A 576,716-nucleotide genomic window follows, 5' to 3' on the forward strand; every position below is an offset into this window, starting at 1 on the left:
ATGTTCAAGAAAAGGCAGCAAGTGGCAGACGTGGGGAAAGGACATAGCCAGTGATGATAGATAGGACACACGTGAGAAAGGAACGGAGTAGGGTAGGTGACGGAGTAGGGCAGCTGACGGAGCAAGGCAAGGACAGATCGTATCCCGAGAAGCCAGCAGAGGCGCAATCAAGGTATGAGATGGTGGAGGGCAGGTGTGGAGCTGGGCAAAGGGTTAGAGAAGGGATGGAAAGTGGTAGCAGAAGGACAGAAAGTATACGACAGGAGCAGCCGAGAGGACGTAGGAGTTATGAGGAGTAAAGGTGGACAGAATGGTCGAGGCACATCCCGAGGAAAGGACTTGGGAAAGAGTGCTGGGAAAGAAACAAGACAGGTGGAGGTTAGAAGGGACAGAAGGATAGGAATAAACCAAAGAGGGCCTAAGGTGGCATTAGGAATTTGCATGCAGCAGAGCACGAAGTAGGAGGGAACGAAGAAAGGTGGTAGACAGGAGCAGCGCTCAGACAAAGACTACGACAATGGCGGGGAAAGGTGGTATGTAGACTCATTCTCCTGTTCGGTCATTCTCTTTGTAGCTAGAAGTAGGAGTCTATGTAATTTTCCTGAGGTAACCATGAGGCTGAAATCAGAAGGTAGACATAGCCTGTCAGTAGGAAACCTTAGACCCGGGAAGCAGTGTCCTTACTAGACAAGAGGCGCAAGCTAGAAAGTCCTAGCTCCAAGGAGATCTGCTGGTCATCCAGGGAAAATGAATCAAGGCCTCCTGAGGAAAGGAAAACCCAAACCCAGGAAAGCTCTCAGGGTGGGGAAGGGTGGAACCTCTAGAAGACGAGATAACCCTGTAAGCAGCAGAACCCTTGATCCTCTCATTCCTGTAGAAAAGACCAGAAGGATAAAGAGTAGGAAATCCCTGGAAAATAGGAGAATCTGTCCCCTTCGACAGCTGGAGAGAAGAGATGATCTGCACAGGCCCTCAGAAAGCTAGCAACAAGGGAAATGAGGGGTTCCTATGGCCATTTTAAGTGGCGGAAATGAATTGGGCCGAATTACAGGCTGACCCTTGGTGCGTTCTGCACTGTTACACCATTTTCAAACCCTGGGAAACCACAATTCTGGCAAGGAAAGGGTGGTAAGTAAATGGATTAAAAATCAAATTTTAAACCATGTTACTAATTTATGGTATCATGTCTTGCTAGGTAAGAAAGACTTCGTAAAGCGCAGCATTCAGTCAAGAAAAAAGATGGCCCCGCGGAAAGCGAAAAAGGTTCCAAAACAGGAAGAGGGAACCAGCAAAAATCCGAAAAGGAGAGGAAGGAAATCGGAGGTTGAGCATAGGATGTACATGATAAATGCTTACATGGCGGGGAACCCACCCGAAATTTGGGAGCAGATAAACGGTTGGGAAAGAGAGTTGAGATCAATCAGCTCGAACCAGGAGGTCCCCAGGGGAGAGTGGGAGGCCATAGTGCCGGACCCAGGTAATTTGCGCAGCCGCAACTCACTTTTCAATAAGTCGATTCAACATTACTGGATAATGAAGCATGTGGTAGCCAGAGCTATGGAAATGAATCGGGCTATCCGGGAGGAAGAAGAGGAGGAAAGGAGGCAGCAGAACGAGCAGTTATGGAATCAGAACCAGGAAGAGTTGGAAAACATGAAATCAGTGCTTCTTAAGGAAATAGCAGAGGTACAGATTCAGGCCTCTCGCAACAATCTCATCCTGGGAAGAATGGAACAGATGTTGAGGGAGATGAAATGGATGATGGAACAGAGAACCGAGATCCCTGGATCAAGCGCCAAGGCGCCTGCCCCGATAATCTCCTCAGATGAGGACTGATGCAATAGGTTAAGTCTGTTAGTGTTTTTTGATGCAAAAAACTGATATCTGATGTATTACCTTAGAATAAAAGCTAGGATAATGAGTAGAGCTCGGAAGAGTAGATATGTTAGAAACACAGAGATGAACATTTTCAAATTTTGGTCTGGATTTAATGCAGACAGGTGGTTGCCTGGTTTCCTTTGGGCAGGTTAACCACCTGGAACATATAATGATGGATGTAAATTTTGATTTTGAAATATAGATAGCAGCTCTACCAAAGTTTTAAAAAAAAACAAAAAACAAAAAATACATTTTTGAATGTATAAATGGATTCAACGCCCCAAAAAACCCGGAAGGCACTAGATTATGTAGATTAAACAATTTAAACTTAAATTTTTAAAAATATTTGTGGGATTTTGATTAAAATTAACCAGAAAAATGGTCATGAAAAATGTCATTTAGTCTATAAGTTAGACTAAGTCAATTAAAATAGTAATGACAAAATAAATTAATGTCGACCATAATTACAATACTTCAATTTACACCTTAATCTTTGTCTGAAAGGAAAAATCGTAATTTTCATTAATGAGTTGAAAATTACATGTTGTAGATGCTAGAAACGTATGCTATATGTGTGGTCATGCCACTGTTTGAGTAGTCCGATTGGTGGTCGAATCAGATACAGGGGGTTTATGACCATAGTAAATAAAGAGGTAACCATGCTTAGGGGAGTATTTACCATTCTGAGAGTGTGTCCAATTTAGCTCATCCTCCCCCTCAGTGAATCGGACATGAGATTTAGTGAGAGAATTTAGATAAGATTGTCAATTATTTTGCCAGATAGGAGGAATACCCAACTGATCTGTAGATTTCCAGGCTTGGTTGAAAATAGTAGAGTTGTCCTGGTCAACAATATGGGCAAGTCTAGTGATACTAGCATTTGTGAGGAAGAGGATTAATTCATGTGGTAACTGATAATCATTCCCACATCCAGACTAGGGGTTCATTCCAATGCGAACCAAGTTTCCATTCCCAATCCTCCAGGTTAATCCATCTCGAATGTATGGAAGTGAGTTGAGTATCGCCCTCCATACCATAGATATATTTGATCCGTTCCAAGTTGGTTTCCTGATCCAATAAAGAGTATGGACTAGGGAGATGTACTTGTGAGTGACCACCTCTGACCAACTGTTCCTGGAAGTAAGAACATTCTATCCCATTTTGGTTGCTAAAGCACAAGCAAAAGATTCTAAGTTTTTCATGCCCCATCTACCCCATTTCTTTAGAAGAGCTATAATGTCCCATCAGTCCCAAGCAAAAGTGTGGCCTTCTTGTTTTCCCTTTCACAAGAATATACTACACAGTTGTTGTATTCTGTGTAGTATGCCCCTTGGAATCCAAGCCAAAGACATCCAATACACCGGAGTAGCTTCCAATATTGATTTGATGAGAATGAGTCTGATAGCCCTGGATAGCCATCTATGATGCCAGATATTCAGTCGCCTTTTGATCTTTGCCACAAGCCAAACCTAGTCAGCAATCTTGTACTTGATAGGTTTGAGTCTAAAGCCTAGATATTTAAACCCATCATCAAAGGGGAGGATAGTATAAGGAAATATCTGTTGGGCTGTGTGGATTTCATTTAGAGAGTAGCCAAAAGTTGTCAATGTCGATTTTAGTTGGTTGCATTCCATTCCGGTAACAAAACAGAAAGATCTAAGAATAGAGGAAAATGTTGTAATGTCACCAATCGATCCATTAAGAAAAATGAGAACATCATCTAAAAAAAGGAGGTGGGTAAGGATGCAACTGTTAGTGATCTTAATTCCCATCAGTATGCCCAGTCTTTTTTCCTCGGATATGTACCGACTCAACCCTTCCATGACCATCTAGAAAAGAAGTGGTGAGGGTGGAAAAAAATTTCTGAGGCCACGTTCAACATGAAAGAATGGTGAGGCGGAAACATTAATAAGAACATTGTATGAGACATTAGAAATACAACACACAATCCATTGAATGAAACTTAAAAGGAAGCCCAAGTGAGTCAATAAAATTCTCAGGTAGAGCCAGCTAGTTGGGTCAAAAGCCTTAGCCTAAACTCTTGATCTTAATGGAGTGAAGGACCTCCTGTGCAATACCAACTTCTTCATGAATCTGCCCGTGGTTGACGAAAGCAAACTACTCTGGAGATATATGCTCAGATAAGATAGGTGTAAGAGTGTTGGCTATAATCTTAGCAATGATCTTATATATGCAATTGCAAATTGAGATAGGTCGGAATTCATTGAAGGTCTGAGAGTCATCCAATTTGGGTATGAGATCAATGAATGTAGAATTAAATGCATCATACATGCAGCCACTAACATGACATTATTCAATAAACTATAGAAGATCATTACCCAAGACTTCAAAAAATGAAAGGTAAAATTCAACCGGCCAACCATCTGGTCCAGGGCTTTTGTCTTTCTTGAACCATTTGAGGGTGCCTTCCAATTCTCCCAGAGTAACAGGCAATTCAAGTTCCTCTGACACATCATGATTTATGATTATAGGGAACAACCCTGCCACCTTAATGATCTCTGCAAGGGTAGCATCCCGAGGAGATTTGAATAGCTGACTGAAATGTGATGTAATGAGGTTGGCCAGTTGATTAAAAATATTTACCTAGTGGCCATTGTCATCCTCCAAGTGATAGATGGTGTTGATGGCCCGTTGACTATTTGCATACCGATGGTAAAACTTCACGTTATCATCCCCAGACTGAAGCCATATAGCTCGACTTTGGAGTCTCCAGGTTTCCTCTTTGTCCTTTAGTATTTTGTTATGGTCTACTTCGATTTTAATTAGTTGATCTTTGCCTTTTGTGGTTTCAAAACCACATCCATCCCTATCCTCCAAATTTTCAAGTTCAACTTCGATGTCTTTAAGAATATGGTCATCCTTAGCTCTTTTTTCTCTGGCCCATTCAATAGATTTGTGTTTGAGACAAAGCAACTTTTTAGAAATTGCTTCGAAAATAAACTGACCAGGAGCAGGTGGGTGAGATTTCCAATAATCCGTGACCATGTTAATGTACCCCTCATCTTTGAGCCAGGTCGAGTTGAATTTATAGGGGGCTTTGAGCTTATGATAAGCACTAACAAATTCAAGATAAATAGGGGAGTGACGAGACAAGCCACCTGAGCCCACCCATTGCCTATATAGTGAAAAATAATCCAATAGAGGTTCTTCAACAAGGAACCAGTCTAACCTTCTGGCAAGCATAGCTTCTCCCGTCCTATGATTACACCAAGTAGGTTGAATTTGTGCCATAGGAATATCAGATAGGTGATGGTCCTCCAACAGAGTACTGATACGATTAGTTAGAGGGTAGTTAGAGGGCCAATCTGTGCATTATGTCCCTAGGATTCCGCATGGACAATAGAGAAATTAAGATCACCTTCAAGAATGATATTGTTAGCTTGCATGTATGAGAGATTAAGGAGATTTCCCAAAAAAGAGCCCGGTTGATATAAGGTCCATAGACATTGATTAGTCTCTATTCCTTCTCAAGATCATAGGTAAATATATCAACTCCAATGATACCCTTCCCCCCCCACCCCCCAGATATTAAAAAGCTTTACAGCCCGAGGGTTATAACCTAATTCCATACCACCGATCGTTCACAGGCATCCAATGCATTAAAGTGCCAACCAGGAACAAGAGCTTCTAGGGCGGGGATGATCTGGTTACTAAGTGCAAGGGTTTCATGTAAGAATTTAATGTCCACCATCTCAATCTCAAGTAGTCTTCTAAAGGCTAGTTTATTGGTAGGACTAGCCATCCCATGACAATTGAAGGATAACGAATTCATGGAGAACCGGGAGGGGGAGAGGTCAATTATCTAAGGACATTGTTAATGGGGAGTTGTTGACCATGAGCTACTTCCAAACCCTCCTGGAATATTGCTTTGGATTGGAGTGTCTGCCCCAAGGGGTTTTAGTAGGAAAGGAGGGGGTAATAATACTGATGCCACATCAATCTCCGGATGAGGACTTGGATTTAGAATGGAGATTGTCAGGATGAACCTGACTAGAATCATAAGAAATCTCAGCAGAGGGAACATATCGAGGGACATCAGGGATAGAAGGAGGAGTGGTGCTAAAAGTGGGAGGAGAGGGAACTGGTGGGCACGAAATAGAGGGGGGAATAAATGCATGTGCATAGATGCAACGCGAAATGGATGTACTAAGATAAAAATCAAACATAGATGCATTTGTAAGAGGGGATCAGAGGAAAAATTACCCACATTGATGGCAGCAGTAGTCGCAGTCGCATGGGATCTAATGATGTGAGGAGATGGAGGACGAACAACTTCCTTGCTTGGTCCTTGGGTTGGCTCGGTGGTCTTTGGTGGGCGACCATCAACCTTTGCAGGTATCTTACCCAGCGTACCAGAGGGGTTATCTTCTGCAATATGATCTGGATGAGCCACAGATGTAGAGATGGAAGCAAGTAAGGGGAAACACTTGTACAAGTGCCCAATTTTGTGGCAACGACGACATCGATAGCTTACCCCCTCACAATCAAGTATCTAGATACGACATGTGTTCCTCCATTGGATTTGAAAATTCTCCTCTAATCATTCTCTCATGTCCAAGTGCACTAGGATGTGGGCCATTTTCATATTCCGAGTGACGATGTATGATTTTTCATAGTCTAGGAAGGTCCCAAAAGCATTACCAATTCTCTTAAAGGCATCCTTAGACCAGAAGTGAAGCAGAAGTCCTGACAGACGAACCCAAATCGGGTCAACCCCAAAATGTTCACGCTACGGGTCAAAGAGAGGGCTCCATCACTTAAGTAATATCGTTGCAAGCTCAAAGTGCCAGTACTTAGATAGGACCCAAGGAATGAATTCAGGACGTTGAAAACAAAGTGCAAACCAACCTCGAGAAAGGGTGACCACCGAAGGAAGTTCATCAAGCATCTATCCCCAAATTTCTAATATCCATTGTCATAAACAAGTAACCATATATGATCTTCCACAGGCCCATCCAACCAGTACCCTATCTACCATATCGATCACATCACCCATCTGGAGATCTTCACCAAAGGTAAGTGATATCTTCCTGCTCCCAGCCTTAACTCCTTTATACTTCTTTGTAGGCCTGGCCGATTTTCCTGAGGGAGGGTTAGCAGTGTGATTGGGAGGTGTACCAAATCTAGTACTAGCCTAAGGTCCCCTGCCCAAATCCAGAGGTAGAAGAGTGATTCCTTCAAAGAAGCCCGAAGTAGGAGGGTTTGAAACTAGTGGAGGTGGGATGGGGGAAGATATATTAGATGAAACGGGGTAATGAGGGCCCAGGTCTGAGGGAGAGGTAAGAATAGGGTTCACAAAGGAGGGAAAATCGGGGGGATCCAATGAAAAAGAGGTAGAGGATGGGTCCAAGCAGGATGCAAGGAAACAGAGTGATGCCAGAGAGGGATGGGAAAAGTCAGAGCTTGACACAAAGAAGGAGTCATACGATGAGCTTGAAACCGGCAACGAAGAAGTTGATGGACCGTCCGATGACATGGACGGTTAGGCTGGGCGGGAATGAGCAAAAATCGAGACCGAAAAAAACCCTAAGGTCATCTGCCAACATCGAGGGTAACTGCAAGGAGATGTTGGTGGCAGCAATCGTCAACTGTGGAGGAGAAAACGTCTAGATGGGCACATATTCGTAAGGATCCTCCGAGTAATCAACCATATCCTCCTCCATCACATTCGACAGACATCAAGAGAAGGTCTACCCAAAAAATTCACCAACTGACAGTTTCCCAAACAAATACCGATGTGTGCCCCAGGTGCTAGCATAACTAAATGGAGACAGTGACAATAGATAGTTGCAAACAACGAGAGGGTAAGTAGGTGCCTAGCCCAAGTCACATGCAGAAGGAGTCTCGGTAGAGTGAGCTCGAGAACCAGGTTCGAGCAATCGTAGAAGCTCCTCCATCATCGTCTCCCAACCATTTACACCTTAATCTTATATAACTTTATATAAAAATATAAAGTAAGCGAAAGTAAAAAAAAAAATTAACTTTTATTATGAGAAAGAAATGTAATGAGTACAAAATGATAATTTACTTTTTACGAAGAAATGTAATTTTTTCAGATGACAACAAATAATATTATTTATATTACATTATGTGTAATTCATTCTAAGTTCCATTTACCTGTGATATTTAAAACAAAAATATATTTATAACAAAAAATGTTGTAATGTCAACCATAAGTAAAATATTTCAATGTCCATATTAAATAAATTTATATAGAGAAAAATAAAGTAATCTAAATTAAAAAATTTCTTATATTTTCACTTTAGTGAGAAAGTTTGAGAGAATTCTCAGTGAGAAAGATCCTTGCACCTCACATTAAAAAAATATTCAACATCATCATACAACAGGGGCTCCCCATAGATTGGACAACTAGTCTGACAATAACTCTTTTCAAGAGCAGTGACGTCGATAATCCCTCGAATTCTAGGACCATCATGATAAAACCTTTGTTTGCAAAGCTATTCGGAAGCATGCTAGAAAGTAAAATTAGCAAGTGGGAAGAAGAAAGAGATAAGCGTGATAAGGGAAAGCAGGTTTTAGACCTAAACATTCTACAGTTGATCATTGTATAACTTTAAGGTACATCATTGAAAAAGTTTGGGAGAAAGGGGAAGAAGTCTTTTGTTGCTTTGTTGATTTCAGAAAAGTGTTTGACTCGGTTCCTAGGGATAAGATTTGGCATAGAATGGAGAAACTTGGGGATCCTAAACATTTGAGAGCAGTTGTGCATAGGTTGTATGAAGAGGTGAAAGTCAAAATTAGAACTTCATCAGGCATTTCTGAAATTTTTAGAAGCGATATTGGGGTCAAGCAAGGTTTCCCATTGTCTCCTACCCTTTTCGGTTTATATATCGAAAAGCTTGAGGAGTGCTTAAATTCGCAAGGGGGTGATGGTATCTGTTTCGGCAAGTTTGTTATAAAGCTTCTTTTGTATGCAAATGACCTTGTTCTGATTGCTAAAGCGGCTTTTGGTTTGCAAGAACACTTACTATCCCTTGAGCACTTTTGTAGAAGTGTGGGGATGCAAGTCAATATCAACAAAATGAAAGTAGTGGTTTTCTCTAAGAAAAGAAAACATAACTAGCATAAGTTCTACTTTGAAGGAAACATTCTGGAAGACGTTGCGGATTACAAATACCTTGAAATTGACTTAAAAAAAAGCTGGGATGGTTGTAGAAAGAAAAGAACTTTGGGGGGTTGGAAAGCATTTTATGATTTTCAAAATAGGTGTAGAGAGGCAGAGTTATGGGATTGGAAAACCACTCAAACTCTTTTTGGGCTTCCAATGATTCTTGTGATTCTCTATGGTTGTGAGCTATGGGCCAGCAGTACATCCGACATGCAATGGAGACAAGTTGAGAAAATTCAGAAGCGTTTGATTACAAACAAATTCAAGATTAAAAGTGCAGTTCCTTATGCTATCTTGTTAAGTGAAACAGGGGCTTCTCCCATTGAAGCAATTGCCATGGTGCGAGTCATAAGGTATTAAAAAAAAAAAATTGAGCAAATGGAAGATGGTAGATGGCTTAAGGTTGTCTTTAATGACAGATTGTGCAACAAAAAAAAAAACTTGGATGCACCAAAATAGCAAATGGTTTAGTGAATGTGGTATTTTCTTGAACGCGTGTCCCATAAACAACAAATAGATAAAAGCTTTTGTTATGGATAAGTTCCACAAGCGTACTTGGGATAAGGAGCTAGAAAGAAAGAAAAAATACTATATTGAAGTATTTAATCCCACTCATAGTCATCAACCAAAAGCATACATAGAGGCCAATATCTCTTGGACAACCAAAATTCTTATTACTCAGTTAAGGACTAATTCTCATAAACTCCGTTGTGAAACAGGGTGTTGGAAAAGGCCAAAAGAAGTGTGGGAGGAAAGAGTATGCATTTTTTGTTCTTCCTGAAAACTGGAAACAGAAAAACATTTCATTTTAGAATGTGAGGCCTTCAAAGTCAACAGGGAAAGTTATGCAGATATGTTGGCAGCTAGCTCTTGGGATAATCTATTTAGCGAGGGGTTTGTCGAGAAGCTGGGAGCATTTATTGTGAAGCTTCACATAAAAAGGGTTGAATACATCAAGCATATGAAGAAGTAATCACATAGGCTATCTTTAGCTTCGTGGACGTTAATATAATTTCTTTCTTTCTTAATAGTTGCTTTATGATTCATGTATGAGGGATATTTGTAAATTTTTCAATGCTTAATATGGATTTGATATGTAACATTTTAGAAAATATTAATAATAAAAATAATTAAATGTATACATACATGAAAAAAATACGAGGGGGCATATTTTAACATTTTAACGTCAAAATAAAATAAAATAAAATAAATAGTGAATTATAAATAAAATATTTCAATGTCAACTACATATATATTATAATAGCGTAAATCCATCTTAACTCGATTCTACCAAGAGCCTAGAGGGATGAAATCTCTTTTCACTCTAAAAATGTTTCCATCTCAAGAGATTTGATCCCTCTCGACCCTTGGTAGATCTAGAGTTAAGATGGATCTAGGCTGATTTAATTTTAGTTCCTTGTTTTTCCAAGATTATCTTAGTTCCATTGTTATTTAGAGAGCTATTCATATTCTTAAATCAAACCACCCACATGCATAATTTTTTTCACTTACTAAAATACAATATATTAAATAAAATATTGTATTTAATTTTAAAATATCTCAGTGTTGTTGTTATTTAATTTTTTTTTTACCAAAGTATACAAATTTGGAAGTTAATATTTTTAACTTAACTTCATTATTAAAAAAAATCTACCAAGAGTGGAGAGGAATTAAATCAAATCTCTTTTTATGCAAACCTCTAAAGAAATTTCATTTGATCCCTCTTGATTTGGTAGATCCAAAGCTAAGATGAATTTAGGTTGGTTTAATTTCCCATTTAAATAAGCAATATTCCACATGAATATCATGAGTTAAAATGATTACATTACATTAATCTTTTTTATGTAATATAATTTATTGTTAATTTTTTAATCTAATTAGTCAAAATATTAAATATTACATTACAATATCTCTACCATATTAAACTCTTCTCGACACAATTATAATTTTTTAATAACTACTTAATTAAATTCATTATTAAAAGATTAATTTCTCACCTACACTTCATTGTTAATTAACACAATTTAAACCCAAAACATCAAAAACATATTAAAAAACGTGATTATTTAAAAATTAAACAAGACACACTTAACCTTAAAAATATTTATCTTCATTATTTTTCTTGATTTTATAAAGATATTGTTTTTGGTTTTAGTAAAAAGGCTTGAATTTCAATTAGTTTTAAAATTTCTAATTAAATTTTATAAAGTTCATTAAAATTTTGAAAAAATAAATATTAAACTAAATATTTTGAAAATCAAAACTAATTTTTAAAATTTAAATTTATATTTTCTTATTTGTTCATTTACATTAAATGATTAATTTGAAAGTGTTTAAAATTGAATTAGTAAAAAAAGAAAAAATAATTTAAAATACAAAAAATCAAAAAAATATTGTATACAATCAAGTGTCATAATATTTAATAAATAGTACATCTATCAAATCTAAATATTTATGAAAATGAATTGTCATTGTATGACGAGCCTTATTTCCACCTATATAGGTCCATTAATACATTTCAATAGTACAGAGTTATCATCACCGCCTAGCTACCATGAGGATGCTTGTTATTTCATGACATTAGTTTTCCGACGGCTCTATTTTTCCGAGCAATCGAGACTGGTCGTAAAAAATTGGATGCATAATGCTAGTCATTGGGTCTGGCAATTTGAAAAAGGAGTTTTCGGCGGCTCTTTTTTCTGACGACTCATCTCCCTACCTCATGCCGCCCTCCGCCCCCGAAATTTTCAAATTTCAAATGTTATCTTCCCGCCTTCAAACTAAAGGTTATGCGCGGTATTTTCGTCGCCTACATAAATAAGAAATGCTACTTGACATTAGTAAACTGCCACTTGATTTCAAGTGTTTGACACTCGAGAGTTTGTTGTTGGGCGAAAATAAGAAGTTGGAGAAAATTCCAGAGGAATTTTTGGCAAACTTAGTGTCTCTCGAGGTTCTGGATCAAGGAGATTCAAATCTCTCAACTCAATTCATTGAACTAACTGGTTTAAGTACCTAGTCAGAGATAAGAAATTAAGATTATGGTTCCCAGGGGGTGAAGACGATAATAGAGATGATGTCGCCCTAAATATTTTTCCCCAGAACATGAAGAAGTTGCAGAGTCTTGAGTTTTTCCATCCTCATGGCTAAGTACACAGGATTGTATGTGTCATTTTTAAAATTACCTAATCTGAATCTGAGAGAAGGAATTAGATTAGCCGGAAGTAAGTTGTACTCATGATAGTGTGAAAAAGAAGCTTTATTTATAGTGTTTTTGGAATATACAGTTCCGGCAAATCTATTAAAAATTGTAATGTATATTAATATTTTATAATTGAGAATGTATGAGGTGGAGTACCAAGTTTGAGTTATCAGGTTTTATGTACAAATCTTTATCAAGTTTTATGCCCAAAACTCCGAGAGAGTATAGAAATTGTAATATTTATCAGGGTTTATTTTTCAATCTCATGGAGAGTGTAGATTTATAAAAATGACCCTCACAACCAATATAGTTGGATAGAGATCAAAGACATTAATAATAAAAAGTCCCCCCATGCTAGGATTTAAAAGTGGGGATACAAATAACCCCTCTAATTATCGAACAATTATGATCAGCCCTCTCTTAGCCAAGTTATATGGTAGTATTTTGGAAAAGAAGTTAAGCATATGGCTTGAAAGTGAAGGTAAGCGAGCTAAAGGCCAAGCAGGTTTCAGAAGGCATCACTCAACAACAAACCACCTCGTTACGCTTAGGATCATTGCGGAGGAATGTCGTAATGATAAATCCAATTTATTTTGTTGCTTTGTGGACTTTAGAAAGGCTTTTGATACGGTTCCTAGATACAACCTTTGGAATAGATTAGAAGAGCTAAAGGTTCCTCTCTAGTTAAGAGCTGCCGCTATAAGGTTATACGAGAATGTAATTGCCAAGCTAAAGAGCAATGAGGGGTGGTCAAAAGATATTAAGTGTAACATCGGAGTTAAACAAGGTTGCCCCCTCTCCCCTGCCCTATTTGGAATTTACATCGATAAGCTTGAAGGCTACTTAGAGGACGCAGGATGTGATGGCACGATCTTAGCTGGGATAGTCATCATCCTTCTTCTCTATGCTGACGATATTGTTCTTTTGGTAAGGTGCCCATCTGATCTTGATAAGCAACTCAGGCTTCTTAAGGATTTCTGCTCTACCATGGGTATGACTGTTAACACTGACAAAACAAAAGTTATGATTATCAAATCCAAGAAGGACACTTATGCTAATTTTATGTTTGACAATAATAACTTGGAGGAAGTGTATTCTTACAAGTACCTAGGAATTGATATTCATCACAAGCTCAACTGGAACCATAGCATTGAGAAAAGGATTAATGGGGGGTGGAAAGCTTATTTTGGTCTTGAAAATAATTGTAAAACAACAAACCTTGTAATGTGGGATAAAAAGAAGTTCCTCTTTGAAACTTTAGTCACTCCCGTTATCTTATATCGCTATGAGGTTTGGGGTTGCAGCATCTCCAGAGAATCATGGAGAAATAATGAGCAAATCCAAAAGCGTTTTATAACTTATAACCTAAAAATTAAAAGTAATACACCCTATCCTATTCTCCTTATAGAAGCAGGTCTTTCCCCTATTGAGAGCCTAGCTATGATTAGGTTTCTGTTGTACAAGCACAAACTCAATAACATAGACGATCATAGACTTCCTAAGCTAGCTTTAAATTCCAGCCAAAACCACCTAAGGCTCAATCGGGGGTGGCATAAAGACACAAAGGCCTGGTTAAACTATTGGGAGATCAACGAGAATGATGCATTGCAAGACATAAATAACATTAAAGATATTGTTATTTCTAAGTTCAAAGAAAAAATGTGGTGTGAGAAAGATTTAGCGGCTAAAAGAAAATTAAGTTATTATAAGAAGGTCATCAACCCCACCCTAGAAGATCAAAAGTATCTCTCTATTTTAACTATCTCAAAGAAGAAAATTAATATAGCAAAGATTAGAACGAATTCTCATGAGCTCCATAGTGAAACAGGTCGTTGGGCAGTTCCTAAAACGCCATGGATGGAAAGGATCTGCCATATATGTGAGAATAGGAACATCGAGGATGAAAACCACTTCCTCTTAGAGTGCCCCGCGTACAACCACATTAGATCTCAGTTTCACAATCTTTGTTAAATACTGACCTTCCTAGCCTTTTACAATTTCAAAATTATACTGAGCTCGGAAGGCTTCTCTCCAAGCTTTTTGAGCATAGGAATAAAATCTTAAATCAAATTAAATAATTTGTTTTTAGGTCTAATAGACCAATGTTTGGTCTCAGGGGACGTTAACCATCATCATCATCATCATCATCAGAAATTATTTCCGAACTCATGGCATAAGTATTTGTTTTACGGATGTTTTGAGCCAGCATACACAATTCATATAGGGTGTGAGGATGGAAACTATTTAAAAAATAAAAAAATTATCTAAAATTTTTTATTATAATAAATATAAGTTTTTTAATAATTGTTGGGTTGAGAGGTATTCTCCAACCATGTTGTAATGTTTTTATTTTATTAAAATAACATTAAAATTAAAATTAAAAAAGCAAAGCAAAAAATAATAATAATAAATAAATTATAATAATCAATAAAACATTTTCGCTGAGTCAAAATTACAAAAAACTAAAATAAATATAAAAATAAAAATAAAATATAAAATATAAAATTAATAATTATAATTAATTTAGGTCCATTTTAATTTTAGATTTACCAACCATAGAATCAAATTTCTTAAAATGGAACCTCTTTTAAAATGAAAAAAAAAAATTAATTCCTCTACACTTTTAACAAATATAAAATTAACCTAAATCTAAAATAATCATAATTATTAATATATAAATACTTTTTTAAAAAATAATGATAATATTTAATATTAATAAAAAATATTGTATAGCTAAAAAGGAGTTACATTATTTATTTAATACACTAGGAACATTATGATTTGGAAAGTCAAAAACTCATAAAAGTAAGAAATTTAAGTTTTGTATTATTAAGAGGGAAGTTAAAAAAGAAATAGTAATTATTTTGTATTCTTTATATTATGAAGTTTACAAATTAGCTCATTTCAATATGTTTTTGGAATTAATGTAATAACTATTATTACTATAAAAATTTTGAATATTAATTTTATATATTTGGTTATTTAAATTAAAAAAAAAAAAATTAAATATAATCAATAAATAAATATAAATAAGTTAAGTAAATATATATTTCAATGTTTTTTTAGGTAAACAAATAAAGAATAAAGTGTAATTTATTAAAAATGTATTGATTTCATTGAAAATAATTTTTTGTAAAAGTGTATTTGATAAATGTAATTTTTTTATTATTAATTCTTATATAAGATATAAGTATATGTATATTGTTTTTCTATAAAACCAAAAAAACATGAAAACACATACAAAAATCAATTATATAAAATATAAATTATATGCTATGTTGTATCTAAATTTTATTCAATGAATAATAAAATCATAAAAGACATAAAATATAAATTATATGCTATGTTGGGTCTAAATTTTATTCAATGAATATTAAAATCGTAAAAGACATGAAAACACACCACACAAATAAGTACATGTAGTTAATGTCCTCATCATATAAACACTATATACCCAGTGTCTTTTACCATTGATGATTTAATATTGAGAATTTTCTATAACCACTATTTATGATAATTTTTAAGTAAAATAGAAGTCGGTTGGAGAGTCACTTGTTATTTTCAATGTTGAGTTATGTTATGAAAATTATGTGCTCCCATGTTTGCATGAAATATGTATAAGCTATTGATGTTATGAGATGTGATGTCACTTTTGTTAATATATGTTTATGTGATTTTGTTATATTTGGATGATATTTCCATTGTCATTTTTACTAAGCATGCTTTGACTTCTTTTCACTTAAATGAATATGATTAAAGGTTAATGAATTTGACACTTTATTAAATTTTTAATACTTTGCATATCATTAACAAAACTACTATAAAAAAATGTCTTGGGTGATATTTTCTTCCTCTCAAAGGTTGAAAAATTCAACATGTTAGAAAATCCTATGTTAGAATGACTAATTAATCAAACCTAGGGTGGTTAGGATCTAAATCTAAAGTAGTGAATAGATGCACATAGATCTGATTTTTAGATCACTGCAAATCCTGATTTCCAAAACCTTCAACGCTAATCATTCTTGAAACCCTCACAAAGACAAAAGGAAAATATTTATATTATTTTGTTATTAATCGTTATTACTTGAAACGTTAGAATCCTTCCAAATTCATATTGCACAAAAAAGGAATACAAGATCCCTCTATATGTACTTTTTTCCATTTGGAAGTTGAAATGGTTCAACATCTATTCTTTGGATGTGAATTCATAAATCAAGTATGACATCATGCCTTTAAAGAGCTGAATCATAGCTCTAGAAGACTAGATCATGGAGAGGAATGCTTGATTAGTAGAGTACATATGGAAAGACAGGTAAGAAACTTGGATAGTGATCCCCAAATTCTTATGTCATAAAATATGGTTCACATGAAATAGGGAAATATTTTTTGAAGAAAGATTAAAACATGTGCCAATTGATTATGGATATATGTGAACAAACCAATTAATCTACACCTCATGAATACCAAAAACTAAATATATATGCAAACTTCTTTGATAGTTTGTATAAGTGTGTCCTAGTTGCCCTAATGATAACAACTCCTTCTCAAAATGTGTCTTATACAATAAGTTGTGCATATACAATAGATGCACATATACGGAAGATATGCGCATATACGGAAGCTACGCATATACAGAAGATACGCATATACGGAAGCTGCGCATATATGGAAGATACACATATACAAAAGTTGTGCATACACGGAAGATACACATATATGTGCATCTCTTCTGTACATGCACACATATTATGTATATGCATATCTTTTGTATATGCCATATCTTCCGTATGTATGCAACTTCCGTATATGCACAACTTTTGTATATGCATAGTGATGCAGATGCATCTAACCTAGGTCAAATGTTTACTAAGGGAGTTTGTTTACAAACTTAGGATTTAATTAATTAATGTATTTTTTCTATAGTTTTAGGAGAAAATGATAATTCTTCTATAGATGAATATTCGAGAGTATTTTGGAAAGTTTGAGAAAATTTTGGATTAGTTAGCTCTTATCTAGGGATAAGGAATTAGATGAGAGATATTTTGGGAGTTAGTTTAGGATCTAGAACCTACCTAGGTTCTAATCCATTTGTATAAATCTAGATGAGCCCATGAGGCATGTAAGTATGTAGAGGTCTGTAAGTAGGTGCGAGAGTGAAGTATGAGAAGTTCTCCTATAAATATTTTATGTCTTTAATAAATTATATTTGAGATTTTATGTCCATTTTGATATTGGGTTTCAATCCAGTTTTTTATGGTATGTGCTTATTTATAAGTGCAGGACCTATTGTTAGACCTGCATTGCGTAGTTTCTATATATGTGCATCTCTTCCATATATGCGTAGATTCGACATATGCATATACATAAGATTATATATTCCAACGGTGGGTGGTACCATATGCATCTATGGAAGATATGCAATACAGGAGTTGTGCATATAAAGAAGCTGCGTAACTTCTGTATATGAAAATATTTCATATATGCACATGTTTTTTGTATATGCACAACTTCCATTTATTTTCTTCTTCCATATATGTGCATATCAAGAGTTTGCACATATACAGTAGATGCACATATACAAAAGTTGTACATATACGAAAGATATGCTCATATACGGAAGATGCGCATATACAAAAGATACGCATATACGGAAGCCGCGCATACATGGAAGATATGCAAATATACAGAAGATACACATATACTCATATATACACAGTTTCCGTATATGTGCATATCTTTCGTACATGCACACCTCTCATGTTTAACTTTGGCAATGGAATCTATACTTCCTAGGAAGTAGGTGAATCCTGGTATTACTTTGAGCGTGGATGTGTTAGCCTTTGGACTCCCTTGTTGTGGATGCAAGCATCATATCCTTTTATTTGTTGGTTAGAAAAAATGTGCATATGTATATATGTGTATATTATTATAAATATTGTATCGAGATACATTTATAAAGCTCCATAGATGGTATGGTTATTTTTTGGTTGAAGAAAATGTGCATAAGTATATGTGGTTGTTATTGTAAATATCTTCATAAGTTGTGTTATAAAGCTCCAGGAAGCGATAGTTTTTCATGTTGTCAGGAGTGGTTTCTGTAAATACTACAACAAGCTACGTTATAAAGCTCTATGAGTAATATGTTTTGGTTGTCAGTGGTGTTGTGTTGAAAATGGCACCAAGAAATATTCTAATTTAATTTTCTCTTGAATTAAATTAGAAGAAAATTGTAAATCCACATCACATGACAACTTGTATGAGTTAACTAAGTTAGTTTGAATTAGTTGGTTCAATTAATTCTAGTTGATTGTCTAACTTGAGTCATGTAGAGTGGATCTTACTTTATAGGAGCCCTAATTGAGTTTATTTTGAGTTGTAATTAATTAATTCATTTTAACTGAGTTAATGTTAGTTAAACTAGTTCCAACTGTTGGAGGAACTAGTAGGGGGTCTAGCAATGGAGAGAAAATTTAGTGTTCAACCAATTAACTGATGATTCAACCATAAATAATGCTTACATGTGTGATCTATGAGTTTCCATGTTGAGATTGGATTTCAAGGGCAGTGTACTATCAGTTGTATAATTATCCGAATTATACAGGTGGTGCATGCAGTCAGAAGAAGGCCTATAATGTATTGTGTATTTGTGGATGAAGAATTTCCCTAAATAATAGGGGTTATTTCACAAGGAAACAACACAAGGAAATAGGGACTTGGGAAAACCAAAATTTGGTTAAGTACTGGCCTAGGCTTGTTTAGGAAGCAGTGAGATAGATAGAGATAGTTCAGAGGTTGCTCGGGCTTGAGCAAAGCATTGTAATCTTCTCATATTTTCTGACCAATGCAATATACAAATAACATGGGTTTTTAGTTGTGGACTTCCCCAAGAAATCATTGTGTAATGTGTTGATTGAATTACTTCTCTTGTACGCTTCGTGATTTCATGATCGTTAATTGTTTTCGCAATTGGTAGAGTAGATTCAAGTCTATTGTTTTAGTAAATTACAATTAGTAGTTTGAATCTATAAAGAATTTCTACATGGTATCAGATTTAAAATCACAATAGAAGAGACGAATATGAGTTTGTCATTGGAGGAGGAATGAGTTTTTCATATCTATTCTCCAAAGCTAGCAGCAAGATCAAGATGGCATCCTATGGTCTGAGGCTTGATTATTCCCTTGATGGTAGCTCAAATTTCATTGCTTGGAAGGACCAAATGGAAGCAGTCATGGAAGATAATGGATTAAAGGAAAACATTAATAAAAATGCTCTGAAACCAACAACTTTAGATGCACATAATCTAGCAGAGTGGAAGAAGAATGTAGCCAAGGAAAGAAGGAACTTACTAGAAGGAGTTCAAGATCATATTGCCTTGAACCTCCATAGGATGGAGACTCCATATGCAATGTGGAAGGTCTTGACAGACTTGTTTCAGAACAATAGCCAAATGCATAATTAATAGTAGAATAATTGGATGATAAATTACAGCCATAGCCAAAGCCTTGAGAGCTTGAATTGATCCTTGAAGATAGTGGGTTCTGAGACCGCTTAATTATGTATAGTTTACATATAAGATTCCTTGCGGGGTATTTGTTTACAATTTATGTCTTATGTTACATGTTGTTGTGATGCTAGGAAATAAATAGATGAGTGTCGAGGTTAGCTATCCTAGGGGTCATTCGAACCCTGCATCTTTCCCTAAGTGTCCTTACCCTTTATCTATATGCCTTACAACCTTGTATTTCAAGCGGGCATGAAGCATGTGTTGGCCTTGAAGGCTTTGTTATTAAGTAAAAGTTCGAAGACACATGTATACAACGAACATCATTAACTTCAATAGTGGAGCGTGGGATCCACTCCTTGCTCCACAAAAGAACTAGCTTATCTCTCTAATGCTTTGTTGGTGGAGCCAAGGTGAAAAGTCCTTTGCTCATACAATGAGGGAGTATATATAACCTAGGGTGACTCTTTGACTACCCTCATGACTATTTGACTTCCTATGACTTTTCAACTTATATGACTCTTTACAATACATTTTGAATACAATATACATGATCCACACTAGTTATGTGGCATATGACCACTCATGACATGACACTGCTGACATGGACTGCTTGATGATGTGGCAATGTTAAGCCAGTGTTGTTGCTGAGAGTTGAGTGTCTTCATGAAGAATCTTTCCTTTTCACCTTTGCATGCCTTGGTGATAAGGAGTATTCAATGATCTTAAGTCTTGGATAATGGTCACAAACTAGTGTCCTTTTACTTTCTCCTGATTGATTAGCTTGCAAGTTCAGCTGCAAGAGTGTCTTTGAACATGCTTCCCTCCTTCTCCTTCTCCATAATCTTTCCATGACATGATAGGGTACCTATTCCTGCAATTCAATCATGATGAGACAACATCAATTCGAAAATTCCTAGCCTAAGATGATGCATTATGATCCATAAACTGAGCCCAGAACAAGTGATAGGCTGGGAAGACGGGCTCAGTTACTACGCAATTGCGCAGTTCAGACATGCAAGGAGAAGCCTTGAGCCTTGAGATTGTGCACTACATAGTTCAAGCAGGGATGAGGAACAATATTGTGCAGTTTCAGGGGCCAGTTGGACAAGTTGAGGGGATGGACCTTGGGAGAGCATATACGGAAGCTACACGTATACGAAAGATATGCACATATACAAAATATATGCATATATCGAATATGCACATATACAGAAGATATGAACATATACAGAAGTTGCGCATATATAGAAGATACACATATACATGAGAGGTGTGCATGTACGGAAGATATGTGCATATACGAAAGTTGTGCATATATGAGTATATGTGTATCTTCTGTATATGTGCATATCTTCCATATATGCGCAACTTCCATATATGCGTATCTTCCGTATATCCACAGCTTCCATATATGCGCATATCTTCCATATATGTACAACTTTTGTATATGTGCAACTTCTGTATATGTGCATCTATTGTATATGTGCAACCTCTTGATATGCAAATATATGGAAGAAGCACATAAACGAAAGTTGTGCATATACAAAAAACATGTGCATATATGAAAGATTTATATATACGGAAGTTACGCAACTTCTTTATATGCACAACTTCTGTATCGCATATCTTTCGTATATGCATATGGTACCACCTGCAGCTGGAATCTAGAATCTTTCGTATATGCATATGTCAAAGCTATGCATATACGAAAGATATGCACATATATAGAAACTACGTGATGTAGGTCTAACCATAGGTCCTACACTTATAAATAAGCACATACCATAAAAAACTGGATTGAAACCCAATATCAAAATGGACATAAAATCTCAAATATAATTTATTAAAGACATAAAACATTTACAGGAAAAATTCTCATACTTCACTCTCACACCTACTTACACACCTCTACATACTTACATGCCTCATGGGCTCACCTAGATTTATACAAATGGATTAAAACCCAGGTAGGTTCTAGATCCTAAACTAACTCCCAAAATATCTCTCATGATCCATAAAATCTCTCATCTAATCCCTTATCCCTATATAAGAGCTAAATAATCCAAAATTTTCTCAAACCTTCCAAAATAATCTCTAACCTTCTCCTATTTACAAGAGTTATCATTTTCTCCTAAAACTATAGAAAAAATAAATTAATTAATTAAATCCTAGCTTTGTAAACCAACTCCCTTAGTAAACATTTGACCTAGGTTATATTCATTTTGCATCACTACACATATACATAAGTTGTGCATATACGAAAGTTGCGCATATACGGAAGATATGCGCATATATAGAAGATACGCATATACAAAATATGTGTGCATTTACATAAGATATGCACATATATGTTTATCTTCCATATATGCACAATTCTGTATATGCATATCTTCAATATATGCGCAACTTCTGTATATGCTTACCTTTTGTATATGTGCAACTTCCATATATGTGCATCTATTGTATATGCACAACTTATTGTGTAAGACACATTTTGAGAAGGAGTTGTTATCATTACAACAACCAGGCCTAGTAAGTTAAGAGAATGTTGAAACTATCCTGGTTTTCCTAATGATACCTATCTTTCCGTATGTACTCTACTAATCAAGCATTCCTCTCCATGATCTAGTCATCTAGAGATATGATTCAGCTCTTTAAAGGCATGATTTCATACTTGATCTATGAATTCACATCCAAAGAATAGATGTTGAACCATTTCAACTTCCAAATGGAAAAAAGTACATATAGAGGGATCTTGTATTCCTTTTTTGTGCAATATGAATTTGGAAGGATTCTAACATTTCAAGTAATAACGATTAATAAAAAAATAATATAAATATTTACCTTTTGTCTTTGTGAGGGTTTCAAGAATGATCAATGTTGAAGGGTTTGGAAATCCAGGGTTTGCAGTGATCTAAAACTCAGATCTCGAGAGTTTCCTGATAGGGGAGTTTCCCTATTTGGAGAGTTTATGTATACATGGAAGCTACAAATATAAAAAATTCACACAGTTTATATATATACACACCTTCTGCATGACATATCTTTCGTATATGCACAACTTCCATATATGTGCAACTTTTGTATATACACATATACAGAAGTTACACATATAATGAAGATATGCACATATATGGAAGTTGTGTATATACGAAAGATATGCGCATATACGGAAGATATGCACATAAATAGAGGTTACACATATACAAAGGTTGAAGTTGAGAATAACTTCTGCATATGCACATATATAGAAGTTACACATATACGATAGATGCATATATACAGAAACTGCGCATATACGAAAGCTACACATATTCAAAATGCATATATACAAAATCTGCGCATATACAGAAGCTACACATATTCGGAAGATGCACATATCTTTCGTATATGCGCATATCTTCTGCATATGTGCAACTTTCATATTTTGCGCATATCTTTCGTATATACACATATAGAAGTTGTGCATATACATAAGTTGTGCGCGACTTTTGTAATATGCATATATGGAATATATGCGCAATATGAAAGTTGAACATATACAAAAGATATGCACATATACAAAATTTGTGTATATACAACATTTGTATATGCACATATACAAAAGATTTTGTATATGCGCAACTTCTTTATATATGCATATACGCTTCCGTGAAATTAAGATGAAACGTGTTAACTCATCAAATCATGAGAAATTGAGATCCATAATACCTAGAAATTTGGAACATGCATATGCATTGAACAACTTGATAGGCAAAGCACGTCAAGAATATAACATAATGTTTTTCAATACTATAACTGCATCTAAGATCACTATCAAGAGAAAACATAGTTTCTTGAGCTCATTCAATAAGAAAAGACAATGTGGTTGCAAGTCAAAATCAGGGAAAGACAAACTACAATTTGAAATGTGATTTTTAATAACTTGCATATATTCAATCAATTAATTTAGTTTCAAACATTTTAGTTAGAATGACACAATCTCACATAACACTTTGAATAAGATTTCACAATCTATATCTTAACCTCATTAGTAGATTGCAGTCCACATGCAATTCTTTACAACTAATGAGGGATCCTTCCCTAGATCCACAACTTCCAAATTAACTAGACAATCATCCATATTGACCTACACTTCAACTTGATTCCTTGAAAATATAGTTTCTTTAGACCTTTCATCTCGTTTTGGTTTTTTGGAGGATATCTTAATGAATATGGGTATTCAATTCAACATCTTCCCTGCCATCAAGTATGTGATACTTTGAGCTTTCGTCACTCCATCCCTTTCCTAAGCTCCATGGATTGTTCCCTTCCTTAGAACTTGGGGAATTTTGTGTAGATTTTGGTCATTGGATTATGTCTCCCCTTGGTTTAGATGTTTCATTGTTTTCATTGAAGTGTTTTTACCAATAAACGTTAGAATTTATGAATTTATATTGTATTTTTAATGGGATTTTGTTGATCTAATTAAGATTGAACTATTTTCTTAGGGATTTATTCATGCAAAGATTATATTTATTGTTTTATGAAAGAATGACAATGTTTTTTTTATTGTATGATTATGTAGGATATTAATGAAGTAACATGGTTGGAACTAGATCTAGTGAGAATCATTGGACATTGGACAACCAATAGGATTCAAGTATGTCCCTTTCTTTCTTCTTTCATTTACTCTTGAAATCTTGCTTGTTGAGCCTAGTTATATTATTGATTCGAGGGCCTTATTTATTTAGCTGGGTTTTGATCCTAGTTCCTAACAGAGGGTGTGGGGCAACTCCCCAACCCACCCACCCCGCCGCACCCTGCCCTACACACTTTTTTCACCACGTAATCCAGAGAGAGTAGTGATAGTACTTTGGATCTCCATTTGGAGAGGGTTCGAGGGTTGGATCAATGAGAAATCTATTAGAGTCAGAGTGATGCATGCATCAAGGTATTTGACAACTCAGTTATCCTTAGGTATGAGCTGGCTACTACAGGGGGAGATCATTCAGATATTCCATTGGGCTTTAGTGATTCATCGATGGCGTGGGGGACTTCATCAGCATGGCAGGTTGGTTAGCAGGAAAATATCAACAGAAGCTCATGCGAGCAAGACTTTATCTCCACAGGGATTGGGTGGTATCTTTAGGATTTTACCCGTGGAGTGTATGAGATGGACTACTCGGTAGGGAAACTTCATGAGGGGTTGGGAAAAGTGCTACATTATCATGATGTCATACTCATTGATAGTATGCAAAGGGTTTCTGGTATATATACCTAGTAGGATTGTGAGGGGAGCAAGGGGAGATTAATGTTGGACAAGATGGATTGGTATCCTGGTATTCAGGGATTCCTTCATGACAGGACAATGCAGAGGTCGGGGACGAATCAGTGGCGCATCTGGGACCTTGGCATAGTTCGCATTGGTAGTGGGGATTAACAACTAGAGAGGGTGTTTGTTCAATCATTGCTTGAGGATAATAAATTTTTGGCGAGGAGGACTGTAATATCCCCAATTTTGATTTTTCATTTGAGGAGATTAATGAAATTTATTAGGGAGGTGCTAGGAATAGCACAATTTTGTAGTTAGAGTTTTGGAGATGATTTTGGCTCGAGGAGCCTAGGTGAAGAGGAAATATTGTATCTCGTTGGCAGGTGGGGGTCATAAGAGAGAGAGAGAAAAAAAGGAAATGTTCACTTGTGGAGCTAGAGAGAGAAAAGGAAAGGGGGTGAACTAGTGGAGAGTGGGGGGAACCAAGGGAGAGAGAGGCCAAGAATTATAAATAGAGCAAGGAGGCTCTCATTTAGGATATCTTGGATCATTTTAAATTTAATCACTAGTTCTCTTGAGCTGCTAATCCAAGGAAACCCTTGTTGTTTAGTAGAAGGATTTCTTGAGCGAGAATTCCACTCTACCTTCAGTGAACTTCGAGTGTCACCTTAGGAGAGCAGAGAGGAGTCCATTCGAGGCTTTTCCAGGAGCCTCAATGCAAAACATTTACCAATTGGTACATGTTTTCCCCAAGGCGTAGGAGGAGAATTTCATGGGACTAAGAAGAGCCAGCAAGAGTCATAATTTGGGCTAGGTATTTTGCAGATAATCTAGTCACAAACAAGGTGATTTACTTATTAATTCCAAGGGGTGATTCAGAGGCAATCATTGGAGCCAAAATCTATTATTTCCCAGCAAGTGTGCAAGAGTTCCTAGAGGTGAATTCACAAGGGTTTAGAGGAAAATCGAGGAGAGATAAGAGCCAAAGATGGGAGGTATTTCTTAGATGAGATTTTCAAGAGTTCTAAGAGGCTTCTCGAGGTGGATTCAACATGTGTTCAGCAGATAATTTCCCAGTATATGCGCAACTTCCGTATATGCACATATCTTCTGTATATGTGTAACTTTAATATTTGCGCATATGTTTCATATATACACATACAGAAGTTGCACATATCTTCCGTATATACACATATAGAAGTTGCACATGAATTCTCATTAAATGAATTTGAATAGCTAGCCAATCATATCCAATTAGGTGAATGAATGTCCTATTTAATTAATTTGGGCTTAAAGAAAAGATAGGGGAACTACTCTATCCATATTTGTGACATGTAGATGCAAACACTTAGCTTGAGGGAGGAAAGGTTGAGCTCACCCAAATTCTTAAAGTTTGAACAACTCTCAATTGTATTCTATTAATATAGTTGGTGTTAATAGACATGTTATAAAAAATAAAAATAATTGGTCGTAGTTGGTGCTTTTGCGTAAATATCATAGTCAAATAAATTATCCCTTATTCTTGATGGGCCCATTTTCTGTATATTTATCGAAATAAGTTGATATATCCCTAGCTCTCTTGGATTTGTGGAGAAAGGAAGTCATAGGGGACAAATTCAAAAAGTGGTTAGATAGGGGAAACTTAAAATGACCTGCAATGATTCTATATCTCATAATATGCGAATATAGCGTTCTAGGAATGCTTACCTTTTTGAAAGTCAACATATGTTAACATTTTAGTTGCACCATATACAATTGATGCACATATACAAAAGTTTCACATATACAGAAGACATGTGCATATATGGAAGTTGCGCATATACATAAGATCTACATATACAGAAGATATACGCATATACGGAAGATACACATACACACATATATGCACAACTTTTGTATATGTGTATCTTTTGTATATGCGCAGCTTCCGTATATGCACAACTTCCATATATGCACATATCTTTCATATAGAATCTATGACTTCCATATATGGAATTTTTTCGTATATGCACATGTTTTTATTGTATATGCACAACTTCTGTATATACGCTTCTTATGTATATGTGCATATTTTTCGTATATGTGCATATCAAGAAGTTACGCATATACAGTAGACGTGCATGTACAAAAGTTGCACATATACGGAAGCTACACATATTTGAAAGATATGTGTATATACGGAAGATATGTGCATATACAGAAGCTACGCATATACAAAAACTACGCATGTATGGAAACTGCACATATGCGGAAGATATGCACATATACAGAAGATACACATATAAGGAAGATATGCATGTACGCATATATGCACAACTTTTGTATATACACACATCTTCTGTATATGCATATATTTTGTATATGTGCATATCTTCCGTATATCCGCAACTTCTATACATGACTTCTGTATATGCAAATATTTCATATATGCTAGATCGTACATAGCATACTACCTTATTTTTGTTTCTTTGGTATGAATTAGATCTTGCTAGTGCCATCAAACATTGATAGTATACCCAGCTAACCGAACTATTGAACTATAGGGCTAATCCCAATGGAAGAATGAGTAATCCATACCCTTGCATTATGGATCACAGAAAGTATATCCCCATGCAAAATACATATGTCGGAAGATAGAAAGAGAAGTAAATTTGTTTTTGATAAGCACACAGATGATGAAGAATGGGTATTGTAGAAATTTCCACTATAGATCACCTAATAATGCAATATACTAAAGCAAAATACTAGATCTACTTCTACAATCAACCTTTGCGGAATCTTAATCGATTATGAGCAAGATCAAATAGAACGCATATAACAGATGAAGAGAAATCAATCACACATGAACACAGAAGAATACTCTAGGGAAAGCCTCAGCTAAAAACCTCGATATTTGTATTATCATACAAGTGTAAATATGTTCGGATTACACAAAGCTTTAGCACACAAGCTATACAACTCTTAGTAAAATCCCTCTGTTGCTCATAGACAGTCAAAGGCTTCTCACAAACCTTCTCCTCTGCCCTCCAAGCCTCCTATTTCCTTGCGCAGTTTCTCCTGGGGTCCAATGCTGCCACCTGTGTGAATTCACCTCTCACACTTCTCACTAAACTCAGAAGTAACTGCGCAATCCTGAAGGAGATAATTCCTTCTGCATGGATGAGTTTCCTATATAGGAAAAATCCTCCAACTGATAGTACACTGCCCCTTCCTCTGATCTCAACTGGGTCTCTGACTGAACTGACATGCATGAGTTATTTATGAGAGAATATTCAATTATCTGAAGTGCAGCAGTTACATGCATGCATGCATTAACTAACTAAACTCACAATTAATTCCAGAAACTGTTGGAACTAATCTAACTAGACTTAACTCAGATAACTGAGCTAACTAATTACAACTCAAAGTACAACTCATCCTGATCTCCTTTAATCAAGGGATAACTTCCTCAATCAATGGAGAAACTATTGCATGTCTTCACATAGACTTCATGTTTGATTTCCTACAACTAATTAACTCAAGAGGAATTAATTAATTATTTTACAAACAGCTGCTAAGATCAAATTCGAATTTTTACTTCTCTATTTTAGTTCAAGGACTAACTAAAATAGGAAGGTATCCCGAAATGCTATTTATAGCAGTGCTAAATTTAGCACTTCTATATTTAGCATTTCTTGTTGCTATTTTCAACAGGTATGGGATCAGGAGAATACAGACATGAGCCACATCCAGAAATAAATACAAGAAGAGACCTCCCCTTAGAACTGTCTAGAGCTGCACACGTCATCCATGCACATATTCTCTCACATCTCTCATTTTAATAATTGAAATAAAAATTATAATTTTTTTAATTAAAAATAAATAGCATAAATAATAAATAAAATTAAACATGGACATGGGATAGACACGCAAAATTTTCATCCATCCCATGTGCTTCTCTAGAACACCATTTTAAATTGTTTTGCAGAGATTTAAATCACAACTTCCAAAGTTGGAGGCTTATTTTCTTCATGGTTGTCTGTGAATGACGGTCAAATCAACTGTATGCTAAACCTCGTGACTGCCTATGTCAATGTAGTCATTTCTTGTGGTGGAGATAAATAATGAGCCTACTACATCATTACTCATGGGTTTGTAGGAATATTGCATGATTTGTGGGAAAGTATATCCCATGCAGCAAAGCATGCTATTGAGTGGTCCCTGAAGCATAATGAGCAACCACGCCTATATTTTGTAAGTTGACCCACTACATAGCACAAACAAACGCAGAAAGGTTGTTTCCACAATTGACTCAGGACCCTCCTGCCAACTTAATCTTCCTAATCCAATCAAGAGAAATGGATAAGATTGCATGCACATTCCATTCCAAGTCATATGCTCCCTCTAAGACATGGAAAAAAGGTTAAGACCAATTTTTTCATCCTAAGACTCCATAAAGGGCGGTGGAACAACAAACCTACCACAGGCCTTTGGTAAAATGAGAACTGCTTGGCACCGTGCCGCTTCTATTCTAGCTTAGTCCTATTTTTTGTTTTAGATTAGTCCTATTTTATTTTTAGCTTGGAGGTGCTTAATTGTATGTTTGTCTCAAATAACTAAAAGAGTTGCCACTGGTGAATAGCAACAACATAAGAAGAGATGTTCTTCTTCCATCAAATATGCTTGAGATGTGTTCTTTTCTTCAATATGAGGAAGATCAGTTTGATTCCTTTGATGATTATGAATAATGTGGAGGCTTCCCAAAATAATGCAAAAGTGTAGATTCCTTATTTCTTTGAGATGGATGTGGGGTACTTGAGGTATTTTTTTCTTCTTCCAAGATTTATTCCTTCGAGATGATAGGGCCTTTGTGATGTGATGACCAGATCTCCTTGATGTTATTACTCTTATATTTGGTCCTTATGTATCCTATTTCAATTTAGTGATATTCAAGTTGCCTTTACTTGTCACCTTATCTCTGATTCTATGTTGAGAAATCTAGGGCAACTAAGATAGGTATGATTTCTCTTAACTTGAAAACTGCTTGTGATGTTCTTTGTAGTATTTATAACTAGCTTCTTCTTCTCCTGATTATTATGGTGTTCTTATCATCAAACATCTACCAAAAAATGAAGATGAATAGATAAAATGAACACATGATTTTCTGACATGAAATTCCTATTATGATTGTCTAACATGAAATTCCAGGTCATATAATTTTTCACAGTGATTTTGTACGAGGGATTAGATTTCTTCTCAAGATTGTCTGCCCTGAAAGGAAAGGTAATGACAAATACACTCATCTCTTAAGGATCATTTGAGTGGGCTACTCGTTGTTTCCGATATGGTTTGTGGTGGTTTATAGTCGATCATACTTTGGAATTTCAAATGAAAATTTGACAATGGGTTCATATAGTCGACCATGCCTTGAATTCAACAAATTCTGAGAAAACTTATCCTTCTTCCGAATGAAGAAGATCCAACATTTTCGACAGAAATCATCCATAAAAATTACATAGTACTTATGTTTTGTTGTGGAGGTTGTAGAAAAGGGTCCACAAACATTAGAGTGGACTCACTCCAATATTGCATATGCTCTGTTATCTCGGCCATGGAAAGTGAATTTGACATATTTCCTCAATGTGTAACCTTTGCAGACATCTTGTTAGTCAAGGGAGCCTTTAGGGAGACTGGTGGTAATTTTCTAAACGATTTTAAGGCATAATGGTGTAGATGACCCAATCATGAGTTCTCACTCCCAAGTCAAAAACATTTATAACAAAAACATTGCAATTGGTAAAAAACGAGATTGTGAGGTTATTAGTAAAGCATAATAACCTAAGTGATTGAAAATGGTGTCAAGTTATTATGCTTTCTTTGAAGGATAACTATCTTCAGGCTCAAATTTGGCTATATATATATATATATATATATATATATATATATATAGAGAGAGAGAGAGAGAGAGAGAGAGAGAGAGAGAGAGAGAGAGAGAGAGAGAGAATTTGAAACTAATAAATTCACATAAAATGTAGAATAACAAAGATGGAAAATTTGACATCTTAATGAATCCACTATCAAATTTTCATTTGAAATTCCAAAATATGATCGAATATCAACCACCACAAACCATATCGGAAACAATGCATAGCCCACACAAATAATCCTTAGGAGATGAGTGTATTTGTCATTACCTTTCCTATTTGGGTGGAAAATCTTGAGAAGAGATCTAATCCCTCATACAAAATCATTGTGCAAAATTATATGACTTGGAATTTCATGTCAGATAATCATGATAGGTGATCTAACCACCAGTACAAAATCTTAGTGCAAAATTAGATTTCAGTTACTGAACCGTATTCATACAATTTTAAATGTACAGTATGTCATGTGAGACGTCAAAATCCAGGCTCGCTTGAAATTCGTACAATGTTCTTTATAATGGTAATGTGGGGTGGTAGTTATTGTTTTTTTCATTTGTTTTTTTCACGTATATGAGTATCTTCCGTATATGCTCATATCTTCCGTATATGTGCAATTTTCATATATGTGTATCTTCTGTATATGCATATATCTTTCATATATGCACAACTTTCATATATGTGTAGCTTCCATATATGTGTATCTTCCGTATATGCGCAGCTTCTGTATATACGATAGTTGCGCATATACAAATATGTGCATATACGAAAGCTACGCATATACAGAAGATACATATACATAAGAGGCTCATATACGTAAGTTGCACATATACAAAAGATATGCACAGATACAAAAGCTGCACATATACGAAAGTTGTGCATATATGGAAGATATGTGCATATATGAAAGATACACATATACAGAAGATGTGTGTATATATGGAAGATATGCACATATATGAAATTTGTGCATATATGTATATATGTGTATCGTTCGTATATGTGCATATCTTTTTTATATGCACAGCTTCCATATATGTGCTTGTATTCCCTATATGCACAGCTCTCGTATATGCGCATATCTTTTGTAAATGCACAGCTTTTTGATATGCACATATACGGAAGAAGTGCATATACAAAAAACATGTGCATAAACGAAATATTTGCATATATGGAAGTCACACAACTTCTATATATGCACATCTTTTGTATCACATATCTTCCGTATATGCATATGATACCACCCGCCGCTGGAGAAATGTTGAGGTGTCGTTCAATCCTCTCCATTCTCTGGTCCAGGATGCCCATACGGTTCTCGTGTCAGTCTAAGATAGTCTATCCTAGTAAAAACTTAATATTCCAGTAAAGTTCTATAGTTTGCATGTATTGGTCGAATTGTCTAATTGTGTGTCCTATATCTGGGATCCAATAAGCCCATTCTATCATAATCTTAGTGTCTGAGAGAGTAGTTCTATGAGAGGATGCCTCTCCCTCAAATCAAGAGAGTTCTTCCTAAACATTGGTTGGTGTAATCTCCCAGAAGTGAGATGCAAATATAAAAACATACCTTCTAGAAACAATTTCACAGCAATAGATATCCAACATCTACATTACTTTGGGCAATCCATTTTTTATAATGTGATTTCGGATATTTAAATTGAAGTTCCCTATGAAAACTGACACGTAATCTCATTAAGAATTTGTACTACTATGTAACGAATTACTTCTTGTTGCAGTGATGAAAACCTTTGCCGTTATTATTGGAATTTAATTTTTTTGTTGAAATTGATTCAATACACCACAAGGAAGGTTACATTAAATAAAATAGTTTCTCCATCTTTCACTGTCATATATATAGAATAATCACGGTGTATACTAATTTTCTTAGAAGATTTCCTCTGGAAAGTCTTTGAAATTTTTGCAATGCATACAATATTTACATGAATTTTATTAATGTAAGTTATAATGTATGAAAGTTAAATGTATTTATTTATTTTTATAGATGTTAATATATATATACATATATATATATAACCACATCTATATGTTATAACAAATATTGTAAACAAAAATGAAAAATATAACTACTTTGATATTGGGTAACTCTTTCAAACGAAACAGATCAACACTTAACATTAATAATTTGATTAGTACTAGGTGTGAGTCAGCAAACCATAAGTTACAAAAGGTTTCGGAAAAAATAAAGCATTGCTATGTAGCTATTAATATTATTTAATACTTCTTATTAAAAAATAAATATTTAAATTAATTTAATTAGGGAAAAAATAAAGCATTGCTATGTAGCTATTAATATTATTTAAAACTTCTTATTAAAAAAAAATATTTAAATTAATTTAATTAAGAAGCGAGGGTTACACTTTCTTTAACTTCTTTTGAGGTTAGTATCTCTTTAGCCTTGGGAGTTGGTCTTCATCCTCAAGGATGGTCAGCCTCATCTTGCACTGTCAGTTTTTCCATGACCCTAGACACTGTTTTTTTCAATAATAGGTTTCAACAATATTAAAGATTTTTTTCCCACTTGTATCATCAAATTGGGTGCACTTCACCTCCTCCAAAATATGGTCCTCTTGAATTTTTTTTCTCTTTTCCTCTACTTGTTACTCAATTTTTCCATTTTTCCAATTTTGTTCTCTTTCCCTCTACCAACTCTCTAATTCTTCCATTCTTCCTTATGTTTCCATAGAACACTAGCTATGCTAGTGTTTCTCTTCCTATAAAGAATGATGAGAGGGAAGAGTAAAGGAGGAAGGTCATTCTTAGGAAACTCATTTTCTTCTTCCTCTCTGCTCTCTGTTGTAGGGAATCTCTTTTCTTGTAAGCTAAAACTCTCTATAACACCTAATGATAACAACCGAAAATTTCTCTATCTTTGTCACCAAAGGGGTTACACTAAGCATAACTAAAACATTATCTAAAATCTCAAAAGGTCATGTATCTTGGCACATCCAATAACCAAAGTATGATAATTGAAGATATGAAGAAAAATATCCAAAGATAGAAGGGAGACTATAGTAACCATAGGCATCACACACAATGTAACTATTGAATTCTACATATAGTAACCATATACCTCTTATCTACTTATTTTTAATCAATTAATATATAGTATTATTAACAATTAACATAATATCAAACGTTTAATTAATGTATATAAAACATAGTAATATGCATATATCTTAATTAAAAATATTCTATATATCTAAACATTTATATTTTAATTATCTAAAATCTTTTCAATAATTAAATGTAATAAATGCAAATAAATTTATTACTATATAGTTCACTGGTTTTGGATACACGGTGACATAGTAATATGCATATATCTTAATTAAAAATACTTTATATATCTAAACATTTATATTTTAATTATCTAAAATCTTTTCAATAATTAAATGTAATAAATACAAATAAATTTATTACTATATAGTTCACTGAGTTTTGGATACATGGTGATCGAGTGCTTTGTTAAGGCACCCCTTGATTGTGAAGTCATATTCATAATCTTTAGCATGGCATACTAACAAAACTAGCGGTTAAAATGGATTATATGGTTTATATATATATATGAAACGAAATTTTCCTTTTTTATTATATTTAATAGTTAGAATTCAAATTTAAAAGATTTTTTTATTATACATAAAACATTTATGTGAAATATCAACTAACAAATTAAAAGAAAATAAACAACTATAATATTGTACATTTATCTATATGTTTAAATTTTAAATACTTTTAAAATCTTCATATTATTAATTTGTTTTTTACTTTGCCTTCTCTTCTCTTTTTTTCTTTTTTTCTTTTTTTTTAAATATTACTTCAACATAATTTGAATATCCAAATTTTACGTAATTCACTTCTACCTATATATATGTGTGTGTGTGTGAGTCTTCTAGTTGTTACAAGTAATATTCACTATATCATATAAATCTTCAAGTAAAAGAAATATTTAATTACTCAAGAAAATTATAAAATAATTTTAAATCCACATTATTGTTAATATCAAATTAAATACATCAAGTATTATGTGATTTCCTTGTGTAAAGGATAGACATATCCTGAATACTCATATGTTAAAGTTTTAAGAAATTTCAGGTTGTTTTACAATTCCATTAGCAATTGTGTTTCTAAAAGTAGTTTTTTAATACTCACATTTATGACTATGTTTCAAAATTAGTATATCGAGCTCATTATTAAAAAAATCACGAAAATGGGAAAGAAATTCTAAATGGCCTGGAAACCTAGTTGAATAATTTAATTTTACATTTTGAAAATTTGTTTTCATCGTTGAAAAAAGGCCACTTTATAGTTTTTAAATAATATTTAGATATTGTTTAAAATGAATATTTTAATAATTTCAATAACAAAATATTTCAATTATTGCACATAAAACAATTGCTAATCACATATTTAAATGGTTTTTGGGGAAAAAATAAACCTTTTATGGACCCAATTCCCAATTATCTCATCAAGTTTTTGACATTTACTTGTTATAATTATATTTATGTGTATCACAATAAATATTTGAATGACAATACTTAGTTGAATAGCATTACTTCATTACCAAATGGAAAAATCTACCACTAAATCACTTATTTATTATATTTTTGTGTATCACAATAAATAGTTGAATGACATTACTTCATTAAGAAGTGGCAAAATCTATTGCTGAAGCATTTATTTATTATCTTTATTCCTAAGGTTAACTAGGTCAATTGAAATTAGCCTATTTCATTTGTTATTAAAGTTCAAATAATATTGTAATACTAATAAAAAGTGATAGTATTTAACTATAGGCAACTTATTCAAGCAATCATCTAAAATTTACTATTTAAAAACTTGTAATATATTACAAGTGCTTCATACTAAGCACATCTAGAAATAATATTTTCTTTCTCTACTTGTTATTAAGTGTATGAATTTAATTTCAATTATCTAATTTTTGAAATGGTTTAAAATTCTAAAATCTAAATTTTTATAATGAAAATTTAGCTAATTAAATAAAACTTTAAACAAATCCAATTATAATAGTAGACTATTAGGAAAACATTTTAGATTATTCATTTTGAAATAAATAATAAGGAGGTCCAGCTTACTTTAAACAAATTAAATAATAAAAACTCTAGTTTACTTTAAACAAATTAAATTATAATAATAAAATATTTCATTAAATTTGAGGAATTTTTTTTTGAAATAAATAATAAACGAGCTCTTTATTTGAACAAACATGAAAAAAATATTCAAATATTCATTTTAAAATAAGTCATGAATTAACTTTGTATTTTTGAACAATTTTACATTTGCCAAATTCTTACCGAACTTAAATAAAATAAAATAAAGCAATAAAAATAAAAATTACACTAGTACAATCCACATAATCTAAACATAAAACCCCAAATGGCAAATATTCATAATCTAAACATAAAACCCCAAATGGAAAATATTCATATGTTAATAATTTTCATACTCTGACCGACACCGACAGATTGTTCTCACTCAACAAACCCCAAAAATATTACATCTTAAAACTCTGATTACCAAATGGAAGTGTGATGGCACTTGAGAAAATTCGGTTTATCATCTTTGTTTAAAAAGACTGTCACCTTGACACTATCTATATGCTTTAAAACCGGTCTTTTAACAATAGCAGAGCTCCAAAATTTATTCCAAACATAATATCTAGTAAACATAGTCCAAGATCAATTAATTAATTAATTAATTAATACAAGCTTAAGGTTTCTCTTGTTTACCATTCCCATTACCATTCCCATTCCATAGTTTTAATTGCTGCGAAAACATACACACATGTAGAATTGATATATATTTTTACTCTAATATTTATAACAAAAATCCACAACATTTTTCAAATGAGTTTAGCTACACTTCAACGTGACTTAGCAATGTTAATGATATTCATATCTGCGGTGAGAATAACTTTGACTTTACAACAGTTCCCTTTGTTTTTTCCACGGTAAATCGTGACCCTCCTTTGCTCAATCCAACGGGGCAAACTCGTTCTCGTTGTTCCTATCTTCCTATTTGACTTGACTATGGAATTGCCGCTCTGCTGAAGGCGCAACTAGAGTTCCAGAGATTGAAACAATCTCGATCCATCACCAAAGCTAGCGCTAAGGCAAGATCGATCAGCTATATACCTGAAGGCACCATCGCCCAGTCAGTTTGGCCCAGGTTCGAATCCCATTAAAGAACACAACAATATGAAGAAATTCAGAAGACCTACCTGGTTATAATTCAACGCCTCTTCGTTGGAATCCAATGCAGAAATGGTGCCCATAGGCTTGCTGCGAAATACAATAGCAACCTTTGGAGATTTTCCCAGGCATCAGCCTCCATGGGATGCGAATCAGAAAGCCTGCGTCTGGATACCCTTCATTGCAGCCTAATTCAACGACATTAATTCACTGCAGTCCCTGCTCTTTGTGCTCTCCAGCGTCCTTATCAGCGGTGGGTAGGGTTCGTAAGTGAGACTTTTCTCATCCAAAGATGGACGTTCTAGGTTGATTGCTTCCCTGGTTTCCTTCGGCGAGGTGCAAGCGGGAGCAGAGCTGAATAAATTGGGGGCAGAGAATTCCATAAGCCCTTGGGAAACGTTGCAGATGATGACCTGATGAAACTAACCAATTCTTATTTATGTAGGTGAAGAAAATACGCGCACAACCCTTTAGTTTGAACGCTGGAAGATAACCCGAAATTTGAAAATTTTCGGGGGCGGAGGGCAGCATTGATGGGAAGTAGGGAGATGAGTCAAAGCTGTCAGAAAAAAAAGCCGCCGAAAACTCTTTTTTGAAATTGCCAGACTTGATGACCAGCATGATGCACCCATTTTTTACGACCAGTCTCAATTGCTCGGAAAAATAAATCCATCGGAAAACTAATTGTCATGAAATAACATGTATCTTCATGGTAGCCATGCGGTAATAATCACCCTGTACTTTTGAAGTGTATTAATGGATTTATAGGGATGGAACATTGTTATTGTATAAAGTATTAAATCAAGTGTCATAACATTTAATAAAGAGTATTTATCAAATCTAAATATTTATGTTTAGTAATTTATTTTTACATTTCATTTTTTTAATATTTACTTTTATTATATTTTTTACTAAAAAAATGTGTAAAACAATAAATATAGACATTCAGATTATATTATATTATTTATAATTTGATAGTTTTTTTTTATTTTTTAATTAATAATCAGATAATTAATTGAATATAAAATAAATAACTACATATTTTTTAGTTACAATATTCATTTAAATTAATTTCTTTGCATAAACTATTTGGTCCTTGTCATGAACCACACTTAAAGTGTGGGCCAAAAATTTCTCTTATGTGATTTCTATGGAAAGACTTTGCTTAATTTATTTAAATTTCTTTTTATATATAATTTATTTAGACAATGTTTAATTAATTTATTTTTTATATGAAAAATATGGAGGTTGTATCTCAAAATTTATATATTTATAATTTATAATACAATTTTTTACATAATAATAATAATAATTTAATTTTAAAATAGATAAATATGATATTATATATAAGGCTATTTTAAATTGGGGTTTATGATTACTATGTAGCATACTTTATATATACATGGTTTTAGAGATTTTTAACTCTATAAATATGTAAATTAATCTAATTAAACTATGTTTTGAAGTTTTTTAACTCTAAACATTTAAATTAGTCTAAATTAGCTATCAATTACTTTTTACATAAGAAGTAGGTACTAAGCAACATCATAATAATAATAGTTTAATTTTAAAAGATATATATATATATATCTATTCCAAAGAAAAAATTGAATTTTTTATTAAGGTAATAAAAAGTTACATAGTATATGCATTTAAGCATTCATTACATTGTATGACTTTGTTCAAAACATAGAGTTGTTATGAAATGGTATGTTTGAGTGCCTTCTAACTCTACCATCTCATTTTTGCTAATTCAAGATCGTTGAATTCATTATCTCGGACCTCCTAAAAAATGAAAACAACCCAAACAGGATATTGGTTAGGTTACAGTATATAACCCCCCAAAAAGATCATCATAAATTGATATCTGAAGTAATCAATATACCATAAGGAAGCTCTAAGCCATTCTCAGGCCTCCTCATAGAGGAAAACAACCCAAACAGGAATAAGGTCAACTTACAGTTTGACAAAAGTATTTCACCCAAATCGTTATCTGTTTTTGAGGACATTAAATGATAATAAGTTGAGTTTCTGATTAAAACTAAAAACTAAGCATTTAAACAGTAAGGAAAAAGTATCACAGGCCGAAGCCAAGAGACTGTTTGGAAAGATTCTCAAAATGGTGGCTAATCCGACACACGGATCTCATCCAACTCAACTTCCTCTATCCTCCAATTGTCCAGATCCTATTGTAGACCCGCTTTAGAATGTTGGTCTGCTGCACTATTGCGTTCCCTGTAAATATGACATATTGTGATATCATTAAAAAAATGTTTTGAATGTTTTGCTTCTTCTAACAAGGGAGATAGAATATAATTCTAGCATATGCTCTTGCCGTTGCACCATTTGATAATATTCATCAAATCCTCGAAGATCTGAACCGAGTGAATGCTCAGGTGAGTAAGCCAACAAAGAAGTAGTTGTAAAGCAAGAAGTTTTGTGTAATTGTTGGTTCCATTCCCCAATCCAATAGAGGCTTTAAGACTCCTGTGGTCATTTAGGTGTATCAACAATCCTGCCCCACATTTATTGTTTTGGTCTGAGGCCCCATCAAAATAGGCCCATGGAGTTCCTTCTCTAATTTGTTCCTCTCTTACGATTCTTGGATTTGCATCCCGAATTGGCTTAGGAATACTTGCATAAATTGCAGTGCATTCTACAACAATGTGACCTGCTGAGGGAGTCTAGTCTTTGAAAATATTGTTGTTACGGGCCATCCAGATACCCCAGGCTATGATTAGGGGGAGATTTCTCATATTTCCTTCTGGATAATCCTTCCACCATTTATTCCATACTTCTGATAGGGTTTCCCCTTCCCAGGTCATCCTGGTCTGAATCAGTCTCCCTGATTCCATCCACACCTCCTTTGTGAATGGGCATTTTAGGAAGAGATGGTGGATCATTTCTATGTCATTTTTACATAAGGCACACCTTCCTAGGCTCGACTTGTATCTCCTCTGTAAAATGTCCCAGGTTGGCACTTTATTTCTTAGTATGCACCAGAAAAACATTTGTGCTTTTGCTAGGCATTTCAGCTTCCAAATGAGGCTCACCCACCATTCCTGATTCCCCCACCCCTTTCTTGACATGAGAAATTTATAGCCTTGTTTTGGAGAATAGGAGCCCAAGGGGGCATGTGCCCAAACTAGTTGGTATGGTCTATCTCTAAGCCTAACATTTGACCTGGTCAGTTCCTTGGTGAAGTTTTGCCACTCCTCCCTCCATTGTTGATTGAGATTTAGGTCAGTCCCAGATAACCAAACTTGGCCCTATATTGTGGAATGACCATTTTTTTGAATCTGGCTTATATGCTGGATGCCTCTTGAGTCTAGTTGATTTATAAGACTCGGAGTCAGTGAAAATCCTTCATTGCACCCCACCCAGGGATGCTTCCCTATCCTGACTTGTTATCCATTTCCTATTTGCCAAGAGAGGCCTTGTTTTATGATATTAAAGGCAGCTATGGTATCTTTCCACACCACCGATGCATTCCTTTTCTTCTTATTTGGTGTCCTAATCCAATTGTCCAACAGAATGGGATCAATGTACTTTCGTTTGACCACTATGGTCCACAGGTTTTCCATCTTTATTAATCTCCATCCCAGTTTTGTTTCTAGGGATGGTCCAAAGGGTGATAACTCTTTTATTCCCCATCCTCCCCATTCCTTTGGTCTTGCCACCTTATCCCAGGCCACCCAGGGCAACACTGATTCCTCCTTCGAGCCAGCCCAAAGGAAATGGCTACATACTCGTCTAATCCTTTCTAGAATTCCTTTCGGAACCCATGTAAGTGCCGCCCAGTACACTGGAATGGCCATTATGACTAATTTTATGAGTGTCAGTCTTCCTGCTCTGGACAACCATTTAAAACTCCAATGATTTATCCTAGATTCTATTTTTGCCACCAACCAGAACCAATCATGTTTCCTGTATGAGTGTGGCTTTAGGAAGAATCCTAGGTACTTGAAACTATCTTCCAACCTCCGACCTTCAAAGGGCAGGTCTTCTGCTATGTTCCAAGATTCCATTCTATTAAATCCTTCCAAAATTAATGAGGATTTTTCCTTATTGACGAGCATGCTCGTCACCTTGAGGAATAGTTCCAATATCTTTTTTAACTCCTTTGTTTCACTCCTTCTTCCATTGCTGAAAAGAAGAATGTCATCCACAAACAGTAAATGAGTTATATAAAGGTTGACTGCCACTTCTACTCCTTGAATGTCTCCTTTCCTTCTTGCTTTTAGTAACAATTGACTTAGACCTTCTGTTGCTAGGAGGAAGAGGAAAGGAGATAAAGGGCAGCCTTGTCCCAGCCCTCTTTGGCCTTGAAAAAAAGAGGATGCCGCCCCGTTGATTAACACCGCAAAGCTCACATTGTTCAAGCACCCCATGACCCAGTTTATGAAGTCCACTTGAAATCCCAGGTGAGTTAGAAGCATTCGAAGGTACATCCAACTGATTCTATCATAGGCTTTAGAGAGGTCAATTTTCACTACTACACCTTTGCTCTTGTTTAATTTTATGCTATGAATGGTTTCCTAAGCCACTCCTATCACTTCATGAATCTGTCTTCCATCCAGGAATCCAAATTGTTCTTTTGAAATATGCCTTGAGAGCATTGGCTTCAATCTGACAACTATCACTTTTGCTATTATTTTGGAGATATAGTTGCACAAAGAAATTGGTCTAAAATCCTCCAAAGAGGAGGGGTATTCCTTCTTAGGGATAAGGGTTATAAAGGTGGCATTAAGGGGTTCAAAAATTGCACCTTTCCTCCTGGATTCTTCAACCACTTCAGTTAATTCACTGCCTATAGTCTCGAAAAAGTGTTGGAACAGCTCCACTGTCCAAATGTCTGGACCTGGACTCTTGTCCTTTGGCATTGATTTTATGATTCCTTCAACATCCCCTCTTGTGACTTCCCTCATGAGCTCTTCAAAATCCTCCTCATCCACATAGCGAGGGAAAGCCCAAGATATCCATATCACCTTAGCTAATGACACTTCTGAAAAATATTTTTGAAGTGGTTTATTCCCATATTGGACACTTCCTCAAAAGAGTTTGCCTGCCTTCCATCCTCTGATTTTAGTGACCAAATGGTATTTACTTTTTTCCTTCATTTTGTATGATTTTGGAAGAATTTAGTGTTTTCATCCCAAACCCTTAACCAGATGGTGCTACTTTTCAAATTCCATTGTTCTTCTCTTGCTAAAAAGATTTTCCTCCTTTGGGTTTCTAGCATCTTGATCCTGTCCCTTTTTTCAATTGTCTCATACCATCAGCTTCTAGACATTTGAGCTCATCGAGCTCCACCCCTATTTGTTTTAGATTTTCATCTTCTTTTAATTTCTTATCTCTGGCCCATTCAATCATAGCCTTCTTAAGGCATTTTAAGTTCTCCATAAAGTGGAAAGCTTTTTCACCATTCTCACTTGGCCTCACAGGTCTCCAAGTTTTTTTAAAGAGGGTGTTATAAGAATCCTCCATTAGCCAAGCTGGATTGAATTTGAAAGGATTTGTCGGCTTTCTACCTCCCTCCCCTACCCACTGCTGGAACACAGGGATCTTTGCCGCTACCTCCTCTCTCAGGAGAAAACTATCTAGTATTTTGGTCACTCAGTCTTCCCTTGTTCTCCTATTCCTCCATGTTGGTCTCGGTTTCAGCAAATTAATATCTAACAACTTTTTCTCTCTAATGATATTTGAGAAAAAGTCTGAGAGCGGGTTTGCATGGGCAAATGGGCCCCAATTTTCAACTATTCCCAGGGAAAAATTTAGGTTGCCCCCAACCACTAGGTTCGGGTTATCCGTAATGGACTTGGAACATAGATTATTCCAAAAATGGACTTTGTCTTGGCATGGCCCATAAATATTGAGGATTAACAGGTTTCTGCAAAGCTCTAAGGAGTAACATTCTATTCCGATCACCTGGTCCAACCCCCAAGCATTCAAAACTCTTAATTTACCTTCTTTTACACCCAATGCCAGCCCCCTTGAATGACCTTTGGCATCCAAGGCCTGGATGTGCCATCCAGGCATTAATTTAGACAGAGTTTTTGTTACTTCAGTTCCAGCACCCAACATTTCTTGTAAGAGTAGAATGTCTGGGTTGTAATTGCGAATCACCTCCTTTAGAGCTAGTTTTTTAGGACCACTGGCTAAACCCCTACAATTCAGAGATAGCATAATCATTGGATAACCTTTGGGGGGTTTTGCATTGCTCTAAGCACCCTGAAGATGGACATTTGCTTCCCATCCACAATGTCCAATTTGGCTCGCAATTGAGCCTTTGATAGGTTTGATTTCCTCCCTCTAGCCTTCCGGTCCCCTTCTTGGATATTCTACATTCCGAGCCCTCCCACAACCTCCCAAGGAGGGGGTTTTTTCTTAAGGGGCCTGAGATTGTAGAAGGGGTTAACAACATGGGTATCAACAATGTTCATGGCTTCCTCACCCTTCCCAGTCTTTCGGTTCAGATCTAAATCAGGGATTGATGTAATAATACTATCCAATTGTTCATTAGCAATATTTGAGAAGGGTATTACATAGTTCTGAGGCTTGGAGGGACCAAGCACTGATGTAGAAGAAATCAAAGAATGAACAGGAGAAATATGAGTAGGGGTAGAAACCGGAACCATACCCTCTTTTGGATGAGTAAGGCTCCTGGCCTCCATTGCTGTTAGTGTTGGATTAGTCTCCTTTTCCAGCTGAGGATGCTGAATTACTGGATGTTCTTCTTCCTACACTTCCATATTCTCCACGATATCCTCCTGAGGCTTATCAATATCCATCTGATCGTCCCTTGACCCCTTATTCATCTTTCCCCCCTTGTTCTCCTCCTCTGCTGCTTTCCCTCCCCCTTCCTTCCTCTGCTTTCTTCTTCGCCTGAAGCCCATCGAACATTCTTTTGCCAGGTGTCCATATTTATGACACCTGTGACATCTGAATGGCAGGTGTTCATAATCTAACAATTGAGTATAAGTGAATTCCTTGTATTGTAAATTTATTTCTTCTGCCAAACCTGCACGGGGATTTAAGCTTACCAATATACGGGCCATCCCTTGATCTCTCGTTTGCAGAAACGACATATCAGCTTCCATGAATTTTCTCAGGTGGTTGCCAATAGCACTGAATAGAGTGTCGACCCAAAGGAACAACGGTAGTCCAAGCATGCGTACCCACACAGGTGATTCGTCTACTGTTTCCCTTTGTGCATCAAACATGGGGTTCCATTTCTTGAAGAATATCAGATATCTCTCGAATCACCAATTCCTCTCCATGATCTAGTCCGTCGATTCTCTCTTCCCGAACTTGACCATGAACCATCCTTTCGCTAGTGTTGTGACCACAAAGGCTGAGTCTGACGCTTCCTGCCAGTTTTTTGTGGTCCATTCTTGAATATAGTTGGTCGAGTATTTCTTTCCTCTTGCCCTTCCTACCAAGGTTAGTTCCGCAACCTCCATGGCCTCGTCGATTTGGACATCCATTCCTAGGACCAAGTTAACTATAGTATCCAATTTCTTGATTATTTTCTGCTTTTTCCTTTTCTTCCCCGCCTACCGTTGTCGAAACCTTCCCTCCCTGTTTTGTGCGTTTGCTTCCACATTGGTTGCTACTGCCGGGAGCGTTCCTGAACGCCCCTCTTTCTTGTATATTCTGAACCCTTCGAAGGACCTTTCACCTACTTAGTTTGTCTCCTCTACCCCTGGGGTAAATTCCTTGTTGCCTGGCTGCCCTTTCCTTTCGATTATAGTTTCCCTCCTAGCGTTGGTCTACTTGGCTCCTCCTCTCTTCCCACCCTCCTCAAACCTATCTCCAACTGCCTTCCAGCCACCCTGACGAGTCCTCTGCTATCTCTAACAGGCCAGCAATGCTCACCCCTGTAAATGAGTTATTTCGAAGGCACTTCTACTTCCATTATTATGCAGGCTTCTGCATGCAAGGGTGTTGTTCAGGCACAACCCTCTCCCCTCTTTTTTCGGCCCTAAACCCCCCGCCAGGCAGGTACGCAGGCCTTCTTGGCCTTTAAATCCACAACTCATAACTATATCCTCTAAGCCTCCTGAGTAAAATTGATTAAGTGAAAGAGGAGGGTCGTAACTTACTTGAAAGCCCTCACTTTCCGCCACTTTGTGCTCAGAAAAAGACGACCTCTCTTACAACTACTGCCCTTCCCATTTCTCCAGATGCAACAACCCTAAGCTTTCATCAAGGAGTCCTAGGGATTTGTTGTGCTTCCAACCCGCTTCCGAGCCTCCTTTCTTCCTTCCTAACTATCCAGTTAGATGAATATACTGCTCTATATTTTGGTCTGTTACCTCCAGACCCCACACCGACAAAATGTCCCCAGGTTCAGGGTCCAAATCAACAATTTCGCTCTGTTTGACCATTTTCCGCCCTCCTGTTTCCCGTTAACAACTTAGCAAAAGAAACGACACTCTGTGCTCCAACTTTAGGCGCGCATTGAGGATAGAAGGCGGCAATGCAACCAAGATTAATACTGTAAACCGTTTCACCGTTTGCCATCCTCTGCTTAGTTCATAGGCTTATTGGCATAATTCCTACAACGTACGCGTTCATGCATGTTACCTTCCACCTATCCTCATTTGTCCTCCCGTCCCTGACAACCTCGAACCTTTCGATGCCATCTGGTCGTTTCCTGTACCTCCTCCCTGTCGCCATCTCGGTTTTGCAAGCCACCTGCCTGCAGTCAGATGTCTCTGGTTCGAAACCCTAGTTTCATCGCCACCTTGTTTGAAACCTTAGTTTCTCCCTCAAGCCTCCACCACTCTTTGACCCCATATGATATTATATGTTAAGCTATTTTAAATTGAGATATATGATTACTATGTAACATATTTTATATATATAATTTTAGATATTTTTTGCTCCATAAATATTTAAATTAGTTATCAATTACATTAGGTAAGAAGTTTAACTCTAAATATTTAAATTAAACTAAATTAACTATCCATTGCTTTTTATTTAAAAAAAACCAATATTAAGCAGCAACTCTATATATTACATTTGTTTAAACATCAAAATTGTCTTTTAATTTATTTTTATTGAATAGAGATTTCAATGTTTAATACATCCCGAGTCACAACTCATCTGTCACTTAAATCACATTCGTATGGGCGGAAGTAAATTTTTTATGTTTTGGGTGGGGATTGGATGGTCGTGATTCACGACAGGTGGATGAACACTTTCTACTCTGGCGTTCATTCAAATACAAAACACTGACAACCACCAGCCGCAAACACCTGCTCAACGTTGCAAGAAGAAAGAACCCTGTGCTCCTCCATTCTTCCTGCCTGCTACTCCCAAGCTTTGCAAGAGGTTTCATCGTGCATTGCAAAATATTTATAGCATCGGAGAACAAATTATCTTCCATTTTCGAATTGTATATGTTGGAGGGACAAATGTTGGCAGGAAGCATGGTGAATACAGTGGGAACAGGCCTCTCTGTAAGACAATTGGCTAACCTAAGCATGTGTGCTAAAGGGAGTGAGTTTGCTTCTACAATTAGGGGCATGAACTTTAAGCCATTCTCTTACTCTAATACATGCAAATACAAAAGGACGTCAGGAGAAAGCCGCCTTCTTGTGTGGACATCTGCCAAAGCGGAGGAGATAGAAGTAGAGGCAAAAGAAAACGCAAACTTACTCCGGGTATGCATTCTCTCCTTCTCATACCCACATGGACACTATTATTATCCTGGCCAAATCTAGGCAGCATTCCATGGATTCTAACTGCTGAACTCTCTATTTCTGCTTGAATACTGATTACTCTGGTAGTTGCTCACCTGTTAAGCCATGTTGAATATGCAATTCAAGTTTATAAATCATTATTTTTTGTTACCTTGACTTTCAGCAATTTGAATTTTGAATTTTATGGTTACATAATATTTTATAACATATATAATATATTATATATTGATTGCTAATTGAGCTGCCCCGCTAAGCCAAGTTCAAGTTCATAAAGCATTATTAGTAAGAAAACAGGAGAGTTTATAAATCATTATTTTTTGTTAGCTTTACTTTCAGGAATTTGAATCTTGAATTTTATGGTTACATAATATTTTATAACATATATAATATATTGATTGCTAATTGAGCGGCCCCTCTAAGCCAAGTTCAAGTTAATAATAAGAAAACAGGAGAATAATTTTGTGAGCACTGAAATTTTAGTCTTTGAGTTGCTGACCTGGCTTTTAAAAAAAAATTATATTTTTTATTAATATAAAAGGTCAATATTAGCAATATAGATGGGGCATAATATTTCATAACATATTGATCGCCAATTGGGCTGCCCCTCTAAACTAAGTTCATAAATCATTATTAGTCAGAAGACATGAGAATAATTGGGTGCCCCTCTAAACTAAGTTCATAAATCATTATTAGTCAGAAGACATGAGAATAATTGGGCTGCCCCTCTAAACTAAGTTCATAAATCATTATTAGTCAGAAGACATGAGAATAATTTTGTGAGCACTGAAATTTTAGTATTTGACTTGCTGACCCGGTTCCATTTTTTTTAAACGTGGAATTATAAATTTTATTAATATAAAAAGTCAATGCTAGCAGTAGACATGGGGCTGCTTTCAGAATTTTAGAGCTTTATACAAAATAGCTGTCTCTTACCACATTGGAAGTCTTATTACAGACTATAACAAAACATTCCAGATTTCATTCATAAAGCCTGATTCACAAAACCCTAGTTGATCATACCTTTATCTAGTGGAATTTTGTTGTAGGATCTTTAGAGGGAATTTTGTTGTAGGATCCTTAGAGGGTATTTAGCTTAAGATCATTTGGTTAATTGACCTCTAAGCCTTATCAAGGAAGCCTCCCTGTGTTGGATTATGGTTCTTCACTGGAAATAAGGTAGTAGTTGTTGAGGTCACAGTGTTAACACACTCCACTGTGTTGTACATTGTTTGAGTCACTTAGTAAGACTTTGCACTAGGTGCTAGATTTTGTTATAATAGTGACTTAAAGAAGCATCTAAAGAAAGGTAAAAATAAAGCAATGGCAAATGTCCTAAAAATTTCAAGCTCTGCACATTAAGTCAAGTAGTTGTTTTAATTGAGCTAATGCAATTTGTGCACATCCAAGAAATTAACCAGTGGCTACACAATGGCTAATACATTGCTAGCTAATTTGCGGTAATAGACAAAATGCAATTCAATACACAAATGAACAAGAAGTCAAAAAACTCTCTTGCTTTCAACATTGTCGTCTATCAGGTTAGACGTTGATGTTGGGTATTATTGACGTGGGCAATAATTTGTGGAGATGATGTTGCTCTATTGGCTACACAATGGCTAATACATTGCTAGCTAATTTGCGGTAATAGACAAAATGCAATTCAATACACAAATGAACAAGACGTCAGAAAACTCTCTTGCCTTCAACAACCTCGTCTATCAGGTTAGACGTTGATGTTGGGTATTATTGACGTGGGCAATAATTTGTGGAGATGATGTTGCTCTATTTAGTGTGGAGTTATATTATAAACAATTGGATATACAATGTTCAACGAATTAGGATGTTAGGGTATTTATCATTCATTCTTTAATATACAAAAATGGTTGATCCGAGAATAAGTCTGTTAAGCAGTATATATTTTACTATTTTGTGCGCTTGTGCACAATAAGGAACAATGTTCTACTCATTTGCCAGGAGAAACATATCTTCAAAAAGGAGGTTCTTTGTCATGGATTTTGTTGATTTGGACGGGCTCTAAATCTTCTTTAATGATGGCACAAGTTGGGATTACCATAGTTGATTGCCATTGGATTGGACTAAAGTATGCGTTTTTATTTAGCAGAATAGATTTACAAAACTTACTTCCATTTTCACAGAGTAGATGTCAATTGCTGAATCCAGCCATCTGACAGGAGCGAAAATCCACTGTAAGCGAACTACTTTTCGCCATTTTTGGCCTGAACCAAATAGATGAAACCTGACAAACGAACCCTGCTTGACAAAAGTCAAGTAGCGAAAGGGCTTACGGAACCTAGCACTGAGGGCTCAACTGGCATGCATGAGGATATAACAACATGGCTCCTTGTTGTTCCTTTTTTTCTATATCACAGATCCACCCTCAGACTTAAAAGGTTGAAATCTAGGCATATATATCTACAATAGCTTGAATACTTCTAATATTGAGCACCTTATTTTGGAGTTGAGCACTATCAATGGGAAAAGAAAAGGATTGAGGATAGAGTTAGGAGCTTTTGATATGACTAGATATTTTAGTTTAAGAGTTCAACGACTTGGCCTTAACTGATGGACGATTAGACATGAGAGGTGGAGGCAAAACTTTACTCCACGACCTAAACATTTCCATTTGACATTCATGGAAGAAATTTAAAGGGAATATTTTAGTGAACATAGAGAAGTCATAATTCTTCCTTTCAAGTCTTATTTTACAATTGACTTGTCAAATCAAAGATCTTAAGGAGTATTGAAATTTTTTATGAAGTTGTAGTAAAACTATCATAGTTTTCTTGAGAAACCAAAGTTTTCCACATAGAGATCTAATGGAGGATACTTATCTTATGCTACCATGGAAAATTGCAGACCGTAGCATGATGTGCATTTATGAAAAATCAATTTGTCTTAACTGAGAGTCAATTGTTCCTAACTTCTAAAGATGGGAATGCCTAAGACAACTACTAAGTGGGTCACCACCTGCCACCTAAGTGGCTCACTTCTTACTTTAGGCTCAGTATAACCAACCCAAGGGGTAATCCCTTGGGCTAGTCCTATCGTTGAAGTAAGGACCTAAGAACCTAGGATTAGGAAAACTAACAAGTGAATTTCTTATGGATATGAAATCTACTTGCTGCTTGAAATGCTAGCCGAATTAAGTCCAAGTTAGACAAAGGGGGTGGTATAGTAAGCAAGGACAATGAAACTTCACTGAAATGGGGTTTAACAATGATCAAGATTTTATATGTTGATTAGATGTACCCAATTTGGTGAAGTGTCCAATTAGAGTCAAGTGAAGTGTTGAACCATAGTTTTAAAAACCGCTTAGAAAAACCGGTAACCGGTCAAACCGGCCGGTCCGAACCGGCCTAAAAACCCGGTCAGACCCTTCATTTGCCTGATTTTTGGCCCTAACCGGTGAAAACCGGCCGGTTTAGGACGGAACCGGCCGGTTTATGGCATGCCCACCGAATCTTGGAAAAATGCGTTGGTGGTTTGTGGTTTAGGGGTTTTGGGGGGGAGGTAAAGGTATTTTCCCTCCAAAAACACCCTCTCCAAGCTATAAGAGACCCCTCTCACTCTCATTTGTCTCACACAACTGATTTGGAGTGTTTGTGAGTTTGTTTGTGAGCTTGGAGAGTGTGGAGTTTTTGCTGAAGTAGTCATCTTGGAGTTGGAGTTGGAGCTATTTTGGAGATAGTGTGTAGCTGCCAGTGGAGTTGCCATCTTCAAGAGGAGGCTAAGGGAGCTAGTTTGCATTTCTAGGTAAGGATTTGCACTTGATAATTCTTCATTTGAGTCTGCTGTCGATGAATTTTTTTTAATGTGTTATACTTATAAACTTCTCACTTCTATGATCTATCATGTATGCTATAAACTCTCTAGCTCTATGCTATCAAATTTTGTAGCTTGAGCCTTGCATGTGCATTTGTTTTCCTACATTTAGCTTTGGTTTTCCATTTTGCTTAGCTGCAATTTTTTTTTTAAATGGCAGATTTCTTTGCAAATTGTTATTATTTCAAGCAAACATGGCTCCAAAAGGAAAGGACAGTGCATGGGCTCATTGTGATGTAATTGATGGAAAAATGATATGCAAATTATGCCATAAATCTATTGGAGGTGGGGGTATTCTTAGGTTGAAACAACACTTGGCTGGGGTAAGAGGCCAAGTAAAGCCATGTGATGCACCAAATGCACTGTTAGGTCCTATTAGGGCAAAATACATTGCCAAGCTTGAAAACTTTTATGAGGATAAGGCTAGGGAGAAGGCCATCCAAGATGAAATTGCAAGGAAGAGGGAATTATTAGAAGCCATGAAAGAGAGTGGGTATGATGATTATGAGATTCAAGACTCCACTTCTATCCCTTCCACCAATGACCCCTTTCACTATGTTCATCCTTCTGTTGGACTTGGCCAACCATCAAAAGGAACAAAGAGAGCAAACATCCAAAGTTATTTCTCATCTTCTGCCAACATTACCTCTTCTAAATCTAATCCCACTTCCTCCCAGCCAAGTTCTCAACCCACTTTGGATCAACATTGGAAAAAACAATGCAAAGAAACTTCTCACCAATACATTGCTAGATGGTGGTATGATTCAGATATCCCATTTAATGCTGCTCGCTCACCTTATTACCAAGCTATGTGGGACTCTGTTATAGCTGCAGGAAAGGGCTTCAAAGGCCCTAGTATGCATGACTTGAGGGGAGCTCTTTTGCAAAAAGAAATATCTTCCATTGATGAGTATTTGGTTGAGTTTAAAGAGTCATGGCTCAAAACAGGTTGTTCCATTATGTCAGATGGATGGACCGATGGAAAGAATCGCACTATCATTAATTTCCTTGTTTCTTGCCCTCAAGGAACCATGTTTTTGAAATCAGTTGATGCATCTGATAAGGTAAAGGATGCAATCCTTCTATTTGAGCTTTTGGATAACGCTATTCAGGAAGTTGGGGAGCAGCATGTTGTGCAGGTCATCACTGATAATGCCTCAAACTATGTTCTTGCTGGAAAGATGCTTGAGGCCAAATATAAGACCATATTTTGGACTCCATGTGCTGCACATTGCATAGACCTCATGCTTGAGGATATAGGCAAAGTGGAGTGGGTAAAAAACACTGTAGAGCATGCCAAGTGCATTACAAAATACATTTACAACCACTCATGGGTATTGAACCTGATGAGGAAACACACTGGAGGCAAAGAGCTTGTTAGGCTTGCAATTATGAGATTTGCAACTCACTTCCTCACGTTGCAATGTCTCAATGGTCAACATAAAAACTTGCAGAAAATGTTTTCCTCTGAAGAATGGTCTGAATCTCGGTGGGCTCGTAGACCAGATGGAAAAGACACCAAAAAGAAAGTGTTAGACACTTATTTTTGGAAAAGGTCTGTAGAGCTTGTGAAAATTACCGAGCCCCTTGTTAAGGTGCTAAGGTTGGTGGATGGGGAAAGATTGGCCATGGGCTACATTTATGAAGCTATGGATCAGGCAAAGGAGCAGATACGGGCAGCTTACAAGGACAGGTTAGCTAAATATGGCCGTATATGGGAGATCATTGATAACAGATGGAACAATCAACTCCATCGTCCTATACATGTAGCCGGGTATTTTTTGAACCCAAGGTATCACTATAAAAATCGGCTAGGAGATCAGCATGATGGGGAGGTCAGAGCTGGATTGATTGATTGCTTGGAGCGCATGGTCCCTAACCATGTAGACCAGTTGGAAATACATAGACAACTTACTATTTTCAATATGGCAAGTGGTACTTTTGGCAAAAACTTGGCAAAGATGGCAAGAGATGTGGACCAACCAGGTAAGCAATTCCAATTTCCATTTTGTTTTTCATTTCAAGTTAAAATTGTTTACGTTCTTTACAATTCAAATTATAAACTAAGTTACTAATTATTGTCTTTTTCTTTGCAGCACATTGGTGGGAGTCATTTGGTGGCCAGTGTCCTCAATTGCAAAGGTTTGCAATTAGAGTCCTCAGTCAAACTTGCAGTGCTTCAGGTTGTGAGCGCAATTGGTCTGTTTTTGAGCGCATACACACGAAGAAGAGAAACCGTTTGGAACAAAAACGGTTAAATGATCTTGTTTTTGTGCAATACAACCTTCGACTGAGGAGGAACCAAATGATGAGCAAATCACCTGATCTAGATCCCATTGTGTTGGACGATATTGATCCAACATCAGAATGGGTGGAGGAGACTGAAGATCCTGTGTTTGAGGCTGATTTTGATATCGACATGGCTTTAGCGGGGGATGAGGCAGATTATGTGGCGGCATCAGAACCAGGATCAGTAGCGGCATCAAGGAAAGGCAAGGAACCAATGGAAGGCACTAGTCGTGCAGGTCGACAAACTCGTGCTTCCATTAGGTCCACTTCTATTGTCATTGGTGGCATTGATACTGATGTTGCAGATCAGGCTGAGGCATCCTCAGACTCTGAACCAGATGATGTCTATGTAGCTACTGATGATGATCCTGTGTCTAGTAGTGGTGATGGACTTGATGATTGATCATGTGTACACTGTAGACTTGTAGTAGGCCAATGGCCTCATAGCTTGCAGCATTGTTTTTGGACTTTATAGGCCATTTAGAGCCTCATTTCTTATGTATTTTGCTATTTTGTCGATGATATGTATTGCACTCGGTGCCATTTTGATATATTCACCTTTGCATGGTATATAAATGAGCAAACTTTGCATATTTTGTCTCTATTGGCTTGGAATCATGGTTTTACATCTTAAAAATAGTTTTGTTTCATTAAAAATTAATTATTTAATGTATTTTTTTAAAACCGGTTCGTTTAGACCAAACCAGTCCCGGTTAGACCGGTTCCGGTCGGTAAACCGGTTCATTAGGTGGACTGGTCCGTTCACCGGTTCCGGTTTTAAAAACATTGTGTTGAACCTTGTGGTATGATTGTTAAACTTCTCAAGTAATTTCAAGTGTTAGATGTTCAATCATGACATTCATGTGTTAATGTTGCAACCACATGGTTGATTTATAAACCATTCAAGATAGCACATCCATAACTGAAATAAATTGCTCTACAAAGTGATTAATTAAACTTTCCCATTTAGTGCATAAAGTGTTTGAGAGTATTATGTTAGATGAACATTAGATACACCATAAGGAAATTATTAGTGCTAGTGCTGCCTTGAAATTGTATTAACCATAACATACGGATCAAATGACAAGATCAAGAGTAATTATACCAGCCATTGTTTTAATATTGCCATCAACACATCAATTAATATAAATCTGCGCCCATAATCAGATTCTGTGGACTTATTACTGTGGGTTGTATTAGTGTTATCGTATGTGAACATCATGAGAAAAGCTCCGTTAGCCATGTACTTAAAGAATCCCAAAAGAAATCTGGATGTAAATGAATAATATCAAGACATATAAAAGCTAAAAAGGCAATTAAAAGGCTGCTGCTGCACATCATATCATGCACAATTGTTTATGTGTGTTCTTTACGAGAAATAAGCATCGTTTATGGCCATGGAGCTAAAATTATATGTTTAGTTTAAGTGTTTAACAATGAAATTTAGTCCACAATAAAGTGCAGATTTTTTTGAAGTACATAAACATAACCATGTTTTCATAAGATTGCATTTTAGACTTGTGAACGAAGAAATATAAATAAAAAGTATGTTGTAATGAATAACGAAAACATAATTAGAATAACGATAAACAACACCATTCCATGAACTTAGATTTCACTTAATTATTTAAGGTGTTTTGTTTTTGTGGGGTAAATGGATCCTTTCATTAATTGGGAAAAGTTACATATAGCTTGGATTTCCAAAAGAGAACTAAATTCCAGGAGATTCTTGAGACTAGCAAGCTGTCCCAAAAGAGGACTAAATTCCAGGAGATTCTTGAGACTAGCAAGCTGTCCCAAAAGAGGACTAAATTCCAGGAGATTCTTGAGACTAGCAAGCTGTCTACCAATAACAGATAACCAAAAACTGACTATGATAATCATGAAAACATAGAAAACTCCTTGAAGATTCAAGATTTCAAGGGGGGAAATATTGGCATGATTTTCCTTGAGTTGACTAATTGTTCACCTTCTTCTTGGATCAATGCCTTAATGCACTTGTGGCCTCGTTTTTTGGCTTCTTTGTCTTGCCTTGAGAACACCTTGAGATTGTTCGTTTGAACCCCAAGACTAGACTGTAAAGAACTCGAGCCTGGTTGATTTCTTTCCTTGTTTCAAAGATAGGAGTTGTACAAAATCCTAGCATGATGATCTAGTACATCCTTCATATCTTTTCCATGCCATTCTTCTGTGAGGGCAATCAGTCATGGGTCATCCAGATCCATATCTTCTGGTAGGGCTTCTACCTGAGTTTCTTCTGTAGGGGAGCTAACAATTTCCTATGGTGATGGATTTTTCTTTTTTCTTGTAAAGTGAAGTCTATTATTGAAAATCAAAATTTACATCGAGGACTACATAGTTCACATTGGTGTCTCCCTAGGGAGACCGGACCATACCCAAAAGTGGACCCGACAACGAGTAGAGAGGGACAAACATAACATTGCATTGCTAAAACAAAACAAACCTAGCCTACAAGTACTACCCATCTGATTAGAACACATGCTAAAATCAAAAGACAAGCATATATGACAGTCATTCCAGAATTGGTCTCCGCACTCCATTCGTGGAAACAAGGCCCTCCTGAATCAATGTCCAACATGCTTCCTTTGAAGGGGACAACGACCATGAGTCCCAATTTGTTGCTAAAGGTAACCTGTTTTCTTTGCATCTCATGTTGGCCAACATATCTGCTACTTTGTTCTCGGTTTGTCTTACATGAAACGAGATCAAAGCTTGGGTGTTCATGATGAGAGTTTTAACATGTTCCATCATGGCTTCTAATCTCCAGCTTCGAGAAACCTTACTTAAGGGGGATCCTAGTTGCAATCTATAGATCATGTTGATGAAAATTTGTGAGTCACCTTCTATGTATAGATTTTGGAATCCATGCTGCAAGGCTAGTTCCAGACCAATTCTCAATCCTGATAGTTGTGTTGAGGTTGATTGTTCCTGAGAAGACATACAAAGGTTTGCCTTTGTGATCCCTTATTATTCCTCCATTTCCTGTTGGGCCTGGATTGCCCTTAGCTGCCTTGTCAAAGTTAAGCTTGACAAAAGGAGTTGGGGGTGGGGACCATGCTAAAGGACTAGATCTAGTTGTAGGCGGTGGGAGAGGGAGAGGGGTACTCAAATTGAGCAGAACCATCTTTGCATTACTGTCACTTCTGTTCCTGCTATCGCCAGTCTGGGGTTAACCATCTCAGAGCTATGATTGTTTCCTTGACATTTTGGATGAATTTATTCCTTGTCATCTCCACAGATGATGTCCCTCCTTTGAAGATCCTCCTATTCCTTTCCTTCCATATGCTCCACATCAAAAAGCCTAGTGAGATCCTCCAGATGCAGTTTAGAACGGGGTTATTGAATGCAACAAGTCTCCAATTTCTAATAGCGTTCTCAGACTATCTTGTATCCAATCTGATTGTGAGAGGGACTACTCCAATTTTTTTCGTAGTTATCTCGCATATGTACATAGATGTACTGAGAATGTGTTCCAGGGTTTTGCTACTTTCCAAACATAAGGGGCATCTGGAGCGTCCTTGGAGACTTCATATTTGAATGTTGTCCCAAGTGAGAGGCTTGTTTTGAATTAACAACCATACAAAGATTGATACTTTGGGCCACAAGTGTCGGTTCTAGATTTTTATCCATACCTCCTCTACCTGTTGATAAGCTTGACCTGGTGATGGAGTTGAAGTTGTGTCAATAGTTGTGGTTTTGGGCACCTCGTATTGGTGACTCATGGTTTTGCATGTAGTTGAAGCCATTAAAAGACTTGGGAATTCTCCATTGTATAGTGTTAGATATTGGTTAGCTTGGCCATGTTTTAGCCAAGGACAATAATAGATATATTGTTGGCTGGTTTTTCCCCAATTGGGGTTTTCGGGGTAAATCATGGTGTACATGGTTTGAATGTCTTGTTGCTATGTGTGTGCTTATTATATTTATTTCTCTCGTATTCTTTGAAAGAATAACAAGTGGCATTATAGCTTTGGTTGGTGAGAGTGGCTTGGGCAAACCCATCACCTGTAGACAGAGGATCTTTGAAGAAAAATCCAGGATTCAGATTGTAATGAGGAGAAGAAAAAATGGCAACAACAACACAAGAAGATGTCGAAGAACTGGCCCTGTTAGGAAACATTTTCCAGTAGTGGTCATGCCAAAAAAAAACTTTTAGGGTTTGAAGCCAAGAAGCAAAATTTGAGGACTCAGATGGCCACATGCAAAAAAAGGTATTGTGATGGAAGTCAGCATGGCAACTATGGATGATTTGTATACAAATGTGAGAGAAATGTGTGGGTTTATTTCTTGTAGAGAGAGCTTGTACACCACCAAATCACTGAGTTGTAGAGATCGCCCGTTCTTTGTTGATTTGTGGTAGCATCGAATGTGGTCTAGCCATGGAAATTGGTGGAGAGTCTAAAGCACATGAGATCTCCAAGACCTAGAAATGGTTTGGGGAAATTCCACCCGATTAGAGAGATACTAATAATATTTTTAATGGGGTTCCTAAGTCTAAACTTAGGAAAATTAAAATAGTAATGGGTATTAATATAAAACTGGGTGAGAATGTTCTAAATGACATGGATTAAGCCAAATCTAATCTTAGACGTTGATTAGGGACTTAATCTCGGTCGTTGAAGACTCAACAGGAAAAGTATAAGAGGAGGCTTGTGGGTTAGTTGGAGACACACCAAGATTGATCAATTAGTTCGATTTTCTAGAGCGGGGTTTGCTGAGAAAATTCGAACAAGTGATCTGTTGCAGCGATGGGCAGTGAGTACATAGCAGAGAGGCAGAGATAGTGCCTGAGGGTCAGTGCAGTGACTGAAGAGGTTGATGCAGAGGCAGACAGAGCTACGCAGAGGTAGCAGGGGCCAAGCAGAGGCAGCTAGAGACTGTGCAGACTCGCAGAGGCTGAGGGGCCCATGTGGGTGACACAAAAGGCCAGAGAGATGACATAGAGAGGCAGAAGGCTGACGCAAAGGGTTCAGGAGTGACGCTGTGGCTAGCAGGGCTGATGCAGAGCCTTGGAGAAGCGCCAAAAAGATTTTCGTGGGGCAGACTAGCTGAATATCTGTCTCCGAGAAGAGGTATTACTGCCGCGTAACAATCTTTGTTGGGTGAGCCAGTTTGACACCCTAGTTGTACTCAAGAAATCTGCATAATAATAAAACCGTTAGAATTGTTGCACCGGTTTTCCTGCATTGGGTTTTTCTGGGGACGATTGTCCAAAAATAACGGTGTCCCTTATGTGTTTGTCTAGTATTTAAGTTGCTGATCTATATGTGAGTTAAGGCTGCATTTGTGTTTATTTTCAGTATTTATATGTATAAATAACTTGTTAATGGAATAAACAAGTAGATGAAATAAACCAGATAATGCAGTAGGGATTTTTAATGGGTAACATTTAGAAATTTCAACAGGGTATCAGAGCATTGCAGATCAAACTGAAGGCATTAACAATATCAGAAATTTGCAGCAATAGCAGCTGTCCCGAGAGACAGAGCTGCTCATAAGCAGAAGGCAGCAAAGGAGTGACGCATCATTTCGAGCCAGAGAGATGGCCAACGCAGACGTAGAGAGAGGCAGAAGAGGCTCATGAAGAGCCATGTCATCCTACTCAGCCAGGTAGGCTTGACGTAGTTGGATAGAGGAGTGATTAAGCCTTTGCCGGGATTGCGCAGAGCTGAGAGGCTTAATTTCTTCAGTTGCCAGGGCCTAGGGAGATGTGGGCAGATTGTGGATTAGGAAGCTGGTGGGGTGCTGTTTCTGTCGGAGTAGAGCTGTACCTAACGGGACAGAACCAAGGTAGAGGGAGTCGCTGCCTTGACGGATTTCTAGCCAAGAAACCCAGATTCGAGTTGCAATTGCAAAGAGGATTGGAGAGGAGCGGTTCGACAGTTGGCGTGAAGATTTCCAGTAGGGAAATCAGGACTTAGAGGGAGATTTCCAGGAGGGAAGTCGAATCTCAGAGGGTGGCCAGAAGGAGCAGAGATGGCAGTAAACGGACTGAGGGATCAGGACAGGTTGGACGGGACTGGAAGGCCAGGATTCTGTCAGTCCTGGATAGACATCGCATCAAGGGCTTCGCTTTGAGAACCGTGGCTAACCCAGTAGACCCAACTGATAATGAGAAGTGAGGATGCAATGGCGAGGGCGAAGTGCATAATCCTTGATGGGGTCAAGGGTCATGTCGTATCACATATTGCCGAAAAGAACACGACAAAGGAGACGTGGGATACTTTGACGACATTGTATCAGGGCACTTCCGTGCAGCGGAAGATGCTATTGGAAAATCAGTTGCGGTCGTATCAGATGCAAAAGGGGGAGCAAATAGATCTATACCTCCTCAGATTGCAGGAGATTTGGGACCAACTTACTTCCATAGGGGCCACGCCGGATCAGGAGTTCATGGTGAGGACTGCCCTGAATGCAGTCTCCGAGGAGTGGGAGACATTTGTCCAAGGCATTTTGGGCAGAGCTACTCTTCCAGGATGGGAAGAGATGTGGGCAGCTCTTCGCCAAGAAGAGATCAGACGGTTGACCAAGGCGAGGAGTAGCAGCAAAGGAGGTTGAATCAAGAAAGAGGAGGAGGAGGATGCGGCTCTAGCATCTGCGGGACAACAGGGGAAGAGGAAGAAGGACATCTCCAAGGTGAAGTGCTTCCATTGTGGGGAGCTGGGTCATTATGCAACCTAGTGTCCCAGGAAGAAGAATAAGGGAGAGGCTTTTGACTCCAAGGCAGCTTTTGACTCGATACTGATGACGACTGTGCCATGAGTGCTCATGAACCTCTAGAGAAGAGGTGGGGTGACATCGAGCTATAGTCAGGAGGACTACAGAAGATGAGGGACAGGATCCTTGAGGTACCCAAACTCTTGGACCATATCTGCCTATGGGAGCCCCGAATGACAGTAGCATGATGACGGATGTTGGTAGAAGCAAGATGCGATGGAGTGACAAGGTAGTGCTAAAGTGCAGAGGTCTGTAGCAGCGCAGTGGGGGTTGCAACATTGCGAGAGGCACACAGGTGTTTGTAGCAGTGCGAGAGGCACAAAGGTGGTTGCAACAACGGAGAGGCAGCAGAGGGAGCACAAGATAGCAGCAGAGGTAGCTTCAGTGTCAGGAGGCTTTTGGATTGACAAGGATGTCAGTATTTGGGTAGATCAGTTACTTCTCGGTAATTGAGTTGCAGTGCAACAATTAACAGTGGTAGTGCTATGGGCAGCATGATGCAACATGTTGAGAGGGAGTTGCAGTACAGATGTAGCAATGGCAGTGGCAGAGCCATGGGTAACAGTGCAGTGGATGTTGGGTAGCAGGCCAAGCATCAACACAGGTACCGGTGCAGAAGAATCAGTGTGATGTTCAGTGGTGGAGCATTACTAGAGCACATTCCTCGCTAAGAGGGAGTGTTGATTTGTGGTAGCATCGGATGTGCTCTAGCCATGAAAATTGGTGGAGAGGCTAAAGCACATGAGATCTCCAAAACCCAAAAATGGAAGGGGAAATTCCACCCAGTTAAAGAGATATTAAAATAATTAATATTTTTAATGGGGTTCCTAAGTCTAAACACAGGAAAATTAAAATATTAATGGGTATTAATATAAAACTGGGTGAGAATGTTCTAAATGACATGGATCAAGCCAAATCTAATCTTATCTGTTGATTAGGGACTTAATCTCGGCCGTTGAAGACTCAACAGGAAAAGTATAAGAGGAGGCTTGAGGGTCGGTTGGAAACACACCAAGATTGCTCAGTCAGTTCGATTTTCTGGAGCGGGGTTTGTTGAGAAAATTCGAACAAGTGATATGCTGCAGTGAGGGGTAGTGAGTACATAGCAGAGAGGCAGAGATAGTGCCTGAGGGTCAGTGCAGTGACTGAAGAAGCTGACGTAGAGGCAACAGGGGCCACACAGAGGCAACTAGAGACTGCGTAGAGGCTGAGGGGCTTGCGTGGCTGAAACGGAAGGCCAAAGAGCTGACGCAGAGAGGCAGAAGGTTGACGTAGAGGGTTCAGGAGTGACGTTGTGGCTAGCAGGGCGAACGCAGAGCCTTGGAGAAGCGCTAGAAGGATTTTCATGGGGAAAACTAGCTGAATATTTGTCTCTAAGAAGAGGTATTACTGCCGTATAACAGTCTTTGTTGGGTGAGCCAATTCGACACCCTAGCTGTACTCAAGAAATCTACATAATAATAAAACCCTCAGAACTGTTGCATCGATTTTCCTGCATTGGGTTTTTCCGGGAAGGATTGTCCAAAATTAACGGTGCCCCTTGTGTGTTTGTCTAGTATTTCAGTTGCTGATCTGTATGTGAGTTAAGGCTGCATTTGTGTTTATTTTCAGTATTTATATGTATAAATAACTTGTTAATGGAATAAACAAGTAGGTGAAATAAACCAGATAATGCAGTAGGGATTTCTAATGGTTAACATTTAGAAATTTCAACATTCTTGTGGACGCGATGATGGTTGGTGGTGAGCAAAGCATGTAAGCTTTGGCTGCTCGTTCTCGTGGAAATGATTGAAGGCTTGCCACGACCACTAAAAAATACCTCGCTAATTGGTAGTGATATTCAACATCTCTGCCAAATCTGCGATGCCAAGAATGTGTTGTCGATGTGCATGGAAATTTAGTTGTGGATGATAAATATAGCATGGAGGTTCAAAAGGGTAGATAATGAGAGCTAAGCTCTCGTATCAAGGCGAGATGGGTTCCCACCCCAATATTACCTTTTTATGCTCAATGGCGCCCCCTTGTTTACCTATCTGATCCCTTGAACCATGCTTTTCCTCACAAAATTGTGTTTGAAACGCATTGATTTGCAATTAATATTCTTGCCGGCATGAAGAATATTTGCAGGGTGGTTGTCGAAAATTGTTGAGTTTGTTTTTTAATTATTTTCTCCGAATAATTGTGATGCCTGCTAGGTTTTCCATTTTGTGTTTGTGCATAAAGGCTAAGGGTTTCTTAGATATCAGACCATGGGTGATGCTTCTAGTTAGGGAATTTGCTGAAAGGTTTGTAAATATGCTTATGCTTTATCCACTTATTGTCCTGGCAACGATTCTCATGGTGTCTTTTTGCCCTGGTTTCGATTCCCATGATTGCAGTGAGTAGGAGGGATGCATTATGGTGAGTTTCCTATTGCATTTTAAGTGGTAATTTTGCGTTGATATCAGTGAAGGAGAAGAGACTTCAAGATATGATTTAGAACCTGCAGATCAAGGGGCATTCCAAGTTTGAGTGGTGGTTGCACGAGTGCGAGAATACAAAAAACATTGAACAAATTTCAACCCCCACTCTGGTTATCAGTTTTCCTTATCACTCCATGCATTTAGTTTTAAATCCAAGCATGATAAAAATTCTAAAATATGGAAATGACAATATTTTCTGAAAACACAAATTTAGAGATTTCACAACTGCTGAAATTGCAGAAATAAAACACAGCAAAATTATGACAGCCACACACAAAAAATAACACAGTGATTTTTGGTCAATGTGACCCTGGAAAAACCCCTACAACTCTTGGGGAAAACCACTTTGAGAGCTCTTATTTATTTCTGACAATGCTTTTACAGAGAAACTAAAATACATAGTAAAAATTCCAGCAACCACAAATTACAACTTATCTCGAATTCCGTGCTTGAACTCCACCTCGAAAATCATGCTAATCAGCAAACAACAAAAATAGAAATTTTTCTAGTAATAAAACAACATTAAATGTTGTACGGCTTGCCTCGAAAAACATGCCCAGAACTTGTTGTACAGACTGTACGGATTTCAACAATACGACTGCCTTGAAAATCATGCCCAAACTTGCCTCGAAATTTGTGCCCTTGCTGCTGCCCCTCTTCCTTGATTTCTGTGCCTTTCTCCTGTTGTACGGTTTTGCCTTGGGATGCGTGCCAATAAATGCTGCTGCCCAAATTTGTTGAAATATCTTCTTGCTACTTTCCTTCGCTTCCTCACTGCTCAAAAATTTTCTCCTTGCTAGCTCTTCTCTTTCTCTCAAATCCTCATGAAAGAATGAATTGATCTTTTTCTCTTCTCTTCTTCTTTTACTCTCTAAATGACCTTTTGGGTTACCCTAAGATCTAATGGCTAAGGTTCATTTAGATCTAGGGATGAGAAAAATGTGCATTTAATTCTCACTTTCTATTTTTTAACTCACCCACTTAAATAAAGATCCACTTAGCTTTTTATTTCCATAGTCACTTTTTCACTTTCTAATTCTTCATTGACTTTAATAATGTCACCTTTAAATTAGAATGTAACTTTACCACTTATAAAGTCACTTTTAAATTAGAATGTAGGAGAAAAGTACAAATAAATTTGGACACTTTTCCCTAGGCCAAAGATCAAAGCCTTAGGGAACCACTTGTCCTCTGGTACCCAAATTTTAACACTCCTTATTGAGGAAAGTGTTCCTCCCACTCCCATCTTGTCTCTGAAGTAGACATGCTTGCCCCATGGTAAGGCTTTGGTGAAAATGTCCGCTACCTGCTCATTTGTGGAAATGTACTCAAGCTTGACAGCGCCCTTTTGGACATAGTCTCTAATGAAGTGATACTTGATCTCAATATGCTTTGTCCTGTCATGAAAAACTGGATTCTCCGTGAATTTTATGCAACTCTGATTATCACAGTAAATTACTGAAGGTCTCAATGCCTGACCAAATAAACCAAACAACATCTTGCGAAGCCATATGGCCTCACAACTAGCCAAACTAGCAGCCATATACTTTGCCTCAGCCGAGCTCAATGCAACTGACTGTTGTTTCCGGCTGATCCACGACACAACTGCCGAACCCAACCCAAAACAACACTCGGAAGTACTCTTCCTATCTGAAGCACAACTTGCCCAATCTGAATCCGTGTACCCTACCAGTCTCACTCCGTCATCTTGTCTATAATCTAGACCAAAATCCACAGTCCCCTGCAAGTAACAAAGAATGTGTTTTGCAGCCACCCAGTGCACTCTCCTGGGCTCACACATGACCAAATACTGCAAAACATATATCTCGTCGTGTGTTGACCAAATACATCAATTTACCAATCAACTGTCTGTATAGAGTAGGATCCACCAACTCCGAATCAGAAGCGTGAAGCTTCTTTCAGTTAGTGATCATAGGTGTAGACATGGGTTTGTAGTCCTCCATGTGAAATCTGCTAAGACTATCCACAATGTGCTTCCCTTGTCCCAGGAAGAAATGCCCCTCCTCATGCCACACCTCCAATCCCATAAAATAATGCATCAAGCCGATATCCTTCATCTCAAAACCTGAAGCAAGATCTCTCTTGCAACCCTCAATTAGTCTCTTTGCACCAGTGATGATCAAGTCATCAACATACAACACCAGAATGAGGGGCTCCTCACCCACCACAATGAAGTATAGGTTCGAATCAGCCTCACTCTTTGTGAAACCCAACTGCTGCAAGTATGTATCAATCGTAGAGTACTAAGCTCTAGGAGCTTGCTTTAGGCTATAGAGTGCCTTTTTCAATCTGCATACATGGGACTCCTTCCCCTGCACCTCAAAGCCCTGTGGCTGCTCAATATAAACCTCCTCCTGAATGAAGCCATTGAGAAATGCGGTCTTCACATCCATCTGGTGGATCTTCCAACCCATCTCTGCTGCAATCGATATAATGAAGCGAATAGATGTATACCGAGCTATGGGAGCGAAGGTCTCCTCATAGTCAACTCCCTTTGCCTGTGAGAACCCTCTCGCCACAAATCGAGCCTTGAACTTCTCGATGCGGCCATCTGCATCATGCTTTATCTTGTAGAGACATCTGGAAGTAACCACTGATTTACCTTCAGGCCTCAACACTACCTCCCAAACATCGTTCTTCATAATAGAAGAATACTCCTCCATCATGGCCTCTCTCCAGACCTGCTGGCTAGATGCCTCCTCATAACTAGAAGGCTGAGAGTCAACAATGCTTGTTACTAATGCCATGTAAGTATAAAACCACTCAGGTGGTTTACTATCTCTAACTTGTCTCTTTGGCCCAACAACTAATGTGGCCTCGCGCAAGGTATCTTGAAGCCACTTGGGTTTCCTCTTCCCTTAGCATACTTCTCCCACCGGAGTGAAAGAATCCTCATCATCATCAGAAGCTTGAACTCCTGAAGGCCTGCCAACTGACCTCATGCCTGAATCTGTGCCTGTAGATGCTGAAGTACCGTGCGAACTATCCATTAGTGGACTACCCTGTGAACTGCTCTGCGGACTGCCCTGCATGCTGCCCGAAGAACCACCCACCTGACTCTGAGAGCCACTGCTCACTGATGGACCTGACACTGTAATCGATGTACCTCCTGATCCCTGACCATTGGATCCTTGTGACTGACTCAGCTGCTCTTGAGGGTCTGGTGACTCTGGATACTCTAACTCCCGTGACCTCCTGAAAGCTCTTTCCTCCTCGAACTTCACATCTCGCTTGACAACCACTTTCCTCTACGTAGGAATATAAATCCGATAAGCTTTCGAGATCTCGCTATAACTCACAAATATGCCCTTGTCTACAGTGGGCTCTAGCTTGGACCTGTTCTCCTTGGGGACATAGGAATATGTAAGGAACCCAAAGATACGAAAGTGCCCAACATTAGGCTTCTTCCCAGAAAAAACCTCCTTCGGAGTCACATTCCCCAAGGCACAACGTGGACTCCTTTTCTGCAAGTACACAACAGTGTTGCAGGCCCTTGCCCACAAAAATAAAGGTAACCCCTGATCATGAAGCATGGCTTTGGCAACCCCTACAATGGATCTGTTCTTCCTCTCCACAATCCCATTCTGCTAGGGGTAGTAAGGAACTGTGAACTCCCTCCTAATGCCTGCCTCAGCACAAAAATCAACAAACTCACAAAGGGTAGACTCCCCTCCATTGTCCGACCTGAGGACCTTGATCTTCCTACATGTCTGGGTCTCCACAAGAGCTTCGAACTCTTGAAACCGCTTGAAGACCTCATTCTTGGTCTTCAAGAAATAAATCCAGGTCTTCCTGGAGTGGTCATCAATGAATAAAACATAGTACTCATAGCCACTCAAGGATGCATGAGACATCCGACCACTCACATCGGTATGAATCAAGTCAAGGATCCTAGTCGCTCTACTGTCACTGCTGGGAAATGGGGATCTGGCAAACTTCCTTATAGTACATCCTTTGCATACATCAAGGTGATCAGAACTGAAATCTGGCACACCAGTGGTGATCTCCCGCAATGTACTCAAGGCCCCATGATACATGTGCCCCATCCTGCAGTGCCAAATCTCACACAACTTTGAACTGCTAGATTTGCTGTCGGTCTTGTCTCGGGTGCTACTACTCAATGCCATTAGGGGCTAGAAGGAGAACTTGTACACCTTGGCATGGAGCACACCAATCACTCTAGCTGAAGAAGCTGGAGTTCCCCTAGGATATATAAGCACCTGCCCTCTGCTGAACAACACATCATACCCTCTGTCCTCAAGTGCTGAGATGAATATTAGGTTCTTCTTCATTCCAGGCACATATAGAACATCTGACACTTTCAAGCGAGGTTTGGGTCCCTTATCAAATGTCAATGTCCCCACACCGACTGCTCTAACCATGTTGTCATCACCAATGTAATATCCCTTACCAGGAATATTCCTCAAACACAAGCAAAACTCCAACCAGAGATGGACTGGGAGGGCATTTACCAGATATGTCGCCTCTGAAAAGAGGACGAGATTCGGAGGCTACCTGGCCCTTTCCAGACTCTGTCTAAGAGTATATGAGAAACACACAAGTGGTATAATAGCCGAGAATGCTCAAAGAGATACAAATAACAATGATGCAACATATAACAATATAACCATAAGCAGGTACTCAAGAAATGCAGAGAGAAAGCTGAGCCATTTTATTATATTGAGTAATAGAATGAGTACAGGAGGTGATTAGGAAGATGGCACCTCGACTTGCACCAGGCAAGTGAAGAAATACACTCAAAATAGCAAAGGAATGGCCCCTCTCTAAACTGCGTCCAAGCTGCTGGAGAACTGTAGTGACTCGTGCTGCTGCTGTTGCTAAAAATCAAATGAGGATTTGGGGCTGCTTCCCTCCTCAGAAAATGCTGAAACTCTGGAATCAGACTCTAATCAAGAAACCCAGAAAAGCCCAGAAAGCTTTTCTGAAATGGCTGACCCCTGAAAATCACCCCCTTGGGGTTCTGCGCAGTCCCTCAATACTCTGCGCTGCCACTGAAGGAAACCCTTCAGAAAACTGCCTGAAACCCCTGCCAAAACTCTCCAATATGCAAGAGCTGATCCCCTGCTCCATCTCTCAGCACAAATCCTCTTGTAAACCCTCAACCCAGACTCTTGCCAGAAAGAACTGCGTCCTCCTCTCAGTGCCGCGCAGTCCTCCAAGACGCTGATGAAATTGCTGCTGAAATGCTGATGAAACTACTGCTGGAATGGCAATGGAAATACCTTGCCCGAGCAGGCACTCGAAGTCCCCCGGGTCTAAAGGTGAGATCTCCGAACAGAGACACTCAATGCACTAAACAGTGCTTCAGACTAGCTAAACAGCCAGCGTGCTCTAAGTCGAAATGACTATCACAAATGCTCATAATAGGAATGATCAAAATGAGGGAGCTCCTCTCTCTTTTATAGCCTTTGCCTCTCTCAATCCCAAGGCTCACCTCCTCCTGCGTGATTCCTCTCTTGCCACGTGTTTCTACCCTCTTACGCAGTTCCTCCATGTGTCTACGTGGGCTCCATTTCTGCGTCCCCCTTTGGCCCCCTTGGCTCCCCTTTAAGTCACAACGTTGTGCTACTAGGAAGTGACTTTTTACTCTAAAAGTGAGTTATGTCCCCCTTCTTCACCTTTTTATTTACAAATAACTATAGAAGGCAAAAATTGAACAAAATCGAATATTCCAATTAGCCATGGCTAATTAGGAATATTATAGTCTCCCTCGGCAAAACGTTGCTTGTCCTCAAGCAACTGAAGTGATGGATGCTGTAAGATCTTCTCACTCTCCCAAGTGGCATCCTCATCCGACAAATTCTTCCACCTCACCAAGAATTCTCAGACCGTCTGGCTCCGTAGTTGCTTTTCCCTGGTATCAATGATAGCCTCCGGCTGAAATACCAAATGCCCCTCATCATCCATGGGTGGTAGCTCATCTGTCACTGTCATCTGCTGCCCCAATGCCTTCTTCAGGCATGATACATGAAAAATGTTATGAATTTTGCTGCCTTGGGGCAGCTCCAACTCATATGCAACCTGTCCAATCTTGCTTATCACCCTGTATGGCCCATAAAAGCGGGGCTTGAGCTTCTCAGCCCCCTTCTGCTTCAGTGACGACTGTCGGTATGGCTGTAATCGTAGGTAGACCATGTCCCCTACCTCAAACTGTTTCTCTACCCGACCCGTGTCGGCATACAGCTTCTGCTAGTTCTGCGTTGTAGCCATGTTATCCTTGAGAGCTCGGAGGATATCCTGACTCTCTTGGATCCATATCTTGGCTCTAGGAGCCCTGCTATCACCAAACATCGCATCAACAAAAGATAAAGGATGATACCCATATAAGGCATAGAATGGTGACATACCAATGGACATGTGATGTGAAGTATTGTAGCAGTACTCCCCCAGATGCAGCCACTTCAGCCATGCTCGCTACTGCCCACTGACATAGTTACGCAAGTAGCCCTCCAGCCACTTGTTAACTATCTCTGTCTGCCCATCCGTCTGTGGGTGATAACTGGTACTCGGTGTCAACTCCGTCCCCACTAACCGGAAAAGCTCCTGGCAAAACCCGCCCCTGAAACAGCTGTCCCTATCACTGACGATGGTCTTAGGAAGACCATGTAGCCTGAAGATCTCCCTGAAGAACAGCTCGGCCACCTGTGCTGCTGTATAGTGTGCGGATATGGCAAAAAAATGTGCGTACTTCGTCAGTCGATCAACGACGACAAAGATACAATCCTTGCCCTGTACCATGGGCAACCCTGTGATGAAGTCCATCGAAATACTCTCCCATTTCCCCTCCGGAATGGGAAGAGGCTGCAATAAACCCGCGGGATGGCTCATCTCTCCCTTGTTCCTCTGGCAAACATCGCACTCCCGGATGTGCTAGAGTACGTCCTCCTTGAGGCCCTTCCATGAGAACCTCTCTCTGATGGCCTTGTAGGTTTTGGTAAACCCCTGATGTCCTGCCAAAGGTGAATCATGTGATGCCTGGAGTATCTTCTTCTTGAGCTAAGACCCCTTAGTCAAGAAGATCCGGTCCCTGTAATAGATGATCTCATTGACCACCCTGTACCTGTCATCTGCCACCTGCCTATCTAGAACCTCACATGCAAACCTGTCCTTGGAGTACTCTACTAAGATTCGAGCCCTCCAATCTGTATCCAAGCTCATAAGAGACAACGTGGCTGGTCTACGTGAAAGGGCATCTGCTACCACCACGTTGTTCTTACCCTTGACATACTCAATGTCAAAGTCATATGCTTGGATCTTACTGATCCACTTCTGCTGCCTCTCCTGTAGCTGCTTTGCTCCAAAAAGAACTTGAGGTTGTTGTGATCAGTCCTCACCCTGAACCTGTTATCCACCAAATATTGCCGATACTTAGCCAATGCATGCATGATGGCCAGCATCTCCTTGATGTATATGGAATACAACCTCTCGTGCAGAAGGAGCTTCCGGCTCTCAAAGGCTATAGGGTGACCTCCCTGCATCAATACTGCGCCGATCCCCTCTCCCAACGCATCACACTCCAAAACAAATGGTTGCGTAAAATCTGGCAACGCAAGCACTGGGCAGCGGCTCATAACCTCCTTGAGCCTATCAAAGGCTCGTTGTGCTGTATTCGACCAACTGAATGCCCCCTTCCTCGTCAAATCTATCAGGGGTGCAGCAAGCTGTGAGAAACCTTTGACGAACTTCTGGTAGTAAGTACAAATGCCAATGAATCCTCGAAGTTCCGTCATGTTTCTCGGCTCCGGCCATTCTCCAATGGCCCTGATCTTCTCCTTGTGGACCCTCACTCTGTCCACCCCTATGATGTGTCCCAGATACAACATCTGCGTCAACCCAAACTCACACTTGGAGAGTTTGGCATAGAACTGCTGCTCCTGTAAGATACGCAATACTGTCTCAATGTGCTGGAGATGCTCCTCCCAAGTCCTGCTGTAAATGAGAATATCATCGAAGAATACTAACACAAACTTCCTCAAGTGACTACGGAAGATGTGATTCATGCAGGACTGGAATGTAGCTGGGGCGTTGGTTAGCCCAAAAGGCACCACCAAGAACTCAAAGTGCCCATAGTGACACTTGAAGGCGGTCTTGGGAATGTCCTGCTCCCTCACGCGAATCCGATGGTACCCAGATCTCAAATCAATCTTTGAGAAGAAATGTGCCCCTCTCAACTCATCCATCAACTCATCGATCCTGGGTATGGGGTACCTGTTCTTTAGGGTCTTCTTGTTCAGGGCCCTGTAGTCAATGCACATCCTCAATGTAGTGTCCTTCTTCTTCACCAACACCACAAAAGAAGCAAAAGGACTCGTGCTCGGTCGGATGTGCCCAAGAGCCAGCAACTCCTGGATAGCCCGCTCAATCTCATCCCGATAGGCCTTGGGGTGCCTATAGGGGGTGGTAATCACGGCCTGTATGCCCTACTCAAGCTCGATGGTGTGCTCAAACCCCCGATCTGGTGGCTGTCCTGGTGGAATCTCCCCAAACACTATGGCATACTGATCAAGGATAGACTGTATCTCTGGATGTACCGTCTGCCCTGTAGTCCCTGCCTCTGATGCACGCAGCTCCACTGCCCACTCTATGTCTCCCTTTCGCGAGACTGCCTCCATCCGGTGAGCCGAAACAGTCTGAGGCAGATATGTGTGCTCTCCCCGTATCTTCTCATGCCTCCTTGTCTTCTCATCATCCCACTCCATCTCTACGGTCTTCCAATCTATCGTGACCTTCCCTAGAGTGATAAGCCACTGAACACCCAATATCATGTTGGTGTTCGGAATATCGACCACTAAAAAGTGGTCAGTCAATGTGTAGGTGCCCATCGTCACTGAAAGCTCTGGAACATAACGAGCACACGTCATGGTGTGATCTCTTGGGACCAAGACTGAAAACCCATCGAAGCTTTCTGTCTGTATACCTCTCCGCTCAACCATCTGTGCATCGATGACGTTGTGGGTCGCCCCACTGTCAACCAAAACTGATACTCGCTGGCCACGTACTGTCCCTCCTACGCATAGCATCAGATACTTGGGAACTCCTCGCAATGCTACAAGGGTCCCTCCGGTGGGTGCAAAAGATGCACCACCTGCTGCTGGCGGTGGAGGTGGTAAAGGTCCCTGTACAACATGGCTATCTCCTGCCTTCACATCATCCTCGTCATCCTCTTCTCCATTGCTCTCGGAGAAGACCTCAATAAAATGTGCTTTACCAGTAGCACATCTATGTCCTGGTGCCAACGACTACTGACATGTGAAGCACAACCGCTTCTTCTTCAGCTCCCTCTTGACATCGTCATCAATCTGTACTCGTCTAGGATTCCCCTTTGGAGGTGGAATCATCACATCCTTCCCCTTAGACTGGAAACTCTGTCTTTGGGGGTAAGGTGTCCAGGTCCTGGGTAAGACATCCTGTAAGTCTCTGGTCCTGCTGATAACGTCCTGGAGTGTGGCTGGTCTAGTGGATCGGACTAGACCCCGAAGTGGCTCTGCTAAGCCCTCAACATACATATAGACCCTCCGTGCCGTGGATAGGTCTGGCACCATCACGGAGACCCTCAAGAAATCTGCAATGTAGGTCTCTGGGCTCCCTGTCTGTTTGAGCCTCGTCAACTCAAAAAAATGCTGCTCTGGATCCCTCCGATCAAATCGCTCCATCAATCTCCTGGTAAACTCAGCATATGTCGTCACTGTGGAGTGCCTGAGTGTAACCATCCGATGAAACCACCAATCCTGGGCCTCACCATCCAAGTGCAATGTTGCCACCTTGATGGCCTCTGTCTCCGACATCTGGTTAGCTGAAAATAAATGTCCAGCTTCTCCACCCAAGACTTTGCCGAACTGTTTGATGACCCATCAAACGTAGGCAAGTGGAATCTACTCGCTGCACAGTGGATGTCACCATCATGGTAATGCCAATACCCTCTGTGATGGTCGCGGGGTCTACTATCCCGCTGGAGCTGAACAAAATCTTTGAATGAGAGGGCTTCCTTGAACTCCTGCCCATAGGCCTGGTACTCTGCAAAATAATTGCCCATATGTCCGGGCTCTGCCTCCTGCTGGGCTATGGCCCCCATGTCTGCTCCTAAGAAAGTGGGCATGGTAGAGCGTGTAGGGGCATGTGAGACCACCTGTTGCGCAGTATCACGCTGCTCTGGCAAATGGTAGGATGCACCCGATCCCTCACTAACCTGGAAAACCCGTGGGCTCTCACGCTGTCTGGCCTCTACTGCCGTGAATCTTTGCCCTATCACCTTAATCTGCCTCGACAGATCCTGTACTGATTTGAGGAGCATATCCGCAAATCTCTTCCCATCATCATCTGCCATCGGGGCCTCCCGCTCTGCGTCCACCACATGGTCCCTCTGTTCTGCGTCTACCACAGGCTCCTCCTGTTCTGCGTCCACCACCGAAACACAGTCTCCCTCTCTGTAAGTGTTCTCCAACCTACGCTCAGTGTCTCTGTACCTCCGACCTCTGTAACAAATATAGGGCTTTTCCCCCGGTGTCATAGATTGCTAGCTCCACAGGTTGAGCCAGATCTATGCTCTGATACCACTGTAATATCCCTTACCATGAATATTCCTCAAACACAAGAAAAACTCCAACCAGAGATGGACTGGGAGGGCATTTACCAGATATGTTGCCTCTGAAAAGAGGACGAGATCCGGAGGCTACCTGGCCCTTTCCAGACTCTGTCTAAGAGTATATGAGAAACACACAAGTGGTATAATAACCAAGAATGCTCAAAGAGATACAAATAACAATGATGCAACATATAACAATATAACCATAAGCAGATACTCAAGAAATGCAGAGAGAAAGCTGAGCCATTTTATTATACTAAGTAATAGAATGAGTACAGGAGGTGATTAGGAAGATGGCACCTCGACTTGCACCAGGCAAGTGAAGAAATACACTCAGAATAGCAAAGGAATGGCCCCTCTCTAAACTGCGTCCAAGCTGCTGGAGAACTGTAGTGACTCGTGTTGTTGCTAGAAATCAAATGAGGATTTGGGGCTGCTCCCCTCCTCAAAAAAGGCTGAAACTCTGGAATCGGACTTTACTCAAGAGACCCAGAAAAGCCCAGAAAGCTTTTCTGAAATGGCCGACCCTCGAAAATCACCCGCTTGGGGTTTTGCGCAGTCCCTCAATGCTCTGCACTACCACTGAATGAAACCCTCCAGAAAACTACCTGAAACCCCTGCCAAAACTCTCCAATATGCAAGAGCTGATCCCCTGCTCTACCTCTCAGCACAAATCCTCCTACAAACCCTCAACCCAGACTCCTGCCAGAAAGAACTGCGTCCTCCTCTCAATGTTGCGCAGTCCTCCAAGACGCTGATGAAACTGCTGCTGAAATGCTGATGAAACTACTGCTGGAATGCCAATGGAAATACCTTGCCCGAGCAGGCACTCAAAGTCCCCTAGGGCTAAGGGTGAGATCTCTGAACGGAGACACTCAATGCACTAAACAGTGTTGCAGACTAGCTAAACAGCCAATGTGCTCTAAGTCAAAATGATTATCACAAATGTTCATAACAGGAATGATCAAAATGAGGGGGCTCCTCTCTCTTTTGTAGCCTTTGCCTCTCTCAATCCCAAGGCTCACCTCCTCCTGCGTGATTCCCCTCTTGCCACGTGTTTCTACCGTCCTGCACAGTTCCTCCATGTGTCTGTGTGGGCTCCATTTCTGCGTCCCCCTTTGGCCCCCTTGACTCCCCTTTAAGTCACAACGTTGTGCTATTAGGAAGTGACTTTTTATTCTAAAAGTGAGTTATGCCCCCTTTCCTCACCTTTTTATTTACAAATAACTATAGAAGGCAAAAATTGAACAAAATCGAATATTCCAATTAGCCATGGCTAATTAGGAATATTACAACCAAGTACTACCTCCGTATTAGTATCATCCTCTGAAAGCTCCGAGAAGTACTCTCTGACTCCTGTCATGTGGCGGGAAGCGCCACTGTCAACATACCAAATGCTAGAAGATGCTCTGCTAGTAGCGGGAATGCACACTCCCTCTGAACCTATATGGCAGGTGATCCTGCACTAGTGGCTTCACAAGCTATGAACCCAAACTCCCGATCAAAGCTCTCTGAGAAGCTCTCTATCTCTGTAGAAGCTGCCATGGGTTTGTCTCTCCCTTTCTTGTTCTTCTTCTCCGGACACACAATAACATAGTGTCCCAACTTTTGACAATTCCAACATTTGACTTTGGAATAGTTCTTCTCCTTGTTTTGCTACTTGCCTTTACCTTTGCCTTTTCCTTTGCCTCCATTGTTGGAAGCTTGCTTCTTTGCTTTACCCTTCTTGCCTCTTGCTAACAATGCCACATTTTCATCCTCCTCCACTTGTTTGGCTGCCCCAAGATGGTTCATTCTGATCTCATGCTGAATGCAATCATCCCACAACCTCTCCCAATCAGGAAGGTTTTCCCGTGCAACAATTCCATCCACAAAATTCTCCCAAGTCTTGGGAAGACCATTCAAAGCAATCCTCACCAACTCAGTGGGTGCAATGATCTCACCTAAGATTGCCAACCCATCTCTCACTGAAGTGATCTTTGTGAGGTATGTTGTAGCACTGCCAATCTTAGCCATTTTAATGGCCTTCAATTTCTCCTTTAGGACCATTTTCCTGTTTTCACTTTAGCTCTGGTAAAGATTGGTCAAGGCTGTCCACATCTCATGTGCATAAGTCTTTCCTCTCACATGAGGAATGACATGATCTTTGATTCCTTCCAGAATCAATATTTTTGCCATAGTATTCTTTTTGTTAAACTCTGCCAACTGTACAGGGTCAGCAGGTACTACTACTGGGTTCTGTGTGGTATTTACCATAATGTCCCAGACTTCTGCTTCCTCAAAGATGCTCTGGATTCTCTCCTTCCATGCACTGTAGTTGTTCTGCCCATCCAACCTGTCTTCCACTGTTAATGTGACCCTGGAAAAACCCCCTACAACTCTTGGGGAAAACTAGTTTGAGAGCTCTTCTTTATGTCTGAAAATGATTTTACAGAGAAACTGAAATACATAGTAAAAATTCCAGCAACCACAAATTACAACTTATCTCGATTTTCGTGTTGGAACTCCACCTCGAAAATCGTGTCAATCAGCAAATAGCCAAAACAATTTTTTTCCAGCAATAAAACAACATTAAATGCTATACAGTGTGCCTTGAAAATCGTGCCCAATACTTGTTGTACGGACCATACGGATTTCAACAGTATGACTGCCTCAAAAATCGTTCTGAAACCTGCCTCGAAATTTGTGCCCTTACTGTTGTCCCTCTTCCTCGATTTCCATGCCTTTATCCTGCTATACGGTTTTGCCTTGGGATGCGTGCCAATAAATGTTGTTGCCCAGATTTGCTGAAATATCTTCTTGCTGCTCTCCTTCACTTCTTCACTGCTCAGAAATTTTCTCCTTGCTCTCTCTTCTCTTTCTCTCAAATGCTCATGAAATAATGAATTGATCTTTTTCTCTTCTCTTCTCCTTTTACTCTCTAAATGAGCTTTTGGGTTACCCTAAGATCTAATGGTTGAGATTCATTTAGATGTAGGGATAAGAATAAATGTGCATTTAATTCTCACTTTCTATTTTTTAACTCACCCACTTAAATAAAGACCTACTTAGCCTTTTATTTCCATAGTCACTTTTTCACTTTCTAATTCTTCATTGACTTTAATAAAGTCACTTTTAAATTAGAATGCAACTTTACCACTTATAAAGTCACTTTTAAAGTAGACTATAACTTTACCACTTATAAAGTCACTTTTAAATTAAATTGACTTTACCACTTATAAACAAACTTTAGGAGAAAAGTACAAATAAGTTTGGACACTTTTCCCTTAGGCCAAAGATCAAAGCCTTACGGAACCACTTGTCCTTTGGTACCCAAATTTTAATAAACCTCAAGGCCTTTGGGAATGAGACGGGCTTGCTCTATGGGCTCAGTTTGATGGGAATGGATTGGTTCCCATGAACAATAAATGAAGATGCTGGTTATGATGAAAAAGATACAGGGTCTGGAGTGGGTGAAGAAGAAAAAATCACCAAGTATTTGACATAATGCGTCAATGAAATGATTTACAGAGTAAGAGTTGAGAGCAATTGTGCCAATTGTGAAAGGGACAAGTTAGAGCATCTCATGTAGAAGAAAAAGAGCCCATAGACTCGTTGAGGAGCCCGCAAACTCTAAGAGGATAATGTTGCACAGAGATCCATGTGCAAAGATAAGCAATGAGAAATAACTGCGATGCATGCCGGGTCAAGCCACTAGAAGCCATCGGTGCAGAGTAGGCATGCTTGAAGATTGTAGCTGGAGAGATAGCAGCTTTGACAAGGTGAGATGTAGCCATGGAAGCCAGATGTGGAGAGTAGTGCACTACATGTGGCGAAATGGTTGTGTGTCTCAGGATAGCAACAATGAAAAAAATTAATGGAGTTGAAAAATTTCATGTAAATGGGCATATGATTGTAAGACTTGGTAAGGCATGTGTACCCCTGGTAAATCACTAGTAAAGTCTGGATGTATACCTAGGTGATATGGTGACGCATATGGTCATATGATGAAGCATGCTGAGCTAGGACAACATGTGAGATTGGCAAATACCTTGATGTTGATGAGGTAGGGCCTAGAGGTGAGCGGTGCTGGCTCACTTGGCCGGCTTGGCTAAATTTGGTCAAGGAAAACCCAAAGTCAAGTTTAAAGGGGGGATTGTTAGATAAACTTGACTCAGTGGTGGAGTTGAGGTTGTGTCAACAATTGTGGTTTTGGGCACTTGGTATTGGTGACTCATGGTATTACATGTAGTTGAAGCCATTAAAAGGCTTGGGAATTCTCCATTGTATAGTGTCAGAGTAGAGCAGTGAAGGCTCACCTGGTCAAGGCCAAGATATTGGCTGGCTTGGCTGTGTTTTAGCCCAAGACAATAATAGATCTAATGTTGGCTGGTTTTTCCCCAATTGGGGTTTTCCAGGGTAAATCATGGTGTACATGGTTTGAATGACTTGTTGCTATGTGTGTGCTTATTATATTTATTTTTCTTATATTATCTGAAAGAATAACACTGATGCCCTGCTTCTAGATGGTAGGCCTCTTTGACTGAGAAGGTGCCTCTTGAGCCATAGCCCATCTCAGTTTGTCCTCGTGCCCTGAGAATGGAATTTGCCGCAATTGTAGGTTCTGCCAAAATCGCTGCCAGATTTCTTTGTCTTGTTTTGGATTCCACGCTTCAGGCCTCTGCCATTGGCACCATTCCTGTTCCGGTTGGACCCCTATCCAGTTGTCTGCTAAAACTCTGCTGCTCAAAACTTTGAATTGTAGAGTTCAAACCATGGCACTACTGTATGGGTTTTGCGGGGCTTTTTCCTTTATCAGATCTCTCCAGACACTGATTTTTCAATAAAAAGTTTGAATTCCTTATAAGGATAAAACGTAGCATATCTGTTGAAGAAAATCAAGAATTTTGTAAAGCGTAAAAAAATTTAGTGAATGCCTGACTGTCTAATTCCATCATCAGATCTATTTCTGTTGAATTCCTTCACATGGTTATTGCAAATGAAAATCTTACAAAGGGAACTTAACTCAACCTAATGTCACTCCTTTCTGCCAGTGGTTCACTAAACACTTTAGTACCTCTTATCAGGGTCAAATAAAACATCGTAATTCTTTGTGAGGAAACTAGTCTTCCAAGATGAAGAGGACACAATAAATGTTAAATCCAAAGTAACTCAATGATTTCCAAAGTAACAGTTTGTTGTTTAACAACGTTAACATATTGTGCGTTTCAGTGGGGGCCATGTTTGGATTAAATCCCTTCATACTAATATTGTTTTTGAAAGATTGCTTCTTATATCAACAACAAAATACATATTGCATAGTCCAAACTGGCTCACATCCCTTTAAAGAACAGCAGAAAGGTTCTTGAGCTTCCAAGATGAAGAGGACACAATAAATGTTAAATCCAAAGTAACACAATGATTTCCAAAGTAACAGTTTGTTGTTTAACAACGTAAACATATTGTGCGTTTCAGTGGGGGCATGTTTGGATTAAAGCCCTTCATACTAATGTTGTTTTTGAAAGAATGCTTCTTATATCAACAACAAAATACATATTGCATAGTCCAAACCGGCTCACATCCCTTTAAAGAACAGCAGAAAGGTTCTTGAGATAACTTGATGACAAGGATCACAAATCTCAGCATGTTAATATTGTTACACTGCTAAGTGCTAACTATTATCAAAGAGTTTTTTTTACACATAGGATTTGTTTTATATCCAAAGTTCTCAGATCATGTGCATAAACCCAAAGCATTAAGGTAAATTAAAATATTTATCACTAAACTCTACTTTATTGAATAATTTGCAATGAAGGATCCTCTTATACTCGGAGTTTCTAGTTGTAAGCTCCGTCTCATTTTCAATTTAATTGGTTACATTGCTAGATATGGTTTAAAGAATGGAAGATTAGTTAGAAGTTGAAAATGTATGCCAATTTGATTTTCTTATGCGAAATATCTTGACAGGCGATGAGAGTAGACTCCTTGAGACCGAGAAAAGAAATAAAGAGGATTATTTAATCTGCTTGTAGTATATATCCTTGTTTCTCCAATTCTTTTATTATTTAAATTTATTCAATATTATCCTTTAGGGAGCTGATATTTGTTTTTGGTGAATAATTAGAGAGCTGCGGATTGGAAGAAGGCAGAAACATATAAAAAAAATCATGAAATATTTGAAGGAAAGGTTGAGGGATCAAACAGTGGAGGTGTGCGAGTGCGTTTTCACTCCTTACAAGGCTTTTTACCTTATTCTCAGATGAGTCCTTCTCATTTGCTAAAAGGTACACCGTTTATGTACATTTTTTCGTGGTAATCTGCATTCATTTTCTGATTTTACATTTATCTTGTTACTAAAGTGACCTTGGCCTAGTTAAGAATGCAGAACGCTTTCAATGGCACACCAAAGAATTAAAATATCGAAAAGCTACTACCTTAGATTAGAACTCAGAAGGTCAATCTGTGTAAAGGTCTCTAGGAACATATTCTTTAAAATTGAAGATGTTGGTTTGACATTAATGGTTATCCCTCTTTATGTAAACGTTGTCTGCCAATAGAGCTGGAAAATAATAACTGGATTAATTAAAAATGTAACATAAGAAGTTTGAAAGTCAATCTGTTCTAAAATGTTAGCTTTTGAGTTATTATGAAAGTGTTTAACTTTACACCATGTTTGGGGGTGCTTTATGAGATTTGGGATACGAGGTGTATGTTCAGCCTCTAGATGGTCTAAGATGGATTCGCACATAGGAGATGGCCCATGATGGATTTGCACATTGGAGATGGCTTGCTCAGTGGTTTCTTGACTTCAGTGGATGCTTGCTTGGCATTCTTCCCTAGGCATTGGAGTTCTCTTGATAGCTTGGTTCATATTAGCAACATGGAGAGCTTCGTTTTCTTGGAGAACACCTTGACTTAGGAGTGTCGTGCATCTCGAAGGAGGGCATTAACCCCTAGATAGCATGGGATAGCTTGGATTCCTATATGGAGTCTTGGAGTTAGCTTGGGGACATCTAAGTTGCAATAGTGTTTTCATGCGAGGGGAGTGAACCCAATGAGTACATGGCTTAGGAGGAGTGAAATATGAAAAATCCTTGAACTGCAACAATTGGATATTATTCTCCTAACTTTAACAATTTATTTGTCTTCTGTAATTATTATTAAAACAAATAGCGAATAATTCACACTTCAATTCTTCACAATAAAATTACGCTGCGGAAATATAAAAACTGGAACTAAGAAGTAGATGCACACACAATAAAAATAGACACCATTATTTTTGGACGAAAGTCCCTAGAAAAACCCTGAAGGAAAAACTAGTGCAAAAAATGAGGGTTTTATTATTATGCATCAAAAATAGAGAATTACAGCTGGATGCCTAACTGGAAATCCTCTGAAAATTTATCTCAACTGGAAATAGACTAGAGATCCAAGATCTCCTCTGCAAATCAACTCGACCTCCTCTGGTTTGCTCACGCTTCTTCCTGACACTTGCACTGGCTGCCTGAAATGTGCACTGCTGGCTTAGGGAAATTCGTACAGCCTAGAAACTGATTCTAGGTGAGCCATCCTGCCTCTTTTTGCCTCTGGAAACCACTCGCTTTACCTTCTGGACCCTGATCTGGCCTCCTACAGCTGAAACAAGTTGATTTTGGCAATTCGCACTGACAATCTGGGCAACTCGCATTGCTCTATACGACCTCTTTTGCAGATAAATTTGACCTCCCTTTCCGGACTTTGGAACTTGGAAAACCTCTTGATATTTTCTATGCAAATCCTCATTGCTGCAAACACCTGCTACTATCTCTCCCTTGGCTCAAACTGCACCTTATTGAATACTGCAAACTGGGTAATTCGAACTGCCTTGCTCACTCGATGTTCGATGTGTCTTCTCCAAGCCCCTTCGACTTGCTCTTATAATCTCTCACTAGAGCATCAACAACCAAGATCTAATCATGATTGATGGCTCAAATCATCTTAGACTCTGTCAAGTCAATTTTCTGGAAGGTTCTAGAGCAAAATTGATTTCCTCAATTTATACCCATTAATTAATCAATTTTCCTAAGTTATACTTGAGAACTTTTTAATTATTGATCAATTAATTTAATTGAGAGGTTCTTAAGTGTTTTCTCTCAAAACCTTTTTTGGGTTTTGGAGATCCCATGTTCCTTAGCCTCTTTGACATTGTAGAGACTAGCACACCTGTTCGATGCTACCATATCCATCAAAAACTAACATGAAATAGTTTGTATGGGCTTGTGATGGAGCGGGGTGGACACACCTTGTGTAGTTACATCATCTTGGAGACCTTATTGTGTATGACATCACCTTGGAGCTTGACATGTGTAACCTTGGAGTGTAACACATCACTTGTGTGAGCCTACATCCATGTAGCACGACCCTTATAAGATCCACGAGTACCCGCGGGTCTTGACGGGTTTTATAGCGAGACGAGTCACCCACATAGAACCCACAGTTCTTACCCACACCCGTGAAGACCCACATTAAACTCGCATTGAACCCACATAAGACCCGTGAAGATCCTCAAAATTCGACTTTTTTATTTTTATTTTTCATATATATATATATTATTTTATTTTATTTTTTATTTTTTTCGCTGAGTCTTATATGGGTCGCTGAGTCAATAGGCAGACAAGTCTTATATGAATACGAGTCATGCAACACTGGCCTATATGTGTTTATTGTAGGTTGCTTGTAAGGGCATGGCCTCCCTTACAACTCATATATATAGAGGAAGGAGAGAGTCTTTTCATCATCATCATTGTTGTACTCTTCTCTTTTTATTTGTCTTCTTGGAGTGATTCACCAGGGTTCAGGAGGAAAACTTATGAGAAGTTATACGTGGGAGTAGGATGTCTTTGTTGCAGATTGTTCTTGTGACTAAAGTTTGCTCTTATGAAGAAGATGATGTTGGAAATGATGATCACTCATATTTTATCGTATCATATAGCTCTTTATTCTTATCATTCTTGTGTTAGAGATGTGATCAAGTAGAGTGCATGAGTCATATTTTCTCTCTGAGATCTTCATTTGTACTTGGTCTCTCTCCCTCTCTCTTTTGGAGTTGCTAGGGTTTCATGATCTTCTTGGAGCATCTTGAAGTTTAGGGTTATGGTTTCATCCCTTGTAGGTTTGAGATTAGGGTTTTGAAATGAAGCCCAAGTGTATTTGGTGAATAAGAAGAAGAAGAGAAGATGTCTTGACTTGGAGGACTTGTTTGAGTGATTCACTGATTGGAGCTTTTTGGTTGAACTAGGGTTTTCCTGGCTTTTCCTAGCTAGGGTTTTGGAGAGCTAGTGGATTGTACTAGCCTTGTGATAAGGCTATGTTATGCACAACTACTTCATCTTACGCATATTAATGAATTTTTCAGCTATCTGTACTTGTGTAAATTGATTTGATTTCTGACTGTCTATGTTCTTCATGATTTGTTATTTACAGCTATATGTCATGCTTATTTAACTTAAGTAAAGGGCAATTAAGTGACTTTAACATTTACAGCTATATGTCATGCTTATTTAACTTAAGTAAAGGGCAATTAAGTGAATTTAACATCATATTTGAAGAAATTAGGGGCTGTTTTAGTGCCGTTGTTGCTGCTAAAAAAAAGAGTTTTCAGATATGGTTAATGATTGATAAGATTGCTCTAGAGGGTGAAACTTATCAAAGCACTTTGATATCTTTTCTCCTTGGGTTACCTATAAGATTGGGTTGTTTTTTCTAATAGCAAGAATGGATATGTTTTGTATTAGAAAATTATTGCAGCTGCACTGATCAGCATAATAATACATATAGGAGAGGACTGTCCGACAAAACATTTTGTGATGTCTTTGAAATTTGAATTTGACAATATATGACAAGAAAATTGTCCTTTGTAGAGGATTTTTGTGAGCTATTACAAGCATATATTAGAACAAATACTCCTAAAATCAAGTAACTTTAAAAGATGTTGAATGATGTTGAATAAACACATGTTGGCTACATGCTTTCTCTTGCTTCCCTTTATTAGTCATGGATTTTGATCCACATTCAACATTTCCACAGCCCCTTCCTGTTTTTGAACTATCTCCTCTTCCTTAACCTTTGTAGATCCAATAGACAACCTAGCAATTGAATGAGATGTGGAATTGATTCTTACGAATCTTACCAGACCAACAACCAGATGTTTGCTGAGAATTATAGGCTGGATAGAAACTTCTGCACATGTTAATGCGAATAGTAGTTTGAGGCATTTTTTTAAAAGAATTTCTACTTTTGGAAAAGTAATTCTATTTTGTAATTCACTTGAGTAAAAAAGAGTGAAAGTCTTATATTTAGGAGTTGAGTCTAAAATTGTATCTCATGCATGACTTGGACTAGGAGAAATCTTTAAAATAGATTCTCTACTAAAATTATAAAGACAGGGAAAGGTAGAGACTCTCAACAAACATGAGCAGTTGAGTAGGTTGAGTGAGAGAGGGAGGGAGAGAGAGCAGACGAGCAGACAACTAGGAAATAGGCGTTCTGGGTAGTGCGTGGTCTCATACAACTTATGGAATAGTTCTGTATGGTTGTATAGATGGATTCGGTCAGACATATAGAATCATTACAGCAGTGTCGTACAACTATTGTACTATCCATATGGCAGGGCTGTACAATAGAGAATTGCTGTTTTTTGTTTTTTTAGGAGATGTACCTCTCAAGCAGCCTATAGAAGCTCGAGTTTAGAGTGATTTTGATAACTGTTTTTTGGGCATCATGTGGAGTTTTCCTTGTAAGTTTTTCAAAGGGATGAAAAGCTGATTTGAAGGATTCATTGCCTATGTGTGTGTGATTTTTTTTATGCTCTTGCTATTTAAGTTATAGCTATTGTGTGTTTGATGCTATGGTCGGAAATTTAATTTCAGCATTAATTAAATTCAACAATCTATTTGTTTGATTTTAGTCGCCTAGGGTTTGAAATTTTCACATGGTATTGGAGCTTGATATTGTTACCCACCAAAAAGTGGGTAACCCATTAGGAGAATTTTTTTTCCTTCTTTGGACAATTGGCCAAGCAACAACCCTATATTTGCTTAGTGCATGATGATATGCTATGATCCTCCATCATTTGCACCAGTCAGACACCTCTCACCATTTGGTATTCCTCTTGAAGGAAGGTGGGTCATCATTCGGCAAGTACTTTAACCATCTTGCGATCATGTGCCTTTACTTAATGTTTTGGGCATTTTAACATGGATTAAGGGGTGATATGGATGATTGATCAATCTTGACTGTAAACCTGTTTTCTCACTTTACTAGGAGGGTTAGTTTTTTTAATCCTAGTCCAGTGGGACCTCCTCTGAGGCCTTATAGGAGGGTCACTGCTTTGAAAACCTAGATTGAAGTAGTGTGTTCATAATTTTCCATACTAACCACTTTATACCATTCCCCAAATTTCATCTCCATTATTCGGGCTTGTGGTCATTGGTTCATTAAGATTGGCATCCTCTTATCCTCATCCTTGAGTCCGGGACATAAACTTTGCCTTGGAGGTTGATACAACTAAGAACGATAAAAGCATGAAATGGCCACAGGAAAGAAAAAGAAAAGTTATAATGCAAAAGATGACCAAGACATTAATTAGTGCGTGGGCAAAAGCCTAGCATGAACTCAACACCCCTCATTAGCCATCACCCAGTTCCTTGAGCACTTGATGCTCCATCACATAATAAAGGAGCTCTTGCATGTCCCGACCTTGATGAGCAATAAACTAACTCATCATTAAGGGGTTAATAAATGCTAAATCATTAAAATCAAGCTTGGGCTTCTAAGCTATGCTCCAAATCAAAGAATTATAAAAAAGAAGTAAAAGGCACACCAAAGGGGTGGAAAAAGCAAGCCGAGGAAAGGGGTAACTCATGCCTCCACGATTAATCCCTCCTTACATCTATACATTAAGGATGATGGACCTAGGACATGTTACCACAAAATCTAGCAGGCATTGGAGAGGGGAACTCTATAAGACAAAGAGCTAGACTAAGTGTTAACAGTGGGACAATGGCTCATTGTCACCACAGCCAAGGTCCCTTGCTCTTTACAGACTTTCACCGATGGGAGGAGTCCCGGTAAGTAATGATCACCTTTGATAGGTATTCTATGGTTTATTGTGCAAGGTGATGGACTAGGACCTCTCAAGGAATGCTCAAAGTTATGATATTAGGCTTTAAAAGGCACTTCGCTTCCTATAAGAGACCCAAATTGGATTGCACAAGACCTAGGGTTTTGTGAATTTGAGTGGAAGAAGGTACTCCCAAGATCAAGGAAATAAGGAGAAAGGGCTTCTTATGATTTACTTCACCATGTACTAAGCTCATACAACCCTCAAAGAAGTCCCTAAGTTGAGGAAAACTAGCAAGGGTTTCTCTCCTAGGGCAATACCTAGGGCACATAATTTTATGGAGAAAAATCGAGTGGATGCCCACCAAACTTGGAGAATAGGTAGCTTAGACCCGAAGCTTGATGCTTAGCCTTTCGAATTCCCATAAAACCTCTCCCTAAGCAATTCGCTCTAATCCCTAGTTAGCTGTCCTATCTTAAGAGGACCGAAATTCCAAGACAAGATTTTATGGAAGAAAGATGAGTTTAACCACCAAGGACTTGGATTAGTGCCTTGTTCTTTGGACATATGGAGTCTTAGGAAGTTCAAGATGAGCTAAATCGTCTCTAAGGAGGCTAAAAATTGATGCCCTATGTACCAATTCCCAACATTTACCCACATTCAAAAATAATGGAGTTTGATGGAGAGTTCAAAGGTTCCTCGACTAGGAACATTCATTACATGTTATACTATGAATTACATATGCAATACTCAACTAGAAAGCCTTTAAAAATTAATTTTCAATAATTAGGGCATAATTAGCACATTCTGGAAGTAGCAATTCTATACATAAAACAATTTCAAGAGAAAAATTTCATTAACTTAAAGCATTTACAAGATAACATGCAATATATCCATCCATAATCCAAGAAATAGCTCCAAATACAAGATCGAATTAGATTACAAACATTGAAATGCATCTAAAAGATCTCTAGTAGCCAAAAGAAACAAGTGCGAGTTTTCAAGAAGTTGAATTCCAAGTGTGATGATGATGAGAGACTAAATGAGGTCTCTCATATTTATACCTATCCAATCAAGTCTAATTTAGCCTAAAAGTCCCTCTTAGTTGTCAAATGATGGGCAAAAACTAATTTAGGTTACAAGCCAACCTCATAGCCAATGTTAAAACATAAGAAAACACCCACAAGAGGGCTGAAATGATGATATCATCGAGGCGTGAGTCTCTTGGAGGCATGCTTTGAGTTCTCTTGGTGCCAAGTTGAGTGAAGAGGGCTCCAATGATCATATTCTAGGGGTTGGCCCCAAGATCTCCACGAAAATCATCACGTGGACCCTAGTTTTGTGTTTGAGGCACAAAATGGGTCTCATGGGTCTCCTGGTGATCAAAGAGCCTGATTTTGCTCCAATGTCGAGGGCTCAGAGTATGGTGCTAGTGTTGAAATGTGTAACTAGGTTCGGTCTTCATAAATATGAAATGTACTTTTGATTCTTGTATATTATAAAAAGAAAGAAAATTTATTATTATTATTTTTATTTTTGTAGCATGTGTTTCATGCTCAAGGTCATTTTATTTAGAGGTCAGTCACCCATTGAGTGCTTCTAGGGTTTGTCCTGGTGTCAAGAAGTCAATGAAGTCATTGTCATATGAAGAAGACCCCATTGGGCACATTGTTACATGCCAAAAGAATTATTTTTATATTTAAAAGTGTCACAATACCCTCCAAGGCCAAGTCGACTTGGCAGTTAAGAAGTCAGCCTCATTATGGCATGTCGTCCTCCTTAGAAGCCTATATATAGGAGGGAACTCGACCTCCTATGGACACTCACTCACTTCTCGTCATCTAAGCGAAGGAGAAGTAGAAGAAAGGCAAGCGAAGAAGATAGAAGGATGAAGGACAAATTTCACGGGTTATTTCTTTCTCTCTCTCTCACGCGTGCGAAAGGAAGGCTAGGGTTTTGTAGTTGCAAGGTCAAAGTTTTGGAAGTTGTAGAAAGAAGGTCGAAGAATGGACTCTTAGGTCACCTACAAGCCCTAAAAGGAGAATGAACCCAAGCGAAGGTCAAAGGAAGCCTTAGAAGCCTTGAAATTTCTCACATGTGTGGAAGCGGTAACTGTTGTAGGGGATGAAAATTTCAGACTTGCAGTGGAGGTCGAAATTTTGTAGCTAGGGGTCGAAATTGTGCAGCTGGAAGAGATTTGACTGGCTGCGAGTTGGATAAAAGAAGCACATCATTAAGAAGGTTTGGCTTGGTCTTGGAAGGGCATTAGTCTTGGTCTAGAGGTCTTGGAATTCGTCATTTGAAGAATCTATAAGAAGAGAAGAGACTTGTGGGTTGTCCTCTCAAGTGGAGAGGTTTTGTCCATGGCTTGTAGCCTACATTCTATGTTCTTGTGTATTGTTGATTTTCTTATTTTGGTAGTTGTTTGATGATAAGAACAACAACATAATAAGAGAAGAAGCTAATAAGTAAGAAAAGTAAAAATACATCACAAGCAGTTATCAACTATAAGAGAAACCATCCTAATTGTAGCCCTCTAGATTTCTCAACATGGTATCAGAGCTAAGGTTGATTAAGGGCATGATGAAGATCACTACATCGTTGAAGAAGTCATTGAAGCAATTTTCTATGGTAGCAAGTCATCTGAAGCAAGGCATCAAAGCATTTTGGAATCTCCTATTGTCTCTCAAGAATCGTATGACCAAGACTTCTACAAAGGACAAAGGGTTATTCTCAACACTTACAAGTATGTTTGAAGATGAAAATATATAGGTAATCGACGACAGTGGAGCATCCAGACATATGATAGGAGAGCACAAACAACTAAAGACCTTATCAAGAGGAATTGGATCAACCTTGTTGGAGCTAGAAAATGGAGGAAACATTCATCTCAACAACATTCTATTTGTTTCAGGGTTGCAAAAGAATTTACTTTCTATTTCATGTCTAGAAGATAAGGGAGATAGAGTCGCTTTCATAGATGGAAAGGTTGTGGTATGGGATAAAGACTCTAGGATCAACAATGCAAAAGTCATTGGTATTCATGAAGGAAAACTTTACTGGTTATTAACACCTCTCTCAAGCATTGGTTCACATTGAAGTAAGTCCATGTGAACTTTGGCATTGAAGGTTTGGACACCTTCACTACAAAATCTTACCAGCTCTAAATTCTATGGTGAATGACATCCCTGAACTCAAGGAGGATAATGAAGGAGTGTGCATTAGAGAAAAACGTTAAGAAACCATTTGGAAGCAGTGCTTCAAGATCAAAAGAAATTCTGGATCTCATTCACTCTCATGTCTGTGGTCCTATGTCTACAAAGTCTCTTGGAGGTCATTTATATTATGTAACGTTCATTGATGACCACTCAAGGAAAACTTGGATCTATTTGCTGAAGTCCAAGGATGAAGTATTCGAAAAATTTCAAGAATTCAAAGCAGAGGTAGAAATTCTTATAGAAAGAAGGATAAAGATACTAAGATCTGATAATTGAGAAGAATAAACTTCAAAGGAGCTCATAGCCTTCTGTAAGGAGGCTGGAATTAAGAGGGAGCTAATAGTTCTTTATAATCCAGAGCAAAATGGATTAGCATAATGAATGAATCGCTCAATTGAGGAGAGTGTTAGGGCCATGTTACATGATCAAGACTTGCCTAAATTTATGTGGGGTGAAGCAGCAAAAAGTGTTGTCTACATTCAAAATCGAAGTCCTCACAGATCACTAGACAACATGACTCCTGCAGAAGCATTAACTGGGAAGAAACCAAGTGTAGATCATCTTCGAATATTTGGTTGTCCTGTCTACATTCACATTCCGAAAGATAAGAGAAAGAAGTTGGATCCTACAAGTATGAAGGGAATATTTGTTGGCTATAGTAACACTTCAAAGGCATATAGGATCTACATAAAGGAAGGGCACCGAATAGAAGTAAGTCGAGATCTGATCTTTGATGAAAGTATTGCATTCAAGAAATCTAAGGATCTCCTGATTGACTCTGATGATGAAGAGCTTCCAATATTCGAAGAATGCACTAGGGAGGAAGAGGATTCAAATCATGAAGAAGTAGGTTCCAGTGAACCTGTGCAACAAGTCATCATCCTTGAAAGTAGAAAAAGGCCTAATTGGTTGAAGTCTACTCTTCTAGATGCGAAAGGACATGGAGCATCCAAAGGTACGTTCAGGGAAAGTATGAAGCCCAAAAGATATTTAGGGTATGCAGCCTATATGACAAAATTAATCGTAGAAGAACCATCCACCTTTGAAGATGATGTCAAACATCAAGAATGGAAAGATGCTATGAATGAAGAATATCAATCGATAATGAAGAATGGAGTTTGGGAAATCGTTCCTAGGCTTAAGTAAAATTCTGTGGTAACTTCCAAGTGGCTCTACAAGATTAAACATGCAACAAATGGAAGTATTGATAAATATAAGGCAAGATTTGTGGCTAGTTGTTTTTCCCAACAAGAAGGCATTAATTATGAAGAGACATTTGCACCTACAACTAGGTATACAACAATACGACTATTGGTATCTTTGGCAACATCAATGGGATGGAACATCCATCAAATGGATGTGAAGACAACATTCCTGAATGGCACTATTGATGAAGTCTATATAGAACAACCCTTGGGATTTGAAATGAATGATAGAGAGACTGATGTCTGCAGGCTACAGAAGGCACTTTATGGCCTTAAGCAAGCACCAAGGGTTTGGTATGCTAGAATGGACACATATTTGCAAAGATTGGGCTTCTCGAAAAGTTCCGCTGATCCGAATCTCTATATCAAATTTGTGAAGAATGAACCCATAATGATTCTTCTATATGCGGATGATCTTCTCATGATAGGTGCGGAGGGTCGTATTCAAGGATGCAAGAAGCAATTGGCAATAGAATTCGATATGAGGGATCTAGGGCTAATGCACTATTATTTGGGGTTCGAAGTGTGGCAAGGACCTGATGAGATATATCTAGGTCAAGGAAAATATGTGATTGCTGTGAAAATTCGATTACCCGAATCACCACTGCAACAACTGATTAAGTTCCTCCTATTTGTTAATTACTGAACAAATTATTTATTGTTTCCTATAGTAAACACCGAAACTAATACACTGCAGTCTTCACCAATTAAATTATAAGCAGAAACAAGAATCTGAGCAAGAAATAAATACACAACACATTACACGTTGTTTTTGGACAAATGTTCCCCGAAAAACCCAATGGGGGAAAACCGGTGCAGCAGCTGAGGGCTTGTATTATTAACCAGTGGTTTTCTGAATACAATCTCTGGATGCCTTGCTGGCTATCCAGTACAGAGAATATCATTGACAGAAGATTAGTGAGAAATACCTCACACTATCACTGGAAATCCTGACTAATCCAGCCACAGAATGGCTAGTTCCTTGCTGCCTCTATGCAGTCACTGCACAGGCCCAATGTCACAGCTCCTAGGGATAGCGTCACCCCTACTGCTGATCGATTTGCCTCTCTGAGATTTAGATTCCGTCCTCCCAGTCTCACACCCTGGCTTCCGGCTTCAGAAATCGATCTTTCCAGCAAAATACGGATCTCCTCAAGGCTCTGCGTTGCCTCTGCGTCAGCCTATGCTTGGCCAACGTAACCTCTGCACTACCTTTCCCGGATCTCTCTATGCCTCCTTTGCTGAGTATTACTGTATTCCTGACTCAGGAGAAATCTCCAACCAGAACTATCCCTGCCCCTCATTGCAAGAAATCACTTCAAATTTCTTTGGCCACTGTTGCGTTGCTCATTTCAGAAATTCGATCTCTGATCTCCCACTTGATGTGTTTTCCAAATGCCCATCAAGCCTCCTCTTATAATTCTTCTGTTGAGAACCAACGACCCAGATTAGATTTTAATCAATGGCTCAGATCATTTTGGCTTGATCCTCGTCTTCTTCTAGAAGTTTCACCCACAATTAGATTAATACCCTTTAATTATTTTAATTTCCTAAGTTTAGACTTAGGCACCCATTAAAAATAATTAATTATTTTAATAAAACTATCTCCGGGTGGAATTTCCCAAAACGATTTCTGGGTATTGTGGAATACATGTGTCCAAGCCTCCCTGCAAATTTTAAGGCTTAGAGCACATACGATTCTACCAGAAATCAACACTCCCTCTAAGCAATGAATGTGCTCTAGTAATGCAACTTGCTGAAGCATCACTCTAATCCTGAAACATCTCCCTCTGCGTTGCTGATGTATGACATCACTGCCCATCAACTACTATGCAAATACTGCATCTGTACTGCTGCTGACCTTGCCACTGCCAACACTGCATCTGTGCTGCAAATCCCTCTTAAATTCTGCATTCGTGCTGTTGCTAGCACTACCACTGCAAACACTGCATCTGCACTGCGACCTTCTCCAACTGCTGCTGCTACTGCATCAACAACAGAAAAGCATTCAAAATTACTTAACAGGTGTTCAGCATGATGCATCTGTTGCTGGAGTTCTCACTGCTGCTAGTTTCTGTGCTGACCCTCTGAAGCCTTTGCGCTGCTGCTAACTCTGCTCTGTGCCAACTGCACTGCTGCCAACTCTAGCTCTGTGCTGCTCAGTCTCTGGCACTCCTAGCCACTGCAACTGTCACTCCGAAACTCCTATGCATCAACTGACACTGGTTCATCCTGCTACTTCTAATCTAGGCTCTCATAGCAAGGTATTGATCCAAGAGGTGGACTCCTCAAGCATCCTGCCCATGTACAGTTCTTTCGAACTACAGTGCTAGATCACCCCACCTCTCCCCTGGAGGTATCTGTGTAATCATGGAAAAATATGATCTACTCATATTGCGGCTGCTACTGCTTTGCTGATGCTTCTGCACTACTGCTGCAACTACTGCAATAATGAATCTGATCTCCCTAGATCCAGAAGTACTAGCTTCCATAGGGTTGCTCCCTTTGAAACTAGACTCCCTCTGAGTCTCGATCTCCCTATGGGAAATCTCTCTACTCCCTCTTGGCAACTCACACAATCCTCCTGCACTAGAAACTGGACTGCGAAGCTCTGCATGGGGAATCTCCTGGCTGGAACTGCACCTGCATACTGCAACTGGGCGATTCACACTGCCTGTGTCATTGCAACTAGTTTTGCAACTGTCTTCCAAAAACTGACCCCAACTGGCTATGCAACTGTCATTTGAATGACGAGCTATGTCTGTTGACACTGTGATCCTCCTGCTATTGATTTTGTTTGGCTCTCGTAGCAATGATATTGATCTATGTGAGAAATCTGCAGCAACTAGATCTAATTTGCTGCTCTTCCATGGATCCTACCCATTTGTGGTCATCTCTGCAAAAATGTCGAATTGCCTCCTCTCTCTTCTGCGCAGTTGCTAGGCTGACCTACGCACTCCCTGCTGGAGTTAGTAGATTTGATCCTCGCTACTGTTGCTTAGCGACTGAGAAATAAAACTCCTTGGCTCGGAATTCACAGAGGAAGAAATTCCCTCAAATAGTGTCTCCTTCCTTCTTCTGACGTTTTTCTGCCCCAACAATTGTTGCAGAAAACTGCGTCTCACAGGAAAACTACTTTGCACTGAATCTGCTACTGCGCTGCTCCCTCTGCCACTGACAAATCTCGATCTGGAAATCTTACCTCTCTGTCAACTCACTCAGAGAGAGATCTTCCTTGAGAATCTTGCCCTCCTGGCCTGGATTGCGTAATCCCTCTGGGGATTTGATTCACTGCCTATGCAACACTTCGATCTCCCTCCTTCTCTTCAACGTTGGGCTCTTCCGGTCTGCTCTCTTGCTTCACCTGTGCTCTGATACCATGTGAAAATTCGATTACCCAAATCATCACTGCAGCAATTGATTAAGTTCCTCCTATTTGTTAATTATTGAACAAATTATTTATTGTTTCCTATAGTAAACACCGAAACTAATACACTGTAGTCTTCACGAATTGAATTATAAGCAGAATCAAGAATCTGAGTAAGAAAGAAATACACAACACATTACACCGTTGTTTTTGGACAAATGTTCCCAGAAAAACCCAACGTGGGAAAACTAGGGCAACAACTGAGGGTTTGTATTATTAAGAAGTAGTTTTCTGAATACAATCTCTGGATGCCTTGCTGGCTATCCAGTACAGAGAATATCATTGACAAAAGATTAGTGAGAAATACCTCACACTATCACTGGCGATCCTGACTGATCCAGCAACAAAATGGCAAGTCCCTTGCTGCCTTTGCGCTGCCTCTGCGTAGTCACCGCGTAGGCCCAACGTCACCCCTTCTGCTGATTGATTTGCCTCTCTGAGATTTTGATTCTATCCTCCTGATCTCACACCCCGACTTTCGGCTTCAAAAATCGATCTCTCCAGCAAAAATACAGATCTCCTCAAGGCTTTGCGCTACCTCTGCGTTAGCCTACGCTGGCCAGTGTAGCCTCTACGTTACCTCTCCCGGATCTCTCTCTGCCTCCTTTGCTGAGTATTCCTGGATCAGGAGAAATCTCCAACTAGAACTATCCCTGCCCCTCACTGCAAGAAATCACTTCGAATCTCTCTGGCAACTGCTGCGCTGCTCACTTCAGAAATTCGATCTCTGATCTCCCACTCGATGTGTTTTCCAAATGCCCATCAAGCCTCCTCTTATAATCCTTCTGTTGAGAACCAATGGCCCAAATTAGATTCTAATCAATGGCTCAGATCATTTTGGCTTGATCCTCGTCTTCTTCTAGAAGTTTCACCCACTGTTAGGTTAATACCCTTCAATTATTTTAATTTCCTAAGTTTAGACTTAGACACCCATTAAAAATAATTAATTATTTTAATAAAACTATTTCCAGGTGGAATTTCCTAAAACGATTACTAGGTATTGTGGAATACATGTGTCCAAGCCTCCCTGCAAATTGTGAGGCCTAGAGCACATTCGATGCTACCATAAATAAACAATTGAGATGATGAAAAGGTTTGACATGATGGATTGCAAACCTATGACAACCCCTGTGTTCACAAATTTGAAGAGGCTGAGAAGTTCCGATTCAAGACCTGTGGATCCGACAAGGTATAGACAATTGGTTGGCTCTCTTATGTATTTGGTGAATACTCGACCATACATTTGTTTTGTAGGAATATTCTTAGATAGTTCCAGGTAGAGCCAAAGCATGACCACCAGATAACAACCAAGCATATATTAAGATATCTGCGAGGAATAATCCACTACTGCCTGAAATATGATAGAAGGAATGATGTCCACTTGATTGGATATACAGATTGTGATTGGGGAGGTAGTGAGATGGATGGGAGAAGCACTACTGGAGAATGTTTTAGTTTGGGATCCTCTATGATACCTTGGATGAGTATCAATTGCTTTAAGTAGTGTTAAGGCTAAATACGTTGCAGCCTGTGAAGTAAGTAGAGAAGCTGTCTGGTTGAAGAAGCTGTTGTCTGACTTGTTTAAAGGACCGATGGACCCTACGGTGATACATTCTGATAACACCAACTATATAAGGTTGTCTGAAGACCCAACATTTCATGGAAAGACAAAGCACATAAATAACAAGTATCATTACATACGAAAGTTGGTGCAAGATGGAGTGTTGCAGCTATAGTATATCTCCACCGATGAGTAGGTAGCTGACATTTTGACAAAATCTCTTCCTAATAAGAAGCTTGTGTATTTAAGAGACAAGCTTGGATTGGTTGATATATCTGTTAGACACATACATGGCAAACACAAAGTGTAAATGATAAACATGAGTGTGTATCTATTATTGACAAGAATATACCTTTATAGTACATTCATATGACCTTTGGTTTCGTATTCCAAGGTCTCTTGGACTTCCTTAGACTATTTAGCTTCCACACCAACCCTTAGAGGTTTAGGTGTCCAACATTCCCCCCTTAATCCGAAGGGGTATGTATGAGTCCAAGAAGAGAGCTGTAATACAAAATGTGCAAAAATGCATGGCAACACTAGGTTGAATGTGCTTCCTGAAATGTTGGTATAAGGGGGGTGGTTTAAGGATGACCACCAACATTGGAACGCTTAGTACAGTTCCCAGAACTCTTCCAAGTCTGGTATGAAGCTCAGGTCTTCTGCTAGAGGAAGTGCTCTTGATGTTTTGAAGAGGGAAACCTTCAACCATGAAAGGGAGGTCTCACCCCGCATAAAAGGGAGAACCTCAACCTGAAAAGGGAGGTCTCAACCTGTGATGGTTTAAGGATGACCAAAAACTCTGGAATGCTTAATGCAGTTCCTGGAACTCTTCCAAAACTGGCAAGAAGTTGAAGTCTTCTACTAGAGGAAGTGTCCCCAATTCTTTGAAGAGGCATCACCAACTAAAGGCATGATCAAGGGCATCTTTGTCTCTGGCTACAACTCAGAATCTGGTATGGCAGGTTGTGGCTCAGGCTCGCTTGATGTGGCTTTGAAGCTTGTAGATGACCATCACTTCCCCCCTTGTCAGATACAAGGTGAGATGATGGAGAAAACTCAATTGCAATACTGTTCAATACTCTAAAACAAGTTCAGACATATGACTGGAATATCTTCTTGGCTGTTGATGCCTATTGCCAAGAAGCAATCCATCCAAGATGAATCTTTGTTCTTGTAGGAGGTTTGTTTCTGAAGCATCTGTTTGAAGAATGACTGGTTTTATGACAATGCTTACATGGATGAAGATCAAAATAGTGATCTTTCATATGGCCAACTTTGTCACAATTTTGGCATTTAACAATCTGTTGTGGCTGCTGTGGAAGAGGACCAGAATATGAAATAGCTGAAGGTGAATTGTCATGAGGAGCAGGTGAAGATGAACCGTCCTGAAGAAATCTAGCACTTTGAAATTGGACTAGCTTGGAGTAGTCTGGAATATGAAAGGACACGTCCTTGTCGTATCCAAGACTAGTTTTGTGCTTGTTGTGGACAAGCTCTTCCCAAGGTCTGATGATTTGTTTGGGAAGTGCAGGATGAATTTCTGCATCTTTATGTGAAATTGCTCTTGAAATTGGCACTTGATGGGAATCAAACTCAACATTATTGACTTGATGACTTGCTGGTTGTTGATAGGATCCTGTTTCAAAGTCAAATAAGTGATTGTTCTGAACAAGTTCAAAAGGATGTTTTTTCTGTTGTAACTCTTCTTGCTGTAGCTTTGTCTCAAGCTGCAAAAACTCAATATTCTCTTGTGGATTTTGCAGACACATTTTCATATTGGAAAGAGAGGTTTTGTTGATCTTAACCATATCATCAACAGTGGAATGTATCAGAGTATTTAACAACTCTAATGCATTATCAAGTTTGGTCATTTTCTTCATTATCAAACTTACACTTTAAAGAAACCGATCACAACTATTGGTAGCAACAGTCACTCACAATTCAATGTTACTGCAATATCCTCTGTTCTAGAAAGTCGCATTAAAATAAAACACAGAGTGCCACACCCCTCAAAAAACCTCAAACCTGAATCTCAAATCTACAAATCAGTAATTGATAGATCTGAATGAATATCGAATTTGAACCTTTAGATGCTACAACCAAATGAAGTGTCATTCATGGGCATAGTGTGAGCCACCACACACTCTTCACACAAATTAATTATTAGTTACTGTATAGGAATTGAGAGCAGGACAGAGAGAACGAGGGAAAGCATACCCAGCGGAGGAGGTGTCAATACCAGTTGTTTGACAAGACTGAAAGTCAATCGAAGGCTACCCAGAGCGCTCTACCGAACAATACACGAATGAGTCACGCGCATATCAATTGCCTTTGTAAAAGGACCCCAAACTCATCCCACACGTTCAATGAAAATTGCAGTGCAGATCCTCGCTCCACAAATTCCTCCCAGACTTTCAATGCCAATGGCAAATGTAGAGAAATGCATAAAAATTTTTGTAACACCAACAAGCTTCGAGAGGCAGCGGATAGTACCACGATTTCAGGAATTGACACCTGAGAAGTTAGGGAAGGCTGGACTTGTGAGGGAGAAAGCATTTGACACAACTAAGGATCGGATGTTATACATAGAACAATGTGCAAATTCAAGGGCAGTGACAATTTTTATTTGTGGTGGAAACAAGATGATGATAGAAGAGACAAAGCGAAGCCTTCATGATGCACTTTGTGTTGCCCGGAACTTGATTCGTGATAATTCAATCGTATATGGTGGTGGATCTACAGAAATTTCATGTTCACTTGCTGTCGAAGCTGCCGCTAACAAGATTCTTGGAGTGGATTAGTACGCAATTCGGGCATTTGCAAATGCTCTAGATGCTGTACCAATGGCTCTTGCAGAAAATAGTGGACTCCAACCTATTGATGCTTTGACAGTAGAAAGACTATTTATACATCACCTTAGAATGTACCGCCAACCAAAGTCAATAATTGTAAGATCATGGATTATACCGTGTCCCATGGATGCTTCCTGCAAAACTGTTCTGTTGAGCACTCTATAATTGGTATCCGATCTCGGATAGAATCTGATGTTTCGTTGAAGGATGCAGTGATGCTTGGCGCAGATTACTATGAAACAGGCGCTGAAGTGGCACCACTTCTTGCTGAGGGAAGAGTTCCTATTGGAATTGAGGACACAGCATTGCGCCGAGATTTGAGACAACATTTGAAAAGAATTACAGATATTGAACGACTTGTGCGGAAACTTGAGAAGAGGAGAGACGAGTCAATAATGCGTTGTGCTTGGACGCAAATCTTCTACGCAAGCTATTCGAGCTATGGCATACAACGATCACAAAATATTGGACAACGATCATACATTGTTTGGTCTAGATCCGCTCCATTACTGATTTTTTTTCTTACTCTTCGCTCTCGGTTGACCTTAGCATTCAAAAAGCACTACATTCAAAAAGACATAGCGTAGGAATGAGCCCATATACCAACAATAATTTTGAGAATCAATATTGATAGCATTGTGCTTAAACACACGGATTCAACCAGCTTCTTGGGGTTCACTCCAGCCCTTGGTTTTTGGACCAGCGAGCGGCGAGATTCCCATATGAAAAAGGTACCAAGCGGTTAAGGTGATTCCTTCTAATCAAACAGGGGGAAGGCAAAACACAAATCCTTATTAGCAACAATCCCAAATTGGTTCACTAGACTTCCAATTGTATCAATCCCGCCTTTTATCAAAGATGGTGAAATCTATGAATATAAAATCTCAGAACTTTTGTTGCAGCCTGCCACTTACCGCTATGGAACAATATTTCCTACCTCGAATGGATCGAGGATGCGTTACATACATTGATGATTCACCATTTGAGGAGCTTTGGAAATGGTGTTGTCAAATGAATGTTGATAATTTCAGAGCATCCAAGCTCTGTTTAAATTGTGTTGCTCTTTCTGAAGGAATCTCTTATGCAACAACCAGGCCGAACTGGCATGAAAGTTATTCGTAACAGGCAAGTATGACCAACGTAAAAATAATGCAATAGGAAGCCTGGATTGGTGTAAGGAAAACTGGTACAACGATATGCAAAAGTTGAATTCCAGGGATCAGGTGGATAGCAAAGAAACAACCATGATGAAAGGAGTTACCCCAGGTTTGACAAGCTCAGAATGGCAGAGGTATTTTTATCTAATTTGGTTTCCCACAGATGGCGCCAAGGAGTAGAGCGTTAGAGTAGGCATACCGTGAGGAAACGATTTGGATGGAAAATGATTTCATGCAGGAGTGGTTATGGAAGATGACAATTGCCGCACAGTTATGCCGTTGGGTAGCTTAGTAGCGAGGACAGCCAAATTTTCAGGTAAAGGAGCATCTAGAGCAGAGGAGAACCGAGTGACAGTGAAGAAGTTCCTAAATGCGCAAAACCGATAAGGAGTGCTCAGATCTACAAAGGCCACAAAACAATGGCTCAAATTTTAGCAGGGTAGTAGAACGCCCGCTCTGATACCATGTTAGACACATACATGGAAAACACAAAGTGTAAATGATAAACATGAGTGTGTATCTATTATTGACAAGAATATACATTTATAGTACATTCATATGACCTTTGGTTTCGTATTCCAAGGTCTCTTGGACTTCCTTAGAATATTCAGCTTTCACACCAACCCTTAGAGGATTAGGTGTCCAACAATATACTCCCTAGTTGAGAGGGAGAGATAGACACATCATTCTTGTTTTCACTTGTGAAGAAAGAATGGAGGATTGGGTAAGCATTTGGTTTCCGATACTCTTTGAGGATGAGGTAAGGCTTCCATTAGGTAAGAGTAGTCGAAGGGGCAATTCCTTGAGGATGTGTTATTTCAAGATAGGAATTGTCTTAAAAGGACATACCTTGTGAACACCCGAGTGGGGTATGTGCCTTGAGAGACAACGATGACGGTGTCTATCAATCGTTGATCTCGCCAGCATTGTGCTTTGATCTTCTGGAGAGATAGAGCTGTTAGTCAAGGCCTTGCTATGTGACAATGCTGGTTGGTATGATGCAATGAGATAAGCTGAAATGATAGCTTATGAGATGGCTTACCAATTTGACTCTTCTTATGAGATCTCTTCAATTTGAGAATGTCCATGTACCATTATGAATACCTCCCTAGTTAAGAGGGAGTGTTGAAATGTGTAACTAGGTATGGTCTTCATAAACATGAAATGTACTTTTGATTCTTGTATATTGTAAAAAGAAAGAAAAATTATTATTGTTACTTTTGTAGCATGGGTTTCATGCTCAAGATCATTTTATTTAGAGGTCAAGCACCCATTGAGTGCTTCTAGGGTTTGTCCTAGTGTCAAGAAGTCAATAGAGTCATTGTCATATGAAGAAGACCCTATTGGGCACTTTGTAACATGTCAAAATAATAATTTTTTTATTAAAAAGTGTCAAAATACCTTACAAGACCAAGTCGGCCTCGTTAGGGCATGCCATCCTCCTTGGAAGCCTATATATAGGAGGGAACTCGACCTCCTATGGACACACTCACTTCTCATCATCTATGTGAAGGAGAAGTAGAAGAAAGGCAAGTGAAGAAGGATAGAAGGATGAAGGATGAATTTCTTGGGTTATTTCTCTCTCTTTCTCTAACACGTGTGAAAGGAAGGCTAGGGTTTTGCAGCCACAAGGTTGAAGTTTTGGAAGTTGTAGAAAGAAAGTCGAAGAAGGGACTCTTAGGTCACCTACAAGCCCTAGAAGTAGAAGGAACCCAAGTGAAGGTCAAAGGAAGCCATGGAAGCCCTGAAATTGCTCACATGTGTGGAAGTAGTAATTGTTACAAGGACCGAAATTTTAGACTTGCAGTGGAGGCCAAAATTCTGTAGCTGGGGGTCAAAGTTGTGCAACTGGAAGAGATTTGACTAGGTTTGACTTGGATAGACGAAGCACATCATCAAGAAAGTCTGGCTTGGTCTTAGAAGGGTATTGGTCTTGGTCTAAAGGTCTTGGAATTCGTCATTTGAAAAATCTATAAGAAGAGAAGAGATTTGTGGGTTTTCCTCTCAAGTGGAGAGGTTTTGGCCTTGACTTTCAGCCTACATCATGTGTTCTTGTGTGTTGTTGATCTTCTTGTTTTGGTAGCTGTTTGATGATAATAACAACATAATAATAAGAGAAGAAGCTAATAAGTAAGAAAAGTAAAAATACATCACAAGCATTTATCAAGTATAAGAGAAATCGTCCTAATTGTAGCCCTCTAGATTTCTCAATAGCTAGCCCTCCCATCTCTCAAGGGGTGAGACAACCTCATTTGGGCCTCGGATCAATTGCCAAACCATAAGTGCACTACTAAGTCGACTAGGGGCATACTATTCCAAGCACATCATCTCATAATGGTTTGGGGAAAAACATAGATTGTTGGGGTGTTGTAGGTGCCCATGGAATGAAGTGATGTTGTGCAAGCAAAAGGGGTCCCATGGCTCTCACCGCTTCACCCATAGGGTGTCATATGCTCCTCTACTGGACTTGGGTCCTAGTTAAGTTGCCCAACCCATGATGAAAACCACCTGTCAATCACACATAATGTTCAGTGTTGCATCTTTACCATTAGGTACCATTAATCATTAGTGCATCTAAGTGAACCAAGCTTGTTAGTCAAGGGAAAATTTGTTAATTTTCCACTGTTCTATGTTGTTGATTTGGGGTAGCATCAGATGTGCTCTAGCCACAAAATTTGGTGGAGAGGTTGGGGCACATGAGATCTCCAATACCCATAAAGGGTTTGGGCAGATTCTAAACAGTCAGAGAGATATTAAAATAATTAATATTTTTAATGGAGTCCCCAAGTCTAAACTTAGGAAAATTAAAATATTAATGTGGATTAATATAAAACTGTGTTAGAATGGTCCAAAAGACATGGATCAAGCCAGATCTAATCTTAGATGTCGATTAGGGACTTAATCTTGGCTGTTGATATGTCAACGAGAAAAGTATAAGAGGAGGCTTGAGGGTCACTTGGAGAGTACACCAGAGTGATCAATGATTCTATTCTCTAGAGCAGGGTTTGCTAAGAGAGATAGAATTAGTGATCGAAGTTGCAGATGAGGGGCATTGAGTACAGAGAGACAGAGAGGTAGAGATAGTGCCGAGAGACCAGCGCAGAGGCAGATTCTAAGTTTGGGCAGATTCTAAACAGTCAGAGAGATATTAAAATAATTAATATTTTTAATGGAGTCCCCAAGTCTAAACTTAGGGAAATTAAAATATTAATGTGGATTAATATAAAACTGTGTTAGAATGGTCCAAAAGACATGGATCAAGCCAGATCTAATCTTAGCTGTCGATTAGGGACTTAATCTTGGCTGTTGATATGTCAACGAGAAAAGTATAAGAGGAGGCTTGAGGGTCACTTGGAGAGCACACCAGAGTGATCAATGATTCTATTCTCTAGAGCAGGGTTTGCTAAGAGAGATAGAATTAGTGATCGAAGTTGCAGATGAGGGGCATTGAGTACAGAGAGACAGAGAGGTAGAGATAGTGCCGAGAGACCAGCGCAGAGGCAGAGAGGCAGATGCAGAAGCCGGAGCAGGCCACGCAGAGCCCAATAGAGACATCGCAGAGGCCAGAGGACCTACGTCATCCATGTAGAGGGTAGCAGGAGTGACTCAAAGGGTCCCAGAGGCTGCGCAGTGCCTCAGAAGGCTGACGCAGAGGCTAGGAGGGCTGATGTAGTGCTTTAGTGGTGCTGGAGAGGGTTTCATGGGGTAGGTTTTTTGAATACCTGCTTCTGAATAGAGAGGTATTACTACCAGTTATTTTCTCTGTCGGGTGATCCAGTTTGGCTCCCAGTTGTACTCAAGGATATACTGAATAATAATATAACCCTCAGAATTGCTGCACCAGTTTTCCTGCATTAGATTTTTCCGGGGACGAGTTGTCCAAAAATAACAGTGTCACTTGTGTGTTTGCTATTCTTTCAGCTGTTGATCTGTAGATGGTTGAGACTGTATTGTGTTTATTTTGATGTTTATATGTTTAAATAACTTGTTTGTAATTAACAAGGAGGAGAAATAAACCAGAAGAATACAGATAAAATTTCTAACGGATAGACTTAGAAATTTCAACATGGTATCAGAGCGTGGTTACAGATCACAGGAGCACTGAAGGCATTAGCTGAAGCAGGGCATTTGCAGCAAAAACAACTGTCTCGAGTGACAGAAGTTGTTCCTTGCAGAAAGCGACAGAAGAAGGGCTGACGTAGAGGGACTGCGTCATCAGTCCGGGCCAGAGAGAGGTCAGCGCAGCGGTTGAGGAGGGAAAAAAAGGCTCACGCAGAGCCACACAGAGACCAGGAGGGTTGATGTAGTTGGCTGAGGGAGCATTTTAGCTAGTGTCGGGATTGCTCAGAGCCTAGAGGCTCAGTGCTTCAGTTGCTGGGGCATAGGAAGCTGTGGGCAGTTTGCAGGGAGTGAAGCTGGTGGGGTGTTGTGGGCAGAACAGTACCTAACGGGGCAAAACCAAGGTAGAGGGAGTCGCTACCGAGGCGGATTTATAGCCAAGGAATCTGGATCAGTGTTGCAGGTGCACAAAAGATCGAAGAGGTGCGACTTGACTATTGGCAGGAGGATTTCCAGAAGGGAAATCGAGACTCAGAGGGAGTCTAGTAGAGAACCTCTAGGTGGGAAGTAGAGAGACTCAACAGGAGTCAAAGAAAGAACTTCCCGAGGGAAGTAGAGAGACTCGGAGGAGTCGAAAGGAGGAGCAGAGTGATGGCCATGAATGGACTGAGGGATCAGGATAGGCTGGACGGGCGTCCAACTTTGTGGTCTGGAAGGTTAGGATCCTATCCATTCTAGATAGACATCGCATCAAGGCCTTTGCCTTGAGAACAATGGCTATCCCAGTTGACCCGATTGACAATGAGAAGTATGAGGAGGCAGTGGCCAAGGCGAAATGCATCATCTTTGATGGGGTCAAGGATCATGTGGTCCAACATATTGCCGAGAAGGAGATGATGCCTTGAAGAAGTTGTACTAGCATACTTCTGTGCAGAGGAAGATGTTACTTGAGAATCAAACGCGGTCATATGAGATGTAGAAGGGGGAGCAAATAGATCACTTCCTTGGGAGATTGAAGGAGATCCAGGACCAACTGATTTCCATAGGGGCCATGCTGGATTAGGAGTTGATGGTGAGGACCAAACTAAATGCAGTCTCCGAAGAGTGGGAGACATTTGTCCAGAGCATACTAGGCGAATCTTCCAGATTGGGAAGAATTGTGGGCGACTCTTCGCCAAGAAGAGATCAGATGGTTGAGTAAGACGGGAAGTAGCAGCAAAAGAGTCCGGATCAAGAAGGAAGAGGAAGAGGATTCAACTCTGGCATCTGCGGGGAAGCATGAGAAGAGGAAGAAACAGGATCTCTCCAAGGTCAAGTGCTTCAACCGTGGAGAACTGGGTCATTATGCGAACCAGTGTCCAAGGAAGAAGACTAAGGGAGAGGCGTCTGACTCCAAGGCAGCGCTAGCGAAGGCGGAGAATGAGGTAGAGGAGGATGACGATTGTGCCATGAGTGCTCATGTACCTCTAGAGAAGAGATGGGGAGACATCGAGCTGTAGTCAAGAAGACTACAAGCGAAGAGGGGCAGGATCCTTGAGGTACCTAACCTCTTGGATTATACCTTGCTACGGGAGGCCCAAAGAGAGAGTAGAAGGACTGGTGGATGTCGTTAGAGACAAATGTGGATGAAGTGACAAAGAGAGCTACAGTGCAGGAGTCCTGAGACAGTGCGAGGCTAGCAGGTTGCAGCAGTGCGAGAGGCACGAGAGTGTTGCACCAGTGCAGGATGGCACAGAGAGGTGTGCAACGGTGCAAGATGCAGGGAGTTGTTGCAGCAGCACAGAGGTCAGAGAGGGGGCACTTGTCAGCGGTAGAGTGAGCTTCAACATCAGGAGGGTCTCTAGCCCAACAGAGAGGTCAGAGTTGGGAGATCAGTTACTTACTTCTCAATAACTGAGTTGTAGTGCAATAGTGGGTAGCATGATGAGAGGAGATGCAATGTAGATGCAGCAGTGCAGTGGCAGAGCCATGAGCAACAACACAGATGTAGAGGGAGCTGTCGTACAGATGCAGTAGTGGCAATGGCAGAACCATGGGCAGCAGTACAGGATACAGTAGTGCAGAGGATGGTGGGCAGCAGGCCTAGCATCAGCACAAGGGCTGATGCCGGATGACCAGAGTAATACTCAGTGAGGAGTATTGCTAGAGCACAATCCTCGCTAAGAGGGATTGTCGATTTGGGGTAGCATCGGATGTGCTCTAGCCATGAAATTTGGTAGAGAGGTTGGGGCACATGAGATCTCCAATACCCAAAAAGGGTTTGGGCAGATTCTAAACAATTAGAGAGATATTAAAATAATTAATATTTTTAATGGAGTCCCTAAGTCTAAACTTAGGGAAATTAAAATATTAATGTGGATTAATATAAACTGTGTTAGAATGGTCCAAAAGACATGGATCAAGCCAGATCTAATCTTAGCCGTCGATTAGGGATTTAATCTCGACCGTTGATATGTCAACGAGAAAAGTATAAGAGGAGGCTTGAGGGTCACTTGGACAGTAAACAGTGATTTATCATTCAATTTACTAGAGCGGGGTTGCTAAGTAAAGTCGAATCAATGATCAACAATGAGGGGCAGTGAGTACTGGACAAAGAGGTAGAGATAGTGTTGAGATACTAGCGCAGAGTCAGAGAGGCAGACGCAGAAGCCAGAGCAGGCCATGCAGAGCCCAATAGAGACATCGCAGAGGCCAGAGGACCTGCGCCATCCACGCAGAGGGCAGCAGGAGTGATGCAGAGGGTCCCAGAGGCTACGCAGTGCCTCAGAGGGTTGACATAGAGGATAGGAGTGCTGATGCAGTGCTTTAGTGGTGCTGGAGAGGGTTTCATGGGGTAGGTTTTTTGAATACCTGCTTCCAAATAGAAAAGTATTACTGCCAGTTATTTTCTCTGTCGGGTGAGCTAGTTTGGCACCCAGTTGTACTCAAGGATATACTGCATAATAATATAGCCCTCAGAATTTCTCCACCGGTTTTCCCGCATTGGGTTTTTCCGGGGACGATTTGTCAAAAAATAACGGTGTCACTTATGTGTTTGCTATTCTTTCAGCTATTGATTATTAGATGGTTGAGACTGTATTGTGTTTATTTCGATGTTTATATGTTTAAATAACTTGCTTGTAATTAATAAGTAGGAGAAATAAACCAAAAGAATACAGATAAAATTTCTAACGGATAGACTTAGAAATTTCAACATATGTTATTTCAATTACTCTAGCCCAATTTACTTATTCAAATTAGCAATCTTTTTAGTAACAATTAATTCTTCCAATAAACAATTCAGTAATTGAAGATAGAACAATAAATGCAATGACAATAGGAGACAATCAACACATCAACAAGAGACACCAATTTGGTTAAAGACCAGGGAAAAACCCCACAAGGGGGAAAACTCTCTCAAATTCTTCTTCTATTAGATTGTCTTCAAATGTTCAACAGAGAGTACAATGAGCCCAAATCCATAAACAATATCAAATTCATACTTTTGACTTGTACAATAAATCTACCAACCAATATAAAAGTATGTGCTAATAGTCAAATCTGGTCAACTGTCATAAAGTGCAATTCTGAAAAGTCAACAACAGTCAATGTGCCCTAACCAATCCTAAGTCAACTGTCAAACAGTGCTTCAAGAGATCATTTAACAACGTACAACTTTGGTCTCACTTGTTGGTCATAGTCAACCCAAAATAGTCCAACAATATCTAGTCAAAATCGGTCAAAGGAGAGAGACAATTCTGTAGTCAAATCTACAATCTCTTTTGTGGTCAACCCAAGTCAAACACCTCGATTTTTGTGCCAAAACATGCGTCCTACCTAAATAGGTATTCCTTCAAAAGATCGAACCAAAAATCAACTGAGAATGTCAAAGTCAATGCTGATCAACGTCAGTCAAAGTTGTAGGAAACTTTAGGATTCAACCACTTGTAATTTTCGACCTCCTTCTGCTTCACACGTGTGAGAGAAACCCTGCAATTTTAGATATATCGAACCCAAGAATAGATGATGAGATGATGTGATGATGTTCTCCAAATGAGGCTCCTTGACTTGTATTTATAAGCAGTGGAGGAGGGACAATTTGTCCTCTAGGTCGACCTGATCAAATGTCATATTGTGGGCTTCACTTCAAAAATACACTTTCTTTGTCCAAATCCAGTGCTTCAAAGGTCAAAATTGGTCCTCTCGGAATGAGGAATCTAGTCCAATGATTGGAATTTGTCACCGCGCTGCCAAATTAACTCTCCCTATCAGCTAGGGAGAAATTTCAACCGCATCATGTGCTTATCACAAATATCCTGTCATTAAATCATGTCCAATCTCTGCTCAACTCTAGTTGCTAAAACATTCTTGAATCTAAAGAAGAAGAATCATAGGGGAGCTACATTTATCACCCTCTAGGGACAATGAGGAAGGTCCTATGGGACACTATCACCTGATGTCTATGATAATGGGGAAGGTACTATCAGACACTCTCACCCCAAGTCATCTCATAGGGGAGCATACAACTTCCAACTTGTTACCCACCATCCGTGGGTGGTATCCATAGGAGAATTTTTCTCCTATATGGTACTTAGCTAGCAACCAACAACCCCTTGCAGCCACCAGATAGCTCGATGTGTCTTTATCTCTGCCACTTGAACCAGCCATGTGGTCCCTCGCCTATTTGTTATGATCATATGTTTGAAGGTGGGTCCTCCATCCACGAAGGTGTAACTTTCATTATGTAGTTGGGTATTTTTGTTTACTTATCATGGACACTTTTGGGCATGGATTATTGGGGGATTCGGTGGAAAGAGTGGGCTAGGTTTGTACTCGTCTTCTCTACCCAATTTGATGGTTAACCTTGTATCCTAGTCCCGTGGGATCTCCTTTACTGGCTACTAACTTTAGGGTTGACACTACATGGGAAAACTCGATTTTGGTTGCGTGGTCCCGCTTCCCGACACCATATACATCATCTCCCTTCCGCTTATTATAACTCCATTCATCAATTTTCTCATTCGGGTCCACATTTGTCCATTGGGTCCACAAGGAGTTAGCTTCCCCCTCGCCTTATCCACACCTTAGGTCAGGCCTAGAATGATGCTCGGAGGTTGATGCAGCTAAAAATAAAAGAAAAAAACATATTTTGGCTACTCTCAACAGGAAATGTACCATAAAATGCAAAAGATGGCAGGGATATACATATTTAGCACGTGGGCAAACACTAAACGTCAGCTCTACCCCTAGCATTATGGCCATCACCCTCGTTCTTAGGGTCCCTCATATTGACCCATTTCATCATTAAGGAACCCATGGTTGTCCAAGCCCTTGGTGGGAAATGAATTGCCCCACCTTAAGGGGGTAATCACTGCTATATCCTACACATTACGCTCTCATACCTTGGAGCCCCGAGCAGTTATGAAGAAAAATCAATCAAAGGCATATATGAAGAAGGGTGGAAAAACAAAGGCCGGGGTAACTCATCTACCACGATTGCTCCCTCCTACACTCATATACCCAAGCCTGGGCTTCCCCTATTATAACTACCCTTGTATTGTGGCATGTGGCTTGGAGCCTTTCCCTAATCCCCATTCCATTCCATTATTATATCACATGCCACCCACCACTTGATGGATGTACCATGGACATGCCACCTACCACTTGATGGATGTACCATGGACATGCCACCTCCTTGAAAGGCTGAAACTACCTAATAGAGTCCTTGCTTAACCCTTTTATTAAGCTTGGAGACACCTGTACATGCCAAAGCCCACTATGGAAGGGTGTGCCACTATGAAGTGTCCACTTGTTTTCCATGATTTGTAAGCTCTTTTACTCAATTACTCTAATGATTTGTTGTACTAGAAGGCGAGGAGACGCATTGGATTTTATACAGTATTGCAGGTGGGTCTGCATTTGGAGTTTGGTCTCCCTATATGGGGTCTAAGCCCTCAAGGGGGTCATATTGGCACTTGTAAGGTGAGCGTTGAGAGCCATGGGTCTCCACCATAGCCAAAAGCAGATTTCCACTTCATGGATCCCCTCGACACTATTCATTGGTTGCTCGTGTTCCAACTTTTGGATGAGGATGATGTACCTGGACCACCATGCCTAGTCGACTTCACACTTGCACCACACATTTGGAAGATGTTCCCGGGGCCCAGATGAGGATATATCTCACCATGGGAGACAGAGGGAGGGCTTATGTCATCATTCTAGCCCTTATAGATGGTATACAGGCATCATCGATTCACTTGGAGACCGATGAGGATGTCATTGTGCCCTCACACCCATTTGGGGGCATCACATTGGATTTGCTTGGATATCAAGGGGCCACCCCCTTGATCACTATGTTTGGAGCCTATTCTCTCACATTGCCACACTTTGGACTCCACGAGGCCTCCTCAATGGCCCAACAACTCATTGTATCTACTATTTGCCCTCTTGAGAGGCTTCTCTTTGTATTATTGCGCTGTTTTGGTGGGCTTGTAACCAAATCATATTACTATTGTACATTATTTTATTATTTGGGGCTTAATTAGTCCATTTAGGCTATTCGAACCCCCTTATGGATTATATAAATTAAGGAGAGGTTCATTCATTTCTCCCATCATCACTTAGATTGGATTAGTATCTCTTGAGATTTTCGCACTTGTTCTCTTGAACGAAATTTGGAGTTTCTTGATGCAGTATGATGTTTGGATTTTCGCTATTGTCTTTGGAGCTTCTATTTATGCGAAGTTGATGAATGGATATACTCTCTCTCTCTCTCTCTTGTAAGTAAAATTAATGCTATTTTGTTTTCCTACTTGTCTAATGCATGAGATATTTATCATTGTTCTTGTATGGGCCATAAGTAATGCGAAATTCTTCTTAAAGCCTTGAATAATTGATATATTGCATGTGTTGTCATTGAGAGGGAGGGTGAATGTTCCTAGACGCACCCTAATAGGTTAACAAGCCTTGAAACTTCATCTCTTTTGCAAGCCAAAATATAAATCTCTAACGACCTAGTCGCTGCACTTGGAAGGGGCTAACAATGGGCAAGTAGGGCTGCTTAGCATATGAAAATTCTCGATCTAGGTGTATATTGACTCCATTAGCCCAAAGAGACAAGGCACTGATCGTCGCTTTCCTTTGGTGACCAAAATAACCCTTCTTTTCTTCCTTTCTCCCAATTCTAGGCCTAACCCTAGAAGGCCTCCTAGGGCATCACATGAAATCATTTGTAACCATCAAAACCCCTTGAAATTTGGTGGTCTAGTTGCGTTGGGGTCTTCTCAAGGGATCCTCCAATTTTGAGCCCAATTTGACCGTGGAATTTGTTGATTTGGGGTAGCATCAGATGTGCTCTAGCCACGAAATTTGGTGGAGAGGTTGGGGCACATGAGATCTCCAATACCTAGAAAGGGTTTGGGCAGATTCTAAACAGTTCAGGAGATATTAAAATAATTAATATTTTTAATGGAGTCCCTAAGTCTGAACTTAGGGAAAATAAAATATTAATGTGTATTAATATGAAACTGTGTTAGAATGGTCCAAAAGACATGGATCAAGCCAGATCTAATCTTCGCTGTTGATTAGGGACTTAATCTCGATCCTTGATTTGTCAACGAGAAAAGTATAAGAGGAGGCTTGAGGGTCACATGGAGAACACACTGAAGGAGACCAGTCAGTTCAATTTCTGGAGCGGGGTTAGCTGAGAAAGAACCAGTGGTCTGGAGCGCAGTCAGGAGGCAGCAAGTATGGAACAGAGAGACAGGATGTCAGTACAAAGGCAGAAGAGGCAGGCGCAGGGGCCAGAGGAAGCCACGCAGAGGCAGCAGAGCCAGCAAGGCCTACGCCATCTACGCAGAGGCTGCAGGAGTGATGCAGAAGGCTAGAGAGGCTACACAGAGCCTCAATAGGCTGACGCAAAGGGTTTCAGGCTGACGCAAAGGTCAATAGGGCCTACGCTGGGTTCAGTAGAAGTGCTAGAGAATTTTTCTATCTGTGGGTAAGCCAGTTTGGCACCCTGTTGTACTAGAAAATTGCTGAATAATAAAATCCTCCCTTGCTGCACCTGTTTTCCCACATTGGGTTTTTCCTGGGACATAGTCCAAAATAACTATGTCAATGTGTTAATTATTGTGCATATGTTTGTTTCTGTATTACGGTGTGATATCTGCAACAGTATTTGTTTTAATGTTTGTTGAAGTAAGTTCATGAATAACTTATGGTGAAATAAGTAGGAAAAGTAAATCATTGGCTGCAGTGATAGAATTTTCACATGGTATCAGAGCAAGAAATCAGAGACAGAAAGGGAAAATTAGTTATGGGTCGAGAACACAATGCAGAGGCATCTACTTTAGGGGACTCACGCAGATTTTTAGAAGATTGCACAAGAGGAAGAGATTTCGATTTCTCTATGTTGGCTTCCATGTTAGAAGAAGAAGTGGCATGCATGACTAGTGTTGCATCATCAAAAGTATGGTATATAGATAGTGGAGCCTCGTGGCATATGACAGGAATCAGGGAGTGTTTCTCAGAATATCGAGAAGAGAAGATGAACTTTCAGATCACCACGGAGAATAAAGCAAAGTGTACTCCAGTAGGAAAGGGTACCATAGTTTTTCAGACAGAATCGGGAGAGCAGTTCCATGCCACAAATGTGTTGCATGTACCAGGATTGGGGATGAACTTACTTTCCGTGTCACAACTACAAAGGAAGGGTTATGGCGTTTACTTCATCAATGAAAAGTTATACGTCAAAAACCCAAGCTGGAAAAAGAGAGTGCAAATTGGGATCAGAAGTAATCGGTTGTATAGATTACAACTAGAATCTCCAATGGCACTAATAGGCAGTCATGGGGACAAGGACTTGAATGAACTATGGCACAGAAGGATGGGTCACGTGCACCATGGAGCTCTGAGAATTCTCAGAAGCACTATAACAGGAGTTCTGGATCTGAGTACAGAACGAGATGATGTATGCAAGGGATGCACTCTAGGAAAGTATGCCAAGGCGGTATTTCCTAGGAGCAAACACAGGGCCAAGAGTGTACTAGGATTGATACACTCAAATATCTGCGGACCTATGTCTGTCAAAGCTCTCAGTGGTGCCGAGTATTTCCTTACCTTCATTGATGACCACTCGAGGAAAACTTGGATCTATTTTCTGAAAACCAAGGATGAGGTTTTCTGTCGATTCAAGGAGTTCAAGGCTCTAGTGGAGAATCTGACTGGTAAGAAAATAAAAGTCTTGCGCTCAGATAATGGTGGAGAGTATGTCAATAAGGACTTCACTGATTATTGCGCTAAGGAGGGCATCAGAAGAGAGTGGACAACTCCCTACAATCCGGAGCAGAATGGGGTGGCAGAAAGGAAAAACAGAACCATTGTAGAAGCAGCTAGGGCCATGTTGTATGATCAGGATATGCCAAAATTCCTGTGGATGGAAGCATGCAACACAACTGTCTACGTTCAGAACAAGACTCCTCATCAGGCATTGGGCAAGATTACTCCAGAGAAAGTCTTCACTGGGAAGATGCCTGGAGTCAGTCATTTCAGGATAATTGGGAGTTTAGCATATTGCCGCATACCCGAAGAAAAGAGGAAGAAGTTGGATCAGACTGCAGAAAAGGGGTATTTGATGGGATATAGCGATCCGTTGGTCATGCCTTTTAAACCAACGGAAGTGAAGAATCCTTCCTCAGGTTAGGAAGATTCTCAGGATGAGGAGGAGGAGCGAACAGAAGCACCTGCTGGGAGAGGAAGAACTAGCAGAGAACTTCGTCAGATTCTGCGTGATGCAGAGAACTTCATCGGTGAGCCAAGGAACAATAAGAGGGAGTGAAAACAACCAAACAGGTATCAGGCATTAGTAGCTCAAGATGGGGAGCCTGCTAGTTTCAAGGAGGCAGCTCAGCATCAGGTCTGGCTAGATGAGATGATGGAGGAGTATAACTCCATAATGGTGAACGATGTCTAGGAGGTGGTGTCAAGGCCTCAAGACAGATCTGTGGTAGGTTCAAGATGGATCTACAAGATCAAATATGCCGCGGATGACAGTGTTGAGAAATACAAGGCCAGGTTTGTAGCTAAGGGGTGTGCTCAAAAGGAAGGGATTGACTATGAGGAAATTGCCTCGGTAGTCAGGTATACATCTATTAGGACCGTGATATCTCTTGCAGCCCAGATCGGATGGGAGATCCATCAAATGGATGTCAAGACGACATTTCCGAACGGGGTAATAGAAGAAGAGGTATACATTGAACAACCAGAGGGCTTTGAAATTCATGAGAAGAAGTCTCATGTATGCAGGTTGAAGAAAGCCTTGTATGGGCTGAAGCAGGCATCGAGAGCGTGGTATGGTAGAATAGATGGATACTTGCAGAAGATGGGGTTTGTCAAGAGTGACGAGAATCCGAATCTCTACTATTTGGTCGTAGAGAACGAGCCACTTATCTTAGTATTATATGTGGATGATCTCTTTCTGACAGGACATCCAGACTCATTGAGGACTGCAAGAAGAATCTAGCCACAGAGTTCGATATGAAGGATTTGGGACGAATGCACTACTTCCTAGGGTTGGAAGTTTGGCAACATGAAGGAGATATCTTCCTTGGGCAAGGGAGGTATGCTACAAAGATCTTGAAAAGGTTCGGGATGGGAGACTGTAGACCTATGACTACGCTAATGATCAGCAACTGGAAGAAGATTGATGCATCAGAAGACAAGGATGTCAATCCCACCCTATACCAACTCATAGAGTCCTTGATGTATGTAGTCAATACCAGGCCAGATATTTGCTATGTTGTCAACACTCTCAGTCAGTTCATGGTGGAACCAAAGAGGGCACACTGGGCAGCAGCAAAACACGTCCTCAAGTATTTACAGGGAACAATTGATTATGGGCTCTTATACACCAAGGGGAAGGATATCAGGCTGAGTGGTTTTACTGATGCAGATTGGGCAAGAAGTTCAGTGGATCGGAAAAGTACCTCTGGGTACTGTTTCAACATTGGATCAGGAATGACCTCCTGGTGCAGTAGGAAACAAAAGTCCGTGGCTCTGAGCTCATCTGAGGCAGAATACATGGCAGCAAGCACAGCTTCGTGTGAGTCCATATGGCTTAGAAAACTACTGGTGAACTTATTCAGAAGAAATATGGAGGCGACCTGGATCATGTGTGATAATCAGAGTTGCATCAAACTCTCTAAGAATCCAGTTTTCCATGATAGGTCGAAGCATATTGATATTCGGTGTCACTTTGTCAGAGATTGTGTCCAACGAGGAGCTATACAGTTGAGCTACACTTCTACAGGAGAACAAGTGGCAGATATCCTCACCAAGGCCCTTAGAAAGTCAAAATTTGACTACTTCAGGGAAAAGATGGGGATGGTAAAGAACCCCTTTCAGAAGTAGTGTGTTAGCAGCATGAATGAAGAGGGAGTTGCAATGCAGATGCAGTGTTGGGAGAAAGGACCAGCAACAACACAGATGTAGAGGGGGTTACAGTGCAGATGTAGTGTTGGGAGAAAGGACCAGCGGTAGCACGGATGCAGAGGGAGTTGTATAGATGCAGCAGTGGCAGTAGTAGAGTCATGGGCAACAATACAAGATACAACAGTGTAGAGGATGTTGGGCAGGGAGGCTTAACATCAGCACAGGGACCGATGCCAGATGATCAGGGTGATACTCAGTAAGGAGTATTACTAGAGCACAGTCCTCGCTAAGAGGGAGTGTTGATTTGGGGTCGCATCGGATATGATCTAGCCACAAAATTTGGTGGAGAGGTTGGAGCACATGAGATCTCCAATACTCAGAAAGGGTTTGGGCAGATTCTAAACAGTTCAGGAGATATTAAAATAATTAATATTTTTAATGGAGTCCGTAAGTCTAAACTTAGGGAAAATAAAATATTAATGTGTATTAATATGAAACTGCATTAGAATGGTCCAAAAGACATCGATCAAGCCATATCTAATCTTAACCATTGATTAGGGACTTAATCTCGACCATTGATTTGTCAACAAGAAAAGCATAAGAGGAGGCTTGAGGGTCACTTGAAGAACACACTGAGGGAGACCAGTCAGTTCAATTTCTAGAGCGGTGTTAGCTAAGAAATTGAACCAATGGTCTGGAGAGTAGTCAGGAGGCAGCAAGTACGGAACAAAGAGATAGGAGATTAGCACAGAGGCAAAAGAGGAAAATGTAGGGGCCAGAGGAAGCCACGTAGAGGCAGCAGAGACTGCGTAGAGCCAGCAAGGCTACGTCATCCATGTAGAGGTTGCAGGAGTGACGCAGAAGGCCAGAGAGGCTGCACAAAGCCTCAGTAGGCTGAAACAGAGGGTTTCAGGCTGACGCAAAGGTCAGTAGGGCCTACGTCGGGTTCAGTAGAAGTGATAGAGAATTTGTCTAAACAAATGAAACTTAAATCTAAAAATCTAAACTATAGAACAAAATAAAAAAAGCCTAAAGATGATTTTTTATGCTTTTTGGGAATTTTTTATTTTTATATTTTTTTTTATCAAAACTTAAACTCTAAAATAAAATAATGAACTAAAATATTAAAACTAAAACCTTTTATGATTTTTTTATATTTTATATTTTTTATGATTTTTGATTTATTAAAAAAAAATAAAACAAAACAAAATTTAAATCTAAAATGCAAAATAAAAATAAAATCTAAACTATAAAACAAAATTAAAAGCCTAAAGATAAACTTTTTATCCTATATATATATATATATATATATATTTGTTATATTCTTTAATTAAATGAAAAAACTAAATAACTCAAAATACTAAATGTTAATCTAATTGAAATCTAAACCAAATTTAAAATTAAATTTCTTTTACCAAAACTAAAATGAAATAAATTTAAAATCGAAACCTAACCTAAATCTAATTCTAAAACTAAGCTGTAACTTAATAAAAATCGAAACTCTTTAAACTAAGATAAAATCTAACTCTAAAATCTAAAAAAAAAACTAACCCTAAGCTAAATCATGAAGCGAAACTTAAAAAAAATCGAAATGCTTTGAGTTTTGTTTGGTGATCTGCGCAGGTTTGGAGACGGAGACTGCATGCGAGGAGAAGGTAGCGGAAAGAAACAAGCTCGCCGCAAGCTAGAGGTCAAACGCAGGGACGGTGAGGGAAGGGGAAGCGTGTAAGAATGGAGATTTACGTGGATGAAGAAAGGGGTGGAATTTTTGTGCAGGTGATGAGTTATGGATCGACTGAATGGAGCTGCGGACAGTTTTTGGAGACAGTGTACAAGAGCTACAGATGTGGAAGAAGGCGATGGAGAAGCTGGAACAGTAGGGATGCACGTAAAAAAGGCTGCATAAATGCGTGGAAAAAAAAACGATGAAAGAGAAAGGGTGAGGGGACGCAGGGAATTTACAGGTTTCGGCAAAGGCGTGGACAGCAACAGATGAATGAAATCGATGGATGAGATAGTAAGCAGCTGTATGGAAGTGGATGCAATGGGAAGGAAGACGTAGGCAGAGATGAGGGATTGAAACAGATACGAAGCCACAGCTGCGTGGGAGTCTTGAGGAGGATGGACATGGGTATGGCTATGGGTGCAGCATATGGAGAAGGATAAACATAGGTCGTAATCGAAGCTTGCGGACTGGCAGCGTGAAAGGGTAGATGGATGCAGCTGTGTGAGATGGACAGGAGCAACACGTTAAAGAATGCGTGGAGAGGTTTAGGAGATGAATGCAGGAGGGAGCCAGGGATGGCTGGACAGAGCTGTGGATTTGTATGGCTTGGACAACCTTGAGCTTCTTCTGAAACCTTAAAAAAATTCAACTCCCTTTGCTTCAAAACCCTGCAACAAATTTCCAAATCTATCTGTGACTGAATCTGAAACCCTTGGACAGTGAAACAGTGCCCCTGTAAGAACCGGTTGTGAGGCTAGGTCTTACCCTCCAGGGCCTAGATCTGGTTTCACACAAAAATTTCTTCTCAAACCTGCAACCTACGATGGAAAAACAAACACCCAGAGAATATATATGCAAGGATTAAAACTAAAAAAACCCTACAAACCAGTTACAATATTTACAGATTTATGACTCTACAACAGCCAGATTTGTTAGTAATCCACAATAATATTTTCAGAATTTCAGATTTACTATGAGATACTTCAGAAAATCTCTCATGCATTCAAAAGATAAATTTAAATGATAGACCCAGAATTGAAACTCACTGGGCTCTTCAAGAAATGCTTTGCAGTGGTTGGCTGGTTTAGTCGAGAACTTCACCAAACGCCCGCTGATCTTCACAATCTAAATTTCCTGCACAGCTCATTTCAACTATCAATAAAGAGGGGAAAAACAATAGTAAAACCCAAATCCAATGGAGATACCTGCCATTATTTCCAGAAATTTTATTACCATTTAAACCCTAGTGAGTGAACAAGATACAATGTGTTCAACATCACTCTTCAACAAGCTATTACTAATGGCTGAAATTAAATTTATGCAGAAAAATGACACAATTACAACATATCAGGAGAGTAACACCAGCAAGATTTCAACCCCAAAGTCTTTCTTTATTGCACAAGAAAAAGATTACAAGAGAGCTTTCTTCAGCACAAGACTCACATATCGAATCTGAAATGACCCCTGACACCCTATTTAAAGGAAAAATTTCCAACGGCTAATTCGAGTGATCCATGTCAAACTAATCTCGACTGTCGATGAGGATCAAAATCGGTTTTAATCTCATCCGTCGAAATTTTAAATGCATTTTAATATATTAAAAAATTAAAACTTTGCATTTATTTTCTCAAAACTTTGACTTATTATTATTTTATTATTTTAAGATTTTTTTATTTATTTTTAATTTACTTTTTAAATTTTATTTTTTATTTTTTTAGTTATTTTTAGTTTTTAATTTAATTTTTATTTTTTCAATTTTTAATTTTAATTTTTTATTTTTAAATGGATCCTCGAACTTAGCCTTTGGGAAAATCACCTAAGACCTAGGCCTTAGGACTTATAAGGGGATTAAACATTTTCTAACCCTCAAGACACTTTACATCATGACTTACAATTTTACATCTCAACGGGGAAAACCCATTTGACATAGACCCTCATAGACCACCCAGTTCTGCGACACAAATATAATCTAGCAGATCAACACACTAGGATTCCCCTAAGATTCTAATGACAAAATTCATTTCGGCTTTGGGGTTAGGCTGAAGGAAAACTCTGCCGATCATGGATCGGTGAGACAAAAAACTTTCCGGAACGTATGTTATCACCAGAAAATTAGGTTTGCCTAGGAAATTTACATACATGACTCAGATCTGCTAAGATTATTTACATGTTACACCTGCAGATTGGGTTTACAACATAACATGATCAGGTCAATGATGACTGTCGAATGGCACGGACATGTCGATTAAGCGCTATCCCTTTTGCGAAAAAAAGGGGGTGTACTGCTATGGGTAGTTGACACATAGTGGTCAACATCTGGCTCTACTTGGGGACACTTTGCTGCACTGTAGGAATGTGAGAATCTAGAATCTGCATCCACGCAACACACAATAAAACATAAGTAGTGTCCATCCAAAAATCATCATATAACATTAAGCACGAGAAAGATATAAGCTCTTCATTTATTAACTATCTAGTAACATGAGAAGTAAATCTAATCCTAAAACATAAATGAAAATGCTGAAAAAACAAGGGGTAGGGTTAGAAATACAGAGGATGCCCCATGGCATCAGATGTGTTCAATATAGTGTATATTGAGCATTTGCCTGCTTTCAGGAAAATCTGTCGGCTACTTGTTGGATGTGCCATGTCCAATTCTGCATATGGTAGGACTTTTTCCTATCCGAAAATCAAGCTGCTCGCGGCCGTCTGATGCATCAAATCTTCTTTTCATTTTCTTTCTCTTGTGCTTTTTCTTCGTGGCAGGTTGTATCACTGATGACGTGGAACTTTCTGCTTCAAAGCTCTCAGATGAAGTATGTAAGATATGCGTGACATGTCTTTCTTCATCTTGCATCTGATCTCTATCGTTTTTAATTTTATCTAGATCACCTTCAATTAACCACCTTTCAATCGAACCAATGACCTCCTCATAATAAGATGGAGCTTGTTGCAGCAAATAAGGAGGCTCCTGATCTATTGATGTTTCCTTGTTCCTTTCATCCTCTAACCACTGTTGAAATTTATGTATCTGTATTGTAATGGCATCTATCTGGCTAGAGTGTTCAACTTTCATAGCACTGATTTCCCTGGGATGGTCTTCTTCCATATCTTTTATTACTTTATCGTTCTTTTCCTTTATGGTCATCAAACAATGCTGCATAGAGTTTATCTCTTTCTTATGATTTGCTTGCATGGTAGCCAACTGATTATTATGATCAAATGTCATGATAGTCATTTCTTCATCCATAGTTAATAACTTGTTTTGCATAAAAGTAATTTCCCTATCATGATTAGCTTTCATGGTCGTCATATTTTCCTCTAAACCTGATAACTTGCTTTGCACAAAACTAATTTCTGTGTCATGATTAGTTTTCATGGCCTCAATTTCCTCAGCATGCTGATTTTGTATGATCTCCATCTCCTTATTACACTTTTCTAGGTGGGTGCATAAAGTTCTCACATCACTGGCATAATTAGTTTGATTGATCTCCATATTTTTTACCAGCCACATTAGTTCTTGTATAATTTGCTTTTGATCTTCCTTTTCATTGTCGACACTGATTTTATAATTTGTCCCTGCTTTTCCACTATCATGGATTTGATCTGCAATGGTCCAGGTGGATTGAACATTCTGATATGAAGATTTGTTTTGAAATCTTTCATTGACAATTGGACCTTTTATAAGACTTTCATTCTGTTGCACAATTTTAGGGGCACAAGTCGAGCTATCTGGATCACCATATCTATCTTCAAAAGCATTGTAAATGTCTTGTAAATAAGTGAAAGAGTCTTTAGGACAATTATTAAACCAATTCAAAGCATCTCCTCTAAAGAAAGGACAAATAGATGCATTTTGACATCTTCATGATCATATTGAGGAAGTCTACAATACATGACTGTTATACGATAAAAACTCCATAAATGCCTTCTAACAGCGACTAAACCACTACCCAAGAACAAAGGTAATTTAGAAATGGCCACTTCCGGTAAATCATGGAGATCATCAGTAAAATGACATGGTTTAAACGAATAATCCATGATTAAAAACCAAGGACCAAATGGATGATAGAAAGAGATCTCTGCTCAAGAAAATCAAGAGATGAAAGAAGTGAAGTCGCCACTTGAACAATGAATCTAATTCTAGGATCCAAAAGGAAACAAGCAAGTTGATATGAGGGAGACTTCTTGTCTGGGAAAATAAATGAAAAGAAATGGAGTCGCCACCCAAACAAGAAACGAACTGAAGAGTAGTTGCTGATATGACGAAAGATAAGGCGATGAAAAGATCCAAGTGATGCCAAAAAAATGTTGACTCTGCCAGCGCAAATGAGAGATGAGAAAGATGAAAGATGAATGATGAATGTCGTTGAAACGCCGAGAATAAAATGTCCCTGGCAACGGTGCCAAAAAATGTTGTCGTTACCGACTGAAATGAACAAATGAGAAATGAGAAGAATGAATGATGAATGATGAATGATGAATGTCGTTGAAATGCCAGGGCCAGAAAAACTTTGTCCCCGGCAACAACGCCAAAAAATGTTGTCGCACAGATTGTCACGACAATGCTCAGATCGGGGGCTGTCACCCTGATCCCCGATCTCTCCATTTAAGCCGTCTCCCGAGGCTAAGGGGGGTAGACCCTATGGGACAAAGGAAGACCAACTGTGGACCAGTTGGGTTGGGAGACACAGTAAGGCAATCTAGCACTTGATTGATTTTAGAAATTAATAGACCAGTGCCTTATGAAGTTAATGATTAAATGATTATTTATCAAATGCTGCAGAAATATGAACTCATTAACAATCATTTATCATCAAATAACTCAAACAAAAATTAACTTTTACCAAATGTGAGGTAATCGATAAATGCTCAATGCCTTAACAATATTCTAGCAATTAAAATTTAAGAAGAACAAATGCTTTAAATAACCATGCAAATTTTAAATGCTAACTAGTTATCACTTTCATATAGCTAATTTCCAAATGAGCATTTGAGAACGTTTGACCACATAAAAATGATAAATATTAATCCCACATCAAAATTTTAGCTTTAGCGGAAAAGATACATCGAAATCGCAATCATGACAAATCCTTGAGCCAAGACTGAATCTGACAAAATATTTGCAAATTTTTATTTTTTTATTCTTTTATTTTTTTCAAAATAAAACAAAACTAAACCTAAAAAAAAACAAAAAAAACTAAAGTCTAAACAAATGAAACTTAAATCTAAAAATCTAAACTATAGAACAAAATAAAAAAAGCCTAAAGATTATTTTTTATGCTTTTTGGGAATTTTTTATTTTTATATTTTTTAATCAAAACTTAAACTCTAAAATAAAATAATGAACTAAAATATTAAAACTAAAACCTTTTATGATTTTTTTTATATTTTATATTTTTTATGATTTTTGATTTATTAAAAAAATAAAACAACACTAAATTTAAATCTAAATAAAAAATAAAAAAAATCTAAACTATAAAACAAAATTTTAAAAGCCTAAAAATAAACTTTTTATCCTTCTATATATATATATATATTTTATATTTTTATTTGTTATATTCTTTAATTAAATGAAAAAAATTAAATAACTCAAAATACTAAATGTTAATCTAATCGAAATATAAACCAAATTTAAAATTAAATTTCTTTTAACAAAACTAAAATGAAATAAATTTAAAATCGAAACCTAACCTAAATCAAATTCTAAAACTAAGTTGTACTTTAATAAGAATCGAAAATCTTTAAATTAAGATAAAATCTAACTCTAAAATCTAAAAAAAAAACTAACCCTAAGCTAAATCATGAAATAAAACTTAAAAAAAAATCGAAATGCTTTGAGTTTTGTTTGGTGAGCTGCGCAGGTTTGGAGACGGAGACTACACGCGAGGAGAAGGTAGCGGAAAGAAACAAGCTCACCACAAGCTGGAGGTCAAATGGAGGGACGGCGAGGTAAGGGGCAGCGTGTAAGAATGGAGATTTACGTGGATGAAGAAAGGGGTGGAATTTTCGTGCAGGTGATGAGTTGTGGATTGGCTGAATGGAGCTGCGGACAGTGTTTGGAGACAGCGTACAGGAGCTGCGGATGTGGAAGAAGGCGATGGAGAAGCTGGGGCAGTAGGGATGCACATAAAAAAGGCTGCGTAAATGCGTAAAAAAAAACGATGAAAGAGAAAGGGTGAGGGGACGCAGGGTATTTGTAGGTTTCGGCAAAGGCGTCGACAACAACAGATGAATGAAATCGATGGATGAGATAGTAAGTAGCTGTGTGGAAGTGGACGCAATGGGAAGGAAGATGTAGGCAGAGATGAGGGATTGAAACATATACGAAGCCGCAGCAGCGTGGGAGTCTTGAGGAGGATGGCCGTGGGTATTGCTATGGGTGCAGCATATGGAGAAGGATAAACGTAGGTCGTAATTGAAGCTTGCGGACTGGCAGCGTGAAAGGGTAGATGGATGCAGCTGTGTGAGATGGACAAGAGCAGCACGTTAAAGAATGCATGGAGAGGTTTAGGAGATGAACACAGGAGGGAGCCAGGGATGGCTGGACAGAGCTGTGGATTTGTATGGCTTGGACAGCCTTGAGCTTTTTCTGAAACCTTAAAAAAAATTAACTCCCTTTGCTTCAAAACCTGGCAACAAATTTCCAGATCTATCTGTGACTGAATCTGAAACCCTTGGATAGCGAAATAGTGCCCCTGTAAGAACCGGTTGTGAGGCCAGGTCTTACCATCCAGGGCCTAGATCTGGCTTCACACAAAAAATTCTTCTTAGACCTGCAATCTGCAAGGGAAAAACAAACACCCAGAGAATATATATGCAAGGATTAAAACTAAAAAACCCTACAAACCAGTTACAATATTTACATATTTATGACTCTACAACAGCCAGATTTGTCAGTAATCCACAATAATATTTTCAGAATTTCAGAAGACTATGAGATACTTCAGAAAACCTCTCATGCATTCAAAAGATAAAGTTAAATGATAGACCCAAAATCAAAATTGACTGGGCTCTTCAAGAAATGCTTTGCGGGAGTTGGCTGGTTCAGCCGAGAACTTCCCTAAACGCCCACTGATCTTCACAATCTAAATTTCCTGCACAGCTCACTTCAACTATCAATAAAGAGGGGAAAAACAGTAGTAAAACCCAAATCCAATGGAGATACCTGCTATTATTTCCAGAAATTTTATTACCATTTAAACCTAGTGAGTGAACAAGATACCTGTGTTCAACATCACTCTTCAACGAGCTATTACTAATGGCTGAAATTAAATTCATGCAGAAAAATGAAATAGCTTACAACATTTTAGGAGAGTAACACCAGCAAGATTTCAACCCCAAAGTCTTTCTTTATTGCACAAGAAACAGATTACAAGAGAGCTTTCTTCACCACAAGACTCACAGATCGAATCTGAAATGACCCCTGACACCCTATTTAAAGGAAAAATTCCCAATGGCTAGTTCGAGTGATCCATGTCAAACTAATCTCGACTGTCGATGAGGATCAAAATCGCTTTTAATCTCATCCGTCAGAATTTTAAATGCATTTTAATATATTAAAAAATTAAAACTTTGCATTTATTTTCTCAAAACTTTGACTTATTATTATTTTATTATTTTATTTTATTTTTTAAATTTTTTTATTTATTTTTAATTTACTTTTTAAATTTTATTTTTTATTTTTTTAGTTATTCATATTTTGTTTTTATTGTTTTTTATTTTTTCAATTTTTTATTTTTTATTTATTTTTAAATGGATCCTTGAACTTAGCCTTTGGGGAAATCACCTAGGACCTAGGACTTAGGACTTATGAGGGGATTAAACATTTTTTAAACCTCAAGACACTTTACATAATGACTTTTACAATTTTACATCTCAAGGGGGAAAATCCATTTGACATAGACCACCCAGTTCTGCGACACAAATATAATCTAGTAGATCAACACACTAGGATTCCCCTAAGATTCTAATGACAAAATTCATTCCGGCTTTGGGGTTAGGCTGAAGGAAAACTCTCTCGATCATGGATCGGTGAGACAAAAAACCTTCCAGAACGTAGATTATCACCAGAAAATTAGGTTTGCCTAGGCAATTTACATACATGACTCAAATCTGCTAAGATTATTTACAAGTTACACATGCAGATTGGATTTACAACATAACATGATCAGGTCGATGATGACTGTCGAATGGCACGTGTTGTCGCGCGGATTGGCACGACAACGCTCAGACCGGGGGCTGTCACCTTGATCCCCGATCCCTCCGTTTAAGCCTGTCTCCCGCGGCTAAGGGGGGTAGTCCCTGTGAGATTGTGAGACCAACTGTCGACCAGTTGGTTGGGAGACACGAGATACGATATAAAAAGCACTCGATGGATTTGATTAATTTAGCAGACCAGTGCCTTAAGAGATTGTGGTTAAAACGATTACTTGTTAAATGAGATAGAAACATAAACCGTGAACAGCAATCATTTGTCATCAAAAGGTATCAGCTAAATCACACGACCAAAACGATATCCAGCAACTGAGAATTCTGAGAAGATAAATGCTTTAAACAACCACGAGAATCATAAATCATTAACCAAATATCATATTCGTATTTGGACTTCAAAATTTAGATCTCTGCATGAAAGATGATAATATGATGATACTGAAGCTGGCAAAAAATTTCCCAATTTTTTTTTTTTTAATTTTTAATTTTTCAATATTATAAAAATGAAAATTTAAAATCTAAAAATTTAAAATTTAAAATCTATTCTAAAACTAAATTATATAAAATAAAACTAAGCCTAAATAATTTTCCATAAATAAATCCTTTTTCATTTTTTTTTATTTTTCATATGTATATTTTAAAAGAACAAAATCAAAACAAATCTAAATTAAAATAAAATGAAAACTCAAAAATTTAAAATATAAATATAACAAAAATCTAAAGCATAAATTAAAATCTAAAACAAACTATATGAATTTAAAATCTACGCTAATATATTACCCTAAACCTACGTAAACACACAATACGCATTTATATGACCACAAGAGAAATCGATTTACCTGCGACATGGACGCAAACCGCAAAACGACTATCTCTCGGCCACCGGAGGAAGGAAAACCCAACATCGAAGCTTAGAAAAATTTTTACAGTCGACGGCAGAAGGATAAAAACCCGAAATCAATTTGAGGGTTACCTGGCACGCGATATCTCTCAGCAGAATTCGAAATTGATTTACGTTGTTACCTGAGGCGCGTGACAGGGCTTTTCGAAAGCGAGATCGAGGGCTGATACGCAAATCGTTTTTTGAAAGTTACCTGAACGCTGCGGATGCCTATTTGAGATGTTTCGATTGAAACCGATTTATTTTACCTGGCCCGTCAATGAAATTCGAACTGTTTCCCTTCTCTTTTTGTGATGTTTCTGGGTGCGTGCAGGTCGGCGGAAGATGGCAGCGTGGGAAATGAGGGACGTAGGTCTGTGGAATGCTGCTCTCTTTCTTTGCTGTTTGGTGGAAGCAGAACAGAGGGAAAAGCTGCGTAGAAAATCTTTGATGCAACAAAAGTAATGCTGGCTGCGTGGGTGAGCACGCTGGGGTAAATAAGGATTTTGATGGATTATGATAGCATGAACAAGAGCAGAGCTCAGAAACTGATATTGATAGAATCGGCGTAATTTTTTTTCCCAAATCTGAAAATCCCTGGACAGCAGAACAACCTTGATAAACCCTCGAAAATCTCTAGATCACGTGTACCTGTTATTGCAAAGAGACAAAACCCTAATGAAAATTGTATATAGAGCAAAAGTTAAAAACCCCAGATCAGAGAAAATTGAAACCCCAAGACAACTGATTAATTTACAGATTTGGCCCCTTAACAGCCAGATTCATCAATAAGCACAGAAAACATTTAAAAATAAATAAATAAAAATTTAAGGTTTTCACTGTGAAGAACTTCAGAAAATCTCTCATGCAAATCAGAAAAATAAACCGAATGATAGACCCAGGATCAAATCCAATTGGGCTCAGCAAAAAATGCTTGTGGGAGTTGGCTGGTTTAGCCGAGAACTTCCCCTAACGCCCACCAAATCTTCTTCAATAAGGGCTTTTTTGCACGGCTCAGAAACAACCATCAGTAAAGAGGGAAAAAATGCTGCTAGATCTCAGAAAGTAATGGAGATACCTGCCATTACTTCAGAAACCCTAACAGCACTCAAACTCTAGCAAGTGAACAAGATACCTGTGCTCACAATACTCTACAAAAAAGCTATTATTAATGGCTGAAAATAACATATGCAGAAAATTAAACAATCTCACAGCATTTAAAGAGAGTAACACCAGCAAGATATGGACCCCAAAGTCTTCTTTTATTAACCAGAAACAGATTTACAAGAGAGCTTCTTCAGTACCAGACTCACAGATCCTATGATCTGAACTGACCCCTAGCACCCTACTTAAAGGAAATGACTCCAACGGCTAGTTCGAGTGATCCATGTTGAAATGATCTCGACCGTCGATGAGGATCAAGACATCTCTTGATCTCATCCGTCGATTTATTAAAAAATAATATTTTGCATGCATTCACTTAAAATATTATTATTTTATTAGTTAGGGTTTTTGCTTTATTTTTTAATTTTTTATTATTTTTTTATTTATTTTATTATTATTATTTTTTTATTTTTTAATTCATTTTAAAATGGATCATCGAACTAAGCCTTCGGAAACATCACCTAGGACCTAGGACTTAGGACTCATGAAGGGATTTAAAACATTTTTCAACCCTCAAGACACATTACATCATGATTTCTTACAATTTACATCCCAAGGGGATAAACCCACTTAATACAGACCCTCACAAATCACCCAGCTCTGCGACACACTTATAATCTAGCAGATCAAAACACTGGATTCTCCTAAAATTCTAATGATAAAATCCATCCCGGTTTTGGGGTCAGGTTTGAAGGAAAACTTTGCCGATCCATGGATCGGTGAGACGAAAAACCTTCCGGGACGTAGATTACCACTAGAAAGTTAGGTCCACCTAGGCAATTCACATACACGACTCATGTCTGCTAAGATTATTTACAATTAATACATGCAGACTGGGTTTACAATCAAAATGATGAAACTGCTGATGACTGCAGGATGGCTCGGACACATAGATCAGGTTCTGCCCCTTTTTGCCAAGAAAAGGGTGGTGTACTGCATGGGTAGTTGACCAGTAGAGGTCAACAGCACGGACATGTAGATTAAGCGCTACCCCTTTTGCGAAAAAAATGGGGTGTACTGCTATGGGTAGTTGACACGTAGTGGTCAACAAAACCTATTTATGATACTGACAAAGAAAATGAGGTTGTAATCTTCAGGACATTACTCATAATGATATGCCTACTCACACCATTGAAAGGGAGGATCATTGTTTTCCCGTGCATGAAGAGGGTTTATTTGAAATAAAAGGCCCTATTTATGACACCGATGATGACATTGACAAAGGCCTTGCTTTCCCATGCCTTCTTCAAAATCCCAATGGTATAGCTACATTATCCACAAGCCCTCGCCTTTCTCATTCTCACATTATCACCATTATTGATGATTCCTTTTCTCCTCCTAGGTATGACGTTGAGGAAGAACTATCCAATAGATGTATCCCTCCTTCCTCCTCATACCCTCAGGAATGCGAATATGATTATTCCATTGAGCAACCAATCTATTGTGCCCTTCTGTGTCTCGAGTCCCCTTTTCCTTCCCATCATAACCCTATGACATCCATGAAGCATAACATTATGAAGAATGGTTGTGATAGGGAGTTCTTGAGTATTATCATTCATTCTTCCATTCTGTGCTTAGAAGAGAAGCTCCACACTTCTAGATTGGCTTCTTTTTCTTCTAGGACTTCTTTGTACATTGAATGGATATCATATTTTCTCGCTTTCCACCCGCATCATCTTCCATGTGATTGTATCCACATTGGTTTTGGGATCTACCGCATGAGTAATCATATAGGTAGCCATATTTATATTCCTCTGATGATATGTTGGTTGCCTGGCTTTATGATTACACTTAGTGTTTGTTTGAGATAATATGCATGTTAGGGTAGGATGCATTACATATTGTTTTTTGCAGTAGAATTAACATCATATAATATTATAATGCTAGAATAGCTGCATTTAGAATAAATTTTATTTCTTGTTGATTTATGGCCTAATACTAAGCATGGGTGATCATAAGACACCACAAAACATGCTGTCCTATGTGCTTGTTCTTTGATATGTGTAGGTAATAGGTTTGCGGTTCCAAGAGATTGCTGGTGTTCTCATGACCTTCCCATTTGAGTATGTTCGCGCACTCTTCTGAGAGCTCATGTCCCAGTTAGAGCCAGATGTTACCCACCATCCATGGGTGGTATCCATAGGAGATTTTTTTTTCTCCTAGATGGTCCTCATCCGGCAAACAACCTCTTGTAGCCACTAGATAGCTCGATGTGCCATTATCTCTGCCACCTGAGCCAACCATGTGGTCCCTCACCCATCTATTATGATTGTATGTTTGAAGGTGGGTCCTCCAACCCCGAAGGTATGTTTTTCATTATGTAGTTGCGTATTTTTGTTTACGTATCATGGACACTTTTGGGCATGGATTATTGGGGGGATTCAGTGGAAAGAGTGGGCTAGGTCTGTACTCTTGTCTCCTCTGCCCAATTTGATGGTTATCCTTATATCCTAGTCTCGTGGGATATCCATTACTGGCTACTAGCTTTAGGGATGGCGCTACATGTGAAAACTCGATTTTGTTTGCGTGTTCCTGCTTCCTGACACCATATACATCACCTCCCCTCTGCTTATTATAATCCCATTCATCACTTTTCCCTTCCGCGTCCACATTTGTCCATTGGGTCCACAAGTAGTTAGCTTCCCCCTCCCCTTGCCCACGCCTTGGGTTAGACCTGGAACGATGCTCGAAGGTTGATGCAGCTAAAAAGAAAAGAAGAAACATATTTTGGCCACTCTCAACAGGAAATGTACATAAAATGCAAAAGACAGCCGAGACATACATATTTAGAACGTTGGTAAAAGCCAAACATGAGCTCTACTCCTATCATTATGGCTATCACCCAGGTTCCTAGGGTCCCTCATATTGACCCCTTTCATCATTAAGGAACCCATGATTGTCCCAGCTTTTGGTGGGCAATGAACTACCCACCTTAAGGGGGTAATCACTGCTATATCATACACATCATGCTCTCATCCCTTGGAGTCGCGAGCAGTTATGAAGAAAAATTAATCAAAGGCAAAAGGCATATGAAGAAGGGTAGAAAAACAAAGGGCAGGGTAACTCATGTACCATGATTGCTCCCTCCTACACTCATATATCCAAGCATGAGCTTCCCTTATTATAACTACCCTTGTATTGTGGCACAATGTTGCACGAAGCGGGGACGAAACATGGACGTTTTTTGGAAGCGAGGACGCGGAAGCGTCATTTTCCAAAAATCTAGGAAGCGAAGCGTCTACTATATATATATATATATTATATTTTTTTTGCATTTATATTCAAAACAAACATCCCAAATACAAAATTAGTTGTAGAAGACATGAAAACATGCATATTTTTACATAAATCAAGATAGATATGGCATCCATGATTCCATTGTACATCAATGATTAATTATTCGAGTGTCAACCATCTATATTCTAGCAATTACAAACATACATCAAATTTTAAAGCATATTATAAAACATAAAACATTTAAGCATATTATAAAACATAAAACATAGAGCATATTATGATTTATCTAGCAAGTGAGCAAGTGTCAACATTTGTCATATCCAAAATTCAAATAATAATGTTTACAAAATAGGTCACTTGGTCACTGCCAAGGCAAAAAGGTTCAAATTCACAACAAGCCTACAAGTCTAATGATTAATCTATGACAAAAGTAGTAAATTGTGAATATATCTACTAATCTCTCATCCTTCCACCACAAAGAGAACGTGACGGTGGGCCTCCATGTGGTGGCAATGAAGAAGATGGTGCTTGTGGAAGTTGTGGCACTGAAACTGATGAAGACGAACCCCCTGTTATTGGTGGTGAACCATGGAACCTGGGAACCAAGGGACCAGATGGGGGTGGCATCTCAACTCGATCATCATCATCCTGGAATCGCTAAAAAATTTCATACAAAAAAAACCACCACTGAACAAACAAAATTAAAAACAAGAATTAGAGAAATGCTTTATAAGCAAAATTCATGCCACAATGGATATACCTGGATAAGAGCATCCTCTAATTGCTCTAACCGCAACACTCCATCCTCCAAATTGGGCTCCTCTGGATTCCTTTCCCAAACCTTAAGGTCTTTATTAGTCTTTGCATCATCACAGTAATGGGACAACAATCGCAAGTTGTAATGAACATAAACCAAGCTCTCTGCTTCGTCTAAACTCAACCTGTTCCTTTTAACACTGTGGATGAAAGAATAAGAGCTCCAGCCTCCAACACCTCTCTGCAGAGGAAGTGTTTACCAACTGTGATAACACACACAATGCCAAATTCTGTAGAAGTGGAATAGCACCTCCACGCATGTTCCACCACTCAAGAGAAGAAAAAGTCTCTCGATCTCTAATTGCATGCATGCTCCCAAATGGACCAGTGCTAAGCATATAGTTTCTCAATTGTCTCCGTACGAAACGCGTTTCGGTTTTTTCCGAAATGCGTTTTGGAAAAACCGAAAGACGAATCAGGAAAACCGAAACATGGATCGGGAAAACCGAAATGCGGATCAGAAAAAACCGAAACGTGTTTCGGAGGGCGGATCACCTACAGATCTGTACGGATTGCGGATCAGGCTTTTGATCCGGGGGGGGGGGGGGGGCGTTTCCTGCAACACTGCTGTGGCATGTGGCCTCGAGCCTTCCCCTGATCCCCACTCCATTCCATCATTATATCACATGCCACATACCACTCGATGGTTGTACCATGGATCTAACAACCCCTTTAAAGGCGGAACCACCTAATAGAGTCCTTGGTTAACCCTTTTATTAAGCTTGGAGACACCTGTACATGCCAAAGCCCACTATGGAAGGGCATGCCACTATGAAGTGTCCACTTGTTTTCCATGACTTGTAAGATCTTTTTCTCAATTACTCTAATGATTTGTTGTAGTGGAAGGCGAGGAGACGCATTGGATCTTATACATGATTGCGGATGGGTCTCCATTTGGGGTTTGGTCTCCCTATACAGGGTCCAAGCCCTCCAGAGGGTCATATTGGCACTTATAGGGTGAGCATTAAGAGCCATGGGCCTCCACCATAGCAGAAAGCATATTGCTACTTCATGGATCCCTCGACACCATTCATTGTTTGCTCGTGTTCCATCTTTTGGATGAGGATGATGCACCTGAACGCCATGCCTAGCCGGCTTCACACTTGCAACACACACTTGGCAGATGTTCCAGGGCGTAGATGAGGATATGTCTCACCATGGGAGACAGAGGGAGGGCTTATGTCATCATTCTAGCCCTTACAGATGGTATACAGGCATTATCGATTCACTTGGAGACCCATGAGGATGTCCTTGTGCCCCCACACCGATTTGGGGGCACCACATCGGATTTGCTTGTATATCAAGGGGCCACCCCCTTGATCACTATGTTTGGAGCCTATTCTCTCACATTGGCGCACTTTGGACTCCACTAGGCCTCCATGCCTAGCTGGCTTCACACTTGCTCCACACAATTGGCAAATGTTCCCGGAGCCTAGATGAGGATATGTCTCACCATGGGAGACAGAGGGAGGGCTTATGTCATCATTCTAGCCCTTATAGATGGTATACAGGCATCATCGATTCACTTGGAGACCCATGAGGATGTCATTGTGTCCCCACACCGATTTGGGGGCACCACATTGGATTTGCTTGTATATCAAGGGGCCACCCCCTTGATCACTATGTTTGGAGCCTATTCTCTCACATTGGCACACTTTGGACTCCACTAGGCCTCCTTAATGGCCCAACAATTCATTGTATCTACTATTTGCCCTCTTGAGAGGCTTCTCTTTGTATTATTGAGCTATCTTGGCGGGCTTGTCACCAAGTCATGTTACTATTGTACATTATTTTATTATTTGGGGCTTGTTGTCGCGCGGATTGGCACGACAACGCTCAGACCGGGGGCTGTCACTCTGATCCCCGATTCCTCCGTTTAAGCCTGTCTCCCGCGGCTAAGGGGGGTAGTCGCTGTGAGATGATGAGGCCAACTGTCGACCATTTGGTTGGGAGACACGAGACACGATATAAAAAACACCAGATAGATTTGATTAACTTAGCAGACCAGTGCCTTAAGAGATTGTGGTTAAAACGATTACTTGTTGAATGATATAAAAATATGGACCATGAACAACAATCATCTATCATCACAATGCTCATAAAACGATATCCAGCAACCGAGAATTTTAAAGAGATGAATGCTTTAAACCACCACGAATCATAAACCATTAACCAGATATCAATTTCGCATCTCGACTTGAAAATTTAGATCTCAGCATGAAAGATACGACAATTCCCGAAAATAACTAGATCTGACGAAGAAATTTTCCACAAAAAATTTTTATGCTTTTCAAATTTTTTTTTTTTTTTTTTTTTTTTTTTAAACAAAAATTTAAAAAATATCTATGCTAAAACAAAAACTAAATCTAAACTTTAGAAAATAAATTAAAATCTAAATACAAACTAAATATAAATTAAAATCTAAAAATATAAAATAAAATTGATCTAACAAAGCTAAATCTAAATATCAAAACGAATGTCATTATAAAAGAAATAAATCTAAAAAAATTAAAATCATAACTAAAATGGAACTACGCTTAAATATTCTCAAAAAAATCAAAATTAAAAATGAAACAAAACTATTCAAACGGCATATGAAAACCTATTCTACTGATCTAAATACGTGAAAAATGAAATACGCTTTGAAATATAACACAACCCTAATCTGAAGTTACGCAGAATTCCGATATGACCACGGCAAAACAAAAAAAACGATTTTTATGCTACGGATGTATACCCAAGCCTTACCTGATGATTTCGACTGAGAATCAGCGGCAGTTAGGTGATTTTGAAACCGGATTGACGCTTACCTCGACGGCGGGCAGAGCAGCGTTTCACAATACGAAATTGAGTTAACACGCCAACATTTCGAATATCAGTTTAGCCTGACGGCTCCACTTGTGATCTGGTCCGAGGATGAAGCTGAACATTTACCACGCGTGCCCACAGAAACTCGCCCTGATCGTAGGAAACCCAAAGGATCTTCTACGCAGAACCGTTCAGATGCTTTCCAAAGGATGCGCTTTAACTCAGATACAAGATTGCAGAACCAAAATATGATCAAAACAGTTAAAAATTTGATTTAGCAGTGATTACAGTTATAGTAAAAAGGGATCCGTCTTATGCAAAACCGAAAGGGAATAACGCATGCGTGAGTTTTGACAGCAATAGAAGAAAAACGATTTCGATCAGCGCTTCTCACTGCAAACTGCGTGAATGGGGACTCTTACCTGCCGTCCATTTTTTTTTTAAAAAAAAAAAAAAAAAAACCTTGATGCATACCTGCGGATGCCGACTTGAAATTTTTCGATTGACACTGTTTTATTTTACCTGACTTTTGCTTACGCCAATGTTTTGACATACGTAGTTGTAACTGTCGGCAGCCTATTTGATAATACTCAGAATGCTGATACGCATTGATATACAGTCGATGGCGGTTAAACACGTAAAGAAATTACCCAGAACAAAATTTCTATGTGTAGCAATGAATTTTTGTTGATGGCCACGCGAATATTGCTTTCACTGCAAACTGGCTCAGTGCTGGGTATTTCGATTGGCTTGGATCTGCTGGCTGAACAGCTGCAAAACAAAAAAAAGAATAAAACCCTAATGAAAACTGTATAAAAAAAAAATTTGAAACCCTAGATCAGCTAATTTAATGTACAGATTTAGCCCCTTCACAGCCAGATTTAACAATAAGAACAGGAAAATTTTAAAGAAAAGAAATTTCAGATTGTCACTGTAAAAAAACTTCAGAAATTCTCTCATGCAGATCAGAAAAATAAAACCGAATGATAGACCCAGGATCAAATCCACTGGGCTCAGCAGAAAATGCTTGTGGGAGTTGGCTGGTTCAGCCGAGAACTTCCCCGAACGCCCACAAAATTCCTTCAGAAAATGTTATTCTGCACAGCTCAAAACAATCGTCAATAAAGAGGGCAAAAATGCTGCTAGATCTCAAACAGTAATGGAGATACCTGCCATTACTTCAGAAACCCTAACAACACCAAACCCTAGCAAGTGAGCAAGATACCTGTACCCACAATACTCTACAAAAGCTATTATTAACAGCTGAAAATAACATATGCAGAAAATTAAAACAATCTCACAGCATTTCAAGAGAGTAACACCAGCAAGATATGGACCCCAAAGTCTTTTTTTATTAACCAGAAACAGATTTACAAGACAGCTTCTTCAGTCTTAGACTCACAGATCGAATTCCTCTCTAAATGACCCCTAGCACCCTACTTAAAGGAAATGTCTCAAACAGCTAGTTCGAGTGATCCATGCAGAAATGATCTCGACCGTTGATGAGGATCAAGACATCTCTTGATCTCATCCGTCGATTTATTCACTTAAAATATTATTATTTTATTAATTAGGGTTTTTGCTTTATTTTTTAATTTTTATTATTTTTTATTTATTTCATTTTTTAATTTTTACTTATTTTATTATTTTATTATTTTTATTCATTTTTTTAATTTTTTTAATTCATTTTAAAATGGATCATCGAACTAAGCCTTCAGAAAACATCACCTAGGACCTAGGACTTAGGACTCATGAGGGGATTTAAAACATTTTTCGACCCTCAGGACCATTACATCATGACTTTTACAATTTACATCTTAAGGGAGAAAAACCCCTTTAATACAGACCCTCACAAAACACCCAGCTCTGCGACACAACGATAATCTAGCAGATTAACACACTAGGATTCCCCTAAAGTTCTAATGACAAAATCCATCCCGGCTTTGGGGTCAGGTTTGAAGGAAAACTTTGCCGATCCGTGGATCGGTGAGACGAAAAACCTTCCGGGACATAGATTATCATAGAAAGTTAGGTCCGCCTAGGCAATTTTACATACATGACTCTGATCTGCTTAGATTATTTACAATCAATACATGCAGACTGGGTTTACAATCAAAAAGATCAAGTTGCTGATGATGGCAGGATGGCACGGACATGCTGATCAGGTGCTGCCCCTTTTTGCCAAGAAAAGGGGGATGTACTGCATGGGTAGTTGACCAGTAGTGGTCAACAGGGCTTAATTAGGCCATTTAGGCTATTCAAACCCCTTTATGGATTGTATAAATTGATGAGAGGCTCATTCGTTTCTCTCATCATCACTTGGATTGAATTAGTATCTCTTGAGATTTTTGCACTTGTTCTCTTGGACGAAATTTGGAGTTTCTTGGTGCACTATGATGTTTGGATTTTCGCTATTGTATTTGGAGCTTCTATTTATGTGAAATTGATGAATGGATATACTCTCTCTCTCTTGTAAGTAAAATTTTAATGCTATTTCATTTTCTTATTTGTCTAATGCATGAGATATTTTATCATTGTTCTTTGTATGGGCCGTAAGTAATATAAAAATCTTCTTAAAGCCTTGAATAATTGATATATTGCATGCATTGTCATTGAGAGGGAGGGTGAATGTTCCTAGAGGCACCCTAATAGGTTAACATGCCTTGAAACTTCATATCTTTTGCGAGCTGAAGTATAAATCTCTAATGACCTAGCTACTGCACTTGGAAGGGGCTAGAAAAGGTCAGTTAGGGCTCCTTAGCATATGAAAATTCTCGATCTAGGTGTATCTTGACTCCATTAGCCCAAAGAGACAAGGCACTGATCCTCGCTTTCCTTTGGTGATCAAAATAACCCTTCTTTTCTTCCCTTCTTCGAATTCTAGGCCTAACACTAGAAGGCCTCCTAAGGCATCAGACTAAATCATTTGTAACCATCAAAACCCCTTGAAATTTGGTCTAGAACTGCGCTGGGGTCTTCTCAAGGGATCCTCCAATTTTGAGCTCAATCCGACAATGGAATCCTGATATATTGCAAGCCCTAGCTCGAAGACCATTCTTCTCCCTAGGTCCCCTTGGGTTAGTGTCTTCATTTGGATCATTGCATTTAAACTCCAAGAGAAAACTATTCCTTTGATCTTATTCTCCCCCAAACTTGGTCAAGCCCATCTATTGATGATCAACCCCACACCTTTGACCTAGTTTGGGTCTACTTGGGTGCTTTGTGGTCCCGCAACTTTATGATTCAAATTTCACAAGGATTAAATAAGAACCTTTTCTCTTTAAAGATTCTTAGGTCTAGGATACATCCTGTCAAGGGATATTCTCCATACCTAGGTCTAAGTTTCCTTTTCCTCCCTTTGTATAGAGCCAATCATCTTGCTTCTAAAGCAAGTAAATCCATTTATCTGAGCGTCTCTTGTGAATAGGCTTTAGGAATCACTCCTTATCTCATCATTGATCTATCGATACTTGTGATTCCTTTTATATTGGATCTCCTCCCATCGGTGAAGATCCATAAAGAGCAGGGAGCTTTAGCTAAGGTGGCAGTGGGATATTGATCCATTGTTGCCACTTGATCTAATAGTTTCTCTATAGGATCCCCTCTTCGGACCCTTGCTAGTTTGAGCCGTAACACACCCTATATCGAGCAAAAGGCGAGATACAACTTACTAGGCAAGGATTACAACCATCCCATTATGCAATCAATGGGCGAGATACCAATTGCTATATAAGAGGTAAGGATCACATCCATCCTATTGCCTATCGATCTTCCTAGCAATGACCCTCAAGAGTCATGTGGTAGAACACTTGCAGCATAATCTGAGCTTGGGTGAGATACCCGACTTACCAAAGGTAAAGATCACACAACCCCAAACCTTCTTAACTTGTTGGCCAAACGGGGAGGGACAATCCCAACAAGCCCGACTTGCGGGTATGATGTCAACTGGGGTATACTGTTTTAGACCAAGATAGGGGGAGATTCTCGACTCTTCAAAACGGATAAGGAGCACACACACCCTGTGGGTGACAAATAGGGGAGATACCCTATTGTCCAGAGATCCCTCAACCCTAGGAGCCCTCAACGCTCCATTCCCACCTTGGGATCTCAAGCAAGGGGGGAAGAGCTATGCTCAGTGTTCTCGATCAGCGAAGCCCCTTATCAACAGGGGTCACATTTGTCAGTCCAAGTTGCTCTCTGAAGACCAAGAACTTCCCTTTCGGCAAAGCCTTGGTGAGAATCTCTACAATCTGCTCATCTGTCGATATGTGATGGAGTCTAACAACTCCTCTCTACACCATGTCTCAAATATAATGATATCTGATCTCTATGTGCTTGGAATTGTTATGGAATATGGGATCTTTTCCAATCGGATCCCACTTTTGTTGTCGCAATATATCACAGTAGTGTCCAGGGCCTGCTCACATAGCTCTCCAAAGAGCTTCCTCAACCAAACTGCCTTGCAGCTAGCCATGCTAGCAACAATATACTCAACCTCGACGGTACTCAAAGCTACGGTCTTCTATTTCCTACTCATCCAAGATATCATGGTAGATCTAAGGCTAAAACAACATCCAAAAGTGCTCTTCCTATCAACAATGTTTCCTGCCTAGTCAACATTGTTATATCCATGAAGTTGAACATCTTCGGCAGAATATCTTAGACCAAGGGTGATTGTCCCATGTAAATATCTTAGAATATGTTTGGCGACAACCTAATGTGCATGGAGAGGCTCAGTCATAAATTGACTCAACGTGTTCACTACATAGCATATGTCCAGATAGGTGTTCACTAGGAACATCAGAGCCCCAATCAACTGTCTATATTCAGATGGATTTGCCAAATCTGGGTGTGCAACTTCTCCACATAGCTTCTTGAAATTCATTTCCATTGGTGTGGGTAGGGACTTGCATTCTATCATTCCAAATCTCTCCAACAACTTCATGACAAACTTTCCTCGTGAAAGGAAAATCTCATCGGGCCTTTGCCACACCTCAAGGCCTGGAAGTAGTGCATGAGTCCTAGGTCCTTCATTTTGAATTCAAAGGCCATCTCCCTCTTACACTCGATCATCAGCGGCTCACCACCTGTCAGAAATAGATCATCAACATATAAAACTAAAATCAATGGCATACCTTGGACCACCTTGAAGTAGAGGTTGGGATCGATGTTGCTTCCAAGCTTCACCAGGTAGCTATCTATGTGGGCATACCATGCTCTCGGGGCTTGCTTCAAGCCATACGATGCCTTCTTCAACCTGCAAACGTGTGCCTTTCAGTCCTCTACTTCAAATCTTTGTGGCTGCTCAACGTAAACTTCTTCCTATAACAGGCCATGGAGGAATGTTGTCTTCAAGTCCATCTGATGAAGGGTCCATCCTTGACTTGTGGCAAGGGAAACCATCAAACAAATGGCAGTGTCTCGAGCCATAGGAGAAAATATATCATCATAATCTTCTTCCTCTTTCTGGGAGAATCCTCTTGCCATGAACCTTGCCTCATATTTCTCAATACTGTTGGATGGTGTTGTCATTGATGTCAACCCATGGAGTTGACTGGGTTTGACTTTGACCAAAACACCATTAATTGATGTCAAATGGTTAATGAACGCTTCTTAGTAATTTCCGAATTACATCAAGATGGCGGTTATACTGTTGGATGGTTGAAAACCCAAGTCCAGGGTTTGAGGGCACATAAATTACCCCATGGGTCTCCATATGAATCAAAGATGCCTGTAGATCCTCTACAAGGGTCCAAGTGGTGGAATGAATGTTGCCATGACATTGTACAAGTCTTGGGACACTTGTCAAGAGTGCGGGGCTCCTGTGGGGGCCCGTTGGGCATAATGTAGCAAGCATATCGTCATCATCCCAAAAGTGGATCGCTAGTAATCTCTGAGCATCCATGAAGATCCGTGGAGTGTTTTCTACTGCTGTGGAGGCCCATGGCCCTCTATGCACACCCTACATGTGCCAATGTAGACCTCTAGGGGTTAGGATTCCATATAGGGAAACCAAATCCAAATGGAAACCACCTGTAATCCTACATAAGATCCATTGCATCCCCTAGGCTTCCAGTACAACCAATCATTAAAATAATCGGGTAAAAGGCTTATAAATCATGGATAACAATGTAGGTACTTCATAATGGCATGCCCTTCCGTAGTGGGCTTTGACATGTGCTAGTGTCTCCAAGCTCCAAAGGGGGTTGGCCAAGTACCTTATTAGGTGTTTTCAGCCCTTAAAGGGGATAATATGTCCAAGGTACATCCCTCTAATGGGGGTGGAAAGTGACAAATAAGTGGAATGGAATAGGGAGGGAAAGGGGCAATCCTAGGCCACATAGTGGGGCATAGGGGTAGCTAGATAAGGGGCATTCCACACCTGGTTATGTAATGTATAGGAGGGAGCAATAGTGGTACATGAGGTGCACCGGCCTTGATTTTTCCACACTTCTTCATATACCTTTTGTCTTTTATGAATTTTCTTTAATTAACTGCTCGGGTCTCAAAGGATAAGAGCATGATGTGCAAGATATAGTAGTAATTACCCCCTTTTAAGTAGGGCGGTTTATTGCCCTCGAGGGGTTAGAACAATCATGGGTTCCTGAATGATAGAGGAGGCTCATTTAGGGCCTATGGAACCAGGGTGATGGCCAATGATTGGGGTAGAACTCATGTAATGGCTTTTGCCCACATGCTAATTATTTTTGTCCCGACCATCTTTTGCATTTTGTGGTACAATTTCCTATTAAATGTGGTCATTTATGCTTTTCACTTTTTTTTTTAATTGCTTCAACCTCTGGGGCATCATTCTAGGCCTTGACCCAAGGTGGGGGCAAGGAGATAGGGAGGCTAGCCCTATGTGGATCTAGAATGGGAATGTGGACCCAGGTGGGAGAAAAGATGAATGGGGGGTATAGTGAGTGGAGAGGGAGTGACGGGACCATGCACCCAAAATCAGGGTTTCCCAAGTAGTACCACCCTAGAACCAAATGGTCATTAAAGGAGATCCGACGGGACTAAGATCCAAGGGTAACAACCAAAAGAGATCAAGGGGACAACAGCACAAACTAAGCCCACTCTTTCCGCCAAATCCCCCATCAATCCATACCCAGAAGTATCCATGATAAGTAAACCCAATAATCAATTACCAAATGACAAGACATACCTTTAGATTCAGGAGGCCCACCTTCAAACATATGATCAATACAGGTGGGTGAGTGACCACATGGCTAGCTTAGGTGGCAGAGAAATAGCACAACAAGCTAGTAGGAGGCATCAAGGGGCTGCTGGTTTCCGACTAAGGCTCATCATGGAGAAAACTTCTCTTAGGGATATCACCCACGAAGTGGTGGGTAACAGAGTTAACACACATTGGCATGACTCTTGACAAGTGATAATAACCTTGTTGTACAACGTATTGACAAGGGAGATGGACAACAATATATTATTTGTGATCAGTAGTAGAAGTGAAAAGACATATGCTTGTAGCCCTGCTTGGGCCTAGTTTGAAAACATTGATTGCAGGTCATCGGGATGACCTGAGGCATCTTGGTTTGTGCCATTATTTGATAGCAGTGCCAAATGGTTGCAACATCGTGTGCAGCGTGATGATAGCAGTGTTTGAACATTGATGACTATTCATTCATGAGCAGTGACATGTGATAGCCAACAGTTATGCAGTGATTGTAGTGACAGTGATGTGCAGTTGAACAATGATAGCTTGATGCGTAGCATTGTGCAGTGATTAGTTTGTGGGAACAATGATCAACAATTGCAAGGATTTGACATTTATTCTACATCTTTCTTACAACTATTCTACATTCAAATAACTATTTGACATGTGAAACGTGATCTACCGACTCTTCTGGGTGATTGGAGTCACCTTCAGGTTGTGGTCTGAGAACACTTTAGGGTGGCAGGGTGGAAACCAAAGATGAGGTTTTTGGTCGATTCAAGGAGTTCAAGGCTCTAGTGGAGAATCTGACAGGAAAGAAGATAAAAGTGTTGCGCTCAGACAGTGGTGGAGAGTATGTTGACAAGGACTTCACTGATTTTTGTACTAGGGAGGCATCAAAAGAGAGTGGACAACTCCCTACAATCCAGAGTAGAATGGAGTAGCAGAAAGGAAGAACAAGATTATTGTGGAAGCAGCTAGGGCAATGATGTATGATCATGATATGCCAAAATTCCCGTGGGAAGAAGCATGCAACACGACAATGTATGCCTAGAATAGAACTCTTCATAGGGCATTGGGCAAGATTACTCAAGAGGTTTTCACCGGGAAGACACCTGAAGTTAGTCATTTCAGGATATTTGGGAGTTTAGCATATTGCCATGTACCCGAGGAGAAGAGGAAGAAGTTAGGTCAAATTGTAGAGAAAGGATATCTTGTGGGATATAGTGAGAATGATAAGGCATATAGAGTTTATCTACCGGGGAGTAGGAAGGTAGTAGTTCGGCAAGATGTAAAGTTCATGGAGGATAGAGCTTTCCGAAAATCTCGAGAAATGCCTTCTGAGGGGTAGTCAAAATATGAGCCGTTGGTCAAATCACTTCCACCAGCGGAAGCTAGTACCAGAGATTTTCCTTCAGAACAAGAGGAATCACAAGAATTGGAAGCGCTCACAGATGCACCTACTACCAAAGGAAGAACAAGCTGGGAACTTCGACAAATTCTACAAGATGTAGAAGAATTCATTGGTGCACCTAGGAACAATGAAAGGGAGCAAAGGCAGCCAGACAAATACCAGGCCTCAGTAGCTCAGGTTGGAGAACCCTCCAGTTTTCAGGAGGCTGTTCAGCATTAAGTATGGGTGGATATGATGGTGGAAGAATACAACTCTATAATGGTGAATGATGTCTGGGAAGTGGTGCCTAGGCCTCAGGACAGATCAATGGTAGGTTCGGGATGGATTTACAAGATCAAATATGCTACAGACGACAGTGTGGAGAAATATAAAGCCAGGTTTGCGGTTAAGGGGTATGTTTAGAAGGAAGGAATACACTACGAAGAGACCTTCACCCCAGTAGCCAGGTATACATCTATTCCAACCGTGATATTTCTTGCAACACAGATGGGGTGGGAGATTCATTAGATGGATGTCAAGACGACATTCTTGAACAGGGTGATAAAAGAGAAAGTATACATTGAACAACCAGAAGGTTTTAAGACACATGAGAAGAAATCTCATGTATGCAGATTAAAGAAAGCCTTATATGGGCTTAAACAAGCACTTAGAGCATGGTATGGTCGAATTGATGGCTATTGCAGAAGATGGGGTTCGTCAGGAGTGATGCAGATCCCAATCTCTATTATTTGGTTGTAGAGAATGAGCCTCTAGTCCTAGTATTGTATGTGGATGATCTTTTCCTGACAGGATCATTCAGGCTCATCGATGACTGCAGGAAGAATCTAGCCACAGAATTCGACATGAAGGATTTGGGACAAATGCATTATTTCCTGGGGTTGGAATTTTGGCAGCAGAAGGGCGAGATCTTCCTTGGACAAGGGAGATATGCTACAGAAATCCTGAAGAGATTCAGGATGCAGGATTGTAGGCCTATAGCTACACCAATGATCACCAACTGGAAGAAAATTGGTGCATCAGAAGATAAAGATGTTGATCCCACCTTGTATAGGCAGCTCATAGGATCCCTAATGTATCTGGTCAATACCAGGCCAAATATTTGTTACGTTGTCAACACCCTCAGTCAGTTCATGGTGGAACCTAAGAGGGCGCATTGGGCAATAGCCAAACATGTTCTCAGGTATATACAGGGAACAATCAAGCATGGACTATTGTACACTAGAGGCAATGGCATCAGACTATAAGTGGGTTCATTAACGCAGATTGGGCTGGAAGTTCAGTAGATCGGAAAAGTACCACTGGGTACTGTTTCAACATTGGATCAGGGATGACTTCCTGGTGCAGTAGGAAACGGAAATTTGTAGCTCTAAGATCAGCTAAAGCAAAATATATGGCCGCTAGCACAACGTCGTGTGAAGCCATATGGCTTAGAAAATTGCTTGTGAACCTATTCAGTAGAAGGATGGATGTGACCAGGATCATGTGTGATAATCAGAGTTGCATCAAGCTCTCTGAGAATCCAGTATTTCATGATCTGTCGAAGCACATTGATATTAGGTGTCACTTTGTCAGAGACTGTGTCCAACGAAGAGTAGTACAATTGAGCTACGCTCCTATAGGGGAATAGGTGGCGGACATCCTCACCAAGGCCCTAGGAAGAACACAGTTTGTTTATTTCAAAGTGAAGATGGGGATGGTAAAGAATCCATTTCGGTAGCAGAAATGGATAAGTATTTTAGGTGATGCAGTGTAGCAGTGGCAGCGCTATGGGCAGCATGGTGGAGCAGATTGAGAGGGAGCTGCAGTACATATGCAGCAGTGGCAATAGCAGTGTCATGGACAACAATATAGGAAGCAGCAGTGCAGATGATGTAAGGCACCAGGGCAGACATCAACAAAGGTACCGGTGCGGACTCCGGAGGATCATTGTAATGTTTCCATGGTGAAGCATTACTAGAGCACATTCCTCGCTAAGAGGGAGTGTTGATTTGTTGTAGCATCGTATGTGCTCTAACCATGAAAATTAGTGGAGAGGCTAAGACACATGAGATCTCCAAGACCCAGAAATCGTTTTGAGAAATTCTATTCGGATGAGGAGTTATTAAAATAATTAATATTTTTCGTGGGTTCCTAAGTCTAAACTTAGGAAAATAAAAATATTAATGGGTATTAATAAAGATAAGGATGAACAGCTTTTAAGAGACGAGAATCAAGTCTGTTTTAATCTTAGCCATTGATTCGTCAACAGGGAAAGTATAAGAGAAGACTTGAGGGTCATTTGGAGACACACCAGCAGATACTCAGTATCTCAAGGAAAATCGATTTTCAAAGAGAAGGAGATCGATTTCAGAGGGAGAGTTGCAGGGTGGAGGAAGAGGGGGGATTAGTAGTAGTCAGGGAGCTCAGAAGAAGTGACGCAGGGACTCTGAGAGAACGCAAAGGGAGACGCAGATCAAAGAGACACAAGGTTGACGCAGAGAGGGACTAGAGCTGCACAAAGTGAAGCAGGGCTGATAGTAGTAGAGAAAGGAAGCTCTCCAGGGTGTCAGGAAGTATCGAAGAAAAAGTCTCAGGTGTTTTCTCCCAGTGTCTATGTAAATTTTTCTATAAAAGCGATTGCTGCTGAAGATCAATAAAACCTTCCTCTACTCCACCGGTTTTCCCGCATTGGGTTTTTCTGGGGACAATTGTCCAAAAATAACTGTGCTGATGTGATTGATTCTTGTGCATATATTTATTTCTGTATAATGATGTGATATCCACAGTAGAATTTATTTTAATGTTTACTGAAGGGATTTCATAAATAAAAGTAGGTGAAATAAATTAGTTACTGTAGTAATAGAGTTTTTGTTTAGAAATTTTCACAGAGGCTAGCTTGCTGCAATGGGGTCCACTCCTCATCCAACCACAATGGTGAGGATAGCCCTGAATGGAGTCTCGGATGAATGGAAAGTTTTCGTTCAAAGCATATTGGACAGAGAAAAACTACCTTCATGGGAGGAGATGTGGGCGACTCTTCAACATGAGGAGTTAAGGAGGGACCTAGTGAAGGTCAACCTCAGTGGCAACAGTGGGAGTGGCACAAATACGAAGGAGGTGGAGGAAAACGCAGCTCTAGCATCAAAGTGACAATAGAAGCTGAAGCGAAAGGACATTTCGAAGGTGAAATGTTTCAGTTGTGGCGAGATGAGCCATTATGTATCCTAGTGTCCTTTGAAGAAAAAGGATAAGGATGAGAAACATGATCCTAAGGCTGCTTCAACAAAGATTGACGAGGATGAGTTTGCCATGAGTGTCCACGCATCTCCAAGAGGGAGATGGGGCGATATTGAGCTGTAGTCGAGAGGACATGTGGGCAGGATCCTTGAGGAGTCCACCTCTTGGATCAATTCCTTGCTACGGAAACCCAAGATTCAGCAGTCGTGAGATGGACTTAGTGTCAGATGATGTAGTGGGTTGTTTGGAGGACAAATGTAGTAGCTTGGGACCATAGATTGATCAACACAGAGAAAGGTTGGCAGCAGTGCAGAAGTCAGCAAGAACGCAGAAGATTCAGAGGGTCAGAATCAACAGTGGTCAGATTCCAACATTCATTGTATTATGCTGAACACATTTAAGTTCAGCTAAGTTTGGATGTTTTTCAGTTGCTTCTCTCAGCAACTGAGTTGCAGTACGGATGCAGTGTTAGCAGTGTAGTGCTAGCAGCATAGCAGATGCAACATTTGAGAGGGAGCTATAGTACAGATGTAGTAGTGGTAGTGTCATGGGCAACAATACAGTAGCAGCAATAGAACAATGTTGGTGGCAACAATAGTGTAGAAAGGAGGTGCTTCAAAAACAGAGTAGCATATGGGTGGACATTGTTGCTAGAGCACTTTTCTAGCTAAGAGGGAGTGTTAGTTTTTGGTAGCATCGGAAGTGCTCTAGTCTTGAAAATTGGTGGAGAGGCTAAGGCACATAATTTCTAAAGAATCCAAAAACCATTTGGTGAAATTCCACACGGATTGTATTTTATTAAAATAATTAATATTTTTAATGGGGTTCCTAAGTATAAACTTAAGGAAATTAAAATATTAATGTGTACTAATCAAAATATGGGTGAGAATGATCTAGAAGGCAGATCAAGTCATGTTTTAGTCTTAATCGTTGATTAGAGACTTGATCTCAGCCGTTGAAGACTCAATAGGAAACGTATAAAATGGAGGCTTGGGGTTCATTTGGACAGACACACAGAGAGAGGGAATTGATCTAGAGTTCGATTTCTGGGGCGAGGAAGCTGATAAATTCGAACTCAGTGATCATTAAGCAACAGAGGGGCGGTGAGAATCCGGGAGGACTTTCCAAAGAATACTGATAGAGAGGCGGAGAGAGCTTGCAGAGAGGCAACGCAGTAGTCGGGAGAGTTGACGCTAGGCCAGTCTGGGCCCACACAGCCCTGATGTAGAGCTAGAAGGGCCAGCGCAGAGTGTGAAAATTCTATCACTACAGCAATTGATTTACTTTTCCTACTTATTCCACAATAAGTTAGTCATGAAATTATTTCAATAAACATTAAAATAAACATTGCTGCAGATATCACACAATAATACAGAAACAAACATATGCACAAGAATCAACACATTGACACAGTTATTTTGGACAATAGTCCCTGGAAAAACCCAATGCGGGAAAACTGGTGCAGCAAGGGAGGTTTTTATTATTCAACAATTCTTCAGTACAACAGGGTGCCAAACTAGCTTACGCATAGAGAGAAATAATTCTCTAGCACTTCTCCCAATCCCAGCGTCAGCCCGACTGACCTCTGTGTGGCTCTCCAACCCTTTGCGTCAGCCCCTGCTTGACTGCATCAACCCTGGGCCTCTCTGCGTCACCCACGCAGGCCCAACTAGTGACTGCACAGTCTTCTGCTACCTCTGCGTCTGCCTAGAAAGCCCTGCGTCTGCCTCTCCTTCCTCAGTGCTGATCTTCAGTGGTTGATCCCGCCTCTCTGCTCCGTACTTGTTGTCTCCTTACTTCTCACCAGTCCACTGGTTCAATTTCTCAGCTAACCCCGCTCCAAAAATTGAACTGATTGGTCTCCCTCAGTGTGTTTTCCAGGTGACCCTCAAGCCTCCTCTTATACTTTTCTCATTGACACATCAACGACCGAGATTAAGTCCCTAATCAACGGCTAAGATTAGATATGGCTTGATCCATGACTTTTGGACCATTCTAACACAATTTTATATTAATTAACATTAATATTTTATTTTCCTTAAGTTTAGACTTAGGGACTCCATTAAAAATATTAATTATTTTAATATCTCCCAAACTGTTTAGAATCTGCCCAAACCATTTATGGGTATTGGAGATCTCATGTGCTTTAGCCTTTCCACCAATTTGCGTGGCTAGAGCACATCCGATGCTACCCCAAATCAACACAGAGCAAAAAAGCTAACTGTCACACAGAAGCCGGAACTACTGGGAACAACCGGGATATGCCGGAACAGCCGGGATATTTGACGCAGAGGGAAAAGAAGCTAACGCAGGGCCTACGCAGGGCTAGTGTAGAAATAGCAAGGGTTTAACTAGTCTTGTGCTGGATCAACCGAAATTCTGCCATGTGAAGTGAGGTAAAACTCATTTAGATTTTCCACTAGTATTTTTCTCCGTAAAGGATTGCTAGATGAGCATCCTAGATTTGTATTAAGATGTTTCTCCTGCATAATAATAAACCCTCAGAACTGTTGCTCCGGGTTTCTCGCATTGGGTTTTTCCGGGGACTATCGTGTCCAAAAATAAGTGTGTCCTATGTATCTTGTTCTTTGCTTTGTTTTTTGTTTCATGAGATCAAATATTTAATTAGTGTAGGCTGCAGAAGTAATTTGCTTTAGTATTCAAAAGAATAACTTGGTTAATGTATGTTAAAAATCAAGTAGGTGAAGTAGATTCAGATTTGCTGTAGTAGGGGTTCCTTCGAGTCTAGGAATTTTCACACCAACTCCCTGTCAGGCACAATTTCTCCAACTCTCTACAGCTGATCTCGAAGACGAGATATCCTCATGATGTAGGATTGCACAGATTCTCCTTTATTCATCTTCATATCTTTAAGTTGATCTTTCAAGGAGATAATTTCATTCAAATTGGTAACTTCATACATCCTAACTAGCTTATCATACATCTCCTTACACTTCTTCAAATTTCCAACACAGGCAAGTAAATGATCTTGTAAACCATCAGCCATTATTTTCTGTGCTTTTAACTCACCTTTCTTGTACTTGCTCTTGGAAGCAGTGGGAGCATTTTTCGAAGCCTCGAAAACTTTTCCTTGAATGTACTCCAAGACATCGTTGTCATCTGATATGATTTCCAACTTGATCTTCCAAGCAACAAAAATAGATGAGTCTCCCAAATTCTCATTTTCCTTGAAGTAAGAAGTAGACATATTGACTTGATTAGATATGCTCCTTCAACTTTTCCAAAGATGATTGCTTCAATTCTCGTTTACTTTGGGCTTGTCCTTCACCTTAGCTTTGATTCCATGTTAATTTTCCACTGTTCTATGCTATTTCAATTACTTTAGCCCAATTTACTTATTTGAATCAGCAATCTTTTCAGTAACAATTAATTCTTCTAATAAAAAATTCAGTAACGGAAGATAGATTAGTAAATGCAATGACAATAGAAGACAATCAACACATCAACAAGAGACACCGATCTGGTCAAAGACCATGAAAAACCCCACAAGGGGGAAAACCCCTTGAAATTCTTTTTCTATTAGATTCTCTTCAAATGTTCAACAGAGAGTACAATGAACCCAAATCCATAAGTAATATCGAATACATAGTTTTGAATTGTACAATAAATCTACCAACTAATATCAAAATATGTGCCAATAGTCAAATCTAGTCAACTATCATAAGTCAACAATTTTGAAAAGTCAATAATAGTCAATGTGCCCTAAGCAGTGTTGAGAAATCTAGGGGCAACTAAATTATGTGATTTCTCTTCTTTGATAACTGCTTGTGATGTATTTTTTCTTATCTTGATTATATTCTTTTTGACCTTAATTATTATTGTGTTCTTTTCGTCAAACAACTACAAAACCATAAAGAACATTGAGACAAAAGGACACAAGATTTAGGCGATCAACTAGGGCCAAAACCTCTCCACTTGAGAGGAAGACCCACAAGAATTCTTCTTTTCTTATAGAATCTTCAATTGACGAATTCCAAGACCTATGAACCTTGACCAAAACCCTCCAAGACCAAGTCCCTTGATGAGCTTTCCTTCTAGCAGTTCCTCAACAACTACTGTGATTTTGACCTCCAACAAATTCTTCTACCCAACAAATTCTTTTGCAATTTCGACCAATACATTCTACTGCAACTTTGACCTCTCTAACGGATTCACAGTTTCGACCTTTCATACTTCGACCTAGCTACAACTTCATAGCTTCGATGCGGCTTCACAACTTGGATGCAAATTCACAGCTTTGATGCAGCTTCACAACTTTGATGCAACTTGACAACTTCGATGCAACTTCACAGCTTTGATGCAACTTAACATCTTCGATGCAACTTCAGAATTTCGTCTTGCAGAGTAATTGTAGAAACCCTAGAGAGAGAGAGAGAGAGAGGCCCAAAACTTCGATCTTGTTCTTGTTCTTGTTCTTCGTCCTTTTCCATCTTCTATCTTGAGGAGATCGAACTTTCTTGAGAGTGTGTCCAAATGAGATCGAGTTCCTTCTTATTTATAGGATTTTGAGGGGTACAAATTGCTATCATGTAGGTCGACTTCTCCCTTCATGTAGGCCGAATTGATCTTTGCACCATGACGAGGACTTGGAGGGTCTTTTAACTTTCTTTTGACTCGAATAATTTTTCTTTACAATATGTAACATGCCCAAAAGGGTCTTTCATACATGGCAATGACTCAATTGACTTGTAGACTCAATGACAATCCTTGGAAGTACTCAATGAGTGCTTCACCTATAAATAAATCTCCCTTGAGCATGAAACCCATGCCTCAAGAATAACAATAATAAATTTATTTTTCTCTTTTCATTAAATACATAAAATCATGATTACATATGTCATTATGAAGACCGAACCTAGTTACATATTTCAACACTCCCTCTTAACTAAGGAGGTATTCATAACCATACGAGGTACTTGGACATTTTCAATCTGAAAAATTTCATACGAGGAGTCGGATTAGTAACCCATCTATTTAGCGTCATATCATCCAACGTTGTCACATAGCAAGGCCTTGACTAACAACTTTATCTCTCTACAAGATCATAGCACAATGCTGGCGAGACCAATGACTTATAGACACTATCATCATTGTCTCCCAAGGAACATACCCCACTCGGGTGTTCACAGAGTATGTTCTTCCAGGACTATTCTTATCTTGGATTCCCAATCCTCAAAGAATATCAGTCCTCTTCGACTACTCTTAGCTTGGATGCCCTACCTCATCCTCAAAGAGTATTGGATGCCAGATGCTTACCCATTCCTCCATTCGTTCTTCCAAAGTGAAGACAAGAATGATGTGTCTATCTGTCCCTCTCAACTAGGGAGGAAATACCCATTCCTATAAAGGAATGTACCCAAGCTCTCTCTTATTCAAGGAATTGTCCAAGCTCCCTCTTAACCAATTTTGCGAACATCGCGATCAGGATTAAATAGGTGAGGGTCCGAAATTGGAAAAAATCGTAAAAATAAACAAATAAAAAAATATTCATTTTTTTTCAATTTTTTTAATATCTAAAGCATCCACAACATAAAATAAATGCATTGACACATAAATATGAAAAGATAACTAATATATAAGATGCGTAATATCATGTCTAGTGCTACATCACACATAACAATGAATCATGTCCTGAATACTAAGTTCTGAGTCCCAACTCAGCATCAAAATATCAACAAAAAATATAATAATGTATCTCATATCATGAGTCATAATGTCATATACAATGAAATGAACCAAATAACTAATACCACTGATTTTCTCTACCCCTCTTGCAAGAAAATGTAACAACTTTCCCTCTAGATGAAGAAGGCGGTGGGGCTGGCAGTGAATTATGCTGTGCTCTAGAAGTTGAAGAATTAGGAGCTATAGGAGGTAGACCACGTCCTCTACTGGCGACAGGGGTAGGTGGTGTCACCTCCTCCTCCTCCTCTACTCCCTCCACTACCTCTTGCTCTAACCAATCAGGGGCCAATTCCATGATAGGCCTCTCGACCTCAACCCTCCATGCAGCAGTGGTTTCAATCCCGTCCAATGAGATGGCCTCTACATCAGGTGTCCTCTCAAGTTGCCTCACCCACAATTGAAGATTGTAGTAGATGTAGACCATGTCATTAAGTCGTTGGGACTCTAACCTGTACAAGAGTCATAAATTAATAATTATAAAAAATTATTATATAGTGGATTAAAAAACTTAATTGGAAATTTGGAATATTTTAACTTGTTGCACTTCTTGGTGTGTATTTTTTCAAATACACTCCAGTTGCGCTCGCATTTTGAGGAGCTACATGTTTGGCTGAGAACTCAAATGGCAAGCCTTTGGAGATTGGGTACTCTACCATCATAGCTTCTCGACCATGCATCTACAACAAATACGATATATATAAGAGAAAAATTAAATTTGAAAGTTGAAGCAAAATATGAACTTGAAGAGAATGAAATTTGAAACAAGCTAAAGCTTACCAGGCATTTTAGTCTTCCTATCCACAATAGCGATGTCAAAGCTAAATGTGCCACCTGTTGTCCTGTATATCTCCATTTCTTTGGAGATTTTTGCATGTTCTGCTGGAGATGTCACCATCCTTTGAACACAAATGAAGAATCCATCCATGACCTCGACAACAAATAAGAAACCATAGGAGTAAGAAAATGCGGGGTTCTGGTAGATCCTTGCAACATGAATGGGACGATGGAGTGTATTATTCCATCGCTCATCAATCACTTTCAATGGAAGTTGTTTCTCAAACCCCTCATCCCCCTTATCATCATAGTAGCTCCGAATGGATTCTTTGGCCTTATCCATGGTCTCATACAAGTAGCCCATTGCGGGCATGTCTCCAACTAATCGAAGAACCTTTACCAAAGGTTCAGTAATACTACACACCTCTTGCACTCCTGCCCAAAAGCTTTCCTAGTATGAAACTAACCTGCATATGGCCTCTCCCTCTAGTTTGTGGCTATATGACAAAGAACGCCACTCCTCTAAAAGAAAAATTCCCTTCACATGCCACATAGAATTCAAGATGGATTGAAGAGATATGAAATTGGTGGCAAACCATGTAATAGCAGGGCGCACCAACTCCTTGTTGTTGGTGAATGTTCTCATCAAATGAAGCACAAATGCATGATTATATATAAATTTTGTAATGCTTTTTGATGATTCAACAATATCCTTTACAAAAAGAATTTTTCCTATGTCCTCCAACATCAAATCAATGCAGTGTGCAGCTCAAGGTGTCCAAAATAAGTTAGGATGCGTCTCCATAAGCATCTTGCCAACATAATTTGCAACATTGTCCATTATGGCTTGGACAACATGTTGTGGACCCACCTCCTGAATGAACACGTCCAAAAAATCACATCATAACCGTGCATCTTTGATATGTGTAGATGCATCAACAAATTTCATAAACATTGTCCCCTTGGGACAATTAACCAAGAAGTTAATAAGGCTTATATCCTTTTGATCGGTCCAACCATCTGACATTACAATGCATCCTGTGTGTGCCCATGATTCCCTAAACTCCTCCAATTTCTTAGTGCACCCAACCTTTTCATTTTTAAGAATGCGCCCTATAAAGTCATCATATGAAGGGACTTTGTACCCTGGGCCAACAATAGCAATAACATCAACCGCGGGCTGGAAAAATGGATTGTTCCTAGCAATGTTGAAAGGAACATCACTCCAAAGAAAAAACTTGCCCAACAACTTGTCAGCTTCTTTCTTCTCCATTTTTTAATAACTGACGAGATAGATGGTTGTGCACCAGGTGTGGTTCTAGGAACAAAAAATGATGAGGTAGCTACAGGGTTGGGTGTAGATGCTGATGATGAAGTAGAACCTGTACCACTCTCACGGTCACCTCCCAATCCTGACACTCTACTCCCTGCTATTTGACTCTTCAGAGATGCCTTGGACAATTTGGTTGTCTCTAATTCTTCCAATGATTTGAGGGTTCTTCAGATGATTTCTAGATTTGTATTTGAGCAAGGCCCTACCTTATGTCTAGGAACTTGTGCAAGGTGATACTTCAATTTGTATACCCCTTGGTCATATGATGCCCACATAACTTGCAAGCCAAATTTGATCTATCAAACCCTCCATCAGGTTCACCAAATTCCCACAAAGGATCCAATTTCCTTGGCATATTTGTAACTTTGTTGAATCTTCAATTTTAATGTAAGATTGTAGTTTGAAATTTGAACCTAGGGCACAAGAATAATTGCAAGTTAAACAAATGAAATTAAAATTTACATACAACATTTTGAATTTTTGCCAAAAAAACCCTCAACTCAATGCAACAATAATGAAAAAAAGAACATTCAAACCCAAGCAAAAACGGAAAAAAAACTAGGGCACAAGAAAAATTTAAACAAATAAAACCAACAATCAAGATTTTGCATTTTTGACCAAAAAAACCCTCTCCACTAAACGCAACAAAAGTGAAAAAAAAACTCTCAAATCCAAACAAAAATCATGGAAAATAAATGGGTGATAGAAACCCAAGGAAAAACAAGAAAAAAACAAAAAGAGGGCCAAATTTGATGCCAATACTTGAAAACCACGTTCTGTTGAAGTTGGTCCAAACTTGATATTTTTTTTGCTTGGGATGCTAAATTCCTTCACTTTTCTCCTCTCTTGCCCTCTATTTGCAAAATGAACAAAAAAAAAACCAAAAATTGCTTTTAAAATCTCTTTGTTTCCAAGGCCCGCAATTTTTACAAAAAAATCACGATTTTTCTTGATTTTTTCAACTTGAAAAAATTGTCAATAACATCGGCTGATAAAATCGTTAGCTCGGAAAAAGTGCCGCGATGTGCGCAAGACTAGGATGAAGCCTCAAATTTTGGTGCGTGGAAGGCCAAAATGCCATTCTTTTTAGATGAATATGGACTGAAGGAGTATGCGGAGAATGTAATTGCCATAGTAACAAATCCACAACAGTTGGCTACCTATAAAAAGGAGAATTCCCAAACGAAGAGGATGATCCTTTATGGAGTCACGAACCATATTGTTCCACATATCGTAGAGAAAGGCACAGTGAAGGAGATGTGGGACGCCATAGTAAAACTGTATCAACATCCTTCATAAAATAGGAAGATGATTCTCAAGGAGAAGCCAAGGACCATCAAGCAGCACAAGGGAGAAGACGTGACTTCCTACCTCACCATAATTCGACTTGTCAGAGATGAGCTAGTTGTAGTACGAGACAAACCTAGTGACGACGAGCTAGTGCATATAGCATTCAATGGGTTTTCCAAGGAATGGAGTATGTTCGTGCAAGTGATTTCTGGGCGAGACAAGCTTCAAGATTGGGATCACCTATGGAGTGATTTCACTTTGGAGGCGCTGAGGCTCAGCTTGGTTAATGACACCAGTAGTAGTGGAAAGGCACCGAAGGTTGAGGAGCACGAAAATGTCACCTTAGCAGGGAAAGGAAAAGTGAAGAAGGGTTCCAACAAGGGACCGAGCTCAAAAGGAGAGAAGAAGAAGGACCTATCAAATGTCAAGTGTTATGGTTGTCATGAGTTTGGACATTATGTCAGTGATTGTCCTCATAGGAAGAAGAAGGGCAAGAAGTAAGTAGCATCTTCAACAGACGCATATGATCTTTCCTACAGAATGGATCAGGAGTTCACATTAATAGCTTGCCTAAGTAGCTCGACTTCATCATTGCATCATTAAAAGGAACCCTTGCACGTCCCAAGGTTAAACGAAACCCTTGCATCATTAAAATGAACCCTTGCACGTCCCAACACTTGGTGGGCGATGAACCACCCCAGCTTATGGGGGTAACCACTGCTATACCATAGTTTTAAAAGTTGGTCTGGTTGAATCGAAAAATCGGTCGAACTATCCCAATAAATCTGATTCGTTCACTGGTTAGGTCTGATTGGGTACTAAACAGGGCAGTTTTGGTACCAAACCAGCGTGTTTGGAACCTAACCGATCTTGACAACCGATTTTGTAAAAAACTGGTTGATTAGGAAGCCACATGGTTGGGCATGTTGATGGGACCCGCAGGTGGTTTTTGGAAAACCATGGTAGGTTCCCTCCTAAATCTAGCCCCCTAAGCTTATAAAATGATGCCTAAGCTCCTATTTACCTCACACATTTGGTTTCTAGTGTTTGTGAGCATATGAGAACTTGGACAGTTCAGCAACAACATTGAGTTTTGGAGAAACAACAAGTTTGGAGGTTTTTTGTCATCTTGGAGTCAGTTTGGAGTTGTCTAGTGGAGTTGGGGGTGTTGATTCCAATGTAGATCTAGTAGTTGAACCAGGAGCTAAAGGAAGTGAACCACCATGACCAAGCATGGCACATGGTGACTTGTGAGGGAAGTAATAATCGTGCAATTTGGCGAACTCATGCTTCTAGTTTTGCTAGTCCTAGAGTTGTTGCTCATGCTACTACTACTGTTGCTATTGGTGTTGGAGAGGAGTTTGAGGAGTCCTTAGATTCTAAGCTAGATGATGTTTATGTAGCTCTTGGGGATGATCCCATGTGTAGTAGTGGTGATGAGTTTGATGAGTGATCAATGATTTTTGTCGATTTTTCCCTGACACTCAAGAATATGGTTTGAGTCTAAAATCATGATCACAAACACACTCAAATGCTGCAACACTTCTACTTTGCACAACAAAAAATACATACATCAATGAATCAGCTAGTGCACATGGCAATTTTTAACTTTTAACCCTCTACTACTTATATTACAAAACTTTAATACAACAGCCTTAGGGCTCTTGTACCAGTGATCATGGCCCTTACATACAACCCTGATACAAGACAACTAAGGCTTGGTGTCAACAACTATTATCACCAATCTACCTTGAACAAGATACACTTGAACTACTTGCTAAAGGAGTGCTCTACTTATCCCTTTCATTCCACGTACCTTGAACACATTTGGCAGGTACTTTGCCTCCCCATCTGCTGATCACTGCAACTGCATCTCTAGCTGTCCATTCTACCACTATCAACCACATTTGACTGCTCCACAACCCTAGGTCCTTTAAGGGTGCTCCACTTGCAACAATGAATAAACAAATAATATCTCCTCTTGGTTTCACGCCCACAACTTGGGTGAAAAACCCCATTGCTTGGGTACTTTGCGCACAAAGTGGTCAAACTTCTCACAAACCCAACACCTAGGGTTGTGGAGTATCTCCCAAGCCACACAAATCAACACTCTCTCTTAGCGAGGGAGGTACTTCCACTGCATGGAAATAACCATCAACATTGGCAACACTAACCCATTTGGAATCCACCACTGCAGCATACCCTGTAGACAGTGTCACATTGTTCGGGTTCGAGTTCGGGTTCGGCAATGATTAGGTTTGGTTTGAGTTTGAATTTTTTGATGAGGTTTGCCATCAGGTTCATCTATATATATATTAATTTAAAATGAATTATAGGATAAAATAATAAGAAATCAACATCAGTAAACAATAAAAATGCTATCATGGACATGGAAACTGTAAGGATAAATTAACGCTTGAGTTGTGACATAAAGTTATGAGTTTTGATCTATGGACTTGGTGAATGGCTATGAGGTTCGCCGATCCTCAAATATTTTTTAAGGTTCGCCAAAATTCGAGCCTCAAGGTTAAAGTTCAACGAACCTTATGACATAGCCCATAAAATGGACCACACTCTCGTCAGTAGTGTCTTTGCCTCATCTCGTCTGAACCTGAAGATTCAAACTTCCATAGGGCATATTCCTTTGAAGCTAGACTCCCTCTGAGTCTACACGATCTCCACAGGCTCACACTGCTACTAAACTTGTGTCCTACTACAAGGTCAGTTTGAGTTGCGGTTGAACACCGACCACATCGCCACCGAAACTCAGTGCTGCAAGCAATCTCATCCTCTTGAGTCAAACACCACACGTGCACATGCCTCCAAGCTTGGATGTGCAACATCATGACCCATAGAAGAAAGTAGCCTGCCAACATCATGTCCATCACATGAAGCCAACTTGTCCTAGCAAAAACAACCCTTGAGCAGTCTCAACGATCCACGACAACTCATAGGAAGTCCACGATCACCACCTTGCCCTACATCACACTGTTGCTCGCTAGGTTCACCGCCAATCCACTAGATCTCCCAGCTAATGTTGTTGCCAAAGCCAGTGAAGACCACATCTCCACGTTTTTAGTTGAATCCTCTGCTCCATGATCTAGACAATCTCAGCTCCCTCTGAGCTTCTTCGCTATGCACACTTTGATCCACTGGCCTTTCAACGTAGCTCTGATACCATGTTGATTTTTCCATGACACTCAAGAATTTGGTTTGAGTCTAAAATCACGATCACAAACATACTCAAATGCCACAATGCTTCTTTGCACAATGGAAAATACATACATCAGTGAATCAACTAGTGCACATTACAATTTTTAACTTTAAACACTCTACTTGTTACATTACAAAACTTTAATACAATAGTCTTAGGGCTCCCGTACCAAGGAGCATGGCCCTTACATACAACCCTAATACAAGACACAACTAGGGCTTGGTGTCAACAACTATGACCACCAATCTGCCCTGAACAATATGCACTTGACCTACTTACTGAAGTAGTGCTCTACTCAGCCCTTTTAATCCACGTACCTTGAACACATCTGCTAGGTACCTTGTCTCCCCATCCGTTGATCACTGCAACTGCATCTCTAGCTATCCTTTCTGTCACTATCAACCACACTTGGTTTCACTAAGATGACTGAACTTTGGCCCACTAATCTGCCCAATAGCAACCTTCTTGCTCCACTAAGATGTCTGCTCATTTGGTCTTCCGGATCTACCCTATTATTAGTGATTTTCCATGCCAAATCCCTGAACTAGGGCTCCATCAAATCTGTCTCCTAATAGTCCTTTCGCTTCTCCAAGGTTCACTGTACATGAGTTCTTCTAGATGTGCCCACTATCCATCTCGTTGCTGCTCCAAAGGTGACATAACTTAGGGCTTCTAGCCACTGCATAATTGCCCACGAGAAACATTGTTCACAACTTTGTTTGTGAACAAAAATCAGCTGCCTTCACATAGTGTCTTAGCTTCTCCAAGATCACTGTCATAAGGCCTTTCACATCTGCCCACTCGTCAACCTTCTAGCTACTCCAAAATTCTGAACCTAGGCCCTAAATCAACCAACCCTCACATCACGGATTTGACCCTTCAAACCTCTGAAATAGGGCATACAATATCGCTGTTCAAACACTCCTATGAACATTCCTTTAACCGCTCCTCTTATCAACCCTCTAATACCCTTTAGATGACTGATCTAGGGTTTACAAATCAACCACTAACAATCCATACACACTGTTCTTAGGCTGCTTAAGATCTCTGCCCAAACACCACTAGGACAAACTTCCACCTAGAAATATGCCTCAATAACCTTCACTGTCCTATATGTCTCGGTCTCCTTGTCATATGCTTGATAAAATTTGAACTTCATACACAGCTGTGCCTTGAGAAATACTTGCACTCGTGGATCCATAAGTTGTTGCCCTAAAAACACTTTTTAGAATAGTCCTCTACTCCCATCACTTTCAACATTTGATCCTCCTTGATTCTGTCCACTCTAGCCCTCCTTTCCACATGGTACAACAACCCTTCTTTTCTGACCAATCAACAGCACCTTGGTTCATTCTTGAGACAAGTTTCGACCTCACTTAGGCCTACCTACCTCTTGCCTTCTTATAGTTTCTTATGAGGCAACGTCTATGAAGATTTCAACAATTGAAATCCTATTGCATCAACTGGAATTATTTCTTCTAACTATAAATTAGTTTAACAGTTTATTGCTATGGCAACAACGAAATAATCACACTGCAATCTTCACAAATAAATTCTTCGGAAAATAAAAGTGCTGGAAACTGAGAAAAAACTGACACAGACAAAAATTTGACACAACTATTTTTGGACAAATGTCCCCGAAAAAATCCAACTTGGGAAAAAATGGTGTAGAAGTTGAGGGTTTTAATTATTAAGCGGTAGTGAAATAATCTGAGTAAAATATGGATGTCGAAAACTGGAAATCCTGTAGAGAAAATACTGTCAAAAATCTAGTGAGGAATTTTCCTCACCCCACAAGTAATCTGGGCTTTGATTGCCAGCTCCAAGTGAGTCGTCCAAACAGGCTCTGCGTAGGTTTGCGTCACCTTAGTGCAGTCCCTTCCACGCATTGCCTGAAATAGATGCTCCACAAGCCATAGCTGCCATTGAATGAGAAACTGTGTCTCCGACCCTCTGGAACACTTTCCTGACTTCTGGAATTGAAACCCAGCTTCTCTACAGTGAAATCGAACTGCCTCTTAGAGGCTTCTTCGTAGCCTTTGTGCAACCTCTTTGTGGCTATCTCTCCCTCTTTGCAAAGTACTCTCCAGTGGAAAATCTTCCTTTTAATCATTGTCCCTACCCCGCTCTATCTCTGCTTCCCTTCTCTGGCTCGAACTATTCTGGCAACTGCTAATGTTCTCTAGAAAATTGAACTGCCCAAGGAAAATCAATCTCAAGTGCATGTTCTCCATATACCCATCGACTTCTTCTAATCTTCTGTTGGAACTCCAACGACCAGGATTAAAACTTAATCAAGGGCTACGATTATTTCCTAGTTGATCCGTGTGAGTTTCTTGTTGATTCACACCTTTTTCAATTAATTCTGATTAATTAACCACTTTTCCTAATTTTAGACTTAGGAAATATTTAAAAATATGCTAATAATCGAATTGAGACACTTCTAGGTGGAATTTCCAGAAACGATTTCTAGGTTATGGAGAAGTCATATGTTTTAGCTTCTCCACAAAGTTTCGAGACTAGAACACTTCCAATGCTACAAAAACTAACACTCCCTCTTAGCGAGGAAGTTGTTTTAGTGCTGCACTACTGCTACAACACCTTGTCTCTATATCACCCTCTATCACGCTGCTGATGTCTAGCCACTGTGAGTGCTTGCCACTGCCCAACAACCACTGCGCAACTTTGATGTTGCATCTGTGTTGTTGCTGACACTGCTATACTGCTGCCAACTCTGCATCTGCACTGCAACTTCCTCTCAATTGTTGTTGCTACGACTGCAACTACTACAACTTCCTCTCAATTGTTGTTGCTGCGACTACAACTACTGCAACTAAGAAGTATCCTAAATACTGAATCAACTGTATCTCATGTTGCATCTAGCTCCTGAGCATCTGACTGCTACTAGCCTCTACACCATCTACTGAAGAATTTGCGCTACTACTGAGCCTCTTGCTTTGCTACCAACATTGCACTGCGCTCCTCAACACTTGATTGCAACTAGTTTGCCACTGTCACTCGGGTAATTTGACCGCATCAACTGACACTGATCCATCTTGCTACTGAATATTGTGGGCCCCTATAGCAAGGTAATGATCCATGAGGCAGACATCTCAATGGACCCTGCCCATCTCTGTGTTGCTCTGGGACTATAGCTCCATATCACCCCACCTCACTCCTAGAAGTATAGTTGCAAACATAGCAAAATCTTCCTCCAGCCTGGAGGACAACTTGTTTATCTCTGCCAACGCTGCCGCCTGGCCCTGCTTGTCCTTCTTGAGAGGACATTGAGTATTATAGTGGCCAAACTTGCCACACCTGAAGCACTTGACCTTAGGTAGGTCCTTCTTCTTTTTCTTCTCCCCCTGTCCTTGACTGGGACCCATTGATGCAAGGGTCACATCCTCCTCTTCCTTCTCACCCTTCACGCCCTTGTTACTGCTCCTGGTGATGGTGCTCTTTAACAGAGCTCGCCTCAACTCCTCCTATTGTAGGTCTGACCACATCCTGTCTCATCTAGGCAATGTGTCTCTGCTCGAGATCTTTTAGACAAAAACTCGCCACTCCTCTGAGATACTGTTTAGTGCCAATCGTACAAGCCTTGTGGGTTGACGTGCCTCCCCAATGACTGCAAGATGATCACAGACTTCCTGAATCTTGGTGAGGAAGGAGTCTATGCCTTCACCCTTCAGCATCTTGATGCTTCTTAGCTTCTCATGCAGGAACATCTTCCGCTGCTTGGAATTGTTCTGATACAGCTGGACGAGAGCATCGCACATCTCCTTGGCAGTATCCTTACTAGATACATGTGAGACTATATGGTCCCGGACTCCATCCTGGTCAACCGCTTCCCCTTCGCCATCTCTCTCCTGTATTCCTTCAGCTAATTTGCATCCTAAGGAACTGCTACTACATTATCTACATAGGCTTTTAGGCCATGTTCATTTGGAAGGACATTCTAGCCTTCTAGATGACAAAGTTGGAGGCTCCCTCCAACCTATCATGATCTCTAAGCTCAGTTGTGGCCATCTGTGAATCCGATAAAAAATCTTCCTCTTTCCCAGCTCAACTACTGAGTCTGCTACATGCACTCCCTTCAGGAGTGAGAAACTCTGCTCACAGTTTCTACCAATTTGTAACTAGAAAATCAGATTTCTAGAACTCAAAACCCTCTGAGAGAAATTCTCTCGCTTGTGCCTTTCTCTTCCACTCGACCCTGATTATGTTGCTGCAAAACCCTTCTACACCCAAACAAGGAATCTGCCCAACAAAAATATTGGACTGCTGCTCCCTCTGCTTGCTGGAATCACTCAGCTGGCAAGCTGAATTTTTCTGCCAATCTGCATTGAAAATCAAACTTGCACAAGCAACTCGCACTTCCTGGCTTGGGATTTGTTCAACCCCCATAAATTCGTCCTAATGCTCCCTTTGAATAGCGAATTTCCGCTTCCGCTTCTGAGCTGCCCCGTCTGATCAAAGTCGCTCTGATACCATGTGAAAATTTCAACCATTGAAATCCTATTGCAACAGCTAGAATTATTTCCTCTAACTGTAAATTAATTTAACAGTTTATTGCTATGGCAACAACGAAATAATCACATTGCAATCTTCACAAATAAATTCTGCGGAAAATAAAAGCGGTGGAAACTGAGAAAATACACACACACAAAATTTTGACACAGTTATTTTTGGACAAATGTCCTCGGAAAAACCCAACTTGGGAAAACCAGTGCAACAATTGTGGGTTTTAACTATTAAGCAGTAGTGAAATAATCCGAGTACAGTGTGTATTACGAATATAAATTATATAAAATAAAATAAATATAAATGAATATAAAGTAAACATAATTATAATTAATTAATTGATTAGTTAATAAAGAGGCATATTCTAAGGGACATGAGCATTCATTGAAGGGGCACCTGCCTGGTATATAAGCAAGTCGTCATTGTAACATCCATTCACACTTGTACATTTTCATCTTATTAACAAAATATTATTTACAATACATTGTGTATTTTACATTAAAAGCACAAACAAGCTCTAAGTTTTGTCGCTTTAGTGGTATCAAAGCCATTTGACCCCTTGGATGTTATTTGCTGCCCATTCTGCCATTAAAGCTTAGGCCCTGAAAATCATGGAATTAAGTGAATATCATAAATCTAAGCTGTTAAATGAAATTGGAGAAGCATTACAACAAATACAACAAATAAACAGATCATTTATAGAATCATTGAAGGCTTTCAAAAAACCAGATTCAACACTTACAATGGAAGTTGACATTGACATAAATGAGATTGATAATCAAAATGGGTATATGAAAGCTAAAGATGAAGAAGAAAAAGAGATTGATGAAATATTGAGTATGGAGAATCAGGGGTTTAGTTTGGTGAGAGATCCAAAAATAGGTAGTTGCTCAACTAAAGTAGAATCGGCCTTAGATAACGAGACAACATCCTTTTTTAGTAAAGGCAATTCAAAAACCGACTCTTGCAATGATGATGTAACGATGAAAACTCTTGTTTTTTCTTTGGGTGAGAATGACAATGGTCCTAATGAGCTAAAAACTACTATTATGTTGGAAAAAGAGGAACCAACATTTTTAGGTGTCAACAATTGTTGTGGCAAGAAGAAGCCCTGTGTAGAGTTGGAAAGTGAGGATCATGTTTCCTCAAGCTACATTCATGGGCAAAAAAAATGTTGCCTAAGTTGGTTGACGATGAAACTACATCTGATGCCAATGTGGAAAAAGGTGAGCTTGTCTACTTAGAAATTAAGAGATCATTCAACAGAGATCCACCAAGCCTACAGAGTTGCTACAACAGATCATATATTTCAGATGGTTATGAGACATGTACGACTCAAACTAAGAACTTTTGGAAGAGAAATTTAATATCTGCCTCAGTTAATGTAGCATCACCACACTTAGAGAGTGAGGAATTTATACCAGAATTTATAAAAATGCCCAACAATACTACACATCGTGAGTGGAGTTGAAGCCAAAGTCCAAGAAGCCAAAATATTGGAGATGCAAACAAATATAAAGAAATCTCGAGCGAGTTTTTCTATCTGATTTCAAAGAAATTCATCTTGGATTTCATTTGGATCCTCAACCTTAACATCGCCTACAATCGGAAATCTGTGCAACATCTGCACCCGCCAAAAGATGTGTGGCCCGATTTGAGAATGAGAATTACAATGTACAAATGGTTCTCATGCTACGAATTCGACCCTCCCTTCCATTTCATCTCTAACCAAGATGACCTTGCGGTAGCGGTGGGTTCTGTAGTGGGGCAACGCCAAAGGCCCCTTTTGTGCAAATTAACAACGGTGATCTGACACGGGCGGTCGCTGATGAAAAATAGACAATGCATCTGGTGCATGACCACGCTCTTATCTTGCCCCATTCCACCGCTTCTACCTCCCACTTAACTTGTACAACGACCATTCCCGACAGTTCTAACTTTTGTTGTCATGTTCTTGCCCTGTCTTCTGTTGTTGGACATTGTAGTCCACTGATTTGAGCAGCCACCCATCCCTTTGACTGTGCGATTATTCCATTCTGCCGATTATTTCCCATTTCTGTCGACCGTCCCTATCTATATGCTTCCTCATCCTTCGACAAAGTGCTGACAAACGCTTTCCATTGAAGTTTTCCACCTCTCTGTCTCCCATCAAAAATCGCGACCAATGATTAAAATTCCGCCGGATCGCTGTTGAGCTCGACCAACGCAGCCCTGTCCCATATTCTTCTAATTATATTCATATAATTTAATAATTATTTAGTAATAAAGTTTAATTATCAAATTATATAGTTATAATTAAAATATATAATTTATAATTACAAGTTTTATAATTATTACATTACATATAGTTTATAATTATATAATCGATTTAATTTATTAAAAAAAATTAATATTATTATTTAGTTGAAAAAAAAGAGAAGTGGGTTTGCAAGTAAGAAAATTGACATGCCAAAATAACATATGCAACTTGGAGAAAATTATTGACATTAAGCTTTGAGGACAAAGCTCTTTGAAGAGGGGCAATGTTACAAATACAAATTATAAAAAATAAAATAAATATAAATGAATATAAAGTAAACATGATTATAATTAATTAATTGATTAGTCAATGAAGAGGCATGTTCTAAGGGACATGACCATTCATTGAATGGGCTCGCCTAGGTATATAAGCAAGCACTCATTGTAACATCCATTCACACTTGTACATTTTCATCTTATTAATAAAATATTATTTACAATACATTGTGTATTTTACATTAAAAGCACAAATGAGCTCTAAGTTTGTCGCTTCAATCTGGATGCTGAAAACTGGCAATCATGTAGAGAAAATACTGGCAAAAATCTAGTGAGGAATTTTCCTTACCCCACAAGCAATCCAGACTCTGATTGCCAGCTCCAAGTGAGCTGTCCAAACAACCTCTGCACAGACTTGCATCACCCTAGTGCACTCGCTTCCACTCACTACCTGCAACAACTGTTCCATAAGCCGTCTTATCTGCCACTAACTGAGAAACTGTCTCTCTGGCCCTCTGGAACACTTTCCCGACCTTTGGAATTGAAACCCAACTTCTCTCTATCAAAATCGAATTGCCTCTTAGAGGCTTCTGCACAGCCTTTGCGCAACCTCTCTATGGCTATCTCTGCCTCTCTGCAAAGTACTCTCCGTATCTGGAAAATCTTCCTCCGGATCACTGTCCATGCTCCTCTCTGTCTCTGCTTCCCTTCTCTGGCTCGAACTCTTTCGACAACTGCTGTTGCTCTCTGGAAAATCGAACTGCCTAAGGAAAATCGATCTCAAGTGTGTGTTCTCCATCTACCCATCGACTTTTTCTTATAATCTTTTGTTGGGACTCCAATGACCAAGATTAAAACTTAATCAAGGGCTAAGATTATTTTTGTAGTCGATTCGTGTGAGTTTCTAGATGATTCACACCTTTCTCAATTAATACTGATTAATTAACCCCTTTTCCTAAGTTTAAACTTCGAAAATATTTAAAATAGGCTAATAATCTAATTGAGACACTTCTAGGTGGAATTTCCAGAAATGATTTTTGGGTTACGGAGAACTACTATGTTTTAGCCTCTCCACAAACTTTCGAGACTAGAACACCTCCAATGCTACAAAAAATAACAACGTCTAGCCTTCAAGGGTCACCACTCAAGCCTAGCCGACTTGACCTTCTTTGGTATAACCCCAACTAACATAAGGTAAGAGGTTTCTTCTCCTTGATTTCGCCACCTTGTTGTTGCCTTAGGCCCCCCTTGGTCCTTTAAGTGTGCTCCACTAGCAACAATGAATAAATAAATAATATCTCCTCTTGGTTTCACTCCCAAACCTTGGGTGCAAAACCCCATCGCCTGAGTACTTTGCCCACAAAACCCCTTTGTGGTCAAACTTCTTACAAACCCAACACCTAGGGTTCTATAGTACCTCCCAAGCTACACAAATCAACAATTTGTAGTAGGCTAGTGTGAGGCGGCTCATATGAAGAAGGACATCAAAGCTCAAAGAATGATCATAAATGCCATAAATGATCATTTGATCTTGCACTCAGAAAAAGAAAAGTTAGGCAAAGAGATGTTAATGTTGAAAAGTGTAGCTTGGGAGGTACTGCCACAAGTCATGGGTATTTGACTTGTGAGGATTTGACCCACTTTGTAGGCAAAATACCCAAGCTAGTGGGTTTTGGACCCAAAGTTGTGGGCGTAGAACCCAAAGAAATTGATATTTTATTCTTATTGTTATGGGGGACACCTTAAATGGATTTAAGGGCTCTTAAGACAACTAATTCGAGAGCTATATATTTGTGAGACCATGAGAGGTCTAACCATCATAGCATCTCATCCTTGTGTGAATAGAAAAGTCTAGAGTGAGCCATAGGACTTCAAAAGGAGCTGAGCTGGAGTGAATTCAAGGACGTGAAGACATCTAGAAGAAGGTTGAGTCTGAGGTTCTGTGATAAGGTGTTGGCCAAATTCGGTTCTACTTAAGCAAGAGGGATGAAGCCTTAGGAGGAGGACACAACAAGTATTTGTGATCTGTTCTGCTTAAGAGGAGGGCTGAAGCCCTCGATGGAGGAAATGAGGCCTCAGATTGCCACTTCCCCAACTTGTCTCACTATTCTATATGGCTCGTAGAACCTGGGATTCAGTTTTTTTGCTCCCTTTGTTTTGAGTGATGTCTGCCTGTGGGGTTGAAGACAAAGGTATACCATGTCTCCCACCTCAAAACTGCACTCTATCCTATGCCTGTCTGCATATACTTTTTGCTGGTTCTGAACCATCAACAAGTTGTCCTTCATGACTAGTCGGATATATTGGCTCTCCTGAATCCAATCTTTAACCAAAGGGGCATGACTATCCCCAAATACACAATCTGCAAATGTTGTGGCATCATATCCGTACAATGCTTTGAAGGGCATCATACCAATAGACATGTGGAAAGTGGTATTGTAGCAGTGTTTCCCTAGATGCAACCACTTTACCCATGCCTTCTATTGGCTAGATACATAGTTCTTGAGATAGCCCTCGTGCCACTTGTTGACTATCTTGGTCTGTCCATCAGCCTGTGGGTGGTAACTAGTGCTTGGTGTCAGCTCAGTTCCCACAAGTCTAAATAACTCCTGCCAGAAGCCGTCCATAAATCCACTGTCTCTGTCACTCACGATGGTCTTTGACAATCCATGCAATCGCAAGACCTCCCTAACGAACAACTCGGCCACCTGCGCTACTGAATATTTAGATGGTATGGCAAAGAAGTGTGCAAAATTTGTAAGCTAGTCCACCACTACATATATGCAGTCCTTACCTTGTACTTGATGTAACCTAGTGATTAAATCCATGGAAACGCTCTCGCATTCCTATTCAGGGATAAGGAGTGGTTGTAGTAACCTCTTTGGATGAGTATGTTCAGCTTTGTTGATCTGGATATTGGTGGCCACCCGCCTATTCCACATGGACCCCCAATATTGTTTCCTTTCACTGTCCTATTTTCCAGCACAATTTCATATTTCGACAATTTTCTATTTTTGGCAGTTTTTTTGGTCCTGAACTTCTAGCTCTGTTTTGAGGTCCTAAACAGTGTTTTTTGGGGAAATGAGAAAACATGAGTCAAAGATTGATGTTTGCAGTCGAAAGTTGTTGTCCTCGGATAGAAATTTTTAACAGGCTATTGTGTGCGCCAAACAGAGATCGTATGCCAAACTTACGACCCCATGAAGTTGACATTCCAACTGACCCATCGAGGCCCACAAGCTTTTGGTGCTTCATCTCCTAGGGTTAGGTTTTTTGGATGTTTAGGGTTTCTCATTGTTTCTTCTTGATAAAAAGCCCTTAGAGCCTCATTGTAACTCAGTTTAGAAGACATGCACCCATCACATCTCTTCTCAGAGATAAGCTACCATCATCCGAGCTCGTTTGTTTTCATTCTGCATGTAAACAATTTTAAGCGTTTGTTATTTTTAATTGAAGTTCCATTTCGTTGTATCCCAGTGTTGTTATTTAAATCTATATTTCATTTCGTTCCTTCAAAAATCTGGATCAGTGGTATTAGAGAGGTCTGCTCTTTCTTTGTGTTTTTGTCCATGTCCCCAATGAGGTTAGGGTATAAGGAATTAGGACTTGAATTGGTTGAGCCCTTGCAAGATTGGCCTTTCCGACCCCGATGGCCTCCCATGGCGGAAGAAAAGAAAGACGAGGAAGCAAGAGATCCTTTCAAATTGTTGCTCGAAGAAGCCCTCGAGCAACAAAGGAACGAGATGATGGATAAATTTTCCCAGATCCTTTGGCGAATACCAGTGGGCGAAACATCTTCATCCAGCAGTCACTTCAGAGGCGGTGGCCCCTTTAAGGTATAAGTTAACTTAGACATTCTTATATTTGACGGCTAGTTAGATGCAGATGCTCTAGATAGATGGTTAAATCTGTTGGACGGATAATCTTTCAGTCCATAATTTTTCCGATAGAGAAAAGATTATTTTGCATTCCTCAACGCCGTCCCCCATGTCAAGGATTGGTGAGAAACTTACTGTGAGTAGAGAGACGAGGAGGAATCCTCACTATTTTTAGCCACACCCCCTTTGGATTCTTTTCGAGACGCTATCAAGGACCAATATTATCCTGTTGGGAGCTATGAAGACAAGTACATAAAATGGACCATACTACGACAGGAAAGGGACCAAGAAGTGCTGGAGTTCACGAATATCTTTCATACCCTACGCATGAAGCTAGGTATCAAGGACTCTGAGCGACATCTGGTGCTCAAGTACTGCGATTGTCTGCGCAAATACATCCAGGCGGAAATGGAGTTTTCGAACATCTCATCGCTTGGCGCAAGATACCAATATGCTGTCAAGATCGAGCAGACAGAAGAAGCGAGACTTTGGATCTGCGAATTTGAAGCAGGGTAGAAGCACCTCCAAATTGCAGTACAAAGGACAGAGCCAATATGGAACAACCTAGGGCAACCCATCAAAGCCACAAGCAAAGAATAGAAATGGGAAGACAAAGAAAGACACAGGGAAGTGGTGTGAGTTCCACAAGAGCTCCACTCACAACACAAATGGATGTTGTGCGAAGCAGTCACTGGTGGCCGAGCTAAAAGCTTCAAAGTCAGATGCATCTTCCGGCTCTGAGCTAGAACCCAACAAGGGGAAACATATCATTGATGCAGAACTTAGTGCCACCGTTGCCACCACCCAAGGTAAAAAAGAGTGAGCCCGAAGATCCGAAGGAGGTTGAGCGTCTCTTCCACTCCCATATGTGGGTGAAGGGTTCTCCACTGTAGTTCATTGTTGATAGTGGGAGTCAAAAGAACTTCATCTCAACAAGGTCGTTAAGTGGTTCGGCTTGCCGACAGCACCACACTTGCATCCATACACCATCGGGTGGCTCCACCAAAGGTGAGATCTTCGCGTCAGCCAACAGTGCTGCCTTCCTTACAACATCAAGCCTTTCATGGACAAGGTACTGTGTGATGTTACGCCCGTTGAAGTTTGTGATGTTTTATTAGGCCAACCACACTTGTGGAAGAATCATGTTGTGTATGAATCCAAACCTCGTATTATTGCTATTACTTTCGGTAGAAAAATATACAGGGTACCGGAGGTAGCCCCGCCTACCGCCATTTCTTTGATCTCTGCTAAGCAATGCAGTGAGATCGTTTCCTAGGCCGGGAAATTTGTTTTCTTCCCGATTTTCTCTCAAAGGGGGAGATTGTGGCCACATCCATGGCCCCCAGAAAGAGTTCCTTCGCGCAACAGAAGCAAGTTGATAAGGTCGTGGAAGAGTATTGAGACATCTTCTCCTCACCCCAGGGGTATCTTTGCACTGTCAAGTCAAGCATTCTATCGATTTGACTCTCGAAGAAGCTCTACCTAATGGGCCAATCTACCGCCGCTCTCTTTTGGAAAATGAGGAAATCAATTGGTAGATTCAGGAGTTGCTACAAAATGGGCACATCTGACCAAATTCCTCACCTTGTGGGAGCCCAATTGTACTCGTACAGAAGAAAGATGGGACCTGGAGACTCTTCATTGATTATCGGGCACTGAATAAAATCAAAATCAGGAAAAGGTCCCTGAACTCGAATTTGATGGTAGCCTGAACGAAGATCTATCTTCGAAAACTGTTTGGCTCCCTTCAGCTCATATATCAACTTGTTTATCTTGGGGATAGGGCACCGTTTTTTGATTGTCCTCTTGTTAAGAATCTGGTTGTCAATACACATCCACAAGGTACCATCCTTCTTAGCCATCACCACTGAAGAAGTGAAAGGGCTGGAACTAGGTTGAATGCAACCCAACCTCAACAACTCCCTAATGGCCTTCTCAATTTCATCTTTGTAAACCTTGGGATATCGGTAGGGGTTGTTAATGACAAGCTGCACTCCTTCCTCCAACTCTATAACATGTTCAAAGCCTCTATCTAGTGGTCTACCTCAAGAAATTTCAGATTCTTTTTTTGATGTTTACGGAGCAATACTTGAATATCGTTTGGATGTCGTCGTGACTGTTCTGGCTGTTTGTAGTCTTAAATGAAGCAGTCGAATACCCACTAATTGTCACCCTGCCTCAACATTGCTTCCATGTTGTTAAATGACACTATCTTCGGTGGATACTAATGTGCCTTGGTGCCCAATGTGAAATTTCCACAATTGCAGCTACTAGGTATTTTTCTCCTAACAATTTATTTTTTCTTCTGTGAATTATTTACAACAAATAACGAACAATCCACTACTGCAATCTTCACAAAAAAAAATGTTGCGGAAAACAAAATACTGGAACTGAGAAATAATGCACACACTATATATTTGACACCGTTATTTTTGGACAATCATACTTACAAAGACCCCGAAGGGAAAACCAGTGCAACAAATGAGGGTTTTATTATTCTTCAACAAAATAGACAATTACAATTGGTTGCCGTAGAATGGCAACCTTTGGCATACAAATTTTCTCAACTGGCAAAATAATTTGGGAAATTACTCTTCCCTCCAGCAAATCGATCTGGCCTCCTCCAAGCCACTCCCACTGCTCTCTGGAACTCGCACTTCTGCCCATAAATGCACATTGCAGCCACTAGATAATTCACATAGCCTTAGGGACTCCTCTCTGCAAGTTTTTCTTCCTCCCTCTGCCTCCTGAAGCTATTCGCACCTCCTCCAACACTTCTTCTGACAACCGGAAGTGGAAATACTGCTCCTGCTACATGCACTAGGAAACTGGCTACTTGCACTAGCTGAATCAACCTCCTTTGTTGGAAAACTCAGCCTCCTTTCTTGACACTTGAATGCTGGAAAACCTCCTGAGAATGTCTTCAGAAAACCTCGCTTTTGAAAACCCCGCTACTGACTCTCTCTGGCTGGAGCTGTGCCTTGCTCTTTGCAACTAGCTAATTCACACTGCCTCCCTCTGTGTCTCAATTGTCTTGTGTATTTTGTGTGTCTTCTCCAAACCCCATCGACTTTGCTCTTGTAATCTTTTGTTGGGCAACCAACAACCATGATCACATCTTAATCGATGGCTAAGATCATCTTGACTCCATCAACTCACTTTTCCAGGTGTCTCTAGAGCAAAATTGATTTCCCTCAGTTATTTTGATTTAATTAACCAATTTTCCTAAGTTAGACTTAGGAAATATTAAATTATTTGTCAATTAATCTAATTGATGTGTTTTTAAGGCTTTTCTTGTGAAACCTTTTACTGGGTTTTGGAGATCTCATGTTCCTTAGCCTCTTAGACATCATAGAGACTAGAACACCTGTTTGTTGCTACCAAAAACTAATACTCCCTCTTAGCAAGGAAGGTTTTCTCCACTACTCCCATCTTATCCCTGAAGTAGACAAACTTTGCCTCACCCAAGGCCTTTGTAAGAATATCCACAACCTGCTGATCTTTGGGAACATGTTGTAGCCGAACTGATCCACGTTGTTGGTGTCTAACATCTGTGATACAATTGGTTGCCATAAATTAGCAAACCTCTGGTAAATTTATTCCTTCACTTTTGCTAGATTATATGACCTCTTGGAAGCTACTTGACCCCTCCTAATCAATTTCGCCTCCCTCTGAGATCCTGAATCAACCTCTGCAACATAACAACAATTTACTGCTTTCTCTCTGACAAATTCATACTTTTGGGAAAATAACTCAGCCTCCACTAAAAATCGAACCATCAAATTGGGAACTGCTTCTCCTTTGCAAATCGATTTGACTAGCAAAGTACCTTGTTGCCTCGACAACTCCCTCTGCCTCAGTCAATTCGCACTACTAGAGAGACTGCATCCTCGCTGGAGCAACTCATATTCCTTTCTATAGATAATATCGATCTCCCTCTACCACTGAGAAACTGGAAATCTCTGTGAAGAAAATCTTCTGACAATCACTAACCACCATGCTATCACTACGCTACTCTGATTCTCTTGCTACATATTGTAGTTGAACCAATTTGTGCTTCCACTGTGCTACTCTGATGTCAGACTGCTGCTATCAATGCAATGGTGAGTCTCAATCTCACACTAATATCTCTGCTACTTTGATACTTGGGCTCTTGTAGCAATGGTAATGGTCCAACTGAGGAATCACATACACAACAACTAGATGTCATCTATTGATCAAGCCCTCCTTAGCTATGATCTAGATCTCCTTGCTACTCCTTCCTTGGATCGTGCCCAACCTAGCATATTGGAGTGTCATACTCGTCTCCTGAGGATACCATTGCTATAAGTGCAAATTCATCCTCCAACTTGGAAGACAAATCCAAATTATCTTGATCTCTGAATCGTAAAAACTCAAATACATTGGAGAAATTAATAAAATGGTTTATGAAACCCTCGTGCTTTCTCTTCCAGGCCCCGCGCTAATTTACTCCTACAAAACCCTTTTGCAGAAAACCCTTTGTGCTAGATCTACTCTACGAAGTTTGATCTGCCTCCAGAAATGATTCTGGCAACGTCATTGCTTGTTGCTGCTCACCGAGACAACTCGTACTTCCTCTAGATCACCTCCTTGGACTCGAAATCGAATTGCTGCCTCTAAAGCTCTCATTGGCTGATTGTCCTGCATAGATCTGCTCTTCAGTGCACTAATCTCTTTGATCTGCACAAACCTTCCTCTAGAGCTGCTCTAATATAATTTGTTGCTCCAATACCATGTGAAATTTCCACGATTGCAACTATTGGGTATTATTCTCCTAACTTATGTAGTTTATTTGTCTTTTGTAAATTTATTTACAACAAATAATGAACAATCCACTATTGCAATCTTCACAAATAAAAATGGCGCGGAAAATAAAATACTGGAATTAAGAAATAATGCACACACACAATAAATTTGACACCATTATTTTGGACAATCGTCCTTGGAAAAACGCTGAACAGAAAACAATGCAACAGATGAGCATTTTATTATTTTTTAGCAAAATAGAGAATCACAATTGGTTGCTGTAGAATGGCAAACCTCCGTCATACAAATTTTCTCAACTGGAAAAATAATCTAGGAAATTACTTTTCCCTCCAACAAATCGATCTGGCCTCCTCCAAGCCAAGTTGCACTCCTCTCTGGCACTCGCATTGCTACCCAGAAATGCGCATTACAACCACTAGATAATTCACACAGACTCTGAGACTCCTTGTTGTAAGTCATTTTGCCTCCCTTAGCCTCTTGAAGCTATTCACACCTCCTCTGACACTTCTTTTGGCGACTGGAAGTGGAAATACTGCTCTTGTCACACGCACTGGGAAACTGGCTACATCCACTAGCTGAATTGACCTCCTCTACTTGAAAACTTGGCCTCCCTTTCTGACACAGGAATGGTAGAAAACTTCCTGATAATTTCTCTAGAAATTCTCATTGCTAAAAACCCCACTACTGACTCTCGCTGGATGGAACTGTGCCTTTCTCTTTGCAACATGCTAATTCACACTGCCTCCCTCTATGTCTCAACTGTCTTGTGTATTATATGTGTCTTCTCCAAACCCCATTGACTTTATAATTTTCTATTGGGCAACAGACGACCATCATCACATCTCCATCGATCACTAAGATCATCTTGACTCTATCAACTCACTTTTTTGGATGTCTCTAGAGAAAAATCGATTTCCCCCAATTAATTTGATTTAATTAACCAATTTTACTAAGTTAGACTTAGGAAATATTTAATTATTGGTCAATTAATCTAATTGAGGTGTTTCTAAGGCTTTTCTTGCGAAATATTTTTTTGGGTTTTGGAGATCTCGTGTTCCTTAACCTCCTAGACATCATAGAGATTAGAATGCCTATTTGTTGCTACCAAAAACTAACACCCAAGGCTATTGATAGCTGAAATAAAGCTTCTTCTTCCTTAGCTCCTTCTAGGTCTCCTCGTCCAACTTCGGTTTCCCGATGCCCTTCTTTTTGAAAAGTTTTGAGTTATTTGTTCTTCTGGGTAAAGGAAGGTTGAGCAGGGAATATGCTCTTAGGAACAACATCTTGCATGTCCTTGGCTCCATTAATTGCATCACAGAGAGTGGCAATTTGATAGCTTTTGACCCAACCACATAGAGGTTCAAACAACCCCTTCACAAATAACATCACCAGTCTAGCCTCCGAAATGTCTGTGACCATAACTGTTAGTTTCTGAAACTCTGAAATGTAGGCCTTCAGATTGCCTGTGTGGCTGAGTTGTGCAACTCCCTGAAATGAAGCTCTGGATTCTTCCTATCACATCGCTCTATGAGCCTCTGAGTAAACTTAGTGTTTGAAGTGATGTTGGTGTGACCCAATGTCACCAACCCATGGTATCACCACTCATGGACTTTGCCATCCTAGTGTAATGTGGCTCGGTTAATGGCCTCTTTCTCTGTCATCTGATGTATCTGGAAATATGTATCCAACTTCTGTACCCATGACTGAGCTGAGCATTTAGATGACCCATCAAAGCAAGGAATGGTCACCTTCTCCAATGTCTTCTGTAGCTCGTGGTTCTGCCTGAAAGCCATCTAAGCTCCCTTAGGCTTGCGTTTTAACTGGAGATGGCATAAGTCTGTGAAGCTCGTAGCAGCTTGGAGCTCACGTCTCAATGCCCTATACTCCTCCAAATAATCTGCATAAGGGATACCCTAACTTGTCTTCTCTCTCTGCTCTTCTGTCGTCTCATTTATGAACTAAGGCATGTTGGGTCTAGGTGCCCTACTGTATAAGTGTGAATGGTTCCGCATGGTAGTACGAGCATGGCTGCCGTCAACACTATTGGACCCTTAGCATTGGCAAGATCATTCTCAGTGGAAGTTGCTTTGTTTGCTATCATGCCCATCAGATCCAACATCTCCTTTTGGCCCTTAACCAACTCATTTAGTGCCCTAATCAAGCTGTTGAATGCTTGAGCCTCCTTGTCCCCCATGTTTGGCTTTTTTATTTTGGTGTCTCTTCTACCCCTTTTCCTATTCTAGGGGTTTCTTTTTCCTCTCCTCTTTTTTGGAGACTCTTCTTCTTCCCAAATGGGAGTGGGATCTCTACCTTGATAATGTTAGTTTATGTAGCTCGAACATGTGTTCTAGTCTCAAATTGTGTCTATGAGGCTAGGGAACACATTTTCTCCAATACCTAGAAAATGTTTCGCAAGAAAAGGCCTTGATTAGCATTAATTAGCTAGTTAATTAATTTTTCTAAGTCTACCTTATGGAAATGGCTTAATTAATCAATATTAATTGGGGTAAATCAATTTTCTTGTAGAGACTTTCGGAAAAGTCATGAGAAGGGGTCAAGATGATCTTAGCCATCAATTCATATTAGATCATTGTAGTATTCCTAATTAGCCATGGCTAATTGGAATATTCGATTTTGCTCAATTTTGCCTTCTATAGTTATTTATAAATAAAAAGGTGAGGAAAGGGGGACCTAACTCACTTTATGAATAAAGTCACTCCCTAGTAGCACAACGTTGTAACTTAAAAGGGGAGCGAATGGGGCCCAAGGACCACGTAGAGAAGGGGCCCACGTAGACACTTGGAGGGACTGCGCAGATGGAGAAGGAACACGTGGCAAGAGGGAGGCTACGTTGGAGGAGGTGGGCCTTAGGGTTTTAAGAGAGGCCAACACTATAAATGAGAGAGGAGCCCCCTCATTTTGATCATTCGATTATGTTGCATTTGAGCTAGTCACTTCGACTTAGAGCATGTTGGCTGTTTAGCCTGTCTGCAGCGCTTTTAGTGCATCGAGTGTCTCCGTTCGGAGATCTCACCCTTAGCCCCAGGGGACTTCGAGTGCCTGCTCGGGCAAGGTAGTTTTATCAGTATTTTGCAGGAGGAGCGATTCCTGGAGTTGAGGAGGTGCTGAGCATTTTGATGACAGCGCAGTCTTGAGAGGGGAGGATGCAGTCTCTTTTGGTAGGAGCTCCGGATTGGATTTGTGTGGAGGGTTTGAGCTGGGAGATTGAGCAAGGGATCAACGCTTGCATATTGGAGGATTTTGGTAGAGTTTCGGGTGGAGTTTTGGAGGATTCTCTTCAGGGGCAGCGCAAAGCTTTGAGGGATTGCGTGGATCCCCAAGGGGGTGATTTTCGGGGGTCAGCTATTTTAGAAAAGCTTTTTAGAAAAGCTTTTTGGGCATTTATGGGTTTATTGAGTGAGGTTGATTCCAGAGTTTCAGCATTTTCTGAGGAGGGGAACAGCCCCAAATCCTCATTTGATTCCAGCAGTAGCAGCAGCACAACAGTTCTCCGGCAGTTTGGACGCAATTCAGAGAGAGGCCATTTCCTTACCATTCTGAGTGTATTTCTTCCCTTGCCTTGTGTAAGTCGAGGTGCTATCTTTCTGATCACCTCTTGTACTCTTTCCATTACTCAGTATAATAAAATGGCTTAGCATTTCTCTCTGCATTTCTTGAGTATCTGCTTATATTCCATGTATACATTATTGTATGTTGCATTACTGTTATTTCTCTGGTTGAAGTTTGCTTGTGTTTGAGGGATATCTCTGATAAGGGATATTGCAGTGGTATCAGAGCATAGATCTAGCTCAGCTTATGGAGCTAGCAGTCTATGACACCGAGGGAGAAGCCCTACATCTGTTACAGAGGCAGGAAATACAGAGATATTGAGCGTAGGTTGGAGAACACCTACGGGGAGGGAGACTGTGTTCAGGTAGTGGACACAGGACAGGAGGAGCCTGTGGTGAACATAGAACAGGAGGAGCCTGTGGTGGACGCAGAGCAGGAGGATCCGATGGTAGATGATGACGGGAAGTGATTTGCGGACATGCTCCTCAAATCAGTGCAGGATCTGTCGAGGCAGATCGAGGTGATGGGGCAGAGATTCACGGCGGTGGAGGCTAGACAGCATGAGAACCCACGGGTTTTCTAGGTTGGTGAGGGATCGGGTACATACCACCATTTGCCAGAGTAGGGTGCCACTCAGCGTGATACTACTCAGTAGATGGCCTCACATGCCCTTACACGTTCTACCATGCCCACTTTCCTAGGAGCAGACACGGGGACTGGAGCCCAGCAGGAGGCAGAGCCCGGTCATATGGGCGATTATTTTGCAGAGTACCAGGCCTATGGGCAGGAGTTCAAGGATGCTCTCTCATTTAGAGACTTCATTAAGCTCCAGTGGGATAGTAGACCCCGCGACCATCACAGAGGATACCGACATTATCATGATGGAGACACCCACCGCACAGCTAGTAGATTCCACTTGCCTACGTTTGATGGCTCATTAAACAGTTCGGCAAAATCTTCGGTGGAGAAGCTGGACATATATTTCCAGCTTAACCAGATGTCGGAGACAGAGGCCATCAAGGTGGCGACATTACATTTGGATGGTGAGGCCTGGGGCTGGTGGTTCCATGGGTTGGTTACACTTGGACACTCCACAGTGACGACATATGTCGAGTTCACCAGGAGACTGATAGAGAGGTTTGACCGGAGGGATCCGGAACAACACTTTGTTGAGCTGACGAGGCTCATACAGACCGGGAAACCAAAGACCTACATTGCAGACTTCTTGAGGGTTTCAGTGATGGTGCCAGATCTATCCGCGGCATGGAGGATCTACATGTTTGTTGAGGGGCTAGCAGAGCCACTTCGTGGTCTAGTTAGATCCACTAGACTAGCGACACTCCAGGATGCTATTAGCAGGACCCGGGACTTACAGGATGCCTTACCCAGGACCCAGACACCTTACCCCCAGAGACAGGCTTTCCAGCCTAAGGGGAAGGATGTGAGGATTCCACCTCCAAAGGGGAATCCAGGACGAGCACAGATTGATGATGATGCCAGGAGGGAGTTGAAGAAGAAGCGGTTGTGCTTTCCCTGTCAGGAGCCGTGGGCACCGGGACATAGATGTGCTGCTGGCAAAGCACATTTTATTGAGGTCTTCTCCGAGAGCAGCGGGGAAGAGGATGAGGAGGATGATGTGGAGGTACGAGATAGTCATGCCGTGCAGGATCCTTTACCACCTCCACCACCAACAGCAAGTGGTGTAGCTTTTGCACCTACCAGAGGGGCCCTTGCAGCATTGCGAGGAGCTCCCGAGTATTTGACGCTGCGCGTATGGGGGATAGTACGTGGACAGCGAGTATCAGTTTTGGTTGATAGTGGTGCAACCCACAACTTCATCGATGCACAGATGGTTGAGTACAGAGGTATACAGACAGAGAGCTTCGATGGCTTTTCAGTTTTGGTCCCAGGAGATCAGACCACGGTGTGTGCTCGTTATGTTCCAGAGTTATCAGTGACGATGGGAACCTACACACTGATTGACCACTTTTTCGTGGTCGATATTCCGGACACCAACATGATACTGGGTGTTCAGTGGCTTATCACTCTAGGGAAGGTCACGACAGATTGGAAGGCCCTAGAGATGGAGTGGGATGATGAGAAGACAGGGAGGCATGAGAAGATACGGGACAACACACATATCCGCCTCAGACTGTTTCGGCTCATCGGATGGAGGCAGTCTTCCATAAGGGAGACATAGAGTGGACAGTGGAGCTACGTGCGTCAGAGGCAGGGACCACAGGGCAGCCGGTGCACCCAGAGATACAGTCCATCCTTAACCAGTGTGCCACAGTGTTTGGGAGATTGAGCAAGGACAGCCACCGGACCGGGGATTTGAGCACACTATCGAACTTGAGCAAGGCATACAGGCAGTGATTACTACCCCCTATAGGCATCCCAAGGCCTATCGGGATGAGATTGAGTGGGCCATTCAGGAGTTGCTGGCTCTTGGGCACATTCGGCCGAGCACGAGTCGTTTTGCTTTTTCCGTGGTGTTGGTGAAGAAGAAGGACGACACATTGAGGATGTGCATTGACTACAGGGCCCTGAACAAGAAGACCTTGAAGAACAGGTACCCCATACCCAGGATCGATGAGTTGATGGATGAGTTGAGAGGAGCACGGTTCTTCTCAAAGATTGATTTGAGATCTGGGTACCATCAGATTCGCGTGAGGGAGCAGGACATTCCCAAGAGCGCCTTCAGGTGTCACTATGGGCACTTTGAGTTTTTGGTGATGCCCTTCGGGCTAACCAACGTCCCAGCTACATTCCAGTCCTGCATGAATCACATCTTCCGCAGTCACTTGAGGAAGTTTGTGTTGGTGTTTTTTGATGATATTCTCATTTACAGCAGGACTTGGGAGGAGCGTCTCCAACACATTGAGACATTGTTGCACATCTTGGAGGAGCAGCAGTTCTATGCCAAGCTCTCCAAGTGTGAGTTTGGGTTGACGGAGATGTTGTACTTGGGACACATCATAGGGGTGGACGGAGTGAGAGTCCATGAGGAGAAGATCAGGGCCATGAGAGATTGGCCGGAGTCGAGGAACGTGATAGAGCTCCGGAGATTCATTGGCATTTGTACTTACTACTGGATGTTCGTCAAGAGTTTCTCACAGCTTGCTGCACCCCTTACAGATCTGACGAGGAAGGGGGCATTCAGTTGGTCGGATACAGCGCAGCGAGCCTTTGACAGGCTCAAGGAGGTTATGAGCAGCTGCCTAGTGTTTGTATTGCCGGATTTTTCGCAGCCATTTGTTTTGGAGTGTGATGCGTCGGGAGAGGGGATCGGCGCAGTGGTGATGTAAGGAGGTCACCCTATAGCCTTTGAGAGCCGGAAGCTCCTTCCGCATGAGAGGTTGTATTCTATATATGAGAAGGAGATGTTGGCCATTATGCATGCATTGGCCAAATTTCGATAGTATTTAGTGGGTAACAGGTTTAGGGTGAGGACTGATCACAACAGCGTTAGGTTCTTTTTGGAGCAGAAACAACTACAGGAGAGGCAGCGGAAGTGGATCAATAAGATCCAAGCGTATGACTTTGACATTGAGTATGTCAAGGGTAAGAACAACGTGGTAGCAGATGCCCTTTCACGTAGACTAGCCATGTTGTCTCTTATGAGTTTGGACAGAGACTGGAGGGCTCGACTCTTAGTAGAGTACTCCAAGGACAGATTTGCATGTGAGGTTCTGGATGGGCAGGTGGCGGATGATAGGTATAGGGTAATCAATGAGATCATTACTATAGGGGGTGGATCTTCTTGACTGAGGGATCTCAGCTCAAGAAGAAGATAATTCAGGCATCACATGATTCACCATTGGTCGGCCATTAGGGGTTTACCAAAACCTACAGAGCCATTAGAGAGAGGTTCTCATGGAAGGACCTCAAGGAGGATGTACTCCAGCATATCCAGGAGTGCGATATTTGCCAGAGGAACAGGGGGGAGATGAGCCATCCCGCAGGATTATTGCAGCCTCTTCCCATTCCAGAGGGGAAATGGGAGAGTATTTCGATGGATTTCATCACAGGGTTGCCCATGGTGCAGGGCAAGGATTGTATCTTTGTCGTCATTGATCGATTAACAAAATACGTGCATTTTTTCGCCATATCCGCACACTACACAATAGCGCAGGTGGCCGAGCTGTTCTTCAGAGAGATCTTCAGGCTACATGATCTTCCTAAGACCATCATCAATGATAGGGATAGCCGTTTCATGGGCAGGTTTTGGCAGGAGCTTTTCCGGTTGGTGGGAACAGAGTTGACACCGAGTACCAGTTATCACCCACAGACGGACGAGCAGATGGAGATAGTTAACAAGTGGCTGGAGGGCTACTTGCGTAACTATGTTAGTGGGTAGCAGCGAGCATGGCTGAAGTGGCTGCATCTGGGGGAGTACTGCTACAACACTACACATCACATGTCCATTGGTATGTCACCATTCTATGCTTTGTATGGATATCATCCTTTATCTTTTGCTGATGTGATGTTTGGTGCTAGCAAGGCTCCGAGAGCCAAGATTTGGATCCAAGAGAGTCAGGATATCCTCCGAGCTCTCAAGGATAATATGGCTACAGCGCAGAACCAGCAGAAGTTGTATGCTGACAGGGGTCGGGTGGAGAGACAGTTTGAGGTAGGGGACTTGGTCTACCTACGATTACAGCCATACCGACAGTCGTCACTGAAGCAGAAGGGAGCTAATAAGCTCAAGCCCCGCTTTTATGGGCCATACAGGGTGATACGCAGGATTGGACAGGTTGCGTATGAATTGGAGCTGCCCCAAGGCAGCAAGATTCATAACGTTTTTCATGTATCATGCCTAAAGAAGGCATTGGGGCAGCAGGTCACAGTGACAGATAAGCTACCACCCACGGATCATGAGGGGCATTTGGTGTTGCAGCTAGAGGCTATTATTGATACCAGGGAGAGGCAGCTACGGAGCAGGACAGTTCGGGAATTCTTGGTGAGGTGGAAGAATTTACTGGATGAGGATGCCACTTGGGAGAGTGAGAAAACTTTGCAGCATCCATCACTTCAGTTGCTTGAGGCCAAGCAACATTTTGCCGGGGGAGACTGTAATATTCCTAATTAGCCATGGCTAATTGGAATATTCAATTTTGCTCAATTTTTCCTTCTATAGTTATTTATAAATAAAAAGGTGAGGAAAGAGGGACCTAACTCACTTTATGAATAAATTCACTCCCTAGTAGCACAATGTTGTAACTTAAAAGGAGAGCGAATGGGGCCCAAGGACCACGTAGAGAAGGGGCTCACGTAGACACTTGGAGGGACTGCGTAGATGGAGAAGGAACACGTGGCAAGAGGGAGGCTATGTTGGAGGAGGTGGGCCTTAGGGTTTTGAGAGAGGCCAATGCTATAAATGAGAGAGGAGCCCCCCCATTTTGATCATTCGATTATGTTGCATTTGAGCTAGTCACTTCGACTTAGAGCACGCTAGCTGTTTAGCCTGTCTGCAGCACTGTTTAGTACATCGAGTGTCTCCGTTCGGAGATCTCACCCTTAGCCCCGGGGGACTTCGAGTGCCTTCTCGGGCAAGGTAGTTTTATCAGTATTTTGCAGGAGGAGCGATTTCTGGAGTTGAGGAGGAGCTGAGCATTTTGATCATTGCGCACTCTTGAGAGGGGAGGACGCAGTCTCTTTTGGTAGGATCTCTGGATTGGGTTTGTGTGGAGGGTTTGAGCTGGGAGATTGAGCAAGGGATCAGCCCTTGCATATTGGAGGATTTTGGCAGAGTTTCAAGTGGAGTTTTGGAGGATTCTCTTCAGGGGCAGCGCAAAGCTTTGAGGGATTGTGTGGATCCCCGAGGGGGTGATTTTCGGGGGTCAGCTATTTTAGAGGCTGATTCTAGAGTTTCAGCATTTTCTGAGGAGGGGAACAGCCCCAAATCCTCATTTGATTCCAGCAGTAGCAGTAGCACAACAATTCTTCGGCAGTTTGGACGCAGTTCAGAGAGAGGCCATTTCCTTACCATTTTGAGTGTATTTCTTCCCTTGCCTTGTGCAAGTCGAGGTGCTATCTTTCTGATCACCTCTTGTACTCTTTCCGTTACTCAGTATAATAAAATGGCTTAGCATTTCTCTCTACATTTTTCGAGTATCTGCTTATATTCCATGTATACATTATTGTATGTTGCATTACTGTTATTTCTCTGGTTGGAGTTTGCTTGTGTTTGAGGGATATCTCTGATAAGGGATGTTACACTCATGGTCGTGGATTCATCAATGAGAGATTATAATAGGAGATCGATGGGCATTTAGAGAACACATCGAGATACAATATTGTAATGATAACAGTTATCACTCTAGTAATTCTTTTGAAGTAAGAAAAAGGAAAAACCAAAGGTAACCACTATCCACTTTTGGAGATCAGGACCTAGCCTTCCTGATGCTCAGATAGGGCTCTCTTTAAAATTTAACTTTGTTTTAGTTAAGGTGTTTTAGGCTAGCTATGATTGTTCAAAGGGTTTTGATTTTGTTTGAAATTGGGTGATGGGATCCTTTAAACAGATGGATAAATTGATGTTTTTAAGACCATTGGGCTATGGAGTCAACTAATAAGGAAGCAAGGCTTGATAAACTCACTAAAGGGGATGTTCCAAGGGCAAGATAGTAAAGTGTATTTCAGATGTTTGAGACAGAAGGGTGAAAGGGTTTCACTCAGGGTGAGAGAGCAATTAAGGGTTCTCAGACCCGAATAATGAATGAGGAAGGCAGGGGTAATCGAAATCAAAGGGCAGTTAAGAATCCTTTAATTTGGATTATTTATGAAATCAATTTAAACTAAAGAGCAATTAAGAATTCTTTAATTTAAATATCAGAAGAAAACATTCAAATGCTTAACTGTTAAAACAGAGTGTGATTTAAACAAGTTCTGAAATATATTTCCAATTATAGCATTTAGATTGAAACACATTTAAGATTATGAATAACTTTGAGAAATTGACAAAGACACATACTTGTTTGATATTCGCTCAACACATGAATCCTTGGAACAATCTGATCTTTATTAATCAATCCAGCTTGCTGGCTCATCAACTGATACAATAACCTTCTGGTTCTTCTTGATCAAAAAGTCTATAGAAATGTCTAATAGAATCCACACTACATACTTCGAATTGTGAAGTATTTATACAAAAAATATTACAAAATATCTCAAACTAATTTGAGATTTAATCTAGGAAATAAAAATATCTTCTTGCAAGAAGATAGAGACAACTATTGAACTGCTTCATGATGTCCATGTTGACCTTTATGGTTTGATTTTAGCCCTTTATGTTGCTTTGCTGTTTGACCTTTTACGCTGGAAGCTTCATTTACTTTTGGCTTTCATCTGATACACTTTGACACTGATACACTTTGACTCTGCTGATATGTCTTCATCTTTTTACTTGGCTGTTTTACTTTTACTGTACACTAACCTTTTTACTGCATATTTCTCACAGTAAATCAATCAATTTCTCCCATGTTTCAGCATCAGGTAATTGGATCTTAAGCATCCTCCTATATATTTCATCTGCCTTGGTGTACTTGGAAAAAGTAGGCTTATTGATAAACAAGTGTTTTACCTCATGCTGGAGGTAAAACAAGTTTTCAAATGTCTGATAAAGTACTTTGCCTGTTGGCAATGCCTTGACTGATGATGTATTGACCTGTTCTTTTGCTAGCTCTCTGATTTTGCTGTTGTAATCTTGCTGTGTCATGAGCTTGTCATTTATTACTAAGGGACTGGGTAACCCTTTCTCTCTCAAAATTTGAAACTTAGCCATAAATCTATCAACGGCTACCTGCATATTTTGGCACTTGTCCTCCAAGTTTAGCATTAAGTTTCTCTTGGAGAGGACCTTTCTTACCTCCAAAATTGTTTATGTTCTATCCTCTATATCCAATTCCTAAAGCTCATACTTATTTTTACTGTTAAGGAATTGGATGATTCTGGTGACATCATCGAGCATCTCTCCTAATTCTTCTTTTACTTTTTGGATGGCCTCTGTAGCCATCTTTATTAAATCTATCTGCTCAAAAATTACCTAAATAGATGGCCAAATATCATTGACAGAGTCAATGATATTGGCCCATAGTAGTTCCTTGGCCTAGCCAAGGGGTTCTTTCAATGTTAAGTCCTTCTCCATGGCTTTCAATCTCTCATTCATCTTGGCAGCTTTTTGCACTTCTTCCTTGTGCATGATTTTGGCAAGCTTGTAATCAATTTCCAAGCTTGTCACCTTCTCTTTCAGCTTATTCATCTCTGTTGCTTGTATGGACATCTCTTCCATAGCTTTAACTAACTTTGCTGCTTCTTCACCTGATGTACCTGCTGCTGATGTAGACTCTGTTGAAACTTGTTGTGTTGTGGCCATAGGAGCTGTGGGAGCCAATGAGGCTGCCAATGTAGAAGGAACAATTGTTGAGACTGTTGGGATGACATTCACTGAGGTTGTGGCAATATCAGTCTGCTTCAATTGGATTAAACTGTCCAATTCCTTCTCTGTCTCCCTTAACTGATCATTTAGTTTGAGGACTAAGTCCATCAACTCTTCATGTCTGGTTTGGTTTTCCAAGACTTCCTGTGTCTGGGGATGCTGCAGTTGAGGTATCTTCAATTGCTTTTTGAGTGCTGCAATGTCATCATTCTTTTTCTTAATTAGTTGCTCAGTGGCTTTGATATCTTTGGGATCATGTCCCAATTCAATCACTAAGTCTTCCAAAGACTTGATTCTGGTATCTTTGGCCTGTGAGGAGGCCTTCTCCAACTGATACTGAGCTGAGATATTGGTCAATGAATTTTGCAATTGATGGGCAGCTATGGCTTTACCTGTAAGGGTGGAGTAAATCATTTCTCCAGCCTGTTTTTGAAATTCAATTTGGTCAATGGGATGAATATCCCTTGCCAATACCTCAAAATCAATCTTCTTGAAGTCTGCTGATGTCCTTGGTGTTTGCACAATTGGCTTTATGAAGGACATTTGCATCTTTCCTTCCTTGATGTCAAAAGCTGGCATCAACCTGGTTTGATTGGTAGGTGTAATCTTGAGATACTGTGCATAAGACTGTGCCTTCAGTTTCTAATTTCTCATTTTGATTTCTTTAAACCTGTCCTTAATATCCTTATCTTTGTTAGCAAGCCTACTGAATGAGGAGATTTCTACACTGAGTTGCCTTTCTAACATTTGAGTGTGTGAGGTAGATGGCTCCTGTGTTTCTCTAGATGGAGCTGTGCCCCTGCTCATGTCAAACTCAGTGTTAGTTACTTTCTCTGAGCCTTCTATGTCTTCCTGTTTTGAAATAGGATTGAGCCTTGGCCTTTTGCTTTGACTGGATTCATACTGCACATTTGATGTGTTCATACCTGAACTGGAGGCTCCCTCTTTGTTCCTCTTGGTATTCTATTCCTCATCCTGAGGAGTTTGCAAAACAGCAGGGGTACTCATGGTTGTTTCTTGTTGTGGTACCTGCAGGAATGAGCTTTCATTAAGCTGTCTCTCTAAATCAATCAAGGTATTTTCTACATCTACCTTTGTACTATCCTTGTCTACAAGAGTGTTTTCCAACCACTCAGATTGATTGGCATATCTTTCTATCTCTGGTATGGGGTGATGGATGTAAGGCCCCAATTTGACCTTTTGTCTAAGTTTGGTCATAAACCCTTGAGGGTCATGTCTCCACATGAAACTGTTTTGGAACTTAATTTGTTGCAGAATCCGATGTGCTTCCTGCCCTGCTTCTCTAGAATTGCAAATGAAAGGGCCTAACTGTTTTTTCACTTTGAACTGGGTCCTTTTCTTGGCTAAGACAAAGTTGACTTCGTCAGAGTTCATTATCTGCCTATAATACTTCAGAGCAAATAACCTCATAGGGAGGTATATGGGGAGTTTGTATGGGGTTAGTTGGCAACCATATATTCTTATTTTAGTGTGGTTTTGGTAAAGGTACCAATTTCCCACCTTATTTTGCTTAGACAATTGAAGGACTCTTTTGATCTCTTGGCTTATTCTGGGTGGAGAACTTCTTGTCAGCATAGTCATGACTGGATGGACAAAAGAGTCAATGAAGTTTGTATAGGTGTATGGTGAGGAATACTTGTGGAACAATGGTGTCCAAAATATGACAGACCTAGGTTGGCCTCTAGTATCAAGCTTTTGGAGGGTGAAAGGAAATCTGTCTGACTGATAATACAAAAACATATGGTATAGTACAGATGAGTATTTGAATACTCTCTCATTGTGCATTCTGGTAAACTGTTCATGCATCCTCTCAGCTATGAACTGGGCATAATTGTATAGAGTAGCAGGAGGCTTTCCTGGGCTGAAAATGGACATGAAGGCCAGGATGAGCTCATCAACAAATTCATCAGTGGTACAACCCAAAATACATGATATCATAGTCACAATATGCTTGCCCCTTTCAGAGAAAATGGCAGAAACATATGGAGGGGCATCTTTAGGAATGTGTTGTTCTTCTACAATGAAAGTTTGGAATAATTGTGCCAGCTTTGATGAACTCAATTTGGTGTACTGGTCTAACAGATCTTCAATTGAGAGTGGGGTCAGGTTTGGACCTGATTGGACCTGCAGCATCTCATTAATTGATTCAGCTGTGATGGTAAACAAGGCTTTCTAGTCAGGTGATATTATAGCTCTCTGACTAGGAATGTAACAGGCATGGCACATATGGACAATTTCAAGAAAGATATGTACTTGGGGAAACTAGTATTTGGGCAAATTGGAGTCCCAAAGGCCAATGTCATCAGAATGGTTCAAATATCTGTCTTTACTCAAACAATGAATTTTGAGCAAGACCTCATATGCACTTGTGTCTCTGATTTGAAAATCCCTGTCTGCTAGGGGGAGGTGGTCTAGGTCCAAATGGGGAGTTGTGATAGGTCTGACATCCATGGCAATAGGGGCAGCCATAATTCAGTTCTTGTGGATTTGAATTTGGCTTTCACAGGTTTATTCAGAGGTTTTGACGGAAACTGGAAGCTTTCAGAAGGGTTTGGGCACAAAATTTTAAATTTAAAGTAATTTCAATTAATTTTACTTAATTAAAATACTTTACAGATTGAACGCTTTCAAATTGGAAAGGGTGACTGGTAATTTATCTTTAAATAGCTGGAATTTGGTGAATTAACTGCAAATTCGGTGTTCTCGGCATCTGCAAGAGTTTGAAGGGCTCTGGTATAGACTGAGAGGTTGATTGGGGTATCTGCAGCTTCTTCAGGAGTGAATTTGAAGTTTAATGGGCGAATTCAGCGTTTGCAGAGGTTCACAAAGAAAAAATGAGCGAAAAAAAGTGAAAAAGGGCTTCGTAGGCTTTTTATTGAACAACGGTCACTTTTTGGCGGGTAATTTTACACATGAACAGTAGGCAATTTTTCGGGTTTGGCAAGGAGGCGGTTTCCCAAGCCATCGCACCGCTTTTGTGGAGGAGGCGGTATTTGGGAGGGGTCACCCGATCTATGCTAGTGCGTGACATGTAGCAGTTGGGGGGCCGGGGAAAACCATCTTCTTGGGCAGGTAAAGGTCGGCCGTCGGGTGAAGCCGATATGGCTGTGGGCCGTTGGATGAGGGCGATGATGATCGGACGGTAGTCGGGTGAGGGAGGTGCGCGGGTGATAAGAGCATGGGTTTTGGGGGGGGCCAGGGTTTTAGTCCTTGGCGGTTTGGGATTAATTAAGACTTAATCATGGGTTAAAAATATCGGGCGGGGTTTAACGACAGGATTTATTGGTTTTGTCGGGATATGGGGTAATTTATAGTTTATAAATAAACTAAGGGTTGGGATATCTATATAGGGGATTTAATTATATACGGGAAAAGGTAAATAAGGAACTATAGTATTATGTTAAAAATTAATATGAGATGAGCAGAGTGAGCATACCTTTAGCATAAATGTAAAATTTGCGCATTTTATTCACATACATTTCATACTTAGGATAAAGCACTTTTGTGGATTTTTTTTAGTGAAATAGAATTTAACATGGGGGTTTTTACTTTTCCTAGGCAAATGAAGTTTATCCTTAGGAAAAGAGATTTTATTAGGGTAATGAAGGGAAATGAATTTTATGAAGGGGATTCTAATACTTGATGTCCATAAGTCATTAAGCCGAGGGTTCAGTCCCACCAAAAGTTAGAGAAATGCTCTGAGCCTTTATGGCTTGAAGGATTTAAGTACTAGAACTCACTTATGGATAGGGAAATTAGTAAGTAAAGGGGTGATAAGAATGAAGGGGAGATAATTAAATGAAGTTGTAAACCATTGTTTTTGCCTTCTTAATTGCTCATACACATTGAAACATAATATCAAGCATGATAAATGTGCTTTTATCCAGTCAACCTTATACTTCAGCAACCTTTCTTCTACTTACCCATTACTTACCCTACCATTTTTTCTTCATTTTATTTGGGTGCATTTATGCTAGCAAACCCTTATCATTCATTTTTCTTTTGAAAAGTAAACTACCTACTTCTAACCTTATATCATACAAGGGCTCAGATTAAACTGATGAGCTCCTTTTATTTTCTCTACCTATCTAATGATATGCCAAGATTAAACTGTTTGGTCAGATTTTATTTTCTAACTATAAACATAAAATTTAAAGCATGAAATAGCCAAGTTTAAATAATTTTACTACCACGGGTTGTGGCATGTATGACAAGCTACACACAATGATTATTTAAAACAATAAAGCAGTAAATAGTAGTGGCATTTAGACTTCCACACTTTCATGATCTATTTTTGTTTTTGGGGTTCATATTTTTTCATTTTTTGATCTTTTCTTATTCTTTTTGTCCTTTGATTTTTCTTTTAGGACATACCCTCTTTACATTTTTAAAATTTTTAATATGGAAAACATTTGCAGAAAGCAAAGGTATGTACAATATTACAAGGCTCAAACTTAGCCAATTCAAAATTATGAATCCTATCACTATAGGACCCTAATAGTGGCTCCACTTGGGGGTGGCATTTCCTAGTGAAATGTCAAGAACTCTAAAGATTAGTAGCCTTTGAATTGTTGCTGATGTTACCTTGCAAAGTGTCCTTCTGTGAATCTGCATTATTGATACTTATGACAGTAAATCTTTTAAAGCTTAGGGCCTTCTCTCTGGGCTTCAACTTCAAAGGATTACCATCCAATCCAATCTACACTCTTGCAATGTTATGTACAATGATGGAAAATAAAATGAACTACTGTAAGTCAGTGGAAAAGTAGTGCTTCAACATCCTACCATTAACAGGTCCTCCTGGTAGATCTGAACCATCTATGTTTTTCAAGAAAAAGGCATTGTTGCCTCTGTAGCCAAAAATGACATAAGGCCCTTGCCATAGAAAATCAAATTTTCCATGCTTGCCTTTATCTTCCCTCCTTGAATCCCACTTGAGGACTTGGTCTCCTATGTGAAAATCATCTGCTTTAGTCTTTTTATCAAAGATTTTCTTGATTTTTTCCTGGATTATCTGTGATTTTACATAAACCTCTTCTCTAGTCTACTGCAGGTGTATAGTTTGGTTTATTCTTCTTTGAATGTCATTCGGTTCCACCTGAAGTTCCTGAAGGATTTTCATGACTGACACTCCCAAGGATGATGGGAAAACTGCATCCATCCCATAAACCAGTTGATAGGGTGATGTTCCAATGGACTTTTTAGTAGTCAGTCTATCTGCCCATAAGGCATTGACTAACTTCTTGTTCCATGTCTTTTTGTTATCCTCCATTAACTTTTTGATAATATTGACCAGGCTTTTGTTGGATGACTTTGCTAGTCCATTACCTTGAGGGTAATAGGCTGTGGAATGGCCAAGGGTGATATGGTATTTATTACAGAAATCTATCATTCTTTTGGACTTAAAGGCTGTTGCATTATCAGTAATGAGCTTCTGGGGACATCCAAATCTTGAAAGGATATTACTCTCTAGGAAGGTAATTATGACTATGTTCGTGGCTTGCCTAAAAGGTATGGCCTCTATCCATTTGGTAAAATAGTCTGTGGTTGTTAGAATCCACTTATGTTGAGCTGAAGATGGGGGGTGTATTTCTCCAATGAAGTCTAACCCCCATTGTTGAAATGGCATCTCAGTGGAAATTGGTTTAAGAGGCAAGGGTAACAGTTTCCTCTTTCCCTAAAAAATCTAGCATTTGTGATAGGAGGTCACATGTTTTTTGACATCTGCAAACAAAGTAGGCCAGTAGAAACCAGCCCTCAGAATCTTGTCAGCAGTACTCTTCCAGTACAAGTGTCCTCCACAGTCCCCTGCATGAAACTCTTGCAAAATCTTGTCAGCCTCATCTTTTAATAAACATGTTAAGAGAATACCACTACTGTCCTTCCAAAACAATGCATTATCTATAACACAATATCTTAATGACTTCATTTTTAAGAATCTAGCTTTGGTTCTTGTCAGTCCAGGAGGAGCTTGTAAATTTAGTAATACAAATGTAATATCTGCATACCATGGTGATTCAGTAAAGGGTTCACTGATCTGTGGAGTTGCCATCTCCTCCTGATCATCCAAAGCACTAATGAAGTTGATATCAAGGGCCTGACAGTTCGATTCAACCATGAGTTTGGCTAAACCTTGGCCTTTGATGAGCTTGGTAGGTTTTATCTCTGTCATACTCCAATATTGTTGCAATCCACTTGCCTCTTTTTCCCTTAGGCCCATTTTGAGTCAAAATGTCCTTAACTACAGAGTTTGGAACGTAAGCAATGATGTGAGAGTACAGAATGTATACTCTAAAATCTTTGATAGCTTTAACCAAAGCCAATGCTTGTTTTTCCATGATATTGTATTTTAGGGTGGCATCTCTCAATTATTTACTAAAGAATGCTATTCGTTGTTCATATCCTTGATTGTTCTTTTGCAGCAAGACTGCTGCGATGGTGTGTTTTGAAGCAAATGAAAAAATAATAAAATTTTTGCTAAAGTCAGGACTAATGAGGACTGGAGTCTTGGTTAATGCTTCCTTAATAGCTTCGAATGATTGTTTGGCCTCCAATGTCCACTTGATTGATGAGTCCTTTCTTAGCATGTTATTTAATTCCCTAATTAATTCTGCTATATTTGAGATGAATCTCCTAAGAAAATTAATCTTACCTATAAAGGATTGTAACTCTTTTATGTTTCAGGGATGGGAAATAGTCAAAATGGCTTCTATCCTAGCAGGGTAATTTAATCCCATCTTTTGATATGATGTGTCCTAACAACTTTCCCTCTTCTAGATCGAAGAGTGCCTTTTTAGGATTTAAAGAAATCCCAAATTTCCTGCATTTGATAAATACTCTTCTGAGGTGGTCTAAATGTTCATTGTCTGATTTAGAGAAGACTGTAATGTCATCTTGGTATACAACTAAGAAATCATGGATTTCTTTGGCAAAAGCTATATCCATAGCTCTTTGAAATGTGGCACTTGCATTCATTAATCCAAGGGGCGTCTTCAAATACATGAAGGTACCCCAAGGAGTAGTAAAAGCAGTTTTGGGTTGGTCCTCAGGTTGGACTAATATCTGGTTATAGCTAGAGAATCCATCTAACAGTGAAATCCTAGATGAGCCCACTACCCTTTGCAATATATGATCCATTTTTGGTAAGGGGTAGTTGTCTTTTAAAGAAACTTTGTTCAAGTTTCTAAAATCTACACAAAGTCTAATTTCACCTGTCTTTTTCCTAGTTGTAACTAAGTTTGAAATCCAGTCTGAGTATCTAATGGGTGCTATTATTTGAGCATCAAACATCCTTTTCACCTCTTTTTCTACGGATGGCATAAGAACTGGGTTTATCCTTCTAAGTTTATGTTTAAAAGGTTTATGATCTTCTTTTAGAGGTATTTTGCGTTGGATTATGCTGGTGTCATAAAATTTTAAGTCTTCATAACTCTATGCAAATACATCTTGGAACTCTTTAGACAGATTTATATATTTGACCTTTTCCTCTGTGGGTAAGGCTTTAGATACCTTGATGAGTTTTGGATTATCTTCAGTTCCTATATTAACTTCTTGTATGTCATCTTTTAGAGGTTCCATCTTGGGCTTTCTAGCTACATCATTAGAGTCAAACAAATCTTCTAAAGGTACTAATCCTTTAGGTAAAATATTATCTTTCAAATTAAGAATCTCTAGATCATCATCCATTATTTCATCTATCTCTACATTCTCTAAACTATCTATTTCTACTTTAGTAAATTTTAGTTGGTTCATGTACATCAAAAATATTTACTTCTAAGCTATTTTCTACATTAGTGTCTATTGTATAGTTAGTGTCTATCTTACAGTTCCAAAATTCACCTTCATTGTTCATGAAATCATAGATCTAGGAGTCCTGGGAAAAGATTCGCCAATACTTAAGGTTATCTGGTATAATAGGCCTGTGTCTGACCTCTGCAGTGTATTGGTGGTTTGGTTGGAATGGCAATTTACAAGTACTAGAAAATGTAGCTAGACTGTGGGCCTGCGTGTTTTGTTTTCTTGGAATGGCAACAAGGTTTGATTCCAGGAGATCCTTGACCAAGTCTAAAATAGTATCCCTATATCTACCAAGCCTAGGGTTGTTGACAGAATATTCACCACTGATCTGTTTCATAATCAGCTTTGAGTCTCCCATGACAGAAACTCTTTTGGCTCCCAATTTCCTAACCAATTGTAACCCTAGAATTAGGGCTTCATATTCGACCATGTTATTGGTACATTTAAAGTTCAATCTAAAAGCATGACCCTCAACATGGTTATTTTCCATATTATGGATCCAGACTCCTGCACCAGCCCCCAACCTATTTACAGACCCATCAAAGTCTAAATGCCAAAGTGACTCATGGAATATGTTCTCACTATCAGCTGTTCTGTACTTAAGGTCTTTGGCTGTGATTTCCTTTTTATCAGTTTCTGCATTGTATAAGATGAAAGAGTCCATATCTGAGTGCATGGAGTATATGGGAATGTTTTGGGGCTTCTCCTCACTACTAACCATGTACTCCATCAATTTCTCCCTATATAATTTTCTTGGTTGGCCAAAATTAGATATGGTGCCATCTTTTGCATTTTGTGATACATTTTCATGTTGAATGTGGCCAAATATGCTTTTACTTTTCTTTTTAGTTGCATCAACCTTTGGGGCATTGTTTCAAGCCTGACCCAGGTTGTGGGAAAGGGGAGGCCAAACCTATATGGACCTAGTGGGGAAATGTGGACCCAAGTGGGAAGAATAATGAATGGAAGGGGAGTAATGTATGTGGATGAGGGAGCGGGACCACGCAACCAAAATCAAGATTTCCCATGTAGTACCACCCTGAAACCCCAAGGTTAGTAAAAGATATCCCATGAGACTAATATAGAAGGCTAACATCCAAAAGAGGTCTAGCGGAAAAAAGCACAGACCTAGCCCACTCTTTCCGCCGAATCCCCCCATTAATCCACGCCAAAAAGTGTCCATGATACACAAACAACAATACACAATTACCAAATGACAAGGCATACCTTTAGGTTTGGTATGCCCACTGTCAAACATACGATCATGACAGATGGGTGAGGTACCACATGGTTGGCTCAGGTGGCAGAGAAATGGCACAACGAGCTAGTTGGTGGCTCTGCAAGAGGCTGCCGACTGAGGACCATTTTGGAGAAACTTTTCTCCTAGGAATATCAACCACAAAATGGTGGGGAACAGTTCCTAAGATAGGCTTGATTTGAGGCAAGGCAGCTCATTCAATAGAAAGGTTCAATAAAAGTGCAAGCTTTGGGAGAACCTAGAAAGGCTTTTCCACGAAAAACTCCTTGTTATAGATGGCTACATGAGACGTAGGGCTAGATATGTAATGAGATAGAGGTACATCCAAGGTTAGGGTAGTCAAGAGAAAAGACTGTTTAAGATTTACTCCAATGAGTACTCAAGCAAAATCCTTCAAGGAATCCCTAAGTTGAAGGATTAGCCTCTAAGGTTCCCTCTTGGTGTGATAGCTAGGGCATCAATTTATTTGAAATTCCATTGTCAGAATTCATTCAAAACTGGAGGATGCCTAGAGGAGACACAAATAAAGAAATTTGTTTGGACAAAATTATGAAATTCCTCCTCCCTAAAATTTCGCACCAAGCCTTAAAAAACCTCCTTATCCTTAAAGGGACGAAGAAAAGAGAAAGAAAGGAGGTGAAAAGAACTATGTTTCGTTGAATTAATATGATCACCAAGCATTCCAGATCAGTGCCTGCCTATTGGGAAAAATGGAGTCAACGCTTACTTTGATTTGATGATCTTCGCTCTTTAAGGAGACCTAATGCAGCTACGCTAACCCTAGGGAGGCAACAACACAACTACAATAGAATTTTATACTTTGATGTTAAATTGGCAACTAGGGCCAAACTCCATGTGAGTCAGCTTATTTATGGCAGCTGATATTTTTATTGGACCCCTCTTGTCGAGAGGTGTAGGATTGATCTAAAGATCATCCGATTCCAATAAGTATTTATGGAGATATGAATTTATTTTGATTATGCAATTATTATCAAGCCGACCAGTTCTTATGTAGGTTCTAGAAGCCCAAACGTCATGTCTATTCAACCTATACATTTTAGTATAAATTGGCAAGGACTTGAAGTCATTTGTACACACATTCTTCATGTGATTTGAAGGAGATACACTAATGAAGAATGCCCTAGCTGTAGTCATAGTCAATGTAATACCCTGATTCATGGAGATATATATACGCTGAAATCGCACAGCATGGAAATCTATATATAAACACAACATTCAAGGGATTCATATGCGGTCATATGTGTAAACAACATGGAAAACGCAGTTACGCTGTCCAAGAAGCACCATATACGCAGGTCTGGCAACATAGTTTAAGAGAGACGTGGTCATACGCATCAACAAAAGACCTAACACGCAGGTCTGGTAGCATAGTTTAAGAGAGACGTGGACATATATATACGAATTCACGCTGGATGTGATATGGTTCATATATGTAGTTCATAATAGATACGGTGGACATATTACGCTATTTAGATTACACTAGTTACGACTAATACCTCCATGCAGTTATAATACGCATATGGGAATGAGCATATGTATGTAAACGCAGTCATATATTATGGAACATCAACAGTTGTATGGAACGCAGAAGTCATATTCGTTATGTAAACGCAGTCATATAGGAACACAGTCACAGATAAGTGGGTAGTCACATAAATATGGAACGCAGGATCTGGCAGCATAGTTTAAGAGATACATATATATACGCAGGCATTCTGGCAGCATAGTGGAGACATATATATATATATATCTATATATATATATATATATATATATATATATATATATATGCAGGATCTGGCAGCGTGGTTTAAGGACATGAAGTCTCAGGTGAACACAGTCATAATATTACACATACGCACAACACTTATACGCTGAGACCTTATATGCTGGAAACCCTATACTCTGCACGCACAGTCATACGTACGCACAGTCATGCGTTGCAGTAACGGTTATATGTAAACGTTGGACAGTCATACGCTGCAGTAATGTAATCACTGGACAGTCTTATATATACGCTGGAGTCATGGTTATATATACGCTGGGCAGTCATACGCTGGTCAGCAAGACAAGGGTGCCACTATCATCAAGCCGCAGTGATGAAGAGGTAAACGCAGTCATGGTATTGGAGGAATACCAATACGTTGTGTATAATGGGATTGCATGGAACCACAGCCTAGCTGCTTTGCTAGGCTGCAAGCCATAGCAAGCAGCTAAGGCTGATATCAACAAAGGCAAATTGTTGCAGCAGCATGAAGCATGATGATGCATGAGCAGCATGAAGTATGAAGTCATGGACAACTTGATGTATGGGCAGCACAGTGATCATGAGCAGCATGAGGATGCATGATGCAGCATGATGATGCTACACGGTAAGGTGCAATAGATGAACGAAATGGATAGGTGAAGTCGTCACCTAGGAGATTCAGTTGAAGCAGAATGTCTTTAACTGATCTCATCATTATAGGAAATGATCTATGCTCAGATCCAGATAAGTCAAAGTGTTGACTTCTCTTGTAAATATATTATCTCTCTCTCTCTCTTTCTTTGCGGAACTTTGAAGATAAAAGAAGATTTAATCAAAGGGTTTTCCCACACATTGTGGGGTTTGTCCCTGGCTAGCACCACATCTTGTGTCCTCTTGTCTTGGCTTGTCTTCTGCGATTTATATTTATGTTCTATCTGTAGTTTATCTTAATGCTGATGTGATTGCTAACTGTGAAAATTTAAATAAATTGCTCTAGCATAGAACATACCAAAAATTTAACATGGTATCAGAGCTGAGGTGAAGACAATGCCCAAGCAAGAGTGAAAGAGCAATCACCGAAGACAGTTGGGACAAGACAGAAGGATCAATGGGTTCCTCATAATTCACCTAGAGTGAAGTCGAAGCAGAGAATGTTATCAGAATGACGCAACAGAAGTTTCTGATGGCCTACCTAAAGATCACTTCACTGGGAAGTTCGGATCTAAGGGTGGAAGGAAAGCTAGATGTCTTGGTTATAAGGTCGGCCCTTATGCGAAGGAGTGTCCAAATGGTAGAGGTGCAGGTCATCAAGGACACGACTGATTCTTCAAGAAAGCAAGGAAACCTAAGAATGGAAGGTACGTGTTTGAAAATAGAATTTTCAAAGATGCTTTTGAGTTCAGGGATGTATTAAGTTACAGGAAGTCCACTGGGAACCATGTCCATTGACACATAGCACCAGAGGTCTGTGACTCAGATGGTGACAAGGAAGCCCGAATTCAAAAGGAGCATGAAGGTACATGTCTGAGATGTACTGAAGGAAAATCTTATAAGGGGACCATTCCCCTCATGCAGCAGGTCCACAAGCTTGGAACAACCCAAGGAGTTTGAGACTCATGATCGGGAATCTCATGTATACAGGTGGAAGAAAGTCCTCTATGGCTTGAAGCAAAACACCTCGGTGTAGTATGAGAGGATTGATAGTTGTCTAATGCAGTTGAGATTCACTAGGAGTGAAACCGATCCAAACCATTACTCGAAGGTTGTGGATGATAAACCTCTCATACCGGCACCTATGTCTGACAAGTGCAGACGCTCTCATTTATAGGAGACAAAGGGAGTTGGATTCCGAATGTGGAAAGATAAACTGCAAGCCTGTGACTACCTCGAGGATCTTAACTTTCAAAAAGTTATATGGTAGTGATGTCAGACCAGATTTGGGAAATGCCTCTGAGTTTCATAAACTCATTCGCATTAATGTTCTGGGAGAACCTCTGTCCGGACATATGGGTTGCAGTTAGCATGGTGAGCTCATATTTGGTTGAGCCTCACTGGATTGGTGCCAAGAATCTTCTGAGATATCTTTAGGGTACAATCTCTCATGGATTGAGATACGCTGCAGGAAATATGAAACCACATGATTATTCGAATGATGGGTGGGCAGGCAGTGTGGAGGATCACTAGAGCACTTCTCAGTGCTGTTTCTCTTTAGAATCTGCCTTGATATCCTAGATGAGCAGGAAGCAGAAGTCGGTGGCTCTGAGCACCACCAAGGCAGAATACATTGCTGCTAGTATGACCTTCTGTGAGGCAGTCTGGTTGCGAAAGCTCTTCATTGAGCTATTTGTACACATGATGAATACCACTGTGATTCTTTGTGACAACCAGAGGTAGGATTCGACTATTAAGGAATCCCGTATTTGACGATTGCTCCAGCAGATAGACATCAGATACTGCCTTATCTGGGATATGGTAAGTCGATGAGCAAGGAGGCTCCATCGCATTGAGATTGATGTACAGGTCGCTGACATTTTGACAAAGCCCCGAGGAAAGATCAAATCTGTGATTTTCCCGTATGACTTGGAGTCATCGTGAGACCCTTGTAAAAGGGTCCTGCATGTTGCATAAATTAAGCTCTGGGAGCTTTGGGGGCTTGCAGTTCTTACTGGAGCAACATACGACCACAAGGTGACTCACCCTCACCTGGTGGTGCACACTGGAACAAGTGATTCGCTCTCTTGTGGGACAAGCTGATTCGCTCTCTTGTGGAACAGGATGATTCGCTCTCCTGTGTAGCAGGATTGATGTGTTATCCTGTGAGGCCTGGATTGATGTGTTCTCCATGGCGATTGTAGCAGGATTGATGTGTTCTCCTGTGAGGCCTAGATTGATGTGTTCTCCATGGCGATTGTAGCAGGATTGATGTGTTCTCCTGTGAGGCTTGGATTGATGTGTTCTCCATGGCAATTGTAGCAGGATTGATGTGTTCTCCTGTGAGGACGGGATTGATTAAGTTCTCCTGTCGAGATATCCTACCCATGCAATCTGGGACTCATGGGAAGTACCTCTAATCTGATTAATGAGTAGGGAAATAAAGTTAGGGACCATAGCAGTACCAATGGATGCATCATTGTATCTAGCGTACTCTCTACGCTAGGATGACCTCCACTGATTTGGGATCAATGATACTAGTCTGGGACCAGTGGTAGGAGTTGTACCATACTATGACACTGACTTCGGGTCAGTTGAGACTGGTCTGGGACCAGTGGTACATACTCTAAGTCTGACTTCGTGTCAGTGCAGTACTGGTCTAGGACCAGTGAGAGTGGTACATACTATGACGCTGACTTTGGGTCGACTGAGACTGGTCTGGGACCAGTGGTACACTCTGAGACTGCGATACTGGTCTGGGACCACTGGTAGGAGTGGTACTTACTATGAAGCTGACTTTGGGTCGGTTGAGACTGGTCGGGGACCAGTGGTACGCACTCTGAGACTGACTTCGGGTCAGTAGAGAATGGTATGAGACATTCTCGATCAATTCTTCTTCTTCATAGTTCAGCAAAGTTGAGCAGAGCAAAGCAGAGCCAGCAGAGCTGCGCAGAGCCAGCAGAGCAAAGCAGAGCCAGTAGAGCTGCGCAGAGCCAGCAGAGCAAAGCAGAGCTAGCAGAGCTGAGCAAAGCCAAGAGCTGGGCAGAGCAAAGCCAGCAGAGCTGAGCAAAGCGAGCAGAGCAGAGCCAGTAGAGCCGAGCAGAGCAAGCAGAGCTGAGAAGAGTTGGGCAGAGCAGTGCATGGCACTGATGGCAGAGATAGTACAATCAGACTTATGGATCATCAGATGGAGTTCTCCCTAGTTGAGAGGGAGTCTTAAATTGGCAACTAGGGCCAAACTCCATGTGGGTCAGCTTATTTATGGCAGCTGATATTTTTATTGGACCCCTCTCGTCGAGAGGTGTAGGATTGATCTAAAGATCACCCAATTCCGATAAGTATTTATGGAGATATGAATTTATTTTGATTGTGTAATTATTATCAAGCCGACCAGCTCTTATGTAGGCTCTAGAAGCCCAAACGTCATGTCTATTCAACCTATACGTTTTAGTATAAATTGGCAAGGACTTGAAGTCATTTGTACACACATTCTTCATGTGATCTCCTCTCCACCTCCTGGGTTTTTGGTGAAGGAGATACACTAATGAAGAATGCCCTAGCTACAGTCACAGTCAACGTAATACCCTGATTCATGGAGATATATATACGCTGAAATTGCACAGCATGGAAATCTATATATACACACAACATTCAAGGGATTCATATGTGGTCATATGTGTGAACAACATGGAAAACGCAGTTACGCTGTCCAGGAAGCACCATATACGTAGGTCTGGCAGCATAGTTTAAGAGAGACGTGGTCATACGCATCAACAAAAGACCTAACACGCAGGTCTGGCAGCGTAGTTTAAGAGAGACGTGGACATATATATACGCAGTTCACACTGGATGTGATATGGTTCATATATGCAGTTCATAATAGATACGGTGGACATATTACGCTATTCAGATTACACTAGTTACGAATAATACCTCCACGCAGTTATAATACGCATATGGGAATGAGCATATGTATGTAAACGCAGTCATATATTATGGAATGGCAGCAACTGTATGGAACGCAGAAGTCATATTCGTTATGTATACGCAGTCATATAGGAATGCAGTCACAGATAAGTGGGTAGTCACATAAATGGAACGCAGGATCTGGCAGCATATTTTAACAGATACATATATATACGTAGGCATTCTGGCAGCGTAGTGGAGACATATATATATATATATATATATATATATATATGCAGGATCTAGCATCGTGGTTTAAGGACATGAAGTCTCAGGTGAAAGCAGTCATAATATTACACATACGCACAACACTTATACGCTGAGACCTTATATGTTGGAAACCCTATACTCTACACACACAGTCATACTTACGCACAGTCATACGTTGCAGTAACAGTTATATATAAACGCTGGACAATCATACGTTGCAGTAATGTAATCACTGGACAATCTTATATATACGCTGGGCAGTCATACGCTGGTCAGCAAGACAAGGGTGCCACTATCATCAAGCCGCAGTGATGAAGAGGTAAACGCAGTCATGGTATTGGAGGAATACCAATACGCTGTGTATAATGGGATTGCATGGAACCACAGCCTAGCTGCTTTGCTAGGCTGCAAGTCATAGCAAGCAACTAAGGTTGATCTCAACAAACGCAAATTGTTGCAGCAACATGAAGCATGATGATGCATGAGTAGCATGATGTATGAAGTCATGGACAACTTGATGTATGGGCAGTACAGTGGTCATGAGCAGCATGAGTATGCATGATGCAACATGATGATGCCACACGGTAAGGTGCAGCAGATGAATGAAATGGATAGGTGAAGTTGTCACCTAGGAGATTCAGTTGAAGCAGAATGTCTTCAACTGATCTCATCATTATAGGAAATGATCTATGCTCAGATCCAGATAAGTCAAAGTGTTGACTTTTGTTGTAAATATATTATCTCTCTCTCTCTCTCTCTCTCTCTCTCTCTCTTTCTCTGCTGAACTTTGAAGATAAAAGAAGATTTGATCAAAGGGTTTCCCCACACATTGTGGGGTTTGTCCCTGGCTAGCGCCACATCTTGTGTCCTCTTGTCTTGGCTTGTCTTCTACGATTTATATTTATGTTCTATCTGTAGTTTATCTTAATGCTGATGTGATTGCTAACTGTGAAAATTTAAATAAATTTCTCTAGCATAGAACATACCAAAAATTTAACATTTGATGACAATGTTCAATGGAGTGTTAAGGATACAATACATAAGATTGACCTTTAGGAACATTCTTTCATCATTGCCTATGAGTAATGCATACAATTTTTCTAACAATTTTTACGTTCTCACAAATTCGCATTAGAATTAGGGCACATTAAACATCATGAAATGAGATTCCATACATTTGACATTTAACAAGGTAAAATATAGCATCAAAGAACACTTACGAGACAATGAGAGTATATCCATCTATCAACATTGCAAAAAGAAGCTCTAAGAAAAGATAACGAAAATTTTCCAAATATCAAAGTGCATCCCAACATCCAAATTTCATCCAAAATTGCAGGTCCGAATTCTTTTTACGAAAGAATTGAAATCCAAGTGATGATGAGTTACAAAGGAGGCTCTTCTTAATTATATAAGCCTTTAGGAGTTTGATTTGGTCTAATAAGCCTACTTAAGCCCCTAAAATCACTTTAATGTGCAAAATAACAACCCTATTGGTGACAAGCTCACCAAATAGCTTAAAAGTACAAAATAAGCCTTCCTAATGAGGTCAGAATGATATAGTAATGGTGCAAAGGGCTCTTGGAAGGCCAAGATAATTCCTCCATGTGCCATGATGAAAAGGAGGGCTCCCAAAATGATGACCAAGGGTATGGCCCTTTAGTTTCCAAGCAAAACATTTGTGGTGCTCCCAAGTGGCTATGGGGCACGATCAAGGGTCTCATGGGTCTCCAATTGGATCGAACATGTCAATGCTCCATCAATAAGCACTAGAATGATGACACTTGCCCTCTTATGTCTCTCCGGATGAGACAACACCCCATCTGGGCCTTGGATCAACTGCCAAGTGTCATGCGAAAATGTGTGGCTAGATGGGCAACATGGTCTTAGTGCATCATCATCTTTGTATGGCTGGGGCACGAACAAGTAATATGTGGTGCTAAAGAAGCCCACGGCATGGAAATCAATGCTTTGTTGTGGTGGAGGCTGATGGCTCTCAACGCTCACCTTACAAGTGCCATTACAACCCTCTGGAGGGCTTAGACCCCATATAGGGAAACCAAGTCCAAATGGAGACCCAATTGCAATCTTGTATAAGATCCAATGCGTTTCCTCACCTTCCACTACAACAATTCATTAGTGAAATTTAGTAAATAAGCTTGCAAATCAGGGACAAGAGAGGTTAATAAAGGACCTATTAGGTTGTTTCAACCTCTAAGGGAGTGACAGGTCCATGGTACATCCATCAAATGGCAGGTGTCAAGTGAAATGATGGTGGAATGGAGTGGGGCAATAGGGAAAGCTCCAGGCCACATGCCATGGTACAAGGTCAGCTATAATGAGGGAAGCCCACACATGGGTGTATGAATGTAGCAGGGAGAAATCGTGGTGCATGAGTTACCCCGATTCTTTGTTTTTCCACCCTTCTTCATATGCCTTTTGCCTTTTATTGATTTTTCTTTTTTTGAACTGCTTGGGGGTCCAGGGGATGAGAGTATGATGTGTATGATAAAGCAATGGTTACCCCCTTAACGTTGGGCAGTTCATTCCCCACCAGGGGTTGGGACAATCATGGGTTCCTTAATGATGCAAGAGGCACACATAGGGCCCCTAGGAACCAGTGTGATCGTCATAGTGATAGGGGTAGAGCTCATGCTTGGCTTTTGTCCACATGCTAAATCTTTATGTATCGACCATCTTTTGCATTTTATGGTACATTTCCTGTTATAAGTGGCCAAATTATGCTTTTAACTTTCTTTTTAGTTGCATCAACCTTCGGGGCATCGTTTTAGGCTTGACCTAAAGTGTGGATAAGGGGAGGGGGAGGCTAACAACTTGTGGACCCAATGGACAAATGTGGACTTGGATAGGAAAAGTGTGAAAAGGGATCATAATGAGCAGAGGGGAGAGATATATGTTGATTTGGGGTAGCATTGGATATGCTCTAGCCATGAAAATTGGTGGAGAGGCTAAAGCACATGAGATTTCCAAGACCCGAAAATAGTTTTGGGAAATTCCATTCGGTTAGAGAGATATTAAAATAATTAATATTTTTAATGGATTCCGAAGTCTAAACTTAGGAAAATAAAAATATTAATGGGTATTAATACAAAATTGGGTGAGAATGTTCTAAAAGACATGGATCAAGACAAATCTAATCTTAGTCGTAGATTAGAGATTTAATCTTGGCCATTGAAGACTCAACAAAAAAAGTATAAGAGGAGGTTTGAGGGTTAGTTGGAGACACACCAAGGTTGATCAGTCAATTTGAGTTTCTGGAGCAGGGTTTGCTGAGAGAAAGCGAACAAGTGATCTGAGTTGCAGCGAGGGGCAGTGAGTGCATAGCAGAGAGGCAAAGATAGTGCCGAAGGACAAGCGCAGAGGCAGAAAAGGCTACACAGAGCTAGCAGGAGCCACGCAGAGGGCCAAAGTGACTGCGAACAGGCTAGCAGGGCCTATGTGGGTGACGCAGAAGGCTAGAGAGTCAACACAGAGCAGCGAAAGGCTGACACGGGGGGCTTCTAAGTGACATAGAGACCAGGAGGGCTGATGCAGAGCTTCAGAGAAGCGCTAGAGAGGTTTTCGTGGAGCAAACTTGCCGAATATTTGCTTCCGAAGAGAGGTATTACTGCCAAATAGATATCTCTGTTGGGTGAGCCAGTTTGGCACCCTAGTTGTATTCAAGAAAGTAGTTTAATAATAAAACCCTCATAACTGCTGCACCGGTTTTCTTAAGTTGGGTTTTTCTGGGGATGATTGTCCAAAAATAACGGTGTCCCTTGTGTGTTTGTCTATTCTTTCAGTTGATGACCTATAGATGGTTGAGACTGCATTTGTGTTTATTTTCAGTATTTATATGGTTAAATAACTTGTTAAAGGAATAAACAAGTAGGTGAAATAAACTAGATAGTGCATGAAAAATTTCTAACGAGTTAAAATTAGAAATTTCAACAATATATATGGTGTTGGGAAGCGGAACCATGCAACCAAAATCAGAGTTTTCCATGTGGTGCCACTCCTAAAGCTAGTAGCCAGTATAGGAGATCCCACGGGGCTAGGGTACAAGATTAACCACCAAGTTGGGACAAGAGAACAAGAATACAATCCAAGCCCATTTTTTCCGCCGTATCCCCCCACTATTCCATGCCCAAATGTGTCCAAGGAAAGCAAACATAAACACCCAATTGCATAATGAAAAGTCATACTTTCGGGGTTTGAAGGCCCACCTTCAAACATACTATCATAAAGAATGGGCAAGGGCACATAATGGCTGACTCGGGCGGCAGAGAATGGTGGCACATCGAGCTATCTGGTGCCTGCAAGGGGTTGCTGGCTGCCACCTGAAGGTAAATGAAGGAGAAAAAGTCTCCTATAGGGGCTACCCATTGGTGGTGGGTAACAAATACCACTTTGTTTTTTGAGTTAATGGAATTTTTCCAGTGAGATGTTTAGTCAAATAGTTTGTGAATAAATTGCTGTAGGTGTATTTTCTTGTTTGTCAAATGATAATTAAAGCACAAAATTGAATAAATGTTTATATAAACAACCCAGCTCAAGTATCATAATCACATGGAACCTGATGTAATATTTATCGTTACAATATGAATGCTACAACCATTTAAACCACAATTTCTCTAATATAGAAAACTCAAAAACATATATTAACAATGTTGCAAGCATTACATGGTTTTTTAGGCAAGAGTACAGTGCACAAAAATAAAGAGGAACCTGGTCATTACAATGGCTATAATCTTTAGCACCACAACCTATTTGATTGACAACTTCAGCAATAAGTTTCACTGCGAAATCAACTTCAGAATACTAGCAATTCAACCTGTCCTCTTCACTAGAATACTAGTCATGCAAAGCTAAGAGCATGGACACCGATTAACAATAACTTGCTCATCCAATAGAAAATTAAACACTTGATACTTCAACAACAAAATCTCTATGTCTTGGGTATTAACTTGGCTAGCGAATAAGAGTATAGTTTGATCTTCAAATCTGTGGGTAACTCAACCAACAAGATGTTAATTTTGGGTAGCATCGGATGTGCTCTAGCCATGAAAATTGGTGGAGAGGCTAAAGCACATGAGATCTCCAAGACACCGAAATGGTTTGGGCAGATTCTACTCGGTTTGGAAGATATTAAAGTAATTAATATTCTTAATGAAGTTCCTAAGTCTAAGCTCAGGAAAAAATAAAATATTAATGGGCATTACTATAAATCTGGGTTAGAAGGTTCTAAAAGTCATGGATCAAGCCAAATCTAATCTTAGCCATTGATTAGAGATTTAATCTCGGTCGTTGAAGGACCAACAAGAAAAGTATAAGAAGAGGCTTGAGGGTCAGTTGGAAGACACACTAGAGTGATCAATCATTCAATTTGCTAGAGCGGGGTTGCTAAGCAAAGTCGAATTAGTGATCAGAAGCGAGGGGCAGTGAGTACTGTACAAAGAGGTAGAGATAGTGCCAAGAGACCAGCGCAGAGGTAGAGAGCGAGAAGTAGTAGCCAGAGTAGGCCACACAGAGCTCAGCAGAGACAACGCAGAGGCCAGAGGGACTGCGTCATCCATGCAGATAGCCGCTAGAGTGACACAGAGGTTCCGAGACGTTGCGCAGTGCCTCATAGGGTTGACGCAGAGGGGTTTGGGGCTACCGCAGAGGCCAGAAGGGCCAGCGCAGAGCTTCAGAATCGCTGGAGAGGGTTTCGTGGGACATGTTTTTTGAATACCTGTTTCCAAACAGAGAGGTATTGCTGCTAGTTATTTTTCTCTGTCGGGTGAGCCAGTTTGGTACCCAGTTGTACTCAAGGAAATACTGCATAATAATAAACCCTCAGAATAGCTGCACCGTTTTCTCGCATTGGGTTTTTTCCGGGGACATTTGTCCAAAAATAACGGTGTCGCTTGTGTGTTTGTTTTCTTTCAGCTGATGATCTGTAGATGTTGAGACTGTATTGTGTTTATTTCATTATTTATATGTTTTAAATAACTTATTCGAATTTAACAAGTAGAAGAAATAAACCAGAAGAATACAGATTAAATTTCTAACGGATAGACATAGAAATTTCAACATGGTATTAGAGCGTGGTTGCAGATCACAGGAGAGATGAAGGCATCGGCTAAGTAGAGCATTTGCAGCAGAATCAATTGTCCTGAGTTACAGAAGCTGATCCTTGCAGAAGCAACAGAAGAAGGGTTGAAGTAGAGGGACTGCGTCATCAGTCCGGGCCAGAGAGAGGCCATCGCAGACGATGAGGAGGGCAGAAAGAGGCTCACACAAAGCCACACAGAGACCATGAGGGTTGATGCAGTTGGCTGAGGGAGCTATTTTTCCAGTGCCGGGATTGCGTAGAGCCTAGAGGCTTAGTCCTTCAGTTGCTGGGGCATAGGAAATTGTGGAAATTTGTGGGAGCGAAGCTGGTGGGTACTGTGGGCAGAACAATACCTAAAAGGGCAAAACCAAGGTAGAGGGAGTTGCTACCGAGGCAAATTTCTAGCCAAGGAATTTGGATCAGTGTTGCAGGTGCACAGAAGATCGGAGAGGTGCAACTTGACGATTGGCAGGAGGATTTCCAGAAGGGAAATCATGACTCAGAGGGAGTCCAGAGGAGAACTTCCAGGCGGGAAGTAGAGAGACTCAGTAGGAGTCGAAGAGAACTTTCGGAGGGAAGTTGAGAGACTCGGAGGAGTCGACAGAAGAGCAGAGAGATGGCCATGAATGGGCTAGATGGAGCGTCCAACTTTGTGGTCTGGATTCTGGAAGGCCAAGATCTTGTCCATTTCAGATAGAAATTGCATCAAGGGCTTCGCCTTGAGAACAATGGTTATCCCAGTTGACCCAGCAGCTAATGAGAAGTACGAGGAGGCAATGGCCAAGGCAAAATGTATCATCCTTGATGGGGTCAAGGATCATGTGGTCCAACATATTGCCGAGAAGGAGACGACAAAGGAAATGTGGGACAACTTGAAGACGTTGTACCATCATACATCCGTGCAAAGGAAGATGTTAATTGAGAATCAATTGTGGTCATACCAGATGCAGAAGGGGGATCAGATAGATCTCTTCCTCAGCCGGTTGAAGGAGATCCCGGACCAACTGACTTCCATAGGAGCCATGCCAGATGAAGAGTTGATGGTGAGGACAACACTGAATGTAGTCTCCGAGGAGTGGGAGACATTTGTCCAGAGCATACTGGGCAGGGTGGATCTTCCAAATTGGGAAGAATTGTGGGTCGCTCTTCACCAAGAGGAGATCAGGCAGTTGAGCAAGGCAGGAAGTAGCAGTAAAGGAGTCCGGATCAAGAAGGAAGAGGAAGAGGATGCAGTTCTGGCATCTGTGGGAAAGTAGGAGAAGAGAAAGAAGAAGGACCTCTCTAAGGTCAAGTGCTCCACTATGGGGAACTTGGTCATTATGCGAACCAGTGTCCAAGGAAGAAGAATAAGGAAGAAGCGTCTGACTCTAAGGCAATGCCAATGAAGGCAGAGAAGGAAGTCGAGGAGGATGACGATTGTGCTATGAGGGCTCATGTACCTCTAGAGAAGAGGTGGGGAGACATCGAGCTGTAGTCAGGAAGACTACAAGCGATGAGGGGCAGGATCCTTGAGGTACCAGACCTCTTGGATTATGCCTTGCTACGGGAGCCCTGATGAGAGAATAGCAGGACTGGCGGATGTTGGTAGAGACGGATGCGGATGAAGCGGCAGAGAGTGCTATAGTGCAGGAGTCCTTGGGCAGCGCGAGGCTAGCAGGCTGCAATAGTGCGAGAGGCACGAAGAGTGTTGCACCAGTGCAGGATGGCACAGAGAGGTGTGCAATGGTGCGAGATGCAGGGAGTGGTTGCAGTAGTGCATAGGTCAGTAGAGGGAGCACTTGTTGGCAGTAGAGGGAGCTTCATCATCGGGAGTGTTTTTAGCCTAACAGGGATGTCATAAGTTGGGTGGATCAATTACTTACTTCTCAGTAACTGAGTTGCAATGCAGTAGCATGATGCAACATGATGAGAGGGGGATGTAGTGCAGATGCAATGCTGGGAGTATGGACCAGCAGCAGCACGGATGGAGAGGGAGCTACCGTACGGATGTAGTAGTGGCAGTCACAGGGCCATGGGCAGTGGTACAGGATACAGCAGTGCAGAGGATGTTGGGCGGGGAGGCCGAGCATCTGCACAGGTACCCGTGCCGTATAATTAGAGTGATGCTCAGTGTTGAGTATTACTAGAGCACAGTCCTCGCTAAGAGTAAGTGTTGATTTGGGGTAGCATTGGATGCGCTCTAGCAATGGAAATTGGTGGAGAGGCTAAAGCACATGAGATCTCCAAGACCCAGAAATGATTTGGGGAGATTCTACTTGGTTTGGGAGGTATTAAAATAGTTAATATTTTTATTGGAGTTCCTAAGACTAAACTTAGGAAAAATAAAATGTTAATGGTTATTAATATAAAATTGGGTTAGAATGTTCAAAAACTCATGGATCAAGCCAAATCTAATCTTAGCCATTGATTAGAGATTTAATCTCGGCCGTTTAAGGAGCAACGAGAAAAGTATAAGAAGAGGCTTGAGGGTCAATTGGAAAACACATCAGAGTGATCAATCATTCGATTTGCAAGAGCGGGGTTGCTAAGCAAAGTCGAATCAGTGATCAACAGCGAGGGGCAGTGAGTACTGGACAGAGAGGCAGAGACAGTGGCAAGAGACCAATGCAGAGGCAGAGAGCAAGAATCAACAGCGAGAGCAGGCCACGCAGAGCCCAACAAAGACAACATAGAGGCCAGAGGGACTGCGTCATCCACGCAGAGAGCAGTTGAGTGACGCAGAGGGTCCTAGAGGTTACGCAGTGCCTCAGAGGGCTAATGCAGAGGGGTTTGGGACTGATGCAGAGGCCAGAAGGGTCAGCGCAAAGCTTCAGAGTCGCTGGAGAGGGTTTCGTGGGACAAGTTTTCTGAATCCCAATTTCTGAACAGAGAGGTATTGCTGCTAGTTATTTTTATCTGTCGGGTGAGCCAGTTTGGCACCCAGTTGTACGAAAGGAAATACTGCATAATAGTAAACTCTTAGAATAGGTGCACCAGTTTTCCCGCATTGGGTTTTTCTGGGGACATTTGTCCAAAAATAACGGTGTCACTTGTGTGTTTGTTTTCTTTCAGCTGATGATCTGTAGATGTTGAGACTGTATTGTGTTTATTTCGTTATTTATATGTTGTAAATAACTTGTTTGAATTTAACAAGTAGAAGAAATAAACCAGAAGAATACAGATTAAATTTCTAACGGATAGACTTAGAAATTTCAACCCAAGAGAGACACCAACTCGGCCTAAGACAATGATAGAACTTGACCCTCTACTAGAGAGAAACTCGACTTAGCACTGATATAACATGTTCCCCTCTTAACTGATAATTTAGACCTCATTGATTGGGAGATTTGAACTCTTATTTCAAGCTAGATTCGTTCCTCTTTTGCAAAGAACTCCACTTTAGAGTTATGAATATATTTGGCTCTTCAATGGGTGTGGCTCCAACCTGTAAAAGAAAATGATATATTCAACATGAGAATATAAGATCAGTCGATAACGCCTTTTATCTCCATTATCTTCTGCAAATCTTCTTCTTTTGGGTAGCACAATGGTGAAATCTAGGTGATTTCGCTCTCTAAACCAACTAGGGTGTATAGTTTTAACACCGAAGTTAGCAATGGCGGCTAGGGTTTTTCAAACCCTAAGCTCTTCTCCAAAAGCTTTCCAAGAATCATTTTTTCTCAAATGACAAGTGATAGAATGAGGAAAGCCTCCTCATTTTTCCCCTTTTATAATTTAATGACCACTTTTACTCCCATTTTACCTTTTTAATTTTTTTAAAGTCACTTTAGGAACTTTTTACTTTCTAAAATGAAAGTGACTTTTCATTAGCTTAGGATATGTTCTCCTTTTCACCCCTTAAACAATTATAATGTTTTTCTTTGGCAAATCATGTTCCCTTATTAAAAGTTTCCCCGCCTTAGCCCACGAGATCTTTATTAGGCTAGTGGAACCCAATCTTATGTCTCCGAAGCGGTTGTAGACATTACATCCTTGGGGCTTCTTGAGCCTTTTTTTATACACCTCCAATTTTTTCATTACTTCAAGCTTCAATATTATCCAAATCTTTATGAATCTTTATTAGCTTTACTTCATTGAGCTGAGAGGCTCATTCTACAGCCTAGTATGAGAGGATGTGTAAGTTTGTCCGTCCGTCCATGCCCCTTTAAAATAAAAATAAAAAATAAAATTTATGTTCTAAATAGAAAATAATGTCGGCTACAATTAAAAAAAAATGAATATACGGTAAAGTAATTAGAAGTAAAAAAATGTGTGAATCATATGTTTAAATCTTAGACTTTTCAAAAATATTTCAACAAAAGATTTAAATAAACTGAAAATATTTCAACAAGAGATTTAAATAAACTATTTGAAGATCTATGTTAACTAATTTATATTGATATCAACTTCATATATATCTATATATAGAGAAAAAAAATTAAGTTTTTATGGTTAGAATTTTTATTTGGTCCTATATATGCTCTATTTAGCATTCAAATATACAATTTAAACAATTACAAATAACACATTGTATTTTGCACTCTAAAAAAGTTTGTACATGAAGAAATTTGATCCCTTTCGGCTCATGTTAGATCTGTATTTAAGATGGATCTATGCTGGTTTTATGTACAATCTATGTCCTAGAATGAAATTTATATTTCTTGATTATAACTATCCCATGTTATGAAAGTTCTATACCTTGAGTTAATATATACATTTAGACTCTAGAAGAAAAATGGTGAAAACGAACTTTACCTAATAGACAAGTTTGTTTTTTTGTGTTCTATAGCAGATAAGAACATTGAAGAAGTTATTTTGCATAGGTATTCTAAATCTTTGAGCTTCATCTGCCATGCAGTTGGGAGCAACGTACTTTCAGAGGTTGCAAAAGACTTAATGGGTTCTACACTTTCCCTGAAGGTATTTCTCATCTCAATTTTTCGAGCTTCTATGGAAGATATTCCATGTTGGTATAAGGAAGGGAAAAAGAATGGGTAGATAGATGAGCTGCAAAATGACATTTTATTTCATCTGAATTAGTTTCCTTTTGATTCCCTAAACTATAAATCTTGAAAGCAATGATTTGTATACTTCCTGATTTAAGTTTTATACTTACCTCAGTACTCACCAGTTAACTTAGCTTCTCAAGCTGGTGAGCCAAGTCTAAATTACTGCTCAAGCTTGGTCAAACTTGGTCTGATTTGACAGGTTCTTCCAAACATGGCAAGTTTGTGAGAAATTTGGCTAGTCTTGATGACAGACTTGCAATGCAATTCCTGGGCATTTTATAAGATGACTTTTGCATGATTTTTTGCTCATTCTTAGCCCTTTTTCTGTTGATTTTCTTCCGAGAGATGATTTTATTTCTGCTGAAGTGTCTACATTCAATTGGATGAGCTCTTTTGAGAGCTATAGAGAATTGCAGAGATTGGTCGGTTTTGAAATTTGAACTATGTATTTCTATATAAATTTTAATATTCTATGTTGTATGCTAGAATTCTATGAATTTTCCGTGGATTTGTCCTGAAATGGAAAATACTTGATTTTATCTCAGGCAATTTGGAATATTATATGCATTTTTGGATTAGCTGAGTTATTTGATAGTCAACCCTCCATTTTGGGTTTGCTGAACTGTTTTCAAGTTTGAGTCATTTGACTAGGGTTCCAGATTGTATTATATGGGCCTATACTTTCTTGTCATTGACTATAATGTCCTCTAAGCATTGAATTATGAGTTAAATGTACTTAACATAAAAATAACTATGGCTTTGGATATTCGGCATACAAACGCAAAAAGTGGAAGTCTCAGATGACATTCTCATTCAAGGTCTGCTTAAAATCAAACCTCAAAGTGGAAGAGGACCATAAGATGGTTGGCCAAGAGTGCTTTGTAAGGTGGTGCTTTTAATGTTAAATCAAAGGCGCACCTAGATTTTTAGGGCAAAAGGGTGGTGGGTGGGGGTCCCCTAGCTTTTACCTTAGAGTTATGATAATAGGAAATAATTCAAACATTCTACATTTAAAAAAAAAGAAAAGTCAGGTTCAGTGTGGTATGGAATTGTTTTCAACTTCTCATTACTGGTGCTATGTGGCATTCTCAAAGTGACATGCAATCCATTCCTACATGATCAACTATGAGTATATGATAACTTAGTCATGCATTGTGTGTGTATGGGACAACTGCATCTCTCTGAAGAGTTGCACGGATGACACCTAAATCTCCCTTTGTCACCCTAAATATTCAATCTGTGGTTGCCATTCTTGTACTCAATTGATACTTGGAGGGAAATGCGGCAATGTAATATTTGATTTATCATAAACAAATAAATTTGTGGGTGCATGTGTATTAGCTTAATTATTAACTTACACGTCAGTGTGGTGTCAACTTTCAAGTGGGAAGATGAAATGAAAGGATCTCATCTTTATATTTACATGTATGTCTATAGTGATTTTTGTAACTCTCCCATTAATGCAAGTACCATTTCTTTTGCTTTATACAACTGTCCTTGCATCCTACAATTCTGAGTTGGCACTTGGACAACATGATATTAGAGCTGCAAATCCTAGTTTTTGGAAGATTCCTCCCATGGTAACATCTCTTTTTCTAACCAAAAAAAATATCATATACTGAAACGTTACTGGTTTTTCTATTTTCTATTCCTGAGTATTTGGTGCCCATGTTTTGTGGTTTTTCTGTGTATGATGGTTCTGTGATGATTTGTGAGGCTTTTACAAGAAAGGATTCTTATGTTAGCAACCTTATTTTTCATAGCCGTGCAAGTTACTATTTTCAAGGGAGATGTGTTGATTTTTTGTAGCATCGGGAGTTATTTTGGCATGCCAAGAGGCCTCCCAAGCCAGCCAAAATGAATTATAAATATTGAAATACAATTTTATTTTTAAAAGGTTCATGTATGTTGAATTTCCACGATCTTGGGTCTAGGATAGAATCTTCAAATCTCTGACGCTACCAAACCAAGAATCTTAACGATACTACTTTGCACAACGGAATATTAAACCACATATAATACAATAATCTAGGGCTCCCGTACCAGGGATAATGGCCCTCATACATCCACTAGTACAAGATACAAATTGGGGCTTGGTGTCAGTACATTGACGACCAATCTGCCCTCAATAAGATACTCCGACCATTTGGCTATTGTAGCACGCTCTCTTAGTGCCTCTCGGTCATACGATGTACTTGCCTGGTCCTTCGGCTCCCGATCTGCAGCTCTTGCCTCTATCAATGCTCCAAATCCATCTGACCACTGAAGCTCGACTGTCAATCTGCTCTCTAGTTGATCGTTTGTCCATGAACACATCAACACATTGAGCCTCCTGTCGAGTTGTTCACAGCTCCACTTGTGAACAACTCTCAACTGCCCACTGTTGCTCCTCAGCTACTCAGGGACTTAATCCCACTATGGTCTTCCTGCGCTGCACCGATGAAGACCAACATAGGGCACAGAGGAATGCCACCTATCACTGCAAGATGTCCATCTCCCACAATGAACATGGGCTAGGAGGACTGCCCATCATCTGCTAGAGAAGTCCTTCTCCACACACAAGTCTTGAGCTCCAATCTGCGTTCTAGTAGCCTCTTTCGTCCATCAAAGAGCTATACATAACGCTGCAATACTTCACCCAATCACGCACCGACAACATCCTTCTTGTCTGTTGCTCTAGGGCTACTTTGGGTAACCAACATACTGCCCTCCAACAGACCTATGACACCCAATCCATCATCCAAGGGTCCATCTGCAACTCACTTTGCTGTTGTCCTCTTGCCTTCCGATTTGATGTGCTTACTATCACCTTGGCTACTTGGTAGGCCTCCCAACAATCCACATGGGCTCCTCCAAACAACTCCAAAGGCCTCTTCAAGTTTCCCATCAACTGATCCACGCAATAGTCAACACTTGGACCCAAAAACTACACTACTAGTTTTGTTCCTAGGAAGATCCTTCAGCTCCTCGGAAGATCATCCACATGGCACCAGCAAGATGCTCATTAAACTGATCCAAACATGGTGAAACCTTGACCCAATACATCTCCCAAAACAATGTTGTCCTCTTGCTACACTTGCAATCACTGCTTCACTGGTTAGGGCATCAATCTTCAGCCCTCATCCTCCACGCAGTCAACAACGCAGGCCTTCGAAGGATGTGGTGCACCAAGGTGAGACACCACCACTGCCACGCTATCCAATTTTGGCCTGTTTACCCTTAATGCAGCCCTTAGAACAACCTTTGTTGCTGGCTATGGCCTGCAGCCTAGCCTAGCAACAAGTTAGGCCTACGGTCCTCCATCAAACAACACCCAACTACCTCCAATTAGCAACACTATCTCCTTATCTTCCTCGGCCCACACAACCCTACAATCTTGGACCTTGAACAACAACTCGGCTTCCAGTATTACCCTAAGACAACTGCCCTAAACAGATCTGCAAGCTGATCCCTTTCTTGTTGTCCAAGTCCTCTCCTGTTCAGTCCACTAGCCCAACAACTTGGTTCTAGAGACAACCCTATTCAGACTTGTTTTGACCCTTAAAACAACCCTCATACAAGTCCGCATTTATACCCAGCACTTCGGCCTTCAACAAACCTTTCTCATGTTGCTCCTCGCCCTCCAATCCAGACTTGTCCCCTCGATATCTGGACCCTCTCTTACTGCGGCTAGGGCATCCAAATTTTAGAGTTCGATGGAGGATATATTGCCCACACAATGGATGCTCAAATAATACCATATCACCCTCCTTTTATAGCTTGAGGGGCTTCACCGAATTAATGAAGAGACCCTTCTATTGGGCTTATTTACATCAAGCCTACATGACTTGACAACTAATAATTAATTAGTCAACTTCAAAAATTCATTTCTCTCTAACGATAACTCGGAATCGGATGATTCTCATTGCGTTGGAATTGTCTCACCGAGCACTATCATCCTCATCCATCATATGTCGTAAATCCATCATGGTTTATCACGATGGGTGCAAAACCCCCAAGTTTGGATCTCAAGTCCACAAGCTCATTTGTGGCTCTTTGACTTCCAACCCTTAAACACTAGAGCTTGGAGTACCTCCCAAGCTACACAAAATTCAACACTTCCTCTCAGCGAGGGAGGTACTTCCAAGACTAGGAAGTAACCATGATCATCTTCGGCGATGACACTAGCCCATCTGGCATCCATCACTGCAGCATACCTTGTAGAATGAATCCGACAATCTCTGTAGTACCTCTACCTCATCAGTGATCACATCTGAACCTGAAGATCCCAAACCTGCAGAGGGCTGCTCCCTCTGAGGCTAGACTCCCTTTGAGCCTACACAATCTCCACTGGGTCAGTCTTGTGAGCACTAATCCTCCTGGATCAAATACCACTCGTGCAAATCCCTCCAATCTCGGATATGCAACATCACGATCTGATGAAGACTCTAGCCTGCCAACCTGTAGTCCATCACATGAAGCCATCTCGATCAACTTGATCTTGTCCATGCCAAAGTAACCCTCGAGTTGTCCCAACTATCCATGACAAGATATAGGAAGTCCACGATCTACAAATCACCACACAACATACTGAAGTGCACCAGGTTCACCACTGATCCACTCATCATGTAGTCTATCGAGACCACATCTCCATGTCTCCAGTTGAACCCTTTGCTCCATGATCTAGACACCCACAACTCCCTCTGAGTTGCTTCGCTGTGCACACTCTGATTCCTGTCTCTCAAAGTAGCTTAGATATGCTTTGATTCCATGTTGAATTTCCACGATCTTGGGTCTAGGATAGAATCTTAAAATCTCTGACGCTACCAAACCAAGAATCTCAATAATACTACTTTGCACAGCGAAATATAAACAATAGTAAATCACATATGCACAAAATATAGACAACTTTTTACATTTTTCAACCCAACTTCGTTATATTAAACAACATATAATACAACAATCTAGGGCTCTTGTACCAGGGATAATGGCCCTCATACATCCACTAGTACAAGATACAAACTGGGGCTTGGTGTCAGTACATCAACGACCAATCTGCCCTCAACAAGATACTCTAACCATTTGGCTGATGTAGCGTGCTCTCTTAGCTCCTCTTGGTCGTACGTTGTACCTACCAGGTCCTTTGGCTCCCGATCTGCAGCCCTTGCCTCTATAAATGCTCCAAGCCCATTTGGCCATTGAACCTCCGCTGTCAATCTGGTTTGTAGTTGATCGTTATCGAGCCTCCTGTCGAGTTGTTAACAACTCCACTTGTGAACAAATCTCAATTTCCCACTGCTACTGCTTAGTTACTTAGGGACTTCAGCCCACTATGGTCTTCCTGCTCTGCATTGATGAAGACCAACATAAGGCACGAAGGATTGCCACCTATCACTGCAAGATGTCCATCTCCGACAATGAACATGGGCTAGGAGGACTGCCCATCATCTGCTGGAGAAGTCCTTCTCCACACACAAGTCTCGGGCTCCAATCTGCCTTCTAGGGGCCTCTTTCTTCCATCAAAGAGCTACGCATAAGGCTACAATACTTCACCCACTCACGCACCAACAACGTCCTTCTTGTTTGTTGCTCTAGGGCTACTTTGGGTAGCCAACATGCTGCCCTCCAACAGACCTATGACACCCAATCCATCATCCAAGGGTCCATTTGCAACTCACTTTACTGTTGTCCTCTTGCCTTTTGATTTGATGTGCTTGCTGTCACCTTGGCTGTTTGGTAGGCCTCCCAAAAATCCATGTGGGCTCCTCCAAACAACTTGTAAGGCCTCCTCAAACTTCCCATCAATTTGATTCACGCAATAGCCAACACTTGGACCCAAAAACTACATTGTTGGTTTTGCTCCTAGGAAGATCCTTTAGCTCTACAGAAGATCATATACATGGCACCAACATGGTGCTCATTAAACAGATCCAAACATGGTCAAACCTTAACCCAATACATCTCCCAAAACGCTGTTGTCCTCTTGATGCACTTGTTGTCACTGCTTAACTGGTTAGGGCATCAATCTTCAACCCTCATCCTCCACGTAGTCAACAATGCAGGCCTTCTAAGGCTGCGGTGCACCAAGGTGAGACTCCACCACTGCAACGTTGTCCAAGTCTAGCTTGTTTCCCCTTAACGCAACCCTTAGAACAGTCTTTGCTGCTGGCTATAGCCAGCGGCCCAACCCAACAACAAGTTAGGCCTACGGTCCTCCCTCAAACAACACCCAACTACCTCCAATTAGCAGTGCTAACTCCTTATATTCCTCAACCCACACAACCCTACAATCTTGGACCTTGAACAACAACTCGACTTCCAGTCTTACCCTAAGACAACCACCCTAAACAGATCTGCAAGCTGATCCCTTTCTTGCTATCCAAGTCCTCTCCTGTTTAGTCCACTAGCCCAACAACTCGGTTCTAGAGACAACCCTATTCAGACTTGTTTTGGCCCTTAAAACGACCCTCATACAAGTCCGCATTTATACCCAGCACTTCGGCCTTCAACAAAGCTTTCTCATGCTGCTCCTTGCCCTCCAATCTAGACTTGTCCGCTAGATGTCTTGACCCTCTCTTGCTGCAGCTAGGGCATCCAAATTTTAGAGCTCGATGGAGGATATATTGCCCACACAATGATGCTCAAACAATACCATATCACCCTCCTTTTATAGCTAAGGAGGGGCTTCATCGAATTAATGAAGGGACCCTCCTATTGGGCTTATTTACATCAATCCTACATGACTTGACAACAAATAATTAATTAGTCAACTTCAAAAATTCATTTCTCTCTAACGACAACTCGGAATCGGATGATTCTCATTGCGTTGGAATCGTCTTGCCGAGCACTATCATCCTCATCCATCATATGTCGTAAATCCATCACGGTTTTCGCCCAAATCACGATGTGTGCAAAACCCCCAACCTTGGATCTCAAGCCCACAAGCTCATTTGTGGTGCTTTGACTTCCAACCCTTAAACACTAGGGCTTGGAGTACCTCCCAAGCTGCACAAAATTCAACAATGTAGGCTTCAAAGAGCCAAGTCAACCCCACCATTGGAAGGAGGTGACCCTTTGTCAGAAGGGCACCCATTTGACCAGAATAAATACACATAAAAATCATTCATTTTCATCATCCAATCAACAACAAAGATCTTATTTGAAGCAGTCGCATGTGTGGACAGAGAGAAAGAAGACTAAAGTTGACTAAGTTGACCTAAGTTTGATTTTTGTGAAGTTGGACCAAGTTTGATTGTTGACCAAATTAACTACAGCTTGGATTTGACCTCAGTATGTTGACCGCAGTCGAAGTTGATCTCAAGACCTTGACTGCAGGTTCGAACCTTTTTGTTGACCAGTATTGACCAATGCTGACCAACATTAACTTATCTGTTTTGGATGGTTTGACTACAGTTACAAATTGGAATTTTTGACCAGGTTTGACTGGTATTTGGGCTTGAGAATTGGCACAGATTTCTAGACAATTTTTGTTGTAAACCTTGTTGAAGATTAAATTCTCCTAACAAGAAAAGTTTTGTAGGTTTTTCCCAAGGTTGGGTTTTCCTAGGGTAAATTTGTGTCTCTTGTGTTTGGCTATCTCTTTATGATGCCACTGTTATCATTGTTATACTATTGAGATTTTATATGTATAATTGCTTATTGATATAAGTGACATAAGATAACTTGAGTGTAAATGATTGGAAGTAATTACCAACTTAGATCCATCTAACTCTGGATCTATCATGCGCCGAGAGGCATCAAATCCCTCGAGATGCAAACCTTCCTTTTGGAGTGTAGAATTTGAGGAAAGGTTTGCACCTCAAGGGATGTGATGCCTTTCGGCGCATGATATATCCGATGTGAGATGGATCTAAGTTGGTTCTAGTTGGGGGCAATGATGTCACATTGTCATTGATCATTATTATGTATATGTTTGAGATAAACTTCATACTTTGAAATTTACATTATGTTTTCTTTGTTTGACATGACCATATCATTATCTTCTTTAATTTAGTCTATGTTGCTTCCCTTGAATGGTTTGTACGTCTGTGTTTGGATGCTTTGAGTGGTTTGTGTGGTTATGTGTTTGGATTTGGATGGTAATGTTTGTGAATGTTACAGTTGTTGTGTTATATTTCTATATGTGTATGTGATTGTGTATTAGTAATTAGTTGGCGATGAAGAAGGGAGATAATCTTGTTAATAGTTTGCAAGGGGATTGATACTGCACATCTATTTCATTTAATTTTAGGTATCACAACTTTTGACAACTAATTAATTCTTAATAGTGTCCCTCCAGGCATTACTAAATATATCTTGAAGGGTAGTTTTAATTTTAAATTTTCTCAGTTACCTCAGTTTGTTGTGATGATAGATATTGTTAAAAACTTTAATGATGAAATACAAGTTTTGAATGCAAAGTGACAATGTAATAGTGTTGAATGGCAGAAAATGTGAATAATAAGAATGTAGTCAATTACAAATAGACTTCATTGTGATCAATCTCAAACTATTTTCTTCTACTATTCTTATTGTCACCCCTATTAGTTTTTCCATCTTTTCATATCGATTATATGAAAAGGGCAATTGAAATCATAAACCATTCAAATATTTAACTCGAGCTATTGTAGTAAACATCATACCTTCTCTCTCTTGCTCTCCAATATTAATAGGTTGAATTACTATAACACAAAAATCAATGCACATTGTCAATAATTTTTTTGTGCTTACACTGAAATCAATGTTGCACGAAGCGGGGACGAAACGTGGACGTTTTTTGGAAGTGGGGACGCGAAAGTGTCATTTGCCAAAAATCTAAGAAGCGAAACGTCTCAGAAGCGTCTACTATATATATATATATATATTTAATATTTTTTTTTGCATTTATATTCAAAACAAACATCCCAAATACAAAATTAGTTGTAGAAGACATGAAAACATGCATATTTTTACATAAATCAAGATAGATATGGCATCCATGATTCCATTGTACATCAATGATTAATTATTCGAGCATCAACCATCTATATTCTAGCAATTACAAACATACATCAAATTTTTAAGCATATTATAAAACATAAAACATTTAAGCATATTATAAAACATAAAACATATAGCATATTATGATTTATCTAGCAAGTGAGCAACTGTCAACATTTGTCATGTCCAAAATTCAAATAATAATGTTTACAAAATAGGTCACTTGGTCACCACCAAGACAAAAAGGTTCAAATTCACAACAAGCCTACAAGTCTAATGATTAATCTATGACAAAAGTAGTAAATTGTGAATATATATACTAATCTATCGTCCTTAAATTGCGAAGAGAACGTGGCGGTGGGCCTCCACGTGGTGGCAATGAAGAAGATGGTGCCTGTGGAATTTGTGGCACTGAAACTGACAAAGACGAACCCCTTGTTGTTGGTGTTGAACCATGGAACCTGGGAACCAAGGGGCTAGATGGGGGTGGCATCTCAACTTGATCATCATCATCCTGGAATTGCTCAAAAAATTCATTCAAAAAAAACCACTAGTTAACAAACAAAATTAAAAACAGGAATTAGAAAAATGCTTTATAGGAAAAATTCATACCATAATGGATATACCTGGATAAGAGCATCCTCTAATTGCTCTAATTGCAACACTCCATCTTCCAAATTGGGCTCCTCTAGATTCCTGTCCCAAACTTAAGGTCTTTATTAGTCTTTGCATCATCACAGTAATGGGACAACAATCACAAGTTGTAATGAACATAAACCAAGCTCTCTACCTGGTCTAAACTCAACTTGTACCTTTTAACACTGTGGATGAAAGAATAAGAGCTCCAACCTCCAACACCTCTCTGCAGAAGAATTGTTTACCAACTGTGACAACACCCGCAATGCCAAACTCTGTAGAAGTGGAATAGCACCTCCACACATGTTCCACCACTCAAGAGAAGAAAAAGTCTCGCGATCTCTAATTGCATGCATGCTCCCAAATGGACCAGTGCTAAGCATATAGTTGCTCAATTGTCTTTGTACGAAACGCGTTTCGGAAAAAACCGAAATGTATTTCGGAAAAACCGAAACCCGGATCGGGAAAATAGAAATGTGGATCGGGAAAACCGAAACGCAGATCGGAAAAAACTGAAACGCATTTCAGAAAAAACTGAAACGCGGATCGGGCCGTATGGTTCCGAAATAGTAGGAACTATATTTTTCAGCTTGATCCGCATTTTGGTTTTTTTGAAACGTGTTTTGAAGAGCGGACCACCCACGGATCGCGGATCAGGCTTTTGATCCAGGGGGGACTTTTCCTGTAACATTGATTGAAACCAATGCACACTATTAATTCAATCACTTTAAAGTTAATGTACCATCATGCATCTAGTTACATCAAATTAGAAATCAACATCTACAGTGAAATCAATGCTTGTAACGCAAGCAATCAAATAGGATTAGAAGAAAACATCTACACTAAAATCAATACATCTAATGCAAACTATCAAATAGGATTAGAAAACATCTAAATTGAAAATCAATGCATCTAATGTAAGCAATCAATTAGGATTAGAAATCAACATCTACACTAAAATAAATGCATCCAGTGCAAGAAATCAAATATAACTAGAAATCAACATCTACACTAAAATCAATGCATCTAGTGCAAACAATAAAATAGAATTATAAATCAACATCTACACTGAAATCAATGCACCATAGTGCAAGAAATCTTCTTCCCTCTCTCCTCCCTCCATCTATATCTATATCTCCCTCCATCTCGCCCTCTTTGTCTCATTATCGCACCCCCTTCACACACACACTCTCCATATCTATATATCTCTCCCTCTCTCTATCTCTCTTGTCACCTTCCATCTATATCTCTATCTCGCTTTTGTCTCCTTATATCACTCCCAAAACATACAAACTCTTTCTCCATATCTATCTATCTCTCTCTCCCTCTCCCTCTCCCTCTCTCTTCTCATTCTCTCCCTCTCTCCCCCCTTCTATCTCTCTTCCCTCCTACTCTCCTCCCTCCCTCTCTCTCCATCTCCCTTATCACACACACACTCTCTCTCTCTTTCTACCTTTCTCTCTTTGTGTCTTTCTTCTTACCTTCCTCTCTTTCTCCCTCCCTCTCTCCTTCTCTCTCTCACGTACTCGTTCTCTTCCTCTCTCTCTCCCTCCCCCTTTCTTTCTCTTCAACTCTGTCACTATCTCCCTCCCTCACTCCTTCTCTCCCCCCTTCTCTCCATCTCTCCTTCTTTGTATATCTATCTTACCCCAAAACATACACACTCTCTCTCCATCTCTCCCTTCTCACTCCCTTGCTCTCTCTCCACTTTTCTCTCTATGTGTTTCTTCTTCCCTCCCTCTGTCCCCTTCCAACACCTTCTCTCTATCCCTCTCTCTCTCCTCCTCGCTCTCAATTCCTCTCTCTCATCCTTCCTCTCTTAGCTCCCTCTCTCTCCCTTCCTCTCCTAGCTCCCTCTCTCTCCCTTTCTCTCACTTCCTCTATCTCTCCACCTCTATCACTCTGTGTCTTTGTTCTTCTCTCCCATATATATATAGAGTTAATATATATCATGATCTATTAATATATATTGTAATATAACAAATTTAATATTATATTAAATTTAGTATTGTATTAATCCGAAGTTATTAAATTTAATAATATTAGATTTACTGATATTTTTTACATGGCTTGACAACAAAATTTATAATAAATCTATATAAAATTAATATTTTCAAATATTACAACTTTGACCTGGAAATATTTGTCTTTTTAGATTTGTAATATATCCATAGGATATGGTTTTCTTTTTAAAGATTCATTTTACAAATATTTTTAAAAGAAATATTAAAAGATTTTGGATTTTTTGGGTTGAATTGACCTTTTTACTTTGAATTAAGAAATGATTTAAAAAACTGTACTGGCTTTAGTAAAGAGTACAGATGTTTAAAATTTTACCTAAACTTGAAAGTAAATTTATAATCCATTCAAATTCAACTTATGTGATAAAAAGCATGAGATAATTGTTACCAAATTAAAAAATATCTTAAAGAAAAAATAAAATTAATATTTAATGGATCAAACGTGAAACCCACCTGGACTATCTAAAAATTAAATCCTCCAAGAAATTATTCATACAACATGTTTTGCAAACATGAATAATCTATTTATCATAGATTATCCTTGGACTTTCAAAGGCTACTAATACCCTAAACCGCAAAACATGAATAATCTATTTATCATAGATTATCCTTGGACTTTCAAAGGCTACTAATACCCTAAACCTAATTTTATGGATATTGATTGGTACTGTTCGAAGCTACCTATTTCTTAGTTTTTTTAATATATAATTAATATATACCATCCCATTTTGATAATTGAAATAAAATTATAAAAATTCTATATCAAAATCTAACACATCTGTCACCGTAATTAGTTGAATTCCCATGCTGAAAGTAGAGGAAATAAGAAGATATTCAAACAAATTTAGAAAACCAAGAAAGTCACCTCATAATGAAAGGGGCATATATGTTTATACACCATATTTAATCAAAGCTTTGAAATAAAGCCTTAAGCATTACGTTGAATAACTATCAAATACATGATAGGGGAAGATGACTCATGTTACATGAATCTTACTGTATTTCCTTCTAATTTTTTAGGGGAAGATGACTCTTGCTGTTACATGAAGCTTACTGTATTTGATTACTGTTTTTGATTGGCAAGTTTTGCCAGACTATCTGTAAGTTTGTAAATTTCTCTCTGATATTAATATAAATAGCGCTTTTTTAGTACTGAAAAAAAAAACTATCAAATACATGGTATCCCAAACAAAAGCATTGTGCCACAGTTTTTAACACGCAAATGAATGCCAAGATACCTATGGAATGTGGTCGATGATACTTACGATTTTTTGATAGTTCTGTGTTGTTGACTTCAATAAAAAAAACTATCAAATACATGGTATCCCAAACAAAAGCATTGTGCCACAGTTTTTAACACGCAAATGAATGCCAAGATACCTATGGAATGTGGTCGATGATACTTACGATTTTTTGATAGTTCTGTGTTGTTGACTTCAATAAAAACAAAAAGAAAAAATAACTCGTGGTTTAATTGAGGAGAGATTCAACTGAGAAAGATGCCTAGGACAAATTCGTTGGCTCGTACTAAGAAACAAAGAAGACCTGCGGCTGTCAAAGACGAAAGAGACGAAAAACCAAGCCAACCCGGCACCTCAAAAGCCTAAAATCGAATTTTGCTGTGTTAATGGATTTTTATTTTTTTATGTATATGATTATTAATTTTTTTTTAAGCTGATATTATTTAAATATTTTTATTTAAATGTTTTTATTTATAGTTTTTTTTTTTAGATTTTTATTTTGGCCCAAAAGTTCAATTTTAATGATGGGCGGACACCCTTACACATCATACTGAGCTGTAGAATGCGCTTTTTGGTGCAATCAAATTAGAAGACTAGTCTCTATTATAAAAAAATCAACATGGGATCAGAGCCAGGTTGTTAATGAATAGCCCTAAGACAAGAGACAAGCAAGGTCAAAAGAACAGCCATTGAAACCAGCGGTGAGAAAACAAGCCTTAGAGGAATAACTTGATTAACAGTGAGCAAGTAAGAGGAAATCTGAAGTGCCAACAAGTTCAGTGGTGGTCTTTGTCAAAGTTGTGGGTAAGCAACAGAGAATGAAGAAAACAAGCTTCAAGAACATGTGGAGAAAGATATTCCAGAACCAGAGGGAACTGGGGCCAAAACAAAGACATTTCTTTTTTGATCCCTCATAAAGACTGCTAAGGAAATTGCAAATAATACAAATTTTTGTGTTCTAGTTTGAGGTCTGAACAAGGCGAGGAGTTCTGTTTGATATAGGAAGATGCATAAAGAAATTTCAGTCTTGATTATGGGCGGAGGTTGTGTTATCATGTAACTAGTCAAGATTCTGAGGACACCATAAGGAGCAAAGGTCACAAGTCTAGAATACACATATATTGTAGAATGTTGTTTCGGTTGTAAGTCATCCTGGTCATGATACACATACATTGTAACAAAAACAAAATATATATAGTGCAAATTTGAATGCAACACAACTGACATATCTTCTGGTTTGAAATATCTTTTAGCATTATAATTCATGGGCTTGAGTATGAAGAAGAACTCGTGAACAAAAATAAACACTGTAATCTTTTGAGTATGACCATTGATAACTTTTTATGGTTCCAGTCAAGTATCAATGTCTTGGCTTTGGTCATGGTTATAATTGCAAAGAGTCTGGTAGCAAAGACAGAGTTTGAATATGGGCAACACTTGAGTCGTTGTTCAATTTCCAAGGCGAGTTCATGTTCTCTGAAGAGAGTTACATTGCAAAGTATGAAACCAGGATGAACATCTGCAAAGTGATGAAGATAATTTTGAGAACATGTGTGATAGGGAGGATGAGCCTATGGAAGGTGAAGTTGAGGCCGACCCCACCTTTTTCGAGGATACTATTTTGATAATACACTCTTTGAAGACCTTCGAGAAGGTGATCCCTTTAATCCCTTGAACGTTGACATTGGAAATTATTGCATGTTGAAGAGGGAAAATGGGAAATCAGGGGTCCTCCATTTGCTAGTGACCCTATTTATGACACTGACAAGGAAGATGAGGTCGAGGTTAGTCCTCCCTTTCTTCAGGGCATTGATTATAATGATGTATCTATTCCTTTTGAAAGGGGGGATCATCATTTTCCCCTACATGAAGGAGGGTTGTTAAAAGCAATTGATTGTCATTTTAGTAGAGGCTCCATTTATGATATTGATGATGACACCAATAGGGGCCTTGCTTCTCCCCACCTTATTCACGATCCTGGGAGTATGTTTGAGCCGTCCATGAGCCATTACCTCTTCCCTTTTCACTCAACCATTGATGATAATGAGCCTTCTTCTCCTTCTGAGGATGGTCTTGAGGGAGAGCCATTCATTAGATGCATCACTTCTTCCCAGTCATGCTTTGAAGATAATGAGCACGCAATGGTTGCCCCTTTTCAACATAATCATCATATCGAGCAAACTGCTTGTTGTGTCTCTCTATCTCACTAGTCCCTTTTTCCTTCCCATCACGACCTTGGGGTAACCATGAAGCATCACATTGTCAGGAACAATCGTGATAGGGAGTTCTTGAGCTTGGTCATTCAATCCTCCATTCTCTATTTGTAGGAAAGGCTCTAAATCTCCAAATTGGTGTCCTTCCCCTCTTCTAGGACTCCCTTTTGCAACATATGGATATCATATTTTCCCACATCCCACCCACATCATCTTCCATATGATTGTTTCTATGTTGGCTTTTGGATTTATTGCATGAATAATCATAGAGGCAGATGTTCTTATATTGATCTACTGATATGTTGGTTGCTTTGGATCTATGATTAGACTTAGTACTTGCATAATGTAATTATGCATGTTAGAGTAGGATGCATTGCATATTGATTTTTCATTAGAATTTAACGTCATATTTTGTTATCATGCTAGATTAGGTGCATTTAGATTAAATTTGCATTTTAGAGTAGATTTTGTTTCCTGTTGATTTTATTGACTAACAAAAGCATGGGCGATCATAGGACACCATAAAAGCATGTTGCCCCATTGGCTTCATCTTTGATGCTATGTCACAAGGTTCGTCGAACTTTAACCTCGAGGTTCGAATTTTGGCGAACCTTAAAAAAATTTGAGGTTCGGCGAACCTTAATTTTTTTTTGAGGTTTGGCAAACCTCATCGAACCTCATAGCCATTGACCAAGTCGATGGATCAAAACTCATAACTTCATGTCACAACTCAAGCTTGTAATTTATCCTTGCAGTTTCCAAGTTCGTGATAGCATTTTTTATGTTTATTGATGTTGACTTCTTACTATTTTATCCTATAATTCATTTTAAATTAATATATGTGTATATATATAGACGAACCTAATGGCAAACCTCATTCGAACCTCATCAAAAAATTTGAACTCAACCGAACCTAATCACTGTCGAACCGGAACCGGAACCCGAACCATGTGACATTGCTTTGATGTGCAGGTAACAGGTCTGCGGTCCCCAAAGATTGTTGGTGTTCTCATGACCTCCCGTTTGAGTACATGGTTTGTGCACTCTACGGAGAGCTCATGTCCCAGTTGGAGCCAAATGTTACCCACCACTAGTGGGTGACCCCTATAGCAAATTTTTTTTCCTAGATTTGTCTTTAACTGGTAGCCAACAGCCCCTTGCGGCCACCAGATAGCTCGATGTGTCCCCATTCTCAGCCACCTAAGCTAGCCATCGTGTGCTTTCGCCCATCTGTTATGATGATATATTTGAAGGTGGGCCTTCCAATCCCGAAGGTATGACTTTTCATTACGTAATTGGGTTTTTATGCTTTATTTTCTTGGGCACATTTGGACATGGATTAGTGGGGGGATTCGGCAGAAAGAGTGGGCTTGGATTGTACTCTTGTTCCCTTGTCCTAGCCTAGGGGTTATTCTTGTATCCTAGTCCGGTGGGATCTCCTCTATGGGCTGCTAGCTTTAGGGGTGGCATTACATGGGAAACCCTAATTTTGGTTGTTTGGTCCTGCCTCTCGACCCCATATATTTCACCCCCCTCTACTCATTACAAGCCATTCTCACATTTTTCCCATTTGAGTCCATAAGGTGTTAGCCTCCCCCCCCCCCTATCCACACTTTGGGTCAGGCCTGGAACGATGCCCCAAAGGTTGATGTGGCTAAAAAGAAAGTTAAAACCATAATTTGGTCACTTACAATAGGAAACGTACCACAAAATGCAAAAGATGGCCAAACTTGAGCTCTACCCCCTATCACTATGGCCATCACCCTGGTTCCTAAGGCCCCTTGCATCATTTAGGAACCCATGATTGTCCTAACCCCTAGTGGGCGATGAACTTTCCAGCCTTAAGAAGGTGATCACTGCTTCATCATACACATCATGCTGTTGGAATAAGGAATTACTGGGGGGGGTGAATCAATAATAGTTAGATTCTTAAAACTTTTTACTGAATATGCTTTTATTTACTTTCCTCTATTGTCTGTTTCTTATGAGAGCATTCATTCATAAAGAAAGTGAGCAACAAGCTTAACCATTCATATGTTCATACAATCTATCACTTGAGCTACACACACATATTGACACTGATGTTTTCACGTGGAAACGCAAGGGGAAAAACCACCAATTTGTTGTTGATTATGATGTAAATTAAGCATCTACTTAATTACATCAGTTTGTTTGTGAGCATTGACTAATAGGAGGCACCGACCCCCTTAGGTTAGCAAGAACCTACTTGCCAAGAGGCACCAACCCCTATTGAATGCAAGCTACAGCCTGCTCTTGCCACTGTTCTACTTTTCATACAATTTTCAAACTGAAAACAAAGGCATATACTATTATGGAAAAATACCAATCTGGTTGGTTGCAGAAACAACTTCCGCTCTCAGTCCTTTGCTGTTCCATAGACTCCCTTGGTCTCATACAACAACACTCTATCCTTTGCTTAAAAACCGCATATCCTCAAATTTTTGCCTTCTCTCTCACAGGCTCTCTGCTACACTCCTTTCAGTTATGCTCTTGTGCTTGTTTCACAACAATCTCTCTGCTCTCGCTGCTCATCTCTTCAACAATACACTCTTCCCCACTTTGCTCGATGGCAATCGATAATTTTGATCCTCTGCTGCACACTGCACAATGCTGTCTCTGTTGCCTATTTCCATACTGCTTGATTGTACCTCTGTATGGCTCCTCTTGCTGTTGTTGCGTCTGATGGTTGAATTTTGTCATGGCATTAAACATCAGAATGGGCTTCTGAGTTCTTCATTGACTCCTTGTGTAATCCTCCATACTGAGAATTTAATCTCAGTCCGCTTGAACACTCTACTGTGACTTCCCGTACTTATTTATTGCTTCGCAGAGTTTGAAAGTACTCAGGAATGGTCACTCTGTTCCTTATTTAAATCTACAAGATGTGAATGGGAAGTAGGAGCTGGCTTTATTCATCTTATCAATTCTTCTCTGTGGACCGTTGTCCTTGTTGGAATTTCTAAGTCTAACCGTTATAAATTCTTCCTGTACTATCTGATTTATTTCTTCCTACTTGTTCAGTTACTTAACAAGTTATTTACCATGTAAATACTGAAAATAAATACAAGTATAGTATCAACAGATACAAATCATCAACTGAAAGAAACAAGCACACAAGTGACACCGTTGTTTTTGGACTAATGTCCCCGAAAAAACCCAATGCGGGAAAACCGGTGCAGCTATTCAAAGGGTTTTATTATTATGCAGTTTTAGAATACAATCAGGGTGCCAAAAATGGCTCACCCAACAGAGAATGCCCTCGACAGTAGTACCTCTTAGTCAGAGATAGATATTCTGGCTAAATCATCGGATGAATGATCCCACAACAACAATACAACTTCTGCTACTCTGCATCACCCTGATAGGTACTTTGTCACCTATTGAGCTCTCTAACTCCAATCTCTCCCACGGAAATCTCCCAACACTGCCTCTAAGGCCTGCGTTAGCCTCTCTGGCCCAGCGTCAGCCTATCTGGTTGAAACTCAGCCTCTCGGGGCTCTGCGTCAGCCTCTCGAGCCTCTGCGTCTCACATGCTGGCCCTCACTGGATCTGCGCAGCGCTTAGCTGCCTCTATGTGGCCTCTAGTTGCCTCTGCGTGCCCTTTAGCTGCCTCTGCGTGACCTCTAGCTGCCTCTGCCTCTTGGTACTAACTCTGCCTCTTTTCTATGTATTAACTTGCCCTCAACTGCAACTCAAATCACTTCACTCAATTTCCTTAGCAGACCTTGCCTCAGAAAATCGAGTTCTTAATCTCTCTTGGTGTATTCTCCAACTGACCCTCAAGCCTCCTCTTATACTTTTCTTATTGGTCCATTAACAACTGAGATTAAATCTCTAATCAACGGATAAGATTAGATTTGGCTTGATCAATGACTTTTGGACCATTCTAACTTAGTTTTATATTAATTCACATTAATATTTTACTTTTCCTACGTTTAGACTTAGGAACTCCATTAAAAATATTAATTATTTTAATATCTCCCAAACTGGTTAGATTATGCCCAAACCATTTCTGGGTCATGGAGATCTCATGTGCTATAGCCTCTCCACCAATTTTCGTGGCTAGAGCACATTTGATGCTACCCCAAATCAACAGTCCTCGTTTCCTTGTCTTAGCTTTTTCTGCAGATCCCACTGACTCCATAAACCATCTTTGCTTATTTGCATTTAATCTCTAGTTGTCGACCCATTCACCTTTTTAATTCTTTGTTTTGTTACATCAAGCCACAACATATCGTAAGTTCGTAACTCATATAAAAAGGCGCGTTACGAAATTACACAGTTCCAATACCTTTAGCCCCTTAGCGCTTAGCCCTTAGTTCTTTTAGTCTTCACATGACCATGTGCTAGTTAATATCAGAGCCCCTTCATATCGTAACTTATATTGAACAATCCTTACGAAATTGCAAAGTCCCAATTTCGTTTAGCTCCCTGTGCTTATCCTTTTATTGCATTTCCATTATAGGACCGGGTGCCGTGACTGGGGGCATAACACTAAGGTGTTAAGCCTCATCTACACCCTTGGTTCTCTGAAATCCTCGACCAAGTGCCAATCTTACATCGGAGCCCCTTTCATCATAACGTGTTTCAAATTCCATTTGCATAGGAGTTACGAGGTCCTCAATGTGAAAATTCTATCACTATAGCAACTGATTTATTTTTCCTACATAATCCACAATAAGTTATTTATGAAATTACTTCAATAAACATTAAGATAAATACTACTGCAGATATCACACCGCAATAGAGAAACAAACATATGCACAAGCATTAACACATTGACACAGATATTTTGGACAACAGTCCCCAAAAAAACCCAATGTGGGAAAATCGGTGCAGCAAGGGTGGATTTTATTATTCAACAATTCTTCAGTACAACAGGGTGCCAAACTGGCTTACCCACAGAGAGAAATAATTCTCCAGCACTTCTCCCAATCCTAGCGTCAACCCGACTAACCTCTGCGTGGCTCTCAAACCCTCTGCGCTAGCCCTTGCTTGACTATGTCAGCCCTGGGCCTCTCTGCATCACGCACGAAGGCCTAGCTAGTGACTGCCTAGTCTTCTACTACCTCTGTGTTTGCCTGAAAAGCCCTGCGTTTGTCTCTCCTGCCTCAGCACTGATCTCTAGTGGCTGATCCCGCCTCTCTGCTCCGTACTTGCTGCCTCCTAATGCTCACCAGAGCACTGGTTCAATTTCTCAGCTAACCCCGCTCCAGAAATTGAACTAACTGGTCTCTTTCAGTGTGTTCTCCAAGTGACCCTCAAGCCTCCTCTTATACTTTTCTCGTTGACAAATCAATGGTCGAGATTAAGTCCCTAATCAACGACTAAGATAAGATCTGGCTTGATCCATGACTTTTGGACCATTCTAACACAATTTTATATTAACTCACATTAATATTTTATTTTCCCTAAGTTTAGATTGAGGGACTTCATTAAAAATATTAATTATTTTAATATCTCCCAAACTGTTTAGAATCTGCCCAAATCCTTTTTGGGTATTGGAGATCTCATGTGCCTTAGCCTCCCCACCAATTTTCGGGGCTAGAGCACATCTAATGCTACCCCAAATCAACACTCCCTCTTAGTGAGGACTGTGCTCTTATAATACTCCTCACCCCGATCATCCGGCATCGGTCCCTGTGCTGATGCTAAGCCTCCCTGCCCAACATCCTCTGCACTGCTGCATCATGTACTGCTGCCCATGGCTCTGCTACTGCCACTGTTGCATCTGTACGACAACTCCCTCTACATTCGTGTTGTTGCTTGTCCTTTCTCCCAACACTGCATCCGCACTGCAACTCCCTCTGCATCCTTGCTGTTATCACCCCATTTATGCTACTGAAACAGGTTCTTTACCATCCCCATTTTTTCCCTGAAGTAGTCAAACTTTGTCCCTCCAAGGGCCTTGGTGAGGATGTCCGCCACCTGTTTTCCTATAGGAGTGTAGCTCAACTGTACAGCTCCTCGTTGGACACAGTCCCTGACAAAGTGACACCGGATATCAATATCTTTCGACCTATCATGAAACACTGGATTCTCAGAGAGCTTGATGCAACTCTGATTATCGCACATGATCCTGGTCGCTTCCATATTCCTTCTGAGTAGGTTCACAAGCAGTTTTCTAAGTCATATGGCCTCACACGAAGCTGTGCTTGTCACCATAATACATATATCCTGCCTCAAAGAGCTCAGAGCCACGGACTTCTGTTTCCTATTGCACTAGGAGGTCATTCTTGATCCAATGTTGAAACAGTACCTAGAGGTACTTTTCCAATCCACTGAACTTCTGTAATATCCCTTACCAGGAATATTCCTCAAACACAAGCAAAATTCCAACCAGAGATGGACTGGGAGGGCATTTATCAGATATGTTGCCTTTGAAAAGAGGACGAGATCTGGTGGCTACCTGGCCCTTTCCAGACTTTGTCTAAGAGTATATGAGAAACACACAAGTGGTATAATAGCCGAGAATGCTCAAAGAGATACAAATAACAATGATGCAACATATAACAATATAACCATAAGCAGATACTCAAGAAATTGAGAGAGAATGTTGAGCCATTTTATTATACTGAGTAATGGAATGAGTACAGGAGGTGATCAGGAAGATGGCACCTCGACTTGCACCAGGCAAGTGAAGAAATACACTCAGAATAGCAAAGGAATGACCCCTCTCTAAACTGCGTCCGAGCTGTTGGAGAACTGTTGTGCTGCTATTGCTGCTAGAAATCAAATGAGAATTTGGGGCTTCTCCCCTCCTCAGAAAAGGCTGAAACTCTGGAATCGGACTCTACTCAAGAAACCCAAAAAGCCCAGAAAGCTTTTCTGAAATGGCCGACCCCCAAAAATCACCCCCTTGGGGTTCTGCGCAGTCCCTCAATGCTCTGCACTGCCACTGAATGAAACCCTCCAGAAAACTGCCTGAAACACCTGCCAAAACTCTCCAATATGCAAGAGCTGATCCCCTGCTCCACCTCTCAGCAAAAATCCTCCTGCAAACCCTCAACCCAGATTCCTACCAGAAAGAATTGCGTCCTCCTTTCAGTGCTGCGCAGTCCTCCAAGACGCTGATGAAATTGCTGCTGAAATGCTTATGAAACTACTACTGGAATGCCAATGGAAATACCTTGCCCGAGCAGGCACTCGAAGTCCCCCGGGGCTAAGGGTGAGATCTCCGAACGGAGACACTCAATGCACTAAATAGTGCTGCAGACTAGCTAAACAGCCAGCGTGCTCTAAGTCGAAATGACTATCACAAATGCTCATAACCGGAATGATCAAAATGAGGGGGCTCCTCTCTCTTTTATAGCATTTGCCTCTCTCAATCCCAAGGATCACCTCCTCCTACGTGATTCCCCTCTTGCCACGTGTTTATTCCATCCTGCGCAGTTCCTCCATGTGTCTGCGTGGGCTCCATTTTTGCGTCCCCCTTTTGGCCCCCTTGGATCCCCTTTAAGTCACAACGTTGTGCTACTAGGAAGTGACTTTTTATTCTAAAAGTGAATTATGTCCCCCTTCCTGACTTTTTTATTTACAAATAACTATAGAAGGAAAAAATTGAACAAAATCGAATATTCCAATTAGCCATGGCTAATTAGGAATATTACAGTCTCCCCCGGCAAAATGTTGGTGATGGACGTTGTAAGATCTTCTCACTCTCCCAAGTGGCATGCTCATCCGGCAAATTCTTCCACCTCACCAAGAATTCCCGGACCATCCTGCTCCGCAGCTGCCTCTCCTTGGTATTAATGATAGCCTCTGGCTACAATACCAAATGTCCCTCATCATCCATGGGTGGTAGCTCATCTGTCACTGTCACCTACTACCCCAATGCCTTCTTTAGGCATGATACATGAAAAATGTTATGAATCTTGCTGCCTTGGGGCAGTTCCAACTCATATGCAACTTGTCCAATCCTGCGTATCACCCTGTATGGCCCATAAAAGCGGGGCTTGAGCTTCTTAGCCCCCTTCTGCTTCAGTGACGACTGTTGGTATGGCTGTAATCGTAGGTAGACCATGTCCCCTACCTCGAACTATCTCTCCACCCGTCCCCTGTCGGCATACAGCTTCTGCTCGTTCTGCGCTGTAGCCATGTTATCCTTGAGAGCTCGGAGGATATCCTGACTCTCTTGGATCCAAATCTTGGCTCTAGGAGCCCTGCTGTCACCAAACATCACGTCAACAGAAGATAAAGGATGATACCCATATAAGGCATAGAATAGTGACATATCAATGGACATGTGATGTGAAGTATTGTAGCAGTACTCCCCCAGATGCAGCCACTTCAGCCATGCTCGCTGCTGCCCACTGACATAGTTACACAAGTAGCCCTCCAGTCACTTGTTAACTATCTTTGTCTGCCCATCCGTTTGTGGGTGATAACTGGTACTCGGTGCCAACTCCATCCCCACCAATCGGAAAAGCTCCTGCCAAAACCTGCCCATAAAACGGTTGTCCCTATCACTGACGATGGTCTTAGGAAGACCATGTAGCCTGAAGATCTCACTGAAGAACAGCTCGGCCACCTGTGCTGCTGTATAGTGTGCGGATATGGCAAAAAAATGTGCGTACTTAGTCAGTCGGTCAACGGCGACAAAGATACAATCTTTGCCCTGTACCATGGGCAACCCTGTGATGAAGTCCATCGAAATACTCTCCCATTTCCCCTCCGGAATGGGAAGAGGCTGCAATAAACCCGCGGGATGGCTCATCTCTCCCTTATTCCTCTGGCAAACATCGCACTCCCGGATGTGTTGGAGTACGTCCTCCTTGAAGCCCTTCCATGAGAACCTCTCTCTAATGGCCCTGTAGGTTTTGGTAAACCTCTGATGTCCTGCCAAAGGTGAATTATGTGATGCCTGGAGTATCTTCTTCTTGAGCTGAGACCCCTCAGTCAAGAAGATTCGGTCCCTGTAATAGATGATCTCATCGACCACCCTGTACCTGTCACCTGCCACCTGCCCATCTAGGACCTCACATGCAAACCTGTCCTTGGAGTACTCTACTAAGAGTCGAGCCCTCCAGTCTGTATCCAAGCTCATAAGAGACAACGTGGCTGGTCTACGTGAAAGGGCATTTGCTACCACGTTGTTCTTACTCTTGACATACTCAATGTCAAAGTCATATGCTTGGATCTTGTAACGACCCATCTATAAATATAAAAAGCGCAAGAATAATAGTAGGTATATGGTACATGCATATGATAGCTACATATGCATGTGTTGCATACACCGCACTAGTATTTTATACTAAATTGATTATAAGTGCTAAATACCATGACACTTCTTTGAATAGAGATTCTACTCATTCATCAATATTGCTTAATGTATCGGTAGATCTTAAAAGAGGACTATATAAATTATATATTCCAAATTATTGATAAAAATTATATTAACAAATTAATAAGATAAAATTTTAAAATATATATAAGTAATTAATTAAAAGGGGCTCTAAGTATAAAGTTATAATGTTATATTAAATCATAATGTTTATAATGTTTAATGTGATATATTAAATCATGATGTTTATAATGTTTAATGTGATATATACAATATAATGTGTATATTAAAGAATATTTTAATAAAAAAATATAATATGATTTCAAAACATAAAACTTATACATTCGTGACCTTTAAAAGAGATAAGGGGGCTGATACGTGACAGGGAGCGTGTCACCAACAAACAGAGCGGTGGGCTGCAGATGGAAGAGCAGCCACCGCCAAACAACCGGATAAAACCACGGGCAGTGATTTTGAAAAGGGGAGAAAAACCAGAGGGAAGAATTCTGAAGGAGAAGGAAATCATCCATAGGAAGAGCTTGAGTGTTCTGAGGTTCTGGGCACGGGGGAACAGTCGGCTTCTGTTAAGAAGCTTACTGGATTGAGTAGCCAGGTTCTGCTCAGTTTGGCTGGGTGGATTCGGTCTTTTGGAAACTGTAGCAGCGCAGCCGGAGGCATCTTCAACTACAGAGGCACAGCATATTCAACCACAGCGGCACAGGTGGTACCTTTGCAGTGCAGTTAATTTATTTTGTGAGATCTCAGGAAATTTGTTTACAGGTTCATGATATAAATCAGGAAATTGTTTTCGGTCTTTACAGATCCTACTGATCCAATTCTACTGCCTCTCCTGTAGCTACTTCTGCTCCAAAAAGAACTTGAGGCTGTTATGATCAATTCTCACCCTAAACCTGTTACCCACCAAATACTGTCGGTACTTAGCAAATGCATGCATGATGGCCAGCATCTCCTTGTCGTATATAGAATACAACCTCTCGTGTGGAAGGAGCTTCCGGATTTCAAAGGCTATAGGGTGACCTCCCTGCATCAACACTGCGCCAATCCCCTCTCCCGATGCATCACACTCCAAAACAAATGGCTGCATAAAATCTGGCAACGCAAGCACTGGGCAGTTGCTCATGACCTCCTTGAGCTTGTCAAAGGCTCACTGCGCTGTATCCGACCAACTGCATGCCCCCATCCTCGTCAAATCTGTTAGGGGTGCAGCAAGCTGTGAGAAACCTTTGACGAACTTCCGATAGTAAGTACAAATGCCAATGAATCCTCGAAGTTCCGTCACGTTTCTCGGCTCTGGCCATTCTCTGATGGCCCTGATCTTCTTCCTGTGGACTCTCACTCCGTCCACCGCTATGATGTGTCCTAGATACAACATCTCTGTCAACCCAAACTCACACTTGGAGAGTTTGGCATAGAACTGCTACTCCTGTAAGATACGCAATACTGTCTCAATGTGTTGGAGATGCTCCTCCCAAGTCCTGCTATAAATGAGAATATCATCGAAGAATACCAACACAAGCTTCCTCAAGTGACTATGGAAGATGTGATTCATGCAGGACTGAAATGTAGTTGGGGCGTTGGTTAGCCCAAAAGGCATCACCAAGAACTCAAAGTGCCCATAGTGACACCTTAAGGCGGTCTTGGGAATGTCTTTCTCTCTCACGCGAATCTGATGGTACCCAGATCTCAAATCAATCTTTGAGAAGAAACGTGCCCCTCTCAACTTGTCCATCAACTCATCGATCCTGGGTATGGGGTACTTGTTCTTCAGGGTCTTCTTGTTCAAGGCCCTGTAGTCAATGCACATCCTCAATGTACTGTCCTTCTTCTTCACCAACACCACAGAAGAAGCAAAAGGACTCGTGCTCGGTCGGATGTGCCCAAGAGCCAGCAACTCCTGGATAGCCCGCTCAATCTCATCCCGATAGGCCTTGGGGTGCCTACAGGGGGTGGTAATCACGGTCTGTATGCCTTGCTCAAGCTCAATGGTGTGCTCAAATCCCCGATCTGGTGGTTGTCCTGGTGGAATCTCCCCAAACACTATGGCATACCGATCAAGAATAGACTGTATCCTTGGATGTACCGTCTGCCCTGTAGTCCCTGCCTCTGATGCACGTAGCTCCACTGCCCACTCTATGTCTCCCTTCCGGAAGACTGCCTCCATTTGATGAGCCGAAACAGTCTGAGGCGGATATGTGTGCTGTCCCTGTATCTTCTCATGCCTCCCTGTCTTCTCATGATCCCACTCCATCTCTAGGGTCTTCCAATCTGTCGTGACCTACCCTAGAGTGATAAGCCACTGAACACCCAATATCATGTTGGTGTCCGGAATATCGACCACGAAAAAGTGGTCAGTCAATGTGTAGGTGCCCATCGTCACTGAAAGCTCTGGAACATAACAAGCACATGTCAGGGTCTGATCTCCTGGGACCAAGACTGAAAACCCATTGGAGCTCTCTATCTGTATACCTCTCTGCTCAACCATCTGTGCATCAATGAAGTTGTGGGTCACCCCACTGTCAACCAAAACTGATACTCGCTGGCCACGTACTGTCCCTCGTACGCATAGCGTCAGATACTTGGGAATTCCTTGCAATGCTACAAGCGCCCCTCCGGTGGGTGCAAAAGATGCACCACCTGCTGCTGGCGGTGGAGGTGGCAAAGGTCCCTGTACAACATGGCTATCTCCTGTCTCCACATCATCCTCGTCATCCTTTTCTCCACTGTGCTCGGAGAAGACCTCAATAAAATGTGCTTTGCCAGAAGCACATCTATGTCCTGGTGCCCACGGCTCCTGACATGTGAAGCACAACCGCTTCTTCTTTAGCTCCCTCCTGACATCGTCATCAATCTGTACTCATCTTGGATTCTCCTTTGGAGGTGGAATCCTCACATCCTTCCCCTTAGACTGGAAAGTTTGTCTCTGGGGGTAAGGTGTTTGGGTCCTGGGTAAGACATCCTGTAAGTCCTAGGTCCTGCTGATAGCGTCCTGTAGTGTGGTTAGTCTAGTGGATCGGACTAGAGCCCGAAGTCGCTCTGCTAAGCCCTCAACATATATATAGACCCTCCGTGCCATGGATAGGTCTGGCACCATCACGGAGACCCTCAAGAAATCTGCAATGTAGGTCTTTGGGCTCCCTGTCTGTTTGAGCCTCGTCAACTCAACAAAATGTTGCTCTGGGTCCCTCCGATCAAATCGCTCCATCAATCTCCTGGTAAACTCAGCATATGTCGTCACTGTGGAGTGCCCGAGTGTAACCATCCCATGAAACCACCAATCCTGGGCCTTGCCATCCAAGTGCAATGTTGCCACCTTGATGGCCTCTGTCTCCGATATCTGGTTAAGCTGAAAATAAATGTCCAGCTTCTCCACCCAAGACTTTGCTGAACTGTTTGATGAACCATCAAACGTAGGCAAGTGGAATCTACTCGCTGCACTGTGGGTGTCACCATCATAGTAATGATGGTACCCTCTGTGATGGTCGCGGGGTCTACTATCCCTCTGGAGCTGAACAAAATCTCTGAATGAGAGGGCTTCCCTGAATTCCTACCCATAGTCCTGGTACTATGCAAAATAATCGCCCATATGTCCGGGCTCTGCCTCCTGCTGGGCTACGACCCCCATGTCTGCTCCTAAGAAAGGGGCATGGTAGAGCATGTAGGGGCATGTGAGGCCACCTGCTGCGCAGTATCACGTTGCTCTGGCAAATGGTGGGATGCACCCGATCCCTCACCAACTTGAAAAACCCGTGGGCTCTCACGCTGTCTAGCCTTTACTGCCGTGAATCTCTGCCCCATCACCTCAATCTGCCTCGACAGATCCTGCACTGATTTAGGAGCATATCCACAAATCTCTTCCCGACATCATCTGCCATCGGATCTTCCTGCTCTGCGTCCACCACAGGCTCCTTCTTTTTTGCGTCCCTCACAGGCTCCTCTTGTTCGGCGTCCACCACCAGGACACAGTCTCCCTCTCCGTAAGTGTTCTCCAACGTACGCCCAGTGTCTCTGTATCTCTGACCTCTGTAACAGATGTAGGGTTTTTCCCTCGGTGTCATAGATTTCTAGCTCCACAAGTTGAGCCAGATCTATGTTTTGATACCACTGTAATATCCCTTACCAGGAATATTCCTCAAACACAAGCAAAACTCCAACCAGAGATGGACTGGGAGGGCATTTACCAGATATGTCGCCTCTGAAAAGAGGAACAAATCTGGTGGCTAGCTGGTCCTTTCCACACTCTGTCTAAGAGTATATGAGAAACACACAAGTGGTATAATAGCCAAGAATGCTCAAAGAGATACAAATAACAATGATGCAACATATAACAATATAACCATAAGCAGATACTTAAGAAATTGAGAGAGAATGCTGAGCCATTTTATTATATTGAGTAGTGGAATGAGTACAGGAGGTGATCAGGAAGATGGCACCTCGACTTGCACCAGGCAAGTGAAGAAATACACTCAGAATAGCAAAGGAATGGCCCCTCTCTGAACTGTGTCCAATCTGCTGGAGAACTGTCGTGCTGCTGCTGCTACTAGAAATCAAATGAGGATTTGGGGCTGCTCCCCTCCTCAGAAAAGGCTGAAACTCTGGAATTAAACTCTACTCAAGAAACCCAGAAAATCCTAGAAATCTTTTTTGAAATGGCCGACCCCTGGAAATCACCCCCTTGGGGTTCTGCGCAGTCCCTCAATGCTCTGTGCTGCCATTGAATGAAACCCTCGAGAAAACCACCTAAAACCCCTGCCAAAACTCTCCAATATGCAAGAGCTGATCCCCTGCTCTACCTCCCAGCACAAATCCTTTGCAAACCCTCAACCCAGACTCCTGCTAGAAAGAACTGCATCCTCCTCTCAGTGCTGCGCAGTCCTCCAAAATGCTGATGAAACTGCTGCTGAAATGTTGATGAAACTACTGTTGGAATGCCAATGGAAATACCTTGCCCGAGCAAGCACTCGAAGTCCCCCGGGGCTAAGGGTGAGATCTCCGAACGGAGACACTCAATGCACTAAACAGTGCTGCAGACTAGCTAAATAGCCAGCATGCTCTAAGTCGAAATGACTATCACAAATGCTCATAACCGGATTGATCAAAATGAGGGGGCTCCTCTCTCTTTTATAGCATTTGCCTCTCTCAATCCCAAGGATCACCTCCTCCTGCATGATTCCCCTCTTGCCACGTGTTTCTTCCTTCCTGCGCAGTTCCTCCATGTGTCTGCGTGGGCTCCATTTCTGCGTCCCCCTTTTGGCCCCCTTGGCTCCCCTGTAAGTCACAACGTTGTGCTATTAGGAAGTGACCTTTTATTCTAAAAGTGAGTTATGTCCCCCTCCCTCACTTTTTTATTTACAAATAACTATAGGAGGCAAAAATTGAACAAAATCGAATATTCCAATTAGCCATGGCTAATTAGGATTATCACAACTTCCTTCCCAATCTGCATTAGTAAATCCACTCAATCTAATATCCTTACTCCTGGTGTACAAGAGTCTGTAATCGACTGTTCCCTGTAAATACCTGAGAACATGTTTGGTTGCTGCCTAGTGCGCCCTCTTCGGTTCCACCATGAACTGACTGAGGGTGTTGACAGCATAGCAAATGTCTAGCCTGGTATTGAATAAATACATTAGGGACTTTTTGAGCTGCATGTATAGGGTGGGATTGACATCCTTGTCTTCAGATGCATCAATCTTCTTCTAGTTGGTGATCATTGGCATAGCCATAGGTCTACAGTCCTCCATCCCGAATCTTTTCAGGATTTCTGTAACATACCTCCCTTGCCCAAGGAAGATTTCTCCCTTCTGCTGCCAAACTTCCAACCCTAGGAAGTAGTGCATTCGTCCCAAATCCTTCATATCGAATTCTGTGGCTAGATTCTTCTTGCAGTCCCCAATGAGTCTGGATGATCCTGTCAGAAAGAGATCATCCACATACAATACTAAGATTAGCGGCTCGTTCTCTACAACCAGATAGTAGAGATTTGGATCCGTGTCACTCTTGACAAACCCCATCTTCTGCAAGTAGCCATCTATTCGACCATACCATGCTCTCGGTGCCTGTTTTAGCCCATACAAGGCTTTCTTCAATCTGCATACATGAGACTTCTTCTCATGAGTTTCAAAGCCCTCTGGTTGTTCAATGTATACCTCCTCTTCTATTACCCCATTCAGAAATGTCGTTTTGACATCCATTTGATGGATCTCCCATCCCATCTGGGTTGCAAGAGATATCACGGTCCTAATAGATGTATACGTGGCTACCGGGGCGAAGGTCTCCTCATAGTCAATCCCTTCTTTTTGAACATACCCCTTAGCCACAAATCCGGCCTTGTATTTCTCAACATTATCGTCTGCAGCGTATTTGATCTTGTAGATCCATCTTGAACCTACCACTTATTTGTCTTGAGGCCTTGGTACCACCTCCCAGACGTCGTTTACCATTATGGAGTTGTATTCCTCTACCATCACATCTAGCCAAACCTGATGTTGATCTGCCTCCATGAAACTGGCAAGCTCTCCATCCTGAGCTACTAATCCCTGATACCTATCTGGCTTTTTTAGCTCCCTCTTATTGTTTCTTGGTGCATCGATGAAGTCCTCTGCATCTCGCAAAATCTGACGAAGTTCCCTGCTAGTTCTTCCTTTGCCAACATGTGCTTCTGTTCACTCCTCCTCCTCATCCTGAGAATCTTCCTGTCTCGAGGAAGAATTCTTTACTTCTGTTGGTTGAAGAGGCTTAACCAACGGCTCCTCTTCCGACTCCTCGGAAGGCATCTTGCGAGATCTTCCGAAAGCCCTGTCTTCCATGAACTTTACATCTCATAGTACTACTACCTTCCTTCTCCCTGTAAGATAGATTCTGTATGCCTTGGCATTCTCGCTATATCCTACCAGATATCCCTTTTCCACAGTCTGATCCAGCTTCTTCCTTTTTTCTTTGGGTATGCAGCAATATGCTAAACTCCCAAATATCCTGAAATGATTGACTTCAGGTGTCTTCCCTGTGAAGACTTTCTCTGGAGTAATCTTGCCCACTGCCAGATGAGGAGTCCTATTTAGAACATAGACTGTTGTGTTGCATGCTTCTGCCGACAAGAATTTTGGCATATCCTGATCATATATCATGGCCCTAGTTGCTTCTACAATAGTCCTGTTTTTTCTTTCTACTACCCCATTCTGCTCTGGATTATATGGAGCTATCCACTTTCTTATGATGCCCTCGTTAGCGCAAAAATCAGTGAAGTCCTTATCGACATATTCTCCACCATTATCTAAGCGCAAAACTTTTATTTTCTTCCCAGTCAAATTCTCCACCAGAGCCTTGAACTCCTTGAATCGACAGAAAACCTCATCCTTTGTTTTCAAAAAATAAATCTAAGTTTTCCTTGAGTGGTCATTAATGAAGGTAAGGAAATACTTGGCACCACTGAGAGCTTTGACAGACATAGGTCCGCAGATATCAAAGTGTATCAATCCTAGTACACTCTTGGCCCTGTGTTTGCTCTTAGGAAATGCTGCCTTGATTGGTATGCCATAGTGTTTGGGGAGATTCCACCAGGACAGCCACCGGATTGGGGGTTTGAGCACACCATCGAGCTTGAGCAGGGCATACAGGTAGTGATCACCACCCCCTATAGGCACCCCAAGGCCTGTCGGGATGAGATTGAGCGGGCTATCCAGGAGTTGCTGGCTCTTAGGCACAGCCGATTGAGCACGAGTCCTTTTGCTTCTTCTATGGTGTTGGTGAAGAAGAAGGACAGTACATTGAGGATGTGCATTGACTACAGGGCCCTGAACAAGAAGACCTTGAAGAACAAGTACCCCATACCCAGGATCGATGAGTTGATGGACGAGTTGAGAGAAGAATGTTTCTTCTCAAAGATTGATTTGAGATCTAGGTACCATCAGATTCGCGTGAGGGTGCAGGACATTCCCAAGACTGCCTTCAGGTGTCACTATGGGCACTTTGAGTTCTTGGTGATGCCTTTTGGGCTAACCAACGCCCCCGCTACATTTCAGTCCTGCATGAATCACATCTTCCGTAGTCACTTGAGGAAGTTTGTGTTGGTATTCTTCGATGATATTCTCATTTACAACAGGACTTGGGAGGAGCATCTCCAGCGTATTGAAACAGTATTGCATATCTTACAGGAGCAACAGTTCTATGCCAAACTCTCCGAGTGTGAGTTTGGGTTGACGAAGATGTTGTATCTGGGACACATCATAGGGGTGGACGGAGTGAGAGTCCACGAGGAGAAGATCAGGGCCATCAGAGAATGGCCGGAGCCAAGAAACGTGACGGAACTTCGAGGATTCATTGGCATTTGTACTTACTACCGGAAGTTCGTCAAAGGTTTCTCACAGCTTGCTGCACCCCTGACAGATTTGACGAGGAAGGGGGCATTCAGTTGGTCGGATACAACGCAGCGAGCCTTTGACAGGCTCAAGGAGGTTATGAGTAGCTGCCCAGTGCTTGCGTTGCTAGATTTTACACAGCCATTTGTTTTGGAGTGTGATGCGTCGGGAGAGGGGATCGGCGCAGTATTGATGCAGGGAGGTCACCCTATAGCCTTTGAGAGCCAGAAGCTCCTTCCGCACGAGAGGTTGTATTCTATATATGACAAGGAGATGCTAGCCATCATGCATGCATTGGCTAAGTACCGGTAGTATTTGGTGGGTAATAGGTTCAGGGTGAGGACTGATCACAACAGCCTCAAGTTCTTTTTGGAGCAGAAGCAGCTACAAGAGAGGCAACAGAAGTGGATCAGTAAGATCCAAGCATATGACTTTGACATTGAGTATGTCAAGTGTACCGTGTAAGAACAACGTGGTAGCAGATGCCCTTTCATGTAGACCAGCCAGGTTGTCTCTTATGAGCTTGGATGCAGACTGGAGGGCTCGACTCTTCGTAGAGTACTCCAAGGATAGGTTTGCATGTGAGGTTATGGATGGGCAGGTGGCAGATGACAGGTACAAGGTGGTCAATGAGATCATCTATTACAGGGACCAGATCTTCTTGACTGAGGGGTCTCAGCTCAAGAAGAAGATACTCCAAGCATCACATGATTCACCATTGGCAGGACATCAGGGGTTTACCAAAACCTACAGGGCCATTAGAGAGAGGTTCTCATGGAAGGGCCTCAAGGAGGACGTACCCCAGCACATCTGGGAGTGCGATGTTTGCTAGAGGAACAAGGGAGAGATGAGCCATCCCGCGGGTTTATTGCAGCCTCTTCCCATTTTGGAGGGGAAATGGGAGAATATTTCGATGGACTTCATCACAGGGTTGCCCATGGTACAGGGCAAGGATTGTATCTTTGTTGTCGTTGATTGACTAACTAAGTACGCACATTTTTTTGCCATATCCGCACACTATACAGCAGCATAGGTGGCCGATCTGTTCTTGAGAGACATCTTCAGGCTATTCTTCCTAAGACCATCGTCGATGACAGGGACAACTGTTTCATGGGCCAGTTTTGGCAGGAGATTTTCTGGTTGGTGGAGACGGAGTTGACACCGAGTACCAATTATCACCCACAGACGGATGGGCAGACAAAGATAGTTAACAAGTGACTGGAGGGATACTTGCGTAACTATGTCAGTGGGCAGCAGCGAGCATGGCTGAAGTGGCTGCATCTGAGGGAGTACTGCTACAATACTTCGCATCACATGACCATTGGTATGTCACCATTCTATGCCTTATATGGGTATCATCCTTTATCTTTTGCTGACATGATGTTTGGTGATAGCAAGGCTCCTAGAGCCAAGATTTGGATCCAAGAGAGTCAGGATATCCTCCGAGCTCTCAAGGATAACATGGCTACAGTGCAGAACCAGCAGAAGCTATATGTCGACAGGGGTCGGGTGGAGAGACAGTTCGAGGTAGGGGACATGGTCTACCTACGATTACAGCCATACCGACAATCGTCACTGAAGCAGAAGGGGGTTGATAAGCTCAAGCCTCGCTTTTATGGGCCATACAGGGTGATACGCAAGATTGGACAGGTTGCATATGAGTTGAAGCTGCCCCAAGACAGCAAGATTCATAACGTTTTTCATGTATCATGCCTGAAAAAAGCATTGGGGCCGCAGGTGACAGTGACAGATGAGCTACCACCCATGGATCATGAGGGGCATTTGGTATTGCAGCCGAAGGCTATGATTGATACCAGGGAGAGGCAGCTGCGGAGCAGGACAGTCTGGGAATTCTTGGTGAGGTGGAAGAATTTTCTGGATGAGGATGCCACTTGGGAGAGTGAGAAGATCTTGCAACATCCATCACTTCAGTTGCTTGAGGACAAGCAACATTTTGCCGGGGGAGACTGTAATATTCCTAATTAGCCATGGCTAATTGGAATACTCGATTTTGTTCTATTTTTGCCTTCTATAGTTATTTGTAAATAAAAAAGTGAGGAAGGAGGACATATCTCACTTTTAGAATAAATAGTCACTTCCTAGTAGCACAATGTTGTGACTAAAAGGGGAGCCAAGGGGGCCAAAGGGGGACGCAGAAATGGAGCCCATGCAGACACATGGAGGGACTACGCAGGAGGGAAGAAACATGTGGCAAGAGAGGAATCACACAGGAGGAGGTGAGCCTTGCGATTGAGAGAGGCAAAGGCTATAAAGGAGAGAGGAGCCCCCTCATTTTGATCATTCCTATTATGAGCATTTGTGATAGTCATTTCGACTGAGAGCACGCTGGTTTTTTAGCTAGTCTGCAGTACTGTTTAGTGCATTGAGTGTCTCCGTTCGGAGATCTCACCCTTAGCCCCGGGGGACTTCGAGTGCCTGCTTGGGCAAGGTATTTCCATTGGCATTCCAGCAGTAGTTTCATCAGCATTTTAGCAGCATTTTCATCAGCGTTTTGGAGGACTGCGCAGCACTGAGAGGAGGACGCAGTTCTTTGTTGCAGGAGTCTGGGTTGAGGGTTTGTAGGAGGATTTGTGCTGAAAGGTAGAGCAGGGGATCAGCCCTTGCATATTGGAGAGTTTTGGCAGGGGTTTTAGGCAGATTTCTGGAGGGTTTCATTCAATGGCAGCGCAAAGCATTGAGGGACTGCGCAGAACCCCAAGGGGGTGATTTTCGGGGGTCGGCGATTTCAGAAAAGCTTTTTGGGCTTTTCTGGGTTTCTTGAGTAGAATCTGATTCCAGAGTTTCAGCCTTTTCTTGAGGAGGGGAGCAGCCCCAAATCCTCATTTGATTTCTAGCAGCAGCAACAGCACGACAGTTCTCCAACAGCTTGGACGCAGTTCAGAGCGGGGCCATTCCTTTGTTATTTTGAGTGTATATCTTCACTTGCCTGGTGCAAGTCGAGGTGCCATCTTCCTGATCACCTCCTGTACTCATTCTATTACTCAGTATAATAAAATGGCTTAGCATTGTCTCTGCATTTCTTGAGTATTTATTTATGGTTATATTGTTATATGTTGCATCATTGTTATTTGTATCTCTTTGAGCATTCTCAGCTATTATACCACTTGTGTGTTTCTCCTAAACTCTTAGACAGAGTCTGGAAAGGGCCAGGTAGCCTCTGGATCTCGTCTTCTTTTCGGAGGCGACATATCTGGTAAATGCCCTCCCAGTCCATCTCTGGTTGGAGTTTGCTTGTGTTTGAGGAATATTCCTGATAAGGGATATTACAGAGGAAAACCGATCAAAATTCTTCTTCTAAATCTTCAATTGATAAGTACCAAGACCATGACATAGACCCTTGACTCTAGTATCCTCCCAAGAACCTTGTTACTAACCTTGATGCTCTGTCTCTTCCCTTCCTCGCCTTTCTTCTTGATCTTGAACTGCTCTCCTCGGCTCCTTCTAGAGAATCTTAGCCTCTATCCTTCACACTGCCTTTTCTTGACTTCCTCTAGAGAATGTCGGTCTCTAGGTCTTCAATGGTCTCCTCTAGAGAAACTTGGTCTCTAGATTTCTATCTCGACCTCCCAGAAGAATCCTTCCCTTTGCTTCCCCAGGAGAAACTCTTCTTCACATTGCCCCAGAAGAAACTCCTTCGCTGCCCTATCTTCACATTGCCCATAAGAATCCTTATCGTCTCACTTCCAAAAGAAACCTTATCTTCGCATTTCCAGAAGAAACCCTTCCTTCGTACTTCCCAAAAGAAACTCCTTCGTATTGCCCAGAAGAAATTCTCCTTCAATATACCCAAAAGAAACCTTTCTTATCCTTCCTTTGCACTTCTCTTTGCAACTCCTTCGCACTTCTTCTTCACCCTTTCTTCACACTTCTCTTTTACCGGAAGCTTGTCGAGTTACTTGCTCCTAATGTGTGACTATTTATACACTTCCACACATGTCCTTTAGGCCGACATGACTGTTGGAGGTTAGGCCGACTTCTTCTAGCACGTTCGTTCATTGTTGGCGGCTGACTTGAAGAGGATAGCTGACAATCTCTTGGAGGATACTTTACATAGACGAGATTGACCTTTTACAAAGTGTAACATGACTTCATTACATGACAATGATGGGCTCATCTAGTCATAAGCCCATCTAGATATTAGTTCAAAAATAAATGAACACTTTAAATTAAAATTACCTTTTTGATGATCTTTCACCATGACATCTTCTTGTAGGTATTAGCACCCTGCATGCAGATTGACACATCTCCCATTGATATCCATTGTCAAGGGTATTTATCTTTTTTTGACTTCCGTCAGAGTCTTCATATCCTTCTGGGAGATCTTCTAGTCAAATATTCTTGGACTTCGGATGTTGAATGCCTACTACCTTCGTTGCATATTATCACAATCTCTTCCCATCTTTTCTTACACACTTCATTCCCTGGAGATTCCAATCAAAGTTCCTTAATTGTAGTCATCTTCCTTATGATTCATATGAGAACATATTATGTTGATATTATCTAGTGCGATTTATGCTTTTTCTGCAATTTTTCGAAGGAGGAGATCCCTTCTCTTGATCATATTTTCCAAGATGAAAATAGTGATCCAAATTATCTGCAACCATATGACATGACTTTCATAATATCCTATGTAAGCATACATACCTTATCTTTCCTTTTGGTCATCCAGACTTCCTGTAGCAGCTTCATTTGAACAAAGGAACTTCATCCTTTAGCAACGTTCTTGATATGTTATCATACCATCATTCCTTGAATTCCATGAGCTGGAATTCCTGAAGAAACATTTGCTTGCTTTCTAGATTGGTGAATCCTTTGATGAGGATTCTATTAGAGAAACTCGAGGATGTTTCATATCCTCACCCGACAGATGTTGTCTTTATTGACTATTCTTTCTACAAGTATCAATGAGGTTTTTCCAAGAGGTCCCATTCTTTGTAATCAGTAGAATTTGTATTAGACATATTTTCTGCTTCCCATGTCAGGATCTCTTACTTCTAATGCCTCTATCACGGTGCTATTTCTAATATGATGCATTCTATTTTATTTACACTGCATCCTATCTATAACTTACAAGTGAAAAGTACCTTCTAGTGAAGAGGATCATCTCAGTCATATTAGAGATCTTTTCGCTTCTTCCTTCTTAAGCTTCTTTGCCTCAGGTTCTTTTAGTTCCTTACTAGAATAATTTTCTTCCTTGTCCCTCTTACATTTGGGATAGTGTTTTCTATAATGTCCAAGATTTTGACAACCATAACATCTTTCCTTAGCCATGTTGTTCTTGTTCTTTGGAGTACCAAACTTTCCAAAGTTTCCTTTTCGTCTTGTCACTAATTGTTCCCTTCTATCTGATCTTTTGTCACTTTCTTTCTTCATCCTGTCTTCTTCTGCCTTGCAGAGAGGCCATAATTTCATGAATGGGATAACTTCCTCTTCATCAGTAGATATGAGGTTACCTTGTTCATCAGTTAGTGCGTTTAGAATAACGGAGATCATTTCTTTCTCAGATACCATCTCTCCCAAATCCTGCAATTGCCCTTTTATTTGGGATGCTTTTGAAAGACATGACGATATCCCTTCATCCTTTGACACCTTCAATTTGTATAGATCAGATCTTAAGTGTTATGGCCTTTCCTATTGTTCTTTCAGAGAAAATTTCTACCATCTTATCATAAATTTCTTTAGATGTCTCCAGCTCGGCTACATAGGAAAGGAGAGGACCTTTGATGGATTCCTTGAGAATATTTTGAGCCTTTAGATCCCTTTCCATGTACTCAAATAATGCTTGTTCTTCGGATGGCTTGAAAAATTTTCCATGAACATGATCAATGACTTCATTTACTTCGAGGACTATGTCTATTCTTATTTTCCATTCAAGGAAGTTTGATATCCCAACCAACTTTTGGTTCTCCTTGAAACATGAAGTTATTTTTCCTAGATTGTATTATAATAAAAAGGTACTTGTGAAGATCAAATCTTCAACTTGATGATGAACTTGTTGCTTCTTACTATGAATCTTTAAGTAGATTCTTACTTTGGTGAGGGAAGATTGCCTCCTTTGAGATCTTTGCTTCACAAGAGAGAAGATATCCTTTCAAGCTTCCACTTCCTTGGTGATGTATGATTTCTGGAGTGCTTTTAGGGTTTCAGTCTTTCTTCCTGCTTCCTTCTTGAAGATGATTTCAAGGCTCTTACTTGGAGTATTCTTCGATCTAGGGGTTCGGTTTGATGAAGATCTAGATCTCTTGCTTGGTGTTCTTTGACTTGCTTTGATCCCTATTTGAAGTTCGATTCTTGTGTGTCTACTTGCTTTGACTGCCCCTTCTTGTTTTCAACACCTAAGCTTTGATACCATGTTGAGATATCTAGGGCAGTCAAAGTTAACAATTTCTCTGCTTGATAATTGCTTGTGATACAATTTTACTTCTTAACTTATAATCTTTTCTTCATTATGTTATTATTGTGTTCTCTTCATCAAGACATTTACCAATATCCACAATAAAAGACAAGTGACACAATATGTAGGCTTTTGAGCTAGAGCCAAAACCTCTCACCTCTTGAGAGGAAAACCTGATCAAAATTCTTCTTCTAGATCTTCAATTGCTAAGTACCAAGACCATGACACAGACCCTTGACTCTAGTATTCTCGCAAGAACCCTGTCACTAACCTTTGTGCTCTACCTCTTTCCTTCCTTTCCTTTTTTCTTGATCTTGAACTGCTCTCCTCGACTCCTAGAGAAACTTGGTCTCTGTCTTTCACACTACCTTTTCTTGACTTCCTCTAGAGAATCTCGGTCTCTAGATCTTCAATGGTCTCCTCTAGAGAAACTCAGTCTCTAGATTTCTATCTCGGCCTCCCAGAATAATCCTTCCCTTTTCTGCCCTAGAAGAAACTCTTCTTCGCATTGCCCTAGAAGAAACTCCTTCGCTGCCCTATCTTCGCACGTAAAGAAGAAACCTTATCTTTGCATTTCTAGAAGAAACCCTTCTTTCTTACTTCCCAGAAGAAACTCCTTCGTATTGCCCAAAAGAAAGTCTCCTTCGCTATACCCAGAAGAAACCTTTCTTGTCCTTCCTTTGCACTTCTCTTTGCAGCTCCTTTCTTCTTCTTCACCCTTTCTTCACACTTCTCTTTTACCGAAAGCTTGTCAAGTTACTTGCTTCTAATGGAGTCCGAGTGTGATTATTTATACATCTCCACACATGTCCTTTAGGCCGACATGATTGTTGGAGGTTAGGCCGACTTCTTCCAGCATGTTCCTTTATCGTTGTAGGCTGACTTGAAGAGGATAGGTGACAAGTTCTTGGAGGATACTTTACATAAACAAGATTGACCTTTTACAAAGTGTAACGTGATTTCATTACATGACAATGACTCTAACATTTTATGACTAGATGACAAATACATCCTTAAGACTCTCAATGGGAGTCTTGACTTGAAAACAAAATCTTTTGTTCATCAAGTCAATGTAATAATTTTATTTTTCTTGTTTACATCTCATTACATTAAATCATAATTACATGTCATTATGAAGACCGAACCTAGTTACACTATTCAACAGGGGGGGAGTGGATCAATAATAGTGAGATTCTTAAAACTTTTTACTGAATATGCTTTTAGTTTTTTCCTCTATTGTCTGTTTCTTATGGGAGCATTTATTCATAAAGAAAGTGAGGAACAAGCTTAAGCATTCATATGTTCATACAATCTATCATATGAGCAACAAACACATTGACATCGGTGTTTTCACGTGGAAACCTAAAGGGAAAAAACCACCAATTTGTTGTTGTTTATGATGTAAATTTAACCACCTACTTAATTACATCGGTTTGTTTGTGAGCACCCACTCACAAGAGGCACCAACCCCCTTAGGTTAACAAGCACCTACTTGCCAAGAGGCACCAACCTCTTCTGAATGCAGGCTACAACCTGCGCTTGCCACTATTCTACTTTTCATACAATTTTCAAACTAAAGACAGATGCATATACAATTATTGAAAAATACCAATCTGGTTGGTTGTAGAAACAACTTCTGCTCTCAGTCCTCTACTGTTCCACAAACTCCCTTGGTCTCATACTGTAATGACCCATCATTAATAATTTGAGTGACAAAAATGATTTGTACTTTGTATATGACATCTGAATTGGCTGTCATTTGTTGTGATTTGGTAGGTCGTCTGTTGAAGTTTTATGCTGCCTCTTGTTGCATTTCTGGTTTTCTTTCATGGCTTGTGCCTTTCGTGTTTGTCTAGGAAGATTTCTCATCTTACTGTCACTATTATTATTGTTTGCATTCCTACAGTCAAACTGTTACAGGTAAGTTACCAGGATACATCATACAGATATGGAGCCTGATATAGTTTCATATTCAGATACAACAACTTTCTTAAAAAAAAGAAAAAAAAATAATTTTTTAGATACAATACATTTGAATGTGAGATATATAATGTTAAAACACATAACAGAGATATATGGAAAACAAATACCATGAAGCAAATCCAAGATTTTGTAGATACTGCTACAAGGCTAGAACTTTAGCGTAAGGAAATGCTATTAAAGATCTTTTCTACCCTTCGGAGATTTAATGTGCTTACTCGTAGTTGTGTTTGAAAGGATAATGTCCTCTTCCTATAAATTCTAGACTTGCTTCACATCAGTTTGAAAGTGTCATCGGTATATTTAAGGCAGCAAATATTCTGACTATTTGACTTCCATGAAACATTTATTTCAGGGATACTTATCCCCTAAATGGTTTAGACTTTAGAGTACCATAGCAAGCTCTTTTATTTTTTTTTATTTTTTTTTGTCAAAAAGCAAATTCCTCTGAAAGCATTTTAGTTTGAAGCTTACAGACATCTTTATATAAATTATATAAGATCTGGATTGCATTGGATAACTATTTAGTAAGATGGTATGCCCCTCATGGTTTTGAATCATTATCTGTTGTTGTTTATAGTCTAATCTAGCCTTTCTCTGGTCTTCTAACCTTAATGTTTGGGTCTATCAGCTACCTTAGTGTGTATCTCTAAATTGATAAGGTGACTATTATTCTGTCCCTTCCGGTTCCTAGGGATAATTGTAGTTTTGATTTCTACCAGAATTCTGCAGTTACCTCTGTGAATTGCTTATACCTGGAACCCTTTTGCTTTTAAATATATGGTTATGCCACTTAGCTTTTATCTAAAAATCTGTTGAAAATTAGATTCATCCTCTACCAAGCGGAAATGTCCTTGAAAATTAGACATGTTTTTTACCTATTTTATTTTGGATCATTTTGAAAACATTTAGGGTGAATGTAACTTTGATTTAAGTTTGTCAACATTTTCATTTCCCTGATATTTATACGAGTTTCCTAAGTCCTTACAGTCCCTGGGTGATGTAAGCACCTACATGATATTTGCAACATTGTATGATATACTTAAAATTATTCAAAAAGACATAGATTTAAAGCAGATGCTACTTGAAGCTGTGAATTCCTTCATGATATGATATGGACTCCTTGATGCTGTGATTTCCTTGAGGATATGGACTTCCTGATGATGATAATATGGATGAGATTAACTCCTTGAAGAGTTGAACAAAAGGAGTTGACATATTCTCTAGAGATAAGTACTTTCTTGAATATTTTGATGTTATTCTCTTGTATTTGTATACTTTGCTTGGATGGATTCGTTTTTATTATTATTTATGCTCCTATAACAAACAATGGGTAATGATGTTTATATTCTTACAATCTTCTAGATGTTCATTTTAAATGTTTAGTCATCCTCCTTTATAATTACTAGGGGACTCACTCCTCTGTACCTGTCATCAGCGTAGATATTTCTCTTTGACTTCTCGACATAGGAGATATATTTGAGTTTGTATAAATTATTCTATGAGACCTTTCTTCAAGTTTGTATGAAAACTTCTGTAGGTGTTTTCTTAATAGTTTTTACTTCAGAAAATATATATATAGTGGACAAATAACATTCAAATGAGACCTCTAAAGAGTCACATATAATATCTTCCTTACTCAAAAATTACCCCAAGTGACTGTGTACCTGTTAATTGGTTTCTGAACTAATCAAATTCTTTTTGCATTTTAGCCCTTATTTCTTGCTCCTTATTGATGATCGCATTTTTATCTACTAATTCATCCTTGAAATCCCTTATCTCATTATCCGTTATAGAAAGCATCTTTTTGAGATTTTCAATTTCTTGATATTAAATGCTTAGACGTGACAAAGTCTCTGCTAACTTCTCTGATGGATCCCCCTCTGTAGTCGTTGCTTCAGTAGTGATTGCTGCACATATATGCTCACTCTTCTCTTTTACTTAACTTTGGATCCTGTTTTCATATCTGGTTATTTTGGTCGATAATCAGGGATAGCAATTGTTGTTTCTCTTTCTGTACTGTCTCTGGTGTTTGAACATGTTCTAGAGCTGATATTTTGAGTCTTCTCCTGAGCACTTGAATATCTGTAACTCTTGGTCTAATCAAGGCTTGTATTGAAGAGGAATCATTTGGATTTGCACCCAATTTGATTACAATCTGCTCCAAATTATCTATTCTCATCTGTTTTGTTTTTCGTGGAAATTTTCTTCTTGTTTCAGCTAGTTGGTCCTTTGGTTAACATATTTTCTAATTTTAAAGCATTAGTAGCTGTATTAGCTAAGCTTTTGCGTAACATTCAGACCTAATTTAGCAAATAGATAAGTGATGAATACAACCTGAGCAAAGGTTCCATGAGCATAAATTCAACCCATAGGGCCAAGGTATTGAAAGAGTACTACTATTTAAACATAGAGCAATGTTCGGTGTATTATTGTTAAAGGAAATGTTCAGTTCAAAATATGTTCCCCAAACGTGTTGCATACCATACTTGAGCTAGGTATTTCAATCAATTTATATATAAAAGAACACAACAAGTAACAGTATTGTTAAAAAGAAGGAATTGAGATTTGTCTTTGCTAATGACTATCCATATGATGCATTTTGTTACCAAGTAAGACAATAACCCAGTTAGTTGTTACTGGAGCAAACACATTTCAGATCAATGAAAGTTTGGAACATAACGATATGTGCTCGTAAGATCAAATATCAAGTGTCAGTTAGCAATTTAAAGTCATGAGTCTTATGCACAAACAATACACGAAAGAATGATTATATTGTGAAATATGAAAGCTAATGACATGAATAGATTATGGCAAGGTATGTTATACTTTAGATAACATGTATGAAATATACATAAGCTATGTGTTTTGAAAATATTAATGCACATGTTATAAATGCATGGACAAGTGTTTATGATTGCAGATAAAATCTCATTACCGAATGACCACGTGATGACAGAAACTTCAGAACAATTAAGGCTCAAAGAGATTCCATGATAGGGTATTAACCTGGATTCTACTGGGAGGGGTGGAGGTGTTGCCCACCGTCTATCCTTCGAACCCTGGAGTCATGGGAGGACTGTGCGAGTCACGCTCCCCTAGACATGTGATGATGACTGCCAGATGCCTATTAGGGATCAGGTCGGTATAGCCAACGCTGTCACCCTTGGAGTTTATGAATGGTAAGGTCAGTATAACTGACACCATGGCATACTCCAGTAGAGGACGGATAGGATGGGAGCGGAAGAGATTAGGAAGGATAGGATGATGTAGTGATAGCCTGGGGGGGGGGCCTGATGAAGTAAAACATGATCATTAAAGTTATAGACCTAAAAGTATTCAAAACGCCAATTTTATAGCGGCCTCACATTAAGTAAGAGTTTAACCTCAATACACAATCCGATCAAGAATGTACTAATCACTATTATAAGTATTGAACTCTAACTTCGGGACGAAGTTTTCTGAAGGAGGGGTGTATGTAATGACCCATCATTAATATAGAGAGCACGAGAATATTAGCATGCATACGATGCATGCATATGATAGCTACATATGCATGTATCGCATGCACTGCACTAGTAGCTATATTTTAAAAATTGCTTAAAATATTAAATATCCTGACACTCCTTCATATAGAAAAGTCGCATTCGGCCATTAGCTCATATTACTTAATACCTCATGATTAATGAGCGATTACCAATGATATTAAGTTTAAAAGTGTAAAGTAAATGGGTTATAAAGAAAATAAATGTAAAGAATTATTTAAATTCTTAAAAATCTGGTTATATAATTATCTATTTTGAGCAATTTTTAAATAAAGTATGTGAATGATTTAATAAAGAGATAAATTAAATCAAATAAAGCCCCTATGTATGAACTTAGGACTTTTAATTTAAACATATAAAAATCTTAATAAAAGTGAAATGGCCCATATCAAATATCCTTAAGAAAAGATACGAATCTGCATGTTGAGAGGTGTCGTTGAGGAGGGAAGCGGTGGGCTCATAGGTGGAGAGAGCAACCACCGCTAATAATCGGTACATAAGAAGAGGCCGAGAGGGAAGAAGGGGGTCCGTGTTCTTGGCCTGAGAGGCTATTTGCTGTGAGTAGGAAAACTGATTCGGGTGCTGTTGAGAGGAGGAAGGAGAAATTTATACATACTGGTTATGAATTGGAACTATTGAGCCTTGCTTGTTCTGGAAGTTTCTGGGCACGGGGGAACGGTATGCATCGGTTGAGAAGCATACTGGATCGAGTATCTAGGTATATTCGGTTTGGCTGGGTGGTTTTTGGTCATTCGGTAATGAGAGCGCTGGAGCAGTTCTGAAGCACCCTCACCGCAACAGCCGTAGCAGGCCAGGTAAGTACTTCATCAAATCAATAATACCATTTCAAACAGTTCAGTAATTTTTACAGTTTCACAGTTCAGTAATTTTTACAGTTTCACAGTTCAGTAATCTTTACAGGTTTACAGTTTAGTTAATGACTCTTTAATTTAGCACAGTCATTACACATACAACAACAGTCTATCCTTTGCTCAAAAATTGCATATCCTCAAATTTTTGCCTTCTCTCTCACAGGCTCTCTGCTACACTCCTTTCAGTTATGCTCTTGCGCTTGTTTCACAATACTCTCTCTGCTCTCGCTGCTCAGCTCTTCAACAATACACTCTTCCCCACTTTGCTCGATGGCAATCAATAATTTTGATCCTCTGCTGCACATTGCACAATGTTGTCTCTGTTGCCTATTTCCATACTGCCTGATTGTACCTCTGTATGGCTCCCCCTGTTGTTGTCGCGTCTGATGGTTGAATTTTGTCATGGCATTAAACATCAGGATGGGCTTATGAGTTCTTCATTGACTCCTTGTGTAATCCTCCATATTGAGAATTTAATCTTAGTCTGCCTGAACATTCTACTGTGACTTCCCATGCTTATTCATTGCTTTGCAGAGCTTGAAAGTACTCAAGAATGGCCACTCTGTTCCTTATTTAAATCTACAAGACGTGCATGGGAAGTAGGAGCTGGCTTTCTTCATCTCATCAGTGCTTCTATGTGGACCGTTGTCCTCGTTGCCTTGTCTCAGCGTTTTCTACATATTCCACTGACTCCATAAACCATCTCCACAGATTTGCATTTAATCTCTAGATGCCGACCCATTCATCCTTTTAATTCTTTGTACTGTTACATCAGAGCCACAACATATTGTAACTCATATAAGCCCCTTGGCGCTTAGCCCTTAATTCTTTTGGTCTCCACATGGCCATGTGCCAGTTAATATCATAGCCCCTTCATATTGTAACTTATATTGAACAGTCCTTACGAAATTGCAAAGTCCCGATTGCATTTAGCTCCCTTGACATAGCCTTTTATCGCATTTCCATCATAGGACCAGGTGTTGTGACTGGGGCCATAGCACTTAGGTGCTAAGCCTCGTCTACGCCCTTGGTTCTTTGAACTCTATGACTAAGTGTCAATCTTACATCAGAGCCTCTTTCATTGTAACATGTTTCAAATGCCATTTGCATAGGAGTTACGAGGTCCTCAACCTTCGATATGCTGACCTCGAAGATGACGTCATGCTTTCGTCATCTCTCTACATGGTGCCTCCTAAGTGGTGATATGTGTCACCCTAATTTGCCCCATTAGGCCAACGAAAATGCCAAAATAAGATGCCACGTGTCCACTGTACTGCCACGTCATGGTAACGTCATTTTCCACTTCAGCTCTTAAGGACCAATCGGCTACGACCATGTGTTTATTAGGAGGAGAGAGAAAGAGCATCCTTGGTCCTTGGTCTTGCACCAAATTCCTTTGTATTTTTTTTCCACTGTGAACCTCGGCGCTTCCAAGAAATTACAATTTGTAAGGACTTACAAGGTTCTGATATTCCGATGGCCTCGTCCTTCGATATAGCCTGCTCCGATTTTCCAATGAGTCTCCTTCTCCGAGATTCCGATATGACCTTTGCTCTGAGGTTCCAATCAGTCCTCCTATATGCTCAGACTCCGGCCTCCGATATAGCCTTCTCTGAGGTTCCGATATTTGGTCTCCTCTTAAGGACTTCAAGCTCCTTACTTCGGCGATCAAGAACTTTTTATTCCGATGGCCATTTCCAGATTTCCATATACCGTTGGAAAGCTTATTCATAGCAATTTCTACCAGAGGCAATCCAATGTAGTCTTTGAGCCCATTTGCAACCTGAAAGATAGCTCCAAACCTGAAAGATGATGCCATGAACCTAGACCCCCAATTCACCATAGTCATCATTTTATGGCTTTTCCAATAAGCTTGCTACTGTGGTGATTCTCTACCAGAAGCTTGCAGCTACGATATGATTCCTCTTGATCCTAGACTGCCAATCACTATAGTCATCATTTTATGGCTTTTTAATAAGCCTGCTACTATGATGATTCTCTAGCAGAAGCTTGCAACTACCATAGGATACCTCTTGGAATGGCAATCACCATGCTAATCCGGTTGACATCAATGCCAACACACTCACAACTACTAGCCATCCAGACAATGCTAACTGTTCAACACATGCTCTCATCCCCTGGAGCCCTGAGCAGTAAAGGAAAGAAAAATCAATAAAAGGCAAAAGACATATGAAGAAGGGTGGAAAAACACGGTCGGGGTAACTCATGTGCCACAATTTCTCCCTACTACATCCATATACCCAATGTGTGGGCTTCCTACACCATAGCTATCCTTATATCACGGCATGTGGCTTGGAGTCTTCCCTCTTGCCCCACTCTGTTCCACCGTCATTTCACGTGACACCTGCCATTTCACAGATGTACCATGGACTTGTTACTCCCTTAGAGGTTGAAACCACCTAATAGGTGCCTTTATTAACCTCTCTTGTCGAGCTTGGTGACACCTTTACATTCTAAAGTCCATTTGGAAGGGCATGCCACTATGAAGAGTCATGCAATCTTGGTCTCCCATGCCACTATGAAGTGTCATGCCAAGTACAAGATGAAGACCCACCTGCAATCGTGTATAAGATCTAGTGCGTCTCCCCACCTTCCAATACAACAATTCATTAGTGCAATTGAGTAAATAAGCTTGCTAACTAGAGGCAAAAGTGGACACTTCATAGTGGCATACCCTTCCAAATGGATGGATTTATTCTTCTTTGTCATGTAAGTGCAACTTTGATGCTATGTTTTGTCTTTCATAAATGTCTAGTGGATGGAATACTCTGTTATGGTGAATAATGTGCCCTAATTAATGCAAATTATTGGAAGCATTGAACTATTGAAGATTTTGCATGTGTTACTCATTGGACAAAGAACGAATGAATGTTCCTAGAGGATTGATTGAATTTGCATCCTTGAAACTCCGTAAAATTGTCATTGAAGTATAAAAATCTAGAAGTTATTTTGTTGTTGTGCAATCTAGGGCAACGAAATTCCTACTAGGTCTCCTTGAAGAGAAAAATACAATTCCATGGTTCATCTTGACTCCATTTCTCCCAATAGGTAGGCACTGGGTCTAGAATCCTTGGTGATCACATCATAATTGAAAAAGCATTTGTTCCTTACCTCTTCCTCTCTCTTTTCTTCGTCCCCTTAAGGATAAGGAGGTTTTCTAGGGCTTAGTGCGAAATTTTAGGGAGGAGGAATTTTGGGATTCTGTCTAGACAAGTTTCATCATTTATGTCTCCTCTAGGCATCCTCCAGTTATGAACAAATTCCGACAGTGGAATTTCAAGCAAATTAATGCCCTAGCTATCACACCAAGTGGGAATGCTAGAAGCCATTCTTCAACTTAGGGTTTCCTTGAAGGTTCATGCTTTAGTAGCATATCATTCAAAACCTCTTCCCTTGACTATCTTGAACTTGGATGAACTCTTACCTTGTCAAATATCTCAACCCCAGGTCTCATATATTGTCTCTCAAGGGTTTTTTCATGGAAAGTCCTCCTAGATTCTCCCAAAGCTTGCACTTCCGTTGAATCTTTCCATTGAATGAGCTTCCTTGCCTTGTGGAAAGTCCTCCTAGCTTCTCCCAAAGCTTGCAGTTCCATTGAATCTTTCCATTGAATGAGCTTCCTTGCCTCACTTAGAACCTATCTTAGGAGCATTAATCACAAGTGAGGGATACTGGGACTCCTCCTGTCGGTGAAAATTCGAGAAGGGAAGGGGACATAAGCTGTGGTGATAGTGGGCCTTTGTCTCAAATTGTTGTTGTTCCCTCTAGCTTTAGCCTATATACTAGGCTTGCTAGTTTGTGTAGCAACAAGCCCCATAGTGACGATTTGGACGTTGAAGAGCACTACACACAGGCGTGAGGAGGAGGTATTTTAGCAATTCACTCAAGGAAAATTTAGATTTGTTCAAACAAGTGAAGAAAGAAAGAGTTTATGTGGTTCATATCTCATGAACCAGAAGTGAGGAGAGGTTGGATTGGGAGGCTATCTATGAAAGGAATTTTAGCACTTTTTAAAAGGATTTTGGCACAATTTTTGAATTTCTTTTCTGCGCAATTTTAAAAAGGGTTTTGGCACACTTTTTGAAGGTTTCTAGTTCTAGTTAGAAGGTTGTTATAGTTTCACACCTTGGACAACATGTACTATTGTAGCTCTTTTTTCTCTTGTGCAGTGTATGTGAGAGGGCCAATATCCCTAGTACGGGAGTCCTTATTTCTTTTTAATAAAGCAAAGGTGGTGGGGTGGAGCAAGACAAGGGATTTATGGCTTCCTTCAGGTTGAAGCCTGTAAATTAGGGGGATGGTGCATCCTTCCAGTAGGTGTTGGTAAACTAGGGGGTTGTTGCCTCCTTCAAGTTGGTACTTGTAAACATTGAAACTATTTAAGATAAGTTTTGTGCATTAATTAATGTGTTGTTGATAAGTATTATTTGGATGTTGTCTTTGAAGTTTTAAATAATTGTTAGAAGTGTCCAATACTGATTCACCCCTGCTCTTAGTATTGGTTATATTTCCAACAGTCGATCCCGCTCATCAGCCCTAGCCGAGCATGCAGAAAAAATAGAACACCATGTCTTCATTGAAGAATCCAAAGTCATTGCCAGGGTTGATCATTTCCACCATAGGAAGCTTAGGGAAGCGATTGAGATTGAAAGGCATGCCAAAAATCTTAATAGGGATGACGGTTGGAAATTAAGTAAGAGTTGGATTCCGGCTCTCACTTCTTGATTCCTCTCTCTCTGCTCCCTGGTTATTATTATTTCTAACTTATTTTTAAGTTTTCATTGTATTTGTACTATTGTTTTCTTCGTTCGTTTATTTCGTGATGCTTTTTTCTTCTTTCCTCCTTTTTATTCATTTTATGTATCTATCTTGTTTCCCTTCATGCTTTGTAATTTATAAATCTTGGAGTCTTTCTCTAACTTTTATTTTGCGCAATATTATTATTAGATCCCTTAATATATGTAATATATGTATATAACTTTTTATTTTTAATTAGTAACCTCTTGTTCATTTATTCTCTATTCCTTGACCTTAGGTATATATTTTATCTATTTAAATTAGGTTAAGCCCTCTGATATATATATATATATATATATATATATATATATAAACTTTGATATAATAGTTCATTGACCTTATTCATTGAAATATTAATTAAGATATTTTATAAAATCTAGTTTTAAATAAATATATATTATTTTAACACCTTAATTAATTATTAAAATTAACATTATTCCTAACAACTAGTTTCTAAATAAACATATAATATTTTAATTATTTTACATTTATTTTTATTTGTTCCTAACGGCTAGGTTTAACCAAATATATTTTATTATTTTAATAAACAACTCCCCATCTTTAATAATTAATAATATTGTACTTACCTTAGTAATTTAATAATTAGCTAATTTAACGGCTAGTTTTCAACAACTAATTCCGGGCAATGATGCATCTATACTATTTATTCCTTAAGATCGATTGATTATTCACCTTGTCCTGAGGATGGATCACATTAGTTGGTTCGAAACGTCGACCAATTCCTGATTATGTGATTAATCCGAAAGACATCTATCAACCTTCTTTTCATTTTGATCACCACTTGTGGATCAAATCAGTCCTCTTATGGAGTTTTTCCTTATGAAGCTATTCTCTTGTTTTGGAGATGTCATTTTGGAGAAATAAAGGATTGGTTCATGTATCTATATTGTAAGTGTTCTTTGTATTGATACATATTTTATGGCTATTGCATGGAATGGTTATTGTCTATGGTTTCTATGTGTTAGTTGTTATTGAAAATTTATCTATGGAATTTTAGCAATGTTATTTTGCACATTACCCTTGTAGAATTTTTGTGACAATCCTATGAGTGATTCTTCATGATAAGCTCTCCTCATTGAATTTTCTCCCTCATAAAATGATATCTAAGGTTTGAAACTAGGGTTTCTTATTCCCTTATTCCTTTCTAGGGTTTAGTCTTTTCTCCTAACTAGACCTCCCTTAGAATCCATCACCAAGGTTAAGACACTGGCCTTATTCACATTGTTGATCACACCTAAAATCATCTTAAAACCTAACCTTTCTCCCCATTTTTGGATTTTCAACCTCTTAAGGAAAGTCACTAGGCTACAATTAGGGTTAAAATTCGACTAGGGTTGATTTCTTTGTCTTGTGGAGGGATTCAACACTTGTTTGTGAGGCCATTGCCTCAAAATCAACCTCTTCTGATGGCTAATGTTTCCATTCTAGCACTAATGTCATTTGCCCTAGGTAATTTTTGCCTTAGCTAAACACTATTCTTGCCCTAGGTTTGACTTGGGGCTTGTTGTACCACAAATTGATCATTCTCATTTATTTCAAGCCTTTTCTTGGCCTTGTGATCCTAGGTAAGTCTGTTGACCTTACCTGTTCTAGATCCCTAGATCACTTTGTGGCCTAATTAGGCCTTTTGGAGGGAACACTACCTTGTTTAAGCTAACTGAGCCCTGTTCTTAAGTATACTACTCCTTGGCCTATCCTTACCACCTTGAACCCTTGGACTTGATGTATCCTTTAGGTGACCTAACATAGGGAAGCCTCCCTTGTGGTGCAAAAACCCAAAAAAACAGGAGGTAGTGGCTGTGGTGACAGTGCGCCATGCCTCATAGTGTTGTCACTTAGTCTAGCTTTTGTCTTGTCAGCTCCCCTCACAAACACCTGCGAGATTTTGAGGAAACACAACCATAGCAGGGTATTTGGGAATAAACTTCAAATTTTTTAGGAGAAGGGCCTCGTAAATAATCAATGTAGTTCTATCTAGTTTAGGCCCCAAATTTTGTTTAATCTTCATGATGTAACAATTGCATTTCCTATGCAGATTTGAAGTAATAGAAATATTATTCACGTTCTTGTTATAAAAGAAAAAAATTGCCACGTCGCAATTTTTTGGGCCAAAAAATCACTATTTTTTCAGTCCCAAAAAATTGCAATATAATTGAAAAAATCGGATTTGATCCAAAAAATCGCCACCGCATATACAAGGGAGATTTAAGTCACATTTATTTATTTATTTTAAAATTTTTTGTATACATTTTAAAATTTTGCTGATGTTTGGCAATTTTTACTGATGTTAGCCAATTTTTACCGATGTTTTCCCTAATTTTTACAATTTTTTCATTTTCCAGACCCTTGTCGACTTATCCCAATGCTGATTTTTTCAACATTGTCATCATGTCATTCAAATTTACATATACCAAGTTTATATTCTATCTCTTCAAAACATTAAGGGGTATAAATGGTGGTTTTGGAGCCATTGCATGAATTTTATGTCTTTTAATCCATGACATGATTCCTAAAAACACTCTATTCACTATGCTTTTCTTTCGAAAAGATGGAACTTGAATGAGGCTTTTCTATCATGTATATTCTAATATTTGGTACACATTGGTTTTGTAGGTAATTAGAGTTAACGAGGAAGAGGAGACATTGGTTTTTTCTGAGAAGCAGGCAATGTGGGAAAAGTTTTCTATCAAGGTGGGAGATGTATTTGAAGGAAGGGTCAGCTCAGTCACTAGGTTTGGTGCCTTTGTAGAATTGCGCTTTCCTGATGGTTAGTTGTCTCGATGTGGAATTTGAAGATGAATCTACCGTAATTTGTTGGCTTTTTCAAATATTTTCTTTCTTGATCCTTTGCTTCTAGTTAACATAATGAAAAGCAATAGTGTCATAATTTCCAAAAATTTAGTTAATATTATGTGTTTAATGTTTCTTTATGGATATGTTCAATGGTGAATGATAAATCTGTTAATGGAGGCGAAGCCTTTCTTTTAATAGCATCATGTAGTTACTTACTCTTCTTATCAAATGAAATAAGATTGAATGAAGGTGATGTTGAAACTTGATTTTTCTCTTGTACTAATGTTGGTAGGTGGTTACTATGTTGATGGATTGGTTCATATATCTGAGGTTTCATGGGATTTGGTTCGTGATGTACGAGATGTATTAAAGAAAGGCGACGATGTTCGAGTTAAAGTTGTACAAATTGATGTGTAAGTCATACCTCTATGGTTGCTATCATTCAACAATATTGTATAAGTCACATATAATTGTTCTGTTCTTCATGTATTTTCCATATTGAACTTAAACTCTATTAATGATAACAAATGACTAGAAAACAAATATTGCTAGGGTCAAACTTGTAAAGCTAGTGCTAGCAAGCTACAAAGGAAAATGGTACAGATAATTGTTCCCTTAGGCTAAAAACATTACGGTAGTTAAAACCAAAGATGAAAAATAGATCATTTTGTTAGCTACTTGCACGAGGGCTAAATAATATGTGTTATGATATTAGTTGTGGTCTTTCTGTCCATAAACCTTTCCTAGAAATGTCATCAATCCTAATACAAATTATGAAGTTATCTGATAAATTATCTTATCCGATAATAAGATACTTAAGAAAATATATATTTTATGAAGGATCTGTTCAGTTGTCATATTCTTAATTGTCCTCCATATGGTCCATTGAGTACCCCCCCCTATCTTAATAAGGCACTGGAAACCAAGAAGTATTGGTGCTAAATCCATTGAAGAAACCTAAGGAGAAATTTTTTTTCTTGAAGAAAATGACTTTTGTAAGTTCCTTGGAGGCCTCCGTTGAATTTTGAAGTAAGTTTTTATAGTTTTCATCAGGGGTCCGTACTTTTAAATTTTGTCATTTATCCATGCATCATCACATTGGAAGATACTTTTACTGTAGGCAATATTCTGCTCATCTAAGCACACTATAGTTCTTTTCTTAGTGATGCTAATCTTAAGGTCTGGTAACTTCAACCAGAAGAAACTCCTGGGGTTATTCTTTCTGCTTTCAATACCTATTGTGATGAGCCTTGAAAGTTGGGACCAATAGTATGGGTTCATGAAGCTCCTGAGAACGTTGATCACATTGTTTTTGATTCTATAAAAGTTAAAAATGTTTTGATCAATTGATTTTCTTAGTCAGATTTGAATCCAACAACTTCTAGGTTAAGTGGTGCAGTTTCTCCATTAAAAGTTGCTTGATAAGGCCTTTTGCATATGAACGATATATTTGCAATCTTATAATATCCTATATGCCGCTTCCTACATGTATAATCATCCACTTGCCGCTAAAAATGGTCCCCCTTCTAGTGTAGGGGTCAATGAATTGTGGATGGTATTCTGCCAGTCCTAGAATGTTAAGGCTACCTTGTAAAGCCATAGAAACTTCATTGACTATTTTAACTTATGACAGGGCACACAATTGTCATCTTTAAACTGTGTAAGATGAAACCTACTGTTGATGGCTAGATTATTATTAATGACCAATCATCTGAGAAATTTAACTTTAAAGGATGCCTATGCTTTACAAATGATTCAAATCTCTGACATCTTGCTTCACGATCTTGAACCACCATCTTCCCTCGAGTCTATTTGCAAGTGAAAGACTCTAGTGGTCCTAGCATAAAGCTTTTTGGTCTTATAGTCAAAGAAGGATTTACCATAGGATCATTTCCAATCCTTCCTAATGAAACCTTGCACATCCAAACTTATTTTGCAAAACTTGGTATCAAGTACTATTTTTGAAGACCAATGAAAGCTCGTTTATCACATGTAGCCTTTAGGCATGCTTAACCACTTTCCATTGAATCTAGTTGCGTAAACCATCAATCCACAAGTCTCCTTGATGTATGAAAGCCTTTTTGGGCTAATCTCTTTCTCGAGGAAACATGGGTTATGTAATAAACATAAATTGTATAATAATAAATATTAAATAATAATAATAGCATAACCATAACGGTCATAAACCTCCATTGCAACCTTTCACCTCGTGACCTGTCAATGAGTATACATACTGTCATGTAGGTCATTGTATATCAATCTATCCGATTCTTATTCAATTATATATTATTTACATCCTATATAAATTTAAGTTGTCTATGCTTTCTATGCTGGATATTCCTTAGTAAATGAACTTCATTCATTTCATTGGTATCAGAGCCACATTCCAATTATGAGCTTTGGCCACAGTTTTTCCTGACCCTGTCTGATCCGGCTCTTACCAACACATTTGGCAAATTTATCAGAATTTGTCTTATTTTCTGGGGTTTTGACCACAACAGGCCCTTAGCCATTTTCAGTTTAGAAAACTCCGGTGAAGAAAAAAAGAAAATTAATCTGTTGTAAATTCAAGAAATCAGTAAAGTTATTAAAATACTCATCAAAGAAGATTGTTGTGCTTCCACGGGGAAAAACTTAAAAGGATAGAGTATTGAACAAAACTAGAAGGTTAAGCTAGTTTGACAGTAGCCACCAATTGAGTAGCGTACCATCATAGTTGCCAACAAATAGACTTAATAATTGCAAACCAAAGACAAAATTCTGTAAAGAGCCATTCACTCAACCAAAGTCTGCATTGAATTTGCCAAAAGAATAATAGATGTTGCTGAGTTGCAGCAGCCAGACTTTGTGGCAGTTCAAAATAATCTCTATTGCGGAGTTGCACCAGCCAAAGTCTGTTGCAGTTCAGAATGGTACCTGTTGCTGGGTTGCTGGATTGGAAATCGGGTCTAGAATAGTCAATGACAGAATTTTTGATGTTTTTTTCTTAAAAAATTGTGCTGTCATTGCACACTGTGTGCATAGATTGCTGTAACTGCCGTTAACAAATAGTGTGTAAGTTGATAGCTGTAATGTTCTGTGACTCTACCTGTGGAGAGATCACCAAAACAATAATAAATTTGTTCTATTTGTATTAGAGTTTTCATTTTAAGGTCAAATGGCACAAGGACAGATTACCAAATCGAAGTTTCTAAGTCAACGAACCACTCTATTGTATTGAAATGTATTAGTGAAGCCTTAGTTGAATCAAGGATTCACAGATAAAAAAATTTGTTTGAAGTAAAATTGATAAATACAGGTTTCAAATGTAAAGTGCATGAGTTTTATGGCAAAACAATTAAGCATAAAGTAAAAAGTATTATTATAAAAAGGAAAGGGGTTATCATATAATCAAGTTGATGTATGAAAATTAATTGATAAGTTTAAAGCTAAGTCACAGGACATGTGCTTAGGGGTCCCGTATTTCGCGTGTCGGACATGACACGACAGTTGGGTGAGATGGCATTGCATGGGCTCAGAGATCAGGACAGGTTGGAAGGAGCTTCCAACTATGTCATATGGATTCTGGAAGACCAGAATTTTAGTTGCTATGGAGGAATATGATCTCAAGGCCTACGTCAATAGTGTTGTAGCTGCTCCTGCTAACAACGATCAAAAGAAGTACAAAGCTGAGTAGGGGAAGGCAAAGAGGCTCATTATCGATGGAGTTCGAGATCATGTGGTCTCACACTTGCAGGGAAAGGATATAGCCCGAGAGATGTGGGAAGCCTTGTCTTCTTTGTATGAAGGCTCTTTCAAACAACGAAAGATGTATTTAGAGCAAAAGTTGTAGCGGACTTTGGTGCAAATAGGAGAAGGGGTGAATCTTTATCTTCAAAGTCTTCAGGACACTAGAGACCAGCTTGCGGCAGTGGGGTCCACTCCTCAGCTAACTGCGATGGTGAGGATAGCCTTGAATGTAGTCTCGGATGAATGGCAAGTTTTCGTCCAAAGCATATTGGGCAGAGAAAAACTACCTTCATGGGAGGATATGTGGGCGACTCTTCAACAGGAGGAGTTAAGGAGGAACCTAGTGAAGGTTAAGCTCAGTGGCAATAGTGGGAGTGGCACAAAGATGAAGGAGGAGGAGGAGAACGCAACTCTAGCATCGAAGGGACAGTAGAATAAGGACATTTCGAAGGTGAAATGTTTAAGTTGTGGTGAAATGGGCCACTATGCATCCTGGTGTCCTTTGAAGAAAAAGGATAAGAATGAGAAACATGATCCTAAGGTTGCTTCAACAAAGATTGATGAGGATGAGTTTGCCATGAGTGCCCATGCATCTCCAGGAGGGAGATGGGGCGATATTGTGTTGTAGTCAGGAGGACTACATGTGGGCAGTGTTGTCGCACAGATTGTCACGACAACACTCAGACCGGGGGCTTTCACCCTGATCCCTGATCTCTCCGTTTAAGCCTGTCTCCCGCGGCTAAGGGGGGTAGACCCTATGGGACAATGGATGACCAACTGTGGACCAGTTGGGTTGGGAGACACGAGGGAAAACAAGCACTTATTTGATTTTATTAAGTTAATAGACCAGTGCCTTATGGGGTTAATGATTAAATGATTATTTATTAGATGTTGCAGAAGTATAAACCATGTAAAACAATCATTTATCATCAAATAACCCAAATGATGTAAGATTTTCAACAAATGCACAACGCCTTAACGATGATCCAGCAATTAAACTTCAAGAAAAATTAAATGCTTTTAAATGATCATAAAATTTAAATGCTGACCAGCTACCACTTTCATATAGCCAACTTGTAAATAAACATTTTAAGTGCGTTTAGCTATAGAAAAATGGACCACAAAAAATGAATTTTCAATTTTTTTTTTATTAAGCTTTTTCAAAATTTTTAAATTTTTTTTTTAATATTTTTGTATTTTTTTTATAAAATTTTAAGTTTAAAACAAAACAAGATCTAAAATTTAAATCTAAATCTAAAACTAACACTTTATTATATATACATCAAAAAGGGGAAAATCTAAATTCTAAAAAAAAGCAACTTTTTATGGCTTTTTTGCTTTTTTATATTTTTATACTTTTTGATATTATTTTTAAAATCAAAATTTAAACAAAATTAAATCTAAATTAAAACTAAGACCTAAGAAAAAAAAAAACTAAGCTAAAAACAAAATGAAAGAACTAACCCCTCATCAAAAAATAAAACTCTATAAAATTCAAACCCTAACTAAATAAAACTCTTAATCTAAATAAAAAAATCTAACCTAGTCTAAAACCAAAATATTAATCTAAACTAAAATCTGTCTAGAAAACTAAAAGAGACCCTTTAAAAAAAAAAAAAAAAAAAATTTACATACATATATACATATAATTTACATACATATAATTGAAAATGAAAGTCGATTATTATCAAATCTAAATCCTAAATTAAACTTAAATTTTTTTATTTTTTTAAATTTATTTTATGAAACGTTAAAGTAAAAAGGTGAGATAAAAACTATAATTAAACTAAATCAAAATTTTTCATTTTTAAAGAATCAAACTAAACTAAATAAAATATAAAACCAAACTAAATAAAATATATAAACCAAACTAAATAAAGGAAAAAGGGAGACTTACGCTAACCTAACTCTCAAAAAAACTAAGCAAAATAAAACTTGACGCATATATAAAAAAATGAAAGTCGAATTTTGATTGATCGTATGCAGGTTTGAGGAGTTTGACGGCAGCAAGACTTGACGGAGGTGAACGCAGCGAGAAGGATTTGCAGTTTCGATGGAGTTGGCTGCGTGAAGATGGAATGGATTGCAGCGGATAGGAGAGGGTTTCACGCAGGAGAAAGGCAGCGTGGAGAAGAAATGAGGAAGGCAGCAGATTTATGGCAGCGTGGAGAGGAATGATGAACTTATGGAAGGAGTAGCATATGAGGTTGGTGGTTTTTTCTTGCAGGTACGCGGGAATGGGAGAGCAGCAAATCGATGGAGGGAGAGCTGATGGTTGAAACGCAGCGCTGTATATATCTGCTGGCAGCTTTGATGAAAGGATGGTTGAGGGGAAAATGAGCAGCTGGGCAGCGTGAGGAAGAAGATAAGTGCGGATTTGGATAGCGATGAAGAGCAGACTGGAAAGAGGAAGGATAGGGGCTGCGTGGTTGATCCAAAGGGAAAAGGGCCAGCGATAGGTGAGGGTGCCAGAGAGAAACGTAGGCTTGGTGAATGCGTGAAATGGACAACAGATTTGCTGTGTGGGAGTGTTGGATGAGCCACAGAAGCTGAGCAGCATTTGGAAAGAGAAAGACACAGGGAGAAGAGGCTGCTAGTGGGAAAAAGCTGCGTGGAGGTGAGGCAGCAATCCCACAGCCTGCTTAAAAAAATTTTAAAATTTTTCTGTAAAATGAAACCCCAAGCAGCAGCAAAGAAATGGCTTGGAAAACCTTGAACCTCTTCAGAAAACTTAATTTAGAGATCAGCTGCTTTAGACTTGTCAATTTAACCCTTATAAAAATTTGCCGGATTTTTGAACCCTTAAACAACAGAAACGTGCACCTGCAAAAAAGTGGTTCTGAAGCAAATATTCTTGCTAGCGCTGATCCTGAGGCTAGATCTTACCCTCCAGGGCCTAGATCTGGCTTCAAACAAAAATTTCTCCTCAGACCTGTAACCTGCAACCTGAAAACAAACAGCCAGAACCTGAAAATGTAAAAAATAAATGAAACCCTAAGAACCAGCTAAATAATTACAGCATTTACAGATTTTCGACTCTTAAGTAGCCAAATTTATCAATAATCACAATGATATTATCAGAATTTGATTTTAATGTGAGATACTTCAGAAAAACCTGCATGCATTCATAAAAAAAATTTCAGATGATAAGCCCGAGATTAAAAACTGGCTGGGCTCTTTCAGAAAACACAATCTGGGAGTTGGCTGGTTCAGCCGAGAACTTCCCCAACGCCCGGTAATCTAAAAAAAGGGATTTCCTGCACAACTTAAAATCAACCATTAACATAGACGGAGAAAACAATAGTGAAATCCAGATCAAATGGAGATACCTGTCACTATATTTCAGAATCTACACTATCATTCAAACCCCAGAGATCAGACAAGATACCTGTGCCTAAATCAATCTTCATCAAGCTAAAATCAATGGCTGAAAATAAAATTATACAGAAACATGAATCATCTTATAGCACTTTCAGAAGAGTAACACCAGCAAGATTTTTAACCCCAAAGTCTTTCTTTATTGCATAAAAAATGACTGCAAGAGAGCTTTCTTTAGCACCAGACTCTCAGATCCAATTTGATCTCAAATGACCCCTAGCATCCTATTTAAAGGAAAAATTCCCAACAGCTAGTTCGAGTGATCCATGTCAAACTAATCTCGACCGTCGATGAGGATCAAGATTTCTTTTAATCTCATTCGTCGAAAATGCATTTTAATATATTAAAAAATTAAAATTTTGCATTTATTTACTCAAAAATTTGACTTATTATTATTTTATTATTTTTTAATTTATTTTTTAAATTTTATTTTATTTTATTTTTTATTTTTCAATTATTTTTAAAATTTTATTATTATTTTTATCTATTTTTTAATTAATTAATTTTTTTAATTTTTTAATTTTTATTTTTGGATCCTCAAACTTAGCCTTTGGAAAAATCACCTAGGACCTAGGACTTAGGACTTATGAGGGGATTAAAACATTTTCTAACCCTCAAGACACTTTACATCATGACTTTTACAATTTTACATCTCAAAGGGGAAAACCCATTTGACATAGACCCTCATAGACCACCCAGTTCTGCGACACAACTATAATCTAGCAGATCAACGCTCTAGGATTCCCCTAAGATTCTAATGACAAAATTCATTCCGGCTTTGGGGTTAGGCTGAAGGAAAACTCTGTCGATCATGGATCGGTGAGACAAAAAACCTTCAGAAACGTAGATTATCACTAGAAAATTAGGTCCACCTAGGCAATTTACATACATGACTCAGCTCTGCGAAGATTATTTACAATTCACACATGCAGACTGGGTTTACAACATAATATGATCAAGCTGTCGATGACTGTCGAATGGCACGGACACGTCAATCAAGCGCTATCCCTTTTGCGAAAAAGGGGGTGTACTGCTATGGGTAGTTGACACGTAGTGGTCAACAGGCAGCATCCTTGGGGAGTCCACCTCTTGGATCAATTTCTTGCGACGTGAGCCCAAGATTCAGCAGTAGCGAGATGGACTTAGTGCTAGATGATGTAGTGGAGTGTTTGGAGGACAAATGTAGTAGCTGGGGACTAGAGACTGATCAACGTTGAGCAAGGTCGGCAGTAGTGCAGTTGGCATAGTGCAAGAGTCAGCAGCAGCGCAGAAGATTCAGAGGGTCAAAATCAATAGTAGTCAGATTCCAACATTCATTGTATTATGTTGAACACAGTTAAGTTCAACTAATTTTGGATGTTTTTCAGTTGCTTCTCTCAGCAACTGAGCTGTAGTACGGATGCAGTTTTAGCAGTGGTAGTGCTAACAACATAGCAGATGCAGCGTTTGAGAGGGAGTTGTAATACAGATGCAACAGTGGTAGTGGTAGTGTCATAGGCAGCAGTACAGTAACAGCAACAGCACAATGTTGGTGGTAGCGATAGTGCAGAAAGGAGTTTCTTCAGAAACAGAGAAACATGTAGGTGGACATTGTTGCTAGAGCACTTTCCTCACTAAGAGGGAGTGTTAGTTTTTGGTAGCATTGGAAGTTCTCTAGCCTTGAAAATTGGTGGAGAGGCTAAGGCACATGAGTTCTAAAGAACCCATAAACTGTTTGGTGAAATTCCACATGGATTGTATTTTATTAAAATAATTAATATTTTTAATGGAGTTCCTAAGTCAACTTAGGGAAATTAAAATATTAATGGGTGTTAATCAAAATATGGGTGAGAATGATCTAGAAAACAGATCAAGTCATGTTTTAATCTGAGCATTGATTAGAGACTTAATCTCGGCTGTTGAAGACTCAACAGGAAAAGTATAAAATGGAGGCTTGGGGTTCATTTGAAAACACACACACAGAGAACGAATTGGTCTAGAGTTTGATTTCTGGGGCCAGGAAGCTGGGAAATTCGAACTAAGTGATCATTCAACAACAGAGGGGCAGTGAGAATCCGAAAGGACTTTTCGGAGAATACTGACAGAGAGGTGGAGAGAGCTTGCAGAGAGGCAGCGCAGTAGCTAGGAGAGATGATGTTGGGCCAGTCTAGGCCCACGTAGCCTTGATGCAGAGCCAGAAGGGCTAGCGTAGAGTAGAAAAACTGTTTGTCACACAGAATCCAAAACTGTTGGGAACAACTGGAACAACCAGAACAGTCGGGATAGCTGACGCAGAGGGCAAAAGAGGTGAAGCAGGGCTAGCGTAGAAATAGTCGGGGATAGCCAGTCTTGTTTCGGACCAGCCGAAATTTTGCCAGGTGAAGTGAGGTAAAACTCACTTCGATTTTCCTCCTGTATTTTCTCCGAAAATGATTTCTAGTTAAGCATCCTAGATTTGTATTCAGATATTTCTCCTGCATAATAATAAGCCCTTAGAACTGTTGCACTGATTTTTGTGCATTGGGTTTTTCCGGGGACTATTGTGTCCAAAAATAAGTGTGTCCTATGCATTTTGTTCTTTGCTTTGTTTTCTGTTTCATGAGATCAAATATTTAATTAGTGTACGTTGCAGAAGTAATTTGCTTCAGTATTCAGAAGAATAACTTGATGGATGTAATTTAAAAATCAAGCAGGTGAAGTAGATTCAAATTTGTTGCAATAGGGGTTCCTTCAGTGTAGGAATCTTCACAATTCCTACCTATTTTCAATTTTGTATCTACTCTATTTTGTATTTTCTAGTGGCACTCCCTCGGTATCTATGGAAGAAGTGGGATTGAAATTAGTGAAATGAATCACATAGCGTCAATCATCACTTTTGAGGCTTGTACCGTTAATCAGGACTTCCCAGAAGGTCACCAATCCCAAAATACATTTTGATTTTGATGAATTAATGAAAAATCTGCAATTTTGTGGTTTGAATATCTAAGTTCTACTTCTAACCTTTTAGTTTTATTTTATCAATCATGATATTTCTAAATATCTTTTTTCTTATGTGCTTGAACAATTGTTAATAACATGGACAATGAACATTGAACTGTGAACATCATTGATGTGTAAAGTAATAAACTAATTAGTTCTAAAATTGTAAATACTAAATTAGTAAATTAGTAAATAGATATCATCACAATTCATATTTGTAGACATTCCAATTTCTTAAATATATGGATCAGGTACTATATTTCAGTATTTTTTATTATATTTTTGAATTATTATATATATTTTTATTTTAGTATCTATCTATATATATCTATATATATATATATATATATTGAAATAAAACATATTTTTAAGAAATTAGAACATCTACAGATATGACTCATGATGATATCTATTTAGTAATTTAGTAATTTAGTATTTACAATTTTAGAACTAGTTAGTTTATTACTTTACCACATCACTGATGTTCATAGTTCACTGTTCATGCTATATATATAGTGTCCCCCTTGTCCTGTTTCCAAGGTTGCTGTGTCTCGTGTTGAATACTCATATTTATGTGTCCTCTATGTCCCGTGTCCTCGTGTCATGTGACTTAGGTTAAAAGGTGGTTTTAAGAAAATTTTTGTTTTCCAATAAAACGTGGTACCCTTCAATAAACTATCAAGGCTTAAGTGTAGTTACTAGTATTAAGGTACACCAAGGAATTTACTGATAGAAGTCATTGAAGCACATCGTTTTTGTGGGATTTTTGCATCTACATGTCCACTAATTATTAAAGGAGTGATCACTAACTAATTATCAAAGAAGTGAGTGATGAGCTATGATTTCCATATATGTATCAAAATTTTGGACGAAATGTCCCTTTTCTAAAATTGAGTTTGAGTATATAACAACTTTTAAAAATTACAGTCGCTTTTGTACACTGTGTGAGAAAACATTCATTGGGAAAGAATATTAAGGTAACACACAAATGCATAAATGTGCATCACAAATTAAAAAATTAGAGGATGAACTAGCCATACATCAACAAAACCAAAAAATATCACAACAAAATATAAAGATCTTGAAGATATATTATACTTGGAATCACTAGAAAAAAGATGAAATTTCTTGTTTAAAAGATCATAATAAAAAAATACTTGCATAAATCAAGAAACCAGAGGATAAGAAGCAATTCATTTAGAATCTAGAACAAGAGAATCTATATCTCGAGAAGAAATTATAAAAAATGACATAAATTCTTGCTTAAGCAACCTTAATCAGAGGTTGCTTGAACAAATAAATAAGGAGCCAAATAATCAATATCTTAAAAATAAAGTCAACAAATCATACAACGAGGAAGAAGTTTCATGCCTAACTGTTCACAATCAAAGCTTGCTTATGTGGATTAAGATGCTAAAGAATGATAAACTTCCCTACAGGAAAAGTTAGAACAACTTATCAATAAGGAAGCATTGATCAATAAAGAAGCAATGACTGATCCAATTGAACTAGAGAAGTCTTTAAATGTAAAATTCGAAGTCATGGAGAAAGGAACCAATATAGAACCAATCAACATCATAAACTCAAATATGTAAATCAAGTGGAAATAGGGATGTCAGATGTTGAAGTACAAATGATTGAAAATCAAATGTCTACCAATTAATATTTGATAATAAACAAAGAAATACAAGTGTGCAAAGAAGACATCCTACAAAAAGTGGATCCAGAAAACATTACAATTAAGAGAAGGAAAGATTTGGTTACAAGAACACCTTATGGACATCACAATCGCAAGAGTTGTTTCCTTAAACAATCAGTGTATCAACATCACTTTGACCAAAACTGATTGGCTATAGTCTGAAGAATATTAAGGCCAATACAATTGGGTCTCAAAATAAAACTTCACATTGGGAACCCTATAAATGCATAATGCCATGAAGGATCGAATTAGGGGGGTCAAAGCCTTTCACAATAAGACAATTTTGCTTAATACTTCGTAACTCATATCGTGACTTGTCTCATATCATCAACCATCATAGATTCAAGAATAGGAAATCTTGAGAAGGCATTACAAGCCAGAACGAAGATAAATTTTTGAGGAAAAACCATCTTTGAAGGAATGGGCAATGCATTAATAATAATAATAACCACTGAGGGTCATAACCCTTTGTGATAAACTTTCACCTCATGACTCGTTAATGTGTATATATACAGCCATGTAGTGTTGATTTTGGGTAGCATCGGATGTGCTCTAGCCATGAAAATTGGTGGAGAGGCTAAAGCACATGAGATCGCCAAGACCCAAAAATGGTTTGGGGCCCGGTTAGGGAGATATTAAAATAATTAATATTTTTAATGGGTTCCTAAGTCTATACTTAGGAAAATAAAAATATTAATGGGTATTAATATAAAATTGGGTGAGAAGGTTCTAAATGACATGGATCAAGCCAAATCTAATCTTAGCCGTTGATTAGAGATGTAATCTCGGCTGTTGAAGACTCAATAGAAAAAGTATAAGAGGAGGCTTGAGGGTCAGTTGGAGATACACCAGATTGATCATTCAGTTCGATTTTCTAGAGCGGGGTTCGCTAAGAGAAATTGAACCAGTGATCAGAGTTGCAGTGAGGGGCAATGAGTATATAACAAAGAGGCAGAGATAGTGTCGAAAGACCAACGCAGAGGCAGAGAGGTAGACACAGAGCCAGCAAAAGCTACGCAGAGGGCCAGAGAGACTGCGTAAAGGGCCAGAGGGCCGGCGTGAGTGACGCAGAGGCTGTGGAAGTGACGTAGAGGCCCGAAAAACCTGCGCAGAGCATCAGAGGGCTAACGTAGAGGGTTTCACGCTGATGCAGAGGCCAGGAGGGCTGATGTAGTGCTTCAGAGAGGTGTTGGAGAGTTTTCGTGGAGCAGACTTGCCGAATATCTGCTTCTGAAGAGAGGTATTACTGCCAGATTGATTTCTCTGTAGCGTGAGCCAGTTTGACACCCAGTTGTACTCAAGAAAAGATGCTTAATAATAAAACCCTTAGAACTGTTGCACTAGGTTTTCCCAAGTTGGGTTTTTTTGGGGACGATTGTTCAAAAATAACAGTGTCCCTTGTGTGTTTGTCTATTTCTTTCAGTTGATGATCTGTAGATGGTTGAGACTGCATTTGTGTTTATTTCAGTATTTATATGGTTAAATAACTTGTTCAGTAATTATAACAAGTAGGTGAAATAAACTAGATAGTGCAGGAAAATTTCTAACGGGTTAGACTTAGAAATTCCAACACTGTAATATCCCTTATCAGGGGTATCCCTCAACACAAGCAGACTCCAAACAGAGATGGATTGGGAGCGCGTTTACCAGATATGTCGCCTTTGAAAAGAGGACGAGATCTGGAGGCTACCTGGCCCTTTCCAGACTCTGTCTAAGAGTATAGGAGAAAAACACACAAGTGGTATAGTAGCCGGGAAGCTCAAAATAATAACAGTAGTGCAACATACAATAATGTATACATGGAATATAAGCAAATACCCGAGAAATGCAGAGAGAAATGCTAAGCCATTTTATTATACTGAGTAATGGAAAGAGTACAAGAGGTGATCAGAAAGATAGCACCTTGACTTGCACAAGGCAAGTGAAGAATTACACTCAAAATGGTAAGGAAATGACCTCTCTCTGAATTGCGTCCAAGCTGCTGGAGAACTACTGTGCTGCTGCTACTACTGGAATCAAGTGAGGATTTAGGGCTGTTCCCCTCCTCAGAAAATGCTGAAACTCTGGAATCAACCTCTACTCAATAAACCCAGAAAAGCCCAGAAAGCTTTTCTAAAATAGCTGGCCCCCGAAAATCACCCCCTTGAGGATCTACGTATCCCTCAAGGCGCTGCACTGCCCCTGAAGAGAATCCTCCAAAACTCTACCCGAGACTCTGCCAAAATCCTCCAATATGCAAGGGTTGGTCCTTTGCTCAATCTCCAAGCTCAAATCCTCCACATAAACCCAATCCAGAGCTCCTACCAAAAGAGATTGCGTCCTCCCCTCTCAACACTGCGTAGTCATCAAAATGCTCAGTTTCTCCTCAACTCCAGAGATCACTCCTCCTGAAAAATACTAATGAAACTACCTTGTCCGAGTAGGCACTCGAAGTCCCCCGGGGCTAAGGGTGAGATCTCCGAACGGAGACACTCGATGCACTAAACAGTGCTACAGACAGGCTAAATAGCCAGCGTGCTCTAAGTCGAAGTGACTAGCTCAAATGCAACATAATCCAATACCCAAATGAGGAGGCTCCTCTCTCCTTTATAGCGTTGGCCTCTCTCAAAACCCTAAGGTCCACCTCCTCCAATGCAGCCTCTCTCTTGCCACGTGGACTGCGCAGTCCCTCCAAGTGTCTACATGGGCTCCCTTCTCTACGTGGTCCTTTGGCCCCCTTGGCTCCCCTTTTAAGTTACAATGTTGTGCTACTAGGGAGTGACTTTATTCAAAAAGTGAGTTATGTACCCCTTTCCTCACCTTTTTATTTATAAATAACTATAGAAGGCAAAATTGAATATTCCAATTAGCCATGGCTAATTAGGAATATTCCAAACACGTGGGTCATTCTATATCATTCTATCTTTTTCTTTTTGTATCCTAGAAGAACCCAACAATCCGCCTGACACGTAACTACTAGTAAACCTCTGGGGTTTTACGACCTATCCTCCTTGCCGTAAACCGGGCCACTTCATTGGGGATTTGAACTTGGGTTGCCCTGTTACCATGATTTCACGAGCTTTGAATTAAACATTTGAGTTGCCAAACTCCTCCAATATGCAAGAGTTGATCTCTTGCTCAATCCCTCGGCTCAAATCCTCCACAAACCCTCAATCCAGACTGCTCCCAAAAAGAACTGCGTCCCTCTCCTAGCACTGCGAGTCCTCCAGAACACTGATAAAACCACTGCTGAAATGCTGAAGATACTGCTGCTGAAATGCCAACTAAAATACCTTGCCCGAGTAGGCACTCGAAGTCCCCTGGGGCTAAGGGTGAGATCTCCGAACGGAGACACTCAATGCACTAAACAGTGCTACAAACTAGCTAAATAGCCATTGTGCTCTAAGCCAAAACGACTATCACAAGTGCACATAACTGAATGATCAAAATGAGGGGGCTCCTCTCTCTTTTATAGCTTCTGCCTCTCTCAATCCTAATGCTCACCTTCTCCTGCGTGATTCCCCTTTTGCCACGTGTTCCTCCCCTCCTGCACAGTGCCTCCATGTGTCTGCGTGGGCTCCATTTCTGCGTCCCCCTTTTGGCCCCCTTGGCTCTCCCTTTAAGTCACAACATTGTGCTACTAGGAAGTGACTTTTATTCTAAAAGTGAGTTGTGTCCCCCTTTCTCACTTTTTTATTTACAAAATAACTATAGAAGGCAAAATTTGGCAAAATCGAATATTCCAATTAGTTGGGGCTAATTAGGAATATTACAATCTCCCCCGGCAAAATGTTGCTTGTCCTCAAGCAACTGAAGCGATAGATGCTGTAAGATCTTCTCATTCTCCCAAGTGGCATCCTCATCCGGCAAATTCTTCCACCTCACCAAGAATTCCCGAACCGTGGTATCAATGATAGCCTTTGGCTGCAATACCAAATGCCCCTCATCATCCATAGGTGGTAGCTCATCTGTCACTGTTACCTGCTGCCCCAATGCCTTTTTCAGGCATGATACATGAAAAATGTTATGAATCTTGTTCCCTCAAGGCAGCTCCAATTCATATGCAACCTGTCCAATCCTGTGTATCACCCTGTATGGCCCATAAAAGCGGGGCTTGAGCTTTTCATCCCCCTTCTGCTTCAGTGACGACTGTCAGTATAGCTGTAATCGTAGGTAGACCATGTCCCCCACCTCAAATTGCCTCTCTACCCGACCCCTGTCGGCATACAGCTTCTGCTGGTTGTGCGCTGTAGCCATGTTATCCTTGAGAGCTCGGAGGATATCTCGACTCTCTTGGATTCAAATCTTGGCTCTAGGAGCCCTGCTGTCACCAAACATCACGTCAACAAAAGATAAATGATGATACCCATATAAGGCATATAATGGTGCCATACCAATGGATATGTGATGTGAAGTATTGTAGCAATACTCCCCCAGATACAGCCACTTCAGCCATGCTTGCTGCTGCCCACTGACATAGTTACGCAAGTAGCCCTCCAACCACTTTTTAACTATCTCTGTCTACCCATCCGTTTGTGGGTGATAACTGGTATTCAGAGTCAAATCCGTCCCCACCAACCGGAAAAGCTCCTGCCAAAACCCGCCCATGAAACGGCTGTCCCTGTCACTGACAATGGTCTTAGGAAGACCATGTAGCCTGAAAATCTCCTTGAAGAATAGCTCGGCCACCTGTGCTGCTGTGTAGTGTGCGGATATGGCAAAGAAATGCGCGTACTTTGTCAGTCGGTCAACGACGACAAAGATACAATCCTTGCCCTGTGCCGTGGGCAATCCTGTGATGAAGTCCATCAAAATGCTCTCCCATTTCCCCTCGGGAATGGGTAGCGGCTGCAATAAACCCGCGGGATGGCTCATGTCTCCCTTGTTCCGTTGGCAAACATCGCACTCTTTGATATGTCGGAGTACGTTCTCCTTGAGGCCCTTCCAGGAGAACCTCTCTATAATGGCCCTATAGGTTTTGGTAAACCCCTGATGGCCTGCCAATGGTGGATCATGTGATGCCTGGAGTATCTTCTTCTTGAGCTGAGAGCCCTCAGTCAAGAAGATCTGATCCCTGTAATAGTGATCTCATTGATCACCCTGAACCTGTCATTTGCCACCTGCCCGTCCAGAATCTCACATGCAAACCTATCCTTGGAGTACTCTACTAAGAGTCGAGCCCTCCAGTCTATATCCAAGCTCATAAGAGACAACGTGGCTGGTCTACGTGAAAGGGCATCTGCTACCATGTTGTTCTTACCCTTGACATAGTCAATGTCAAAGTCATATGCTTGGATCTTACTGATCCACTTCTGTTGCCTCTCCTGCAACTACTTCTGGTCTAAGAAGAACTTGAGGCTGTTGTGATCAATCCTCACCCTGAACCTGTTCCCCACCAAATACTTCCGATACTTAGTTAATGCATGCATGATGGCTAGCATCTCCTTGTCGTATATAGAATACAACCTCTCGTGCGGAAGGAGCTTCCGGCTCTCAAAGGCTATAGGGTGACCTCCCTGCATCAATACTTCGTCGATCCCCTCTCCCGATGCATGACACTCCAAAACAAATGGCTGCGTAAAATCTGGCAATGCAAGCACTGGGCAGCTTCTCATAACCTCCTTGAGCATGTCAAAGGCTCGCTGCGCTGTATCCGACCAACTGAATGCCCCCTTCCTCGTCAAATTTGTCAGGGGTGCACCAAGCTGTGAGAAACCTTTGACGAACATCTGGTAGTAAGTACAAATGCCAATGAATCCTCGAAGTTCTGTCACGTTTCTCGGCTCCGGCCAATCTCTGATGGCCCTAATCTTCTCCTCGTGGACCCTCACTCCGTCCACGCCAATGATGTGTCCCAAGTATAACATCTCCGTCAACCCGAACTCACATTTGGAGAGCTTGGCATAGAACTGCTGCTCCTCCAAAATGTGTAATACTGTCTCAATATGCTGGAGATGATCCTCTCACGTCCTGCTGTAAATGAGTATATCATCAAAGAACACCAACACAAACTTCCTCAAGTGACTACGGAAGATGTGATTCATGCAAGACTGGAATGTAGCTAGGGCATTGGTTAGCCCGAAGGGCATCACCAAAAACTCAGTGCCCATGGTGACATCTGAAGGCGGTCTTGGGAATGTCCTGCTCCCTCACGCGAATCTGATGGTACCCTGATCTCAAATCAATCTTTAAGAAGAATCGTGCTCCTCTCAACTCATCCATCAACTCATCGATCCTGGGTATGGGGTACCTGTTCTTCAGTGTCCTCTTGTTTAGGGTCCTGTAGTCAATACACATCCTCAATGTACCATCCTCCTTCTTCACTAACACCACAGAAGAAGCAAAAGGACTCGTGCTCAGTCGGATGTGCCCAAGAGCCAACAACTCCTGAATGGCCCACTCTATCTCGTCCCGATAAGCCTTGGGATGCCTACAGGGGGTAGTAATCACTGCTTGTATGCCCTGCTCAAGCTCAATAGTGTGCTCAAACCCCCGGTCCGGTGGTTGACCCGGCGAAATCTCCCTAAATATTATGGCATACCGGTCAAGGATGGACTGTATCTCCGAGTGCACTGTCTGCCCTGTAGTCCCTGCCTCCGATGCACGCAGCTCTACTACCCACTCTATGTCTCCCTTCTGGAAGACTGCCTCCATCCGATGAGCTGAAACAGTCTGAGGCGGATACGTATGCTGTCCCCGTATCTTCTCATGCCTCCCTGTCTTCTCTTCATCCCACTCCATCTCTAGGGTCTTCCAATCCGTCGTGACCTTACCTAGAGTGATGAGCCATTGAACACCCAGTATCATGTTGGTGTCTGGAATATCGACCACAAAAAAGTGGTCAGTCAATGTGTAGGTGCCCATCATCATTGAAAGCTCTGGAACATATCGAGCACACGTCATGGTCTGATCACCTGGGACCAAGACTGAAAACCCATCGAAGCTCTTTTTCTGTATGCCTCTCCGCTCAACCATCTGTGCATCGATGAAGTTGTGGGTCACCCCACTGTCAACCAAAACTGGTACTCGCTGGCCACGTACTGTCCTTCGTACGCGTAGCATTAGATACTTGGGAACTCCTTGCAATGCGGCAAGGGCCCCTCCGGTGGGTGCAAAAGATGCACCACCTGTTGCTGGCGGTGGAGGTGGCAAAGGTCCCTATCCATCATGGCTATCTCCTGCCTCCACACCATCCTTGTCATCCTCTTCTCCACTTCTCTCAGAGAAAACTTCAATGAAATGTGCCTTGCCCGCAGCACATTTATGTCTTGGTGCCCATGGCTCCTGACATGTGAAGCACAACTGCCTCACATGTCAGGAGCTCCCTCTTCGTAGGTATTCTCGAACTTACGCCCAACGTCTCTGTATCTCCAACCTCTGTAATAGATATAGGGTTTCTCCCCCGGTGTCATAGATTGCTAGCTCCACAGGCTGAGCCAGATCTATGCTCTGATACCACTATAATATCCCATATCAGGAATATACCCCCAACACAAGCAAACTCCAACCAGAGATGGACTGGGAGGGCATTTACCAGATATGTCGCCTCTAAAAAGAGGATGAGATCCGGAGGCTACTTGGCCCTTTCGAGACTCTGTCTAAGAGTATAATAGAAATACACAAGTGGTATAATAGCCGAGAATGCTCATAGAGATACAAGTAACAATGATACTATATATATCAAATAAACCATAAACAGATACACAAGAAACGCAGAGAGAATGCTAAATCATTTTATTATACTGAGTAATAAAATGAGTATAGGAGGTGATCAAGAAGATGGCACCTCTATTTGCACAAGGCAAGTGAAGAAATACACTCAGAATAGCAAAAGAATGGTCCCTCTATGATCTGTGTCCAAGCTGCTGGGAAAACTGTTGTGCTGCTGCTGCTGCTAGAAATCAAACGAGGATTTGGGACTGCTGCCCTCCTCAGAAAAAGTTGAAACTCTAGAATCAGACTCTACTCAAGAAACCCAGAAAAACCTAGAAAGCTTTCCTGAAATGGCCGACCCCCGAAAATCACCCCCTTGGGGTTCTGTGCAGTTCCTCACTGCTCTGCGCTGCCACTGAATAGAACCCTTCGAAACTCAGCCCAGAACTCTGCCAAACTCCTCCAATATGCAAGAGTTGATCTCTTGCTCAATCCCTCAGCTCAAATCCTCCACAAACCCTCAATCCAAACTGCTCCCAAAAAGAACTACGTCCCTCTCCCAGCACTGCGCAGTCCTCCAGAACACTGATAAAACCACTACTGAAATGTTGAAGATACTGCTGCTGAAATGCCAACGAAAATACCTTGCCCGAGCAGGCACTCGAAGTCCCCCGGGGCTAAGGGTGAGATCTCCGAACGGAGACACTCAATGCACTAAACAGTGTTGCAGACTAGCTAAACAGCCAGCATGCTCTAAGCCAAAACGACTATCACAAATGCACATAACCGAATGATCAAAATGAGGGGGCTCCTCTCTCTTTTATAGCTTCTGCCTCTCTCAATCCCAATGCTCACCTTCTCCTGTGTGATTCCCCTTTTGCCACGTGTTCCTCCCCTCCTGCGCAGTCCCTCCATGTGTCTGCGTGGGCTCCATTTCTGCGTCCCCCTTTTGCCCCCCTTGGCTCTCCCTTTAAGTCACAACGTTGTGCTACTAGGAAGTGACTTTTATTCTAAAAGTGAGTTGTGTCCCCCTTTCTCACTTTTTTATTTACAAAATAACTATAGAAGGCAAAATTTGGCAAAATTTAATATTCCAATTAGCTGGGGCTAATTAGGAATATTACAAACGCAACAAAAGATTCAGCAAGAAGGGTTATCTCAGGTAGGACGTAGCTTTTTCCTTCAGTAGTTGTTGGGACATATTAGCGTCATAAATTGGCACAATATGGATTCTCAAAGTGTCTCAAATTTATCTACCAGATTAGATGAAGAATTCACATGGCTAGCAAATTTACCGTCAGCAGATGTTTGGTACATTGATAGTGAGGCTTCAACTCATATGGCTAGAGTACGAGAACATTTCTCGAGCTACCAAGAAGAACAACTGGACTTCCAAATTGCTATGGGAAACAAAACGAAATGTACTCCAGTAGGGAGAGGCACCATAGCATTTCAGACGGAAGCAGGGACTATCATCCGAGCCACCAATGTTCTGCATGTGCCAAGATTAGGAATGAACTTGATTTCAGTGTCCCAGTTACAGGACAAGGGATATGATGTATACTTCATGGGAAAAAAGTATATGTCAAGCATCCAAGCTGGAAGAAGAAAAGGCAAATTGGGATTCGAAGCTACAAGTTGTATAGATTGCAGCTTGAATCACCAATGGCACTGATAGGTAGCAACTATAAAGGTGCGAAGGAGCGAAATGAATTATGGCACAAGCGAATGGGGCATTTACACCATGGAGCATTAAGGATGCTCAGAGAGACTGTTACAGGAGTACCAGTCTTTAGTAGTATGTTGATTTGGGGTACATCGAATGTGCTCTAGCTCAAATTTTGTAGGGAGGCTTGGTCACATGCATTCCAAAGAACCTAGAAACTGTTTTGGAAAATTCCACCTAGAGACGATTAAATTAAAATAATTAATATTTTTAATGGGGTTGCCAAGTCTAAACTTAGGAAAATTAAAATATTAATGGGAATTAATCTAATTGTGGGTGAATCTTCTAGATTTTGAGAATATCAAGTCAAAATGATCTGAGCCTTTGATTAGGAGTTAATCTAGGCCTTTGGTTGGCCAACAGGAAGATATAAGAAGGGACTTGAGGGTCTGTTGAACACTACGTGTCAACGACTCATAGCAGTACACCCCCTTTTTTTGTAGAAGGGATAGCGCCTGATCAATGTGTCCATGCCGTTAAGCGATCATCATTAACCTGATCATCATGTTATAATGTAACCCATTCTACATGTATATGATGTAAATCAGTGTTGAAAATATCAGTATCGGCAAAATATCGGCGAAAATATTGGCAAATATCGGCAAGCATAAAAAATGCATAATATATATATATATATATATATATTATTTTTATTTTTTTATTTTTTATTTTTTATTTTCAGATTTCTAAACACATAAAGCAACAACAACATGAACTAAATACATTGGCACATAAATATGAAGAACGCACTGTTATATATGATGTCAAATAGAAATGATACATCAAACTTCAAAGGCGATACCAAATACTGCTGATCCCTGATACTTGTCCAATCAAGGACTCAAACAAAATAACATCACATATCCTGCTGATGCCTAATAGTGATAATTGTCTAATCAAGGACTCAAACAAAATAACATCACATATATAAAACTTTAAAAGTATTTCATTATCATGAGTTATAAACTTATATGTAGCAAAAGTTGCAAAACAAATAAAACTAGTAGCTATCTATCTGAGACCATTGGCCTCTCCCTAGCAGCTTTCTTTTTGTCTTGTTCAGCAATTGCTTCATGAGCTTTTTGTTTAACCTCTGCACTAGAAACCATACAAGGCATTACATCTGCATCATATGCAGAGAGTCTAGCCAGATGGTATTTCAATCGTGTAACTCCTCCTGACATCTTGGTCCCACACAAGTTGCATGATATATATTCCTGATTTGCCCCACCAACAGCCTCCCCATACTCCCAAAATGGGTCCAAGGCTTTTGGCATATTTGAAATTTGTAGTGAGCTAATTCAAACCTAGGGCACAAAAAAAACAAAAAATTGGCATTAAACCCCCTAAACACAAAATGAAAAAATAAAATAATAAGTAATAACCACCTCATTCAAAAAAAATTACTACATTATTTGCATTTTGCAACGTGAATGAAAAATGGCAATAAGAGGGTGCATAAGAAGTTGAAAAAAAAATGAAGCTTCTTGTCCAAATATGGAGAAAACCCTTGCATTGGTTCATGGGCATGAAAATCATAGCAAATGGAAAAAAACAAAGAAACAAAATGTTGGTAGACAAAGAGGCAAGCAAGCATAACCCTAAATCTATGAAAAAATCATTAACATAGGGGTTTTTAAGAACATACCTGTTAATGGAAGAAATGAAGTTTGTCTCACTATTCTTCAATCTTTGATCCACAAAAAAATCTTACTTGGTGGTGATAATCGTTGTTTGATCTTCAAACCCTCCTTGACAACAACCACAAAACTCTTCCCCTTCCTTCTCCAACACTTAGAAACAAAAATGAAGAAAAAAACGATTTTTCCTTTTTGTAGCTGCGACTAAACACGCTTGGCGATATTTTATATTGTCTCGCGATATTTTGCCAATATATCGCTGATATCTCGGAAATATTGCGATATTTTCGGAAGCCAAAAATATTGCGATATTTTCTCATCAATATTTCGGCTTGCCAAAAATATCGCGATATTTACGATATTCGGCGACTTTCGCCGATATTATCTTCACTGATGTAAATAATCTCAGCAGATCTGTGTCATGTATGTAAACCTACTTTTCTGGTGACGATCTACATTCTGGGAGGTTTTTTGTCCCACTGACCCATTCTTGGATGGTCGACAGAGTTTTCCTACAGTCTTACCCCAAAGCCGGAATGTATTTTATCACTGGGATCTTAGGCAAGTCCTAGTGTTATAGATCAATTCTATGTAAAAGTGATTTGGGAATAATCCTAACTATTTGGTTAGGTTATTTGATTACAAATTGCTTGGTCTATTGGATTATATTTGTGTCATAGAAATGGGTAGCCTGTGAAGGTCTATTATAGATGGGTTTTCCCCCTTATGACGTAAAAGATATGAAAATTATGTTGTAAAGTGTCTTGAGGGTTGGAAAAATAATTTATCCCTTCATAGGTTAATTAATTAAATATTTTGGCAAAAAATCAATTAAAATCTTAAGCTAGAAATTTAATTTTTTTTCCAAGGAAAAAAAATCGAACTTTTTTATAAGGAATAAAAAAGTTACAAAGCATATGAGTAAACATTATGCAAAATCTGCATGAGAAGGAGCATAAACTCCTCTGTGTAATCAGCAGCATACCTACAGAGTTCTATAAACTCCTGAACCCGGCCTGTACAGCCACACCATGGACACTGTAATCAAGAAAGTCTCAAGGAACCTGGGTCTCCTTTCGAAAGGAAAACAACCCATAGCAAGGACAATATACACAGATCACTACACGCTCTATCAAAACAGAGCAAAACAGAAAAACCAGAGATAGACACAGTTTTCATATGCCACCAGTATCATATAAAGCCGCTGATAAAACTAGTGCATATATATATAAAGGAAAAAACACATTAAGTGTATGGGGGAAGATCCGACACACGGATCTGGTCCTGGTACTGTTCTGTTATTCTCCATGCGCCCACAGCTTGCTGCAAACCATCTTTAGAAAACCTGTCTGCCTCTTCATTTCTGTCCCTGTAAATGTGATCAATGGAAAAAACATTAAACTGCAGCTTTAAATTTTGTATTTCTTCTAATAATGGCATCAACATATAATGCTGGCATCTATATTTCCCGATGACCCAGTTTACAACATTCAGCGAGTCTCCAAAAATTTGAACTGCAAGGATATTTTAGTGAATGAGCCAGCTAAGGAGTAATTTTAAGGCTGAGAGTTCTGCAAAGTTATTGGATCCTATCCCAAGTCCCACAGAGGCTTTAAGCGAGTGAGAAGGGCTAATGTGAATAATAATCCCTGCTCCTGTGATGTTATTTTGGGCTGCCCCATCAAAGAAAGCCCACGGAATCCCATCTCTAATATGAAACTCCCTCCGATGTTCTGATTTTAAAGGACCTTCCGGCTCAGGAATGTTGTCGAGAATGGCAAAGCTTTGGATTGCAATGGCTGCCGCTGGGGTGGATTTTTCTCTAAAGATACTTCGATTTCTGGCTAACCAAATGCCCCAACAAATAATGGGGGGAAGGTTTCTCAGATTCTTCTCATGAAAATGGTTCCACCAAAATTCCCAGGCATTGGACATAACTTCCCCCTCCCACCTTACTTTGACATTCAAGAGCTTTTCCGCTTCATACCAGACTTGCCTTGTAAAAGGACATGAGAGAAACAGATGCGGAATGGATTCTGAATCAGCAAAACATAACGGGCATCTGCCAGGACCCTGCTTAAAACGAGATTGGAGAATCTCCCATGAAGGGATCTTATTTTTTAAAGCACACCAGAAGAAAATCCTAGCCTTTTTGGGACACTTCAGCTTGAACAGAGGCTTTGCCCACCAAACAGGAGGGTCCCATCCTTTTTTCTTCATCAGAAAATTATACCCAGCCTTAGGAGAATATAAACCTGTCTCAGAATGGGCCCAAACCAGGGAGTCCGGTCTGTCCTTTAATCTGACATTTGATCTTCTAAGCTCCTGAAGAAAAAGCTGCCATTCATTCCTCCATATGGGATCTAAGCCTAAATCTTCTTCAGTTTTCCAAGACTGCCCCCATATAGATGACTGCTCCATATTTGCTATCTGATTTAGGCTTTTGATTCCTCTATCATCCAGATGAGTAAGCAAATCAGGGGGTAGAGCAAACCCTTCGCTACACCCTACCCACGGATCCCTGCCAATCCTCAAACTTTCACCATTCCCAACCCGCCAAGCCAAACCTTGTTCAATGACTTTAAAGGCCTCTGTAGTGGCTTTCCAAATAACAGAGCAATTCCTTCCTTTTTTGTTTGGGCTCCTAATCCAGTCTTCAAGAGGAACAGGGTCAATATATTTCCTCTTTACAACTCTAGTCCAGAGATTCTCCGAATTTATAATTCGCCATCCTGATTTTGCTGCCAAAGATTTACTGAAATCAAAGGGACTTTTTAAACCCCATCCACCCCAGTCTTTTGGTCTAGCAATTTTATCCCAGGCCACCCACGGGAGAACAGTGTCCTCCTTTGACCCTGACCACAGGAACCTGCTACATATCTGTTTGATTTTATGGAGAATCCCTTTGGGGATCCAAGTCAAAGCAGCCCAAAAAACCGGAATAGCCTGAAGAACAGAATTTACCAGAGTAAGTCTACCTGCCCGCGATAACCACTTGAAACTCCAATGGGAAATTCTTTGTTCGATCTTTGCCACCAACCAGTTCCAGTCCTGTTTTTTGTAGGAGGATGGCTTTAGCCAAAAACCAAGATATTTGAACGGCTGCTCCATATTACAGGTTCCGAAGGGCAAATAAGAAGCAATCAGGATCTCCTCTTGTCTACTGAAACCTTCGAATATTAATTGGGATTTCCTATCGTTTATTTGAAGCCCTGTAGCTTTCAGGAACAGATCAAGAATGATTTTAATCTCTTTAATTTCATTTATGGTCCCACTTGAGAATAATAGAATATCATCGACAAAAAGAAGATGAGTAATGAACAAATTAACAGCAACTTCCAAACCTTTGATCAAACCTGATCTCTTGGCATTTGAAAGCAACCTACTTAAACCTTCTGCTGCCAGGAGAAAAAGCAGAGGAGATAGAGGACATCCCTGCCTCAGTCCTCTTTGGCTTTTAAAAAATTTGGAGGCAGCCCCATTTATCAGAACAGCAAAACTTACATTTGAGATGCATCCCATGATCCAATTTATAAACTCCACCTTAAAGCCTAGATGAGTCAAGAGCAACCTTAGGTAAGTCCAACTGATCCTATCATATGCTTTTGAGAGGTCGATTTTAAGCACAACCCCCTTTTTGTTTGTTTGCCTGATGCTGTGAATAGTCTCCTGAGCTACCCCGATAGCTTCATGGATTTGACGACCGTCCAAAAAACCAAATTGCTCCTTTGAGATACATAAGGATAGAATAGGTTTCAAACGGACCGCAATGATTTTTGCAATAATCTTGTAAATTGTATTGCACAGCGAAATAGGCCTGAAGTCTTCAAAGGTTTCCGGGTCCTCTTTTTTTGGGATGAGAGCAATGAAAGTTGAGTTAAAAGGACCATAAATTTCTCCTTTCTTCCTTGATTCCTCCACTACTTCAGTCAGTTCTGCCCCAATTGAATCAAAAAAATGGGAGAAAAGCTCGATGGTCCAACCATCTGGCCCCGGACTTTTATCTTTAGCCATAGATTTAATAATACTTTCTACTTCCTCCTTAGTCACTTCTCTGAAGAGGTCTTCAGCATCCTCCTCCTCCACAAAGCGGGGGAAAGCTTGGGCTGTTCTGATGATTTCAGCTAAAGAGATCCCCCCAGAATCAGAGAAGAGGGATTGAAAATGTCTCTTACCCATATTTGATAGCTCCTCAAATGATGAGGCCTCTCTACCTTCAGGGTCCTTCAGCTGCCATATGGTATTTGCATTTCTCCGTCCCTTTGCATAATTATGAAAAAATTTTGTGTTTTCATCCCCCGCTTTCAGCCAGATAGCCCTACTTTTCAATCTCCACTCCTCTTCTCTATCCAATAAAATCTTTGCTCTACTCTTTTCTAGAGCCAGAATTCTTTCTTTTGACTCCTGGGTTGCATAAGCATCAGCCTCTGGATCTTCTAACACCCGAAGGGCCTCATCAATATTGACCAGATCTTCATTTTGTTTTTTCCTTCTAGCTGAGGCCCATTCGATGGTTGCTCTCTTAAGTCTTTTTAGGTTTTCCATGAAACAGGCTCCTTTATTCTCCACATGACCGATGCCCGAATGTCTCCAAGTATCTCTGAAAAGTTGATTGAAAGAGTCCTCCTGTAGCCAAGAGGCATTAAATTTGAATGGAGCAGCCGGCTTAGGAGGGGGATTGGAGAATTCCAGCAAAATAGGAAAATGGTCCGAATTCCCCCCTTCACCCACCCATTGCCTGAATAATGGTATATTGGATGACAACCTTTCACTGATGAGGAACCGATCCAATCTTTTTGCAATTCTATCCTCCCCTGTTCTTCTGTTCCTCCAAGTAGGTTTAGCTTTTATGATATTGACATCAATCAACTTATGCGAGCGAAGGGCATTTTGGAAATAATCAGTCAAAGGATCTTCCCTCGCAAGAGGCCCCCAAGCTTCAGCTAAACCCAGGGAGAAGTTAAGATCTCCCCCGATTATCAGGTTTTTATCCATTATCAGCCCCTTTGAAAGGAGATTGTTCCAGAAAGAAACCCTTCCCTGACATGGACCATAGACATTGACAAACAGAAGGGGAAAAGCAAAATCAGGGGAAATGATCTCCAAACCCAGAACATTTGGCAGACCCCAGAAATTTAACAACTTCAATCTCCCTTCCTTAAAACCAATAGCAAGCCCTCCCGAATGACCTGAGGCGTCAAGAGCAAAGAAAGTCCAACCCGGAAAGGAGGAGCGAAGGGCAGCTTCAATATCAGTACTTTTGCCCAAAGTTTCTTGAAGGAAAACAATATCCGGGTTGTGACGAGAAATAAGGTCTTTTAAAGCCAGTTTTTTGGGTTTACTGGCTAAACCCCTGCAGTTCCATGAAAAACAAATCATTTTTTAACTGCCTCAGGGGTTTTAGCTGCTCTAAGCGCCCCAGGAATCGACATTTGTTTGCCATCAGCCACATCAAAAATTGCTTTTGCTTGGGCTTTTGAGAACAAAGATTTTCGACCTCTACCTTTTTTGGATAAACTCTTTGAAACCTCAGCCCCTAGCCCACCTACAGGCTCCATAACTTCATTCGGGCAGACAGACTTCTTACTGAGAGATCTAAGGTTATAATGACAGACAGAAGAGGAAGGACCCGGTCCCTGACTTTTCGGGGAAAAAACCTCACAGTTCAGATTTAAGGAGGGGATAGCAGCTGAAAGGTTTTCAATGTTTTGCATAACATCATTACAATTATTTAACAGCGGACTGCCCCCGACGATTGTATCAGAAGAAAAGGGAGAAAAGATTGGGGATGACTGCTTACCGGATGGGTCACTTTCAGGATCGGAGGCCGGATCAGCAAGAGGCGCTTCCAAATGCGGCTGGTCAGCTGCAGCACGGACCGGGTCCCCGTCCTCCCGCGGTTCTCCCTCCTTTGACTGATGAAAGGGATCTTCCATAGAAGTTTCATTTGGTGAAGACCCCGCCACTGGTTTCTCAGCATTCCTCAGAGACCCCTCCCATTCCTCTTCTTTGCTTTGAGTCCTCCTTCTTCTCTTCCCCAATGGGCAATCCCTCGCCAGATGCCCATACTCGTGACAGCGGTGGCAGCGAAAGGGGAGAAGCTCATAGTCCAGAGGCTGTTCGAAAACAAATTCCTTATACTGCAATGTAATTGATTCTGCCAGTCCTTCTTTCGGATTGAGTCTAACCAAAATCCTTGCCACAACTTTCTCATAGGTATGGAGAAACGATCTATCAGCGTCCAGATAAGTGCCCAAGAGATTCCCTATTGATTTGAAGACAGAATCCACCCATAGAAAGGGGGGCAAACTAGGAGCCCTGACCCAGACAGGGAATTCTTCAACCTTTTCTTTCGAGGCATCGAAAAGGGGGGACCATCTTTTGAAGAAAACAGGTCGATTCCCGAAGGCCCAGTTCCTCCCCTCGACCCATTCCAGCGCCTCCTTACTGTCAAAACTAACCATAAACCAACCCTTTACCAGAGTGTTGGTCTTGAAAGAATTTGCCGGGGTTTCCAACCACTGGCTCTCCGCCCACTGCCTTAAGGATTTGCCTGAAACAGGGCGCCCTCTTATTCTGCCCACAAGAGTACATTCTGCCACATCTAGGACATCCTCCACCTGCACGTCCATCCCAAGTACCAAGTTCGCAAAACGCTTCTTCTTCAGTGGTTTAGCCTTCTTCCTTTTTTCCCCTGTCTTCTGTGTTTCTGGCTCAGAACCCTTGACTCCGAAACCAGGGTTTTGGTCCCCTTCCACCCTTTGCGAACCACATCCATTCACTGCTGACTGATCGTTCCCAGATCTGGGAGGGGATTCAATCAAACCTTCAACAGGACTCCCCACTTCTCCTTCAACCGAGGTCCCATCCTCTATCACCTTTCCGGTACCGAGGGAATGAGCAAAATTCCCCTGATTTAAACCCTTACCAAGTCCTGCAGAAAAACCCTCCGCCCCTACAGACTTCTGAGATGAGTCTTTTGAAAAGAGAACCCTGTTAACAGATGGCGGATTGCTTTTTCCGCCCACCTCTTTCCCGGCAATTTGGATACCCCCAACAGGCCTCCAAATCCCTATATTTTGAGCAGAGCTAATGATGTCCTCAAGGCCGCCAGACGGGCAAAAAACTTTAGAAGGGGAGAAAGACTTACTGTTGGGTGGGGCGATAACCTTATCCCTCCACGCATCTAACTTTGCTTGAGCATTTTCCTCCTCAGAACCCTTGCCGATATTGCCGAGGCCGCCTGAAAGACCCCAACTCTCGTCCCGTAGACCTTTTGTGGTTCGCGGACCTCCTGCCGAGAACAATGCCGACGCATGACTGTCGAGATGCCCAAAAAACTTTCCAATATTCTGCTCAGTGATCTCCTTTCCCCAGACCGAGAGTATATCCTCCGGTGTTGGGTCAAGCTCCACCGTTTCATTTGAAATTACCATAGTAAAAAACACAAGAACCCCGTAACAACTGCCACCTCCTCGCAACCGTTACCCGGGGAGAACGCTGAAAACCGCTTGCAGGCAGGGAAGTTGACCTCAACGAAAGGAACAGTCGTAAAAATGCCAAGAAAGTTTGCGAAAGAAAAACCACCAGGTAACAAAACCCCACTAAGCCCAAACGGGAACAGGACCCGTCGCCAGACTGCAAACGGAATTTTTAATCCAGCTGTCTCCTTTTCCGCTTGCCTACCAGAAGACAGCCTCGTTTAGACTGCCAGCACCCTAAGCTCCCGTACCTGCGTGTCCTTACCTGCGTTGTCTGCATCACCTAGGCCTAGGGCCTAGGGTTCCCGGATCGAACCCTACTCTCTTCATCCCGTCCATCAGCTAGAAATTTAATTAATTCTAGGTCCTAGGTAAATTTAAATTCTCCAAATTCAAAATTCGTTGGTCCTTAAAATTCAAATTTTAAAAGGTCCTCGGACTAAGGTAAATTAATTATTTTGCTAAATTTTAAGCCTTTGGTCCCTGGGGGTTAAGTCAAAGTAAAATTTTTGAGGAAATAAATTCAAAATTTTTATTTTTGAGTTAATTAAAATGCATTTAATTGGAAAATTCGAATTTCCTGAAGAATTTAATATTTCGACGGATGAGATTAAAAGAAATTTAAATCTTCATCAATAATCGGGATTGCTTTGATGAGGATCACTCGAACTAGCCGTTGGAAGATTTATCTTTAAATAGGAGGTCATCTGTCAGATGATTGATCTGATCTTTGAGGTGTGTGCTAAACGAAAAGCTCTCGTGTAAATTGTTTTTGAATAGTAAAGAAAGACTTTGGGGTTAATCTTTGCCAGTGTTACTCTTCATGGAAATACTGTAAGATGTGTCGTTTTTCATACGTAATTTTTTTTTTAGCCATTGATGATAGCTTCTGAAGAGTGATTTGAGTATAGGTATCTTGCTCAGTGGTTGGGGTTTAAGTGGTAATTTAAATTTTGAATGTAATAGCAGGTATCTCTATTTATCTAAATTTATTATCATTTTCTCGCTTTATTTTGATGGCTGGATTTAGTTTTGCAGGAAAATCTTGATTTTTAGATCATCGAGCGTGCAAGGAAGTTTTCAGTTGGACTAGCCAACTCCTGATCCACGTTTTCTGAAGAGCCCAACTTAATTTGATCCCGGGCTTATCATCAGATTTTTATTGCTGATGCATGGAGGGTTTTGAGCTAAGCACCTCTTTTAAATTAAAAAATTTATTTTTTTATGTGCGAAATTGATGAATCTGGCTATTAAGAGCCTTAGATTATCAGGTCTGGGAGCGGAGTTGGACTCAGATTGATCTTCCTTTCCTGTGCATAGATCTGTAAATTTTTTTGGGTTTCTTGGGTTTTTTTTTTTTTGGATCTAGGTTCTGGGTGTTTTTGTTTTCAGGTATAGGTTGCAGATTTGAAGGTGAAGTTTGATTTGAAGTCAGATCTAGGCCCTAGAGGGTAAGATCTGGCCTCAAAATCATTTTAACAGGAATATTATCCAACCTTTTGCAGACCAGGGGTTTTAAATTTTTTAAATCTGGAAATGATTTTACGGGGGTTTCATTAATAAATTTGAAGCAGAACATATCAACTTAATAAAAAAATTCTGGGTTTTATTGGGCCACCATTTTCCATTTTGTCTGTTGCTTGGGGGTTTTGTTTTGCATTTTTGCTGCAAAGATTTCGAAATTTTTCTCTGCCTATGTTTTTGTGTTTTCTTTATCTCTATCTCAAACGCTGCTGCCTTCCTGCGTTTTTCTCTTCCGCTATCCGCCAACCCACAGATCCTTTCTGCTCCACGCATTTCCAATCCGCGTCCATTCCATCCATCGTTGCCCTATTCTTCTTGTCCGCATTTTGCAGTTCTCCATCTGCAATCCGCTGCCTCAATTCTCCAAACGCAATCTCCATCCTTCGTTGCACCAGCTAGCCCTCATCCACTGCATCCGTTGCTGCCTCCGCGTGATTTCCCTCCACGCATTTTGCAGTTCTCCTGTCCGCATCCCTCCATACCCACAACATCCATCTTTCTGCCACCACCTAAAACCTGCATAACCCTCATCGCTCCACCATCGAGTTTCTCTCCCCCCATCGAGCAGATCTCGCACTCCTCCGCTGCCATACGTACAAGAAAATCATTGCATAAACTTCTCCTCTATACGCTGCCTTGCCCTGCCTTCCTCGCTGCCTGATTCGAGCCCTCCCTCCGTGCGTTTTGCTGTCAATCCCAAACTCATCTCTCTGCCGTAAACCTGCAAAACGAAATACACTTTTCTCTTTTGTGCTTGTGTTAGGTTTAGACATTTCGAATTTTTTGTTTGTTTGTTATTTTCATTCGATATTTATTTTTAGGTTTCATTGGTTTATTTTTTGTTTTATATTGTTCACGATTAGGGGTAGTTGAGACTTTAATACATTCGATTCTTTTATTTTTATTTTTATTTTTAATTTTCATTTCTTAACTTTAGTTAGATTCAATTTTTTTGTTTTATTTTTTATTTCAATTTTCTGTTTTGACTTTTATTTTTTTATTTTTTTTTGTTTTATTTGATTTGATATTCTTACTTTTTTGGCTTATGATTTTTTTATTTTTATTTTTATTTTTTGTTTTCATTTAAATAACTCATTAAAAAATCATAAAACTTTCTAAAATTTAAAAATTTTTCAAAAAAAACTAAAAAAATCTAAAATTTGAAAATGAAGTAAATTAAAGGATTTGTGCTTTAACATTTTTTTTTTTTTTTTTTTTTTTTTTAATGTGGCCTATGGCGCATTAATTTTCTTTTAACCCTTTGATTTGCTTTATTTTCGTCACATTAAAAGATTTTGACTTCTTCATTTACCATTAAAGTTATTACCTAAGGAATACTTAAAATGCTAACTTAAAATTCCTTGGTGTTTCTGGTGTTAAGTGCAAAATCTGAAATTTTCATGATTTTTCTATGGTCAAGGTGCGATAAATGTTTTAAGTCATATTGAATGTTGGAGAAAGATCAATTTTGCTAGATCATCTTGCATGCTAAAGTTTTGAGCATTTTACATTTAATTGTTCATGATTGTCGCTTTACCACATCTATAAGTTTTCTCTGGATAACTTGTTTTGTTTAGTCTATGGTTAATTCAAATATTAAAGGCACTGGTCTGTAGTCATTTTTATCTTGTGATTGTGTCTATCTATCTCAATTGACCGAGACTTATTCTAAATTCATCAAGTTGTTCATCCTTAAAATCTCATGGAGCCCGTGTTCCACAGGCAACCCTCATCCATTCACCTTAGGGATTACCCCCCTTGACTTGTCTAGGAGCGTTGTCATGGTGCCTAGACACTTTGTGCGACCACAAGGTCATTTGGAAATACACCAAGAGAGATTAAGAAATCGATTTTTTGAAGTGGGAAGTTTTTAGAAGGAAAAATCGATTGAGGAGATTTCTTGCAGTTGAGGGGCAGGGATAACAGCTTCCAGAGAATCATCAACAGAGAGAGGCAGAGAGTGATCCAGTAGCCTTGATGAGAGGCTGACGCAGGCCAGAAGGGCCACATAGAAGCAGTGCAGAGGGAGAGAGAGAAAGTTGAAAATCAGAGCAGGGAGTCAATTTCAGTAGCCAGAAGCTGGGGTGTGAGACCGGGAGGCTGAGAGCAGTGACTCTGAGCTACTGATCGATTCCCCAGTTGGGTGACGCTGTACCTAAGAGAGTTGATGTTAGGCAATGTAGAGGCAGTGCAAAGACAGTGCAGGGCCTGCTAGGGGTACCTCATCTAGCAGTCAGAACAACCGAGATTTTTTCTCAGTGATTGTGTGAGGTAATCTCACAAAGCTTCTGCCAGTATTTCTCTTTGTAATTGAATAACCCTATGAGGTATTCAGATTTTGCTACTGCTTAATAATAATAAACCCTTAGAGCTGTTGCACCGGTTTTCTCGCATTGGGTTTTTCCGGTGACATTTGTCCAAAAACAACAGTGTCCTATGTGTTTGTATTTCCTTGCTCTACTTCTATGTTTCAGAATCATATTTTATTTGGTGTAGGCTGCTTCAGTAATTTACTTCAATATTTCAAGAAGAAATCTGAAATAAGGTTGTAATGTAATTTACAATCTAGGTGAAGTAGATTCAGCTGGTTGCAGTAGGATTCCAGAGATTGTTAGACCTAGGAATTTTCACATAGTGAACATGATGACTTATGCAGAGGATGTGTGCTAGGGAAGTATGCTAGAGCAACTTTTTCCACAAGTAACAATAGAGCAGAATGTGTATTAGGATTAATACACTTAGATATCTGTGGCCCTATGTCTACAAGAGCTCTTAGTGGTGGTGAATACTTCGTCACCTTTATCAATGATCACTCTAGAAAAACTTGGATCTATTTCTTAAAGGCCAAGGATAATTGATCGTTTCTGAGAGTTTAAAGTTCTTGTTGAAAATATGACAAGGAAAAAGATAAAGGTACTACGTTCAGATAATGGTGGAGAATATATAGAGAAAGACTTCACAGATTTCTGCGCAAAGGAGGGCATCAAAAGAGAGTGGACAACTCCATATAATCTAGAACAGAATGGAGTAGCAGAACGGAAAAACAGAACTATTGTTGGGGCAACCAAAGCTATGTTGTATGGTCAAGATCTACCTAGGTATCTATGGGCAAAAGCTTGCAACACAGCAGTGTATATCCAGAATAGAACTTCTCATAGAGCATTGGGGAAGAAAACGCTTGAAGGAATCTTCACAGGGAAGAAGCTAGAACTCAGTCATCTTAAAATATTCAGAAGCGTGGCTTATTGTCACATTCCAGATGAGAAGCATAGTAAACTGGATCAAACTGTAGAAAAGGGGTATCTTGTAGGATACCGCGAGACCTCAAAGGCATACATAATCTACATTCCTGGGAGCAGGAAGATTGTAATGAGACGGGATGCAAAGTTCATGGAGGACATAGCTTTTAGGAAATCTCGTGAGATGCTTGCAAAAGATCAGTCATGAGATGTTCCATTAGTCTAAGAGCAGCAGGGGCGGCAAGGAGGACAGGTAGGAGGACAGACACCTGGATCGAGTACAGTGACCAGTGCCAATATCTCCTAAGAAGGAGGAAATGCAGATAGTTCCAGCAGATGGAACGACAGGATCAGGAGGGGAGTTAGTTGAGCCTCCCACCACCAGTGGTAGAACCAATAGAGAAGTATCACAGACATTGAGGGACGCAAAGGAATTTGTTGGAGCTCCTAGAATCGAGAAAAGGCAACGTAGACATCCTGATTGATACCAGGCATTGGTAGCTCAGGTTGAAGAACCTTTTAGCTTTCAGGAAGCTGTTCAACACCAAGTATGGGTGGATTGCATGCTGGAAGAATACAAATCCATCATGACGAATGATGTCTGGGACGTAGTACCTAGACCAGAAGATAGATCAGTTGTAGGATCACGATGGATCTACAAGATCAAGTATGTTGTAGATGGCAGTATAGAGAAGTACAAGGCAAGGTTCGTGGCAAAGGGGTATGCTCAGAAAGAAGGAATAGGCTATGAAGAGACCTTTGCCCCAGTTGCTCGATACACCTCTATTGACCTCTACATGTCAACAACCCATAGAAGTACACCCCCTTTTTCACATAAGGGATAGCGCCTGATCGATGTGTCAATTCTGTTTAGCTATCATCATCAGCCTGATCATCATGTTATAATGTAACCCATTCTACGTGTATATGATGTAAATAATCTCAGCAGATTCATGTCATGTATGTAATTGCCTAGGTAAACCTACTTTTCTGGTGACGATCTACATTCTGGGAGGTTTTTTGTCCCACTGACCCATTCTCGGATGGTTGGCAGAGTTTTCCTTCAGTCTTATGCCAAAGCCAGAATGTATTTTATTACTGGGATTTTAGGCGAGTCCTTAGTGTTATAGGTGAGTCTATGTAAAAGTGATTTGGGAATAATCCTAACTATTTGGTTAGGTTATTTTATTACAAATTGCTTGGTTTGTTGGGTTATATTTGTGTCGCAGAAATGGGTAGTCTGTGAGGGTCTATTACAGATGGGTTTTCCCGCTTATGATGTAAAAGATATGAAAATTATGATTTACAATGTCTTGAGGGTTGGAAAATTAATTTATCCACTCATAGGTTAATTAATTAAATTTTCTGGCAAAAAAATTAATTAAAATCCTAAGCCAAAAATTTAATTAATTCTAGGTCCTAGGTAAATTTAAATTCTCCAAAGGCAAAATTCGTCGGTCCTTAAAATTCAAATTTTAAAAGGTCCCGGGACTAAGGTAAATTAATTATTTTGCTAAATTTTAAGTCTTTGGTCCTTGGGGGTTAAGTCAAAGTCAAATTTTTGAGGAAATTAACTCAAATTTTTTATTTTTGAGTTAATTAAAATACATTTAATTGAAAAATTCGAATTTCCTCAAGAATTTAATATTTCGACGGATGAGATCAAAAGAAATTTTAATCTTCATCAACAGTCGAGATTGCTTTGATGAGGATCACTCGAGCTAGCTGTTGGAAGATTCATTTTTAAATGGGAGGTCATTTGTCAGTTGATCCATCCGATCTTTGAGCTGTGTGCTAAGTGAAAAGCTCTCGTGTAATCTTTTTCTAAATAATAAAGAAAGACTTTGGCGTTAAATTTCGTTGGTGTTACTCTTCATGGTAATATTGTAAGATGTGTCTTTTTCATGCGTAAATTTTTTTAGCCATTGATGATAGCTTCTGAAGAGTGATTTGAGTACAGGTATCTTGTTTAGTCGCTGGGGTTTAAGTGGTAATTTAAATTTTGAATGTAATAGCAAGTATCTCTATTTATCTTAATTTTATTATCATTTTCTCACTCCATTTTGATGGCTGGATTGAGTTTTGCAGGGAAATCTTGATTTTTAGGTCATCGGGTTCGGGGAAGTTTCAGTTGGACCAGCCAACTCCCGATCCGTGTTTTCTGAAGAGCCCAACTTAATTTGATTTCGGGCTTATCATAATATTTTTATTGGTAATGCATGAAGGGTTTTGAGCTAAGCACCTCATTTAAAATTAAAAAATTTAAATTTTTATGTGCTAAATTGATAAATCTGGCTTTTGAGAGCTTTAGATTGTCAGATTTAGGAATGGAGTTGAACTCACACTCTCCAGATTTGATAGATCTGCCATTCCTCTGCATAGATCTGTAATTTTTTTTGGGTTTTCTGACTTGGGTTTTATTTATTTTTTGTATATTTGGGTTCTAGGTGTTTTTGTTTTCAGGTATAGGTTGCAGATCTGAAGGTAAAGTTTGATTTGAAGCCAGATTTAAGCCCTGGAGGGTAAGATTTGGCCTCAAAATTATTTTTGCAGGGAGTCTATCCAGATTTTTGCAATCCAAGGGTTTTAAAATTTTTTAAATCTGGAAATAATTTTATGAGGGTTTCATTTGATAAATCTGAAGCATAAGTGTGAAATTAGTTTTTCTGGGTATATTTTGAGTTTGGGCTGCGTTATTTTCCCTTCCAAAAATTTTCGAAATGTTCATACTAGTGTTGAAGAGATTCAAAATGCAGGATTGTCGACCCATGGCTACTCCCATGATCACCAACTGGAAGAAAATATATGCATCAAGAGACAAGGAAGTAGATCCCACCTTGTACAGGCAACTCATTGGGTCGTTCATGTATTTGATCAACACTAGGCCAGACATTTGTTTTTCTGTCAACACTCTTAGTCAGTTGATGGTGGAACCAAAAAGGGTGCATTGGGCAACAGCTAGACACATTCTTAGGTATGTACGTGGAACAGTCGGATATGGGTTGAAATACTCCCGAGGGGAGGACGTCAGTATGAATGGATTCATAGATGCAGATTGGGCAGGTAATTCAGTGGACTGAAAAAGTACCTCAGGGTATTGTTTCAGTGTTGGATTAGGGATGATATCTTGGTGCAGTAGGAAGCAGAAATCAGTAGTTTTGAGCTTAGTAGAAGCAAAAGATATGGCAGCCAGCACAACTGCATGCGAAGCTATATGACTCAGAAAATTGTTTGTGAGCTTGTTTAGAAAAAGGAAGGAAGCGACCAAGGCTAAATGTGATAATCAGAGTTGTATCAAACTCTCTGAAAATCCAGTATTTCATGATCGATCGAAACACATAGATATCCGTTGTCACCTTATCAACTACAATATGTCGCCACAAGAGAGCAGGTAGCCGATATACTCACAAAGGCTCTCTGAAGAGCTAAGTTCACTCAATTTAGAGAGCAGATGGGTATGGTAAAAAATTTGTTTCAGTAGTAGTAGTGGTTTGCAGTGCAGGGACAGTGGGCAGTGGCAGTTCCAGTAGCAGCACATATGCATACATTTAGAGGGAATGCAGTGTTGGCAGTGGCAGTGTCAGCAACAGTACAGTTACAACAGTAACACAATAGTTGGTGGACAACATGTCAGTCATCAGCAATGCAGAGGATGATGCTTCAGAGTCAAAGCAATATGCCGCAGTAGTATATTGCTAAAGCACATTCCTCGCTAAGAGTGAGTGTTGATTTGGGGTATCATCATATGTGTTCTAGGCCTCAAAATTTGCAGGAAGGCTTAGACACATGCATTCTCCAATACCCAAAAATCGTTTTGGGAAATTCCAAAGGGAGACAGTTTTATTAAAATAATTAATTATTTTTAATGAGACCCTAAGTTTAAACTTAGGAAATTAAAATAATTAATGGGTATTAAATTTCTAGGAGAAGGCAAAGATAAATTCAAATGATCCTAACCATTGATTAGAATCTAATCTGGGCCGTTGATTTATCAACGAGAGGATTATAAGAGGAGGCTTGATGGGCACTTGGAGAACACACCAGAGGTAGATACTCAATTACCCGAGTAAGATTGATTTTCTCACTGGTTGAAGTTTGGCAAGAGAAAATCGAATCAAAGGAAGAGTTGCAAGTGAGAAAGGAAGAGAGGGCATCAACATCTTCAGAGAGTGCAAGATGCAGAGCAGGAACAAGGTGACGCAGAAAGAGGCAACGCAAAGGTAGATTGATGCAGAGCTTGCATGGGCAGCATGACGCTGGGCCAATGCGAGAAGTTTGACGCAAAATGATTTCGGGGAAGAAGAAGTGCTTCACTCGGGTTAGAAATTTGTTATGAAGCATTTGTAATATTTCTCATTTCTATTTTGCTGGTTGTAATTTGTACACAAGAATTTGTTGAAGAATAATAAAACCCTCATCTGCTGGACCGGTTTCCCCACATTGGGTTTTTTCCATGGACGATTGTCCAAAAATAACTGTCATTGTGATTGTATTTGTGCTAGTATTTTTCCTTACATTTACTTTCTGCAATCTTTTAATTGTGAAGCCTGCAGTAGAATATATTCCAATATTCGTTGTAAGAACACTGTGGATAACTTATTTATGATATAATAAGTAGAAGAAATAATATTAATCACTGCAGTAGGATTTATATTTAAAAATTTTCACAGAGTCATGTAAATTGAAAAGTCACAGGAAGTTGAACAATCATGAGGGTAGTCAAAGAGTTACAAGGGGGAAGCATCACCCCTTGGTTATACCCCCTCATTGTATAATTAAAGGACTTTTCACCTTGGCTCCTCCCGCAAGGCACTAGAGAGATCAACTAGTTCTTTGAGGAGCAAGGAGTGGCTCCAATGTCCCACTACTGGGGCTAGTGATGTACATTGTAAACATGTGTCTTGGAACTTTTGCTTAATAACAGAAGCCTTTTAAGGCCATCACGTTCTTCATGCATGGACTATGAATGTTTGTAAGACTATTTTGTGGACGTTTGCATTTAATGTTTGCTTTCACATGTACTAAGATAGTTGAACTATTTCAGTTATTTTAGTGCTTATCTTGTTGAGAATGTGTTGTAATGGTTGTTATCGCTTTCCCATCCTTGTGGACTATTCCACGAGATACTAGACAAATATTTCCTTGTTTGTTGGTTGTAACGACTGTCGCATCTGCTATGGACTATTCCGCTGGATGTTTGACAGGTCTTTTTAGTTCATGTGTGTCTCTTCCTGGGTGGTACTATTACCTCTCACTTAGAGGCTCACTTTTCTCTCTCCCCCTTTTAATAGAAGAACTTCGACATAGTTTCACAGCACACTCACTAGGGACACTCCCCTTTCTTTTCGAAGACACCATTGCATCACTCTCTTGTGCTGACAGCTAGAGCCAATGCAAATCTTTAAGGATTTGAAATCCGAGCTTTTATATCGGATGGGACTCCTACACCAAATGGTGTGAGGTCTGATTGGGACTTCATATCGGGGAGATCCCTTGAATGTTGGCGGGTCCAACACCATAAACATATTCTAACATTATTTATTACCTTAAGAACCTTACAAGTTTGGAATACTTGGTAGATCATAAAAGAAGTGCGTTAAGATTAAAGGCATCTAAATTTTGTTTCATCAATTAAGTTCTTGTATGGAGAAATCTTGAGGGATTAATTCTTAATGTGTAGACCTTGAAGAGTCTACGAAATTAATGGAGGAGTTCCATAAGCAGCTCTAGGGTGGACATCACGCAGCAAGAATCACCACCCACAAAATCTTAAGAGGAGGTTATTATTGATCAAGTATTTTTTGGATGTCCACAAGTTTGTGAGATTGTGTTAACCTTGTGAACTCTTCACAGGAAAGCAAAAGATGGTAGCTCTTTCTCTACATCTAGTTATAGTAGAAGTGACCTTCCAACAATGGGGCCTTAAATTCATAAGAAAGTTTAAAGATAATTTTGCAATGGATTAATTCACCAAATGGGTTGAAGGTTGAAGCCATACCCACTAAGAGGGCCATTGACAAATTAGTCATAAAATTTTTGGAAGAAAAGATAATTACTTTCTTTGAAGTCCTAGTTGTTGAAAAATCAAGGGAAACTAGATTATGGTGATTTCTCTTTCTTTGATAACTGTAATATTCCTAATTAGCTACGACTAATTGGAATATTTGATTTTGTTCAATTTTTGCTTTCTATAGTTATTTGTAAATAAAAAAAGTGAGAAAGGGGGACATAACTCACTTTAGAATAAAAAGTAACTTCCTAGGTAGCAAAACGTTGTGACTGAAAGGGGAGCCAAGGGGGCCAAAGGGGGACGCAGAAATGGAGCCCACGCAGACACATGGAGAGACTGCGCAGGAGGGAAGAACACGTGGCAAGAGGAGAAGCACGCAGGAGGAGGTGAGCCTAGGGATTGTGAGAGGTAGAGGCTGTAAAATAGAGAGGAGCCCCCTCATTTTGGATCATTCAGTTATGAGCATTTGTGATAGTCATTTCGACTTAGAGCACGCTGGTTGTTTAGCTAGTTTGCAGCACTGTTTAGTGCATTGAGTGTCTCCGTTCGGAGATCTCACCCTTAGCCCCGGGGGACTTCGAGTGCCTGCTCGGGCAAGGTATTTCCATTGGCATTTCAGCAGTAGATACTTCAGCATTTCAACAACAGTTTTTCAGCATTTTGGAGGACTGCGCAGCACTGAGAGAGGGACGCAGTTCTGGAGGACTGCGCAGCATTGAGAAAGGGACGCAGTTTTGGTTGGGTGCTAGGAGGTAGAGCAGGGGATCAGCCCTTGCAGTTGGAGAGCTTTCGGCAGGGGTTTTAGGTATATTTCTGGAGGGTTGCATTCAGTGGTAGCGCAGAGCACAGAGAGACTACGTAGAACCCCAAGGGGGTGATTTTTGGGGTTCGGCCATTCCAGGAGAGCTTTCTGGGTTTTTCTGGTTTCTTGAGTAGAGTCCAATTCCAGAGTTTCAACCTTTTTTGAGGATGGGAGCAGCCCCAAATCCTCATTTGATTTCTAGCAGCAATAACAGCATAGTAGTTTCCTAGTAGCTTGGACACAGATCAAAGAGGGGCCATTCCTTCACTATTCTAAGTGTATTTATTCACTTGCCTAGTGCAAGTAGAAGTTCTATCTTCCTGATCACCTCCTGTACTCATTTTATTACTCAGTATAATAAAATGGCTTAGCATTCTCTCTGCATTTCTTGTGTATCTGCTTATGGTTTATTTGATATATATCATATCATTGTTATTTGTATCTCTTTGAGCATTCTCGGCTATTATACCACTTGTGTGTTTCTATTATACTCTTAGACAGAGTCTGGAAAGGGCCAGGTAGCCTCTGGATCTCGTCCTCTTTTTAGAGGCGACATATCTGGTAAATGCCCTCCCAGTCCATCTCTGGTTGGAGTTTGCTTGTGTTTGAGGTATATTCCTGATAAGGGATATTACAATGGTATCAGAGCATAGATCTGGCTCAGCTTGTGGAGCTAGCAATCTATGACACCAGGGGAAAAACCCTACATTTGTTACAGAGGTAGGAGGTACAGAGACACTGGACGTAGGTTGGAGAATACCTATGGGGAGGGAGATTGTGTTCCTATGGTGGACACAGAACAGGTGGAGCCTGTGGTAGACGCAGAACAGAGGGAGCCAGTAGTGGACGCAGAACAGATGGCCGACGAGGACGGGAAGAGATTTGCGGATATGCTCCTCAAATCAGTGCAGGATTTGTCGAGGTAGATTGAGGTGATGGGGCAGAGATTCACGGTAGTAGAGGCCAGAGAGCATGAGAGCCCACGAGTTTTTCAGATTGGTGAGGGATTAGGTGCATCCCATCACTTGGCAGAGCAGCGTGATACTGCGCATCAGGTGGCCTCACATGTCCCTACACGCTCTACCATGCCCACTTTCTTAGGAGCAGACACAGGGGCCGTAGCCCAGCAGGAGGCAGAGCCCGGACATATGGGCAATTATTTCGCAGAGTACCAGGTCTATGGGTAGGAATTCAGGGAAGCCCTCTCATTTAGAGATTTTGTTCAGCTCTAGCGGGATAGCAGACCCTGCGACCATCACAGAGGGTACCGACATTACCATGATGGCGACACCCACCGTGCAGCGAGTAGATTCCACTTGCCCACATTTGATGGCTCATCAAACAGTTCAGCAAAGTCTTGGGTGGAGAAGCTGGACATTTATTTCCAGCTTAACCAGATGTCGGAGGCAGAGGCCATCAAGGTGGCAAAATTGCATTTGGATGGCGAGGCCCAGGATTGGTGGTTTTATGGGATGGTTACACCGGGGCACTCCACAGTGACGACGTATGCCGAGTTTACCAGGAGACTGATGGAGCGATTTGATCAGAGGGATCCAGAGCAGCATTTCGTTGAGTTGACAAGGCTCAAACAGATAGGGAGCCTAGAGACCTACATTGCAGATTTCTTGAGGGTCTTTGTGATGGTGCCAGACCTATCCACGACACGAAGGATCTATATGTATGTTGAGGGGTTAGCAGAGCCACTTCAGAGTCTAGTCAGATCCGCTAGACTGACCACCCTTCAGGATGCTATCAGCAGGACCCGGGACCTACAGGATGTCTTACCCAAGACCCGGACACCTTACCCCCAGAGATGGACTTTCCAGTCTAAGGGGAAGGATGTGAGGATTCCACCTCCAAAGGGGAGTCCAAGATGAGTGCAGATTGACGATGATGTCAAGAGGGAGCTAAAGAAGAAGCGGTTGTGCTTCACATGTCAGGAGCCATGGGCACCAGGGCATAGATGTGCTGCTGGCAAGGCGCATTTCATTGAGGTCTTCTCCGAGAGCAGTGGAGAAGAGGATGACGAGGAGGATGTGGAAGCAGGAGATAGCCATGCCATACAGGGAAGCGGCAGGTGGTGCATCTTTCGCACCCACCGGAGGGGCCCTTGCAGTGTTGGGAGGAGTTCCCAAGTATCTGATGCTACACATACGAGGGATACTACATGGCCAGCGCGTATCGGCTTTGGTTGACAGTGGGGCAACCCACAACTTCATCGATGCACAGATGGTTGAGCGGAGAGGTATTCTGACAGAGAGCTTCGATGGGTTTTCAGTATTGGTCCCAGGAGATTAGACCATGAAGTGTGCTCGTTATGTCCCAGAGCTTTCAGTGACGATGGGCACTTACATATTGACTGACCACTTTTTCGTGGTCGATATTCTGGACACCAACGTGATACTGGGTGTTCAATGGCTTATCACTCTAGGCAAGGTCACGACAGATTGGAAGACCCTAGAGATGGAGTGGGATGATGAGAAGACAGGGAGGCATGAGAAGATACGGGGACAACACACATATCCGCCTCTGACTGTTTCGGCTCATTGGATGGAGGCAGTCTTCTAGAAGGGAGACATAGAGTGGGCAGTGGAACTGTGTGCATCAGAGGCAGGGACTACAGGGCAGACGATACATCCAAAGATACAGTCCATCCTTGATCGGTATGCCATAGTGTTTGGAGAGATTCCACCAGGACAGCCACTGGATTGGGGGTTTGAGCACACTATCGAGCTTGAGCAGGGCATCCAGGCAGTGATCACCACCCCCTATAGGCATCCCAAGGCCTATCGGGGCGAGATAGAGTGGGCCATTCAGGAGTTGCTGGCTCTGGGGCACATCCGACTGAGCATGAGTCCTTTTGCTTCTTCTGTGGTGTTGGTGAAGAAGAAGGACGGTACATTGAGGATGTGCATTGACTACAGGGCCCTGAACAAGAGGACACTAAAGAACAGGTACCCCATACCTAGGATCGATGAGTTGATGGATGAGTTGAGAGGAGCATGGTTCTTCTCAAAGATTGATTTGAGATCAGGGTACCATTAGATTCGCGTGACGGAGCAGGACATTCCCAAGACCGCCTTCAGATGTCATTATGGGCACTTTGAGTTTTTGGTGATGCCCTTTGGGCTAACCAATGCCCCAGTTACATTCCAGTCTTGCATGAATCACATCTTCCATAGTCACTTGAGGAAGTTTGTGTTGGTGTTCTTTGATGATATACTCATTTACAGCAGGACGTGGGAGGAGCATCTCCAGCATATTGAGACAGTATTATGCATCTTGGAGGAGCAGCAGTTCTATGCCAAGCTCTCCAAATGTGAGTTCGGGTTGACGGAGATGTTGTACTTGGGACACATCATTGGAGTGGACGGAGTGAGGGTCCACGAGGAGAAGATTAGGGCCATCAGAGATTGGCCGGAGCCGAGAAACGTGACGGACCTTTGAGGATTCATTGGCACTTGTACGTATTACCGGAAGTTCGTCAAAGGTTTCTCACAGCTTGCTGCACCCCTGACAGATTTGACGAGGAAGGGGGCATTCAGTTGGTCGGATACAGCGCAGCGAGCCTTTGACAGTCTCAAGGAGGTTATGAGCAGCTGCCCAGTGCTTGCATTGCCAGATTTTACACAGCCATTTGTTTTGGAGTGTGATGTTTTGGGAGAGGGGATTGGCACAGTATTGATGTAGGGAGGTCACCCTATAGCCTTTGAGAGTTGGAAGCTCCTTCCGCATGAGAGGTTGTATTCTATATACGACAAGGAGATGCTGGCCATCATGCATGCATTGGCTAAGTACCGACAATGTTTGTTGGGGAATAGGTTCAGGGCTAAGTTGCAGGAAACGCAGGGGGAGGGTCCGTTTCCGTACGGAAACGAAACGGAAACGCGTTTCCGCGTACCGTACGAAGTGGAAACGCGTTTCTGTCCGTACGGACGCGTTTCCCGAAATGGAAACGCGCCCGTACGGACGGAAACGCGTTTCCACGCCGTACGGGCCCCGTTTCCCACAAAAAAATACTTGTTTTTAATTTTTTTTTTTTTTCTAATTAGTTTTTAATTTATTTTAGGGTTTCTAATCACTTCTAGAAACCATTTCTAAAGTTATAAAAGAGCAGTGCCTCTCATTCTCTCATCACACTATTCAGCAAGGAGTTTCTCTTGGAGATTGGCAGTTGTTTCAGTAGCTGGTGTTTTGAGCATTGAGCAAAGTAGATTTCAGCAGCGGGAGAAAGAGATTTCAGCAGCAAGAGAAGGAGATTTCAGCAAGAGATTTCTGTAGCAGCAGATTTGGCTCAGCTACAGCCATATTTCTCTTCTCTTTTCTGGCATTTCCGGGTAGTTTCAACCACAGAAAATTAATTTGGGTAAGCCACATTCATTTTGTTAGTTTTTTCTTACTATTTCTTCAATTTTTCTAGGGTTTATGCAGCTAAATTGCTGAAAAACGTTTTTTATTTATAGATTTGTTTTTTAAATTTATTTTTGCAGCAGATTTGGCTCAGCTACAGCCATATTTCTCCTCTTTTCTGGCATTTTAGGGTAGATTTAGCCACAGATAATTAATTTGGGTAAGCCACATTCATTTCTTAGTTTTTTTCTTACTATTTCTTTAATTTTTCTAGGGTTTATACAGCCAAAAATACGAAAAACGTTTTTATAAATTTATTATTTACAGATTTGTTTTTTTAATTTATTTTTGCAGCAATGGCTTCCAGCCAAAGTGCAGCTGCAACTTCAAACCCTAGGGCCAACCCAAGGGCTGAATATTATCCTCTTTGGAGGCATGTGACGAAGCTTCAAAAATGTGGAGGTGGTGGCTCATGGGAATGGCGATGCACTCTTTGCAATAATACGTACAAGGGCTCCTACCCAAGAGTGAAGGCGCATCTGTTGCATGGAGGAGGACAGGGGATTCTGGGTTGCACAAAAACAGCAGATCCGTTGGTAAGGAGGGCATATCAAAGAGAGCAAGATGAGGCGGATGGTACTAAGAGGAGGCATGATGAGCATACTCAGGCTACATCTAACATTGAGCCAAGGATTGCAGTTGAAGCAAGAAAGAGGAGAGGTGGTCACAGTCAAGAACATGAACAAGCAGCACCCAAACATACCAGAGGCTCAGGGACATCCCAATCAGTTCAGGATAGCAGAATTGCTAGATTGGTGAATGTGCAAGCAAGAGAAGACGCTGATTCCAGAGTTGCCAGGTGCATTTATGCATGTGGTATCCCATTCAATGTTGTTCGCTCTCCTTACTGGCAAGATATGATAAGGGCAGTTAACAAAGCTCCTCAAGGGTACAAGGGGCCCAACTATGAGAAAGTCAGAACCCAGCTTCTCAAAAATGAGAAGGAACTTGTGGAGGACGTTTTAGCTCCAATTCGTTCTTCCTGGAGTAGCTCTGGGGTTACCATAGTCTCAGATGGTTGGACAGATATGAGGCGCAGACCATTGATAAATATCATTGCCACTTCCCCCAAAGGAGCAATGTTTATCAAGGCAGAAGACTGCTCAGGAGAGGTGAAAGATGCACAGTTCATCGCTGATGTTATTATAAAAGCTATTGAACAAATAGGGGCTAACAGGGTGGTGCAAGTTATCACGGATAATGCACCAGTTTGCAAAGCTGCAGGTTTGATTATTGAGGGGAGGTATGACCACATATTTTGGACACCATGCATTGTCCATAATCTGAATCTGATCTTAGAGGAGATCGACAACAAAGTTTCCTGGATAAAGGAAGTCACAGGGGATGCAAGGGAGATTATCAAATTCATCACCAACCACCACCAGTCTCAGGCCATATTTCGAGAGTACTCCAAATTGGAGTTGTTAAAAGTTGCTGAGACAAGATATGCCTCAAACTTCATGATGTTGCGCCGCCTTGTTGAGGTTAAGCATGCATTAGTTTCTATGGTGGTGAGTCAACTGTGGATTGAGTGGAGACAAGCAGATTCAGAGCGGGGATCTATGGTGCGTAGATTGTGCCTTGATGAGGATTGGTGGAGCAAGGTAGATTTCTTGCTAAAGTTCACAACCCCTGCATTTGAGCTTCTCCGGAGTGCTGACACTGACCAACCTTTCTTGGGAGAGGTATATGATGGCATGGATTCCATGGTTGAGAAAACTATGGAAATCATTTCGCAGGAGTCTCCACAACTTCTGTTTGTTGATGATCATTTTGCTGGTTTGATCAAGAAAATCATTGTTGACAGGTGGAACAATTTCAATACACCATTGCACACTTTAGCACATGCTTTGAACCCCAAATTTTATGATGAGGAGCTTATTGCTAAAAGCAATGGGAAGAGGAAGGCACCCCATAAGGATAGAGAGGTGGCTACTGGGGTGAAAAAAGCACTAATGAGAATGTTTCCTTCTCACCTACATAGGGAGGTAAAGGAGGAATTTGCCAGTTTTGCTGCAGGAATAGATGATTATGCAAATATATCAGCTTTGGAGGAGAGAAGCACCATGAATCCAGTTAGGTGGTGGATTTGTCATGGAGCAAATGGTGTACATTTGCAAAGCCTTGCCATTCGTATTCTTTCACAAGTGGCAAGCTCTTCATCAGCAGAAAGGAATTGGAGCACTTATGGTTTTATTCATTCTGTGAAGCGCAATAGGTTGGGCTCACAGAAAGCAGAGGATCTTGTTTATGTGCACTCCAACCTTCGCCTTGCATCTCGTAGGGGTCTAGAATACAACAGTGGTCCTTCTAAAGAATGGGATGTGGATGCAGAAAATCCTGATTTGGATCTCTCTCTTGCTGCCCTGAATATTGAGGAGGATTCTGGAAGTGGAATTGGTGCATCATCTTCTTCAGCACCACCATCCACTGTTGAGCATTCTGCTGCTTCTATTTTTGATGAGGATTGTTATGATGAGGATTAGTCTTTTGTGACTTGTCTCTATAGTTCTTGCAGCCTTATAGTCTTTATTGTACTTGCAGCCTCATATACTAATATAAATAAAGGCTGATTTTGGATTTTCCAGTTCCTATATTTTTATTTTCATTATGTGATGACTCATGAGTAAATGTGATCATTGTGATGTAAATTTAATCTTAATGTTAAAATGTTTAAGTAAATGTATCATTAATGCTTTATGATTGCACATATATATATTAATAATTTTTAAATGTTTTTAATATATATATATATATATATATATATATTATTATATATATTCGCGTTTCCCCGTTTCCAAAATTTGGGGAGGTCGCGTTTCGTTTCGCTTCCGCGTTTCGTTTCGCTTCCCCGTTTCCCCGTTTCGTGCAAGTTAGGTTCAGGGTGAGGACTGATCACAACAGCCTCAAGTTCTTTTTGGAGCAGAAGCAGTTGCAGGAGAGGCAGCAGAAGTGGATTAGTAAGATCCAAGAATATGGCTTTGACATTGAGTATGTCAAGGGTAAGAACAACGTGGTAGCAGATGCCCTTTCACATAGACCAGCCACGTTGTCTCTTATGAGCTTGGATACAGACTGGAGGGCTCGACTCTTAGTAGAGTACTCCAAAGACAGGTTTGCATGTGAGATTTTGGACGGACAGGTGGCAGATGACAGGTTCAGGGTGATCGATGAGATCATCTATTACAGGGATCGGATCTTCTTGACTGAGGGGTCTCAGCTCAAGAAGAAGATACTCCAGGCATCACATGATTCACCATTGGTAGGCCATGAGGGGTTTGCCAAAACCTACAGGGCCATTAGAGAGAGGTTCTCCTGGAAGGGCCTCAAGGAGGATGTACTCCGGCATATTAGGGAGTGCGATGTTTGCCAGCGGAACAAGGAAGAGATGAGCCATCCCATGGGTTTACTGCAGCTGCTACCCATTCCAGAGGGGAAATGGGAGAGCATTTCGATGGACTTTATCACAGGATTGCCCACAGTACAGGGCAAGGATTGTATCTTTGTCGTCGTTGACCGATTGACAAAGTATGTGCATTTTTTTGCCATATCTGCACACTACACAGCAACACAGTTGGCCGAGCTGTTCTTTAGGGAGATCTTCAGGCTACATGGTCTTCCTAAGACCATCGTCAGTGATAGGGATAGCCATTTTATGGGCGGGTTTTGGTAGGAGCTTTTCCGGTTGGTGGGGACGGAGTTAACACCGAGTACTGGTTATCACCCACAGATAGATGGGCAGACAGAGATAGTTAACAAGTGGCTAGAGGGCTACTTGCGTAACTATCATTGGGTAGCAGCGAGCATGGTTGAGGTGGCTACATCTAGGGGAGTACTGCTACAATACTTCACATCACATGTCCATTGGTATGTCACCATTCTATGCCTTATATGGGTATTATCCTTTATCTTTTGTTGACGTGATGTTTGGTGATAGCAAGGCTCCCGGAGCCAAGATTTGGATCCAAGAGAGTCAGGATATTCTCCGAGCTCTTAAGGATAACATGGCTACAGCGCAGAATCAATAGAAGCTGTATGCCAACAAGGGTCGGGTGGAGAGACAGTTTGAGGTAGGGGACATGGTCTACCTACGATTACAGCCATACCAACAGTCGTCACTAAAGCAGAAATGGGCTAAGAAGCTCAAGCCCCACTTTTATGGGCCATACAGGGTGATATGCAGGTTGGACAGGTTGCATATGAGCTGGAGCTGCCCCAAGGCAGCGAGATTCATAACGTTTTTCATGTATGATGCCTGAAAAAGGCATTGGGGCAGCAGGTGACAGTGACAGATGAGCTACCACCCATGGATGACAAGGGGCATTTGGTATTGCAGCCGGAGGCTATCATTGATACCAGGGAGAGGCAGCTGCGAAGCAGGACGGTCCGGGAATTCTTGGTGAGGTGGAAGAATTTGCCGGATGAGGATGCCACTTGGGAGAGTGAGAGGATCTTGCAGCATCCATCTCTTCAGTTGCTTGAGGATAAGCAACATTTTGCCAGGGGAGACTGTAATATTCCTAATTAGCTATGGCTAAATGGAATATTCGATTTTGTTCAATTTTTGCCTTCTATAGTTATTTGTAAATAAAAAAAGTGAGGAAGGGGGACATAACTCACTTTAGAATAAAAAGTCACTTCCTAGGTGGCACAACGTTGTGACTTAAAGGGGAGCCAAGGGGGCCAAAGGGGGACGTAGAAATGGAGCCCACGCAGACACATGGAGAGATTGCGCAGGAGGGAAGAACACGTGGTAAGAGGAGAAGCACACAGGAGGAGGTGAGCCTAGGGATTGTGAGAGGCAGAGGCTATAAAATAGAGAGGAGCCCCCTCATTTTGGATCATTCAGTTATGAGCATTTGTGATAGTCATTTCGACTTAGAGCACGCTGGCTGTTTAGCTAGTCTGCAGCATTGTTTAGTGCATTGAGTGTCTCCGTTCAGAGATCTCACCCTTAGCCCTGCAGGACTTCGAGTGCCTGCTCAGGCAAGGTATTTCCATTGGAATTTCAACAGTAGATACTTCAGCATTTCAGCAGAAGTTTATCAGCATTTTGGAGGACTGCGCAACACTGAGAGAGGGACGCAGTTCTGGAGGACTGCTCAGCACTGAGAGAGGGACGCAGTTCTGGAGGACTGTGCAGCACTGAGATAGGGACGCAGTTCTGGTTGGGTGCTGGGAGGTAGAGCAGGGGATCAGCCCTTGCAGTTGGAGAGCTTTTGGCAGGGGTTTCAGGCATATTTCTGGAGGGTTGCATTCAGTGGCAGCGCAGAGCACTGAGAGATTGCGCAGAACCCCAAGGGGGTGATTTTCAGGGGTCGGGCATTCCAGGAGAGCTTTCTGAATTTTCTGGGTTTCTTGGGTGGAGTCCGATTCCAGAGTTTCAGCCTTTTCTGAGGAGGGGAGCAACCCAAAATCCTCATTTGATTTCTAGCAGCAGCAACAGCATAGCAGTTTCTCAACAGCTTGGACGCAGATTAGAGAGGGGCCATTCCTTCACTATTTTGAGTGTATTTCTTCACTTGCCTAGTGCAAGTAGAGGTGCCATCTTCCTGATCACCTCCTGTACTCATTTTATTACTCAGTATAATAAAATGGCTTAGCATTCTCTCTGCATTTCTTGTGTATCTGCTTATGGTTTATTTGATATATATCGTATCATTGTTATTTTTATCTCTTTGAGCATTCTTGGCTATTATACCACTTGTGTGTTTCTATTATACTCTTAGACAGAGTCTGAAAAGGGCCAGGTAGCCTCTGGATCTCGTCCTCTTTTTAGAGGCGACATATTTGGTAAATGCCCTCCCAGTCCATCTCTGGTTGTAGTTTGCTTGTGTTTAAGGTATATCAATCATGATAAGGGATATTACAATAACTGCTTGTGATGTTCTTTTACTTGATGTACTTTTAATTAATTTCTCCTTTCTCTTGATTATTATTGTTTTCTAATCATCAGACAACTACCAAACTATGAAGATGAATGAGACAAGAGGTCACAAAGTGTAGGCTGCTAGCCAGGGTTAAAACCTCTCCTATTGAGAGGAAAACCCACAAGAATTATTCTCTTCTTATAGAATCTTTAAATGACGAATTCCAAGACCTAAGACTCTTGACAAAGACCCCTCCAAGACCAAGTAAAAATTCTCCTTGATGAACTTTCCTCTCACAAAGTCAACCCAAGTCAATCTTGCTTCACAACAGCTGCAACTTCTCCATCAACCACAATTTCGGACCTGCAATTTTTTACTGTAATTCTCGGCCTTCCTGTAGAAACCCTAGCTTCGCACGTGTGGGAAAAGATGGTGAGAAATGTCTCTTTCTTCCTTCGCTTGGGGAATTGCTTCTTCCTTTGTAACTCGACTATCAAATTGATTCTTTTAAACCCCAAACTTCAGCCTTCTATACTGATTGCAATTTCGGTCTTGTTGCTGCAAAAGGTGTCCTAGTTTATTCACATGTGTGAGATGATGTAACCCAAAACAATCTCCAAAATGCTTCAAACTTTCTTCCTTGAGTTCTCTTTTATGCTGATTTTTTATCTTCTTTTCTTGTATTTATTGAACTTTTTTTTTGATATTTTCAAATGAGGTCGAGCTTCTATGTATATAAGCTTCTTGTGAGGTCGAGTTGTCCTTCATGAGGTTGACTTGTCTTCTCTAGGTCAATTTCTCTTCTTGCTGGCTGAGTTGGTCTTGGAGGGAGAATTTTGACTCTTTTGACTTAAAATAAATTCCTTTGACTTGACACATTATGTCCAATAGGGTCTCTTACATATTACAATGACTCTTTGACTGCTAGACTTAATGACAAAACCTTAGAAGCACTCAATGGGTGCTTGACCTATAAAAATGACCTTGAGCATGAAACTCATGCTATTATAATAATAATAATAATAATAATAAAATTTCTCTCTTTACATCAAATACATAAAATCAAGATTACGTTATGAAGACCAAACCTAGTTACAAATTTCAACACTAGCAAAGATCATCATTGACAATGCCAAAAGTTTTAGTTCTATAGGGTTATCAACCTTTTGCTTCACCAATGGTGTTGTTGTATCCCACTCCAACTATTACCCTCAAGGAAATGTTCTTGTTAAATCAAGTAATAAAAACTTGATGACGATCATTAAGAAGACTATGGCAGATAACAAGAAAATTTGGGATTGCAAGGTCAAGTATGCTTTATGGGATGATAGAATAACCAAGAAAGACTCTTGTAGAAAAAGCCCATTTAAGCTAGTTTGTGGGATGGAAGGAACCTTGTGAGTTCATCTAAAGATGCCAGCCCACAAGATCATTTAGAAATTTTCATTTTACCAAGTTGTAGTTCGAAATAGAATTAACCAATTGATCAGGCAAATTTGAAGATGTGCCATTGATCATCTAGCAAGGAATCAAGACAAGGTAAAAATGTGGTTCAACAAGAAGGCTTTCCACAAAGTCTATAGAGAGGAAATCTTGTTCTCATGTGGATGAAAAGGATGGAAAAGGTAGGTAAACACAATAAGTTTGAAAGCCTTTGGTTGGGTCCTTATAACATTGAAGATGTTGTGGGGAATAATTCTATCTTAGTCAGTTGGAGGTGAAAGACTACTGGTGCCTGTGAATGGACAAATTCTGAAATTCTTTTGTAAAGATAATATTTATTGCCATGGGGCATCCTTGTAAGATAGTAAGTTTTAGCCTTTGATTTACTTGTGTGTTTCATTTACCTTACTGATTTCTGCATTTGCCTTCTGTTTTAGAATAGAATAAAATGATGCTCTCGTGTATGTATTTTCTCTAAGATATGGTGATACTAACTTGTCCTTGCTTCCATTTCATTTTTGCATGGATTTATTCTATCTTTGGGAAGTGTATTCACCCCTCCCCTATGTTGAGAAACCTAGGGCATCAAGATTAAGTGATTTCTCTTATATTGATAACTACTTGTGAATGCTTTTTACTTCTTAGATTAGGATCTTCTTTTGCTTATGTTATTATAGTGTTATTCTTCATCAAACAACTACCAATGCATAAACCATAAAGAGACAAGAGACACAAAATATAGGGTATCGGCCAGGGCCAAAACCTCTCTCACTTGAAGGAAAACCCAAACAAATTCTTCTTCTTATAGAGACTTCAATTGACGATTACCAAGACCAAGACCCTTGACCTATTTGCCACTCCAAGACCAAGACACAAAGCTTCCTTGGTGAAACCCTTAGTCAACAATAGTCAAACCTTTGCTCCTTCCTCCCTCTCTGCTACTCTTCAACTTCGGTTTCCTTCTACTTCAGACCTACACCTTATTTCGGCCTCCTTGGAAACCTAGGTGTAGTATGTCTGACCGACTTCTACACTTTGCTACCATTTCACTTGGAGAGGAGACCTTCTTATGACTTCTCCTTAATTTGACTTGATGACTTCTCCATTGATTTGATTTCTTACTAACCTCGATTCTTTTAGAAATCTTCTCCGTTTCTTCTACAATCAATGTTGCTTCCTTTTTTCGCACGTGTGACAAGAAATAGCCCAAAACAGTCCCAAAAACACTCCTAACGAATTTGCTTTACTTCGCTGGCTATAGGACTATCTTCCTTAACATTTTTGCACTTCTTGTTTCATACTTGATCTTGACCAAAAATCTTCCTTCTGAAATGAGGCTGAGTTGCGTATTTATAGTTGTTTGCCCTTGCATATAAGCCGACTTGATAGGGATGTTGATTTATGGTAGTATCAGATGTGCTCTAAGTCTCGAAATTTGCAGAGAGTCTTAGACACATGCATTCTCCAATACCCAAAAATCATTTTGGGAAATTCCACTCGGAGACAGTTTTATTAAAATAATTAATTATTTTTAATGGGACCCTAAGTCTAAACTTAGGAAATTAAAATAATTAAAGGGTATTAATATAAACTATGGGTGAAACTTCTAGAAGAAGGCAAAGATCAAATCAATATGATCCTAGCCATTGATTAGAATCTAATCTGGGTCGTTGATTGATCAACGAGAGGATTATAAGAGACGACTTGATGGGCACTTGGAGTAAACACCAAGAGATCAAGAGATCGAATTTTTGAAGTGAGAAGTTCTCAGGAGGAAATTATAATCGAGTAGATTTCGTGCAGTTGAGGGGCAGGGATAGTTGGTTTGGAGTATCTTCTCTAGAACCCAGGATACGCAGCAGAGAGAGGCAGAGAGACACCAGAGGGCTTGACGCTACGTCAGAAGGGCCCATGGAGAGCTTCACACTAAGCTAGAAGGGCTCACGCAGAGGTAGCTCAGTTACCCACGCAGAAGTTCGAGTTTTGTAGAAGAGCTGACATTTATGAGCCGGGAGGGCTGGAAACTGCTCCAGAAGGCAAGTCGTTTCCCAGTTGAGCTGACATAGAGCCTCAGAGAGCTCCACGCATTCCCATGCAGTTACTACACAGGAGCAGCGTAGTTGTAGCTGGGGACAATTGATTCAACTACCGGAACAACTGGGATTTGCTAGGTAGAGTGAGTTAATCTCACAATTCTTCTCTGCCAGTTATATTTCTGTGTAATTGGATTGCCAGGAGGGAATCCAGAGTTGTATTCAGAAACTATTGCTTAATAATATAAAACCCTTAGAGCTCGTGCACTGGTTTTCCCGCATTTGTTTTTCCAGGGACATTTGTCCAAAAATAACGTTGTCAATTGTGTTGTATTTTCTCTCTTGCTCAGTCTCTTGTTTCTGCATAATATTTAATTAAGTGAAGGTTGCAGTGTATGTATTACAATATTTACCATAGGAAACTGCAAGTCATTTGTTGAAAGGAATTTAACAAATAGGAGTAATATCATCAGTTGCTGCAGTAGGGATTCCGGTTTAGGAATTTTCACATGGTATCAAAGCTACAGGTGAAACAAGAGAACAGTGCCGGAAGAGCCTAGCGTTGAAGGAAGAAGGGAGTTCAAAATTCCTGCAAAAGACATCAATTCGAATCTCCAGAGGGTTTACGTAGTTCAGATGAGGAGGGCTAGATTTTCAAGGGAGGTCTCTCTCTGAGTGAGTCGACAGAGAGGTAAGACTTCCGGATTGAAGTTTGCCAGTGTCAGAGGGAGCAACGCAACAACTTCAGTGAAGAGGGGTTTTTCTAGTGAGACATAGTTTTCTGCAGGCAGTTGCTGGGCAGAAAGTCGTCAGAGGGAAGAGAGAGACACAGTTGAGGGAATTCTTTCTTAGAGGACTTCCATCCAAGGAGTCTGAATTCTTACTAGCTGAGCAACAATGGAGAGGAGAAGATCTACAAGCTCCAGAAGGGAGTGCGTAGGCCAGGCCAATGCTACGCAGAGGAGAGAGGAGGTTATTCGACATTTCTATTTGGTAGAGATGGCAGCTAGTGGACTGAGATATCAGGACAGGTTGGATGGGGCTTCCAACTATGTGATCTGGAAGGCAAGGATGTCATGCCTTCTAGATGAGCATGTTCTCAAAGTCTACGTCGACAATGTGGTAGTTGAGCCCACGGATCTAGATCCGCTCAAGAAGTACAAGGGATATATGGCGAAGCCGAAGAGGATGATCCTAGACGGATTAAGGATCATGTAGTCTGTCACATCGTAGGCAGAGTGACCGCCAAGGAGATGTGGGATAATTTGTCGACACTATATTAGGGATCTTCCGAGCAGTGAAAGATGTACTTAGAGCAAAAGATGAGATCTACGCAGATGTAGAAGGGGGAACACATTGATCCGTTCCTCACGAAGCTTTAGGAGACCTGAGATGAATTAACAGTTGTGGGGTCAACACCTCAAGGTTTCGAGGTGGTTAGACTGGTCCTCAACTTAGTCTCAGAGGAATGGCAAGTCTTTGTCTAGAGCATCCTAGGCAACACGACTTTGCCAAACTGGGATGAAATGTGGGCAACTCTTAAGCAAGAGGAGCTGAGAAGGGACTTGGTCAAGTGTAAACTTGATGGAAGCAACAGCAGTGGGTCGAAGCCCAAGGAGGAAGAAGAGAATGCAACCCTTGCATCCAAGAGGCAGCAGAAGCAACGAAGGCGGAAGAAGGGCGTTTTGAAGATCAAATGCTTCAGGTGTGGTGAACTCAGTCACTACGCAACACATTGTCCTCTCAGGAAGAAGGACAAAGATGAGAAGCATGATCCGAAGGTTGCAGCTGCGAAGATCGAGGAGGATGAGTTTGCCATGACAGCTGAGATACCTCCAAGAGGGAGGTGGGCTAATTTAGAGTTGTAGTTCGAAAGAGCTACAAATGGGCAGGATCCTTGAGGAGCCCACCTCTCAGATCAATTCCTTGCTACGGGAATCCAAATTAGAAGTAGTAGGACAGAGCAATGTTAGTTGGTGCACAGGAGTGACAGTTGAAGTGGCTAGGAGCGCCAGGGACTAAGCAGTGTAGAGAAAAGTTGGCAGTAGTGTAGATAACACAGAGCAGAGGTCAGCAACAACGCAGAGGCTTCAGAGGGTCAGCGTAGAGACTAGCAACAATCAAACTCTAGCAGCGAGATGCATCATACCGAACACCAGTTTAGTAATTTTGGGATGCTTTTCTGTTGCTGATGTGGTAGCAACAACAGTTGGAGAAGGTTGCAATGCAGATGCGATATTGGCAGTGGTAGTGCCAGCAGCAGCACAGATGCAAAATTGAGAGGGAGTTGCAGTACAGATGCAGCGTTGACAGTGGCAGGGTCAACAATAGTACAAATGCATCATTTGCGCAGTTGTTAGTGGATAGGATGTCAGACATCAACAATGCAGAAGGAGATGTTACAGAACAAAGTGATGCTTCAACAGGTTGCATTGCTAGAGCACATTCCTTGCTAAGAGGGAATGCTGATTTCTGGTTGCATCGGATGTGCTCGAAGTCTCAAAATTTGCAGAGAGGCTTAGACACATGCATTCTCCAATACCTAGAAATCGTTTTGGGAAACTCCACCCAGAGACAATTTTATTAAAATAATTATATATTTTTAATGGGACCATAAGTCTAAACTTAGGAAATTAAAATAATTAAAGGGTATTAATATATACTGCAGGTGAAATTTCTATAAGAAGGAAAACATCAAGTCAATATGACCCTAGCCAATGATGAGAATCTAATCTGGGTCGGTGATTGATCAACGAGAGGCTTATAAGAGAAGGCTCGATGGGCACTTGGAGTACACACCTAGAGATCAAGAGATCGAACTTTTGCAGTGAGAAGTTCTCAGAAGGACATTCTGATTGAGTAGATTTCTTGCAGTTGAGGGGCATGGATGGTTGGGTTGGAGTACCTTCTCTAGAACCCAGGATACACAGTAAAGAGAGGCATAGAGACACCTGAGGGGTTGATGTTGAGCCCGAAGGGGCCACGCAGAGCCAGAAGGGCTCACGCATAGGCAACTCAGTCACCCATGCAGAAGTCCGAGTTTTGCAAAAGAGCTGGCATTTCTGAGCCGGGAGGGCTAGAAACTGTTCCAAAAGGCAAGACGTTTCCCAGTTGAGCTGACGCAGAGCCTCAAAGAGCTCCACGTAGGCCCATGCAGTTACTGCGTAGGGGCAATGTAGTTGTAGCTGGGGATAGTTGATTCAGCTGCCGGAATTGCTGGGATTCGCTGGGTAGAGTGAGTTAATCTCACAATTCTTCTTTGCCAGTTGTATTTCTTTGTAACTGGATTGGTGGGAGGGCATCCAGAGTTGTATTCAGAAACTATTGCTTAATAATATAAAAACCTCAGAGCTGCAGCACCGGATTTCCTGCATTGGGTTTTTCTGGGGACATTTGTCAAAAAATAACGGTGTCAATTGTGTTGTATTTTCTTTCTTGCTCAGGCTCTTGTTTCCACATAATATTTAATTAAGTGAAGGTTGCAGTGTATGTATTACGATATTTTCTGTAGGAAACTGCAAGTAATTTGTTTAAAGGAATTTAACAAATAGGAGTAATATCATCAGTTGCTGCAGTAGGGATTCTGGTTTAGGAGTTTTCACAAGGGATCTAGGCCGACATGTCCTTTTGAGAGGTTTCATCATTCTTCTTGAAGCCGACTTGAAGGAGGTTCCTTTGCTTGGCCTTTGAGGGCCTTCTTATTCATTTAATGACTCATACAAGAATGTAACATGCCCAAGAAGGGTCCTTCATACATGACATTGACTCAATATGACTTTTATGACTAGATGACAAAGCCTAAAGGTTCACAATGGGAACCTTAACTAAAATTCCTTGATCATGAAACCCATGATTCAAGTACTACAAAAATAATTTTATTTTTCTTCTTTATATCAATTACACAAAATCACAATTACACACGTCCTTATGAAAACTTAACCTAGTTACACTTTTCAACACCCTATATTTAACGTCCATTTGGTGAGAATGTTTTAGGTTTTCAGGTCTTTTGGAGATTCTGGGTTCTCATGCACTCTCAAGATGGACACTATTGATTTTCTAGTGCAATTACAGTTAGCACAATATTTTCGAAATTCTGATAATTACTTTTGATGTAGATCTTCTTTTATTATATTACAATATATCATTCAACAATTATACTTTCAAAATTCAACAATAGAACAATATAGATCACAATTCACAAAAGAGAGACGATTTATCCCGGGAAAACCCACTATGGAGAAAAACCCAACAACCTTTTCAATAGAGAAATTCTTCTTTGTTCAATAAGAGGCACACCTAGACCTATAGTCAAACCTGGTGTTCTCGTCCAAGTCAAGTCTGTAATGTTCCAAAAAGGAAATAATAGTGCTAAACAAGCAAAATACACATACGACACAGAAAAATTTAGACAACAATTAAACACCCATAAAATTGCACCAGAATTGCGCCAAACTGAGCCATTTTATTATCAAAGGAGAGTAAAATGCATGGAATGTGTGCACCTGGCTTGCCAAAGCAAGCTAGACAATCCCAGGTGAGAAAAATGTTGCCTAGATGCAAAGGAAAGACTTCTCCTCAATGTTCTGCACTGGCCCTAGAAATTTTGCAACTGCTGGCTAGAAGAAACCCCTGTTTGAGCCTCCAAAATGTTGGTTTCTAGTAGCATCGAATGTGCTCTAAGCCTAAAAATTTGCAGGGAGGTTAGGACACATGTATTCCAGAATACCCAGAAATCATTTTGGGAAATTCCACCCAGAGACAATTTTATTAAAATAATTAATTATTTTTAATGGATGCCTAAGTCTAAACTTAGGAAATTAAAATAATTAAAGGGTATTAATTAAATGTGAAAATAGTATCACTGCAACAACTGATTTATTTTACCTACCTATTTTCCAATAAGTTATTTATGAAAATCCTTCAGTAAACATTAAAATAAATTCAACTACAAATATCACACCATAATACATAAACAAACACATGCACAAGGATCGACGCATCGACACAGATATTTTGGACAACAGTCCCCAGAAAAACCCAATGTGGGAAAACCAGTGCAACAAGGGAGGATTTTATTATTCAACAATTATTCAGTGCAACTGGGTGCCAAACTGGCTTACCCAACAAAGAGAAAATTCTACAGCACTTCTCTGAGTCTCAACGTCAGGCTAGCTGACCTCTGCGTAGCTCCCAGATCCTCTACGTCAACTCCTTCCTCTTTGTGTCAACACTGGGCCTCTCTGCATCACCCACGCAGGCCCTCCAGTGACTGCGCAGTCTGCTGCCTCTGTGTCTGCTTGAGAGGCTCTACCTCTGCCTCTCCAACCTTTGCGCTAGTTTTCTGGTGCTGTTCCTGACTCTCTGTTCTGTACTTGCTGCCTCCTGCTGCTCTCCAGACCACTAGTTCAAATTTCTCAACTAACCCCGCTCGAGAAATCGAACTACTGGTCTCCCTCAGTGTGTTCTCCAACTGACCCTCAAGCCTCTTCTTATACTTTTCTTGTTGGTTTTTCAATGGTCGAGATTAAATCTCTAATCAACGACTAAGATTAAATTTGGCTTGATCCATGACTTTTGGAACCTTCTGACCCAATTTTATATTAATACCCATTAATATTGTATTTTTCCTAAGTTTAGACTTAGGAACTCCATTAAAAATATTAATTATTTTAGTATCTCCCAAACTGGTTAGAATCTGCCCAAACCATTTCTGGGTCTTGGAGATCTCATGTGCTGTAGCCTCTCCACCAAGTTTCATGGCTAGAGCACATTCGATGCTACCCCAAATCAACACTCCCTCTTAGCGAGGACTGTGCTCTAGTAATATTCCATACTGAACATTACTCTGACTATACGCACCAGTACCTATGCTAATGCTAGGCCTCCCTGCCCAACATCCTCTGCACTGCTGCATCCTGTACTATTGCCTATGGCTCTGCCTTTGCCACTTCTGCATCTGTACGGTAGCTCCCTTTGCATCTGTGTTGCTGTTGGTCCTTTCTCCCAACATTGCATTTGCATTGCAACTCCATCTGCATCCGTGCTACTGTTGGTCCTTCTTCCCAACACTGCATCTGCACTGCAATCTCTTCTCGCCATGTTGCATCATGCTACCACTGACTGTTACTGCACTGCAACATCACCCCCATTTCTGCTACTGAAATGGATTCTTTATCATCCCCTTCTTTTCCCTGAAATAATCAAGCTTTGTTCTTCTAAGGGCCTTGGTGAGGATGTCTGTCGCTTGTTCTCTTGTAGGAGTGTAGCTCAACTGTACAGCGCCTCGTTGGACACAGTCTCTGACAAAGCGACACCGGATATCAATATGCTTTGATCGATCGTGAAACATTGGATTCTCAGAGAGCTTGATGCAACTCTGATTATCGCACATGATCCTGGTCGCCTCCATATTTCTTCTGAATAGGTTCACAAGCAGTTTTCTAAGCCATATGGCCTCACATAAAGCTGTGCTCGCAGCCATATATTCTGCCTCAGGTGAGCTCAGAGCCACAGATTTCTGTTTCCTACTGCACCAGGAGGTCATTCCTGATCCAATGTTGAAACAGTACCCATAGGTACTTTTCCGATCCACTGAACTTCCTACCCAATTTGCATCAATAAATCCACTCAATCTGATATCCTTACTCCTGGTGTACAAGAGTCCATAATCGACTATTCCCTGTAAATTCCTGAGAACATGTTTGGCCGCTGCCCAGTGTGCCCTCTTCGGCTCCACCATGAATTGACTAAGGGTGTTGACAGTGTAGCAAATGTCTGGCCTGGTATTGACTAGATACATCAGGGACCCTATGAGCTGCCTGTATAAGGTGGGATCAACATCCTTGTCTTCTGATGCATCAATCTTCTTCCATTTGGTGATCATTGGAGTAGCCATGGGTCTATAGTCGTCCATCCTGAATCTCTTCAGGATTTTTGTAGCATATCTCTCTTGCCCAAAGAAGATCTCCCCCTTTTGCTGCCCCACTTCCAACACCAGGAAATAATGCTTTCGTCCCAAATCCTTCATGTCGAATTTCGTGGCTAGATTCTTCTTGCAGTGCCCTATGAGCTTGGATGATCTAGTCAGGAAGAGATCATCCACATATAATACTAAGATTAGAGGCTTATTCTCTACAATCAGATAATAGAGATTTGGATCTGTGTCACTCTTGACAAATCTCATTTTTTGCAAGTAGCCATCGATTCGACCATACCATGCTCTAGGTGCCCGTTTCATCCCATACAAGGCTTTCCTCAATTTGCAGACATGAGACTTCTTCTCATGTGTCTCAAAAACCTCTGGTTATTCAATGTATACCTCTTCTTCTATCACTCCCTTTAGAAATTCCATTTTGACATCCATCTGATAAATCTCCCACCTCATTTGTGCTGCAAGAGATATCACGGTTGGTATAGATGTATACCTGGCTACCAAGGCGAAGGTCTCTTCGTAGTCAATTCCTTCCTTCTGAGCATACCCCTTAGCCACGAACCTGGCTTTGTATTTCTCAACATTGTCGTCTGCAACGTATTTGATCTTGTAGATCCATCTTGAACCTACCACTGATTTGTCTTAAGGCCTTGGCACTACCTCCCAGACATCTTTCACCATTATGGAGTTGTACTCCTCTACCATCGCATCCAACCAAACTTGATGTTGAGCTACCTCCTGAAAATTGGCAGGCTCGCCATCCTGAGCTACTAATGCCTGATATGTATTTCGCTGTTTTCGCTCCCTCTTATTGTTCCTTGGTGCACCGATGAAGTCCTCTGCATCTCGCAGAATCTAACAAAGTTCCTTGCTCATTCTTCCTCTGCCAGTAGGTGTTTCTGTTAACTCCTCTTCATCCTGTGATTCTTCCTGACCTGAGGAAGAATTCTTTTCTTCCGTTGGTTGAAGAGGTTTGACCAATGGTTCCTATTTTGACTGCTCCTCAGAAGGCATTTATCGAGATTTTCTGAAAGCCTTATCCTCCATGAACTTCACATCTCATCGAATTTCTACCTTTTGGATCCCTGGAAGATAGATTCTGTATGCCTTAGCGTTCTCGCTAAGGCAGGTTGAGACACTAGGGAAGTGTACAGGCAAGATCAAATTAATGAAAAGGTCAAGCAATGGGGGTTGTACAACGATGAGTTTCCTGGGCCATACAAGCCGAAATTTGTTGGGCACATAGGTTGATTTTCTGGGCCATACTGTGCTATGTAGGGGTCAACTTGGCTTAGATTTGTTGTGAAAAATTGTTGTAGCAATTTTTTGTTGTAAATATCTGCTATAAATTAAATTTCTGAAGCTGAATCGAAGTCCACCGTTTGTTTGTTTTCCCCACAGTAGGGTTTCTAGGGTACATTTGTGACATTCTTTTGTGTGTGTTTGACTTTGTGAGTTTTGCTTCTGTTGTTTATGCCAGTTAAGAAGCCAGAGTATTTGTTGTTACAAATCAGTTTAGAAAGCATCTTTATTTATGTTCTGTGAATATTTGTTGAACATCAAATCTGTAGCTGGATTTTCAAGCATTAACATTATCTCTAGATTGTCTAACCTTCTCCTCTCTCCCAACTGAAGATGCATTTTGACCAATTGCATTTGATGAACCATTTCATACATCTTCAATTAATTGTTGCAAGGACTCAAGAGAGCTTGGCCTTTGTGCCACCTTTTCTAGAGCTTCAACAAGATTTTAGGGCTCAAATGCACTAACCCCAGGGTCTTGAATAACACAGGTTTGATTAAGAAAGATAGCATATTCGGTTGCAACAACATTACATCCTCCATCCACAAGTTTAGCAAGATGCATGGTATATTCTGTAAGGTAATCAATTTAGAACGAATAAGTGCAACAATTATATCCTTGTTGAATTTGCATTCCTCATCTAAATAAATGTCCTAGCTTATCAGTGCTTTTAAAATTCGTTTGCAAATGTCATTGGTGGTCACCAATAGAACAATATGGGTTGAAACATTTAAGGTGCTTAATGGATTCTCATACAATATCTTAAAAACCTTTTGTGCTATTGGCAGAGCTACCTCATATCTACTAATACATTACAAAATAATCTTTGGAATCTTTAAGACAAGTCCTCGAATTTCATGATCACTGGCACCCTTTAAGATTGTAGCCTCCAACTTTTCAGACACAACCTGATACTTGTCCAATGCTTCCCCTGTGTTTAGAAAGGGCTCCAATCCACAAGTCTCCTTTGATGCTCCTCTTGTTCTCTAGCTAGATGTTTCCTCTCTACTTCTCCTATTTGAGCAAGCTCTTGGGCTCTCTCCTGCTCTTCAATCATCCTTTGCACATAGTGTTGTCGCACAGAATGTCTAAGCACTGCGACAACGACTCAGATCGTGGGTTGTCACCTTGATCCTCAATCTCTCCGTTTAAGCTATCTCCCTATAGCAGGCTAAGGGGGGTAGACCCTATGGAAAAATGGAATGAAGAGGAACTAATTGGGAACCAACCAGTTCGGGAGACACAGTGAAGCGATCAAGTACTTGATTAAGATTTAGCAAGACTTATAGGATTTGATTAGATTTTAAATGATTGATACCAGTGTCTTATGGAGTCAACGGTCTTGCTAGGTAAATTAAGACCAAGTAATCGATTAGCAACTGTTTCTTAGATGAATGGCTATCTTATATGAAATGCAGATCCTAAAGCTAATGTGAGATGCAAGAATCTTGGTTAATTTTAGTTAAATGCCTACTTAAATGTGAATGTGAATCCTTCGATCTCTTCTATGTTGAGCCTGATTTCGTAGTAAATGGCAGAGAGAAGATAAGGTGAAGCACTCTAAGGTGTGATTAACGATACCTCTCCTGAAAATCTAACATACGCGGTGCCTCCGGCGGTGCAGAGAGTTGTGGCTCTGATGACTGCAAGGTCACCGTTTTAAGTACTATTAAAAGCAGGCTTCTCAAGCAAAGATGGATGAATATCTATGTCTCTATCAACCAAGCTTACGCTTGTAAGTAAATTTTATTCATGCAAAGCTAACTTATATGCGAATGCACCAGAAGATGAGATGAAGTTACACTCGAGGATTAGAAACAATTATGTCGCAAAAGACCTTAATCACCAAAATAAATTGCTTGCTTTATTGGATGAAGACTTAAAAATAAACCCCTGAAAATATTACAATTAAACCACATGCTTATTTCAAATATTTTTTGATACAACTATAGCTCAAAGAGAACATAAACTTCTTCGCAATCAATGTCAACAGATGCTCAAAATATATTCAGATATGAAATAAAAGATATGCATTTTATCACAATTCCATGACAGAGTACTTAATTTTCATAAATTAGTTTTTAGGACCGCAGTAAGAAATTTTTTATGACAACAGGAATATGACAATGAAAACAGTAAGCTATCAATGATATCTTTATGCCAAAAATTTACTGAATTTTTTCCAAACTTGCCCACATGAATTATAAAAAAATTTCAGCCTGTTATGATGTGATTCCATAATTATATCAGATCTGATATACCTATTACAACCAACAATTAAAACATGAAATAAGCCTAATGATGAATGCTCAACTCAAGAAATTAATTCCTTAATGTATTAGACAACTTAGGAACTGATTTTAGGCTAACCCACATGAAATTTTGTCACTGTTATATTTCAAACTTCTGAAACATAATTATTCAGAGATAACAGTCACCCAAAATGTAGATCTAGGGCAAATTTTTGATACACATCAAACATAAATGACTTATTAATGTATTTAACAATTTTTTAATTAATTTCAAATCACCTAGATGTGTTTTTCACCACTATTAGAAAGGTATATGACTGGTGTAGCAAACAGTGAGGAAAAAGATGGTTTAGAGATCAAACTCTTAGGCCCTAGGCCTTGAAGATCACTTGTTCAAGTTGCCAAAAAAAATTTCAATACCTGAAACACAAATTTTAACCAATTTTTTTGCAAAAACCCACTAATGATCAGCTTCAGAAAATCAAATATTCAAATCAGAAATGGAGCAAGGCGAATCTAGGGTCAATGAGAGCTAGCACTAGGCCCAATAGAACTAATGTTGGGCTAGGAGAAGGCAGATCCGGGCTTAGGAGCCCCGAAACTTGAAACCCTCGTTCTGAAAAAATTTATTTTGCTTCAGATCTTCAGATTTATTGCAAAATCTTTAATGGATGGCCTTGCAAAATTTTTTGGGATAAGATATTGCCCTTCAAGGCCGAGATCTGTCTCAAAATCCCCAGATCTTCTTGAAAAAATATCAGATCTGAAGATTTACTTGGCTGATTTCCCAGATCTATTCTTGCAAACAATCTTTGAGCCCAGATCTTGCCCTCTAGGGTCTAGAATTAGCTTGGATCTGAAGATTTTCTTGGCTGATTTCTCAGATCTATTTCTGCGAACAATCATTGAGCCCAGATCTTGCCCTCTAGGGTCTAGATCTAGCTCAGATCTAGAGATTTTCTTTGGATAAAATTTCAGATTTATGCTTGCAAACAATATTTGAGCCCAGATCTTGCCCTCTAGGGTCTAGATCTACTTAGATCTGAAGATTTTCTTGGCTAATTTCTCAGATCTATTCCTGTAAACAATCTTTGAGCCCAGATTTTGCCCTCCAGGATCTAGATCTAGCTCAGATTTGAATATTTTTTTGGTTGATTTCTCAGATCTATTCCTGCACAAGTGAAAAGAGAAAAACCCAATACCCAATATGTACAAAAATAGAGAAAATCCCAAAACCCAAGTGTTAAAATTCAAAATTGTGTTACAAAATTTCAGATCTACACAAGTAAATAACAGATCTATACAAATAATTTACAGATCTATACAAATAATTTACAGATCTATCAGATCTGAGGAGTATGAGTCCAACTCCGCTCCCAGATCTGATAATCTACGGCTCTTAATAGCCAGATCTATCAAATTTTCCACAAAATATTTTAAAGATTTTGAAATTTTAGAGAACTATTAGCTCAAAAACACCCTATAGAAAAAACATTATCGTTAGATAAACCCTGAGGCTTATATGAAGTAGGGTCTTCAGAAAATGTGTTGAGAGTTGGCTAGTCCAGCCGAGGACTATCCCCACGCACTCAATGAGAACCTGAGAGATCTTCTGCAAACACTAGATCAATCATCAAATCAAGCAGAGAAATTGAACAACAGTAAAATTCTGAAGAAATAGAGATACCTGCTACTTCAATCAAAATTAAAAATGTTACCCTAGATCCAACAAATTAAATAAGATACCTGTATTCAGATTATTCTAAGAGAGCTATTGATTGATAGTTTTCACATAATATTAAGTAGAAATTAAAACAATGCTACAATAAATTCATGAAGAGGACCACTGCAGCACGCTGAAACCCCAAAGGCTTTTGCATTAATTCAAAAAAGTATACAAGAGAGCTCGAGAGTTTAGTACACGATCTAGAGATCAGATCAATTGACTGACAAATGACTTTCTATTTAAAGATAAATCCTCCAACGGCTAGTTCGAGTGATCCTTGTTAAAGCAATCTCGACCATAGATGATGATCAAAATTTCTTTTAATCTTATCCGTTGAAATTTTAAATTCTCGAGGAAATTTGATTTTTTCAACTAAATACATTTTAATTAATTCAAAAATTAAAATTTTGAATTAATTTCCTCAAATTTTTGACTTTGACTTAACCCCAATGGCAACAATGCTAATCAACCAAGAAACAAGTAACAATTATGATCTATAGAGCATAAGGAAGGAAATTTCTTATGGTACTTATGTCCCAATCACATTCAAATGAACAATTACTAAACCTTTTAGGACAGCAGTAAATAAATGTATGACAGCAGAGGATTTAACCACTTTGAAGCCTTCTATATGCCAAGTGTGAGATGCATATGTGCAAGTGAAACAAGCTACTATCAAACCACTTTTCAAAATGCCAATTTGTCAATGTATTAGGCCGTTTAATGATGCAAATGCTGCTGTTAGATCAAACTTTGATATGCAGATATAACAGTCACCAAAACTATTAGATTTACTCCAAATAAACAATGCCTAGTTTGCAAAGTGACTAGCAAACTTATACCATGAGTTCCTTCGTGTATTTAGGCAACTTATATATGATTTTTAGGACATTCAAATTTAAGTTTAATCAATTTTAGAAAGACATAGGACTGCTGTAGCAAAGAGTGAGGAATAACGAGGGTTAGAAGCCAAACCCTTAGGCATTGGGGTCTTGAAGAAACTTGCTCACTTGCCCAAAAAATTTTCCAATGGTTATGGTGCCTGAAATTACAGTTTTTATCCAATCCTCTTGCAACACCCACCAAGGATCAACTTCAAAAAATTTCAGAGATTAATTGCAGTGGCAAATGAGGGCAAACAAGCTAAGGAAGAAGGTTGGAAGGCCAACCATTGGCCAAGGGAAGGCTGCAGCAGGCCTAAATGAAGGGGCCGAGGTGCTAAAGGTGGCCGAGGGGACTAGGCCTTACAGCCAGGGTTGGAGGAAGGGAACGAAGGGAAGAGAAGGGGAGACAAAGGGATAAGTAGGAAGGGGAAGGCTGGACAGATGGGTGGAAGGGAAGCCGAGGGGCTGAAGAGGCCTAAATAGGTCACAACAGGCTTGAAGAGAGGGAGTTGAGGCCCTCAAAGGGCTAGACAACTGCCCTAAAAGGGAGCTGCAAGCCTTAAGTGGCTACAACCAGCTTAGGAAGGGCTACAACCAAGAAAAAGAGGGGGCCGAAAGGCTAGGAAGGGGGACGGCTAGGCAAAGAGGGCTTGACGTTGGGCCTGGAGGCCCTAAAAAATTTTCAAAACTTTGGTGAAATTCGAATTTGCTTAAGATCTTCAATTTTATTGCAAAATTCTTCAGCGGTTGGCCTTGCAAAAATTGTAGACGTTAGATCTTACCCTCAAGGGCCTAGATCTAGCTTTAATCTAACAAATTTTCTTTGATCTCATCTGCACAAATAAATCTACAAGTGCTCAATATCCCAATATATACAAAATTCAAAATTTCCAAAACCCCCAAAAAGACCATGGCTGCTAAAAAAAGGGTTAGAAAATAAAATAATTTGCAAAAAATTATTATACAAAATATACAAATGTACAATGCTTAGAGAAATTTTGAAGAATGGAATTTTTACAATGTTCCACCAAGACTCCAGGACGGGGAGATGCACAAGGGGGATGTGTGGGAGTACCCTCAAATTGTAGGGAAATTTAGGGGGGACGAGGGCACATCGGGGTATATAATTTTTTTTTTCATTTTTAATATATATATATATATATATATTTCAAATTCATATTCAATAATGAAAGCATAAATACAATGATCCATACTCATAATCGTTACTAATACATACATGATTCATCCATAGACCACGAGATTCAATAATGAAATACTCTGAACCATATTCATTATTCATTATTCACCATTCTAGAATCTACATTGATTTAAAAATTAAATTCATCATACATCATTCTAGATTCTAAATTGATTTAAAATTAAAATTCATCATTCATCATTCTAGAATCTAATTAGTACTCAACTAAATGGACTATAATAGATACTGAAATTTGAAGACTGGAATAGTAAATTGATATAACTAAAACGCAAAAACAATGGAGTGATGAGTCTAAAAGGCACTTTAAAGTACCGCGAGGGCTTGGTGCTCTTGATTAAATACTAATTCCATGCCATTGTACATGACAAAATGCAATGGAGACATTGCAATCCATCGAATCCTGAATCCCTGAAAAACTGTTAAGTCTGCTGGATTTTGAGTGAGATCTAAAATTCTACTTTCTCCATATGAAATCCAACGAGGTCAGAACCAGTCACAAACATCCTGAGTCATTTCATGGTAATGTTAAAAATTTAAGTAAAATGATGAAAATGAAAGATAAAGGAGAATGTCAATTTTATTTTAAGAATTTAACATTACCATGAATTGCATAGCATTAGTGGGGAAATATGGTCAAACACTAGGTTTTCCCTGTCATAAATATTGTTTCCAAGCAAATTTAAGGAGGGATGCATAGCCCATGTTGAGGGGGGACGCCCAGGCATCCCCCTTTTGGGGAGTCACGTCCCCCACACTGGGGAAACGTTCCCCTTGTGTCTCCCCAAAAGGTGGACATGGGGAAATGTTTCCCTAGACATCCCCCCATCCTGGGTGCGTGGGGTGCGAGGGGTGCACACACTCGACCATTGGGGACGCGTCCCCGTGGAACACTGAATTTTTACAGATCTTGACAATGGCTAGATGTATTTCAAAAAATAAATGTTAAACCATAGCCTTAGCGAAGTTAGAAAATCACATAAAAGATTCAGAATCTAAAGATAGTCAGCCTATGCCCACGGTTTGTGAACTTGGAGCCCAAGGGCGGGGGAACCTGCAAACTCTATATATTTTCTCAAAAAGAAACCGTTAGAACATACAATGAATCGGATCACGTAAGATAATCCCAAAACTTACCAATAGAATGTTCCTATCATCTACAATAAAATAACGATTTAATTAATATTTTAAGCACAATATAGGAATGCACATACTCAACACATACCTCAAATCAACGAGACAAAAACACCATGAACTGCACCCCAAAGTCTTTTATTATGATGATCAAAACATTCCCAGCGGGACAGTGGCTTTACACCAACTTTCACAAACTTACATCAAAGTAGAGCTCAAGCTCGATGAAAATAGAAGCAAAATGCATTCTATTTATAGAGAAATTCCTCCAAGTGGAAAATAACGACTAGTTGGCTTGATCCCTGTCAAAATAACCTTGACTTTCGTTAAATCTTTGATGTTCTTTTCTTTTTCGCTGTCGAAAATATTTATTTTTGAAGAAGTTTCGAATTTCTCATTAAAACCATTTTTTATTAGCTCAAAAATAAATATTTTGAGCTAATTTCCTCAAAAATTTGACTTTGACTTAACCACAAGGGTCCAAGGGTTCAATTTTTCGTGAAACATCCAATATTTCTTTGGGGGGGGGACCTCCAAAAATTAATTTCTTTTAGACCCACGAATTTTTCCACTTGGAGAATTTAATTTCTCTAACATTTTAATTTTTCGACTCTAATTAATTAATTTTCCGGCTTATAATTTAATTTTTATTTTGCCAAAAAAGTTAATTAAATCACACTTGAGGGGATTAATTATTTTTCCACCCTCAAATATTTTAGCCATGGTGTCTAAGTATGAGGGACCATGCACTAAAATATTTTTTTACATAAGATTTTACAAATTCAACTCTCAAAGGCGGAATACCGTTTGTTATAGACCCTCAAAATACACACCCAATTCTGCGACACAATATGATCTAGTAGACCAAGTGATCTCTAATAAAATAATTTAGTCAAATAACTTAAATTATTCCCAAATCACTTTACAAAATAGTCGACTAAAACACTAGGACTCACCTAAGACTTTGACGATAAATTCCATTCTAGCTTTGGGGTGAGGTTAGAGGGAAAAACTCTGCCGATCATTCGTGTTTAGAAACACAAACGAATCAATGAGACGAAAAACCTCCTAAGATGAAATTCGTCACCAAAATAATAGGCTTACCTAGGTTGTAACATAAATACATGGTCTTACTAGCTTCATTTACATTACAAACTTACATAATGAGTTTACAATGACATAAGAATTGCTGGCTAATGATTCTGAATTTTGAGAAATTTCCTTCAAGCTTCCGAATCCTGGTTCCTTGGAATGTTGAGAAAATGGGTGCAACAAAGCCTAGGAGTAGAAATGATGTAGGAGTTAGGGCTTGAGGTTTCTTCAAATCTAGCCATGGGATGAGCTTCAAAATTCGAGGGCACCAAGAGGAAACCCCAATGGAGTTGCTTGCCAAATCACCCTTGAAGGTTATCACCCTATTGCATTTTGCACTAGGCCCTATGATACCTTCTTGGGTTAGGGCATACAAATTTAAAAGAGAAAAAAGAGAAGTATTTTAGGTTTGATCAACAAGGATAAGGACCAATGCCTGCCTATTGGGAGAAAATGGAGCCAAGATAAACCGTGAGATGACAATTCGATCTTTAAGGAGACCTAGAAGAAATTTCGCTACCCTAGATGCAACAACAACAAACAAATACCAAAATTTTATACTTCAATGACAAATTTATTGAATGTCAAGGATGCAATTTAGTCAATCCTCTAGGAACATTCATTCATTCTTCATCTAATGAGTAACACATGCAAGATTCCTATGATTTTCAATGGTTCAAGTAGTTTTCATTAATTAGGGCACATTTATTTATCATAAGAACGATTTCCATGCATTAGACATTCAATAAAATAGAAAACCTAGCATCATCTAGCACTTAAAAGATGAAGAAGAGTATATCCATCCACAATATTGCCAAAAAGAAGCTCCAAGATAGCCAACGAATTTATCCAAACATCATAATTCATCAAGAGGCATCCAAATTTCGTCCTCTATGGTAGGTTTGAATTCTTTTTATAAGAGAGATCCAAATCCGATTGATGATCATTTACAAATGAGGCTTACTTTTATTTATATGATCCTCAAGGGGTTCGATTTACTCTAATTAGCCTAATAAGCCCCTAAAAGCAACTATAATGTACAAAATAACAATCTAAATGGTGACAAGCCCACCAAATAGCTCAAAAGTATTCAACAAGCCTTCCAAATGAGGCCGAAATGATAGAAAAATGGTACAAAAGCGCAGTTGGAAAGCCTAGATAAGACTTCCATGTGCCAAGATGAAGAGGAGGGCTCTCATAATGATAACCAACGGGGTGGCCCCTTGGTTTCCAAGAAAAACATTAATGGTGCTCCCAAGTGGCTGTGGGGCACTATGAATGGTCTCATGGGTCTGCAACTAGGTCGAACATGTCCATGCTCCATCAACAATGGCTAGAATGATAATACAATCCCTTCCATGTCTCCACAGGAGAGACAAAACCCCGTATGGGCTTTGGATCAACTGCCAAGTGTTAGGTACAAGAGTGTGACCGACTGGGCAATGTGGTCCAAGTGCATCATCATCTTTGTATGGCTGAGGCATGAGCAAGCAATATATGGTGTTGAAGAATCCCATGGCGTGACAATCAATGCTTTGTTGTCGTGGAGGCCCATGGCTCTCAAGGCTCACCCTACAAGTGCCATTATGAACCTAAGATCCCGTATAGGGAGGCCAAGCCCAAGATGAAGACCCACTTGCAATCTTGTATAAGATCCAATGCGTCTCCTCACCTTCCAGTACAACAATTCATTGGTGCAATTGAATAAATAAGCTTGTAAATTAGGGGCAAAAGTGGACACTTCATAATGGCATGCCCTTTCAAATGGGCTTTAGAGTGTACAGGTGTCACCAAGCTCAAGAGGGAGGTTAATAAAGGACCTTATTAGGTGGTTTCAGCCTCTAAGGGAGTGACAAGTCCATGGTACATCCATCAAATGGGAGGTGTCATGTGAAGTGATGGTGGAATAGAATAGGGGGTGATAGAGAAGGCTTCGAGCCACATGCCATGGTATAAGGGTAGTTATGATGAGGGAAGCCACACATGGTTATAGGGATGTAGGAAGGAGCAATCGTGGTACATGAGTTACCTTGGCCTTTGTTTTTCCACCCTTCTTCATATGCCTTTTTCCTTTTAGTGATTTTTCGTTCTTTTAACTGCTCGGGGCTCTAGGGAATGAGAGCATGATGCGTATGATAAAGCAGTGAATACCCCTTTATAAGGTTGGACAATTCATCATCCACCAAGTGTTGAGGAAATCATGGGTTCCTTGATGATGTAGGGGGTTCACATAGGGGCCCTAGGAACCAAGGTGATGGCCATGATGATAAAGGGTAGAGCTCATGTTTGGCTTTTGCCCACGTGCTAAATTTTTATGTCCCGACCATCTTTTGCATTTTGTGGTACATTTCTTGTTTTAAGTGGCCAAATTATGCTTTTAACTTTCTTTTTATCTGCATCAACCTCCGGGGCATCGTTCCAGGCTGGACCCAAAGTGTGGACAAGGGAAGGGGGAGGCTAACTCCTTGTGGACCCAATGGACAAATGTGGACCTGAATGGGAAAAGGGGTTATAATGAGCGGAGGGGAGTGAGATATGTGATATCGGGAAGCAGGATCACGCAACCAAAAATAGGGTTTCCCATGTAGAGCCACTCCTAATGCTAGTAGCCAATAGAGGAGATCCCATGGGACTAGGATACCAGATTAATTACCAAGATGGGACAAGGGAACAAGAGTAAAAAACAAGTCCGTTCTTTCCACTGAAAAACCCCACTAATCCATGTCCAAATGTGTCCCAGAAAAGCAAGCAACTATACCCAATTACAAAATGAAAGTCATACCTTCGGGGTTAGAAGGCCCACCTTCAAACATACGATCATAACCAATGGGCGATGGCACATAATAGTTGGCTTAGGTGGTGGAGAATGGTGGCACATCAAGCTATTTGATGGCTGCAAGGGGTTGCTGGCTGCCGGATGAAGACATATATAGGAGGAAAAATTCTCCAATGGGTGTCACCCACTAGTGGTGGGTAATAGGAACCAAATAGGCTTTTACAATTTTGAAGGTCTGCTTCTTGTGACCTATCAACCTTTACATTAAACACTCACCTTATGCAACCCATAGACCTATCACAAAGATTGTCCACGATAGCCCTATTCTTACTGTGCCTTTGTCTACAAAAGAGCTTAGCCCTATCATTACCTTAACATCAAAACCACTTCATCTAAAAACTCCCTTAACACTGCCTTGGTCAACTAGAATCAGCCTCCAAAGATCCCTGCAATAGTTCTCCAACAAAGCTTGGTCACCTCAAAGATCAGAGTAGAACTTGGTCTCTAATAGGACTTCAACTTCAGCCATAAATCAGACTTGAGCTTGGCCTTCAAAACACCATAAACCAACCTTCAAACTAGACTTGAGCTTGACCTTCAATGCACTAGAACTTGACCCTCAAACCAAACCTGAATTTGTCCTTCAAACTCTAGGACTTGGCCTTCAAACTAGGTCTAAACTCGACCTTCAAACAGGGCTGAAACTCTGCCTGAATAGAATTGAAGTTCGACCTTCAATAGGGCTAAAACTAACCTTCAAAAAGGCTCAAACTCGACCTCTAGAACAACTTTGCAACTCGTCTTCTAACCAAGACCAAAATTTCTTCCCAAAGAATGCCAAAAACCCTTCCCACAGAAGACCTCTCCAACTCGACTTCACTTCACTTGTTTCACGAGGTATGAACCTCAGAACTACTCCTTCGCTTGCTTAAACAAACCCAAATTGGCTTGAGTGAGTGAGTCCTAGGTTCCTCCACATAATGCCTATATATAGTGCGTTTAACCCCCAAAAGAAGGGTCGACTTGCCCATTGACTAGGTTGACTTGTGCACTAGCTAGGCTACTTGGCAGATTGTATAATGAATATTCAAAAAATCATTTCTCCTCAACTGTGAGGAGTTAGAGGGAGTGCCATATACCATTGGAAAGGTCTTGGAATAAGCTTTCCAACCATATATATTATGCTCCCATTTTAGCTAGGTAATTGGAGTATAAATGCATTCAAAGATAGGGTATCTAAATGGGGCATCATGAAATCCAAAAGCAATATTTCCAGGGGGCTAGAAATATGCTATTTGACTATGTAACTTGCTCTTCCATTTTGATAACCTTTGACATCAATAACAACCATTTTCAACAAAGGAAGTCCACAAATTCTCCTTGAGAGTTACTTGTAGTGGTCAATGGTCAATATAGTGGCATTATTCCTTCGACGTCCCACTATGCTTGGTCAATATTCCAACTCGACTTGCTCTAGAAGGTGGTGTGAAATTGAATTGGTTTGGTGGCTTGACTTGGTCCCTTTAAAGAATAATTTGTTTTAATTGCTAAATTTTTGGTCCATGATCCAACTTCCCGGTCCATTTTTTACTATAACAACTAGTCAAGTAATCTCAACGGCTACTTTGATTCCAACGTGTTAAAATTGGCAACTAGGGCCAAACTCCATGTGGGTCTTCTTATTTATGGCAGTTGATATTTTTCTCGATTCCTCTCGTCAAGAGGTGTAGAATTGATCTAAAGATCTTCCGATTTCGACATGTATTCATGGAGATATGAATTTATTTGTGTTATGTGACAATTCATCAAGGTCGGCCAAAAACCAAATTACCCCCATCTATCCTCAATGTTTTACTATAAAAAGAGGTGGTTTGCAAGTCATTTGGAACACAACTCTTGTGATCTCTTCCTCTCCACTTGTCTTTGGGTTTTGGTGGGAGGAGAGATCTTAAGATGTTATGTTGCCCTAGAGGATTCCCTAGACCCTAACGCTATCATGGAGGAGACACAACTTCTTATATGCTGCCAAGGAGAGCCCTCATCAGAGTCAAGGAGAAGCCCTACATGTGGAGGTGAAAGGGTTTCCTAAAGAGACCTACATTGCCCTAAATGCAGTCATGGAAACATAGCAAGGAGTGGCCAAAACATAGGTCTATAACAGACTCTAAGACGTTGTCCTTAAATGCCCTAACTTTGCCCTAAACACAGTCATGGTGAAGAGATCTTATCACTGTCTATAAGAGACCTATATGTTGCCTTATCTCAACCCTAAAGGAGATCCCTAATACGATGTCCTAGGCCACAGTCAATAAGGGGTTTATCTACGACAAAAGGAGGCATTACACAGTCCTAAGGAGAGCCCTAGTTGCAGTCCAGATTTGCTCTAACTGTTGGGCTTATTCTGCACTAGAAGTTGCCCTACATCTGCAATTGAAGAAGGCTTCAAGCATGCCCTAGTTGCAGTCATGGAGGAAGTTGAATGATGCCTAATCTGTTTGGATAGGGACAACGTCAAGCTTCAAGCAGATAAGGAAGGTCTGGAAGTGACTTGAATGACATGGTGAAGAGTGGTGAAGGGTATGCATTAAAGTTTGTCTTGTAAGGCGTGTTGGACAACATATGTTAGGACTATGTTGACAATAAATACAAGAGCATTATTGTTGTATCACTGTGTTGAAGACCTTCATACAGTGACCTTTGAAACAACAAAAGGGGACTGTTAGAGGACAGTTAATATAGGCCCTTTGTAAAGTGACCTTGGTGGAGCTTCATCGTTGATGAGCTGATCATGTAAGGGGATATGAAAGGGCAGACTCACTTGTGAACAGCAGAGGTTTATGATGCTAACTGAAGACTGTGTGTTAGGCCACAGGACATAACACCATAGTCAATATTTTGTATGGTTATGAGGGCTTATATATGCCCACATCTTCAGCTATCCTAGGAGTTGTCTTATGAGACATTCTGTTGTGATCTCAGGCCATCTTGATGACTATTAGAGGGTTGTATGGTGTTGTTCCAATATGAGATGGACAGAGCTATAATCATGGGTTCATTGAGGATTAGACAACCAGCTAGGTGCAACATGGTGATGAGATGCAACATGATGGATGCAGCATGGTGATAGATGCAACATGATGGATGCAGCATGGTGATGGAATCACCTTAGAAGAATGTTTGCCTTCACCCGAGTTCAGAAGTCCATGTCCTCAGATCTGTAACCTCTTTATGTCATCTTCATGGTGAAGATCTCTACTCTTATTTTGACAAGTCAAAGTGTTGACTTCTGATGTATATGTACTATCTCCCTCTGCTGAACTATTGAAGAATATAAGAAGAATTGATCAAGGGTTTTCCCACATTGGGGTTTGTCCCTCGCTAGCGCCACATCTTGTGTTCTCTTGTCTTGGCTTGTTTTCTGCGATTTATGTTTATGTTCTATCTGCACTTTACTATCATGCCGATGTGATTGCTAATATGAATATTGTCATTGGGCTAATATGAAAAATTGAAGTAAATTGCTCTAAGCATAGAACATACCTAAAATTAACACAACGACTAGTTAGACTTGACTTCTCTTTGACATTTTCTGCTAGTAATCTGACTTCGTCACCCTACCATTGGATCTGCAACATCCTAGCTTATTCGGCAATTCCAAAACCTAGATTTTGTTATGCATGTCTTGATTTGTTCTAGGTATGTCTATGTTTTGCCACATCACTCAAGGCCTTGCCACATCATTACCCTGTATGCCACATCATCATGCCCCTATGTTGGTAATATAATGCCTCAGCTACTCTGCAAAATATGACACCTGGGTATTCTTCCCCTCTCTGTGTTGATCATTTTTGACATATTGCATGCATAATTCTGCGCAACACTCTTCTTGAAATATCCCCTGGAAACTTTACTTGTTTTGTTAACCATGTTTGACCACACTGTAACCGGCCACCAGATGCTCGTATCTAGAAAACTCCATGTGGCATGGAATCCTCTCATCATGATCTACTATCTGGGACTAGGTTGGCTTTTTGACCATCAAGACAACTTTTCCTTGGGAACTGTGAACTACCTTGGAAAATGTGAATATTGTCAAAAGAGATTGCTATGATTTGAGAGTTGTCGTGAAGAATATTGCACCAAGGCAGAGGTCAGATACAGACTTGATAGACTCTTACCATGTGGTATGACATAGGTGCACCTTGATGTGGGCTGGATTGGCCCATACACTGGTGATCACCTGTACAAATGCAGGCTCCCATAAGGCCATGAGTCCGCAAGAGAGTCCACCTAAAGCCCTCCAATCCCATTAGGGATGAAAGTGACTTAGGTGAAACTTTCAAGGGATAGGGCATGGTTCGACGAAACAATTGGATATAAACTCAAAGACAAGACATAGGTCTAGAATGCTTAATACAGGTCCTCACATGCTTTTTACATGACTTTTGACTTGTGACCTTGGGCTTACAATGGTAGTGAATGCTGCTTAGAAAAAATATATGTACCCCTTTTGACAAGAGGGGTTCATAGGTATCTCTTCTAAAAAGAGAAGTAACATGTCTCCAAACCCTATTTTATCTTTTTTCCTTGGGAAACGTTCATTTTTTTATTATATATAAAAGGAAATACACTCATCGGTTGCTTGGGCAGCATTCAGCATAAAGATCCTGTCTGTAACAAAAACTAGCCTGTCCCAGAAGCACAAAATATTTCCATTTTACAAAAATATTACATCTAGAGAGATGTCCTTTGCGTCAAAAGTCGACATTTTTCAATAATACTTTTCATCATAAACTCATATTCTAATAAGAAAATTAAGTATCATCTATAGTTTAAGCCGCCAATTGTATCTCTAGCTGAATTATCTGGAAAACGTTTGATTAGCCCCTGATTTAAGAAACTGGTAAGGTGATTCAGGGAGAATGCTACCTTGGCCATTTGAAAGAGGTTGTCTCCAACGATGTTCCAATTAAAGAATGCACATGGTAGATCCTCTAGTCTAGAGGACTTGGCATTTTTCATGTACTTGAGCGCTGTGAAAAACTCTTGCTTGGAGAAGTTGGAAAAGTTACTGTCTAATCTGCCCCTATCCAAAGAGGAAACCTTAGGGGGGAATGACCTTGTAACATTGATGCTTAGGTTACACCATGTTATCTGTCAAAGTATATGGAGACAATATATTTTGAAAATGTAGCCTGAACAAGTTTTTGATCTGAGAAAAGTTCTCTTGAGAACCTTCCAGCCTATGAAAGCCAATAATGGCATCCTATTCAGATTCACTTGGACTCTACTGTAAGTTGCAACAAGTATGTTGAACTAGTGTTTGGTTTGGATGTGAAAGAATTTCATTGTCGTGCATGTTATTTTAGCTGACAAACTTATATAGAGACAATGCTTATAAACTATTTCAGTTCGCCTAAAAATGCCAATGAATGTTGATATGAAATTCATAAAATCTTCAATGTAGTTTTAAATCTATAGCATCTAACTCAGTTTGCCTTGTGAATGCAGAGAAAAATCAAGGCTGTCTTTCTCAATCAAACAGTTGCAGGCGGATCCTTTGTTTGAGACGTTGGATACATTGATGCCGCAAGTAAGGATTGTGGATCTTGTTATTATACTTACTGTCTAACATACATGAGGACGCCTATAATGATAATACTGATAATAAATAACCAAGGGTCATTTCTCTAAAGTGCATGTTGTTCCAGTATGTGACCATTCAATGTATACTTATACACAATGTCACATGTTATTGTTATCATCTATCACATTATATATTGAATACATTTAATCCCTATGGGTTATTTTATGTTATTCTTTTTGCTTTGGATATTCAGTAAATGAACCAGTTGTGTTCATAATATCATATGTTTGTTACAAAAAAAAAATATTGATTTATGTGAATCCTTTCAACTTTAGGTTACAGAATATTATTTTTTTAATGTCGATGTTTCTTTTTTTCAACAGGAAGGCACGTTGAACACAGTTACATCAACTGCTGATGATGTAGTGCCTAGTGAACCTCTTCCAGATTTAGAGCAAATATGCGAGGAATTGCTTCGGGAAAAGGGGTAATCACAAATCAACACAGCTTCTTAAGCAGTTATATACCAAATATGGGAAAGCATTCTTGTTGGAATCTGGAGGCTATGGTTTTAGAAAATAAAATCTGGAATCTGAAAATTTGGTTCAATAACATATGGAATCCAAAACTATTTCTTGCCTCTCAACAGACAAGAATACAAATGATATTGAAAAGTTTCAACAGTAAGTGAAATATTTGATTTTTCTAGCTTTCTTAAACTGCTCCAATCAAAGACATATGGGGATTAGGAGTTCATCGTTATTCACATAATGTCAGTAACATAGCAAAATGTGTGTGCTCCGAATCAATCAAAAGTTTGCACTTGTCTAATTTGCGTTTTTTACTCTTCTTAATTCTTGACTGGCCTCATGACAGGAAACATTACCAAAATATTTTCTCTTTATTATATTGATAATTAAAGTTGAATAAGGATATTGGTCTGCATTTACTTGTACATCAAGATTCAAGACTACACTCTCTCCTTTTTAAACGTTGAACAAGCATACTGTACGATCTTAATCCATAGATGCCCACTTTCTGAATACTATATCACTAATTTCCTGTTCACACACAGGCTGTATTAGAGCCTGTTACCGTTCAAACTAGCAGGGGACCTAAAGGGGATCCCTAAAGGGGCAAATGCTAGACCAAGGGCAACAAATGGAGACTTAGCCTACTGTCACCTCAGCGAAAGCTCCCTACTATTTATTGACTTTCACCAATGGGAGGAGCCCTGGTATATATGGAGTCACGAATGAAGGATAAAACGACAAGTGGATATAGAGTGACCCAAATAATCCCTTTCCAGAAGAGGTTGAAGAATAGAGCTTGCTTGATTTTTAAGTAAGGTACAATGTCTTCTAAGAGGACAGGAGGATTTGAGGGTTAGGTTTAGGGAATATGACTTGTGAAAGAGTTTTCCCAATTCCTAAAATCCTTATTGAAATTGGTATCCAGGATGTTTCTTGAAGAATTGTCCTTTCAAAGAAATGGGACCACACGGAACCAAGTAGACCCAACCTAGGTTAGGGGGTAAGAGTTTAGCAACCAACGATATTCTTAACCCAGACAAGGAGGGGGAAAGGATCAAAGAAAGGATTTTCACTTAAAGGTGTTGAATTGATCATATAAGGCACTATCCTTAATACCAGGGCAAAGTTTGATCCTGGAGCTAGGGCTTGGTTTTTCTCACAACTCCACCATCAGAATGGCCTCAAAATTGGAGGAGGTCTTGAGGAGACACCAACACAGGGGAGGCTAGGAGATCGAACTTTTTAGATGGCTATTTTGTCGGGAAAATGATGCCCTAGGTGACCCAACTTGGCTAGACCTATAAAAAGGTGAAAAAGAATTGATTTTCGCTGACCACTTCTTGGTATATCAGTGCCTTAGTCTTGGGAGAATGCAATCTATGATAAATATGAATGAGGACTTCTTTTCTTAGTCAAGGAGGCCCTAAGACTACCTCGCTAGCCTTCTAGGGCAAAGGGAAACAACCTTACAACTTTTATACTTCGACTTGCAAAAGGTGATGGCTTATTAGAATTCGTTGATAGAATTATCCCTAGGAAATTTCATTCAAATTACATGGCCTATACATTGAGAGATGCTATATAGAGACAAAATTCCACAATTTAAGCAGTAAATGCATGCAACAATTAGCCCTAAAAATAGCGAAAATCCAAATCCAATGTATATGACAAAGTAAACCAAGAATAACGTTAAAAGCATGTATTTACATGTAATAGAACATATCCAGCCATCCACAAATTGACAATCGAGAAGCTCTAAGATAAGATAAACCAAATCCAAACATCAAAATTCATCCATAAAGCTTCAATTCACCCTCCAAGGAAAGGTGCGAAATTCTCAAGAGAGAGAAGAGATCCAATCCAAAGTGATGATGAACAAATGAAATCATCTCACTTGTATTTATACGCTAATGAGGAGTTCGAAGTAGTCTCCTTGGCCTACATAAGCCCCAAAAATAAAATAATGTGCTAATAATCTTACTTTTGGTGAGAAGCCCACCAAACTAGCTCACAAATGAAAGAATAAGACTCTTCAGAGGTCAAATGATAAATAATACATGTCGTAGGGCCCTCCAAGAGGCCTAATGGGGTCCATAGGTGCCATAATGAAGAAAAAGACCCTCAAAAGTGATGGACAAGGGGTTGGCCCTTTGTTCTCCAAACAATAAACATGTGGTGCTCCCAGTGGGTCTGGGGGCACAATAATAACCTCATGGGTCTCCAAATGAGTCGAAGATGCTTGTAGATCAGCTGCAAGGGCTTTGATGATGGTGTAGGTGACGCCACATCATTCTACAAGTCCTGGGTCAGCTGCCAAGTGCATGGTACATCTGTGGGGCTGGCTGGGCAAAGTTGAACCAGGTGCATCTTCCTCGTCTAGCAGGTGAATCTCCAGCAATATTTGAACACCCTCGGGGATCCATGGAGTAATTTTTACTGCTGTGGAGGCCCATGGCACTCAACACACACCCTACATGTGCCAATGTAGCCCTCTAAAGGATTAAGACCCTGTATAGGGAGACCAAACCCAAGATGGAGATCATCTGCAATCCTGCATAAGATCTAATGTGCCCCTCAGCCTTCCAATACAACAAGTCATTAGAGAAATCGATTGAATGATCTTACCAATCATGGACCACAAGTGGGGACTTCATAATGGTCTGCGCTTCCATAATGGGCTTCGAGATGTGCCATTGTCTCCTAAACTCCAAATAGGGTTAACCAAGTATCCTATTAGGTGGTTTCTACTTCTTAAGAGGATAATATGTTCAAATACATCCTTTAAAAGGTGGTGGCATGTGACATATAGGTGAATGAAGTAGGGGCTGAGAAGGGGCAACCTTAGGCCACATGTTGGTGTACAAGGGTAGCTAATAAAAGGGAAGCCCACACTTGGGTTTATAATGTATAGGAGGGTGCAATCGTGGTACATGAGGAGCCCAACCTTGATTTTTCCACCCTTCTTTATATGCCTTTTGCCTTTTTATGATTTTCTTTGAATAACTGCTCAGGGCTCAAGGGTAAGAGCATGATGCATAAGATATAACAATGAATACCTGCTTTTAAGGTAGGGCCGTTCATTGCCCACTAGGGGTCGGGACAATGATGGGTTCCTCAATTGGATATAAACTCAAAAACAAGACATAGGTCTAGAATACCTAATATAGGTCCTCACATGGTTTTTACATGACTTTTGACTTGTGAGGTTGGGCTTACAATGGTAGTGAATGCTGCTTAGAAAAACTATATGTACCCCTTCTGACAAGAGGGGTTCATAGGTATCTCTTCTAGAAAGGGAAGTAATATGTCTCCAAACCCTATTTTATCTTTTTTCCTTGGGAAACAATTATTTTTTTATTATATATAGAAGGAAATACACTCGTCGGTTGCTTGGGCAGCATTCAGCATAAAGATCCTATCTGTAACCAAACTAGCCTGTCCCAGAAGCACAAAAGCTTTCCTTTTTACAAAAATATTACAGTTAGAGAGATGTACTTTGCATCAAAAGTCGACTTTTTTCAATAATACTTGTTGACCACTACGTGTCAACTACCCGTAGCAGTACACCCCCTTTTCTTCGCAAAAGGGATAGCGCTTGATCGACGTGTCTATGCCATTCGACAGTCATCGTCGACCTAATCATGTTATGTTGTAAACCCATCTGCATGTGTAAATTGTAAATAACCTTAGCAGATCTGAGTCATGTATGTAAATTGCCTAGGTGGACCTAATTTTCTAGTGATAATCTACGTTTCGGAAGGTTTTTTGTCTCACCGATCTGTGATCGGCAGAGTTTTCCTTCAGCCTAACCCCAAAGCGGGAATGAATTTTGTCATTAGAATCTTAGGGAATCCTAGTGCGTTCATCTACGAGATTATATCTGTGTCGCAAGACTGGGTGGTCTATGAGGGTCTATGTCAAATGGGTTTTTCCCCTTGAGATGTAAAATTGTAAAAGTCATGATATAAAGTGTCTTGAGAGTTAGAAAATGTTTTAATTCCCTCATAAGTCCTAAGTCCTAGGTCCTAGGTGATTTTTCCAAAGGCTAAGTTCGAGGATCTAAAAAAAACACAATAAAAAATAAAAAATATAAATAATAAAAAAAATAAAATTAAAAATATAATAAAATAAAAAAAAGTAAAAAAGTAAAAATAACTAAAAAATAAAAAAATGAAATTTAAAGAAAAAATAATAATAAATAAAAAAATTAAAGAATAAAATAAAAAAAAATAAAAATTTGAAAAATAAAATAATAATAAGTCAAAATTTTGAGTAAATAAATGCAGAATTTTAATTGTTTAATATATTAAAATGCATTTAAAAATTCGACGGATGAGATTAAAAGAAATCTTGATCTTCATCAACGGTCGAGATTAGTTTGACATGGATCACTCAAACTAGCCGTTGGGAATTTTTCCTTTAGATAGGGTGCTAGGGGTCATTTGAGATCAGATTGGATCTGAGAGTTTGGTGCTAAAGAAAGCTCTCTTGTAATCATTTTTTGTGCAATAAAGAAAGACTTTAGGGTTAAAAATCTTGCTGGTGTTACTCTTCTGGAAGCGCTGTAAGATGATTCATTTTTCTGCATAATTTTATTTTCAGCCATTGATAATAGCTTGATGAAGATTGATTTAGGCACAGGTATCTTGTCTGATCTCTGGGGTTTGAATGATAGTTTAGATTCTGAAATATAATGGGAAGTATCTCCATTTGATCTGGATTTCCCTATTGTTTTTTCCCTCTATGTTAATGGTTGATTTTAAGTTGTGCAGGATATCCTTAATTTTAAGTTTACCGGGCATTAGGGGAAGTTCTCGATTGAACTAGCCAACTCCCGAATTGTGTTTTCTGAAAGAGCCCAGCCAGTTTTGATCCCGGGCTTATCATTTGAAACTTTTTTATGAATGCATGAAGGGTTTTTCTGAAGCATCTCACATTAAATTTAAATTCTGAAAATATTACTGTGGATTATTGACAAATCTGGCTGCTTAAGAGTCGAAAATCTGTAAATATTGTAAATTTTTAGCTGGTTTTAGGGTTTTCAATTTTGTTTCTGGCACATTTTACTTGGTGTTCTGCTTTTGCCATTGCAGGTTGCAGGTACAGGTTTTTGTGAAATTTTTCAGGGTTTCCATCAGGCAATTTGGAGCAGGAAAGATTTAAAATTTTGATCAGGTTTCTGGACTGCGGGTTTGCAAACTGTGTTTTCATTTTTCACTGCTGCCTGGGGTTTTACTGCTGCAGAAATTTTTTGAAATTTTTTTTAGGGATCGCAGTTTTTGCCGCTACCAGAACTGCACTCATGCACACATAGCTCCTCACATCTTCCTCCCTTCTGCCCTCATTCACCATTGCACCATCTCCATGCTGCGTTCAACTATCCAAATCCTCACATGCTACCATATCCACGCAATATTCATGCTGACCATTGCTCCAACTCCCTACGCAGTGTCCTCCATTCATTTGTTGATTTCCCTCACTTCCTAAGCCGCCATCACTGCCAGATCTGCGTCATCTCCGTATCCCGTCGACAACACCTGCAAAGAAAAACCGCATCTCTTCTGTCGAGTTGCTTTTCCCGCAACTACCCAAAACTGCGCAGTTTTTTTCACCCTCAACGCCTGCAAAATGCGTGAGCTTCTCTTTAAACCCTACGTAGTCACTTTCTGCCCCATTCTGGTTTGCACGTAACCCTCACGCAGTCCATCGAGCCCTCAACATCTCCAAAACCTGCTATCCTGTGTCAAACCCTCCACCATCGAGCTCTTCTTTCCATGCTGCTGCCTGCGTGCAGTCTCCAGCTCCCTGCGTGCAGTCTCCAGCTCCCTGCATGCAGTGTCCCTTCCCTACGCAACTCCTCGTTCGCAGCCATAGCTCCTCATGCTTTCATTCGGCCATCTGACCTGCATAACATAAACAAAGCATTCGATTTTTATTCGATTTTTGACATATGCGTATGGTGTTGTAGTCTTACGAGAGGTTAAGTTTCTCATACGTTTGGTTTCATATATATATTCATGTGTTAGGTATCGCGTATATATATTTATTTAAATTTTGATTTTATTAATTTACATCTAAGTTTAGGATTGATTTTATTATGATTTTCTTTAAGTTCTTTTAGGATTTAGATTTAATTTTCATGTTAGTTATAAATCAGGTGTTCATTCTTTTAATTCTAGCGTAGCTTTTAGTTTTTGATTTCATTTTTCAATTGTATATATTTATTTAGTTTAGTTTAAAATTTTTAAGGTTTCATTCAATTAGAATTTAGTTTTGTTTTATTTTAATCTTAGAATTTTATTTAAAAAATCAAAAAAATTATAAAAATAAAAAATCATAAAAAAATTTAAATTTTAGATCTAGTTTAGATTTTTTTTATTTGATTTTAGGTCTGAGTTTTATTTTTAGAATTTAGTTTTCATTTTTGTTATAGTTTAATATAGTTTTATTTATTTTAGAAAAAAAAAATTGAAAAGCTTAGCTAAAAATTGAAAAATCATTTTTGGTATCTATGTGCCACTGTTCCATAGTTAAATACACTTAAATGTTTATTTGAAGTTAGCTATGTGAAGGTGGTAACTGGTCAGCATTAAAATTTTATGATCATTTAAAGCATTTAATTTTTCTTGAAATTTAACTGCTGGATTTTCGTTTAAGGTGTTGTGCATTTGTTGAATATCTTGTATTTTTATGATAAATGATTGTTAATAAGTTCATATTTCTGCAGCATTTGATAAATAATCATTTAATCATTAAAAACACTGGTGTATTAATTTCTAAAATCAATCAAGTGCTAGATTGCCTTGCTGTCTCTTCCAACCCAGTTGGTCCACAGTTAGTCATCTTTTATCCCATAGGGTCTACCCCCTTAGCCTCGGGAGACAGCTTAAACGGAGAGATCGAGGATCAGAGTGACAGCCCCCGGTCTGAGTATTGTCGTGGCAGTCTGTGCAACAACATTTTTTGGCGTCGTTGCCGGGGACATTTTATTCTCGGCGTTTCAACGACAATCATCCTTCTCATTTCTTATCTTTTCATTTGGCCCAGCAATGCCAACATTTTTTGGCGTCGTTGCCGGGAATAGAGTTTTTCTGTCCCTGGTGTTTCAATGACATTCATCTTCTCATTTCTCATCATTCTTTCATTTTTCTCATCTCTCATTTGAGCTGGCGGATTCAATATTTTTTGGCATCATTTGGATCTTATATTTCGTCATATCGGTACCTACTCTTCGATTCATTTCTTGTCTGGGTGGCGACTCCATTCCTTTTCATTTATTTTTCCCAGACAAGAAGTCTCCCTCATATCTGCTTGTTGGTTGCTTTTTGGATCCTAGAATTAGATTCATTGTTCAAGTGGCGACTCCACTTCTTTCATCTATTGATTTTCTTGAGCAGAGATCTCGTTCTATCATCCATTTGGTCCCTCGTTATTCATCATGGATTATTCGTTTAAACCATGTCATTTTACTGATGATCTACATGATTTTCCGGAAGTGGCCATTTCTAAATTACCTTTGTTCTCAAGTGGTGATTCAGTCGCTGTTAAAAGACATCTAGGCTTGTTTACTCGTATAATGATCATATATTGTAGACCCCCTCAGTATAATCATGAAGATGTCAAAATGCGTCTTTTTGTCCTTTCTTTAGAGGGTGACGCTTTGAATTGGTTTAACAATTGTCCTAAGGGTTCTTTCACTTCTTTACAAGACATTGTCAATGCTTTTAAAGATAGATATGGTGATCCAGATAGCTCGCCTTGTGCCCCTAAAATTGTGCAATAGAATGAAAGTAATCTTATAAAAGGTCAAGCTATCAACAAAAGATTTCAAGACAATTCTTCATATCAGAATGTGCCATCCACCTGTACTAGTGCTGATCAAATCCATGATAGTGGAAAAGCAGGGACAAATGACAATGAAAAGGAAGATCAAAAGCAAATTATACAAGAACTAATGCTGCTGGTAAAAAATATGGAGATAAATCAAACTAATTACGCCAATGATTTGAGAACTTTATGCACCCACCTGGAAAAACGTAATAGGGAAACGGAGACCATGCAAAATTAGCATGCTAAGGAAATTGAGGCCATGAAGACTAATCATGACATAGAAATTAATTTTATGCAAAGCAAGTTATCAGGCTTAGAGGAAAATATGACGACCATGAAAGCTAATCATGATAGGGAAATTAATTCCATGCAAAACAAGTTATTAACTATGGATAAAGAAATGACTATCATGACGTTCCATCATAATAATCAGTTGGCTACCATGCAAGCAAATCATAAGGAAGAGATAAATTATATGCAACATTGTTTGATGACCATAAAGGAAAAGAACGATTATGTAATAAAATATATGGAAGAAGACCATGCCAGGCGAATCAGTGCTATAAAGGTTCAACACTCTAGTCAGATAGATGCCATTAGAATACAGGTTCAGAAATTTCAACAATGGTCAGAGGATGAAAGAAACCAGGGAACGTCAATAGATCAGGAGCCGCCTTATCTGTTACAGCAAGCTCCATCATACTATGAGGTCCTTTGTTCCATTGAAAAGTGGATAATTGAAGATGACCTGGATAAAATGGAAATTAATAATAAGATTGATGCTCACATGGTTAATCCACCAGTCATAGAAGATCAAGTTATAACTCATGGCACCTGTGAGATTGGTCCATCATCCTTGACAGAGCAGATGCAGAATGAAGAAAGTCATGTCATGCATATCTTACATACTTCATCTGAGAGCTTTGAAGCAGAAAGTTCCACGTCATCAGTGATATAGCCTGCCACAAAGAAAAAGCGCAAGAGAAAGAAAATGAGAAGAAGATTTGATGCATCAGACGGCCGCGAGCAACTTGATTTTCGGATAGGGAAAATTCCTACCATATGCAGAATTGGACATGGCACATCCGACAAACAGCCGACAGATTTTCCTGAAAGTAGGCAAATGCTCAGTATTCACTATATTGAACACATCTGATGCCATGGGGCATCCTTTGTATTTCTAACCCTACTTGTTTTTTTCAGCATTTTCATTTCTGTTTTAGGAATAGATTTACTTTTCATGTTACTAGATAGTTAATGAAAGAACTTATATCTTTCCTGTGCTTAATGTTATATGATGATTTTTGGATGGACGCTACTTATGTTTTGTTGTGTGTTGCATGGATGCAGATTCTGGATTCTCACATTCCTGCAATGCAGCAACGTGTCCCCAAGTGGAGCCAGATGTTGACCACTACGTGTCAACTACCCATAGCAGTACACCCCCTTTTTTCGCAAAAGGGATAGCGCTTGATCGACGTGTCCGTGCCATTCGACAGTCATCGTCGACCTGATCATGTTATGTTGTAAACTGTGTTGCACGGGTACCCGCACCAGGGGGTGGGGTTTTCGAACCCGTCCCGGGTTCCCGCACCCAAGTACCGGATTCGGGTACGGGTTCTTCCCAGATGAACACAGAAGAACCGGTTTCTTCCATGAAGAACCGGGTTCTTTAAAAAAATTGGGTTCTTTTCCTTTAACGGGTTCTTGGGTTCTTCGGGTGCTTGGGTTCTTCGGGTTCTTTGGGTTCTTTGGGTTCTTCATAAAAAAACTATATTAAAAAATATAATTAATAATATATAGTTGGATTGAGGTTAAGAACAAAGTGCATACATTTGTTGTAGGAGATAGATCACACCCACAGACAGAGAAGATCTATGCAGAATTGCAGTGACTGACAGGGTTGATGAAGGAAGCCGGGGATGTACCTGATGTGCACTTTATGCTGCATGATAAGAAACAGGAGTAGGTGGTAGTGATCATCACATGATGTGCAATAGGAGTGGTGGGAATCTGCATTGTTTTACAAGAGGAAGAAGCTTATATTTTGTTTGTGCTTTTCAGCAAGTTGTAAAGACCATTGAAGTCTCATCAAAAGCGCAAGAAGTGCATATGTCGTAATTGCCACTATTCTGCCAAGTTCATAAATGAGGTCACCATGCAGAAAACCGTCTTGAGTGATTTAATCCACTTCATTATTTCCTCAACTCTGTTTTTTTGGGATTTATATTGAGGCTTAAGTAAAATAAGTTAGCTGGAAGTGCTATATTATTCTGTTGGTGTCTCTACAAAGGGAGTGGAGATTTGAGGACTGTTTACTGTTTTCATATATCATGCCAAAGGCTATATATCCCTAGGGCATTTCTCAAGGACAAGAGCCCATACAACAAGTTTGAAGTAGCATGGGTATTTTCAAAATTTTTAGGTTGAAGTTACATCAAGATATTCAAGTGAACAAAAGATGTGAGTGGACTGTCGACCTCCTTGGATGTATGATTGTAGAGAGCTTGTCTGGGCAGAATAGGGATCGGGCTTCAGTTAGAGACCTTTTTGTTTCCTTGGAGCTTCAGGTAATGACTTATAAATAGCAATAAAGGCATTTTCAGAGACACTCTTGTTCTATTTTTTCTCATGATGAGAAGTGTTGAAATTCAAATCTCACATAAATACATATAAGATGTAGATGTATGCACACAAATCGATGCATACACATAGACAGACATTAATGGACATAGACATAATAGACATTAATGGACATAGAGAGATGCAGACAAGAATTATAGTTTATAGCTGTAATGTATTTTTCCATATGTTGGCTTGACAAAAGACGCTTGCCAGCAAGCTGTATAATTGACTTTGTACTGATTTCATGTGTTTCATTTTTGGATGAAAATATGGTGCAGCTCTAAATTGAATAAGTTAATTGCATCAAGCAACAGATGTTATGCTTGTCTGTATAAAACAATAGTTAATATCTTCACTCTTTTTTATGGTAGCTAATACTGGGGACTTGTGTTTGAGGGTCAAACAGGTAACATAACAATTGAGGAAGGTCTAAAATTCTATTGGATTTGGAAAATAAAATGAAAGATAAGCATAGGAAGAGAAATTGGAAGCATGGAAAAGGATGGACATTATAGCAGTGTGATCAGACAAACAATGATGCCTGCAATGTTAATATGGCAATATAAAGTTAGGGAACAAGTTTGACCTGCAAAACTGTATTTGATAGGATGCTTGTGTGGTATGCGGTTTCGTGGAACTCAATGACAGCAGGATATGCTGACCACAACTGTTGCATGGATGCTTTCCAATTTGTGGCAGAATGCTTTGGTTTGGCATAAATCCAAACCAGGTGATCTTCACTATTATTCTGAAGGCATGTGCCAGACTGCCATCAGATGAAAATGGTAAGCAGGTCCATTTATGCATTATCAGAAAGGGTTTGGAAAAAATATACAAATTCAAATTTCATATATATTATTAATTTTTTCAACTTTAATATATTTCATATATATTATTAATTATATATATATGAAATATTAATTAATAATATGCATGTTTAAATGATTATCATTAAAGTTTTCTTGTTTAAAATTTAAAGTTGAAAAAATATACAAATTCAAATTTCATATATATTATTAATTATAAATTTATAATTTATAATTTATAAAATTTAATTATTGAAATTTAATATTATTATATTACCCGACGAACCCACGCACCCTGTTTCCAAAAATGCCATCCCCGTCCCCACCCCCGTCCCCGCACCCACGTTTCCTGGCAACATAGGTTGTAAACCCAGTCTGCGTGTGTAAATTATAAATAATCTTAGGAGATCTGAGTCATGTATGTAAATTGCCTAGGTGGACCTAATTTTCTAGTGATAATCTACGTTCCGGAAGGTTTTTTGTCTTACCGATTCATGATCGGCAGAGTTTTCCTTCAGCCTAACCCCCAAGCCGGAATGAATTTTGTCATTAGAATCTTAGGGGAATCCTAGTGCGTTGATCTGCTAGATTATATCGGTGTCGCAAGACTGAGTGGTCTATGAGGGTCTATGTCAAATGGGTTTTTCCCCTTGAGATGTAAAATTGTAAAAGTCATGATGTAAAGTGTCTTGAGGGTTAGAAAATGTTTTAATCCCCTCATAAGTCCTAAGTCCTAGGTCCTAAGTGGTTTTTTCAAAGGCTAAGTTCGAAGATCCAAAAAAAAAAAACACAATAAAAAATAAAAATAAAAATATAATAAAATTAAAAAAATTAAAAAATTAAAAAAAAAAAACTAAAAAATAAAAAAATAATAATAAAAAAATTAAAAAATTAAAAAATAAAATAAAATAAAATTATAAAAATAAATTAAAAAATAAATAAAAATTTGAAAAATAAAATAAAATAATAAAATAATAATAAGTCAAATTTTTGAGTAAATTAAAAATTCGACGGATTAGATTAAAAGAAATCTTGATCCTCATCGACAGTCGAGATTAGTTTGACATGGATCACTTGAACTAATTGTTGGAAATTTTTCCTTTAAATAGGGTGCTAGGGGTCATTTGAGATCAGATTGGATCTGAGAGTCTGGTGCTAAAGAAAGCTCTCTTGTAGTCATTTTTTGTGCAATAAAGAAAGACTTTGGGGTTAAAAATCTTGCTGGTGTTACTCTTCTAGAAGTGCTGTAAGATGATTTATTTTTCTGCATAATTTTATTTTCAGCCATTGATAATAGCTTGACGAAGATTGATTTAGGCACAGGTATCTTGTCTGATCTCTGGGGTTTGAATGATAGTTTAGATTCTGAAATATAATTGCAGGTATCTCCATTTGATCTGGATTTCACTATTGTTTTTTCCCTCTGTGTTAATGGTTGATTTTAAGTTGTGCAGGATATCCTTAATTTTAAGCTTATCGGGCGTTAGGGGAAGTTCTCGGCTGAACTAGCCAACTCCCGGATTGTGTTTTCTTAAAGAGCCCAACCAGTTTTGATCTCGGGCTTATCATTTGAAATTTTTTTATGAATGCATGAAGGGTTTTTTTGAAGCATTTCACATTAAATTTAAATTCTGAAAATATTACTGTGGATTATTGACAAATCTGACTGCTTAAGAGTTGAAAATCTGTAAATATTGTAATTTTTTAGCTGGTTTTAGGGTTTTTAGTTTTGTTTCTGGCACATTTTACTTGGTGTTCTGCTTTTGCCATTGCAGGTTGTAGGTACAGGTTTTTGTGAAATTTTTCAGGGTTTCCATCAGGCAATTTGGAGTAGGAAATATTTAAAATTTTGATCAGGTTTCTAGACTACGGGTTTGCAAACTGCGTTTTCATTTTTCACTGCTACCTGGGGTTTTACTGCTGCAGAAAAATTTTGAATTTTTTTTAGGGATCGCAGTTTTTGCCACTGCCAGAACTACACTCATGCACACATAGCTCCTCATGTCTTCCTTCCTTTTGCCCTCATTCACTATCGCACCATCTCCACGCTGCGTTCAACTATCCAAATCCTCACATGCTGCCATATCCACGCAGTATTCACGCTGACCATTGCTCCAGCTCCCTACGCAGTGTCCTCCATTCATCTGTCGATTTCCCTCACTTCCCAAGCCGCCATTGTTGCCAGATCCGTGTCATCTCCATATCCCGTCGACTGCACCTGCAAAGAAAACCCGCATCTCTTCTGTCGAGTTGCTTTTCCTGCAACTACCTAATACTGCGCAATTTTCTTCACCCTCAATGCCTGCAAAATGCGTGAGCTCCTCTTTAAACCCCACGCAGTCACTTTCTGCCCCATTCTGGCTTGCACGTAACCCGCACGCAGTCCATCGAGCCCTCGACATCTCCAAAACCTGCTATCCTGTGTCGAACCCTCCACCATCGAGCTCTTCTTTCCATGCTGCTGCCTGTGTGCAGTCTCCCTTCCCTACGCAGCTCCTCGTTCGCAGCCGCAACTCCTCACGGTTTCCTTCGGCCATCCAACCTGCATAACATAAACAAAGCATTCGTTTTTTATTCGATTTTTGACATATGCGTATGGTGTTGTAGTCTTACGATAGGTTAAGTTTCTCATACATTTGGTTTCATATATATATTCATGTGTTAGGTATCGCGTATATATATTTATTTAAATTTTGAATTTATTAATTTACGTCTAAGTTTAGGATTGATTTTATTCTAATTTTCTTTAAGTTCTTCTAGGATTTAGATTTAATTTTCATGTTAGTCATAAATCAGGTGTTCATTCTTTTAATTCTAGCGTAGCTTTTAGTTTTTGATTTCATTTTTCAATTGTATATATTTATTTAGTTTAGTTTAAAATTTTTAAAGTTTCATTCAATTAGAATTTAGTTTTGTTTTATTTTAATCTTAGAATTTTATTTAAAAAATCAAAAAAATTATAAAAATAAAAAATCATAAAAAAATTTAAATTTTATATCTAGTTTAGATTTTTTTATTATTTGATTTTAGGTCTGAGTTTTATTTTTAGAATTTAGTTTTCATTTTTGTTATAGTTTAATTTAGTTTTATTTTATTTTAGAAAAAAAAATTGAAAAGCTTAGCTAAAAATTGAAAAATCATTTTTGGTATCTATGTGCCACTGTTCCATAGTTAAATACACTTAAATGTTTATTTGAAGTTAGCTATGTGAAGGTGGTAATTGGTCAGCATTTAAATTTTATGATCATTTAAAGCATTTGATTTTTCTTGAAATTTAATTGCTGGATTTTCATTTAAGGCATTGTGCATTTGTTGAATATCTTGTATTTTGATGATAAATGATTGTTAATAAGTTCATATTTCTGCAGCATTTGATAAATAATTATTTAATCATTAAAGGCACTGGTCTATTAATTTCTAAAATCAATCAAGTGCTAGATTGCCTTGTTGTTTCTCCCAACCCAACTGGTCCACAGTTGGTCATCTTTTATCCCATAGGGTCCAGCCCCCTTAGCCTCGGGAGACGGCTTAAACAGAGAGATTGGGGATCAAAGTGACAGCCCCTGGGCTGAGCGTTGTCGTGACAATCTGTGCGACAATTATACTTTTCATCATAAACTCATATTGTAAAAAAAAAAGTTAAGTATCATCTATAGTTTAAGCCTCCAATTGTATCTCTAGCTGAATTATCTGGAATACGTTCGATTAGCCCCTGATTTAAGAAACTGGTAAGGTGATTCAGGGAGAATGCTGCCTTGGCCATTTGAAAGAGGTTGTCTCCAACGATGTTCCAATTAAAGAATGCACATGGTAGACCCTCTAGTCTAGAGGACTTGGCATTTTTCATGTACTTGAACGCTATGGAAAACTCTTGCTTGGAGAAGTTGGAAAAGTTATTGTCTAATCTACCCCTATCCAAAGAGAAAACCTTAAGGGGGAATGACATTGTAACATTGATGCCTAGGTTAGACCATGTTATTTGTCAAAGTATATGGAGACAATATATTTTGAAAATGTAGCCTGAACAAGTTTTTGATCTGAGAAAAGTTCTCTTGAGAACCTTCCAGCATACGGAAGCTAATAATGGTGTCCGATTAAGATTCACTTGGATTCTACTATAAGTTGCAACAAGTATGTTGAACCAGTGTTTGGTTTGACTGTATGAAAGAATTTCATTGTCATGCATGTTATTTTAGCTGACAAACTTATATAGAGACAATGCTTATAAACTATTTCAGTTCGCCTAAAAATGCCAATGAATGTTGATATGAAATTCCTAAAATCTTCATTGTAATTTTAAATCTATAGCATCTAACTTAGTTTGCCTTGTGACTGTAGAGAAAAATCAAGGTTGTCTTTCTCAATCAAATAGTTGCAGGCAGATCCTTTGTTTGAGACGTTGGATACATTGATGCTGCAAGTAAGGATTGTGGATCTTGTTATTGTACTTATTGTCTAAAGGGGACCGTTTGGTCCACTGGCTTGGCATGATGTAATCATTGTAACCGACAGTCCCGTTGACCTATTATTGTTGGACTTTAATAAAAAATTATCTTATTTTATCTAACATACATGAGGACACCTATAATGATAATACTGATAATAAATAACCAAGGGTCATTTCTCTAAAGTGCATGTTGTTCCAGTATGTGACCATTCAATGTATACTTATACACAACGTCACATGTTATTGTTATCATCTATCATATTATATATTCAATATATTTAAGCCATATGGGTTAGTTTATGTTATTCTTTTTGCTTTGGATATTCGGTAAATGAACCAATTGTGTTCATAATATCATATGTTTGTTACAAATATATCTATATATATATATATATATATATATATATATATATATTGATTTATGTGAATCCTTTCAACTTTATGTTACAAAATATTATTTTTTAATGCCGATGTTTCTTTTTTTTCAATAGGACGACATATTGAACACAGGTTCATCAACTGCTAATGATGTAGTGCCCAGTGAACCTCTTCCAGATTTAGAGCAAATATGCGAGGAATTGCTTCGGGAAAAGGGGTAATACAAATCAACATAGTGTCTTAAGCAGTTATATACCAAATATGAGAAAGCATTCTTGTTGGAATTTGGAGGCTATGGTTTTAGAAAATAAAATATGGAATCTGAAAATTTGGTTCAATAGCATATGGAATCCAAAACTATTTCTTACCTCTCGACAGACAAGAATACAAATGATATTGAAAAGTTTCAATAGTAAGTGAAATATTTGATTTTTCTGGCTTTCTTAAACTACTCCAATCAGAGACATATGGGGATTAGGAGTTCATAGTTATTCACATAATGTCAGTAACATAGCAAAATGTGTGTGCTCTGAATCAATCAAAAGTTTTCACTTGTCTAATTTTCTTTTTTTACTCTTAATTCTTGACTGGCCTCGTGATAGGAAACATTACCAAAATATTGTCTCTTCTTTATATTGATAATTAAAGTTGAATAAGGATATTGATCTGCATTTACTTGTACATCAAGATTCAAGACTACACTCTCTCCTTTTTAAATGTTGAACAAGCATACTGTACGATCTTAATCCATAGCTGCCCACTTTCTGAATACTATATCGCTAATCTCTTGTTCACGCATAGGCTGTACTAGAGCCTGTTACTGCTCAAACTAGCAGGGGACCTAAAGGGGCAAATGCTAGACCAAGGGCAACAAATGGAGACTTAGCCCACTGTCACCTCGGCTAAAGCTCCCTACTATTTACGAACTTTCACTAATGGGAGGAGCCCCGTTATATATGGAGTCACAAATGAAGGATAAAACAACAAGTGGATATAGAGTGACCCAAATAATCCCTTTCCAGAAGAGGTTGAAGAATAGAGCTTGCTTGCTTTCTAAGCAAGGTACAATGTCTTCTAGGAGGACAAGAGTATTTGAGGGTTAGGTTTATGGAATATGACTTGTGAAAGAGTTTTCCCAATCCCTAAAATCCTTATTGAAATTGGTATCTAGGATGGTTCTTGAAGAAATGTTCTTTCAAAAAATGGGACCACACGGGACCAAGGAGACCCAACCTAGGTTAGGGGCTAAGAGTTTAGCAACCAACAATATTCTTAACCCAGACAAGGATGGGGAAAGGATCAAAGAAAGGATTTTCACTTAAAGGTGCTGAATTGATCCTATGAGGCACTAGCCTTAATACCAGGGCAAAGTTTGATCTCTGATCTAGGGCTTGGCTTTTCTCACAACTCCACTGTCAGAATGGCTTCAAAATTGGAGGAGGCTTTGAGGAGACACCAACAAAGGGGAGGTTAGGAGATCGAACTTTTTGGAGGGCTATTTTGTCGGGAAAATGATGCCCTAGGTGATCCAACTTGGCTAGACCTATAAAAAGGTGAAAAAATTTGATTTTGAGTGACCACTTCTTGGTAGATCAGTGCCTTAGTCTTGGGAGAATGGAGTCTATGATAAATATGAATGAGGACTTCATTTCTTAGTCAAGGAGGCCTTAAGACTACCTCGCTAGCCTTCTAGGGCAAAGGGAAACAACCTTACAACTGTTATACTTCGACTTGCAAAAGGTGATGGCTTATTAAGATGAATTAATTGATAGAATTATCCCTAGGAAATTTCATTCAAATTACATGGCTTATACATTGAGAGATGCTATATAGAGACAAAATTCCACAATTTAAGCAGTAAATGCATGCAACAATTAGCCCTAAAAATAGCGAAAATCCCAGTCCAATGTATATGACAAAGTAAAACAAGAATAACATTAAAAGCATGTACTTACATGTAATAGAACATATCCAACCATCCACAAATTCAAAATAGAGAAGCTCCAAGATAAGATAAACCAAATCCAAACATCAAAATTCATCCATAAAGCTCCAATTCACCCTCCAAGAAAGGTGCGAAATTCTCAAGAGAGAGAAGAGATCCAATCCAAAGTGATGTTGAACAAATGAAATCATCTCACTTGTATTTATACACTAATGAGGAGTTTGAATTAGTCTCATTGGCTTACATAAGCCTCAAAAATAAAATAATGTGCTAATAATCTAACTTTTGGTGACAAGCCCACCAAACTAGCTCACAAATGAAAGAATAAGACTCTTAAGAGGTTAGATGATGAATAATACATGTCGTAGGGCCCTCCAAGAGGCCTAATGAGGTCCATAGGTGCCATAATGAAGAAAAAGACTCAAAAGTGATGGACAAGGGGTTGGCCCTTTATTCTCCAAACAATAAACATGTGGTGCTCCCCGTGGGTGTGGGGGCACGATAATAACCTCATGGATCTCCAAATGAGTCGAAGATGCCTGTAGATCAGCTGCAAGGGTTTTGATGATGGTGTAGGTGACGCCACATCATCCTACAAGTCCTAGCTCAGCTGCCAAGTGTATGGTACATCTGTGGGGCTAGCTGGGCAAAGGTGAACCAAGTGTATTTTCCTCGTCTAGTAGGTGAATCTCAAGCAATATTTGAACATCCTCGGGGATCCATGGAGTACTGTTTACTGTTGTGGAGGCCCACGGTTCTCAACACACAACCTATATGTGCCAATGTAGCCCTTTAGAGGATTAAGACCCCGTATAGGGAGACCAAACCCAAGATGGAGACCATCTGTAATCATGCATAAGATCCAATGCGTCCCTTAGCCTTCCAATACAACAAGTCATTAGAGAAATCGAGTGAATGAACTTACCAATCATGGACCACAAGTGGGGACTTCATAATGGTTTGCGCTTCCATAATGGGCGTTGGGATGTGCCAATGTCTCCTAAACTCCAAATGGGGTTAGCCAAGTATCCTATTAGGTGGTTTCTACTGCTAAAGGGGATAATATATTCAAGATACATTCTTCAATAGGTGGTGGCATGTGACAAATAGGTGAATGAAGTAGGGGACAAGAAGGGGCAACCTTAGGCCACATATTGGTGTACAAGGGTAGCTAATAAAAGGGAAGCCCACACTTGGGTTTATAATGTATAGGAGGGTGCAATCGTGGTACATGAGGTACCCAGCCTTGATTTTTCCACCTTTCTTTATATGCCTTTTGCCTTTCTATGATTTTCTTTGAATAACTGCTCGGGGCTCAAGGGGTAAGAGCATGATGCATAAGATATAACAGTGAATACCCCCTTTTAAGATAGGGCGGTTCATTGCCCACTAGGGTTTGGAATAATCAAGGGTCCCTATATGATGGAGGCTCATAGAACCTATAGGAACTATGGTGATGGCCATGATGGTGGAGTAGAGCTCATGTATTGGCTTTTGCCCACATGCTAAATGGGTTTGTCTCGACCATCTTTTGCATTTTGTGGTACATTTTCATGTTGAATGTGGCCAAATATGCTTTTATCTTTCCTTTTAGCTGCATCAACATTTGGGGCATCATTTCGGGCCTAACCCAAGGTATGGGATGTTGATTTTGGGTAGCATCGGATATGATCTAGGCCTCAAATTTTGCAGGGACGCTTGTGCACATGTATTCCAAAGAACCCAGGAAGCGTTTTGGGAAATTCCGCCCAGAAACAATTTTATTAAAATAATTAATATTTTTCAATGGGACCCTAAGTCCAACCTTAGGAAATTAAAAATATTAAAGGGTATTAATCTAATTGTGGGTGTAACTTCTAGAAGAAGACGAGGATCAAGCTAAAATGATGTTAGCCAATGATTAGCTTTTAATCTGGGTCGTTGAATGTCAACAAGAAGATTATTTAAGGGAGCTCGAGGGTCATTTGGAAAACACACTGAGAGATCAAGAGATTGAATTTCTAGAGTGAGAAGTTTTGAGGAAATTCTGATCGAGTAGATTTCTTGCAGTGAGGGGCAATGAGTATTCGGAAGGAGGAAGTTTTCTTGGGCCGGAGAGTACGAGGCAGAGAGGGGGCAGAATGACGTCCAGAGAGAGGTAGACGCTGGCCCACGAAAAGCTAATGCAGTGGTAGTGCAGACCTTAGAAGGAAATAGAGTTTCAGTAGCCGGGAACCGAGGTATGAGACCGGGAGGTAGAGAATGGATTTTCCAACCAGCAGAGGGTCCAGAGAAGGAGCAGCATGATACCCAGTAGGGGTGACATAAGAACTGCGTGGGTGTGACGTAATTATGCGTAGAGGCTACGCAAAGCCTCTAGTTCAATGTGATCAGACTCAGAGTCTCCCAGTGACAGTGTGAGAGCACTTCACCATTTGTTTTGTCTAGTTTCTCTCTGTATCAGATTGCTAGTTGAGCGCATCCATGAATTGTATTCAGATTTACTACTACATAATAATAAAACCCTCAGATTTGTTGCATTATTTTTCCCGCATTGGGTTTTTCCGGGGACATTTCTCCAAAAATAACGGTGTCACTTGTGTTGTATTTTCTTTCTTGCTCAGTCACTTGTTTCTGCATAATAAGTAATTAAGTGAAGGCTGCAGTGAATGTATTATGATATTTGCCATAGGAAACATCAAGTAATTTGTTTAAAGGAATTTAACAAATAGGAGTAATATCATCAGTTGTTGGAGTAGGGATTCTGGTTGAGGAATTTTCACATGGTATCGGAGCGCAGGTGGAACAAGAAGAGCAGTACCAAAGATCCCAACACTGAGTAGAAGAGGGAAATAAAGAAGCTGTAGGATGCAGTAGTTCGAAACCCTAGAGGGTTTGTGCAGTTCTTAGCCGAAGTGCTGAAATTTCGAGGCAGTCTCTCTCCGAGTGAGTCAACGGAGAGAAGGGCTCCCAGATCAAATTTTTTGCCGAGGCATAGGGAGCAGTGTTGAAGCCTCAGCTAGAGGAGAGTTGGTGGGACACAGATTTCTCTACAGGGAGTTTGCTGGGCAAAAGAATGTCAGAAGAGAGAAGATAAGCACAACTGAGGGAATTTATTCCTTAGAGAATTCCTAGCCAAGGAATTCGAATTCTCTAGAGCTGAGCAGCAACAAGGGGCAGCAGTTTTACTCCAGCAAGGAGTGCGTAGGCTAGCTTAGTAGCAACGCAGAGGAGAGAGGTCATTCGACATTTGTGGCAGAAATGGCAACCAATGGCTTGAGGGATCAGGACAGGTTGGACGGAGCATCCAACTATGTCAACTGGAAGGCTAGAATGTCATTCCTTCTAGATGAGCATGCCCTCAAGACACATGTCGACAACGTGGTGGTTGTCCCTGCAGATCCAGATCCATTGCAGAAGTACATATTAGAAATGGCGAAGGCCAAGAGGATGATCCTTGACGGAGTAAAGGATCACATAGTGTGTCATGTTGCTAGAAGAGGAACTACTAAGGAGATGTGGTATACCTTGACAATGCTATATCAGGTATCTTTTGAGCAACACAAGATGTACTTGGAGTAGAAGTTAGATCTTCTCAGATGCAGAAGGGAGAGCGTGTGGATCCATTCCTCACAAAGCTGAAGGAAACCCTATTGATTTGGGGTAGCATCGGATGTGCTCTATCCACAGAAATGGTTTGGGCAGAATCTAACCAATTTGGGATAATATTAAAATAATTAATATTTTTAATGGAGTTCATAAGTCTAAACTTAGGAAAAATAAAATATTAATGTGAATTGATATAAAATTGAGTTAGAATGGTCCAAAAGTCATGGATCAAGCCAAATCTAACCTTCGTTGTTGATTAGAGATTTAATCTCGACCATTGATAAACCAATGAGAAAAGTATAAGAGGAGGCTTGAGGGTCAGTTGGAGAACACATCGAGTTGATCAAGAATTTGATTTTCTACGGCAGGGCTTCCTGAGGAAATCGAAGGAGTGATTAGAGTTGTAGCTGAGGGGCAGTGAATACAGTCGGAAGGAGGCAGAGATAGTACCGGGAGCATCACCTCAAAAGTCAGGAGAGGGTTGACGCATAGCTAGCTAGAGGCCACACAGAGGCAGCCAGGATCTGTGCTGTGAAAATTCTATCACTACAGCAATTGATTTACTTTTCCTACTTATTTCACAATAAGCTATTCATGAAATTACTTCAACAAACATTAAAATAAATATTGCTGCAGATATCACAATGTAAAACAGAAACAAACATATGCACAAGAATCAACACATTGACACAGTTATTTTGGACTAATGTCCCCGGAAAAACCCAATGTGGGAAAACCGGTGCAGCAAGGGAGGATTTTATTATTCAGCAATTTTCTAGTACAACAGGGTGCCAAACTGGCTTACCCACAGATAGACAAATTCTCCAGCACTTCTACTGAACCCGATGTAGGCCCTACTAACCTCTGCGTCAGCATGAAACCCTCTACGTCAGCCTACTAAGGCTCTGCGCGACCTCTCTGGCCTTTTGCGTCACTCTTGTAGCCTCTGCATGGATGACACAGGCCTTGCTGGCTCTGTGCAGTCTCTATTGCCTCTGCGTGGTTTCCTCTGGCCCCTGCGTCTGCCTCTTTTGCCTCTGCGTTGATCTCCCGTCTCTCTGTTCCGTACTTGCTGCCTCCTGACTGCTCTCCAGACCACTGGTTGAATTTCTCAGCTAACCCCGCTCCAGAAATTGAACTGACTGGTTTCCCTCATTGTGTTCTCCAAGTGACCCTCAAGCCTCCTCTTATACTTTTATCGTTGACAAATCAACGACCGAGATTAAGTCCCTAATCAACGGCTAAGATTAGATCTGGCTTCATCAATGTCTTTTGGACCATTCTAACACAGTTTCATTTTAATACACATTAATATTTTATTTTCCCTAAGTTTAGACTTAGGGACTCCATTAAAAATATTGATTATTTTAATATATTCCAAACTGTTTAGAATCTGCCCAAACCCTTTCTGGGTATTGGAGATCTCATGTGCCCTAACCTCTCTACCAAATTTCGTGGCTAGAGCACATCCGATGCTACCCCAAATCAACGCTCCCTCTTAGCAAGGACTGTGCTCTAGTAATACTCCTCATTGAGTATCTCTCTGATCATCCGGCATCGATCCTTGTGCTAATGTTAAGCCTCCTTGCCCAACATCCTCTGCATTGATGCATCCTGTACTACTGCCCATGAGTCTGCTACTGCCACTGCTGCAGCTGTACGATAACTCCCTCTACATCTGTGCTACTGCTGGTCCTTTCTCCCAACACTGCATCCACACTGCAACTCCCTCTTCATTCATGCTGCTAACACACTACTTCTGAAAGGGGTTCTTTACCATCACCATCTTTTCCCTGAAGTAGTCAAATTTTGACTTTCCAAGGGCCTTAATGAGGATATCTGCCACTTGTTCTCCTGCAGGAGTGTAGCTCAATTGTACAGCTCCTCGTTGGACACACTCTCTGACAAAGTGACATCGAATATCAATATGCTTGGACCTATCATGGAATACTAGATTCTCAGAGAGTTTGATGCAACTCTGACTATCACACATGATCTTGGTTGCCTCCATATTTCTTTTGAATAGGTTCACCAGCAATTTTCTAAGCCATATGGCCTCACACGAAGCTATGCTTGCCACCATATATTCTGCCTCAGATGAGCTTAGAGCCACCAGATACATCAGGGACCCTATGAGCTGCCGGTATAGGGTGGGATCGACATCCTTGTCTTTTGATGCATCAATCTTTTTCCAGTTGGTGATCATTGGCATAGCCATAGGTCTACAGTCTCCCATCCCGAACCTTTTCAAGATATCTGTAGCATACCTCCCTTGCCTAAGGAAGATATCTCCTTTCTGCTGCCAAACTTCCAACCCTAGGGAGTAGTGCATTCGTCCCAGATCCTTCATATCGAAATCTGTGGCTAGATTCTTCTTGTAGTCTTCAATGAGTCTGGATGATCTTGTTAGAAAGAGATCATCCACATATAATACTAAAATAAGTGGCTCGTTCTCTACGACCAGATAGTAGATATTCGGATCTGCGTCACTCTTGACAAACCCCATCTTCTGCAAGTAGCCATCTATTCGACCATACCACGCTCTCGGTGCCTGCTTCAGCGCATATAAGGCTTTCAAGTCTGCATACATGAGACTTCTTCTCATGAGTTTCAAAGCCCTCTGGTTGTTCAATGCATACCTCTTCTTCTATTACCCTATTTATAAATGCCGTCTTGGCATCCATCCGATGGATCTCCCTTCCCATCTAGGCTGGAAGAGATATCACGGTCCTAATAGATGTATACCTGGCTACCTGGGCGAAGGTTTCCTCATAGTCAATCCGTTCCTTTTGAGCATACCCCTTAGCCACAAACCTGGCCTTGTATTTCTCAATACTGCCGCTGCAACATATTTGATCTTGTAGATCCATCTTGAACCTACCATAGATCTGTCTTGAGGCCTTGACACCACCTCCCAGACATCATTCACCATTATGGAGTTATACTCCACCATCGCATCTAGGCAGACATGATGCTGAGCTGCTTCCTTGAAACTGGCAGGCTCCCCATCCTGAGCTACTAACGCTTGATACCTGTCTGGCTGTTTTCGCTCCCTCTTACTGTTCCTTGGCTCACCGATGAAGTTCTCTGCATCGCGCAGAATATGATGAAGTTCTCTTCTAGTTCTTCCTCTGCCAGCAAGTGCTTCAGTTCGCTCCTCCTCCTCATCCTGAGAATCTTCTTGACCTGAGGAAGTATTCTTCACTTTTGTTGCTTGAAGAGGCATGTCCAATAGATCCTCTTTCGACTGCTCCTCGGAAGGCATTTCGCGAGATCTTCTGAAAGCTCTGTCCTCCATGAACTTTATATTTCGTCGTACTACTACCTTCCTGCTCCCTGGAAGGTAGATTCTGTATGCCTTAGCGTTCTCGCTATATCCCACCAGATACCCCTTTTTTGCAATCTGATCCAGCTTCTTCCTCTAAATTCTTCGGGTATGCGACAATATGCTAAACTCCCAAATATCTTGAAATGACTGACTTCAGGAGTCTTCCCAGTGAATACTTTCTTTGGAGTAATCTTGCCCAATGCCCACTGAGGAGTCCTGTTCTGAACGTAGACAGCTGTGTTGCATGCTTCTGCCCATAGGAATTTTGTCATATCTTGATCATACTGTTGGAAATAACACTGAGAGGGGGGGGTGAATCAGTATTATCAGATCAATAAAACTTTTTCAATACTCAGAAATATATACGCTACTTCAGTTAAGTGAACCAGCGTGTACACGCTACTGTGTCTAAAGCAACCAGCGTATAACCAGAAATCTTATGATTCAGTTAGTTTATCTTCAGTAAATGCATCAGGACATTATTAACCATATTAAAAGTAAACAGGTGCAGTATAACAGAATAGATCATCACACAAAAGCCACACACATGAACACCATGATATAAGGTGGAAACTCAATGTGGGTGAAAACCACCTGCTGCAAGTCGTCTCTATCTTTCTTTAATAAGAAACTTCAGTTTACAATCTTTTGTACTGGTGCAGCCTTATACCAGTACGCAGGCTACAACCTGCAGAAGGCTACAACCTTCTCTCGTTTTCCAAATTCTCCTGGAAGGGAGCTCCAACCCCCTTTGCTCTTGTACTAGCTAAGATACTAGTACGTAGGTGCTGGCCTACAATCTTCTTTCCTTCAGGTACCACTTTTCATCAATTTTCAGACTGGATACTCCTGAAGCAAAACATTACAATCTGAAGACCACGATTCATTCACTTTTCATAACAAATCATTGAAGCACAAAACAACCAATACTAGCATCATCAATCTTTGAATCACTGAACCACTGAAACCCTGTCAACACCCAGTCACCAGAACACAGAGCAGACTACAGAACTCTACAATAACAGTCAGACCCAACTGCAACCCCAAAAATTAAGCTTCAAAAGATATACGCTACTTCAATGAAACCAACCCGCGTATACACACGCTTTTACCAAGGACAACCTGCGTACAGATCTAAAAATAATTTTTCATAACTTGCAGCTGTACCAGACATCAGTCATACCCAGAACATAACATTGCGTCAGTATGCAGATCTAAAAATACCAGTGTGGAAAAAGTCCTGATAAAATCGGGATTTATTCCCCAAAACGCGATTTTTTCAAGAAAAGGATTAAATCGGCCGATTTTTTGCCGACTTTTTAAGAAACAAAAAAATCGGGATTAAATCGAAAAAGTCGGGATTAAATCGGGACTTTTTCCAAAAAATCGTGGTAGTTTCTTTAATGATTTTTTTTTCTTTGAAAAAATCGGGATTTTATTGAAAAAATCGGGATTTTATTGAAAAAGTCGGGATTTTATTGAAAAAGTCCGGATTTTTTTAAAAATGAATATTTTTGTATTTTTTTAATTTTGCCGACTTTTTGCCGACTTTTTCGAAAAACTCCCGACTTTGCCGAGTTTTTCAACTTTTGGACCCTTGCCGAATTAATCCCGACTTCGACTTTTTCCACATTGAAAAATACGCATAATCAACCATATAAAGATAGTTCATTTCAAACAATTTGATCCCGATCTATCCTTAGATCTAGTCTTCCATCAACCGATGTGATCTCTCCTTAGCTCAGATCAAGCAATGTATCATCAACCCAGAACCTGCATACTAGATCTCTCTCTTCATTAGATATTCAAGACTTTTCAATGCACTTGCCTAATGATCTTCTTCTCCTTATATAGCCTTAGGCCCTTCACAATACCACGGTCCAAAACCATAGTAACCCAATACCATCAACTTCAAAACTCGGGATCAACACGACTGTCGAGATACCTTGGTCCAAAAACATAGGCTCAAGTACCGAGGACTAACTACCATGGACCAAAAGAAAGCTTCTCGACATGTACGCACTTTTCTGTTCATGAAACTGCGTGTATACGCGACTTCGTATATAGCTAGCCTGCGTATCCGCGACTTAGTATATAGCGTACCAGTGTGTATACGCAACTTGGGCTTAATGAACCTGCGTATATGAAATTTCTCTTCATTCTTGTAGTCTGGACTGAGATCTGTCATCAAAGAGAGTTGCCATCAAGGACAACACCTGTACCGTAGCGCCACACCTGTGCCAAAATGCCAACAATCTCCCCCTTTGGACTTGATGGCAACCCCAAGATCCTTAGAATCATTCTCCCCCTTTGTCATCAAGGGCAAAGGGCTGTGCTCCCCCTGAGAACATGCTGATATCTCTGCTCTGCTGTGCTGAACATGCTCCCCCTGACTGTAGGCAAGATCTGCAAAAGATGTTCTTCAAGAAGAACCAAGACTTATACATCATAAAGGACCTTCCTATCACCAAAAGACTCAATACATACATCCATAATCCCAACCAAGAGGGGATACATCAGAAATTTACATATAACAACCAATTACATTACATCATTCATCCCAGGCATAGTGGGGAAACCAACATAGGCCGTTACATGACCTTGACATCATAAAAGAGATATCACAAAAGAGATACATGACATAGAGACGAAAGATCTAGACCAAGACTTATGAAAGTCACCAGCAGCATCTGATAATCATCTTTTAGATCAGCAACCAAGATTTCCTTCTGTGCTCCTTCTCCTGAAACCAACAACAGTTGTGAACTAGAACCAAAAACATCTAAATGCCAACAATGCTTTATTAGACTTTAAGCTGCTCCCCCTGAAACTGTGCCTACTGCACCCCCTGAAACTGTGCCTGAAGGACTTTGGCATACCCATCTCAGACCTTCTCCAACCAGAGTCTGCCCTTGCTGTTCAGAACTCCATATACGCGACTTCACCTGCATAAATCAGCGTATGTACGCGGATATCCCTTATACAACACGCGTACACCAACTTTTCTTTAGAACAGACAAGCTTCAACAGCAGGATGAAGCATCAACTACTCCCAGCTTTTGTCTGAGATATTCAAAAGTCTCCCTGGGCAGTGGTTTTGTGAGAATATCAGCAACTTGTTCTTTAGAAGAAACATACTCCAACTTGACCTTTTGTTCAAGCACTTGTTCCCGGAGGAAGTGATACTTGATTGGTATGTGCTTGGTCTTTGAATGCATGACTGGATTCTTTGAAATGCTGATTGCACTTGTATTATCACATAAGATAGAGACAGGTGGAGTGCAAGTGATTTGAAAATCCTGCAAGGTCTGCATCATCCAAAGAAGTTGTGTGCAACAAGATGCCGCAGCCACATATTCTGCTTCAGCTGTAGATAAAGCAATCGAACTCTGTTTCTTGCTGAACCAAGATACTAATCTGGAACCCATGAAGAATGCACCACCACTTGTGCTTTTCCTGTCATCCACACTTCCGGCCCAATCTGCATCTGTGTAAGCATGAAGAGTGAGATCTGTATCTCTAGGATACCATAAGCCATAGTTTTGAGTCCCTTGAAGATACTTGAAGATTCTTTTGACTGCCTGAAGATGAGTTTCCTTTGGGTTGGCTTGAAATCTTCCAACAATTCCTACTGCATGCATAATGTCTGGTCGGGTACCTGTCAAATAAAGCAAACTCCCAATCATGGATCTATAAGTTGGTTGATGAACTGCTGCTGATTCATCATTTGTACTGAGGCTGCATCCTGTAACCATGGGGGTACATACTGGCTTTGAATCTTCCATGCCATACTTCTTCAAGATCTGCTTGAGGTACTTGGTTTGAGACAAAAAAATACCTCCTTCATTTTGTTGGATTTGCAATCCGAGAAAGTATGTCAATTCTCCAAGTAATGACATTTCAAATTCTTTCTGCATAACCAAGGCAAAGTTGACTCATAGCCTCTTCATTGCTGCCAAAGATAATATCATCTACATACACAACAAGTATTAGCAATTTGTTATTTTCAACTTTCATATAGAGATTGCTATCTGCTGATCCTTTTGAAAAACCTTGTTGGTGAAGATATTTGTCCAAACGATAGTACCAAGCCCTTGGAGCTTGTTTGAGACCATAGAGAGCCTTTTTCAATCTGCATACAAGGTTTGGATCATTCCCAAGAATGAAACCATCTGGCTGCTCAATATATACTTCTTCTTCTAAGTCTCCATTCAGAAAGGCTGATTTCACGTCCATTTGAAATACCTTGAAGTTTTGAAAGCTTGAGAGAGCAAGGAACATTCGGATGGCCTCAAGTCTTGCAATAGGAGCAAAGGTCTCTTCAAAATCTATTCCTTCTTGCTGCGCATACCCTTTACAAACAAGTCTGGCCTTGTTTCTAATTACTTCTCCATTTTCATTCAATTTATTTTTGAAGACCCATTTTGTCCCTATGACATTCTTATCTTTTGGTCTAGGAACCAATTCCCAAGTGTTGTTCTTTTCGATCTGCTCAAGTTCTTCATCCATTGCTTTGACCCAACATTCATCTTTGCATGCCTCTTTCACATTTTGTGGTTCAGTGGAAGAGAGTAATGCCAAATAGCTTGAAGCTTCTGCAATTGTTCTTCTTGTTTGTACTCCTGCTTCTTTCTGCCCCACAATCTGAGATTCTGGATGATTCTTCTGAACATATCTGGATGGTGTCTTCTCTTCTATTCTTGTCTGCTCCTCTCGTTCTTCTTGAGGTTCTTCTTCATCATTCTGTCTTTGAGGGTAGCCTTCATCTTCTTCGATGTCTTCATGATGAACTTGCCTAGGAATGTATCCCTTCTCATCAACCACAACATCAATGCTGTCGACAATTCAGCCAAGTCTTTTATTGTAGCACTTGTATGCTTTGCTATGTGGAGAATAACCAAGAAGAATGCCTTCATCTGCTCTTGGTTCAAGTTTGCCAAGTTGCTCATCAGTATTCTTAATATAACATTTGCTCCCAAAGATTTTGAAGTGCTTCACTGAAGGAGTCTTACCACACCAGAGATCATGAGGAGTTTGAGTGTTGTTTACTCGGACATTTGTTTTGTTGAGAATAATAACCGCAGCATGTGCAGCTTCACCCCAGAAAGTTGCGGGAGTACCTGATTCATCAAGCATAGCACGAGCCATTTGTTGGACTGTTCTGTTCATTCTTTCCACAACTCCATTTTGCTGAGGAGTTCTAGCTGTAGAGAATTCTCTTCTTATCCCATGTTCTTCACAGAAATCGAAAAATTCATTCGAGGTAAACTCCCCACCTCAGTCAGATCTGAGGCACTTAATTTTGTGTCCTGATTCATTTTCAGCCAAGGCTTTGAAGGATTTGAATTTTTCGAATGCTTCATCTTTGTGCTTCATAAGTCCTAACCAGACAAACCTGGAGAAATCGTCAATGAATAATATCAAATATTCTTCTCCTCGAGGTGTTCTTTTTCTGAATGGACCACATGTATCTGTATGTACTAGCTCAAGAGGCATGCTAGCTGATCCTTCCTTCTCAGGAAAATTAGTTCTGGTTTGCTTTCCAAACTGACATGATTTGCATATGGTGTTGTCTGGAATTTTGATATCTGGAAGATCACGAACTGCCTGATATTTGCATGCTTTCCTTATTTGTGGAAAGCTTAGATGCCCCAACCTCCGATGCCATAGCCAGTGTTCATCATCCTTGCTCAAATAGCATTGTTGTTGTCTTTCTTCAAATATGTATAGATTATTTGGAGTCCTTCCTTTGATCACTATTTCACCTGTATCAAGATCACGAACACAACATCCATTTGATCTAAATATTACCTCTGTTCCTTGATCGCACATCTGACTGACACTCAGAAGATTATGCTTCAATCCATCAACATACAAAACATTTCCAGCTTTGACCTTTTCTTTCAACGGAGCAACGCCTTTTCCTTTTATGGCTGCAGAGATATCGTTTCCAAAAGAAACTTTCTTTCCCTTTTCTAATGCGGTATATGATTCAAGTTTTTCTTTGTCCCCTGTCATATGCTTCGAACATTCGCTATCAATGTACCATAGACTTTCTTGACCTTCTGCATAAAAGGCTATCCCACATCTTTCTGGTTGCGGTTCCTTTATTCTCCATGTCTCGACATTTGAGGTTTGTTCCTTCTGAGTTGTCTTCCAGAACCTGCTCCTGCATTCAGAGTCTTCATGACCAAAGTTATTACAAATAGAGCATTCAACTTCATTTTCAAGAACCGAAAAGTTGTTATAAGTCCTTTTCATGGTTCCAGTCATACTTCTTTGCTTTTGAGCTTCTCTAGTCATGATTGTCTTGTAGGCAACACATTGAGCTGCTTTGTGACCGAAGTTATGGCAAGAAAAACATTGGCCATTAAAGAAATTTCTCCGATAATCAGATCTATCATCCAACCGATTGTAGCTTCTATTGACATCCATTCTTGGGGCAAATTGGGGAGATTTTACCTGTGGCTGATTGTAGCTTCTGTTTGTCCTTAAGGCAGCTTGTCCCCGAATTTCTTGATAGTCTTTATTTGTTCTTGAGGTAAACTGTCCCTGATTCACCTGATGACTTTTATTTGGTCTTTGCTCGCTCCTCCTTGCTGCATCAAGATAACTTTTAGAGGTAGAAGCTTGAGATGTTTCTCCATTATATCCCAGACCTGTCTTGATCAGTGGAGAATGCTGCACATTGATAATCTCATCCAAGGTTTCAGATCCTTTAACAAATTTAAGATTAATCGCTTTTGTTTTCTCAATCTCCTTTCTAAGACAAACAATCTCACATTCCAATTTTTCAAGATGTTTTTCCTTTTCTGCCAGTTGACATTGTAGAGAATCAATAATAGCATTTTTCTCTTCTAAGCAAACTTTGAGATTATTCATTTCTTCACAAAAGCCTTCTACATCTATAACATCCATGTAGTCATCATCTTCAAAAGCCATTAAAAGTTTATATCTATAACCCTGTTCATCTTCGTCACTATTTGAAAGACCATCACTATCTTCATGAGTGTAATAGCTTTTCTTCTTTTCATTCTGTTTCTTGTTCCATTTAACAGGTTCCTTTCCCTTATCTTTGTGAGGACATTTAGCAGCATAATGACCTACTCTTCCACAAGCAAAGCATTTAAAAGGTAACTTACCTCTGAACCTTCCAGAACCCCTTTGAAGATTTCTGACAAAATTTGATTCTTCTTCTTCATCTTCTGGCACGTGACTTGCTTCATAATAATCTTCTTTGCTTGAAGCCTTGAAAGCAGCTTCTCTTCTGTCTGATGGACCTCCTTTTCTCATTTCATAAGCAGTTAGAATTCCGTGAAGCTGAGACATAGTAAGAATTCGTAGATTTTCTTTTTCTTCTATTGCAGACACTTTAGATTCAAATTTGGGGGACAATGATCTTAGAACCTTTTCAACCACAATAGCCTCTTTTATTTCTTCACCCAAGTTTTTCATGCAATTAACAATCTCATCTACCCTAAGGAAATAGTTAGCCACACTTTCATCATTATACATTCTGAGAGTCTCATACTTAATCCTGAGAGTTTGAAGTTTAGCACGCTTTACCTGTTCGTCTCCTTCATAGCTCGTGACAATTTTGTCCCATATTTCTTTTGCGAATTTATAGTGCATTACCTTCATGAATTCCGATTGGGATATACATCCTAATAGAGTACTGACTGCTTTCGCATTTGTTTCATACTTCTTTTTCTCGGCTGGATCTGTAGGAGTAGCTGAAGGAAAAGTGTAGCCTGTCTCTACGATGTCCCAAACTTCTGTACCAAGAGATTGAAGATAGGCAGTAACTCTTACCTTCCAATAATTGAAGTTTGTCCCATCAAAAACCGGTGGCCTGATTGATGCTTCTCTCTCGTAGTTGCTCATGATGAACGATCTACCTTCAAGCGATCAAGCTTCTCTGAAGGACTTGCTCCGATACCAATTGTTGGAAATAATACTGAGAGGGGGGGGTGAATCAGTATTATCAGATCAATAAAACTTTTTCAATACTCAGAAATATATACGCTACTTCAGTTAAGTGAACCAGCGTGTACACGCTACTGTGTCTAAAGCAACCAGCGTATAACCAGAAATCTTATGATTCAGTTAGTTTATCTTCAGTAAATGCATCAGGACATTATTAACCATATTAAAAGTAAACAGGTGCAGTATAACAGAACAGATCATCACACAAAAGCCACACACATGAACACCATGATATAAGGTGGAAACCCAATGTGGGTGAAAACCACCTGCTGCAAGTCGTCTCTATCTTTCTTTAATAAGAAACTTCAGTTTACAATCTTTTGTACTGGTGCAGCCTTATACCAGTACGCAGGCTACAACCTGCAGAAGGCTACAACCTTCTCTCGTTTTCCAAATTCTCCTGGAAGGGAGCTCCAACCCCCTTTGCTCTTGTACTAGCTAAGATACTAGTACGTAGGTGCTGGCCTACAATCTTCTTTCCTTCAGGTACCACTTTTCATCAATTTTCAGACTGGATACTCCTGAAGCACAACATTACAATCTGAAGACCACGATTCATTCACTTTTCATAACAAATCATTGAAGCACAAAACAACCAATACTAGCATCATCAATCTTTGAATCACTGAACCACTGAAACCCTGTCAACACCCAGTCACCAGAACACAGAGCAGACTACAGAACTCTGCAATAACAGTCAGACCCAACTGCAACCCCAAAAATTAAGCTTCAAAAGATATACGCTACTTCAATGAAACCAACCCGCGTATACACGCGCTTTTACCAAGGACAACCTGCGTACAGATCTAAAAATAATTTTTCATAACTTGCAGCTGTACCAGACATCAGTCATGCCCAGAACATAACATTGCGTCAGTATGCAGATCTAAAAATACGCATAATCAACCATATAAAGATAGTTCATTTCAAACAATTTGATCCCGATCTATCCTTAGATCTAGTCTTCCATCAACCGGTGTGATCTCTCCTTAGCTCAGATCAAGCAATGTATCATCAACCCAGAACTTGCATACTAGATCTCTCTCTTCATTAGATATTCAAGACTTTTCAATGCACTTGCCTAATGATCTTCTTCTCCTTATATAGCCTTAGGCCCTTCACAATACCACGGTCCAAAACCATAGTAACCCAATACCATCAACTTCAAAACTCGGGATCAACACGACTGTCGAGATACCTTGGTCCAAAAACATAGGCTCAAGTACCGAGGACTAACTACCACGGACCAAAAGAAAGCTTCTCGACATGTACGCACTTTTCTGTTCATGAAACTGCGTGTATACGCGACTTCGTATATAGCTAGCCTGCGTATCCGCGACTTAGTATATAGCGTACCAGCGTGTATACGCAACTTGGGTTTAATGAATCTGCGTATATGAAATTTCTCTTCATTCTTGTAGTCTGGACTGAGATCTGTCATCAAAGAGAGTTGCCATCAAGGACAACACCTGTACCGTAGCGCCACACCTGTGCCAAAATGCCAACACATACAGCATGGCCCTAGCTGCTTCTACAATGGTTCTTTTTTCCTTTCTGCCACCCCATTCTGCTCCAGATTGTAGGGAGTTGTCCACTCCCTTCTGATGCCCTCCTTAGCGCAATAATCAGTGAAGTCCTTATCAACATACTCTCCACCATTATTTGAGCGCAAGACTTTTATTTTCTTACCAGTCAGATTCTCCACTAGAGCCTTGAACTCCTTGAATCGACAAAAAAACTCATCCTTGGTTTTCAGAAATTAGATCCAAGTTTTCCTCGAGTGGTTATCAATGAAGGTAAGGAAATACTGGGCACCACTGAGAGCTTTGACGGACATAGGTCCGCAGATATTTGAGTGTATCAATCCTAGTACACTCTTGGCCCTGTGTTTGCTCCTAGGAAATGCCACCTTGGCATACTTTCCTAGAGCGCATCCCCTACATACATCATCTCGTTCTGTACTCAGATCCGAAACTCCTGTTACAGTGCTCCTGAGAATTCTTAGAGCTCCATGGTGCAAGTGACCCATCCTTCTGTGGCATAGTTCGTTCAAGTCCTTGTCCCCATGACTGCCTATTAGTGCCATTGGAGATTCTAGTTGCAATCTATACAACCGATTACTTTTGATCCCAATCTGCACTTTCTTTTTCCAGCTCGGGTGCTTGACGTATACCTTTTCCTTGATGAAGTAGATGTCATAGCCCTTGCCTTGTAGTTGTGACACAGAAAGTAAGTTCATCCCCAATCCTAGTACATGCAACACATTTGTGGCACAAAACCGCTCTCCCCAATTATGTCTGAAAAACTATGGTACCTTTTCCTACTGGAGTACACTTTGCTTTATTCCCCATGGTGATCTTAAATTTCATATTCTCTTCTCGATATTTTGAGAAATACTCCCTGATTCCTGTCATATGCCACGAGGCTCCACTGTCTATATATCATACTTCTGATGATGCAACACTAGTCATGCATGCCACTTCTTCTTCCAACCTAGAAGGAAACATAGATAAATCAAAATCTCTTCTTGTGCAATCTTTTGAAAATCTGCGAGTCCCCTGAGGTAGATGCCTCTGCATCGTGGTCTCGACCCATAACTGATTTTCCCTTTCTGTCTTTGATTACTTGCTCTGATACCATGTGAAAATTCTATCACTGCAGCAAATGATTTACTTTTCCTACTTATTTCACCATAAGTTATTCATGAAATTACTTCAACAAACATTAAAATAAATACTGCTGTAGATATCACACTGTAATATAGAAACAAACATATGCACAAGAATCAACACATTGATACAGTTATTTTGGACTAATGTCCCCGGCAAAACCCAATGTGGGAAAATCGGTGCAGCAAGGGAGGATTTTATTATTCAGCAATTTTCTAGTACAACAGGGTCCCAAACTAGCTTACCCACAGATAGAAAAATTCTCCAGCACTTCTACTGAACCCGATGTAGGCCCTAATGACCTCTGCGTCAACCTGAAACCCTCCGCGTCATCCTGAAAACCTCTGCGTCAGCCTACTGAGGCTGCGCAACCTCTCTGGCCTTCTGTGTCACTCCTACAGCCTCTACATGGATGACGCAGGCCTTGCTGGCTCTGCGCTGTCTCTGTTGCCTCTACGTGGCTTCCTCTAGCCATTGCGTCTGCCTCTTCATGCTCTATTTTGATCTCCCGTCTCTCTGTTTTGTACTTGCTGCCTTCTGACTGCTCTCTAGACCACTGGTTCAATTTCTCAGCTAACTCCGCTCCAGAAATTGCACTAACTGGTCTCCCTCAGTGTGTTCTCCAAGTGACTCTCAAGCCTTCCTTATACTTTTCTCGTTGACAAATCAATGACCGAGATTAAGTCCCTAATCAACAACTAAGATTAGATCTGGCTTGATCCATGTCTTTTAGACCATTCTAACACAGTTTCATATTAATACACATTAATATTTTATTTTCCCCAAGTTTAGACTTAGGGACTCCAGTAAAATATTAATTATTTTAATATCTCCTGAACTGTTTAGAATCTTCCCAAACCCTTTCTGGGTATTGGAGATCTCATGTGCCCCAACCTCTCCACCAAATTTCGTGGCTAGAGCAATCCGATGCTACCCCAAATCAACAAGCGCAGAGCTTGAGGAGGGCCAACGTGGGAGACATAGAGGCTCCAGAGGCTTACGCAAAGCCCCGAGAGGCTAACGCTGGGCCAGAGAAGCTGACGCAGACCCTAGAGGCTGACACTGGGAGATTTCGTGGGACAGATTGGAGCTGGAGAATTGGATAGGGTGGCACAGTCTCTATTAGGGTGCCAAAGAGCAGCAGAAGTGCTACAGTGTTGCTGTGGGATCGTTCATCCATCGATTTAGCGGAATATTTGTCTCCGACTGAGAGGTACTACTGCCGAGGGCATTCTTTGTTGGGTGAGCTATTTCTAGCACCCAAATTGTATTATGAATCTGCTTAATAATAAAACCCTCTAATAGCTGCACCAATTTTCCCGCATTGGGTTTTTTCGGGGACATTAGTCCAAAAATAACAGTGTCACTTGTGTGCTTGTTTCTTTTAGTTGATGATCTGTATGTGTTGATACTGTACTTGTATTTATTTTCAGTATTTACATGGTAAATAACTTGTTAAGTAAATGAACAAGTAGGAAGAAATAAATCAGATAGTATAGGAAGAATTTCTGAAGAATAGAAATTACAACATGGTATTATAGCGTGGTTGCAGATCACGGGATAACTGAAGGCATCAGCCGAGCAGAGCAGCAGCAGCGGAAACAGCTGTCCCGATTGCCAGAAACTGTTCCTAGCAGAAAGCATCAAGAAAGGGGTGACGTAGAGAGCCCGCGTCATCAGTTCGAGCTAGGAGGAGGATCAACACTGAGGCAAAGAGAATTAGACTTGACCTACGCAGTGCCTGGTCATCTTTCTCAGTGAGGAAGGATCGGCGCTGTGGCTAGGAGGTGCAAATTGTGCCGGTGTCGAGATTGCGTAGAGCCTAGAGGCTCTAACCTTCAGACTGTTGGGGCATGGGAGGTAGTGGGTAAGTTGCAAAGCGAAGCTGGTGGGGTATTGTGGTCAAAACAATACCTAACAGGGTAAGACCAAGGAGGAGGGAGTTGCTGCCGAGGATTGGCATAGGGATTTCCAGAAGGGAAATCAAGGCTCAGAGGAAGTCAAACTGAGAACTTCCAGATGGGAAGTAGAGAGACTTGAAAGAGTCGAAAGAGGAGCATTGAAATGGCAGTGAATGGCCTAAGAGATCAGGATAGACTGGACAGAGCTTCAAACTTCGTATTCTGGAAGGCCAGGATCTTGTCCATTCTAAACAAGTATTGCATCAAACACTTCGCCTTGAAAACGATAGCGATCCCGGTTGACCCAGCTAAAAATGACAAGTACGAGGAGGTAATGGCTAGGGAAAAGTGCATCATCCTTGTTGGTGTCAAGGATCATGTGGTGCCACACATTGCCGAAAAGGAGACAATAAATGAGATGTGGGAGGCCCTGAAGAAATTGTACCATCATACTTCTGTGCAGAGGAGGATGTTACTTGAAAATCAGCTGCGGCCATATCAGATGCAGAAGGGAGAGCAAATAAATGTCTTCCTCAGTGGATTGAAGGAGATCCGTGTTCAACTAACTTCCATAGGGGCCACACCGGATCAGGAACTAATGGTGAGGACCGCATTGAATGCAGTCTCAGAGGATTGGGAGGTATTTGTCGAGAGCATACTGGGCAGGACAAGCCTTCTAGATTGGGAGGAACTGTGGGTTGCTCTTCGTCAAGAAGAGATCAGACGGGTGTCCAAGGCGGGTTGTAGTGGAAAAGGGGTCAGAATCAAGAAGGATGAAGAAGAAGATGCGGCTCTTGCATTTGCGGGAAAGCAGGAGAAAAGAAAGAAGGACCTCTCCAAGGTCAAGTGCTTCCATTGTGGGGAACTGGGTCACTATGCGAACCAGTGTCCTAGGAAGAAGAGCAAGGGAGAGGCTTCTGAGACCAAGGTTGCGCCGGTTAAGGCGGAGAAGGAAGTGGAGACTAATGACGAAAATGTCGGAAAAGCCGGAAATGTCGGAAAAGTCGGAAATGCCAAAAAAGCCAGAAAAGCCGGAAAAGCTGGAACTGCCGAAAAAGACGGAACTGCTGGAAAAGTTTGAAAAGCCGGAAAAGCCAGAAATGTTGAAAAAGTCGGAATTGCTGGAAAAGCCAGAAATGCCGTAAAAGTTGGAACTGCCAGAAAAGTCGGAAAAGCCCGAAAAGCCGGAAATGTCGGAACTGCCGGAATTGTCAGAACTTCCGGAACTGCCAAGAACAACTGGAACTGCTGAAACTGCCGGAACTGCTAGAACTGTTGAAACAGCCAGAGCATTTGTCTCCGAAGGAGAGCAGCATGCAAGGGACAACGAACTAACATTGGGACAGTTGTATGGTACATAGCAGCAAATACACCAAGCATGCAATGTTATAGCTAGCATGCAAGGGACAACTAGCATGCAACAACAAGCATGCTAAGGACAACAAGCATGCTAGGGACAACAAGCAAGCAAGGGACAACAAGCAAGCAAGGTGCAGCCAACACATAGGTCATGATGGCAAAATGGTGTAGCAATGGCACATAATGCAGTACAATGATGGGTACAGTCATGATTAATGAAGCGTGATGAGATGCAGCATAGTGATGATGGGTGCAGTATGGTGCAGCGCGGTGAGGTGCAGCATGATGAAGAAATGCAGCACAATGATAGGTGAAGGAGTCACCTTGGAGAATTAGTTGAAACAACATGTCTTCAACTGATCTCATGTATCATCTTCTTAGAGATGATCTATGCTCTTATCTAGATAAGTCAAAATGTTGACTTCTGTTGTAAACGTACTATCCCTCTCTCTCTGTTGTACTATTGAAGAACATATAAGAAGAATTGATCAAGGATTTCCCCACATTGGGGTTTGTCCATAGTTAGCTCCACATCTTGTGTCCTCTTGTATTGGCTTGTCTTCTGCGATTTATGTTTATGTTCTATCTGCAGTTTACTTTAATGCTGATGTGATTGCTAATCTGGAAAAGATATGGAGCTAACTGTGAAAATTGAAATAAATTGCTCTAAGCATAGAACATACCTAAAATTAACAGCTTGTCACCAAAAGTTAGTTATTTGCACATTATTTTTATTTGATGGGCTAATGTAGGCTCAAATAGGTAAAACAAACTCATTAGGAGAATATAAATTACAAATGATGAGAGTTCATTTCTCATCATCACTTGGATTGGATCATTCTCGCTCTTGAGAATTTCGCATTTCTTTCTTGGTGGACGAAATTGGAGCATGGATGAATTTTGATGTTTGGATTGCATTTTCTTTTCTTGGAGCTTCTTAATTGGAAAATGTATAGATGGTTGGATATATTCTCTTACATGTAAGTACAATTTTGGTACTATTTTCTTTTACTTTGTCACATCATTGATCATGGGATTTTCACTATTTTAGGATTAATTGTTGCATGCATTTATGACTTCATTGTGGAATTATGTTTCTATATAGAATATCTCTATGTATGGGCCATGTTTGTTGAACGGAGTTTCCTAGAGATCAAAGTTATCTTGATAAGCCATCTTTATTTGCAAGTGAAGTATAAACGCTTTAAGGTCACTCTCTTTTTTGCCCTAATACTAAACCAAGTTGCCTTAAAGCCTCCTTGAACAAATGTATTGATGGTTGGATATATTCTCTTACATGTAAGTACAATTTAATGCTATTTTCTTTTACTTTGTCACATACATTATCATGGGATTTTCGCTATTTTAAGGCTCACTGCTGCATGCATTTACTACTTCATTGTGGAATTATGTTTCTATATAACATATCTCTATGTATGGGCCATGTTTGTTGAACAAATTTTCTTAGAGATTGAAGTTATCTTGGTAAGCCATCTTGATTTGCAAACGAAGTATAAGCACTTTAAGGTCACTCTCTTTTTTTCCCTAATGATAATCGAAGTTGCCCTTAAAGCCTCCTTGAGCTAGAAACGAGACCCACTCTCATAATTCATTTTGACTCCATATCCCCAAAGGAATTAGGCACTGATCCACCATAAGGTGATCACTTTAAAACCTCTTTTTCTTTTCCCCCTTTTTCTAGGTCTACCCACGCTGGGCAACCTAGGGCATCATTTTCCTGACGAAGTAGCCATAAAAAAGGTTCAATCTCCTGGCCTCTACTGCGCTAGTGTGTCCTCAAGGTCTCCTCCAAATTTGAAGAAATTCTGATAGTGGGATTGTGAGATATCGCAAGCCCTAGCCCTGAGACCAAACTTTGCCCTGGTGTTCCCTAGGCTAGTACCTCATAGGATCAATTTGACACCTCTAAGTGAAAACTCTTGTTTTGATCCTTTCCCCTTCTTTGTTTAGGTTAAGATCATCATTGGTTGCTAAAGACCCTCCCCTTAACCTAACCTAGGTCCTCATGGTCTTGTATGGTCCCATACCTTTGAAAAGTCAATTCTTCAAAAACCACTTGGGAAACCAATTTTAATAAGGATTTTAGGGTTCTGGAAGCTCCTTTACAATCCACACTCCTTGAACCTAGCCCTTAAATCCTCATCCCCTTATCCTAAAAAGTTGTGTACCTTGCTTAAGAAGCAAACAAGTCCCATTCTTGAGCCTCCCCTAGGAAAGGGTCCCTGAGATCATTTCAAACCTATCTTAGTTGATCTATCCTTTATATGTGATTCTCTATATATCGGGTCTCCTCCCATCTGTGAAAGTCTATAAAGAGTAGGAAGCTTTCACTGTGGTGATAGTGGGTTTTAGCTTCATTGTTGCTCTTGACCTAGCAAGTGCCCCTCTAGGACCCCTTGCTAGTTTGAACAATAACATTTTGGTGCCATTGCTAGGGAGAAAGAATGTCTACCTCCCTAGTGAATCACTGAGGAATTGATTCATTAACGACATCTATAAGCATTCCTTTGGTGACTCCACTCATTGTCCAAACCCCTAGTTTACTTGAAGGCGACAACATTCCTCCTTTAACTAGGGTTGCTGCAAAAAGGGGAGAATGAACTCCATCACCTGTTGGAATCGCCTTTCTCCATGAATTTGAGTAAGTCAGCGATTCATCCCCAAAGATGTCATCTATTTCTAACACTGACCCAAAACAAGACCAACCCAAGATTACCAAAAGTGAAAGACACTTGGTTAGTTTCTTTTCCCCTTTGAAATTGAATGATGATCCCAAACCATTCCCTGAAAAATACAACCAATGGTTACCCAAGTTCAAATGGGATGCTACTTGGACTACCCATGGCTTTATTGAGGAATTTTATTGGTAAATGTCCCCTAGGATGATCTTCGATGAAGATAGGCTCATGATGCTTTTTGCTCTATCGCTTGAAGGACAAGCAAGAGAATGGTACCTTAGCCTTCCCCCAACATGCATAGAAGACTCTGATGACTTTGAAGACCTATTCATGAAGAGGTGGTCATGCAATGCCCAAGGAACCTTTAACATTAAATTTTTTTATCAAATAACCAAGGGAAGGGAAGACGTACGAGAATTCATTAAAAAATTTGATAGGGTAGTCAAGGATATACCTGATCATTTGAAACCATCCGAAGCTAATATTCTTGATAAATTCATAAACGCTATGGGTGGCACATAACCTATGTATTAAGGGACAAGAAACCATCCACATTGGATGAAGCCAAAGAGATAGTAATGGAAGTTGAGGATGTGAAAATTCCTAAACCCGGAATCCCTATTGTAGTAAACTAATGTTACTTCTCCTAATTGTTAATCCATAAAAGTTATTCACTATTTTCTAAAGTAAATATCGAAGTAAATACAACTGCAACATTCACTATTTAAAAATAATATGCCGAAACAAGAAACTGAACAAGAAAGAGATACAACACACATCTACACAGTTATTTTTGGACAAAAGTCCTTGAAAAAACCCAATGCAGGAAAATTGGTGCAACAACCGAGGGTTTATTTTTAAGTGGTAGTAATTTTTGAATACAATCTCTAGATGCCCTCCCGACAATCCAGTTATAAAGAATATCACTGACAGAGATATTTGTGAGGTTACCTCACACTATCACTGGAAGTCCTGGCTGATCCAACCCTTGAATGAACAACCCCTGGTTGCCTCTGCACAACGTCTGTGCAGTGTTTGTGTCAGCTCAACGTCACACTGTCTAGGAACTGTGTCACTCTTCCCAGTTGATCGATTTGCTTATGGGATTTTGACTTTTTCTCTCCCAGTCTCACACCGCGGCTTCCAGCTACAGAAATCGAACCCTATAGTAAATTTCAAACTCCCTCAAGGCTTCTGCATTGCCTTTGCGTCAGCCTACGCCGCCTCTGCATGGCTCTGCGTCAGCCTCTCTGGCTCTACGCTGCCTCTACTGAATCTCTCTCTCTCTTCTTTGTTGAGTATTCTTCCACTGGTAAAGATTTCGCTTTGGATACTATCCCTGTCCCTCTCTGCAAAAGATCACTATCAAATTTCTCGCCGGCAGCTGCTTTGATTCAGAAATTTGATCTTTTGAACTCTATTTGTGTGTTCTCCAAGTGCCCATCAAGTCTTCTCTTACAATCATCTTGCTGATCAATCAACGACCCAGATTAGATTCTAATCAATGGCTAGGATCACATTGACTTGATCTCCGCCTTCTTCTAGAAGTTACACCCACAATTTAGATTAATACCCATTAATAATTTTAATTTCCTAAGTTTAGACTTAGGGTCCCATTAAAAATAATTAATTATTTTAATAAAACTGTCTTCGGGTAGAATTTCCCAAAACGATTTCTGGGTATTGGAGAATGCATGTGTCTAAGCCTCCCTACAAATTTTGAGACTTAGAGCAAATCCGATTCTACCAGAAATCAACACTTCCTCATAGCGATGAATGTGCTCTAGCAATGCACATTGCTAAAGCATCACCTGGTTCTGGAACATCTCCTTCTGTGATGACATCCTATCCACCAACAACTGTGCAAATGTTGCATTTGTACTATCGCTAACCCTGCCACTGTCAACACTGCATCCGTACTGCAACTCCCTCTTAATTCTGCATCTGTGTTGTTGTTGGCATTTCCACTGCCAACTGCATCTGCACTGCAACCTTCTCCAATTGTTGTTGAATCCCAAGTTACTAAACTGGTGTTCAGTATGATGCATCTCACTGCTGGAGTTTGATTGCTGCTAGTCTCTGCGTTGACCCTCTGAAACCTCTGCGCTGTTGCTGACCTTTGCTCTGTTCCAACTGAACTGCTGTCAACCCTGCTCAGTCTTTGGCGCTTCTAGCCACTGCAACTGTCACTCTGACACTGCTCTGCACCAACTGACACTGGTCCATCCTACTACTTTTGATGTGGGCTCTTGTAGCAAGGAATTGATCTGAGAGGTGGGTTCCTCACGTATCCTGCCCATATGTAGCTCTTTTGAACTACAACTTTAAATCAGACCACCTCCTTCCTAGGTATCTCGACTGTCATGGCAAACTCCTCCTCTTCGATCTTCGCAGGAGCAATCTTCAGATCATGCTTCTCATCTTTGTCCTTCTTCCTGAGAGGACACTGTGTTGCGTAGTGACCCATTTCACCACACCTGAAGCATTTAATATTCCAGACATCCTTCTTCCACCTCTGTCGCTCCTGCTATCCCTTGGATGCAAGGGCTGCATTTTCTTCCTCCTCGACCCACTGCTACTGCTTCCGTCAAGTTTACACTTGACCAAGTCTCTCGTCAACTCCTCTTGCTTAAGAGCTACCCACATTTCATCCCAGTTTGGTAAAGTTGCCCGGCCTAGGATGCTCTGGAAAAAACTTGCCACTCCTCTAAGACTGAGTTAAGGGCCAGTCTAACCATCTCGGAACCTTGAGGTGTGGACCCCACAATTGCCTATTCATCTCAGGTCTCCTGAAGCTTCGTGAGGAACGAATCAATGCGTTCCCCCTTTTGCATCTGTGTAGATCTCATCTTTTGCTCCATTACAACTTTTGTTGCTCAGAATATCCTTGATATAGTGTCGACAATGCATCCCACATCGCCTTGGAAGTGTTTTTGCCAGCGATGTGACAAACTATATGATCCTTCACTTCGTCGAGGATCATTCTTTTTGTCGTCACCATTTCTCCCTTGTACTTCTTGAGTTGATCTAGATCTGTGTGTTCAACTACCACGCTATCGACGTAGACTTTGAGAAAATGCTCATCCAGAAGGCATGACATCCTTTCCTTCCAGATCACATAGTTGGATGACCCATCCAATTGTTGATTTTGGATAGCATCGGATGTGCTCTAGCTTCGAAATTTTGTGGAGGGGCTAGAAGATATGAGATCTCCAGAACACAGAAATCGTTTGGAGAAATTCCACTTGGATGAGGAGTTATTAAAATAATTAATATTTTTAATGGGTTCCTAAGTCTAAACTTAGGAAAATAAAAATATTAATGGGTATTAATAAGAATATGGGTGAGAAACTTCTAAGTGACAAAGATCAGGTCTGTTTTAATCTTATCAGTTGATTAGGGACTTAATCTCAGTCGTTGATTCATCAACAAGAAAAGTATAAGAAGAGACTTGAGGGTCAATTGGAGATACACTTGAGAGATCAGTCAGTTCGATTTTTCTGGGGTGAGGTTTGCTGAGAAAATCGAGCAAGTGATCTATTGCAGTAGAGGGGCAAGGTTTGCTGAGAAAATCGAGCAAGTGATCTATTGCAGCAGAGGGGCAAGGATAGTTGAGGTTGGATGATCTTCTCCAAGACCTTGAATAAACAACAGAAAGAGGCAAAGAGACGTCAGAGGAGGCAACGCAGACCCAGGTTGACTGATGCTGGGCTACGAAGGGCCCATGCATTTCCAGTGCTGGAGTAGAGCCACCCTCCAACAGAAATCTGAATTCAGTCGAGGAGCAGCAGGATCAACCGAGAAGGCTGACGTCAGAGCTCCAGAAGGCAGAGTAGGCAGCGCAGTGTTGATGCAGTGTCCTAGTGTGCTCCATGCAGGACCACGTAGCTACTGCGAAGGGGTGGCACAGTTGTAGCCGGGGACAACCAGTCCAGTTGCCAGAACAAAGAGATTTTGTTGGGTGAAGTGAGGTAATCTCACTTAGGTTTCTGCCAATATATTTTTATCTCTGTAACTGGATTGCTGAGAGGGCATCCAGAGTTGTATTCAGAACTACTGCTTAATAATAGAAAATCCTCAGAGTTGTTGCATTGGTTTTCCTGCATTGGGTTTTTCCAGGGACGTTTGTCCAAAAATAACGGTGTCCCTTGTGTATTTGTCTCGTTCTATTTTCAGTTCATGATTTGCATGTATGTGTAGTCTGCAATACTGTTTTAATCGTTGTTTAATAATTAAATAACTTGTTGAATGTAAAAACAAGTAGGAGATGATAAACTAGTGATTGCAGTAGGATTTTTAATGTGTAGATTTAGAAATTTTCACACCAACCTGTCTTGATCTCTCAATGCACTGGCTGCCATCTTTGCCAATTGAAAAAGTCGAATGACCTCTCTCCTATTGTTGCTCAACAAATGAGAATTCGAATTTCTTGGTTAGGAATTCTCTGATGAGGAAATTCCCTCAAGTGTCTCTCTTCTTCCTACTAACATCTTTCTGCCCAGCAACTGCCTGCAGAAAACTGCGTCCCACTAGAAACCCCTCTTCACTGAAGCTACTGCTGCGCTGCTCCCTCTGTCGCTTACAGATTTCGATCTAGAAATCCTACCTCTTTGTCGACACTCAGAGATAAATTATACCGCGAAAATCTTGCCCTCCTGGATTGAGCTGCGCAAACCCTCTGGGGATTCGAATTGCTCCCTCTGTAGGAATTTCGAATTCCCTTTTTCCTTCAGCACTGGGCTCTTCCGACACTGTTCTCTTGTTTACCTGCAGCTCTGATACCATGCGAAAATTCCTAAACTCGGAATCCCTATTGCAACAAACTGATGTTACTTCTCCTACTTGTTAATCCATACAAATTATTTATTGTGTTCTATGACAAATATTGAAGTAAATACAACTGCAACATTCACTATTTAAAAATAATACGCTGAAACAAGAAATTGACAAAGAAATAGATACAACACGCATCTACACAATTATTTTTGGAGAAATGTCCCCGGAAAAACCTAATGCAGGAAAATCGGTGCAACAGTTGAGTGTTTATTATTACGCAGTAGTAATTTCTTAATACAATCTCTGGATGCCCTCCCAACAATCTAGTTACAGAGAATACCACTAATAGAGAGATTTGTGAGGTTACCTCACACTATCACTGGAAGTCCTGGCTGATCCAGCCCTTGAATGAACAACCCCTGGCTGCCTCTACGCAGTGTCTGCATCAGCCCAGCATCACATTGTCTAGGAACTGCATTACTCTTCCTAACAGATCGATTTGCTTCTGAGATTCTGACTTCTCCTTTCCCGGTCTCACACCTCGGCTTCCAGCTAAAGAAATCGAACCCTCCAGCAAATTTCAGACTCCCTCAAGGCTTTTGCGCTGCCTCTGCGTCAGCCTATTCTGCCTCTGCATGGCTCTGCGTCAGCCTATTCTGCCTCTGCATGGCTCTGCGTCAACCTCTTTGGCTCTGCGCTACCTCTACTGGATCTCTCTCTCTCTCTTCTCTATTGAGTATTCTCTGACTGGGAGATATTTCCCTTCGGATACTATTCCTGCCCTTCCCTGCAAAAGATCACTATCGAATTTCACTGGCAGCTGCTCTGCTTCAGAAATTTGATCTTCTGGACGCTATATGTGTTCTCCAGGTGCCCATCAAGTCTTCTCTTATAATCCTCTCACTGATCAATCAACGACCCAGATTAGATTCTAATCAATGGCTAGGATCACATTGACTTGATCTTCGCCTTCTTCTAGAAGTTACACCCACAGTTTAGATTAATACCCATTAATTATTTTAATTTCCTAAGTTTAGACTTAGGGCCCCATTAAAAATAATTAATTATTTTAATAAAACTGTCTCCGGGTGGAATTTTCCAAAACGATTTATGTGTATTGGAGAATGCATGTGTCTAAGCCTCCCTACAAATTTTGAGACTTAGAGCACATCTCTTGCTACCAGAAATCAATAGAGGAAAATATACGAATCTCGAAGATAGATGCCATTGACCACCTGTTGACCACTATGAGTCAACTACCCTTAGCAGTACACCCCCTTTTCTTCGCAAAAGGGTAGCGCTTGATTGACGTGTCCGTGCCATTCGACAGTCATCATCGACCTTATCATATTATGATGTAAACCCAGTCTGCATGTGTGAATTGTAAATAATCTTAGCAGAGCTGAGTCATGTATGTAAATTGCCTAGGTGGACCTAATGTTTTAGTGATAATCTACGTTCCGGAAGGTTTTTTGTCTCACCGATCCATGATCGGGAGAGTTTTCCTTCAGCCTAACCCCAAAGCCGAAATGAATTTTGTCATTAGAATCTTAGGGGAATCCTAGTGCGTTGATCTGCTAGATTGTAGTTGTGTCGCAGAACTGGGTGGTCTATGAGGGCCTATGTCAAATGGGTTTTCCCCCTTGAGATGTAAAAAAGTCATGATGTAAAGTGTCTTGAGGGTTAGAAAAGGTTTTTCCCCTCATAAGTCCTAAGTCCTAGGTCCTAGGTGATTTTTCCAAAGGCTAAGTTCGAGGATCCATTTAAAAAAAAAAATTTAAAATTGAAAAAAACATAAAATATAAAAGATATAAATAATAATAATAATAAAAAAATAAATTAAAAAGATATATAAAATTAAAAATAATAATAAAATAATAATAACATTTAAAAATTTAAGAAAATGAAATTTAAAAAAAAATAAAAAAAAACTAAATAAATAAATAAATCAAAAATCAAAATTTTTGAAAAAAGGCAAATTAAAACTTGGAAATTCTTTTTTGTGGTGAAGTTAAATGTGCTTAAAATGTTTATATCTGGAGATTAAGTATTTGAAATCTGGTCAGCATTTAAGTTTCGTGGTTGTTCAAAGCATTTATTCTTTAGAAATTTAATTGCTGGAGTACCATTAAGCCATTAAGCATTTATTGATTATTTCGCAAAGGTTAAGCTTTGTTTGAGTTGATTGATGGTTAACGATTGTTAATGAGCCTATATTTGACAAGTAATCGTTTAATCATTTATCTCATAAGGCACTGGTCCATTAACCTAATAAAAATCAATTAAGTGCTTGTTTCCCCTCGTGTCTCCCAACCTAACTGTTTCACAGTTGGTCATTCATTTTCCCATAGGGTCTACCCTCCTTAGCCGCGGGAGACAGGCTTAAACGGAGAGATCGGGGATCAGGGTGACAGCCCCCGGTCTGAGCGTTGTCGTGACAATCTGTGCGACAACATTTTTTGGCGTCGTTGCCGGGGACAGAGTTTTTCTGTCCCTGGCATTTCAATGACATTCATCTTCTCATCATTCTTTCATCTTTCTCATCTCTCATTTGAGCTGGCAGATTCAACATTTTTTGACATCATTTGGATCTTATCTTTCGTCATATCAATACCTACTCTTCAGTTCATTTCTTGTCTGGGTGGCGACTCCATTTCTTTTCATTTATTTTTCCCAGACAAAGAAGCATCTCTCATATCAGCTTGTTTGTTGCTTTTTGGATCCTAGAATTAGATTCATTGTTCAAGTGGCGACTCCACTTCTTTCATCTCTTGATTTTCTTGAGCAGAGATCTCTTTCAATCATCTATTTGGTCCCTCGTTATTCATCATGGATTATTCATTTAAACCAGGTCGTTTTATTGATCATCTCCATGATATTCCAGAAGTGGAATTTCTAAATTACCTTTGTTCTCAAGTGGTGATTCAGTCGCTGTTAAAAGGCATCTAGGCTTGTTTACCATATAATGATCATATATTGTAGACCCCCTCAGTATAATCATGAAGATGTCAAAATGCGTCTTTTTGTCTTTTCTTTAGAGGGTGATGCTTTGAATTGGTTTAATAATTGTCCTGAAGATTCTTTCACTTCTTTACAAGACATTGTCAATGCTTTTAAAGATAGATATGGTTATCCAGATAGCTCGCCTTGTGCCCCTAAAATTGTGCAATAGAATGAAAGTAATCTTATAAAAGGTCCAGCTGTCGGTGAAAGATTCCAAGACAATTCTTCATATTAGAATGTGCAATCCACCTGTACCATTGCAGATCAAATTCATGATAGTGGAAAAGCAGGGACAAATGACAATGAAAAGGAAGATCAAAAGCAAATTATACAAGAACTAATGTTGCTGGTAAAAAATATGGAGATCAATCAAACTAATTACGTCAATGATGTGAGAACTTTATGCACCCACCTGGAAAAACGTAATAGGGAGATGGAGATTATGGAAAATCAGCATGCTAAGGAAATTGAGGCCATGAAGACTAATCATGACACAGAAATTAGTTTTATGCAAAGCAAGATGTCAAGCTTAGAGGAAAATATGACGACCATGAAAGGTAATCATGATAGGGAAATTAATTCTATGCAAAACAAGTTATTAACTATGGATGAAGAAATGACTATCATGACATTCGATCATAATAATTAGTTGGCTACCATGCAAGCAATTCATAAGGAAGAGATAAACTATATGCAGTATTGCTTGATGACCATAAAGGAAAAGAACGATAAAGTAATAAAAGATATGGAAGAAAACCATGCCAGGGAAATCAATGCTATGAAGGTTGAACACTCTAGTCAGATAGATGCCATTAAAATACAGGTTCAGAAAATTCAACAATGGTCAAAGGATGAAAGAAACCAAGGAACGTCAATAAATCAGGAGCCTCCTTATCTGTTGCAACAAGCTCCATCTTATTATGAGGTTCTTTGTTCCATTGAAAAGTGGATAATTGATGGTGACCTGGATAAAAGAAAAATTAATAATCAGATTCATCCACCAGTCATAGAAGATCAAGTTATAACTCATGGCACCTGTGAGATTGATCCATCATCCTTTATAGGGCAGATGCAGAACGAAGAAAGACATGTCACGCATATCTTACATACTTCATCTGAGAGCTTTGAAGCAGAAAGTTCCACGTCATCAGTGATACAGCCTACCAGGAAGAAAAAACGCAAAAGAAAGAGAACGAGAAGAAGATTTGATGCATCAGACGGCCGCGAGCAGCTTGATTTTCGGATAGGAAAAAGTCCTACCATATGCAGAATTGGACATGGCACATCCGACAAGCAGCCGACAGATTTGCCTGAAAGCAGGCAAATGCTCAGTATACACTATATTGAACACATCTGATGCCATGGGGCATCCTCTGTATTTCTAACCTTACTCCTTGTTTTTTCAGCATTTTCATTTCTCTTTTAGGATTAGATTTGTTTTTCTAGATAGTTAATAAATGAAGAGCTTATACTTTTCATGTGCTTAATGTTATATGATGATTTTTTGGACAGACACTACTTATATTTTGTTGTGTGTTGCATGGATGCAGATTCTGGATTCTCACATTCCTACAGTGCAGCAACGTGTCCCCAAGTGGAGCCAAATGTTGACCACTACGTGTCAACTACCCTTAGCAGTACACCCCCTTTTCTTCGCAAAAGGGTAGCGCTTGATTGACATGTCCATGCCATTCGAGAGTCATCGTCGACCTTATCATATTATGTTGTAAACCCAGTCTGCATGTGTGAATTGTAAATAATCTTAGCAGAGCTGAGTCATGTATGTAAATTGCCTAGGTGGACCTAATGTTTTAGTGATCATCTACGTTCTGGAAGGTTTTTTGTCTCACCGATCCATGATCGGCAGAGTTTTCCTTCAGCCTAACCCCAAAGCCGGAATGAATTTTGTCATTAGAATCTTAGGGGAATCCTAGTGCGTTGATCTGCTAGTTTGTAGTTGTGTCGCAGAACTGGGTGGTCTATGAGGGCCTATGTCAAATGGGTTTTCTCCCTTGAGATGTAAAAAAGTCATGATGTAAAGTGTCTTGAGGGTTAGAAAAGGTTTTTCCCCTCATAAGTCCTAAGTCCTAGGTCCTAGGTGATTTTTCCAAAGGCTAAGTTCGAGGATCCATTTAAAAAAAAAATTAAAAAATTGAAAAAAATATAAAATATAAAAGATATAAATAATAATAATAATTAAAAAAAAATTAAAAAATATATATAAAATTAAAAATAAATAAATAAAAATAATAATAAAACAATAATAACATTTAAAAATTTAAAAAAATAAAATTAAAAAATAAAATTAAAATTTTAAAAATAATAAAATAATAATAAATCAAATTTTTTGAGTAAATAAATGCAGAATTTCAATTTTTAATATATTAAAATGCATTTAAAAAATTCGACGGATGAGATTAAAAGATATCTTGATCTTCATCAACGGTCGAGATCATTTTGACATGGATCACTCGAATTAGCCGTTGGAAATTTTTCCTTTAAATAGGGTGCTAGGGGTCATTTGAGATCAGATTGGATCTGAGAGTTTGGTGCTAAAGAAAGCTCTCTTGTAGTCATTTTTTGTGCAATAAAGAAAGACTTTGGGGTTAAAAATCTTGCTGGTGTTACTCTTCTGAAAGTGTTGTAAGATGATTTATTTTTCTGCATAATTTTATTTTCAGCTATTGATTTTAGCTTGATGAAGATTGATTCAGGCACAGGTATCTTGTCTGATCTCTGGGGTTTGAATGATAGTTTAGATTCTGAAATATAATGGCAGGTATCTCCATTTGATCTGGGTTTCACTATTGTTTTCTCCCTCTATGTTAATGGTTGATTTTAAGCTGTGTAGGAAATCCTTTTTTCAGATTACCGGGCGTTAGGGGAAGTTCTCGGCTGAACCAGCCAACTCCCGAATTGTGTTTTCTGAAAGAGCCCAGCCAGTTCTTAATCCTGGGCTTATCATTTGAAATTTTTTATGAATGCATGTAGAGTTTTCTGAAGTGTCTCACATTAAAATTAAATTCTAATAATATTACTTTGATTATTGACAAATCTGGCTGCTAAAGAGCCTTAGATATGTAATTACTGTAAATTTTTAGTTGATTTAGGGTTTCAGTTTTGTTTCTGGCACATTTTACTTCTGGGTTTTCTGTTTTTTTTTTTATTACAGGTTGCAGGTACAGGTTTTTGAGAAAAAAAAATTCAGAGCTTCCATCAGACGAATCTGAATGCAGGGTGATTTGAAATTTACTGGAAAATATGGAGGGTTTTCTGATCCATATTTTTGCTGTTGCCTGGAGTCTTCAATTTTCGGAGAAATTTCGAAATTTTTTAAAGGGGTTTTCACTGACCAAACCCTCACGCAGCTACACGTTGTTTTCATTTCTCTACGCTGCCTCCTCATCTGCGTACTGGCTCCTCACGCAGCTTCATTTCTGCTGCCTTTTAACGCTGCCCATTATCGGCCTTATTCGTCCACGCAGTCGCTCAAACTCTGCCATTGAACTCATTTTTCATTGCCAATCCTCTCATGTCCCTCAGCCACCTGCGTTCCCTTCTCTCAAACCCTCACACGCTGTCCATGATTCCTCACATCTGCAAAAAATAAAATAAAATAGAACCCGTTACCCCAGCGTATTCTCTCATTTCCAAGCAGTTCCCCATATGCACGTCGCTGCTATTCCTCCCTCCTACGTAGCTGTCTCCTTGAATCATCCGAACGAGCTCGTTCCCCTCACGTATGATCCTTTACTCACCCACACAGCCAGCATTCCATTGCTGCCTCAGACATTTTTCTACGCAGCTATCCCCTTCGTTTTGCCCTCTGTCATCAGATCAACCTGCAAAATAAGCGTTGTTTGCGTCCCTCTACCTTCCACGCAAACTTGCAAATTAATCCTCAAACGCGGCTTCTCACATCTCCATTGCTGCCTCGTCTAGCTTTCTCCTTCTGCGTGCTACTTAGTGCTGAGCCATAGCCAAACCCGCGTTTTTCTTTCAGCCGCAATCTCCTCCTTTTGTCGTCGAGCTCTCAGGCCTGCGTAAGTTAAAACACTTCATATATTTGATGCGTTGGGTTTTAGGTTTAGTTTTAAACTTAGTTTATTTGTTTTCAAACTAAAAATAAAAATAAATTACGCTTTAGTTTTTTTTTTAGGCACTATATATATTAGATTATATTTAGCTCTATTTGGTTTTAGTTTTGTGCTAGTTTTCAGATTTAGAATTTTATAGTCATATAAGAAATAAAAAAATCAATAAGATTATATAATTAAAAAGAAAAAGAAAGAGACGCAGAGAATTTTCTTTTAGTTTAGATTTTAATTTTATTTCATTTTAAGATAAAAAGTTAAATAAAAAAAATAAAAAAAAAAGAGTTAGAATTAGAGTTAAGCTTATTTTTTTTTTTTTTTTTTTTTTTTTTTTTTTTAAGCTTTAGTTTTAATTTAGTTAGTTTTATTTAAAGTTAGATCTTAATCATAAAAAATATAAAAGTTAAAAAATTTAAAATTAAAAAAGGGCATAAAAAGGTTTCTTTAGGCTTTCTTTTAGGATAAAATTTTAGATCTAGTTTAGTCTTTTATTTGATTTATTTTTAGGTCTGAGTTTTATTTCTTTAGAATTTAGATCTTAGTTTTAGACTTTATTTTCTAATATTTAGTTTTAAATTCCATTTGTATATATTTAAATTCCATTTTTCATGTAATTTAAATTTAGATGTTTTTGTCTATTTTGATATTTAAAAATTAAAAAAAAAAAAAATCAAAACTTTTGAAAAAAGGCAAATTAAAACTTGGAAATTCTTTTTTGTGGTGAAGTTAAATGTGCTTAAAATGTTTATATCTGGAGATTAAGTATTTGAAATCTGGTCAGCATTTAAGTTTTGTGGTTGTTCAAAGCATTTATTCTTTAGAAATTTAATTGCTGGAGTACCATTAAGCCATTAAGCATTTATTGATTATTTCGCAAAGGTTAAGCTTTGTTTGAGTTGATTGATGGTTAACGATTGTTAATGAGCCTATATTTGACAAGCAATCGTTTAATCATTTATCTCATAAGGCACTGGTCCATTAACCTAATAAAAATCAATTAAGTGCTTGTTTCCCCTCGTGTCTCCCAACCCAACTGTTTCACAGTTGGTCATTCATTCTCCCATAGGATCTACCCTCCTTAGCCGCGGGAGATAGGCTTAAACAGAGAAATCGGGGATCAGGGTGACAGCCCCCAGTCTGAGCGTTGTCGTGACAATCTGTGCGACAACACCACCCTAGATCTAACGCTGAGGTCATGAAGGAGAAGTCCAAAGATCAACACGAAGAAACCCTCCTTGCCATCCTCAAGAAAATGGAGAAATTCACTGAGGAAGCCAACGCACGTGACAGGGTTATCATGAATAAAATCATTGCCTTGGAAAGGGCTAAAAAATTTTAGTAATAATCCAAAAGGAAGATCCTTTCCCAAAAAGCAAATTGAAGAAGATAGGCCAAGCTCGTCTCAATTCCCAAACACTTTGGCTCCAACTAATGTTGTTGAGCCAGACTCATCTTCTAAGGATGAGGGAAGTGAAGAGGGAGAGAGTGAGGATGAAGAAATTGATGAGCAGGCTAACCTTGTGGAATTTAACATCTTCAACATTTTGTTGGGGGGCTCTTACACACACCCTCCCATTAGTGAGGTCACCCTTAAGGAAGAAAAGGAAGAATCCATTCTTAACTCTAATAGCAAGGGAAGGTTCAAAGGGGTCCAATATTCATGAAAGGAAAATAACAAAGACCCTACAACCTCTAAGGAACCATCTAAAGAAGACTCATTGCCCAAGCAAGCCCCTCCCAAGGAGTCTCTCCTTGAAATTCCTCCCAAGAAGGATCCCCCAACCAAAGGCAATTCAAAAAAAGACCCTCTAGGGAAGGAAAAAATCAAGAAGAAAGAGAAGCGGAAAGAGGCTAAGCTTGACATTGATATAGGGGCTGCCATGGGAAAAATAACCATACCTGTTCCTTTGAAAGAGATTGCTAAACTTCCCAAGCAACAACAACAAATCAAGAAGTCCCTAGGTATTCAGGAAGAAGAATTACCCAAAGACTTACAAAACATTCATATTCCTGACCGAAACCCTGGGTATGAACCTTTAATGCTCACTTTGGCTATAAATGACCTCTACTTACACAACTATATGTTAGACTCAAGGGCTTCCGCAAATATCATGCCTTTAAAAGTTATGAAGCAATTGGGTCTCAACGTCACTCGATCGTATAAGAAGGTATGTGGTTTTAACTCCAAGCCCGTGGAGGTGGAAGGTCTCATAAAGGACCTTAAGGTTTCTTTAGCTAGGAACCCTGACATATCCCTTCTCGTGGATGTTTTTGTCATTGATATTCCTGATGTGTGGGCAATGGAAGGTCTCATATAGGACCTTAAGGTTTCTTTTGCTAGGAACCCCGACATATCCCTTCTCGTGGATGTTGTTGTCATTGATATTCCTGATATGTGGGGAATGCTATTATCTAGGAAATGGGGGGCTACCATTGGGGGTCATGTTCAAATGGACTTATCTTATGCTACCATCCCACAGTCTGATAAAACCCCTTTTATCCTTTATAAGGAACCCACCTAACTCTCTCATGTGATTGAGCCCAGACCATATTATGAAACACATGAAATTGAGAAGCCTTCTCCTATTCTCCCGTCTCAAGAAGTCTATATTCTTAAACGACCAATTCCCAAGACAAACAAAAAGTGGAAGCCTAAAAAGGAATATAAGGTCGACGACTTGGTGTTGGTTGATAGAGACCCAATGTCTATCAAGATTCATGGAAAAGTTGGGGAGGACTATTATTACATTGCTAAACTCAACAACGAACTTTGGCCCGAGCCAGTCAAATTAAGTCGTATCACCCCTTTCCTTGAGACTTGATATTGTATCATATGCATGGTAGAGTAGGATGCATTGCATGTTGATTTTTCATTAGAACTAATGTCATATGATATTTCTCATGGTAGATTAGTTACATTTAGATTTAAAAACTACATTTTACTTCTATGAGTCGATTTTATGGGCCTAATCCAAGCATGTGCAATCATGAGACGCCGCAAAAGCATTCCGCTCCATGTTTGTCATCTATTATATGTGCAGGTAATAAGTGTGTGGTAACCAAGAGATTGTTGGAGTTCTCGTGATCTCCCGTTCGAGTAGCTTTGTCCACTTCTTCGAGAGATCACGTCCCAGTTGGAGCCAGATGTTACCCATCATTTTGTGGATGATATCCCTAGGAGAAATTTTTTCTCCATGATGGTCCTTAGCCGGCAGCCAGTAGCCCCTTGCAGTGACCAACTAGCTCGTTGTGCCGCTTCTCCACCACTTGAGCCAACCATGTGGTCCCTCACCCATTTGCTATGATCATGTGTTTGAAGGTGGGCCTCTCGAACCTAAAGGTATGCCTTGTCATTTGGTAATTGAGTATTATAGTTTGCTTATCATGGGAACTTCTGGGCATGGATTAATGAGGGGATTCGATGAAAAGAATGGGCTAGGTTTGTGCTTTTGTCCCCTAGACCCTTTTGAATGTTAACCTTGGATTCTAGTCTCGTGGGATCTCTTTTACTGACCCTTTCGCTTCAGGGATGGTATTTTATGGAAAACCTCGATTTTGGTTACGTGGTCCCACTCCCTCATCCATATATATTACTCCCCTTCCACTCATTATGACCCCATTCATGATTCCTCCCACCTGGGTCCACATTCCTTCACTGGGTCCACAGAAGGGCTAGCTTTCCCCTTGCCCTTGCCCACACCTTAGGTCGGGCCTGGAATGATGCCCCGGAGGTTGATGCAGTTGAAAAGAAAAGTAAAAGCATAATTGGTCACATTCAACATGAAAATGTACTACAAAATGCAAAAGATGGTTGGGAAAAACACATTTAGTATGTGGGCAAAAGCCAATACATGAGCTCTACCCCATCATCATGGCCATCACCCTGGTTCCTACAGGCCCTAGATGAGCCTCCTTTATCATTCAAGAACTCATGATTGTCCCAACCCCTGGTGGGCAATGAACCGCCCTACCTTAAAGGAGGTATCCACTGCTATATCTCACACATCATGCTCTTACCCCTTGAGCCCCAAGTAGTCAATTAAAGAAAAATCATAAAAGAAAAAACATATATAAAGAAGGGTGGAAAAATCAAGGCCGAGGCACCTTGCGTAGCACGATTGCTCCCTCCTATACATTATAAACCCAAGTGTGGGCTTCCCTTTTACTAGCTACCCTTGTACCCCAACATGTAGCATAGGGATGCCCCTTTTCATGTTGATTTTGGGTAGCATCGGATGTGCTCTAGCTCCAAAATTTTGTGGAGTGGCTAGAACATATGAGATCTCCAAGACCCATAAATCGTTTGGAGAAATTCCACCCGGATGAGGAGTTATTAAAATAGTTAATATTTTTAATGGGTTCTTAACTCTAAGCTTATGAAAATAAAAATATTAATGTGTATTAATAAATATATGGGTGAGAAGCTTCTAAGAGATGGGGATTAAGTCTGTTTTAATCTTAGCCATTGATTAGAGACTTAATCTCGGTCGTTGATTTATCAATAGGAAAAGTATAAGAGAAGACTTAAGAGTCATTTGGAGACACATCGACAGATACTCAGTATCCCAAGAAAAATCGATTCTCAAGGAGAAGGAGATCGATTTCAGAGGAATAGTTGCAGGCTGGAGGAAGAGGAGGGCATGAGCAACATTCAGTGACTAAGGAAGAGGTGACGCATGTTGAAGTTTCTAAGTTTACTTAGTTTAGAAACCCTTCATGCACTTTTTCTGATTTATTCCTACCTACTTGTTATTTTTCTTTAACAAGTTATTTACAAAGTAAATACTGAAAATAAACCCTAGTGCATGCTCAACATATTACAGATCAACAACTAAAAGAAACAAGAATAAACACACCACATGACACCATTGTTTTTGGACCAATGTCCCCGGAAAAACGCAATACGGGAAAACCGGTGCAGCTATCTGAGGGTTTTCTTATTAAGCAATATCAAAGTACAATCTGGGTGTCGAAACTGGCCTACCCAATAGAGAATTTCCATAGCAGCGATACCTCACAGTTTGAGAGAAATATCCTGGCTGAAACCCCAGAAAATCCTTTCGGCAGCTCCTCAGAACAAAACTGCTCTGCAACCCCAGTGTCTGCCCAATCTGGACTGCGTCAGCCCCTCTCTGTCTCACGCTGGCCCTGTGTCAGACTTTCTTGGCCTGTGTCAGCCCCAGGAGGCCCCGCATCAGCTTTCTGGGCCTCTGCGTCAGACATGCTAGCCTCTCTGGTGCTCTGCACAGCACTTGGTTGCCTCTGCATGGCCTTGCGTGAACCCTTGCTGTCTCTGCGTCACTCTCCTTCGCTGTTGCGCTGCTCTCCTGGCACAATCTCTGCCTTCTCTGTTTCTCTGTACTCAATGCCCCTCAGCTGCTCTCTCGGCACAATTTCTGCCTTCTCCGTTTCTCTGTACTCAATGCCCCTCAGCTGCTCTCTCGATCACTAATTCTATCTCTCTTAGCAAACCCTGCTCTAGAGAATAGAATGACTAATCACTCTGGTGTATTCTCCAAGTGACCCTCAAGCCTCCTCTTATACTTTTCATGTTGACATCTCAACGGCCGAGATTAAGTCCCTAATCAACGACTAAGACTAGATCTGGCTTGATCCATGTCTTTTGGACCATTCTAACACAGATTCATATTAATACACATTAATATTTTATTTTCCCTAAGTTTAAACTTAGGGACTCCATTAAAAATATTAATTATTTTAATATCTCCTGATCTGTTTAAAATCTTCCCAAACCCTTTCTGGGTATTGGAGATCTCATGTGCCCCAACCTCTCCACCAAATTTCGTGGCTAGAGCACATCCGATGCTACCCCAAATCAACACTCCCTCTTAGCGAGGACTGTGCTCTAGCAATATTCCTCACTGAGTATTACTTTGATCATCCGGCATCGGTACCTGTGTTGATGCTAGGCCTTTCTGCCCAACATCCTCTGCACTGCTACCTCCTGTACTGCTACCCATGGTTCTACCACTGCCACTACTGTATCTATACGACAACTCCCTCTGCATCCGTGCTGCTGCTAGTCCTTTCTCCCAGCACTGCATCCGTGCTGCTGCTAGTCCTTTCTCCCAGCACTGCATCTGCACTGCACCTCCTCTCGTCATGCTGCATTGTGCTGCCTACTGCTGCACTGCAACTCCTCTCATCATGCTGCATTGTGCTGCCTACTGCTGCACTGCAACTCAGTTACTAAGAAGTAAGAAACTGATCCTCCAATTGACTTCCCTGTTGGGCTAGAAACACCCACTGATGTTGAAGCTCCCTCTGCCATTAACAAGTGCTCCCTCTCTGACCTCTGCGCTGCTGCAACACCTCCCTGCATCTCTCACCGTTGCACACCTCTTTGTTCCTTTCTGCACTGGTGCAACACTCCTGTGCCTCTTGTAATGCTGCAGCCTGCTAGCTTTGCGATGTCTTGGGACTCCTGCACTGTAGCTGTCTCTGCTGCTCCATCCACATCCGTCTCTACCCACTTAGCTAGTCTTGCTACTCCTCGACGGGGCTCTCGTAATAAGGTCTAATCCACGAGGTTGGGTACCTCAAGGATCCTGCGCCTCATCGCCTGTAGTTCGCCTGACTACAACTCGATGTCTCCCCACTTCCGCTCAAGTGGTGTGTGTGCACTCATGGCACAGTCATCGTCTGTCAAAACTTCCTTCTCTGCCCGTGCTGGCGCTGCCTTAGTCTCGGAAGACTCTCCCTCACTCTTCTTCCTTGGGAACTAGGTCGCATAATGACCCATCTCCCCATAGTGGAAGCACTTGATCTTCAAGAGATCTTTCTTCTTCCACTTTTCCTGCTTCTTCTCAAATGTTAGGGCCACATCCTCCTCCTCCTACTGAACTTTGATCCCTTTGTTGCTGCTACCTATTTTCGACTGTCGTCTGATCTCTTCCTGGCGAAGAGCTGCCCACATCTCGTCCCAAGGTAGGAGAGTTTCTCTGCCCAGAATAATATGGACAAACACTTCCCAATCTTCTGAGACAACATTTAGGGTTGTCCTCACCATAAGCTCCTGATCTGATGTTGCTCCTATAGCAGTCAATTGTTCTCGGATCTCATTCAGACTTCAGTCCTCCGAGGAAGGTGTCAATCGATTGACCCTTCTTCATCTGATACGACCTCTTCTGGTTCTTGAGCAGCATTCTTCTCTACAGAGAAGTATGCTGGTACAGGTTCTTGAGAGCCTCCCACATCTCAATTATCGTTTCCTTCTCGGCTATATGTGGTACCACATGATCCTTGATCCCATCAAGGATAATGCACTTGGCCCTCGCCATCACCTCTTCGTACTTGTCTTTATCATTGGGGTCGACTGGGATAGCTATAACCTTCAAGGCGAAGTTCTTGACACAATTACTGTCAAGCACTGATAAGATTTTGGCCTTCCAGACTGCAAAGTTCAATGCTCCATCCAGTCTATCATGGTCTCTTACCCCGTGTAGTGCAATGACGCTCCTCTACTTCCCTCCTGGAAGTTCTCTGTTCGACTCCTCTGAGTCTCTACTTCCCATCTGGAAGTTCTCTTTTGGACTCCCTCTGAGTCTTGATTTCCCTCGTGGAAATCCTTCTGCTGCTTCTTGAGATGCCCCCTACTCTGATCGTCTTGTGCAACTGCACTACTAATCCAGGTTCCTCGGCTAGAAACCCTCGATAACAACTCCTCTGGCCCTGCTCTGTCAGGTACTGTTCTAACCACAGTACCTCATCAGCTCCACTTTGCAATATCTCTGCAGCCTTCTAGACTCCAGCAACTGCGTTTTGTGAACTGCGTCAGCCCCTCTCTGCCTCACGCTGGCTCTGCATCACCCAAGATGGGTTTGCGTCAGACCTGGGATGCCCTACGTCAGCCTTCTGGCCCTGTGTTAGCAATGCTGGCCTCTCTGAGGCTCTGCACAGCTCCCGACTTCTTCTGCGTGGCTCTGGCTGGCTCTGCGTCACACTTCTTGGCTTTTGCTCTACTAGAAACAGCTTCTGTCACCTCGGGACAACTATTTTCTACTGCTATTTCTCCGCTCGGCTGATGTCCCTTAGTCCTCCTGTGATTTGCAATCACGCTCTAATACCGTGTTGAAGTTTCTAAGTTTACTTAGTTTAGAAACCCTTCATGCACTTTTTCTGATTTATTTCTACCTACTTGTTATTTTTCTTTAGCAAGTTATTTACAGAGTAAACACTGAAATAAACACCAGTGCATGCTCAACATATTACAGATCAACAACTAAAAGAAACAAGAACAAACACACCACATGAGACCACTGTTTTTGGACCAATGTCCCTGGAAAAACTCAATACAGGAAAACCGGTGCAACTATCTGAGGGTTTTCTTATTAAGCAATATCAAAGTACAATTTGGGTGCTGAAACTGGCCTACCCAACAAAGAATTTCCTTAGCAGCTATACCTCACAGTTTGAGAGAAATCTCCTAGCTGAAACCCTCGGAAATTCCTTCTAGCAGCTCCTCAGCACAAAACTGCTCTACAACCCCAGTATCTGCCTAATCTGGACTGCGTCATCCCCTCTCTGTCTCATGCCGGCTCTGCGTCAGCCTTTCTTGGCCTGCATCAGCCCTAAGAAGCCTTGCGTCAGCTTTCTGGGCCTCTGTGTCAGACACGCTGGCCTCTCTGGTGCTCTGTGCAACACTTGCCTGTCTCTGTGTGGCCCTGCATGAGCCTTTGTTGTCTCTGTGTCACTCTCCTTGGTTGCTGCGCTGCTCTCCCGGCACAATCTCTGCCTTCTCTATTTCTCTGTACTCAATGCCCCTTAGCTGCTCTCCCGATCACTGATTCTATCTCTCTTAGCAAACCCTGCTCTAGAGAATAGAATGACTGATCACTTTGGTGTATTTTCCAAGTGACCCTCAAGCCTCCTCTTATACTTTTCATGTTGACATCTCAACGGCCGAGATTAAGTCCCTAATCAACGGCTAAGATTAGATCTGGCTTAATCCATGTCTTTTGGACCATTCTAACACAAATTCATATTAATACACATTAATATTTTATTTTCCTTAAGTTTAGACTTAGGGACTCCATTCAAAATATTAATTATTTTAATATCTCTTGATCTATTTAGAATCTGCCCAAACCCTTTCTGGGTATTGGAAATCTCACGTGCCCCAACCTCTCCATCAAATTTCGTGGCTAGAGCATATCCAATGCTACCCCAAATCAACAACGTAGGGATATTGAGAGACAACACAGAGGGAAGACGTAGTGCTCACACAGGCTAACGTAGAGGGACGCAGAACCACACAGAGTGATGCAAAAGTGACATAGAAGTGGGAGAAGGGTCTCCATGGTGTCAGAAATATTCCAGGAGAGGGATGAACCTTGCCTCAAGTATTTTCTCTCAATAGTGTCTCAGTTCCTCTGTAAAATCATTCCTTGTAAAGTGATTATTGTTGAAGATTAATAAAACCCTCATCTACTACACTGGTTTTCCCACATTGGGTTTTTCCGGGGACAATTGTCCAAAAATAATTGTGTTGATGTGATTGGTTCTTGTGCTTGTGTATCACTGTTATTTTCTCTATGTAATTATGTGATAACTGCAGTAGAATTTATTTTTATGTTTGCTAAAGGGATTTCGTAAATAACTTATTGTGAGAAATAAGTAGGTGAAATAAATCAGTTACTGCAGTAGAATTTTGGGTTAGAAATTTTCACATGTATCAGAGCAAAGATCCAGAAATAGGAGAGAAGAATCTATTGTGGGTCAGGAGCATGATGCAGAGGCATCAACTCAGAGGGACGCACATAGATTTCCAGAAAAAAAGAAAGCACGAAAACATGGATCACAATTATTCGATGTTAGCTTCCAAACTGGAAGAAGAAGTTGCTTGCCTAACAAGTTTTGCCTCCTCTAAGGTTTGGTATATAAATAGTGGAGCTTCCTGGCATATGACAGGAATACGAGAATGCTTTTCAAATTACCAAGAAGAAAGGATGAATTTTTCATATCACCATGGGAAATAAGGCAAGTGTACCCCCATAGGAAGAGGTACTGTAGTCTTTCAAACCGAGGCAGGGGAGCGGCTTCGAGCAACCAATGTGCTACATGTGCCAGGATTGGGGATGAACTTACTCTCCGTATCTCAACTTCAAAACAAGGGTTATGACATTTTCTTCATTAAGGAGAAAGTATATGTCAAACACGCGAGTTGGAAAAGGAAGCCCCAGATTGGAATCAAAAGTAACAGGTTGTATAAATTACTGCTAGAATCTCAAATGGCACTGATAGGCAGCAATGGGGATAAAGATTTGAATGAACTATGGCACAGGAGGATGTGACACTTACACCATGGGGCTCTGTGAATTCTCGGGAAAACAGTATCAGGAGTTCCAAAATTAAGTACCGAACGAGATACTGTATCCAGAGGGTGCACTCTAGGCAAGTATGCCAAAGCAGCGTTTTCCAGAAGTAACAATAAGATTCAGAGTGTTTTGGGATTGATACACTCAGATATCTGCGGATCCATGTCCACAAAAACTCTTAGTGGTGCCGAGTACTTCGTCACCTTCATTGATGACCATTCCAGGAAGACTTGGATCTACTTTCTAAAAACCAAGGATGAGGTTTTTGGTCGATTCAAAGAGTTCAAGGCTCTAATAGAGAATCTGACAGGAAAGAAGATAAAAGTGTTGCGCTCAGACAATGGTGGAGAGTACGTTGACAAGAACTTCACTGATTTTACCCTATGGAAGGCATCAAAAGAGAGTGGACAACTCCCTACAATCCAGAGAAGAATGGGGTAGCAGAAAGGAAGAACAGGACTATTGTGGAAGCAACCAGGGCAATGTTGTATGATCAGGATATGCCCAAATTCTTGTGGGCAGAAGCATGCAACACGACAATTTATGTCTAGAACAGGATCCCTCACAGGGCATTGGGCAAGATTACTCCGGAAAGTGTCTTCATCGAGAAGACACCTGAAGCTAGTCATTTCAAGATTTTTTGGAGTTTGGCATACTGCCATCTACCCAAAGAAAAGAGAAAGAAATTGGATCAAACTGTAGAAAAGGGATATCTTGTGGGATATAGCGAGAATGCTAAGGCATATAGAGTCTATCTTCTAGGGAATAGGAAGGTAGTAGTTCAGCGGGATGTAAAGTTCATGGAGGATAGAGCTTTCAGGAAATCCCGAGAAATGCCTTTCGAGCAGCAGTCAAAAGACGATCCGTTGGTACAACCACTCCGACTAGTAGAAATTGGTACCTGTAATTCTCCTAAAAACAAAGCTTTAGAATAGGTGGAGTCACAAGAAGAGGAAGAGCAGATGGATTTAGCCACTACCAGTGGAAGAACGATCCAGGAACTTCGACAAATTCTATGGGATGTAGAGGACTTCATTGGTGCACCCAAGAATGAGAAAAGGGAGCGAAGACAGCCAGACAGATACCATGCCTTGGTAGCTCAGGTTGGGGAACCCTCTAGTTTTGAAGAGGCCGTTCAACATCAAGTATGGGTAGATGCTATGGTGGAGGAATACAGTTCTATAATGGTCAATGATGTCTAGTAAGTGGTACCTAGGACTTGGGACAGGTCGGTGGTAGGTTCGAGATGGATCTACAAATTCAAATATGTTGCAAATGGCAGTGTGGAAAAATACAAAGCCAAGTTTGTGGCTAAGGGGTAGGCTCAAAAGGAAGGGATAGACTATGAAGAAACCTTCGCCCTAGTAGCCAGGGATATTTTTATTAGATCTTTGATATCCCTTGTAGCACATATGGGGTGGGAGATTCACCAGATGGATGTCAAGACAACGTTCTTGAATAAGGTGATAGAACAAGGAAGTATACATTGAACAACCAGAGGGTTTTCAGACACATGAGAAGAAATCTCATGTATGCAGGTTGAAGAAAGCCTTGTATGGGCTTAAACAGGGACCTAGAGCATGGTACAGTCGAATTGATGGCTACTTGCAAAAGATGGGATTCGTCAAGAGTGACGCAGATCCTAATCTCTACTATCTTGTTCTAGAGAATGAGCCTCTAATCCTGGACAACATCATTATGTAGGATGGGGCCCCTCCTTGACCTTCATCAACCTTTCTTCTTAGGATGCACCTTCCGTGACCTTCATCAACCTTGAGGGGGTCTCCTGAAACGGGTTCCCCTTCACTCCACCTTCCAACCCATCAACCCCTATGGGGCCCCTCCAACCTTCTTTCTTCTTTTTTAGTAAATATCTACATTTTAATCTGCCATTTGGCCCTATACTTTCACCTCTGCCCCTTCGGCCCTTCGGTTTATATTTTTTGATCTTTATATTTTAATCTGCCAGTGCTTCAACCCATACTTTTTTCCATCAACCCTCGGCCCACCCCTCGGCCCCCAGCCCGAGGCCCACCCCTCAGCCCCTTCAGCCCTTCAACCCATCAGCCCTTTGGCTCTTTGACTTTTCCTGACATGCTCATCCAGGCTTATCAAAGATTGCAAGGAGAACCTAGCCATATAATTCGACATGAATGATCCCCAAAAGATCTTTAATTGAAATTGTGATTTATTCCCTGTTAGAAAGTGTTAATGCATGATTTAAAAACATCATTAAATACATAAATATGGAGAACTGAATAATAATATTGCAGAAAATTAGAACAACAAACCATGAGAAGAAAAGTGATGCAAGAGATTGATAATGGAGTTCGGCTATCTCAAAGCCTACATCTCCGGGCCCAGTCTTCAACAGGGAGGCTTTTATATTAGAAATTCAAAGCCCAAAAAATACATCAAAGTTACATCAACAAGATCCCTGGCTGGTTTAGTTGTATTCTGCTCGACCTTAGAAATCCAATGCAACTGACAACACTGAAAAAGACCCCCCTACAACTCTCGGAATAGACTTGCAAAGTTCTGCCTTCAAATCTCCAAAACTACACAAAAAATCTTCTCTACTATACAAAATGTCACAAGTCTCATCTATTTTTCCATGGCATAACATTACCATATATATAATATTTTCGTAACCAAAAATATCCTTGCATAACCATATTACATTAATAACCTTATCGCTCCAAAACAATATAACATTAATCTCACCCTATCCTTATTCCAACAAGCCCAAACCATAACCATATGCGTATAATATATAACATAACAAATCACATATTATGGGCGGTCAATAGAGTTGCGGCCCCGTGGCTTGCGACAGTTTACAACTCGGCAGTTTTGTCATGTGAACATATCCCTTTGCTGTGTTAACATATTCGTTAAAATTATATGCAATATACATTGTATTTTAAAATGAAACTAGTACGCATAACCGTTGGTGCTTGGAGTTTGGCGGAGGAATAGGCGTATATTTGAAACGAAAATGTTATGTATAGTGAATATGGCGGAGGTATAGAGTAATGGAGCGAAGATCATGACATAAATGTGGCATGTAAAGTTACAACCGTTAACTCCGGTGGCCAACTGTAGCATGAGATGTGACCGAACTGAATACCAACTTCGCGGTGATGTTGAACATAGCACATGGTTTTTAAAACTTTAATATTAAAGTCCACCATGCTTATAATATATGGTTTCCAATATATGTTTCATTGCGAAGGTTTATAACCCATCACATTGGCTATTCCGCTATTTAGTTTTTACATAGGTTTGTAAACTGCGCCATTTAATATATGTTGTATATAATAAATCAAATGCGCCATATGGATTTAATATATGATTTTTGTTTTAAAAATGACATTTTAATACATCATCATGTATAATTACCTTTTAATCCATTCAACCCATTATTTCACCTTTCAACCAAACTGAAGATATTACCACTGTAACGAAGCTAGAGATCTACCACTGAGTTGAACCTGTATTTTTTCCATGTGTCGAGTAGTAAAACCTGTTTCGTCACAAACTTCCACAAGCAATTCCTCATTCATTCGGAGGCCAAATGCGCTCGTTCAAGTTGCATTGGAGTCGTTTCTGCGAGCTCTACGCAATGACGTTGCTTCCACCTGAATCCAGTAACTTTTAATTTTAGGCTTTTTCTAATTGCAATAATAAAATCAAACCATGATGGAAAAATCTTACCAATATGCTCAGTACCTTTATGTAACTTACTCTACCACTAGATCAATGTTGTGCCCGTTAAACGAAGCAATGCTAGTCTGATTTTGACTTCATCTTCAGCAATCTGTTGCATGCTACAATATACCTCCATTTGCTTGACCCAGTTGTCAAGCTTCTTGGCATCAACTTCTCCATTGTACATGGGTAACTCGAACTTAACATCGAGTTTCAACAATGGTTTCGAAGTTTTAGATGGATTCAAGAGAGAAGTGATAGGGTCTTTTTGATCGCTTTCATCTTCTTTTCCAGATTGTGATGGCTGTCCTTCTTCATCTTTAGACTTTGTTGTCTTAAACTCTCGATACATTTCTTCGACCATGGCTCACAAGGTCATGAAAGCATCTACGAAGCCTGCATCAAATCCAAATGGATGATCACCGCTTCCTTCTTCAACCATTTCGTCTCCTCGAGTTGTCCTTCTTCTCGAGCCAACTTCTGGATCTCTTGCAACAAGTTCTCCTTCACCAAGCTTAGATTTGCTCCTAGTGATCATGCACACTCCAAATCACAGTTAACAACAACCTGCTCTGATACCAAATGATCCCCAAAAGATATTTAATTGAAATTGTGATTTATTCTCTGTTAGAAAGTGTTAATGCATGATTTAAAAACACCATTAAATACATAAGCATGGAGAACTGAATAATAATATTGCAGAAAATTAGAACAACAAACCATGAGAAGAAAAGTGATGCAAGAGATTGATAACGGAGTTCGGCTATCTCAAAGCCTACATCTCCAGGCCTAGTCTTCAACGAGGAGGCCTTTATATTAGAAATTCAAAGCCAAAAAAATACATCAAAGTTACATCAACAAGATCCCTGGCTGGTCCAGTTGTATTCTGCTCGACCTCAGAAATCTGACGCAACTGACGGCACTGAAAAAGACCCCCTACAACTCCCGGAATAAACCTACAAAGTTCTGCCTCCAAATCTCCAAAACTACACAAAAAATCTTCTCTGCTGTACAAAATGTCACAAGTCTCATCTATTTTTTCATGGCATAACATTACCATATATATAATATTTTCGTAACCAAAAATATCCCTGCATAACCATATTACATTAATAACCTTATCACTCCAAAACAATATAACATTAATCTCACCCTATCCTTATTCTAACAAACCCAAACCATAACCATATGCGTATAATATATAACATAACAAATCACATATTATGGGCGGTCAATAGAGCCGCGGCCCCGTGGCTTGGGATGGTTTACAACTTCGGCAGTTCTGTCATGTGAACATATCCCTTTGCTATGTTAACATATTCATTAGAATTATATGCAATATACATTGTATTTTAAAATGCAACCAATACGCATAATTGTTGGTGCTTGGAGTTTGGCAGAGGAATAGGCGCATAGTTGAAAAGAAAATGGTATGTATAGTGAATATGGCAGAGGTATAGAGTAATGGAGTGAAGATCATGACATAAACGTGGCATGTAACGTTACAATCGTTAACTCCGGTGGCCAACAGTAGCATGAGATGTGACTGAACCGAATACCAACTCCGTGGTGATGTTGAACATAGCACATGGTTTTTAACACTTTAATATTAAAGTCCACCATGCTTATAATATATGGTTTGCAATATATGTTTCGTTGCTAAGGTTTATAACCCATCACATTGGCCATTCCGCTATTTGCTTTTTACATAGGTTTGTAAACTGCGCCATTTAATATATGTTGTATATAATAAATCAAATGCGCCATATGGATTTTTAATATATGATTTTTGTTTTAAAAATGACATTTTAATATATCATCATCATGTATAATTACCTTTTAATCCATTCAACCCATTATTTCACCTTGCAACCAAACTGAAGATATTACCACTGTAACGAAGCTAGAGATCTGCCACTGAGCTGAACCTGTACTTTTGCCATGTGTCGAGCAGTAAAACATTGTTTTGTCACAAACTTCCACAAGCAATTTCTCATTCATTCGGAGGCCAAATGCGCCCGTTCAAGTTGCGTTGGAGTCGTTTCTGCGAGCTCTATGAAATGACACTGCTTCCACCTGAATCCAGTAACTTTGAATTTTAGGCTTTTTCTAGATACTTGATCAATTTCGGATCAATGAAGGATTTGGGACGAATGCATTATTTCCTGGGGTTGGAAGTTTAGCAGCAGAAGGGTGAAATCTTCCTTGGACAAGGGGGGTACGCTACAAAGATTTTGAAAAGGTTCAGAATGTAGGACTCTAGACCAATGGCTACTCCAATGATCACCAATTGGAAGAATATTGATGCATCCAAAGATAAAGAAGTCGATCCTACCTTGTATAGGCAACTCATAGTGTCCTTGATGTATTTGGTCAATATCAGGCCAGACATTTGTTACGCTGCCAATACCCTTAGTCAGTTCATGGTGGAACCAAAGAGGGCGCACTGGGCAGTAGCCAAGCATGTTCTCAGATATATATGAGGAACAATCGAGCATGGACTAATGTACACCCAAGGCAATGACATCAGGCTGAGTGGGTTCATTGACGCAGATTGGGTTGGAAGTTCAGTAGATCGGAAAAGTACCATTGGGTACTGTTTCAACATTGGATCGGGAATGACCTCCTGGTGTAGTAGGAAACAGAAATCCGTGGCTCTGAGTTCGGCTAAAGCAGAATATATGGCAACTAGCACAGCTTCGTGCGAAGCCATATGGCTTAGGAAATTGCTTGTGACTCTATTCACGAGGAAGATGGAAGTGACCAATATTTTGTGTGATAATCAAAGTTGCATCAAGCTCTCTCAGAATCCAATATTTCATGATCGGTCGAAGCACATTGATATCAGGTGTCACTTTGTCAGAGACTGTGTCCAACGAGGGGTAGTACAGTTGAGGTACACTCCTACTGGAGAACAGGTGGCAGACATCCTCACCAAGTCTCTGGGAAGAACAAAGTTTGTTTATTTCAGGGAGAAGATGGGGATGGTGAAGAATCCGTTTCAGTAGCAGAAGTAGATAGTATAGATGTAATGCAGTAGGTAGCAGTGCCAGTTCTATGGGCAACATGATGCAGCGTATTCAGAGGGAGCTACAGTACAAATGTAGCAGTGGCAGTTGCAGTGTCATGGGCAACAATACAGTTTGCAACAATGCAGTAGAAGAGGGGTAGTAGACCAAGCATCAAACAATGCAGAGGATCGATGACGTGGATTAGTGTTGTGCTTCTATTGGGAAGTACTACTAGAGCACATTCCTTGCTAAGAGGGAGTGTTGATTTTGGATAGCATCGGATGTGCTCTAGCTACAAAATTTTGTGGAGGGGTTAGAACATATGACATCTCCAAGACTCAGAAATCATTTTGAGAAATTCCACCTGGATGAGGAGTTATTAAAATAATTAATATTTTTAATCGATTCCTAAGTCTAAACTTCGGAAAGAAAAAATATTAATGGGTATTAATAAAGATATGGGTGAGAAACTTCTAAGAGACGAGGATCAAGTCTGTTTTAATCTTATTCGTTGATTAGAGACTTAATCTCGGCCGTTGATTCATCAACAGGAAAAGTATAAGAGAAGACTTGAGAGTCATTTGGAGACACACTGACAGATACTCAGTAGCCCAAGGAAAATTGATTCTCAAGGAGAAGGAGATCGATTTCAGACGGAGAGTTGCAGGGTGGAGGAAGAGGAGGGCATCAACAGGAGTCAGTGACTGAGGAGGAGGTGACACAGGGGTATTGAGAGAGAGTGCAGAGGGAAGACGCATGCTGACGCAGACAGATGCAAAACAACGCAGAGTGACGCAGAAGTGGGAGAAGGGTCTCCAAGGTGTTAGAAAGCTTCTAGGAGAGGGATGAACCTTGCCTCAGGTGTTTTCTCTCAGTAGTGTCTTAGTTTCTCTGTAAAATCATTCCTTGTAAAGCGATTGTTGCTGAAGATTAATAAAACCCTCATTTGTTGCACCGGTTTTCCCACATTGGGTTTTTCTGGGGACAATTGTTCAAAAACAACTGCGTTGATGTGATTGGTTCTTGTGCTTATATATCATTATTATTTTCTCTATGTAATTATGTGATAACTGCAGTAGAATTTATTTTAATGTTCGTTGAGGGGATTTCATAAATAACTTATTGTGAGAAATAAGTAGGTGAAATAAATCAGTTACTGCAGTAGAATTTCAGGTTAAAAATTTTCACATTTCATTCCCTACTCCATTCATCCCTTTACCACATGCCACCATCTTTTAAAGGATGTACCTTGGACATATTACCGCCTTTAGAAGTAGAAACCACCTAATAGGATACTTGGTTAACCCCATTTGGAGCTTGGAGACATTAGCACATGTGCGAAAGCCCATTATGGAAGGGAATGTCATTATGAAGTCGCCACCTGTTGTCCATGGTTTGTAAGCTCTTTTACTCGATTTCCTTGATGACCTGTTGTATTGGAAGGCTAGAGGACACATTAGTTCTTATGCAAGATTGTAGGTGGTCTCCATCTTGGGTTTGGTCTCCCTATACAGGGTCCTAATCCTCCAGAGGGCTACATTGGCACATGTAGGGTGTGTGTTGAGAGCGATGGGCCTCCACAACCATAGACAACACTCCATGGATTCCTAGAGATGTTCAAAGATTGTTCAATATTCACCTATTGGACGAGGAAGATACACCTGGTTCACCTTTGCCCAGTTAGCCCCATAGTTGTACCATGCACTTGGCCGATGACCTAGGACTTGTATGTTGATGTAGCATCACTTAAACCATCATCTAAGCCCTTACAAATGTTCTACAAGCATCTTCGACTTACTTGGAGACCCATGAGGTCACTTGTGTGCCCTCACAACCATTGGGAGCACCAAAGGTTTATTATGTGGAGAACAAGGGTCAACCCCTTCTCCATTACTTTTGGAAGTCCAATTCATCATTTTGGCACTTATGGACTTCATCAGACCTCTTAGAGAGCACAATGACATGTATTATTGATTATTTGACCTTTTGAGAGACTTGTTATTTTGTTTATGAGCTAGTTTGGTGGGCTTGTCACCAAAAGTTAGTTATTTGCACATTATTTTTATTTGATGGGCTAATGCAGGCTCAAATAGGTAAATCGAACTGATTGGGAGAGTATAAATTACAAATGATGAGAGTTTATTTCTCATCATCAGTTGGATTGGATCATTCTCTCTCTTGAGAATTTTGCATCTCCTTGGTGGACGAAATTGGAGCATGGATGAATTTTGATGTTTGTATTACATTTTCTTATCTTGGAGCTTCTTAATTGGCAAATGTATTAATGGTTGGATATATTCTCTTACATGTAAGTACAATTTTGATGCTATTTCTTTTACTTTGTCACATACATTGATCATGGGATTTTCACTATTTTAGGGCTCATTGCTGCATGCATTTATTGCTTCATTGTGGAATTATATTTCTATATAACATATCTCTATGTATGGGCCATGTTTGTTGAACGAATTTTCTTAGAGATCAAAGTGATATTGTTAAGGCATTTTGATTGTTGCATGCATTTACTACTTCATTGTGGAGTTATATTTCTATATAACATATCTCTATGTATGGGCCATGTTTGTTGAACGAATTTTTCTAGAGATCGAAGTTATCTTGATAAGGCATCTTGATTTGCAAACGAAGTATAAAAAATTTAAGGTCACTTAAACAAAGTTGTCGTTAAAGCCTCCTTGAGCTAGAAACGAGATCCACTCTCATAATTCTTTTTGACACCATATCCCCAAAGGAATTAGGCATTGATCCTGTAATGTTCCTAAGTTGGAATGCAAGTGATATTAAACAAATAAACTGTGCAACATAATATAAAAATGACACACACATTAAACATCCATGGAAATGTTGCAAGTAAGGAAGTGTTGAGATATTATTAAAAATCTGTAGGCCAAATATAATATATATTGAAATGGTACACATGGGCTTCTCCCAATGAACAAGCAAGACCAACCCTAGGCGGGAAAATCGCTGAGTTGAAGGTTTCCCATCTGCTGCACCTCTACACTGCACTGCCCCAATAAACTACTGCACTAATAAACTTCGACTAGCTGGAAAGTGCTCAAAAATTGCCCAAAAAGTTGTGTGCTTTTAACCCCGGATTCCTTCGAAAAAACCCAGAGAAACCCAGAAGGGAATTTAGCTAGTTTTGACTTCAGATTTTCGACCCCCTTGGAGCCTCTCCCCAACTGAGACTGTTGTTTTCGACTTGCAGGAAACAACCTGCAAATCCCTCTACAAGCTCCTCCAAAATGTTGGTTTTACCTGTGCTATCCAACTCCTATCTCCCCGGATGGCTCTTGGCCAAGATGAGCTGCTCCCTAAGTCCCCAGGAATTGCCGCTGGATGGCCTCTGTGCTGTCCCTCTGTTTAGAAATACGACTAACTGATGTGCTGGTCCAGCTAGTTGCAAACTCCAACAAAAATGCCTTCACTATGCTGCCTCCTCAGTTCCCGGATCTCCCAACAAGCAATGAATCCCCTTGGCTGGCCTCCAACTCCTCCAGCATGTTTTCTGGCTGCCCAGGAATACGTAGTTCCCTCTTTGCATTGATGACTGAAGTGTGTTGTTGTCCCTGACTCCTTGAAACTCTTGTAGAACAGCCTCCCTGGGATGGGCACGGATGGTCCCCCGAAGTAGAGGTTGAATCTCCCGCGTGAGAGATTCGTGGCTAAATAGCCAGTAGACTTGCTAAACAACAAACCGTACAAGTGAGTGTTTGTTTGCAAATGTAGAAGATAGTCCAAAATGAGAGATGATCCCTCCTTATATTCCCTTGGGCCTCCTTAGCCTCATGTGGGCCCCTCCATGCACCCATTCGATTTCCCTCCAAGCACATCGAATAGCCGAGTTCGAATTCCCCATGTAGGTGGCCCCCACATTCCACTAGCTGCTAAATAAAGTCGAATTTTCCCCCATAGTTCCCAAGTCTAAGTGTGGGGTCCTCCTCGTAAGTCAAAAATGTGCCAAAAATGTGTGGCTGCACCTTGTGACTAATGTTTTTGAGAAGGGACATGACAAATCCACCATAAGGCGATCACCTTAAAACCTCTTTTTCTTCACTTTTCCCCCTTTTTCTAGGTCTAGCCATGCTGGGCAACCTAGGGCATCATTTTCCCGACAAAGTAGCCATAAAAAAAGTTTGATCTCCTAGCCTCTACTACACTAGTTGGTTATCAAGGTCTCCTCCAAATTTGAAGAAATTTTGACTTGCGAGATATCCCAAGCCCTAGCCCTGAGACCAAACTTTGCCTTGGTGTTTCCTAGGCTAGTACCTCATAGGATCAATTTAGCACCTCTAAGTGAAAACTCTTGTTTTGATCCTTCCCCTTCCTTGTTTAGGTTAAGATCATCATTGGTTGCTAAACTCCCTCCCCTTAACCTAACGTGGATCCACTTGGCCCGTGTGGTCCCATTATCCATACCTTTAAAAAGTCAATTCTTCAAAAACCACTTGTGAAACCAAGTTCAATATAGATTTTAGGGTTTTGGAAGCTCCTTTACAGTCCACACTCTTTGAAGCTAGCCCTTAAATCATCATCCCCTTATCTTAGAAGCTTTGTTGCTTGCTTAAGAAGCAAGCAAGTCCCATTCTTGAGCCTCCCCTAGGAAAGGGTCCCCAAGATCATTCACACCCATCTTAGTTGATCTGTCCTTTATAAGTGATTCTCTATATATCGGGTCTCCTCCCATGGGTGAAAGTTCGTAAAGAGTAGGAAGCTTTGATTGTGGTGATAGTGGGCTTTAGCTTCATTATTTCTCTTGACCTAGCAACAATAACACATCCCAAAACCTACTCTGAAGATTATTCTCGAAACAGTTAAGGGAAAGGTTCCATTTAGACTAGGCATATAATCTAAAATTAACCAAGATCCTTGCATCACACTTAGATCTTAGGAGTTGCATCTCCTATAGGATAGTTAATCATATAAGCAACGGTTGTCCATCTGCTACTTGGTCATAATTTATAATAAGCAAGAACTTTGACTTCATAAGACATTGGTCTAAATTCTAAATCTAATTGAATCCTCAATCTTGCTAAAATTTCACCAAGTAGCTAGGCCACTCAAATGTGTCTCCCGGGCAAGTTGGTTCCCAACTTCCTCTCCATCATCTCACTTCCATAGGGACTACCCCCTATAGCTTGTTGTTGGGAGATAGCTGGAATGGAGTGGACAAGGATCAAAGTGATAGCCCCTGCCCTGGCCGTTGTCGCGGTGCCTGTACAATCTGAGCAAAAACATTTTTTGGCGCCGTTGTTGGGGACCAATTTATTGGACTTTGGCATTACGACAATTATCATCAATCTTCATAATATTTTAATCCATTTTCATCTTCTTAATCCATCGAGCACCACATTCGCTGGTGCTTTGATATCTCACTAATCTTCTTATCACCTTGTTCCTTAGCACCTGGACATTTGGGTTAATTTCTTGTTTGGGTGACGACTCCACTTATTCATTCATTCACATTAGAAAGAATCCTGGTAGCTTGGTTAACCCCGCTCTTAGAGCTCGGTTAAACAAATTCCATTCTAGTGAGCATTCAATTTTTTCTCAGATAAGAAGCCTTCTTTGATATCCACCTACTGCTCCTTGACTAACTTTTTCGGTTTTTTGCCTTCTATATTTTGGAGATTGACTCATGTTCAAGTGGCGACTCCACTTCTTTCATTTTTTACAAGAATTCCTGCTAGAGGCTCCTTCTTGTGGATTCCTTGATTGTCTTGAACATGGATATCTCTCTTTGACATTCATTACCTTCCCTTTCCCTTTAAGCAAGTCATCATGGATGACTTGTCCACACCTTGTTGTTTTACTAACACTCAAGGTTATCCTCATGACCTTCCAGAAAAGGAATATGGGATTAAAGAATTAATAGAAATCGTTAAAAGTATGCGAGATGAACAAAGAAATCAATTCGTTGATATAGAGAATTACATAAAGTAGTTGCAAGAGAATGACCTCTAAAAACAAGTTATTAGCTAGAGAAGAAAAACATGCTAAGGAACTGAAAATCATGGAGACTAATCATTCAGATCAGATGACCACCATGCAAGACCATTTGATCACCATGGAGAAAAATCATGTCAAGAAAATCAGTGCTATCAAGGATGAACATTCTAATCAAATGAACGTTATTGAGGATAGGCTACAAAACTGTATTAAGACCATGGAGGTTGATTGCGTACAACATATGAAAATTATGGAATCAACACATGCTGACGAAATGAATGGCATAAGAATCAAACAAATCACTCTTCAAAGTAAGCTACAAATGATGGAAAAGTCAAAGGTTCAAGAACTGTAGCCAAGACCAAAGGATCCAGTGCATGAACTTCCCAGCTCGCCAAAACAATCTTCATCTTATTATGAAGAAGTCATTGATTCCATTGAGAAATGGTTAAACAAAGATGTTCCAGGCAGGAGGGAAACTAAAGGAAATCAGATCGATGATTGCAACATTGATCCAACGACTTTGACAGAACAGGGTTGTGAAAATAAGGAAGAGAAGGTCACAAAAAGCGTGGACATTCCAAATTTTCCAGATGAGCGTTATCCAAATAAGATAGAAAGTTGCATGCCAATCGCATCACCATCGCTTGCTGCCGAGAGTAAGTGTAAAAAGCAAAAGAGAAGAAGGAAAAAGTTTGATGCATTCGATGCTCGGGAGCAACTCGATATTCAGATAAGACAAAGTCCTTCAATATGCAAGGGCATGGCACATCTAAGAAACAACCCACAAACTTGCTGAAAAGTTGGCAGATGCTCAATATACACTATTTTGAAGATATTTGATGCCATGGGGCATCATTTGTATAGTATTTGTAACCCCATCCCTTTTATTTCATGTAATTAGATAGTTTTATTTCATGCATTTATTACTATGTCTTTCATATTTCAGTTTGTTAGAGTAGATTTTTGTATTCCAATAGGATTAACTATGTATGCATAATGATTTCGATTTTGAATGGATATCTATTTGATGGACTTCCGTTTTCTTGGATGCAAGATTCTAGGGTTCTCACTACTTCATGGAAGCAACGTGTCCCCATATGGAGCCAGATGTTGCACTCATTTTGTCAAAGTTCCAAGGTAGCAGATGTGCCATATTTTTCTTCAAAGGATCGAGATCATCAACCATCAACACTATGTTATTGTAAACCCATTCGGCAAATTTTTAATGTAAATGATGCTAGTAAGACCAGGAATGTATGTAACAACCTAGGTGAACTTATTATTTTGGCTATAATTTCATCCTAGGAGGTTTTTCGTCTCACTAACTCCTCTGTGTTTCTTAATAGAGATGGTCGACAGAGTTTTTCCCACCAACCTCACCCCAAAGCTAGGGTGGAATTTGTCGTCGAAGTCTTAGGTGAGTCCTAGCGTTCTAGTCGAGTCTTATGTAAAAGTGATTTGGGAATAATTTAAATTAATGGGCCAAATTATTTTATTACAAATCACTTGGTCTACTAGATCATATTGTGTCGCTAAATTGAGTATGTAGTTTGAGGGTTTAAGTTGAACTAGTATCCCCCCTTTAAGGGTTGAATTTGTAAAAATCTTGTGGAAAAAATATTTTAGTGCATGGTCCCTCATACTTATACACCATGGCTAAAATATTAGAGAGTGGAAAAAATTATTAATCCCCTCAAGTGTCAATTAATTAAATTTTCTGGCAAAAATAAATTAAAATCCTAAGGCATAAATTTAATTAATTAGAGTCAAAATTAAAAGTTTAGAGAATTAAATTATCCAAGTGGAAAAATTCATGGGTGTCAAAATAATTAATTTTTAGAGGTCTCCCACCAAGGGAATATTGGAAATTTCAAGAAAATTTGAACCTTTGGAACTTGGTGGTTAAGTCAAAGTCAATTTTTTGAGGAAATTAACTCAAAATAATTAATTTTGAGCTAATAAAAAAGAGATTTGATGATAAATTTAAAAATTCCTCAAAATAAATATTTTCAATGGCTAGGATTAAAAGATCATCAAGGATTTATCAACGACCAAGATTATTTCGACGAGGATCAAGCCAATTAGCCATTATTTTTCCACTTGGAGGATTTATCTATAAATTAGAGTCATTTGTCTCAAAAGCCATCTGATGTTTGGCTAAGAAATTGTTGCAAAAGAATTGATGTAACACTACAGTCCCGCTGGGAACGTTTATTTGAATCATAATAAAGACTTTGGGGTGCAGTTCATGGTGTTCAGTGTTCATTGATTTGTGGTATGTGTTGGGTATGGGCTTTCCTATATTGTGCTTATTAATTTTAAAATTTGTTTTTCATTAGATGGGGATAAAACCATTCTATTGATAGATTCTGGGTTTATCTTAGATGATTTGATTTGCCATATGTCTAACAAATTTTCTTGAGAAAAATATATAGTGTTTGCAGGTTCCCCAGTCCTTGGTCCCCAAGTTCACAAATTGTGGGTATGAACTGACTTTGTTTGGACTCCAGATATTTATATGGTTGATTTAACTTCGCTAAGGTTATAGTGTGCATTAGTTTTCCAAAGTATTATTAACCATTTATCAAAGAAAATTCTATCAAAATTTTATTTCTCAAAATTTATTTTAAAATCATTGTATATTTGTAAATTTTGTAAATAATTTCATAAAACTATTTTGTAAATTATTTTTTCTAATTTGGGTTTTGGGGTTTTAAGATTTTTTGTATATATTGGGGTTTTGGGTATTTTTAAATCTATTTGTTCAAGTGAGATCAAGTGGAGAAAACTAGAATAGAGTTAGATCTAGGCCCTTGAGAGTAAGATCTAGTCTCTAAATTTTTTTGCAAAGTCAACCATTGAAGAAATTGAGCAGAATTTCAGATCTAAAGAAGATTAATTTTTTTGAAGCAATGGTTTCTTTTTTTAGCCCTCCCGGGCCCAAATCCAGCCTCCTAAGGCCTTGCGTAAGCCCTTTAGCCTCCTACGTCATCATTTTTGAGCCCTTTAGGGCAGGTCTTAAGCCCTAGAGGCCTCGACCTCCCATCCTTGCCCCGACATTTGAGTTTTAGGTCCTGTTTAGGCCCGACTGTGAGGCCTAGAGGCCTCGGCCTCCTCTTTCAAACTCTTCTAGAACTAGCCGTTAGCCCCTAGAGGGCCTTCTCTCCCCTGCGTCAAGCCTTTCGGGCTTTCTTCCTCCTCATTTGCCTCTTTTGTGGTCTTCCTTAACATTTTTCCTTTGCCTTTAGCCCTCTTCAAGCCCTAGCTTGACCTCAGTCATTTTCTGAATTTTTTTTGGCACTAAAGCTTGGTGTATTTTGCAGAAAATTTGGTCCAAAATCTTGTGTTTCAGATCACAACTTCATTGCAAAATTTTGGCAAATTTGGGCAAGATGATCTACAAGGCCTTGAGCCTAGGGTTTTCTCTTAATTCTCATTTCATCTCTGTTTTACTGCAACTGAAAATTCTGATTCATAACAGTGATATAAGTGCCCTAAAAACAGATCTAATTGGTCAAAATACTCTAAAATTGCAAAATGATTTTTTCCTAAATTCTTGGCGACTTGGGTTTTATAAATATAGCCTAGATTTGCATTTTTGCTTGCTGAAAATTTTCTGCATAATCATTGAGTCAAATCTGATATTTTCTGAATAACACACCTAAAAGGGCTTAAATTTTTTTTTGTTTGTTTGTTTGTTTAGTTTAGCATTTTTATTCTGTAATGTTCCTAAACTAGAATATAAGTGATATACAAAGCGTGCAAACAATCCAACAATCAGAAAAACGAAATATACATTAAGCACCATGGAAACAATGGAAATAGAGAACCGCTAAGCCATTTTGTTACTTCTTCAGGAGCAAATGCAATAGTAAAATAGAATAGTGCACCTGGGCTTGTCTCAATGGACAAGCATGATAAAACCCAGGTGAGAAAATGTTGAACTGAAGGCTGCTACCACTGTTTCACCAAACTGAATTGTGCTGCCCCAGAAAACTATTATGTTTGCTGACTTCGAAGGGCTGGAATAATTGCTTCCCGTGCTAAGCAAATTATGAGATTTCAGCTCTTTGCTCCTTGGCCTAAACCTAGAGAAACCACGAAGGAATTGGCTAAATGTTGACCTCAGAATTTTGGCCCAATTCCCCTTGGCTCCTCTAGCTGCTGGTTCAGTTGGGACCCCTGTTTGACCACTTAGATCTGCCTAGAAAATTCTATAAAAGTAAGAGTGTGATCCTTGCCCAAAACCCAAAAAAACCTAGAAAGGAATTTGGTTGGTTTAGACTTCGGAAAATCGACCCCCTTGGAGCCGAGCGTCAACTGCAACTTGCAAAAATTGGCCTACTGGAATCTGCCTGTAAATCCTCTCGGAAATGGACCGAAAGTGTTGGGTTGACCTCTGCTATCAATCCCTTGACTTCCCGAATGGGCTTCTATCCTAGGGCACCTGCTCCTTAGCTCCACAAAATCGCTGGCTAGCCCTCTGCACTATCCCCAAGCCCAGTAATTCGAACTGCTAGGATGTTGGCTCTGCTAGCTCCGAAACTCACAAGAAAGGTTGGCCCTTTGCTGCTCTCCCAATCTTCTATTCTCCGGAAAAACGCTTGATCACTGATAGCTCCAAACTCCCTCTACGTATTCTCTAGCTAGCCAGAAATATGCACTCCCTATTATGGTTGAATGGTAGTGTTGTAACACACTCCTGGAACTCCTGAAATACTTATGGAACTGCCTCTCTAGGGTGGGCACAGATGGTCCCCCGAAGTAGAGGTTGAATCTCCCGCTTGAGAGATTCGTGGCTAAACAGTTGGTTGACTCAGCTAAATAGGAGAGCGAACTGTCAAGCAATTTTGATTGCAAGGTGTAAGTGTTAAGTTATGGTATGTTCTATGCTTTTAACAGTTTACTTCTTTTTCTTATTATATTCCACAGATTAACAATCACATGTACATAAAGTAAACTGCAGATAGAACATTAAACGATCGATAGAAAACAAGCCAAGACAAGAGACACAAGATGTGGCGGCTAGCCAGGGACAAACCCCACAGTGTGTGGGGAAACCCTTTGATCAAATCTTTTTTTATCTTCAATAATTCAGTAGAGAGAAATAGTACAATAAATCTGATTCATATCAGCAGTAGCAAACCCTAGATCAGCAGCGTCAGCATTAATGGCTTCATTATCAAACTAGCGCAAACGATATCTCACAAACTGACCGTCGGATTTACTTCATTCCACCACCAAAAGTTGTGGCTTCCAGAGGAGGTTCAGATGAACCTACAACACAATTCAGATGAGGAGATCTTCTAGGCCACACAGGTCAATCTTTACTTCTACAGTTGCAGCTTCAGTTTCAGCAGTTTCCAGCTTCAAACTAGGGCAGTCGATATCTTGCAAACCGTTCGTCGGATTGACTTCATTCCACCACCAAAAGTTGCGGCTTTTAGAGGAGGTTTAGATGAACCTACAACACAATTCCAAAGAGGAGATATTCTAGGCTACGCAGGTCAATCTTTACTTCTGCAGTTGCAGCTTCAGTTTCCGCAGTTTCCGGCTTCAAACTAGGGCAGTCGATATCTTGCAAACCGTTCGTCGGATTGACTTCATTCCACCACCAAAAGTTGCGGCTTTCAGAGGAGGTTCAGATGAACCTACAACGCAGTTCCAAAGAGGAGATCTTCTAGGCCACGCAGGTCAATCTTTGGATTTGCAGTTGCAGCTTCAGGTTCAACAGCTTCCGGCTTCACATGTGTGAGAGAGAGACCCATTTCTGCGCAGTAGAGAAGAGACTCATTTCTGCGCAGTAGAGAGAGAGATGTGATGAGAAGAGTGAGTGCAAATGAGGAAAATTCCTCTTATATTTATGCACAACGTTGGTGTTTGAATAGATGCGACTGTTGGGCTTCTGAGCCTACATGAGTTGTAGGTCGGCTTGATAATAATTCCATAATTAAAATAAATGCATATCTCCATGAATACTTATCGGAATCGGATGATCTTTATATCAATCCTACACCTCTCGATGAGAGGAATCTAATAAAAATATTATCAGCCATGAATAAGATGACCCACATGAAGTTTTGCCCTGGTTGCCAATTTTAACACTCCCTCTCAACTAGGGAGAACTTCATCTCCAATCTGTCTATTGGTCGTTACTATTCATCCATCAATGCACTACCCTATATAGCCTGACCCTTGCCTTGCTCTGCTCTATTCTGCCTATTCAGCTTTGTCTTGTTCTGCCCTGTACTGATCGGTACTGTTTTTCTCTGTTCTGCTCTGCTCTTGCATTGTTCTATTCTACTATGCTTTTGTCTGAATTATGAAGAAGAAGAAATGATCGAGGATGTATCATACTAACTCAAAGTCAGTCTCAGAGTATGTACCACTGGTACCAGACCAGTAGTCTCAACCAACCCGAAGTCAGCGTCATAGTGAGTACAACTCCACTGGTCCTAGACTAGTATCATCCTCCACTGACTCAAAGTCAGTCTCAGAGTGTGTACCACTGGTCCCAGACCAGTCTCAACCGACCCGAAGTCAGCTTCATAGTAAGTACTACTCCTACCACTAGTCCCAGACTAGTATCGCAGTCTCAGAGAGTGTACCACTGGTCCCAGACCAGTCTCAACTGACTCGAAGTCAGCATCATAGTATGTACCACTCTCACTGGTCCCAGACTAGTACTGCACTGACACGAAATCAGTCTCGGAGTATGTACCACTGGTCCCAGACCAGTCTCAACCGACCCAAAACCAGCGTCATAGTATGGTACAACTCCTACCACTGGTCCCAGACCAGTATCACAGTCTCAGAGAGTGTACCATTGGTCCCAGACCAGTCTCAACCGACCTGAAGTCAGCGTCATAGTATGTACCACTCTCACTGGTCCCAGACCAGTACTACACTGACACGAAGTCAGTCTCGGAGTATGTACCACTGGTCCCATACTAGTCTCAACCGACCCGAAGTCAACGTCATAGTATGGTACAACTCCTACCACTGGTCCCAAACCAGTATCATTGATCCCAGATCAATGGAGGTCATCCTAGCGTAGGGAGTACGATAGATACAACGATGCGTCCATCGGTACTACTATGGTCCCTAACTTCATTTCCCTGCTCATTGATCAGATGAGAGGTACTTCCCATGAGTCCCAGATTGCATGGGTAGGATGCCTCGACAGGAGAACTAATCAATCCTGTCCTCACAAGAGAACACATCAATCTTGCTACAATCGCCATGGAGAACACATCAATCCAGGCCGCCATGGAAAACACATCAATCTAGGCCTCACAAGAGAACACATCAATCCTGCTACAATCGCCATGGAGAACACATCAATCCTGCTACAATTGCCATGGAGAACACATCAATCCAGGCCTCACAGGAGAACACATCAATCCTGCTACATAGGAGAGCGAATCATCCTATTCCACAAGAGAGCGAATCATCTTGTCCCACAAGAGAGCGAGTCATCTTGTTCCAGTGCGCATCACTAGGGGAGGGTGAGTCACCCTGTGGTCGTATGTTGCTCCAGTAAGAACCGCAAGCCCTCAGAGCTCCCAGAGCTCAATGAATGCAACATGCAGGACCCTTGTACAAGTGTTTCTTGACGACTCCAAGTCATTTGGGAAAATCACAGATTAGATCTTTCCTCGGGGCTTTGACAAGCTGTATCGACCTGTACATCATCTTAATGTGATGGAGCCTCCTTGCTCATCGACTTACCATATCCCAAATGATGTCTATCTGCTGGAGCAATCGACGAATACGAGATTCCTCAATAATCGAATCCCACCTCTGGTTATTACAGAGAAGCACAATCGTATGTGTTCAAACAGCTCACTGAAGAGCTTCCCCAACTAGGCAGCTTCATACGAGATCATACTCGTAGATATGTATCCGGTCTCGGTGGTGCTTATGGCAACTAACTTTTGCTTCCTGCTCATCCATTATATCGAAGCAGAATCCAAAAAGAAACAGCACTAAAAAGTGCTCCAATGATCCTCCACACTACCTGCCTAATCAGCGTTTGAATAATAATGCAGTTTCATATTTCCGATAGTGTATCTCAATCCATTAGTAATTGTGCCATGAAGATATCTTAGAAGATTCTTGGCATCAATGCAGTGAGGCTCAACCAAATATGTGCTCACAGTGCTAACTGTAAAACATATGTTCGGGCGGAGGTTCACCAAGAACATCAACGCGAATGAGTTTTTGAAACTCAGAGGCATTTCCCAAATCTGGTCCGACATCACTACCATATAACTTCTAAAAGTTAAGATCCTCGAGGTAGTCACAGGCTTGCAGTCCATCATACCAAATCTTTCCAATATCTTTACCGCATATTTTCCTTGAGATAGGAAAATTTCCCTTGGCTTCTGCCATACTTGAAGTCCTTGGTCCTTCATTTCAAATTCAAAAGCCAACTCCCTCTTACATTTTTGAATTGGAGGGTCTGCACCTGTTAGAAAGAGGTCATCCACATACAACACCAGTATGAGAGGCTTGTCATCTTCAACCCTAAAGTAAAGGTTAGGATCGGCTTCACTTCTAGTGAATCCCAGCTTCATCAAGTAGCTGTCGATCCTCTCATACCATGCTCGGGGTGCTTGCTTCAGCCCATAAAGAGCCTTCTTCAACCTGCATACATGAGATTTTCGATCATAAATTTCAAATCCTTCGGGTTGCTCCACGTAGACCTCTTCTTTGATCGAGCCGTGTAAGAACGCAGTCTTGACATCCATCTGATGTAGGTTCCATCCTTGTGAAGTGACAAGGGCTATGATCGAGCGGATGGTCGTATATCTGGCAACAGGTGCAAATATCACATCATAGTCTATACCTTCCTTCTGGGAGAAACCATGAGCAACAAAACGAGCCTTATACTTTTCCGTACTTCCATCTGCTGCATGCTTTATCTTGTAAAGCCATTTGGAAGTAACAACTGTCTTGTCCTGGGGTCTGAGAACTACTTCCCAGACATCATTCTTCATGATAGACTCATATTCTTCGGTCATAGCATCCTTCCATACTTGATGCTTGACGGCGTCTGAGAATGATGAAGGCTTAGTTTGTATGATCGTTCTCATGATGTTCAGGCATCCCTGATACCTATTAGGTTTCTTACTTTCACGAAAGGTTCCTCGGGGTGCAGCATGTCATTCAGCATCATCAAGTAGCCCCCTAAGCCATGAAGGCCTCTTTCTAGGAGAGGAAGGCTCATGTGGAGGAGGATCAATCGGATCCATGGGTTCTTCTACATCAGGCATTGATTCATCATCCTTTTCTTTCGGTTCCCTGGTGTTGGCTTCTTGAGAGCTCTTCAAAGTCGGAAGATTGTTCACCTTGCTGAGAGCCATATCTTTGTCAAAGGTGACATCATGACTAATTACGACTTCCCTTTGACCGGCTACATAGATTCGATAGCCTTTAGTATTTTCACCATAGCCCATGAAAATTCCCTTCTTTCCAGATGCACCCAATTTATTTCTTTTTTCTTTCGGCACATGAAAATATATAGGGCTTCCAAAAATTCTAAAATGAGAAACATCAGGTTTCTTACCGGCGAACTTTTCTTCAGGAGTCTTGGAACCCAATGCTTGATGAGGGCATCAATTTTGTACATATATGGCAGTGTTTGTAGTTTCAGCCCATAGAAACTTCGGAAGTCTTTGATCATGTAGCATGGCCCGGACAGCTTCCACAATCATGCGGTTCTTCCTTCCCGCCACACTATTCTGCTCAGGAGTACATGGTGTAGTAGTCTCCCTCTTAATGCCAGCCTCAGATATGCCTTAGTGAACCAACTGTAATATATCAGAGGTCTTGCTTTGGCTTGAGGGGAAAGGTCCCCTTTTGAGCTTTCCTTCGGCACATCCCGGACATACACCTTCTTTCTCTACTTGGAATTCGGGCATCCCTGTTACCATCTGTCTTACATCGGGTAGAGCTTTGTAATGAAGGTGGGCAAACCTCCGATGCCAAAGTTCGGACTGAAAAGTTGTGTCACAAGACATGACACCTAGCGGACTTCCATCGACTTGATATAATGAATCAACACTAAACCCAAGAGTAAAGGCATCTTTAACATTATTTTTCCATATACATACCTTTCCATTGCTGAAGGTTACCTTGTAGCCTTTGTCTTCCATTGCCGAGATGGACACTAGGTTCTTTTTGAGGTCAGGTGCATTTAATACATCCTGGACTTTCTAGCCTTCTTGAATGGTTGTCCTCTTCATCGATCCCCAGCTCTCCTCTTACCTTTGCTGTTGAATTTGTCATTCCTTTGATTTGCCATCAGAGGGATTTTGATCATTGTCCTGCTGTGAGTCCTTTCTATCAGGGCACTCCCTTGCATAGTGACCTGCTTTATCGCAGATGTAACATCGTCCTTTTCTTCCACCCTTAGGTCCAGCCTTTCCTTTTGATTTAGTCTCGGAATTATTTCTTTTCTTAGCATGAGAAGAAAAGGCAGCAGGAGGACCTTTAGGCATGGGTATTTCTTGCTCTTCTTCCCTTGTTTCTTCTTGAATGCATCTAGCCATTAATTCCTCGAAACCAGGAATTACATTATAGTTCAGAAGAGTAGTCCTAAACACGTACCATTCGGATGGTAATCCTCCAAGAGTTGTGAGTGCCATTTCTCAGTCTATCGTATATTTCCTTGGAGGTGTTCAGTTCAGAGATGTAGGTCACCAAGTGCTTGTCGATAGAGTCCCGGATGATCTTCTATTTTGACTTCTTCAGTTTTCCATTTGTTCCATGCAGCAGTGGATGCATTTGATGGAGGCTCAACAATATTGCCTCTTACATGGTCCAGCACTCCTGGATCTTCTAGGGTTAGATCGATAGACATCTTCCATGCGTGATAGTCATCTTTCTCACGGAGCTTGTCTTTGGCAGGAAAGAGTGTTGAGGACCCCATAGTTCTTTTAGGATAGCCTTGCCAATCTTCTCTTCGGTGATTGCTCTTGCTCTTGCTCGGGCTTTGTCTTCACCTCAGCTCTGATACCATGTTAAGTTATGGTATTTTTTATGCTTATAACAGTTTACTTATTTTTCTTATTATATTCCACGTATTATCAATCACATGTACATAAAGTAAAGTGCAGATAGAACATTAAACAATCGATAGAAAACAAGCCAAGACAAGAGACACAAGATGTGGCGGCTAGCCAGGGACAAACCCCACAGTGTGTGGGGAAACCCTTTGATCAAATCTTCTTTTATCTTCAATATTTCAGCAGAGAGAAATAGTACAATAAATCTGATTCATATCAGTGGTAGAAAACCCTAGATCAGCAGCGTCAGCATTAGCAGCTTCATTATCAAACTAGGGCAGACGATATCTCACAAACCGACCATCGGATTTACTTCATTCCACCACCAAAAGTTGCGGCTTCCAGAGGAGGTTCAGATGAGCCTACAACATAATTCAGGTGAGGAGATATTCTAAGCCACGTAGGTCAGTCTTTACTTCTGCAGTTGTAGCGTCAGTTTCAGCAGTTTTCGGCTTCAAATTAGGGCAGTCGATATCTTGCAAACCGTTCTTCGGATTGACTTCATTCCACCACCAAAAGTTGCGGCTTTTAGAGGAGGTTTAGATGAACCTACAATGCAGTTCCAAAGAGGAGATCTTCTAGGCCACACAGGTCAATCTTTACTTCTGCAATTGCAGCTTCAGTTTCAGCAGTTTCCGGCTTCAAACTAGGGCAGTCGATATCTTGCAAACCGTTCGTCGGATTGACTTCATTCCACCACCAAAAGTTGTGGCTTTCAGAGGAGGTTCAGATGAACCTACAGCGCAGTTCCAAAGAGGAGATCTTCTAGGCCACGCAGGTCAATCTTTGGATCTGCAGTTGCAGCTTCAAGTTCAACAACTTCCGGCTTCACATGTGTGAGAGAGAGACCCATTTCTGTGCAGTAGAGAAGAGACTCATTTCTGCGCAGTAGAGAGAGAGATGTGATGAGAAGAGTGAGTGCAAATGAGGAAAAGTCCTCTTATATTTATACACAACGTTGGTGTTTGAATAGATGCGACTATTGGGCTTCTGAGCCTACATGAGTTGTAGGTCGGCTTGATAATACTTCCATAATCAAAATAAATTCATATCTCCATGAATACTTATTGGAAACAGATGATCTTTATATCAATCCTACAGCTCTCGACGGGAGGAATCTAGTAAAAATATTATCAGCCATGAATAAGATGACCCACATGAAGTTTTGCCCTGTTTCCCAATTTTAACAGTAAGAATGAATCTGAATGGGAGCTCCCTCCTCCTTTTATCTTTGTGGGTCTTCCTTGCCTCATGTGGGCCCCTCCATCTAGCACTTCGAATTCCTTCCAGGCCATTCGAATGGCCTAGTTCGAATTCCCACGTGGGTGGCCCCCACCTTCCACTAACAACCAAATCAAGTAGAATTTCCTCCTAAGTCCCTAAGCCGAAAATGTTGGGTTCATTCCCTTAGCCAAAATTGTGAAAAAATGTGTGGAAACACCTTGTTACAAATGTGTTTGAGAAGGGACATGACAGTCCTCCCCTCCCAAATGTTTCTTGCCCTCAAGAAACCTCAAAGTTGGGTGCTCCAAAATGTGCTCACCCTCCCAGGTGGTACCCTCATCTGGCAAGCTCCTCTAATGCACCAAAAACCACTTGTCCTCAAGCAATCCCTGAGCAAGCATCCCCTCTAACTGTTGCTCCCCACTGTCACTGTAAAATGTGCCAGGGTCCCAGATGTACCACTGGATCGTGCCTGACCTTTGCACTGTCTTGATGTGAAAGAATCCTTCAATACTAGGATCCCAAGCAATCCAATCCAGCATAAATCTCCACTCACTCCACTCACGATCGTGCTTGGTGAAAGTACCAGAAGTCCCCTGCTCCATCAATGACTCACTAAAGCCCAATGGAAGATCTGTATGATCTCCCCCTGTAGTAGCTGATGCATTCCTAAAGGTTATTGAGCTATGAAGAGATGTGATACCCCAGTTCCCTGCTAGTCCCAGAGTGGTGCCACCATGCTGACGTCGCGCTACTCTGACTATGTCATACTCCCCATTGTGCACAATCAGTATCCTCCTCTCTTGGAACTCGATGGTGGAATACTGAAAGAGGCGAGACGCATCCTGCTTGGGCATCTCCATGGCACCAAGGCCTACCCATCCAAATGTAACTCCGAACCTGTGCAACAAGGAGGTGATTTCTCTTAATTTGATCACTTCTTGTGATGTATTTTTACTTTACTTGATTAAATTCTTCTTTCCTTTATTATTATTAGTGTTCTCTATCATCAAACAACTACCAAATCATAAAGAACAATGAGACAATAGGACAGAAGATATAGGCGATTAACCAGGGCCAAAACCTCTCCAATTGAGAGAAAAACCCACCAAAATCCTTCTCTTCTTATAGAACTTCAATTGATGAATTCCAAGACCTATGACTGTTGACCAAGAACCTCCAAGACCGAGTCATCCTTGCTTCTTGACGAGCTTTCCTTCCACAACTTCCAGCAACAAACTTCGACCTTCCAGTAACTTCTCCAGCAACTTCGACCCCAACAATAGTTTCTACAACTTCGACTTACTAGATTCACAACTTTGACCTTGATGCAGCTTCAGCAGCTTCGACCTAGCAGCGTCATAGCTTCGATGCAGCTTCAAAATTTCGTCTAGCCCAAAAACTATAGAAACCCTAATGAAAGAGAGAGAGAGAGGCCCAAAAACTTCGATCTTGATCTTCTTCTTCTTCTTCTTTTTCGTCCTTTTCTAGCTTCTATCTAGAGGAGATCGAACTTGCTTGAGTGAGTGTTCAAATGAGGTCGAATTCCTTCTTATTTATAGGCTTGTGAGGGGTACGAATTGCTATCCTGAGGCTGACTTGTCCCTTCATGTAGGCCGACTTGATCCTTGTGCCATGACGAGGTCTTGGAGGGTCTTTTGACTATATTTTGACTCAATAAATTTTTCTTTACAATATTTAACATGCCCAAATGGGTCTTCATTACATGACAATGACTTAATTGACATTATGACAAACCTAGAAGCACTCAATAGGTGCTTGACCTAATAATAAATTTCCCTTGAGCATGAAACCCATGCCCTAAGAACACAAATAATAAATTTATTTTTCTCTTTTCATGAAATACATAAAATCACGATTACATATGACATTATCAAGACCAAACCTAGTTACATATTTCAACACTCCCTCTTAACTAGAGAGGTATTCATAATCCATACAAGGTACTTGGACATTTAATCTAAAGAATTCTCATAAGAAGAGTCAAATTTGTAACCCATCTGTATAACATCATATCATTCAACATTGTCACATAGCAAGGCCTTGACTAACAACTCTATCTCTCCACAAGATTAGAGCACAATGCTTGCGAGACCAATGATTTATAGACACTCTCATCATTGTCTCTCTTGGAACATACCCTACCCGGGTTCTCTCAAAGTATGTTCCAACAGGGCTATTCTTATCTTGGGTTCCCAGTCCTCAAAGAATATCGGTCCTCTACGACTACTCTTATCTTGGATGCCCTACCACATCCTCAAAGAATATCGGATGCCACATGCTTACCCAATCCTCCATTCTTTCTTCCCAAGTGAAGACAAGAATGAGACGTCTACCTCTCCCTCTCAACTAGGGAGGATATACCCATTCCAATGAAAGAATGCACCCATTCCTCTAAAAGAATGTACCCAAGCTCCGTCTTAACCAGGGACTTGACCAAGCCTCTCAATAACTTTCTAGGTGGATATCATGGGACAACCAACTGCTTGTAGGACTCCCTCTTTCGATGTCATGAATTTCTTCTTTGTTATGGAGCCTACATCTTTTGGGACTTCTTTGTAGGGCATCGGCCATCCATCACTTTCATTCATGAATCATTTCAGTCATGTCATCCTTTCTTTCATCGAAAAGTGATTCACTAATCCATATCTGGCTTTCCTTCATACAACTACCTTATCCACATCATGTTTTCTTTAGGATCTTATCATCCCATCACATGAGTATAAGTTGTAGATGACATCTACAACTTTTCCTTTGGTAGCCCTGCATTAATCCATCCAGATATTGTTCAAAAATGAAAATTGAACATCAAATTACCTTTGTGATGGTCTTACATCAAGACATCTGCTTGTTGTATCAACATTCTATATTCATATTGACACATCTCGAAAGATATTAAATGTCAAGGGTCATCTTCCTTTCCAAACTTCTTCGGAGTCTTTATACCTTTTCCATGGAGATGTCACGGTCAATTCTTCTAGTTTTCAGATGTTGATATCCTTTTCTATGTGATAGTAGTTGCATCTTTCACGATCTCTCCTTACTTTCTTCACATATTTCTTCTCAAGAACTTCCATTCATAGTTCCTTCATTTTTATGAACTACATCATATTCCATATGAGGACTTATTATGTTGATTTCATCTACTTAATATCTAAGCCATGCCTTTATGCATCCTTCCAAAGGAGGAGATCCCTTTCTCTTGATCATGTTCATGAGGTGGAGCATTTATGCATGCTATCTGCAACTATATGACATGACTCAATTATTAACAAATATAAGCATGCATACCTCATCTCTTTCTTTTGGTCATCTAGACGTCCTTCAACAAATTCCTTGATTGAAAGAACTTCAATCACCTTGACCTGCTTCACTTCTTTTGGCACCATACCATCATTCCATGAATCCCATACAAGGTGGAATTCTTGGTGAGACACTTGCTTCTTTCAATAGGTGAACCTTCTGATAAAGATTCCAATGAAGGATCTTGATCATCCTCATCCTGTAAATGCTCCCTTTTGAATGATGTATGATGATCTCTATACTAGATGACTTTCCTTTTCCCATAAGTACTACTTATGCTTCTAATGAGGTTACAAAGAGCCACATCTTTCTATAGGTGATAGCCATAGACTTCTATTTCAGCTATCTTTTATGTTTCTTTATGATGATGTCACGAGCTCTTGCTTTCAATTGTATGCTTCTATGATGCTATCTCCTAACATGATGCATCCTATCATGCTTCTAATGATTCCTACCGTGATAGTTATACTTTAAAAGAAAACACTTGAAACAAAAACTTGAAAATAACTGGGTGAGGAAGACTATCTCAATCGTAGTAGAGATCTTTTACTTCCTCATTGGATTTCTTCTTTTCAACTTCTTTCACTTCTTCAGTGATATGGGCTTCTTCCCTTCCTCTTTTGTTGTTGTCCTTGAGCTTTGGACAATCTCTCTTGTCATGCCTATTACCCACGATTTTGTGGGTGATATCCCTAGATATTTTTCTTTTTTTTCTAGAAGATGGTCTTGAGTCGGTAGCCAACAACCCCTTGCAGCCACCAATTAGCTCGTTGTGCCACTTCTCCGCCACCTAAGCCAGCCATGTGGTCCCTCACCCATCTGTCATGATCTTATGTTTGAAGGTGGGCTTTGTTGAAAAATGTGTAACTAGGTTCAATCTTCATAAGTATGAAATGTATTCTTGTAAATTATAAAACGAAAAGAAATTATTATTATTGTAGCCTAGGTTTCATCCTCAAGTTCTTTTATTTTATAGGTCAAGCACCCATTAAGTGCTTCTAGGGTTTTTCCTAAGTCTAAGAGTCATTGTCATATATTGAAGACCCCAATGGGCACATTGTATCTAGTAAAGAAAAAAATATTTTTGTCTTTAAAGTGTCGAAATACCCTCCAAGATCAAGTTGGCCTAATTGAAGAGCCACGTCTACCTCTTGAAGAGGCCTATATAAAGAGAGGAACTTGTCCTCCAAAGACTCACTCACTCATCTCTCATTCTATGCGAAGAAGAGGACAAAGAAGAGGTCAAAGAACAAGGACGAAGAAGAGGTCGAAGAAAGATTAAGTGTTTGGGATAGTTCTTTCTCTCACATGCTAGATGAAGCTAGGGTTTCTGCGCAAGTGTTACATCTAGTTCGATCTTGGAAGGAAGGGAAGAAAGAAGGTAAGTGAAGGTCACTAAGGGTATCTTTCAAGCCCTTAGTCAAAAGGAAAGCCAAGCAAAGGGAAGAAGAAGGCTCTAGGAAGAAGATCGAAGTTTCCAAGTGTGACAGTAGCAGTTGCAACAATTGTTGAGTAGTCAAAATTTCAGATCTGTAGTAGGAGGCCGAAGTTCTTGCAGTAGGAGACCAAGTTGGTGCAATTGGAAGAGATTTAACTGGGTTTGGCTAGTACAAGGTTTGCACATCATCTCAAATGGTTGATCTTGATCTTGGAGGGTATTGGTCTGAGTCACAAGGTCTTGGTATTCATCAATTGAAGGATATATAAGAAGAGAAGAAATTTAAGGTTTTTCCCCTCAAGAGGAAGGGTTTTGGCCCTGGCTTGCAGCCTATATACTGTTTCATTGTTCTTATTGTTTTGGTAACTGTTTGATGTTTCTCACATCATAATAATAAGGAACAAAGCTAATAAAGGAAAAGATAACACAAATAATTATCAATTAGAAGAGAATTAAGATATTCATTGCCCTATTGAATTCTCAATAGGCCTCCCAAACCTAAAGGTATGCCTTGTCATTTGGTAATTGAGTATTGTATTTTACTTATCATGGAAACTTTTGGGCATGGATTAATGGGGGGATACATCGGAAATAGTGGCCTAGGTCTGTTCTCTTTTCCCCTAGACCTCTTTTGGATGTTAACCTTGGACACTAGTGCCGTGGGATCTCTTTTACTAACCTTTGGGCTTTAGGGATGGTACTTCATTGGAAACCCTGATTTTGGATGTGTGGTCCCGCTCCCTCATCCACACATATCACTCCCCTTCCGCTCATTATAACTCCATTCATCATTCCTCCCACCTGGGTCCACATTCCTCCATTGCGTCCACCTATGGTTAACTTTTCCCTTCCCCTTGTCCACACCTTGGGTCGGGCTTGGAATGATGCCTCAGAGGTTGATGCAGTTGAATAGAAAAGTAAAAGCATAATTGGCCGCATTCAACAGGAAAATGTACCACAAAATGCAAAAGATGGTTGGGACAAACACATTTAGCATGTGGGCAAAAGCCAATGCATGAGCTCTACCACATTCTCATAGCCATCACCCTGGTTCCTATAGTCCCTAGATGAGCCTCTTTTATCATTTAGGAACCCATGATTGTCCCAATCCTCAGTGGGAAATGAATCGCCCCACCTCAAAGGGGGTATCCATTGCTATACCTTACATATCATGCTCTTACTCCTTGAGCTCCAAGTAGTTAACCAAAGAAAAATCATAAAAGGCAAAAGGAAAATGAAGAAGGGTGGAAAAATCAAGGCCAGGGTGACTCATGTACCACGATTGTTCCCTCCTATACATTATATATCTAAGTATGGGTTGTCCCTTTATTAGCTACCCTTCTACCTTGGCATGTGACCTAGCATTGCCCCCTCCATCCCCTACTCCATATCATCACTTGGATTGGACTTGTATCTCTCTTGAGAATTTCACTATCCTTCTTGGACGACGAATTTTGGAGCATGGAATGAATTTTGATGTTTAGATAATTTTCATATGTCTTGGAGCTTTTTGATGGCAAGTTTTTTCGATGGTTGGGTATATTCTTATACATGTAAGCACATTTTAATGCTATTTTTTCTTTCTAATTTTGTCACATACATTGTTGTTGGGATTTCGCTATACTAGGGCTTATTTGTTGCATCTCTTATGTGAAGTTGTGGAAATTTTGTTTCTGGATAGTGAATGCTTCATGTATGGGTCATGTATAATGAACGAATGTTTGTAGGGATGTTTCATTACTGAAATTCATCTTGATAAGCCATTTATCTTGCAAAATGACGTATAATGTCTTTGAAGCTGCTTTTGTTGTTGTCCTAGTGCCAAACAAAGTTGTCTTTGAACCCTCCTTGACCTAGAAAATTTGAACGTCCATAGTCATAATTTTACTTGACTCCTTTTCTCCCCAAAGGATTAGGCACTAGTCCACCCAAAGGTGATCGACTTAAACCTTTTTCATCCTATTCCCTCCTTTTCTAGGCCTAGCCTCATTAGGTCTCATAGTGCATCATTTATCTTGCAAACCACCCATCAAAAAAGTTTGATCTCTTGGGCCCTACTATGCTGGTGTGTCTCCTAGGTGCCCTCCAATTTTGAAGAAATTTCGATGGTGGGATCTTGAGATATCTCAAGCCCTAGCCTCGAGATTGAATCTTGCCCTTGGTTTCCTTAGGCTAGAAGCCTCATTGGGACCCTCACATTGTCTTGCATTAAAAATTCTTTCTTTGGTCCCTTTCCCCCTCCAGAATAGGTCAAGAATATCATTGGTTGCTAAACCCTGCCCCCTTGAACTACCCCCTGGGTCCACTTGGCCCTGTGTGGTCCCATACACTATGTAATATCCCTTATTAGGGGTATCCCTCAAACATAAGCAAACTCCAACCAGAGATGGACTGGGAGGGCGTTTACCAGATATGTCGCCTCTGAAAAGAGGACGAGATCTGGAGGCTACCTGGCCCTTTCCAACTCTGTCTAAGAGTATAGGAGAAAAACACACAAGTGGTATAATAGCTGGGGAGCTCAAAGAGATAAAAAAATAACAGTAGTGCAACATACAATAATGTATACATGGAATATAAGAAGATACTCGAGAAATGCAGAGAGAAATGCTAAGCCATTTTATTATACTGAGTAATGGAAAGAGTACAAGAGGTGATCAGAAAGATAGCAACTCATCTTGCACAAGGAAAGTGAATAAATACACTCAGAATGGTAAGGAAATGGCCTCTCTCCGAACTGCGTCCAAACTGCCAGAGAACTGTTGTGCTGCTGCTACTACTAGAATCAAATGAGAATTTGGGGTTGTTCCCCTCCTCAGAAAATGCTGAAACTCTGGAATCAGCCTCTACGCAATAAACTCAGAAAAGCCCAGAAAGCTTTTCTAAAATAGCTGACCCCCGAAAATCACCCCCTTGGGGATCCATGCAATCCCTCAAGGCTCTGTGCTACGCCTGAAGAGAACCCTCCAAAACTCCACCTGATACACAGCCAAAATCCTCCAATATGCAAGGGTTGATCCCTTGCTCAATCTCCCAGCTCAAACCCTCCACACAAACCCAATCCAGAGCTCCTACCAAAAGAGACTGCGTCCTCCCCTCTCAAGACTACGTAGTCATCAAAATGCTCAGCTCCTCCTCAACTCCAGAAATCGCTCCTCCTACAAAACACTGATAAAACTACCTTGCTCGAGCAGGCACTCGAAGTCCCCCGGGGCTAAGGGTGAGATCTTCGAACGGAGACACTCGATGCACTAAACAGTGTTGTAGACAGGCTAAACAACCAGCGTGCTCTAAGTCAAAGTGACTAGCTCAAATGCAACATAATCGAATGCCCAAATGAGGAGGCTCCTCTCTCCTTTATAGCATTGGCCCCTCTCAAAACCCTAAGGCCCACCTCCTCCAACGTAGCCTCTCTCTTGCCACGTGCTCCTTCTCCATCTACGCAGTCCCTCCAAGTGTCTATGTGGGCCCCCTTATCTACGTGGTCCTTTGGCCCCCTTGGCTCCCCTTTTAAGTTACAACATTGTGCTACTAGGGAGTGACTTTATTCAAAAAGTGAGTTATATCCCCCTTTCCTTACCTTTTTATTTATAAATAACTATCGAAGGCAAAATTGAGCAAAATCGAATATTCCAATTAGCCATGGCTAATTAGGAATATTACAGTCTCCCTCGGCAAAATGTTTCTCGTTCTCAAGCAACTGAAGTGATGGATGCTGCAAAATTTTCTCACTCTCCCAAGTGGCATCCTCATCCAGTAAATTCTTCCACCTCACCAAGAATTCCTGGACTATCCTGCTCTGCAGCTGCCTCTCCCTGGTATCAATAATAGCCTCTGGCTGTAACACCAAATGCCCCTCATCATCCATGGGTGGTAGCTCATCTGTCATTATCACCTGTTGCCCCAATGCCTTCTTCAGGCATGATACATGAAAAACGTTATGAATCTTGCTGCCTTGGGGCATCTCCAATTCATACGCAACCTGTCTAATCCTGCGTATCACCCTGTATGGCCCATAAAAGCGGGGCTTGAGCTTATCAGCCCCCTTCTGCTTCAGTGACGACTGTTGGTATGGCTGTAATCGTAGGTAGACCAAGTCCACTACCTCAAACTGTCTCTCCACCCGACCCCTGTCAACATACAACTTCTGCTGGTTTTGCGCTGTAGCCATATTATACTTGAGAGCTCGGAGGATATCCTGACTCTCTTGGATCCAAATCTTGGCTCTCGGAGCCTTGCTAGCACCAAACATCATGTCAGCAAAAGATAAAGGATGATATTCATACAAAGAATAGAATGGTGACATACCAATGGACATGTGATGTGTAGTGTTGTAGCAGTACTCCCCCAGATGCAGCCACTTCAGCCATGCTCGCTACTGCCCATTAACATAGTTACGCAAGTAGCCCTCCAGCCACTCGTTAACTATCTTCGTCTGCCCGTCCATCTGTGGGTGATAATTGGTACTCAGTGTCAACTCCGTCCCCACCAACTAGAAAAGCTCCTGCCAAAACCTGCCCATGAAACGGCTGTCCCTGTCACTGATGATGGTCTTAGGAAGACCATGTAGCCTGAAGATCTCTCTAAAGAACAACTCGGCCAATTGTGTTGCTATGTAGTGTGCGGATATGGCAAAAAAATGTGCGTACTTTGTCAGTCGATCAACGACGACAAAGATACAATCCTTGCCCTGCACCATGGGCAACCCTGTGATGAAGTCCATCGAAATATTCTCCCATTTCCCCTCCAGAATGGGAAGAGGTTGCAATAATCCTGTGGGATGGCTCATCTCCCCCTTGTTCCTCTCGCAAATATCGCACTCCCGGATATGCTGGAGTACGTCCTCCTTGAGGCCATTCCATGAGAACCTCTCTCTAATGGCCCTGTAGGTTTTGGTAAACCCTTGATGGTCGGCCAATGGTGAATCATGTGATGCTTGAAGTATCTTCTTCTTGAGATGAGATCCCTCAGCCAAGAAGATTCGGTCCCTATAGTAGATGATCTCATCGACTACCCTGTACCTGTCATTCGCCACCTGCCCATCCAAAACCTCACATGCAAATCTGTCCTTGGAGTACTCTACTAAGAGTCGAACCCTCCAGTCTGTGTCCAAGCTCATAAGAGACAATGTGGCTAGTCTACGTGAATGGGCATTTGCTACCACGTTGTTCTTACCCTTGACATACTCAATGTCAAAGTCATATGCTTGGATCTTACTGATCCACTTCTGTTGCCTCTCCTGTAGTTTTTTCTGCGCCAAAAATAACCTCAGGCTATTGTGATCAGCTCTCACCCTGAACCTGTTACCCACTAAATACTGCCAGAATTTGGCCAATGCATGTATAATGGCCAGCATCTCCTTGTCGTATATAGAATACAAACTCTCATGCGGAAGGAGCTTCCGGCTCTCAAAGGCTATAGGGTGACCTCCCTGCATCAACACTGCATCGATACCCTCTCCCGATGCATCACACTCCAAAACAAATGACTGCAAAAAATTCGGCAATACAAGCACTGGGCAGCTGTTCATAACCTCCTTGAGCTTATCGAAGGCTCGTTGCGTTGTATCCATCCAACTGAATGCCCCCTTCCTCGTCAGATCTATTAGGGGTGCAACAAGCTGTGAGAAACTCTTGATGAACTTCCGGTAGTAAGTACAAATGCCAATGAATCCCTGAAGTTCTGTCACATTCCTCGGCTCCGGCCAATCTCTGATGGCCCTGATCTTCTCCTCGTGGACTCTCACTCCGTCCACCCCTATGATGTGTCCCAAGTACAACATCTCCGTCAACCCAAACTCACACTTGGAGAGCTTGGCATAGAACTGCTGCTCCTCCAAGATGCGCAATACTGTCTCAATGTGCTGGAGATGCTCCTCCCAAGTCCTGCTGTAAATGAGAATATCGAAGAACACCAACACAAACTTCCTCAAGTGACTACAGAAGATGTGATTCATGTAGGACTGGAACGTAGCTGGGGCATTGGTTAGCCCTAAGGGCATCACGAAAAACTCAAAGTGCCCATAGTGACACCTAAAGGCAGTCTTGGGAATGTCATGCTCCCTCACGCGAATCTGATGGTACCCAGATCTCAAATCTATCTTTGAGAAGAACTATGCTCCTCTCAACTCATCCATCAACTCATCGATCCTGGGTATGGGGTACCTGTTCTTCAGGGTCTTCTTGTTCAGGGCCCTGTAGCCAATGCACATCCTCAGTGTGTCGTCCTTCTTCTTCACCAACACCACGGAAGAAGCAAAAGGACTCGTGCTTGGCCGAATGTGCCCAAGAGCCAGCAACTCCTGAATGGCCCACTCAATCTCATCCCGATAGGCCTTGGGATGCCTATAGGGGGTAGTAATCACTGCCTATATGCCCTGCTCAAGCTCAATGGTGTGCTCAAACCCCCGGTCTGGTGGCTGTCCCGGCGGGATCTCCCCAAACACTGTGGCATACTGGTCAAGGATGGACTATATCTCTGGGTGCACCTTCTGCCCTCTAGTCCCTGCCTCTAATTCACGCAGCTCCACTACCCACTCTACGTCTTCCTTCCGGAAGACTGCCTCCATCCGATGAGCCGAAACAGTCTGAGGCGGATATGTGTGCTGTTCCCGTATCTTCTCATGCCTCCTTGTCTTCTCATCATCCCACTCCATCTCTAGGGCCTTCCAATCTGTCGTGACCTTCCCTAAAGTGATAAGCCACTGAACACCCAATATCATGTTGGTGTCCGAAATATTGACCACAAAAAAGTGGTCAGTCAGTGTGTAGGTGCCTATCATCACTGATAACTCTGGAACATAACGAGCACACACCATGGTCTGATCTCCTGGGACCAAAACTGAAAAGCCATTGAAGCTCTCTGTCTATATACCTCTCTGCTCAACCATCTGTGCATCGATGAAGTTGTGGGTTGCCCCACTATCAACCAAAACTGACACTCGCTGGCCACGTACTGTCCCCCGTATGTGCAGCATCAAATACTTGGGAACTCCTCGCAATGCTGCAAGGGCCCCTCTAGTAGGTGCAAAAGCTGCACCACCTACTGCTGGTGGTGGAGGTGGCAAAGGATCCTGCGCGGCATGACTATCTCCTACCTCCACATCATTCTCCTCATCCTCTTCCCTGTTGCTCTCGGAGAAGACCTCAGTAAAATGTGCTTTGCCAGCAGCACATCTATGTCCCGGTGCCCACGGCTCCTGACAAGTAAGCACGACCGCTTCTTCTTCAGCTCCCTCCTGGCATCATCATCAATCTGTGCTTGTCCTGGATTCCCCTTTGGAGGCGGAATCGTCATATCCTTCCCCTTAGGCTGGAAAGCCTGTCTCTGGGGGTAAGGTGTCCGGGTCTTAGGTAAGGCATCCTGTAAGTCCCGGGTCTTGCTAATAGCATCCTGGAGTGTGGCTGGTCTAGTTGATCTGACTAGACCCCGAAGTGGCTCTGCTAGCCCCTCAACAAACTTGTAGATCCTCTGTGCCGCAGATAGATCTGGAACCATCATTGAAACCCTCAAGAAGTCTGCAATGTAGGTCTCTGGGTTCCTGGTTTGTTTGAGCCTTTTCAGCTCAACAAAGTGCTGTTCCGGATCCCTCCGGTCAAACCTCTCTATCAGTCTCCTGGTGAACTCGACATATGTCGTCACTGTGGAGTGTCCAAGTGTAACCAACCCATGGAACCACCAGTCCTGGGCATCACCATCCAAATGTAATGCTGCCACCTTGATGGCCTCTGTCTTCGACATCTGGTTAAGCTGGAAATAGATGTCCAGCTTCTCCACCCAAGATTTTGCCGAACTGTTTGATGAGCCATCAAACGTAGGCAAGTGGAATCTACTAGTTGTGCGGTGGGTGTCCCCATCATGATAATGCCGGTATCCTTTGTGATGGTCGCGGGATCTGCTATCCCGGTGGAGCTGAACAAAGTCTTTGAATGAGAGAGCATCCCTGAACTCCTGCCCATAGGCCTGGTACTCTGCAAAATAATCGCCCATATGACCGGGCTCTGCCTCTTGCTGGGCTCTGGCCCCCGTGTTTGCTCCTAGGAAAGTGGGCATGGTAGAGCGTGTAGGGGCATGTGAGGCCATCTACTGAGTAGTATCACGCTGAGTGGCACCTTGCTCTGGCAAATGGTGGGATGTACCTGATCCCTGACCAACCTAGAAAACCCGTGGGTTCTCACGCTGTCTAGCCTCCACCGCCGTGAATCTTTGCCCCATCACCTCGATCTCCCTCGACAGGTCCTGCACTGATTTGAGGAGCATGTCTGCAAATCTCTTCCCGTCCTCATCTTCCATCGGATCCTCCTGCTCTGCGTCCACCACAGGCTCCTCCTGTTCTGTGTTCACCACAGGCTCCTCCTGTTCTGTGTCTACCACCCAAACACAGTCTCCTCCTCCGTAGGTGTTCTCCAACCTACGCTCAAAATCTTTGTATTTCCTACCTCTATAACGGATGTAGGGCTTCTCCCTCGGTGTCATAGGCTGCTAGCTCCACAGGCTGAGTCATATCTATGCTCTAATACCACTGTAATATCCCTTATCAGGGGTATCCCTCAAACATAAGCAAACTCCAACCAGAGATGAGCTGGAAGGGCGTTTACCAGATATGTTGCCTCTGAAAAGAGGACGAGATCTGGAGGCTACCTGACCCTTTCCAGAGTCTGTCTAAGAGTATAGGAGAAAAACACACAAGTGGTATAGTAGCCGGGGAGCTCAAAGAGATAAAAAAATAACAGTAGTGCAACATATAATAATGTATACATGGAATATAAGCAGATACTCGAGAAATGCAGAGGGAAATGCTAAGCCGTTTTATTATACTGAGTAATGGAAAGAGTACAAGAGGTGATTAGAAAGATAGCGCCTTGTCTTGCACAAGGCAAGTGAAGAAATACACTCAGAATGGTAAGGAAATGGCCTCTCTCTAAACTCCAGCCAAATTGCCGGAGAACTGTTGTGCTGCTGCTACTGCTGGAATCAAATGAGGATTTGGGGCTGTTCCCCTCCTCAGAAAATGCTGAAACTCTGGAATCAGCCTTTGCTCAATAAACCCAAAAAAGCCTAGAAAGCTTTTCTATAATAGCTGACCCCCAAAAATCACCCCCTTGGGGATCGACGCAATCCCTCAAGGCTCTGCGCTGCCCCTGAAGAGAACCCTCCAAAACTCCACCTGAAACTCCGCCAAAATCCTCCAATATGCAAGGGCTGATCCCTTGCTCAATCTCCCAGTTCAAACCCTCCACACAAACCCAATCCGGAGCTCCTACCAAAAGAGACTGCGTCCTCCCTCTCAAGACTACGCAGTCATCAAAATGCTCAACTCCTCCTCAACTCCAGAAATCGCTCCTCCTGCAAAATACTGATAAAACTACCTTGCTTGAGCAGGCACTCAAAGTCCCCCGGGGCTAAGGGTGAGATCTCTGAATGGAGACACTCGATGCACTAAAGTTTAAACAGTGTTGCAGACAGGCTAAACAACAAGTGTGCTCTAAGTCGAAGTGACTAGCTCAAATGCAACATAATCAAATGCCCAAATGAGGAGGCTCCTCTCTCCTTTATAGTGTTGGCCCCTCTCAAAACCCTAAGGCCCACTTCCTCCAATGTAGCCTATCTCTTGCCACGTGCTCCTTCTCCATCTGCGCAATCCCTCCAAGTGTCTACGTGGGCCCCCTTCTCTACGTGGTCCTTTGGCCCCCTTGGCTCCCCTTTTAGGTTACAACGTTGTGCTACTAGGGAGTGACTTTATTCAAAAAATGAGTTATATCCCCCTTTCTTTACCTTTTTATTTATAAATAACTATCGAAGGCAAAATTGAGCAAAATCCAATATTCCAATTAGCCATGACTAATTAGGAATATTACACACTATTAAGGGTAATTCTCCAAGGATCACTAGGAATCCAATCTTTCACAAGAATTTCAAGGCCTAGGAACCTCCATTATAAGATACATACCCTAAACATAAACCTTGAAATTCCCCTTAAGCTCTTCTTGGAGAGCTTTAAACCTTGCCCCCAAAGCAAGCAAGCCACATATTTGAGCGTCTTTTGTGAATAGGCTTCTAGGATCACCCCTCACCCTATCATTGGTCTATCCATTTAGTGATCCTCATCATAACGGGTCTCCTCCCATCGGTGAAAGTCCATAAAGAGCATGGAGCCTTAGCCGAGGTGACAGTGGGTTATTGTTCCATTGTTTCCCTTAGCCTAGTAGTAGTCGTACAAGGATCCCCCTTTAGGACCCCTGCTAGTTTGAGCGGTAATAGTGCCCATATTCATGAAAACCATAACATTGAACCTTTGACATGTTCTTCTTCTTTTTCTGAGGACCAAGCTTCCCAAACTTCCCTTTTCTTCTATTCATAGCAGCAAATGCTTGAGCTTGCTTGCTTGATCCTACATCGATTTTTTTTTCCTTCAACCTGGTCTCTTTGATTTTGCACAATCACCATAGTTCATTGAATGGAGTAGCTTTCTTCTTCCCATAGATGCTTGATGCGAAGTTGCCCCATTCGTCTAGTAGTGCATTGAGCACTATCGTAGTCATTTCCATGTTAGACATTATTTCTCCCAACTCTTGGAGTTGGTTTCTTATTTTTGACACCCTCATAAGGTATGAGGCTATTCCTTCTTCTTTTGATATCTTCATCTTGTAGAGCTTGAGCTTCTTCTTTTGACGGTTCGACAATTAAACCCTTAACATGACCAATGACTTCATTTTCTATGAGGATCAAATCTATCCTCTTCTTCCATGCAAGAAAGTTTGACGACCCAACCAATTTGTTGCTCTCCTTGCAATATGAAGTCATTTTGACATATTCAAATATAGATATAAAAATACTTACTTGTCAAGTGAAGATACTCCTAGATGATAAAATCTTCAACTTGATGCCTTCTTGATTTTGATGATGATGTAGATAATAGAAGATGTATTCTTGGTGAAGATATCTTTTTTTAAAAGTGATCCTTGGCTCAAAGGGAGATCACATTGATTCCTTGATGATGATGACAACGCTTTTTCCTGCTTTTCTTCCTTCAAGACAATGCTAGTTAAACTTGTTTCACAGCCCCAAATTTCAACCTTTCTTCAAAATTTCATCTTGTTGTAGTAGTTCTGCAATTTTGACCTTTTTCTGCAGTAACCCTAGTCCACACGAGTAGCTAGAAAATGGACAAATTTGCCTCCTTTCTACTTCGCTTGACTTGGCTTCTTTTTCTTGTTATTTTGGCTTGCAAAGGAGACCTTTCTTGACATAGAACTTGATCCTTGATAGTGCCTACAATTTGATACTTGTTGTTGCAGAAGGCTGTGTTAATACTTCGCATGTTTGGAGAATATAACCTAGAAAAACAGACCCAAAAGTGTTTTTCTCTTCCTTGTGATAATGATTGTAGAATGTGTGAGTTTCCCAAGAACGCTTCTTGTGTGGAACCCTTCTTTAGATGAGCTAGGGTTTTGAGGTCTTCTTTGATGCTCTTAATTATTCCCTTTCAATATGATGAAAGGGTTAGTCCTTCTTGATGATTAATGCTCTTAATGTTTCCAAGATGATCTCTTTATACTTCGGCCCTAGAGTATCCTTCTTTGTGTTGCCCTTCTTTGATGTAGTCACCTTAGCTCTAAAACCATGTTGAGAAATCTAGGGGACAACAAGTGTAGGTGATTTCTCTTACTTTGAGAACTACTTGTGATGCATTTTTACTTTACTTGATTAAATTCTTCTTTTCTTTATTATTATTAGTGTTCTCTATCATCAAACAACTACCAAATCATAAAGAACAATGAGACAATATGACACAAGATATAGGCAATCAACCAGGGCCAAAACCTCTCCAATTGAGAGGAAAACCCACCAGAATCCTTCTCTTCTTATAGAAATTCAATTGATGAATTCCAAGACCTATGACCCTTGACTAAGACCAAGTCATCCTTCCTTGATGAACTTTCCTTCCACAACTTCTGCAACAAACTTCAACCTTCTAGTAACTTCTCCAACAACTTCAACCCCAACAACAATTTCTGCAACTTCGACTTAGCAGCTTCAACAACTTCGACCTAGCAGCGTCACAACTTTGACCTTGATGTAGCTTCAGCAACTTCAACCTAGCATCTTCACAACTTCGATGCAGCTTCAAAATTTTGTTTAGCCCAGAAACTATAGAAACCCTAACGAAAGAGAGAGAGAGAGAGAGAGAGAGAGAGAGAAAGAGAGGCCCAAAAACTTTGATCTTGATCTTCTTCTTCTTCATCCTTTTCCAGCTTCAATCTTGAAGAGATCGAACTTGCTTGAGTGAGTGTTCAAATGAGGTTGAATTCCTTCTTATTTATAGGCTTCTGAGGGGTACAAATTGCTATTTTGAGGCTGACTTGCCCCTTCATGTAGGCCGACTTGATCTTTGTGAAATGATGAGATCTTGGAGGGTCCTTTAAGTCTATTTTGACTCAATAAATTTTTCTTTACAATATGTAACATGCCCAATTGGGTTTTCAATACATCACAATGACTTAATTGACTTTTGACAAACCTAGAAGCATTCAATGGGTGCTTGACCTAACAATAAATTTCCCTTGAGCATGAAACCCATGCCTCAAGAACACAAATAATAAATTTATTTTTCTCTTTTCATTAAATAGATAGAATCACGATTACATATGTCATTATGAAGACTGAACCTAGTTACATATTTCAACAAACTAAAACACCAACGTGTTGAAAAGTGTAACTAGGTTTGGTCTTCATTATGACATATGTAATTGTGATTTTATGTAATTGATGAAAAGAAGAAAAATAAAATTATTATTGTAATGCTTGTCTCATGGGTTTCATGAGCAACGAATTTTATTTTTAGTAATGGTTCCCATTGTGAATCTTTAGAATTTGTCATTAGTCATAAAATTCAAATTGACTCAATGTCATGTATGAAGGACCTTTCTTGGGCTTGTTGCATTTTGTACGAGTCATTAAATAAGTATGAAAGCCCTCCAAGGCAAGCACAAGACCTCACCTTCAAGTCAGATTCAATAAGAATAATAATATCTTCACCAAAGGACACGTTGGCTCATCTTCATGTCAAGTCGACTTATTGTCATGGCAAACAACTATAAATGGGCTGCTCGGCCTCATTTCAGAGCAAGGATTTTCGGGCAAGTTTTGAAGTTTGTAAATGATGCGAAGATCTGCGAAAGGGTCAAGAAAGTCAGTCCTATAGCCATCAAAGTGAAGCAAATGGAGAGCGAGGTTTGTGGTATTATTTGGCTCTGTTTACACACGTGCAAATAAGGAAGAGGAATTTTGCTGCAAAAAGAACCGAGAGGAATTATAGTCATCTTAAGTAGCTGAGTTGGGAATAGGACAAGTCTAAGAGGAAGCCGAGGCAAGTTAGGAGTCCCTATGCAAAGAAGGCCTAATTCTAGGAGGCTGAAATAGTGAAGATCTGAAGCAGAAGGTAGCCGAAGTTGAAGGGAGGTCGAGAAGAAGGATGAAGCAGAAGGTTGACTATCATCAAGGAGGCTTTGTATCTTGGTCTTGGAGTGGCAAATAGGTCAAGGGTTTTGATCTTGGTATTCGTCAATTGAAGTTTCTATAAGAAGAATAATTTGTTCAGGTTTTCCTCTCAAGTGGGGGAGGTTTTGGCCCTGGATGATAGCCTATATTCTGTGTCTCTTGTCTTTTAATGGTTTATGCATTGGTAGTTGTTTGATGAAGAATAACACCATACTAACATAAGTAAATAAGATTCTAATCAAAGAAGTAAAAAGCATTCACAAGCAGTTATCATTGTTACAGAAATCACCTAATCTCGATGCCCTAGATTTCTTAACACAAGGTCTAAGGGCTCAAATTTTCTTAAAATATCCATTTTTCCCTTGGTGGAGGACTTCCAAAAATTTACTTTCCTTTGACCCACGAATTGTTGATTCTTTTCCACTTGGAGAGAAATTAATTCCTCTATAATTATTTTTGATTAAAAATTAATTAATTTTCTAGTTTAGGATTTTAATTTAACTTAGCTAGAAAAATTAATTAATTGACACTAGAAGGGATTAATATTTTTCCACCCTCAAATATTTTAGCCATGGTGTCTAAGTATGAGGGACCATGCACTAATTTATGTTTTACATCAAGATATTACAATTAATTGAACCCTCAAATGGGGAATACACCTTTACACATAGACCTTTATGACATCACCCAATTTTGCGACACAATATGATTTAGTATAGACCAAGTGTGTCTGTAATAAAATAATTTAGCCAAATGTGCTTAAATTATTCCCAAACACACTTTTACAAAAGACTTGATATAAAACTAGGGCTCACCTAAGACCTTGTCAAGAGATTCCATCCTAGCGTTGGGGTTTAAGCTGGAAGAAAAATTGTGTTGATTATCCGTGCTTAGAAACACACATAATTTGATGAAGTTAAAAAATTTCCTAGGATGAAATCCTTTCCCAACATCAGAGGCTTACTTAGGTGTTGTTACATAACCAAATGGTCATACTAGCATAATTTACAATATAACTTGCAGAAATTGGGTTTACAATGAAAAAATGTGCTAGCCAATGACTTTGAAGTTTGAAATAATATCTTCATGGTTTCGCATTCTTCTTCCTTGGACTTGTTGACAAAATGTTATCAACATCTGGCTCTACTTGGGGACACGTCGCTTCGTTGAAGGAATGTGAGAATCTGGAATCCAGTATCCAAGAAATTAGAAGTCCATCAATAGATATCCATTCAAAATCCAAATCATCATGTGTATATAGAACATTTGCTAGAATAGAAAAATCTATTCTAACAAATTAAAACATAAAGACATAAAATTAAATGCAGGAAAGAAAACTAACCAATGACATAAATGAAATCCTAACTAAGAGTGTAGGGTTGGAAACATAATACAAAGGATTCCCTATAGCATCAGATGTCATCCCTGTGGCACAATCTGGAACACTTGCTTGCATATAGGTAAGTCGATCGACTGCGTGTTAGATGTCTCTGGTTGAATCTTGACCCTTTTTGGCTGATGTGAACTTTCATCACTGTGCTGCATATCTTTGTCAAAATCAAGCCTTGTTCTTTTCTTGCTTGGAATATGAGATGAAGAAAAAGGATATATAGGCTGGACGAATTTAGTCACAACTGCATTATGTTTTGAAGGATGACCTTGTGGTTAAATTTCCTCATCATTGTCTGGTCTCTTTAGATTTTCAACGTGATAGATTCTTTCAACTGTTGAAGAATGTAACTAGCTTCGGTCTTCATAATTGTACTTGTCAAAAGAAAATTTATTATTAAAGAAAGTCACTTATTAAAGCATGGGTTTCATGCTTGGGTCAATGTTTTCTAGGTCAAAGCCTCCATTGAAGGCTTCTAGGTTTTTTTTTGAGTCATTAGAGTCATTGTCATTTTTATCAAACCCTTCATGGGCTTTTTTTTTGAGTCATAAAGGTAATTTGTCACATCCACACCAAGTCGGCCTTGTCCCCAAGAAGTCGTCCTACATGAGGGCAATTCAATCCAGCAAAAAGGCTATATAAGGAGAGACCATTCTACCTCTTTGTCACATTCACTCAATAAGTTCAATCTTCAAGCAAGAAACGCAAAAAAAGAGTGTGAAGTAGCTGGAAGAGGACGAAGTTGCTGGGAACACCTAAATCGAAGTTTCTAGGCTATCTATCTCTCACACGTGCAAATTTTATGGGCAGTGGTTGGGGCCAAAAATCTGGGTTTGCTGCAGGTCCAAAATTTTGTTACTGGGGTCGAAGTTCTGTTGCTGGGGGGCCAAAATTCTGAACTGAAGTTGTTGCTTGGGAGCAATCACTTGGAGTATTTTGTGAAGATCATCTATTGCAGGGAAGGGATGACTTGATGGTTGGAGAAGGTCTTTGTCTAGGTCTAAGAAGTTTGGAAGTGTCTCATCTTGAATTGAATCCACTGAAGGAAGAGTTCTTGACTGGGTTTTCCCTTATAGGGGTTTTTCCCTGGGTGTGCGCCTACATCTTGTGTGTCTTATTCTTGTGATCTTCATACACATATAATTTGGTAATTGCTTGATTAAAGATGAACTAATTAAGAAGTAAAAGCAGCCAACATAATTCCCAAGTAATTATCAAGAAAGAGGAATCAAACCCTAAATCCTACTAGTATTGATTTCTCAACATGGTATCAGAGCTAAGGTCGAAGAAGGTTGGAGATCACTATGTTGGCTTGGAAGTAAAGGTTACTACCTCTATGGAAAGTTACTTGAAGATGGGATTCAATATCATAAGAATTGCAGGAAGCTGGATTGGAAGGATCATCTACAACTTATCTAGAAAGGTCAAGAGTGAAGGATTATTGGCTGCACTTACAGGTTCTCTTGATAATGACAATGCATGGATCATTGATTTCGGAGCATCAAGACATATGACGGGAGAAAGTGGACAACTTCGTACTCTATCAAAGGAACCATCATATCATGCAATGGAGCTAGGAGACAACACCCATTATGCAGTCAAGGTCCTTGGATCTACATCATTGAAGCTAGAAAATGGAGCAAAGCTACACCTCAACAATATACTCTAGGTTCTAGGTTTTAAAAAGAATACTTTCAATTTCCTGTTTAGAAGATAAAGGAGATAGGGTTACCTTTGTAGATGGTAAAGTTTTGGTTTGGGGAAAATATTCAAGCATTGACAAGGAAAAAGTTATTGGAGTACGTGAAGGAAGGCTATATAGAGTTATAACACGATCTCCTCAAGCCCTAGTTCACATGGAGATCAATCCTATCGAACTATGGTATAGAAGATATGGGCATATACATTACAAGATCATTCCCTCTCTTAATCAAATGGTAAATGGAATCCCCAACATCAAGGAAGATCGTGAAGGAGTATGTGAGGGATGTGCTTTGGGAAAGAATCCAAGGAAGCCTTTTACAAGCAGCGATACATGGTGTAAGGAAATATTAGACCTCATTCATTTCGATGTGTGTGCGCCTATGTCTAACAAATATCTTGGAGGCCATCTTTATTATGCGACTTTCATTGATGATCACTCTAGAAAGACATGGCTCTACCTTCTCAAGACAAAGGACAAAGTATTTGAAAAGTTTAAGGAGTTTAGATCTGAAGTGGAGACCTTAACCGAAAGAAATATAAAAACTTTTAGATCCGACAATGGTGGGGAATACACTTCAAAAGAACTACTTACATATTGTAAAGAAGAAGGTATTAAGAGGGAGCTCATTATTCCCTACAATCCAGTGCATAATGGAGTTGCAGAAAGGAAAAATAGAACTACTGAAGAATGTATATGAACCATGATATTTGATCAACATCTACCAAAGTTTCTATGGGGCGAAGCAACAATGACAACACTATATATACAAAATAGAAGTCTTCATAGAATCCTTGAGAACATGACACTTGAAGAAGTATTCACAGGGAAGAAGCCCTGTGTGGATCATCTTTGAATCTTTGGGTGTCCCGCATACATCCATGTTCCAAAGGACAAGTGAAAGAAATTGGATTCTACAAGCATTAATGGGATCTTTGTTGGCTACAATCTTTCTTCAAAAGCATATAGAATCTACATCAAGGAAGGAAGACAAATTGAAGTGAGCAAGGATGTTATATTCGATGAGAATCTTGCCTATAAAAGATCCAAGGCTATTCTAATCGTTTCTGATGACGAATATATACTACTATTTGAAGAAGAAGAGCATCATGATAAGACAACTATAAACCATGAAGAAGAAGAAAAAGGACCAAGTGGGCCTATTCAACTTGTGATCATACCCGAAACAAGGAAGAGGCCAAATTGGTTAAAAGCTACTCTTGAAGATATCGAAGGACATGGAGCTACTAAAGGAACTTTTAGAGAAAGCAAAAGACCAAAGAGATATTCATGATATGCAGCATATATGACAAAATTGATAGATGCTGAACCAACTACATTTGAAGAAGTTTCTCATCAAGAAGAAGGCAATGCAAGAGGAATATCAATCTGTCATGAAGAATGGAGTCTGTGAAATCGTTCCTAGGCCAAGTAACAAATCAGTTGTCATCTCAAAATGGATTTACAAAATCAAACACGTTGGTAATGGAAATATAGACAAATACAAAGCTAGATTTGTTGCAAGGGGTTTCTCTCAAAAGGAAGGTATAAACTATGAAGAAACCTTTGCACCTACTGCAAGATATACTACTATAAGATATTTGGTTTCGCTAGCTGCTACAATGGGATGGGATATCTATCAAATGGATGTAAAAGCAACATTTTTGAATGGAACCATTGATGAAGAAGTATACATTGAACAACATAAAGTCTTTGAAATAAATAGCAAGGACACACATGTTTGTAGACTTAAGAAAGTCCTATATGGCTTGAAGCAAGATCCTAGGGCATGGTATGCAAGGATGGATGGATATCTCTTGAGAATTGGGTTCGTCAAAAGTTCTACAAATCCAAACCTATACATTAAGGTGGTGAACAATGAACTAGTCATCATACTACTATATGTGGATGATTTGTTTATTATAGGTGTGGAGTGCAGAATACAAGAATGCAAGAAAATGCTAGCAGTTGAATTCAAAATGAAAGATCTGGGACTTATGCATTATTACTTGGGTTTGGAAGTCTGGCAGAAACCTGGAGAGATATATCTGGGTCAAGGTAAATACATAATCGAGATATTGCAAAGATTCAGTATGATGGATTCCAAGCCTATGACTACTCCCATGATCACTAATATCAAGAAGTTGAGAAGCTCTGACTCTAGTCTCGTTGATCCTACTAGCTATCATAAGTTGGTGGGCTCTCTGATGTACCTGGTAAATATGAGACCTGATATATGTTTTGTTGTAAATGTTCTTAGTCAATTTCAGTTGGAGCCTCGTCATGACCATTGGATAGTTGCCAAGCATATTTTGAGATATCTACGTGGCACTATACATCACTGCCTGAAATATGGTGGAAACGAAGTTAACAAGTTTTACAGATTCCAATTGGGGTGGCAGTGAGACTGATAGAAGAAGCACTAATGGTGGATGTTTCAGTTTGGGCTCTGTGATGATTTCATGGATGAGTAGAGAACAAGATCCTATTGCGTTAAGTAGTGCTGAAGCAGAATACATCGCTGCATGTGAAGTAGGACAGGAAGCTGTATGGTTAAGGAAACGTTTGTCATATTTGTTTGGAAAGCCTCTAGATCCTACAGTGATAAATTGTGATAATCAAAGCATCATCAAGATGTCTAAAGACCCCGTATTCCATGCAAGGACAAAGCATATCAACAAGAAGTACAACTACATTAGGAGCTTGGTACAAGATGGGGTCATGAAGCTACAATATATTCTGACAGATGAATAGGTAGTTGATGTGCTGATGAAGTCTCTTCCGAATAAGAAGTTTGAGTATTTTAGAAGCATGCTTGGGTTAGGTTATATTACAAATTTGATTGATAGGGATAGATGAAGCATCTAATGGTGGATGCTTGGGAGGACATCTAGTCGGCCTATGTGTTGATGTCTAGATCCCAAAGAGGCAGGGTGGCGTTTGGATACACACCTAGACCCCTGGGTTGATGGTTAGCTAGTAAGCCTGATGATACCCACACTGGCTAAAAGTTTTAGTCCATCTTAGTCCCACCCGAATAGATTACCCTGATTAGGAATCTAGTTCGTAGCACTGAGTGTGCTAGAACTCTTCGTAGTTCATTTCATTTTGAAATCTTCCATATATGTAATAATGAATACCTCCCTAGTTAAGAGGGAGTGTTGAAAAATGTAACTAGCTTCGATCTTCATAATTGTACTTGTCAAAAAGAAAATTTATTATTAAAGAAAATGACCTATTAAAGCATGGGTTTCATGCTTGGGTCAATGTTTTCTAGGTCAAAGCCTCCATTGAAGGCTTCTAGGTTTTGTCTCGAGTCGTTAGAGTCATTGTAATTTTTATTATACAATTCTTGGGCTTTTTGTATCATGTAAAAATAATTATTTTCGAGTCAAAAAGGTAATTTTTCACCTCCACACCAAGTTGGCTCTATCACCAAGAAGTCGGCCTACATGAGGCAATTCGACCCAGTAGAAAGGCTATATAAGGAGAGACAATTCAACCTATTCATCACATTCACTCAATAAGTTCGATCTTCAAGCAAGAAAAGCAGAAAAAGAGTGCGAAGTAGCTAGAAGAGGACGAAGTTGCTGGGAAGACCGAAATCGAAGTTTCTGGGCTATCTATCTCTCACACGTGCAAAGTTTTTGGGGCAGAAAATCTGGGTTTATTGCAGGTCTAAAATTTTGTTGCTGGGGTCGAAGTTCTACTACTGGGGGGCCGAAATTCTCAACTGAAGCTGCTGCTGGGGAGAAATCACTTGGAGTATTTTGTGAAGAGAATCTGTTGCAGGGAAGGGTTGACTTGGTGGTTGGAGGAGGTCTTTGTCTAGGTCTAAGAATTTTGGAAGTGTCTCATCTTGAATTGAATCTACTAATGGAAGAGTTCTTGACTGGGTTTCCCCTTATAGGTGTTTTGCCTTGGCTGTGCGCCTACATCTTATTTCTCTTGTTCTTGTGATCTTCATACACATATAATTTGGTAATTGTTTGATGAAAGATGAACCAATTAAGAAGTAAAAGAGGCCAACACAATTCACAAGTGATTATCAAGAAAGAGGAATCAAACCCTAAATCTACTAGTATTGATTTCGCAATGTCAACCTCTCTAGATAATCTGACGATACCAACTGTTGTTGCGAGAATAATAGCATACAATAGATCCAGCTGAATGCATCCACCTAAATCAGCTGCAAAATTTCAAGATAGAAGCATTCCCCATACATCTAGCACGTCAATGATTGTTATGTCCACGGCAATGTTGCACGAAGCGAGGACAAAATGGGGACGTTTTTTGGAAGCGGGGACGCGGAAGCGTCATTTTCCAAAAATCTAGGAAGCGAAGCGTCTGCTATATATAAATATTTATATATTTATATTTTTTTGCATTTATACTCAAAACAAACATCCCAAATACCAAATTAGTTGTAGAAGACATGAAAACATGCATATTTTTGCACAAATCAAGATATATATAACATCCATTGTACATTAATGATTAATTATTCGAGCATCAACCATTTAGATGCATCAACCATCTAGAATTTAGATTCTTCTCCTCTTGTCTAGCCTTTGCCTCTACCTCGATTGTCTAGGGATATTAGTCAACATTGCCCAATTTTGAACAAACTACCTAATTCAAGACTTAAAATATGGTAGAAAAAGCTTAACATGCTCAATCGATGATTTTGACTTGATTGAAAGGTAATTTTTTGCTAAGGGCATGACAAAGGAGTTCAAAAATTAACACCACCAACACTAGGGTACATATAGGGCTTGGTGCTCTTGATTAAATGCTAATTGCATACCTTCATACTTGATATAATCTAATGAAATGCCACAATCCCATTGATCCTGAATTCCTGAAAACTGTTAAGTCTGCTGAATTTTGAATAGGATATGAAATTCTATTTTCTCCATATGAAGTCCAATGAGGCTGGAACCACTCTCAAACATCCTGAGTCATTTCATGGTAATGTTAAAAATTTAAGTAAAATGATGAAAATGAAAAATAAAGGAGAATGTCACTTTTACTTCAAGAATTTAACATTATTATGAGGGAGCATCTGCTATATTTATATTTTTTTTATATTTTTTTTGCCTTCATTCCTCACCCTAACCCAAGGTGGACCCACCCCCAATATGCAAACTCACCTAAAATTTAAAAAAAAAAAAAAATTGATTTTCTAAACAACGCGGCGCTTTTTCCGGAAGCGTGTACGGAACCATACGGGAACCATACGATTCGCCCTCCAAAGCATTGCGCTTCGTACGACCGAAGTGCCATATGAAGCGCGCTTCGGAGGGACGCTTCCGGAATTTCCAGGAAGCGTCCAAAACAGGCGGAACCGCGCTTTCAGGGACGCTTCCTATACGAATCCGTACGGGATGCGCTTCGGGCATTAGATCCGGGGGGGGACATTTCCTGCAACATTGGTCCATGGTGATAATCTTGTATGGATAATTTGCCAAGGCAACCTGTAAGTCCTTAACTACACCAAGGACTTCAATCTTTTTTGAATATGATCCAGGTGGATATTGGTGGCCACCTGCTTATTCCACCTAGACCTCTAGTCTGTTTCATCTGTTTCCTTGATTATGGCAATGTTTATTATTTTTAGCATTTTTCCGGTCTTAAACTTCTAGAGTTGTTTTGACCCCCCTAAACATTGTTTTTTGCAGTCTGCAACAGGCTCGTAGCGACAAATCTTGTAGTAGTTCAGAGAGATCTTTCCAACGAGGTATCGTATGTGCCAAACAAAGATCATATGACCAAGTTACGACCTTGGGAAGATTGCTGCCCAACTAACCCCCACGGGGCCTACAAACTCTTGGCGTTCCATCTCCCGAGGTTAGGGTTTTGGTTGTTTAGGGTTTTCCCTTGTTGTCAATAATAAAAAGGCCCTTGAGCCTCATTGTAACACAATTCAGAGACATGTAACCACCACATCTCTTCTTAGAGATAAGCTACCATCGTCTAAGCCAGTTTATTTCCATTTTGTATGTGAGCATATTTCAGTTCTTTGATATTAATGAAATGAAGTTTTTTTCTGCTACATCTCGGTGTTTATGGTTGTATTTGTATTCTGTTGCATTCCTGTATAAGTCTAAATAAGTGGCATGCTCTCTTTGTGTTTCTTTGCATGACCCCAATGACATCAAGGTATAAGGAGTTAGGGCTTGAATTGGTTGAACCTTTGTAGGAACAACCTCGCAAACCCCAATGACCTCCCATGGAAGAAGAAAAGAGAGATGAGGGAGCAGGAGATCCTTTCAAAATATTTCTCGAGGAAGTCCTCGAGCGATAGAGGAACTTGTTGATGGATAACTTTGCCCAGATCCTTCGACGGAAGGATTCAACAACCACTCTGGAGGCGCATTCCCTTTAAAGTACATTCCCATATTTGAAGCCCAGATAGATGTACACACCGTAGATAGATGGTTAAGTCTATTGGAAGGATATTTTTTGGTTCATGATTTTTCCAATCAAGAAAATATTACTTTTGCACTCCTCAAAGTTGTACCCCATGTCAAGGACTAGTAGGAAACCTACTGTGAATAGAAGGACGAGAGTGAACCCTCACTATTTTCAACCCCCACTATTTTCAACCCCATCCACTTGGAATTCTTTCCAAGATGCCATCAAGGAACAATATTACCTTGTCGGGAGCTATGAAGATAAATACATATAGCAGACCACACTGCGGCAAGGGAGGGACCCAGACATGCCAAAGTTCACAAATATATTTCATACCCTTCTTACGAAGTTGGGTATCAAGGATTCTGAGGTGCATTTGGTCTTCAAGTACCATCACTGTCTACACAAGTACATCTAGATCGAGATGGAGTTCCTGGACATCTCCTCGCTTGGCACCACCTATCGATACGCTGTCAAGATTGAGCAGAAAGTTTAAATAGAAGAAGCGAGACTTTGGATCTACGAATCCAAAGCAAGGGAAAGGCGTCCCCAAATCGCAAAACAAAAGACAAAGCCAAGGCAAGCCGATCTAGGACAACTCGTCGAAGCCGCAAGCAAAGAACAACACCACGAAGACAAAGAAGGACACAAGGAAATGGTGTGAGTTCCATAAGAGCCATACTTACAACATAAGTGAGTGTCGAGCCAAGCAGTCACTGGTGGCCAATCTGAAAGCTTCCAAATTAGATGCATGTTTCGACTCTGAGTCAGAACTCGACAAGCATATCGACAAAGGGAAGCAAATTATTGATCCGGAGCCCAACGCCACCGTTGCCACCACCAAGGTCCAAAAGGTTGAGTCTGAAGATCCAAATGAGGGGGAACGACTCTTCCACTCACAGATGTGGGTGAAGGGTTCTCCGTTGTAGTTCATTGTCGACAGCGGAAGCCAAAAGAAACTCATTTCAATAGAGATCATGAAGCGGTTGGGCCTACCGACAACACAACACCCGCCGCTGTACACTATCAAGTGGCTTCACCAAGGGCGAGATCTCTGCGTCAACCAACGGTGTTGCCTTCCCTACAGCATCAAGCCCTTCACAGATGAGGTACGGTGATGTTACTCCTCTTGAAGTGTGTGATGTATTATTAGGCCAACCATACTTGTGGAAGTGTCATGTTGTGTATGAGTTTAGGCCTCGCACTGTTATTATTTCTCTAGACAATACGTTATACAGGATACCAGAGGTAGCACTGCCTACCACCATCTCTTTGATCTCTGTGAAGCAATGCAGTAAGATCATTTCCCAAAATGAGAAATTTATCTTCCTTATGATTCGCCCTCAGGGCAAGAAGAAGTCTGTGGCAACATCCACGGCCTCCAGACAGGGCTCCTCTGCATAGCAGCAGTAGATGGACAAGGTTGTGGAGAAGTACAGGGACATCATCACCTCTCCCACAAGGTTACCTCCACACTGTCAAGTCAAGCACTCCATCGATATGACCTCAGGCACACCACTACCCAACGGGCTGATCTATTGTCGCTCTGTTCTGGAGAACGATGAAATCAAGAGGAAGATTCATGAGTTGTTGCAGAAAGGGGACATCGGGCCATGTTCATCACCTTGTGAGAGTTGGATCGTGTTGGTACAGAAGAAGGATGAGACTTGGAGACTCTGTATTGTCTATCGGGTGCTGAATAAGATCATTGTCCAGAATAGGTATCCAACCCCACGGATTGATGACCTTATGGACCAGCTCAAGGGGGCCAAATATTTCAGCAAGATTGACTTGAAGTCCGATTATCATCAGGTAGCAGTTGAACCCTTTGATGTGTGGAAGACTGCCTTCAAATCTAAGGAGGGCCTTTTCGAATCGCTAGTCATGCCTTTCGGGTTGACGAATGCCCCCGCAACCTTTATGGGGCTGATGGATGACATCTTGCTGCCCTTCACCAACTCATTCATGGTTGTGTATTTGGACGACATCTTGATCTTCAACTAGAGTTGGGAAGAGCACCTCCACCATATTCGACAGGTCTGCCAAACCCTGCAACAGCACAAATTGTGTGCCAATTTGGAGAAATGCACTTTTGGTATGACCCATGTTTAATATCTGAGGTACATCATTGACGAGCCGGGTGTGCATGTGGACCCAACTAAGATACAAGTTATTCTGGATGGGCCAACCCCAACCACTCTAACAGAGTTCCGCAACTTTCTCGGTCTCATCAATTTCTACTGCAGGTCGTATTAGGGTTCTCTCATATCACTTGGCCTTTGAGTCATGTCACCAAGGGTAGACCGAATTAAAGTTCTTTTGGTCTAAATCCCAATAGAAGGCGTTTGTTGAGTTGAAGCATCGCCTTTGCTCTGCACCAGTGCTCACATTACCAAACCTTCAGCCACTGTTTGACATTGAGACATATGCCTTCGACTATGCTATCGGTGCAGTTCTTACTCAGCAGGTGCATCCAGTGACATATCGCAATGAGACACTTTAGGACACAGTCTAAAAGTATCTCACCTATGACAAAGAGATGTATTCGATTATGTAGGCCTGTCGACAATGGAAGCATTACATTCTGGGGAAGGAAGACGATCATCCACATAGACCACTGACCCTTGCAGTTCATACAAACCCAAGGAAAGTTGCAGAACGATCGCCATCAGAAATGGTCCACATACCTACAATAGTTCCATTTAAACATTAAGTACAAGAAGGGAAACACCAATAATGTTGCAGATTGCCTCATCCGACTGCTAGTCATGGCGCTGACCACTGTGCTCGACCCTTGTGGACAAAATACTTCAGGGTGGCCACATCTTTAGAAGAGCGATCCAGAATTTAGCAACACATATCAGATGCTCCTGGAAGGCAAGCAAGTTCTTGATTTTCACCTCTAGGGTGCACTGTTATGCCACCTGGGACACCTCTATGTTCCTTCAAGCGAGCGTGCCAAGATGATTTGGGAGGCGCACTACAGTCAGGTCGCTGGACATTTCGGAGTAGAGAAAACAGTGGCAGTACTACAGAGGTATTTTTATTGGCCGAACCTTCGACTAGATGTTGGTAAGTACATTAGATCTGTACTGCCTGCGCCATTGCCAAATTGACAATCACGAAGCAAGGACTATATGCTCCTCTGCCTACTCCTAGTCAGCTTTGGGAATCCATCTCTGTGGATTACATGTTTGGCCTTCTTTCTACTAAGCATGGCAGCAATTGCGTTTTCGTGTTCGTCGACAAATTCTCTAAGATGCCCGTTCTGGCAGCTTGCAAGAAGAGTATCACAGCAGAAGCCACTACTATGTTCTTCTTTGAACGAGTGTGGGTACACTTTGGGATCCCATAGTCCATTACCTCAGATTGCGACAACATGTTCCTGAGTACCTTTTGGTCTAGCCTCTGGTCGATGCTGGATACCAAGCTCACTAAGTCCACGGCCTTCCACCCCCAAACTGATGGCCAAACAGAGGTCATCAACAGGATGATTGTGCACATTCTGTGCATGTACAACTCGAAGCATCCACACACATGGGATGAAAGCTCCCCTATTTCCAACACAGTTACAACCATCGGTATCTCTTATCGGCAATATCGGCAAAAATATCGGCAAAATATCGGCAAATATCGGCAAGCTCATAGCCGATATTTTGCCGATATTTTCAAAATATCGCGATATTTGGCCGATATTTTCCGATATTTGCCGATATTTTCCGATATTTGCCGATATTTGCCGATATTTTCAAAACAGAAAATATCGCGATATTTTCTCGGCGATATATCGTTTTGCCGAAAATATCGCGATATTTCCGAATATCGCCGATATTATCAACAGTGGTTACAACAAAGCTCTCCATAGCTCAACTACTCATAGCCTCTTTTAGGTGGGATTGGGTTTCCAACCACTATGTCCCATTGATGTGGCCATACCATTTGCAGTTACTCTGGTAGATTCGGCTCATGTCCAAGCTAAACTTGACAGGGTGAACAACTTCATTGAGCACATTCAACACATATGCCAGCAGGTCCATGACATATTGGACAGAGCCAATGCTAAGTACAAGCAATGTCATGATCAACATCAGGTGCCACACAAGTTCCAAGTGGGCAACAAAGTTTGGTTACATCTGCAAAAGGAGCGCCTCGCTGGGCCCCACCACAAATTTCGTCTTTTCCGATATGTGTTGTGCACCATCACCAAGGCTGTAGGGGACAATGCCTTCGAGCATGGCATTATATGGTTCCTTGGCCTGCACCTAATATTCAATGCGGACTGGCTGCGACCATACTTTCCCCCGTTGTTGGACACATTTGATGTTGCTGAGAAACTGACATCAATAGATCTCAACCCCAGCTGCATCGAACAGGCCACAACTGACAATATCATGGACACACAGATCAAGAACACTCGCCAACAGAGAATCTAGCTCTATCGAGTCGTCAAAGCAGGCCAACTCCTTCACCAGGGCAAGTGGTTCACCAGGGACCAGGTTTAACAAAAATTTCTTCAACTCATGGAGGCTCTACGCGCAATGGGGACCATTGCTTCCTAAGCGGGGAGGACTGGTCCAGGTGGATATTGGTGGCCACTCGCCTATTCCACCTAGACCTCTAGCCAGTTTCATTTGTTTCCTTGATTATAGCATCATTTACTATGTGTAGCGTCTTTTCAAGTCTTGAGCTTCTAGAGCTGTTTTGACCCACTAAAAGATGTTTTTTTGAGGTCCGCAATAGGCCCAAAGTCACAGGAAGGGCCTATGGTAAATCTTGTTGCACTCAGAGAAATATTTCCAACGAGGTATCGTACGCACCAAACGGAGATCATATGCCCAAGCTACGACACCGGGAAGTTAACTACCCAACTAACCCTAATGGGGCCCACAAACTCTTGTCGTTCCATCTCCTGAGGTTAGGGTTTTGGTTGTTTAGGGTTTTCCCTTGTTGTTCAATAATAGAAGGCGCCTTGAGCCTCATTATAATACAGTTCAGAGGCATGTAGCCACCACATCTCTTCTCAGAGATAAGCTACCATCTCCCGAGCTAGTTTATTTCCATTCTGTATGTAAGCATATGTCAGTTCTTTGATATTAATGAAATGAATTTTTATTTTTGCTGCATCTCAGTGTTTATGTTTGTATTTGTATTCTGTTGCATTCTTGTATAAGTACGGATGCAAATCCATAGAGCAAATGTTGTGATTAGACCTTGAGATTCCCAGATTCAGTTGATCCATAACTTTCTTAGTCATGACATTGGTTAAGGCCCCTGAATCTACCATACAGTTATGAAGTAGGCAGTCATTAACTTCTAAAGTAAGGAAGAAAGACTGATTATCTTCATTAGTCATGTAATAATTTAGATCCTTTAACTTAATTTCTTCGTCTTTTGGATGTGTATCAGTCTTATCCTATTGAGCCATGCCTAGAGCTTTGAAGAACACTGCTCTTTGAGAAGGAACCTTTAGAAGTTCTAGCACTGGGACAAAAATCTTAACACTGTTTATCCACAAGGCCCAATCAATTTTCAACCCTAATTGATAACTTTTAGATGCAACTTGCTTATTTTTATTATGAACCTTGCCCTTCTTTTTATAAGTATAACCTTTGTTTCTAGCAATTTCTAGAATCTGCTCCTGAGATGGAGTTTCACCATACATTTATGTGATAGGGTACTTCTTATCACTGAAGTTATTAATGGTGAAAGATGAAGGGATCATGTTTGCACAACAACCTTCCTTTGAAGAACTTTGATTTATGTTATTTTTTTGCTCACTGGTTCCTTCATCTAGGAGCTTTTTAGCGATGGCACATGCACTTTCTTCATGAAAACTTTCACAAGGTCTGCAAAATGGAATAGGCTGATCAACATTATTAACGGAATTGAGAGGAGTGGGGGCCTTTGATCATTCAGAGGATTCCTTCTTGGGCATGGATTGTTATTACCTCTATTATTATTGTTATTTCTAGGTTGAATATTCCGATTTTGATTCTGTTCCATTTGAATCAACGTAGATTGCATGCCACTTATTTCTCTAGCATGCTCAATCCTCATTTCCTTAATCATTTGAGTTAATTCCTTGATTGGGTCATGTTCTATCTCCTTTATTTCTTTTCCTCTATTTTTGATTGGACCTCTTTCAAAACCAAGAATTTCCGACTTACCAGATGCTTTCTTATATTTTTCTAACTCTTCGGGAACAACTTGAGCAGTGGCTAGATTAGTCGACTTTGCATGTCTAATTTCATAAGATGTATTGACACAAAAAGCTTCAAGATATTGCTCTAACAGAGATTTGTCTGGAGGCTTATAATCCTGAGTCATTTCTTTGATAATGATTAAATTCCTCTAATGTTTCATTCTCATTCTTCTTTATGCCATTGATAGCTTTGAAGAGATGTATTGCTGTGAAAATTTCTGAATCTATCAAATTAAAAATCCTATTGTAGTAAACCGATCTGCATTACCTACTTGTGTTCTTCATTTTAACAAGTTAATTTTAGAAATATTTAGAAAATATTAATGCAAAAACACTGCAACCTACACCAATATATAGATCAAGTATTAAAAAATAAATGAGACAACCACACAAAGGACACTTATTTTTGGACTAATGTCCCCAGAAAAACCCAGTGTGGGAAAACTGGTGCAACAGATATGAGGGTTTTATTATTGAGTAGATTTTTGAATACTACTAGGGTGCCAAATCCGGCTCACCCAATAGAGAATAACCTGACAGAAGTACCTCTATCCAAAGACAGATATTTTGGCGAATCCAGCAATTGGATGAACAAACCCCACAGGTGACTGTGATATCCTCATTGGTGTGCAGTGATGGCTGCTCCGAGCTCTGCGCTGGAACTGCGTCACCCTCCCAGTGAGCCTTCCCGACTCAGAAATCGATCTACTGAATTGCTGCTCAATCTACCTCGCGGAAACCCCTGCGCTACCTCTAAGTGATTGTGTCAGCTCCTCTAGCCTCTGCGTCACCCTTCTAGAGCTGCGTTGTCTCTCCCTAGTGCTATTCTGCCTCTCTACTATGTATTCTCGGCCTTTGATTGAAGCCCCTCCACCGAACTGCCCCTCTCTGCACTAGAAACTTACTTCGAAATTCTCAACAAACCATGCCCCAGAATTTCGAATTAGCTCAAGTGTTGCTCTCTCTGTGTGTATTCTCCAACTAACCCCAAGCCTTCCTTTATACTTTTCCTGTTGAGAAATCAACGACTGTGATCTAATCTCTAATCAAAGGCTAAGATTAAATTAGACTTGATCCTCGTCACTTTGAAGCTTCTCACCCATATTTACATTAATTCTCTTTAATTATTTTAATTTCCTGAGTTTTAACTTAGGCACCATTAAAAATAATTAATTATTTGAATAATATGCACTTTGGGTGGAATTTCTCCAAATAATTTCTGGGTCTTGGAGATCTCATGTGTTCTAGCCCCTCCACAAAATTTCGGAGCTAGAGCGCATCCAATGCTACTCAAAAGTCAACACTCCCTCTTAGCAAGGAATGTGCTCTAGCGATACTTCCCAGCAGAAGTATCACACTGATCCATGAAATCAGTCCTTTGTGCTGTTGAAGCTTGACCTGCTACCCTTCATCCACTGCGCTGCTACAATCTGTACTGTTTCCCATGACACTACCACTGTCACTATTGTATCTGTACTGCAACTCCCTCTCAATATGCTGCATCATGCTGCCCATAGCACTGGCATTGCTAACTGCTGCACTGCAACTCAGTTGCTGAGAAGTAAGCAACTAAAAAGCCACCCAAAAGCTGACATGCTGGTTAGTCTGGATGCCCCTTGCCGCTAAAGCTACCTCTACTGCTAATCTTTGCTAACCCTCTAATGCTACTGCGTCGCTATTGTATCTACTCTGTGCCTTCCGCATTGCTGCAACACTCCACTGCGCTGCTTCAGACTTTGGCGCTCTAGCTCTGCCACTGTTGCTCCATCATCCCTCGCACCAACTGACTCCCATCATTCTGCCACTGTCATTAAGGGCTCCCGTAGCCGTATGTGATCCAAGAGTTTGGGCACCTGAAGGATCCTGCCCTTTTTATGTAGTCATCCTAACTACAACTCAATATTGCCCCAGCTCTTCTCTAGAGGTGCATGAGCACTCATGGCGCAATCATCATCGTCCTCTTTGTTAGCTTGCGCTAGAGTAGCCTTTGAGTCAAACTTCTCTTCTTTGCCCTTCTTCCGAGGGCACTGCATGGCGAAATGACCCATTTCTCCACATCGGAAGTATCAGACTTTGGATATGTCCTTTCATTTCCACTGCCCTTGCTGTCCCGCTAATGTGAGAGATGCATCCTCCTCTTCCTCCTTCTTGATTCTAACCCCTTTGCTGCTGCTTCCCGCCTTGGTCCATCGTCTTATCTCTTCCTGTCGAAGAGCTGCCCACATCTCCTTCCAATTGGGAAGAGAAGCCCTGCCCAAGATGCTTTGGAAAAAGGTTTCCCAGTCTTCAGCGACTACATTCAGGCCTGTCTTGACCATAAATTTAGGATCTGGTGTAGCCTCTACAAAAGTTAGTTGGTCACGGATCCTTTGCAACCTGAGAAGGAAGGGATCGATTTCTTCTCCCTTCTGCATCTGAAACTGTCTCAGTTGACTCTCAAGCAACGTCATCCGCTAAACGGAAGTTCCCTCGTACAATTCGGTCAAGGCCTCCCACATTTCCCTTGCCGTGTCTTTCTCAGCAATATGTGGGATCACATGATCCTTGACCTCGTCCAACATCATGCACTTTGCGTTTGCGTGAGCCTCCTCGTACTTCTTGAAAGGATCAACATCGACCGGAACAACAACTGTCCCCAAGGCATAATCCTTGATGCGATTTTTATCCAAAACTGCCAGTATCCTGGCCTTCCAGATGATGAAGTTGGATGCTCCATCCAACTTGTCCTGATCCCTTGGCCCGTTAGCGACCATCTCTACTCAAATAAATGTCGAACTGGTTCTTTTCTCCTTCTTTTGCTACTGCCCAGCAAAACTCGGATCTGTATTTCTTTGGCGCTAGAAATCCTTTATGAACAAGCTCCCTCTGAATTTCAATTTCCTTCACGGAAATCCTTATGCCAACCACTGTCGAACCACCCCTCTCTGATCTCTCTTTGTCTCTGCTCAGCACTGGATCTACATTTCTTGGCAAGAAATCTTTTGAGGCACGGATTCCCTCTACTTTGCTTTTGCCCCACTAGGTACTGTTCTGCACCAACAAAATCAACACCCCACCGACGACTCCAGATGAAATCTGCGATACACCTCAAGCCACGACAACTGGAAAAAAGAGACTCAACAGTCTTCGCGTTGTCCCAGTAATCACTGCGCTTCTCTTTGTAGCAACAACGTCACCCAATCAGGCTGACGTAGGCTCTGCGTGAACCTCCCTTGGTGACTGCGTCACCCCTCCTCTACTCTCTTGGCCTGAAACTGCGCTGTCTCTCAGGACAACTGTCTTCCCGCACATATTTTCCTTTGTTCTTTCGCTAATGGCTTTAGTCCTCCTTGATATGCAATCGCTCTGATACCATGTGAGAATTCTTGAATCTAACAAATCAAAAATTCTACTGTAGTAAACTGATTTGCATTGCCTACTGTTGTTCTTCATTTTAACAAGTTATTTTCAGAAATATTTAGAAAATGTTAATGAAAATACACTGTAGCCTACACCAATATATAAATCAAGTATTGAAAAATAAATGAAACAACCACACAAAGGACACACTTATTTTTGGCCTAAACGTCCCCGGAAAAACCGAGTGTGGGAAAACTGTTGCAACAGATATGCGGGTTTTATTATTAAGCAGATTTCCAAATACAATTAGGGTACCAAATCCGGCTCACCCAACATGGAATAACCTGGCAGAAGTACCTCTATTCGGAGACAGATATTTTGGTGAATCCAACAATTGGATGAACAAACCCCACAGGTGACTGCGTTGTCCCTAGTGCTATGCAAGGATGGCTGCTCCAAGCTCTGTGCTGGAACTGCCTCACCTCCTCTAGGAGCTGCGTCACCCTCCCAGTGAGCCTTCCCGGTTCAGAAATAGATTTGCTGAACTGCTGCTCAATCTGCCTCACAGAAACCCCAACGCTGCCTCTAAGTGACTGCATTAGCTCCTCTAGCTTCTGCGTCACCCTTCTGGAGTTGCATTGTCTCTCCTTGGTGTTGTTCTTCCTCTCTGCTATGTATTCTCGGCCTTGCACTGAAGTCCCTCTACCGAACTGCTCCTCTCTGCACTAGAAACTTACTCCAAAATTCTCAGCAAACCATGCCACAAAATTTCGAATTAGCTCAAGTGCTACTCTCTTTGTGTGTATTCTTCAACTGACCCCAAGCCTCCCTTTATCCTTTTCCTGGTGAGAAATCAACAACCGTGATCTAATCTCTAATCAATGTCTAATATTAAATTAGACTTGATCCTTGTCACTTAGAACCTTCTCACCCCTATTTACATTAATTCTCTTTAATTATTTTAATTTCCTAAGTTTTAACTTAGGCACCATTAAAAATAATTAATTATTTGAATAATATGCACTCCAGGTGGAATTTCTCCAAACTATTTCTGGGTCTTGGAGATCTCATGCGTTCTAGCCCCTCCACAAAATATTGGAGCTAGAGCACATCCGATGCTACAAAAAATCAACACTTCCTTACTTCTTGTCCCCATATCTACCCTTAAATGCGGTGATGAGAGCTTGCAGAAAATCAAAAGAGTTATCAGGCTTGTCTAAGTACCATTGCAATGCATCATCTTTTAATGAAAGGACAAAGAGTTTCATTCTAACATCTTCATGATTGTAAGCAACAACGTGAGCATGTCTTAGTAGAAAAGATGTGAAATTTTTGATGTGAGCATCAATAGTGGTTGCATTGTTCCCTTGAAACATAGGGATCTTATCCATACCAACATATGGAACATTATGAGGATACCCTTGGACATTGGCAAAGTTGCAAGGCCCGTAAAAATCCATGATGTCCAGACAAACAGGATCAGGGAAAAGCAAGTGGATATGAAGGAGGGCTTCCTGTCTGAGAAAGATTAAATGCTTACTAGAATGTAATTTGTTTAATTGAGCTCTTAGAGCCTTTTCAGGATCAGGAGCGGGTTTAACCAAGCTACCAGGATTTCTTCTACTATAAGCTCTTGTGAATGGATGAATAATTGGAGTCGCCACCCAAAAAGGAAACTAACCCAAATGTCCAGGTAGCTAAGGTGCAAATAGAAAGGTGAACAAGGTGATAAGAAGATTAGTGAAATGTCAATGCGTTAGAAAATGTGGTGTTTGACTGATTAAGAAGATGAAAATGATTAGAAGATTAGGAAGAATGTTGTTAAAACGTCGAGATAAACTTATCCTCGACAATGACAACAGAAAAATGTTGTCGCCCAAACTGTACAGGCAAGATGCAATTGTGCTTAGGGCGGGGGCTGTCACTCTGATCTTTGCCCTCTCCGTTCAAACTGTCTCCCTACAAAAAACTATGGGGGGTAGTCCCTATGAAATGTGAAGATGGGAGCCTCGTTGGCAAATAACAAGTCCGGGAGACAGGAGACACAATTGAATGGCCTGGCAACCTGGTTGAATTAACAAGTTAAATGATTTGATTGAATTATTATGGAAGATCAATGCTTTAAATGGAGTCAATTACTTTCTTAAGACAAATTAACTACCAAGTCATCGGATGAACAGTTGTTGCCTTAAGGATGCTTCACTATCCTAAATGAGATGCAAGAACTACAATCTAGGTGAGGTGCAAAATCTTGGTTAATTTTAGATTATATGCTTTTTCTAAGTATATCCTTTCACTTAACTGTTTTGAATCTAGTCTTTGGAGTAAGTTGTGAGAGAGAACTGGGGGGAAGCAAGCTGAGGCTTGGTTAATGATACCTCCCCTGGGCTTATAACCACTCGATGCCTCGGATGTGCAGAGACTATGACTCTGACGACTGCAAGGTCACCATATTAACCACTAAAGAGGAGCTAACCTTCTCAAGCTAGATGAGAAAGGTGAGCCTATCTCTCTATCGACCAAACTTATGCTTGGAAGTTAATTAATTAATGCAAGAGACTAATCCTAGTATGCAAGTGCAAGAGATGGATGAGTGATCTTAAGGTGAGATTACTTAATGCTCTTAAGTACTTCATTATAATGATCTTCAATGAAGAATGGAGTACTTACACAATAGATAAATGAGAATCTCAATCACAAGAGAAAGTGCTCAAAACTCAACACTGCTAGAAGATGTGACAAGTAGAGATTTGCTCAAAGACAAGATTAATGTTACCTAATACAATTAGCAACTTCAAGATTAGAACAATATGCCAATTAGATATTCAAAGGATATTTAGATTTCTCAACAATAAACAAGGTATCATCTTCTCCAACAATGATACTAGCAATGAGAAACACGATCATTAATTACAATGTCCCTTAGAGCAATTAGCCAATTAAACACTTATCAATTTGATTAGAGCACTTACGTGTAAATACAAGAGTGCAACTAGATGCCAATGATTCAGAAATACAATATGGATCAGCCAATACACATGTGATTGCAGCAATAAGAAAATTACCCAATTACTCACTTTAACACTTTTCCAAGATCCACAAGGTGTAAGAAAGAAAGGGTAAATAAGATTAGGTGACCTTCAACCACTTCTAACATTGTTGTAATTTTTATATCAGATCTTATGCAGTAAATTTCAGACCTTGAAATATTATTGCAACCTTCAAAAAATAATCAAATGTGCATGGAAAAGCAAACCCAATGAGAGCTAGTGACAATATAATGATGAAACATGATTATCAATGAGTTATTATGCCACTGCTATGAAAATTTGCTGCTGCTGTAAGTGTTTTTATGTGGCTGTAGAAACATATCAAATCTGAAACTAACCAATCAACCCACAAGCAAACCACTTATATGTACTCAAATTAACTTAAGCTTGCTTCTTAATGCACTAGGTGATTTATTGATGAATTTAGGCTTGTAAAAGATGTGTTTAAGCCTTAATTATACTGCTGTCATAAATTACTTCAGAACTCAAATTTAGGACAGTGGTGAAACAAGAGGGTTAGAGAGCAAACCAAGAGGCCTTGAGGCCTAGTTGAAGGCTAGATTAACCTCCAATAAATTTGAACATCTGCAACCACCAAGTTAGCTCTAATATCACTGCAAAATCACATTGTTAGCCCACTAAAACAATGCAAAACCTAGAGATGGCTGAATACAAGACTAGGGCAAGGGCTAGAAGGCTAGAAAACCCCAAGACTAGGGTTAGAAATGTCAAATGAGAGGCTAGAAGAGAAAAACAAGGGCAGAGACCAAGGGAAAGGGGAAGATGAGGCTACGACAAGGGAAAACAAGCCCTTTAAGGCTGACGTCAAGCCCTTAGAGGCTGATGCAAGGGAAGAAAAAAACCTTAGGAAGGCTAGTAGCTAGGGTTAAAACCCTTAAAGGGCTACGGCTAGGGCCCAGAAGGGGGCCGAAAGGGAGGAGGGCCGAGGCCCTAGAAGGGCTCGATGACTTCTACAAAGGGGGTTCAAGGCCTTTTTAGGCCTAAAAGGCTGTGGCCTATGCAAAGGAGAGGGACAAAGGGCCCTAGGAGGCTCCTAGGCCCTACGACTAGGCTGAAAATGGAGGATTTAACCCTGCAAACCAAAAATTGTCCAAAAATTTGCTGCAAAAATGTTGGAAGTTGGGCTTGGAGGATGAATGGAGATTAGATCTTGCCTTCCTAGGCCTAGATCTCCCTCAAAACTCCAACAAAAATCTTCTTGAGCAACTTGAAGTTCACTTGCACAAATGAATAAAAAATGCCAGACCCCAAATATATATACAAAAACTCAAAACCCACAAATAGGTTAGAAATAATTTATAAATATACAATATTTAAATTTTTTTGAAGAAATAATTTTGGATAAATAACAATGGATGAGTATATTTTTGAAAAATAAATGTTGGCTGAAACCCTCCTGCAAAATCAAATACCATAAAGAAATCTCAAAACCCAAACATAGTCAACCTTTCGCCACAGTTTGTGAACGTGGAGCCCAAGGGTTAGCTTACCTGTAAATCTCTATTATATTCTCAAGAAAATTGTTAGATCATATAGTGTATCACATCACCTAAGATATAATATATCAATAGAATGTTCTTATCACCGATAAATGAAATAAAAATTATCAATCAATATTCAACTCAAAATAGGATCACACATAGCTAACAGGTACCACAAATCAGTGGAAGAAAAACACCATGAATTAAACCCCAAAGTCTTTTTATTATGATATAAAATGTTCCCAGCAGAGCAGTATCTCAATACTAGCGTTCAAGAATTACATCCTCCAAGGATACCAATATAAGCACATTGACTTCTTTATATAGAAAAAGCCCTCCAAATGCAAAATAATGGCTAGTTGGCTTGATCCACGTCAAAATAATCTTGACCGTTGAAAATAGCTTGATGATCTTTTAATCTTCATTGTCTAATTTTTAATCTTGAGGAAAAAATCGAATTTTTCTTAAAACCCACTTTTAGTTAATCGAAAAATAAATATTTTGGATTAATTTCCTCAAAAATTTGACTTTGGCTTAACCACCAAGGTCCATGGGCTCAAATTTTCTTAAAATATCAATTTTTCCCTTGGTGGAAGTCCTCCGAAAATTGACTTTCCTTTGACCCATTAATATTTTATTATTTTCCACTTGGAGAGAAATTAATTCCTCTGGTGGAAGTCCTCCGAAAATTGACTTTCCTTTGACCCATTAATATTTTATTATTTTCCACTTGGAGAGAAATTAATTCCTCTATAATTATTTTTGACTCAATTAATTAATTTTCTGGCTTAGGATTTTAATTTAATTTAGCCAAAAAATTTAATTAATTGACACTAGAGGGGATTAATATTTTTTCACTCTCAAATATTTCAGCCATGGTGTCTAAGTATGAGGGACCATGCTTTAAAATATTTTTTACATCAAGATATTACAATTAATTGAATCCTGAAAGTGGGAATACACCTTTACACATAGACCCTTGTGACATTACCTAATTCTGCAACTCAATATGATCTACTATAGGCCAAATTTGTTTGTAATAAAATGATCTATCCAAATGTGCTTAAATTATTCCCAAACACACATTTACAAAAGACTCGATATAACACTAAAACTCACCGAAGACCTTGTCACGAGATTCCACCCTAGCTTTGGGGTTTAAGCTAAAACTGTGCCGATTATCCATGTTTAGAAACACACATAATTCGGTGAGGTTAAAAAACTTCCTAGGATGAAATTTGTTTCCAACATAGGCTTACCTAGGTGTTGTTACATAATTAAACGGTCATACTATAACATCATTTACAATATAACTTGCAGAAATTGGGTTTTCAATGACAAAATGTGTTGGCTGACGACTTTGAACTTTGAGAAAATATCTTCATGTCACTGCGTTTTGCTTGCTTGGACTTGTTGAAAAAGTGTGATCAACTAGCCCAATGTTCCTCTTTCCTAGCTCAACCTTCACCTTAAAACCCTCAGAGTTCACTAAGGTGACCAATGCCTAGGAGGAGAGGGGCTTGATTTGCATGAGATGGCTAATGTCTTGCTTGATTTGGCTAGTTTTTTACTTGAGGAGGCTAGAGGGATGTTTGATTGACCACTTTAGTCTCCCCCAACATTCACTTTACTCCCCAACTTTCCCATTGTTGACCTTGGACCCCAATGCTTGGAAGAGGTGGCGAGTTGATCTAGGAGGCAATGACTTCATTGTTTTGCATGGTAACATCACATGCCTCCTCTTTTGAGCTTGAAAAAGCTTGCATAGCTTATAGGAGGCCTTATGACCCACGTGCAATGTGGAATATAGCACATGCAACGTCCATTTGATTTGCTACCTTTATATGTCCATGTCCTTCTTTAGAGATGAGATCCACCTTGAAAAATCTCCCTATTGCCAGAAGTTCAATGTGGCATTTCAAGTATACCTTTTGCTGATCACAGTGAGCCCTTGTTGAATTTTGGAGTGGGGACCCTATGCGTTGGGATTCGTGAAGTGCCTTGGGAAACGTGAAGGTGCCCAAAATCATAGTAAAAACAGCCATGTCTCCAGTCTGCCCTGCTCATCAAAATGCAAATGAAATTGAACAATTTTACTAGAGGTACCCCTGCTGGAAGGAGGGTTAACACATACCATTTCCATATCCTTCTTAAATGAGTATTGCATCGTTCATGTATCTATATTAGGAAGGGATATAGCTTAGATCTGTATGGGATTGAATCTTGATACATTTGGGACCAGATTCAATGTATCATGCAGATGCAAGTCAGCTAATAGCCTTATCTGGGAAGAAATCTATTAAACTATTTTCTAGATTTTGCTGCCAATAAAACATTTGATGCAGCATTCGTGAGATATTAGGCAGGCTCTATATGTCTACAACATTGAATGCTGTTATTTTATGACTATACATGTGATAATATTCAAAGCCACAGAAAACTACGTAAAGACTTGTGCATGGCATCCATTTTTGTAGGTTATAATATTATATAGGATTATTTTGACAACTAACTCTGCTTCTGCATGTAATTTGACCTAGAATTAATCTATGTTTATGTGTGTTTGCATTAACACCACATCTAGCTGTCTTGGTTAGAAAACAATCAATGGGTATATCTGTATCCCCATATCAATATCTGTACTAGTATCCTTTCCTTTGTTATATCTAACCTCACCCCCGGTACATTGTTGCATAATTATTCCTCAAGATGGGCACAATAGTCTGGTCCAAAATGTTGAATTAAAAATTGATGCAATATTTCCAGAAAAATATATGCAATATTCCCTATTTTGTAGTTCTAAAATTCTATAGAGAAGAGGATAGCAAGCATGAGGTCCTTCCGGACAAGGTGCCAATGTGGATCCTAAAATCTATTCAACTCAAATAAATGGAAGAAAAAGCTTTGTTCACTACACTCTTTTCAAGAGAAGACAGGATGGATTTTGGATGATCTGGAGCTCAACACGTGTCCATGTCAAACACAACATTTGCCACTCCTAAACTGATGAGTGAAGATTTTGTATTGTCACACCAAATGATTATACAACATGTCAGATAATATGCTAGTGCTCGACTTCTTTTGAGTTAAGCATCTTTGGCATTTTGTTAGGTATTCATGATATGATTTTTATTGGCATTAGTTTGGGATTAATCATTATAGTAGCCTTTTCCTGAGATATTTGAGACTATACATGATGAGGGAAGGGTTTAGAATCTAGATATTCGATTTATGTTTCTCACAAACTACTATGCTTATCCAATTGCAGAATAACCAATGTTAAAATTGGAAGACGAGTGCTTGAAAAACGCGTTGTTTCCCAAGACTTGGAGCTTTGGCTTTCAAATGTAAGTTGCATTGTTAGCAAGAGGTTTGACTGGAATTGTTTATATTAGGTGATTTTATCACTCAAACATGGTATCCAGAAACAGGAGGCATTGAATTATGTCTGTCCTTCCATTCCATTCTTTTTGTTTCTTAATAATGTATAACATGTTTTGCAGATGCCAGTTGAGGGTGGCAAATTCACCCTTCTCGCTCGTGCTGGCAGACTGGTATCTTCTTTATATTTATTATAGCTTTTGAACGAACAAGTTGTAATGTTTTTTGATGTACATATTGATAAAAGCAATGACAGGTTTATAAAATATTGAACTGGGCAAGTACTCTTAAGGTAAACTAACAATTAGAATCGTGATCTTGCAAACAGGTACAAGAAGTACACTTAGAGACTTCCATTGAGAGGGAGGGGATCAAGCAAGCAGTGCAAAGGGTAATGGGAAGAGTTCTTTAAGTGCTTGCAGTAGCTCGTCCGAGACCAAACACTTTCTGTGGGTGAACATGTCAAGTTATTCTTTTGGAAAGTCATTATCATTTCCATTAAGTGCCTTATTGGTATTTCTGCAGTGTAAATAACCTTACCGATGCTTTGATTGCAACATAATCTTGCCTTGGGCTTTCAGAAAAAAAATTGGCTTATCGGCACACAATTGATTAGATATCACGACAAGAAATGAGCTGCGTGACAACAACACAATTGATTAGATATCACGACAAGAAATGAGCTGCGTGACAACAAAATAACCTCCCTTTTTGACAATATGATAGCATGGAGTAGCATGATCCAGATTATCCACAGTATCATGTTCAATCTGTCGACTTTTCAAACCCCAAAGGGGGTCCATCATCAGGACTAATTTTTAGAATATGATTGATAGTTCTTTGAGAGAAGAATCATGGGACCAGAGTATAAATAAACCTAAATCTTGATAAATTTTATATAAAGAAGCCGACCCTCATATATATATATACATATGAATATTATAGTAATTTTAGTTTAATTAATCAATTTTTATTTTTATTTTAATTGTTTTACTTAATTGATTTTAATATGTAGATTATTAATCCTTTTTATTCCCTTGATTATAGGTTGGTTTTATTGTCCTTTCTATTAATTTTCTTATTTTTATTTTATTTAGCCTAAGAATCTAAAAATATCTTTTAATTAATATAATTAATTTATAAATTGTTTTAATTAATCAATTAATTAATTATAATTCTATCCATTGTTTTTATTATTATTTTTATTTTATTTTAGTTAATTAATCCTAAGTAATAAATAAAGAAACATTCTTGTTTAATTAATTCAATTAATTAGTTAATTAATTTTATTTTATTTGATTGATTAATTTAATTCATAATTTTGTTTAACCCTAATTGTTTAATTGATAAATAAGTAAACTTTTATTTTGATCAATTAATTCATTAATTTTTAATTTATCTTATTTTATCCAATGTTAATTTTTATTTAACTTTCAGTTTTAACTTTAATTTTCAAAATTAATTTAATTAATTAAAACAAAATTATTATTATTATTATTTGATTAATTTATTAATTTATTTTAATTAATTTAATTAAATTTAACTATTTTAATTGATTAATGTAATTTAATTATTTTAATTTAATTTAATTTAATTTATTAATCTTATTAATCTTATTAATTTTGAAAACCTATGATACTATGCTTCTAAAGGTTTCGAGGGATTTATTTGTCTAATCAGGGGAAGCCAATTGCCACTAATCTCACTCCCATTGTCCCGGTTGAGGTTCTGAGGAAATTTCATAATTTCGATGGCCTCTCTGGTTTTCCTCTTTTGATAATTATCCTCTCTAGCAATTATTTTAGCATCTTCTAGACACACATGATGTTTAGTTTTGGATGAGTGTTCCGCAAGGGCTGATGTACGGGATCTCCCATTCTTTATATCGTCTCCGTGCTCTTTAAGTCTTATTCTTAGAGACCGACCTATTTCCTCAATATAACTCTTGCCAGAAGAGCAATCAATCTTGTACACACCCTTGAGCTCTCGATGATCAATGTTATCCTTGACTGACCTCATCATTTGCCTTATTGTTCCAGATGTTGTAAATTGAGTGTTTATGTTATTCTTTCTTAAAAAATTTGCGATCTTATCCGTAATCCCTTGGATGAATGAAAGGTATACTCTCCCACAATTTTCTTTATCTTTCTTGTTTTCAAGAGGACTCTTAGAGAGGATCTTATCCTGAGCTCTTCTTATAGCTTTTTTAATACTAAACTCTTTGTATCCTAGGTTTTTGAAGACCAAAGTTAAATGTTCAATCTCCTCATTTAGGTGATCAGGGTCAGAAATCCTAAGAGCCCTAACAGCTAGAGTGTTTAAGACGCCAGATTTTTGGGATGGATGATGGTATGAGTCAGCATGAAGATAGATATTAGTATGTGTTTTCTTCCTATAGACCTGGTGTCCCAAAGTTCCATCCTCTTTTCTACTGGTGAGAACATCTAGAAAGGGGATATTACCTTTCTCTTCAAGCTCCATAATAAACTGGATTTTGGGAGATATAGAGTTAAGATGATTGAAAAACTTCTCCAGCTCAGCCTTGCCATGAGTCCATTTTAAGTTTGTGTCATCAACAAATATTTTCCACCAAGCTGGTTTCAAAGGGTATGAGTCAAGGGCTTTTCTTTCAAAGTACTCCATGTATAAGTTGGCGACAATAGGTGAGAGTGGAGAACCCATGGCGAATCCCAATATTTGTTCATAATAATGGTCTTGAAAGCTGAAAAGAGTGGACCGTAAACAAATTTTTGCAAGTTTTGTTGTTTCAGGATCGATGGCTATCTTTATAACATGAACAACTTCATCTAGAGGAATCTTTGTAAACAAAGAAACCACATCAAAACTTACTGTTACCGGGAAAAGTGTCTATTCAGAACGACCCTATCCCACTAAGGTGTGACAGTGACCTTAGAAACAAACAGAGAAACTACTTTTGTATTCTTCTTTATGAACTATAAACGAAGAGGAATAGGATGAACCAACCTGTGTCTTGCGCTAGTCCTTTGATCCAGTCTCTCTCCTCTTTGACAGCATCCAGCTACCTGCTCCCTTACTTGCCCAGCTTCACCAAGTACCTGCAAGATCACAGAAGAAGGAAACTATACAAAGACGGGTTTATATTCATAAATAGCTTAGGATCAGATTTAAGGTAAACATACAAATGTAACAAGCATCAATGATACACAAGCATGTAGGAGAAACTCAAATAGTTTTATTGATATAACAAGAAGATCCAGGAGGAGTTACAACCGATGATTCCTGATCCAGCATCAACCTCCCAACAAAGAAGCCCCTCTTCACCTCAACAAAGCATAAATCACCCAATACTCTGATATCTATCTCAAAACCAACAGCAATTCTTTGCAAAGCACAAAATTCCAGCCTCTGGATCTCTGGGATGAGGGATCCATATATAGATGTATGCAAGGAGGATGAGTCAGCTCATGAATTAATTAGTGGCTTCTCTCTGTCAGTTCTTGCTTCCACTTGGAGACTGAGAGCCTCTTACTCATCCTTGGTCGAATTCAGTGAGGCAAGTGTCATTGGAGAAGATTCTGAAAGCTTCCATTGTCTTTCCACCTCGCGGAATGCACTGCCATTTGTCATTTCCCGCTCAACGCACCCTGATAGTGCATTTAGGTGCGTTGCAACACACCTAGCTAGTGTATTTGGGTGCTATGCAACGTAGCTAGCCAGTGGAGCAGCTGAAATGATCTTGATTTGACTGATTCTGAGCATTTTCTGGTGGAGAACTTCTGGGAGAAGCTGTAATTTGTTGACCTTGTTCCTTTAGGGGTCGGAACAACACTTTTAGGGACTTAGGATCCCTTGGTTTATGGACATTTCATGCTTGGAGCTGCAAGGCACAAAAATGTCTATAACAGTTGCCCCCTAAAGTATGAGGCCGTTTATTGGGTGAAATGCTTTATTAGGAGGATCCGAAGTTCTTTCAATGCTGGGAGGAGACCTGTAATAAGATACAATACAATACATTATCTTCATACTGTTTTCATGATCTAGCTGAGGTAGGCATTCCCATGCTCAGCTTTATAAATTCATTTTCATGTACATAGGACAGACAATCATCTGATGGTAGACTGATGATTCTGATAGAGCCATCATCCTTTTGGTAGGATGATTATCTGTGCTGCAATGCTATACATTTCAATGTCTTTATTTTCCTGAATATATATCGTAGCCCGGATGGATGAAACTAGATCCGGGGTCTTCAATCTCGTCCGATCTTCACTCGAAGTACAAGTCGATCCATGTGAGAAATGTTTTGAAGTCGAACATGGAAAGACATCGCTTGATTATCAGTCAATGATGTAAACGGTTAACAAGCGCGAGAGGAATCACCGATAATGATGATGACCCTCAAGGTACTGCAGTACAATTCACGTGGTGTGAATAAAGGACTTGGCGTCGAACACCACGCAAAATCTTTTGGTCGAAGGTCATTGATGTATACCTGTCGCCAGAAGTGAGAAACTTGCCATTGAGGCATGCAAGCTTCAAAGTACTGAATGGGGTGTTCCTAGATCAACTTCTTGGATAATGAGCTGATGTCGACAAGAAGCGATCCGTCAAAGGAGGGCCTTAATGAATCCCACATCAATGACACGGAACGGAGCAAATGATTTTGATGGAGGTGAAAACAATCTGATGATATATGGTTCAGGATGGCGGTCATGAAAGAATGAAGTATAATGTATGGTAGTGGATGGGACACAGGTGACTTCTCTGGATGACTTCTCTTGAACATGTCGGCGACACTTATGTGATGGATTGGTAGCATTTACCCCAAATGTGGATGGTATGGCGTGACCATGGTGATGTGACCGGTGAATGAAACAACCCAACCCGACTCGGACACGGAGTGGAAGTGTCATGTTCAAGAGCGACTTGCTACCAATAAAGATTCTTTGAGTTTTCTTCCCAATTTTTCCCCAGTCATTGCTGACCAGTACCTCTTTATTTTTGTCAAGCTTGAGGAGGATAACATATGCTTGTTCTATAATTTGCCCTTCGGGCAAACCCATCGCTATGTTTTAACGAGCCTAGCGACAGTAAAACTCGTTCTCGTCTAAATACAAGTTTGTCGCTATTAATCTTTTTAACGAGTTTAACGACAAAGATAACTCGGTCCTTTTCATTTTTAGAGAGTCTGAAAAGGTACGTAAAGGTAACTCCAAAATTCCTTTTTCGTCATCTAATCCCTTAAGTCCGAAAAAGTATAAAACAATACAGAAGGGATGAATTTTTGATAGTTTTAACGAGACGAACAAAACAAACGCTCGATCTTTTTGTGCAATAATCCCTCAGGTCCAAAAAGATTAAAATCTAGAGGAGGGATAACACTTCCCGTCGTTTTAACGAGCTGGAAGGCCAAAACTCGGCAATCTTTTCATATTTTACGAGTCAGTTGAAAAAAGCTTAAAGAAGACTCGTCTTGTGAGGAACGAGTGATAAAATGGGTAGCAGCTGATTCCAGGTAAGGTTTGGAATTTTCCAATCACGACAGTGTCACAAGGATGGCTAGTGAAATCACTCTTCGCAGCTGTTCCTCAAAATGGGTAAACAATCAAATGGAGGTGAATGATCGGCCAATGAAAAGTGGAGGTGACGGTGCAAACACGACCAAGGCTTTAATGGCTGAAGTACTACATTCACGGTGGTTATTTACCGGGGAATAGTTCATTTTTTTAACGAGCTTAAACGCAGGTGGAAACATTTACTCATGTCTTATGTTTATTTTTTAACGAGCTTGAACTATGCACTAAAACTGCTCGATTAATCCAGTCGTATTATAGAAATGTCTCATATAAAGATGGCAAGGTTTCTGATCTTTGCCCCACATCCTTTCTTTATGCAAGTTAGGAAACGACCAATCCTACGAGTTTAAAGGGTTAGAGGTCCTAAAAATTTAAGAAATAAATAGTCGCTCTTCGCTTGCACGCCAAAAGGTTTGCATGCCCCCAGGTGTTACCCCTCAATTTGCAGACAAAACGTTTGTTCTATCGGGAGAGGCCTACCTCTTACAGGTTACCAAAGATTGTCTTATTCGCGTTGCGAATGAAACATTTCTTCGGCGATGTCTACCGAGATAAACAAAGGTGAGTGGTGGCGCTCGCCAACTCACATAACTTTGACAAGAGAAGCTTATTCTAGAATAACCCCTCTTCCAATCACAGACGGGGTACAGACTAGTCATATTCTCCCGCAGAAACCTACTCTATACCCGAAGTTTTCCTGCCGAAGCAGACCAGGATGCATGCCCCCTGGGTTTCAGTCATATCCCTCCGAATTACTCGCGCTCATCGGGAGGACGGACCAGGGATTGAGACATTTCTTGCGTGAAGAGACCATTTAGGGACGGTATATGACTATTTGCTATGCGTGATCCGGGAAATGAAAGCCGGTCCACGAGCTTGACCACTCTTCCTTCGTGCGGAAAACATAGTACTCTAAAAAGTGAGGAGACGATGGCTCCCATGCAATAAATATAGTCTCGTCCAAGGAGTAGGTTATAATCCAAGGGTCCTTGAACTACCATTACGTTCAGGCAAACTGTCTTCCCTCTCAATGTTATGGGCACATCGGGAAGGATCCCTAAAGGTCGACTGGTTCCTTTATCAAAGCCTGTCAAATTTCTCATTTCAGGCAAAAGCGATGGCGAACCAAGCACTTTCCAAGCAGTAGAGGAAAGGATACTCACAGAAGCCCCCTCATCTATGATGGTACCAGCCATGACCATTCTATATATTTGAACGATAATTCGGAATGGTACACTTGTTGGTAAACGGGGTCTGCCTAGTTGATTCCAGTCGAAGGAAACAACTAGGTTGCTTGGAGGTGGGACCGAATAGACGGCTGGATACGGCTCTGACAAACTTCCTTCCTGCGGTAAAGGAACGGGTAAATTGCCCCCATGTTCGTCAGAGTCTGTGTTTATGAAGAGAATTTGGACGGTGTCATCCTTGTTCTCTTTAGTGACTGTATCATCTAAAGATGAAACTTCTGAAGGCAAGACCGGGTCAACTGCCGCCTCGACCTTTTGACTTTCGTCTGGTATGGATCCAGATGGTTTATCTTCAATGATAGGCGCTTCAGCCGACCACTTGAGCGGGCCAACTGGATTCTCAACTAGCGATGGACTCGGCAAGAGTTTTTTATATCCAGGAGGAAGTCGTAACGGTGAAACTGGACGATCATCCAAAACTCTTTTAGCTTCGTCTAAGAAGGGACAACGGTGGACGGCATGATTGCCTTCGCACAATTTACAAGGAAATCTAGCTTTCCCTTTTTGTCCTGGGGCTTCACTTTCACTAGTTGACAGTGTGCTTTCAACATGATCATCAGAGGTTGATGACACCGGATTGTGCAAACGAGGAGACCAGTCCCTTAGTATCCGGGGGATGCAAGGACAATCTCTGTGAAAGTGGTCTCCTTTGCAAATGACACATGGCGATTTAGGCCTGGTCGGTGCAGTGTGTGGATTTTCGTTAGACGACACTCGTTTTCCCCCATTCGGCTTTGGCTCCTTCTTCTTCTTCTCTTTCTTCTTCTTTTCCTTCTTCTCCTTAGGAACATGGCTTTTAGTTTTACCAGTTCCATCAAGCGAAGAGGAAGGGGGAGAGGAAGAATTAGAGGAAGTAGAAGGCTGGTGGGCAACTCTGGACTCGTCTAATTGTTGATTCGATTGTTCAGGAATAGTGGTGTTCTGAACGACATTGGTTGAGAAGAGCCATACTGGCAAGCCAATTGTCAGTCCTGGAAGCGACAATGTGGCCATATGGGGTGCACCAACATCTCCCCAAGAGGAGAAGGGACTAGGATTTCCACCCAGGGGAATTCCTTGGTTGGTGGACTCCATTTTCTCAACCTAAGATCAACGTAGGAGAGGGGTAATGAATATTCCGTTTAAAATAAATTTTTAGACGCTTTCACACAACTTGTTTTTTCAGTTTTTAAGAGTCGAGAAAAAACAAAAGATGACTCTAGTCTCCTTCGATTTTTAATGAGCCTGAAGTGACAAGTGCTCAGATGGACCTTTTCCGTTAAGGAGTCTGAAAAGGAACGAAAGGGACTGCTCTAGAGATCTAGGTAGAGGGAGTACCAAACCAATCGCAAAAATGCAGAATACTTTTTACGGTACGGCAGTCAATCTTCCCGAATGCTGTGTTCAGTGCATTGCGATCAGTAGGGCGGCCGACACAGCTTCCTATGGATAAAAGGATTTAAGCCTATAGGGGTCTCCCAATATATACTCGACGGTACGTGGGAGCACAAGTCCGTACTGGCACTTATCGTCTCAAAGTGGAGGAATCACCCAACCATCAGTGAGGACAACAGTTATCAGGCTTTACGACGCCGCAATACGTCTCTAGCCTAGACCTCTAAATGTTGTGCGTTAAGTTCCAAAGCGTTGTTAAGTTCATTGAATTTATTTTAAGTTGATATTTCTTATGAAGTTTGCCTTTTGGGTTCACCACGAGATGTAGATGTAATTCCTAAAATGCAATCTAAAGATGATAAGCAAATTTTTATCTCTTTTCAGCAATGAAAATCCTAGCTACAAGGGGAGAAGAAAGACACAATCTTTTCACAAAGAGCAAAGAGCACACTGTAAATGCACTTTCCTAAATCAAACCAAACAGACTGTCAATATGCAAATGCACATGTGCATGTATTTGTTTTTCACTTTCTTAATATTGATGCCTAAAAAGAAAGTTGATGTACAAATCTGAATTTGCTTTCAAGTGACAAACACAAACAAGCTTCTTTTCGAAATCAAAAGGTAGAGATGATTACGACACTTTATGATTTTGAAATCAATACTCGTTTCAACACTAGAAAGTCATAAATTCAAACCAAAGGCAAAAGTAAAAGCATAATCGATTGTCAACAACAAATAAACTTTCTCATATGATCAAAATCGACACTTGCGACAGATCTAAATCAAAGGACGACAGTATGACTATTCTACTTTTGCAATGGAAAATTGCAAATGACGTAACAAACACACATAAACATCTATAGTCTTTTTGTACAAAGGAGGCAGAATTATGGCAAGGAAAAGGGGTTTTTAAACAGACACATACACTGATCACAGGCTGCAAAAATCAGAGATAAAACTGAAAAAATGAAGCAAAGAACCTCAGCTGCACAGGGCTAGGCTGATCAGCGCACCTGTTACACAGAGAAACTGCATTGCAGCGCAGGTAGCCCTCTTGGGAAGTGCGTTGAAATGCAGAACCTCTTCACAGAGCCTGCGCTGGGGTAGAAACGAGAATTCTATCCGGGTTTTGGGTCACGGTTTGCAGTTTAATCTATGGTTTTTGGCCGAGTAAAAGCAATCAGTAATGCACAATCAGAGGGTAGATTTAAAGAAGGTCTAAGAGCTATCACAAAGGGCAATCAGATCATTTGTGAATAAGCTGTTCAGATCATAAACAGATCCAGTGAATGGATTGAAGTAGCAGATGTCTACTTTGCATTTGTTAATGGCAAATGCAGTTCGATTGCTACTTCTAAGTTTATGAAACAAACAACAGGAGAAACACAAACAAACTAATTAGACAATCGTCCCCAGTGGAGTCGCCATTTTGTTACCGGGAAAAGTGTCTATTCAGAACGACCCTATCCCACTAAGGTGTGACAGTGACCTTAGAAACAAACAGAGAAAACTACTTTTGTATTCTTTTTTATGAACTATAAACGAAGAGGAATAGGATGAACGAACCTGTGTCTTGCGCTAGTCCTTTGATCCAATCTCTCTCCTCTTTGACAGCTTCCAGCTACCTGCTCCCTTACTTGCCCAGCTTCACCAAGTACCTGCAAGATCACAGAAGAAGGAAACTATACAAAGACATGGGTTTATATTCATAAATAGCTTAGGATTAGATTTAAGCTAAACATACAAATGTAACAAGCATCAATGATACACAAGCATGTAGGAGAAACTCAAATAGTTTTATTGATATAACAAGAAGATCCAGGAGGAGTTACAACCGATGATTCCTGATCCAACATCAACCTCCCAGCAAAGAAGCCCCTCTTCACCTCCAACAAAGCATAAATCACCCAATACTCTGATATCTATCTCAAAACCAACAACAATTCTTTGAAAAGCACAAAATTCCAGCCTTTGGATCTCTAGGATGAGGGATCCATATATAGATGTATGCAAGGAGGATGAGTCAGCTCATGAATTGATTAGTGGCTTCTCTCTGTCAGTTCTTGCTTCCACTTGGAGACTGAGAGCCTCTTACTCATCCTTGGTCGAATTCAGTGAGGTAAGTGTCATTAGAGAAGATTCTGGAAGCTTCCATTGTCTTTACACCTCGCGGAATGGAACTGCCATTTGTCATTTCCCGCACAACGCACCCTGATAGTGCATTTAGGTGCGTTGCAACGCACCTAGCTAGTGTATTTGGGTGCTATGCAACGCAGCTAGCCAGTGGAGCAGCTGAAATGATCCTGATTTGACTGATTCTGAGCATTTTCTGGTGGAGAACTTCTGGGAGAAGCTGTAATTTGTTGACCTTGTTCCTTTAGGGGTCGGAACAACACTTTTAGGGACTTAGGATCCCTTGGTTTATGGACATTTCATGCTTGGAGCTGCAAGGCACAAAAATGTCTATAACACTTACTAGAATATCATCCTTATCCACCCTTTCATTCTTAATAAGATTAACAAAATCATTTGAGTCTTTTATAAAAGAGTCTGTGTTACCAACTAGAGGTTTTAAGATCTTAGCTACATACTTAGCTAATTCATAGGTTGGGGAACCAATAGTGTTAACAATAGGTCTAAGAGGGACTCCTTCCTTATGAATTTTTGGTAATCCATAGATTCGAGGTATAACTTCACAGGATGGGATCAACCTTTTTTTTTTTTTTTTATCTTCAAGGTTAGTTTCCATGATGGTTTTCTTGACTTGTTTTATTAACTTGGGAATAGAGTTGGAGTTGATTCTTCTATAGCTCCCACAATTTAAATGCTCATTCATCTTATGAATGTAATGTAGGAATTTACAGGGTAAGTTCCTCAGAAAGAATACCAAAATGACACCGCTCACAACCAGATCTCAAATCAATACACCAGTATTTTTGACGTGGTTAAAACCCTCAAAGTGCAAGGAGGGAAACAGTCCACGGCCTGTCCCAACGTGGGTACTACAGGCAATTTATTAATCAAAGAATGAAAATTTACATAAGCTTCTCTCATGCACAGATTACCCGAACAATGACCCTCCATGCGCTTTAAATAGAACTCATGGACCAATCGGGTGTCAAGCCACGGATCAAGTGTCGGTAATACCGAGGTGAGAGTGAACCGTCGGATCACTACATATCGTGACCGTCGGATTGTAAGTTACAAAATGTACAACGGTAAAGAAAAACACACTTTACCTAACTCTATACTAGACCAAGTTGAACTTAACTATATCCTATGTGTCGGAATATCCTAACATCCCCCCTTAAGAACAACTTGGGATAGGATTGAAGGATTTACAAATATGACACAATAGGAGAAGGAAGGAGGCACTAGAGCCTATCCCCCCTTAGTGACAACTTCCTGAACTCCAAGCATATATCGAAGTTTAGTGAACTTCGCCTCTGTGAGAGCCTTTGTGAAGATGTCTGCAACCTGATCATCTGTTGGACAATATTGCACTTCAAGAACATGGTCATGAATGAGCTTTCTGATGAAGTGCATGTGTAGTTCAATGTGTTTGCTGCGCTGATGCTGGACTGGATCTTTGCATAGCTGAATGGCACTTTGATTATCACACCAAAGTGTGGTTGGATGCTGCTGCTCAAAGCCAAACTCTGATAGGATCTGACGAAGCCACAAGGCTTCCTTACTAGCTTCCACGGCACCACGATACTCTGCTTCTGCTGACGAAAGAGAAATGGCAGCCTGTTTCTTACAAGCCCATGTAATAGATCCTGAACCAAGAGTGAAGACATAACCGGCAGTAGACTTCCGATCATCAGGGTCACCAGCCCAATCAGAATCAGTGAAACCAACTAACAGAGGAGCTGCTTTGGCACTGTAATGAATCCCAAACTGTATTGTACCTCGAACATAACGAAGTATTCTTTTAGCTGCTTTCCAATGACTTTCACGGGGGTTTTGCATAAAACGAGCAACAAGGCCAACAACAAAGGAAAGATCAGGACAAGTATGGGTTAAATACAAGAGTTTTCCGACAAGTTGACGGTATAAGGTAGCATCAACTTCAGGAGAAGTACAAGAGACTGAAAGTTTGACTCCAGACTGAAAGGGAGAAGGGGCTGGCTTACAGTCTTCCATGTGAAAATGACGAAGAATATCACAAGCATACTTGGACTGGGAAAGGAAAATACCCTCTTGGGATTGCAAGACTTGAAGACCGAGAAAATAGTGTAAGTGTCCTAAGTCTGTCATTTCAAATTTCTTTTTAAGGCTGGACTTCACATGGTTTATAAGGTTGGGATCACTACCAGTAAGAATAAGATCATCAACATAAAGAACAAGGATGATAAAAGAGTTGCCCACTTTCTTGGTGTAGACAGTATTGTCAGAATGACACCTAGAAAAGCTAGATTCTAAAAGAAAGCTATCCATTTTGGCATACCAAGCCCGAGGAGCTTGCTTGAGGCCATAAAGGGATTTCTTAAGTCGACAAACAAGGCTGGAGTCTGTTTGTATGAAGCCAATGGGTTGTTCCATATAGATTTCTTCCTGCAAGTCCCCATGCAAGAAGGCAGATTTAACATCCATCTGATGGACTTCCCATTTTAAAGAGGCAGCAAGGGAAAGAACAAGGCGGATAGAGTTCATTTTGGCAACAGGGGAGAAGGTTTCAGTGTAGTCAATGCCTTCAACCTGTGAAAAGCCCTTAGCAACGAGACGAGCTTTATGTTTATCAACTTTCCCATCTGGTCCATACTTGGTTCTGTAAACCCATTTACATCTAACAAGTTTGCGTCCCTTTGGTAGAGGAACAAGATCCCATGTATCATTTGTCATCAATGAATGATATTCTTCATTCATAGCTGTTTCCCAATGTGGATGGCCTGAAGCTTCTGCAAAAGTGTCAGGATCATGATTTACTGGAGCTTGAGCCAGTAAAGAAGAGGCTCTTTCAAACTGAGAACGTGTACGTCGCTGATCTGTAGGATCACCGGCAAGATCACCTGCTGCATCCCGAGTAGCACGGACCCATCTTGGAAGTTGAGGATCCTGAGAAGGTGGGGGAGGATTATCATCCTCGCTTTCATCATCTGAAGAAGAAATGTTTTCAAAGGTAGAAGAGATAGGAAGAGGTGGCACATCCGCCGGACTAGGCTCGCAGGCCGATTTATTTTCATCAAATTTTACATCTCTTCTAATGATAACATTTTTGGACTTAAATGGAATAAGTCTATAACCTTTTACATCTTCAGAATATCCAACAAAAGTACATTTCTCACTCTTAGGTTCTAAAGCTTTATGCTTTTCATCTGGAATATGGGCCCATGCTTCACTTCCAAACACACGAAAGTGACTTACATCTGGTTTAATGGAACTCCAAGCTTCTTCTGGAGTGATATTCTCTAGAACCTTAGTAGGAGTGCGATTGATTATATAATTTGCACAATTAATTGCTTCGGCCCAAAAACTAAGACTGAGTCCTTTAGATTGCAGCATACAATTAGCCATTTCCTTTAAGGTGCGATTTTTCCTTTCAGCTACACCATTTTGTTGTGGAGTGTATGGAACAGTATGTTGCATTTGAATTCCATTTTCGGTGCAAAAGTTGATGAATGTGTTTTTAACATATTCTCCACCATTATCAGTTCTTAGCTTAAGAATTTGATGTCCATATTGTTTTTCAACAAAGGCTTTGAAGGCCAAAAAAGTGTTAAATACTTCGCTCTTGAGTTTTAAGAAGTATACCCAAGTGCGTCTGGAGAAATCATCAATGAAAGCTAAGAAGTACTTGCAGCCAGAGAATGAAGCAACAGGAAGAGGACCACATAAATCACTGTGCACAAGCTGTAAAGGGGCTGAGGCGTGCCAAGAGGCACGTTTGTCAAAACTGTCCCGATGATGTTTTCCGAGTACACATCCGGAACAAACACCATCTCTGCAAGATACCATAGGAAGACCTGTCACCATATTTTCTTTACATAGATGCTGAAGGGAGCGATAGTTTAAGTGACCAAATCGCTCATGCCAAAGTTTGCTCACTTCATCATTATGAGCAACAAATACTGAGGGAAGATTTGATGACCCAAAGTTGTGAAACTTATACAACCTTTTGGAATCATCAGCAAGACCAGTAGCTAGAATCTGTTTAGGATCTTTTAGATCCTTGATTACAACATCATGAGGTGAAAATTCAACAATTTTACCTTCACCTGAATGAGTTATCTGATAGACAGATAGGAGGTTGCAGGATAAGGTTGGAACACATAATACATCATTAAACTGACCATTGTCTAGATGAACAGTTCCAATCCCTACAACATTAAGAGATCTATCATCACCAATATATATATTTTTGGTGTTACAATCATTTAAAGAAGAAAACATGGCTTGGTTTTTGGCCATGTGACAAGAGGCTCCAGAATCAATGAGCCACTCATGAGAATGAGAAGAAGAAGAAGATACATTTAATGCATAACCAGACTGAGATGATTGACAATGACATGCAGAAAGTGCCATTCCGGAAGTTGAAGTTGAAGTAGGCTCCACATGGATGTTATGTTTCTTCATTGCGGCTTCCAAGGCTTCCATCTTCTTAAAGCATTTAGATTCTAAGTGGCCATCTCGATTACAAAAGTTACAATGTCTATCAGTCTTCTTCCATTTGTTTTTATTGGTCTTATCATTTTGCTGAAATGATCTTTCATTTTGAGGCTGAGATGGTTTAGGACCATTCTTTTGAGGATATGACTTCTTAGGATTCTTTAAATTTGGTTGCTGCTGGGCGGCTAACGCTTTCGTGGAAGAGTTTCCAAGATTAAGAAGACCAAGGTGTAAGAGTTTTTCTTGTTCTCTTATTAAGGAATCACAAAAGGAGTCAAAGGAAGGGGCCTTGTAGTCTTGTCCTTGACAAATGAAAGCTTCCCTTGTAGAATGGAAAGTGGAAACAAATACAGAGTAGGCTGGTCCCAACTTAGTAAGGATGGAATAAATAAGGTTACCATCTTCTTTCTTAACTTTAACACCTTCCAAGAGATATCTAAGGGTCTTGAATTTGGACAAGAAATCTTCAATGCAAGAAAAATTATTAGGATCCAAAGTAAGCAGCTCATTTTCAAGTTGATGGGCTCTAATTTCATTTTTAATCCCAAAAAATTTAGCAAGTTTTTCTAATGCTTCATGAGGAGTCTCAAGTCCTGCAATGTGGAATCTAAGATCAGGAGAAATAGACATCCCTATCAAACCACGTGCTTGATCTTGTCTATTTTCCCATTTTGCCGCCTTGTCTTCATCTTTTGGTTTCTTCTCTTGGTCTGTGGCTATTCTGAAGAGACCTTTACTTCTAAGTAAATCTTCCATGTAGGCTACCCATTGGAAGTAGTTAGTGCTGTCAAGAATGACTTGGCATGGACTTTCCATTTAAAAAAAAAACTGAAACTGAAGATGCTGAAAGTAAGTGTTCCAATGAATAGATCTCGAAAAAATAGGCGGTTTTAAAAAAAACGGCTCTGAAAAAGGCTTCCGGATGAAGAAGTTATGGCTTTTTGAAAAAAAATTGTTGACGTTGCCGGCAAAGTGCGCGAATGTGCGGGAATGAAAAAAAATCCGCCCTCACAAAATGGAGACTTGAACCCAAGACCTTTACTTTCTTAAAATAGCTTTGAACCAATTGATCTATACAAAAAATTTGAGAGAGAGAGATAGAGAGAGAGAGAGAGAGGGGGGGGCCTTGGTTTGTGTGCTTGCCTTGAGAAAGCTCTTTTTCCCTACAAAACACAAAACACAAAACCCAACACGAATATGCAAAGAAAAACGAACCTTGCGGCTCGAAGTTAGCTTTAGCCAAAAAACTAGAAATTTAAAAAAAAATCTCTAGGTTAGCTTTAGCCGAAAAACTAAATATTTTTCTCAATGTTTCTGATTTTCCGAGATCACACTAAGGTGCAGGGAAAAGAGCATACGCATGAGAAAAATCCTTCCTTTCTGTTTCTGATTTGCCCAGATCGCACAGAGTCGCAGGGCAAAGAGCATACGCAGAAATGAAAGGTATAGATCCGGTTAAAAAAAGGCTAAATAAACTGAGACCGAAATAAGCAGAGAGAAAATAACAGTAAACTGCAAAAAACACTGTATACCTCCCGATCTGAAAAATGACGCAGCTAGGGCTACCGGAAACCTTTTCGCGTGAAACGAAAGGGGTTCCTCACTGGAACAGATGCTCCGAACGCAACAGAGCAGTCCTCTCGGCCCGAAAGCAGTCAGAAACAGCAGATCTAGGAAACGACAGCCGCATGCAGTTCTACCGGCTTCAGATTTGGATCACCAACGGACGCGGCCCTCAAATAGCTCTGATATCATGTAGGAATTTACAGGGTAAGTTCCTCAGAAAGAATACCAAAAGGACACCGCTCACAACCAGATCTCAAATCAATACACCAGTATTTTTGACGTGGTTAAAACCCTCAAAGTGCAAGGAGGGAAACAGTCCACGGCCTGTCCCAACGTGGGTACTACAGGCAATTTATTAATCAAAGAATGAAAATTTACATAAGCTTCTCTCATGCATGGATTACCCGAACAATGACCCTCCATGCGCTTTAAATAGAACTCATGGACCAATCGGGTGTCAAGCCACGGATCAAGTGTCGGTAATACCGAGGTGAGAGTGAACCGTCGGATCACTACATATCGTGACCGTCGGATTGTAAGTTACAAAATGTACAACGGTAAAGAAACACACTTTACCTAACTCTAACCTAACTCTATACTAGACCAAGTTGAACTTAACTATATCCTATGTGTCGGAATATCCTAACATGTAATCATCCTTATTTAACACAATAGTTGCTCCTCCTTTATCCACCTTAAGCACAACTATCTTATCATTATTACAAAGAGATCTAAGAGCCTCCCGACCCTCTTTATTTAAATTACCCCTTGGCCGCTTAGATTTCAACATAACTAGGGAGCATTTCTGTCTTAATATATCCTTATTATTTAATGAAAGGCCCTGAGTCCCATTCTCAATGTTGTAGATGATGCTTTCAAATGGAATGTTCAATAATATATTCAAGTGATGGCTTGAAATGTGTACTTCGCAAAACAATATGAACTTGCTTTCTACAGACATCAACATTATGATCATAATCTAAGAGGGGTTATCCATTACTCTAAATTGATTCCTTTCCATAATTATCTTCCTAGACAAGTCTAAGATACTATACAATGTTGGAATACAGAGTTTTATGTATGGTCTATTTCAGTAGATTGACAACAACTGCCGTATTGAGTTTCTCATGCATTCCAGAAGTCTATAAAGTTCAAAATAAAATAATGTACAATAATAATCTTAGACAACTCCAACTACCCATAAGAGGCGTGTGTTTATTTATTAACTTATGAAATTCATGAAGCTACTTCACAAAAATGATCTGTTTCTTTTATTTTCTCCATAACATAAGAGATTATCTACTTTGATTTCTTGGTGAAGATAAATGAATGTTTTATAAAGGCGAATCTTTTTTCCAATGCTTGAAATGCCATCTTTGTAACAACCTACAAGTAGGCAGAGTCTTTTATATAGTGGGAGTAGCATTTTCAATTATCCATTGTGTACTTAATTTTATTGGCCTACTATGTAGCCTTCTAACATAAATTACTCTACTTTTAATGCCATTCGATTTGAGGGTCATATCTTGTAAAGAAAATTTGTCAAAAACAAGAAGAATATCAACTAGTGTTGAAAAACTTAACATTGGAAAAGAAATCAGCGGGTGTTATCAACTCGGGAAATTGGCAAGACCAGGGAAAAATCAGCAAATCTTGATGACATCGCATCGGGGAGTTTTGCAACACTGACATGGACATTCTCTTAAAGACATTATTGGCGTTGCTTCAAGAAGTTGTAATAAAAATACATGCTAGTAGGAAGATTAATACAAAATTGAGTCATAACAATATGTTGACGGGGATCTCTAATGATGGAGGATTTCCCAGAAACACATTACATAGTAAATTGCATTAGAATATATACATGTGCTTGGCGTCTTAGTTACTATCAATGACCTAACAAGGAAAAACTAGTGTTATGCTTCAATGACTTAGGAGGATAGCCACAATTGAAAGTTTAGCTTGTGGGTATTAAACATGAGCTTGAATGTTGAATATTCTTGAAATAAAGGTGTAAGAGTGATCAGCTATTGTGGCAAAGGGCAATATCAAGTGTATGATTTACAGGTGCCATGGCTTGGAGTAAAATAAGGTTATTGATCAAATGAATTCTAACTTACTTAGACCCACTGTCACATGCTCTTCACTAGTGTCAAATCATGAAATAGATCCTCTCAATAACTCGATCATTAGTTTTTGAGGTTTGTTGTGTTTGTTAATAATTTGATCGAGGTGTCCTTGGTTGCAACGTGGGTTTGACTGCATATTTTCCTTTAAAGTGATACTTGTATTTATTGGAAAAATGATCAAAATACACGTTCAATCCTCCGCAAACCCACAACCTTTGATAGAACCCAAGGGATAGTCACACTTTGGTTGGACCGAACGTGTTGAGCCCCTACGGATACTTGTAAAAGTAAATAGTAGGTTGGGCTAGAAGTAGGTTCACATGAATATTGAGTGAAACATTGTATATATAGGAGATTAGGATGGTCATAATCACATGAATGATAGAGATTTGACAGCCTTATATGATTGGTTATAATTATGGACTTATTGGGAGATATTCTCCTATTTTTCTAAGAGTTGTAGGTGCAATTCATATTTATAATACTCAGGAGTCATGTTGTCCATATATCTTTTAAATTGTTGATGTTTATACACGCTTTAGATATACAATGTGGCATCAGAGCAAATGATTCTCACACTGACACCTGAAAAGGAGTACACTTACTTGCCACATCTATAACTTATCATTCAAAAATCCAATTTAAGTGTCACTTGATTTTTAGAAATAAAAATTTGATAGTATCTTTGGCTATTAAGTGAATTTAGTATGGGGCATCTAGTTTGTACAAGTTGAATTCAAATCTAGTTACAACTATAACTTCTCATTCACATATCCAATAAAGTGTCACTTGATTTCTAGAAAGAAAATTTTGATAGTGTCTTTGGCTATCATTTTGATGTATTTAGAATGGAAATATGGGGCATCTAGTTTGTATAAGTTAGAATTCAAATTTAGTCATGAAGAATTACCAAAAATAGTAGTTCATAGTAAATTGTGTAAATATTTTGATTTACAAACTTAATTTGAGTGTCACATTATTTATATGAAAGAAGACATTTAAGACCATTGTAGGTTAAAACTTCAAACTATTTGGAATAATAATCAAGGAAGTACATTAAACATGAATGCTTTTGCAGTCGAGTGTTTGGTTTCACATTGATTTTTCACATACACATTTTTAGTGGACACTTGTTCTTTTGATTCCTTGATGATGAGTGAAGTGTTCATTTGAAACACAAGCAAAAAATCACTCATATAGTGTAAAAAAAACACATTAGAAAAGGAGATACAGTTTGTATAACCTTGTTCCTATAGTGGGTTTTCATATTTAACACATCTTTATAAGATTATATACAATCTTTCTCTTAAGGGAATGGTTAAAAATAGTGGGGTTCCATTGGAAATAAGCTACTTTCTAATGTTCTAGGTCCAACTTTTACAATAATTGGTATGCAAATTATAGAGATTATGTTAGTACAAGATTGACATGTGTACTAGTCCTCACAAAAGGGTTAACAAACACCTACTGCCTTAAATTAGTCATCCAAGGTATAACAAAATCATGGGTTAAGGCATAACATAGTTTCCAATCAAACGAAAACGATTTCCTCAAAATGAGAACACTAGCCAAAAAATCCCCCCAAAACATGAAAAAATAGCTCAAAAACAAAAAGTGTTGATGTTGCATCACCACTTTTTTTTTCGGGGAAAATTTTCAACCATTAGAGAAATTTTGAAGTATAAAATGGGTCTCCTGGAATATATAAAATAACAACAGAAATAATAAATTGTGATTAGATTACCTCATCAAGTTTTGGAGGGAAAAAAAAAGAAAAAACTACATTTTCAACTAGTAATTTAAACTTATCTCTTTACGATTTTACTCAAATGAGTGGGAAAACTTGTTGGATGTTGAATTTAATTTTGCATCCAAGGAGTACCCATGTTGCATACTTTTGATGGACCCTACTACACAAAAAATTGTGAAATACATGGAAAAACATGATTGCGATCACGATTTTTCATGTAATTCACATTTTTTTGTGTAGTAGGGTCAACAAAAAATATGCAACATGGGTACTCCTTGGATGCAATGGACCCTACTACACAAAAAATTGTGAAATACATGGAAAAACATGATTGCAATCACGATTTTTCATGTAATTCACATTTTTTTGTGTAGTAGGGTCAACAAAAAATATGCAACATGGGTACTCCTTGGATGAAAAATTAAATTCCACATCCAATGAGTGTTTGCACTCAAAATTTAAGTAAAATTGTAGGGAGATACGTTGAGAATACGAGTTGTAAAAATAGTTTTTATTTTTATTTTTTATCTTTTAACCTTTTTACTTCAAAAATGGTGAATCACTCACGGTTGACATTATTGAACTCTATTGGTTCTTACAAAGTTGAAGATGATTTTTGTTATGCACTTTTGTTTTGAGACCCATTTTTTACCTCAAGTTTTCTCTAATGATTTTTTTTAAAATGGCATTAAAAACTTGATTTTTTTGCACAAAAAACATGAAAAAGCACAAGCAACTTATGTTACATCAACACTATTTTTTCGGAGTAAATTTTCAACATTTTTTATAAATGATAGTAAAAGACAAATTCTTTTGCACAAAAAACATGAAAAAACACATGCAATTTGATGCTCTATCAACAATTTTTTTGTCAGAAAAAAAGTCCTCCAATCATTAATTAAAAAAAAAAATAAATAAATAAATAAAATCTTTTTTTTTTCCTTATACCATGTTAATTAAATAGTCCCTTCCTCTCTTTGATCTAACAAGGTTCAATTTATAATAATGTTGGAACATTATCAAATTTCTAATTAATTATTAAATGAATTCTTAATCCCCATTTATTCAATTTTCAATTAATTTTCTTTTAATTCTTAATTTACTTTCTATTTATATAAAAATATTAATTAATTAATTTTTCTTTATAACCTTTAATCTTGGTTAACTAGCTTTAATGCTCTCCTCTATTTTAACATTCATTTATAATTATTTTATTTTTATCACTTCAACATAAGCCCCATGAACATTTAGTTTTTATAGGATATATTCTTAATCTTATTTAATTAATTTTAATTTTTAAATTATTAAAAAAATTGTCGGTGACCTAGTCCAAATCTAGTCAAAATAACTATTTAAATCATGAACTATTTTATCTAATTTAACATTATTTCTAACTATTTAATTTAAATTTTTTAAATAGCACTTTAACCTTTGACCAAATTTATTTCTCTTATCTTTATCCCAACCCCAATAGTTTATGAGTTCATTCTATAAAAAACCTCTTCAACACTCGCTTACCCTTATAGCTTTTTGGTCCATCATGATGGATGGAGTAACCATCCAAAACGTTGAAGAATCCAAATTTTTACATAGTTCTATTATTATGGAAATCTCCAACAACAATAGTAAATTAGACATTTAAAAAAATAAAAAAATTCCCCCCTAAAAAAACATTTAATATATATATATGAAAAGTAACTGTCCCTTTAATTTAAAAAAAAATATAAAATCAAATAGAAAAAAAATTAAAAAGGAAAATAAATAAATTAATAAATTAATAAATAAATTAAAAAAAAATTAATTCAGATAATATAATATAATTTAAAATGAAATAATAATAATAATGCAAACAAAAAAACATTTAAAAAATAAAATAAAAAAGTCTCATTTATAAAAAAAAATCAAACAAAAAATCATTTTAAAAAATGAAAAAATCCCCAACTAAAAAAAAGTTAAAAGAAGTCATTAATTAACAAACATATATATATATATAATGAAAAAAATACATTTATTAAAAATAAAATAAAATTAAAAGAACAATAAATGTGCCCCAAACCCTTGGGCATTGTGGGGGTGGTAGGCCAATTCCTAGAATTGGCCCTGCCTTCCCTGCTAAGGGTATCTTTATTTTTCTTTGCATTTTTTTTGCGCCTTTGTTTTATTGAAGGACATTTATTTATTTAAATATCTGTTTTCTTTTAATTTTTTATATTTTTTAATGTTCTTTTAAATGGGGGACATTTTGTTTTGAATTTTTTAAATGTTTTTTTGCATTTTTTTAATTATATATATATATATATATGTGGGGACATTTATTTTTATTTTTTATTTGTTTTTATTATTGATTTGATTTTATATTATATGTTATTGTTGATTAAATTAAATTTATGCTTGCAAATCAAGCTCAGTTTTGAGAACTATCCATTAGTTATAATTCTAATGTTTTGACTTTGACTTTTTATGATAAGAATAAACATTAAATTATTGTTGTTATATGTTTAATATTTGTATTATCTGATTTTCACTTTATTTTTTGTGTGAATCATTATTTTTTGAAAAAAAACTATGAATATTATTATTTTTCAACATAAAATTAAGAACTCTTCACTTCCACTTTCTTCTGTTTCGAGGGTGAGTTCTTTGAACAGACTTGTAGTGTTTCCATGGGTTCTCCTCTTTCCCCTATTGTTGCTAATATTTTTATGGAAGATTTCGAAGCCAAAGCTTTAGCCTCGGCTCGTCTCCTTCCCAAGCTTTGGAAAAGGTATGTAGATGACACTAATGTCATCTGGCCCCATGGCCCAGAGGAGCTGGAACACTTCTTTAATCATCTCAACAGCCAGTCCTCTGCCATTAAGTTCACCATGGAAAAAGAGGTCAAGGGTTGCCTCCCTTTCCTAGATATTCTTATATCCAAGAATAAGGATGGCTATCTCTCCCTCTCTGTGTTCCGAAAGGCAACACATACTGAGCAGTATCTTCATGCAGATTCCCATCATTTCCCTGCTCAGAAGATGGGTGTTCTTAACACCCTCGCCACTCGTGCCCTGAGGATTTCTGATAGTGAGAGCTTTGATAAGGAGAAATCCCATCTCCTTGATGTCTTTGTGGAAAATGGATATAGTAGACGCCTAGGTCAGAAGGCTTTCCGTAAAGCCTCTAAAAATGCGTTAATTAAGAAAGAGCCTAAAGAACGCCGTCTAGGTGTCCATCTTCCCTATGTCCAAGGAACCACGGACAAGATTGCTCGGATCCTTAAGAGGTATGAGATTCCCTCAACCTTTAGGCCCCTCAGCACCATCCGCAATTCCCTCCAATCGGTGAAAGATCCCATTAACCCTAAGGACATGAAGGGTGTCTACTTGATCCCTTGTTCTTGTGGGACCCCATATAATGGGGAGACAGGGCGCTCCATCCATCATAGGATTAGCAAACATGCAGCTGACCTAATACATGGGAGATCCAAGTCTTCAACTTTGGCAGAGCATGTAGAAAAGACCAAGCATCAGGTGTGTATAGAGGAGGCCAGGGTTGTCGCCAAAGTTGCTCAGTTCCATCATCGTAAATTCAGGGAAGCTATTGAGATTGAAAGAAGGCCAATCAACCTCAATAGAGATGACGGCTGGAAGATCAGTAGATGTTGGATCCCCGCCCTTTCATCCTAGTCTCTCTCCCCTCCCTTTTCCCATCTTCTTTGCTTCTGTCTGGGTCTGTCCTTCTTTTTTGTTAGGTGCTCTTCTTCCTGTTAGATTTTAATAAATATGATCTTAACTATATCAGAACTATAATATATTATTATACTCTATTTAATTAATTAATTGATTAATTAATTAATTTATTATTCTATTTATTTATTTGTTTTTATTTAATTTTCATTTATGTAATTTATTTTTATTTATTTACTTTTATATATATATATATATATAGGATTAATACTATATAATTACTATATCTAATTACCTTCTGAATATTTTATAAAGTAAGGTCCTTTATCTAATTAATTTACATTAAATTTATATATAACTTTTTAACCAACCAATAAGTTACCACCATATTAAATTATCTCTTTTAAAAGTTACTAATTGTTATAACTAACTAGCCCCCTTTATATTTTATTTACACCCTTTATATTATACTTTTCAACTATCTTTTATTATTTTTATTTATATAAATATTTTTTCTAATATAATTTTGTTACTATAAGTAACTAGAATTGCCTCACAATATAATTTATATATATTATATATGTATATGTATATGTGTATATGTATATGTATATGTATATATATATATATATATATATATATATATATATAGATATATATATCAGGTCCTTAATCTAACCAATTCTTATTAAACTATTAACAGAATCAACATATATAATTATTTCTTTTATAATTTAATTAACTCCCATTAATTGATCATTTTGACTTTTTAGGCCTTGAGTCAAAATTAGCCGTTGATCAAGATAGCCATTGGAAGCTCTGCTCAGACTATTTAGCATGCATAGCTGGATCTGTTTCTTCAACTTGTCCTGACGATAAGCCACATTGGTTGGTTCGAAACGCGTTGACAAATGTCTCTCTTTATGTGATTTACACCGAAGTTCTACTTATAAATAATATGGATCACAGAAGCCTCAATTCAACAATACTTTAATGTTTTGACTATGAATTTTTATGATAAGAATAAGCATTCAATTATTGTTGTTATATGTTTAATATTTGTATTATTTGGTTTTCACATTAATTTTTGTGTGAATCATTATTTTTTGAAAAAAAAGAACTATGAATATTATCATTTTTCAACATAAAATTAATAAAAAAATGTTATTTTTAAACGAAGTTCTATAAGGCGACCTTTTGAAAATGTGGTAAACAGATTTTTCTTCCTTCTCGGTCTTTGTTTCCTTCCCAGTTGATGTGACGACTTCGGAGTTCCCTCCCCCATCTACGGAGGTCCCTTGCCCATTGTCGTCCGTCGACCCTCTAGGTTATGTGGCCCCCATATATGTGAGGCCTTCAAAGGCAACAAGGAAAATTATGTAGATATGTTGGCAGTTAGCTCTTGGGATAATCTATTTATCCAGGATTTTGTCGAGAAGCTGGGAGCATTTATTTTGAAGCTTCACAGAAAAATGGCTGAATACATCAAGTAGATGAAGAAGCAATCTGTCCTATAGGCTATCTTTAACCTCGTAGATGTTAAAATAATTTCTTTCTTTCTATGGATACATCATCCATCACCCATGAAATTTGAATTCTAAATTTCTGTATTTTTTTTAATCTAGACAATGCAGAGATTTTGAACATACATTTAACTTCCCAATCATTTTCATTTTAAAATAAATCAAAACAAATGTAATTTTGAAACAATGTATTTTAAATAGGAATTTAAAAATCAATATCCACCTAAAATATCAATATAAAATTTAAAAATTAATTTAATTTATAATATAAATATTTTTTAATAAGAAGATTATATATATATATGTAATTTGAGGAATTTTAAATTTTAAAAAAAGTTAATTTTAATAAACATTATTTTATTTTTATTTTTTAGAAAAATGGTTTTTGTTGTGTTATATTTTTATAAATATTTTAAAAAATAAATTTATATATTTTACTTTATAGGTTTTTTTAAATATTATGAAGATTTTAAATATTTTAATTTTTAGTTTTTAGATTTTTTAATATTTTATCATTTACATAAATTTATTTATTTATTAGTATGGTTAAAGTTTAATGTTTTTTTAATCTTTTTCATTAATATTAATATTCAAGCTAAAGTATTGTTTAAAATAAAAGGGAACTCTTAAATTGAAAATTTATTTGAATGAGTAAAATGGTTAAAATAAAGGGAACTCTTAAATTGAAAATTTATTTGAATGAGTAAAATGGTTTCAGCATAATTGTATTTTTTAATGTAAAAATGGATTTATTTTTTGGACACTTGAATTCCATAGATTGCATGGTTTAAATTTGCAATTCCAATAATTCTTTCTTTGATTTCAAACATAATTGACCAACAAATATACCTCAAAAGGACCAAAATGTAGAATAATAAAACTATTTGAAATGTTTTTTGTTTTTTGTTTTCTGTTTCTTTTGTTTTTGTTTTTGTTTTTGTTTTTTGTTTTTTGTTTTTTTGTTTAGTTTTTCTTCTCTAAACCATACATAATGCATACATAGTTGGCATAGAAATATTTTACTTATCATGGACATTTAAATATTTTATTTATGGACCACATTGTCCACATTTTTTTTTTTTCGTTATTAATATATTTTTAAATATGGGTGGAGGGCAAGAGCAAAATGTTTTTCTCAAGGTTTTTTTCTTTTCTCTAGTTTCATGGTTTTCTATGGGCTTAGTTGTTTTTCATTTTCATGTCTTCATAACTTTTTCTCCCTTTTGCTTCTTGTGGCTTCTAGATGTTTTCTCGATCATATGACATCTTGTGTGGCCTGCCATATAGTGGTCCATTAGCATGGAAGAGGAACAATTAGAATTTTTAAGAAGCTCGATACACTCTCCTATTCTCCATTCTCAAGACAAGAATGATGTGTTAATCATTGGAAGGCCTTCTCATATCTCATCGCATGCTCTAAATTTTCCTCCTGCGCCACATCTTGATCCTTCCAACAATCTGCAATCAAGATCATGTTCGAATGTAGAGACTCTGCAATCAATTGAAGGTTAGCATTTAATGTGCACAACTTGGATTAGCCTTTGCCCCTATCTCCTCTATTCACTCTTGGGTGGCATCAAATCAATTCTCGCCCATACTCTCTTTATTCACCCATAGTTACAACTATGTCTTGACTAACCAGTTGACCCAATCAAGACTTGAGTTGGCGCAACTCCTCGTAGTGTTGCTAAGAATTATTCTCAGACAATGCAACTGTGAGCGCAGACAGGAGCTGGACAGTCTCGTCAACTAATGCACTTGATAGACAGAAACCATTCCCATCAATTTCCATTACCACCACTACCCACTAGTGAAGTCTTGAGGTTGTGGCGAGCATTGGATGGGGGAGCATGGGGCAGTCCCGTCGAGTGACAAACTAATAAGTGGGATTTTTCCCATTAAGTATCGTCTTATTATTAGGATCAGGGATGTCGAAAAAACTCCCACTATAGGATCTACCTAGAGGAGTGTGACTTGATAAGCAATAACCACTGAGTCGTGTGGAAGTAGGATCAGTGCCCAATGGTGTGCTTGGAGAGGAGAATGAGGGAACTTGATCACTTAAAAGGGTCTACTTGACTAGGAGGAGGCCGACTAGGCTTCAATGGAACCAAAAATTCTAAATTTAAAATTCAAATTTTCTTCTTTTGAAATGAGCATGAAGAACATGCTTTACAACATTTTTCTTTTAACCTTAGCATGAAGAACATGCTGCAAAATAAATATATAATTAAAAATTTACATTATGAAGACTCACCATAGTTACAAAACTCAACACTCCCTCTTAACTAGGGAGGTATTCATAATGAATTATCAAATTGTTCTCAAGTTTAAAGATTCATTAAGGAAGGATCAAGATTAAGATAAACATCACCATTAATATCATAATCACTAGCATCACAATCATCTAGTTCAACCCTCTTGACCTATAATAATCATGGCATCCACTGAGTACATATGGTAGAACATCGATATCAACTAGTCACCATGATCTGAGTGGTGCATCAACCTCATGGTATCTAGACTAGTTCTCATACACCATCACACGATTAGTGCATGTAGTCCAAGTGAAACTCCAAATGGCCTCAACCCATGCTGAATGCCAAAACAAGCTCACTCTATAAAGACATTTGAGTATGATGCTAGGAGGATACTACACACTCTAGAAAGAGATCTGAGCGACCTTTAGGACTATTCTCCAACCAAGATCTAATTGACATAGGGAGAATATCCTATGTCGGACCATTTTCCTATATAGGTGAAAGTGATGCAAATACTACAAGCCTAATGACATAAGAAAATGTTTTTCTAGTAGACCATTTTTCCTAATTCCACACATTGTACTCGATACATGGATAACAACCCTAATTCTTATCAGAGTACATGACACATGAATACTGTCTTTCCACGATGCTATCTAATTTATATAACCATTCTCCCTAATATGGTCAATGTATTTGACATAAGGATAACATCCCTAATTCCGGTCTAAATACATGACATAAGGAGTTCTAACCATGTTCATGATTCAATCACCGCTCCCTCTTAATCAAAGAGGTGTTCTTCACACGCCCAATATTGTGACGAAAGTACACAAACTTCCCTCTAGAAAGAGGCTTCGTCAACATATCGACTATGTACTCATCAGTGGAGTTATATTCGAGTAGCATTTCCCCTTTCATCACCATGTATGTCATGATACAATCCTGCAAGTAGCCTCTGAAGCCACATTACTTCTCAACTTGTGAATTTAATTGTAATATACTTGGCCCTTGCCAAATGAGGTGACTTTCCCATTCAAGTAATTATAATCAGACCCAAACTGAGAAAATAAACTCAAACTGAATTTTGGAATCATTGCAAAATCACAGGATCCATTATCAGAGATGCTTTCGGGTCACCTTGATTGAGCATTCCCTCTTACACTAATAGTCCATCATCCGAGAATGTAAGGTCAACATTCTTTGAGGTCATAACAGGGTTATCTGATTGCTCCCTCCACAAATACTCTCTCTGACACATGATTCCTTCAACTTACATTAGAGATAAATCACACAAGATCATCAACTAAGGAAAACATCTTGACATGATCCTCTTTCTCTTTTTGGGAAAACCTTCTCAAATCTTGTTTCCATGTTGCCATTTGTTGCATGCTAGATCTTGAATTCTCTTTTGGCACAATCAATGCATAATTCAAATAACCTGCTCCCTCTGAACTTGGGTCTTATTTTGTATAATATCATTCAAGTAGAAATTCTGTAGAATCCTCTTATTTTGCTTCGTTGTTCCACTTATTCCATTGCTAGGAAAGTATTGTTGTTGACTTGCAATCCTTACTAGGAGGTCATGGAATACCGATTACAACCAAATAAAGGATATAAATACTAGTAGAATAATAAAGACAATAACAATAGTCATAATCAGAGATGAGAGATATATAATATTAAACCATACCCATTTGTAATAGTCATTAATGTTAAAACACAATCAAAGACCCCCATTAGGGGAATTTTGAGGTCTAAAATGGGCCTCCTAAGAAAAATGTACAGAAAAAATAAAATTTATAAGAACCAATAAGATTCAAGATGATGATGCCAACCATGGGGGATGATTCACCATTTTTGGAGTAAAAAAGTAAAAATAATAAAAAATAATAAAACTACTTTTTCAACTAGCATTTTAAACTTATCTCCCTAAGGGAGTACTCATTAGATGCAAAATTCAACTCCTCATCCAAGGAGTACCCATGTAGCATACTTTCGATGGACTCCGCTACACGAAAATGAGAAATGCATGAAAAAATGTGATTGCAATCATGTTTTTCATGTATTTCTCATTTTTCATGTAGCAAGGTACATATAAAGCATGCAACATGGGTACTCCTTGGATGAGGAATCAAATTCTGCATCCAACGAGTGTTTCTGCTCAAAATTAGAGTAAACCCATAGGGAGATAAGTTGAAAAATTAATTTTTCTTTTTTCCCTATAAAATTTGATGATGTAATCCAATCTTATTTTATTATTGCCACTATTATTTTATAATTTCCTTAGGAGGCCCATTTTAGACCTCAAAATTCCCTAATTTGAAAATCCCTAAGAAGTAGATTAATGTTAGCAAGGGTATTAAGTTAAGATAATTGAGGAAACATGTTTGGGCTGAAAACACTAGTCAAGGTATACGTTGAAATCATGCGCATGTTCTTTATAGATGCCTGGCTTTCCATTTTGTCTTGTCAAACACCATGGAGAGAATTCAAAGTCCAAAAAGTTACAGGCAACTGTTGCCACATATTATTTGGTGAAATGGTAAAGGAACACATAAGAAACAATATAAGGCAGAGTACTAAAGCAGGTTCCTCATGTAACATAATGCAACATGGCTAATCATAGCCAACCAGTACTATATAATGTATAAAAAATTATGTTTTGTCTTGGAAATTTTTCTAATGGCAATGTCATCATAGCTTGCACAATTAATACTTATAGCTTCGGACAATTCCCATATTTAGTTTGAGTTTATTGCCTTAATTTGGGTCTAAATATAATTTCTTGAATGAGCAATTTACCTTCTATGGCAAGGGCTGAGTATATTACAATTGGATTGACATATTGGGAATTAGTATGGATTTAGAGGCTACTTGTAGGATTGTATCATGATATACATGGTGATGAAAGGGGAAATGAAGCTTGGATATAACTCCATTGGTGAGTAGATATCTAATAGGAAGACGAAGCCTCTTTCTAGAGGGAAGTTTCTGTACTTTCAAGACAAGCTTGGGCTTGTGGAGAATGCCTCTCTAATTGAGAGGGAGTAATGATTGCATCATGGATATGGTTTCTCCCTGTATCATGTATTTTGACCGGAATTAGGGACATTATCCGTGTGTCAAGTACATTGAACGAAATTAGGGAGAATGGTATGATAGATTAGATAGCATCATGGACATAAATTCTTCATGTATCATGTACTCTAATCAAAATTAGGGTTGTTATCCCTGTATCGAGTACATTGAGTGGAATTAGGAAGAATGGTCTAGTGGACAAACATTTTCCTGTGTCATTAGGGTTGTAATCCCTATGTCACTTTGACATGTATAGGAAAATGATCTGGTAGAGGATATTATACCTATGTTGATTAGACCTTGGTTGGAGAATTGTCCTAGAGGACTCTTAGATCTCTTTCTAGAGTGAGCAAGATCCTCCTAGCATCATGCTTGAAAATCTTTCTAGAGTGATCTTTTTTTGGCATTCGTCCTAGGTTGAGGCCATTTGGAGTTTCACCTGGACTATGTGCACTAGTCGTGTGATGGTGAATAAGAACTAGTCTAGATACCATGAGGTTGAGGCACCACTTGGATCATGGTGACTAGTTGATATTGATGTTGTACCATAGGTATTGAGTGGATGCCATGATTGTTATAAGTCAAGAGGGTTGACCTAGATGATTATGATGCTAGTGATTATGATATTAATGGTGATGCTTATCTTAATCTTGATCCTTCCTTATAGAATCTTTAAACTTGGGAATAACGTGATAAGTCATTATGAATACCTCCCTAGTTAAGAGGGAGCATTGAATTTTGTAACTATGGTCAGTCTTCATATTGTGAATTTTTGTTTATATATTTATTTTGAAGCATGTTCTTCATGTTGAGGTCAAAAGAAAAATGTTGTAAAGCATGTTCTTCATGATCATTTCAAAAGAAGAAAATTTGAATTTAAAATTTAATTTTTTTTCGCTCCACTGAAGCCCAGTTAGCCTCCTAACCAAGTTGGCCCTTATAATTAATCAAGTTCCCTCGTTCTCCTCTCCAAGCACACCTTTGAGCACTAATCCTACTTCCACGTGACTTAGTGATTATCAGTTATTGAGTCACACTCCTCTAGGTAGCTCCTATAGTGGGAGTTCTTTTGATATCCATGATCTTGATAATAGGATGACACTTAATAGGGAGAAGCCCAATTATCGGTTTGTCACTCGACGGGGATGCCTGTGATCCCCCACCCAATGCTCACCACAACCTCAACACTTCACTGGTGTGTAGTGGTGGTAATGGAAATTGATGGGAATGGTTATCGTCTATCGGTCTTGTTAGTTGACAAGACTTCCCAATTCCTATCGATGCTCACAATTGCAGAGTTTGAGAATAATTCTCAACAATACTGCAGGGAGTTGCCCTGACCCATAGTCTTGATTGGGTCAAGTAGTCAGTCGAGCCATAACTATAACTGTGGGTGAATAAAGGGAATATGGATGAAGGTTGAGTTGATGCCCACCCAAGTGTGAATTATAGAGGAGATAGGGGCAAAGGCTAAGCCAAGCCATCCCCATTAAATACCAACCTTCAATTGACTATAGAGTGTATGCATTTGAACACAATCTTGATCTCAGATTGTTGGAAGGATCGAGATGTGGTGTAGGAGGACAATTCAGAGCATGTGATGGGATATGAGAAGACCTTCGATTAACACAGCATACTTGGCTTGAGAATGGAAAATATGAGAGTGTATTAAGTTGCCTAAAAATTCTAGTTGTTCCTCTTCCAAGCTAATGGACCACTATATGGCAAGCCATGCAAAAAGTCATATGATCGAGAAAACGTTTAGAAGCCATAGGAAGAAAAAGGGAGACAAAGTTGTGAGGACATGGAAATGAAAAACAACTAAGCCCATAGAAAAGCACAAGTCCAATGCAAAGAAAAAAACCTTGAGAAGATCCCTTAGCTCACACCCTCCATTACCCATATTTAAAAATATATTAATAGATAAAAATAAAATTTTAATGTGGACAATATTGTCTATAAATAAAATATTTAAATGTCCATTTTAAGTAAAATATTTCTATGTCAACTATGTATATATTATGTATGGTTTAGAGAAAAAAACTAAACTATGTATATATTACATAAAACAATTAAAAAAATCAATTAGTTTCATTATTCTATATTTTGGCCCTTTTGAAGTATATTTGTTGGTCAATTTTGTTTGAAATCTATCAAAGATTTATTGGAATGAAAAATTTAAGCATGTAGTCTATGCAATTCAAGTATCCATAATATTTTCAAAGATTAAATCCAATTTTACATAATAATAATAAAAAATGAAAATAAGTACAACATTTAATTAAATTTCCAATTTAAAAGTTCCTTTATTTAAAAAAAAAACTTTAAATTGAATGATTATGAAGAAACATTAAAAAAACATTTATGGTAAAACAATACAAATAATTAAATGAATAGTAAAAATACGAAAACTCTATAAATTAAAAATTAAAATAGCTAAGCATAATAATTAATAGAAAATTTATATTATTTAAAAAAAATAGTAAAATAAAATATATATGTTTAATTTTATTTTTAATTTTTTAAATATTTGATGATGATGATGATGGTTAACATCCGCTGAGACCAAACAATGGTCTATCGGACCTAAAGAAACAAATTATTTATTTTGATTTAAGATTTTATTCCTATGCTCAAAAAGCTTGGAGAGAAGCCTCCCGAGCTCACTATAATTTTGACATTGTAAAAGGCTAGGAAGGTCAGTATTGTAACAAAGATTGTGAAACTGAGATCTAATGTGGTTATACGCAGGGCATTCTAAGAGGAAGTGGTTTTCATCCTCGATGTTCCTATTCTCACATATATGGTAGATCCTTTCCATCCATGGAGTTTTAGGCACTGCCCAACGACCTGTTTCACTATGGAGCTCATGAGAATTCGTTCTAATCTTTGCTATATTAATTTTCTTCTTTGAGCTAGTTAAAATAGAGAGATACTTTTTATCTTCTAGGGTGGGGTTGATGACCTTCTTATAATAACTTAATTTTCTTTTAGCCGCTAAATCTTTCTCACACCACATTTTTTCTTTGAACTTAGAGGTAACAATATCTTCAATGTTATTTATGTTTTGCAATGCATCATTTTCGTTGATCTCCCAATAGTTTAACTTGGCCCTTGTGTCTTTATGCCACCCTCGATTGAGCCTTATGTGGTTTTGGCTAGAATTTAAAGCTAGCTTAGGAAGTCTATGATCGTCTATGTTACTGATTTTGTGCTTGTACAACAGAAATCTAAGCATAGCTAGGCTCTCAATAGGGGAAAGACCTGCTTCTATAAGGAGAATAGGATAGGGTGTATTACTTTTAATTTTCAGGTTATAAGTTATAAAATGCTTCTGGATTTGCTCAATCTTTCTCCATGATTCTCTGGAGATGCTGCAACCCCAAACCTCACAACCATATAAGATAACAGGAGTGACTAAAGTTTCAAAGAGGAACTTCCTTTTATCCCACATTACGAGGTTTGCTATTTTACAATTATTTTCAAGACCAAAATAAGCTTTCCACCCCCCATTAATCCTTTTCTCAATGCTATGGTTCCAGTTGAGCTTGTGATGAATATCAATTCCTAGGTACTTGTAAGAATACACTTCATCCAAGTTATTATTGTCATACATAAAATTAGTGTAAGTGTCCTTCTTGGATTTGATAATCATAACTTTTGTTTTGTCAGTGTTAACAGTCATACCCATGGTAGAGCAGAAATCCTTAAGAAGCTTGAGTTGCTTATTAAGATCAGATGGGCACCTCGCCAAAAGAACAATATCGTCAGCATAAAGAAGAAGGATGACGACTATCCCAGCTAAGATCGTGCCATCACATCCTGCTTCCTCTAAATAGCCTTTGAGCTTATCGATGTAAATGCCAAATAGGGTAGGGGAGAGGGAGCAACCTTGTTTAACTCCGATGTTACACTTAATATCTTTTGACTACCCCTCATTGCTCTTTAGCTTGGCAATTACATTCTCGTATAACCTTATAGCGGTAGCTCTCAACTCAAGAGGAACCTTTAGCTCTTCTAATCTATTCCCAAGGTTGTATCTAGGAACCGTATCGAAAGCCTTTCTAAAGTCCACAAAGCAACAAAATAAATTGGATTTATCATTACGACATTCCTCCGCAATGATCCTAAGCGTAACAAGGTGGTCTATCGTTGAGTGATGCCTTCTGAAACCTGCTTGGCCTTTAGCCCACTTACCTTCATTTTCAAGCCATATGCTTAACTTCTTTTCCAAAATACTACCATATAACTTGGCTAAGAGAGGGCTGATCATAATTGTTCGATAATTAGAGGGGTTATTTGTATCCCCACTTTTAAAAATGGGGATAATGATGCTCTCAGTCCAAGGTTTAGGGAACCCTTGCTTGACTACTTGATTGAAAAGCTTGTGGATGTGGGGGATGAGGACAGGACCTCCATTTTTTAAGATTTCCGCTTGGTAACCTTCAATGTCCTTAGCTTTCCCATTAGCGAGGCGATTAACCCCAAACTTAATGTCTTCTAAAGAGAAAACTTCTTTCGTTGTGAGAAGGGTTTCCAAATTATCCATGACATTTGGAGATTCATAAAGCTTTTTAAGATAGGAATTCCAATCATGAAGAGCAATTTTATTATTATCCTTAGTCTTCCTAGTTAGAATCTGCCTCCAAAATTTCTTAGGATCTACCTTAGAGAGGTGTAAGAGATTCTCCTGTCTTTGACGAATGTACTGCCTCTTTTTCCTTTTAGTTAGGGCTTTGTATATTTTTATCTTGTCCATTTTAAGAGATTCATCAATAGCTTCCTTAATTGTTCTCCTCGCACTTTTACAATCTTTGTCATGCCATGGATTGGTTTTGCTATTTCTTTTATTATTTGAAACTTCAATTGGAACTTGTTAATAGAATATGAGAGGGTTGTAGTAAAATTATGATAGAGGTCTTTTATGTTTTCTATACTAGATAAAGGAAGCAAATTAGTTTTTAATTCATTTATAAAGAGATCATTTTTATTTCTATCAAATATTAAGTTCTTTTGGCTATAAGTATTATTTTCTATGGGAACTCTATGCATGACAAAATTGAGAGTTATAAGTAAAGGCCTATGATCAGAGTCAGGTTCGTGGTCGTTTAAGATGTCAAAATTTATTATTTCGTTGTATAATGGGAGATCGGAAATAACGTAGTCTACCACGCTGCTACCAAGTCCATGGATGCAGGTCATCTTGCTAGAATTGGGCCACTTCTTTAGACCGTTGCAAATTATGAGATCCTGAGCACTACAGAGCTTGACTAGCTCCGACCCAAACAAATTTTCCCCGAGATCTTCAGAGCTCCTTTTGTACCTACTAGCCAGAGTAGGGTCTTCGTCTAACCAACAAAAATCGTTTGTCTTTCATATATATTACGAAAAACAATTTTTATTAAAATTAAATTGATTTTAAAACTTATATTAATGTTTAAAACACATTTCTTTCAAAATTACATTTGCTTTAATTTGGGTTAAAATAAAAATAAAAATAAAAATTATTATAATAATTCTGTTATTAAAAAAATGTATATTAAATTAAATTCATTTTTCATATACTTGACTTGACTTAAACAGAGCACATTTGAATACTTTCTAGAAAATTAAAATTGAAATTGAAAAAACAAAAGAACTAAGACCTGATAATTAGAATCAAAAGAAAGAAAGAAAGAAATTACTTTAACATCCACGAGGCTAAAGATAGCCTATGGGACAGATTGCTTCTTCATCTGCTTGATATATTCGACCCTTTTTCTGTGAAGCTTCACAATAAATGCTCCTAGCTTCTTGACAAACCCCTCGCTAAATAGATTATCCCAAGAGCTAGTTGCCATCATACTTGCATAACTTTCCTTGTTGTCTTTGAAGGCCTCACATTCTAGAATGAAATGTTTTTTGTTTCCACTTTGCCGGAAGAACAAAAAATGCATACCCTTTCCTCCCACACTTCCTTTGGCCTTTTCGAGCGCCCTGTTTCACAACAGAGTTGACGAGAATTAGTCCTTAACTGAGCAATAATAATTTTGGCTCTCCAAGAGATATTGGCCTCTATGTATGCTTTTGGTTGATGATCATGAGTGGGATTAAACACTTCAATATAGTAATTTTTCTTTCTTCCTAGCTCCTTATCCAAAGTACGTTTGTGGAACTTTTCCATAACAAAATCTTTTATCTCTTTGTTGTTTATGGGACACACGTTCAAGCAAATACCCCATTTACTAAACCATTTGTTATTTTGTTGCATCCAATTTTTTTATCTCTTGCACAATCTATCATTAAAGACAACCTTAGGTCATCTACTCTCTTCCATTTGCTTGATTTTTTTTAAATACCTTATGACTCGCACCATAGCAATTTCTTCAATAGGAGCAGTCCCTGTTTCACTTAACAATATATCATAAGGAACTGCACTTTTAATCTTAATTTGTTTGTAATCAAACGCTTCTGAATTTTCTCAATTTGTCTCCACTGCATGTCAGAGGTACTACTAGCCCACAGTTCACAACCATAGAGAATCACCGGAATCACTAGAAGCCCAAAAATAGTTTGAGTGGTCTTCCAGTCCCATAACTCCGCTCTCTACACAAATTTTGAAAAGCATAAAATGCTTTCCAACCCCCAAAGTTCTTTTCTTTCTACAACCATTCCAACTTAGATTTTTGTTGAAGTCAATTTCGAGATATTTGTAATCCGCAACTTCTTCTAGAATGTTGTCTTCAAAGTAGAACTTATGCTGGTTATGTTTTCTTTTCTTAGAGAAGACCACTACTTTCGTTTTGTTGATATTGACTTTCATCCCCACACTTCTACAAAAATGCTCAAGGGATAGTAAGTGCTCTTGCAAAGCAAGAGCCCATTTAGCAATCAGAATAAGGTCATCTGCATACAAAAGAAGCCTTATAACAAACTTGCACAAATAGATACCATCACCCCCTTTCGAATTTAACCACTCCTCAAGCTTGTCGATATATAAACCAAAAAGGGTAGGAGACAGTGGGCAACCTTGCTTGACCCCGATATCACTTCTAAAACTTTCAGAAATGCCTACTGAAGTTCTAATTTTGACTTTCACCTCTTCATATAGCCTATGCACAACTGCTCTCAAATGTTTAGGAACGCCAAGTTACTCCATTCTCTGCCAAAGTTTATCCCTAGGAACCGAGTCAAACGCTTTTATGAAATCAATAAAGCAACAAAAGACTTCTTCATTTTCTCCCAAACTTTTTCAATGATGTGCCTTAAAGTTATGCAATGATCAACTGTGGAATGTTTAGGTCTAAAATTTTCTTGCCCTTTAGCATGCTTATCTCTTTCTTCTACCCACTTGCTAATTTTGTTTTCTAGCATGCTTCCAAATAGCTTGGAAAAAAAAGGGTTTATCATGATGGTCCTATATTTGGAGGGATTATTGACATCACTGCTCTTGAAAAGAGGTATTTCCAGACTAATGTCCAATCTGTGGGGAGCCCTTGTTGTATGATGTTGTTGAAGATTTTTGTAATGTGAGGTGCAAGAATCTTTGAGCCCCACTTTAGATATTCTGATTGGAGTTCAGCTTAGTCTTTTGCTTTTCCAACCCCCAACTTTTTGATACCCATCTCTACCTCTTGTATTGTGAAGAGTTCAGTATCAGTGTTGACCAAGGGGGGAGGGTCAACCTTGGGAACCTGCTCATAGAGTTGTCTTGCATAGTCAAACCATTTAGAAGTTGTAATATTATTTCAAATTTGTATATTTTTCAGTTGGAGCTCCTTCCAAAATAATTTGGGATTATTTTTCTCAAGGAAGATTAGTTCTTCCCTCCTTGAAACCATGAAATCACCTTTTCTTGCTTCGGAATATGCCTCCCCAACAGGATTGAGAGTGTGGAAGCTCAGATTTTAACTAAAATTTGGCCTCGCCTTGGTTTTGGAACAGGAAATTCCTTGAATTTCAAAACATTTCAGATCCATATTTGCTATAAAACCCTGTTTTCTGCATTTTATTAAGAAGTTGAATGTAGACAAGTCCAAAACCTCTCTGTGTTGTCCCAATTAAATAGCACGACAATTAAGAAAATTTAAAATTCAAATTTCATGGGTGATGGATGATGTATCTATATATCAATGACAATGTGGAGTGTTGATGGGAAGCGACGAACGAGGGAATTCTGACAATGTCATATCAATCGGGAAATGAGAAAAAAATAGTTTGCCAAATTTCTAAAAAGTCGCATTGTAGACTACTCCTTTTTAAATTTTTTTGTAACTTTTTTCAATAAAAATAATTTATTTGACATGTCATTTTTACAAAAAAATCTCAAAATGTGTATTTTTTTGTCAAATGTTTCAAATTATTGTTTCTTTAGTGACAATTATTTGATGTACATTGAAATATTAATTAATGATACATAAATATATAGAAAATTCTAATTTGAAATATTAATCTTTTTCTGAACTATGCAAAAAAAAAAAAAATCATTGCAAAAAAGAATTGAAAAGGAAAACAAAAAAACACAAACTTCGAAAACACTTAAAAGTAAATATCTGAAAGAAGAAAAGTGACTACTTCAAGAATTATTAAATTAAAAAAAATAATGATCTACACTCAATACATTAGAAAATTTAAAGTGTCAAAGTAAGCCCCCACAAAAAAAAAGGTTGATGTTGCATCAATGTTTTTTGAAATCAACATGAAAATCACTAATATTAAAAAAAAAAAAGCGTTCATACTTGATACATAAGAAAATTTAAAATGTCAAAGATATGCTACAAAAAGTGTATTCTCAATAACACTTTTCTAAATCGGATGATTTTTTGCTACCACTAAAAAGTGAAAACTTGACCAAGTTCTCATTTGATTGAAAATTTTGTTGCATTTAGATGAAGAAATAAATGAAAATATTTAGAAATAACATTCTATTAATTTGGATTGTCATTTTGGAAATATATTTTTTTGGAAATTAGGGGTTCTAAAATAACCTAATTGAGTAAATGAACATTTGTTTTAAAACTATTCATAGCTTCTAGTATTCAAGTGGGATCTGAGATGTTTTGAGGAAGTTTATTCATACTTTTAGGAATATGTGGATATTCCAAATTTTTAATGATCTACCTTTTTTGTTTTATTTGTTCACTAGGTAGTGTCAGTCATGAGATGACTGGCACTCCTAACCTATGAGTTGAGTAGCTGCGACCTAAGGGCATCTAAGTTGTCAAAATCACCCAGGGATCGCACCTGGCCTAGGCCACACCAACCCTTAGCAAGATTGGATTTTTTCCAATGGAGTTTCAAAGCAGTGACTTTTTTCACTACGAAGTGCCTTAACATAACACCATGTCACCATCTGCTCTACACCCTGTGGGCATTTTATTATCTACTTTTGAAAATTGTAAGATGTTGTAGTGTTTTCTTCTCAAGGATGTACGAAAAGAACCCACTTAAGATTGTGGACGACAAACAATCTCAACAATATAAATGACTACTAAACATTGTAGATTTGCAGCAATTGATAGAAACAAAACCTGTCAAAATTCTAATCTATGCCACAATCATAGTTAAACAACAAAAAGAAAGAGTAATAACTCCAATCATCCAATGGAAACCAGATATGTTAAGAATAATCTTATTATAACACTTGTGAAGTGAACAAATAGATGTTACCAGTCCCCCTCTATGGGATGGGTTCTTGGCTATCCTCAAACATCTTCAGCTTGTGTAGAGTCTCTCTCCTCTATAATGTGTAAACCCATAAAAAATATGGTGTATGACAATGAAAATAATCAGAGTTACAACAATGAGTGCAACAATGAAAATAATCAAAAGTGGATCATGAATGAAAAACCCTTCTATTTATAAAAATATTGAGTTATCCTCGAATAATGAGCAATAATAAAATATTATTGATCTCATTCTTGTATTAACCACTTGGAATATTTTATTATATTTGTTTAGGAGGGAAAAAATATTTAAAATTTTATCAAGAAATAATAAATAAATAAATGATTTATTTATCATCTCAAGGAATTAGTTAAGGAACAATAAACAAATAGGGATTTATTTAATTATTCTTCATGGGTTTAACTATAAAATTACTTAACAAAGGTGGTTTATTAAGTAATTTCTCAGGGTGAAAGAAATTTTACTATGGTAAAATTGTCTTTACATGGTGTACTTCGATCCATCTTGTAAATTAGGCTAGATGATCAATTTTTTGGTGATGACATAAGATATCCAAAAAAAAAGATGGCGTGAAGAATGAATCAAAGAAGCTAATTGAGTATTTTTAAGGAAAATATGTGAATACTAATACACATTATTACAATACTTTGATGGTGAAGCTATTAAATGGTGGAATTGTCCTAATTACAATATAGAATGAAAGCTCATTTGGGAAAAAGAGATTGAGAAAATGGAAAGAAAATTGTGGGAATAATTACGGGTTTTAGTGAATAAAATGTGGTTTGAGTGGAGAAACTTGGCCCACAACAAATCCTTGTTGTAGAGAGCTTAAAACTCTTTTTGTGGCTGAAAATATTTCTAAATTAAACAACATTCTTTAAGAACCGTTTGGCAAGGATTCATAGTGGGCTTATGATAAGCTTGTGCATGAATATAGTAATAATGAGGTGTACTAGCTTATGCATAGGAAGTCACTCTTGGCTTCCACTTTTAATGCATGGCAATAATGTTTAAACATAACTTCAATGGATCGCTAGGTTTAACAACAATAGTCTTATAGGATCTCGTACAAACTTAAGAGTTTTTGTGTCATTGGATATCTACTGATGGATGCCTACGAAGCCAATGTAATAAAGAGTAGCATCACAAATTACACATGCTTCTTTTTCTCTACAGTTGAATAATTCAAACACATTATTTGGGAGTCCAATTTGTTCATCAATGTTGCAAACAAGTTGAATATGCATTCTCATTTTTGTTTCAAGGTATCATTCATTGGATATCAACTCTTTTTAGTGATTTTGTAGCACTCATATTATTGCATTATGATGCCTTGTGTCACTACATCCGTGTTGCCACTATGTTCTCCCCTTGGAAACTACATTGTAAGCTTGTATTTAACAATATTAATAGTATTGTGTATGCATTTCCAAAGTCATGGATGGACGACATACATTCTCAAGCCAAGGCTACGTATTTTTTTTACAAATCCAATTTTTGCACGCTCAAATCTTATACAAGGAAATAAACATGATTGTGATTATACATTCTTCCCCACACTTGTATTTATCCTTTTGTTCATAATGTTTTATGAGTAATATAAGTTATATTTTCCCCAATCTGCGACATTGCTCGATTTCAAAATGTAGCTACCGATTTAGGTACTTGAAATATTCTTCCTCCACCTTTGCTATTGCAAGTTAAGTGACTTAATTTAGGAAGTGTTTGGGTATCTACTTTATATAGGTTAAGGTTGTTCCTCCAATTAATCCACCAATCAATAAGAATCTAGGGGTTATTCCTCCCAATTGTTAATTCACCAATAAGAGGAAGCTTAATGCGAAAAAAGATTACTTAATAAGCCCTAAATATAGTGGGCTCACATGTAGTTAATATAATTTATTTATTGATAGCTATATATTGAGTAGAAGGCAATGCAATGTTTTGCCAAAAAATGTTATTGGATTTGGAGTTTTGTTCTAAGATATTGCCCCCTTAAAGAGGAAAGTGAGCATAACGCTATCATTAATACAAGATATATTTGTCATGTTTTATATATTTTTTCTTATGTTATTTGGTTTTGAACTATATTTTATGTGATTTCTTTGAAGTTTCAGGGTTAAGTACTGTTACCCACCAAAAGTGGGTAACCCCATAGGAGAATTTTTTTTCTCTTATTTTGAACAACCAGCTAATAACCATACATAATGCTTAGTTATGATGATATTCCACATTACTCCACCATTTTCATGGGTCACCCATCTCTCACCATCTGACATTCCTCTTGAATGAAGGAGGGCTACCGCTCCACAGGTGCTTTAACCATTTTGCATTCAAGTTATTTTACGTAATGTTTTGGCTATTCTAACATGGATAAAGGGGTGATCTATATGATTGATCGATATTGACTATAAAATTTTTCTCTCACCTTACCAAGGGGGTTAATTTTTAGCCCTAGTCCAGTGGGACCTCCTCTAAGACATTAGCATTATAGGAGGGGCACTACTTCAAAAACTTGGATTGAAGTAGCATGTTCATAACCATTCCATATTTACCACTTTTCACCTTTACCTTTATATCACCTCCATATTTCGAGTTAATTGTGACTGGTTCACTAGGATTTGACACCCATACATCCACATCGTTTAGTTAGGATAGAAAAAACTTTTCCCTATGGGTTAATGCAACTACAATAAAGATAAAAGCATAGGATGACCATAAAAAAGAATAAGAAAAGTTAAAATGAAAAATATGATCGGGACATAATTAACATGTGGGAAAAATTGTAGCATGAGATCTACCCCCCCCATTAGCCATCACCTGGTTCTTGAGCACTAGATGCTCTGTCTTATCATAAGGAACTCTTTCATGTACCAAAACATCGATAAGCAAGAAATTAACTCATCTTAAAGGGGTAAATCAATATTATATCATAAAAAGAAATCTTGGAAACCTAAGCTATGATATATATGAAAGCATTATAAAAAAGAAGTAAAAGATGTACCTGAGGGGTGGAAAAAGCAAGCTAAGGAAAAAGGTAACTCATGCATCCATGATTTCTCCCTCCATACATCTATACAATCGGGATATGGACCTCCACCAATTGGTCCCATGTCCATGACACTTAGCCATGCAGTATTTCTCATTAGTTTCCATTATTGTCACTAATGCCTAAGAATTAAAGCGTTGACCTTGGAAATGTCACCTCCCCTTAGGTGATGAAAGAACCTAATAGGGTTGATTACCTAGTCACCTATAACAAGGTAGGGAATTTTTTTATGGGACTTGGTCTAGTTAGATATTTGAATGAGATCCTAGTTTGAAGTCTTATTAAGCCCTTAAAAATTAAGTATGGTCCACTATGATGCATTTATGGTCATTGTATCTAATGAGTGGTTGCTTTCACTTGAGTTTGAGATGGTTTTTCCAGGTGTTACTTCATAGAATAGAAAAGGCCTCATGGGAACACTATCATGCATACTCCACATGATTCCCAAGTCATACTAAACTCTTGGAGAGCAGTGATGACCTTGTAGATGAAACATTGCACCTCTAGAGTAGAGCATTGGGCACTTTGATGATTCCAACAATTATTTGAAACCTGAGAGTACCTGTGGAAGTTGAAACACTGACCTCACCTTTCTTAATGTTGGAGATTATTTCTAATGAACCCAACAAACCTAGAATGCCCCCAATCTAGCCTTGACATTGTTTGATGGGCATGCCTTGATCTAGAGTCGAAATGATGATGATCATACCTAGGATGATTAGGGAGGGCTTCTACCACCTCATGGAGATGTTTTAAGACTAGATTATGATGATTGGAGATGAATCTAGCCCTCATATTGCACTTATAGGACCTTATTATCCCTAGAAGGGTATGACGCCATGCTTGGAAATGATTTTAGGCTTTGATGTGTGGCAAAATAATGGCTTATTTTGTCATAATGAGCTATTGGGTTGGATTGTAACCCACTTACTTCATGTTCACTCAAAATTAAACTTGTTGAATGGATTTTAGTTTAATTAATAGAAGTGATTGACCTCATATAAATAGAGGATCAATCCATTTTGTTTTATCATAATACTTGTGGATTTTAGCCTCCTTGAGAGAGCTTAACCTAGCCTAGATGTAACTCACTACTTCTATAGATGTGATCTTTTTAGAGCTATTTCTATTGGAGAATGATTTGTGTCTTGGAGATGTATTTTTTAGATTGAAATAATGTTATTTCTTGGAAAAATTGTAAATGTAAATTCCATAATTGTTTTTCATGTGATGAATACATGCTAGGGTTTTCCTCTTATTCCATGTTAAATTGTTTTCCTTGAATTCCATAGAGGACCTCCTAAAGAGCTTTCCTCTACTTAATTTCTCTCCTCATAAAAGAGTAGATAGGGTTTATCAAGTGAAAACTAGGGTTTCCCCCTTACTCCAAACATGTATTTAATTTCTCTTAAATTTATCCCTAGAGACTCCATCACCTAGGTAGGGAAAGGAATTGGAAATCCTTTTGGTCATTGGAGAAATTTCGAGGTCTAAAATGGGCCTCCTTAGGAATATTATAAAATAATAGTGGAAATAATAAAATAAGATTAGATTAGATCATCAAATTTTAGAGGGAAAAAAGAAAAAACTATTTTTTCAACTCGTATTTTCAACTTATCTCCCTATGGTTTTACTCGTATTTCAAGTGGGAGCACTCACTGGATATGAAATTTAATTTTTCATCCAAAGAGTACCCATGTTTCATACTTTAAATGGACCATGTTACATGAAAAATAAGAAATACATGAAAAAAACGTGATGGCAATCATGTTTTTCATGTATTACTAATTTTTCGTGTAGTAGGGTCCATCAAAAGTATGCAACGTGGGTACCCCTTGGATGAGGAATTAAATTCTACATCCAACGAGTGTTCTCGCTTGAAATTTGATTAAAACCATAAGGATATAAGTTGAATAGTTTTTTTTATAATATTTTTACCTTTTTACTCCAAAAATGGTGAATCATCTCCCATGGTTGACATCATCATCTTGAATCTTATTGGTTCTTATAAATTTGAATTTGGTTGTACATTTTTGTTTTGAGGCCCATTTTTTACCTCAAAATTTCTCTAAGTAACAAATCATAAAAACTTTACTCTCTTCTTCCTCTTTATTTTTCTAAGCTCTTTAATGCAAGCCACTAGGGCTAGGACATAAGGACAAGTTCAATCAAGTGTATTTTAGAAAGATTCTAGGTCTTCTCTAGCTTGAATCCACCTTTATTGATCATTTGCACTCAAAATATAGCATTTTTCATGGTTGGATTTTCCCCAATAGGGATGGCGACATCTTCCCTGGAGAAACCCTAACTTTGGTTAAGTCTTCAACTTGGGGCTAATATTGAAGGTTTTCCCTCTCATTTGTTTAGTTACATTACTTGCAAGCCTTTTCTTTGCTCTTGTATGCCTTGGCCCCCCTTTGTTGATATACATCTTGAAACCCTAGGTGTCAAGTGTCTCTCTAAGGCTTTGTATATGGTATGTTGTTGCCACACATACAGAATTGTGCCTTTTTCCATTGAATAAGTACCTTTCTTAGCCTTTGATTTATATCATCTTAAGCCATTTGACTTGGAATATTATTTAGGTGAAAGCTAGGAAGCCTTCCCATGTGGTGAAATTCCACTAAAGGGTAAGAGGAGGATCACTGAGGTAACAATAGCAATCCACATCATTGTTGCATCTAAGTTTGGCCCTTTACCTTGTGAGATTTTTACAAGGCTTGCTAGATTTTGAGGCAACAAGTACATTACAAGTGGTTTCAAAGTTCTTTCTTGGGCCAAAAAAGGGACAATTCTTTTACCTTTTTTGTAATTTTTGACTATAAAAAGTGAATGAAAACATTTAGATTGATTTCTAAAAATTTGTGTAGAATTTGAAGAAATCAACCATAGATATGAATTTATTTAAAATAATACCCAAGTTTAAAAAAAATTGCCGAAAAGGAAGTTTGGGGAGTGGAGTTATCATTGATTTAAAACCATTATTTTTAATGTTTTTTTGTGACAATTGCAAATTTTGGAAATTGAATATATTTTGATAAAGTACACAAATTTTATTGAAACTAGTGATAATATATCAAAAGAAGTTGTGGAATTTCATAATTGGGGACATAAGCAACAATAAAAAAAATGCATAAATTTTGATCATTTTATGTTTTCATCCTCAAACCCTTCATTAAAAACAATGTTGTTTTTGGATTATTACAATTTTTTTTCTTAGATGAGCAAGATCCTGAGCTATTTATTTATTATAGACATGTTTCGACATCTTTAAATAACATAATGATTTATCACTCAATTGATAAAACTTCGGCCAGGGAAGAATAGATGTAAGAAATACAAGTGGAATCACATTGTTATAAACCCTTGTAATATTTATTCACCCATACTAGCATTACATTAGAAAATACCTATATACGGATTATCATTTCCACATACCCTTAGGTGTTGAGAAACCAATATGTTGTAGATTAAGGTTGATTTCTCTTACTTGATAATTACTTGTGAATGTTTGTTTGCTTTTATTTCTTTTATTATGTTCTCTTCATCAAGAAATTACCAAAATAAACAAAACATGAAGATCACAAGAGATAAGAGCACAAAGATATATGCTCCAAGCTAGGGAAAATTTCCCATAAGAGGAAAACCAGAGAAAAATCCTCTTATTCTAGAATCAGATTAAAATGAGATATCCAAGACCCAAGACCAAGACCAAGATTGTCATAATGAACCCAAGTCAACCCTCCTCCAAGTCTCCCTCACCAAGTCAAAGTCAACAAAGTGAATGCTGGTCAAATTTTTGAATTCTGGTAATCCCCTGAACATTCGACCTTTGAAATTTTGGGCCCTGAAATCTCGGCTCTGTATCAACTTTGGAAAAATTGCAATAATTTCATATGCGTCAACAGAATTAGCGAAAAAATAATTTTATTTCTCTCTCGTTTGATCTCCTTCTTCTTCCTTTGACTTGATTGGTCTTTCTCCTTCTCTATGCACATAAATTCAAAGTGATTTCCAAAATGTGAAGCACAGGTGCCAATATATAGTTGTTCAACTGTATGAAGAGACACAATGTATGGGTTGGCCAACTTGTCCATCTGGAGGGCATGCTTGGTCTTTTGAAGACACTTTGACTCAAGAATGAATTTCTTTTGTTTTCTTCCAAAATGTCAATGACTAATAATAAATTTTCTTTTTTACTTAAATGACCCTACAAGAATGAAAAACATGCTTTGACTATAAAAATAAAATAATAATAATAATTTTTCCTTTTTTTTCTTTGGTTTTTACATGAAATATATATTGATACAAGTACAATGATAATTATGAAGATTGAACCTAGTTACATTTTCAACACTCCCTCTTAACTAGGGAGGTATTCATAATGACTCAATAGGATACTAGGATCCTCTCACATTGAAAATTCTCATAAGAAGATTTTGGATTGATAAGAATTATCACCATCATAACCAACATTTTCAAACACAGCAAGGTCTTGACTGACAAGCTCTATCTCTCCACTAGATTAGAGCACAATACTGGGAGGCATAAATTTAGATGCCACCACTGCCTCTCTCTAAGAACATATCCCATCTGAATGTTCACCAAGTATGCCCTCACAAGACTATTTTTATCTTGGATAACCTATCCTTAAAGAATATCGGTCATCAGGATTACTCCTATCTTAGATACCATTCATAAAGTATTGTCGGTCCCAGATGCTTATCCAATCTTCCATTCTCCCTCCCACTATCTTCACTAGGCTTACTGCTATTAGTACTGGCCATAACGCATGACACATGTAGAATACTATTATTTTTTGTAGCATCAGATGTTGTTCTAGTCTTGACAGTTGTTAGAGAGGCTAATAAACACTAGGACTCCATAATAGAGAAAGAGTCTCATGGAAATCCACCTATAAATGCCTTAATTAAGTTAATTAATCGGTAATTAAATTTTTCCTAAGTCTAACTTAGGGAAAATGATTAATTCACATGAATTCGTTAAGGAAGGTGAAATTCTCTAGAAACTCACACAGATCGTTTAGGAAATAATCTTAGCCATTGATTAATTTTAAATATTGGTCGTTGGAGTCCCAACTGTAGATTATAAGAGGAAGTTGATAGGTAGATGGAGGAACACACTTGAGATCGATTTCCTTAGGCAGTTTAATTTTCCAGAGAGAAACAATAGTTGACAAAAAAGTTCAATCCAGAGAAGGGAAACAAAGATAGAGATGGGCAAAGATAGTGATTTTGGAGAAAGTCTTCAAGATCCATAGAGTTAGTAGCAGAAGGGTCGTATTTCCTAGAGAAACTACACAAAGCCACCGCATATGGCTTTAGAGGGAGATTGATTTTGCTGAAGGAGAGATACATTCAATTGTAGTTGGTTCAGAAATTATCCAGGAGGCCAAGAGAATTTCTTACAGAGGCAGAGCTAGCGAGGATGTCATTTTTCCAGCAGTTCCGGGGCTTAGCAAGTTGGGGTTTGCACAAGTAGTGCGCAAAGGTTGTACGACTGACTAGCTTTTCCAGTTGTCAGAGCTGGATCAGGCATGGTGCTGAGGTATTTGCCTAAAATATTTGTGCCAATTTATTTTCCTGATTGGATTGCCAGTTGGGAATCCATAGATTGTACTTAAAATTTCTCACTGTTGCTTAATAATAAAACCCTTAGTTGTTGCACCAGTTTCTCAAGTTGGATTTTTTCATGGACTTTAGTCCAAAATAACCATGTCATAATTTTGTGTGTGTGCCAGTATTTTCTCAGTTTCCAATTTCTCTTTCGCGGTATTTATTTTGGTGAAAATTGCAGTTGCGAGTTATTCGTTGTTTACCATAGAAAATAAACTATTAATTAATTTACAATTAGAAGAATCTTTTCCAGTTGCTGCAATAGTTGAGAATTTCACAAATACAATGTTCATCGTCACTCCCTCTCAACCAGGGAGGTAATCCTCACTCCCTCTCAAACAGGGAGGCATAATGTAACTTTCCTTACGAAGATATCTCTGTTATGTGAGTGATTTCTGAGTACGTTTGATATATTTTCTTTGGGCAATTTTTGTCAAACAATTAGGTGGTAAACATGTTGTAGGTGATTGTTATTATTTTAATCTCCAAAATAGTTTACACAATGCTCAATACATTCCCAACATACTTCATAAATAAATTCATATGATTTATATTATATTCAGAAAATGATATACAATTGATATATAACTATATTGAAATTAGTATAGAAAATCTTTTCAGAGTGCTAGCTTCTGTGATTCATAATTTATGCAGTGTCTTCTAGATAAATCACATGATTCTTTTATGGTCGACGCGTTTCAAACCACTTATTGTGGTTCATCATCAGGACAAAAATGGATCGTGATTTAGAGAATGAATAAATATAACAAAAATGCAATAGTAAATCCATAATGACTAGAAAAATAAATAATATAATATTAAACATTAAACATTAAGGAACGGATAAAAAGTATTATTAAATAGGAAAAAATTAATAAATATATAAATTAGAAACAATAAAGAAATAAGAATTTAAAAATAGAAAGGGACCAAAAACAACATAAAAGAATACAATATATAGAATACAAATAACTTTTCAGTACTTTATGATAAATATTTTCTTATTATAAAAATAAATTATATAACACCTATTCATATAAAGATGAATATTAATACATTCAAAGAGACTTTACTCTTCTTATTTTTTTTAAACACAAAAATAAATTGGAAACTAACGAAAATAACAATAAAAAGAAAAGAATATTAAAACATAAATTAACAAAAGCTAAATAGATATTAATACTTACATATTATTTAATTACAAAAACCTTCCTATTTCAATTTAACGAATCAATATCTAAAAAAGAAAAGGAAGAAGAATAAAAAAATGAATCTAAATTAAAATATGACTGGAATAAATAAATATTAAAAATAAATAAATAAATCTAAAAACTTTATAGAAAGAATAGCATGTATTTATTTATTAAAAAAAATCGAAGTTGGAGAGAAATAAAGAAAGAAAGAAATGCGTTTAAGAATAAAGGGATGGGATCCAACTACTATTGATCTTCCATTCATCATCCTTATTAAACATGTTGGACCTTTTTTTAATTTCATTACATGTTCCCCATGGTTAGCTCTAGCTTGGGGATGTATCTATTTTAGTCCATCTGATGTTTTCCAGGTATGATGACTATAATACTATCAAATTCCTCAGAAGGAATTTGTCTCCGATCCACCATGTTCTCATCTATGAATTATGGGAAGTCCCACTATCAATCAATATTGTCACCTTGTGCCCTGCTAGAACCCCTTTGACTCTAAAAGTGTGATATCTAGGGAATCCTGACAGAGAGGCAATGGTAGGAGTTTTTCCTTATGCATGTGAGGACTTGCCTCCAGCCATTTGGTGCATATGTCTCTACACCTGTCCCTATACTTATCCCTGCACTGGCTCCTCATCTCCATCATCATTTTCTCTCTCCAAGTACACCTCAATATAGTGAGCCTTTCCCACCTTGTCCTTACCTACACATTTGTGCTCTTAGGTTCCCATAGATCCCGATAGTTGAAACATAACCTCTTCTTCCTTAACTCCTTCAGAATCTCCTCATCCACCTTTGGTTTCCTTCTCCACTCCTTTTGAAAGGGCTTTCTATCTTTATTATTTTCAAGGTAAGAGAGTTTAAGAGTGAATTTATTTTTGGAAGCAACATCCTGTAAATCATTGGTCTTATTAATTGCCACACAAAGAGTGGCGGGTCCAAATCATTTGACCCAATCACGTAGAGGTTATGAAAACCCCTCTACAAATAGCATCACCAATATGGCCTATGAGATATCTATGACCATGAATACCAGTCTCTCAAACTCTGAAATATATATGCCTCCAGACTACTGCTCTTCCTGAGTTGTGCCAACTCTCTAAAATGAAGCTCTTAATCCTTCCTTTCAAACTTCTCAAGAGTCTTTAAGTGAAATTAGTATATGAGGTGATGTTGTTGTGACCCATAGTCACCAACCCATGGTACCATCACTCATGGGCCTCACCATCCAAGTGTAATGTGGCTAGCTTAATAGCCTCCTCCTTTATCATTTGGTGAAACTGGAAATATATATCTATATATCGAGCTGAGAATTTGGATGACCAATGAAAGAAGGGGATGGTCACCTTACCCAATGTATTTTTCAGCTCTTGGTTCTGAAGTGGTTCTGCCTCAAAAAAATGTAACCCACAACTATAGCAACCTTCCAAATACTATTGAATATTTTCACAACCAACAAGGTAAATATGTAGGGGCTATATACTGATGAACAATATCTCTTCTCACCCATCTTTGGTTCTATTATGACCCATAAGAATAGAATCTATCCCACAGTACCCACACTTTTCAATGGAAGATGCACGATCAAGGTAAACAATAATATCATACTCTTGTGCATAAGTAATGCATCAAGCCAATAGTAGTAACCCACAACCTTTATGGCACAATGAAAGTGACCCATTCACATTCATAATACAACTCTCTCTGATATATATCCCACACAACATATACAACAAGGTTCTCGTCCTCTTACTTAAAGCATCTCGAACCCTTTTTACAATAACACTCATCCAAGGTGAATGTGTGGTGGTACCACCTTCTCTTCACAAGGGAACTCAACCAATCATAGGAGTAGAGATTGAATCCATTGTTGTTCGAACCCACAAGCATGAGAGCTTGGAAACTTGATTTTCTTAATGGGTATCCCCCAATGAGACCACTCTTCAGATTTTTTGTGTTGTCACCTGTAAGAGAGAATATATGGAAAACACAATATCAATAAATAAAATCAACTGACAAAACCTCAATACCTCAATATTCACTATAAATATTTTACTCCATTGAAGCATAATGGTGAAATCTATGTGATCTAACTCCTTTGAATGAGTTAGAGTGTATAGTTTCAACACTGAAACTAGCTATGACGTTTAGGGTTCTCCAAACCCTAAAGTCCTCCTCAAAAACTCTCTAAGATATCTTTTCTCTAAAACACCAAATGAATGAATGAGGAGAGTATCCTCAATTTTTCTCCTTTATAAACTTATGGCCACTTTTGCTACCATTTTACCCTTTTAAGTTTCGTAAAGTCACTTTATAATATTTTCACTTTATAAAGTTAAAGTGACTTTTCACTTGCCTAGGAAATGTCCCCTTTTCACCCCTTAGACTTTATAATGTTTCCCTAGGTGAATTAAGTCCCCTTATTAAATTTTTCTCCACTTTAGCCTATGAGAACCATGTTAGGCTAGCAGACTCCATCATAAGCTTCCTAAGTGGTTGGGTACATTACACATAACCACAAGCCTCGACTTGTCTCATTCTACATCAATATATCAACTACTTGTTCTTCAGTGGATATCTAGTTGTAGCTTCTTTGGCTTCTATCAGTGTCACATCATAACGAGCTTCAAAATTCCTGGACCTTTGTCATTCTTTACATATCTTCAATCATGTCAACAATTTTGTCATCAATCAATTTTGTGGAGCCAAAATTCTTCACATCTAATTGCACATTCCTTCACATATTCTTTTCTTGCTTCATGTTTTTCTAAGAAATCATATCAACTTTCATTCATCAAGAGTATCTCTATCAGTAATAGCACCTATCACAATGATCAGTCATATATTCCTCTTACTAGCCTCTTTTTGATCAAAATTGAATCGAACATATCTTGAAATGATCAACAAATTGTCTTATGACTATTTATTGCCTTTTTATGCACATATCAACTATATGTCCTTCTTGGAAGCCAAATCAAGTCCCAAACATTATAGAGGTTATAAAAAAATCTATGTTGCTCCCAACTTCATGTAGTAAAATCTTTAAATAAATTTCTACTCCCTTCTCCCTTTGAAGTTGACATTGTTTCCTTCCTCACATTCTTCAAGAAATAATGATAAATCAGAAAGTACCAAAGTCCCATCATTGATGTTTTCTACTTCTATAAGTCAAAGCATTCATCTAGAGGAGTCTTGATTTTCCTTCTTATATTTTAACCAATAAATATCATGTTTTTTCTATCCATGCACAATTTTGAATCAAGTTCTTCTTTCAACAACCTCTGAAGGTATGAATCCAAGGCTTTTATAAAAACTTCTTTCAGTATAAGTGTACATATTCCTTCCAATATGTCATAAAGTTGCTTCTTTATTATTCTTTTCTCATGGATGATGAAGTTCCTTCTTTGTGATGAGAAGTGCTACATTCACACTTCCATGCCACTTCTAGATTATCTTCATACTTGTATACTTCTAGATTGCTTCAATGTTGCTTCCATGTTCTTCCAATTCTTCCATCTATTAATCAAGGTTAGATAGATCTTGTCTTGACCTTGTTTTAACATTAGCATGATGTCATTTCTTTCCTTTGAAAAGATCTCCTCTTTAACATATTTCATCCTCTTCTAGCAGAGACAGATCAAACTTTAGTGAATTATTTTTTTTGTGACTTCTTCATGTACTGATATCATAGGGATAAGCTCCAAATTTCATGTCATAGTTCTTCGAAATCTAGGATATGAACCAAGAAGATTTATTTTGGGCCGATTTCTTTGACAAACTTCACAAACAGATCAGATTTATTGATATAGTAAGTCCTTATTCTATGTATTGGAGGTAAGTTATGAACAATATGGATGCTTTATACAATTGTGGCTTAGAGACTTACTCCAAAAACTTCAGGTTCCTTGTCATGGTCCACACTGCTTTTGATTATTTTCAAAAATATAGGCCTTATCATGTTGGATATTTATGCTTGATATTTGGATATAGATAATTTGACTAAGATTATAGTGATGAATTTGATTTATACCATAGTATTTTTGTTTTGTAGCATAGAATTGTCACAATTTTTTTGATTCATTTCATACAAAGGTATAGAGAGGCTTGGTCCTTTATGTCATGGATGATCCATATGTTTTGGTTTCTTTCATAGTTCTTTTAACTTCAAACCTCAACATAATTATGTCTTTCATAACGTTTTTCAAAAATATGTAAGGAGGTCATCTCAAATTACACATATATAAACTTTTTCCATTGACTTGAACATTGTAACATTCCACAAGTCTTTTCTTTGTGTCTCTAAATTTATTCTCAAAATTTTGTAGCATTAGATAGATTGTATTCTATGTTGGATAGTTTGCATTGTCTGGATATCTAGTGGTTGTAAGTGTGTTGGCATTGATGTCAACAACCATGTTAGGAGATTAGGTTGGGCAGTTGACATTGCTTGACAGTTAGCAAGTGTCTTCGCATTGATGTCAACTAGACCAACATGGATGTTTATAGAAGTAGATGCTAACATTGATGTTCTTGATGTGTCAAGTTCATTGTGAGTCCTATGGTTGCTGCAGTCTCTGGTAGAGAATCACCATAGTAGCAGGATTATTGGAGAAGCCATAAAATGCTGAATATGGTGGTTGGGAGTCCCATAATTCCTCCGAAGAGTAGGCTCTAGGCACAAGAAGAAGAGTCAAGGAGAAAATAATGGAAAATAGTTTGCAGGCATTTTTTAGGTAGAAAATTGGCTCAAAGCCTGCATCAGACCTTCTCCACTGGAAATTTCTCTGAAATATATTTCTAACCATATGTGGAAGTCTACAAGTGTCCTCTTGGATCAAGAGTTAGTCCTAGTCAAATTATGGTGACTTAAGCCATGATAGCAGAGTTAAAAGGTGATTAGAGAAAGGAATATTGGGACCTTAGAGAAGGTTCATAAGTTCAAAAGGTTGGTCATATCGGAACCTCAGAGCAGGAAGATATCAGAAAGGTGAATACCAGAGGCAAGTAGGAACCTTAGGACTTCAGAAGGATGAATATTGGAAGGTGCAGAACATTGGAACCTGATATTGGAAGGGCTGAATATCAGAGGTCGTAATATCAAAGTAGGGCCATATCAGATCAGGTGAGAACCTCAACATATTAGAACCTTAGATTTTCGTAAGTTATTAATAATTGAATTCTTTGAAAGCACCGAGGGTAGAAAGGAGAAGGATTTACAAAGAAATTATTTGCGAAACCAAGTACCGAGGGACCCTTTTATTTGTCCTCTATTGGGACACATGGCAGTAGGTGATTTGCAATAAGAAGCTAATGAGGTAGATGATGTGGTCGTGGATGACATGTGATAGTCATATTCAACATTTTGGGCAGCCTAATAGGGAAAATCTAGGTGACACATGTCACGACTAAGGAGACGCCACGTGGAGTTGATGACAAAAGCACGACATCATCTCGGAGGTCGTATATCAAAAGTTGGAGTTTTCATAACTCCTGTGTAATTTTTTTATGGGAAAGTTCTAATCTGATATATGGGGAGCTTCTGATCTTGAGTGGCATCGGGTCATGAGGACCAAAAGAACCAAGGGCGCAAAGCAGACTTAGCACCTAAGTGTTATGAAGAATTTCGGGGGTTAGAGTTTTTGTAAATCCTTTGTAAATAATTTTTGTGAAAGACTCGATGCTTGGGATCTCTGATGTTGTTTGGCACTTGGTCATCGAGACCCAAGGAACCAAGGGCATAAAGTAGTATTAGCACCTAAGTGCTATGGAGCATATTGGAGCTTGAAGTTTCATAAAACCTATGTAAATGCATATTTGAAAAATTTACGATGCCTAGGGGCTTCCAATGTGGTAGGCATTTGGTAGTAGAAACCCAACAAACCAAGGGTGCAGAGCAATGCACAAGGAGATAGGCCCCTCACAGGAGCCTGAAATCCTTAGCACATAAATTCTATGCCCTTGGACACAAAGCCCGGTCATATGGGAAAATCAAGAAGGGGCTAAGAAAAAGGGGCTCAAAAAATTTCGATCTTGTAACATATTCTTAATAAAAGTTACGATATGTGGGAGATTCCGATGTTGTTGGTGTTTGGATGAGAAGCTAAAGGAACCAAGGGCACAGAGAAATAACATGAAGGTAGGCCCTCGACAGGACTCTAAAAAGTTTAGCACCTAAGTGTTATACTGGCAGTCATAGGCAGTGGTCCTATGGTGTGAAAAGCAAGTGAAAAGCAATAAGGGCTAAGCATAAGAGGGACTAAAGGCACTTCAGAATATTGTGATTTCATAACATCTCTTTAATAAAAGTTACGATAGGAAAGGTTCCAATACTGCAACACAAAGGTAATAAAGGATGAATGGGTTAGAAACTGAGTAAATGCATGTGGAAGGTTGATTTCGCAGGAGTAATGGTGACAACAGAGATCGTTGGGTCAAGGCATCGAGGACCACGATGTGAATAGAAGCCATCCTAAAGTACAATCCATCTTATTGTACCGTGAATAAGAATGAAGAGCCTCTTTGGAGTGTGCAGGTGGACCAAGAATTAATTCTCAGTATGGAGATCACTTATATGCCCATTCTTAGTGGTTAACAAGGAAACATTGGCCAAGTTAGACACAATAATAGGATGGAGAGCCATGCGAGAGTACACACTCGGTCAACATGAATGGCAGAGTGATGGGAAACAGAGGCAACATTTACTAGTGTGCAGTAGAGGAACAAAATAGAGGAGCCCAGTTGAGCAATGTGGGGGAAAGAAACATTGTCATGAGAGAGTTATGTAGAGATCTCATTGGGTGTAAGTGCGTTGTTGTGTGAGGCCGAGTGAGCATGTTTTGCAGGGAAAGGATGAGAGTGCCTAAGCATAAGAAAGACACCCCATGAGAGGTTGTGTTGTTGTATGAGAAGTCACCAAAGGTGCCTGTGCATAGGAAGAATGCCAAGTGTGCATGTTCTACACAGTAGAGGTTGAGAGTTCCTATAAAGAGGAAAGAGGCCCCGAGAGAAAGTGAGTGTTGTTGTGTGAGGGTGAGAGAGCATGTGGAACATAAAAGATCCAAGAGAAAAATATATTCTATGGAGTGTGATCCATGTGGAGAACTCTAATTGTGAGTGTGTTGCTAAGAGGAGGCCCTATGTGCCTAAGAAGAAATAAGCCTGAGAGAAGAGATCTCAATTGAGTATGTTGTTGCAGAGTGGGTAGAGTGCAAATAGTGTTCCGTGTTAGTGACTATTGTTGAGCAGAAAAATGAGCTACAACAGAGGGTGCAGAGAACAGAGTGCTACATGGGCTAAAAGGCCAGTGAAGAGAACAAAGTTGATATCTAGTAGAGTGGTTTCGAAATACAGTGACCATTAGTTCCTATTTGAGTGTGGGTTGGAGCCTACATACAGGAAGTTGGTGCTTCCATCTCTAGTGGGTGCTTGAGAAGACTTGGGGGTTGGTGCCTCCTGCAAGTTAGTTCTTGCATAAATCCAAGAAGTTACAAGTTGGTGCTTACAAAAAATTTGTGAAGTTTGTGCTTCACATGGTGCTTCTAGTAAGCCAGACAAGTGTCTACAAAAAGAGGGAGTTGGTGCTTCCTGCTAGTGGGTGATAGCAAACAATCAAAGGAAGTTGGTGATTCCTGTGGGTGGTGGATCACAAACATATTGATGTAATAGAGTAGGTTCTCTTATTTTACATCAATAACAACAACAAGCTTTGGTGGTTTTTTTCCCGAAATGGTTTCCACGTAAAACATCTGTGTCATATCTGTGTTGTTCATGATGTGTATGCTTGTGTTGATTCATATGGTTGCTATTATGGTGTGTTAATGATTTCTCTCATTTAGTGGATGCCACGTTTGAATGAGTGAAAAATAAATTGGCATAAAAAATCTAAATTAGCCTTAATATTGATTCACCCCCCCTCTCAATATTAACATTGTTTCCAACAATTGGTATCAGAGCCTGGTTCCTTTAGGAATAACTTAACTGCTAGAAGGTAGATCAAAGGAAAACAATGGCTAATCAAACTTATCTTACATCAGAAGGAGTTCCATTCTTAAATGGATCAAAGTATGTATTTTGGAAGGTTATAATGGAAGCCTATTTAATGGCCTTGGATGTTGATGTATAGCACTCCATATTGAATGGAGAAAAGAGTGAGCGGAATGAAGAAGCCAATGAGGTTATCATGAAAGGGTTGTTTAATCTGGAGATTGAGAAAGTAAGGCATTGCAAGACAACAAGGGAAATGTTGGACATACTGCAATGTTTGCATGAAGGAGATAACCATGTGGCTCAAGAAGAGGTTGAGGAACCCTGTTGCTCTAGAAATGAACCAGAACATGCAAAAGTTGTTGCTCAACACACTTGTGTTGATGATGAAGAAGTCTAATAAGGGAGACCATGCTGCTGTGAAGGTAGGGTATTTTTTGTGATAATTGTAAAGAGGCAAGTCATTTAGAAAATAGATGTACATATTCTTATTTTGAAGACAAAGATAGTCATACATCTAGTTGTTGTGAAGAAAGACCTACATTTGTAGAAATAGCCAATGAGGGTACCTTAGAGGAAGAAGAGAGATCCTAGGTTTGCTCATCCATAGGGGAAAATAGGAGTACCCTAGGTATTGATGAATATGGGATACATATTAGACCTATGGAAGATCCTAGGATCACATAGAGGAATATAGATCTCTGTGGTGACTCAGCTAGCACCTATGATAGTGAAGAGAGGGGAATGAATGAAAGGATCTTCTTTAGAAATAAGTTGATCTCTTCTCTAAAAGAGATTAAGGAGCTATCAGAGGCAAATCTCAAGAAAAAGGAGCAGTTGCATGAGCATGATTTTGAGAATGAGAAGTTGAGAAAAACAATAGTTGATATAAATTCTCAATAAGAAGAGGCTAGTAGGTTGAGTGGCATGTTGACCAATCAACTAAATGATAGATAAGCTTACTGTGAGAGACTACAAAGTGAATTAGTCTCATTGATACATGACTAAGAAAAGTCACATAAAGAGCTATCTCAATATCAGAATCTTGAGGAGAGCACAAAGACCTTGGATGAGATGCTTGCTAAGAAAAGATCCCCTCTCATCAAGGCCGGTTTGGGTTTCAAAGAAGAAACAAGCACCAAGAAGGAAAAGGTTGAAGGGTCAACTATCCAATTAAGGATAATTGAAGGTTCCAACAAAAAAAAGGGAAAAGAGGTTGTTGGAAAGCAACAACTGAGGGATAAGAACTAATGACAAATAGAGCAATAGAAGAGAGCTAGGCAGCTGCAAGAAAGAGTACAAGGAAACAATGAAAAGTATCATGGAAGGCACATGAAGAACCAACATAGGTCCTTTCCTCCTGAAGGACAAAGCCGTTAAAGAAAAGGTATCTTCGGTCCTCAAAAGCCTTTTCATGGTTATTGGTTTTCTTGCTACAATTTTGGACTTAAAGCCATAGACTATAGATGGAATGAAATAAAATGAGATGTGTTGGGTAGTAGAAACCAAAGAATTCATAAAGAGGCCAGGAAAAGGCATGTCAGAAGAAATACCAGTCTTGACAAGTTTTTTGTCAGTGATAGTAATTCATTCTTAAGCCATACTGAATGGTACACTTGTGGCGACTTTGGGCACAAGGAAGCAGGTTGTAGGCATAAGAAGTTGAAGCATGCATCTCAGATGATGTGACGAAAGGAATTCAAGTATGTCTTTAGTGCTTTGAGTAAATAGAGCATGCAGAAAAATGGAAGGAGAAATCATCAAGGTGTTGAATTTTCTCTAAAGAAAAATAAGAGAAAAACTAAGAGGGATGATTCTCATATTCTTATGAGAAAACCATTTCTAAGTGACAGCTGTAACGAGTGCAAGATTCAGGTAAGGAAAGGGAGAAACAATAATCTAATTACCATTCTCTTCCAAACAAAGAAAAATGGAAGCAAGTCAGTTTGGGTGAAGAAGGGGGGCTTGAAGAAGAAGTTCCCTCCACCCATGTACAACCAAGAGAAAGCCCAAACATGGGAAAATAAGAAGCTAGATGGTAATGTTTATGTCAAGGCTCATCCAAAGAAGATTTGGATGAAGGAGGATGATCAGGGGGAGTAGATCGTTTGTTTCTCTTCATTAAAAGAAGAGAATGACCTCAAAGGAGGCCAAATAAGCCAGATGTGGGCATAAAATATCGTACGAGCAAGATGCATTTGAACAATGAAGGTATGTCTGAGCCCCTTGTTGATTACAATAATGTATTTTCTTATTTCAAATATATCATCATTGAAGAGAAATGAGAAGTGCAACCAACATGATTTTAGGGGTAGTATACAAGAATATCTTATGTTGTGGGAAGAAAACAATGGGTTGCAACAGAAGTGTGGAATGACTGAAAGCTCAAAATTAAGTAAGGTTCATAGGATTAGTCCCCATGTAGAAGCGAGGAAGAAAATATACGAGATAATAGAGCATTGACTCAAGGGGAGATTCTGTTATGGTTGTGGTAGGAAACAATCATCAACCTAAAGAAGAAAGATTGCTTAGGAAATGAAAGGTTTGGACCTTGGGTGAAATACCCTTATTTTGTGAGTTTGATTATGCCTAGCAGTCTTGTAATGATGAAACAAAATTTGTACAAGATTTTCATGTTCCTCAACCTTCAATTGGCATCTCTATGTAAATTGGAAGTCTAGGGTTTAGGTGGAGAAACCTTTTTGTTCAAATGAGCATTTCTTTTGAGAAAGAGATATAATAGTTTTCCTGGTACATTGTCCAATTTATATCAAATGTTGGGTGCAATTGGTATTATTTAAGCTGCAGTCCATATTTGAAGTAGTATGATCTCAGGGGGGGAAGAAGTGATTGAGAAGATTAGAATGAGTGAGAATAGAGGACGAAGCAACAACAACAATGAATAGAAAGTTGAAATGCATCACTAATGATTGGTATTTGCAGTAGCAACAATACCATGAGAAGTTAAATTGGTATAAAATTCATTTTAATTGATACAAAAGACATATTGGCAAGAGAGTATTCAGCGAAAAACCATAAGGTGTCAAAATATGGAGGCAGTCAAATCAGAGGAAGTATATGTTCAAGGGGAGCATATAAGATAATTCCAGTTTATAAAGCAGTAGCAACGATCAGCCCCAGAAGAGAATTCTGCAGAGAAGAAAGTACATTAATAACTAGGTCCTCGTCATTGACCACCGATGATTGCATGTAGAAGCAAAAGCAACTTGTAAGCCCTTTTCCATTGATTTGAAAGGGGGAGATAATTATTACAGAAGTTGTAGAGAATTTTGGATGACCCATGCATAGGAGAGAAACCCATTGGTGGCTCATGCAAGAGAAGTGTGGAACCAGTAAGAGAAGGGGGAGATTGTTTGCATTCTATGGATGGATAGTGGCTATAAGTGTGTTGGGATCGATGTCAACAACCATGCTGGGAGATCAAGTTGGGCAACTGGCATTTCCTGACAGTTAGCAAGTGTGTTGGCATTGATGTCAACCAGACCAAAATGGATGTTTATAGTAGTAGATGCTAACATTGATGTGCTTTATGTGTCAAGCTCAGGGGGAGTCCTACGGTTGTTGTAGTCTCTGGTAGAGAATCACCATAGTGGGAGGCTTATTGGAGAAGCCATAAAATTATGAATATGGTGGTTGGGAGTCCCATAATGCCTCTGAAGAGTAGGTTCTAGGCACAAGAAGAAGAGTTAAGGAGAAAATAATGGTAGAAAGTTTGCAACCATTTCTTAGGTAGAAAATGGACTCAAAGCCTACATCATACCTTCTCCACTAGAAATTTCTTTGAAAGAGATTTCAAATGGTATGTGGAAGTCTACAAATGTCCTCTTGGATCAGGTGTTATTCCCAGTCAAATTTTGGTGACTTAAGCTATGATAACAGATTTAAAATGTGATCGGAGAAAGGAATATCGGGACCTCGGAGGATTATTTAAAAGAGACTTGGAGTAGGTAGAATATCAGAGAAGGCTCATAATTTTAGAAGGTTGGTCATACTAGAACCTTGAAGTAGGCGGATATCGAAAAGGCGAATATTGGAAGTAGGTAGGAACCTCGGGACCTCGAAAGGATGAATATCAAAATGTGTAGAATTTCGGATCTTGATATCAGAAGGCATGAATATTAGAGGTCGTAATATCTAAGTAGGTTCATATCGGAGTAGGTGAGAACCTCGACATATCGGAACCTTAGTGTTTTGTAATTTATTAACAACTGAATTCTTTGAAAGCATCGAGGGTAGCAATGAGAAGGATTTACAAAGGAATTATTTGTGAAACCAAGGAACGAGGGACCCTTTTCTCTCTCCTCCAACAGGACACATGACAACAAGTGATTAGCACTGAGAAGCCAGTGAGAAAGATGACATCAACATTATGTGGTCACACGGAGGGTGGTTATATTCAACATTTTGGATGGCATAATAGGGATAATCTAGGTAACACATGTCACCACTAAGGAGATGCTACACAGAGTTGATGATGACAACATGATGTCATCTCAGAGGTCGTATATCAAAAGTTGGAGCTTTTGTAACTCCTTTGTAATTTTTTTATGGGGAAATTCCAATTTGATATATGGGTAGCTTCCAATGTTGAGTGGCACCAGGTTATGAGGACCAAAAGAACCAAGGGCACAGAGCATGCTTAGCACCTAAGTGCTATGAAGAATTTCAGGGGTTAGAGTTTTTGTAACTCCTTTGTAATTACATTTTGTGAAAGACTTGATGCCTGAGAGCTCTGGTGTTGTTTGGAACTTGGTCATGGAGACCCAAGGAACCAAGGGAATTATAACACGCCTTCTCTCACATCTACCCACTTTCATTGGCTTACTCAGGGTAAACATGAGATGAGGGTCTACTATGACATGACTCAACATCCTAGATGACCTTAAGGAAATGGAGTCGACACAAAAAGACCTTACTGACTTCCCTAAGGTGCCACAGGGCCTCTAGGAGTAACCCAACACCTTCAAGTGTCCAATCGTCGAGAAACCTCACCTTTTCCCTGACCTAGATCCCCAGCTGATCCCTTTCCAAAGCCTCCATGCAACTATGGGTTCCCAATCACTCCCATAGGCCTACATCAGTGCAATTGTAGCCTTTATCTGCAAGTGTTGAGCCAGCGACTACACAAATTAAGGCTATTTTCTAGGGCTAGGGCTTAGCCTTTGCCCACAAATCTATGAAAATTTTAGAAGTCATAAAAGGCACGAAGAAAATACTTTTAAACCAAAAACTAGAACCAGGACTTGACCTGACCATGCCTAGCTAGGACTGACATTCTATCAAATACTTGGTAGATATGAAACCTACAAGTCATGAATGCAAGTATGAATATAAGGGACTAAAACTTATCTAAGGTTTAACAAGAAAGGTCACTACCTTCTCTCATTCACTGTCTTAACACCAATTAGGTCTTTCATTCATTATTCATTCAATTATGAGTGAATACATGAAAATAGCCATGGCTAAGATCTATCATAAAACCATGTTTATAACCAACATATAACCAGATAAATAACCATAAGAGAAAAACCAGTAAATACACATAATAAAAAATAAATTTACTCATCAAATTAAGAGAAACTTAGATTTTATTAACCATAGGCAAATACTACCTGTGTTCGAGACTTCCACATTCCACCTAAGCATAGATTAGTTGAAGCATGTCTTTCTTTCAGCCAATCAATCCCATGCAATATTTCAAGAATGAATGTGGGATATCATGGGATAAACCAATCCATAAAAAACCAAGGGAATCTATAGGATAAACCACCTCCACCCTCACCATACTGCGATCACACATAAACCAGTGTCACGATCACAAAACCGAACCGTGCTTGGTTGCCTCAAAATTCCTTCACCATCCTTGAGGAATTTTCCTGTCTCTACCCTTAGACTTTACCATGTATCCCACCATTATTGGTTAAGGGATTCCTAGGCCTTTTGGAATTTTCTTGAGACCACATCGCCCCAAATTTTGAAACCATGTAGAAATCCAAAACTCAAATAGAGGACAATCCCATTTACACCATGGCTATCCAAAATTGGCAAGGCTAGGCTAACATCCATTGTCGAAACCTGAAAAAGTCATGCCAATCACAACAAAACAATCATATACCAACATGTACATATCATGTATGTCAAAACCAGCTAGGAAATCACACATGTGATCTGTTACCTACAAGTATCCCACTGAAGTTGCTTGATCAGTGCCTTCATTTTCTTTCCTTGTCCTTTCCTTTCTTGCTTACTTTCTTTCTCCTCTTGGCTCTTGTTGACAAGGTTAATCCTCTCTGTGGACAAAGACGATCCCTCTATCCCAATGAGTGGGTCTAGCAACTGAAGTGACAATCAACTAGACATCTTCCTAGGTTATGATTGAAAAGTAGAAAGAAAGAGATGACCTACCTCATTCTGATGCTAATCTGATTTCATTTGTTGAGAGCTTCAAACCACTTGTGTCACGGACTTGTTCCTGCTTCTCTCAGCACTTATGTACCTGAACAAGTGATCAAGAGACAACAAAGCATGCCAAAACCAATAGAAAATCCAATAATAACCTACTTATTTGATCAAGGAATGCCAAGCTAATACATACATGAACATATATATTTTGGGAAGATGAACTAGCAGTTCTATATTATTTAAAGAATAAAGGGAAGCTTACAACCATAGCCTTTATTTTGAAAGGCTCTCCTTGAGTGGTAATCTAATTCCAAGCCAAGAAACTCTCCAAACACTCCTTCTCCAAGTCTGATGAATCGCATATAAGCACAAGATCGGCACAAGGGTGCAAATAGACATAGACCAATCATTTGGGAATGGAGAGGAGGAATTTATAGGTTGGGAGAGGGAGTTAGGACTCCTCCAAAGATAGGACTAGGCTCACATCTCAAGGAGGTAGCTCATAGGGATAAGACAAATAGGTCAAGTTGGGAGGATTCGACCTCATCTATGCAAAACCACCTCCATCTCGCCACTCTGTAAGCTTCTAGATCACGAAGCTTCTCATCTCCTTTGGGAAAATTACCTTTTCTGGATCATCACAATATGCAAGGGAAAAGAGCGATGCCATCATGGGTCAAACACAATGCAACAAGTGACCATCTCTGTTTTAAGCCTCATAAGAGCCATGACCCTCATTTTAGGGTTTTAAGAGCTATTTCTTCAGGGAAAGCTCAACACATTTTCCAAACAAAGTCTCCGGAGGAATCTGAGTTGTATGCATGGATGAGTATACTATATAATGGTCATGTTTCAAGCACTTCGGGGTATGTCACAGGGAATTGTAGGAGGCGTGACAAAATACTGTGTAACAGATGCTCCCTAAAGCATGAAGGTAGAATGAGGAGTGATGGCTAAGATGCTTTATGAGTTATTGCAAGGATGAGGACATGCACTGTCAGGAGACTTGAAATTCAAGGACGCATATACATATACATATCTGAGATCAAGACATTAATCCACGACATGGAAGCAGCCATCCGGATGATAAAGAATATATGAAAAGATCCATGGTATGGGTGCAGCCATCCAGATAACAAGGATCATCATAAATATAAAGTCTCACGGTATGGTCACAACCATATGTATAGTAGAAACATGTGTACAATCATGAATGACATATAACTCCATGCAACCTGAGTCATAACAGACAAGACTCAGGGTCTTGCGCTCCATCCCGATTCGATCAACGTATGAATCCTAACATGTGAATAAATGTGTTGAAGTCGAGCATGATAGAAAACCACATGATTACCGGCCAATGATGTGGACCGTTAACAGGTACGAGAGAAACCACCAATAATGACAAAGGCTCTGAACGTACAACGGTACAATCCATGAATGTGATAATGAAGTTGAGGTCGAACACTCGTGGAATCACTCGATCAAAATCCAGTAATGAAGACCTATTATCGGATGCGAATAACTACCCATTAAGGCATGCCAACTCTAAAGTACTGAAAGGGAGTTTCTAAGCCATATTCTTGGATAATGAGATGAATTCGATAGGAAGTGACTCGTCGAAGGAGGGAAATCATCGACACTAAAAAAGGAATAAAGTGGAGAATAATTATCAAGACTGTAACAACGAATCAAACAATGTATAGGTAAATAACTGCATATTTGACTTCTCTTGAACATCGGCGACACGACTCCAAAGTGTGGCAACATTTGACTTGACATATGACTAAAGGTCATGATGACATAATGGAATAGTCAAATGAGATGAAAAATGGATCACCCAAACCCAAGAAGACAAGTGACTGAGTGACGATATCCCAAACCCGACACGAGAGCAGAAGAGTGTCATGTTCAAGAGTGACACGCTTCTTATACAAAGGATGTCTCATCTATATTTTCCCCCCACTATTTATAACGAGTACCTCTTTATTTTTACACAGTCTTGAAGAGGATACCATATGCTTGTCATATAAGTTCATCCTTCGGATGAATCCATCCCAGTAAGTTTTACGAGCCCTAGGAAGGAGAAACTCGGGCTCGTCATGGTGACAAGTCTTTCATCATTTAAAATTTTTACGAGTCTGACAAAAGAATAACTTGGTATCTTTTTCATATTTAGAGAGTTTGAAAAATAGACAAAAAAGAAAACTCCATCATCCCCCTTTTCATAATTTGTCTCTCAAACCAAAAAAGGTTGAAAACAATATTCAAGAGAACCTATTGACCATATCAACCAAGGTGTACCTTTTTCGTAAATAGTCAATCTCAGCACGAAAAAATGGGTAAACGTATACTGAGGTGACATCAATTCATTTAATTTAATGAGTTTGAAAAGACAAGTACTCAAAAATATTTTCATATTTTTGGAGTCTGAAAAGAGCTGAAAGAGGACTCCTCTTGGAGGAATGAGTGGTATGCAAGGATAACAACTAGTTCCAACAATGATGGGACCGCTCAAAAACATGTAATGGTCAAGAGGCTGGCTAATAAGACCACTCATCACAGATGTTCCTCAAGAAAGGGTAAAACAACCAAGTGAAAGCATACGATCGACCAAAGAGATGGTGATGATGGAATGAAAGAAGTAAGGCTCATCTAACAAAAATCAGCTAATAAAAACATCAATCACGAGATGTAAAGTGGGAATCGTTTCATTTTTACACAAGCTTGAAACGGAGACAAACTATGCTTGGATTTGGCTTCATTTTTACACGAGCTTGAAACGAAAACAAATTGTGCTTGAGTTAAGTTTGCATTCCATCAGCATAATGACTCAACTCGAGGTACATGCTCCCCAAGCATCATTTCATTCACCTAAATGGATGGAAAGAAGGTTCACTTACGAGATTAAGTGAAAGTATCAAATGGGATTTTACGAGATCTAATTGAAGACTCGAATTAGAAGGGGATTTTTTTTAGTTTTTAATGAGGTTGACATGGAAAAGAACTATCCTCATATCCCTTGTTTCATTTTTTAAGGATTTTGGCACAAGACAAGGAAATATTCTCCATGGTCCTTGACCACAAACCAAAAGAGGCCATGGCTTCCAAGAGGTTCTCATCAGATGGGAGAAAAAAAAATCTAGAAGGTATACATGTCTAGGGATTCAAATGAAAAATCGGGCTCCAATGCCCCCAGTACATGGTGTACTACATCACCTACTAGATCATCAGTAGATGTGGGCATAGAACAGGTGGCCACGTAATTAACATGTGGCGAGGGTGATACCACTTGCACATAAGAACCATTCTGGGATGATGGTTGAGCAGGAGTTGATTCAGGACCAATGAATGTGAGTTGATCAATGATCACAATGATTCCTTCATGTAGGAAACACATTACTCGAAAAAGGGAAGAGACAAGAGCTACCATGACATAAACATAGTCATGACCAAGGAGTAGATTAAAATGTAAAGGGCCTTGGACAACCATCATGTCTATATAGATAGTCTTTCCTCCCAAAGTAATATGTAATTTATGAAGGATCCCTAATGGCTGACTGGTTCCTCTGTTAAGAGATAACAGATTCTGGGTGACAGGGACAAGCTAAGGAGAACCTAAATCTTGCCAAGAAGTGGAGGACAAAATACTAACAGATGCACCCTCATCTATGATTGTGCTAGGTACAACCAAATGGTAAGCTTGTATTGTAATCTGGAAAGGCACATATGATGGAAGGTGATATCCTGCCAGTTGACTCCAATTAAAAGAAGTGACTAAACTACTCAGAGGGGGTGTTGTAGGAACATGAGATTTGACTTCTTTCTCGATGGGAACATGATAAATTCTCTCATGCACCTCAGGAAGAGGAGGATTGACCTTTAGTTCATTCGAAACTAAAGAGACCACAAGAACCTGAGAAGTATGAGGTTCACTCTCTACTGGAAAGGTGTGTTAACTGAAGGTGGAGTCAAGTCTACCCGTTTCTCAACCAATGGTTGGTCGAGAATGGACTCACAAGACTCACTTTCAGAGAGAGTGGGGTTGACCAAAGATGAATTTTGATTAATCACTAGATCAACTAGTGAAGGATCAGCAGAAAGCTTTTGATACCCAATTGGAAGACGAGGTTGAAAAGCTGTTAGGTTTTCCAACTCATTGGAAGCTTCATCCATTAAAGGAAAAAGGTGAATGGGATGATTACCTTCACACAACTTATAGGGAAATTTGATTTTTCCCTTTTTCCCATGGGATTTACTAGTTGAAGGCTTATCACCAGCATGATCACTAGAGGCTGATGACAAAGGTCAATCTAAACCTGTAGACCACACTTCTAAGACCTTGGGAATACCAGGACATGTCCGAAGAAGGTGGTCACCCTTACATAACATGCAAGGGAATTTTACTTTCTAGGCATATTTGGAAGATTTTCCTTCATTAGTTGCATTAATAGAAATAGTTTTTTGGTTGCCCCCTTGCTTATTTTACTTCTTCTTGTTCTTAACTTCTTGGTTACTAGAATCCATACTTTCACCAAGTGAAGAGGAAGAACGAGGTGAAGAAATAATCGAAGAAGGCGAGGGGTCAAATTTAGGATCAACATGAGGTTGTTGTTGTTCAGGTGGAGGAGAACTCGGTTGAAAAGAAGTTTCGACACTCAAAATTACCGAGGTCGAAAACAACCAAACTAGAAGACCAATGGTCAATCTAGGAAGGGACAATGTTTCCATATAAGGAGCACCAACATTTCCAAAATAAAGAAAATGACTAGGATTCCCATCAGAGGGGTTTCCTTGACTAGTAGACTCAGGAAATGTTGCCATTGGTGTCAAACTAATATCCATGAAGGAGTATTTCCATAGGAAGGATGTTGTTTTTCGGTCAATTAATTTTAGAATTTGAAACAAAAACTTTGCCTTTTCATTTTTTAAGAGTTGAGAAAAGGATGAAAATCTGACTCTAGTCGCTTTCGTTGGTTTAGCAAGCTTGAAAGGACAAGTGGTCGATGATATTTTCAAATTTAAGGAGTCAGAAAAGATTGAAATGACTACTCAGGTAACTCTAGGGAAAAGGAGTACCAAGTAACCATGAATTGTAATATACACCTCAACAAATAAATTTACCAAGGACTTGACATACGTGCAGAAAATATCTCTAAATGGTGTGTTCGGTGTATCACATTTACAGGGCGATAGACTTGGCTTCCTACGGATAAAGGTTTGCAACCTATGAGGGTCTCTGTTTATATAATAGACGATATAGGGAGCACAAGTTCATGCTAACACTTTCTAGTGCAAGAGCGAACAACAACTGCTAAGTTTTAAATATGTTGGAACACATCTCTTTCCTAGACCACTAAGTATGAATGTTAATGTTTCAAATGATCCTTAGATTAATTGATAGCTTTTAAAGTTGATCTTGAAATTATGTTTTGACTTCAAGGCATTAACGATGTCACCTGAACACCTATGATGCAACTATATGAGAAAAGGAAAAAAAAAAACTTTTTGTTTCAATGAAAGCTAGACTAATCAAGGGAATAAATTTCAATCAATAATGCATCAAACAAATACATCATGCAAAATTCCCTCCACTAACTTTCAATTTTTTCTTCCAAATGCCAAAAATATCCTACATGCAACTTTTCCGAATGCAAAATGGTTTTACTTTACTAAGATGCATTTATATGAATTATGCTTTTCTTTTCGTTTTGAATGATTTGATGCACCTAATATAGTTTTTATCTTTCAATCACTGAAAAATTTAATCTATTCTCAATGATGAATCTCAAAAAATAACTTTTCGATGTTACTAATCTAATGCATTTTCACGAAAAGTAAATTCGAAATACAAGCTAAAACAAATGCAAAATGATGTTTTAAATGATTTCCATAGGAAATGACACTCAATCAATCAGCAAAGAAAACATCTCAATGACACTACTTAACGGTTACCAATTGACTAGAAACCCTAGAACTTGGTCAAATTTCACTTTGAATCTAACGAGACAAATTTTGCAAATTAATCAAGGTAATCAATCAAAACATTGACAAATCCAAGCATACAGGATGGGAAAAGACCTTAGGGGCCAAGACACATTGCATTCTTAGGAGAAACCTAAAAAATTATCACATCAAGGATCATCGCTACTTTATATACCCAAACCTGCGATTATCGCTACTTTGCATAGGCAAACCCGCGATGGAATCACTACTTTGTATAAAAAAAGTAGTGATCATTTCAGTGTGACCAAATAATGAAGAAATTTTTTTCATTGTGATTGTAAAGGTAAAAATCATGATGCTATCACGACTGTTAAGGCTAAACTCGCGATGTACAAGGAATATGGGAAAAAACTAAAAATATTCCAAGAAACAATCCATACTTAGCACTCTAAGGCAGTAATCAGTGATGGTATACATCCAAACTGATGTAGACAAGCTGAAAAATTGATGGTTTGTCAAACTAGTCAAAATATCAGGGTGAAGGATTGGATGGAAAGGATCTGTTGATGCCCCGAAAATTGTTGTATCAACATTGGGGATAACCACCCGGTCCGAACCTTAATACCGCTCCTTCTCCGTTTGGAATGGTGGCTCCGACTGGGTATAATGGGACCAGTTTCCCAATAATGAATAAAAGGGGTGGATGAATGATTGATTATCTAATATAACGATAGGCAAATAATTTAATCTATCAGCAAAAATAAAAGAACTACTACTAATCTCGGGAACTATTATTCTTTGAAATGTAGCGCTTGATGATCTTTGTCTATTGACAGGCATATAGATGACTCTATCTAATAAACATAGACATTTATTCATTCAATGATTACTTTGTTTAAATAGTTAAACAAAGTGATTAACACAATATTGCTACACTTATCATTTATATTATCGATACATATATGATCAAAAGAAAAGCATACTGTAAACATCCAATAGTGGAAGGAATAAAGAATGATGTTAAAAACACATACATATATCCGATAGTAGCAAAAGCGATCAAATCACAATTCATATAAAAAGAATGAACTCAGACATAGATAATAGTACCATATGAGCTACTAATCACTCCCAATATCAATCGCTATTTGAAATTCTTCTTCGGACTCAGAAATAATTTCAAACAAAGACAGTAGTGCACATTCGCATAAACGCTTCTTTGTCAAAATCAGAATGATTGGCCCAGTTTTATAAAAGAATATGCCTGAAGTACAGTAGTGTAACTTCAGGTTTTAAGTCATATACAAAACTTACGACCCTTTCTAAATACATGAAAGGGTCTATAAATACTTAATTAAGCTAACTACCTATGAAACTAAAATCCTACTTAATTGGTATCAATTGATTCTGAATATCTCCTTGATGGCAATCTGGCAGTCGGCGACATGAATCATCATTTAGGTTGTTTGCCTTTAAACCTGAGCTGGCATATTGCAAGCATTGGCTCCACTTCTGGTGGTCTGTTGAGGCGAGAATTGAGTTGGGCAGCATAGGTGGCATCCTGTATATCGGGAATGATATACCCGATTGCATCTGTGAGGCATTTGAGGGCGGCTCTCTGGACGTATGGTTTGACTAAGAAGAACCAATAGGTGTCCCATGTCAAACTGTTAATTCCTGCGATTATTCTCCCATTTTTCTCTAGTTCCGGATAACATGACTGCTCTAATGTTTTAGCTGCTGTCAATTTACCTGGAGTACATTGAGAAATCATGTTAGACAAGTAGAGAGTATTATTAACCAATTCAACCAAATTACTTGTGGTTAATTTGCATCTTGAAATTGCTCTCTCTGCTTTCATTAACTGGGACTGCCATTCCGTAAATAATATCTCCTTATGTGATTCCAGGATTTTTGGTAAATTAGTCGCCTGTCCCTGATCGGTGTCTTGCCACTCAAGAAAATTAGTTAGTGTTTCATCGGCTTGATCCAAGTCTGTTCTAGCTTTTTCTGATTTTTCACTTATTGATGTCATGAAATCGCATAACGGTTCCGCCTGGGCGATTTGTTGACATAAAAGCTTTATCCGTGTTATCAATGCCTTGTTTATCTCTAATGCCTCTGCTCTGAATTCAGCTAGCTGTGGAAGATTTTTTGTTTTCTCTAGCTGGGCTGATAGTTGAGCAATTTGCTCATCTTTCGACTTCAACATTTGTTCATTCGCTGCTTTTAGTTGTGCCAATGCCTCAGACAACTCTTTCTGCTTTTGAACTACGCTGTAATCAATCCTCTGTTTCTCTTCCTGCAATTGTTTAGTCAATTGATTATTTATTTGCTGTTGTGTAAACAATTGTCGTTCTGCTTGCTCCGCCTTCTGCTGTGTCTCCGATAGTTGTGCTTGTAGTGAAAAGATCTCCTGGTCTTTTGCTTTTAATAAATTACTCACCTCTTATGCCTTGTCTATTGTCGCTGTCGAATAGGCTCCAGCATATTGGGATAGTTTTGTGAGGTCATATGAGGGGTCAAATTCCTCTTTCCAAACCACGTTGCCCGTCACTGTTTGTTCTGGGAATAGAGAAGGTTGATCAGTCCTTCTCCTTTTCTGCTGTCGTTTTACCACAGCCTTGTGTCTTGGGCTATAGAAGACATCTAAGGGAGGAATTTCTTCTACTTGCAAAATAATCTAATCGGAGGGATCCTTTGGGATTATCTCTACTTCTTTAGAACTGGGTAGGCTGCTGGTTCCACTTGGAACCTGTTTTGAAGTTGTCTCCTGTGTGTCAGCCGTTTTTGATGTCTCGGCTTCCTTAGAGCACTCAAGATTGCTGATGATTGAGTCGAATTGCTGCCATTCCTGGAGCAATTTCGGGTCAATTCGAGCATCTAATTCACCTCTATGCTGCTTTGTTCCTGCTCTTTCGTCTGGGTTTCCTCTTGTTTTTCATATGCACTTCCTCCTGTTCTTTTGATGTAACAGGAGGTTCCTTAGTGAGTCGCTGCTCCGGCTCGCTTGATTCTGTTGTTGGGGTTATTGCTAATAGATCTAGAGGCAGAGTTTGTAACCTCTGTTCTCTAAGTCTGTTGAATTCAACTAACCCGTCATCTTTGTATTCCATTCTGGCCAGCGATTTAACTTGGGACATTGACTCGGCTGAGGAGAACAGGTCATCGAACTTATCTTCTTTATGATCAAACTTTGTCAATTTGGCCTGTTCAAGTGCATTATAGGCGACTTTGTTTGGATCAAATCGCCTATTAGGGAGAGTTGCTAGAGTTAATGCCTTCATATTTTCAGCGTCTTTCTCTGCATGTTTAAAATCATGCAAAGTGTAGACACCGCATCTCAGAGGAAAAGAGGGCCAAACCTGCTTCTTATTTTTCTTTAGAGTTTGTGTAACTCCTTCGGACATAATCTGATAGGCTATCTCCCTAGCCAACAGTTTATCAGGTATGTACAAAGGGAGGACATGAGGTTTAGCTTGGCTACCGAAAATTCTTATATAAGTAAATTTTTCCTCTCCGAACCATCTTCCTATGGATGTTAAATCAACCCCTGCTTGGTAGGAAATCTTAGGAGCAGGTTTATCAAAAATAAAGTAGTGAATGGGTAACATAAAGTCATTGCAGACTTGGTATAAATGGTGCTTATAGTAAGTTTTCCACAACTTCTGATGGTATATGTGAATGGGCATGGGGTCTTGTGGAGTCCACCTCCATCCAAGCACAGGAAATTCAGAATTAAAACATAGGGTGTCCAGGATATAAGCACTGTAGTAGAATGGGGGAATAAGCCTTTCAGTGATGCGGGTTTTGCTTCTAAAATCAAGAACTGCGGTTGCTATCATATCCGACAATATAGTTGCCCAATCCATTATTTCACTATTACATGCCGCTTCCATCAAAGGAACCATTTCTATAGTGAAATTAGCGGAATCATGTAACCCCCACAACCTACACATCATTATCCCAGCATAACAATAATGAGAACATAGAGAATCAACAGAGTACTTACCCGAAGACTCATGCTTGTGTTTTGCCAGATTTTGCCTCCAATCCCGAATGGGTTCAGATTCAATTTCGTTCTCTTCTCTGAATTTCTCCAGGAATGCCTTGTTGTACTTCTTCTCTGGTACAGGAAAATGATACATTTGCCTCAAATCATTAGGTTGAAATGAACCGAAGATTCTCCCATCTCTGGTGCAAAAGGTTCTGTCTGTGATTGGGATTTCCTCAATTGCCCACCTCACTACATCCGTATATGGGAGAATTTGTTCCCGAGCTGCTATCCGATGAAGGAAAGAGTCGGCTAAATCTTTTAGAGTAGCATCAGATTTTCGAGTCGTATCTACTGTGGCTTGTACTGCTGTCACCTCGGGTTCTTCGGCCTCAATCAAATTATAGGTACTTTTCCAAGTAGTCTTGCCGAGTCCCAGACATGTAGTGTCAGATATCAATCCTTTTCTTTTAGTTCCTGGATCAGCGACGAGTTGTCCTGTGGCTGGCGAAGCGGAGGCTATTGCAGTTTTCTTAGACTTCTTCCCCATTCTGCTTAAATCTACTGCTTCAGAAGAGTTCTGCACAGGAGTGAAAATGAACGTAATACAGAGAATTGGTAGCGCAAACCAAATATGAGCGAGATATATTAATCAATGCATGATGAAGGATTAACTTAAAGTGGCCATGGATATAATCTGTGAAAAGATTTTTTAAGACTTACTATTCCATTAAATGGTCGTTAAAACCTGTCAATCCTTTAAATGTCCATCATGTCGTTTATTGGCCGAATGATTCGTTTAAGCGTGTCTTGGATGTTTTGGCGGTTGAGCGCAGGTGAATCGCTGTTGGGAAGATAAGGCCTTAAATACGAATTAATCGTAATATCCCTGCTTTATCAATTTTTTGAAATTCGTGCTTTTGGCTTTATCACAATCGGCCGTCGGGGAAAACATAAATCGTTATATTGGTTCCTTTTGGAATCCCCAATTTCCGATAGCGATATCGCCAATTCGCATCAGGAGTATTAACTGAGAACTTTGAAAAGCATGCATTGTACATCTCCGATCGCCGATAGCGATATCGCATCGCATCGGAGCGAAAGGAACTTTATTACATCGCATCGGAGCGAAAGGAACTTTTGTTATGATAACTTGTTATTGCCGATATCCGATAGCCTTTTGCGTATTGTCGCGTCGGAGAAAACCAATGGGTCTTTAAGTTATGCCTCCTTTGTCATTGCGACATGCGATCTTGTGATTGCTTTATCGCAATGATAAAAGATTACTCATTTATATATTATAAGACCAATTAATTGGTTTATCAAAAAGGTTTTGTAATATTTTCATTTTGTTTTTGGATCTTTTTGAATAATACTAAGTTGATACCAATTAAAATAAAAAGGGGCCCATTCCATATTATAGTTTTGAGAATAAAAATGATATGGAATGGGGGGGTTGTTGTAGAGCACAACAATTGGCGATTCGCTGGAAGAAGCAATTATCTCTGAAAAGTATGGAAATACTTAAACTTTTTTCAAAATATGAATCTCATCAAAGGGGAAAATTCTAATATAACTAGGCATATATGCATTCCAAATAAATGAAACTATCTTTGCTATTTTCCTCTCTTGTTTAAAATTAGATACATTCTAAGTTTTAAATTGGTCTCTATTGGTTGATAATGATAAAACAGAAAACCTTTCCAAATCAGCTTTTAGAATTGACTCCTTTGTCATAGGTAGAGCCTCTGCTGCCCGCAAACGTTCATAGTTTCGACAGGGATACCTTTTAACCATGTTATTGTCCATTGTCCCATTCATTTCAGAGTATGATTAACAGAATGAATTCAAAACATACTTTTCACATTTTGCATTTCTTTTCTATTTTTCTGTTATTTTGTAAGATAAAAAACCATTGTCCTGGTTTGGTGACCAGCTGAGTGACAATTCCATTCACTGGTAGTAATTTAACCGAACAAGCTCGCTCGTGATGAGACCCCTTGTCTTATAATCCTAAGCCATTACCTTGTTTTGGTATGCAGTATTGGTAATGTCGGTTAAACTATTTCCCTATGATCATGGTAAGAAGGCTTGTAATAAGACCTCTTATCTTTTATATCAAATATTTTAGAATTACACTCTGAGTAATCATAAACTTTGGTGAGTGGGATGGACAATTTTCTCCTTAAGAGTAAATGGATGACAAGGTAAGAGTTAAAGATGCTGAAGTTCGATTAGTTCCTATTTTGATATTGATAACCTTTTTGTGACCAATTTGAAAACATAAAAATGATTTACAATACTTCTAAACTTTGAGAAGCGTTCACAAAAATTGAAGTGTGGTTTCAGAATGCAATTATACCTAGTTTCCTAGAAATTATCCCTTTTGTTTAAGACTTCTATTATTTTAAAAAGCAAATATCAACACTACTTCCTTTGAATAACTTTTAAATATAGCAAAGGTCAATGGAAGATACCTTACAACTTTATTTTCTAATGGTCCTACAAACTATTAAATTCCACTAAACTAAAAAGGAGAAGGGGTTACCTCCTCAATTGAAATTTTTTTTTAAGATAAGGCCATTAACAGGGAGAGAATCTCTCAAACCTGATAAATCTTGTAATATGAAGTTCGAATGGCCTATCTTCTCACAGATCTGAAAGGGCCCAAGCCACATCTTCTAGAACTTGGTGTGTTTTCCCTTATCTTCATGGGCTTTGTCCCATTTCAAAACTAAATCACCGACTTGAAATTGTTTTGAACCGGATGAGATTGAATCAAAGGATGACTTGATAATTTGCTGATGTTTTGCATGAATAACCTTGGCTTTTTGTCTTTCCTCTTCTAATTTTAGAATTTGATCATGTCTAAGTTGAATAGAAGAAGAAGGGCTTTCCTTAATAAACTGAACTAGGGCTAGAGAAAGAAGGACAAGATTTGTTGGTATCACTGCTTCTTTTCCATACACGAGATTGAATGGAGAAGAACCTATGGAAGCCTTCCGCGTTATCCTATCAGCCCATAGTGCAAATATTAAGGATTTGTGCCCTTTTTTATGATTCTGTTCGATAGTCCGCTTAATAATTTTAATCAGATTTTTATTTGTAGATTCTTCTAAACCATTACCCTGGGGATAGTAATTAGCAGAATATTTCAATTTAAATCCTCTTTTAATAGCGAAATCAAACATAGCATTGCCTAATAAGTAATATGCATTATCAAAAACAAGAGCATTTGGGACACCAAACCTGGTAATGATGAACTGATCTATGAATTCTATAATTACCTCAGAATTTGTTGTCTTTAAAGGAATTGCTTCAACCCACTTAGTAAAATAATCAGTGGCGGTAAGGATATACTTATGCTATTTGGAAGAATGTGGAGTAATTTCTCCAATGATTTCCAATCCCCATTGCTCAAATGGTTGTTCAATGTTGACTGGTTGCAATGGGAAAGCTGGCTTTCTTTGTCTTCCACTAGAAGTTTGACAATTTCGGCATTTCCTTACATATTCATGAGCATCTCTAAACAGAGTGGGCCAATAATATCCAACATGAATGATTTTGTGGGCTGTTGTGTCAGCTCCAAAATGTCCTCCTGCTGGTCCATCATGTAATTCCTGCAAAACCTTTTGTGCTTCAGGTTTTTCTAGGCATCTTAATAAGATTGAATCATAATTTTGCCTAAAAAGCACATAATCAATAATTGTGAAATTTTTTGCTTTTAATCTAATGGCCCTTTTGTTTTTGTAAGATAGGTTAGGAGGTGCATATCCATTTTTCAAATAAAAGATTAAGTCAGCATATTGTGATTCAGAATCAGTAATACTTATCTGGTTAATCTCTTCGGTTTGATTTGTATCACCTGATTCTTGAATGTTGGATGATCCTGCCAATAACCTGCAAAAACCTTGGCCTCTAACAAGCTTTGCTGGTTTAATTTCCAAGTCATATTCTTGAAGTGCCGTAACCCAATTTGCCCTTTTTTCACCTAATTCTTTTTGGATTAATAGTTGCCTTACCGCAGGGAAAGGAACTATAACTTTTGTATGGGCTTTTAAAAGGAAGGGTCTGTAATATTTGACAGCTTTATATACAACAAAGGCTTGTTTTTCTACTTCGGAGTAATTCAATTCAGCACCCTGGAGATTTGAACTATAGAATGAAATGGGTGCTTCTAAGTTGTGATTGTTAATCTGTGTGAGTAATGCTGCATAAGTCAAATCGGATGCGATAGTATACAATGTGAAATGATTAGAAAAATTAGGAGTATTTAAAGTGGGGGCATTGATTATTGATTTTTTGATTAAATCAAATGCTTCCTTTTCTGCTGATCCCCATCTAAAGACTGAATTTTTCTTAATCATAGTTTGAAGTGGCAGAATGATTTGAGAAAAGTCTGGAATGAATCTATTGACAAAATTGATTTGGCCTAGAAATGACTGCATGGATTTTTTATTATGAGGGAAAGGGATTTCAGAGATTTATTTAATCCTGTCCAGATCAATATAAATGCCATCTTTAGAAACAATAAAGCTTAAGAGCTTTCCTTGGTCAAGAGAGAAGAAGGATTTTTTGGGATTAAATGAAATACCATACCTTTTGCAGCGTTGAAAGATTTGATTTAAATCATGCAAATGATTGGATTTCTTTTTAGAAAATACAGTAATATCGTCTAAGTAGACAACTATTGTTTTGCTAATTAATCCTTTGAAAGCTATATCCATCGCTCTTTGGAACGTGGCTCTTGCATTAATAAGTCCGAAAGGCATTTTTTGATAAGCATAAGTTCCCCATTTTGTTCTGAATGTGGTTTTGAGTCGGTCATCAGGATGGACCAAAACTTGGTTATATCTTGAAAAACCGTCCAAAAAGGACATCAACTCAGAGCCTGCCACTGATTGGAGTATCTGCTCCATAGTAGGTAATGGGAAATTATCTTTTAGGCTCGCCTTATTCAAATTTCTAAAATCTATACAAATCCTGATGTCGCCATTTTTCTTTCTGATAGGAACCATATTGGAGACCCAGTTTGAGTGCCGAACGGGAAAAATAATCTTTGCTTTCAAGAGTTTATTGAGTTCCAATTTTATTTGACTCTCTAAGTTTGGATGTATTTTTCTCAACTTCTGTTGAATTGGTTTTTGTTCGGGAAGCATTGGAATGGCATGTTGGATGATGGATGTATCGTATGTCTTTAAATCGTCATATTTCCAAGCAAAAACATGTTTATTTTTCTGTAACAGTCTAATGAATGCTTCCTTTTCTTCCATGGAAAGTCCTAATCCTAAATTAATGTTTTGAGGATTTTGCTCAATGCCAAGGTTTATCAATTCAAACCTTAAGGTGGAACTTTGGAGCTTTGTATTGGTCACAGGTTTAAACCCGTCTTTAATATCATAAAGATCCTGAAGCTTCACCACAGGCTTTGGGATTGAATTTTCCTCGTGTTTTCCTCCCATTTGAAGGTCATGCTCGTTTTACTCAATGATTTGATCATCATAGGACTTTTCAGAAGTTAAAAATTGTAAAATGTCTTCATCGTGGTTGAATACTCTCCAATTAGTGACATTGTCAGGAATCGATGGCCTAAAAAGTAATTCTACTGAAAATCTATCTGGGCTATAATCTTTGGAAGGTAGGAGCTTGGAAGCAACATTGCCTAGCAAGTCGGCTGCTGAATTTTGAGACCTGGGGATGGAAGAAATATTGAATGCCGAAAAGTGGGAGGTGAGTTTCTGTACCAGCGACTGATAATGTTTGAGATGGCTAGAAAGACAATGAATTGTATTCCTTACCTGTTTAATAATAATTTCGGAATCTCCAAACACTTTCAAATATTGAACCTTGAGGCCAATCGCTTTATATAGTCCTTGGACTAAGGCTTCATACTCAGCTGTATTATTCGTGCATCCAAACTCTAGTCTACAAGACAACATTGTTTTTTCTCCCTGAGGGCTAACCAAAATACATCCTGCTCCTGAGCCCTCACTAGATTTAGACCCATCGAAATATAGTGACCAAAATAAAGAAGCATTAACAATTTTATTTACAGTTTCCTCAGTATCATTAAAACATCTTGACCTATCTATTTGTGAATAATTTTCGATCTGAGATGTCGAATTGTTTACTGAGAAAGGAGATAGTTGGGCAGTGAAGTTGCCAAAGAATGACTCAGATGAATAATTCCCCAAAATGTTGTTATTAAATGCTATTGGTTGGTTTTCTTGTTCAAATTCTGTAACTGTATGGGTCATGTGTTTCTCCCGATTGATTTTTATTTGATTTGGCTTTCCCTTATAGGGAAGTCACATATGGGACCAATCGGTAGAAATATACCCATGGAGTTTTTCAGACCAATCCCTACTCAAGATCAAACCATAAAATTCAGGTATATCGGCGATTAAGATATCAATTCTTTGAACTACTCTAGGATCAGCTGATAGCCTGATAGTTACTGAGTTGATTTCTCCTAAAACCTGGACTTTAGTCCTGTCTAACTGCACAATATGAATAGCAGACTTTTGGGGTTCATTATATTAGAGGATGCCCCTGAGTCAATCAAACAGTTGTGCAGGTTTCTATTGTAGATCTCATAGGTTAGAAGGAAAGGTGGAGTATGAGAATTTGATCTATCTCCAATCAGAACTGCATCAATAGCTTCGACCATACCAGAAGGTGGTTGACCTGCATCATTTGCAGCTTTAGCACTGGGAAGGGGTGAAGTAGGAATAGAATTTAATTCTTTGAGAAGCAATTTTTGCTGATGTTTCAATTTACTAAGTTCAAACATGGTAATGTTTGCCTTAGTCTTTTTCATGTCATCAACAATATTGTAATCCATTGAATCAGATACTACCAATGTTTTAGATGTTGACGAAATATTTGAGGTTGAAGGTTGGTTTTGTGGAACTGTTGCGGGTGGCTTCTTTGGGGGTACCTTTTCCTTTGTTGTTGTAGCACCTGCACTCCTTTTTTTTGAAGTTGTCTGAATAGGTTCGGAGGTACTTTTACTCCTAGTAGTGACAGGAAATGCTTCTTCTTCATTTTCTGTATTGGAGTTAGGAAATATAAAATCCCACATTCCATGACATTCAACAACTTCCTCTTCTTCATCAGTTGGTGAGACTGTTTCTTCTTCTCCTTCTTCAAGATCTGAATCTGCATTAGATATAACATTTGGTGGTTTTGATTCAGTTTTCTTGTAATTCTTAAAAGGCCTTTTGATTGAGGTTTCAGCTACTTGTTTTTTGATTTCAACCATTTCATTTGACATAGTCTTGAGGACCTTTTGTATACCCTCCATGTCATATGGATATTTAGGGGTTTTCTTCTTTGAATCATCTTTAAAAGAAACTTTTTTGGTTTTTCTATCTTCCAGAGCAGCTTTCTTCTCTAGAGCATTAATACATTTCTCCACAGCAAGTGCTTCTTTCATGTTTTCAGCTAAAGTTGGTTTTCCAGCCCTGTCTACAAAAATAGCTATATTGGCAGGTAGGGTAGTTATATACCACTCGCTTCTGATTTGCTCACTTGGTTTGGAGCCTGTTGGGATTTTATTCAAGAGTTTATTGAATCGCGCATTAAATTCTTTAATTGGTTCCCTATGCTCTATCCTAAGATTGGAGAGATCATTTATTAGTGTAGCTAAAGACCTATCATCACCATACTTAGTAAGAAACTATTCATTGGCAAGTCGTCCAACTGGTAATGGAACCAGAAGGCAAGGAAAAATACCAGGATCCTGCTGATCCTTGATAAGTATAAGGGAAAAGCCTAACGAAAACATCTTGCTCTGTTACTCCCTTCAAATTAACTGCTAACATAAAGTTATTAATATGTTCCTCAGCTTGTGTTCCATCATCTGGATTAAACTTGGGTAGCCATTTCTCAGGAGCATCAGGTAATGCATGCAATGGTGCAGGCATGTTGACCGCACCAGGCCTGGTCCATGGATCTGCCATTGTAACTGCAGTAGTGGATGATACTACTGTTGAAATTCCAGATGTCTGGGAAGGAGTTGATATTGAGGATTGCGTAGGTTGGGATGTTGAAGTTGCTAATCCCTGATGAACAACAATGTGTGATGAGGGAGTGGATGGTTGACTTCGCACTGGGGAAGATGAGATGGAGGATGTGGATGAAAGTGCTTCACTGTCAGATCCTTCAGTGTTTTTCTTCGCCTTTTTCCTTTTGGGCAAAGGAAAATCAGTAGGTTCAATACCGAGCTTTCCACTCTGAAGTTTGGTGAGAGGATGAGGTAAATTGAATTGTGAAGTCCCACTGCTTTGAGATACCTCAGATTTCTGTGGTGATATCGAGAAGCTCTGAAGTTTATGGATAAGAGACTGAACTTCAGGAGATTCAAGACTTAATTGTTCTGGAGTATTGTGGGTTTGAGCAGTAGTAGTTGATTCCTCTTCTTCTTGTTTGGATACTGGAGAACCAACATGCAATTGGGAAGTACGAGGTGATGTGGAGGGAGAATTACTCTTAGAATGGTCTGTAGATTTTGGTTTGCTTGCCATTCATAGTTGAAGCCCCTCCTTCTAGCGCCAAAAATGTTGATGCCCCGAAAATCGTTGTATCAACATTGGGGGATAACCACCCGGTCCGGACCTTAATACAGATCCTTCTTCGTTTGGAATGGTGGCTCCGACTGGGTATAATGGGACCAGTTTCCCAATAATGAATAAAAGGGGTGGATGACGATTGATTATCTAATCTAACAATAGGCGAATAATTTAATCTATCAGCAAAAATAAAAGAACTACTACTAATCCCGGGAACTATTATTCTTTGAAATGTAGCGCTTGATGATCTTTGTCTATTGACAGGCATATAGATGACTCTATCTAATAAACATAGACATTTATTCATTCAATGATTACTTTGTTTAAATAGTTAAACAAAGTGATTAACACAATATTGCTACACTTATCATTTATATTATCGATACATATATGATCAAAAGAAAAGCATACTGTAAACATCCAATAGTGGAAGGAATAAAGAATGCTGTTAAAAACACATACATATATCCGATAATAGCAAAAGCGATCAAATGACAATTCATATAAAAAGAATGAACTCAGACATAGATAATAGTACCATATGAGCTACTAATCACTCCCAATATCAATCGCTATTTGAAATTCTTCTTCGGACTCAGAAATACTTTCAAAAAAAGACAGTAGTGCACATTCGCATAAAAGCTTCTTTGTCAAAATCAGAATGATTGGCCTAGTTTTATAAAAGAATATGCCTGAAGTACAGTAGTGTAACTTCAGGTTTTAAGTCATATATAAAACTTACGACCCTTTCTAAATACATGAAAGGGTCTATAAATGCTTAATTAAGCTAACTACTTATGAAACTAAAATCCTACTTAATTGGTATCAATTGATTATGAATATATCCTTCATGGCAATCTGGCAGTCGGCGGCATGAATCATCCTTTAGGCTGTTTGCCTTTAAACATGAGCTGGCATATCGCAAGCATTGGCTCCACTTCTGGTGGTCTGTTGAGGCGAGAATTGAGTTGGGCAGCATAGGTGGCATCCTGTATATCGGGAATGATTTACCATATTGCATCTGTGAGGGATTTGAGGGCGGATCTCTGGCTGTATGGTTTGACTAAGAACAACTAATAGGTGTCCCATGTCAAACTGTTAATTCCTGCGATTAATCTCCCATTTTTCTCATGTTCCGGATAACATGACTGCTCCAATGTTTTAGCCGTTGTCAATTTACCTGGAGTACATTGAGAAATCATGTTAGACAAGTAGAGAGTATTATTAACCAATTCAACCAAATTACTTGTGGTTAATTTGCATCTTGAAATTGCTCTCTCTGCTTTCATTAACTAGGACTGCCATTCCGTAAATAATATCTCCTTATGTGATTCCAGGATTTTTGGTAAATTAGCCACCTGTCCCTGATCGGTGTCTTGCCACTCAAGAAAATTAGTTAGTGTTTCATCGGCTTGATCCAAGTCTGTTCTAGCTTTTTCCGATTTTTCACTTATTGATGTCGTGAAATCGCATAACGGTTCCGCTTGGGCGATTTGTTGACATAAAAGCTTTATCTGTGTTATCAATGCCTTGTTTATTTGTAATGCCTCTGCTCTGAATTCAGCTATCTGTGGAAGATTCTTTGTTTTCTCTAGCTGGGTTGATAGTTGAGCAATTTTCTCATCTTTCGACTTCAACATTTGTTCATTCGCTGCTTTTAGTTGTGCCAATGCCTCAGACAACTCTTTCTGCTTTTGAACTGCGCTGTAATCAATCCTCTGTTTCTCTTCCTGCAATTGTTTAGTCAATTGATTATTTATTTGCTGTTGTGTAAACAATTGCCGTTCTGCTTGCTGCGCCTTCTACTGTGTCTCCGATAGTTGTGCTTGTAGTGAAAATATCTCCTGGTCTTTTGCTTTTAATAAATTACTCACCTCTGATGCCTTGTCTATTGTCGCTGCCGAATAGGCTCCAGCATATTGGGATAGTTTTGTGAGGTCATCAGAGGGGTCAAATTCCTCTTTCCAAACCACGTTGCCCATCACTGTTTGTTCTGGGAATAGAGAAGGTTTATCAGTCCTTCTCCTTTTCCGCTGTCGTTTTACCACAACCTTGTGTCTTTGGCTATAGAAGACATCTAAGGGAGGAATTTCTTCTACTTGCAAAATAATCTGATCGGAGGGGTCCTTTGGGATTATCTCTACTTCTTTAGAACTGGGTAGGCCGCTGGTTCCACTTGGAACCTATTTTGAAGTTGTCTCCTGTGTGTCAGTCGTTTTTGATGTCTCGGCTTCCTTAGAGCACTCAAGATTGCTGATGATTGAGTCGAATTGCTGCCATTCCTGGAGCAATTTCGGGTCAATCTGAGCATCTACATTCACCTCTATGCTGCTCTGTTCCTGCTCTTTCGTCTAGGTTTCCTCTTGTATTTTCATATGCACTTCCTCCTGTTCTTTTGATGTAACAGGAGGTTCCTTAGTGAGTCGCTGCTCCGGCTCGCTTGATTCTGTTGTTGGGGTTGTTGCTAACAGATCTAGAGGCAGAGTTTGCAACCTTTGTTCTCTAAGTCTGTTGAATTCAACTAACCCGTCATCTTTGTATTCCATTCTGGCTAGCGATTTAACTTGGGACATTGACTCGGCTGAGGAGAACAGGTCATCAAACTTATCCTCTTTATGATCAAACTTTGTCAATTTGGCATGTTCAAGTGCATTATAGGCGACTTTGTTTGGATCAAATCACCTATTAGGGAGAGTTGCTAGAGTTAATGCCTTCATCTTTTCAGCTTCTTTCTTTGCATGTTTAAAATCATGCAAAGTGTAGACACCGCATCTCAGAGGAAAAGAGGGCCAAACCTGCTTCTTATTTTTCTTTAGAGTTTGTGTAACTCCTTCAGACATAATCTGATAGGCTATCTCCCTAGCCAACAGTTTATCAGGTATGTACAAAGGGAGGACATGAGGTTTAGCTTGGCTGCCGAAAATTCTTATATAAGTAAATTTTTCCTCTCCGAACCATCTTCCTATGGATGTCAAATCAACCCCTGCTTGGTAGGAAATCTTAGGAGCAGGTTTATCAAAAATAGAGTAGTGAATGGGTAACATAAAGCCATTGCAGACTTGGTATAAATGGTGCTTATAGTAAGTTTTCCACAACTTCTGATGGTATATGTGAATGGGCATGGGGTCTTGTGGAGTCCACCTCCATCCAAGCACGGGAAATTCAGAATTAAAACACAGGGTGTCCAGGATATAAGCACTGTAGTAGAATGGGGGAATAAGCCTTTCAGTGATGCGGGTTTTGCTTCTAAAATCAAGAACTGCGGTTGCTAGCTTATCCGACAGTATAGTTGCCCAATCCATTATTTCACTATTACATGCCGCTTCCATCAAAGGAACCATTTCTATAGTGAAATTAGCAGAATCATGTAACCCCCACAACCTACACATCATTATCCCATCATAAAAATAAGGAGAACATAGAGAATCAACAGAGTACTTACCCGAAGACTCATGCTTGTGTTTTGCCGGATTTTGCCTCCAATCCCAAATGGGTTCAGATTCAATTTCGTTCTCTTCTCTGAATTTTTCCAGGAATGCCTTGTTGTACTTCTTCTCTGGTACAGGCAAATGATACATTTGCATCAAATCATTAGGTTGAAATGAACCGAAGATTCTCCCATCTCTGGTGCAAAAGGTTCTGTCTGTGATTGGGATTTCCTTAATTTCCCACCTCACTACATTCGTATATGGGAGAATTTGTTCCCGAGCTGCTATCCGATGAAGGAAAGAGTCGGCTAAATCCTTTATAGTAGCATCAGATTTTCGAGTTGTATCTACTGTGGCTTGTACTGCTGTCACCTCGGGTTCTTCGGCCTCAATCAAATTATAGGTACTTTGCCAACTAGTCTTGCTGAGTCCCAAACATGTAGTGTCAGATATCAATCCTTTTCTTTTAGTTCCTGGATCAGCGATGAGTTGTCCTGTGGCTGGCGAATCGGAGGCTATTGCAGTTTTATTAGACTTCTTCCCCATTCTGCTTAAATCTACTGCTTTGGAAGAGTTCTGCATAGGAGTGAAAATGATGTAATACAGAGAATTGGTAGCGCAAACCAAATATGAGCGAGATATATTAATCAATGCATGATGAAGGATTAACTTAAAGTGGCCACAGATATAATCTGTGAAAAGATTTTTTAAGACTTACTATTCCATTAAATGGCCGTTAAAACCTGTCAATCCTTTAAATGTCCATCATATCGTTTATTGGCCGAATGATTCGTTTAAGCGTGTCTTGGATGTTTTGGTGGTTGAGCGCAGGTGAATCGCTGTTGGGAAGATAAGGCCTTTAATATGAATTAATCGTAATATCCCTGCTTTATCAATTTTTTGAAATTCGCGCTTTTGGCTTTATCGCAATCGGCCGTTGGGGAAAACTTAAATCGTTATATTGGTTCCTTTTGGAATCCTCGATTGCCAATAGAGATATCGCCAATTCGCATCGGGAGTATTAACTGAGAACTTTGAAAAGCATGCATTGTACATCTCCGATCGCCGATAGCGATATCGCATCGCATCGGAGCGAAAGGAACTTTATCGCATCGCATCGGAGCGAAAGGAACTTTTGTTATGATAACTTGTTATTGCCGATATCCGATAGCCTTTTACGTATTGTCGCATCGGAGAAAACCAATGGGTCTTTAAGTTATGCCTCCTTTGTCATTGCGACATGCGATCTTGCGATTGCTTTATCGCAATGATAAAAGATTACTCATTTATATATTATAAGACCAATTAATTGGTTTATCAAAAAGGTTTTGTAATATTTTCATTTTGTTCTTGTATCTTTTTGAATAATACTAAGTTGATACCAATTAAAATAAAAAGGGGCCCATTCCATATTATAGTTTTGAGAATAAAAATGATATGGAATGGGGGGGTTGTTGTAGAGCACAACAGGATCATAGGCCCCCTAGTGGAGCCACCATTTTTTTAACAACGTTAATCCTCGAGGTGGATAGAGACGATTGGGTCTAGCAACTAAAGTGACAATAAACTAGACATCTTCCTAGGTTATGATTGAAAAGTAGAACGAAAGAGATGACATACCTCGTTCTGATGCTAATCTGATTTCCCCTGCTGAGAGCTTCGAACCGCTTGTGTCATGGAATTTTTCTTACTTCTCTCAGTTCTTATGTACTTGCACAAGTGATCAAGGGACAAAAAAGCATGCCAAAACCAATAGCAAATCCAATAATAACCTACTTAGCTGATCAAGGAATGCCAAGCTAATACATACATGAACATATATATTTTGGGAAGATGAACTAGTAGTTGTATATTATTTACAGAATAAAGGGAAGCCTACAACCATAGCCTTGATGTTGAAAGGCTCTCCTTGAGTGGTAATCCAAGTCCAAGCCAAGAAACTCTCCAAACACTCCTTCTCTAAGTTTAATGAATCGCCTCTAAGCACAAGCTCAGCATAGGGGTGCAAATGGACATAGACCAACCATTTGAGAATGGGAGAGGAGGAATTTATAGGCTGGGAGAGGGAGTTAGGACTCCTCCAAAGATAGGATTCGACCTCATCTATGTGAAACCACCTCTAGCTCATCGCTCTGGAAGCTTCTAGATCATGAAGGTTCTCATCTCCTTTGGGAAAATTACCTTTCTGTTATCATTGCGATTATGCAAGGGAACCGAGTGATGCCATCATCGGTCAAACAAAGTGCAACAAGAAATCATCATTGTTTTAAGCCTCATAAGAGCGATGACCCTCATTTTAGGTTTTTAAGAGGTATTTCTTCAAGGAAAGCTCAAGGAATTTTCCAAACAAAGTCTTAGGAGGAATATGAGTTTTATACATGGATGAGTATATTGTATAATGGTCACGTTTCAGGCACTTCGGGATATGTCATAGGGAAGTGCAGGAGGCATGAAAAAATATTGTGTAAGAACTCTTTCTCCTCTTTGAGACAAATTCTAACACTAAATTGACAAAAGGTTGACAAAAGCTACCAACTGATGATCTGACGTCTTTTTATTGATGAGTCCTCTAATTTCTTCAATTTTCCTTCATTTTCCTTCATTTTCCTCCTCACATGCAACATATGACCTTTCACCTTCATTTTCTCCTAATTTCCATTATTTTCATAAATAATGTGCCAAAAATACCTTTTTTCCTTCCCAAAGCCTTAGCCATTGCCTTTGCCAATTTCCCCTTAGCCATAAAACATAAGTGATTCCCACTAGCATATTTTTCCAAACATTCATCTTGGAATATGTGTCCCTTTCCTGTGGTCTTATTTTACTTTTATTAACTTTTATTACATGAAATTTTAACCCAAGGCTATTACAGACCCCTCCCCCTTAGGGGAACACTATCCTCGGTGTTAAACCACACCTAGACCTAATAAAATCACTGAAGAGAAAAAAATACTACATATGGAGCTTTATAACCCAACTCATTGCTGTAGTTACAATAACATCCTGCTCAAAAGAAAAACCATCATGTAAAATATGACAACATAACAACCATACTTCTTAATGGAGATTTATAGCTTAGCTCATTACGGTATTTACAATAGAAACCATACATAAATATGTACAAATACCAAGACTCATTTTCTTTCACTGACAAAAAATAAAGGATACATAGGCCACATCTGATCAACCATATCCCATGTAGCTTCATCGAGCCCAAAGTTCTTCCACTGCACTTTAACCTACTTGAATGCTCTGCTCCGGAGCATGAGATGTTTCCACTACAATATTTATTGGGTTTCTAGATAGAATTATCTTTCTTGTTCCACCTGCAATACAAGCCAGAGAATAACATGATCATCATCCTTTACACATCTTTTAAGAAATGAAACATGAAAAACATCATGGACTTTCATTGTCAAAGGCACTACAAGTTTGTAGGCCACTAGTCCAATCCTCTCAAGGATCTCAAAAGGCCTGCAATACTGTGGTACCATCTTGGCACATGATCCAATCCTCAAGGATCTCTTCTTGGTCTTGATGCGTAAATACACATGCTCCCTAACTTGAAATTCCTTAAATTCCCTGTGCTGGTCTGAATAACTTTTTTGCCTATCTTGTGTTGCCTTTAGATTCTTCTTTATAACCTGCATTTCTTGTTCCATGTATGTCAACATGTCCGGTCCAATAAGTACCCTATTCACTAGATCACTCTAGCTAATGGGAGCATTACAACTTTTCCCATACGGTGCCTCAAGCAAACTCATCCTCAGTGACCCCTGATAACCATTGTTGTATGCAAACTCAACCAATGGAAGGTACTCCTCCCATCTCCTTTCCTGATGCATGACATACATCCTAAACATATCCTCCAGTATCCTGTTAACCCTCTCTGTCTGTCCATCTGTCCATGGATGATAAGCTATGCTAAAAACCAACTTTGTCCCCAATCATGCAAACAACTCCTTCCAAAACATGGAAGTGAATTTGGCATCCTTATCTGACACAATCTTCTTCAGAACACCACACAATCTCATGATCTCCCTAATGAACACTTATGCTACCTCACTAGCATAATAAGTAGTCTTCGCTAGAATGAAGTGAGCTACCTTGCTCAACCTGTCTACCACAACCATGATAAAATCATCCTACCTTGATTTCCTCGGAAGACCTATAATGAAATCCATGGAAATGACCTCCCATTTCTACTCTGGAATAGGAATATGCTGAAGCAACCCACCTAGATGCTTACACTCTGATTTGACTTGCTGATAGTCCAAACTTTTCGCCATGAAATCTGCCACTTCCTTCTTCAGATTCAGTTAGTAGTAGAACTTCTTTACTGGTGTCAGTTTCTTCTGATATCCTGGGTGACCTGAGTATGGTTTTACATGAAACTCCCTCAATATAATCTTCTTGAGTTCACTATCATCCAACAAATAGATATTGTCCCTAAATCTCACCAAGCCATCTATTGTAAGATGATAATGCACATCCTAATCACTTGTACCCTATTATAATCTAAGCATGAGCTCCCTATACCTATCATCTTGTTGTCTTGCTTGTAAGATCTGATCCTGTAAATATGTCCCATATGACCTCACAATTGCAATATGGTTCAACTGTACTTTCTTGCTAAGAGCATCTATAACTCTCTTCTCCTTTCCCTTAGTGTACCTAATCTCAAAGTCAAACTAATTAAGGGTAGCCAACCATCTAGCTTTCCCAGCGTTCAAGTTCGACTGGTCAAAAAAATTACCTTAGTCCGCTATGATTGCTCATCAACAGAAACCTCCTTCCAAGAAGATAATGTCTCCACATCTTTAAGACATGAATAATAGTTGCCAACTCAAGATCATGAATCACATAGTTCTACTTGTGCTCATTCCATTTCCTATACTTGTAGCATTTCACTTGTCCCTCTTGCATAAGGACTCCACCAAACCCTCTCTTGCAAGCATATGTACATACTACAAACCCTTTATTCAGATCTGCAATATTTAACACTAGAGCATTTGTCAACAACTTCTTCAACTGCTCTGTTGTGGTCACCAACAACCCCCCTCTTTGTTTGATATTAGCAATAAAACCAAGCAAAGGGGGACCCTTAACAAAAAATCCAAAAATATTTTTATCAAAATTTTTGTATTTCTACTCCATAAAGATAGATCGCATTGCGAAGAGAGAGTGAAGCGTTTCCTATGCGCATAAATGAGCTGAGAAGAAGCGACGCGAAATTCATCGCATCGCATATATTGAAAGCGCCCTTAAATGAAAAACTTAAGGAATCGCCGACGGCCGATATGTGACGTCGCATATCGCAGCATCACATAAACAGCACACAGTAAATGAAAACGCGATCTGCGATCTTACAATCTGCGATCTGTGATTTTGTGATCTGCGATCTGCGATGAATGAGACTATCAATTCCTGCGACGACACTTCTTGACATCGCAATCCTCGATACTGCGATGCGAATTGGAGGAACCACTCATCGCAAGATTTCCTCGACATGGTCTGTAAACCCGAAATTGAGCGCGCACCTTAAGGGAAATTAATGATTGTACGCCAAAATATCCAAGAATGATTGTGTTGCGTTTTTCGAAGAGTCAAGTCATTATGAGTGTCATGATTATGCATTCATTAGAACTTAAAGCTTTCATGTCAATCTTTTCGTCATTTCTCTTTTCCCTTGCGTAAATTGTAAGGCAGCAACTAATATAAATCAATATGCAGGAAACATCTAAGGAAAAGGGGAAAGCGCCAATACTAGGAGAACAGAGAGGAGATGCCTTCGCAAATGGATGCCGCATGCAGTAGGACCCCGGATTCTAGAGTATCACTCAACAGACACTGATGAAAATAGGCTATCCAAGACTCAGAGTTAAAGGCGCACAAAAGCAGCATGTTTGCAAAAGATCCTAAAGCTCAGACTGGGTAAAGCAAAAAGAAAAATGCTAAAGAGGGAGGACGCTCCAGAAAAGCCTGGAACAAAGAACGGAAGCAATTTTCAATACGGAAGATTGTTCAGGCAACGAAATCCCTAACTCATTGAGTCATTCGCACGGCCAGAAACCAAAATAGCAACAGCACAATCAGTTTGAAAGAAATCTGGGTTATACTAAGTATACACACAGCGAATACACCCAGCCAAGAGGAAGATTTTCGAAAATATCTTCTAGTTTGTCAGAAAGAGGTGCCAACTTTTGTTATTTCTACTTTTATCGCTTGAATGAAAGGAAAAGACAACCAGCCGACTCTTTCCAGGCGAACGTTGCATCGCTTACAGCACTAAGGAGCAGATACAGAAACGGTTAGAAATTAGATTCAATTTTTAGAAATAAATTTGTTTTAGTAAAAGGGCGGCCATTTGAAGCCGTTTCCTAAATTTGTGCAATTAAGATCAATTAGTTAGTAGTATTTAACCCTTCTCATTGCATTTGGAGAAGGGTCCGGAAATTTGTCAAAAAACGTGTCCTCAGAACATGCACTTTTGCACCCTCGGAGGGGGTTTTTGATGAATGGATGGATCGAGATTTATTTATGTTTGCATTTTAATGTTTGCTACTGATGTTGCACTTCTGTACTCTTAGTAGATATTAGAACAAGTAGAGATAAATCGTTATTGCTTGAAGTTTGTGAGTGAAATCAGTCATAAATGGTACTTTTATCTCTTGACCAATTTCTGCTTATATTCTTAGAGTGATATGCAACTGAGTTGTTTATATGTTAATGTAGGAATGTGTGGGTTACCATTTGGCACTTCTGTACGGTGGAGTCATTTATTTATGCTTGACATATGAATAACTTATTATGCGATATGCTGTTCACAACTGTTTTGCCTAACTTTTTATGCAGAATGGTTTATCTTAATTGATTTCTATTCTTATGATAGCTGAATGATCTTTATTACCAGTTATTTTTCGAAATCTTTTTAGATCGCATAATAGAGGAAATCTACCCCGGGTTAGCGTAGATTAGATGTGTTGCTTTTTTGTTAGATTACAGTAGCATAGAGTCAGTTTAGAAGTTAGAATTAAATTAGCTTAAATTACTTCTAGATCAGCATCATCAAACTCTACACACACACACACACCCCCTTACATTGGGAAACTGGTCCCATTATCCCCAGTCGGACCCGCTATACCAAACAGACAAGGAGCTGCCAACCAAGTTCCGGACCGGGTGGGTATCCCCCTTGTTGTTGACCCGATTTCCGGGCCCTCAACATATTTGGCGCTAGAAGGAGGGCACGAACTATGAATGGCACCTAAATCAAAATCTAAATACCATTCTGAGAGTAAATCACCCTTATCAACTCCTCCGACTTCTCCAGTACGGTTAAACCTGGAGTTCGAAGTCGCTCGAGTATCCACCGCTGCTACCTACCCTAATATATTAGACCAACTTATCATTGAACCCCCTGAAATTCAAAATTTGATTCGTAAACTCCAGGGATTCTCTATTTTTACTCAGAGGTCTGATAAATCTCACAGCAGCGTGACTTCGCAGTACAATCCTGCTCATCCCCTGACCAGATTGAAGAGTGAAAAATTTGGCATTCAACCAAGTGAAATCCCTCTCCCTATTAGGAAAAGAGTAAGGAAAACACCACCAGAGTCTGACAGTGAGACTCTTTCATTTACTTCGTCCATTTCAACCCCCTCACCGCGAAGTCAACCACCCACATCCTCATCCCAAATCACTTATCCATCTTCCACAACCCTTCCTCTTCAATCATCAAAGATCATAATATCTTCATCTTCTTAGCATCAGGGACCATCCTCTGCACTTTCATTAACTAGCAGCTCAACGATGGCCCAGTCTCCATGGAACAATCCTGGGGCGGTTTTAATGCCTCCACCCCTGAGCCCAATACCGGCCCATCCTGAGAAATGGCTACCTAAATTCAATCCAGAAACATGCATGCTAGCTGAAGAGCATATCAATAATTTCATGTTTTCTGTTAATCTCAATGGAGTTACCAACGAAGATGCTGTTGTCCGGCTTTTTCCCTATACAATGCAAGGAACAGCCGGGTCATGGTACTTTTCGTTAACTTCCGGGTCTATCACAAGTTGGGACATTTTTCAAAGTCAATTCCTTACCAAGTTCGGTGATGACAGATCAACAACGACATTGATCAATGACCTATCTAATCTTAAAGTTGAGGCTAGAGAACCCATTAAAGATTTCAATTTACGGTTCAATAAGATCCTCAACAAAATTTTCGCTGCTTCTCAACCCAGCGAGGAAGTAAGATGTGAATGGTATATCACGGCCTTACCATTAAACTTGGCTATCTTCGTAGATAGGGCAAACAAGACGACCTTAGTTGAAAACTTGACAGAGGCGTTAGTAGTAGAAAAGCGTGTAGTAGCCCTAGAAAAGAGATCTGCAATAGAGGAACGCAAATCTAAGAAAATCTCTTTCAAAGAAGACACCAAGAAGAAACAAACGAAAGATCCTTTCGATATGGAAGGATTACAAAAAGTGTTAAAGGCCATGTCCAATGAGATAATTGACATAAGAAAACAAGTAGCAGAAACTTCTTCAAAAAAGCCCTACAGAGCTTTTAAAAGAAATCCTCCCATGGATGTGAAACCACCCAATGCTGTCTCAAACGTCGAATCTGAAGAAGAAGAAGAAGAAGAGAATACCACTGAAGGGCAGACCAATGATGAAGAAGTTGTGGAACTACAAGGAATGTGGGATTTCATCCTCCCACAAGAAGAAGATCAAGAAGCATTTCCGGTTAGCACACGAAGCAAAAATCAACTTGATCCTCCCCAAACTACCCCTAAACAGAAGGGCGCAAGCCCTGCAACAAAAGATAAGGTCGCAACAAAGAAAACAACCGCTAGAGCGACCCAATTTAGCCCAGTCCAATCAGATCAAGCACCTCCATCAAGAACACTGATAGTGTCGGATGAAATGGAGTATAACATTATCAATGACATGAAAAAGACTAGGGCTAATATCACTCTTTACGAATTGAGCAAAATGAAACATCAACAGAAAATAATGATGAAAGAATTACATGCCGTGCCTACTACATCTTTACCTACAGCTGTAGCTTCCCACAACATGGGAAGACCTCCAACCAACATGATCAATAAGATTGATCCAAATGACATTGCCTTGATTGGAGGAAGATCAAGATCTCATACTCCTCCTTTTCTTCTCACTTATGAAATTTTCAATAAAAACGTGCACAATTGCTTGGTTGATTCTGGTGCTTCAACGAATATTTTACCCAGATCAATATGTGCCAAATTGAATGTTCAACCACAAAAATCCGTAGTGCGCATAGTTCAACTTGATCGATCTCAAGTCGAAGTGATTGGTGAACTTAATCAGGTGACCATAAGATTATCGTCTAACCCGAAAGTATGCTAGGTTATCGACATTCTAGTAGCTGATATCCCTGAATTCTATGGTTTAATTCTTAGCAGGGATTGGTCCGAAAAGCTCCACGGATATTTCTCAACTGACTGGTCGCACATGTGGTTACCCTACAACGGTAAACCGAATCAAATAAATGTTGAATGAGAGTTGCACCAAAAGTACATAGTGACTGAATTGGAAGGAGAGAATGAAGCAATAGCATACAACAACAGTATCATAGGCAATTACTCGGTAGATTCTTTCCTCGGTAATTTCAATGCTCATATTTCACCTTACTTAGAAAATTCAGTTTTGTCCCAAGTTGAAAATTTTTCTCAAACTGATAATTCAAAATGTGTTAATTTTTTAGATAACCCTGTAAATACATCTTTGTTTTGGAAATTATATTTTGATGGCTCTAAATCTAACAAGGGAGCAGGAGCAGGATGCGTTCTGATTAGCCCAGATGGAAATAAGACCATGCTTACGTGCAGACTTGAGTTCGATTGCACAAACAATACAGCGGAATACGAGGCCTTGGTGCAAGGCCTATACAAAGCAATCGGACTGAACGTTAAGTATCTTCAAGTTTTTGGAGATTCTGAGATTGTCGTCAAACAGGTACGTAACACCATACATTGCCTGTCAAGCCATTTGAAGCACTATCAATCTTTAGTACAAGATCTGACTGCACATTTCATAACATTCGATATTTCTTCAATTCCAAGACTCCAAAATGCGAGCGTAGACCTGTTAGCTAACGTAGCCTCTAGACTTATTCCCTCTGAAGATTTTAGTCCAGATAGATTCTCAATAGAATTAATCTTTAGACCATCCATCCCTGACAACATCACCAACTGGAGAGTATTCAACGACGATCCTGACATTGTAAATTTCCTCACTTCTGAAGGATACTACTCAAATCAAATAATTGACGAAGACCATCATGATCACCAAATATAGCAAAATAGCACTGATAATGCTATACCTAAATCAGTGGTTAAGTTAGAAGATTTATATGATTTAAAAAGTCGGTTTAAAAGGTTTTCCAATTCTAAACTCTACAGTTCAACTCTGAATTATGAATTAGTGAACCTAGGAACCGATGAGAAGCCACAAAACGTTAATCTAGGCCACGGCCTAGCCCCTGAAGAAAAATCAGCATATATCCGTCTTCTGAGACAATACAAAAACGTTTTTGCATGGAATTACGATGAGCTGAAGATACAACACTTTTATCATTCAACACACTATCCCTATGA

The 576,716-nt window shown here is 39.6% G+C and overlaps 3 protein-coding genes across 3 annotated transcripts; 2 read left to right on the top strand and 1 right to left on the bottom strand.

The window, feature by feature from the left end:
* The first annotated feature begins 46,267 nt into the window (after positions 1-46,267).
* On the top strand, positions 46,268-480,349 carry LOC149239977 (uncharacterized). Its single transcript, XM_089373600.1, has 10 exons — positions 46,268-46,790; positions 78,889-79,048; positions 211,044-211,105; positions 264,207-264,360; positions 264,679-264,799; positions 344,789-344,870; positions 345,248-345,351; positions 479,289-479,367; positions 479,524-479,574; positions 479,730-480,349. Exons 1-10 carry the CDS (start codon positions 46,527-46,529, stop codon positions 479,811-479,813), a joined length of 1,161 nt encoding a protein of 386 aa, XP_089229726.1. The 5' UTR covers positions 46,268-46,526; the 3' UTR covers positions 479,814-480,349.
* Positions 51,835-53,489, top strand: LOC149239978 (uncharacterized). Its single transcript, XM_089367235.1, has 2 exons — positions 51,835-52,658; positions 52,769-53,489. Exons 1-2 carry the CDS (start codon positions 51,854-51,856, stop codon positions 53,362-53,364), a joined length of 1,401 nt encoding a protein of 466 aa, XP_089223361.1. The 5' UTR covers positions 51,835-51,853; the 3' UTR covers positions 53,365-53,489.
* Positions 480,350-481,039: 690 nt separating the features above from the next.
* On the bottom strand, positions 481,040-481,420 carry LOC149239979 (uncharacterized). The gene has a single exon (XM_089370020.1). The coding sequence runs from the start codon at positions 481,418-481,420 to the stop codon at positions 481,040-481,042; it is 381 nt and encodes a 126-aa protein (XP_089226146.1).
* Between the last annotated feature and the right edge of the window lie 95,296 nt (positions 481,421-576,716).

Source organism: Pinus tabuliformis, chromosome 8 (genome assembly GCF_031772625.1).
Source record: "Pinus tabuliformis cultivar Carrire ecotype Pingquan chromosome 8, CPIR1, whole genome shotgun sequence".
NCBI classification, from domain to species: Eukaryota; Viridiplantae; Streptophyta; class Pinopsida; order Pinales; family Pinaceae; genus Pinus; species Pinus tabuliformis.

What these genes read in the sequence shown, in the direction of transcription:
- LOC149239977 (XM_089373600.1), top strand. Translation starts at nt 46,527, where the DNA reads ATGTTGGAGGGACAAATGTTGGCAGGAAGCATGGTGAATACAGTGGGA. An exon ending in GTTCTACACTTTCCCTGAAG is followed by an intron (nt 211,106 to 264,206) that starts GTATTTCTCATC and finishes TTGGTTTTGTAG; the next exon opens with GTAATTAGAGTTAACGAGGA. An exon ending in TCGCTCGTGCTGGCAGACTG is followed by an intron (nt 479,575 to 479,729) that starts GTATCTTCTTTA and finishes TCTTGCAAACAG; the next exon opens with GTACAAGAAGTACACTTAGA.
- LOC149239978 (XM_089367235.1), top strand. Translation starts at nt 51,854, where the DNA reads ATGCTTGAGGCCAAATATAAGACCATATTTTGGACTCCATGTGCTGCA. An exon ending in AAGAGATGTGGACCAACCAG is followed by an intron (nt 52,659 to 52,768) that starts GTAAGCAATTCC and finishes TTTTCTTTGCAG; the next exon opens with CACATTGGTGGGAGTCATTT.
- LOC149239979 (XM_089370020.1), bottom strand. Translation starts at nt 481,420, where the DNA reads ATGAGGTCAGTCAAGGATAACATTGATCATCGAGAGCTCAAGGGTGTG.